Source organism: Bos javanicus, chromosome 2, assembly GCF_032452875.1.
Source record: "Bos javanicus breed banteng chromosome 2, ARS-OSU_banteng_1.0, whole genome shotgun sequence".
Lineage (NCBI taxonomy): Eukaryota > Metazoa > Chordata > Mammalia > Artiodactyla > Bovidae > Bos > Bos javanicus.
Window position 1 is genome coordinate 112,849,826 of NC_083869.1, and position 576,716 is coordinate 113,426,541.

General features: G+C 40.2%; 2 protein-coding genes across 12 annotated transcripts; both read right to left on the minus strand.

The window, feature by feature from the left end:
- Positions 1-107,141: 107,141 nt before the first annotated feature.
- Positions 107,142-119,545, minus strand: CCDC195 (coiled-coil domain containing 195). The gene is made up of 3 exons (XM_061397665.1): positions 119,194-119,545; positions 112,172-112,415; positions 107,142-107,253 (listed from the first exon to the last, which is right to left on the minus strand). Exons 1-3 carry the CDS (start codon positions 119,447-119,449, stop codon positions 107,142-107,144), a joined length of 612 nt encoding a protein of 203 aa, XP_061253649.1. The 5' UTR covers positions 119,450-119,545.
- Positions 119,546-154,439: 34,894 nt separating this feature from the next.
- On the minus strand, positions 154,440-459,423 carry DOCK10 (dedicator of cytokinesis 10). 11 transcript variants are annotated; one of them, XM_061386560.1, is made up of 57 exons: positions 459,110-459,423; positions 331,062-331,181; positions 314,834-314,923; positions 293,542-293,624; positions 281,217-281,289; positions 280,827-280,949; positions 280,449-280,583; positions 269,218-269,401; positions 267,692-267,777; positions 267,344-267,427; positions 267,069-267,224; positions 254,170-254,391; positions 253,861-253,983; positions 251,486-251,568; positions 244,204-244,326; positions 241,758-241,837; positions 239,398-239,585; positions 238,843-238,908; positions 237,024-237,116; positions 232,319-232,442; positions 232,013-232,134; positions 231,550-231,636; positions 228,670-228,762; positions 228,112-228,230; positions 225,213-225,282; positions 221,757-221,870; positions 218,171-218,242; positions 211,165-211,311; positions 204,465-204,548; positions 201,106-201,202; positions 200,200-200,244; positions 198,954-199,129; positions 198,711-198,827; positions 196,917-197,028; positions 196,091-196,212; positions 195,890-196,004; positions 195,730-195,796; positions 195,458-195,505; positions 194,529-194,630; positions 191,833-191,957; positions 190,071-190,183; positions 186,690-186,827; positions 185,470-185,652; positions 184,602-184,712; positions 183,026-183,241; positions 181,454-181,511; positions 181,029-181,127; positions 176,807-176,913; positions 174,948-175,070; positions 174,713-174,826; positions 166,330-166,476; positions 163,998-164,208; positions 162,130-162,320; positions 160,169-160,269; positions 159,389-159,527; positions 158,028-158,103; positions 154,440-155,193 (listed from the first exon to the last, which is right to left on the minus strand). In XM_061386560.1, exons 1-57 carry the CDS (start codon positions 459,230-459,232, stop codon positions 155,132-155,134), a joined length of 6,582 nt encoding a protein of 2,193 aa, XP_061242544.1. In that variant the 5' UTR covers positions 459,233-459,423; the 3' UTR covers positions 154,440-155,131. The 11 variants fall into 11 exon arrangements, with proteins under 11 accessions (XP_061242544.1, XP_061242536.1, XP_061242524.1 ...); XM_061386552.1 differs by lacking the exon at positions 459,110-459,423 and adding an exon at positions 391,783-392,408 and having other exon boundaries at positions 196,091-196,185; XM_061386540.1 differs by lacking the exon at positions 459,110-459,423 and adding an exon at positions 391,783-392,401.
- Positions 459,424-576,716: the final 117,293 nt, after the last annotated feature.

Below are 576,716 nucleotides of genomic sequence, written 5' to 3' on the forward strand. Positions count from 1 at the left end.
ACTTCCGCTTTTCTCTCTCCACTGCCATGTCACTTTTGTTGTGCACAAGAGAGCAGCAAGGCTCGAACCGACATCCTGACAACTGAAAAATTATGTCTCATGTCAGTGTTAAGTACATGACAAATTAAATTAATCCTTAAGCTTTTTGTGTTCTCATCACTTTTCACCTTTATTATATTTCAGCACATGTTTTTAAATTTTCATTTAATCCTAATACTTGCCAATAATATTAACAGAATGCAAATTTAAAAGGCGTGCATGCTTAGTCGCTCAGTCGTGTCCAACTCTGTGACCGTGTGTACTGTAGCCTGACAGGCTCCTCTATCCGTGGGATTTCCCAGGTAAGAATACTAGAGTGGGTTGCTATTTCCTTCTCCAGGGGATCTTCCCAGCACAGGGCTCAAACTCACATCTCCTGCATTGGCAGGAGGATTCTCTACTACCGAGCCACCTGGGAAACCTCAGTTTAAAAGGAGTGGATAGAAAACTCCCCTTGACACTCTTGCATTGATTTAATCTCAGATAACAACTTCGTCCTTAAGGTTTTGATTGAAAGTATGATGCTATATCGGAGAAGACAATGGCACCCCACTCCAGTACTCTTGCCTGGAAAATCCCATGGACGGAGGGGGCTGGTGGGCTGCAGTCCATGGGGTCGCTGAGGGTCGGGCACGACTGAGCAACTTCACTTTCACTTTTCACTTTCCTGCATTGGAGAAGGAAATGGCAATCCACTCCAGTGTTCTTGCCTGGAGAATCCCAGGATCGGGGGAGCCTGGTGGGCTGCTGTCTATGGGGTCGCACAGAGTCGGACACGACTGAAGCGACTTAGCAGCAGCAGCAGCAGCATGATGCTATATTAAAATCTAAAGTATTTTTATATCTATTGATAAGTAGGCAGTTCTTTCCATAATTGTGTCCAGACTTTTAGAAGTAATAGAAATGGTCCACAAGACTCTCGTTTGATCAACTTATTCACCATCAATTTTTGGTGCATTTACACATCTACCATTTGAACTAATGTAACAAGTGACTATGCGTAGGAATGGGGAAGGATTATGAATGAATTGATTATGAGAAACATCACTTTTTAAAACAAGCCAGCACACTCTCCTTTATAGAAATACCTGGCATATGGTCTAAACTTAAAGAATATTAGCAGTTATCAAGTGGTTATACCAAAGCCAAGGAACAATTATGGTTGTCCATAAAAATAGTACACTTGAGGAGTTCCTTGGTGTTGAAGTGGATAAGAATCTGTCTACCAATGCAGGGAACACAGCTTTAATCCCTGGTCCAGGAAGAGTCCACTTGCCGTGAAGCGACTAAGCCCATGTGTCACAACTACTGAGCCCATGAGCCACAACTACTGAAGCCTGCCTTCTCTATGACCCATGAACCACAACTAAGGAGCCCCTGTGCCACACTACTAAGCCCATGTGCCTGGAGCCTGTGCTCTGCAATAAGAGAAGCCGCAGCGGTGAGAAGCCCACACACCACAGCTAGGGAAAGCCTGCGTGCAACAACAAAAACCCAGCACAGCCCAAAACAAACAAATAATATATAAAATTTTAAAAAGTAGTGCATCTGAATCAGCCAAGTTAATTTTGTTGCAAGTAAGAGAAAACTCAACTCAGACAGGCATGTGCAACAATCAAATCTGCTGTCTCACATAGCAAGTCCAAAGTTAGCATGGGTTCTAGGTAGGAACATCAAGGCTCCAGCCCAGCCTGTGACAATCTTCCTGGCCCTGGTCTTGGACTGATGGAGAGGTGGCTGCAGTCACCTCTGTATCTCTATGTGTGTCTGTATCACTTACAGACACAACAAAGTCAACAGAGCAGGAAGGAGAGAATTGTCTCTCTGTGTAATGAGCCAGAAAGTGTTCCCAGAAGCAGGAGACTCTCTTGTGGCTCATTGGCCAAGACTAGATTACATGTATATTTTAACCCACTCAGTAGCAAGGAGAGTGACCTTAGTTTATGCTAATCATTGGGGTAAAATGGATTTTTGGAGTCAACTATTAGTATAGAACACATTTATTTATCTGTGAAGAGAGTCTACATGGAGATTAAGGAAAGGGAATGTGTGTGTGTGTGTGTGTGTGTGTGTGTGTGTGTGTGTGTATGAATAAAGGGGCATGATCTCAGGCCTCAAACTACAATGAAATGAAAGGATAGCTCTCAAACACAGAAAAGGAAATCGAAGAGAAGTGTATCACAGCCAGGGATCCACAGAAAGATGTTGCTTGTTTCAAAAAGATGCCACGGGCATGCACATGTACGCAGACACTTTCACACTTCTCTCAGGGGTCACAGGCTTCTCTTTCAGAGGTACTGAAGAAACCTTATTCTCTGCTCCCTGTTTTAATGGGATCTATAGATCAGGATCACCACAGGCAAATGCACACAAGGTGGGTGCCCACACAGAGCAACATGACAGGCAATGGAGAGGCCTCTCCACCCTCCAGAATTCTCCCCTCAAAAACAAAGGAAATGAAATGCACAAAAACACAGAGAAATCAAACTAGCCATCTGCTTAGATGGACAAGGAAGCTAGCTAGCCATGAAATATGGAGAGAGTTTCTGTGCTGTCTCTCCAAGCCCCCGTGGTACCCCATTCTCAGCCCAAAGACATCAGTTCCACTACTGTATGCTGCTGCTGCTGCTGCGTAACTTTAGTCGTGTCCAACTCTGTGTGACCCCATAGACGGCAGCCCACCAGGCTCCCCCGTCCCTGGGATTCTCCAGGCAAGAACACTGGAGTGAGTTGCCATTTCCTTCTCCAATGCATGAAAGTGAAAAGTGAAAGTGAAGTTGCTCAGTCGTGTCCGACTCCTAGCGACCCCATGGACTGCAGCCTACCAGGCTCCTCGGTCCATGGGGTTTTTTAGGCAAAAGTACTGGAGTGGGGTGCCATTGCCTTCCCTGAACACTACTGTATAAAGCATGCCTACAGGTTTTTTCAAAAAGTAATGCTTTTTCTAGATTCCACATATATGCATTAATATATTTGTTTTTCTCTTTCTGACCTGCTTCACTCTGTATGACAGACACTAGGTCCATCCATGTCTCTACAAATAACCTTATTTCATTTTTTTAGTGGCTGAGTCAATATTCCATTGTATGCATGCAGCACGTCTTCTTTGTCCATTCATCTGCTGTTGAACATTTAGGTTGTTTCCATGTCCTGCCTACTGTAAATAGTGTTGCAATGAACATTATGGAATCTAGAAAAATAGTACAGGTGAATATACTTCCAGGGCAGGAATGGAGATGCAGACTTGGAGAACGGACTTTTGGACACAGGCAGGGAAGGGGAGGGTGGGATGACCTGGGACATTAGGATTGACATATACACACCGCCATGTATAAAATAGCAAGTGGGAACCTGCTGTAAAGCACAGGAAGCTCAACTTGGTGCTCTGTGATGACCTGTGATGATCTAGAAGGGTGGGATGGGTTGAGGCGGGAGGGAGGGAGTATATGTATACATATAGCTGATTCACTTCACTGTACAACAGAAACTAACACAACACTGAAAGCAATTATATTCCAATTAAAAAAAAAAAACACCGAAAAAGTAAATGTCTATGGGAATTAGACTACATTAAGCCACCAACACCCTGGCATTAATTGTTACATCACAGAAACTAAGTGTACCTGAAAACAAGCAAATTTCCTAGATGGATAGCATCTTTAAAAAGGGAGATACAACTGCTCTATCAGTTTGCTTAGATTTCCAGTAAGACAAGCATGTGTATGTAAAACACATGAGAAAATAATGTGATGATGAAATTCAAACGTGTGTCCTACTTGAACCAATATATGAGGAAGAAACCAGAAACTAAGCCTGTCAGGAGAGGGTCGGTGGCCCTCTGGGATCTCCTCTTTCCCTGGCTTGTCTTCCAAGGGGAATCCTGGGATTGTGTTCTTTACCCCACTTCCTGCTTATTGGTGAGAGATTGGCTCCTCTCCACATTACAATGGAAATTAATCAATATTCCCGAGAATCAACTATGACTTTGGGATCATTTTAGACCCTCCTAAGGGAGTGAGTGGGCTTTCCTGGTGGCTCAGTGGTAAGGAATCTGCCTGCCAATGCAGGAGACATGGGTACTATCCCTGGGTTGGAAAGATCCCTTGGAGAAGGAAATGGCAACCCACGACAGTATTCTTATGTGGTGCTAGAGGTAAAGAACCCACCTGCCAATGCAGGAGCCTCAAGAGATGAGGGTTCAATCCCTAGGTCAGGAAGATACCTTGAAGTAGGAAATGGCAGTCCACTCCAGTCTTCTTGCCTGGGAAATCCCATGGACAGAGGAACCTGGCAGGCTACAGTCTATGGGATTGCAAAAGAGTCAGGCATGACTTAGCCACTAAACAACAACAAGGGAATGAGTAGGAATGTGAGAACTTTGTATCGGGATATTTAGCTCAGAAATGTTTGTACTTCATTGATGTCAAAAGGTTTTTTAATCATTCTGGAGCCCTTCTGGCTCTTGATCCTGTCTTTACTATTTGATAGCAAAGGTGTGTGTCCCCCAAAGATGTAAAGAGCCAGTGTAACAAGGAAGCTTTCCTTTGGGAATAGAAGTTCGTACTTTATGTTTAGGTCAGATCGATTCTTGATCTATTGTTGTTTTGTTTGCTTGATTCACTAACTTCCTAAGAGTAAGAAAGTATCTAACCTTTAGAAATTGTGAGTCACTATATTGTACATCTGTAACATACAATATTGTACATCAATTATACTTCAATAATAAATAGATTAAAAATATCTAAAGTATAAGTTCTGGATGTTCTGATTCAGATTGCAAAGGAGAGGGGGTTACCGTTGATTGAACATCTACTACATGTCTTTCACAGAGAAGGCAATGGCACCCCACTCCAGTACTCTTGCTTGGAAAATCCCATGGACGGATGAGCCTGGTGGGCTGCAGTCCATGGGGTCGCTGAGGGTCGGGCACGACTGAGCAACTTCACTTTCACTTTTCACTTTCCTGCATTGGAGAAGGAAATGGCAATCCACTCCAGTGTTCTTGCCTGGAGAATCCCAGGGATGGGGGAGCCTGGTGGGCTGCCGTCTATGGGGTCTCATAGAGTTGGACACCACTGAAGTGACTTAGCAGTAACACATGTCTTTCATGCCTCAGTTTTGCTCACTTTTCTTGAAAGCAACCCTGTGCAATTCCGTTTTACTAGGATAAAATGATGAAGAGCTCTGGGTTCAAACCCAGGTACTGCACTCAAGCTGAACGACCTGGGCTCTCCTACAGAAGAAGATAGTAACCTACCTCATGAGATTGCTCTAAAAATTAAATCAGTTAAGGAATCTTCAACACTCTTGGTTCAAGTTTAGACTGTGCAATAATAAGAACTGAATAGAAATCTGCTCTTGTTTTATTGTTTTACCTATCAGAAAGTCGTATCTCAAAGAGATTATGTAACTTGTCATATCTGAGAGAGGTTATTTGCCTAAGGTCACTGCATTAATAAATCATGAGAGAGGAATTCGAACAATTTTTTCTAATTTCAGGTTTATCCATTTCTAGAGTCTGCATCTTTCACAAATAGTAAATATTCCTGCTGAATCATCTATTTCACTGCTCTGTTCCACACAGGATAATAGGATGAAGCTCCCTAAAATTTGGAGAGTGGAATTTTTTTTTTTTTTTTTGTATCTTCCTTAGTGATCTGTACTTAAGGGCCCTAAGTGGATGTTGCCAAATGCTGAATGATGGAGAGTCCATGCCTAAAACCCCCTTAGGGGTCTTACTGACAAACTACAATTGACCCCCTGTATCCAAGGTTTCTGCATCCAGGGATTCAGCCAATTAAAGGAATGAAATAATTTTGGCGAAAAAAATTCCACCAAGTTCCAAAAAGCAAAACTTTGCCACACATTGCAATTACTTTTGCACTGAATTAGATATCCTAAGTAATCTAGAGGTGATTTGATGTACACAGGAGGATGTACATAGGTTATATGCAAATACTTCACCACTTTACAGAAGGGACTTGGGCATCCGTGGTGGTCCTGGAGCTTAATCCCCTTTGGATGCTGAGAGATAACTGTATTTTGTTGCCATTCTCAGTGATGACCTGAAAATGTAATAAGATTGCTGTGATCTTTACTCACAGACCATCTCTATGTCTTTTAAGATATAAGTTAGCTAGGAAAAATTGTTTTGCTGAGTATGTTCTTCACATGGTAGAGAAAAGAACTGAAGTTTCAACAGAGATTTTGGAGTGAAATTCATTTCTTTAGCTCACCAGAATGTATAGATAGATATATGAGATGGTCCCAACTGTGATTATGTGTTGCTTTTTTCATTAACAGTACTGGAATGTTTTTGTTTTCTGTCCAGGGTTTACTTTCTACATCAATTATATTATGAGAAGAAGTAGGTGTGAATTATAAAATACGCTGAGCAGGCACATGTTAGAGGATAATTTTGTTGAAATCTTTTTTCTTGGAGCACACATAAAAAGACTAAGATTGTCAAAACCCTTCCTTTGGTAGGGGATCTCATCAGTCATTGTCCACATTGTCCCCATAGTGTTACATGTGGGAACTATTGAGTTAGGTGCTCTGACATGGTAGAATCAAACAAAAGCTGGAGAACCAGAACATGACCCTTGTCATCATGCTAATTTTATTGACTTGCAATATTCATTGTCTTTTCTATTTTCTGAGGTTTTATTACATATTTATAGGTTTATTTCCTTTTCTTCTTTCTAAAAATCAAGATATAATTGACACGGTAACATTCTATTTATTTTTGGTGTCCAATATGATGATTACTGTGAAATGATCATCACAGTACGTAGTTACAAATTTACAATTTTTTTTCTTGTGGTGGAACTTCTTTATGTTTTAAATTACAAATGGATATACCAGATGGATTTGGATTTATGACACAAGATCAAACTGAAAATGCCCAAATCAAACAATCAGCAAAGAGAAACTTGATATGGTTCAGCTGACCTATCAGACAAGCTTGCTCTTTGATACCAGGATTTTGAAGGCATTTCAATGCATTATATTATGGGTTGTAGCAAATATAATTGGCGATTTAACTTGACTATTTAAGTCACCACAAAAGAGTTGACTTGAAATATTTAAATCACCCTGGAATATAAGAAGAAATGCATCAGATCAGATCAGTCACTCAGTCGTGTCCAACTCTTTGTGACCCCCTGAATTGCAGCACGCCAGGCCTACCCTGTCCATCACCAACTCCTGGAGTTCACTCAGACTCATGTCCATCAAGTCAGTGATGCAATCCAGCCATCTCATCCTCTGTCGTCCCCTTCTCCTCCTGCCCCCAATCCCTCCCAGCATCAGAGTCTTTGCCAATGAGTCAACTCTTCGCATGAGGTGGCCAAAGTACTGGAGTTTCAGCTTTAGCATCATTCCTTCCAAAGAAATCCCAGGGCTGATCTCCTTCAGAATGGACTGGTTGGATCTCCTTGCGGTCCAAGGGACTCTCAAGAGTCTTCTCCAACACCACAGTTCAAGAGCATCAATTCTTCGGCGCTCAGCCTTCTTCACAGTCCAACTCTCACATCCATACATGACCACAGGAAAAACCATAGCCTTGACTAGACGGACCTTTGTTGGCAAAGTAATGTCTCTGTTTTTGAATATGCTATCTAGGTTGGTCATAACCTTCCTTCCAAGGAGTAAGCGTCTTTTAATTTCATGGCTGCAGTCACCATCTGTCTTGATTTTGGAGCCCAGAAAAATAAAGTCTGACACTGTTTCCCCTGTTTCCCCATCTATTTCCCATGAAGTGGTGGGACCGGGTGCCATGATCTTCGTTTTCTGAATGTTGAGTTTCCCTATATGTAAAGTTTTACCCCAAGTGGGAAAAAAAGACTCCCAAACAAAGTCTGGATTCTATTTAACAATAAGCAGGCTGATATTTTTTGGGAGAGAAGTGTACTGATGTTTTCCATAGAATATGAACTGCATTAGAAAAGAAGCTTTGGTGGATGGAATAAGTGGACAGATAAGTGATAATATAAATATCCTTGATAATCATGGCAACCCACTCCAGTATTTTTGCCTAGAGAATCCCCATGGACAGAGAAGCCTGACGGGCTACAGTCCATGAGGTCACAAAGAGCTTGGACATGACTGAGCAACTAAGCACAGCACAGGGAAATGTTAATTGTACGATCCAGGCCATGGTTGGATAGGTATTCATGGCATATTTCTTTCAACCTTAGGTAGATTTAAAATTTTTCAATAAAATGTTAGAAAAAATATGAATGTGTGGATTAAATTACTTATTTTGTTGTTCAGTTGCTAAGTCGTGTCCAACTCTGCGACTCCATGGACTGCAACACACCAATCTCCCTTGTCTATTGCTACATCCGGAACTTGCTCAAATTCATGTCCATTGAGTCAGTGATTCTATCTAACCATCTCATCCTCTGCCGCCCCCTTCTCCTTTTTCCTTCAATCATTCCCAGCATCAGGATCTTTTTCAGTGAGTTGGTTCTCTGCATCAGGTGGCCAAAGTATTGGAGCTTCAGCTTCATCATCAGTCCATGCAATGAATATTCAGGACTGATTTCCCTTAGGATTGTTGGTTTGAGCTCCTTGCAGTCCAAGGGACTCTCAAGTCTTCTTCAGCATCACAATTCAAAAGCATCAATTCTCCCACGCTCAGCCTTCTTTATGGTCCAACTCTCACATCCATACATGACTACTGAAAAAAATTGCTTATAGTCAGATTTAATTGAAGAGTCCAAAAAATGTATGTGTTATAGGAAGTCTCACTGTAAGTGAACTTGATACATTAAAATGTAGAATTAATGGTATTGACTACAATTTATTGAGTGCTTAGTATGTACAAACTGCTTAATAAGTATTATCTAATTTTGTAGTTGTTCTTTAGTTGCTAAATCATGTCTGACTTTTTGCAACCCCATGCACTGTAGCCCACCATGGTCCTCTGTCCATGAAAATTTCCAGGCAAGAATACTGGAGTGGGTTGCCGTTTCGTTCTCCAGTGGATCTTCCAGACCCAGGGATTCTGAACCCGTCTCCTGCATTGCAGGCGGATTCTTTACTGCTGAGCCACCAGGGAAGCCCATTATCGAATTTAATATAATACAATTACTATTTGAAGTACATATTATCATCCTTATTTCACAAGTTAGGATAAGATATAAAAAGGTTACATGACTTGCAGGAAAGTGTATATCCAGTAAGCGACACAGTTGAGAGGCAAACCACATAAGTCATTGCACTCCAGGAAAGGCAAATCTTTTATTATTAAAGTTAATTTATTTGGCTGCGTCAGATCTTAGTTGTGGCTTGTGGGATCTTCATTGCCATGAGTGAGATCTATTCCCCTGACCAGGGATTGAAGCTTGGCCCCCTGCTTTGGGAGTGTGAAATCTTAACCACTGGACCACCATGGAAGTCCCCAGGAAAAGGACATTTAAATTAGAGACGTTTAGAGATCATATTTTCCCGTTCCTTGGTAAAAATGACACAAAGGGGATGTAGCACTAGAATCCCAGAATTTCTACTCTTTGATCAAGGTTTTTGCCACAAGTCATAATATCTCTCAAGGTACAGTTTTTTTGTTTTTGTTACAAAATGGATTCACTATAGGATTCCTTTAAGTAACAGATTTCTATAATGTACTCCAACTATCATACAGTGTAGCAGAATTTGATCTGTGTACTTTTTTCAGGTATTGTATATGTCATAAACAGCAGCACCAAGATGCTACGAACCGTATGTCCAAAAAATGTAAATTCCCTTGAAGTTTTGAATGCACTGAAATTGTGCATACTTCCCCGGTGAGAGAAACACACAAAATTCTAAAATAAATATGTATTGCATCCATCCATTTGAATGAAAATGCTATCATTCTGATAACTATGGATTTTTTTTTCACAGTTTAATTCCAAATTCATGTCGTTGTGGGATTTTTTTTTTTTAAGCAATGACTGATTTATGTAGTGCAAACCACCAAAAGGAAAAAAAAAAGAATGTAGAAAAGGGAAGTTGAGCATCAAAAGACAAAGAGGGCATATTTATATCCTCTCCTCCACTTGTGTTCCCTCCAGCTTATGTCTTCAATTCTGCTCCCAAAATTCTGCCATGGGAGTGTGGCAGCACTGAGGAAATGAAGAGACCCATTAAAGCTTTCAGGTTTTAAGTTCTCAGCAAATGTTCATCTGCTCTAGTGCTATTGGTCAAGTATTTGGCAGTTTGGAAATAAGAAATCCTGGGTTTAACCTCTGGGCCCACCACTCACTAGAGGAGTATAATGAAGCTCTTTATCTTCCAAGTCATTTTTCCGTCAGTCATAAAATAACTACTTACCTCACAGGATTATTGCTGGCATCAAAGGAAAATGTGTTTATACTTTGAAAAGTGAAAGTGTTAGTCGTTCAGTTGTGTCCAACTCTTTTCAATCCCATGGAGTGTAGCTCCCCAGGCTCCTGTGTCCAAGGGATTCTTTAGGTAAGAATACTGGAGTGGGTTGCCATGCCCTTCTCCAGAGGATTTCCCTGCCCCAGAGATGGAACCCAGGTCTGCATTGCAGGCAGATTCTTTACCATCTGAGCCACCAGGAAAGCCCGCTTATACCTTGAAAACAAAATGACAAAACCATAAAAACTAAGACCATGCAATGAACAGTTCTTAAATTTTGCCATTTGTTTTTGCCATTTTCTGTAAGGCATAATTATGTTTCCATTGTGTGACGAAACTAGGAACAAACGTTTGTGATTTCAGAACAAAGAAGACAGTTCTTTATGGGTGGCTTGCATAGCTGCACACATTCAAGTGAGATGCTGATATCCTCTGTTACGGACTATCTTTTCAAAGATTTTAGTATAGTTAACAGCCTTGAAAGACAGAAGTAGTGACTATCTCTGGAGCAAAGAACAGTCATGTTTATTGTCCTGTATAAAAGGTTTGGGTTTTCTAACCTCAGGGTCCTTTCTCTCATAACACAGTCCTCTGTGTGTGTAGTTATCCATCTGGGCCTGTTTGTGTCATCCTGTGAGAAATGGACCTTGGGGAGCAAATGCAGATTTTTTAGCTACTATCATTGTTGTATATAATAGAACAGAGCTCTTGTCTCTGACCCAGGAGTTTTGTGTCTTCTGTCAGTCTTCATGAAACTGTTGTTCAGTCACTAACTCATGTCTGACTCTTTACAACCCCATGGACTGTGGCATGCCAGATTCCTCTGTTTTCCACTGTCTCCTAGAGTTTGCTCAAACTCATATCCATTGAGTCAGAGATGTTATCTAACCATCTCTTCCTCTGCCAACCCCTTCTCCTTTTGCCTTCAGTCTTTCCCAGCAACAGGGTCTTTTCCAATGAGTCAGTTCTTTGCATCAGGTGGACAAAGTGTTGGAGTTTCAGCTTCAGCATGAGTCCTGCCATTGAATATTCAGGGTTGATTTCCTTTAGGATTGACAGGCTTGATCCTTGTTGTCCAAGGGACTCTCAAGAGACTTCTCCAGCACCACAACTTGAAGGCATCAGTTCTTCCATGCTCAGCCTTATTTCCCTGGAGAAGGAAATGGCAACCCACTCCAGTATTCTTGCCTGGAAAATCCCACGGACAGAGGAGCCTCGTGGGCTACAGTTCATGAGTTTGCAAACAGTCGAACATGACTGAGCAACTGAGCACACCAGCCTTCTTTATGGTCCAAATCTCACATACATACATGACTACTGGAAAAACCATAGCTTTAACTATATGGACCTTTGTCAATGAAGTGGTATCTCTGCTTTTTAATACACTGTCTAGGTTTGCCATAGCTTTCCTCCAAGGAGCAAGCATCTTTTAATTTCATTACTGCAGTCACTGTCCTCAGTGATTTTGGAGCCCAAGAAAATAAAATCTGTCATTACTTCCACTTTTCCCCCTTCTATTTACCACGGAGGAGGGCATGACAACCCACTCCAGTATTCATGCCTGGAGAATCCTGTGGACAGAGGAACCTGGCAGGCTATAGTCCAAAGGGTTGAAAAGAGTCAGACACAACTGAAGCGACTTAGCAACAGCAGCAAATGGGACCAGATGCCACGACCTTAGTTTTTTAAGGCTGAGTTTCAAACCAGCTTTTTCACTCTCCTCTTTCAGCCTTATCAAGAGGTTCTGTTGTTCCTCTTCACTTTCTGTCATTAGAGTAGTATCATCTGCATTACTGAGGTTGTTGATATTTCTCACAGAAATCTTGATTCCAGCTTGGGATTTATCCAGCCTGACATTTTGCATGGTGTACTCTGCATAAAAATTAAATAAGCAGGTGACACTATACAGCCTTGACATACTCCTTTTCCAGTTTTGAACCAGTCCATTGTTCCATGTCTGGTTCTAACTGCTGTTTCTTGACTCACATACGATTTCCTGAGGAGACAGGTAAGATGATCTAGTACTTCCATCTCTTTAAGAATTCTGCAGTTTGTTGAGACCTACATAGTCAAAGGCTTTAGCATAGTCAATGGAGCAGAAGTATATATTTTTCTGGAATTCCCTTCCTTTCTCCATGAGTCATCGAATGTTGACAATTTGATATATAATTCCTCTGCCTCTTCGAAGCATAGCTTATACATCTGGACGTTTTGGGTTCATGTACTGATGAAGCCTAGCTTGAAGGATTTTAAGTATAACCTTGCTAGCATGCAAAATGTGTGCAACTGTAAGGTAGTTTGAACATTCTTTGGCATTGCCCTTCTTTGAGACTGGAATGAAAACTGACCTTTTCCAGTCCTGTGACCACTGCCGAGTTTTCCAAATTTGCTGACATATTGACTGCAGCACTTTAACAACATCATCTTTTAGGGTTTGAAATAGCTCAGCTGGAATTCCATCATGTCCACTGGCTTTGTTCCTATTAATAACAATGTTGCCTAAGGCCCACTTGACTTGGCAATCCAGGATGTTCCACTCTAGGTGAGTGACCATACCATCATGCTATTCAGGTCATTAAGACCTTTTTTGTATTATTCTTCTGTGTATTCTTGCCATCTCTTCTTAATCTCTTCTGCTTCTCTTAGGTCCTTACTGTTTCTGTCCTTTATCGTGCCCATCCTGGCATGAAATGTTTTCTTGATATCTCTAATTTTCTTGAAGAGATATCTAGTTTTCCCCATTCTATTGTTCTCCTCTATTGCTTTGCATTGTTCATTCAAGAAAGCCTTCTTATATCTCCTTGCTATTTTCTGGAACTCTGCAGTTAGTTGGATATATCTTTCCCCCTTCTCCCTGCCTTTTACTTCTCTTCTTTCCTCAGTTATTCTTAAAGCCTCCTTAGACAGTCATTTTGCCTTCTTGCATTTCTTTTCTTTGGGGATCATTTTGGTCACTGCCTCCTGCACAGTGTTATTGATCTTAATCCATAGTTCTTCCGGCACTCTGTCAATCAGATCTAATCCCTAAATCTATTCATCACCTCCACTGTATAATTATAAGGGATTTGTTTTGGGTCATTCCTGAATGACCTAGTGATTTTTCCCTACTTTCTTAATTTAAGCCTGAATTTTGCGATAAGGAGCTCCTGATCTGAGCCACAGTCAACTCCAGGTCTTGTTTTTGCTGACTTTAGAGCTTTTCCATCTTTGGCTGCTAAGAACATAATCAATATGATTTCAGCATTGACCATATGGTGATGTCCATGTGTAGAGCTCTTGGGTTGTTGGAAAAGCATGTTTGCTATGACCATCATGTTCTCTTGGCAAAACTCTGCTAGCCTATGGCAGGCTAATTTCTTTGTTGGCAAGAAATGTAAAATCTCAGACCCCTCACAGTTCTTGATAAGAAGTAGGGATGTATAACAGAGACAAAACTCTTTTGCCTCTCATGTCTTGAGACCAAGTTTACAAAATATATATCATCTTTTGGGGAGAATAGGAAGCATGTGGTAGGGATAAACACTAGGCTCTGTGGCCAGACTGTCTGGGTTCTAATCATGTCTAGGGCTCTTTTTAGTTTGAATTCCTCCAGAAACAAACTCTAAGATAAGGATATGAGAGAAAACAGTTTATTTGGGAGGTAATCCCAGAAATTACTGGTAGGAACTAAGGAAATAAAAAAAGGGGAGGGAAGACTGCCAATAAATGATGAATTTTTAAGTAAGTTATGACTATGGGTAACAAAAGTTTAATTCCACTCAGAAACTCTTAGTAGGCAATATAGAACATGTGTCTGAGGGGTGAGGGACCTGAGATATTTTATACCAAATCCCATTCATCATTGATTGAGGGCTCCTGGGAGGATGTTGGGACAGATTCTAAGTTTTTCTGGCCTGTCTCACATACAGCAAAATGTACACAGAGCGGCCTGCAGCAGCCCTGGCAGTTGGAAGTATGGCCTGGGTGTGCACTACATTGATAAGGCCAAGGAACTATAGTTGGCACACCCACAGCCTTTGCTACAGACATCCTCTATCAATATATTCCAAGGAGGTCACTCAACCTGTTTAAGCCCTAGTTTCATCCTCCATAAAATGGAAATAATAATAGCTCCAACCACCTAGGGTTGAGAGAAGGATTCCAGATTCAATCCATGTAAAATACTTAAAGTAGGTCATAGCATTTCCTAAGCACATAATAAAATGTTGGCTATTGTTATAGAAGAAGATGACATTTATTGATTGATTAGTATTTCCATATCATTCTCTGATATTCTGGAGGTCGACTTCTAATGCCCAAACATCAAGAAGTCTGATTTTAGTAACTGCCTGTGATGGACTGTTAACAGATTCAAGGTGTATTTATATTTGCCATTTGTCAGGGCCAACATTGGCTGTCTCATGGGAGGTACCAAGAAAGATGTGTTTAAAACTTATTATTCCTATTTAAATTTCCTTAGAGAATTTTATGGGGCTAGGCACTCCTAAACTCTTTAATTTAAAGATTAACTGCTTTGTCAGAGAAACCAATTAAACTTTATTTGAAGTGTCAGTAACACAGCAGTTTTAAACTCAATTTTCTATTCTTCTATTATGGGAATGAGAATATAAAAAAGAAGTATATTTTAAACTCAATTTTCTAGCATTATGTATCATTTATGTCAGGCTCCTGCAAATCAGCATCATGGTAACTATGGAATTCACCAAAGGAAAACACTCAAGAATTTTAGTAATTCTCTTGGTTAAATTCTGCTGTTATGCTAAACACAAGAGAAGGAAATCACAGTTTACCAAGGAACAGACATATTTATGGAAACCAGCTCTTCAAAGGTCTATGGATGCATGCATGCTCAGTCACTTCAGTCATGTGTGACTCTACAGATCCTATGGATTATAACCTGCCAGGCTCCTCTGTCCTTGGAATTCTCCAGGCAAGAATACTGGAGTGGGTTGCTATGCCCTCCTCCAGGGGATCTTCCCGACCCAGGGATCAAACCTGTATCTCCTGCGTTGCAGGTGGATTCTTTACTGCTGAGCCACCAGGGAAGCCCTCAAAAGTCTACAGATTTGCCTATTTCCTAATCTAATAAAATCCTTGATCTCCATTACCTTTAATTGTCCCCAAACAGTCCTCTTGCCTTGCTCTGCTTTGACTTTTAATCTATTTAAAGAATTCTCACTTTTATATATGTATTATGTGTCTTTATATTAAGACTTTTAAGTTTTTATGTTAAGTCTTTATATTGAGGAAATTGTCTCAAGCCTTTTGTCCAAAATCCTTTTTCACTTTTGCAGTTGCTAATTTAGATATTATTTTCTATGTCTAAATCTGAAGCTATCTTAATGCACATATATGTGGATATTTTTTAAAAGTTAAGAAAACTGTAATCTTTCTATAAATATCTTACCAGTGTTTAGACTGAAAGATTTTGACAGTTTTAATGAGACGTTTTATTTTTAGGTACTTCTTTTTTTCCACATTTAAATGTCTTACATTTGAATTCTATTAAATGCTACTTATTTTTATTATAGACCAAGAGAAGTTAGAAAAACCTATAATCATTCTTTTCTTACATTAGTCAACTTAAAAAAGTTTTTATTGATGTCTTACTGGCCTATAAAATTTTTCTAAGTAGGAGGTAGAATAAAATTTCATATAAACTTAATTCATATATACTATAGCATTATTTTTATTTCTTGAATTTTCTAGCCATTTTTTTCCCTCTCTCAGCATCATTTTAATAAAACATATTGCTATAGATAATATGAATCAAATGTTTTTATCTTAAAAACAGATCATTAGGGAGAAAAAAAAATTCATGATTTAACTGATGCTCTTATTAAGAAAGTACATAAGTCAAGTTAAAAAATAAGTTCAAATTGTATTACAGATTTATGGATGCTAAGAAATTATTTTAAATGTTTTAAGTAGTCTGTGTATATACATACTTATAAAAATAATACATCTTTATTTAGTTAGTAATTACTGTTTGAAATATCTCTTTGCTGCATTTATTTAAATTTTTAAAATTATTCTTACTTCTGAAATGTAAACATCAATTCATATCCTCTGAAAATGGATTTTAATTCTTCTTTTTCTTTGAATTCTTCCTTGGACATTAAACTCCATTTTAAAAAGTCAACATTTATTTATTCTTTTATTTATTTATTTGATGTTTACTATGCCTTATTAATTTGAAATTAATTATGAAAAGCAAAACTCAACTAATTCTCAAAAAGAATTGAGATTAGAATCCAAAATGATGAAAGAAGAAGAGGGGATAGATACAATTTTAAACTGCTTAAAAATCTTTTAAGTAATACATCATCAGTAGAGTGCATGAAAAAGAAGTCACTAACTTATGTAAAGTGATTGATTTAAGAGGGTAAATTAAAATAATAAACCATCATTATCAAATGGCATTGATATTATATATATGACAGCACTGAACCTCTGCTTATTTATTACTTTCTACTCTCCTGCTCCAGCACAGACATGTGATAATCTAGAAAGATACCCCTAATCTATATATTTACATAGTAAAATAGTTGATGCTGTTCTGAATAGTGTTTTTTTTAATTTATAAATTTCAATAGACCTCTTTAACATTCTGATGAAAGCTCTATTTGAAAAATATCTCTCCACTACTCTGTTTAAAATATATACCCATTTTATTGCAGACACAGAAATTCTCCCTTTGGGCACTCTCCCTTCCTGCTTAGTAATGTGCTTGGTGGCTTAGCTGTGTCCAGCTCTTTGTGACCCCATGGACTTTAGCCCATCAGGCTCCTCTGCCCATGGGATTGTCTAGGCAAGAATATTGGGGTGGGTTGCCATTTCCTTCTCCATTATTTATTTATTTATTTATTTTTAATTGAAGTATAGTAGATTTACAATGTTGTATTAGTTTAAGCTGTACTACACAGTGAATCAGTTATGCACATACATACATATATTTTTTTCAGATTCTTTTCCCTTATAGGTTATCATAAAATATTGAGTCTAGTTCCCTGTGCTATACAGTAAGTCCTTATTCCTTTACTCATTAATGCTATGGTGTTCACTTACCAAAGCTTACTGTGTGTTAAGCTCCAGGAATAACAAGGTAAAACAGAATGCTTCTTAGTAATCAAATAATGCCACCAAATACTACTACTACTAATAATAGTAGTAATCAAATAACACCACTGAAAAAGCCCGTAAGAGACAAGTGTGATAAGTGCCATGTACAGAGGCTACCTGACTTCCCCAGTGGCTCAAGGATAAAGAATCCACTTGCAATACAGCAGCCACAGGAGATGCAGGTTCGATCCCTGGGTTGGGAAGATCCCCTGGAGGAGGGCAAGGCAACCCACTCCAGTATTCTTGCCTGGAGAATCCCATGGACAGAGGAGCCTGGTGGGCCACAGTCCGTGGGTCACAAAAAATTGCACATGACTGAAGTGACTTACACATACTCCCAAAAGCTACCAGGTACTTTGAGAGCATTTCTAGAGAGATCAGACCTAGCGTATAGAGAAAGAGAGAGAGGACTTCCTTGAGGGAGACATCTGAATTGAGATCTGAGGGATCCATAGGAGTCAGACATAAAATAATGATTTTGGCTGCAACTGTGTCTGTAACCTAAGAGTCAACACAGAAGTCTGTATCCAGATTTCAAAATTAAGAGGAGCCACATGTTGCAATTGGTGACCCCAACCCTTTTGGTTTTACTGGAGATATACACAACTATCTGCATCTTAAATTACTCTTTTACTAATAAAACAGATGACAATCTCAGCTCTATTTCTGAGAAGATTCCTCTAAGTATAAAATGAAATAAGGTATGTGAAAGTATTCCCTTTTTTCCCCCACATGATAGAGTTTGAGGCAGATACTATTTATTGTTTCTCTGTGCTCTCATTATTTTTTTATTTTCAACATGGCAAGTGGAAAAAGAAGTCCATTCTTTAGAGTAAAGGATTATTTGTTCTCTACAACTACAACTCTAATCGTTCCCATCCAATTGTTTATTAGCAGTAATTTTTAGTAAGTGGTTCCCTGATAAAGCTGTCTTCTAGACACAGAATAAAGTAAAACAGATCTTATCATTCCTTAAAAGAATGACTATAGCAAAAATGATAAATATAAACAACATATCACCAAGAGTATAAGTAAATTTGTTGTTCATTCATTCATTTAATCAGTGTTTAGCTCTAAGGATAGTAGGAAAAACAAGACAATAAAGACAGAAGTGGTCCCTGCCTTCATAGAGCTAATAATCTACCTCTAGTCGTCAAATGTTGTGCCTATTTGTAAGATGTGTGTTTGATTTCAGGAACATGTACTAGAAAGCTCAGAACTACTATTTGTTACATAAATCATAAGGCCAGTGATTCCATCAAGATTTATGTGTAGCCCTCAAAGCCATGCACAAGTAGTGGAAGATATCTGAGCTGTTTGCATTGCCACTTTCCACTTTCTGGCAAATGTCCTGGCTGGAATTTGTCTAGATTCCAAGCTGGCAACTATACCCCAACTCCTCTTAGTGAAGGGGTAAGAGGATCCCCCTTGGGAATAAGCTAGGCTTCTTGGGAGGCAGGTCATTATGTCAGTGGGAGACTTAAGGTCCAGCTCGATGCACTGTGTAGGAGAGGCCTGTCTTGGCAGACCCATACACCCACCGGACTCTGAGTAAGCTCTGTAGGAGAGAAAAAGGCAAGTATGTATCCTCAACAGCTCAGCTTGCAGCCAGCCACACTCAGCATCCTTAAAATGCCACAAGAAATGTCAGCTCATTTCTGGAAAGTCATCCACTGACTAACACAAGTCCAAAAGAACCTCAGAGACTGAGGAGAGTCCTACCTACCTTGAAGGACATAGCCTCAAAGCAAGGCTGTGAAATTGCACCTGCAAAAGACTACCACTGTCAAAGCTCTAGTTGCATCAGAAAAATAAAGAATGCAAAATGTGTGTTTGGTGACACTTCCATCCCCTCTTTCTTCATCATCTCCGGCCTTTCTTCCCTCCCTGATGGCCAGGATCCTAGTGCATGCACTGGCTGTCCAGTCTCTACAGGGACCCCTGTACATGTGCGCTTGTGTGTGTGCTCAGTTTGGTCTGACTCATCGTGATCCTACGGACTATAGACTGCCTGGTTTTTCTATACATGAGATTTTCCAGGCAAGAATACTGGAGTGGGTTGCTATTTCCTTCTCCGGGGATCTTCCCAACCCAGGGATTGCGTCCATGTCTTCTGCATCTCTTGCATGGCAGGTGGATTCTTTGCCTCTTGAGCTATCTAGGAAGTCTGACATATTTTGAGGCTAATCAAACCCTGCTTTAACAAAAGTTAATTCCATTTCTTATGGGCCCCTTTTTTTTCTAGATGGAAGAGAATAATTTGAAAAAACCATTTCGATAAATTGTTAGTGGTGATCATAGATTTAGGACAGTGTCTGGCATATAAATGTTCCTGAGAATATAAACACATCTGGTAATCTCTCTAGTCCATATGTACATATTCTAACAGAGGCTACTTGGAGACATTAATTAAACTCCAGAGAAAGGCATTACAATTTAAATGTGCTAGTTCTAGATGTCAGTTATATTTGGGGGTATATCACCCATTTATTAATTTTGTACTCTCACATAATTTCAGCATATGGTTTAATGAACTTTGTCGTATGGGCTAAATTGACATTCTGTGAATATATATTGAGCCCAAAGTACACTGCTGGAAATTTAAGCTTTGTCCACGAGGTTGACTATTTCTGGGCACTGCTACAAACCCCAGAAAAAAAATTAGTTACATGTTCTCATTAGAGATGACTTGAGTTAAATAGTATACCCTCAGATTAAATTTATCATCTATTCAACACAGACTTCTTACAAAAGGCCTCGGAATAAATATAGTCTTTTAAATATAAAAATTGGAGAATGTTGACAGCTGCCAAGCCCATGTAGTCTCTACACATTTACATGCTGAGCAAACATGTCAGTCAATCTGCCTGACCTACTCATGCCCTTTTCCTGAGAACCTGTTTCCATTGCTTCTGGTGAATGGGCAGCAAGCCATTTGACCTCAGCCTCCTGACCCCAGCTGATTGCAACAGGGATGAAAGAGACAGACAGAAAGAGAAGGGTCAAGTCAGTAGGTATTGAGAGAGACACCAGTGACCATGTGGCTCCAGAGAGAGAAAAAGAAAGAGAGAAAGAGAGAGAGTACATATCTTGATTCAAGAGAGCTTCCAAGTCCCCTGCTTTGGATTCTGTGAATGGCTCAGATACACTCCTTATCTCAAGCCTGTGAGATAATCTATGTAACAGAGAAGGCTGGTTTCCATTGCAGAACTATCCAATAGAAATATTGGAATGGCCAAAAAGTTCATTTGGGTCTTAAGTGTTACGGGAAAAAAATCCAAATGAACTTTGGGCCAATCCAATAGAACACAAGCCACATATGTAATTTAAAATTTTCTAGTAGCCTTGGTAAAAAAGTAAAAAGAAACAGGTAAAATTAATTCTAACAACATAGTTTATTTAACCCAGTTATTCACAAATTCACAATCTTGCCATTTTAACGTGTAACCACTAAAACTTGTCAATGAGATATTTATATCCTTTCATTCATGCTAAAGTCATCAAAGCCTGGGATGCACCTTACGCTTATAGCACATCTCAGTTTGGATGAACCACATTCCCAGCATCCAATACCCACATGTGTCTGGTGGCTACCATATTGGATCCCAAAGACAGAGCAATCACTGGACAACAGTTATGCTCTTAAGGAACCTCAGTTCCTGGCTACTTTGCATCTAGGAAGGGCCCAGTGACTAGATACTGTCAAAAACTTGGGAATAAAAGTTATGTATGTCACTTCTAAACTAAGGTGAAGCACGTGTGGCTTCTTCACTCTCTGCCCCCTTTCCCAAGCTTGATGCAAATGAACATGCAGCCTATGAAAGCTGGTGCAAGAAGGAAGAAGTGTGGGTCCTTGGATCATCACTTTGAGGAAAGCCTGCCATCAATCAAACAAATTTGCTTTGGATAGTACACAAGTAAGAAATAAACATCTTTTTTTGCTTGAACAGCTAGAAAATTTGGGGGTTTGTTTGTTGAGCCATTAGCCTACACACTCTAATATGTCCATATTTTCCTGTACTAGTGTTAAATGCTTTTTCTATTTCTTTCAGCAAGTGATACCCTAACATACATGCACAAGTACTTGGGTACACACATGTGCACAAGTACAGATACAGTAGCTACTTACCTTTGGGTTTGCAGATGAGTAATTCATATATTTAGGCTACAAAATTTTGTCCCAAAATACAAACCACAAAGCTCAGAAAAACATATGTGAAAAAAAGCTTCATGACACTGGATTTGGGGATGATTTGTTGAGTACTGCCTGTAAAGTCACAGACAATAAAAGATAAAATAGACAAATTGACCTTTATCAGAATGAAAACTTTTGTGTGTCATAAGACACTATTAAAATACTAAAAGATGATCCACAGAATGGGAGAAATTATGTGCAAATTATATATATATATGATAAGGGATTAGTATAAAGAGTATGTAGAGAATTCCTAATACTCAAGAAGAAGAAAACAATTTAATTCAAAAGTAGACAAAGGGAATTAAATAGACCTGTTTCCCAGGAAGATGTATAAATAACAAACAAGCTCACAAAAAGATGCCCAACGTCACTAATAGTCATTGCTCAGTTGTTAAGTCGTGTCTGACTCTTTTCTACCCCATGGACTGCAGCATTCCAGGCTTCCCTGTCTGTTATGATCTCCCAGAGTTTGCTCACACTCTTGTCTATTGATTCAATGATGCCATCCAACCATCTCATCCTCTGTCATCCCCTTCTCATCCTGCCTTCAATCTTCCCCAGCATCAGGGTCTTTTCCAATGAGTCATTACATAAATGCAAATCAAAATTTCACACTTTACACACATTAAGATGGAAAAGAACAAATGTTGATGAGAGTGTAGAGAAATTGGAACACTTGTGCAGTGTTGGTGGGAATGTATTAATAAGATGGTACACCACTATGGAAAACAAAATGGCAGTACTTTATAAGATTAAAATTAGAATTACCAATGATCCAGCAGTTCTACTTCTGGGTGTGTACCCAAAAGAAGTGAAAGAATGGTCTTGAAGATATATTTGTATAACTGTATTCACCGCAGCATTATTCACAACAAGCTAAACCATAGAAGCAACCCAACTATCTACTGACAGATGAATGTATAAGCAAAAAATATGTACATAAAATAAAATGTTACTCCGTCTTAAAAAGGAATACAGTTCTACCACAGGCTATAAGATGGCTGAACCTTGACAGTATTATGCTAAGTGCAATAACTCATTCATCAAAAGACAAATACTGTGTACTATTCCACTTATACAAGTGCCTAGAGTCGTCAAGTACGTAGAGACAGAAAGTAGAATGGTGATTGCCAGGGGTAGGAGGGAGGAGGAAATGAGAAGTTATTGTTTAATGGGTACAGAGTTTCAGTTTTGCTAGACGAAGAGTTCTGGACAGATATGACGGTGATGGTTGCACAACAATATGAATGTACTTAATATCACAGGTCTGGACACTTAAAACTGGTTAAGATGATTCAAATGGTTAAGATGGCCACCTGATGCAAATAGCTGACTCATTAGAAAAGATCCTGATGCTGGGGAAGATTGAAGGCAGGAGGACAAAGGGACGACAGAGGACAAGTTGGTTGGATGGCATCACTGACTCAATGGACATGAGTATGAGCAAACTCTGGGAGACAGTGACAGACAGGGAAGCCTGGCATGCTGCAGTCCCTGGGGTCTCAAAGAGTCGGACACGACTAAGAGACTGAACGACAACAAAGATGATTAAATTAAAATTTTATGCTATTGTATTTTAACACTATAAAAAGTTTCATTAAGAAATCTTACTGAAAAATCGAGACAAATGTGATCAAAGACCAGAATCCTAAGAGATTTGATGAGTAAATAAGGAATTCATCACTGCCAAAAACTTTTCCAAACCCAAAGTATAGATGGAATAAGGAAGGAATAGTTAGATAATGGTAAAATTATTTAACAAGATTTTTTTGTATTATACAGACATAATCATGACAAAGTACTAAAGACATTGTGTTAGGTACTGTGATAACCCTACAAGAAATAGGGTTCTTATGGAGGGAAATTCTAAAGCATACAGTTGTTAAATAACTGGCTCAAGGTCATTTACCCAGTACTCTCAACATTCACATTATTCACATTTTAGGCTGGATGATTCTTTGTTGTGGGCAACAGTCCTGTGCATTGTAGGATGTTTATCAGCATCTCTGGACTTTACTCGCTAGATGCAAGCCACTCCGCCTCCCTATCAGATTGTGATAAAAGATAATACCATATGCCAAAGTCACTTCTAGAGCACCACGGCCAGTGCCAAGAGGTTACTAAGGTTAGAGAGGTCTGGCACAACCCCTGCCTTAGAACTGGACTCTCAGAAGACAACTAGTTAGGATCAATTTAGAAAGGTGTCATACCAAATTATCAAACCAAGGACAAAGATGGGAGTTTGGTGACAGAAACAAGCTGAAGTCTAGTAGTACTGGGCAATTGAACTAGGCCTTCTCTGGTTTCCCCAGATAATAATACACGATCTATCCAGGGCTTAGAGTTGAGGTTAAGCTTAGAGGGGTGTATGTGCAGAAACTAGGAGACAGTAAGAATAGAAAATCAGGCAGCAGGTAGCATAGCAAGGCAAGAATTGTTTCAGTTGGGACAATTCAAAGTACCATAGAAGAGGGTACCATAAAGAGAGCTGAATGCTGAAGAACTGATGCTTTCAAATTGTGATGCTGGAGAAGACTCTTGAGAGTCCATTGGACAGCAAGGAGATCAAACCAGTCAATCCTAAATCAACCCTAAATTTTCACTGGAAGGACTGATCCTGAAGCTAAAGTTGAAGCTCCAATACTTTGGCCACCTGATGTAAAGAGCTAACTCATTGGAAAAGACTCTGATGCTGGGAAAGATAGAGGGCAGGAGGAGAAGAGGGTGATGGAGGTGATGGTTGGATGCCATCACTGACTCAGTGGACATGAGTTTGAGCAAACTCTGAGGGATAGTGAAGGACAGAGAAACCTGGCATGCTGCAGTCCATGTGGCTGCAAAGAGTTGGATATGACGTAGAGACTGAACAACAACCATAGGGTTGTCATCTAAGTGGAGGTATTTTTTTTTAAGATACTTGATTTTATTAAATTTAATGCAATTTTTGAATTCAACTTAATGTAATAATAATCTTTCCATTAATTAACATTTCCTCAAAAATCTGCCAGGAGAATAAATGCTCCAGAGAAATTGCCATGCTTATCTTATCTTACCTGGCCAAGGTTTGGTCAGCATACCACTACCTCACCCCCATACCTCAATCTGAGAAGAAAAGCAACAAGGGGACCAGACCTAAGTAGAGCTATTTTTTAAAAGGCAAATCTCGGTGGTTGTAAGGGATGGAAACTCATTCAAATTAATTCCAACTGAAAGGAGGGTTTATTTTTAGGAAATGGAGCTCTCACATAAATGAGATACAGCTGGGAATGGTGCTATAACCTGGGGAGCTGCCAAGGTTGCTTTATCTTTTGGTGGCTGCACAATTCTTCTTCTGCACATAATTTCATAAGCATGCTCTCTTGTGTTTGGCCAACCAACTTTCTTTGGTTTCTGATCCTCCATAACTTTGTCTTGTGCATGACTTTGGGTTGATAAGGGACTAATTCAAGAGACTCTAGATGAGTTTTATGTAACTTTCTATGTTGAATTGACTCTGTGTTAATTCTAGATTCCCAGGAGAAGATTCTGATTGGTCCAGTTTGATTAGCTATGCATCCAACATGATTCACTCAGCTGAGAGTAGGAATGAAAACACATGGTAAAAACATGGGCACCTATACCCCTTTCTTTTGCGGCCCTAGTAGGATGGAGTGGATGGTGGATGGTGGCAGGTGGCAAGAAAGGGAGTTTGGGAAGACACATTTCTGAAAACCTATTTATGACAACTTTAAAATGTGAGTAGCATATGGAAGAAATTAATTTTTGGAAGATGAAATAGCATGAATAAAGGTACAGCACGAGAGTCAGTAAAATGAATGTAGTCAGTAAATTTTCTAGATTAACTCTGAGATTCAGAGATCATTATATAGTATGGATTCATTATAGCCCAAGTTCATATAGGGAACAATTAGGTAAAGAAGCTGGAAACATAAAGTGATATCAGATTGTTAAGGGTTTTAAGAGGTAAGCTGAGGCCTTTAGACTTTCCAGGGTCTCTGTAATCTCAGAGAACACACTGTTGGGAAAGTGTGTAATTTGCTCCGTTCTGTCTCGCAGCAACAAAAATTTGAAGTGACAGACCAGTGTTACAGCTTGGTTACAGCTCAGAGTTTTATTAAGGATGGTATACCCAGAGGCATGAGGGTGGGCTGACCCCCAAGAAGAGGCCTCAACCCATCTGGGATCCCGCTTTTTATATGTTTTATCTCCTCCTCCCTGAGCCTGCCCTATGCGTATTAGGGCTAGTCAGGAAGGAGGTGTGTTTGTTTCATCTGAGGTTCTCACCCTAGCCTACAGATTTTTCCTTTGTTCCCTTTTCGTGGGCTTTTCCCCTTTCTTTGTCTGTCTTTTAGCCACTGCCATCTTGGACTCCTCTTTCCTATTCTAACTACCTAACAACACCATGGAGGAAAGCTGCCATGTTTTTCTGTAAAATATTCTGTGGTTGCTGGGTAAGTCCTAGGCTCCAGAGTCAAGTAGCAGGTTAATTTAGTTGTACAGTGTGTCAAGAGGGAGATCACACCATGAAACGACAATCTAGATATATGGCAACTGGAATCTGAGTCTGCTTAGTAAGCTCTTGAGAAAGATCGACTATTTGATATCTCAACTCTTGAAAAATAAAGTCAGTAGATCACTGAAACAACTTAATTAAATACGAAGCCAATAAGCCACAAGTCATTCTACTTAGAAACGACAAGTAATATTTTTCAAGCTTCTTCCTTGGGTTTCTACTTTGTGTTAAGCACTTGTATGAATGAAGCAGAGTAAGTGAATGAGGGTTTTATTCACTGTCTAGTAAACATACATACCGGAGAAGGCAATGGCAACCCACTTCAGTACTCTTGCCTGGAAAATCCCATGGACGGAGGAGCCTGGTAGGCTGCAGTCCATGGGGTGGTGAAGAGTCAGACACGACTGAGCGACTTCACTTTCACTTTTCACTTTCATGCATTGGAGAAGGAAATGGCAACCCACTCCAGTGTTCTTGCCTGGAGAATCCCAGGGACGGGGGAACCTGGTGGGCTGCCATCTATGGGGTCGCACAGAGTCGGACGAGACTGAAGCGACTTAGCAGCAGCAGCAGCAGCAGCAAACATACATAAGGGCTTCCCTGTTGACTCAGACAGTAAAGAATCTGCTTGCAATGCAGGAGACCCAGGTTCAATCCCTGGGTCAGGACAATTCCCTGGAGAAGGGAATGGCAACCCACTCCAGTGTTTTTGCCTGGAGAATTCCATGGACAGAGAAGCCTGGCAAGCCACAGTCCATGGGGTCAGAGAGAGTCTAATACCACTGAGCAACTGGCAACAACAACAAGCATACATAGCTTTTCTCTTTCAGGGCCTAGAATCTCTGAATGTTGAGGTCTTTGACATCCATACCATGAGCATTCTCATCTAGCACATAGCAACAGTTATCACTCTCCCTGGTAATTGGATAACCAGGTAGAACCTAACTGCGTCAGAACCTAACTGAGCCCAGGTTACACAACACCAGGTCTGAGGAACAGGCAGGCAGTTCCATGCACAAAAGTGAAGCTGGACTGGATCCTAAGTACTTGGACAGAGTCCACATTAGAATCAGAAGTGCTTTGTAAACTATGTGTGTCTATAGAGACTTAAAATCTCCTCTAGGACTTAACAAGCCTGCTTCTTGCTTCACATTTAATGCTAATGGTAAACTGAAAAAGATTTCTAGTGACAGATACTTAGTGACAATGGTAATTACCGGCCTTTATATGGTCTTTCACCCAAACAGATAGTAAAGAGCTTAAAAAATGAATGCTCTAAGACATAATTTCCTCCCCTTCTTAAATACAAGTTCCTCTAGGGTCAACGATAGTTTGTATTTAACACATTGTCTTATGCTACCCACACGAAATAACAATTTCTGGGCAATTCAGCTAGCTTGTTAATTTGCTTAGCAATTAGCTTTGAATGGATTTCTACCCTGAATACATTACGAATGTATGAATGCATGTATGCCTTTATTTATTTTCTTATTCATTTATTTAACTTTTATAAAAAGTCTCTGTGATTACCATCAGTCACGTGGACCAAGTTTGAGATTTACAGGTGTTTCTGAATCCCTAGGACCAAATATCAGGCTGCATTTTCTTGGTGTCTTTCCCCCCTTTTGTGTATAAGTTTTAAAGACTCTACACATCATATTAAAAAGACATCAATATTTAACCTAAATTAATTGTATATTAAACTATCAAAGGAACACTGAGACTCTTCCCTACATCTTTCTTCCCTTCGCCCGCCTCCTGTTTTAGGAAAGGTGTTGCTGTCTTTGTATTATTCACTATCTGGTTCACAAAGATGCTTTGTGTTGTGTGATGAGCGAAAAATGAGAGCAATTGCTTTCTAGATCTAAAAAGATTAAGATATTACTTTGCATAAATAATGGGAGAATATGAATTTCTATTCTTCACCCTCAGGCCAAGTGTCAGAAGGAAATGGGTCTTTGTCTTGGTGAATGTGTTTGATTCTGCTTCTCAGCAGAGAAGGTATAAGAGTGGGTAGGTGTGGGATCGGGGTTTGAAGAAAGACTCACTTTTCCTCTTTTCTGCCTTCCCTTCTCTGGGCAGACTTTCATAGCCTAAGTCAAAGCTCAGCTCTCTCTTCATTAGAGCAGAAATGGATGAGGGAGAAAGCAGAAGAGATATTGTGATGGAGGGCCCAGGACAGGCAGTTTAGGTTGGAATCCCACAGCCTGTGGCACCAAGAAGTTCATTCATGCCTGAGGCCTCAACGTCTTCATATGTAAACTATGGTTAACAATTCCCTTAGCACTATATTGTATATAATCTAAACTCGATCCCTGTTAACCATCATTATTGTCATTGACACTTGGTGCCTGGGGATATGGAATTTACCTGGTTATTTCTTCAGGGAGGGGTAAGAAGCACCCTAAAAAGATAAGATGGGATATTAGAGGGGAAGACAGTTGGAGGATCCAAGATGGGAAACAAGAGAGATCAGGGTTGGGAAGAAACTCACTCTGAAAGCTTCAGATGCCTCCTTATGGGGTTATCCCCTTACCCAGGAAAGTGAGGTATGAATTCTTAGCCATAATGAGGTTTAAACAAACGGAGCGTCTAATTTGCAGACATGTGGAAGGACCTAGATAGAGCCTGTCATACAGAATCAAGTAAGTTAGAAAGACAAATGTGGAATATTAACACATATTTATGGAATCTAAAACAATGGCATAGTGATTTTATTTGCAAAGTAGAAGTAGAGACACAGGCTTAGAGAACAAACATATGGATACCAAAGGGGAAGGGGCAGTAGGATGAATTAGGAGATTGGGATTGACATATATACATTATTGGTACTACATATAAAATAGATAACTAATGAGAACTTTCTAGATAGCACAGGGAACACTACTCAATGCTCAACAGTGACCTAAATGGGAAGAAAATAAAAAAAAAAGAGGGGATATATGTATGTTGTTGTTGTTATTGTTGTTCAGTCGCTCAGTCATTCCGACTATTTGCGACTCCATGGACTGCAGCATGCCAGGCTTTCTTGTCTTTCACTATCTCCTAGAGCTTGCTCAAACCCATTCCTATTGAATCAGTGATGCCATCCAACCATCTCATCCTCTGTTGCCTTCATCTCCTCTGCCTTCAGTCTTTCCCATTATCCGGGTCTTTTCTAATGATTCGGCTCTTTGCATCAGGTGGCCAAAATACTGGTGTTTCTGCTTCAGCATCAGTCCCTCCAGAGAATACTCAGGGTTAATTTCCTTTAGGATTGACTGGTTTAATCTCCTTGCAGTCCAAGTGACTCTGAAGAGTATTCTCCAGCACCACAGTTCAAAAGCATCAATTCTTTGGTGCTCAACCTTCTTTATGGTCCAACTTTCATATCCTTACATGACTACTGGAAAAACCATAGATTTGACTATACTGACCTCTGTCAGCAAAGAGATGTCTCTGTTTTTTAATACTCATGTCTAGGTTTGTCATAGTTTTTCTTCCAAGGAGCAAGCATCTTCTAATTTCATGGCTACAGTCACCATCTGCAGTGCTTTCGGAGCCCCTCAAAAAATAAAGTCTCTCACTGTTTCTATTGTTTTCCCATCTATTTGCCATGAAGTGATGGGACCAGATGTCATCATCTTAGTTTTCTGAACGTTGAGTTTTAATCCAGCTTTTTCACTCTCCTCTTTCACCTCATCAAGAGGCTCTTTATTTCCTCTTTGCTTTCTGCCATAAAGATGGTGTCATCTGCATGTCTGAGGTTACTGATATTTCTCCCAGAAATCTTGATTCCGTCTTGTACTTCATCCAGCCTGGCATTTCTCATGATGTACTCTGCATAGGAGTTAAATAAGCGGGGTGACAATGCACAGCCTTGACGTACTCCTTTTCCAATTTGGAATCAGTCTATTGTTCCATGTCCGGTTCTAACTGTTGCTTCTTGACCTGCATACAGGTTTCTCAGGAGGTAGGTAAAGTGGTTTGGTATTCTCATCTCTTGAAGAATTTTCCAGTTTGTTGTGATCCACACAGTCAAAGATTTAGCATAGTCAATGAAGCAGAAGTAGATATTTTTCTGGAATTCCTTTCTTTTTCTATGATCCAACAGATGTTGGCAATTTGGCCTCTGGTTCTTCTGCTTTTCTAAATCTAACTTGAACATCTGGGAGTTCTCAGTTCAAGTACTGTTGAAGCCTAGCTTAGAGAATTTTGAGATTACTTTGCTGGCACGTGAAATGAGTGCAATTGTGTGGTGGTTTAAACATTCTCTGGCATTGCCCTTCTTTGGGACTGGAATGAAAACTGACCTTTTCCAGTCCTGTGGCCACTGGTGACTTTTCCAAATTTGCTGACATTGAGTGCAGCACTTTCACAGCATTATCTTGTAGGACTGTATATGTATACCTGTATACATTTTGCTGTGTAGCAAGAACTAACACAGCATTGTGGCTTCCCCGGTGGCTTGGCAGTAAAGAATTTGCCTGTGATGCAGGAGATGCAGGAGCTGTGGGTTCGATCCCTGGGTCGGGAAGATCTCTTGGAGGAGGGCATGGCAACCTACTCCAATATTCTTCCCTGGAAAGTTGCATGGACAGAGGAGCCTGGCAAGCTACGGTCTATGAGGTTGCAAAGAGTCGAACATCACTGAAGTGACTGAGCATGCACAACACAGCATTGTAAAGCAATTATTCTCCAATTAAAAAAACTGAAAAAAATAACATATATACATGCATGACTGAACCACTTTACTGTACAGCAGAAATTATCACAACATTGTAAATCAACTAAACTTAAATAAAATAAATTTTTACTAAAAAAACAAAAGAACTGGCATCTTAACAAGGGCTACAACATTTGATCCCACCCCTACCTTCTGTATTCAATGCAGCTTTGGAATAAATATAAGCAATCTGGTGGGAGAGACCTGCTCTCCAGGAGCCTTCAGGGGCCACAGAGGTATCAGAGAAGTCAGAGGCAGCCAAGTGTAAGACAGCTGGGGGCTGTGGTAAGTTGGTGTCTCACCTAAAGGCTTTTAGACTCAAATTTTCAAAAAAGAAAAAAAAAACTGCCCTCTGTACCAAAAGGTTCTGTGTGTTTTTTGTTTTGTTTGTGAGCTCTGCCTTAATTCTTCAATGAGTCAGCGCCAAGGTAGCTTCAGCCAAAGGCACTTGGGACAGTGTTCATGAGCAGGAGGGCTGTCCTTCCTCTGTCTCGTTACTCCTGTGTCACACAGAGACCTCATCAGGGGCTTCTGAGGTCCAGAAGAATCATCCTGCAGACAGTGAATGCCTTCTGGACAAAGAAAAAAGTCTACCCTGTGGGTTACATCAGATCAGATCAAATCAGTCGCTCAGTCGTGTCCGACTCTTTTCGACCCCATGAATCGCAGCACGCCAGGCCTCCCTGTCCATCACCAACTCCCGGAGTTCACTCAGACTCACGTCCATCGAGTCAGTGATGCCATCCAGCCATCTCATCCTCTGTCGTCCCCTTCTCCTCCTGCCCCCAATCCCTCCCAGCATCAGAGTCTTTTCCAATGAGTCAACTCTTCGCATGAGGTGGCCAAAGTACTGGAGTTTCAGCTTTAGCATCATTCCTTCCAAAGAAATCCCCAATGCACTTTTATTGGGACATATACAGTTAGTGTTGTCTCGGATCTACAGAAACAATAATAAAACACAATGAAATAAATAGCCAGCAAAACAAAACATTTATGAAAGATGATGAAAGGTGATGTGTTGCCCTGATTTGGAGTCTGGGATTCTAAAATAACCAAATCCTGCAAGCCGCACATTTCTTATCTGAACTGCAAGTTCAAGTCATTCCTACACTCTAAGTAGGCACTTGAGACACCTCAGCGGACCAAACAAAGCAGTCAATCCTAAAGGAAATCAACCCTGAACATTCATTGGAAGGATTGATGCTGAAGTTGAAGCTCCAATACTTTGAGCTACTTAGCAACCAAGCAACAACAATGCAAAGATGTAGTGTCAAAGAAATCTATGTATAGAAGAAAGTATTGCTATGTTTAAATCTCCACTGTCCACTTACTTGCATGTGTATTCACTGTCCACATGTTTCCATTAGACTTAATTACCAATTTTTTGAAAGCAGAAATTCAGGTCTTAATCTCCTTCTCCTCAGATTTCCAGTTTCCCAGGTATGGAACTTCCCTGATGGCTCAGACAGTAGAGAATCTGCCTGCAATGCAGGAGACACAGGGTCATTCCCTGGGTTGAGAAGATCCCCTGGAGAAGGGAATGGAAACCGACTCCAGTATTCTTGCATGGAGAATCCCATGGACGGGGAGCCTGGTGGGCCACAGTCCATGGGTTCACAAAGAGTCAGATATGATTGAGGGACTAACACTTTGACTTTGGTTTCCCTCATAAGTGATAAGAAAAACCCCTTTTGATAATATCCTTATGTTTCTCTAGTCCAATACCAGGAATGTTTCAGAATTCTGAGATTTTAATAAAAACCTTCCTTTGTCAATTGCAATTGAATTGAACAAAAAGCAATTCCCAGTACTGGCACATGTATCCCAAAGACTGCTTGCCTCGCATTTCTATCTACAACTCACCTGCAACACTGCATGTATCATTAGCTGTGGTTGCAGTTACATGTCATGGCTGGAAAGAAACATGTTATAAATTAGTCTCTTCCTGTGGAAAATTCTGAAAGAGATGGGAATACCAGACCACCTGATTTGCGTCTTGAGAAATCTGTATGCAGGTCAGGAAGCAATAGTTAGAACTGGACATGGAACAACAGACTGGTTCCAAATAGGAAAAGGAGTATGTCAAGGCTGTATATTGTCACCCTGTTTATTTAACTTCTATGCAGAGTACATCATGAGAAATGCTGGACTGGAAGAAACACAAGCTGGAATCAAGATTGCCTGGAGAAATATCAATAACCTCAGATATGCAGATGACACCACCCTTATGGCAGAAAGTAAAGAGGAACTAAAAAGCCTCTTGATGAAGGTGAAAGAGGAGAGTGAAAAAGTTGGCTTAAAGCTCAACATTCAGAAAACGAAGATCATGGCATCCGGCCCCATCACTTCATGGGAGATAGATGGGGAAACAGTGGAAACAGTGTCAGACTTTATTTTTCTGGGCTCCAAAATCACTGCAGATGGTGACTGCAGCCATGAAATTAAAAGACGCTTACTCCTTGGAAGGAAAGTTATGACCAACCTAGATAGCATATTGAAAAGCAGAGACATTACTTTGCCAACAAAGGTCCGTCTAGTCAAGGCTATGGTGTTTCCTGTGGTCATGTATGTATGTGAGAGTTGGACTGTGAAGAAGGCTGAGCGCCGAAGAATTGATGCTTTTGAAGTGTGGTGTTGGAGAAGACTCTTGAGAGTCCCTTGGACTGCAAGGAGATCCAACCAGTCCATTCTGAAGGAGATCAGCCCTGGGATTTCTTTGGAAGGAATGATGCTAAAGCTGAAACTCCAGTAGTTTGGCCACCTCATGTGAAGAATTGACTCATTGGAAAAGACTCTGATGCTGGGAGGGATTGGGGGCAGGAGGAGAAGGGGACGACAGAGGAAGAGATGGCTGGATGGCATCACTGACTCGATGGACGTGAGTCTGAGTGAACTCCGGGAGTTGGTGATGGACAGGGAGGCCTGGCGTGCTGTGATTCATGGGGTTGCAAAGAGTCGGACATGACTGAGCGACTGATCTGATCTGATGGCTTAGCAAATCTGTTTACTTACTATCAAACCTTTATACACAGTTCATACTAAACCCATATATACCAGATGGAAGGAAACAGTAAACACTAGCTGCTATTTTATATGACAAAATTCAGCTTAATTTAAGATTATGTATGAAGCGACGTGAAGTGAAAGTCACTCAGTCATGTCCAGCTGTTTGCAACCTCATGGACTATTCCAGGCAAGATTACTGGAGTGGATAGCCTTTCCCTTCTCCAGGGGATCTTCCCAACCCAGGAATTGAACTGGGGTCTCCTGCATTGCGGGCCAATTCTTTACCAACTGACCTATGAGGGAAGCCCAAGATTATGTATTACCAAATAAGAAAAAAATAAGAAAAATAGGTAGATTTCTCAGTAATGTTTCTATTAATAGTAAAAGGAATCTAAAGTGTATCTAAACCTTTTAGCCCTGCTATGCTACTCTTTTAGCAAGTAAAATTTCTTTTTTTTAATAAGTTATTTTTTTTCTTATCATGTTAGTGAATAATTGTTTATGGCCAGGTAATTATCACTTTTCAAAATTTTTATTGGAGCATAGTTGATATACAATGTTGTGTTAGTTTCAGGTGTATAGCAAAGTGATTTAGTTTATGTACCCTTATGTCCATTCTTTTCTTTTTTAGGTTCTTTTCTCATATAGACTACTGCACAATACTGAGTAGAGTTCCCTGTGCTATACAGTAGGTCCTTATTAGTTTTCTATTTTATATATTGATGTTTAGTTGCTAAGTCGTGTCAGATTCCTTTGGGACCCCATGATCTGTGGCCCACCAGGCCCCTCTGTCAATGGGATTTTCCAGGAATACTGGAGTGGGTTGCCATTCCCTTCTTCAGGGGATATTCCCCACTGAGGGATCGAACTCAAGTCTCTTGCATTGCAGGTGGATGCTCTGCCATCATACCAGTGCTGCTGCTGCTGCTGCTAAGTCGCTTCTGTCGTGTCCGACTCTGTGCGACCCCATAGACAGCAGCCACCAGGCTCTGCCGTCCCTGGGATTCTCCAGGCAAGAACACTGGAGTGGGGTGCCATTTCCTTCTCCAATGCATGAAAGTGGAAAGTGAAAAGTGAAAGTGAAGTCGCTCAGTCGCGACCGACTCGTGGCGACCCCATGGACTGTAGCCCACTAGGCTCCTCCATCCATGGGATTTTCTAGGCAAGAGTACTGGAGTGGCTTGCCATTGCCTTCTCCAGTAGGGAAGCCCATTTCATACAGAGTAGTCCCCTGGTAGGCTGCCGTCTATGAGCAGAGCCGGACACGACAGAAGCGACTTAGCAGCAGCAGCAGCAGTGTGTATATATTCCAACCTCCCCGTTTAACCCATGTTGGATTGATTTTTTATGTCCTCTTCGTTTAGTTCTTTTTCTGAGATTTGATCTTGCTCCTTCAGTAGGGACATGTTCTGTCTTCTCATTTTGCCCAGTTGTCTGTATTTATATCTATGCGTTAGGTAATCTGGGTGCATTTCCCTATCCTGGAGAATTGGCCTTATGTAGGAGTCACCAGCGGCACACTCCCTTCTGGTCGCTTGAGCTATATGCTCTAGAGTGCCCCTTGTGTAGGCTGGATGCACTCTTCTGCTGTGGTGGGGCTGACTACTGTGGGCGTGTCAGTGGGTGGGGCTGAACCCTGGGCCTGGTTGGCTGTGACGTCCTGCCTCTTGAGGTGGCTACGGCCTGCTGCAAAGTGGATAGGCTTCTTTAGCAACTGGCTGTGAGGCCATGGGGACGCTGAGCTTCTTTTATCCACTGGTGGGTGGCGCCAGTTCTCTGGGGGTCCGTCTGTGTGGCCTGCGGACCTGGAGGCTGATGTCAGCCAGCTAGAAGCTGGGGCTGTGTCTCCAGTGCTAATGGTGTTTGCCGGTACTGCTGTGGCTGTGCTAGAACAAGCTCCCAAGATGGCCGCCTCCAGGGTCCCCAGGGAATCCCAGGTGCCTTCTGTCTTTCCAGGTGGTTCTGATTGAGGCTCTTTTCAGATTATCATCTCTGCTTGGACTCGGAGCACGTGAGGTTTTGTGTACCCCTTTAAGAGTGAAGTTCCTGTTTTCCTGTAGCCTCCAACTCTCCCAAAGACAAGCCCTGACAGTCTTCAAAGCCAGACTTCTGGGGGATCACCTTCCCAGTAGAGATTCCCCCAGGCTGGGGAGCCTGATGATGGGCTTGGGCCTCTAGCTCCTGGGGGAGGACTCCTACGACTGTGATCCCCTCCTGTTTGTGAGTCATTGGCCCAGGGCTGTGGGTCCTGATTATATCGTTTCTGACCCGCCTTCCCATCATGTTGTGATTCCTTCCTGATGTCTTTAGTTGTGAAAATTCTTTTCTACTACTCTTCATGTTTTTCTCAAAGATAAGTGCTCCGTAAATAGTTGTAATTTTGGTGTGTCCGTGGGAGGAGGTGAGTTCAGAGTCTTCCTACTCCTACATTTTGGCCACATCCTCTTTTACAATGTTGTTTTTACAGAAAAGTCAGATATGCAGGAAAAGGTTAAGACCACCCACCATCCACCTTTTCAGAGACAGCTACTATTACAGTGCTTCACTTCCTCTTCTTTTCATGTTCATGCACTAAAAACAATGAAAAGGAGAGCATTTATGTAAGTCGCTGTTTATTTTTACTTTTGTATCCCTATTTATATTCTCAAAGAAGCTATTTTTAAAGATTTTTTTGCTTTCATTGCTCCATGCTAGCCTAGCCCTTTGGGTTGGAGAAGGCAATGGCACCCCACTCCAGTACTCTTGCCTGGAAAATCCCATGGATGGAAGAGCCTGGTAGGCTGCAGTCCATGGGGTCGCTAAGCCTCAGACACGACTGAGTGACTTCACTTTGACTTTTCACTTTCATGCATTGGAGGAGGAAATGGCAACCCACTCCAGTGTTCTTGCCTGGAGAATCCCATGGACAGAGGAGCCTGGTGGGCTGCCATCTATGGGGTCACACAGAGTTGGACACGACTGAAGCGACTTAGCAGCAGCAGCAGCAGTAGCAGCAGCCCTTTGGGTGGTAAAAAGTGATTAGTGTAACAACAGTTAATTCTGTATGAAATTCATGTTGTGATTTTACTGAATACATTTTTTTGGGTGTGATAGAGATTCCCTAGTTGTTCATAAGAAAAATGACCAAATTAAATAAAATTATATTCTCTTTGATTTGAAAATAGTTTACGGGTAGAAAATAAATATGCCACATTTGAATAATGATATTATATAATTTAATATTATATTTTTGATCATATGTCTTTTACCGACAGATTTTTAAAAAATGGTTATTCAAAATTTCTAGAAATTAAGAAAAAGTTCTTCAAAAATATGGTAAATTGTAAGAACTTGGTGAACTTTAATGGCAGGAAGAGAAGAACCCTTGTCAGATTGTGTTGTATCCTCGTATTTTTTCTTTACACACACAGATATATACATTTTTACCCAGGTGAAATTATTGGCTCAAAATAAATACCAAGTGCAACTTTGAGTGAAAAGTCATGTCACACTGTATCTAGCCTCTGAAAGCACTTCTTGTATATGGTCCTGCTTGTGAACTCCAGTCCCTTTTCCCAACTCCTGCTCTCTTTGAAATACCAATTATTTTCTCTGTTACTGTCCAGGAGCTGGGAAGACAGGTATATAAGTACTTTATAGTGAGATTTTGAGGGAGGACAAAAGGAGCCATAGCATATTCTCAGAGAAGGGACCTCTAATGGAAATAGACTCCTAATTGATGAAAGTAATAATCAAAATATTTATATTTATATATTATATGTGTATTGTATCATTTAAAAAATTGATATATAATTCACCTACCAAAAACTCACCCTTTTGAAGTGTACAGTTCAGTGGTTTCTCCTGTATTCATACAGTTGGGTAGCCATCACCATGACCTAACGTCAAAACATTTTCTCTTTCCCTCCCTCACTCACCCCCATTCAAAGTGAGTCCCTAATCCTCTTTCTCCTCAGCTCTGCAACCACTAATCTGCATTCTGTCTTTGTGGATTTGCCTGCTTTGGAAATGTCATATAAATGGAGTCTATAAACGTGGCTTTTCATATAAATCATATAAATGTATGCGGCTACTACTAGTATAATGTTTCCAAGATTCATGCAAGTTGTAACATGTATCGTTACAGGTGGTCCCTGACCTATGGTGGTTTCACTGATGATTTTTCAACTTTATGGTAGTGCAAAAGCAGTACACTTTCCGTAGAAACCATATTTCAAATTTTGAATTTTGATCTTGGGTTAGTGATACATGGTATGATACACTCTTGTGCTGAGTTGTGACAATGACCCCAGCTTCCAGTCAGCCATGCAGTCTTGAGTGTAAACAGCTGATATACTTAAAACCATTCTGTTTTTCACTTTCAGTATTGTATTCAATACATTACATGAGATATTCAACATTTCATTTATAATATAGGCTTTGTGTTAAATGATTTTGCACAGCTGTAGGCTAATGTAAGTGTTCTGAGCATGTTTAAAGTGGGCTAGGCTAAGACATCATGGACATCACCAGATGGTCAACACCGAAATCAGATTGATTATATTCTTTGCAGCCAAAGATGGAGAAGCTCTATACAGTCAGCAAAAACAAGACCAGGACCTGACTGTGGCTTGGGTCATGAGCTCCTTATTGCCAAATTCAGACTGAAATTGAAGAAAGTAGGGAAAACCACTAGACCATTCAGGTATGACCTAAATCAAATCCCTTATGATTATACAGTGGAAGTGACAAATAGATTTAAGGGATTAGAACTGATAGATAGAGTCCCTGATGAACTATGGACTAAGGTTCGTGACATTGTACAGAAGACAGGGATCAAGACCATCCCCATGGAAAAGAAATGCAAAAAAGCAAAATGGCTGTCTGGGGAGGCCTTACAAATAGCTGTGAAAAGAAGAGAAGTGAAAAGCAAAGGAGAAAAGGAAAGATATAAGCATCTGAATGCAGAGTTCCAAAGAATAGCAAGAAGAGATAAGAAAGCCTTCTTCAGTGATCAATGCAAAGAAATAGAGGAAAACAACAGAATGGGGAAGACAAGAGATCTCTTCAAGAAAATTAGAGATACCAAGGGTACATTTCTTGCAAAGATGGGCTCGATAAAGGACAGAAATGGTAGGGACCTAACAGAAGCAGAAGATATTAAGAAGAGGTGACAAGAATACACAGAAGAACTGTACAAAAAAGATCTTCATGACCCAGATAATCACGATGGTGTGATCACTCACCTAGAGCCAGACATCCTGGAATGTGAATTCAAGTGGGCCTTAGAAAGCATCACTATGAACAAAGCTAGTGGAGGTGATGGCATTCCAGTTGAGCTATTTCAAATCCTGAAAGATGATGCTGTGAAAGTGCTGCACTCAATATGCCAGCAAATGTGGAAAACTCAGCAGTGGCCACAGGACTGGAAAAGGTCAGTTTTCATTCCAGTCCCAAAGAAAGCCAATGCCAAAGAATGCTCAACTGCCACACAATTGCACTCATCTCACACACTAGTAAAGTAATGCTCAAAATTCTCCAAGCCAGGCTTCAGCAATACGTGAACTGTGAACTTCCAGATGTTCAAGCTGGTTTTAGAAAAGGCAGAGGAACAAGAGATCAAATTGCCAACATCTGCTGGATCATGTAAAAAGGAAGAGAGTTCCAGAAAAACACCTATTTCTGTTTTATTGACTATGCCAAAGCCTTTGACTGTGTGGATCACGATAAACTGTGGAAAATTCTGAAAGAGATGGGAATACCAGACCACCTGACCTGCTTCTTGAGAAATCTGTATGCAGGTCAGGAAGCAACAGTTCGAACTGGACATGGAACAACAGACTGGTTCCAAATTCCTATTTCCTTTTCCTAAAGGAATACGTCAAGGCTGTATATTGTCACCCTGCTTATTTAACTTATATGCAGAGTACATCATGAGAAATGCTGGGCGGGAAGAAGCACAAGCTGGAATCGAGATTGCCTGGAGAAATATCAATAACCTCAGATATGCAGATGACACCACCCTTGTGGCAGAAAGTGAAGAGGAACTAAAAAGCCTCTTGATGAAAGTGAACGAGAAGAGTGAAAAAGTTGGCTTAAAGCTCAACATTCAGAAAACAAAGATCATGGCATCCGGTCCCATCACTTCATGGGAAATAGATGGGGAAACAGTGGAAACAGTATCAGACTTTATTTTTCTGGGTTTCAAAATCACTGCAGATGGTGACTGCAGCCATGAAATTAAAAGACACTTACTCCTTGGAAGAAAAGTTATGACCAACCTAGATAGCATATTCAAAAGCAGAGACATTACTTTGCCAACAAAGGTCCGTCTAGTCAAGGCTATGGTTTTTCCAATAGTCATGTATGGATGTGAGAGTTGGACTGTGAAGAAAGCCGAGCGCTGAAGAATTGATGCTTTTGAACTGTGGTGTTGGAGAAGACTCTTGAGAGTCCCTTGGACTGCAAGGAGATCCAACCAGTCCATTCTGAAGGAGATCAGCCCTGGGTGTTCTTTGGAAGGAATAATACTAAAGCTGAAACTCCAGTACTTTGGCCACCTCATGCAAAGAATGACTGATTGGAAAAGACTCTGATGCTGGTAGGGATTGGGGGCAGGAGGAGAAGGGGACAACAGAGGATGAGATGGCTGGATGGCATCACTGATTCAATGGACGTGAGTCTGAGTGAACTCCGGGAGTTGGTGATGGACAGGGAGGCCTGGTGTGCTGTGATTCATGGAGTCGCAAAGCAACAACTGAGCAACTGAACTGAACTGAACTGAGGCTAAGCTATAATGTTTGGTAGGTTAGGTGTATTATTAAACACATTTTACGATATGGCTTTATTGGTATGTAACCCTGTTACAAGTGAAGAAGATCTGTACTTCATTCCCTTTATAGCTGAATAATATCCCATGGTGTGGCTTTGCTACATTTTGTTTATCCATTCATCAGTGTTGGCCATTTGATTTAGTTATTTCCACTTTTTGGATATTACAAATAATGCTCCTGTGACCATTCATATATGTTTTTGTTTGTATATGATATTTTAGTGTTTATGATAAAATTTCAGATTTTGATTTGGGTCTCACAAATAATATGTGAGATAAGGCAAGTTTTGCTATTTCCCCTTTTCAGTTAGGAAAACTCAGGCTCTCAGATAAAACTGGCTAGTATGTGCTAATGTCAGCATTGCAATCCAGTTATACTTTTAAAAGTAGATTGCTGCTGCTGCTGCTAAGTCGTTTCAGTTGCGTCTGACTCTTTCCAGCTCCAAAGACTGTAGCTCACCAGGCTCCTCTGTCCACTGGATTCTCCAGGCAAGAGTACTGGAGTGGGTTGCCATTTCCTCCTCCAGGGGATCTTCCTGATTGAGGGATCAAGCCAGCATCTCTCTCTTTAAAAAAAAAAAAAAAAAGTTATTTATTTTTAATTAAAAGATAATTGCTTTACAGTATTGTGTTGGTTTCTACCAAACATCAACATGAATCAGCCATAGGTTTACCCATGTCCCCTCCTATTTGAACATCCCTCCCACCTCCCGCCCCATCCCACCCCTCTAGGTTGTTACCGAGCCCCGTTTTGAGTTCTCTGAGTCATACAGCAAATTCTCATTGGCTGTCTATTTACATATAGTAATAGATGTTTCCATATCACTCTCTCCATACACCCCACCTTCTCTTCCCCACCCCCTAAGCCGTGTCCATAAGTCTGTTCTCGATGTCTGTGTCTTCATTGCTGCTCTGCAAATAAATTCATCAGTACAATCTTTCTAGATTCCATATATACACACTAGTATATAATAGTTGTTTTTCTCGTTCTGGCTTGCTTCACTTTGTATAATAGGCTGTAGTTTAATCTACCTCATTAGGACTGACTCAAATGCATTGAACCTGCATTTCTTAAGTCTCATGCATTGACAGGCAAGTTCTTTAACACAAGTGCCACCTGGGAAGCCCAGGAATAACTTAAGGAATGTTAACAGAAGCAACTGTTTTCAAAGAAAGATGAAATTTGTTGTTTAGTTTTGTGAAGATGTGAATGTATTTATCCGTGCCTATTGGAAAAGCAATGGCTTAACTTACAGATTCCAGAAGAAAATATTTCCTTAGCAAGTGGTCAAAATTTCTCAAAATGGAATTAAAACAGAATTATTCTTAGACTGTGGTATAGGTAGTGGCAGTTTTATTCTTTGTTGTTTTTCAATTTTACTTTCAAGGAAAACGCAAAGACAGATTGTAGCTGTTCACGGTTCTGATGGTTCACAGAAAGAAACAGCCCCAGATTATTTTTTTTTTCTCCTAATTATCATGCATCTTATCTTGGAGACATGTTTATGACTACATTTAAATCTTAACACAGTCTATTAATACTTCAGTTCTGGCCTCAGCCACATTTAAAATAGTATTATTCATGAAAACCTTGCCAAAAACATTCTGAGTCAAAACTTGAATAAATTAATAGAGTCCTTTTTTGATCATTTGAGTTATTATGTATAAAAGTTTTGCAGGGGACTTTGAAAACAGTTTAATTCAAACTTCCTACCTAATGTGTGTGTTCTGGTCTGTGAATTGAATCCTCTTCCCCATCTGCACTCCCCTGCCCAAAAGCAGCATCACTAATAATAAAGAAAAGAGCTTAACAACAAACAAAAGAATTCTGTTCAATGTTTCCATGCTTGGAATGTTTTTTCCCCCACACTGTATTCCTGATAAATTCTGACATGTCCTTGTCTTTCCCTGGGTTTCCGGGGGTTAACTCCTCTCACCTTGTATCCATGTCCATATTTTATTTATCACATTGTATTGAAATTATTTGTTTAAATGACTGTGTTCTTTATTAGACAGTGTGCGTCTTGAGAGTTATGTATTTTGATCTTTCCAGCATCCAGTAAAATTTCTAGTACAGTCATGCAGTAAAAATTCATTGGATTAGATGGACTTTCAAATAGGATCTTGAGAACTCCATGGTTTGAAGACTGTGAACTTACTGTTTGTCTTACCATCAACTAATACTTTTATAGCTAGAAGGACTAAACTGGACCTACAAGATTTAGAAAGTCTCTTGCACATGCTTCCTGCACTTAGGGAGTTAATGCAGTCTATGCATTGTAGATGTCAAGCCAGACAAAATTAGATTCAAAAGTGATGTTTAGAAGGACTATCCATACCTATGTGTGTAATTGGTAGGGTATCAATGTGTGAGATATGTAAAAGGATTAGATCTTTTGAGATTCCGTCATGGTTTTCTATTATTGGGACATACTATTATTAGCCAGTTGCACAAGGATCAATCAGTCTTTCTTGCAACATGAAATTAACAAGCAATTATACTAAAGGTGGAGTACAAAAGACTTTCTGTCTGATCAGATGTGGGTGTTAAGAGATAAAAGATTTAAGGATGCCCTCAATATTTTTGACTTGGGCCACTGGAAGGATGATGTTGCCATTAACTGAGATGGGGGTAGAGGTGTTCATTGTGAAGCAGGTTTGTGGGAGATGATCAGGAGTCAGTCCTACGTTCTAATTAGGCACTTGGGACACCTCAGTGAACCAAACAAGCAAAGATTCCAGCTCCCGCCATTACATTCTCAGGTTGTTGGGGGTACAGAAATGTGATACATAAGAGAATTATATAGATGATAGAAGGGATGAGAGCTAGGAGAAAGCACAGAGCAGGGTGTGGGGATCAGGAATGCTGGGGTGGTATTGGGGCATATCAGGAAAAAGAGTGTTTCAAGCAGAAGAAACAGTTCAAAGTCCTAAGAGAGACAGGACTTTTCAGTTCCTCCTGGGAGCATTGGAGAGTGAAGAATGTGTGTGTGTGTGTGTGTGTGTATGTGTGTGTGTTAGTTGTTCAGTCATGTTGACTCTTTGCAACCCCATGAACTGTAGCCCACCAGGCTCCTCCGTCCATGGAGTTCTCCAGGCAAGAATACTGGAGTGGGTTGTCATTCCCTTCTCCAGGGGATCTTCCTGACCCAGGGATCAAACTCAGGTCTCCTGCATTGCAGGCAGATTCTTTTCCATCTGAGCCACCAGGGAAGCCCAAAGAATGTGTAGAACAGAGTAATTCTGGGAGAGCAGAAGAGACCTGATGGGCCAAGGGACCAGGTCCTATAGGGCCTGGTAGGCCACCATGAGGGTATTGATTTGTACCACTCCATTCTAAACAGGGTGTCTTTGTTAGGTTTCCAGCCCAGAGGTGGTGGCATCCTCTGACTTACATATTTAAGGGATTGCTCTGGCTATTGCCTTGAGAATGCACTTCGGCAAGGTGGAGTAGACTTAGAAGCAGTGACGCTTTCAAAGATGCTGTCTTAGTAATCTAGGAAAGGGATGGTGTGGATCACCAGGGGTAGAGAGAAGAGTTTGCATTTTGAATGTAGTATTTTCAGAGTAGAGTCAACGAATCTCCCTACAGATTGAATGTGAGGTGTGACAAAACAGGGAATCAAGGATGTCTCCAAGGTTTTGGACTGGGGCAACTGGAAGGGTGGAGATGCCATCAATCAGTCCAATAGGGAAGTCTGTAGTGGAGTTCTGTGGAGGAAGATCAGGAGCTGTTTTGTGTATGTTAGCTTTGAGATAACTTATTCCATAACCAGGTAATACAAGGGCCTTGGGAGAAAAGAGGTCCATTGGCCAAAAGGCCGCAGGGGAAACAGCATCCTCAGGGGAGAGCCAGGTTATAGTTGGAGCAAGAAAAAGGGGGAACCATTCAGAGACAGCTTGTGGTTATAGGTGTTACAAAGGATGGACTGGGATTTGCCGAGGGCAGTGTGGGAAAGCAGAGAAGGCAATGGCAACCCATTCCAGTACTCTTGCCTGGAAAATCCCATGGACAGAGGAGCCTGGTAGGCTGCAGTCTGTGGGGTTGCTAAGAGTCAGACACGACTGAGCGACTTCACTTTCACTTTTCGCTTTCATGCATTGGAGAAGGAAATGGCAATCCACTCCAGTATTCTTGCCTGGAGAATCCCAGGGACGGGGGAGCCTGGGATTTTGACTTGGTCACACAGAGTCGAACATGACTGAAGTGACTTAGCAGCAGCAGCGGCACTGCCCTCTATTGACTCCCGTTTCTGTAGAAGGTAAGGCCTAGGATACTTCAGACCTTATTACCCTGGACTGAGCCATGTGGGGCAGGGAGAAGTCATGTGGGTGTTGCCCTTAAACTACTTGTGATTATTGTGTTAAAACTGAAATAATAGTTTCTTTATAGTCTAAAATAATGATAACCTAAGTTAATCAGTGACAGAGTCTGTGTCACTGTGGTATTTATCAGAGGAACTCCTCATAGAAGGACCTTTGTCGGTGATGTTCTTCAGGAAGGCCAGGGTTTTCACAAGAACATTATTTTTAAAGGCACTAAGCTGGCAGTCAGAAAACTTGAGTTCAAGTTCCACTTTTTAATTGACTAATTGTGAATTTTCTAGCTGTAAATATATATCTAATTTTCTAACTGTAAATATATATCCATTGAAAATAATTTTTATAACTGAAAATAAACCTACAGAAACAGTCATAGTCTGAGAAACTTTCCTGTTGTGTTTCTCATGCTGTAGTTTAGGTTAAATTAACTGGGAGTAAGTGAAGGGGGATTGTAAATACAAGGGCAAAGAGAGAGGAGAAAGTGCCCGATAACCTCAAGTATCTTTCCTGAGAAGTACAAGCACAGTTAGAAGTACATCCATGATAGTTCACGACATCATGTGTCACTCTCATCACTGAGAAAAAGATGGTGTGATCTTGGATCTTCTCATAGGAAGGGATCTTGGTAAAGGCATAACAAACCATTTTCTTTGCAGGTATAAGGAAACCCAACTCAAATTTGCTTTGACGACAAAGAAACTCACTGGTTCCCATAAGGGGAAGCCCAGACATAGGACACAGTTTTAATTGTCTTTGTCTACTGGCTCCATTTTCCTGACTGAGCTCTGTGCCTCTCTATGGATCAGCTTCACCCTCATTCTTGTACTGAACTGGATGCAGCTGTTTGAGACACATGACCCATGAACAGTAACATCAGAGGAAGTCAGAAGCTTCCAGAAGTTTCTTCTGAAGAGCATGGTGGGGGCCCCCCAACATACTTCTTCTCATAACTCATTGGTAAGAATTTTCACCTGCCTAATCGCTGATGAGAGAAATGAATTTACCCTTCAGTCGGAGTTCTGTTTGAAAGGCCTAAGAAGGAAAAGTCTGCTAGATAGACAATTGCTAATGTCCACCTACTCTGTTTCTTTCTGCAGGATTTTGCTGAGGATAAGTACCATCTTTTACTCATTGGTTTATTTCTGGCATCTATCATGGTTGCTAGTACATAGTAACAGCTCAATAAACACTGCTGAATAGATAAACTGATAAAAGAGTACCCAGAAAGGTGGCAAATCTGATCTATATTTGTCCTGTAGTTAAAAAAAAAAGTCCAAATAATCCCTAGTTTTCCTGAAATTAAAAAGGGAGGCATTTACAAAAGCATCCTGTCCAAAGGAAACAGAGGAAGATACAATCACATAATCAGGACCTCAAATTACATAGGATTTTGTAATAGACACAGATGTCAACCATGTGAATAACATTTAGCAGTGAACAGGCATCAGTGCTACATTTTTTTTCTTCCGTGAACCATTTGGATCCTGAAGCCTGAATTTCACACAATGGCAGCTTCCAGATTTCCAGCCTGCATTAAAAGATTTAGGATAACTTTGTTTGAAGACAAGGGGGATGGGCACATGCAATCACAAAATCACAGATTTTGTGGTTACTGGGATTTGGAATTACAGGGCTCCACAGCAACTTGACAGAAAGCAATGGGCCACAGATTTTAGGGACTGTCAATGCCAGTTTTCTTCTGCTTTCCTCACCATTAATCCAGAACAACATAAATGTTACAAATGACTGGTTTTGGATTACTGTGAGTGGGAGGGAACAGCATATTCACCAATGCTTTGTAGAAACCTTTTGCACTCCAATGTGCCCAATATACTACTGCTGGTTTTTAGAGCTTTAGCCGAATTCCTTTCATCAGTGGTATCTTGATGTTCCCTGCCACACTCTTTAAGAAGTAAACAGTTCAACAGGTGGGTGTCTCTGGGAGGCACCCTCTCTATTTCGTGGCCAAAAAATTCAGCACTTCCTCATGATGGCTGCCTCCTCATCCTGATTGAAAAGAAAACAAACAAGCCTGGCCCCACCTCAGTGACTGTGCACCTGCACATTGTTTACTGAGGCGCGCGGCAACTGCTCAGAGGCTGCACGTTTGTGGAGCTGGCACAATGTGTGTGGTTTTCCTCTCTTTTTATAATATTTGAATTTGAATGATTTGAGGTGAGGCATGCTTTTTGGTTCCCTCTAAGTCACACTACATCCTATTTGACTCACACATTTACATTACCTGCCGGGGCTCTTGCCACAGGAAACAAAACCACAGAAGGAAATAGACATTGAGGCAGAGCTTACTTCGTTTAAGGAGGGAAAACACATAGGAAAACACCATCGTAGAACAAATGTATTTTCAATCATCACTTCTAGAACTGCTGAAACCAGTACTGAAGGTGCTGGAAGAAGTGGAGAGAACGTGACCACTGCTTGACTTGCACACTGAACCCGGGCAAGTAGAGGCTTGTACACAGGCTGGTACATTCCCCTGTCCTTGGAATGTACACTTTGACCACTGTTCTCAGAGTAGGGGGGCAGGGGGATTTTCAGGGTCGTAACCTCAAAAGAATAAGGTCTATTGGGACCATCTGTTCTGAATACTTGACTGAACCCAGGTAGTAAGGTCTGTACATAAACTCAAGATTCTGGTGGGCGGGTGAGAAGATACACTTACAGCAGTCACCCAAGACAAGCCTCTTATGTAAGTCCCTTGCTTATTTCAAAGCCACCTACCAGCCTAGAGAAGTTGATCCTTCTCTCTCCTCACTTTCCCTTTCTGGGGTCCAGTTTCAGATTTTACTAGGAACTTTCTTGAGGTTTCAAACCGTCAAACTTGTTTATCTTTATATCTACCTATATATTATAGCACTCTGATTTGGATTGACTTGGAATGCAAAAGGGTTTCCTGGGACTATCCCAAGAACATTAATCAAATGTTACAATTTATACAAGCAATTTAGCTCTGTTGTTTCTATTAGAATGTCTGATTTTAGAGAGAAGTGTTTTCTGTATGTGCACAAAGCACTATAGCGTCACTCACTAGGACAGACATTGGTACCATGTGTGTGCATAGTTCTCTGTGAATCTAAGACTTGTGTAGAGAATCCACCTGCTACACTGGTTTGATTCCTCGGTTGGGAAGATCCTCTGGAGAAGGGATAGGCTACCCACCCCAGTATCCTTGGGCTTCCCTGGTGGCTCAGATAGTAGAGAATCCACCTGCAATGCAGGAGACCTGGGTTCAATCCCTGGGTTGGGAAGATCCCTGGAGGAGGGCATGGCAACCCACTCTAGTATTCTCACCTGGAGAATCCCATGAACAGAGGAGCCTGGGCTACAGTCCATGGGGTCGAAAAGAGTCAACACAACTGAGCAACTAAGCACAGCACAGTTGTGTCTAACCACCACAACAATCCAAATAAGGAACTGTTCCAACGTCTCAGCAATTTCCCTCTTGCTACCTGACCCTCCCCCACCACAACCAAACCTTTGCAACCACTAATCTGTTCCATTTCTGTAAGTTTGTCATTTTGAGGTGGTTATATAAGTGGAATTCTATAGTATGTGACCTTTTGAGGCTGGCTTTTTGCTGCTCAACATAATACCCTTGAGATTCACCTAAGTTGTGTGTATGAGCAGTTAGTTCATTCCTTTGTATTACTAAGCACAATTCCCTGGCATGAAGGTACCACTGTCTGTTGGGTATTTCCATTACAGTTGCTATGAACAATTGTGTAGTGGTTTGTGTGCGCATGTATTTTCACTTCTCTGGGATAAGTGCAATTGCTAAGTCATAGTATATATTTAGTTTTTAAAAGAAATTGCCTAACTGTTTTTCAGGGTGGTTATACCATTTTCTTTTTTATACAGTTTATGGAGTTCTCATGGCAAATATACTGGAGTGGTTTGCCATTCCCTCCTCCAGTGACTCACGTTTTGTCAGAACTCTCCACTATGACCCATTCGTCTTGGGTGGCCCTGCATGCCTGGCTTATAGCTTCACTGAGTTATGCAAGCCCCTTTGCCACAACAAGGCAGTGATCCGTGAAGGGGATACATGAGAGTCCCTTGAACAGCAAGGAGATCAAAACAGTCAATCCTAAAAGAAATCTACCCTGAATATTCATCGGAAGGACTGATGCTGAAGCTGAAGCTCCAATACTTTGACCACCTGATAAGAAGAGCCGACTCATTGGAAAAGACCCTGATGCTGGGAAAGATGTTGGAATTATATGAGTCAAAGCTATTGAAGGTAGGAGGAGAAGGGGACAACAGAGGATGAGATGGTTGGATGGCATCACCAATTCAATGGACATGAGTTTGAGAAAACTCTGGGAGATAATGAAGGACAGGGAAGCCTGGTGTGCTGCAGTCCATGGGGTCATGAAGAATTGGACACAACTTGGTGACTGAATAACAACAACAACGAACACCGTTTTCCATTCTCAGCATGCTACTTTTATAAAAAAAAAAACTGAGCATCAAATTTTTAGGTAAGTGATTACTGAAAAGGGTTCTTCAAAGGGGAAAAGTCAATTTATGAGTGTGTCTGTGATCATTCTGTCTGACCACATTATGTTCCCTTTGCAAGGCAAGACATCATAATAGATAGGGAAAATGCTGATCCTAGTGTGTGGTTTACTAGGGACCACAGATGTAGAGTCTAAGCTGGATGGACAGGAGCAGGAATGGACATGTCAGGTGTTCAAATGTTGACCTCTCTTTATTAACAAGGACATAATTTGTTCTGACATGCCAGATGATCAAGAGGCACTTAGCCATCAAAGGATGCTCTACTTCCAAGAGGTTGAAACAATTTTTGAGTTTTATTTTCTTGCCTTGGGCACATTTAGGATTTAGGAGGCAAGTTCTTTTCAGCCAATTTTTTTAAATTTCTATTTATTTATTTTAAACTTTCTATTTTTTATTGGGTTAACAATGTTGTGATAGTTTCAGGTGAACAGCAGAGGGACTGAGTCATTCATAAACATACATCCATTCTCCTCTAAACTCCTCTCTCATCTAGGCTGCCACATAACACTGAGCAGAGTTCCATGTGTTTTACAGTAGGACTGTGTTGGTTATCCATTTCAAATATAGCAGTGTGTACAGGTAAGAATGAACAGTAAGTTCATTCTCTAAGTCTGTGAGTCTCTGGGTAAGTTCGTTCCCATCATTTCTTCTTAGATTCCACATATAAGGGGTATAAGGGGGGATGTAGTATGACGTTACTTCTTCTCAGTCTGACTTACTTCACTCAGTACGACAATTGCTAGGTCCATCCATGTTGCTACAAATGGCATTATTTCATTCTTTTTAATTCAGCCCATTTTTTTTTTACAGGAGAAAGTGTAAGGATGAAAGGTTATGGCAGTAAACCTCAGACACAGTGGTCAGAATCAGTGTGGTGGAAGGGAAACCATTTCTGGCATTAGGGTCAGTTCTGTCACCTTCCAGCTCCTTCTGATCAGTTCAGTCGTGTCTGACTCTTTGTGATCTCAGGGACTGCAGCACGCCAGGCTTCCCTGTCCATCACCAAAACCCAGAGTTGCTCAAACTCAAGTCCCTCGAGTCAGTGATGCCATCCAACCATCTCATTCTCTGTTGTCCCCTTCTCCTCCCACCTTCAATCTTTCCCAGCATCAGGGTCTTTTCCAGTGAGTCAGTTCTTGCCATCAGGTGGCCAAAGTATTGGAGCTTCAGCTTCACCATCAGTCCTTCCAATGAATATTCAGGACTGATTTCCTTTAGGATTGATTGGTTTGATCTCCTTGCAGTCCAAGGGACTCTTAAGAGTCTTCTCCAACACCACAGTTCAAAAGCACCAATTCTTCAGCACTCAGCTTTCTTTATGGTCCAACTCTCACATCCATACATGACAACTGGAAAAACCATAGCCTTGACTATATGGACTTTTGTTGTAAATAATGTCTCAGTGATCAATGCAAAGAAATAGGGGAAAACAAAGGATGGGAAAGACTAGAGATCTCTTCAATAAAATTAGAGATACCAAGGGAACATTTCATGCAAAGATAGGCTCAATAAAGGACAGAAATGGTATGGACCTAACAGAAGCAAAAGATATTAAGAAGAGGAGTCAAGAATACACAGAAGAACTGTACAAAAAAGATCTTCATGACCCAGATAATCACAATGGTGTGATCACTCATCTAGAGCCAGACATCCTGGAATGTGAAGTCAAGTGGGCCTTAGGAAGCATCACTACAAACAAAGCTAGTGGAGGTGATGGAATCCCAGTTGAGTTATTTCAAATTCTAAAAGATGATGCTGTGAAAGTGCTGAACTCAATATGCCAGCAAATTTGGAAAACTCAGCAGTGGCCACAGGACTGGAAAAGGTCAGTTTTCATTCCAGTCCTAAAGAAAGGCAATGCCAAAGAATGCTCAAACTACCACACAATTGCACTCATCTCACACGCTAGTAATGTGATGCTTAAAATTCTCCAAGCCAGGCTTCAGCAATATGTGAATCATGAACTTCCTGATGTTCAAGCTGGTTTTAGAAAAGGCAGAGATCAAATTGCCAACATCCTCTGGATCATGGAAAAAGCAAGAGAATTCCAGAAAAACATCTATTTCTGCTTTATTGACTGTGCCAAAGCCTTTGATTGTGTGGATCACAATAAACTGTGGAAAATTCTGAAAGACATAGGCATACCAGACCACCTGATCTGCCTCTTGAGAAACCTATATGCAGGTCAGGAAGCAACAGTTAGAACTGGACATGGAACAACGGACTGGTTCCAAATAGGAAAAGGAGTATGTCAAGGCTGTATATTGTCACTCTGCTTATTTAACTTATATACAGAGTACATCATGAGAAATGCTGGGCTGGAGGAAGCACAAGCTGGAATCAAGATTGCCGGGAGAAATATCAATAACCTCAGATATGCAGATGACACCACTCTTATGGCAGAAAATGAAGAGGAATTTTTTAAAAAGCGTCTTGATAAAAGTGAAAGAGGAGAGTGAAAAAGTTGGCTTACAGCTCAACATTCAGAAGACAAAGATCATGGCATCCAGTCCCATCACTTCATAGGAAATAGATGGGGAAACAGTGTCAGACTTTATGTTTCTGGGCTCCAAAATCACTGTAGATGGTGATTGCAGCCATGAAATTAAAAGACTCTTACTCCTTGGAGGGAAAGTTATGACCAACCTAGATAGCATATTCAAAAGCAGAGACATTGCTTTGCCAACAAAGTTCTGTCTAGTCAAGGCTATGGTTTTTGCAGTGGTCATGTATGGATGTGAGAGTTGGACTAAAAAGAAAGCTGAGCACTGAAGAATTGATGCTTTTGAACTGTGGTGTTGGAGAAGACTCTTGAGAGTCCCTTGGACTGCAAGGAGATCCAACCAGTCCATCCTAAAGGAGATCAGTCCTGGGTGTTCATTGCAAGGAGTGATGTTGAAGCTGAAACTCCAAGGCCACCTGATGTGAAGAGCTGACTCATTTGAAAAGACCCTGATCCTGGGAAAGATAGAGGGCAGGAGGAGAAGGGGACAACAGAGGATAAGATGGTTGGATGGCATCACCAACTCAGTGGACATGGGTTTGGGTGGACTCCGGGAGTTGGTGATAGACAGGGAGGCCTGGCGTGCTGCGGTTCATGGGGTCACAGAGAGTCGGACACGACTGAGCGACTGAACTGAACTGAATGTCTCTGCCTTTTCGTATACTGTCTAGGTTGCTTTTCTTCCAAGGAGCAAGCATCTTTTAATTTCATGGCTTGTAGTCACCATCTGCAGTGATTTTGGAGCCCAAGAAAATAAGGTATGTCACTGTTTCCATTGTTCCCCACCTATTTGCCATGAAGTGACCCAGCTCTTTGGCCCATTATTTAACACCTTTCTGCCTCAGCTTCCTTTTCTGCGTAATGGGGACACTAATGTCTACCTTAAATCCATGAAAGAATCCATGAGTGCATGAAGTTCAATCGAGTGTGTAAATCAGTACAGGATCAACAAACAGTGACCATTTTTAGGGACTTTAGTACATTTGTGACACTGTGCTTGGCCCCTTGTAGGCATTTGAAAAACTCAATATGTTCCCCTTCCTCTTTCTCATTATCTTCTTACTCTATTCTCCAAAGCTAAAAATACAGTGATTTTGTAATTTTGTTCTTTCATTAAACAAATATTTACAGAGCAACTCCTGTGTGCTAGGCATGGTTCTTTTTTCTGAAGATAAACCCCCAAACAAGACAGACTAGGTCTATGTGCTCAGAGATCACGTTCTAGTGAAAAGAGACTGAAAAGAAACACAGAAGCAAATATATATATATATTAGATAATTTCGGACAGTGGCTAAGTACTAAAAAATAACAATAGCAGGAAAACAAAGTACCATGAGGAGATGGAGACAGCTGGGATTGGTGGCTAGACAATGAATGATGACTATTTTAGAAACAGTGGTGAGGGGGACTTCCCTGGTGGTCTGCACGCCCAATGCAGGGGACTGGATTCGATCCCTGGTTGAGGAAGTAGATCCCACAGACAGCAAGTAAGAGTTCAAATGCCTCAACTAAAAGATCCTGGATGCTACAACCAAGACTCAGCGCAACTAAGTAAATAAACAAAAAAATTTTTTTTTAAAAAAGAGAGAAATGGTCAAGAAAGCAATCTCTAAGGGTGTGACGTTAGAAAAGAAAGTTGAAGGAAGTGGGGCAATAGCAATGGGAAAATGTAGGAAAAGTGAGCTGGGGGCAGAGTATATGCAAGTGAAATGAATTTGATGTGTCTGAGGAGCAAAGGGGGTCAGAATTCCAAGTGGTGAGCAAATGAGAGAACACAGAGGGTGAAGATGGAGAGACTGAGTTTTCTAGGATGGCAGAAAATTTGACTTTAGGATGGAGGGTTTCGCACATTGGAATGATGTGATCTGATTTGTGTTTTGTAGGGATATTTATTCTGTTATTTGGAAGATGGATTGGAGGGGTGAAAATGACAAGGGAGCCATTTTCAAAAGAGTGAGGGGCGAGGACAAATCACCTCTCGGGTGAGAGGTGATTGGGGTTTGGCCAAGGGTTTTAGCAGTTGAGATAGAGACAAGATGCATTTGGGATAAGTTTTGGAGAAGAGCTGCTTGGACCAACATGGATAGAACTTGGGAAGTGAAAGGGACAGAAGGATCTAGAATGACTCCAGGGCTTTGGCTGAGTACTTGTTTGCTGGGAAATCTACGACTCTTCTCAGTTCCACTGTGTGTTTTGAAAGGAAACAATTCCATGTGTTGTGCAATAGGAGCTCATTTAAGTCAGTATGTGTGGTATTCAATGAGAACACAGACTGGGATAAAGATTTGGTCCAACTGGAGAAGAGATGTTAATACTTCCTGAATCCTTTAAGTTTTGTTCTTTCTGTCCAACCAGTGGTGGATTACTCTGGAACTTTTGTTTCAGTTTTTCTCCAACTGTCCCAGTTTCCAACCCTACTTTCCCACCCCACTTCTGCAGCTTTCTCTTCACCTCAACAGAACAGGATCTGCTCTGCAGGGCAAGTTCAGTGGACTTAGCGTGGACCCTGGTGGGTCCCACCCTCTGGGGGTGTGGCCTCCTGCCTTGGCAAATCTTGGCTTCGGAGGTTTTGACACTTTCCTGTGCCTGTGCTGATTCTGCACTGGGCTTGGGGGCTGCAGCAGAGCAGAGCAGACCCCTACTCACTCCCTTGTTAGGGTCTGTGGTGAGGAGGGGCGGGGAGCAGGAAGGCCTGGGTGGTTCATGGTAGTGGAGGCCCAGCACCACTGTTTAAGGCTGACCATGGAAACTGGTGGAGAGAGTAGACAGTCTCTTCTCTGAAGCACTTTGACAACTATTTTTAGAAGACTTCCTTAATTTCTATGAATGCCAATTCCCTCATCTTTAAAGGTGGGATAGTTAATACTCATTGCTTCTGAGTTATTGTGAGAACTGTCAATTTGAGAGGCAGTTAAAAGTCAAGGCACACTTGGCTTGGAGTCTAGAGTCAGACCACCCAAGTTCTTTGCTATACAGATCCTGACATTGGAACACATTTCTTAACCAATCTATGCCTCAGTTTCCTTATCTCCCCTAAGAGGACAATAATGGTACCTCCTTCAAATGGCTGCTGTGAGACTCAGATGAACTCTTGTAAAGCGCTTCAAACTGTGACTGGCATTTGACTACAGCACCTAAAAATAGTCCTTGATAAGAGGTGCATGATACTTGTCTGTTTGGAAAAAATGATGTCTAGGAAAAGTTCATGAATAGCATTCAAAAGTTATTGTTTTCAATTTTAGTACATCTTCCATTTGTCTTGCTGATTCTGTTTTCCAGAAATAATTACAGATTCAGCCTGTGAATCTTGGATTGAAATGAGAAGATGACATACTCAGACACCTTTGAGGGGTGAGGGCAGGTAACACCAAGAATTGAGGGGAGCAGGCTCAGGAATGGACCAGGAACACATGATCTGATCTGTCTAAACAGGTCGTATGGCTCAGCTGCAGCTGTTTCAATGCCAGTGGTGTCACAGGCAAGTTCCTTAAGAGAAGCTGGAAATCTGGAATTTTGAGATAAAATTTCCGGGTTTATAAATGTTGGCAGTTAGACCAAAGAAACAAAACAGAACACCTTGCTGACTAAAGAGATACATGCTCCATGGGGGTGGACCTAGCTCAGAGCCATCAGTTTAGTATTTGGATCTTGATAACTACAGGCCAGTTTGGGAGATCAGCTACAAGTAGGGTCCAGGAAAGTACATTTAAACAAGAGGATGTTTTAGTACAGGAAACTCATGGTGGGCGCTGCCCCAGAAGCTCCCCTGGGGTAGGAGACAGGTTGGACTTGTGATGACGGAGGGTGCTGAAAGATGAAGCATGTGACCCAAATGACCTGGACATACTTCAGAACCTGATGTAGGGCTGGCCCCAATGCCACAGATGTCTGTGCTTTGAATATACAGGTTGTTTTTACTTCCTTGGCAGTCAGGTGACAGAGGCAGTATTGTTCAACTCACTGCTTCCTGGGGCCCAGGTGGCCCTTGACGTGCATAGCTATGGCATCATTCATAGTTAGGCAACTGCTTGCTTTTGTCGTGAGGCTCCTGTGGGTCCTACCTGATGCAGGCATTTGGGGGGAGCATACACAGGAGGAGGCTTCCTGGGTGACACAGTGGTAAAGAATCCACCTGCAGGATTCGTGGGTTCATTCCCTGGGTTGGGAAGATCCCCTGGAGAAGGGAATGGCAACCCACTCCAGTATTCCTGCCTAGAAAATTCTATGGAAAGAGGAGCCTGGTGGGTTATAGTCCATGGAGTTGCAGAGTCAGACATGACTGAGCACGCGTCACACGTGTACACACACACACACACACACACACACACACACACACAGAGGAGGACAGCTAGGATCAGATCATATAAGCCAGTACAATAAACTGAACTACAGGGCAGGTGCCTGGACCATGCTGGAGTTGACTTTCACTTTCCAGTATGACCTGGACTGTCATACTCATGCAGCTATTTGGTTATGGTTTTCATAACTCAACAATGCCTACTAAAGGGTTTAGGATACTGAGAGAATGCAGTTTTGGATACTGCATCCACTGGCAGAGAAAAGTTCAAAATTGAGGTAAAAATAAAACCTTAATAATTACTATTAATATTTAGAATGAAACTCAAACATCTAATGCTATTTAAAAGTTATAGGATAATACTAGTTGATTAGTGGTTCTTAACAGGTGTAATTTAGCAATGTCTGGAGACATTTTGGGTTATTAGGACTGAGAGAGAGATTTGCTGCTACATTTAGTTGGTAGAGGCCAGGGATTCTTCAAAACATCCTGCAGTGCCCAGGACCGTCCCCCCACAGCAAAGAATTACTGGATCAAACATGTCAGTAGTGACAAGGCTGAGAAAGCTTTAATAAGGTGAAATAAAAGTCATGTGAGTATTAATGTGATAGGTAACTTTAAAAAAATAAAATTAGGGGCATAAATTAAAGGCTGCCATGCAGTGGGTTAAAGATATGTAGATGTAGATCAATAGCAAATTGATCTCTTCATGGACTCATAGCTGAGTTAAACCAGTTATATACATTTGAATCAGTTCTAACGAGGTGGATGAAACTGGAGCCTATTATACAGAGTGAAATAAGCCAGAAAGAAAAACTCTAATACAATATACTAACGCATATATATGGAATTTAGAAAGATGGTAACGATAACCCTGTATGCAAGAGACACAGATGTATAGAACAGTCTTTTGGACTCTGTGGGAGAGGGAGAGGGTGGGATGATTTGGGAGAATGGCATTGAAACATGTATAATATCATATAAGAAACGAATTGACAGTCCAGGTTCGATGCAGGATACAGGATGCTTGGGGCTGGTGCGCTGGAATGACCCAGAGGGATGGTATGGGGAGGGAGGTGGGAGGGGAGTTCAGGATGGGGAACACATTGTACACCTGTGGCGGATTCATGTTGATGTATGGCAAAACCAATACAATATTGTAAAGTAATTAGCCTCCAATTAAAATAAATAAATTTAAATTAAAAAAAAAAACAGTTATATATAAAGCAACCTGGGCTTCCCAGGTGGCTTAGCGGGTAAAGAATTGGCCTGCAGTGCAGGAGATGCAGGAGACAGGGGTTTGATCCCTGGGTCGGCAAGATCCCTTGAGATGGGCATGGCAACCCATTCCAATATTCTTGCCTGGAAAATCCCATGGACAGAGGAGCCTGGTGGGCTATAGTCCACAATTGAGGCAACTTCTCATGCACCCCTGAATCGCAAATGCAGGTCATTATTTCCAAAGGACAGGGTCACCCCTGGAGTTCAGATTGAGTTGTTGAGGAGAGGGCAACATAAAGTGGCTGGCGAGATTGGAATATTGAGATGAAATACTGAATTTTGTGAAACATCTGAGAGAAAGGAAGTGAGATTCATGTAATCAATTTCTTACCTTTTATTTGCACAGATGCCATTGGTATCTCAAATATTCTTAAAAGAAAGAAGGCATTTCAGTTCTGTTTCAAAGGGGCAGGGGTGGGGTTTGGCATTTGGACTGGAATATACACATAACCTGTTAAACTGGGTGGACTTTTTTCCTTGCCCAGAAAATCCTCTTTATGCACCCATGGAAGCCATACCACCAAACTGAACAAGCAGAAACCAAAACCAAACTGGCATGTTTGCATGGGACTTTTAAAAATCTTACCTGTTCAACTTAAATGATGAACCTATACTTCGGTTTATTTTTTTCAGGTTGGCGAGCCCCTCTCATAGTTACCATTATCAAACCTTTCTCTTCTTTGACCTCAAACAAAAATAATTAGAATTGGCATTGCCTGGGCCTTTGTTGGGCTTCTCAGGTGGCATTAGTGGTAAGAACCTGCTTGCCAATGCAAGAGACTTGAGAGACGTGGGTTGGGAAGATCCCTGGAGGAAGGCATGGAAATCCACTCCAGTATTCTTTCCTGGAGAATCCCCATGGGCAGAGAAGCCTGATGGGCTACGATCCATAGGGTCACAAAGAGTTGAACACAATTGAAGTGGCTTAGCACACACGCACGGGCCTTTGTTAAAAATGATTCAGCTGGGTGAGGAAAGAGTTGAAACTTCAATCCAGGCTGTCTGGCTAGTTAAACATAAACGCTACCCTGTATCTTACGAAATCAGGAAATAGAATTTTTCTAAGCTAAAAAATCAGTTTTTCTAAACTAAGTATGAGTCAGTTTTTCCAGGGGGAATGTTAAGGAGATTGATTCTTTATTTTTCCTGAAATTTCTTTGAGTTTTCTTTACTGTCCTTGAAGGAAAGCTTCAGAGACAATCTTCCCAGGTTGATAAGGCAGTAGGAGATGAGAAAATAAACTCTGTGGTAGACAGAAGTGGTTTGAATTGTAGTGAAACCTACTAACTGAGAGATTTGGACAGGTTACTTATTGTCTCTGAGCTTTGTGTTTCTCATTTGTAAAAGGGGGTAATAACGTATATCTGGGTTGTTCTAAGGATTACATGATAAAATTCAGGTAAAGTGCCTAATGCAGGGCTTGGCATAGAAAGCACTCAATAAAAATCTTAGTTCTTGTTTTTGCAGAGAGTCTAGTGGTGGAATTACAGAATGCAGGTGGATTAGTAAGCAAATCTCAGATAAACACTTTAAAACTAAGAAGAAATTCTGGCTCTGCCACTGAGAAATAAAATGACCCTTGAATAATTGTTTGTCTTTTTGGAAACTTTATAAAGGACAGGTATTATGTATTGTATGAATCCACAATATAAGGCTACCTTTATCACTTACTATATGACTTGGTTCTGCTTCTAAAAACAGTACTATGCAAAAGTAAAAAAGCCCAGAAAAAGGAAACAAGAGATAACATACCTATGTGTCAATATTTTGACCTACAGAAAGTTGTTGTTTTTTTTTTTTTCTTTTTTTACTATTAGTGCTAAGAAACAAAACCAAACAATGAAGATGGTAGGATTTATATAGCTAAAAGGGATTTTTTAAGGGATTATATAATTTCTTTCTGTACATCAAGATAGTTAAAGTGGTTCAACATTTCATGGATGAAGGAATGAAAAAAGAAAGCATTGTGTGAAAAATAAAGACTCAGCTGGTTGGTGAGTCACAGGGGATGTGAGTTTTTTCCCATCATAGTCTTTGCAAGAGATTACTTTCCAATTCTGCAGTTTGGTGAGCTCTCAACTTTCTCTCATTGGAATCAGATCCTTTTAAAATTAGGAAGGATCGCCCTCTAGGGGAGATGGAGAGAGACAAACCGCAAAACTGGACTAGATTTCTGCAGATGAGATTACCATTCACCAGGACTGGGGATGGAAAGAAAGTCCAAATTTGACAGGAGATGACTTTAAATTTTGCTGGGGGGTGGGGGTTGGGAGGGGGCGGTGGGGGTACATTACCATGTGGGGCTAATTAGTTTAATTCAGATAATTGGGTAATTCAGCTTTCCTCCCTTCTGAGGCTTCCCCATTACCCTAATTAAATAAAGCAGCAGATTTTAACAACAAATCTCTTTCAAAAGCAGAAAGTTCAAAACAGTAAATAAAAGACATGACAGAAACTGATGGCCCATTTCTGTTTATTTGCTGCCAACACTGCCCCAACAGTGATGGCTTTAACTTTTTTTATTCATAATTTGGTTATTTTGTCAAGATTTTACAGAATGTGTTAAGATACTAGGTCCCCTAAATTTTACTTGTGCTGCTCTTACGTGGTCTGGTTATGAATGTGCTGAAGTCAGATGATGAAGTACATAGACTTTTAAGAGTGAGAAAGCCACAGTCCTGGTGGGTGATGAGTATCTGCATGGAGTGTAGGAGAAATCCTTTTGAAAATACAATTACACACGTAATTAATAAAGCATACTTATGAAAGTTTGAACGGAGTTAAAGCTGGCATCCCAATTTAAGTGCAATATTTTAAAATCAAAATTTACTTTGTTATGATAATGTCACTCACTGAAAATATTTGTATTGGCCTACTTATCCACTGAAGAATCAGAGCATTTGTTTCAATATTCATAACTTTTTATCACTGGAGAGTCATTTTCAGAACAATATAATTTACATCTAATAGTATCCTGGTAATCAAATATTGAAGTCATTTAATCTTTTAATGTATGTGAACCCTTAATAAATAGGTAATAAAAAGTAATGGGGCTTTGTAGTCAGTGTCAGTTCTGTGAAATTTTCCGTCACCATGTTTAGAAAATTATTTTCAAGAAAAGGAAAAAAAAATCACCTGTCTTTAAAGGTGTTATATTTTTTGGTTCTCCATTGAAAGTGAGCTGAAAGTTGATTGGATCTTAACTGGCAGCTCTTTTAAGACCATAAATTCTAGGAGTCAGACATAAAATCAGTAAACAAGAGTTATAGTATCAGTGAAATACAAGTCTGAGAGCCTCTAAGGCAGGATGTGAAATTGACTTAAAAGATACAGCATTAAAACTAAGGATACAAGGTAGATAACCAGGAGGAAAAGAAAATCTTCTCTGGCTAAGTACAGGAATATTGGATCACTGACTTAAATTTACCAAATTGCACAAAGAAATACTTTATATCAAGGATCTGACCTGCATATAGTTGTCGGGAACTAAACTATTCCAACTTAAATAGCATATTGGCAAATATTTTTCCTCATTACATTCCTTATAAGGCCATGGAAATAAAGGAAAGTATTACTCAAACAGAACCTACAATTGTCTCTATTAATATTAAGGAATGTTGAATGGAATGATTATTAATCTAAAATTGTATACATTATCTTTTGGTGATGAAATCACTCAGCATTTGTTAAGCACTTAAAATTACAAAAAGTGTAACGTGTTGAGCTTTGATGTGGTTGCTTTTAGAAAAGAAAGGATAATAATTTTAGATACAGTGTAAAAGAAAGATAATAGTTATAGATTTGGTGTTTAGTACTTAGAAAAGGGGGCTTCCCTGGTGGCTCAGATGGTAAAGAATCTGCTTGGAATGCAGCAGACCCAGGTTCGATCCCTGGGTCAGGAAGATCCCCCGGAGGAAAAAATGGCAACCCACTTCAGTATTCTTGCCTGGGAAATCCCATGGACAGAGAAGCCTGGTGGGCTATAGTCAACCGGGTCACAAAGAGTTGGAAACAACTGAGAAACTACACACATACACACACACGCACACACACACACTTAGAAAAGGACCAGGACACATGTTAAATTGGAGTCTAAGAATCAAATACACACATACACACAAGCATACAATACCCTTCATGTAACATACTGGACATTATTTTTTCTGTAAGACTAACTCAACTAATCTAGGTAGCAAATGTGACATTCACTGGTCAAGTAAACAATAATTTAAGGTAAAAATGTAGGAGGTCATAATGGGCATCCCCCAAACTTTAAAAATATCTTTTATTTTACAGTATAGACTTTATCCTTGGAAGAACCCTTAAGATTCTGAACTCAGTAACAACAATTAAGTACATTCTTATGACTAAAGTAATACTCCGTTACAACGGACACTAGCATCTATGTCAATCCAGACAGTTTCATGTCACAGTACTTTTATCTCATAGAGCAGAGTAGGATTTGACCCTGATGTCTGATAGAGCTTGAGTGCCCTGCTTATGGCATTGAACCCAGGAGTCAATTAAATGCGTTTTTTCTTGAGGTTTTCATACTGTCCCAATTTGGCTGGCATTTTTTTTTTCTAGTGGATGTGGTTTCAGAGGATGCTCCCAAGAGCAATCAGAGGATAGTCCCAAGAGTTTTGAATGTGAGGAGCATGTGTCCCTATAATCTGAGGAATGAATGCTGACCCCTCCATGATGGGTTAATTAATTCAGCACCATGGTCAGAACAGCTCCCCAAACCTCACTGTGCAATTGCAGGCTGCTAGTCACCGTCAGAAGGCAATGGCACCCCACTCCAGTACTCTTGCCTGGAAAATCCCATGGACAGAGGAGCCTGGTAGGCTGCAATCCATGAGGTTGTGAAGAGTCAGACACGACTGAGCGCCTTCACTTTCACTTTTTACTTTCATGCATTGGAGAAGGAAATGGCAACCCACTCCAGTGTTCTTGCCTGGAGAATCCCAGGGACGGGGAGCCTGGTGGGCTGCCATCTATGGGGTCGTACAGAGTCGGGCACGACTGAAGCGACTTAGCAGCAGCAGCAGTCACCATGTTGGAAAAGACCCTGATGCTGGGAAAGATTGAAGGCAAAAGAAGGCAGCAGAGGATAAGCTGGTTAGATAGCATGACTGACTCAATGGACATAAATTGAGCAAACTCAAGGATATAGTGGAGGATAGAGAAACCTGGCACGCTGTAGTCCATGGGGTCACAAAGAGTCAGACATGACTTAGCAGCTGAACAAAAACAGTCACCATTGGGTTGCACCAATAAAGTATATGTAAATCCAGTGACATTTGCCTCTGGCCAGCAAGCAAGGGGATATATGTATATATGGTTATATAAGTACATGTGGACTTCCCTGGTGGCTCAGGCAGATGCCTGCAATGCGGGAGACCTGGGTTTCATCCCTGGTTTGGGAAGATCCCCTAGAAGAGGACATGGCAACCTACTCCAGTATTCTTGTCTGGAGAATCCCCATGGACAGAGGAGTCTGGCAGGTTGCAGTCCATGGGGTTGCAAAGAGTTGGACATGACTGAGCAACTAGGCATACGTTCTATTTTATTTTTGGAAAACCAGAAAAGTGATCAAAACATTTAAAATTTCTCTTGAGTGCTTAAGAGCCTGTTGGTTTTTGCTCCATGGCATGGGGCCAGGGTAGGGAGTTAAGAAGGAGTTAAATGAGGATTAAAAAAATCGGGAGGTCTGGGAAACTGACTTTTGCATGGAAGTGAGGAAAGCTGGCATGAATGTTTCCTAGAGTACCAACATTTTTTATTAAAACGTTTTTGTGGGGGGAGGGGGTCTCAGTAAAGGAGAGCATGCCCACTGATTAACCTGAACCTGAAGTGTTGTGACAGCAAATTTGTTTTGTAATAATACCATGATGCTGACTTAAAGAACTGTGAACATGCATACAAGAGGAAGGGCTTCCTGGGTGGAGCTAATGGTAAAGAACCTGCCCACCAATGCAGGAGATATAAAAGACACAGCTTTGCTCCTTGGGTCAGGAAGATCCCCTGGAGGAGAGCACGACAACCCACTCCAGTTTTCTTGCCTAGAGAATCCCATGGACAGATGAGCCTGGTGGGTCATGGTCCATAGGGTCACAAAGAGTTGGACACGACTGAAGTGACTTAGCACACACGCATACAAGAAGAAAATAAGGAAGAGAAAAATGGCATTAATATTTGGGGAATAACATGATTTTCTTTCATCTGGAAGAGGATCCCCTTGAAAATTCTCTGTAAGTTTTACAGCAGATAGTCAACTGATTATGAGTTGTTCTCATATAGTTTATTCCCATTGGTATCATGAAGCCCCTCAGAACCTAACTTCAGTGTTCCATGAAGACTAGTGCTTAACCAGTCAGAAAAAGAGTAATACGTGAAAAATGAGACTGATTTGATACCTACTTCCTACCCTTGCAATTTATCTTTCCTTTCTCTACTTCTAGGAATCAGAGATCAACAGTGTATATTTGCCTCCTTTCATTCAAGCAAGGCTTATCTAGAGAAATGCTTTTCAAAAGAAGACCTAAGAATTTCTCTCTATCTCTTGCCTTATCCCAACCCGATAGTTGTATTTAGCTCTTTCTGCAGTGGAGTATAATGATTGAAGCCTGACTTAAATAGAAAGAATGTGTTCTTTGGTAAAAGAGAGGAAAACAGTCACATCTATCATCAGAGATGCTCCAAGGAACCTTGGCATTTTCATCAGTTCGCTCATATTTTCAGACTTTTATAACTTGATAGTAAAATGATCCATAGGTTCTTAACATATTTAAAAATGTGGAAAATCTCTTAGGTATTCAGTGGCTGGAATATATATATATGTGTGTGTGTGTGTGTGTTAGAAAAGTTTCTGCCAAATATATATATATAGGAGAAGGCAATGGCATCCCACTCCAGTACTCTTGCCTGGAAAATCCCATGGATGGAGGAGCCTGGTAGGCTGCTGTCTATGGGGTTGCACAGAGTCGGACACGACTGACACGAGTTAGCAGCAGCAGCAGCATCATATATATATATATATATATATATATAGGTGTTAGAAAAATCTCTGGCAATCAAGGAGACAGCAAATCTTAAAATTTTATGCCTTGAGAGATGGAAGGAAAAAGTAAGGTAAATAATTCAGTAGACAAAAATTCATTGAATGTGGATGATTTTAAATACTGATAAATAGATATCATGGACAATAGATACAAATACATATAACATGGCAATTATATAACTTTGTAATTTATCTGATGTCCTTGGAAAATGAGGATGTGTGTGTATAAATATACATACATCTGTATTTATGTATTCTGCCTTCAGACCAACTGTCAGACATGGACTACAGATTTAAAATATGCTCATATTTTGTTGAAACATGACTACACAATGTATTAAGACCTAAAATATATGCTCTTTCAAATATACAAAAGGATTGAAGACCGAGGAAGGATACAGGGAAAACATGTTCTTTGTTCATAAATTAGATGCGACCTTCTAAGGCCACCAGAGCATTTGTGAATCGAAGCCCAGGAATTGCAACTGATTTCAAACTTCAAAGTTCTTGACTTAAATAGCCAGAGGAGCTAGGAATGGGAGAATCTGGCTTTGTGCTGTAATAGTCCTACTGTTTGAAGTCTGACCAACAGTTGTAATTTTAGTAGTGTGAAATATGGTCTTCCTAATATTGATAAAGATTAGATGTTAAACTAATGGCAGAAAGTTAAGAATAATGACTGACAGCCTGGGTAATAGTCTTTCTCTATTTTCTCTTAAGAATGAATTTTTCTTTAAGAATGAATTTTTTAAGAACCTGCCTGAAGTCCCTGGCAGTGGAAAAGGGGGTGAAAGTGAGGTAATACTGGGGATCTGCCCGGACATATCTGTATTCTTTTTACCAGCTTTGAATCTCCTCCTCTATCTTTGTGCTTTTTTCCCAATGGTTTCTTGAGAGGACCTTTCATTGAGGTCCCAAAGGTTCACTGAAACCTTTCGGAGGTCTGCCCTTGGGCTATTGGATGCTTATACTCTTTGGGGGCTATACCAGCAAATGACAAGTGTAGAAGTAGGAACACCCCAACTCCTTGCCTCAGATGGGGACCATTCTGAGCTGTGACTCACCGTCCAAGCTAGCACCACCCTCTCTGGACTCTGCCAGACTGCGCCTGGCTGGGCTCCTTCCTCTTCCCTGTCTGGCTTTCTCCTTTCTGTTACCAGTTTCCCCATGTCCTAAATCAGTCCCTCGCCTGTAAATCCTCATCTCAATGCGGGCTTCTGAAAACCAGACCTGATACTGGAGGAACAAAGGGAAGGAAAGGAGTTGATTTACAAGGTCACATGATTTCTTTGAGCATATTTATTTGTACAGTCCTAACATTTTATTAAATCATCACGTGACCACAAGAGTGGAGATCATTTCAGAAGGAAATCACAGTTCAGTGGGTCTGCTTCTTATCCATGAATGTCCTTATTAATACCAGGAATGTTACATCTCATTGTTTTCAATATAGTGGAGACTTGAACTATTTTAGTATCAAATAACAGAAACATTGCTTCAAGGGGGCAAAAAGAGAATCTATATCTGCTCAAGCATCTGAAAAGCCAAGCAGTCGTGGTTCAGGCACAAGGAAATCCAGGTCTAAACATCACCAATAAGGTCTCTCTCAATTCCTAATCCTGATTTTCTTTGTTTTAGTTTCATTCTTGGGCATGTTCTCCCTTATGGAGACAAGGATGACATCATACCAGCTTAGCACCCTCTGGGGAAACAACCCATCTTTCCCAACAGTTCTGATAAAGAGACTACAGCCAGTTCTCTTTGAAGCATCTAAAGTCACTGGTCCATTCCTGGGTCAGTAATTGTGGCCTGGAAAATGGAATGCTCCAATTAGCTAATGTGAATCACATGCTCATTTATAGAGGGTTGGTGGGCGTTGGGATTAGCCCATCCAATAACATGGCAAAGGAGGTGGGAAAGAGATAGTTCCCTGAAAGAAGACCGACAACCTACTTATAGGTAGGTGCTGGATGTTGGCCTGGCTAAAACAAATAGCTGTCTCCCACAAGATTGAAAAGTATGATGGACTTTAGAGTTTCTTTTTTTTTTAAAGAGGGGCTGATAAAATGTGCCTTACCTTACTTCACAGGATCAAATTCAATCCCTTGAACGAACTTTAAAAATTATAAAGGATTTTACAAAGGTGCAGTCAGATCATAACTTGTCATTCAGGTCTGTGACTGAGGGACTATGTAGGGAGGTATTATAAAGAGCAAACCATACCCAATTTTCATTCTTTTTTTAAAAATTATTTATTATTGGCTGTGCTGAGTCTTCATTGCTCCTCGGGCTTTTCTGTAGTTGCGGCGAGCGGAGGCTACTCCCTAGCTGTGGTGGGCTTCTCATTGCGGTGGCCTCTCTCATCGTGGAGCACAGGCTCTAGGAGCACGGGCTTCAGTAGTTGTGGCGCACAGGCTTAGTTGCTCCACGGCATGTGGGGTCTTCCCAGATCAGGGACTGAACCTGTGTCTCATGCATTGGCAAGTGATTCTTTACCAGCGAGCCACCAGGGAAGCCCTCCACTATACTTCTGAAGGAGTTTGGTGAATATTTCCTTGAGTCTTGCAAAAGGTCGGACTTTGACCATATGCTGATGACCCCAGCTGGGAATTTTTATAACTTCGTGGAAACATGGATGCATTACATAGTTACCTGTTCTTGCCATTCCCGCCAAGAAATACATGTTTTCAGAGCTCTCAAACTTCCACAAAAAGTCACTAAAGACTTAAAGCCAGTAGCTTAGTTCTCACTTGCTCTCTTTAATAAGAGTTTAAGTTTTCAGCATATTATCTACAAAGTGGATACTTTGCTGGGAGATAATGAGAGTAGATGTTGTTACTCTGAGAATAGTTCTTATCCAACTCGACTTACATTTTTAATGGTGGGTCTTTTCTTTGTATGGAGCACCACATTAGGAGAGAACACGGGGAATTTAATTATCAAGTTAAATAATAAACCCTTTAGATTACTTTAATTTCCAAGGGATTCAACAATTCTATTAACTGAAGTATAACTAAGAAAATAAAATCTCCAAACGATTGGAAAACCCTTGTACAAAAGGCAAATGATTAGAAAACACTCAGTACCCTGGGGCCTAAGTAATATAATTAAAAGCAGCATTAAAAAAATTTTTTTTTTTTTTGTAAATCAGAAGAAGGCACCAAGGCAGTTGCCCTGTTTCCCAGATGCTTTCAGATCCTGAATGCATTCATAGGGTTTGCATAATTGTCTATTTTCTTGTATTTTCTAAAACATAGAAAACATGCCAGATCATTTATTCTTCTAGTATATAAAGAGAATTTTGAAAGGGCCAATGTTTAAATTCTTGTTTACATTCTATTTATATGTCACAATCTGTAGTAAAGGTAGAAAGGAGATACATAAGATATAATATACACATGATATACACAATAAGAAGACTCTTCAGAGTCCCTTGGACCACAAGGAGATCAAACAGTCAATCCTAAAGGAAATAACCCTGAATATTCATTGGAAGGACTGATGCTGAAACTCCAATATTTTGGCCACCTGATGCGAAGAGCCAACTCATTGAGAAAGACCCTGATGCTGGGAAAGATTGAAAGCAAAAGGAGAAGAAGGTGATGAGAGGATGAGATAGTTAGATAGCATCACTGACTCTGTGGGTGTGAATTTGAGCAAACTCTGGGAGATGGTGAAGGACAGAGAAGCATGGCATGTTACAAACCATGGGGTCACAGTCAGACATGACTTAGGAACTGAACAACTACAATACACAATGATACACTATTAGGTAACGGCTATCATTTATTTAGGCTTATAAATGCTAGTTGTTGTTTAGTCACTAAGTTGTGTCTGACTCTTTGTGACTCCATGGATTGTAGCATGCATACTTCCCTGTCTTTCACCATCTCCTGGAGTTTGCTCAAATTCATATCATTGAGTCAGTGGTGCCATCCAACCATCTCATCCTCTGATGCCCTCTTTTCCTCTTGCCCTCAGTCTTTCCAAGCATTATGTGTTAAATAGGCTATGCACATTTATCTCAGTGCAACTTGGAGAGGTGGAAATATTCTGGATTGAACTGTGTCACTTGAGAATTCATATGTTGAAGTCCTAACCCCCCAGGACCTCAGAAAGTGACTTGATTTGGGAATAGGGTCATTGCAGATTAATTAGTTAATATGAAGTCACATTGGATTAGGGTGGGCCCTTAGTCCAATTACGATTGGTATTCTTATGAAAGGGGGAATATGGACACAGATTGCACAAAGGGAGATCACCAGGTGAAGATGAAGGCAGAGATGCCTTTGGCAAAGAATGCCAAAGATTACCAGTAAACCAGAAGAAGGTAGGAGAGGGGCCTGGAGCCAATTCTCCTTCACACCCCTCAGAAGGAACCAGCCTTGCCAACATGTTGATTTCAGGTTTGCTGACCCTCAAATTGTGAGACAATAAGTCTCTGTTGCTAAGCCATCTAGTTTGTGGTACACTGTTATAGCAGTTGTAGCAAATGAATACAGTACATTATGGTCCCATTTTATAGATGAAGATTCTGAGGTAAGTTATCAGAGACATAAACTTGCCCCAAGTCACACAACAGTGATGGGTAGGGCTGCGGCTGGATTCAGGTCACTCCAACACTGTCTTTTCAAACTCCTCCAGTGTTTTCCAAAAACTGACCGGAGAACCACTTGCATAAGAATCCTCTTGGGATACCTGTTAAAAGTGCAGATTCAGTGAATAAAATTGTGGCACATATATACAATGAAATATTAGTCATAAAAAAGAATGAATATGAGTCAGCTGAACTCAGATGGATGAACCTAGAGCCTGTTGTGCAGAGGTAAGTAAGTTAGAAAGACAAATACTGTATATTAGTGCATATATATGGGATATAGAAAAGTGGTGCTGATGAACCTACTTGCAATGCAGCAGCAGAGACACAGGTACAGAAAACAGACTTGAGGACACAGTGGGGGAAGGAAAGCATGGGATCAATTGAGAGAGTAGCACTGAACATATACATTACCATATATAAAATAGATGGCCAGTGAGAATTTGCTGTATGACACAGGGAGCTTAACCCAGTGCTCTGTGACAACCTAGAGGGGTGTCTGCATGGGATGGGAGGTGGGAGGGAGGTTCAAGAGGTAAGGGACATGTATATACCTATGGCTGATTCATATTGATGTGTGGCAGAAATCAACACAACATTATAAAGTAATTATCCTTCAACTAAATTTTTTTTTTCTAAGTGCAAATTCAGAGTCTTACCTCAGACTCACTAAATAAACTGTGGAAATGGGGCAAGAAGCTGAACTCTGCATGACATCCTTACTACTCATTTTCTGTCTGAAATCAGAGGTCCTCAACCTCCTCACTGTGATCTATTGAACTTGGGATGATTCAAGTACAAGGGATATTGATTACTTTATCAATTAGATGTTGGGCAAGTTTTAATATGGACTTAAGAGTCAACTTTTTTTTTTTTTTTAAGTGAGGACAATACAATATTTGCTATTTTACCTACCAGGGTCAAAGAAAATCCCTTGAAAATGAAAGTTTAAAATGTATAAAAGGTTTGAGAAAAGCAAGGTAATATTATAAGATGTCTTTATTCAGGTCATTTGATTGAGGGACTAGGGAGGAAGGTATTACTTCCGTGCAAATCCTACCCATTTCCCTTGAAAGAGTCAATGCTCAGTTATTGGGGTTCTACTCTGAAAAGCTCTGCATCTTTTCTACCAGAACCGGGGTTCTGCCTAACTGTGTGTTGGGAAATGCTTCTTTTCTGCTGCACACGATCATGTACTCTGCTTCTAAGCAAGCTTTGCTCATATCTTCTCAGCCTCAGGTGAAACTGGAGAAGCAGAGGGTCTTTTTCTTGACTATGTTATTGTTATTTACTCCCTCAGACACAGAAAAATTATTGATGATTTTTTAAGGAGTCATCCATGAATGCACCTCCTCCCTCCTCACTGGTCACCACTCGTCTGTCTGCCTGTATCTGCGGGACTCTGCCTGTTCACCACAGGCACTGCTGACTGTGACGTGCTCTCATGTTATTACTCTCGTCCTAGTTATCGACTCTCGGGATCTTTCCTTCTTCAGATTCACTGAAATATGCAGGATAGCTGTGCCAGTTACTTACAGCTTAACAAAACACCCCCAAATTTGGTGACTTGAAACAGTATTTTGTTACTTCTCACGTTTCTGAGGGTTGACTGAGCAGATCCTCCACTGATCTGACCTGAGCTCATTCATGCAACGACATTCAGTTTCAGGTCTATGGGACTTAAAGTCCAGGATGAGTGCTTTTGCACAGCTGGCAGGTGCTAGCTGTTGGCTGGGGTGCCTCGGTTCTCCTCTATGGTGTCTCATCCTCCACTTGGCTAGATTAGTTTCCTCATTGAGCAGTTTCAAGGCATTTTGCCAAAAGAAAAAGGCAGAAACAGCAAGGTTTTTTGAGGTTTAGGGGCTGGGACCTACGGAATGGCTCTTTTGGTGGATTCTATTGGTTAAAGCAAGTCATATGGCCAGTTCAAGCTCAGGATGTTGAAAAATAGATTTCAAATCTGAATGGGAGAATCAGCAGTTACTCACTGTGCAAAGGATGCAAAGTGTGAGAGCAAGGAATTTCTGGCCTTTAAACAGTCTCCCACACTGGCACTTAGACACATTGTCACCATTCTTTAGGTAATCTGGATTTTTAACACCAAAGGCCATTACTGGAAATGTGTGAAAGGTTTACTTGTAACAATAACAACCAAATTAACACAACCCAAACCTCAGTAGAATCTACTTTTAGCAATAGATAAAAATAACGAGTAAAATAAATAATAAAATAACATAAAATGGGTTCACAGGTTATTGTATTGGAGGAATATATTGCAGGGTGCTTGTGTAGCATTTCTGAACAAAGATGAAAAATAAAAAAGTATACTCTCTTTTGCAGACTCTTTTCACACCTGATGGAGATTAGGACAGTCTTACTTAAGCTGTGGTCCCTGGACCACAAGCATCAGCATCAACCAAAAGATGGTTAGAAATGCAAATTTTCAGCCTCCACTGGGACCTACTGATTTAGAGTCTCGAGGGTGGTGCTTGGGAATTTGTGTTTTAAAAGGGTTCCGGGGTTATTCTTAACGCACATTAAAATTTAAGAAGTACTAATTTAAAATAGCTTCCCTGGTGGCCCAGTTGTAAAGAATCTGCCTGCAATGCAGGAGATGCAGGAGACTTGAGTTCAATCCCTGGGCTGGAAGATTCCTTGCAGAAGGAAATGGCAACCCACTCCAATATTCTTGCTTGGGAAATCCCACAGAGGATCCTGGTGGGCTACAGTCCATGGGTTTGCAAAAGAATCGGACATGACTTAGCAACTAAGCAGCAACAGTTTAAAATAAGATCCCTCTTAAATAAAAGCACTAAATTAGAGATATTTTTCTCAGTCTCCCCTTTTTTTCATATTCAGTTCAGTTCAGTTAAGAAGCTCAGCTATGTCCGACTCTTTGTGACCCCATGGACTGCAGCACGCCAGGCTTCCCTGTCCATCAGCAACTCCGAGTTTACCCAAACTCATGTCCATTGAATTGGTGATGCCATCCAACCACCATCTCATCCTCTGTCGTCCCCTTCTCCTCCTACTTTCAGTCTTTCCTAGCATCAGGGTCTTTTCAAATGAGTCAGTTCTTCGCATCAGGTGGCCAAAGTATTAGAGTTTCAGCTTCTGCATCAGTCTTTCCAATGAATATTCAGGACTGATTTCCTTTAGGATGGACTGGTTGGATCTCCTTGCTGTCCAAGACTCTCAAGAGTCTTCTCCAACAATTTTGAACCACAGTTCAAAAGCTTCAGTTCTTCAGTGCTCAGCTTTCTTTATAGTCCAATTCTCACATCCATACATGACTACTGGAAAAACTATAGCTTTTTCTAGATGGACATTTCTTGGCAAATTAGTGTCTCTGCTTTTTAATATGCTGTCTAAGTTGGTCATAACTTTTCTTCCAAGGAGCAAGCATCTTTTAATTTCATGGCTGCAATCACCATCTGCAGTGATTTTGGAGGCCTCCCCACCAAAAAATAAAGTCTGTCACTATTTCCATTGTTTCTCTATCTATTTGCCATGAAGTGATGGGACCAGATGCCATGATCTTAGTTTTCTGTATGTGGAGTTTTAAGCCAACGTTTTCACTCTCCTCTTTCACTTTCATCAGGAGGCTCTTTAGTTCTTCTTTGCTTTCTGCTACAAGGATTATGTCATCTACATATCTGAAGTTATTGATATTTCTCCTGGAAATCTTGATTCCAGCTTGTGCTTTATCCAGTCCAGCATTTCTCATGATGTACCCTGCATATAAGTTAAATAAGCAGGGTGACAATATACAGCCTTGACATACTCCTTTCCTGATTTGGAACAGTGTGTTGTTCCATGTCCAGTTCTAACTATTGCTTCTTGACCTGCATAGAGATTTCTCAGGAGGCAGGTCAGGTGGTTTGGTATTCCCGTCTCTTGAAGAATTGTCCACAGTTTGTTGTGATCCACACAGTCAAAGGCTTTGGCATAGTCACTGAAGCAGAAGTAGATGTTTTTCTGGAACTCTCTTGCTTTTTCCATGATCCCAGAGGATGTTGGCAATTTGATCTCTGGTTCCTCTGCAAGTTCATGGTTCACGTACTGTTGAAGCCTGGCTTGGAGAATTTTGAGCATTACTTTGCCAACGTGTGAGATGAGTGCAATTGTGCAGTAGTTTGAACATTCTTTGGCATTGCCTTTCTTTGAGATTGGAATGAAAACTGAGCTTTTCCAGTCCTGTGGCCACTGTTGAGTTTTCTGAATTTGCTGGCATATTGAGTGCAGCACTTTCACAGCATCATCATTTAGGATTTGAAATAACTCAACTGGAATTCCATCACCTCCACTAGCTTTGTTCGTAGTGATGCTTCCTAAGGCCCACTTGACTTCGCTTTCCAGGATGTCTGGCTCTAGGTGAGTGATCGCAGCATTGTGGTTATCTGGGTCATGAAGATCTTTTTTGTATAGTTCTTCTGTGTATTCTTGCCACCTCTTCTTAATATCTTCTGCTTCTGTTAGGTCCATACTATTTCTGTCCTTTATTATGCCCATCTTTGCATGAAGTGTCTCCTTGGTATCTCTAATTTTCTCGTAGAGATCTCTAGTCTTTCCCATTCTATTGTTTTCCTCCATTTCTTTGCATTGATCACTGAGGAAGGATTTCTTGTTTTAAATTTTAATTGGAGGCTAATTACTTTACAATATTGTGATGGTTTTTGCCATACATTCACATGAATCAGCCATGGGTGTACATGTGTTCCCCATCCTGAACCCCCTCTCCATCCCATCCCTCACGGTCATCCCAGTGCACCACCCCTAAGCACCCTGTCTCAGGCATCAAACCTGGACTGGCAATCTATTTCATATATGATAATATACATGTTTCAATGCTATTCTCTCAAATCATCCCACCCTTGCCTTCTCTCACAGAGTCCAAAAGTCTGTTCTTTACATCTGTGTCTCATTTACTGTCTCACATATAGGGTCATTGTTACCATCTTTCTAAATTCCATATATATGTGTTAATATACTGTATTTGTGTTTTTCTTTCTGACTTACTTCTCTCTGTATAATAGGTTCTGGTTTCATCCACCTCATTAGAACTGATTCAAATACATTCTTTTTAACAGCTCAGTAATATTCCATTGTGTATGTGTAGCACAGCTTTCTTATCCATTCATCTGTTGATGGACATCTAGGTTGCTTCCATGTCCTGGCTATTGTAAACAGTGCTGTGATGAACGTTGGGGTACACGTATCTTTTTCAATTCTGGTTTCCTTGGTGTGTATGCCCAGCAGTGGGATTACTTGGTCGTATGACAGTTCTGCTCCTTACCTTGGATGAGGTCACCCCTCCTGACCTTGAATGTGGAGTAGCTCCTCTCCGTCCTCCTGTGCCTGTGCAGCCACTGCTCCTTGGATGTGGGGTTGCTCCTCTTGGCCCCCACAATGCAGTGAGTGTCCAGGAGTCTCCAGCAGAGGTGTGGGTCTGAGGAGGCATTGGTCAGCGGTGGCCTGGTGCAGGGTCAGGGGAACTGAGTGCAGCAATGCCTGCATGGGACCTTTTGAAGGAGGTCACTCACCTAGAGCCAGACATCCTGGAATGTGAAGTCAAGTGGGCCTTAGAAAGCATCACTACGAACAAAGCTAGTGGAGGTGATGGAATTCCAGTTGAACTATTTCAAATCCTGAAAGATGATGCTGTGAAAGTGCTACACTCAATATGCCACCAAATTTGGAAAACTCAGCAGTGGCCACAGGACTGGAAAAGGTCAGTTTTCATTCCAATCCCAAAGAAAGGCAATGCCAAAGAATGCTCGAACTACTGCAAAATTGCACTCATCTCACACGCTAGTAATGTGATACTTAAAATTCTCCAAGCCAGGCTTCAGCAATATGTGAATCATGAACTTGTAGATGTTCAAGCTGGTTTTAGAAAAGGCAGAGGAACCAGAGATCAAATTGCCAATATCCACTGGACCATGGAAAAAGCAAGAGAGCTCCAGAAAAACATGTATTTCTGCTTTATTGACTATGCCAAAGTCTTTGACTGCATGGATCACAATGAACTGCAGAAAATTCTGAAAGAGATGGGAATACCAACCACTTGACCTGCCTCTTGAGAAACCTATATGGAAGCCAGAAAGCAACAGTTAGAACTGGACGTGGAACAACAGACTGTTTCCAAACAGGAAAAGGAGTACGTCAAGGCTGTATATTGTCACCCTGCTTATTTAACTTATATGCAGAGTACATTATGAGAAATGCTGGGCTGGAAGAAGCACAAGCTGGAATCAAGATTGCCGGGAGAAATATCAATAACCTCAGATATGCAGATGACACCACCCTTATGGTAGAAAGTGAATAGGAACTAAAAAGCCTCTTGATGAAAGTGAAAGAGGAGAGTGAAAACATTGGCTTAAATCTCAACATTCAGAAAACTAAGATCATGGCATTTGGTCCCATCACTTCATGGGAAATAGATGGGGAAACAGTGGAAATAGTGTCAGACTTTATTTTTTTGGGCTCCAAAATCACTGCAGGTGGTGGTTGCAGCCATGAAATTAAGAGACGCTTACTCCTGGAAGGAAAGTTATGACCAACCTAGATAGCTTATTGAAAAGCAGAGATATTACTTTGCCAATAAAATTCCGTCTAGTCAAGGCTATGGTTTTTCCAGTGGTCATGTATGGATGTGAGAGTTGGACTGTGAAGAAAGCTGAGTGCCTAAGAATTGACGCTTTTGAACTGTGGTGTTGGAGAAGACTCCTGAGAGTCCCTTGGACTGCAAGGAGATCCAAACAGTCCATCCTAAAGGAGACCAGTCCTGGGTGTTCATTGGAAAGACTGATGCTGAGGCTGACACTCCAATACTTTGGCCACCTCATATGAAGAGTTGACTCACTGGAAAAGACCCTGATGCTGGGAGGGATTGGGGACAGGAGGAGAAGGGGACGACAGAGGATGAGATGGCTGGATGGCATCACCGACTCAATGCACATGAATTTGGGTGAACTCCGGGAGTTGGTGATGGACAGGGAGGCCTGGTATGCTGGGATTCATGGGGTTGCAAAGAGTCAGACACAACTGAGCGACTGAACTGAACTGAACTGAACTGATGACCGTTCTATTTCCAGTTTTTTAAGGAATCTCCACACTGTTCTTCATAGTGGCTGTACTAGTTTGCATTCCCACCAACAGTGTAAGAGGATTCCTTTTTCTCTGCACCCTTTCCAGCATTTATTGTTTGTAGACTTTTTGATAGCAGCCATTTTGATCGGCGTGAGATAGTACCTCATGGTGGTTTTGATTTGCATTTCTCTGATAGTGAATGATGTTGAGCATCTTTTCATGTGTTTGTTAGCTATCTGTATGTCTTCTTTGGAGAAATGTCTGTTTAGTTCTTTGGCCCACTTTTTTATTGGGTTGCTTATTTTTTCTGGAATTGAGCTGCAGGAGTTGCTTGTATATTTTTGAGATTAATTCTTTGTCAGTTGCTTCATTTGCTATTATTTTCTCCCATTCCGAAGGCTGTCTTTTCACATTGCTTATAGTTTCCTTCTTTGTGCAAAAGCTTTTGAGTTTAATTAGGTCCCATTCATTTATTTTTGCTTTTATTTCCATTACTCTGGGAGGTGGGTCACAGAGGATCCTGCTGAGATTTATGTCAGAGAGTGTTTTGCCTATGTTTTCCTCTAGGATTTTTATAGTTTCTGGTTTTACAGTTAGATCGTTAATCCATTTTGAGTTTATTTTTTGTGTATGGTGTTAGAAAGTGTTCTAGTTTCATTCTTTTGCAAGTGGTTGACCAGTTTTCCCAGCACCACTTGTTAAAGAGATAGTCTTTTCTCCATTGCATATTCTTGCCTACTTTGTCAAAGATAAGGTGTCCATAGGTGCATGGATTTATCTCTGGGCTTTCTATTTTATTCCATTGATCTATGTTTCTGTCTTTGTGCTAGTACCATACTGTCTTGATGACTGTAGCTTTGTAGTATAGCCTGAAGTCAGGCAGGTTGATTCTGATGAAGGCTTTCTTATCTTTCCTTGCTATTCTTTGGAACTCTGCATTCAAATGGGTTTATCTTTCCTTTTCTCCTTTGCCTTTTGAGTCTCTTCTTTTCACAGCTATTTTGTAAGTCCTCCTCAGACAACCATTTTGCCTTTTTGCATTTCTTTCTCTTGGGGATGGTCTTGATCACTGCTTCCTGTACAATGTGACAAACCTCTGCCCATAGTTATTCAGGCACTCTGTCTTTCAGATGTAGTCCCTTAAATCTATTTCTCACTTCCACTGTATAATTGTAAGTATTTGCTTTAGGTCATACCTGAATGGTCTCATGGTTTCCCCTACTTTCTTCAGTTTAAGTCTGAATTTGGCAATAAGGAGTTCATGATCTGACCTACAGTCGGTTCCTGGTCTTGTGTTTGCTGACTGTATAGAGCTTCTCCATCTTTGGCTGCAAAGAATATAATCAATCTGATTTCAGTATTGACCATCTGCTGATGTCCATGTGTAGAGTCTTCTCTTGTGTTTGTGTTGTTGGCAGAGGGTGTTTGCTTTGACCAGTGCATTCTTTTGGCAAAACTCTATTAGCCCTTTGCCCTGCTTCATTCTGTACTCCAAGGCCAAATTTGCCTGTTACTCCAGGTATTTCTTGACTTCCTACTTTTGCATTCCAGTCCCTTATAATGAAAAGGACATCTTTTTCTGGTGTTAGTTCTAAAAGATCTTATAGGTCTTCATAGAACCATTCAACTTCAGCTTCTTCAGGATTACTGGTTGGGGCATATGTTTTTCATATGTTTAGGGCTAATGCCATGATCTATAAGGTTGGATTTATTTAACAAAATAATCTAGTTAGTTTTTCAAGAGGTTTGCATCAAGTAACATATTGAGGATTATTACTACTTCCCTGTTTGTTTGTTTGTTTTTTACTGTAAATTTAAGAAATCAATAACCAGAGATGTATTGTCTTCTGATTTAGGATTAGAGGCATCACACTGGATTGTTCCAAGAGGGCACCTAAACAACTGGGTGTACTGAGTTTTGTGAACGTATGTAGAGCTTATATTGCTTGAGGGCAAAACAAATACAATCTGGCAGAGCCCAACTGAATAGGGTTATGCTTTTGAAAGGAACTTCTTGGCAGACAGCTGTTCATATTCATTTTCTAAAGGAAGGGATTTAAGCCTACTCACAAAAATAAACATGGTATTAATATCCAGAGTCTGTGTTTTTTTTTTCTTTTAAGTAATGAAGAATTCACTTATTAAAGTAAGAGAGATTCATCACAGCCAATAATGTAAAAAGAGATAATTATACCAGCATTAATGATAATAGTTAACTTTATCAGAAAATTCTCGAAAGGATTTTTGCTCATCAAGTGATGAGAGTTCCCATTTCAAATGAGGCAATTTTCAAAGATATATACTTGGTTTTCCAGGAATCATTGCAAGTTCTTGTGATGTTCATTATAAATTTCAACCCCTAATGTACCACGAGCTCATTATTTTCTACTGATCCTCCACCGATTTGCAGGCTGCCTGTACTCAAACTTGGAGTCATTGAGAATTCCACCAGGTAAGGCAGAGTTTACTCTCATTCAGTGGTCCAGTAGAGTATTAAGATAGTTTTTGCTTGTGACAATGCAGAGGGCTGAACTGGTAGATTCCATGGTGAACTGAAAAATCTTGCTCAAGATTTTGAAGCTTCTCTTATCAAAAGGTGGAATGGTATTTGAAAATATTCCTTCATCCTGGGTGGCTTTGGGACTTGCTGTGACCAATAGAATGTGGCAGAAGTGACACTGTGAGCATTCTGAGGGCTAATGCTCAAGAGACCCTGCAGTTGCCTGCTTGTTTTCTCAGAATACAGCCCTGGAACCCCTGAATAGGAAGGAGTTCCAGCCGATTGGAGAATGAAGGACTATAGGGAGGAGAAGTAAGACGCCCTAGCAGACAGCCACTCTACCCGCAAGGCATTCGACTGAGTCATCTTGGACTTTCTATTAAATAACCGGACCAGCCTTTCAGCTCATACAGAGCATGAAAGAGGCAAAACATCAGAAGAAGCTTCAGAGTGAAAATACATGAGATGCATTGTAAAAAATAATACATTATTACTATCTTAAGCCACATAGTTTGGGGATGGCTTGTTACTCAGCAACAGGTGACTGACGTAACAAGTTCGATAATCTTTGCTGCTCCTATAACCTCTCCAGTCTCCTTTCTACCCAAGCATGTCTGGGAGCAGACAAAAATACTTTCTTTTCCTTCTCTATTAGATACCTTGGGGAATTGGCATTTCTTCTCCTTTCACAGAGCTCTGCTTTTCTCTTCATCTCTCACCCTTTTTCCCAGGAGCATCCCCCCAGTCTTCCCTGAATGGTTTTTCCCACAGACACTTCTCAAATCCCACTTCTGTTGTATGTCTTACAGTTAGGTTCTCCTTGGATTTCAGTTTCAACAGGAATTTGAACAAGAATTACAATAGCTCTGGTTGATTTAATTTATGGCAAATTATTCTCTCTATGGACAAGGATTTTTTCCCTCTTCCAGTTCTCTTGAGTTTTCCCTTATCACCTTATGCGGGTTGCTGGTGAGATTCAACCCCTCTTCCTGGAACCTAATGCAGGAAAGACTGGCAGTAAGATTTTCAAATACCTTGGCCCCTGAATGATTTCATTTCAGATGACCAGATGGTAAAGAAGACTCATGCTATGAAGAAAATGTGTGCTATACAGCCCAGGGGAGAGACACTGACTCAGTGTGGCCATCAACACATTTTTCTTTTCTTTCTTTCTTTTTTTTGGCAGTGCTGTGCAGCTTGTGAAATTTTAGCTCCCTGACCAACCTGGGACCTCAGCAAAGAGTCCTAGCTGCTGGTTGCTGTTGTTTAGTCGCTGAGTCATGTCTAATTCTCACCAGGCATCTCTGTCATTCTCCATCTCCCGGAGTTTGCTCAGATTCATGTCCATTAAGTCACTGGACTGCCAGGGAGTTCCCTCAATGCATTTTTTCAAACCTGCCTATAAAAATTTGTTTTAAATATGAAAAATTTCACTTTTCTAGTCACGTTTTTTCCTCTCTCATCAGGCCTTAGAGCAATGATCTTGTGTTTACTTTTTCAACACTAATATTTCTGTGGAAGTTATGAGTAGGCAAAAAAAAAAGAAGAAGAAAGAACAGGATAAAATGATGTATATTACTTTTTGAGGCCTGCCTGAAAGCTCATCGTGTCTTTCAAAAGAGAAAGAGAAATACCTTAGATATCATAGTAGCTTATTGGAGGCAATTTAGGTTATTTCACCTCATGACTCTACTTTTCCATGATTAAACTGATAAATTCTGTATGTTGCAATTAAATTTAAAACATCTAAAATGTTGGGAAGTTGGAATTAAGAGAGAGGCTAGAGGTCATCTCTTTCAGAAACCAGTTTTTGTGTCTGAGAAAGCAGGAACCCTGGAAGGTTAGCTAGCTTGCTGGAGCAGTAGGATTTCTGCCACTAGAGTTTGGGACTCTGGTCCACCTGTGTGGTCTGATTGCAACTAAATTTAACTGGGATGTTGGCTAGAGCTTGAACGTCCAGGATGGCCTCTTTTTCTCCAGGGCGCCTGTCTCTGTGGCGTCTCTGATTCAGTAGTCTAGTCCAAGCTTCTTTGCAGCATAGTGGCTGGTTTCTATGGAAGAAGCATTCTAAAAAGTCAAGACCTAAGATGCAAGCACTTTTTGAACTTCTGCTTGCATCATCCTTGCTAATTCGCATTGGCCAAAGCAAGTCCTATGGCTAAGGCTTGAGGGGATGTGGAAGGGACTTACTACATAAGAATGTGAACACCAGTGGGTAAAAATCCATGGGGGCCACCAGTGTGGCAGTATGTGGAGTACATAGCACATACGATTTCATTTTTATCCATAGAAGCTATCACCTTTGAATACACTCTATGCTTTACTCCTTTATTTTGTCTGATGTCTCCTGTCTATCTTCATTAGAATATAAGTTTCATGAGTCTGTGAAACATTGTTTTGTTGAGTGTTTTGAATGAATGCATGTTTGAAAAGATAAAATTGATATAAAATAAAGAAGAAAAAATTCACTTACAACATAACAGAACTTCTTCTGTTAATACTTGAAATAATAGAAAAACAAAGCAAAACAGTGGGCTAAGTGCTGGGATAATCCTCTATCTTATTAGGTGATAACTATCATCTAGTGTGGAAATCACGTATCCTTCATCCACCTAGTGTTTGTTGAGCACTACTCTGTCCCAGAAACCTGAGAACTAGCAGAGAACAAGGTAGATATAGTGCCTGCCCTCAAGGGGCTTGGGTACTAAGGGCAAAGGCAGAGGAAGACAAGTGAGTGGACCAAATAATTAGACATTAACATAAATGTTGCAAAGTAAACAAAGGAAATCAATCCTGAATATTCATTGGAAGGACTGATGCTGAAGCTGAAGCTTCAATACTTTGGACACCTGATGCGAAGTGCTGACTCATAAGAAAAGATCCTGATGCTGGGAAAGATTGAAGGCAGGAGAAGGGGACGACAGAGGATGAGATGGCTGGATGGCATCACGGATTCAATGGATGTGACTCTGAGCAAGTTCTGGGAGATGGTGAAGGACAGGGAAGCCTGGCGTGCTGCAGTCCATGGGGTCGAAAAGAGTCGGACATGATGAAGTGACTGAATAACAAAACATAGAAAAGGCTGAGGCTAATGATGGGAGGTGCCTACTTTGCATAGCATGGTCAGGGCAAACCTCGGACAGAATGGCATTTAAATTGGGATCTAAAGAGTAAGAATAAATCCAATACCAAAAGAGGAGTTCTCAGTAGAGGGGAAAAGCCTGAGTGAAGACTATTCATGCGTGCTCAGTGTTTGAGTTAAGACCTTGAGGCAGGCGAAAACTTGTGGCTGTTAGTATGGGGGTCAAGTGTGATGGCTCTGCAATCAGAGTTCAGATCCTGCCTCCATCACTTGCTAGCCTTATTATCCTGGTGGTGAGTTTCTTTGGTCTTCTTCTTTTTTAAAAAAAATATGTATTTATTTATTTGGCCATACTGGGTCTTGGTTGCTGTGTGTGGGATCTTGTTCCCTGACCAGGGATTGAACCCAGGTTTCCTGCAATGGGAATGCTGTGTCTTAACCATTGGGCAACCAGTGAAGTCTGGGTGGTGAGTTTCTAAAACTCATTGTGCCTGGGTTTCCTTATCTGTAAAATAGGGAACTCTATGAAGGTGAGAAACAGGTAGAGGTTAATGTGGGCAATAGCAAAGGATTTAAAGAATCTTGCCTTCCCCAAAGTGTAATGGGAACCCATTCAAGGGCTTTTAGGAGGATAATAATATCATTTGTCTTATATTTCAGAAGATTATTTTTGGTAGCTGCATACAAAGGTGTAGGGGGAAGCAAGTGTTGAGCAGGCAGACGAGGTGGGAGGGAGTCCAGGTAAGAGAAGAAGGCAGACTTGGACTGCAATCGACAACACTTGACTGAATGGATAAGGGTGGGAAAGCAAGGCATCCAAATTACCCTTAGGTTTCCAGCTTTAACAACTAGGTGAATTGTGGTGACATTGACTGGGGTGACATTGACTTAGTTTGAGGTTCATGGGACCAGGTAGGCTGGGTCTGGACCTTCCAGGACTTCTCAGGCTTAGACCCTATGCCTAAGGGTTGCACTGTTAAAGTCTAGTAAGGACTCTGGTCATCTTTTGTAGACATGAGAAGTGGTATTTAAATACTGCCCTTGGTGGTACAAGGGCTTCACTGGTGGCTCAGATGGTAAAAAATCTACCTGCAATGCAGGAGACGCAAGTTCGATCCCTGAGTCAAGAAGATCCCCCCCGGAAAAGGGAATGGCAACCCACTCCAGTTTCTTATTTGGAGAATTCTATGGACAGAGGATCCTGGCGGGCTACAGTCCATTGGTGTCCCAAAGAGTCAGACACGACTGAGCGACTTTCACTTTCTTTCACTTGTTTTAAGGTCTCTATAGATGGTAACCCTTCCAATGCTCAGAACAGGCCTAGGTACCACCGTCATTACATTTTATAAACAAGGAAAGAACACAGCAATAAAATAGGGGGGCTAGCTCCAACTTTTCTCTCTATAATGGAGAAATTATCAATATAGGTTTTGATACTATGTAAAGTATGGTGGGAGAAGGCAATGGCACCCCACTCCAGTACTCTTGCCTGGAAAATCCCGTGCATGGAGGAGCCTGGTAGGCTGCAGTCCATGGGGTCGCTAAGAGTCTGACACGACTAGGCGACTTCACTTTCACTTTTCGCTTTCATGCATTGGAGAAGGAAATGGCAACCCACTCCAGTGTTCTTGGCTGGAGAATCCCAGGGATAGTGGAGCCTGGTAGGCTGCCGTTTATGGGGTCGCACAGAGTCGGACACGACTGAAGTGACTTAGCAGCAGCAGCAGCAAAGTATGGTGAGTGGTTTGGGCTTTTTCTTTTAATATTAATGAACTTTAAATATAACATACATACAAGAAAGTATAAAAATCTTAAGTGTGTAGTTGGGCGAGTTATCAAAGTGGACAAGCCTTTGAACACCATTCTGGTCAAGCAGGGAACAATATTGGCCCCCAGAACAATACTGGCCCAATCACCTACCCCTTGTCTCTCTCCATTAATAATTGCTCTCTTGAGATCTAACACTATAGCTAAATTGTGCTTATTTTTGACTTAATGTAAATGGGATGATAAAATTGGCCTTTTATAGTACAAAATCTGTCCCGGTTTGGAACACTTGGGGGCATCCACTGGGAACCAGAACTCCTTAGTTGAAATTGCCTATAAAACTCTGTGCTGGTGCTGTGTACTGTAGTGTCAGTTTGGAAGACGCTTCCCTGGAGTCTGATATTGACAGGTGGTGAAGTCTGTCTGGGGAGAAGGGAAAATGATGCAAAAAGGAAATTCCAAAGGAGACATCTTATCCATGCATGAATAAAATTTGGAAGCGGGGCGGATGCCAAATGAAGTAATAATATGGGAAAATGAGAAGTCAACTCACTGTTAAGGACAAATCAAATGGGCGAGTGCAAGGTAGGACATTTATGGGAAAATCAGTTGCTTAGTTGTGATGTGGTTGAGGGACCATTTGAAGTGGTCCCCTATTTTACCCATTTCAAAAAACCACAAGGGTGAGCTCTTAAAAGCCAACAATCTGGACTAGAAATTATGTCTTATAATATGGTTTATGTGATGCAGTAAAAATGATTGAGGGGTAATACAAGCATGCAATTGTCAGCTAATCACAATCTGCACGAATGATGAAAGGGACTTTATATCCAACGCTTGCAGTTTATAGAAGCCTGGACTAGCAATGTGGAGGGAGGCACAGTTAACTGGGGCATGTCCTGGAAGGGTGAGTCACGGCCAGAGTCTGGCTTTGGGGGCTGTTCGGGTCTTCAAGGAGAAGGCAATGGCACCCCACTCCGGTGTTCTTGCTTGGAGAATCCCAGGGACAGGGGAGCCTGGTTGGCTGCCGTCTATGGGGTCTTACAGAGTCGGACACTACTGAAGCGACCTAGCAGGTCTTCACACTGTACTGTCCTCCTCATGAGGTCAAAGTGTGTAAATGAAGGTTTTGGTTTGAGATCTTGAAAAGGGGAGCTAAAGTCGTATTCAAGGGTCATTTTGCAAACCCTTTATTCTCCTTTCAGGAAAGACCAAGGGGCACGGGTAGTGGAACATGGCTCCTGTGGATTTGGGAGGGGATGACTACCTGCACTAGGAGCATGAATGATTCTTCCCTCTCCCTGGACACTCTTCTTCCATTTCTTCAAAAGCTGGCTTCAGGACTGTCCTGGTGGTCCAGTGGCTCAGACTCTGTGCTCCCAGCACAGGGGGCCCAGGTTCAATCCCTCGTCAGGGAGCTAGATCCCACATGCCACAACCAAGACCCAGCATGGCCAAATAAATAAATAAATATAAAAAAAAAACCCTGGCTTCATCTCATCCTTTAATTAATTTCTCTTTTGCGCTCAAAGGATTTTTCTTCTCAACACTTATTTCTACAGTAAATCATTAAATAGTTGATTAAAAACTTATTTTTAAATTAAATTATTTATTTTATATTATAGTGTATTTGATTTACAATGTTGTGTTAGTTTCAAGCAAAGTGAAATTTTTCTTTAACCTTTTGATCTCCACCCATTTCTCCTATTTATTGATTTCTATTGGTTGCTTTGTGGATGAATCTCTTTGTCTACTTCAACAGTAATACAAGCTCCAACCCGTCGGGGGCTGGTCGGTCTGTCTAGTTCACAGCAGTGATCCCCACACTGGTGCAGTGCTTCACCCGTTGTTGTTCAGTCACTCAGTTGTGTCCGACTCTGTGACCCCATGGACTGCAGCAGCCAGGCTTCCCTCTCCTTCACCATCTCCTGGAGCTTGCTCAGACTCACGTCCATTGAGTTGATAGCTGCATCCAACCGTCTCGTCCTCTGTCGTCCCCTTCTCCTCCTGCCTTCAATCTTTCCCAGCATCAGGGTCTTTTCTAATGAGTCAGCTCTTCGCATCAGGTGGCCAAAGTATTGGAACTTCAGTCTCTTAGCATCAGTCCCTCCAATGAATATTCGGGACTGATTTCCTTTAGGATTGACTGGTTTGATCTCCTTATAGTCCAAGGGAGTCTCAAGAGTCTTCTCCAGCACCACAGTTCAAAAGCATCAGTTCTTCCACACTCAATCTTCTTTATGGTCCAACTCTCACATCCATACATGACCATAGCTTTCACTATTTAGCTTCACCTGTAGTTGGTGCTCAATTAAGGTTTCCTGAATGAATGGACTTTCTGGAAGAGATGACTGGTAATAACATGTCGCTGAAGGGAAGGCTGTGGTAGAGGCAATTGCTGTAGATATAAGCTATCCCATAGGGCTTCTCTGGTGATGCAGTGGGTAAAGAACCCACCTGCAATGCAGGAGACCCAGGTTCGATCCCTGTATTGGTAAGATTGCCTGGAGTAGGAAGTGAATACCCAGTCTGGTATTCTTGCCTGGAAAATTCCATGGACAGAGGAGCCTGGTGGGCTACTGGGGTGGTAGTCCATGGGGTGGCAGAGAGTCAGACACAAATGAGCAACTAAGCACGCGCGCGCACACACACACACACACACACACACACACAAGTTATCCCATATCTTAGGCTGGAGTATTCTTGGGACTTTTAACTCTGTCCATGGCCCCTCAGCTTGGAAAACAAGAGAAGCTAGAGGAGATGCATCACTTTCAATCTTATACCATCTTTCTTTTTTTAAAAAAAATAATTAAACCACTATGAGGTACCATTTCACGCCAGTCAGAATGGCTGCGATCCAAAAGTCTACAAGCAATAAATGCTGGAGAGGGTGTGGAGAAAAGGGAACCCTCTTACACTGTTGGTGGGAATGCAAACTAGTACAGCCACTATGGAGAACAGTGTGGAGATTCCTTAAAAAACTGGGATTAGAACCGCCTTATGATCCAGCAATTCCACTGCTAGGCATACACACCGAGGAAACCAGAATTGAAAGAGACACATGTACCCCAACATTCATCACAGTGCTGTTTATAATAGCCAGGACATGGAAGCAACCTAGATGTCCATCATCAGATGAATGGATAAGTAAGCTGTGGTACATATACCCAATGGAGTATTACTCAGCCATTAAAAAGAATGCATTTGAGTCAGTTCTAATGAGGTGGATGAAACTGGAGCCTATTATACAGAGTGAAGCAAGCCAGAAAGAGAAACACTAATACAGTATACTAACGCATATATATGGAATTTAGAAAGATGGTAACAATAACCCTGTATACGAGACAGCAAAAGAGACACTGATGTATAGAATAGTCTTTTGGACTCTGTGAGAGAGGGAGAGGGTGGGATGATTTGGGAGAATGGAACTGAAACATGTATAATATCATATATGAAACGAGTCGCCAGTCCAGGTTCAATGCACGATACTGGATGCTCGGGGCTGGTGCACTGGGACAACCCAGAGGGATAGTATGGGGAGGGAGGTGGGAGGAGGGTTCAGAATGGGGAACACATGTATACCTGTGGCAGATTCATTTTGATATATGGCAAAACCAATACAATATTGTAAAGTTAAAAAATTAAATTAAATTAAAAAAAAGTAATTTAATTGATTAATTAAATTTTGGCTGCTCCAGGTCTTCTTTGTGGTGTGGTCTTCCCTCTAGTTGTGGTGCATGGGCTCCAGCGGTCATGGGCTCAGTAGTTGTGGCGCTTGGGCTTAGTCGCTTCATGGCATGTGGGATCTTAGTCCCAGACCAGGGACTGAACTCCCTGCATTGGAAGGGAAATTCTTAACCACCGGAAAAGTCCCAATATTCCACCTTTCTTAAAATCTGTCTAGTCCAAGAGGTGCTGGCTCTCCCAATATGCTTGACATCACTAGTGGACTCATATGGGGAACTGGGTGTGGTTTTTTTAGTGGAATTTTATTTCTATTTCCTGGATTACCCTACTGAATCTAGGATGCCTCTGGAGCTATCACACTACCTACGTGTGGCCTGGAAATTCTTTCTGGGATGAAAACATCTTCCTGGGATGTTTGCAACTCTTTGGGGCCCTTTGAGCTGGAGCCAGTCTGTGATCGGACCCTCATGGCATTTCAAGATATCATCCAGCCCCACGAACACTGCGTTTCTTTCCTCCTGCCCCAGCTCAATGCATGGAGAGAGGACACAGACTCTTTTAACGTGGTTGTACATATGACCATGATTTCTGAGGCTTGGGAAGCCACGGAACTGTGCAACAAATGGTACAAATAGTAATTAATCCCATGAGAGTCAGGCTGCCTGGGTGCACACTTGATCTCTCTCATTTAGTGGTAGTATGACTCTCAGAGTGACGTGTCTATCTAAGTGATTGTCTACCAATGTCAGTGCCTGAATTTCTACTTTTGGGACTACATTTCATGCCCATAAAGGTCCCTTTCTCCTTGAACTTCTGAGACCAAAAGGATTTCCTGTGCTCAGACACTTGGCAAATGGTACACACGGATAGTCTCCTTACCTGGAAAACCCAGTATTCAGGTTCAGTATTGTTTATAACCAGTGGCGAAGCAATATTGTTTCCAGTGGAAGATCTTTGGTGCAATATCCACTCCTAGGGGCTGTGCTTTAATCGAGATGACCCAGATCTCTAGCAGGGCAGCAGGTGCCTGGGTAAGCAGGATTAAGCTGGCATAGTGTCAAAGGTATGGCTTTTCACTTTTTGTTATTTTCTTAGTTTAATCCACTGAGTTCTTTTTCCTCGAGCGAATATGACAATACATGTTGGCGGAATAGTGCAAGTATATCTGAGACCATATGGTGGAGTATTTATTTTCTTATTAGGCAAATACTTTAAATCTAAGTAGCAGGTATCAGTTGTGAATATATTTGAATGCAAACAAAGCAGTAACTAAAACACCTTTAAAAATAAGGCTGATAACACTCTTACATCATTCATTATTTTACTTCCACCTAATATCTGTGCCTTTAAAAAACATTTTAGTTTCACAAGCTTTTCAATCAACTGCATAGTTAAGGAGGAAGCTCAAAATTAAAGCCTTTAAGATTGAGATTGTGATTTATCTCGTGGCTTGTTTATCCAGTTAAAAGTCAAAGTTAACTGCAAATTAAATGATCCATATCATCAAATACCAGTGAACAGTCTCTTGGGTAAGGAAGCATAAGGAGCATGAGATAAACACAGATGAATTGGTTCTTAGGCTGCCTAGCATTTTTGCATACTACATTATATCTTATATAGACTTTGCATATGTCCTTCAGCTAAGTCAGAACATAAGCTTGGATAGTTGATTTCTTCCTAAATTGGACTGATTATATATGTTTGACTAATTAGTGAGCTGGGCTTCCCCGGTGGCTGAGTGGTAAAGAGCCCTCCTTCTAATACAGGAGATGTGGGTTTGATCCCTGGATCGGGAAGATCCCCTGAAGAAGGAAATGGCAATCTGCTCCAGTATTCTTGCCTAGAAAATCCCACGGACAGAGAAGTCTGGTGGGTTACAGTCCATGGGGGTCACCAAACAGTCAGACACGACTTAGCGACTAAAGCAATCAGTGGGCTATGAATTAACTTTTAGTAGTTTGGATTCCATTTGCTTCTGTTGTAAATATTGGTGAAGGCTTCTGAAGATAAGCCTGACATTCTCAGGTTTTTTCAAGATTTCTGTCCAACATTTTTTTTATTCTTGGAAAAACTATTTTTTAAATTGAAGTATAATTTATACACAACTATATGTATGCATTGTAAGCACTATGGCAAGACAGAATAATGGGCTGCCAAGGACATCCACATTCTCATCCCTGAAAACTGAGTGTGTTACAGTATGTGACAAAAGAGGCCCTGGAGAAGTCTTTAAGTTCAGGTTCTTGAGATGGAAAGATTACTGTGGATTATCTGTGTGGGCATAGTAAAATTGAAAGCGTTCTTAAAAGTGGAAGAGGGAGGCAGAACAGGAGGTCAGAGAGACAAGATGAAAGAAAGACTCCACTCACCCCATTTCTGGCTTTGAAAATGGAGCAGGGGAAGGGAACCTGAGCCATCAGGGAAATTATAAGCACCGGCCTCTGAAGACACCAAAAAGACATGTATCTGATGATCACTATGCATCAGTTTTTTTTCAAACCTCTTAAAGTTCACAAATGTTCTTTCCTCCAAATGTCCGTCATCCTTCTCGTCTTCTGTTTCAATTGATGCTGAGATGACAAATACAGTGGACCCTCATTATTCAAAGATTCTGTATTTGTAAGTTCATCTCTTGCTAAAATCTATGACACCCAGATCAGTACTCACTGTGCTTTCGTGCATGTTTGTGGACATATGCAGAGTGACATTTGAGTTCCTAGAGACTCATGCTACCAGCTGACACTGTACCAGCTGATGCTCTGCCTTCTGCTCTTGGGCTGTAAGCAAATGTCCTTTCCATGGTCTCTTAGTGTCACAATTTTCATGTTTGTGCTTGGAGATTTTGACATTTAAAATGGTCCCCAAGCAAGTAGTGCTGAAGTGCTATCTAGTGTTTCCGAGTGCAAGAAAACTGCAATGGATGTGTCTCATGGACAAAACCCAAGTGATTGACAAGCTTCCTTTGGACATGCGTTATAGTGTTGTTGGCTGTGAGTTTGTTATTGAATCACCATCTACACTAAACAGTTCATGGGGTTGCAAAGAGTCGGACACAACTGAGTGACTAAGCACATACACACATGCATTAAACAAGGTGTCTTAAACAGAAATAAACATAAAACAAGCTTATGTATGATTTGGTCGATGAAAATTTTGTGATGGGAGGCTTGCAGGAAGTGAACCCTGGGGCAATTGTTTGGTATTTTTTAATACAGTGTTCATGGTGACTTTGCAGTGAATAATGAGAACCCACTATGTATAGGACATAGACTTTCATTTCTATGGATGTGCCCTAGAAATTCCCAGTGATGAAACACACCAAACTAACTTAGAAACAAGAGGAAACCTAGAGTTCTCACTGAACTGCTGAAGGGATTTCTTCAGGTTGTTAGCCAAATCTCATATAAGCTCATTCTGATCTCTTTTGGTTCTGGGCATATGGCTTCTTATCTGCTCACATCTGTTTTTCTACCTAAAATCAGCTTGTGGCAATGGTCATAGGTCACAGAATGTTAGTGGAATCAAGACCTCAGCTCTATCAATCCAACTCCCTCTTTTACAGATGACAAATGTGAGGCTCAGTTAGGTGAAGGGTTTGCCAAGATCTGGAATTCTATTCACTTGCTGCCTTCTTTAATAAATATGAATCAAGCTGAGGAGAGATGATCATAATAGCTATATATGAAGTTCATGTTTAAAAAATCAATATAGGAAGAATAAATTCTGTTATTGTCAACATCATGTAGACTTGGGTGATAAGTGTTTCTCAGATAATTTAGCTCTCTGTCTTTGCAAGTCCTGGCTCCAAATGATTGATAATGCCACACTGCAGAGAAATCTTTTGACTAGAAGATTGCCAAATCACTTTGTCTCAGTGGGAAGGAATGCTCTGAATTTTTGAGGCATTATTTGATACAGCTTAACTAAAGTAACATTTGGGGAAAACCCAGTTTACTGATTTTATGAACATGGAACTGAAGTTTTTTTCACCTCTTCAGAGTGAAGCAGATTGTAATGAGTATCTAAAAAGTTATTTCTATACCTGAAACTAACACAGCACTGTAAATCAACTACACTTCAATTAAAAAGAAGTTGTTCCTAATCTTCAGAAAATGGACATTTTATTTGAATAAAACTTTTTACTGTACACTGTGAAGTAATTTTCAGTTTCTCAATTATTCAGATGTTTACAAATAGCCAATATTTTAATTCCTCTTGTATATAGGTATATATGATAAAATTATATACTTTTTTTTTTCATCCTGAGAGAAGGATGATTTCACAGTCTGGGGAGAAGCAGCCCTGCTAGAAGTGTGAGGTTCTGAATGTTTGAATTTTGCTGTTACTCATGCATGAAGGTTAAGCTACCAGTCCACTCCGTCAGCATGACATAAGCTCTGAGTTATTTTTCTGTGTAATCAATTACATTTTCCCCAATCATAAAAGTTCATGATAAAAAAATTGGAAAATAGCAGGGTGAAGGAGAAAATAATTTACTCAGAAGTCTTTGCCTCAGAGATGAGCTCTTTGGGGTTTGGCCATGCTTTATCCTTTGTGTGTGTTCACAGGCTTTATCCTTTGTGTGTATTCACAGGCATTCGTCCTGCTTTTTGTAACAAGATGGAATTACATGTTTTATTCTGTACCATTTAAGTTTAGTATATCATGTGTATATTTCCATGTCATAAAATAATCTCCCAAAACTTTAAAACCCATCACGTCCCCAAATTTACTAAAGCAATACCTAATTTTTGGAAATAGAAGCTATTTTGTTGCTCTTGTAAAATAACATCACGATGAGTATCTGGATATTTTTTGTAAGGCTCTGATTGCTTCCTTGGGATAGATTTCTGGGTCTGTATAGTGGGTTAAGGAGAAGGGGCTGTGGTTTCCTAGTTTTGGCATGGAATTTTCTAGATCCATTACCAAGGTAGGGCTTTCAATGCAGCATCGCTAGAGGGGAAGGAGCCTGCCTTTCTTGCTGTGGTACCCACCCCATAAATTCCAAATCTACCCCTGGGGTAGAGCCTAATACCTGGTTCTGATAGAAAAGCTTTTCCTTCTAACCATTTTCCTGGAACAGTGTACTTATGGTTAAAAATGTAGCTTTTTAAATTAAATCTGCAAATTGTGAGTTTTTATGACTAAAAAGGTGATATGTTGATAAAAAAATGATAACATTGTATACAAAAGCTGTTTGAATATTTGAAAGGAGAACACACATTTTGAGGTTGTTCCCTTTTGGACATTTTTCTCGAAGCCAGAAAAGCTGATAGTTTCCTCTCTGGATCGTCTTAGCTTTTTACCAGGAGACCCGACACACCTGCCTTAGAAAATCTGCACGAGCAGTAACTCCTTAAACCCAGAATATAAATATTATGTAAAAGAGATCTGGATTTCCTTTCTTTTGTGTGTGTGTTCCAAATAAGCCTATCATCCATTTCTGAAAATAGTCTTGGACTTAAAAACACACAAATTGCCTAAAGAATAACAGCAACTAAAATTTATGGAAATTTGGCTTTAATCTGGATGGTGCTCTAGGTTTGTTTTTTTTTTTTTTTTCTGGCTGCACCACACAGCCTGTGGGATCTTGGTTCCCCAACTCTAGGGATTGAACCTGTTCCTACTGCAATGGAAGCTCAGATTAACCCCAGGGAATTCCCTCTAGGCTCTTTTTATACTGATTTTATTCTTTGAAATAGCCTCCCCTCTTCCCTCACTATTTATTTGACAGGTAGTGAGGAGATTGAGCCTTAGAGAAAGGACTTTCTTCAAATCTGAGATTATCTGAAGAGCTATTCGTAGATCTGCCCAGTTCTGAAGTCTATATTCTTATTGTTCGCTGCCTCTCCTGGTTCTGACATGGTGATTTCTGTGCATCCCTGCCACTACTTCCACCATTCATTCCCTCACTCATTTCATATATACTGAGCCAATGCCCTGAGTAAGATACTAGGAATAGAAAAATGATGAGAAAGCCCTTATCTTTGAGGGGAAATGAGCAACACAGCACATTGGGATTGGTTAAAAATCACTGCAGATGGTGATTGCAGCCATGAAATTAAAAGATGCTTACTCCTTGGAAGGAAAGTTATGACCAACCTAGATAGCATATTCAAAAGCAGAGATATTACCTTTCCAACAAAAGTCCGTCTAGTCAAGACTATGGTTTTTCCAGTGGTCATGTATGATGTGACAGTTGGACTGTGAAGAAAGCTGAGAGCTGAAGAATTGATGCTTTTGAACTGTGGTGTTGGAGAAGACTCTTGAGAATCCCTTGGACTGCAAGGAGATCCAACCAGTCCATCCTAAAGGAGATCAGTCCTGGGTGTTCATTGGAAGGACGGATGCTGAGGCTGAAATTCCAATACTTTGGCCACCTCATGTGAAGAATTGACTCATTGGAAAAGACCCTGATGCTGGGAGGGATTGGGGGCAGGAGGAGATGGGGACGACAGAGGATGAGATGGCTGGATGGCTTCACCAACTCAATGGACATGAGTTTGGGTGAACTCCGGGAGATGGTCATGGACAGGGAGGCCTGGCGTGCTGTGATTCATTGGGTCGCAAAGAGTTGGACACGACTGAGCAACTGAACTGAACTGAACTGATAGAAAGGGTTGTGAAATCTTAGGGAGTATCTGACCTTGACTGTGGGAACAACAGCCTAGTCCTGTTGATTTTTTGTCATTTCTATAATGTTCTCTTATAGTCCAGTTCACTCTCACACCTGTACACACTCTTGCATGTCCTCTAACACACCCTCATACAAATGACTCAGGTTTCAGTGTTCTCAAAAAGATGACGTGCAACTTAAAAATAGCCAATGGTGTTTGTTTATGCTGGAAGCAAAACTATAACTGCTGTCTTATAAACATTGTCAGTCAATCAGTTGCTTGAAGGACTCATAGACTGTAAAATATCCCCAGATTACATACTGTGAACTTGCCGATCAGGAGCCTTCTACTGAATGACGGATACGTGCAAACACTGTGTTAGTTGAGGTTAGAAGCTTCATGGTGGTAATAATGATTTAAGAATGACTTCTGCCACCAGGCAGTAAACAAGTGCCCAACAGTGGCACAGACAGGAGATGGGAGGAGATGGAGGTGGCCTCCAGGAACAGGGGGCAGGGGGCAGGTGTGGGTGCGCTGCTTGTTCCTCCCTCACCTGTGACTGTGGATAAGTGAGTGTGGGCATCCTGCACTGAGGAGGGTATAGTTGTCAGCACCACAGACCATCAGGGTTGAGTGGTGATGGTCTTCATACTGAGACACCAAGTCCAGCAAAGGTGATGTCTGAGAGCAAGGGGTTTAGACTTAAGAGTGCAGGAGGGAGAGGATGACTGGGGGTGCAGTTCACCCCACTAGACCCCCTCTTCTGTCTTCCCCCAGGAAGAGAGGCTCACACGGAGGAGTTGCTCTCTGAACATGGGTCTCCAGAGAACTGCATCCCTGTGGCATGAGGGGAGGACCACAACAGCCATGTAGCCTGGGAGATTCATGGCTGGGTGCTTTGTATCCTTGCACTTCTGGACTCTGTAAAGCTAGAGGAACTGATTTCCAAAGTGCATGATCTCTTTCCAGGAGACTTTGTGAGGGTTCCACTGGGCTACCAGTCATTGCTCTTGCCTGGCTCTTGGAGCTCCTTGTGTCCAGGGATCAGCAGGTGAGAGGAGTCCTCACCTAAGAAAGGGTCACTGATCTTGATCTACAAGGGGAACAGGGCCATGCTATAAAGCAGGGGCAGAGAGGACTCAGGTCATCACTTGGGTACTTGGTACTCTCTGGTTTTCAGCATCCTCCCAGGAATGCATTTTCTAAAAGCTCTTCCCATGTTTCTGTGGTCAGATATGGCTGAAAATGCTCAGTTAATCTCTTTTCTCATTATATTTACTTTCTAAGATAATTCTCCTTGTATGCATAGGAGGCAGATAGCAAGTGTGGTCATTCATAAACAGGAGAGATTCAAGATACACCTTAGACAATAAAGTCTCCAGTCCTTTCTTATCTGGAGAATAACAGAGAACACATTAAGCACAGTAAATAAAAGTACAGAAAAAGGTCATGTAATTTTTCATCTTCCTAAACCCCCAGACTTGTATATTTCCATCTTTCTTCTCATATTTACATTTAACAAAATAGCTATTGTTTTCTTTGTTATGATAAACTTCTCTCAACTTTTTTTTCCTGAAAATTATTCATGTTCTAAAATTTTAGACATTAACTGTCTCTTGTAGGATTACAAAAATATAGCCCTAATAAGACTGTTTTCTCTTGAGAGATTTCTGTGTATTATGTGAATGGTTTTATATTTTGTTTTCCTCTTTTCAGGGAGAAGGCTAGAGTCATCCACATATTCCTTTTTTCTTCCATTCAACTCTACCACATTGAGTCCTTGGCTTGTGGAATAAGATCTGCCAAGAGACAGGAAATTCAAGGAGAAGACTCTGACGCTCTCTTTCAATCCCTGGACAAAACAGTAGACAAGAAAAGATACTGCATCAAAGAGGCATGGAGAGATTAAGGCCATCCTTAAAAATATAAGCGATGCAGGGTTCCATTTACTCCACCAGTACAGACCCCCTAAAGAATTGATGGATCCTGGAGGATGGCTGTAGACCACAGCAAGCCAGATGAGTTATTTCTGATACAACAGAAACTGAGCAGGACCCTGTGGGGCTTTCCTGGGGGACAGAACTCCTGCTTCTCCTGTGTCTCCTGAATTGGCAGGCAGATTCTTTACCACTGAGCCACCAGGGAAGCCCACAAAAAGCAGATTTAAAACATACCATTTGCACAGGAAAGAATGCTTGTGCCACGTCCAGTCTTACTGCATAAACCCTCTGCCGTCACCAGACTCAATGACGGGAGGGCTGAGTTCATCAGGGCAGAACTGTGGAGCCATGGAAAGGCTGCTGGAGCATTAAGGAGGAGACGGGGTGTCTCGGCGTGGCCTGCCACCAATTCCCTGGGCAGGTCAGGGAGTGGGGCTACCTCTGCTTCTCTTCTTCTTGAAGACCAAGACTATGTCTTGTACATACCATTGCTAGTACTACCACGATTACTGTTATTTCTTTTAAAATTTTATTTTTATTTTTTTGTTGGAGTATAGTTGTTTTACAATGTTGTGTTCGTTTCTACTGTACAGCAAAGCGAATCAGCTATATGCACACATATATCCTGTCTTTTTCCATTTAGACCACCACAGAGCACTGAGTAGCATTCCCTGTGCTACACAGTCATTTCTCATTAGTTATCTGTCTTATACACAGTATCAATAGAGTATATATGTCAGCTATATGCTGACATATATTCAGCATATTCATATATTCTCCCAATTCATCCCACCTCCCTTTTCCCCCCTTGATATCTATGTGTTGGTTCTCTATGTCTGTATCTTTACTTGAATGCTTATTTCTTGCATGAATTATTTCTTGGGTGCTAGGTGTTAGAGTAGGTGCTTTAAATGACTTAGCTCACTAAGTCTCCACATGCCAGAGAATGTCAGTATGTCTCCATTTCATAGATGAGGAAACTGAGAGACTCAGGGATATTGCCTAAGATCCCATGGGGACATACCTGGTGACTCAGTGGTAAAGGATCTGCCTACCAGTGCAGGAGACATGAGTTTAATCCCTCATCCCAGAAGATTCCCACATGCCGTGGAGCAACTAAGCCTGTGCTCCGCAACTACTGAGCCTGTGCTCTAGAGCCTGGGAACCGCAACTACTGACACCCTCACACCCTGGCGCCATGCTCTGCAACAAGAGAAGCCACCACAATGAGAAGCGCTTGCATTCCAACTAGAGAGTAGCCCCACTGAAGCCCTTGCCCTACAACTCGAGCGTAGCCCCTGCTCGCTGCAACTAGAGAAACGCCTGTGCAGCAACGAAGACGCAGCCCAACCATAAACAAATAAATGTGTGTGGGAGTGAGAGCCCAGGGCTATCTGATTTCAAGGTGTGTGCATGTCCTCCTTCAGGATCTGTGACATGCAGGGTGGTCTTCGTGGCCTCTCAACTTTATAACAGCGTTTCTCAGCCTTGCTTGTACATTGGAATCAAGGGAGGAGCTCTAAGGAATACTGATGGCAAAGCCCATCCCTATGGATGTTGACATAATTTGTCTAAATGGAGACTGGTAAATGGGATTTTTTAAACTCTCTCCAGTTTATTTGATTTTGCAGCCAGGATTGAGAACTGCTGCTTCACAGTTAGTTTTACGGACTAGAGAGAGAAGGCTGGGAGAGCCAAGGCACTTTCTAATTTCAGTTTCAGTTTTCTGAGAGCTAAATCTCCTTGGAATGGCCTCTTGAGGGGATCCTTCAAATGCAAGATTCCTGGGGCTGAAACAGAGCCTCAGTGCAGCTTTAAAATGTAAAGCACTTGGGGAAAGAAAGACTGAATTTCAGAGGAACACTTGAATGAGTTGGTTTGGGACAGTTTTGATGCCAGAGGGAGTTTCAGTTTGATGAGAGGAAGTGTCTGTGTGTGGTGATGTGATGGTAGGTTTCCGTGATCGATCTGGAAAGAACCAGAATCAAAGCCAATGCCAGAGATGAAAAAGACCACATCTCTGATGGGCGATATAGAACCAGCCACATGATAGATGAGATAATATAGTCAGGAAGGGAGTAACTGGCTCATTTCTTGGATGTCCATTTAACTGTGACTACAGGCAAGTTACTTTTTCTAGTGCACTCAATGGTGTTGCAACTGGGATGAAGATGTATTTGCTTCTAAGCTATTTATTCACTTATCTGCTTTTCAATGCAGAAAGCTTTTCTTATATGAAATGATGGGGTTTGTTGGTCCAAATATTATTTCAAAGACCAAGAACTTTCTGGGTGTTTCAGAAAGTGAATTTTTTTCCTACTTAGAAAGTCTTGCTCGCTCTCCTTATCTTCCCATCAGAAGTGAGTTCCTGGACTGAAGTAATTGTGTGAATTAAAAATTCTCGAGGCTGAGAAGGATAGAAAGAGAAAGGGTGTGGATTTTGGAATTAATGGATGGAGTTAGGGACAATTTTCATGAATGAGTAAAATTAAGATTGATAACTGAGTTCCCTAAAGGAGAGAGGTACTGTATTTTTTGGAACAGTCTTAACAAAGATGCATATGGTCTTCAAAAATGGTATTGAGCAGATGCAGAATGAATTTATCATTAAGAATAAAGTTTAAAATATTTATTCATTTTTAATTGGAGGATTTATATATATATATATTTTTAATTTTATTTTTAAACTTTACATAAGTACATAATTGTATTAGTTTTGCCAAATATCAAAATGAATCCATCACAGGTATACATGTGTTCCCCATCCTGAACCCTCCTCCCTCCTCCCTCCCCATACCGTCCCTCTGAGTCGTCCCAGTGCACTAGCCCCAAGCATCCAGTATCGTGCATCGAACCTGGACTGGCATCTTGTTTCATACATGATATTTTACATGTTTCAATGCCATTCTCCCAAATCTTCCCACCCTCTCCCTCTCCCATAGAGTCCATAAGACTGTGCTATACATCAGTGTCTCTTTTGCTGTCTCGTACACAGGGTTATTGTTACCATCTTTCTAAATTCCATATATATGCATTATTATACTGTATTGGTGTTTTTCCTTCTGGCTTACTTCACTCTGTATAATAGGCTCCAGTTTCATCCACCTCATTAGAACTGATTCAAATGTTTTCTTTTTAATGGCTGAGTAATACTCCATTGTGTATATGTACCATAGCTTTCTTTGTGTTGGTTTCTACTATACATAAACATGAATCAGCCATAGGTATACATAGGTCTCCTCCCTTTTGAACCTCCCTCTAGTCTTCCACTCCATCTTACCCCTCCAGGTTGTCACAGGGCACCGGATCTGAGCTCCCTGCATCATGCAGCAAATTCCCACTGGCTATCTGTTTTACATATGATAATGTATTGCTTCAATGCTTCTCTCCCAATTCGTGCCATCCTCTCCTTCCTTCACTGAGTCCACAAGTCTGTTCCCTCTGTCTGCATCTCCATTGCTGCCCTGCATATGGGTTCAGTTCTAAGGTGGATGCACCTAGAGCCTATTATACAGTGTGAAGTCAGAAAGAGAAAAACTAACATTGTATATTCACGCATATACATGGAATCTAGAAAGAATAGACTTTCAATTTGTCCTCAGATTCAGACATCTCAAATGTAAGAATTTTAAGATAATTGCTGGAGGACAAATTCTAGTTAAGGAAAAGGAAAAATGGGGAGATATCTCCTGAATGCAAACCTGAGGGCCACATAGAATTATCTTTCAGCAAAACCAGAGAGGAAGAAGTGTGATCTCTCTCTGAGTTGGGGGTGAATTGTTTCAAGATCAACTTTCAGAGTAATTTTAATAATGTCAAAGTATTAAGTATGTATGTATGAGACTGGATAAATTCAATCTTTCTTTTCTCAGCTTTTAAAAAGTAATTGTGAACAGATTATTGTAATCATGAAATATTTTGACTGTCTCACGGTGTTAATGATAAAAGCAGGAATCAAAGAGGAATTAAAGCTACAACAGGTCTTTCAACTCCCATATAAGAAAGAGGATTCTCCAACTATGTGCTTTTTCAAACACAGCTTGAATGAATGAAGATTTCTCTGCATCAATATTTAAAAATTAACTACTACTTCAGGCAGCAGAACTCTCTTTAAAAAACACTATAACTAAACATTTTTGTTGATTACAATAACCACATAGTCCTCTTTCAGACTGTTTTTATCATATCTTTTAATTCTATGGGTGGTACTTCCCATAATCAGTAGGTACTACTGTACTTTGCTTTTTATCTTGGAGACAAAAACACCAGGCTCAATGATTGTGCCTGCCAGGATTCTTAGAGGTTCCTAAGATGTATTTTCTAGTGGATAAGCTAGAATTTGAAAAGTAATAAAATGAACTCCATAATGTGTCATATTGTGCCTGTACACAGGTATCTTTCCAGTTAAGTTTGTTCTAGATTCATAGCTTAGGCAGTAGAAATAGCTCAAGGAGATAGGAGCAGAGAGAATTGGGAAGCTGGAAAAGTTATCTGGACTTATATTTGATTTTGAATGCATTGTTTATATTTTTATTCATTTCAATGTGTTTATTTGTTAATGGACATTTGCAAGATACCAATTTATGAAAGCAAATAGGTGGCTGTTGGTGTACTCTGACAACAAATCATACAAATTGTGAAATTATTTGTTCTAGCTCTGTGAAGAATACTGTTGGTAGCTTGATAGGGATTGCATCAAAAGACCTCGAATGGCCAAAGCGATCTTGAGAAAGAAGAATGGAACTGGAGGAGTCAACTTATCTGACTTCAGGCTCTACTACAAAGCCACAGTTATCAAGACAGTGTGGTACTGGCACAAAGACAGAAATATAGATCAATGGAACAAAATGGAAAGCCCAAAGATAAATCCACGCACATATGGACGCCTTGTCTTTGACAGAGGAGGCAAGAATATACAATGGATTAAAGACAATCTCTTTAACAAGTGGTGCTGGGAAAACTGGTCAACCACTTGTAAAAGAATGAAACTAGACCACTTTCTAACACCATACACAAAAATAAACTCAAAATGGATTAAAGATCTAAACATAAGACCAGAGGCTATAAAGCTCCTAGAGGAGAACATAGGCAAAACACTCTCTGACATACATCACAGCAGGATCCTCTATGACCCACCTCCCAGAATATCGGAAATAAAAGCAAAAATAAACAAATGGGACCTAATTAACCTTAAAAGCTTCTGCACATCAAAGGAAACTATCAGCAAGGTGAAAAGACAGCCTTCAGAATGGGAGAGGATAATAGCAAATGAAGCAACTGACAAACAACTAATCTCAAAAATATACAAGGAACTCCTACAGCTCAACTCCAGAAAAATAAATGACCCAATCAAAAAATGGGCCAAAGAACTAAATAGACATTTCTCCAGGGAGGACATGCAGATGGCTAACAAGCACATGAAAAGATGCTCAACATCACTCATTATCAGAGAAATGCAAATCAAGACCACTATGAGGTACCATTTCACACCAGTCAGAATGGCTGCGATCCAAAAGTCTACAAATAATAAATGTTGGAGAGGGTGTGGAGAAGAGGGAACCCTCTTACACTGTTGGTGGGAATGCAAACTAGTACAGCCACTATGGAGAACAGTGTGGAGATTCCTTAAAAAACTGGAAATAGAACTGCCTTATGATCCAGCAATCCCACTGCTGGGCATACACACTGAGGAAACCAGAAGGGAAAGAGACACGTGTACCCCAATGTTCATCGCAGCACTGTTTATAATAGCCAGGACATGGAAGCAACCTAGATGTCCATCATCAGATGAATGGATAAGAAAGCTGTGGTACATATACACAATGGAGTATTACTCAGCCATTAAAAAGAATTCATTTGAATCAGTTCTAATGAGGTGGATGAAACTGGAGTCTATTATACAGAGTGAAGTAAGCCAGAAGGAAAAACACCAATACAGTATACTAACGCATATATATGGAATTTAGAAAGATGATAACAATAACCCTGTGTACGAGACAGCAAAAGAGACACTGATGTATGGAACAGTCTTATGGACTCTGTGGGAGAGGGAGAGGGTGGGAAGATTTGGGAGAATGGCATTGAAACATGTAAAATATCATGTATGAAATGAGATGCCAGTCCAGGTTCGATGCACGATACTGGATGCTTGGGGCTAGTGCACTGGGATGACCCAGAGGGATGGTATGGGGAGGGAGGAGGGAGGAGGGTTCAGGATGGGGAGCACATGTATACCTGTGATGGATTCATTTTGATATTTGGCAAAACTAATACAATTATGTAAAGTTTAAAAATAAAATAAAATTTAAAAAAAAAAAAGAAAAGATTTAGGAAAAAAAAAAAACAAATCAACATATTTATTGGGCTTCCCCTGTGTCTCAGTTGGTAAAGAATCCTCCTGCAATGTGGGAGACCTGGGTTTGATCCCCGGGTTGGGAAGATCCCTTGGAGAAGGGAAAGGCTACCCGTTCCAGTATTCTGGCCTGGAGAATTCCATGGACTGTATAGTCCATGGGGTCGCAAAGAGTTGGACACGACTGAGTGACTTTCACTTTGATGTATTTATTAAGTTTTGACTTTCATCACCCACAGAGTTATGAGTCTGTGCCACTCTCGGCAATGTTGGTGACCACTGAGAATTCATCATGGGGAGGTTTCTTTCCTTCTTATTCTTTCCAGGTAAAGTACATGACATTGAATGCTCTGAATGCCTTGCTGTTTATCTTTTAGCTGTCGACTCATCAACGTAACCCAGAGAAAAATTGAAAGCTAGAAAACACAAAAGCTAGAAATTTCATACATAAATTTTTACCAACTGAACACCTTGATCTAAAATTAGACACCAGGTGGGAGTCTACTTTTTGAATGGAACAAAGTAACAGTGTCTTGTATTTGCTTAGTGCTTTATGCCACATATCCACATACACGATCTCATTTGATCCTTAGATAACCTGGTCATTGAGAACACTGAGATCGTCTTCACTTGTTGAGAAAGGCTCAGATGATAAAGATGTTAAATTTAATGACTGGCTTAGTGTAGCAAATGCAGGTGGCATCATGGAACTCTTACAGGAGGAGTCAGCAGATATGGGTTCTGGTTCTGGCTTCACTCTAAACTCTGTTGCTTCAGACTAGTGGAGTAACTTTCATGAGCTATGCTAACTCTTTGAAATGATGGCCCCAAACCAGAATTGTGCTGGAAAATTCTATGATCCTCTAACTTTAGGATCTTCCCCACCAAAAGGAGGAAAAGTCAGCAAGACTGTTTGCCAAGAGTTCTATACAATTGAAAAATTAAACCAGGCAAAATACATAATAAAAGTTTTAAAATAAAACTTAGACCATGATTTCTCGTATTAGGATTTGGTTCTGTGAGCAAATATGTATTGACTCTGGATTAAGCTACATTTTTTTGTGAAGATGAAAGACTTCAGCGTTTTTATCTAAGTAGACTTCATTTCCTAAACCATCTTATCCTCCTTTCCCAGTCTCAAATTTCCTTCTCCTCTTTCCATCCAGATTGTAGCTTTCCAGAGCCACATTCTTATTTTGGATCTCTATGTTTAAATTGCATTTAAAAGCAGAAATAGAGACACAGATGTAAAGAAGAAACATACGACACCAATGGGGAAAGGGAGGGTGGGATTAATTGGGAGGATGGGATTGGCCTACATACACTATTGATATTATGTATAAAATAGATATACTATCTATAAACTGACGCTGAAACTGAAGCTCCAATATTTTGGCCACCTGATGCGAACAGCCCACTCACTGGAAAAGACCCTGATGTTGGGAAAGATTTAAGACAAGAGGAGAATGGGGCGGCAGAGGATGAGATGGTTAGATAGAATCACTGACTCAATGGACATGAATTTGAACAAATTCTGGGAGATAGTAGAGGACAGAGGACCCTGGCATAGTGCAGTCCATGGAGTTGCAAAGAGTGAGACATGACTTAGCCACTAAACGACAACAAATAAAATATGTAACTTTTGAGAACCTACTGTGTAGCACAGGGAACTCAATATTCTGTAGTGACCTATATGGGAAGGAAATCCAAACAAGAGGGAATATATGTATACATATGGTGGATTCACTTTGCCGTACAGCAGATACAAACAATATTGTAAAGCGACTACACTCCAATAAGGAAATAAATAAAAAGCCTTAAAAAAAAAAAAAAAGAAATTGCATTTAAATCAGAAGTTGAAACCTGATATCTTAAATCTGGTCTTTGGATATATTGTGTTTCATTTCCATAATGTTTTAAAAATCAAACATGATGCCAGTATTTATGAATCAGCAGATTTTTGCATAAAAATTCAGATTTTAACATCCCTTGGACAATAGACGTGATAATGGAGTGTCCACTTTCCCACACAGCCTCACAAGGGTGAATGGTTGCAGCCCCCTTTGGCTGGGGTGTGCATACCCTTGTTCTCCAGAGCCCTTATTCATTTCTGTCACTTGCCTGTCCCAGCTGGATACTTGGGTTCCTGACTTAACAGAAGTTTGGATCATGGAAGAAGAGAAATATAATTGGTAGATCAGAGCATGACTGAGATACATCTGTGTTCTTTGTAGTTTATTGTGTTTAAAAATATGCTCAGAGGATTTATTATCAAACTCTACAGAGTCAGGGAACAGAGATGGACCTCTGTTTCTTTCATCATAATATGAAGTAACTTAATTTCAAAGTATAATATTTGATGGTGCGTATTTCTCACTGGTCAGGGAGAGTCTCATGTAACTGTTCATTCAGTTCAGGTCACGGACTGTGTGTGTAATGCCAATCACATATTAGTCGTTGAGCTGGGCATTGGGGTAATTTGTCTTTATAACTTTGCCAGTTATGACACTGTGATTCAAGTGGTTGTCAGTCATTTCTTTAAAACAAAAAAAACTGGAAAATGTTTCTTTGATGTCAACACAAAATTCTCCATTTTGTAAATATGCAGAAAATAGAACTGTGCATGAACTAAATATTCCAATAATCACATATGCTAATAGCTTAATTCTTGCACACATCTTTATTCCCAGGTGAATGTTTTTAGATCTCATTTGTATCTTTCCCCTCCGGTCATAACCTTGCCCTGTTGTACATCTGTTATAATATGGAGAATATTGATAATCTTAAATTAATATCATAAATAAAAGAAGGATTTGATCCATTATGCTGTTTTTACTTCAGGGTAGTCGTTGATTCATCCATCTCCCTTCTAGGAGTCTGTTTTGTGAATATTGAAATCCTTTATTAGAAAGAGATTGGACCATTTCTCCCCTTTCCTTGCTTCAGTGCTTCCCTTTCAACCTGGTGTCACATCTGGGGAACTCTGTGATTCTTAATATTTACAATAGTAGATTGAAATCATAGCTGTATAAGAAATCATTGGGGAAGGCTTATTTAAAATGCGAATTTCTTGTCTTGTTCCTGTTGGGAGCCCCAACTCTACATTCTATTACTCTGGAGATTAAAAAAAAAATTTATTGGAGTATAGTTGCTTTACAATATTGTGTTAGTTTCTACTGTATAGCAGAGTGAATCTGCTTTATGTGTACATATATCTCCTCTTTTTTGGATTTCCCTCCTGTCTGTGTTACCACAGAGCATTGAGTAGAGTTCCCTGTGCTATATAATAGGTTCTCATTAGTTACCTTTTTTATACATAATATCAGTAGCGTGGATATGTCAGTCCCAATCTCACTTCACACACCCTCTGTCCCCTCCTTGGTGTCCATAGGTTTGTTCTTTATGTCTGTGTCTCTATTTCTGCTTTGAAAATAGGAGATTTTAATATATTTATTTAAAAGACTTATTGGTATTAAAACATGATTGCTGTAAACCTGGAGTTGGGGAGGGACTCTTGAATAGAGGTTTGGGATCTGAGGGATTTCTGAAATTTCCAATCCTTAAGTAATGATGATTTGAACATTTTTCTTTCTCCTTCCAACCAAGATGAGTGTCTTTACCATTAGACAGCTCACAGTTACTCTGAGTCCACAACATATGCTGTGGGAGTTTGCTGTGTTTGTGTTCTTGTGCCAGTGACACAGGATACTAAAAGATTAAATGAGCTTGCATCAGTGAAATATCAGCCCATGACTAACTCTAAGGATAATCACTATGGCTTCTATGTTATTAGTCAGATATAGAATTTTTTTCCTAGATGTCTTATAGTTTCATCTGGAGAGTGACCCATAATGGGAACAGAGGAATTTCATGATAGCATAACACAGATACTGAACACTTAGCAAGCAATTTAATTTAATTTTTTTAATTGCTCAGAGGCTGCATAGAGACACTGCTACAGCCACTGTGCACACATCAACATTAATATTCAGTGACAACATAAAGTAATGACTTCCACTTCTTGTTTAGGTCCTTTGACAACTCCATTGACCCAACTTTGGGTATTTTGTGTGTCTTAGTGAACATCTTTTTATTTTTCTCTTTTCAAATTATGGAAGTATGATAACACATTTATGGGAGACTTGGAAAATACAGAACAAGTTTATTTCCACTATATTCCAATATATTTCCACTATATATTATAATTATTTTTTAAAGTAGATAAATTAAGAATTTTAAATTGGAGTTTCAATATCAAACTCTCAAAAATTAATAGAATGAACATGCAGAGAAGTAGAAGGATATAGTAGACCCGAAAAGCACTGTGAACCAATTCAATGTAATTAAGATCTATACAATTTTCACACAACAGTAAGAAACTACTTCTTATTCAAGTTCCCACAGGCTGTAAACTAGGAGACCCTGGAACAGATCCAGGGACATAAAACAAGGTGCAAAAATTCCACAGCCCAAAGCTATTGAAACCATACAGAGTCTGTTCTCTTATCACTATGGAATTATATTAGAAATCAATATCAAAAGATATTTGACAATAACCCACATACTTTCAAGTGCAGTGCAACGTTTACTAAGAGAGATCTTGGACTTAGCTATTGAAAGCCCTTAGTGAGCATCTTCTCAGAGCTCTTTGTGGGGGGGACACTGACCCAACCACATCTCAGTGTTCCCACATGTTGGAAATCAACTGTGTCTTAAATTTCACCACCTTGATTATCCTATTCTATAATAGTACTTAGCTGGTTTGGTGAGTATTTCAAAGAACTTGAACCTTTGGAGTGTGAAGATGTGTTCATGGGTAACAGGAAACCCACTGTCTTTCTCTTGTCCCTAAAGAAAGCAGAATAAAGGAGAGAGAAATAAAAATTTAGTGAGGCTTTACACAAAGCATTTACTATTTCTACAAAACATGTACTATTTTTCCAAGTACCAAATAATGCCTAAAGAGTTAAACATTCAACTTACATATACCATACTATTTTTTTGTTTAGTTGCTCAAGAAAACAATTTGGAATGCAAGAAAATATATTGTAACTGGCCTTTTGATTAAACCAGTGGATAGTGCTGATAAAACTAAAACTTAAAACTTTTGAGGAAAGGACTACGTCTGAGGATTCTTAGCTTGACGTTTAAAGTTAAAGATTAATATGTTCTCTCAACAAAGGGTCCTGCATATCAAAGCTTTTCAGTTGAAATGAAGCAGAAATTTGGGACAATTATTTTCTAAATCCAGAGCAACGCACCATTTTGGATTTTGATGAATATCCATCACACCTGAACAATAAAGGAGAGAGAGCTGTGCCAGCAATGACCTAGTGTTATCTGAGCGATTAAATCTTTTCATTTTGCCCACTGCTCCTTTCTCCTTGAACAGTGTTATGTACGATTTTGACATAAACCAGGATAAAGTGCTCCCAGAAACAAGTCTAAAGAACAGTGCTCAGAATGATTGTCTTTTCTCTAGTTTTGATCTTTCTCTCTTTAATTAGATAAGGCCATAATTTCACAGAATGGCATTTAGTGGCTGTATTGTGGGGAACACACATCTGCTCCCTCCCTTGGGAGGAAGGCCAGTTGTTCCATATGTTGGGATCAATAAAATAATAACAGCTCTGCCACTTAGCAAGCATTCACTAGACTCTCCCATTTATTCTTCACAAAAACTATGAGGTCACTGCTATTATGATTCTCTTTTTACAAAAAAATAAACTATGGCACAGGACAGACTAATAACTTTTCCAAGAGCATTCTCTTTGCAAATGATGGAGTTGGAATTTTAGTCATCTGATTCCAGAGGCTGTCTTCTTAACGACTTTGCTTAGAAAAAGAAGACAATATATTTTAATGTCTGTTTTGTCCTTTCTAAGTTCAATTGTCTATATGGACCCTTTCCCCTAATCTTTCCAACAGCCTAAGGTTATTATTTTTTTCTTGAATGCAGGAGGAAAAAATTGGGTTTTTATGTCAAAATGAGGGAAAAAATTAAAATCCAATCTCTAGTTTCTGGAGAGCATGGGTTCTTAGAAATATTGACACTGGCTTTCTTCTGAAATACTTTCTTGGTATAACAGTTGAAAAGTTCATGAGCAAATTAGATACGATATCTCATTGATTTGAAAGCTAGTTCAAACATATTGGTTGGTTCTTGATAAATCTTTGTAAGATTCTTTGAACGCTATTAGAAAGGAAATGGATTTACTCCCCAAATTAGAGGAATAGTGTAATGAGTTGTTACTTTACTAGTTAATCCCTGAGAAAGTAAAAGACAAAATAAAAAAAAGACTACGAAAGAAAGTGCTTAATTCCTGTGAAACCATTCTCTGTATCTACTGGGTTTCATGCCAGCCCAGCTGTTGATTTTCAGCCGTTACTGACGTTCTTGCTTTAACACAATCCTACAATTGGCTCAATCTTTCAAATTGAAGTAGATTCCAAATTAGAAATGGATTGTGTTCTAATAGTTTATTCATTGGCAGCTTGGAAGTTGGAAAACATTTTGCTTCAGAAAAGTAACGCATTATAAACATTGGCTAGGTTCCCAAACTATCATAGAAAATAAAATAAACTGAAATGGAAAAATTAATATTACTATATTTCTCAGTGTAGTGTTGTAGGTCTGTGGACCTGCAGTGATTTCAGTGCAAAAACTAAACCATTATAATACAGACCCTGTACAATTACAAACTATATAGATCCTAGCATGGAGAGATAGCCATTAAAATCTCAATGATGGGAACCTCCCTGGTGGTCCAGTGGCTAAGACTCTGAGTTCCCAATGCAGGGGTTGTGGGTTTGATCCCTGCTCAGGGACACTGCAACTAAGACCTGGTACAGCCAAATAAATAAAGAAAATCAATAAAAAAAATCTCAATGGTGGTTTTTCAGGTTGTGGGATTATGGAAGATATTCCTTTTTACACTTTTTACTTTGTATACTGTATTTATATTTTTAAATTTGCAATTTTGAAAACAAGGAACATTTAGTGTTTTCATATGACTATCTATTACATATACATAATTTTACTCAGACAAAGGGTACATCTCTGCCTTTCTTCCCTCTTCCCTCTTTGAAAACACATGGCCATTGGAACACAATGGTTGGGTATACACTTATTGTTTCCATATCCTACATCTGCTCTGTTAACGAATCTTGTTGGCTCCATCTTCAAAACAAGATTAGAAACCACATTCAGTTATTGCTGTTGGCCAATAAATAATCATTTCTTGCCTAAATTACTTTTTTAGCTTTAAACTGGTCCTCTTGTTTTCTGTATTATTTTCCTATAGTCCTTTCAAAACAGAGTTTCATATATATTATATATTAATACATATACGAACGAAAAGAGTATGTTATACACCCCAGTTCACTTGCAATGGATCCAGAACATTGAAAAGAGTGGATGGCCATCCTTAGCTCTCTTTTTCATCGCTCTCTGTCTTGCTTGCTCCCTCCACTGCACTCAAAGCCAACCTCCTTGCCCTTCCTTAAACACCAGTCGTTTTTGAGCCCACCCAGTCCTCTGGCGTTTGCTGTTCTCAATGTCTGGCAAGTCCCCTCACCCACTCACTCCAAACCCTTGCCCGTATTCCCAGAACTCTTTCTCCCTTCTTTATTCAAATACTGTCATATTTTCTGGCTACAATTCATTTCAATTAACATTTCAACAATGCTTGCTTCTCAAGCCCTTCATTTTTCCTTTGATTGGCTTACTTGTTTCACCGTCTAACTATACGCTGCATGTATTTTCATGTTGATTGATCATCATGTTATAGAGGAAAAACTCCACATTGGCAGAGATTTCTGACAATTTTGTTTCCTGCTGTATCCTCGGTGCCTAGAATCCTGCCCAGCACATAGTACACATTTAAGATGTATTTGTTGAATGAATGAATGTGTGTAATGAAAGCAAAAAAAAATAGACCTAAAGGATAGAAACAAAATTCCTGGTAATGCTTGCCCCTTAAGAGGACAGGGGAAGAGATGTCCCTTTTCTTTCTTAGTAACACTTTTGGTCTTATATATAAAAATATCTGATAAACTATGACAAAACTCTTGCAGATGGATACACTGGTATCTGTAATATTAGTTTCTGAATATTTGTGTATTTTGAAAATTTTCATGAAGACATTTTTTATCAGCTTTCCAGTAATTACTGGATAAAGCACATATTCCCAGTATCCCATGGGATGCCTTCTGCGAAGGATACTGCCACCCTCTCCAGCCTCACTGACTTCCCTGCTTCTAGCTTTCTCCACAGTCATGATTTCTTCTATCTTCTCTTTTTTGGTCTAGTGTGGTACGCTGTACATTTGTCTTTGCCTATCCTTCCTGACCAGGTTCCTCTCTCCTCCTGTAATAGAACTTTCTACAAGTGAAACACGGTGTTCATCCTGCTTTGTAAAATTCAAATAAGACTGGCTCAACCTTTGTATCCTACATCCTGTGGGAAGACCAGTGCTCTTTTCCATATTTATGAGAATTCCTGATGGCCTATTAATTTTCACTACCACTTTGATTTGATTTCCTGCTGCTGCTGAATTAGATGACTCACTAATTCTCTAAACAACCATATTTGTTCCATTTTCTCTTCCTCATGATAAGTTAATCATGAAACCAGGTCCCTTTTTCTTGATTTTTCTCCTTCTCCTCAAAAGAGACAAATGTGTATAGACTCTTTGTTTTTTAAATAACCGTATCTTTTTTCTTCTTTTTCAGAGTCTATTCCCATCTAGGTTATTACAGAATACTGAGTAGAGTTCCCTCTGCTAAACAGTAGGTCTTTGTTGATTATCTACAGTGTGCGTAGACTCTTGATAGAGGTAGAGCCTACGTGGGAATTGGGAGGTAGAAGTGCAGAGGGTGATGGAGGGGAGGTGACACTCTGACACACTGGTGCTTGAAGGTGGCAGTCTTCTTCCAAAAGAGCTCTTGGCTTTGCCCACACCAGGGGCCACTGGCCAACTCTCCTCTAAAAGAGTCCCAGCCTACTTCTCAAATGTTTTCTCACTCCCTTCCATTCGTAGGCCGCTTCTAACTCCTTAAATACCAATTCATGTATTTTGCAGAACAGGCCACTTTTGTCTTTGTCTCTTAGCCTGTTTGGCTTATGCCTAAAGGGTCCTTTCTTGTACCCACAAAAGCCCATGAAGGCGCCTTCCTCTACAAGCACAGTTCTCCCTTAGAGGGGAATTCTGTGTTTGGCCCCCAGTGTAAATGTGTCTTCTTCTTGAGACACACTTTATTGTAGTGGTCAGTTTGCTTGTGTGTCTTTGTCACCAAAGGAAAGTGCTGAACTTTAAAATGACATTTTGCTTTTGCTGAATCTTGGATTCCCAGCACCCAGCCTAGAGTACCATCATTCATGCTTGATGAGTAAGTGAAGACTGATCACTTTCCAGTTTTTACAGGCATCTATTAGAGAGTACCATTTGATCTCAGATAAGTTTGTTTCTTTTGGTTCTCAAAACACATAAATGTGATGGAAATAGCCTCCTTGTTTTTAGTTCCTCCACTGTATAAGACCTTGCTTATCCAGGAGAACGTCTCAGTAGCCATCACACTATGCAACTATAAACTGTCTCGAGGCGGATTGTACATTGTGCTGTGCTGTGCTTAGTCACTCAGAAGTGTCCTCCTCTTTGCGACCCCATGACCTGGAGCCCTCCAGGCTCCTCTGTCCATGGGGATTCTCTAGGCAAGAATGCTGGAGTGGGTTACCATGCCTTCCCCCAGAGGGATTGTACATTACCTGTAACCAAAATCATGCTCAGGAAAGACTCCTTTGCTGCAACCATTGGTAGTAAAAGAATCCGAGGTAAACATCTTTTCCTCATTGTCTTGCTTCTTAACCGAAGAAGCCAGTGATTTGACCGTCCCTTGAACTTCTAGAATTCCACAGTTTGGATGTCTTCTCCTAGTCTTCCAAGGGTCACTTGTAGTTGATGAATGAATCAGTGAGGAAATGGAATAGCGTCTAACAATCATGACATTGCCTGTAAAGGAGACACAAAATTCAAGTTTAAAAATTCTACTTTTAATGACACCCACAAATGGAAGACTGTATGACTAGTACTTTATTGAAACTAGCTAAACAAAACTGTTATTTTTTTGCATTAAAAATATATGCAAAAATTAATTTTTTGCATAAAAGGTATTCATTCATTCATTTATTTTGCAAATAATTGAGTTCCAACCCTGAGCCAGGCACTTCTCAAAGAGATGGATGTGTGCAAATGAAAACACAAAATTCTTGCTTGCATAGAGCTTACCTTCTTGTGTGGCTGACAGATGATAGACAGATATATGATAAAATTCAGCTAGCAATAGAGTCTAGGAGGATGAATAAGACTGCTGAGAGCAAGGTGCTAGAGTTAGATGAGGGCAAGGTCTGGAGGCTACTTAAATAGTGTAGTCAGGGAAGACCTTCATGAGAACACAGAATATTAACAAAAACTTGCACAGAATGAAACAGTAAAATATGATTTTAGAAAGGGAAGAACATGAACTTGTAGAGATGCAGTTCTGGATGTCTTCTCGATCCTCATTCTAAAAGAACGTGCTCATCCACAGCCCCTCATCACCTGAATGACCACAAATAATTGAACCGGTTGCTGCCAACTGGCCTGAAATGTGTGTGTTTGCTTTAGTTGAGCAGTCATCTCTCTCTGTTGAATGAGAGATGAGAGCAAGGCAAACAAGTAGAAAGAAGTAAAAACATCTAGGGACTTCCCAGGTGATTCAGTGGCTAAGACGCCACACTTTCTCTGCAGCAGGTGCGAGTTTGATCCTGGTCAGGGAACTAAGATCCCACATGCCTTGAGTTGCAGCCAAAAAAAAAGTAAAGATGCCTGTGTGGGAAAAAGGAGTTTTCTTTATCTTTCTCTTAGGAGCTTTATGTCTTTAGTTTCTGAGGGTTTCCAACTCAATTTCTATCCATAAGGGTCTCCTAATAAACTCTTTCTTTGAGGTAAATCATATCTCCAGTCCTTAGAATGAAAGCCTCTTGATTAAAAGAGCTTTATTTTAGGGCATCTTGGTTAGTCTGCATCTCACATCTAACACTCAGCTAACTGACATGGGGCCTGTCATTCAGCCTCTACTTAGATATCTAGTTATTACCACTGGGCTAATGACATTGACCTCATAGACTGGACCATTTTCTGGAGAATTTAATGAATGTTCATTGACTCTATTCTTTCTCATTACAGCTTTGCCATTAACTAGCAGGTAAGTAAAGCAAAGTCCAGAATCGTGTTTAGGTTTTCAGAGGGTTAGAAGCACAATTTTCTCTTTTTTAAATTTTGTGACCCATGTCTGTAGCACACAGACAGCAAATTATATGGCCATTACAGGAAGCGGAGGCTGCCTTTGCTTTTTATAATATGGAAGAGCAGAAGATCAGATTTTAGGCAAGAGTCTGTGGGGGAGTTTAAGTTCAAATCCAACTGAAGTAATTAACTGCAAATACTATTCATAAATTATCTTTGAACACTTCCTTTGGCCATGATATATAACTTTCATAATGATTTAAAGATGGGTCTTTATATGCAGAGTACATCATGAGAAACGCTGGGCTGGAAGAAGCACAAGCTGGAATCAAGATTGCCGGGAGAAATATCAATAACCTCAGATATGCAGATGATACCACCCTTATGGCAGAAAGTGAAGAAGAACTAAAAAGTCTCTTGATGAAAGTGAAAGAGGAGAGTGAAAAGGTTGGCTTAAAGCTCAACATTCAGAAAACGAAGATCATGGCATCCGGTCCCATCACTTCATGGGAAATAGATGGGGAAACAGGGGAAACAGTGTCAGACTTTATTTTTCTGGGCTCCAAAATCACTGCAGATGGTGATTGCAGCCATGAAATTAAAAGATGCTTACTCCTTGGAAGGAAAGTTATGACCAACCTAGATAGCATATTCAAAAGCAGAGACATTACTTTGCCAACAAAGGTTCGTCTAGTCAAGGCTATGGTTTTTCCAGTGGTTATGTATGGATGTGAGAGTTGGACTGTGAAGAAAGCTGAGCACCGAAGAATTGATGCTTTTGAACTGTGGTGTTGGAGAAGACTCTTGAGAGTCCCTTGGACTGCAAGGAGATCCAACCAGTCCATTCTAAACGAGATCAGTCCTGGGATTTCTTTGGAAGGAATGATGCTGAAGCTGAAACTCCAGTACTTTGGCCACCTGATGTGAAGAGCTAACTCATTGGAAAAGACTTTGATGCTGGGAAGGATTCGGGGCAGGAGGAGAAGGGGACGACAGAGGATGAGATGGCTGGATGGCATCACTGACTCAATGGACTTGAGTTTGAGTGAACTCTGGGAGTTGGTGATGGACAGGTAGGCCTGGTGTGCTGCAATTCATGGGGTCGCAAAGAGTTGGACACGACTGAGTGACTGAACTAAACTGAAAGACAAGTTTATGACTATTGACAAACATAAAAGTTTCTATTTAAGAAGATTATAAAGCAATCTCTTTATACCAAATGATAAGAAAATACAACAGAGGAAATTATACCAACAATTGCAAAGTTAAGTTTGTTCTTATATGCAACCTATACTCCAACATGACTAATCAGAAAATAAGTTCTTTGCTTATGTCCATGGGTCACAAATAATCTGTATTCTTTAGTTTCTTATCAATAGAAGGGAAAGAATATTCCACATAACATCAAGGGATCATCAGCACCATTTCAAAGATTCCTATCAAATGCAGTTTGTCAGACAAAAGGGTAGGAGCAGAGTGAAGAGAATCAGAGGTCTAGGAATGCTGAAGTTTCTTGGTAAAGAGTTGTTTCTTGCATCATCTTTGTAGCAAATTTCTCTTCCCTTCAAACTATGAGGCTGGAGAAGACTCTTGAGAGTCCCTTGGACAGCAAGAGATCAAACTAATCAATGCTAAAGGAAATCAATTCTGAATATTCATTGGAAGGGCTGATTTTGAAGCTGAAGCTCCAATACTTACGCCAGCTGATGTGAACAGCCGACCTACTGGAAAAGACCCTGATGATGGGAAAGATTCACGGTGAGAGGAGAAGGGGCAACAGAGGATGAGATGGTTGGATAGCATCATTGACTCAATGGAAATGAATTTGAGCAAACTCTGTGATACAGTGAAGGACAGGGAAGCCTGGTGTGCTGCAGTCCACGGGGTTGCAAAGAGTCAGACATGGCTGAGTGACTGAGCAACAATCTCTTCCCTAATAGACCCAAGGTGAGAATTCCAAGGGCAGGAAGGATGAGGGCAACATCTCCGTGAGATGGATTGGATTTCATACCTACCAAATACTTGCACACTATCATGAATGTTTCCAGGAGGATTTAGTCCCAAGGGATTTGCTTTCAGACCCAGCTTATTGGTTTCCTTTCTTAAAGTGAGACACACTTCTGATTTCACATCATCCCTTATCAGAGTATAGGTTTATATTATTTTGTTTTCAAAAGAGGATAGGACAAGTTGCTGAATCTCTCTGGGTCTTATAGCCTCAACAGTAAAATAAGGAGATTATCACTAAAGTTCTTCTCTAGGATCACATTTTTATGAATCAGTTGTGAGTATAAATTTTGACTATTGGCAATCTTACTAACTGCTAAGTCACTTCAGTCGTGTCCGACTCTGTGCGACCCCATAGACGGCAGCCCACCAGGCTCCCCCGTCCCTGGGATTCTCCAGGCAAGAACACTGGAGTGGGTTGCCATTTCCTTCTTCAATGCATGAAAGTGAAAAGTGAAAGTAAAGTCGCTCAGTCGTGTCCGACTCTTAGCGACCCCATGGACTGCGGCCTACCAGGCTCCTCCGTCCATGGGATTTTCCAGACAAGAGTACTGGAGTGGGTTGTCATTGCCTTCTCCGAATCTTACTAAAACTGCTAATAAAAACTTTGTACTTAAGTCAAATCATGTTTTTCTGACCTATCGAATAGTACTCAGACTACTGCTGGGAAAGGTTGAAGGCAGGAGGAGAAGGGGACGACAGAGGATGAGATGGTTGAACGGCATCACCGACTCAATGGACATGAGTTTGAGTAAGCTCCTGGAGTTGGTGATGGACAGGGAAGCCTGGCGTGCTGCAGTCCATGGGGTCGCAAAGAGTCGGACACGACTGAGTGATGGAACTGAACTGAGCTGAACAAAGTAATCATGTTGAGTCCTACTTGTGCTGCCTCATTTAATTGTCTCAGCAGCCTGAGATAGATTCTATTACTATCTCCATTTTACAGATGAGGAGAGTGATTATAAAAGCATGTCACATTCATAGACTCATAGAATTTTACAGTTGGAACAGGCCTTGGAAGGCATCCAATCCATTCATTTTTACAAAAGAATGATAAGACGAGGAATTTTATGTTATCTACCTGGCACCAACCAACTCTTACAAAACTGGGACCGCAACACATGTGTCTTCATGCTCAAGCCAGTGTTCCCACTATTTCTGTCATTTACTTTCATAATAGAACACTACATGTAAGACACATAAATATTGCTTGAAGTAAGTACACTGGGATTCTAAACACAAATTTAAATCATAAACTCTTTGTTTTATTGGTGCAGCCTGCAAGAATTCCCCAAATGTCAAGAAATGTTTTTCACTAGATCGTTTCAAACTTAGTGCTTATATTATTATTGGAGGTCACCATTCAGATGCTGAAGAAGTATGTTATCAGTTGTGTATTTGGTGCTTAATAGTATTCTAACTTCATTTAAACTTGATGGCATTCAGGCTCTGAAGGTTTAAAGGGTAGTTCTCTCTGTTCTTTGAACAGAGTGAGACTTGTTTTAGAATGGCACAACATATAGTAAGACCCAAGTTACTTTTGCATTAGGATAAACATCATGAAATTGATGCTTTTGAACTGTGGTGTTGGAGAAGACTCTTGAGAGTCCCTTGGATTGCAAGGAGGTCAAACCAGTCAGTTCTAAAGGAAATCAGTCCTGAATATTCATTTGAAGGACTGAGGCTGAAGCTGAAGCTCCAGTACTTTGGCCATCTGATGAAAAGAACCAACTCATTAGAAAAGACCCTGAAGCTGGGAAATACTGAGGGCAGGAGGAGAAGAGAATGACAGAGAATGAGATGGTTGGATGGTATCACTGACTTAATGGAAATGAGTTTGAGCAAGCTCTGGGAGTTGGTGATGGACTGGGAAGCCTGGCATGCTGCAGTTGATGGAATCGTAGAGTTAGACACGACTGAGTGACTGAACTGAACTGAACTGAACTGAAACATCGTGGAAAATAACTAGGGGAAATATCCTCCACGTGGTATTTGGAATGTCTGAAGACATTTTTGATGATCATGACCAAATGGGAAGAAGCAGATACTTTACTAAACATCTTCCAGTGACCAAGACAGACTCCTATAATACAGAGTTATTCATTCCAAATGTCAGGAATTCAGAGATGGAGGAAACCTGGAGGATGGATATATTATGCATGTCTGTATCTCTTTTTTTCCCCACTAGGAGAAGGTCTAACTTCTTTATAGGTTCCTTTTTCAGTTTTATTAAATAACCAACAGACAGAATAACTCAGTTCCATAGCTGTACTTGACAACAAGGAAAAAGACCCCGAATGGAATCTATTTCCAGCTTTGAAGTATAGGGCCCCACACTAGAGAGAGACCGCTTTAACAGAAAAAAACAAAAACAGCTGGAGATAAGACATGTCCCATTGCTAAGCCGTTCAGTACCTCTAAATAGCCTTGCCTGAAGCCTTTGACAGAGGATATTAAGCACTTTGAGTATTCAAGTATGTATCAATTTTATTTGAATATGCTATATGTAAGGGAGTTTGACAATTTGAATGTAGAACATATTAAGTTGCCCAAAATCTCATTTGGCTATTTCTCTAATCACAGAGAAATCAAAATGAACTTTTTTGGCCAACTCAATATTTTTCACTCTCCTGATTTCTAATTTCATGTATAGTCTTCACAGTCAAAATTCTTTCCCATAAAAGGTGAGAGAGTAGATTTTTTAAAGAATGTATCAGACATTGACTTTTAGTCTTGAAGTCTCCAACCTGCATATAGTAAGTTGAATTATGTGCAACATACATTCATAAAGGACAGTAAAGATCTTCTAAAACATGGATAAGGAACAATATCTGCCTTGGCTGTGTGTTTGTTAGATGCTGTACTAAGCACTTAGTTTATTATTACAACCAGTCATCACCAGCTGAGATAGGTACTATAGCACTTCTGAATGAACAAAATGCAAGTTAAAGATTTATTCTAACTAGCTCTAAATCAAGTGGTGGTTGATGAGTGTCAAATCATTGGCAACTGTATTTGTCTGACTCTGATATCCATACACTTAACTGTTGCGCACTACTGTTCTGGCTTAATAAATGAGCACTCCATTTGACACATACCCATTTGGTGTTCTATTATGTAGCATTTAAATGCTTGAAGTCAAGAAAGGGAAAAAAGCATTCTTTTTATTATGACTGATTTCCACGAATCTGTCATCTTGAACTTCTCAGGAATAACTGGAGATAGTTTTACTGTTGTTAAAATATGATAATTGAAGATGTTAAAGATATTTTTGCCTAGGGATTCTAAACTTATCTATCTTGGCCAAAAAGGTCATTTGGATTTTTCCATAGCATCTTTCTGTAACAAGAACCTTTTGGCCAACTCAATACCAGGGAAAAAACACACCCCTGTTAATACCAAATTATTCACTTATGTTAGAGGCACACTAAGCCAACTATTTAACAGATATTTGCAAAGGTGGGCACAGCCCCAAAGAACTATGGGCAGTCAGTACCTTGGTGTTCTCTCACACCTGGGGCTGAATCAGAGGCAACATCACCATGAAGGGCTGCTGGAGATTGCCCGGGCACTTCTTCAAGGTTACCGAGGTCTGTGACTTCCTCTTCGTCTCCTGATTCTCCTCCTGAGCCTGGGGTTCTCTGACTACTTAAAGTCAGCTTCATCCGGAGGGCCTGATTCTCTTTCTCCAGCTTGTGGATCTCTGCCCGCATTTCCTGGATAACTCTCATGAGATGGATGTTCGCGGCCATTGCTTCTTTTCAGGTTGCTCTGGCTGCTCCTTTGGGGAGACAGGTCAACATTTGCTTACGAACCAAACACACAATCTGCTCAGTGGAACAGGTTGATCCCACCCCTAAACTTTCCTTAACAATAGATGTCAGTCTTCTCTATGCCATCTTTCAGCACCTGGGGAGTTAGGCTATCAAGGGAGGTAAAGGATCTCCATGACTTATTCATCCTGGGTTTTGTTTTTCAGAACAGAGCTTTTCTTTGTATCTTTCATTTCATATCAATCCACAGTTCTGGAATATTGCTTTGGGTCTACAGAAGATACTCTGAAAATTTCCAGCAAGGAACAGAATTTCTTGTTTCTCTCATGAACTCACCATCCGAGCAGCCACTCAAGTTTTTTCTCTGTTGCTATTTCTGGTATCGGATGTTTCATAGGATCGCCAACTGTCATGAGCATATCAAAATGGGCACATAAGAATTATTCCTTGTCTTTTCTGTAGGCTATATCACAGTTTTGTACCTTTGGGGTAAATTATTAATTTCGACACCTTTTGATTAGGTGTCAAAACTTAAATAATATAGGAAATCATATGAATTGCCATGAGATTATTTAAATGAGATGTCGATAATTATACCTTAATCCCTTAAGATAATGTCAAGGATGATATAATTACTTCTTGGTAGGTTTTCTTATGATCATTTTTGCTGTTATTTGGTTTTAGAGTGTTTGCTCAGGCAAATGCTGCTGAGGGCTATTTTGGGAATGTAAGAAGATACAGGTCAAACATTAATCTTGAATGAGAAGAACATGCAATAGATAACAGCTTTCATGACCTATTTCCTGAAGAGGTTTTTTCATTGGGAATGAAAGGTATGCACTCCGTATCCATTTGGAAATTCAATTCATGCTTAAGCATAAATGCTCTTTTGCAATAGGTTCAAAATGATTAGATAATTTTTCATGGTGGTAATTTTCCTTGCACATTTGCTTACTTATGTTTTCTACATACATGATGTTTTTTTGCTTATCTTTGTAAATAGGATGATCAGGTTGATTGATCCAAGGCTGTATGTGGGAGTTACTGGAGAAAGTATTATTTCTTTTTCATTCATACAGAATTATTATATGTATTTAAATTTTATGACATGTTTACTAGTCAGTTGTTTTGATCTACTACTTCTATTTGTATTTCAATGAATTTCAGTAAGCATTTGTGTGCCCGGCATGCTAGAGGCTATTGAAGTGGCTCCTCTCTGATTTCATCTGCTATGACTCCCTTGCTCTATCCCTCTGCTCTGCCCCAATCACACTGGCCTAAGCATTAGTTCCATAAACATTCCAGGCACATCGCTGCCTTGGAACACTGGTCCCAGCTGTCCCCAGGGCTTTCCCCAGGTATCCACACAGTTAATTCCCTCATCTTCTACATCAGCTAGTAAACATCATGCCGCCAGCCTCCAGCATGAGTTGGCCCTGTGGGAATGGAGTCAGTCTTTAACTTTTCCCACATTTGTGGGCAAGGTTTTAAAAAGGAGATGAACTGTGTTAGTATGTCTGCTTTCTAGAGAATGGGAGTTGGCAGCAAGTGTCTGCTTTCCATCTTCTTCAAATAGATGATGTCACAGCGTGTCTTTCGTCTGGACATAAAATCATGCCTCGCTGGAATATGGTGTGTAGGGTTGACATGTGACTCCTTTATCTGTCAGAACCTTTGGTTTTAGTCAGTGACAGAGGATAGGCAAGGTCAGATTAGAACTTGGGGATTTTGACTGCATTATCACCACCCGGCCGTGTGTCCTTCCGTGTGGAGATACCCAATGGCCTTGCCCTCTAAGACATAATAGAAAAGTGTCACTTACATGAAGTCTTATGTCTCACTTTTCAAGCAGGCGTACACTCTGCTGTTATAAATTATTTAAACAGCTGCTCAGAAATTCGGCTTTTGCAGCATTTGCAGAGTTCACTTTGACCTTGAACTTGATATGTAGCTATCGTCACAGTGATTTCCCAGGTGACTGGAAGCATCTGGTGTTGCCAGGAGCCCTGAGTCAGAAGTGGATCTGACAGACTGCCATCCCACCATCTTTCTGACATTTGAGTGTCACACGGTGGTGGAGCAGTCATGTGGAAATGAAGGAGGAGATGAAAAGTTTTTGACAGGCACATCTTCCATGAAATACTGATAAGCCTGTGAAAGGGACATTTAAGAATGCTCTGGGTCAATTCACATAGAAGGGATGAGCCGCTTCCCTGTTCAGCCAGATGTGAGATAATCTTGACTGTTGTGCATGAAGAGACTTGCATGGAGCCAGTTATGGAAAGGGACATTTGCCATCTGATAGATGATCATGGACCTGTGTAAGTTTCCAATGAAAGTAAGAATGTCAAGGCTTCCTTGCAATTGGCACATGTACAAAAAATATGACTGATATAATGCACAGGGTGGAGGTCTGGGTCCTAAGTTACTAACTGCCACTCTGTCTCTATCTCATTATTAAATCTTACCCATAAAATAAAGGCAGGTAAAATGATTGACTGATATGGTGAGTTCAACAACTACTGAGCTCCAACCATCCGTTGTCATGAAGAAAGGCATGTGTTTTTCTAGTTCTGGTGTTTCCAGTTCTTTAGAATTTTCAAAAGAAGTTGGAATCCAGATATCATGAGAGATCATTACACTTTTTTAATGGGCAACTAATTCAACCTTTCAAATATACTGTGTGGAGACAGCAAAACAAGTTTGAGGGAATGGATAAATTCTCTTGGTTTCCTAGGAGTGTGGCTTCAAGGAGATAGAGTTCTTTCCACGAGAAACTAAGGACCAAAAAAGTAATACAGCTTTCCAAGATCAACTTGTTGTCATGAACATTTACTGAGGGCCAAGGCTTCCGTGGTGGCTCAGGTGATAAAGAACCCACCTGCCAATGCAGGACACATAAAAAGCATGGGTTGGATCCCTGGGTTAGGAAGATCCCTTGGAGAAGGAAATGGCAACCCACTCCAGTATTTTTGCTTAGAGAATTCCATGGACAGAGGAGCTTGGTGGGCTACATGGAGCCACAAAGAGTCGGACATGACTGAGCGACTTTCACTTCACATTCAAGTTTAAGCCTCTCACAAGATATCCTGGAAGGATCTGGCTCTATGAACTTTCAGTGGCAAGACCAAGTTATTCCTCTTTTCTAAGCCTGTATCTTTATCTGTGAAGGAGACATAAGGATAGCTATCCTCAGATTAAATGAATTTATAATGATAAATGCTCTGACATGTTTTAAAGTTACTAAGTTTTAAATACATGTTTGTTGAGTAACATCAGGTTTTAAAATGAAAGATTTTTTGGTTGAATATTCTATCTGCTCTCTAGTATTAGACAAGTAGGGGGAGGGCTTTGTAGATGAGCAGAGAAGGAGGATGGACAAGCTTGGAATTGTAGTGAATGAAATCTATCTGTGTGGTCTGATTCTAGCTTTGCACTGAATACCTGTATAGCCACAAAGGATTTCTCTCTGCCTAGCCCTGATTTTTAGTTTCATGAAAATCTCTTTTTGGAATTTATGGATCAATTGAGAAGAATTGACATCTATCTTGGCTGTATTGAATCTTCTTCTTTTTTTTTATATATTTACTTATTTATTTTTGGCTGTGCTGGGTCTCCGTTGCTACAGGGACTTTTCTCTAGTTGTGGCGAGTGGGGGCTACTCTCTAGCTGCACTGCCCAAGCTTCTCATTGTAGTGGCTTCTGTCAACTCATTGCATAGGTTCTAGGCATGTGGGCTCAGTAGTCGCACCTCCTGGGCTCCAGAGCACATGCTGAATAGTTGTGGCCAGGGGCTTAGTTGCTCTGTGGCATGTGGGATCTTCCTGGGCCAGGGATCAAATCTATGTCTCCTGCATTGGCAGGTGGATTCTTTACCAGTGAACCAATAAAGGAAGCCCTGTATTGAATCGTTATTATGACATTTATTCAAATCTCCCTCTAAGTATTTCAAGAATGTTTTGTAGTTGTACCCAAATGTCTTCCCCTTATTTTATTACATAATATTTTCATCATCATTTAGCTCTAAATATTTTGTAATTTCTATTGTTATTACCTCATTCATTCATTCGATGAATATTTATTTACTTCTTACCGTGTGCCCTGTCCCATTCAAAGCCCTGGACCATAGCTAGTGAACAAAAGAGACACAAATCCCTATCTTTAGGGAATATATATTCTAGTCAGGAAAGCAGCAAAGAAACACAATAAATAAGCAAAATGTAAAGCGTGTAAGAAGAGATAAAGTCTATAGAGAAAAATAAAGGAGCACAGAATGTCAGGCAAGGGCAGTGAGAATTCAATTTAAATTTATTTTACAACAGAGCAGGTAGGAAAGAAGTCCCTGTAAAGGTGGCCCAGAGAAAGAAAGGGAGAAAAATGATGGGAAACAGTTCCAGACACGTGAACAGAAAGCACAGAGGCACTGATGGAGCTGTATTCTCCTTATGTTTGAGAGCACCACCTGATTTGGATGGACTGCGAATGTCCCTTGAACAACGCTATTCTAGAGTAGGTTATGTATATCAGGCAATATGCTGTGTGTGTGTGTGTGTATACATACTCACAGGCAAATCAATACAACCATGTGGAAAAGATACTTGAAAAATGCAAAATAATCGCATTTAGCAGCAGCCAGTGCTGGGCAGGCTGACCCCTATAGCAGGTGGTTCTTTTTTCCTGACCTATACAGCTTTCTTCCTCGCCTCTCCCCTGACCTCCACCCCTTGCTCCCTCAAAGTCCTACAGGAAGAAGCTCAGACAATTTATCAAAGAAGATCAAACAAGTGTTTCTTGTGGCCTCTTGAATTCCCATATCAATGTCATATTTTGAATTTTTTTCAAAGAAATTTTTATTTGTCTAAACAGGGGTTCTTAATTTAGGCTGTCTCTGTTTGTCTATTGTGGTTTTAAATCTCTTTATTTTCTAAAGGTTATTGTCACAAGGAGCCATTGTGACTGATGGAGACCATACCATTTGATGTCCCAGATGGGTTGGGCTGCTGCTGCTGCTGCTACTAAGTCACTTCAGTCGTGTCCGACTCTGTGCGACCCCATAGACAGCAGCCCACCAGGCTCCGCCGTCCCTGGGATTCTCCAGGCAAGAACACTGGAGTGGGTTGCCATGGGTTGGGCTAGAAAGGCCCAAAAAACAGTCTGTGAGCATTGATAATCTTCCTTTTGATTATGTGAAGATGAGTTCAGGGTCATTCACGATCATGTTCAGCTCTGTGAAGATTACAGAGTCATAGGAATGCTATGTCTTTCCAGGAGGCCATTACTCATAAGTTTTATTCTGTTTTTTTTTTTTTTAACAGTGTAACAAATCCTTTATGTTGCCATCATCTTACATCAACAATTATCATCTTAGGGTCAAACTTATTTTTATTGGAGGATAATTGCTTTACAATGTTTTGTTGGTTTCTGCTGTGCAACAGTGTGGCACATGTATAAATTCTACTCTTTAGAGGAAAGCTGTTCTAGAAATAGCAAAAAAAAAAAAAAAAAAGTGACCTATTTAGCCACTCTTCTCCTTTATGAAGCCAATTTGCCAGAAATAAGTCTGGTCTTCCGTTGTCTCTCTTATTTTATAGATGAAGAGAAATCTGTGGCTTTGCTGAACTTTGGTTGCTCTTAATTATTAATGAAATGGGACTTGAAAAATGTCCAGTTTCACCTGAAGTCTTGCATAGCTTGATGTCTCTGCTTTGGCCTCATTTATTTTAATAAGATTCAACAGACTCCAAAGTCTGCATCAGGGTCTCTGACTTTGGAAAAGAGGCTTCTTCTTTCCCCAGGAGGATCCCATCGCATTGACTCGTGTTGCACAGTATCACAATTTTTCTCTAGGACCATCTTCTGCCATTAGAAGCCTTGGAAGATAGTGTCCCCTGGAGAGTACACATCTGCTACCAGTCCCTGGAAGTAATCACTTCCTTAGCCTTTGTGATGCTAACCCTTTGCTTATTAGCACTTTCTTTAACGAAGTATGGAGGGGGTTCTGCTGATCTGTATCCTGTGAGTACTAACATTATGCTTCTCTTTGGCCAGCATCTTGGATAGGAAGGAATATAGAGAGTTATGTTTGAGATGGAGGAGAAAAAATAAATAGAAAAACAAGAAGCCAACACTATAATAAGGGCTTCCCAGGTGGTGCTAGAGGTAAAGAATCTACTTGTCAATGCAAGAGATGCAAGACACACAGATTCAATCCCTGGGAGTGGGGAATCGACCCAGGGATGGAATCTGTGTCCAGTATTCTTGCCTGTAAAGATCCCATGGGCAGAGGAGCCTAGTAGGTTATAGTCCATGGAGTTGCAAGGAGTAGTACACGGCTGATCACACAACACTATAAAGACTCTTGATAGTCAGTCAACATTCTGAAATTTTCAAGACCTAATCATATCAGAGTTGCTGTGTTTGGACACTTGATCTTCCATGTTCTCCATCCATTTATTTATTTCCATCAACTGTTTAGCTCTTACTTTTTGACATTTATTCACCACACCAATAGGTCAATAGTGAAATGAGACTTCAATGTTTTAAAAGATGTTTCTGTTGTAAGAAACATTCCTGGAGGTAACAATAATAATATTGTTTTACACTGTGGAGTGCATTAATAGTTAGAAAGCATTTCCCCATTCATTGCCCTATTTTATCCTGAGAGCAAGCTTGTTCTCTGGGTGCTATTTGTACCTTGATGGACAGTGAATGAGCTTTACAGCTGAGTGGCCCTGGGTTGCAATTCAGTCTCAACCACTTCCTACTGATAGGACTGTTAGCCAGTGGAACATGGGAAGTAGATTTGCTTCTTTCAAGCCGAGTCTCTGAAACAGGCTGTTCTCCAAAACCTCCACTCTCATTCTCTCAATCCCTCTCTTCTTTTTCAGTGTCTGGCCAGTGGAGGGATTCAGTCAGGGCATACCACAGTGCCAGTAAATAAATATTAAACTGTACTTCTGCCACAATGACAGGCGGACATCATTTATACCTTGTCATTCAGTGCTTTTAAATCCAGGCTGCTAGGATACCAAGTAGTTTAGCAAGAAGTGAATGAACAATGCATATGAAATTCTTAACTTCGTAGTACAATAGCCTGGAAAGTTTTCTTTTCTAGAAGCTAAAATTCTGTATGTGTGTGTGTGTGTGAGATTTTTTTTTGAGAGACTGAAGCAATTCATTTATATATATACATTTCTTTCTTTTATATATCCATCAAGTTCTTATTAAGCATCTATCTAATGTAGTAGGGCTTTCCAGGTGGCTCAGTGCTAAAGAATCTGCCTGCCAATGCAGGAAACATAAAACGACACGGGTTCGATCCCTGGGTTGGGAAGATCCCCTGGAGAAGGAAATGGCAACCCACTCCAGTATTCTTGCCTGGAAAATCCACGGACAGAGGAGACTGGAGGGCTACTGTCTATGGGGTTGCAGAGTCGGACATGACTGAGCACAGCACAGCACAATGTACTATACTGGACATGGGAGACAGACAGGCTTTGTGCCTTAAAAAGCGAGACAACCAAATAAATACATTAAATAAAACATAAATTGTAACTTGGATTATGAGCAGTCTTAGGAAGAAGGTACTGAGGGAAGTCTTCTTTTTTTGCTTTAAAAACATTTTTAATGATGCTTTACCCTCTAATTTGGGAGTATTCATTTTGTTTCCATTTTTAAAAGCTATTTTACATTACTATGATTAACCTTTTTAAGTATAAAACTTTTAATTATATCTTGGCTAGAATTTAGGAAGATCTTTAAGGAAGATGGTCAGAGGAGGCCTCTTATGCCATAAAGAGTGGGAACACTGGAGCCCTGCAAAAAATTCAGCCAAATATTGAAAGGCTTTGCATACCACATGGAGGAATTTGGTTTTCTTTCTTTCTCCAACAGAAGAATGTGATTTTATTGTTTTTAATTTTTAAAATTGAATGAAAGAGTCTCTAAATTGTATAATGCTTTACAATTTTCAAAAGTTTCACACACGTGATTTCATATAATTTCATTGTAAGCCTCCCCCCACCACCCCTACAATCCTTATATTCTGGCTCTTATTTAAAATTTTTAAATTTTAAAAAGATTTTTTGGACTTTGAGTGAAGCATGGTTAGAGCTAATACTTAGTAAGTGGTATTAAATGTGAAGAGACAGGATGATTTACAAAAAAAAATGTTGTAATCCATTAATATATAATGTCAAAAAAGGAATTTCTCCTACCAAAGGCACGTAAAGAGTTTTCAGTCCCAAGCTTGACAACAGTGGTCTTTCTGTGACCTGCCTGGAAGGGTCCTCGCTTCTGGGAGACTGCATGGCTCATGACATTAAAACAACTTTTCTTTTTAAGATGTATTATTTACTGTGTCTGATTATTTTAAATGGAAAGACATCTTTAGATTTACCTGAGGATGAAATGTCTTATGGAAATTGATTTGTGTGGTGATGGGAAAGTCTTGAAGACGAGAGTAAATGTCTCTTACTTTTTGTTCTCTTTTTAGTTTATCCTAGAGACTGTTCAAAATAAACTGTGCTATTTGACTAGTGCCACTGTGGCCGAACAAAGAGCATTCTTTGTTCCTTATATTATTAGGGTGTGTTTGGTAAAAGAAGGAATGAATAGTAATTTCCTCTGAGTACATTTTAAAAATAAATAGAAGGTAGTCTGCCAATAGTAGAACTATGAATGCCTGCTCATTTAGTTCTTCAAAACTTGGCTAGTGTCCTAAAACATGGGCCCTGGGGCTAGTTCTTCTATAGATATGAATAATGCAAATGTTGGGACTATTTGACTCTGGATAAAATCTCTGTGAAGGCACTGCGTGTGGTTTTGTGCTGTCTGGGTGGGTTGGAGGTCTTGAAACAGGGTTTTCATGAACCTTTACATTCCCCAACTCCACTGCCAGTATAGTAGACTGTTGCAGCCTTCCCGTTCACAGACACAGTTCACATGCCAGCCCAAGGAAATGGGTTCACAGGCCAGAACAGTCACTTGACTATGGGGCTGCTACCTACAAGGTTGTAAAGGGGCTAAGCGCTGTGTCTGAGTTTCCCAGGATTTGTTGTTTTGTCACTAAGTCGTGTTTGATCTTTGTAACCCCATGGACTACAGCACATCAGGCTTCCCTGTCTTTAACTCCTGGAGTTTGCTCAAACTCATGTCCACTGAGTTGGTAATGCCATCCAACTATCTCATCCTCTGTCGTCCCCTTCTCTTCCTGCCTTCAATCTTTCCCAGCATCAGGGTCTTTACCAATGAGTTGGCTCCTCGAATCAGGTGGCCAAAGTATTGGAACTTCAGCTTCAGCCTCAGTCCTTCCAATGAATATTCAGGGCTGATTTCCTTTAGGATTGATTGGTTTGATCTCCTTGCTGTCTAAGGGACTCTAAAAGAGTCTTCTCCAGCACCACAGTTAAAAGCCTCATTTCTTCAGTGCTCAGCTTTCTTTATGGTCCAAGTCTCACAACTGTACATGACCACTGGAAAAATCATAGCTTTGACTATATGGACCTTTGTAGGCAAAGTGATGTCTCTGCTTTTTAACATGTCTAGGTTTGTCAGAGCAACTCAATGAAAATATGGTGGGTTTTTATTCACTTCTGGTCTACTTCTTAAATGAGATTCATGTTAGATTTGGTTCAATGAATGTAGAAATGTGCAGGTGGAAGTCCATAAGCAATCAAAATATATAGTCTTTGGATGTATGATTTTGGTAAAGATTATTTTCCATCAAATATTTAAGTTTTACTCTTGTTCTATTCAATGCAAATTCTTGGTCTCTGGAGATGCTTATAAATTAAGTAAATGGCCATCTGCTTTTCTACATAGCCATTCATCTGCTGAAGCAGTTTTGAGGTTTTCTTCAGTCCTAGGCTTTTGTGATTGAAGCAGGAAAACATGTTACTTTTGTTCAGAGACATTTCCCTCATCTGCACTTTTTATGTATGTTGCTATTTGTAGAATAGCAATGTATCGGAAGCTAGGCTTTCAAAAGTATCAACAGGATTAAAAGATACCAATGAAAAAAATTTTTTTCATCCAAGTCTCTGTGTTTATGTTACCATGATCATTTTTTCCCATTTATTTTGAGATGAATAGTCAATCAAATTATTTTTGTTTTATAGTTGACCTTTAGGATCTTCTATTTTTCCTTTTTTACTTTTCTTGTCAGAAAAAAAAGTCTGGGTTTTTAGTCTTGTTTTTTTTATGCAACTCAGGTAAATGATTAAAAGGCAATGATTTGGAGATATTGACTGATGATGAAATGATACAGAAATAGGAATCTTGCTGAACTATTATTTATTTCTTCAGTTTTAAAAAAAAATACCTGCAGAAAGTAATTAAGCACTGAGATACATTTAGCTGTAATTGTAAATGCAAATAATTAATAGATATGAAGGTTTCTTTTGATGTGTTATTTTCTAACCATTAAGGATAGTTCTGCTATAATTTGTTATTGGAAAGCCACTTTCATGGTTTTCTTTTTTGTTTTTTCACGTTAGAACAATATTATGCATTTTTATTAAACTTATGAAAAGCAACAGTCTTAGTTTAAGAAACATAGCATAACAGTTCAATTTAAATATGGGTGGCTTTACCATCTGGTAAGTAGCAAATATATTTAAAGTATGTTGTTTTTTTTTTGCTTTTGTTATTAATTAATTTTTATTGAAGTATAGCTGCTCTACATGGAGAAGGCAATGGCAAGCCACTCCAGTACTCTTGCCTGGAAAATCCCACGGATGGAGGAGCCTGGTAGGCTGTAGTCCATGGGGTCGCTAGAGTCAGACACAACTGAGCGACTTCACTTTCACGTTTCACTTTCCTGCATTGGAGGAGGAAATGGCAACCCACTCCAGTGTTCTTGCCTGGAGAATCCCAGGGACGGGGGAGCCTGGTGGGCTGCCATCTATGGGGTCGCACAGAGTCGGACACGACTGACGTGACTTAGCAGCAGCAGCAGCAGTTGCTCTACAATGTTGTGTTAGTTTCTGCTGTAAAGCAAAATGAATCAGACATATATGTATCATATATTACCTCCCTTTCAAACTTCCTTCCCATTCAGGTCACCACAGTGCATTTAGTTGAGTTCTTGTGCCTTTTGTGCTTTTTTTCTATCATTCCCTTTCTTACCTGTTCTTAGTTTTATGTGGCCATGGTATGGTTATAGGTTTTCCATAAAAAGATGAAGAAATTAAGGGTAGCGCTACCCTTCAACAAAGAATGATCAATGACCCTTTGGTCCTATCTCAGATATATTCAAAACTTTGTCTTTCAGAAGGTTGTGCAAACATCCTTGATATCTAATTTTAAAATATTTTCATCACTTTAAAAAGAAACTCTTTGCCCATTCCTCATGCCCACCTCCTTCCCTGCCCTTGGCAATCATTAATCTACTCTTTATTTCTGTTTTTTTCATATTCTCGACATCTCTGATAAATGGAATCATAAAACATGTGGCCTTTCATGTTACTTAGCAGAGTGTTTTCAAGATTCATTCATACTGTAGCATGTATGGTGAATTTAGAACACCAACTGCATGAATAAATTTACTTGAAGTTAACTTGTAAGCTTAAAGTTTTTAGTTTCTAGAGTCCCTTGGACTGCAAGGAGATCCCACCAGTCCATCCTAAAGGAGATCAGTCCTGGGTGTTCATTGGAAGGACTGATGCTGAAGCTGAAACTCCAATAGTTTGGCCACATGATGTGAAGAGCTGACTGATTTGAAAAGACGCTGATGCTGGGAAAGATTGAGGGCAGGAGAAGAACGGGATGACAGAGGAAGAGATGGTTGTATGGCTCTACCAACTCGATGGACGTGAATTTAAGCAAGCTCCAGGAGTTGGTGATGGACAGGGAAGCCTGGCGTGCTGCAGTCCATGGGATTGCAAAGAACTGGACACAACTGAGTGACTGAACTGAACTTTCCTCTAATTACATAATTTGCCATTTCCCCTAAATATTAAAACTGGATTTGAAGTAACTCTTTTTCTACCATATCAACCATGTGATCTTTTAAAATTGCAGGCTGTTTGTCTTTACTCCAGTGGAAAACCAGGTCATGAAAACCATCCTGAGGCAGAATAAGTGTGGACAGACATGTCTATTCAGAGTTTGAGTGCTGGAGTTTCTATCTTTAATACAAAGTGTGTGATGTGTACTTTCCTGGTTAAGTTTCTTTTTCCATAAAATGAGCTCAAGAATTACTCATACCAGAGGGTGGCTGTGAGGCGTAACTGAGTGCTCAGAACAGTTCAGGGCACATGGTGAATTTTCAAATGAGGGAAGTGATTATTACTCTCATTGGTCCTGACATTAATACCATGAAAGTGTCCAGTTGTATTTGTTTGTAGAACAATAAGCTCTGTAGTATTGAGTGTAAATGGGCTTCCTCGGTGGCTCAGTGGTAAAGAATCCACCTACAATGCAGGAGTCACAGGAGATGGGGGTTCAATCCCTGGGTTGGGAAGCTCCCCTGGAGAAGGAAATGGCAGCCTCCAATATTCTGGCCTGGAGAAACCCATGGACAGAGAAGACTGGAAGGCTCCATGGGGTCACTAAGGGTCCAACAAGACTGAAGTGACATAGGAGGTACACACACACTGAGTGTAAATAGTCAATGCAAAGGGAAAGGTCTCTGTTAATTCTTGCCCTTATACATTAGAATTCTGCATATTGTGGCTAATGAGGTTGGTTTGGGCTGTTTATTCCTAGTGAGCAATGTGTTCATATGACCCATAAAGAGAGGAAAGGAAATATGGACACTAAATAGGCTGAAATGTTTTTTTATTTTTGGTTTTTTTATTAGGCCATGTGGCATGGCTTGTAGGATATTAGTTCCCAACCAGGGATAAAACCTGGGCCCTGGCAGTAAAAGTTCTGAATCCTAACTACTGTCCCTCAGGGAATTCCTAAGACTGAAGCTTTAGAATGAAAATAAATGGAATTCAACACATCTCTACTTTCCTACTAAGTATTATTTGTGTTAAAGTGTCAGTAAAGAAATTGGGAAGAATTTGACATTCAGATTAATGTAATTAATAAATACAATTATGAAAATGCATAAAAGCAGGAGCAACTAAATAGAATCCTAAATATAGAAGCATAAAATGCCAAATTCTTATTCAGATTGGAAGATGCTTTTATATAATACTGAAATTATTAAAACAATTGCAATAAAGTTTTAATTATTTGTAGGTTTTGCAGCATTTATTAATGGATAACCTAAACTATTGATTTTTTTAAAGGAGTTTATTGCAGACAGTAGTTGCACAGTACTTCATTTATTTAATAAATGCACTGAGTGTTGAAGGACAAATTAATACTACTATTGACATCAAATATATTCTCTATGAAAAAATAGCTTTATATATGTAGATGAAGCTATATATCTTCAATATAGTATAATGGTTAAAAAATACTTGAATATGGTGTTTTTTATTTACAAATTGATTTTTTAAGCTGGAGAAGAAAATGGCAACCCACTCCAGTATTCTTGTCTGGAGAATCCCATGGACAGAGGAGCCTGGTGGGCTACAGTCTTTGGGGTAGCAAAGAGTTGGACATGACTGAGTGATCTACACTTCATTAGCACATACATTGAGTAATCAAGATCATAAATGTTGATATTAGTTTACAAAAAATTTATTTAGGGCCTACTGTGAGCCAAATATTGTTTGAGATTCTCAAAGAAGTTTAAACAAAAGAGATGAACATTTCTGGCTGCTATGGTCTAAATACTTAAGTCCATCCAATTTTCATATGTTGAAACCTTAGCCCTAATATTAGAGGTGAGGCAGTTGGAGGGTGATTAGCTCATGAGCGTGGAGCTCCCATGGCTAGAATTAGTGCCCTTTTAAGAGAGACCTCAGAGTACCTTCCACCCTATAAAGACACAGCAAGAAGGCCTTGTCTCTGAGGAAAAGGATTCTCACCAGTCACCAAATCTGCTGGTAGCATGATCTCTGACTTCCTAATCTCCAGAACTGGGAGAAATAAATGTCGTTTACAAGTCTTTAGTTTGTCATATTTTTTGTTAGAGCAGCTTGAACGGGCAAACAATACGGACCCTCATGGAGCATAATATCTGTTAAACAAATTCATATATAAATAAAGAATTTATGTGTAATTCCAGGTAGTGATAAATACTAGGAGAAACAACAAACAGGAAAGGAAGTAGGGAAGGATGAGAAGAAAGATGAGAAAGGCTGCTTTGGATTTTAGCCCCGGAGTTCTGAGAAGTCCCCTTCGTGGAGGTGATAGGTGAATAGGGACTGGAATGAATGAGGAAGAAGGACGTGGCACCACCTGTGTTGCGGGGGGATGAGGGGGAAGGTCCTTCCAGGCAAATGGATCAGTAGGTGCAAAGCCCTGAGTTAAGCCTGAGCTTGTTACATGTGAGCTTGTTACATCTGGTAACAAGCCTGAGCTTGTTACCAGAAGGCTCATGTGGCTACAGAAGAGTGAACCTGGATGCCGGGAAGGGAGGACACAGAGGGCATCAGAGATCGCATCACATTGGCCTTGCAGACAGCATGAGGGCAGAGCTTTGAGTTCTATTCTAAGTGTACCTGCATTGATTGGAGGGTCATGGCAGGAGTCGCAAAATCTGACTACCTTTCTAGGTACTAACGCTTCTTCCTTTTCTTTTAAAATGAGGTAATGAAACTCACAGGGTAAAATGGCCTGCTCAGTCTCAGAATGTAGGAGCCCAGGGGAGGCTCAATGGACTAGTGAAGCTCAGATGTGCTGTCTACAGTTCCTGAGATGCTCTTTGCTGGCCTCAACTCCTCCTTACTAAATCAGAATCTCCAGGGGAAACACCTGGGAATCGGTATTTTTAGTAACTGCATTGGTCTTTTCTCATCAGAAAGCAGAGAAGCCCCAAAATGTTAATACTAGAATGGTGTATCTAACTCTTCCTAGAATCCAAGTCACTATAAAATTAGATACATTATATTTTAATTTGAAAAAAAAAATCTAAAGTTAAAAAAAGTTTTCTTAGAAAAGTCACCAGTGTGACTCATGTGTGACCTCAGAAACTCAGTTGTATTTGACTCTTAGCAACCCCATGGCACCCCACTCCAGTACTCTTGCCTGGAGAATCCCATGGGTGAAGGAGCCTGGTAGGCTGCAGTCCATGGGGTCGCTAAGAGTCAGACACGACTGAGAGACTCCACTTTCACTTTTCACTTTCATGCACTGGAGAAGGAAATGGCAACCCCCTCCAGTGTTCTTGCCTGGAGAATCCCAGGGACGGCAGAGCCTGGTGGGCTGCCATCTATGGGGTCACACAGAGTCGGACACGACTGACTCGACTTAGCAGCAGCAGCAGCAGCAACCCCATGGACTGTAGCCCGTCAGACTCCTCTGTCCATGGGATTTCCCAGGCAAGAATGTTGGAGTGGGTTGCCATTTCCTACTTGAAAGTATCTTCCCAACCCAGAGATTGAATCCATGTCTCCTGTGTCTCCTGCATTGCAGGTGGATTCTTTTTATTAGGGAAATTTTTACTTACCTTTATTAGCATGAAAGAATTTACACAAAACATAATAATGATCACTGCATGTTCTCACTGTTGTCTTTTTAATAGAAAGAAAAAGAAATTACTCAAGTTGCACATTTCTTCATTTTGCTGAATTTTAAAACTTTGAGAATGATTGCATTTAAAAAAAAGTGTTAGTTGCTCAGTTGTGTCCAACTCTTTGCAACCCCATGGACTATAGCCTGTTAGTCTCTGTCAATGGGATTCTCCAGGAAGAATACTGGAGTGGGTTGCCACTTCCTTCTTCAGGGAATCCTCCCAACCCAGGGATCAAACCCAGGTCTCCTGCATTGCTGGTGGGTTAACTTTTAGAATGATTGCTTAAAATATGGACTAATATAGAAAGTGGACTTCCTTGATGGCTCAGTGGTAAAGAATCTGCCTGCCAAGTGGGAGGCTCGGATTGGATCCCTGGGTTGGAAAGATCCCCTGGAGAAGGAAATAGCAACCCATTCCTGTATTCTTTCCTGGGAAATCCCAGGGACAGAGAAGCCTGGCGGGCTACAGTCCATGGTGTCGCAGAGTCAGACATGACTGAGCGACTAAGTACAGCACAGCACAGCACAGCATAGAGTTTTATAGACTAAATTTAATTTAAAAACCCATCATCCAGTTTTATTCTTAGTCTGTCCTCTATTGTAAATGAGGTCCTGGTATAAGCTGTAAAGCCATTTCTACCTTCTTATTTTGGGCCCAGCAGTGCTACTCCTAGGTGCTTATATAAGGGAAATGAAAAGATCTGTAGAGAAAAGGTTTAAAGCAGCTTTACTCATAACTGGAGAAGGAAATGGCGACCCACTCCAATATTCTTGCCTGGAAAAACCCATGGATGGAGGAGCCTGGTAGGCTACAGTCCATGGGGTCGAAGAGTTGGACATGACTGAGTGACTTCACTTTCACTTTACTCATAATAGCCCCAAAATGTAAAGAGCTGAAGTGATTACCAACAAAAGAATGGATAAACCAATTATGGACTATAATTACAGAGTAGAATACTACCCAGCACTTAAAAAAGAATGAAATACATGTAAAAACTTTAATGATTCTCAAAACCAATATGATCTAACTAAGTCTTATCCAAAAGATAGCATGTGCTAAATCACTTCAGCTGTGTCCGACTCTGTGTGACCCACTGGACTGCAGCCCACCGGGCTCCTCTGTCCATGGAACTCTCCAGGGAAGAATACTGGAGTGGGTTGCCATTTCCTTATCCAGGGGATCTTCCCGACCCAGGGATTGAACCCGTATCTCTTACATCTAATGCATTGGCAGGCTGGTTCCTTATCACTAGCACCACCTGGGAAGCAAAGATAGCACATAATTCCATTTATCTGATGTTCTAACATAAGCAAAACTAATTTGTCCATAAAAATTGGAACACTGATTGCCTCAAGGCAGTTAGAGTGCAAGGAAACCTTCTGGAGTGAATGGTAATGTTCTGTTATCTTGAAAGGGGGGCTATATTACTCAGGAGCAAACACTTATTCAAACACATCAAAGAGTTAAGATATATGCATTTCACTTTAATGTAAAATTTACCTCTCTCAAATGATGAACAAATATTAAATTCCAATGTTATTCATGCTAAGGTTTTTAGGGGTGAGGTATACTGATGTGAGTAATGTACTCTAAAATATATTTTTAAAATGAGATGGAAAAATGGATGGTCATAGGAATGAACAGATGGATACTGCTAAGTCGCTTCAGTCGTGTCCGACTCTGTGAGATCCCATAGATGGCAGCCCACCAGGCTCCCCCGTCCCTGGGATTCTCCAGGCAAGAACACTGGAGTGGGTTGCCATTTCCTTCTCCAATGCATGAAAGTGAAAAGTGAAAGTGAAGGCTCTCAGTTGTGTCCAACTCTTAGCGACCCCATGGACTGCAGCCCACCAGGCTCCTCTGTCCATGGGATTTTCCAGGCAAGAGTACTGGAGTAGGGTGCCATCGCCTTCTCCGAACAGATGGATAGACGTGTGATAAAGTATGTGCAGGAAATGTTCGTGGTAGAATTGAAGTGAGGATGTACAAGTATTCTGCTGTCTGTTTTGCACGCCACCTTTCTATCAAGGTCTGCTTGGAACCCTGTCGAGTTCATGGAATCCTTCTAAAAATTCCATATCTCTTTGGTCTTTGCCTTTTCTCAATTCTTTTAATAAATGTAGCAGATATGGTGAATCTTGACACTTGATATTCGGTCATGCATTTTTCTGGAAACATGGACACATGGATACATAGCATGTATCTCCTTGGGTAAGATACAAACTTCTTGAGAGCAAAAACTAGTCCCAATTTTTTTTTTTCCCTCTCTCCTCAGTGTCCTTTCTCCAACACACATAGAATTGACAAGAATGCTGCAGTCCACGGGGTCGAAAAGAGTTGGAGACAACTTAGCGACCAAATACCACCACCACCGTGATAATCTATCCATATCATAATAAATATTTATTGGAGTGGCTAAGCTTCAAGACACACATAACAACCGTGACTCCATAATTTTCAGACAAATCTGTAGTTTGTATTTTCAAGATGGCCTAGCCGTAGAGCATTAGACTAATCTGTTTCCTGGGTAGATTCCAGTTTCCATTTCAGATGTCTCCAGTGAACCAAACTCAGGCTATTGAGCTGTGGTTGGAGCACTTGGCAGGGCAGTTCTTTTCTTGGCAGTCCTTAGAGACACTGAGACAGTGTGGAAAGCTGGCAAAACAGAATGATGTACACACCAGCAGTGTACAGATACTCAGATTCAACAGACAAAAAATTGACCAAAACAATGGTCAAAAATTGACAAAAACAATGACAGAATTATCAGAGGGTGGTTTGCATTAGGACTGCCTTTTGGGACACTGACACTGGTCTTGCCTTTCCTCGGTGATTGATGGCCCTGTGGAGGCAGAACTATTACAATATGAACAGCTAGTTAATTGCTGTTAATTCCAGGAATAATGATCTCTACTATTAGTGAATAGGAGTAAATAATCAAGAAGGGTATTAAAAACCCAAAGCAGATTAAAAAAATTTTTTTTATTGAAGGATAATTGCTTTCACCTTGTTTTGGTGGTCTCTGCCATACATCAACTCGAATCAGTCGTAATTATACTTATATTCCCTCCCTCTTGAGCCTCCCTCCCAACCCTCTCCCCACCAATTCCACCTCTCTGTGTGATCACAGAGCACCAGACTGGGCTCCTTGTGTTAAACAGCAGCTTTGCACCAGTTATCTACTTCATACATGACAGTGTATGTATGTCAGTGCTAAAAACCCAAAGTAGATCTTTAAATTCCCAAGATAAAGACTAGTCAAATGTCAAAAATAGATTTAATACTCTGCTTGGCTTTTATTAGATATAACAATTGAATTTCTTACTTTGTAACACATTTTGGAGTAAATCCAAGACCCACTATATAGCAAAAATGTTTGTTGTAGTTTTCAGGATGAGATAAAATTGTCATCTAATTTTTGGAGAGGATCTTTCGAGAGCATGACTTCGAATTTGCTTAGCCATGCTGGTGTGAATGGAAGTTCTTCTCCCTGAGAGCCTCTGCAGAATAGGACACACACAGCCTTTCTGTATCATCTTTGTATCACTCTGGCCTTTGAAATAATTACACCAGATCCCCCTAAACCTAGCAGACTTCATTATGAAATTTCTTTAAAAAAAATTTTTTTTATTGTGGCTAAAAGTCCACGACATGAAATTTACCATCTTACCCATTTTTTTACCTGCTCACTTCAGCTGTGTTAAGTATTTTCACATCGTTGTGCAGCCAAGTTCCAGAACTTTTCATCTTGTGAAACTGAAATTCTGGACGCATTAAGCAACCACTCCCCACTTTCCGTCCCCCAGTCCTTGGCAGCCATCATTCTCCTCTCTGTTTTTGTGATTTTGACTACTCTAGATACCTCTCGGAATGGAATTATACGATACTTGTCTTCTTCCTTCCTGTGTGCCTGCTCAGTTGTGTCCCACTCTTTGAGACCCCTTGCACTGTAGCCCTGCAGGCTCCTCTGTCCATGGAATTTTCCAGGCAAGAATACTGGAGTGGGTTACTATTTCCTCCTCTAGGGGATCTTCCCAACCCCGGATCGAATCCACGTCTCTTATGCCTTTTGCATTGGCAGGTGGGTACTTTACCACTGGCGCTACCTGGGAAGCTTGTAATTGTCTTTTTTGTGACTGGCTTATTTTATTTAGCTGAGTAGCCTCACTGTTTATCCATGATGTAGCAAAGCACCCCACTCCAGTACTCTTGCCTGGAAAATCCCATGGATGGAGGAGCCTGGTAGGCTGCAGTCCATGGGGTCGCTGAGAGTCGGACACGACTGAGCGACTTCACTTTCACTTTTCACTTTCATGCATTGGAGAAGGAAATGGCAACCCACTCCAGTGTTCTTGCCTGGAGAATCCCAGGGACGGGGGAGCCTGGTGGGCTGCCGTCTATGGGGTCACACAGAGTCGGACACGACTGAAGTGACTTAGCAGCAGCAGCAGCAGATGTCAGAATTTCTTTCCTTTTTAAGCCTACGTCATACTTTTTTATGTATTTTATGTATGCTTTTGCTGCTTAGTCACTTTAGTTGTGTCCAACTCTGTGTGACCCTATGGACTGCAGCCTGCTAGGTTCCTCTGTGCATGGGATTCTCCAGGCAAGACTACTGACGTGGGTTGCCATGCCCTTTCTTCTCCAGGGATCTTCCTGGCCTAGGGATCAGACCCAGGTCCCCTGCATTGCAGGCAGAGTCTTTACAGTTGAGCCACCAGGGAATTGTATGCATGCATTGTATGTATAGACCACATTAAAAAATCTTTTCATCCATCAGTGAATACTTGGGTTTCTTCTACCTCTTGGCTATTTTGAATAGTGTTGCTATGAACATGGATGTGCAAATATCTCTTTGCAGTCCTGTTTTCAGTCCTTTCGGATATGTACCCAGAAGCGTAATGTCTGGATCATATGGTAATCTTACTTTCAATTTTTTGAGGAATCTTTATACCGTTTTCTGTGATAACAGCACCATTTTACGCTTCTACCAGCAGCACATGGGGATTCTTTTTTTCCACATCTTTGCTAACACTTGTTACCTTCTTGTTTTTTAAAATAGTGGTGGATCCTAGTCAGTGTAATTACAATTTGCCCTTTAATTAAAAAAATAAAAGCCCCACTTTCTCATCAAAGGAGTTGAAACTGTTGAAGACACAAAGTCTACAAAATCCAAATAAGATTCATTTCACATTAAATGTATTATAGCTGATCATTTCTTGTGTTACTCATGTATTTTTTTTTCTTTAGGCTTTTGAAATTAGCCATATACTGAAATGAACCAGCTACCTCAGTATTACCTGGGCAGAATTTAAATGGTGAACTTTTGCAATCCTATTTTCCACGACACTGTTTTCTGATATTGTGAAAAATTGACAGTGCAAACCTGATCTTCTGCTGAAGAGATAATGTGAATAAGAGGTGGTCATCATCATGAACTTCAGTGTTCTTGTTGCTAAAACAAAGGAGTTTGTCTAGATGAGAGATGACAAAACTACATGCCTATGGGACACAGGCAGGCCCTGTAAATGAGTGGAGCAGCCTGGTTGTAAAACCACAGAGTGGAAGGTCTTTGCAGACTGGGGAGGAGGGGAAATGCTCCTTCCGGAGCATGAAGCCAGCCCTCAGCTCTGATGTACTGCAAGGTGAAGCAACATAGACTTCTGTCCACGTGACGTGTGGCTGAATCTTCAGACTTGTCCAGAAGAAATGAAGAATTTTAAACATGGTGATAATTTTAATGGAAAGAAAAATGCTTTTGTGCCGGACGAAAAAACACATTTCTGAGTGGAATGTGTCCACTAGCCTGGGGGTTCGCAGTATGTGGGCTGGATAATCTCTGAGGTTCTTTGAATTCTAAAATTCTATAATTTTTAGGAACAGATTAAAAATAGTGACTATAACCAGGGTCTGTGATCCTATTTTGTACCTTGGATTGCTCAAAAGTATAGGCTGTTGTCTTGGTTTGCTGAGAATGGATCAAAATGACTCAATTGTTTGATATATAGACATTGCCTCCTTAAGCACTATATTCATCTTCGGTGAACTGTACTAAGAAAGATTTGTGTGACAACTCATATCACATTTGAGGTGATACATGACTCTCTGTAGCAAAAACTGCTGTCTTTTATTTGATTCCTCAAATCTGTATTAAATTTCAGCAAAATTGAAGAGACAAAAAAATCAGTTCATGTCTCAATCAATTTCATGAACTAAAAAGACAGATGAATTTTCTCTTTGGCTCCAGCTCTGCCTGTCCCTGCAGAATTGGAGAATATTGGTGGTTGTCTGATCTCTTCTGTCAGAACTTTTCCTTTTAATAAGAGTGCAGCTGTGATTGACATGTGCTCTCCATCCACTCTACTGGTTCTTCTTTTGTTAATGGAATGTTGATTTCCCAACTAGCCACTCCTATTGAACTGAGTCGTGTGTTTCTTAAAGTGTGTTCCTCAGACCAGTAGCATCAGCATCAGAAAACTTGTTAAAAATTCGTATTCCCAGGTCTTGTCCCACTAGTTTATGTAATTCTAGTACTGCAGACATACCCCACAACTCCAGGCCTGATGATTTGTGCACTCTGATGGTTTAAGGTACAATCCAGGTCAATGGTTTTCAAACTTTATGTTGAATCTGAATAACTTGAAGCACATGTTAAAGCAAAAACTGCCGGTCGTCTCCCTCAGAGCTTATGATTATGTAGGTCTGATTTGGGACCCAGGTGTTTTTACCAAGTTCCCAGATAATGCTGGGGCTGCTCCTAGGAGATGGTGATAATCACACTTTGAGAACCATTGCTCTGAGTTCATGAGGTTAAACTCTGAGAATTTTGTTGAAAAGCCACATGCTTCAGTTAGCTGATGCATCATAAATGCTGTGTGAGAAGGTACCCTAAATCTTAGTTGCATACAACTGTAAGTACGTATTTCTCTTTTACACATGTGATCACTGGGTGGTATTTGACTGTTTGAATCTGGCTTTGATTGGACTTGGCTCCAAGTGGTAGGTTTAGCCAAGCTCTGCTTCATCTTCCTTAGTTAAATGGCTACTCAACTCATAGCATGGTTTTTTAAGAATAAAAGTCAAAGTGCAAGTGATCAGGTCCCACTCTGTCTGCAAGCTTATTACAGCTCTAACTCAGTTCAATTACATCTACTAATATTCCATTGGGCAAAGGGTTTCTCTGGCGACTCTAATGGTAAAGAATCAACCTGCAATGAAGGAGACCTGGATTTGATCCTTGGGTTGAGAAGATCCCCTGGAGAAGGGAATGGCTACCCACTCCAGTATTCTTGCCTGGAAAATCCCATGGACAAAGGAGCCTGGTGGGCTACAGTTCATGAAGTCTCAAAGAGTTGGACATCACTGAGTTACTAAGCACACACAAAGCAAATCACATGGTTGATATCACAATAAAAAACTTACATGAAAGTTGAAGGGGAGATAATGAATGTTTACTGAATGATAACTTAATTTTTCATATTTTTGGAACTAGTGCCTTCTTTCCACTTTTTTTTTAAGCTGATAAGCTAGAGTCTTGTATCTATTAGTGGCTGAATTTGCAGTCATCCAGGAAAAGATTGCCTCAGAATAAAGTCAATAAAAGGAAACTCAGAGCTGAAAGCTGGAGAAACATAGTATCCTGAAGATTCAGCCGTGTTAGAAACCACTTCTATCATTGAACTTTTATGTTAGCTAAACTAATACTTTTGTTTTTCCTTAAGTTGTTTCTTGCAAACCAACACCCTTAAGTACATAACCATGAATGAAATATTTAATGATTACCTTTCACTTTATAAATCTACATCAATCCTTGAGAGAATGGGCATTTCAATAAGTGTGATATTTAAGTTGTGTATCGAAATGTTTATTTGCCAAATATTTTTAGTACTGTGGTATTCTTGAAGCTCGATTCAAAGTTAAATTTACTGCAGTAGAATTTGTCTTTAATCAAGTACTTTCAATACCTTGTAATATTTCATTTGATTCTACCTCAAAGGATTAGATAAAAGTTATGTAGTTCAGTGTCATAGGTGACCAAGAGAGGACTTTATATTTTCCAGGGAGTACATTTGTTAGAAATTACATGATGATGTAGGTAACAACAATGCTGGGCTAATGAGATGAATTTTTCAGTTTTTTTCTCCAGAAATAGGCATTCTGAGACTGGCGTGGCTCTCTACCATCATCTTGGACCTGGTACCCTATTTTTCCTTTGCCATTCTCAATGTGTGGCTATCAGGTTTTCCCCGGGGGCCAAGATTGCTGCCAGAATTCAGGCTCACATTCCAGGCAGAAGGGAGGTAGTGAGGGTGAGCAAAAAGGGTCCATCTCAGCTAACTTTTACCCTTTTAAGGAGCTTTTCTTGATGTGTCATTCAACAATTTTTTCCTGCATTTCATTAGCTAGACCTTAATCACATAGACACAAGTTTGGCTGAAAAGTAGTCTTTTTGACTCAATACTTTTGTCTCCTGCATAAAATCATGGTTGTATTACAGAGAAAGATGGCTGGAACCTGGAAGGCAGCTGGCAGTCTCTGCTGCAAATGCATAAACAGTTAAGTATCACTGATGGAAGTAAGCATAAAATCAAAGACCAATGGCTGACAAACCGAAATGACTGTAGAAATGGAATATATCTCAAAAGAGAATTGGAAAATGAGCATATCTCAAAAGAGAACTGGAAAATGAAAGGCAAGTAGAAATGGGGTTAGGAACGAAAATCAGAATGGTCACTAGAACTACAGGTGAAAGGGAGGTGGTGAAAAATACATTTTCTCAGGGTTTAATTGACACCATTTTTGAAAGAGAAGTAAATGTGGATAGTTCAGTTTATAGAAATGTGTACCATTGCTCCAAAATCACTGCAGGTGGTGACTGCAGCCATGACATTAAAAGACGTTTACTGCTTGGAAGGAAAGTTATGACCAATCTAGACAGCATATTAAAAAGCAGAGACATTACTTTGCCAACAAAAGTCCGTCTAGTCAAGGCTATGGTTTTTCCAGTGGTCATGTATGGATGTAAGAGTTGGACCATAAAGAAAGCTGGGTGCTGAAGAATTGATGCTTTTGACCTGTGGTGTTGGAGAAGACTCTTGAGAGTCCCTTGGACTGTAAGGAGATCCAACCAGTCCATCCTAAAGGAGATCAGTCCTGGGTATTCATTGGAAGGACTGATGTTGAAGCTGAAACTCCAATACTTTGGCCACCTCATGTGAAGAGTTGACTCATTGGAAAAGACCCTGATGCTGGGAGGGATTGGGGGCAGGAGGAAAAGGGGACGACAGAGGATGAGATGGCTGGATGGCATCACCAACTCGATGGATATGAGTTTGAGTGAACTCTGGGAGTTGGTAATGGACAGGGAGGCCTGGCGTGCCTCCACAGGGTTTCAAAGAGTCGGAAAAGACTGAGCGGCTGAACTGAATTGAACTGAGAAGGAAAAGAACTTTTCAAATAAAAGAAGTCAGTGTTTTTTAGCAGGCTTTACAGACTCAGCTTGAATAAAATATCTTTAAAAATATCCATCTCTGGATATTCGACTCCACCTTCTCTATGCAGCCTTCTGGTGATAAATCTGCCCTTTAGAGTAAACTTCCTCACCTAGCAAAGATATAACAAAGGCAACGCTAATATTTGAGTTTACTCAGATGCTCTTTCTTATTGTAAAAACCCATGGCATTTAGGTTGAAAAACATAGTTATGTGAATTTCCCTACAGTGAGAGAGAGAATAGGCAGTAGCTTATCTCTAACCTCACATGATGTTGGACTGTCTTCCTCCAGGAGATTGGGAATATCCTCAGAAAGGACATTTGATGTCATGGGGGGCTATGGCTTGTTATGGCCATTGGGCAGGATTTTGGTTTCAGTTCAGTTCAGTTCAGTCGATCAGTCGTGTCCGACTCTTTGGAACCCCATGAATCGCAGCATGCCAGGCCTCCATGTCCATCACCATCTCCCGGAGTTCAAACTCACGTCCATCGAGTCAGTGATGCCATCCAGCCATCTCATCCTTTGTCATCCCCTTTTCCTCCTGCCCTCAATCCCTCCCAGCATCAGAGTCTTTTCTAATGAGTGAACTCTTCGCATGAGGTGGCCAAAGTACTGGACTTTCAGCTTTAGCATCATTCCTTCCAAAGAACACCCCAGGCTGATCTCCTTCAGAATGGACTGGTTGGATCTCCTTGCAGTCCAAGGGACTCTCAAGAGTCTTCTCCAACACCACAGTTCAAAAGCATCAATTCTTCAGCACTCAGCTTTCTTCACAGTCCAACTCTCACATCCATACATGACCACAGGAAAAACCATAGCCTTGACTAGACGAACCTTTGTTGGCAAAGCAATGTCTCTGCTTTTGAATATGCTATCTAGGTTGGTCATAACTTTTCTTCCAAGGAGTAAGCATGTTTTAATTTCATGGCTGCAATCAACATCTGCAGTGATTTTGGAGCCCCAAAAAATTTTGGTTTAGGTTCAACCAAACTCAAACCAGTGGTAGATGGAAGAACAGCAGTGGACAAACAGATCTGATCACAATAAAGTTCTGCTTCTCATAATATTATATTGTGATGTTGAACCAATTTCTTCATTTCCCTGAATTGGCATTTCTTCATCTATAAAATGATGATAAGGATGCCTGTTTACAGTGGCACTGAGAGGATTAATGAAACAATGTAGGTAAAGTTACTTAAGCTGGTGCTGATGGTGAACATTGAATGAATTCAAACCCCACTTCTATCCTTGGTCCTACCCTTCTCCCTTTCTTCTTTTTCTTTCCCTCTCTAGTCTACTTTCCCTATAGACCTCAAAATATTCTAAAGTACCACAAGGAAGCACAGTTTGAACATCAGCCTTGTGTAACAGTAGATCCCACGTAGCTTGCTGAGTTACACTGGGGTAGAGTAGAAAGCCTACAGGCTGGAAGTTCTGCTGATTTTCTGAGTAGCTTGTGTGTGTGCAGAACTACAGATCATCAATCTATTTATTACAATTTGTAGAATATAACTGCTTTGAGCAGTTCAATTTTTCTATTCATTTCTTTCATTTTCCACTTATCGTGATTTGCTTAAGTTCTTGCTCTATAGTGGAAATTATCAGACTAACTATTCCCTGTGTGTCTGTGTGCAGACATTAGCTTTCAGAATAAACCAGAAAATGAATAGTTTACTTAGAGTTTCCCTATTTTCACCTCCCCATGTCTTCATGATCTCCATTTGAACTTTGTTTTCACAATAATATGTATATACTTGAAGTGAAGTGAAGTCACTCAGTCGTGTCTGACTCTTTGCGACCCCATAGACTGTAGCCTACCAGGCTCCTCCTTCCATGGGATTCTCCAGGCAAGAGTACTGGAGTGGGTTGCCATTTCCTTCTGTCTACTTAATTATTTCACAGCATTGTTATGAAAAGCTGTCAGTTCCATGTATTGCCATAGTTAAAGCCAATCTTTTGATGTTAATTACAATAAATTATTCCTGTGAATATTAATCAATTGAACAGATCTCCAATCTCAGCTCCTGAAACACACAGCAAGTCAGGGTTATAAATCAGTCTTTTTGGCTTTTACATAGCTTCTAGGCATTTAAAAAATACTCTCAAACCTCACGTCCTCCTAATGTTTTTCTGTCACTAAGGATGATCAACTTGATTCTCTTAACACAGAAAGTAAGTCTATGCTAAATTATTTTTGACATTGCTAACTAAAAAAAAGAAATTTTTTGAGCACATAACTGTTTCATCCAGCTGGATTTTAGAAAGCATGCCTTTTCTGTATTTATTTCCTTTGTCAGTAATTAAGCTAATTTCACTTTTGTCTTTCATGGGCAATTTCAGAGAGTTTATCTGAAGTCAAGCCAATAGGTAGCATCTTTCCATAGAGATACAGGCAAATAATTACTAGTATTTGTGCACTTTGAACAACATTTGCTGAGTGCCTACAATATGGCATGCACTATGTGAGCAGTCTTTGAAAAGAGAAGCAGTGTCTCTGTGCTCCACCAATTCACAGAAAGGGAAACCACCTGGGGCTTCCAACTGGTGCTGTGTTCATTAGTGACTATTTGGAGGCAATGTGAATTACTCATTTTCAAATTTATGCATTCATTAATTATTCATTTAATTCAATCATCCTTTTGATAAATATTATTTTAAAATAATTTAAAGTCACTTTCCACTGGGTAGCTTGTTTGGTAGGATATTAAAAATTATAGTTCATAGAGATTGAGTGTTTATTGTTGCCAGGCTGATGTGCTAAGTTTTTTTTTTTTTCTATTCTTTTTTTTAATCCTCTAAATAACCCTGCAAAATTGGCATATTTATTATTGCCATTTTACAGATGATAAAGCTGAGACATAGATAATAACACAGGCAATTAGTAGTGGAGCTGAGGTTCTATATTTGCTCTGGAGCCGATGCTAAAGACCACTATGCCTTCTGATTTAATATGGTATGAGTAGGGAAACTGACGGAGAAGGCAATGGCACCCCACTCCAGTACTCTTGCCTGGAAAATCCCATGGATGGAGGAGCCTGGTAGGCTGCAGTCTATGGGGTCGCACAGAGTCAGACACGACTGGGCGACTTAGCAGCAGCAGCAGCAGGGAAACTGAAGAGTCATTAGGGCATCCCAGGTGGCACAAGTGGTAAAGAACCCAGCTGCAACCCAGGAGACATAAGAGATCTGGGTTTGATCCCTGGGTCAGGAAGATTCCCTTGGAGAAGGGCATGGTAACCCACTCCAGTACTCTTGCCAGGAGAATTCCATGGATAGAGGAGCCTGGCGGGCTACAGTCCATGAGGTTGCAAAAAGTCAGACATGACTGAAGTGACTTAGCACATAGTCAGTGTGACATTGTTCAAGGGAGTTAACCTTGAGAGTTTTCTTGATTCACTTGCTTATCCATTCACCCGTGTATTAGCTGGTGTTGACTGAAACCCTTCTCTCTGCCAGGTGCTTTTCTGGGCCTCTGAAACACAAAGGTACACAAGATGCACACCTGGCTTTCAAGGAGTTCCATGCTTGGATTCAGCTATTTGTTTTCTGTCTCTATCTATGGATTTGTTTTTTGATTACTCTAGAATCATGCAACATCTTAGCTCTATGAGTCCAGGAGGAGGTTGTTTGCTGCTGATCCTTGGCAATGGACTGCTATTCAGATCCAATTTTAATTGATATTCAGATGTTAAGATATCACAGTACAGAAAATATAAGTGGGAAATTCTAACAAGGAAAACATTATTTCCTAATTCTTAAAAAGATACTGTGGTGTTAATATTTATACTTCAAAGGGACTATCATCTGATATGTTACATAGACAAACCAAGAAGTTGCTAATTCCAATAAAGAGACGAAACTGATTAGAAGATAAAGCATAGACTTTGCCTAAGATTAACACTGCACTTAAGGCCATTTCTGAGTTGAAATAATGAGGCAATTGTCTCTAGTTCCAGCCATGAGCTGTTTCTTCCTCCAGAAGAAGGAACTGAATTGCAGCTACACCACCCTCCAAGGGTCCTGCATTTTTGCCAAAAACACTCTTTCTCAGATTCTGTTGAAAGGAGTACAAAAACTGCATATTTGATGAGTGGAAAAAATCAACAGTAACCAGAATATTAAAACTTAGTGTTCAAATTTAAGACATCTTGTTATCTTATCGACAACTTGATATGAAAATCCCACTTTTAATGATGCACATTATGACTGCAGCCAAATGGAAGCTATTTTGAGAGGTGTAAAACAATGTTGCCATGATATGCTCCAGAAACAAACAGATGCCTCATCGTATGGGAGAAAATGGGAAACCTCAGACTCCCCAGGGCTGGTGATCTGCCTGGGAGTCAGGGAAGTTTTGGCTTACTCTTCTGGGCTAGATTCATTTCTGTTGCACGCATTTTTAAAACATATCATTTCATTCTCACCAAATGTGTGATGTTAGGAAATCCCCATTTCTGGGATGTGACACCCCTCTTGGGGCTCTGACTCACTCTGAGCAGGACCAGAAGTAAGATGGGAAAGGAAGATGGAGAAAGACATTTTGCTTCTTTGAAGAGAGTCTCTGTTAGCACAGTTACACACTCAAGTTACACTGTGGAAGGAAGTGAGTTTATAAAAGACTGTTACAGTAAGTCCCCTACATGCCAACAAGTTCTGTTCTCAGACCATGTTTGTAAGTCAAATTTGTTAGTAAGTCGAACAAAGTTAGCCTAGGTATCCAAATTCAATCGGCTCTAAACTACTGTGCTGTAATAGGTACATAACACTTTCCATACAAATAATACGCCAAAAGCAAACTCGAAAAATAAAGAAAATACTTTTAATGTTGTAATACCTTGAAAATCAAAGTAGAAGAGTACAACAATGGCGTAAAAGGGCTGGCATTGAGTGAACAGGCAGGAAGAGTCACCGAGAGGAGGTGGGAAATGGTAGAGCTGAAAGATCTTCAGCAATAGGAGATGGGGGGCAAGCTGCGATTTCACTCACACTTGATGTTGATGGTGTAGGTTCTGGGCTTGAAATAAATACATGACATACTGTACTACTGTACTTTATATAGTATTGTGCAGCAAAGTACACAAAAGCACAACCATTTGTAGAGGATGCACGCATGTGACAATGTACACTGGACACGTGAACTAACTTAATGTGACTGGACATGGGAACTCACGTCCACATGTTTGAAAGTTTGAAACTCGTAGGTTCGTATGTAGGGGACTTACTATACTGTCCATTCTCAATTTTTCCCAGTAGTAACAATAAAAATCCGTAGTATCAGAATCAAGGTCCCTCAAAAAAAAAAAAAAAAGGTATAGATTGTTTTGAATCATCATCTGCAATTCTTGGGCTTAGAATCCTAATGGAAACAGTTTCTTTCTGAAAAGGACTCTTATTTTCAGCCCTTCTAGATGTTGAAGGCAAAATAAGTGGCCACATACACCTCCCGAATCCTTTGGCTTAGAAATATCCAAATTAATGGGCTTCCCTGGTGGTTCAGGGGTAAAGAATCCACCTGCCAATGCAGGAGATGCAAGAGATGTGGGTTTCATCCCTGGGTTGGGAAGAATCCCTGGAAAAGGAAATGGCAACCCACTCCAGTATTCTTGTCTGGAAGATTCCATGGACAGAGGAGCCTTGTTTGGCTATAGTCCTTGGGGTCACAAAGAGTCAGACACAACTGAAAACACACACACACACACACACACAGAGCCAATAAACCTCCAGCAGCAATGTCTTTTAATCAGCTGTTTAGAGGGAGAGGCTGAAACTTGGAAACCGCTAGATAGAATGTGATGGGTCAATTTGACTTTCAGAATCCAAAGGGGTGTTTTTGAGCTGAGGTGGTGAAAGGCCTCTGCCTTGGCCTGGGACACTAACTGGAAATATTTTTGTAGAACACTCCAGAGTCTTCAAGCTAGATTTCCATTTTACTTGACTTTTGTTAAAAAGCAAAAATTCCTTTTGGTTGTTGTCATTAAATTGATTTGACTTGATTTGTAGAACTTTACTTTTATTCTTTATTTCTTAAAATAATTGCTCATCAAAGGGAAAAATAATATGGCATAAGGGAAGTCCCATAGAAATCTAAAGGAACCCTCTAAATTTCATGCAAGTATTATGAAACAGACCCTCATTCTTGGGCCATTCTGTTCAATAAAATAATCCTGCAAATACCACACTGTCTTATTTATAACTTTAGAAATGTCCACCTACCTTGGATTTAGTAGTTACAGTTGTGTGGCTTTTGATGAAATACAAAGAAAGTCATGAGCTTTTAAATACAAATATTCTTCATACATTAGGAATACATCCAAGAAACAATGGCTTTATATTGGGTATTAATATTAATGATGTAAGAAAATTGCAAGCAGATTCCTCTGGAGAATCCTTGACATTAGTGTTATTTAAAGCTATTCTTTGTAAACCTTTGCTCAATTACTCAGGCTCAATCACCATTACCTTCTCCAAATGACCTTCGTGAACTCCATTTGGGCATGTTTTGATTTATCTCTCCCTTTTTATCCCTCTCAGATCAACTTTATGTGCTCGCTGTAGCGTCTCTCTTGAGATTTGTGATTTATGATCTCTCCATCAAATTACTCCTCTCTTTCCTCCCCTCCCCAACCACATGCATTCCCTACAAGAACGTCAAGGTGCAGGAGTTTAGAGCTTTCATGGGAATTTCTTTATCTTGCTAGTGTCTCCCCATCTCAATTATTCACCTAGAACACTTTACTCACCCATGTTCTGAACCCAGACATATATATATCTGCCTATCTGTTCTCTTCACAGCACTTCCTCTCATGTGCTTTTAAGTAATTTGACGCTTATCCTGTTCCGTCACAGGCAAAGGTACTTCTGGTTGGGATGGGACTCTTTGTCTAAAGTAGACTGTGGATTTCCTTGTTCAATCTCAGTACATAACCAGGGCAGAGTTGCAAAGGACACTCCTAGAGAGTTCTCAGATGCCAACTCTTAGCTCTTCTTAAACTTCTTCTCACCCTTAGAAAATTCAAGATCCCAGACAACTTTCTCACATTATCAGAATTTTCCTCTTCACATTATATACAGGTGGCTCTCTCAGTAGCCATCAGACTTTGATTGTTGTTTGAGAATCAGAAGAATCAGATGCTGATTGTTTTGGAATGGTGTGGGAAAATAGGGTGACCTGGTAGGATTGCTAATTGAAAAATTTCAATGAACATATGCTGTCTATGTATATCACTCTGCTGCTGCTGCTCTACAAAGTACCCCAAAATGGCTGTGTTTTGCATTTAATTTTCAGAACCACTTGTTCAGTAGCAATCGTGGCCCTCTCTCAGACAGCTAAAGTGGTTGGCCCAAGAACATATCTGAGACTTCAGATCTTAACCAGGTATGGCTGTTTGTAACACATTTATTACTTCACTTAAATGCAACTGAATATCCTAGATAGAGATGATGGCTAGTTCAGTGAGATGGTGGAGAGGGATGTGGGTTGAGGAAGAACTTTACTGGCAGACTATCCGAAGACCTAAAATTTCATCAATTCAAAATTCATTATTTTGAGTGAAAGATTGTCCTCTGAGGATACCAATTTCCCCAGGAAACCATACCACTTCTTCCTTCGATCAGTCGTTGGATCAACAGTTTGAGGCAGCTTGGTGTTAGTGTTTCAGCAGGTTTCACGCAGGAATGCGAAAATCACAGCACAGCACTGCTCTCACCTGTCCAGTGCCTGGTCAGTTGCCCATACCTTCTGGGACTAGAGGTGGTCTCACATAATCCTCAATCCAGTGGCTTGTGGGATCTTAGTCATCTGACCACGGATCGAACCCATGCCCTCGGCAGTGAAAACTCTTGAGTTCTAACCACCAAACCACCAGAGAATTCCCAACAGCTTCGTTTTGACTGGAATTGGTATTTGAACTGGAATCCATCTGGAAGCAAGACAAACAGAGATGGAGAAGGGGTGGGGATTCTGCTTGAGGAAGACAAGACTGGGTGGAGGGCTGGAGCAGGGACCGTGGGGAAGCGACATTAGGTCACTGGGCGATGGGGAGGCACGAAGATACAGAGGAGCTGGGAGCAGAGAGGAGTTGGGTAGCTTCCAAATGAAAAGATCACGTTGTTAATAATGCTGCCTGAGTTTGCTCCACAGATGTACGTATCCAGTGCCAAATACTTCAGTGGCAAAACCCTGCTAAGGCTGAGAACTGAAAACAAACCAAAAGCAGTCAACGCTGATTATTTAAAAAAACGTACATCTCCTTATAGAAGAGATTCACGGACACTTGTTCGGACAGTGACTTCTAGCTCCAAATCCATCCTCCCACAATCTACTCTTTCCCCCTTGGCTCCCCTTTCCCTGCCCTAGCATTTTCTCTGGAACGGCTCCATTCCAACACAACTTTGAGAAATGACTCCAAAACTCTGAAGTTCAGGGCAATAATTTGAATTGCCAAGACTGCAGAGCAGATCAAGACATAATCTTCCTTCAAGCCGGCCCTGACATGGTTGGAAAGAACACGCAGACATGTGAAATGATAACTGACAACATAATCAAGGGGAGAAAAATGGATGACATGGGTGTATGTGTTAAGGCAGGACAGGGAATTAGAAGTCCATGTGAGCAAAGCTTCTGGAAAAGCTCTTGACTTGATCTGTTCCCCCAAGAAACAGACTCTGACGTGGAGATTTATATGCAGGAAATGTGTTGGGAGTCCATGTCTCCTAAGAATCCTTTTCAAAGGATTTATGGAGAGAAGATGAACTGTGATGTAGTCTCAGGTTGCTCTCAAGTCAGAGCTGGGGAACCTGGATGGCCATTCAGAGTCATCTTGAGTTGAGACAATGAGGCCAGGCCTTTGCCCTTCCTGCCATTCAACCAGTCATTGAATGTGAGTTTCCTAGAGAGCTGGCTGCTGGGGAAACAGGAGTCTCAACCCTGAAAGGTGGCTCTGGGTGTCCTATCACAGTGGCCACCACAGGTGTGAATTCAGCTGAATCCTGATGTATATGGGCTGGGTTTATGTGGTGGGGGGCTTCCCAGGGGGCTGAGACAGGAAAGAATCTGCCTGCAATGTGGGAGGCCCGGGTTCAGTCCCTGGGTCGTGAAGATCCTCTGCATTGGCAGGCAGATTCTTAACCACTGGCCCATCAGCAAAGCCGTTGCTTTGGTTTTGTTTTGTTTTCAAGTGAGTAGAACACTGTGGGTCTACTGCAGGGTGTATGTGTAGTCAAGCAAGCAGGACCTGGACTGGCTGACTTTCAATGGCTAAAGAGTGGTCAACTCTAGCTTCAAAAAGGCACAAGGACTTCCCTGGTGGCACAGTGGGTAAGAATCAGCCTGCCAATGCAGGGGACACAGGTTCAATCCCAGGGCTGGGAAGACTCCATATGCTGCACAGCAAGTAAGCTGGTGAGCTACTGAGCCCATGTGCTGCAACTCCTGAGTCTATATGCTGCAGCTGCTGAAGCCTGCTCGCCTGGAGCCTGTGCTCCACAAGAGAAGCCACTGCAATGAGAAGCCTGTGCACTGCAACAGAGTAGCCCCTGCTTCTTCCTGCAACCAGAGAAAGCCTGTGCGAAGCAGCAAAGACCCAGTGCAACCAAAAAAAAAAAGGTACGGAATGCAATCCCACCACACATATATAGAATGGAATATCTGTGCAGAGTCCTAAAAATCACCATAACCCTTAAGATTCTGATTCAATGTATCTTCTTCCAATCAGTCTAGTTATCTCTTGGGATTGGAAAACCCTGGTCTGTCCAGTTGATCTTCGAATCTTTGTCCTGCTGAGGTTCAAGTCCTTGTCCCGACTTCTTGCTAAGGCATCATAAACCATAAGTAGGCATTCAGCAGCTGCCCGGTCCCATGAACCACTTTTAGTGGCAACTCTCTTCAAGAGGGAACCAAATGCAAAGTAATTGTATTTTTTTATTTCTATGAACAACAAAAGGCTTCCATAATTTCACATCTCATTGCTTTTAAGAGCACATATATTACAAATAAAGAAACTCCACAAACTTTAAAGATTAGTATTTATCAACACTTTTGTACACATACACAAATATTTTAATAACAGTATCTGAAATGTTATTCATATAATTTTAGCACTGTCATAAGTAATACCTAAAAAGGTTCTTTTAAATTTGGTAAAAACCATATATTTTACAATCTTCTATTTACATCTGAAATATGCTTAAATGTTACAAAAACATTCACTTTGACCTTCAAAATATGTGTGCGAGGACTGGGTATTGAACATAATGTGACCGACAGCAGACTTACAGTCAGCTTTTGAATTACACATTCATTGGAATTTCATAGCATATATTTAGCTTGGCTTGATCAACGTCACTCAAAGGAAAAAAAAAATTGTAATAAATGTGCAAATCTGGAGGCTGGCAAAATTCTCAAGCTAGCGAGGTAAAAAACAATATGAACACCACCATAAAAACTTCAAATAAATTAAATGTTATCTTTCTCTTCCCCGAGATTAGCTGCAAATTCAGAGTTCCCTTGAAGGAGGAGTGTCCGATGCTGTGGACTTCTCAAACTTCTCCACTGGGTGAGACAGAGACCGTGGGCAGAGAGGGAGCCGCCTTGTTAATTACTCGACTGCAAGTTCGCTCCACTCCTCGCTTTGATGGGTCGTCCCGGTAGGTAATCTTCAGACAGGACAAAACACAATGCGATAAAACAAAACGATAATAGAGAGGTCTGTGTTAATAACTTCAAATACAAAAGCAAAACCCAGAACACTGACTTTAAAAAAAAATTTCCCCACAAGGAATCTGCAAATTTTGAAAATGCTCTTATCAAACTTGAGTTTTAAAAAAAATTATTTTAATTGGAGGCTAATTACTTTATAATATTGTGGTGGTTTTTGCCATACACTGACATGAATCAGCCATGGGTGTACATGTGTCCCCCATCCTGAACCCCCCTCCCACCTCCCACCCCATCCCATCCCTCAGGGTTGTCCCAGTGCAACGGCTTTGAGTGCCCTGTTTCATGCATCGAACTTGGACTGGTCATCTATTTTACACATGGTACTATACATGTTTCAGTGCTATTCTCTCAAATCATCTCACTTTCGCCTTCTCCCATGGAGTCCAAAAATCTGTTCTTTACATCTGTGTCTCTTTTGCTGTCTCGCATATAGGGTCATCATTACCATCTTTCTAAATTCCATATATATGCATTAATATACTGTATTGGTGTTTTTCTTTCTGACTTACTTCACTCTGTATAATCTGAAGAGCTTTTTCTTCCCAGCCTACATCTCAGCCATGTTGACCAGATTTGAAGTAGTTTCCTGATTCTCTTCAACTATCAGATATGTTTTTAAATGTGAATGAATCTTATGGATGTGTTTGAGTAATTCTGGAATTTTATTTTATTTGCAAAGGTCATAATAAGTATTGTCAAAATCTGCCTCCAAAGAAAACATCTGAAGCCTCATTTAAATGTTTCCATTAATGGAAATAGGAGGAAAAATATATATACCTTGACCTGATTTTACTTTCGAAAATAATGTTAATATGCCCTAACTGTACTTCCCTGTCAGATCTGTTCAACTAATGATATGTGAACACAGTAACAATTCCAGAAACCCCAGGCACCTCTAAAACCTTGGTGCAGAAGAGGCTTAATGAATATTTAAAATTCCTGGTTTTCTCACTGACTTTACACGTTACCAGGCTTTGGCTCTACTGCTTTTCTGGGACAGAATGGCTTCTCTGTCCCCACAGCATCCGTGTACCTTATACTACCAATAAGTTCTCCTTATGATCAGTGTCACAAGTTCTGTTTAAATACATTGGCAAACAATGTATCTGAAACTCAAAAAGCAACATGCCTTTGGATCTGGCCTGCTTGGCACGGTAACAGAATAGATGTGTTCCCTCCTGTGTTTTTTTTTTTTTTTTTAATATTTGCTATCCGTTACCAGTGTTGACTTCACTATGCTGTCATCCTTTTAAACGCTGAAACAGACAGCAAATCAGCATCTTATGTTTCATCCAATGGTTATATGTATTACTTTGGCCTCCATCAAAAGAGGCTTTTATGGTTTTTGGCCATTTATAAAATAGCTTGGCATCCTGGCTGTCTGAAAAGGTAATTGCTGCCTGCTTGTCACTTTAGCAGCTCCATGTCCACATCTCCATTTTTACACATGAGCGTCTACCTCATCCCGCTCCATCCCACTCCTTATATTGAAGGTTCTTTCATTAGGCAGTGGCTTTAGTGTTTGCCTTTTACCTTAGACTTTTCTGGACACTCTCGGAATGAACTGCATAATCAATTCTATTTCTGTTTTTCTATGTCTGTCTATCCATTCTGTTTCTATTGTTAACAAGTTTAATGGTAGAATTCCTCTCTTCACTGTAATTATACATGTATCTGTTTCCAGAATACGTGGATGAGTATCAAGGTATGTAAAGGTATTCATGCGTCACAGATTAAGGCTCATTCATGCATTATAGGATTATGCTAAAATTTGACTACCCTTCCCTCTACTAGAGTGCCAACCCAAACATTAGAGTCAAATGCCTTTTTAGTAAAAATATTGAGGAAAGAAGCAAACATTTTTTGTTATAAATCTGAATTGAGATTTACACCCCCTTTTTAAACTACTTTGGACTTTAAGGACCCCATCTTTTGCTATTTCTGACATTACAACCAACTCAAGACACTTATCAATATTTGTCATAAAGATAGCTTATTTTGCTGCAGAATACATAGTTTTGCTATGGTTAACTTAAACTTGTGGTTGATAATTATCAATTAAATAGTGCCTCTTCTAGAATTTCCTCTTCAGAGTTAGAAGTGAATATTTTTTCCTCATTTTAATCTAAGATGGAAATGTGGAATGGCCATTTAATAGAGTAAGACATTTTTAAAGAAAACTTTTTTTTTTTTTTGAGGATATCATGAACACTGTAGTCATTGTCCATATATAAAACCTATGTGACAAATCACTATAGAGGCTCAGGACCAGGAGAAAGTTTATCTTTCCTGCCAACAGATCTATTTCTTTTGCTAAATAATAAGACCTGTGTAATCCATTAGTTTCTTTACGTCAGTTTCTCGGACACTCAGAGTCAAATTCTGCTTCTGTTAGCAAAAGTTTTCTAGAAAAAAAGTTATTTTCCTTCCTCTAAATCACCTGGCCGTTGTCTCTGTTTTTTTATTTTTTATTTTTTTAGCCCTTTGAGATATAATGAATCTTCATTTTGGATACAAATGAGCTCAAATATATTTTAGAAGTTGATAGGACATATATTTTTCTTTTAAACGCTAAGTTGTCAATTAGCTTTTTGATTTTAGTAGGCTTTTTATTTTAATATTGACCTACCTTGAAATGGAAACAAAGTTGATTGAATTAAATAAGCATTTTTACAGAACACTTGTGACTATGGAGGTGCCTGGGGAAAAAGGAACAGGTAGACCAGAAGGCCACAAAGGACAGAGTCGACATAAGGAAAGAAAAACATACCGCTTTTGCTTACAGTACTGAGGGAAATACTAGACACAGAGGAACAGAAGCTGTATAGACATGGACCGCGGCAGAGCTGCCAGGAAAAAAAGAGAAAAGCATTTTTGCCCAAAGTTTCAAGGTCAGATGCAATTTACAGCTGGAAACAAGCATTTCTTTGTCATCTTTTCCAATGTACAGATCCATTGCTTGTTCTTTTTGTTTCACTCTCAGATTTATGATTTCCCCATCTGTTAAGGCATCACTCCTGAGTATTTAATTCCCATTACCCCTTAACAATTCCAAACCAACACTTTCTCCACTAAAAATCCTATCCAGGAGATTTTTTTCTTTGCAACATAAGTCAAATAACCATTTCTTTCTCTAACTGCTATGGAGAACTTAAAATGTGGGTAGAATGAGATGGAAAAGAAGAGAAAAAAAAATATGGGAAAGTTAATTAGAATAAAAGAAGGGTATGACACATTTCATGTTTTGTGACAGTGTTATTTATTAATAACACTAAACACCATTTTCCATTTTAGGAAAGGAGAGGGAATTAATACTTAATGAATGGCTACCATGCATGAGGCACTATTGGGAGGTTAGCTCAAGTTCTCCCCCTCAGTTATTCTGTAAAGAACACATCTAACTCTTCATCTGGTGGGTGAAGAGACATCCAGGTGGAGTGTGAGGGTTGATGGATGCTGGAAGTAGGCCCAAACAAACTGAATTTGGTTTTGATCACTTGATTCTCAATACCCCCCAAAGTAGTGATTATTGAATGTCTACATTTTGTGCAGTCTTATGGAACACACTGAAATCATGAATGACTTGCTTGTGGGATGGAGGGTTAAGTTTATCCCAATCTGCATATCGTCTAGAGGCTCAGTCTCTGTAGAGGCAACCTTGACTATAGAAGTCCAGGACCCTAAGTTCCTGTCTTCTTCCTGAGAACTGTGCAGAGACCCCTAGTGGGAGTACTATGGAACTGCACATCCCAGCCTGGAGGTTGTGAGGTCCTGAATCAGGGGCACTGGGCGTGGTAATAAACTCTAGCAGGAACGTCACCCAGTGCTCTTGGTGTCTAATTAGGCGTCATCTGTTCTAGAAAACCAACACGCATCTGGTTTGGATAAATGTCTCTGAAAACTGGAAAGCATCTGGGTTCTCAATTTTCTTTTTCTACAGATTTTTCTCCAATCTGATGTCTCTCCTTTGAGACAAGGGGTGATGTACATGGGGGAGAGAACAGCTCAGGAACAAGGTGTTTGTGAAAATGCAGGGATTTCAGTAGCAGGAAAAGAAAGAGACTCTTTCCTGTCTTTGTGGCATGGGGGATAAAATGGGCACTTCCTATGCATAGACGGGGAAAGCCTCACCTGCTCATTCATGATTGCCGAGAGCTCGCTGAGCATGTCCTTGTAATGGGACCTCAGTTCCTCCTGGTACTCCAGCTGGTCCTCCTTGATGAGGCGCTCATTCACATCCAGGGCCTGGCCACACGCATCTGCAAATTGCCTTTAGTGATGGCAATAAGCAAATTAACAAGCAACCCTAGAAAGTGGCTTCCCTGGTGGCTCAACTAGTATAGAATCTGCCTGCAATGTGGAAGACCTGGGTTTGATCCCTGGGTTGGGAAGATCCCCTGGAGAAGGGAAAGGCTACCCACTCCAGTATTCTGGCCTGGAGAGTTCCATGGAGTGTATAGTCTGTGAAGTTGCAAAGAGTCCAATACCAGTGAGTGACTTTCACTTTCTTTCACTTTCAGAAACTGGCAATTTACAGACTTCCCTGGTGATCCAAGGGTTAAGAATTTGTCTTGCAATGCAGAGGAGGTGGGTTTGATCCTTGGTCAGGCAAACTAAGATTCCATATATACGTGCGGCAAGTAAGCCCACACACTACAACCAGAGAGCTCCTGCACCCCAAGGAAAGATCCTGCATATGCAAGGATCCTGCATGCCTCAACTAAAACCTGACACAGCCAAATACATTAACATTAAAAGAAAACAAAATAAGAAAGTGGCAACTTGAAGTCAGGCTGCTGATAAACTAGGCTACGGAGAAGAGGGTCTGTCAGTGGCTCCCTGGGGGCATTCATTCCTGATGCCCTGTCTGAAGGAATTCAAGGAAGAACAGCTCAACAGAGAAAGTCTTACCTGAAGATTTCCTTCAAAAGCTTTACTTGGTTGTCAGGGTATTTCTTTGCATTGGTTTCTTCAAGAAAAGCCCGTGCATAGGCCATTGGTCCGGCATTAACCTGTTGGGGAGAAGAGAATTGGCTAAGAACGGTAATATCTCCTCCATGGAGTCCTCTCCATGGCTAGAAAGAGGCGCCTCCACCATGCGGCCCCCCTAATTCTCTCACATCCCCTTGTATCTGTCTTATCTGCTGTCTCTAGACCAGTCAGTGAGCGACTAGAGGACGCATCTGAACTCCACACTTCCTTGCCATCCTTCCTAAACTTCAGTCGTGTGGCCACCATGTCATGTTTTTGCTATATCCACAAATTCGGCAAGCACTGTTATTTTCTTAATAACTCTGAAAACTAGACTCATCTTTATTTACTTAAATACATTCAACATCTGTGAAGTCAAATGTTTGCTGGGCTAGTCACTTTTCCCCCTACAAACATTCAAGCAAACACACAGCTACTAATAAGAGACATTATGCAGTGGTCGTGATCTCGGCATCGCGCCGGGAACCACTGTTCTATCATGTCTCACTGGACAGTCTGGCAGATTCTGGTCCAGGGAGGGACTTTCTAGATTTGCTGGATGAAGGCACAATGCCAGGCCCTGGTCATGCTCACAAGCATGCATAGGCTCTCATTAGTGAAGGGGTTTGCATTCTTTAGAGCGTATGATCCTTGCCTATGACTGTGGGGCTGGAAGGAAGGAGGTGAAAGAAGGAGGAAGCTAAGGCTGTATTTGAGGCATATTCAGATGGCTTTGCTCACCAGCTGCTGCCCGTGTGGTAGAGAGGACAGACCCTACAGAATACTTGCCTTAGTTTCTTCATATTCCTCTCAACCTTCCACTGCTCAGCCATGTGCTGAGGGAAGCTGTCCCATTTGGAGTGTAACAATGGCTCTTTTGCCTTCTGGCTTTAAAGAAATTATTATCATTGAGTCAGCCATGGGGATACAGACAAGAGGTGGGCAGGGAAGAGGAGAGCCAGGTCAGCATCAAGATCAGTGGTACTGTTTTCCTTTGGCCTCAGCCTCCTGCATGGCTCCGTGTGGCACTGTTACTGGCCTGCCTTTATTTAAAATTTTAATACTTTGTTCAATCTGGTTTTGTGAAGTTACTTTTGATTTTTAGAAGTGGAGCATTAAAGTATTATTTTAGCTTGATTACTGAGTTTTTTGATGCTCCCTTAATTTTGTGCCCAAGGGAAATGCCTCGCTCACTGCACCCTAGTCTCAGCCCTGTCAGAGTATTTAGGCCCATGGCCTCCTCCTTGCAATTCCCCAGCAGAAACTGTGTGTGTCTATCATGAGTTGGTTCTCAACTCTCTCTCTTCTTCCAATAACTCTTCTCTCCCCTGAGTCTTAAGGTTTGGGGAGGGTGATAGTCCCTCAGTCTTATGCCCCAAGTGCCTGCCCTCTTTGGTTTTCCTAAATACTGCTTATACATTCTCAAAAGAGTCTATTTAATTATATTCTCTTCATTTCCTCACCGTGAACAGGCCATCTGCTTCCTCTCAGGACCTTGACATAAATACTGATGCACATTTATGAATGAAAAAACATTTAAACATTTTTGTTTTTGAACAATTTTGTACGTCTGTTTCTGACAAATTTTAAAAAGCCATGCTAATTCATTCATTAATTCATTTGTTAGAATTTAGAATATAGAACACAGTTTATCCAGAGAAGATGGGAAAGGACAGTTGAAAAAAAATAAGTTTTATTTTAGCTAAAACCTAAGAAAGATTTCCCCTAGGTGTTTGGTACCTCCACAAGGAAACAACATTTTAAAGATTCAGATAAAGGTGTTGGATGGTATCAAAACCAGAAAAATGTCTCTCATACTCTTTGTCAAAGAATTCCAAGGGGCATCATTTTTGTACCAGGTTCCACTGACTGTGTGCATCTCAGCTCTGGGTGACGCTCACCTTTACACTGACACTGCCTTGGAGTTTGAGCTGCAGTCTGATCATGTCCACTTCTTCCATCGTGCAAAGCTGATTAAGCTCGGAAACTTTCTTGGACATCTCGTCAATCGCCACTTCAATGGGATTCAGTTCTGTGCTTGACTGGCTAACAACCTGTATCCTCTTCTTCACGTAGGGGAACAAGTGACTTGCTGCACAAAAGCAATACAAGAGCATTTCAAGGTCAAGGGCTAGTGAAAAGTCACGGGTTCCCCTGAAGACCAGGATGACCCTGAGTCTTTGCACTCAGAACATTCTATCCTGCACGTTCTCTATGTACGTGAGCCATTTTTCTCTATGTGCCGTGCTCTCACACACCTCTTACTTTTCTCCCAGCTACTTTTGCCTGGCATGTTCTTCCCCACTTCACTAGTGACATCTCCTCATTGCCAAGGCTGGACTAGACATTTAGAGTCTCTAAACACTGAAAAGACAATAGTTTCCACTACAACTTGTAGTTCAAAAAAAAAAAACTACATTGAGTCACAATAAAGCTGTGACTTAAATAGATACTGAACAGCACATACTATGGGGCTTCCCCAGTGGCTCAGTGGTAAAGGATCTGTCTGCAATGCAGGGAATGCAGGTTGAGTCCCTGGATTGGGAAGATCCCCTGGAGAAGGAAATGGCCACCCACCCACTCCAGTATTCTTGCCTGGGAAATCCCATGGAGCCTTGTGGGGTCACAAAAGAGTTGGACATGACTTAGTGATTAAACAACAACAAGCATAGACTATAATAGCTTTGTTCTAGTTTCTTTTTTTATTACAAAAGTTCTGGTAAAGTTTACTGAAGATGACTGTTTTCTCATAGTTTGGATGTGACTGCTAGCCACGTACCTACTGCAAAACCCAGGATTGCTCACCTCTGAAGATGCCTTGGGTCTCATTCATTCAGATGCCTGTGTTTATTCCCCACGACCCGAGTCTGCCTTAAAGTCCTCTCTGGGGGGTTCCCATTTCATTTCTCATGCTGGGCTCACCTAAAATTCTTGCTTTGCTTGGCTCTTTTTCCTATCAGACAGTGAGCGCCTTGAAGGGATGAATTGTGTTTTATCTATTTGAATTCTCAAAACACTGTCCGACACCTATAGGCACTTACTGAATGTGGAAAGGATGACCAGCTCATAGAATAGATCTAGATAGTATGGAAGGGATGGTGGAGGAAAACCCTCTGCATCTGTTTCACAGATTAGAAACCTGAATTCCCGAATGGTTTAGAATCTTTCCCCAAAGCACATACTTCTGAGAGCAGTTGACTCTGCAATAACTGAGGGTAGGTTCATGGAGAGAGGAGAGGAATGCTCAGAGTGCCTTTCCCAAGACACCATGACCATCATCACTGGAAGATCTAAAGGGAAGCGGCGGATAAAGTGACTAACTCTACGACAGTTTCTGTTTTGGCTGACTTGTCAAGGGTCTCTTGTTTCCAGACAAGGGACAAGAGGAGGTCTGGGCTTCCTGGCACTCATTTCCAAGTTAGCACATGTTAGGTCCTTGTCTGCAAGATTGAGGGGCTTCCCAGGTGATGCTAGTGGTAAAGAATCTGCCTGCCAATGCAGGAGAGGTAAGAGATCTGGGTTCGACCCCTGGGTTGGGACGATCCCCTGGAGGAGGGCATGGCAACCCACTCCAGTATTCTTGCCTGGAGAATCACAGGGACAGAGGAGCCTGGCGGGCTACAGTCCACAGGGCTGCACAGAATTGGACCTGACTGAAGCGACTTAGCACGAATGCATGCACGCTGCAAGACTGAAGTGTCTTGATTTCCTGAGTCCAGCCTAACCCAGGACCCTGCAGGGGGACGTGCACTTGGGGACCAGCACTTACTTGTCAGGACGGTCCTCCGTTTGCACTGCTCCTCCACGCCACCGTGCTTCTTGCCCGACAACGTGAAGGGCGTCTCAAAGACGAAGCGGTTGATATTGTGGTGCATTTCGAAGTCCGTCTTCCGGTCCTCTATTTCCTTTTCCTCAAAGAATGGCGTGACATAGGTCACCTGGATGTAGGCGTATTTTGGGTCCAAATCCTTGGGGTTCACCTGTTTTAACACATTGTGCGCAGAGAAAGAGTGGTGGGCCTGGGGTGCTCCTGGAAGAAAGGTGGGGAGCCCAGTACCCCTGCAGCTTGGCGTTCTGAGCCGTCCCTTTTCCCTTGGATGAAAATGGCCAATGACATCATCTGAGGGCTGGGTGAATGGAAACCACAGAAAGAGTAATTGGCTGGACTGTGGTCAAGCAGCCAGATGGTGACAGAGAACAAATCGGAGCCAGCTGTGCTAAGTCCCTGGGGCTCTGAAATAAAAGTACTTGGCTATGACATATTATTTAATCTTTTATTTTCTTTCTTTTCTGTATTCAATATCTTCATCTTTGGCTTGAATCAAGCGTGTTAAGAGTGGAAATACATCTCTTTTTCTCTCTACAATTAGCCATGTTACCTAGGCTGGAGCCATGAGCTATGGGCTTGTAATGTGTTAGGAGGTTCCTCATTGGTTTAGAAGATTAACTGATAACCTGTCACGTGATTGCAAACATTTTTCTTTTCAATTTCTCGCCTTCTCTAATCTGCAATAAGTTATTCTATATAACTTTTAAAACTAACTCTGTTTTGGTGAGTAGCCTTGACAAATAGCATGGAAAAGAGGCGAAAGGTCCTCCCTGCTCCCTGCCTCTTTTCTAATGACTTCTTGAAGAGTTTTTAAACTTCTTCCAACTTTTTCCATCCATTCACCCATCCACTGCTTATCTAATTCAAGAGATTTGAGGAGGCTCATGAATTAATTTGTAATGCTACTGTAGGATGGATATAAGTATAACCATTTTTACAGATTAAAAAATGGAGACTCAGAGTGACCAACCACCTTCGCCAGGATGGACCACCAGCTGCTAAGTGGTAGCACAGTGGAATGAAGACTCCAGTTGTTCTGACACCAAATTTGGCATTTCTCTCACCACTAGGAGCTGCCTCTACTTTCCATGTAGGAGGGCGACCATGATAGTGGTTTGAGTTCTGTCCTTCTTTATGGGGAAGGAGTTTGCACCTTTCAAGTTAAGAATGATGAACACATTTGTAACAACTTCTGCCCAGATTCAGAAATCTAATCTTCTATCCAGATCTTATATCCTTCTAAATACCAGCTTTGCAAAAGAGGAAAAGGATAAAAGACCTCTTTTGTAGCCCAACAGAGGCCAATACAATAGAGTACAAACCATCTTCTCTAGCTCCACCTTCTGTCACATTCTTCTATCCAAACTGTGCTTCAAAGACCTCCCATTCCTCAAACACACCTTCCCCTAAATACCCCCATCATTGCATGTGCTGGTTTCTCAGCTACCCTTTGCTTCCAGCAAATACCTTCTTACCTCTCACCTTACAATCCCCAGCTCAAACATCATGCCCTCTGTGAAGCGTCACCCAACCAAGAATGAGGTGTTCAGGGAGCCCCAGCCCTGAGCTTTCCCTGTATGACTTGAAGGCGTAGACCGCGTCACCTGTGGTACCTCACTGCACTCTATTTAACCAGCTTTTTGCACACATCCTCCTTTTCCTAGCCCCGTGTGAACTGTGAGCTCTGGAAGGAAGAGACTGTTTGCCCCAGCTCCTAGTTCTGGGCCTGGAATGCAGTAGGTATTCAGTTAAGGTTGGCTAAATGAATCAAAGTATATTAGAGAGATTCTGAGTAATCTCATTAGAGGATGTAAGTGTTTGCTTCCTGGAGCCGGGAGGAGGTTAGTTGGATGTTTGCAGCTTAGTACAATGGGATTGGCAAGTCTGGTACCGTCACAAGAGGGCAGATTTCCAAATTCTTATGACCCAGGAAGACCTCCATGACTGAATAAATAATTTCTTGCTATTTTCTCCTAGTCCATCATGGGGCCCAATTGCTTTAACCCTTTGGTTGCTATTCAAATGCAAACAAACCATGGGAGGGATGCAGGGGCTGGTAAGTTGTTTTTAAGATTATCTAAAAGCTACTCAAATACACACAAAGTTTTTGACTCTCCCCCTCCCATCACCAATCAGTCAACCAGTAAACAAACAACCAAAAGAGCTCAGGTAGTTTACTTTGCATAGTCAGGCAAAAAAATTTAAAACTTTAATAAATGTAGTGAAGTAAAAAGGAAATCAGTTCTTTGCACCTGCACGAATATTCTCCTACCTTATTGGAGTCCTGGATTATCTTCACATTGTCTGCTCCGAATTTATCTGCATAGAGCTTGAGCAGTCTTTGAGAAATCTCAGAGAGACCTGTCAGCTTAGGCTCTTTATAAATATACTCTTTGCCTTCTTCTTCTTCAAAAAATCCCTACAGAAGACATATAGTGAACCACCAATTTTACTAGAGAACTCCAACTGCAAGTCATGAGCTAAACAAAAACCATTTACTTAGATATTACAGCCAGTCTTTTGGTTGACATCCATGCCACAGGTTAGCTCCCTATAAAATTCACAATCAGAGAAAAATCAGGTGAAGAAAGCAAAATATCATATTAGAATCAGTCATTAATGCAAATATTCCCCAGTCAGACCAAAGAACCTCCAGAGGTACCTTCCACATGTTTTTCTATATTAGTAGAAATCACTGGTAATCCCTGCTTGTATATATTTTAGGGGAAGAATGCCCTCCTGTGGTAGTTTGGTGTAGAACACAAAGTCTGGAGTACTCTGGTATTTTTTTCAAGGAGCGGTATCATTTTTAATGAATAGTTCTGCAAATCTTGGAAACTAGCATAGGAAAAACCATAGGGGCACATGAAGGGATCTAAACGGGTTGATCTCATCCCACATCCTTGGAGATGAAAAGCCATAACAGAAATTACTTGTGTTATGCTCCCAAGTACTGCTAGTTTAAAAATTATTTTATATTAATATTTCATGAGGGGCCCGATGGAACTCGGCTGTATGCAATTTCATCATTCAATTCACTTTACTGATAGATTGCTTACATTCTTGCAAAGCTAGATCTCATAAGATTGAAAGTAGTAAATTAACCATGTCATCATTTTTATGTCATAGGAGCAAGTAGGTTTTAAGCTCTGTTAATTTGTTTTGGGGAAGGGAAGTTTCCTTTGAGGAAAATGGGGACAATCTTTATAATTCTTTCTCATTGAAGAGACACAGAAGCATTTTTTCTATGGAAGACATGAGGCTTCAGACAACTGGAGAAAGTCTGCAGTTAAGAACCCGAGTGCATCTGGAATCTTCTGACTGCAGAGTTTACCCTAAGGAAGCAACTTAAAAAAAATAATAACAATTTTGTGGGCTGTGTTGGGTCTTTGTTGCTGCACGGGCTTTTCTCTAGCTGCGGAGAGCCGGGGCTGCTCTCTAGTTGCGATCACGGGCTTCTCATGCGGTGGCTTCTCGTGTTGCGGAGCGCGGGCTCTAGGGCATGCGGGCTTCAGTAGCTGCGGCAGATGGGCTCAGTAGCTGTGGCTCCCTGGCTCTAGAGCTCAGGCTCAGTCGTTGTGGCACATGGGTTTAGTTGCCCCGTGGCTTGTGGGTTCTTTCCAGATCAGGGATTGAATGGTGTCTCCTGCATTGGCAGGTGGATTCTTTACCACTGGGCCACTAGGCAAGCCCAGGAAATAACTTTTAAGGGTTGAGTGAAGATACTAGAGGTCATAAAATACCTCAGCTATACTTTTTTTTTTTTTGCTTGTTTTATATTTTTGACCATTAAAAACATACTCATTATATAAAAATTTGGGTAAAATATTCTGTTGCTGGTTTTTTTCCCCCACAGCTAATGTGAGGTGATCTGAGAATACTGATCACAACTCACATCGGTATGGTGCTTTATACTCGCAAAGCGCTTTCACTGCTGTTTGACCATCACGAAGAGTATGCTGCTGCTGCTAAGTCACTTCAGTCGTGTCCGACTCTGCGAGACCCCATAGACGGCAGCCCACCAGGCTCCCCCGTCCTTGGGATTCTCCAGGCAAGAACACTGGAGTGGGCTGCCATTTCCTTCTCCAATGCATGAAACTGAAAAGTGAAAGTGAAGTCGCTCAGTCGTGTCCGACTCTTAGCGACCCCATGGACTGCAGCCTACCAGGCTCCTCCGTCCATGGGATTTTCCAGGCAAGAGTACTGGAGTCGGGTGCCATTGCCTTCTCTGCACGAAGAGTATACTTGGTATCATAAATGGGCTGTAACTGATGACAAGGAACAAGGCACATTCACCAGCACAGTTCCTGTTAAGCAGGTAATCGCCTGTTTCCTTGCTGTTTCCCTGACTGACTCTGGGCTTTTTGGAGGCAGGAACGTGTCCTGTTCCGCACTGCATGTCCAGTGTTTAGCACTGGGCCTGGTCTTAAGAGAGACATCCCTGCCCGTTAGCTGAATGAATAAACAGATGAATGAGGCCGTTCTTAGAGAGCATACATCTTAAAAGCATGTATTTGCACTTGTATTTGCACCAAGTATAGCTTGAAAAGATTCCATTGCTTTTGGTACAGGTGTTTTTATTGAACAATTTCTCTGAGAAATGTTCAAGACCAATACAGCAGATTGTGAGTACCTTGACTCCAGACTGCTACAACAGTGATGTGTGATGTTAAAAGCAAGCAAAGCCTCTCATCATTCTTCGAGACTCTGTAGGGGTAGTGAGGTCTGACCCTATCCCACATGACTTCCAGCCTGCTAGGTTTTTTCCTGTTGATGCTTTATGGAGTTTTGTCTGATTCAAGGTCAGAAGTAAGTGACTAAAATTGACAGACTGACACAAAAGAGAACTGACTTCTGAGGCCATCAACTAGAATCCCCACAGGGCAATAGCTCAAGCCACGTTTACAGCTTCCATTTCAATGAGAAAAATGTTTCCAAATTTAAGGAAAAGATTTTTTCATCAAGGTGTGAAAACTAGCACAAAGAAACATTTTCACTGTGAATTTTTTCCCCCTAACAAATTTCTGAGTGCAGAGTTAGCAAAAAAGGAGTGGAAAGAACAGTATTTTATTGTCATTCCTATGACCTTTGTGGCCTTCATCATGACCTGTGACTTTCTTTCATTCTTACACCTTGGTCTGGAGGATGGGAATCAGTACAGATTTAGACTTAGGAGACCCTAAGGGCAGTGCCCAGCCTACCGGAGATTGTTGGCTATGATGAGCATAATAACAGTAATAAAGGAAAACACTGTCAGAGCAATTTGAGTTCTGGCTAATATAAGGCAAGGCTTTCCTGGTGGCTCAGCGGCAAAGAATCCGCCTGCAATGGAGATACAGGTTTGATTCCTGGGTTGGGAAGTTCCCTCAAAGAGGAAATGGCAACCCAGTCCAGTATTCTTGCTGAGAAAAGCTCATGGACAGAGGTGCCTGGTGGGTTACAGTCCATAGGGTCACAGAGTCAGACAATACTGAGCACACACACATACACACAATACGAGGTAAATAGTTTAACTGAGTTTTGAGTGCTTAAAAATACACACTCAAGTTCTCTTGCTTGGGAATTACACTTTTCCTTATTGTAAATGGACTATTGATGCTTATTTTGATATTTTGGTAAGTGATTGATCAGAAAGAATTATGATTAGAATTAATCAATTTATAGAACATGGAGATACAAACCTATTGAGACGATTTTATAAAATGAATAGAAAGGAGCTGGTGTAGCAGAATACATGTTAATCTGCTGTCTGCCAGGCTTTGTGTAAGAGCTTATGGAGCCAGAGAAATGGCATCTCTGAAAATGGCTAGGATGTGAGCTTGCCTTTTATCCAAGGAAACCATCAAAGCAAAGCCCAGTGACGAACAGGAGACTATCTTAAGGAATTTTAATGCTCTGTGCATGAAATAATTGACTTATAAATAGGACCCAAGGTGAAGAAAACCTAGGGGCAGTTTCTCTTTTGCTTTTGCTCCGAAGTGATGAGAAAAGTGCATTTCAAAGCATCAGGAAATGTGACCTCTGCATTTCCCTAGCTAGGCTGACTTTTTAAAGTGTCATTTTACATGGCAACAACTCCCTGATCTGCCATGGTTAGGAATCGGCACGTGTCCAAGTTAAACATGGACTTTGAGTCAGTAGAGTTAAGATGCACAGATTATGACATTTCAAAGCAACAGGTTATGATAAAAATATACGTCAACAAATTGACAACAAAAATCATCGGCTCCTTCTTAGATGTTTTGGTAGGTATTTCAGAATCCTGCAATAGCTCTAGATCATTACTGGGACATCACATGTAACTGCCCCTGCTATTATATTCCACTGACTCAACGCTCACAGAGGAATGCATCCAAAGGGGAATCTCGTGTATAAAGATGGGTCAGAAAATCATAATAGGCTGAATACTAAGAAAAGAAAACTTCACAGGTGCAGAGAAATGGTTTCACAGAAATAGGAACCCCAGTATATATATGTTTCTCAATGACTTTCATATAAGAGGGGAGCCAGAAGGGTATATCATACACTGACATGAAGGTGATGGTTGTACCCAGTACAAATGCTCTTCCCTCCGAACCCCAACCCCCTTTTCTATCAAGATTTTAAAATGTATCTATACCCATGTAGGCATGATTGAGAATCACAGAATCACAGAATCAATCCTTTGATGAATAGAATCAAATTCCCCAGGCCTTTCACTCATTTCATCCCAGGGCCATCTGATGTTTTAAGTTATGCAATGAGTATTCACTTACTTGCTTTCATGCTAAATACCAGAGCCTAAGGATTTCATTGATTACAGTGGTTGTTTGATCACTACTGGCAATTCATTACTCTTAAAATGAATACTTCAGGGACACTTGGGGGGATGTTTCATGTAGTCAGCTCTGTGTAAAATTTCCATAGTCAATGATGCCAGGGTGTTGGATTACAAAAGTCATGCTATGCAAGACTTGCGTTTTTAAAGTTCTTGCTGCAAAAGAACAGTTGCCAAATTCTTTTCCAGGGTCTGGCTCATTGCAGACATAACATTACTCTAGTCAACCCTGTAAAGGGAAAGCACTGGTCTACAGGGGACACTGAAATATTTACACAAAGGCCTTTGTGGAGGCAACGAGTTGATCACATATTATATTCCCATAATCCTTGGAGCATGATTTTGAGACATCAGTTTGAATATTAAAAAGTGAATTTTACAGGGACATAAGGTACTGTGATGAAAAGGAAATTATGTCTGACCATGGGGATTATGCTAGTGAAATAGTCAAGATTTTCTCTTAGATCTTTAGCACCTTCATTCTGCACATGTTCGAGGAATGTGCCAATCTATTTGGTTATTTCTTTATCATCAAATATGAAGTGACGTGCATTGTCTGCTGCCATTGAACACAATAGTTCACGTGCTTCGTTTGGAGTCTGGGGACAGGTATCTGAATATCATTTGAACAATGGTGACTGAGGAGTCATCAAAGAGGCTGTTTATCACAATGACCTCCATTAGTTCTCCTTTGTTCAAAGGCAGCTGGGGTTTGAGTTTACAGAGCACCATGTTCAGGCATGTACTTGGGTCTGCAGATTTCACACGACATTTTGCTTTTTAAGCTCACTTTGACTTTCAAATCAAAGACAACTGAGAACACTAGCAGCATACAAAACATCAGGTGCACGGTCAGCACACTTTACTGAGAAATCTGCAAAAAGAACAAGGTTAGGACATTTGAAAGTAGCTCTCTCCCATCCTTCCCCTTTCCCCCCAAGTCTATTTAGTTAGAGGGGTTTTCAAGTATTCTTTTAGTAGGTGAGTTGAGGACCCATGACCCCAAATTTACAAATGAAGGTAGAAAATACTGATATGGTATGGATAGGGGAAGGGATTTAAAGAATTACAAAAAAGTATGTACTAGTCAGAGAAGCAGAGCTGTGGACAATGTGTGAATACTGAAAGAATTTGCCTTGCCAGCTGGGTTTCCCTGGTGGCTCAGACAGTAAAGAATTTGTCTGTAATGTAGGAGACCCGAGTTTGATTCCTGGGTGGGGAAGATCCCCTGGAAAAGGGAGTGGCTACCCACTCTAGTATTCTAGCCTGGAGAATTTCATGGACAGTGGAGCCTGATGGGCTACAGTCCCTGGGGCCACTAAGAGTCAGATACAACAGAGCTATGAACACTTTCACTTCTTTTCAAAAGTAATTTTTTGAGCCACATGAAATTGCCATCTTTGTAAGTAAAAAATGGTTGAATGTGGGAAAGTTCATACAGTTCAAAATAACAGGGAAAATCCTGTGTCACAAATCTCTAGGTGCTGTCATGTACTGCCTTTGGCTTGTCCTCCAATTTTTTTTACATAGGTTCTTTTTACATCTGAGGAGACTTAACCTGATTTACTGTAGTTTATCACTTATACTGGGAATTAATACCACTGCCTTTAAGAATGCTCAGAGTTCACTACTAAAGAGAGTCCTATTTCTCCACAATACTCATTTTATTTGGAAAAGGTATAGTCCTTTCAGGACCCCAGAAGATACCCACCAATGGCCATCACTACAGCTTTTGAAATTCTGCCCATTGCTTTCTTCTTAATCAGCTGCAACTCTGGTGGCCTGAACTGAGCAGGCAAGTTCCAACAGTTAGTCTACTATCCATATATTTCAAACATGTGGTGCCCATGTTTCTCTGTGTGCGTATGTGTGTGTATGTAGCTTTTCATACTACACCAACCTCTGTGCTGAAAGATATTAGATATGAAAAGCAAAGTATACATTTTTGTAATTCAGATAACTGGAATAAACACAATTTAGTTCCAGAAATGCAGGATGACTCCAAAATGAATGGAAGTGGGATTATCTTACCTTGGTACTGACCGATCATTTGCACAAAAAAGTTAGGGTTCAGTAAAACCATACGGAGGGAAGTGTGAGGCTTATTAGGGCATGCAAATGGAGAGAGGGAGAGAACTTACCACAGCCTGGAACAATCAAGACCAAAAGAAGAAAAAAGTAAACATCTGCATTAAAATCTCATTGGAAAGGAGCATAATTGTTTCGTTTCCACCTGTCTAGTAAACAGCATCTTAGACGTTGGTTGGAGAAACCATCAGGTAGGCATTCTGGTCTCCGTGACCAGAGAAAACTAACAGCAGTTCATTACTTTTTCTTTGGAAAGATCGCCGGAACAGTTGTTGACTCAAATTTAGGTTTGCTGAACTCACATCTTATCTGTCACTTCTGTACTGCTCAGTTAGTTTGTGGCCATTCCTGGAAAACCCTTGTCTTTCTCCTACAATCCCTCAGCTCCCACATTCCCTTCCTGATGGGGTTTTCTGCCATTTTTCTTGTGAAGGTTTCATTAAGGTCAAGAGTTGTTTTTTGTTTACTGCTGGTTTGAAAGATCATGTCCTTTTCTTTCCTCCCCTCCTGCAGATTGCCACATTTTTCTCTCCCAATACACATTCTCACTTCAGATAGTTCAGATTCTTTTCCTGGGAATTCATAAATGTGTACACTTAGCTTCTTTCTGTAGACTGTATACACAGTCCTGACGCTCCTGCGCAGTGGGGGAAATCTACGTTGGATTAATTTGCTTATGGTAAGTGGCTACACTTTTCTTTCCAGGGAGACAGCAGCTATCTTGACTAATTTAGATGTTAGTTTTTAAACCGCCTTTGGTGATTACAGGACAATGTATGTCTTCCAAAAGACTTCAGTGGTAAATGATCTAGAATGACCATGCTGAATTTGATGCTTTTGTCTGCAGCCTTAGAAGAGTCTGAGGAGGACAAGAAGCCATGTGAAACTGTGCTTTACATGAAGGGAGAAAAAAATGGAAGACAGCGGGGCTGAGAGTCATTCTAACTGTGAAAATAAAAGGATGGAATGATTCTCCATGAAAGTAATAGTCTGAAATGTGAGTGCTGAAATACATTAAGGTTATAAGCCCTCCAGGAAAGAAACAGGATGGTCCCTGGGTTTATCCCACTTAAAGCATGGCTCAGAGACATTCATAATTAATATATAACATAAGTTCATTTTGCTTTTAGGCCAATGCTATGGCTAGCTAATATTTTCTATCTTGTTCATTATTTATGCAGTAAACTGAGAAAAATCACTTTGAAGTGATATTGACCTCTAGTATAAGAAACAAAACAAGTAGATTACTTTCTGCGGAGAAGCAGTGATGGTTTGAAAGTAGGAGAAAAGAAAATGAATGATTTTAAAGTCAAAGGTTCATGGCTTTAATATGGTAGAGCCCTTAGGAACCTTTTATTTACTGGAATGCTATGGATTGCATTGCTTAAAAATATTCAATTAAATTTCACTTTCAAATATGATGCAAACCTGTATTTAGATGTTTTGGGGAGAATTGGAGGAGGGTGCTGAAGAAGAAGTGACTTCTTCAAGAAATTCAAAATCACTATTTTAACTCGATCTGTATTAGGACCCAAGGAGGGCTCTGCTCATTTATTTTTCAATTTAGTACATTTTTCTGGCCAAACACATAGACCCTCACACTTAGAGAAACACTCAAATATACCCAAACATATTCCTACCCTCACCCCACCCCCTGAGTCCTATGGCACATATACTTAGATGTCTTGTTAAGAATGAAAGACAGCAATCAACTACTCAACATTCAAGCTCATATTAGTAGGAAACTTACCTGCCCATAAAATGCCACACGGTAGTAGCGACCGAAGAGTCGCTTCTCTGAATTCACCACTTCTGCAACTTTCAGATATGACCGATGAATATCATAGTAAAGATCAGATAATTTCTGAAAACATGAAACAAAGGGTTTCATGAAGATGAAGCCAACATAAAAAATAGAAAATTGTAAGTAATTCTCTGGGGTAATGAAGGATATTTGAACTAACTCCTGGGTTTAGAACACCTACTTTGAAGTCTCTCTGCTTCTCAAAGACTGCAATGATGGGTTTGTTGACATCAGCGATGAGCTCATATCTCTCAGACTTCCAAAGAAACTCCACACACATGTACAGCTGCTCCACCAGGATATTCTGCAATTCCCCAAATGAAAATGCGATTTTACACAATGAAGACTGTGTCCCATCCCTGAAACTTGCTTCCAAAACTATTGCACTGTCAATCTTTTTCACAGTGGGATTTCTGCATCCCTCATCTTTGTGACTGGCAGTTACATCCATCCCGGGAGGTATAGTGGTGTCTTCTAGGATTCTTCTCTTTCCATAACATTATTAGTCCCTCAAACTTGCTAATTTAAATCTATGAAAAGTATTCAGATCTGTCAGGTTTTTTTTTTTTTTTTCCATTCCCACAGTCACAGGCTTAGATCAGACTCCTGTTTCCTCACTCCCAGACACCATGAAATAGTTTGCAAGCTAAACTGTTTTCCCTCTCCAGTTTGGTCGTACTGGTCCTGTGAGTAGCTCTCTAGTAATCTTTCTTCCAAAGACATCAACCTGATCATGAGCTTGCCACTGTCCCAAACCTTTCCAGTGCCTATGAACTGCTGCCTAAACTCTCTAGCATGACATTGAAGGAGCTCCAGAATCAGGTACCAACCTCCCTTTCAGTGGCCCTCCCCTTCAGCACCTTGGCATGGACTTGGCACTTTGGCTGTACTAGATGGTACCACACCATTCTTAGGATGCTTTATAATTTCCATACTTTTGCCTGTGATGTTGCTGCTGCTCCTTTGAGAAACTTAGTTTCTCATCTGACACTTTTTAAATCCTAGCAAATGTCAAGACCCAGTGCAAAAGTCTGCAGAGCTTTTATTTATGTTCCATCATCTACATTCTAATTATTGTCACGTTAAAAAGTATTCCCTTTTAACTGCAGCTGTAGATGATGCCTAGATTTAGCTATTGGGTCTTAGAGTGGTTGCCCCCACCTTGAAGGATGTTTATCTTTCACAAGATTCTAAACTCTTCAAGAACTGGGATTATGCCTTATTATCTGTGTCTCCCCAAATAAATTTGCCTTATTTATCTTTGTCTCAATGTCTCACATATACTAAGAGCTTAATAAATGTTCAACTGAACCAAATTATATACTTTCTAAAGCAAGTGGATAATACTGCTGGAATGTTTTCAGTGTCTTTTCAGAAAAGATTTTAAACAGTTTGAAATAGTTAATGCAAATGTGTAGTTACATTTACTGTTTGCAACGTACATTCAATTAATGTACAGCCTTATGTAAGATTTCTTTAACATGTCCCCCAAGATTTGTTTTCTGAATCCTTTTTTAAACCTATGTAATATTATGAATAAAAATTAGCTTTTGAAATATTTTATTTACTTGAGGAGGGGAGCTCTATTTTATTCACTTGAATTGTTGCTAAGTAACTCCTGATAGAAAGCTTCTTTTGAAAAATAACTGTAGTCTGCATACCAGGAGGTTTTCTGCAGAAACTAGTGAGACTTTCTGTTCAAGTCTCTTTGTTAATAAATTTTCCAGTGCACTAAAAAAAGTGACCAGCTCAAAAAATTTTCAGCATTCCTTATCATATTTTATATTTTGTAGAAGAGCTGATTGCATAAATTTGGGTCCATCTTAGAGAATTAAAAGTTAGTTTAAATTTTCACTTTATCAGTGGAATTTGATATCTATGAATCTAGCTTAATTTTAGCTTGTATTTTATTTTGCCTAAGTCATGTTATAGGGTAACTTTGATTTTGGAATGAGATCTTCTCCTTCCTACTTAGTTTAATGTTACAATTCAATGTATCTTCTTACTTAATTACAATATATTCGATAATTTTCATCTAACCTCATTGTATGGCGTGTCTTGCATGCCAGAATCTTCTTTCATTTCCCCTTCTTCTTTAATATTTGGTGTAATGCTCAGAAAAGCTGGCCAGCCCATAGAGAACATGCCTTAAGAGGACAGAGGAAAATGGAACATTATTATTTGAGCCAAATCCTGCTTGGATTAGATAGTGTCTTTGTGTTACATGATGTTACATGTGGTGGTTATAATACTCACACATCAATGAGATAGTTAGATTATGACTGTTGATAAATACTCTGCCAGGAAACCAGTTTTCCCTTTTTTATAATTTTTGTATTGTTCTCAGCTGACCTGCTTTCTCTAAGGAGCTATTATGGGATTATGGACAGAACCCAGGCTTGTGGATTGATGTACTTCAATGTTCTGGTTTAATTAGCTTTTTGGAGTCTGTATCCCTTGTTTGTTAAATCAGAGACATTAATATCTAATCTCAAGGATGTTGAAAGGATTCAAAGCATTAGTATTTGAGAAAATACCCAGTTATCATCACTGCCTTCTAAAGACAATACACAGTACTCACTAACTTTCACTCTTTTGCATTATTTAGAAAACTTCTCAAGATTTCTTAGCTTCACGGGCACCAAGACTAAGAAAGATGGAATTCTGCAGATGCATATGAAAATAGTTGATAATGAGCAATGTGTCCAGACAGGGGTCAGATCAGAACGTTAAAGGAATATGAGAGGTTAGGAGCACAGTCTGGAGTGACAGACCAGCCCTTGAACATGGCCCCATCACAAGCTAACCAGGGGGATCCGGGGCAGACTGCCTAACTTCTTTAGGTCCTATAAACAGGCAGGGATAACAGCATCTAACACACAGACTCCTTATTGGCAATTAATTGAGATATTTCCACAGCACAGAACTTACTGCAGTTGCCTACCTTGGAGCAAGTGCATTTTAAGTTATAATTAATACTTTTGTGGATATTTACATTTTTAATAATCAGGTCATTGGCTATGTGACTAAATTATCACCCCAAAACATGCTAGAAATGATAATGATAATAATTATTGCAATTGAATCTTTGTCTTAAAAATTCTACTTTCCAACGTTTTATTAGCATTTTTCTTTGGTAATTAAATACATTAAAATATAGGAGGATTGAATAGAGCAGGAAAAGCCATGACACAGTACTTCCTGGACGATGATGGTTGTTAGTACAACCGAAGAAGCTGTATTTTATGGAGTCACCTAAATTCACCTCTATAGTTGTTCTTCAATATCCACAGAGAATCGATTCCAGGACCCCCAGCAGATACTAAACTCTACAAATGGTGGTGGTCCAGTGGTTAAGACTCTGCATCCCCAATGCAAGGGGCCCTGGTTCGATTCTTGGTCGGGGACCCACATGCCACAACTAAAAGTTTGCATGCCGCAACTAAAGATCGCACATACCACAACTAAGACCCAACTCCACCAAACAAATGTTGGGCTTCCCAGATGGCTCAAACGGTAACGAATCTGCCTGCAATGCAGGAGACCTGGGTTTGATCCCTGGGTCAGGAAGATGCCCTGGAGAAGGGAATGGCTACCCACTGCAGTATTCTTGCCTGGAGAATTCCATGGACAGAGGAGCCTAGTAAAGATTCAGACATGATTGAGGGACTAACACTTCCTTTTCACAATGCTCAAGTCCTTTATTTTAAACGACATAGTAGGATGAGCCCTCTGTATCTGTGGATTCTCACTGATGGAGTGGTTGGTTGAATCTGCAGATCTGGAATTCCCGAATGAAGAGGGCCAACTGTCTTCTTATCATGTGTACACTGTAGTGAAGGGACAGTTTACTTCTCTGATTTAGAAACATCACAATATAGAAACACATTGAAGACTTCAAATACATGCCAATGAGCTTCAGATGTATGGCAATGAATACAAATATATGCTGCTGCTAAGTTGTTTCAGTCATGTCTGACTCTGTGTGACCCCATAGACAGCAGTCCACCAGGCTTCCCCGTCCCTGGGATTCTCCAGGTAAGAACACTGGAGAGGGTTGCCATTTCCTTCTCCAATGCATGAAAGTGAAAAGTGAAAGTGAAGTCGCTCAGTCGTGTCTGACTCTAGCGACCCCATGGACTGCAGCCCACCAGGCTCCTAAGTCCATGGGATTTTCCAGGCAAGAGTACTGGAGTGGGGTGCCATTGCCTTCTCCACACACACACACATACACACACACACTGCTGCTGCTGCTGCTGCTAAGTCGCTTTAGTCGTGTCCGACTCTGTGTGACCCCATAGATGGCAGCCCACCAGGCTCCGCCATCCCTGGGATTCTCCAGGCAAGAACACTGGAGTGGGTTGCCATTTCCTTCTCCAATGCATGAAAGTGAAAAGTGAAAGTGAAGTCGCTCAGTCGTGTCTGACTCTAGCGACCCCATGGACTGCAGCCTACCAGGCTTCTCCGTCCATGGGATTTTCCAGACAAGAGTACTGGAGTGGGGTGCCATTGCCTTCTCCGAAATATATGCTAATGCATCATAAATAATCACCTTCAATATTTAAAGTTTATAAAACACATACAGTGGACCCTTAAACAACCCAGATTTGAACTGTATGGGTCTGCTTAAATGCAGATGTTTTTTAGTAAGTACATATTGCAGCACTGCACTGTCTGTGGTTGGTCAAATCAGTGGATGTGGATATGCAGGGCCAACTGTAAAGTTATCCCCAGGGGTTGGGTGTCCCAACCTTCTCATTGTCCAAAAGTCAATAGGTATATATATTTTTCTCAATGGATATATTATTCCAATATCATTATTGGTCTAAACGTATTTAGATCTTTTTTTGAATATTCAAGATTTAGACAACATTTTGGGCTGCAAGTTCCCACAACTTCTCAAACTGACACCTAGTTTTATCAGGTTTCTCAAAATAACTTTTATGGAACTGTATGGTATCTGATTATGAAAAAAACAGATGAGGACGAAGGGCATGTTAAATAAAACAAGAATGGTTTTGATGACTTGCCTGTATAAATAGGAAGCATGAAACTGAGCAAGGAGACCCTTGAATTTTATTGTGGACATGAGTCATGAGGCCAAGTCTGGTGTCTTCTTCAAGGCCCTCAAACGAATGAGCATACTGTCTCAGAATTCACTTTGGTCATTTGGTTCAAATATCTTATTTGCAAAATCCACTGAAACTCTTTGGGAGATATATACGTATTTAAAAGAATAAGGGACCAAAAGAATTATGTTTCCAGAATGATACAACCAAAGTCCATTTCCCTTTTGTTTAGATATTTTAATCTAAACATTCAAATATTTGTTTCTCTTGTTCATACACTGAGTTTTCCATTTCATTTTGAAAGTTAAGAGAGTATTATGAGATAGACTGAAGTTCATAAACTGGGTTTGAACAGAATTTTACAAGGATACATTGTTGTTTTTTTTACAAAGAATAATTCTTTGGTTATCATTACAAAATGTTTATCAGATGTTAAAGATGGAATATTTTTAATTAAAGGAAGATTATACTGTAAATTACTATACGTTATAAATTGTCAGAATCAATGTATACTTAAAGAAACTGAAACATGTAGATTATAGGCACAGTCTTGGTATGTGCGTGTACATGCTCAGTTGCTCAGTCGTGTCCGACTCTGTGGACCCATGTGACTGTAGCTTGCTAGGTTCTTCTGTCCATTGAATTTTCCAGGCAAGAATACTGGAGTGGGTTGCCACTTCCTACTTCAGGGGATCTTTCCAACTCAAGATTCAAACCTGCGTCTCCTGCATTGGCAGGCGGATTCTTTACCACAGAGTCACCTGGGAAGCCCACCGTCCTGTATACTATATTTATATGTCACTTTTCTGCACTCCTTATTTTGAATAAACAGTTTTATGACATTTCAACAATAAAATGGATTTCCCTTGCAATTTTAAACAATTCATCCATTTCAGAATAGAATCCCAAAGACAGTCTAGCATGCAAATTGATAACAAAACATGGCCATAATATTATATAAGATGCACTTCTGTTTGCTGAGAACTCTTGAGGTCCCTAAACTTCATAAAGTTTGATGATGGAATTTCTGAATGGTAAGAACTTTGGGTTTCGACAGAGTAAGTTATGTAGGTCTGAGACAGTTTTTGCTTTTGGGAATACATTTAAAAGTTTCATTGGCGTGAAACTGAATCAGGACTTGGTTTCCTCTGCACCATGCCCTGGGGGTAAAGGAGCCCAGTTAAATCACTCACTTCCTCCACTGGGAGTTGTTAGTAATGGATTGCTATCACAAGGGTGGACATCCTCCAGGAGCAGGGATGGTACGCAAATCTTTTCCATTTTCCAGTAACCTATGGCAGTGCAAGATGAAGTTAGGACAGTGTTACAAGTTTATGTTAATTCAAGCTTATGAAACTATGAATAGTTAACCAGTGAAGCCTTCTCATTTGGAACTAAGAAGTGGACCAGTTAGCCGGGTTGTGCATAAAATAAACACGATGATGACATGAAGAGAAAGGTAAAACTCAAAAGTACAGCGTCATTAGAAATATCTGTGAAAACTAACACTGCTAAAACATTGAGATTAATCAATTTAAAGCTAATAAATACATTGTATGTATTAGTTTATCTATCAGGTTTTGACATGTTGATTTCTCCCCACACATGGTTGTCTTACCCCTTCTTTTCAGGTATTCTGCAATGAGGGCAGCTATATGGATATAACACATGGCAGCCTGTAAGAGAAAAGCAAATAGTGTGAGAGGAAGATTTTACCATCTATCTCATACTAAAGATTTTACTATCAGTCTAATTCAGATTAATCCTCCAAGGAAGGTCTGTATTCCAAATCAGAATATGCAGAGAAATCCTTTTCATGGTAGAACCAAAAGTAACAATCAATTAGATTTCCAAAAAGTACACCCTCAAGAATAAAAAGCATATTTGGGTTTTTTTTTTTTGGTTTGCTTTTCTTGATTTAGTTTCCAGGTGGGTGAATGAGCTGACTTGAAGAATTTTTCTACAGAATTATCTTCCTGCATTAATATCTATGTTTCTCCTCTTTCTCTAAACAGCATCTGGATATAAACTGGAAGTGAAAATTAGCTGTCTTCTTACTTTTTTTTTTTTAACCTCCAGCCCTAGACCCCCTTAGAATTTCGGTCATCTTTAAATGGTAGCCTCAAGAGGCAGCAGTTGATGAAATAGTGTGACCTAATGTATCGCGTATGCATTCTTTAACCAGATTATTTCAGTGACATTTTATTGCCCTTTAAAATCTATTGCAAAGCCCTAGAACATTGCTCAACACACACTAGATGCTGAGCGGGTGAAGAATCCAAATGACTTCAGCATTTCCTTTCGAAGTTTTGTGGAGAACTTCTCCACATTCAGGGTGATCCAAGGGAACTGGAGTCGCTCTTCTGTGTCCTCACCGAACTGCTATCCAGTGAGGCCTCTGCTCAGATCTACGTCCATCCCAGAGCCCTTCACCTGCATTTAGAAGAATTACAGGTTTCTTGGACAAACTCATCTCTTCCCAAAGCGGGCAAAATTTTGGGAACAAAGCAGAACTTTCCCACTGAGTGTCTGGAACTGCTCCACATGGGTGCTGTGAGTTGTTGCCCATAAATCCACCAGTGTTTAAACAGACATAGGAAGGTTAGCTATTGATTTATAACTGTCACACAGTGGCCTGTCATCAACACGGCCCTTAGAACTGTGAACCTATTGCTAATTCGATGAGTTGCGCATGAGGACATATTACTTGAAACTGCCTTTACTCACCATGATGGTATGTTTCCCCATTTCACTCTAATTCCAGGGAAGAAGTTTTAACACACACAACAGTAACTTACATAACTTTTAATTTCCAGATACCCTTACAATCATCCTCCCTAGCCTCAGGCTTTAGCATTTGGTCTCCACTGCACATCCTACAACTGCAGGTGGTCCCCCTAGACTCTGGCTTTTATTTGATATCATTTACGTGGAGTCAGGTATCCTTGAATCTTACATGCAAATGTATTGCACATGACATGTTGGGTTGGCCAAAAAGTTCATTTGGGTCTTCCATCTACTCTTAGAGAGAAACCTGAATGAACGCTTTGGTCAACCCAATAAAATCAGGTCATATTGACATTAGTTGGGCAATACGGTAACTTTTTATATTCCTGATGTAAATGACAATCCAATGGTCCTGATTAAGAGGACTATGCTGACAAAGAAGGACCGAGTCTTTGCTGATCACCTCAGATAAGTCTCCGTTTCTGGCATGAATTTTGGCCATGCTTTCTAGCCAGGTCCTCCGCAGCTCAGGGGTGCTGGCGTAGGAGTTTGCCAGGCTGTACTGGAGATCCACCAGCATCTCTGGATCCTTCTCATGCTCCTTCATCTGAGCCGTGGCCATCAAAACAGTCCTTATTCGTTTAGTCAGGTCTTTCACCTCTGCTGGGAAATTGCTGTTCTTTGGAAAACAGAGAGCCTGGGTCATTATCTGTTTAGATTTCACAAGTTAACTCACTTCAAGTTATGCTTTTAGCTATGGCATGGCATCATGGTCAGTGCATTTTATACACTGTTCACAAATATGTATATTCTCTGTGGATAAATTCTATGTATTGTGATTGCGGTTGTGCACATTTGAAGATGAGTCATAGTAGAGTCCACTTTGTCTTCTAGCCTATATTCTTCTAGTGACAGCATCCTAACTGTCCTTTGACATCATCTAGCATCCTCTCTGGCTCTGGTTTGTGTGATTTGCATGTGTCTACTTCCTTCCCTTGGACTGCAAGGAGATCAAACCAGTCAATCCTAAAGGAAATCAACCCTGAATATTCATTGGAAGGACTGATGCTGAAGCTAAAGCTCCAATACTTCAGCCACCTGATGAGAAGTGCCGACTCACTGGAAAAGACCCTGATGCTGGGCAAGACTGAAGGCAAAAGCAGAAGAGGATAGCAGAGGATGAGATGGTTAGATAGCATCACTGACCCAATGGACACGAATTTGAGCAAACTCTGGGAGATAGTGAAGGACAGAGGTGTGCTGCAGTCCATGGGGTTGCAAAGGGTCAGACACAACTTACTGACTGAACAATAACACCACTTCCTTCCCAGGGCTGGGCATGATACTGGCCTGGATAATCAATCATATTCTTTGATACCCCAGGTCACAGTGATTGGTTTAGGGATTGGGCATATGATACAAGGTTGGATCAAAGAGACTCAGTCTAGGAACTTTAATTTCCCACTCACAGATTACTACCAGTGTTCTCAGAATTTCTGAGAGAGTAAGCTCATGGGGACAGCCTACCTGTAAATGAAGTAAACGAAGAAAATTGAACTGAGAGACAGAGAGGCAAAAAAGTAGAGGCAGTAGGGGAAAGAGATCTGAAAACATTATTTTAATCCCTGGGTTCACTCATGCCTGTCGCCAGGCTCTACCCCAGGACTTTTCAGTATAATGATTGAAGGAGATGTCCCCACAAAGTTCTAAAAGAAAGGTAAAATGAATTTTACCAAGAGTAGGATCATGAGAGAATCACTGTGCTTTATATATATATATATATATATATATATATATATATATATATTTGATATATGTGGTTAGTTTTATTGTCCCATATCATTCAGCCCCATACCTTGGTAATATCACTTAACAGATTACATGCTCAAAGTAGAAGCAAATTCAATGTCAGGACTCAAAGTGTCAATAAATAAAATGCAGAATTTGTGTTTTTTTGTGATTTTGACATCTCATAAAAAGAATCCAACAGCTTAGTTTATTCCCAATTCCTTAAAAAAAGTCCACAATGCATTTCTTACTTTCATTTGCTTGTCTCCATTAGCAAAATTATTGGTAATAGCAAGGGAATGCTGAAAACGAGAGCCTCCAATCCCAGCATCAGCTATTAACTGGCTTACGGCCTTGATGAGCTGAAAGAGAAAACAAAAATGGAGCCTCAAAAGTAAGTAACTCCAAAATAGTAGGTGTAAAGAAAACCATTGACTTGGGTGGATGTATCATGAATATATCCCTGTAGGCCCAACGAATGTGCTCAGAATCTGGTGGAATTTGGCATCCTAGAAATAGTCATGGTTTCTCAAGTTGTATATTCTATTATCAGTGGTCTGCAACCTTTTCGGCCCCAGGGACCAGTTTTGTGGAAGACAGGGGCAGGGGGGATGGTTTCGGGATGATCCAAGTAACTACATCTACTGTGCACTTTATTTCTATTATTACTACATTGTAATACATAATGAAGTAACTATATAGCTCACCATAATGCAGAATCAGTGAGAGCCCTGAGTGTGAGCTCAGGTAGTAAGGGGAGCGATAGGGAGTGATTGTAAATACAGATGTAGCTTCACTTGCTTGCTTTCCCCTCAATTCCTGCTTTGTGGCCCAGTTCCTAACAGGCCATCGACCAAACTGGGGTTGGGGACCTCTGTTCCGTATGATTCTATTTATTCCCTGGCAGAAAAAAGGAAAAGTACAAGTGGAATTATGGACTTTGCTAATTTCTGTCCAGCTGCCCTCTTTCTGTGAATCAGAACTGAGTGTGATGAGCATCCTTAAAGAGGAATCTGATGAAGGAATGGGGATCTGGTTGCCCTGGAAACAGGAAGCTTGTATCAATGCTGAAACAGATGAGTGGTTTTAACAACATTAATGAAAACTGGCAGCACTTACTTGTAAGTGCGACCGTACAATTGACTTCTGCTTGTTAAATTCAAAATTCTTCCTCATAAAGAAGTATAGAAGTGCTGATGCTTCCATCTGAGTTGACCGTGACCTGTGGTTACAGCATTTTAGGACTTCATAGCAGAATGATCCACACAGGTCAGCAGGCCCTTGGAAAAACGCTGAAGGAAACTATGGAGACAGAAGTGCTGGTGAAATGAGCAGATTCCTTCATTTCGCTCTGTTCATTCTCATATTTGAAAATTCCTTAGAACAAAATCCTTTTTTTTTTTTTTTAAACCTAGACTTTTTCTACCATTTGTAGGTGGAAGAAGATATGATTTTATTTACCTAAGTCGATGCTAGTATTGGGGCTTTCATGGTAGCCCAGTGGTAAAGAATCCACCTGCCAATGCAGAAGATGCAGGTTTGATCTCTGGGTCAGAAAGATTCCCTGGAGGAGGAAATGGCAACCCACTTCCTGGGAATTCTTGCCTGGGAAATCCCATGGCCAAGAAGCCTGGCAGGGTACAGTCCATGGGGTCACAAAAGAGTCGGACATGACTGAGTGACTAAATAACATGTTGTAAGTATCCTTTGCATCAATAATGGATGATTACTCAAAGAAACAGAATGAGAGCTTTGAGATAGTTTCTATTCACTCAACATTGTAAAGCCACAGGTCCTCAAAGGGGACTCTTTTGAAGTGGAACGATTTAAAATCACAGTTGATGGTGTATATTTTACCTAACTCTCTGCCACAAACACTGAGAACCCAAAGAATTGGAAGCCAAATGCCAATTTTATTCCCTTTTTATATCCAGCAGATAAGCCATCAAGGCTGTGAACTTATTCTGAGACCATGAATCAAAGTCTAATAAAACCAAATAAATCAACATAGAATCAAACCACCCTTCTTTCCACCCTACTGAGAGACGTAAGGATTAGTGCTTGTTTATTGTCAGTAATGGGCGTCCCTGGTGGCTCAGATGGTGGTGAATCTGCATGCAATGCAGAAGACCTGGGTTCAATCCCTGGGTCGGGAGGATCCCTCAGAGAAGGGCTTGGCAACCCACTACACTATTCTTGCCTGAAGAATTTCATGGACAGAGGAGCCTGGCCGGCTACAGTCCATGGGGTCACAAAGAGTCGGACACGCTGAGTGACTAACACTTTCAGTGTCAGTAATCAACACTTCACTGAGCTCTCCAAGGAACCTGGACTCTTACCTTGCACACAAACAGCCTCAACGAGGCAAACACGTGCTTCAGTGCGGTAGCTGATTGGTTGACTTGGAAAAAGAGCATGTAGGTGTCAAAGACCCTTTTCATCATTGAATTCTGACATTCAGATTGTTGGAGTTGTCTCTGGAAATTCAACACAGCACTTATTTAGGATGAGTGGAAGGACTCCTGTATTCTTTCAAAAAATATTTTCTTTGGGCCGGCAATGAGATGGTTAGATAGGATCACCAACTCAATGGACATGAACTTGGGCAAACTTCGGGAGATAGTAAGGTACAGGGAGGCTTGGTATGCTGTAGTTCACGGGGTCATAAAGAGTTGGATATAACTTAGCAACTCAACAACAGCAATCTGCTATGTGATAGGCATGATTTTGGATGCTGGAAATGAACTGCAAAATAAGAAGGTCTTATTCTTGTTCCCAATGAAACATATATACAGCAGTGACTGAAAAAAGTTACCAAATAAAAAAACAGAGTAGAAGGATAATAGGAAGGAAAGTAAATGCTTTGGGTTGGGGGGGCGGTAGGATTACTTTATGTAGGATGGTTAAGACTCCACTAATGGTTGAATTGACAGGTGAGCTGAAAAAGTCAGCCCTGGCCAGATCTGGGAGGACTCTCCAAGTAAGAAACAAAAGTTGGTACCAGGGACTTGAGCTGAAAAGGAGCTTGTGAGTTCAAGGTGGAGAAAAAATTTGCTGTGTAGCCTAAGCATGGTGAGTCAGGGTGCAGTCAGGAGAGAGGTAGAAGATGAAGAGGTCATAGACAGGCGGGTCCTCGAAGGCACTGATAGAAGAGTCTGTAAGATGTATGGGATTTGACTGACACTTCCACTGAGCAATAAAGGATTAAAACATGGATTTTGATATTTCTACCATCATGCTGACTTTTTACTTGAACGTAGGACTTTCTTGGTACAATCATTCTGTTTCGTGTAGTCTTTATTCTACCAGTTCAACTTTTTCTAATTAAACCCTTAACATTCAAAAGTTCATCAGGTTGAGCTGAAGTTTTTAATAACTTCATTGAGGTGTAACTGACATACAAATTCTATAGTTCATATTTTATAAAATTGTATTTAAAAGGAATTATATAAAACATGCTCTGTTTGGCTTCTTTTACTGAGCATAACTGAGCAGTATCCTACTGTATGGCTATATCACTGTTTTAGAAAATCCATTCACCTGCTGAAGTACATTTGGGTTGTTTCCAGTGTTTCATTATTAAAAATAAAGCTTCTATGAATATTCATGTATAAAGATTTGTGTGAGCAAACACTTATTTTTCCTGGGTAAATCCTTAGAATTGGAATGGCTGGTCACATGATAGATTCTGTTTAATTTTTTATTTCAGCATATTGTTTTTCAAGGTGTTTGTACCATTTTGCATTTCCACCACCAGTGAATGAGACTTCCAGTTTCTCCATATTCTTGCCAAAACTTTTTAACTGTAGCCATTCTAAGAGCTGGTAGTGGTATCATTTCACCAAAGATCTACAGATGGTAAGTAAGCACTCAAAAAGATGCTCAACGTTATCACTTGGTTTTCTCTAGCTGTTAAGTCTGTTTATCTGTTGTATCTAGTTGAATCATTGGTCTCTCCCTCTGATACTGAAAACGTAGGGTCACATCTCACTCAGCCCAGCTTGCCTGACATAAAACAGGAGAAACAAGGAAGAAAGAAGTGTCTATTATTGGAAAATAATGAAATGTCTGTGTGTATATCAGCTATGTATTTGCCAACTTCTGATGAATTCTGAAGCATCACTATGAACAAACTAGTGGAGACATTGGAATTCCAGTTGAGCTATTTCAAATCCTGAAAGATGATGCTATGAAAGTGCTGCACTCAATATGTCAGCAAATTTGGAAAACTCAGCAGTGGCCACAGGACTGGAAAAGGTCACTTTTCATTCCAATCCCAAAGAAAGGCAATGTCAAAGAATGCTCAAACTATCGCACAATAGCACTCATCTCACACACTAGTTAAGTGATACTTAAAATTCTCCAAGCCAGGCTTCAGCAATACGTGAACCGTGAACTTCCAGATGTTCAAGCTGGTTTTAGAAAAGGCAGAGGAACCAGAGATCAAATTGCCAACATCTATTGGATCATCAAAAAAGCAAGAGAGTTCCAGAAAAACATCTATTTCTGCTTTATTGACTATGCCAAAGCCTTTGACTGTGTGGGTCACAACAAATTGTGGAAAATTCTTCAAGAGATGGGAATACCAGACCACCTGACTTGCCACTTGAGAAACCTGTACACGGGTCAGGAAGCAACAGTTAGAACTGGACATGGAACAACAGACTGGTTCCAAACAGGAAAATATATTTAACTTATATGCAGAGTACATCATGAGAAACACTGGGCTGGAGGAAGCACAACCTGGAATCAAGATTGCCAGGAGAAATATCAATAACCTCAGATATGCAGATGACACCACCCTTATGGCAGAAAGTGAAAAAAAGCTAAAGAGCCTCTTGATGAAAGAGAAAGAGGAGAGTGAAAAAGTTGGCTTAAAACTCAACATTCAGAAAACTAAGATCATGGGATCTGGTCCCATCACTTCATGGCAAATGGGGAAACAGTGGAAACAGTGGCTGACTTCATTTTGGGGGCTCCAAAATCACTGCAGATGGTGATTGCAGCCATGAAATTAAAAGACGCTTACTCCTTGGAAGGAAAGTTACCACCAACCTAGACAGCATATTAAAAAACAGAGACATTACTTTGTCAACAAAGGTCCATCTAGTCAAGGCTATGGTTTTTCCAGTAGTCATGTATGGATGTGAGAGTTGGACTATAAAGAAAGTTGAGCACTGAAGAATTGATGCTTCTGAACTGCGGTGTTGGAGAAGACTCTTGAGAGTCCCTTGGACTGCAAGGAGATCCAGCCAGTCCATCCTAAAGGAGATCAGTCCTGGGTGTTCATGGGAAGGATTGATGTTGAAGTTTAAACTCCACTACTTTGGCCACCTGATGCGAAGAGCTGACTCATTGGAAAAGACCCTGATGCTGGGAAAGATTGAAGGCAGGAGGAGAAGGGGATGACAGAGGATGAGATGGTTGGATGGCATCACCGACTAAATGGACATGGGTTTGGGTGGACTCTGGGAGTTGGTGACAGACAGGGAGGCATGGTGTGCTGCGGTTCATGGGGTCACAAAGAGTCAGACACCACTGAGTGACTGAACTGAACTGATGAATTCTGAATCTCATCTTTAAGATGCTTTCCACTCACAGGTTGATTTATGGAAGGTTAATGGGTTTCATTAAATGTCTTAAAAACATGTTCTTGACTTCACATGACTTTTCCATCTTTAGTTTTGTCATGTTGCAGAAGATGCTGTGGTCACACTCACCTGGTGGACCTGAGTGAAGAGGGCCAGCAGGTCTAGAATAGTCAGGCAAACCTCTGTAGCAATGTTGGCCTCTGTGTCCACGTGGTGCACAATGTCTATTTCATTAGAGTTGCCTACAAAGTCCAAAGTAGAAAACAGCATAAAGGTCTGAGACAAGTCTTTGTACCCTATTAAAAACTTTATTCTATTGCAACATAGTCATATACAACATATATACAATATGGACAATGTGGATACAATATACAACCTATGTATAGACACACAATCTTCACTGGTGTTTTGATGAGTAATTTAGTAAATCAAAATGCTTACATTTATTCAATTTCTTTATCAGCTGAAGCAAGAATACTAGACAGAGTTTTTAGTGGATGCTATAGACTGAATATGTGTGTTTCCCCCAAAATTCATATTGTTGTTGCTGTTGAGTCATTAAGTCATGTCTGACTCTTGGCAACCCCGTGGACTGTGGCACATCAGACTTCCCCACCCTTCACTATCTCCCGGAGTGTGCTCTCACTCATGTCCCTTGAGTCAGAACAGTATGAAAAAGCAAATAGATCAAAGCCCTAATCCACAATGTGATGGTATGTGAAGGTGGAGTCTTTGAAAAGTAATTAGGTTATGAGAATGGAGCCCTCATGATTGGGATTAATGCCCTTTTAAAAAGAGATACCAGAGGGATCATCTCTATCTCTACCATGTAAGGACACAGCAAGAAGGTAGCCATTTGCAAGGCAGGTTTCTACCAGACATCAAATCTGCTAGCACCTTGATCTTGGATCTCCTACCCTCTAGAACTAGGAGAAGTAAATATTTTTTATTTAAGCTACGCAGTCTGATGCATCTTGTTTTAGTAGCTTGAACCAATGAAGACACTGTGTGTGCCCTTTTCATTGGTCAGGTATGGAGTTTCTAAAGAATCAGAGTAGTCTGATCTTTATTTCCCACTTCTTTTCCATTGGTTCAGCTGTCAGTATAGTCATATTTCCTCCATAATTAGTCTGGGTCAAGTTTTATGCTCCAGGTTAATAGATCAAATGTAGAGTTTGAGTGGATGATCTGCACGAATGACCTCTTCAGAAAGGTACTAAATGTATTTACAGGTTAAGGCAAATACTGTCAAATAGCTAACTTTGGTCATGTGTCCATAATCAAGCACACTTACATGATATGAAAGGACTGGATCTCGTTTTTTACCTCATTCACACCTAGAATGTGTGCAGCACTGGATTCAAGATGGCACGCCTGCTGCTTCTAGGACACAGGCAACTTTTTCCTTTTCCCAGAGGGATAATAATCAGGTTGAGAGAGGCCACCATAACTCTCACGATGCCAGAGTCCCTTGGTTCCCCAGTGAGGGATCCAACCCATGCCCCGTGCAGTGGGAGCACAGAGTCCTTACCACTGGAACAATAGGGAAGTCCCACAACACTATGTTTTTAAACTACTCCCTGCTGATTGGAGAAGGAAATGGCAACCCACTCCAGTGTTCTTGCCTGGAGAATCCCAGGGACGGGCGAGCCTGTTGGGCTGCCGTCTATGGGGTTGCACAGAGTCGGACACGACTGAAGCGACTTAGCAGCAGCAGTAGCAGCTGATTCTCTCCTCAGGAACATTCTCAGGGCTACAGTAAGCCTGAAAACCAGTGGTCTGAGGGGCACAGCAACATTCCCTACATTCTGAAACAGAATGAATTTATTTCCTGCACATGTCTAGAGAAAAACGATAACCATCTTGTTGCTATTGTTTCTGGTTTACTTACTGGTCATGGTATTGTCTAACATCTGGAGGAGTTTGGGGTTAGAAAGTGCATTTTTGCCTCGAATTATTGGTAAAGTTTGTGATCTGTGCTGCTTCTGTCCTTCATGATTGGAAGTGGTGTGCATCCTGGAAATGAAATAAGAAAAATGGTTAAAGTCATAGGGATATGAAAACCAAATGTTTTTTTCAAATTCTCTTGATTGTGTCATATTAACATTTTTTGTGAAAAATGAGACTTTTTATGAAAAACCATTAATTATGGGGTGACACGATGACAGAAATTTAAAAGTACTTTTGGAGAAATTTTATTTAAGCCAAAAAAAGGTTCAGAATGATAATAGATACTAAAGGATAATGAGTTTCCCAGGTGGCGCTAGTAGTAAAGAATTCATCTGCCAAAATAATAGATACGGAATTAAATTCTGCACAATCATATTCACTATTATTTAATGAAATCATGGGATTCCATAGATGTTATGCTGGCTATTGGTTGCTTAGAAAGGCATAGTGATAAACATTTATAAAGTACAATACTACATAACTCAATTGGTATCAATTATTTTTAGGGGGTAAAATATAAAAAAGTAAAATTTGGTCTGAAACAACTCTTTGACTCTTACTTCTTAGTATTTGGAGGAAGAGATACTGAAGAGTGAAGTCTCAAAAAGAAGCAATGGTTTTCTCTTTGTCTTACTTCTCAAGGCTTATTTGGTTCTGGCTAAATCAAGTGCTCTGAGTGGATCGGGGCCCAGGAAATCTGACTTTGGTTTTCAGTAGCCAAGAGAGTCTGGGTCATTTCTGCAGCTATAGGGAATAATGGGTTTGGGGCTATATGGCTTAAACTTTGGGACTGAATTACTTGTCTCCTTCTGTCTGTAACTGCTGGGAAAAGCCATGGTTTTGGGGAAAAAATCAGGAGGTGTTCAGGGAGGACCCTGAAATCTAACTTACCAGACAGCCTCTAAACTGTAGTGACCTCAGCTGGGTTACGATCGTCATTAAAGTCATCGTTTATGGTCCTCTCTCCTACTACCAATTGCCAAAACATGCCCATTACATTTTTATTTGCTTTCTCATAAGGGGGCCACTCAAGTGGTCCCCATGGATAAAGAGGCAAAATTTATTCTATGATTTATTAGCCGTTTACTACTTCCATATTACTTTCTAAAATTCTTTCTAAAATACAGCCATTTTCATATTGTATACTATCATGATACCTCTGGGAAGAATAAATCAAGCTGGAGAAAACTTCAGCAAAGAGTTTGGATTGACTAGACCCAGAGGAGCTTTAAGGTAGCATTTCAGGCTAATGTTTTCTGTAGGGTAGTTTATGAGGGGTGACCCTGGGTTTTTTATGCTAGTTAAATCAGTCTGATGACTAAAAAACTAACATGAGCTTATGGGGCCAGATATGCTTCCTTATTGCCTTTGACCCTTAAAAAAAATTACATTAAACTCTAAGAATATGGTTAAATTATTAAAATTACTGAAAGGAAAGGGGAGATACGACCTCACAGTTTACTTTGTCACCAAGAGATTAGCAAACATGAAAATAGTCATTGATTGGAATTATATCTTTCCAGGCTTAAAAAAATTAAGATACTCATTGACCCTATGCAAGAATCCACCGGCCAATGCAGGACACCAGAGACCACGTTCAATATGTGGATTGGGAAGATGCCCTGGAAAAGGAAATGGCAACCTATTCCAGTATTCTTGCCTGGGAAATCCCATGGACAGAGGAACCCGACATGCTACGGTCCCTGGGGTCACAGACTCGGACATGACTGAGCACACAACAACAACACAAGGCATTGTACAGTAATATACTGTACATAAATAAGGCGTAATTCTTGCTTCTTAGGTCTTTACAAGTTAGTGGGCCAGATAGGGAAGTACTTACAAGGTTTCCTCTTAGAAACATACAGAGTTATTTGAAATCTGTGTCTGGCTTGAAATATACATATAAGTATTGGAAAAGGAAATGGCAACCCACTCCAGTGTTCTTGCCTGGAGAATCCCAGGGATGGGGGAGCCTGGTGGGCTGCCGTCTATGGGGTCGCACAGAGTTGGACACGACTTAGCAGCAGCAAGTGTAAGTAAGTGAAGTCACTCAGTTGTGTCCAACTCTTTGCAACCCCATGGACGGTAGCCTACCAGGCTCCTCTGTTTATGGAATTTTCCAGGCCAGAGTACTGGAGTGGGTTGCCATTTCCTTCTCCAGGGATCTTCTTGACCCAGGGATCGAACCCAGGTCTTCGGCACTGCAGGCAGACACTATTCCGTCTGAGCCACCAGGGAATATTTCATATGTATTAAAATATACATATATATATACACACACACACACATGCATGTGTGTGTGTGTACATAGTGTGTGTATCCACACTCTCTCTATATATATGCATGTGTGTGTGCTAAATTGCTTTAGTCATGCCCCACTCTGTGACCCTATAGACTGTAGCCCCCCAGGCTCCCCTGTCCATGGGATTCTCCAGGCAGGAATACTGGAGTGGGCTGCCATGTCCTCCTCCAGGCAATCTTCTCAGGGATTTAACCCGTGTCTCCTTTGGCTCCTGCATTGCAGGCGGATTCTTGACCACTGAGCCACTGCAGAAGCCCAATACACACACATACATATACACATCCATGTACACTCACAATATAATTTTAAATATCAAGCAAATGTGACAGTACCATTGTGACAAAAGGCCAGAAGTCTGGCAGGATGGATTAGATCCTTTGAGAGTTCCATTGTTCTGGGTGGACTGCACGAATTTAAACGCAGCAGCAATTTTTCTGCAAGGAAAACTGAAGTTTTAATCTTAGCTCAGTGTTTGCAACTGATATATAAACAAAAAATGGCAACTGACAAAAGATTACTGGACAATGAAATCTTTCATATGTTATAAAAAAAAAAACAAACCACTTTTTTCCAGAAGAAAACCACATTTTCTTCTGGAAATGGGAAATTGAGGGTTTAGGGAATGTGCTGGGGCGGGGGGGGCGGGGCACTGCTGTCTCTTATGGGAAAGGATGAGAGCACAGTTATTCCAGATTAATTTTTTTTTTTTTAGTATATTGGAAGTATTTTCTTAAATATGCATCTTCTAAGGACAACATTAACTATTTTTGGATCTACTATGGGTATAGTATAATCATCAAACATGCTTTGCTTAATGTGAAGTTTCAGTTTTAAAACTAAAAAAAAAAAAAAAAAACAACTAAAACTTCACATTAAGCAAAGCATTGTTTAATGATTACACTATACCCATAATAGATCAAAGAACAGTTAATGTTGTCCGAATAAAAAGCACAAACACACATTTCTGAAAGGAAACCACATTTCATGTAGCTTTTCAACCAATTTGTCTTCATATGAATATAACTTAGAAGATGCATATTTAAGAAAATACTTCCAATATACTAAAAAAAAAAAAAAAGTTAATCTGGAGTGTAATCATCAAACATGCTTTACTTAATATGAGGTCAACCTTAAAATCCTATTTGCATTTTAAGATTTCTAACACACACATATATGACTCTTTTCAAAAGATCAGACTATGATTCTTTTCATGATTCTTTTCAAAAGATCAGACTAATCTTTTGGAGTTTAAAATGATTACCTTATTATGTTCCGTTTCCCTAGATATCTGAAATTTTGAAGACAGACGCTAGAAAGGAAAAAAACAAGTCACATTCTAATTATTCATACCTTTTTATCTATACAAAGTGTTCATCCAAGTGCACTAAAAGACAAATACAGTTTTCTTTAGATAGTTTATGCATTATTATTGACAGATTATTCACCATATGATACTTAGAATGAAAAATGGTATACTAAAATCATTTGAAGGTTCTAGGAAAAAAGTCTTAAGTAATCAACTCTAAAACTTACTCCAAGATGCTGAAGAAGTCAGACACCTCTGGACTGGGGGCTCTTTGCCAGTAGGCAATCAGAGTCTCTGAAAGGAAACACCAAATAGCATGAGACTCTTTGAAATTCAAAGTTTTTTCCTTTTTTTTTTTTAAATTTAATTTTAAAGAGCTCTCTTTACCCTCCGAAATTGTTTTCATAATGTGCAGAAAGCACATGAGAAGACTCCTGGTTTCTGCTTGATCTAGCTTGTCAAATCGAAGAGTTGAGCCTATCAAAGATAAGGGTCTTGGGATCTAGGGATGAAAGAAACAACAAGGATTGAGGAGGAGGAGACAGCTGACTTGTAACGTGCTTGGGAAGGTTGGGAGGGAAGTCATACCTTTTCACAGTTGTCAGTCTTCTCACTGCTCTTCTCAGTGGTACTTGGGTTGGAGTCAAGACTTGCTAATGAAGCTCTGGAATCAGCATGTGTTACTGTAGAAATAGCTATTGATGAAAATGCTGTAAACACAAGCCACAGCACACAAGACGGTAATGAGATGCATGGGCGTGCACACACACACACAACGCTAAAATGAACCAAAAAGATGCTGATCATTCAGGTATTGTGAAAGCCTGACACAATAGAGTCTGGGATCGGCATGAAAGACGTGCAACTTTTAAAATATTATTTTAACAGCCATGCCAGTATGAAGGATTTAAGAACATTTAGACCATTATAACTGGAAATAAAGCGTGCTCCTTTGATTTCTTACAAAGCTTTTTAAAGAACGTTTCTGTTTTAAAATGCTTAATAAAAGTTCTTAAGGATGCTTTGGAGGAAGCAGCTTTCAATTTTTGACAGTTTGTAAGAAATTAAGATGACATTTCCAAAATAGTTCTTAAAAACAATCTTTGAAGTGGAAGGGCTATTATATTTTAAAAGGCTGTATGCAATGAAAACATCAAGATTGTTTTCAGAATGAAACAATTTGATGACATCGGAGTAGACTGCTTCTTAATCCAAGTAGAAATGAACACTAAGTAGAAGAGGAAGTTGTTGGATGACATTCAGAGAAACATGTAACAAGACTCTTTAGCTATATAAATGTAGAATACTTTGCCTCATACATTATGTACAATGGATGAGTGGGTAAAAAGCACAGTGATATACAATGTAAACACAGATGAGTGTTAAACACCATTGTCTGGAAGGTCTGAAGTACCTGCTATAGAATTTAAAACATCTTTAGAAAATGATGTGTCTGCAGAGTTGGCATGTTTCATAGCTGACTGGGTGTGGAATCCTCCGTTGGTACTGAGGTCGTCTCTAGACCCCTGGATTCAAAGCACAGAAGAGATTAGTGGGAACTAACATATTTCAACATCATAAACCTACAAATGTTTTCTTCATTACATTTTCAATTAGATGATAAGAGATTTGATTTTTTATATTTTTGCAAAATCTTCTGCCTAAGTAGGCAATGAAAGTGAATACTGTCAAACCATAATCTTAGTCACAATTTGGTTTCTTATGTGATTTTTAAATTTTTAAACAACGTAGTGGAAACTTTTTCAGATATAGATTAAATCAGGGGTCCCCAATCTTTTTGGCACCTTTCGGTTTTGTGGAAGAAAGTTTTTCCACAGACCGTGGGAGGAAGGATGGTTTGGAGATGATTCAAACATATTACATTTATTGTCCATTTTATTTCTACTATTATTACATCAGCTCCACTTCAGATCATCAGGCATTAGATCCCAGCAGTTGGGGACTCCTGGACTAAATGACTATAATGGTGATTGATAAGTTCACTGATTTAAAAAATTTTTTAATTGAACTATAATTGATGTACAATATTATATGTTATAAGTATAGAACATAGGGATTCACAGTTTTAAAGGTTATCCTCCATTTACAGTTATAATAAAATACTGGCTACATTCCCCATGTTGTACAATATATCCTTATAGCTTATAAAATTATAATAATTTTATATGTAACACTTATACCTCTTAACCCCTATTCCTATGGCTCTTCCTTCGCCCTACTGGTAATCACTAGGTTGTTGTCTATATCTGTGAGTCTGCTTCTTTTTTCTGTCATATTCTCTAGTTTGTTGTATTTTTTAGATTCCACTTGTAAGTAGTGTCATAAATTCATTGACTGGATTATCACTATTATCATGGATTTTTAAATGTATATTATTATTAAAAACTAGATGTTAGGTACTTATAATGTGCCAGTCTCTATGATGCATGTTTTCTATTACACATTTAATTCTCCTAAGAACCCTGCGACAGAGGTATTCTGATCCATTTTATAAAAGAGGAAAAAGTTGAATAGCTTACTGAAGGTTACATAGATGGTAACTGGTCCAAGGTCAAAAAAAATTCCAGACACAGTTCCTAGCTTCTAGACACCATATAAACACCTCAAAACACCTACATTAATGCATATATATGGAATCTAGAAAAATGGTACAGACGAACCTATATGCAGGGTGGGAACAGAGATGCAGATGTAGAGAATGGATGTGTGGACACAGGAGGGATGGGGAAGGAGAGGGTGAAAAGAACTGAGAAAGTACATCCAAGCCACAAGGAAAGCCCCTTATGTCCACTCCCGTGTGCAACACAGATAGCTAGATGGCTGCTGTATATATAACACAGGCAGCTGAGCCCAGTGCTCTGTGGTGACCTGGGCGAAATGAAAGGCTTGGGTGGGAGGGAGGTCTAACAGGGAGGGAATACATGTATGCATATGGCTGATATACTTCACTGTACAGCGGAAAGTAACACAACAGTGTAAAGCAGTTATACTGCAATAAAAAAATAGATAAAAAACCAAAATCAAACGCCTGCTTCCCCCCACCAAAATACCACCTAGCAAAAAGCACTGTTCTGTTTAATCCTTAGTTTGCTCACATTTAGGGAAAAATGGTTATCGAGGCCAAAAATATATAAAAAAAGGCAAACTCTTTATTAAAATAGACACTTGGAATATTATGCAAACTTACCTGATTTGATGTATTGACAGTAAAAGGATACAGGTCCTTCAGGTAAATCCTTGGCATATTGTCCAGAAGCATGCCATAGAGGGGCATGTATAAACTGGCTATCTGGGCCTGCTTTTCCTAGGTAGAAAAGGAGTCAAAAGAAATGATTCACATAAAAATCGATAGACTTGTAGGTTTGATAGGCACTTAATGCAGTGAACCATTAAATGGTGCTTAGGGAAGGGAGAAAGAAAGACCACTTACTGGTTCTCTGTATCGATCATCAAATGAATGCTTAGCCATTAGGTTTTTTAGGACAGCTAAAGCCAAGTGCCTGATATCTTGATCTTCTTGCAGAGCAAAGCCAACTTCTCGGAGCAGAATTCCGATTAAGAAGTGTTTGCGGCAAAATTCATTCGTGACCGAATATTCAGGCATATCTTTGTGTGGAAGGTAAAGAGATCATGTTACTGAAAGTCAAATGATCACTTTACAATTAAGAGAAATGGAACAAACAACTATAAACCCTTATTGCTACTAGGAGGGATTCAGCAATGCAATCTTATATGAAAAATGTGAAGAGGGGCATTCAGTAAATACTGTTTATTCTTATCCAAAACAGAGCATGTGTGCATGCTGAGTCATTTCAGTCATGTTCAACTCTTTTGCAATCCCATGGACCATAGCCTGCCAGGCTCCTCTGTCCATGGGATTTTCCCAGCAAGAATACTGGCGTGGGTTGCCATTTCTTACTCTGGGGATCTTTCCGACCCAGGACTACATGTTAGGAATAATGAACTATTAGAACACTCCACATCACATCTGACCAGAAGTAAAGTAAACACATCGATTTTTTCCAGTCCGTGAAAATACTGCTGAAGGCAGAAGTTCAGGGAATGTGGAAGTTAGGAAACTAACATCAAAGGGTTTAGGTTAAATAAATTTTTTCACGAAATACTGAGTAACAGTGAGGAGCCAGAAATAAAACAAAACTTGCAAATTGCCCATTTATACCTAGAAAAAAATTTGCCCAGACTATTTCAAGTTATGAACTTTTCTGGGGTAAAAATAAACTGATATGATTCTAATGATCTCAATTTTGAGAGAAGGGTTAGAACCAGGCTGTGGCTTATTGATAGAAATATCATATAAAGATAGTTTCATTGAATAAGCATGTTATTACATATGATTGGGAATTTCACGTATGGTTACACTCTAAAGAAATTTCTGATGCTTTGGGAAACTAAAAAGAGTTCAAACTCTGGAGAATAGGGTATAAAAAAATTCAAACTAAGGAAGCATTTAATTATTTGTGATAAAAGAAAAGCTCACTCAGCTTTTTGACTATTTTGATTAGATGATATTTGATATTTTTATATATTTGATTAGATGATACAACTATTAGCATCTAGAAACTGGAAATATGAAGTGTCTATACTCACCAATATTATCGAAACACAAAGTGGTTATTGATGCTGAGATAGTGTAATAGAAAATAAAAATCATTTACCTGATGCATGTAATTCTTGTATTGATTCTGAAGGTGTCAAAGGATCTGAATTTAATATAAATAAACAAAAAGTTCAGCTATATACATACTCAGATAAACACCATATTCATTAACTATGTGTAATTTATACTGAAAAATTAAAATATATTGTCTTAAAATACAAGTGAATCCCTTCAATAAAGCTTTGCTTTTCAAGACAAGGCTTTGGTTGTTTACTTCTTTTCTTAAGAAAGAATGTCATGAACAGAATTATTTTAATGCTTAGCCTTCTTCTTGAGCACTGTCTTTTCCTTCTATCAGAAATCTGCTTGCTCTGAAACATGTTTTTATGTTTACTATTGATAATATCAGATCTACAAAGATACTACCAGGTCTCTGAGCTACTGATAAATAGTAAACAATCCCTTTTACTTATTGATAAATAGTAAACTATCCCTTCTCCAGGGTGAATTCCAGACCCAGGAATTGAACCGGGGTCTCCTGCATTGCAGGTGGATTCTTTACTAGCTGAGCTACTTGGGAAGTAAATAGTAAACAGATAATACAAATGACTAAAATAGATTTTGATCCCCTTGACTGTCTTAACCAGTCTGCCTAATGCAGTAATAACTTGGCAATAGTTACGAGGTTAATGTTCTTTGATTTACAAGCACCAATTGTATGGCTTTGTGGGCCTTCTCTTTGATGAAAAAGAAAACATAAACAAAAATTGAGAAATACAGTGCTGTACTCTTTACCACATGCTATTATTTTCTGCATTTTAACCTGATTACCTGGGTCTAATGCCCATATGACAATTTCAGACAAAACTAAGACTGAGGAAACAGGAATACAAACAAAGAAGCTAAGGCAAACAAACAGATGTGTTCCCTTTGCAGGAACTGATAAAAGTCTGGGACTTATTACCTGGAATGTTGGCTGATCTTATGGGGAGACATAATGGAATAAAGTGTTCATGCTGACATACTTCTTGGAGAAAATCAAATTTATATTGGCATAAGGTCTAAAAAAGAGGCAAAAGAATGACTATTATTCACACACTAAGAAAGTTAATAGAAAATCTGCACTTGAATCTTATCTCTAAAAAGGAAGTGGAGTTACTTTTGTGTGACCACTGGGTCATTGTTAAGTTTAAAGGATTTTGTCCCCTCTCAAGTGGTAAATGTAGTCAGGCACCCTATTTTTGGAGATTGGTCAAGGCTTGTTCAGGAAGTGATTTCATTTGCAACCTACCTTGAGCTTCTATGGGATACAATCTTATTGAGTTCTATTTTTTCATTTCTTTTAGCATATAGCAAAATGTATTTATTCTGAGAAAAACAGTGCCTCACCACATGTACTAAGATGTACAACTACACTCAGCTTGAAGAGCAGATCACTCCAAATCAACTTCTAAGATCCAGTGCTAAGGAAGACAATGGTGCAGAGAATCTAAACTTAGAGTAAATCTCTCTCCATCTGCCGTTTATTCTGAGAGTACATCATTCCACCCCTTCCCTGCCCTTGCAAACAGGTCTGGCATCTCAATGTTTTGAGTAGGACAGTGATAAATGAAGTGCAGACATGATCCAAAGCAACTTAATACAACTGCATAAATGGGAACAATTAGCAACTCCATAACCATTCTATTTTTATTGTCATGCAAACTAAGTAATCAATTTTTAAGACTCAGCTTGTGTTCATTGTATTCACTAAAAACATCTAACAAAATAAAAATATATTTTATTTGCTCAGATACTTTAGAATCATAATTTGTGACAACTTTAGTCAGTAATTTAGAATACTGACATCTCAAACAAGGGTAGTATTTGACTTAATCCTTTGTACATCAAAGTGAAAAGGAACATAATTAAATTACATGGTGATCACTCTTCATTGAGTATGTTCCATTTGGTCTTTGATAAGATATATAATTTAGGGTCACTGGAATCATACCTAAAAGGATTTTCTGCAAATTTCTTGCATAATTGGAGCACTAATGAAGGACATTCTTTTTTAATTTAATTTTATTTTTAAACTTTACATAATTGTATTAGTTTTGCCAAATATCAAAATGAATCCGCCACAGGTATACATGTGTTCCCCATCCTGAACCCTCCTCCCTCCTCCCTCCCCATACCATCCCTCTGGGTCGTCCCAGTGCACTAACCCCAAGCATCCAGTATCGTGCATCGAACCTGGACTGGCAACTCGTTTCATACATGATATTATACATGTTTCAATGCCATTTTCCCAAATCTTCCCACCCTCTCCCTCTGCAACAGAGTCCATAAGACTGTTCTATACATCAGTGTCTCTTTTGCTGTCTTGTACACAGGGTTATTGTTACCATCTTTCTAAATTCCATATATATGCGTTAGTATACTATATTGGTGTTTTTCTTTCTGGCTTACTTCACTCTGTATAATAGGCTCCAGTTTCATCCACCTCATTAGAACTGATTCAAATGTATTCTTTTTAATTGCTGAGTAATACTCCATTGTGTATATGTACCATTGCTTTCTTATCCATTCATCTGCTGATGGACATCTAGGTTGCTAGGTTGCATTCTTTTAAAAAATATTTACAGAAAGAACTAGATTTTCAAAACTGAATGACATATAATCATGCAGTTTTCCTAGCTAAATCTCCACAGCTAAAAAATAACATTCAGGCTCCTAAGCCTAACATGAAATGCTCCAAGAAGATCATTATTTACTTTTGGAATTTCTATATTTGTTTATTTCTATAAACATAAATATATTCTATTTCTATATTCGTAAATATATTTCTATATTCTTTCCCAATACCTAGATGACTTCTCTTGGGGACTTATTTTCCTCCCAATGGGGAAAGGTTAATGGGGAACTGTTAATTCAGGTGCCTTCTCTTTCACGTGACCCAAAGCAGACCAGTTACATGCTTCCTCTCTGGAGTGTAAATCTTTTTTAAAATTTTTTTATTGTAGTATAGTTGATTTATAATGTTGTGTTAGTTTCAGATGTACAGCAAAGTGGATCAGTTATTTTATATATATATATATATATCCATTCTTTTTAAGATTCTTTTCCCAAGTAGGTTATTACAGAATATTAACTAGAGTTCCCTGTGCTATACAGTAGGTCCTTATTAGATATCTATTTTGTATTATTGCAATCTGTATATGTTCATCCCAATCTCTTATTTATCACATCCTCCCACATTTCCTCTTTGGTAACCATAAATTTGAGTGAGTCCATCTGTTTTTTAAATAAGTTTATTTGTATCTTAAAAAAATTAGATCCCACATAGAAGTTGTGTCGTATAGTATTAGTCTTTCTCTGTCTGACTTACTCCACTTAGACAATCTCGAAGTCCATCCACATTGCTGCAAATGACCTTATTTCATTTTTCATGGCCAAGTAATATTCCACGGTATACATGTAAGCAGTGTTAAGAGGGAGAAAATGGTCCCATTTCATTATTTAAGGAGCAGCAGACCTTGGCCCCAGGTTCATCCTTTGTGATTACTCTTCTGCCCTGGAAGTGCCTTGGTCTCCGCTCTTTTCCAAGCCTAGTTCTCCCAATATCCTTCCAATAAATTCCCTTTTACTCAAATTGGAGTAAGTTTCTGTTGGTTGCAACACAAAGAACCTTAATGCTTAATGATACAAGTTTCAGAGTCTGGCCCATTTCCAGTCTTATGTCCCTCTGGCATATGCTATATTATATAGCTCAGTGGTTCTCAAACTTGAAAGAACACAGAAATCACCTGAAGGTGATAAGAATCTTGCTGCATTCCAGATTTCTGGGCCCCACCTGCAGTAGCTCAGCTCTGAGATCACTGGTCTAGGAACCACACTTTGGGAACCACTGCTCCCTAGATATTAGTACTATTCCCTGTCTCCTGACACAGAGTCACTATTTATGTAAGGTGATCAACTGTTCCATTTTGCCCAAGACTGGAAATTTTCAGAGAAGTGGAACTTGCTAAAACCAAGACAGTCCTGGGAAAACCTGAGGAAGAAGAACTGCAGCTGGAATCATTCCTCTCACAGCCCACAAGAAACAGAAACGAAATGTAAACACTTTAACTCCACGCCCATTTGTTCCCCACGAAGGGAGGACTTGGGAGACTTGCTGAGATGACAAGCCATTTTAAAAGCCTGCCTTTCATTGTATAGAAATTGTTTTTTGATACAAATAATGGATAGGTTATTGTTTTAGACAGATTATACACAGAGACCAGTGTATTTATTTGTAATGCAACAGTTTAGAAAGCCATCACTCCTGAACATGGTTCTTACCTTGGGATCACCAGAGGAGAACATGCTGATGTAATTGTTAACCATCTTAAACACAAAACCCCGGTCCATAAATGTAAAGCAGCGCTAAAAAATAAATAAATAAATAAATAAATTCAGATATTTTTATTTTAAGGATCATTAAAGCTGTTAGAAAAGATGATTAAAAATATTGATGCAAAATAACATTTCACTAAATGTCTTATATAATAAATGTTTGAACAATATCTACAATATGCTTAAGCATTCATCCACATATGGCAGCTAATTAAAATACCAGATATAGGACACACACCACAAAGTTACAAACCCATATTTATCATTTTTCATAAAACATCTCTTGGAGCTTTGCAATGAAATATTGCAAGCCCTTTCCTTTTAATATAGAAATTTTTAGCTTTTACTTGTCTTATTTTTTAACCACTTTTCTACATTTTATTATTGTTTTTTAATAGTTTTTTCCACAGTTCCTTAGGTGAAGATCATTTACTGTACAACATCTGGTAAGAACAGGGGCAGCAGAGACAGGTCAGGGAAACCTTTTGCAATCTCACTGGCCTCTTTCAATAGCTTTTCTTTTCAGCCAAGGCAGCTTGAATTTGAAGAGTGAAGGTAAGAGAGACTGAGATTTCTATCAGTGAGCTGCTCACTGTCTGTCTTACTCTGTCTTCACACTCTTGTAACTGTAATAAGGAGAGTCTTAAGCAGTAGGTAGCTTTAGAGGAGTCAGGCAAGCATTGCAAGTCAGCTCAGCATCTGCTCTCTATCCCAAAGACTAATGGCCACGTAACCAGTAACCAAGCTACGGGGGCCAGTTCCTGCACTGGAAAAGTGTGACGTGGGCATGGACTGTTTCCTGATGCAGCATCTTGGGCACTATAGTAGATTAGCTTATGGAGGTCATCACTGCATGTGTGTTTCATTCTACCCATCCACAAGTGTGCGAATATGTGTATCACGTGGGAAAATTTCTTGGCTGCTGTATCACTCAGTATAGAAGGCTTCTTTCTCATCCAGAGTCCAGTAGGGTCCATTGTAACAGTTTCGCGTTTCTTAATCTCTCAGTTTTACAAACAAATCTCTTTTCTCAGAAAGGAATGGACATAAAATCTTGTTATAGGCAGTACGCATATGTGCGTGCTAAGTTGTTTCAGTCGTGTCCAACTCTTTGCAACTCGATGGCCTGTAGCCTGCCAGGCTCCTCTGTCCACAGGATTCTCCGGGCAAGAATCCTGGAGTGGGTTGCCATTCCCTCGTCCACCTCCTCCAGGGGATCTTCCCGACCCAGGGATGGAACCTGCGTCTCTTATGTCTCCTGAATTGGCAGGCGATTTCTTTGCCACTAGTGCCACCTGGAAAGCCCTATAGGTAGTATTCCAAGTGGACGATCTCCCATTGAAATACGCCCATGTAGAAACATGAGTCATTTTCTCTAATAACATTTCCAGTTGATTGGTCAATCATATGTTTGTTTTGTTTCCCTTTCCATTTTTCTATGTTTTATTCTGAGTTTTTTAAATCTACCTATTCATTACATACTACTTCATTTATATTTTCATTTTCAGTATGAATTTAAGTTCTTTCAGTCATCTCCCTTTAGTAAAAAAGTGAAAGGCTCCCTGGTCCTCCTATCTCCCAATAGAACAGTGAGGAAAGGTAACACCAGAGCATAATCACAGGTGCAGAAGATGTAGAGGAGGGGAAGAAGAGGGCTTTGATGTCCTCTGCACTATGCAGGCTCTCAGCAAGTGGGTCAGGTCCTCTAAGGTTCTCCATCTGTAGAATGAAGTCCCAACTGGTGACCCTTGGAATATTCCCAATGTGGAGCTCTCTCCCTGGAGACCTCTGCTATTGCTGTCTCATTCCTGCTGGGAAGAAGCTTGGGTCTCACTTTGCAGAGAGGAAGACCATCTAGTATAACTATGGGTTCTAGAAACTTCTCAAGAAAGAACACAAGAACAGAAGCACTTTGGTGAAGTCACAGGGCACCTTGATTAGATGGAGGAGGAATTTGTCAGTCATGTCACTGAAAGGTTGCAGTTGCCACCTCCCAGAGGCTCCTGTAGCTAATCTGTGAGCTTTCAAAGGAGACCAAACTCCATCACCCATGAAAGGGGAAAATGAGGAGGAGGGTGCCTACCCTGGGGGGTCTAGGAAAACTCAGAGTTTCTTGAGATTTAAGACCTTCTATGTGGAGAACTTGTCATCCTCTTTTCAAGGGGCAGTGAGGGATAAGAGGGGCAGGTTGTTCCAAGGATACAAAGCTGGTAGAATCAGCCTTTTTCCTACAAAGAGCCCTCCTGTGGGTCAAGCTTCATCAAATGTGTCTCTCCTGTCATTGGTACCCTGTTCTGGCCCATTCCAGCACCTTCTTAACCCCAAGGGCAGAGGATCTTTCACCCATTGTTAAGGCATGGAGGGGCCTCTCTGCTTTTGTTTTAAAATAATTTATATTAACCTTCCATATTAGCAGAATACAATTTATAGCAGGCTTTGGCAAACTATGTTCCATGAGCCAAAACTGGCCCACTGTTTGTTTTTGTAAATGATGTTGTATTGGGACACAGCTGTGCCCATTTGTTTAAATATTGTCCATGGTGAATGGTCTATGGGTTTCCCTGGTGGTTCAGATGGTAAAGAGTCTGCCGGCGATGCAGGAGACCCAGGTTCAATCCCTGGGTCAGGAAGGTCCCCTGGAGAAGGAAATGGCAACCCACTCCAGTATTCTTGCCTGGAGAATCCCAAAGATGGAGGAGCCTGGTAGGCTACACTCCACGGAGTTGCAAAGAGTTGGACACAAATGAGTGACCAACACAGAATGGTCTATGATTGTTTCTAGCTGAGTTGGGTACTTGCCACAGAAACTGTATGGTCTGCAAAACTAAAAATATTTAACATTTGATCCTTTACAGAAAAAAATTTGCAGACTGTTGATATAAAGAATAACATACCCTATCAGACTTTTTCTCAGTTTGGCTTAATAAAGGAAAATATTCTAAATTAAACATGCAAAGATATATTGTAATAAAAAATTATTTATTTTGTTTCATCAACTGTGAGAACCAATGAGAATTTTATTCTATAGCTTGTTTAGTGATCAGTTATGAACTCAAATTACAAAACACGCATCTGATACCCTTTCCCTTTATATTTTATAAAACTACTTGGCCCATCTTTTTCTTCCTCATCTGGATACTTTACTAGGTATTAACTTACGTATCACCACAGCAACTCTTGCATAGATTGAATTTATAGAAAACATTTATTTATTCCACAAACACAGAACATTTAAGTGAAAGAGAGTAAATATAAAGACTTTCCCTTTCATAGACTTGCTTATCCATCTTTTTTTTTGATATTTAAAGAGAAATATCACAGATGTTTCTTTAAAATATTTTGCTACCAAAATCTGTCTTTTATATTAGATGATTGCCAAATGGTTTCCAAAAGCAAATTGAAATAAAGTAGAGAATAGTCAGAAGAGTGGGTAAAAAGACATGGCTGTCTGAGAAGGAAAATTAAAATCAGAATGAACTTTCCTTTGCTACCTCCTTGGTATTATATTTGCAAGAAAAGAGTATCTAGACAGCTACTCTCAGGTAAATTAGAGTTGTGACCCAGATTGGCAGTGGAAAGAAAAATTACAGAAGCTACATATGTAGACATGGATGCATTTGCATCCTATCTATCTCTAGGAGAGAACGGTCAGAGAAATGGACAAGGTTTCTGGCTTAAGTGCTACAAAAACATTATTTTCCCATGATGTAAGACAAAAGAGGACACTTTCTCACCTAGGACACTTTCATGTGGTCACCCCGGAGGTACCACATTCTCCATTTTTGGAAAACAATCTTGGTACAACCATGGTGTTACGATACTTCAGTTGTTAAATTCTGATGACAACTAACTTACAGTATTAGATTACTAATGTAGAATTCAACAACCAAAAGAGATAAAAGTCATTTGAAACCTAAGTTAAGTGAATAACTACTTTCTGGGAATATAAAAGTTTTGTAACGCCAACAGTGGGGCAGTGTTGAGCAGCTGAACACTCAAAGTTCATCAATTCATATGCAGTATGCCAAATGACTACATTCAATTTAACATCAAAAAACCATGTCATCTTCTTTTCTCTTTTCCTTTCTGCATTCAGATGATTCATATAATAAACTTTACATTTTAAAACAAGCTTTCTGGGTCAAATAAATTCCATAAAAACAATAATCTCAAAACAATGCCTGTACAATGGATTTTTATAATGTACATTATACTAAGTTAGCGTTTCCATTTATGAACGTCACAAAAGTCCTGCTTTCAGTTTGCAGTCCATGGATCCACATATCTTACAGACTGTATTTGTTTATCTATTGTCAATCCATGCTTTTTACCCACAGCTTTCACAAACCACTGGTGTCACCATTAGCTGTATACTCTGTGTCTCTTTTCACCTTGGACATTCATGTTAGACATCACTTTATGTACCACCAGAAGCTACTTTTGCATAAATGAGGTCCAAGGAAAGCATATTTTTTTCTAATAAGTACAGAACATTTAAGCCAAAGAGGGTAGATAAGGGGTCTTTTCCCTTTTTAAGAGACTTGCTTATGCAACATTTTTTTTTTTTGCAATTTAGGGAAGAATACTCTGCAGATGTTTCTTAAATGCAGTGTGCTTACAAATTGGACAACATGTCATTTTCTCCAAATTTTCTTTTTCATCAAGCACTTCAAATAAACTACTAGCATAGTAACAAACTTAATTCTCATAGGTCTTAAAATGTGGTAGAAAATTAGAGTAAATTTTTTTTCTATTTTACTCTCTTCCTCCTTAAGCCTGACCATCTCTTTCTCTTTCTTGAAGCAAGAAAAAAGCAAAATTAAGATGTAAAACAGTGAAAAAGAAACTTCAAGAGGTAAACATGCATAGTACATAATTTGAAAGAGCATTTGACACGTCAAAAAAGAAATTAGACTGAATTAAAATTCACATGCAGAGTACATCATGAGACACGCTGGACTGCAAGAAACACAAGCTGGAATTAAGATTGCCGGGAGAAATATCAATAACATCAGATATGAAGATGACACCACCCTTATGGCAGAAAGTGAAGAGGAACTAAAAAGCCTCTTGATGAAAGTGAAAGTGGAGAGTGAAAAAGTTGGCTTAAAGCTCAACATTCAGAAAACGAAGATCATGGCATCCAGTCCCACCACTTCATGGGAAATAGATGGGGAAACAGTGGAAACAGTGTCAGACTTCATTTTTCGGGGCTCCAAAATCACTGCAGATGGTGACTGCAGCCATGAAATTAAAAGACGCTTACTCCTTGGAAGGAAAGTTATGACCAACCTAGATAGCATATTCAAAAGCAGAGACATTACTCTGCCATCAAAGGTTCATCTAGTCAAGGCTATGGTTTTTCCTGTGGTCATGTATGTATGTGAGAGTTGGACTGTGAAGAAGGCTGAGCGCCGAAGAATTGATGCTTTTGAACTGTGGTGTTGGAGAAGACTCTTGAGAGTCCCTTGGACTGCAAGGAGATCCAACAAGTCCATTCTGAAGGAGATCAGCCCTGGGATTTCTTTGGAAGGAATGATGCTAAAGCTGAAACTCCAGTACTTTGGCCACCTCATGCGAAGAGTTGACTCATTGGAAAAGACTCTGATGCTGGTAGGGATTGGGGGCAAGAGGAGAAGGGGACGACAGAGGATGAGATGGCTGGATGGCATCACTGACTCAATGGACGTGAGTCTGGGTGAACTCCGGGAGTTGGTGATGGACAGGGAGGCCTGGCGTGCTGTGATTCATGGGGTTGTAAAGAGTCAGACACGACTGAGCGACTGAACTGAACTGAAAATTCACGAATGACAACTTCAGCTAATTTTCCATCTATCTCCATAGTCTCTTTGTTACTAGTATTTATTGATAAGTTCCCACAGCTATCCAGTATGTCTTGGTGTCTACTACAAAAAAGCAAGAAAAGTGCCTTCATCAAGGTCACCAATAGTCAACAGTTGGGCAAAAGAAGGAACAGAAGAAACACATTATCTTTCCGATTGGATGCATTATCTGTTCAGTGATACACCATCATTCTACATTAGCTAATTTTGGACTAAGTTCATTTTTCTTCCTAATTTAATATAAATAAATATTGCTAAATATATATATGTATGCATATATATATTTCATTTTATGTTGCTCAATACTTTAACTGATCATTTTCCTTTTATGTAGCTAATTTATAATATTTTCATCATGTAAAAAAGAGCCTGGAAGTAAAACAACAAAAATGCTCAATTCCCCCAAATTTTTCCAAAGTGGCTATTTGGCATCATTGTGAGAGCTATAGCCATGCCAAAATATCACTTCAAGGATAGAAAAGCCTGAGAAAAAATATTGCCTCAGGACAAGTTCTCCTTTAAAAATATCATTTTTCTGTTTAAAAATATTTAGAAGTCCTACATTTGGCAATATTCAAGCAGATACTTTTCTCTAACCTTGATTTTTGTTCTATAGGACTCCAAATTGGAAAAAAAACCCAGAAAGTATTTCAAGCAAGAAAGACATATAGATGAAAGCATTCATCTAACCATGGTAGTCCTGACTTCTCATCATAAATGAACCTGTGACTTAATTAACATGTAGAGTATCTCACAGCCACTATCACACAGGCCTGAAGAGAATCAGGCTTTGTATAATGTACCTTAAGAAATCTGGCAACGCTGTGGTTTGCCCTTTTTGTTTCTTCAAGTGCGTCTTTGTTTTTCCAAATCATGTGGTCAGCGAAGCTCATGACAAGATTGTCCAATTCATTTTGAAAAGATTCAGGAAATCTTTGAGGCCGAGAAAGCTAAGGAAAGAATGGATCATTGCTTTACAATGAGATCTGTGAAATACTAAGCCTGGAAAACATAACCTGTAAGACTTAACTTCATTCTATTTATTATCAAACAAAAAGTCTTTTTGGAAATTTGAAAGCAATAATGAAATTAGAAGCCATTTCAATTTCAAGGTCATGATTTCCACTTTTCAGTGAATTTTTCTTCTATTTTGGGCAATAAAGCTTTCACTTTTTCATTATACATTATAACATATATGAATTGCAAACTATTCAGACAACATAGAAATGTAACATTTTTTATAACCTCTTAATACCCCTTCTTGCCTTCTCAGGAAATAACTACCATGAATGGTTTAATGACTATTATTCTAGATTTTCTTTGATTCACAGTTTTCTAATTTAAAACTCAATTATTTTGATTTTTTAAAACTATTAATAAGAATCTTCCAATAAACAACTATAAGAAATCAATGAATGAATAACTGAATGAGTACAGATATTAGTTTGAAATGTCCTCTAAGTTGTGAGTACCAGCTAGCTTTTTTATAAAAGTTATTTCAGTTTTATAAGAGACATAACTGACATACAAAATTATAACATATTTAAACCATACACTCTGGTGTTTTCATGCACATAATAAATTGTGAAAGAATCCCCACCCCTCATCTAGTTAATTAAGCCATCCATCAGCTCACATACATATTTTTGGGGCGAGAACATTTAAGTTCTACTCTCCTAGCAAATTTCAATTATACAATACAGTGCTATCAACTATAATCACCATGTTTTCCATTAGATGCTCAAACGTTATTCATCTTATAGATGGAAGTCTATACCGGCTGGTCTTAACTCTGGTATTAGCATATGCCCATGACAGTTGTCAGTGAGACTTCACTGTCAAAATGCTTTTGCCATAAGATAAAAAATGGTTTGGCTGTGAGATTACACAACTACACTGAGTAGTTGTGTACACAGTTACACAATTACACTCACTACACTGAGTAAAACTCTACAGGCCCCTAAAGAGTGCCCTTGGGTACAGAAATCTACCCCTCCTATTTTAACTCGGAAAATTTCAGGCAGCTGAGTTTTCCCATTTCTGTCACTGCTTTGTGAATTTATACAATTTCTTTGCACAAGATAGGTAAGATTCATTCACCTTTAGAAGATGGCTTTAAAATTAGACTCGCAATTTCACTATAGACAGAAACAGACAATTGAGAGTTTGACTAACCTTTATTTTCTTAATTTAAGCACTCAACCTTCCATGGTGCAAGAATAAAAACCATGGAGGCTAAAATTAGAGAAACTGCAGAGCACAAATACTGATTAACTACAGAATGCTGCAGTTGGCTTCGACTGGCTTTTTTTTAGCCATTTTTACCAGGAAATGACTGTCACTTTAAGAATCTCATGGTTACTCTCTGTATATATTCAAAGTTTACTATTGAAATAAAATTAAATTGACAACAAATAAACCTAGTGGATTTAACTGTATACATCATTTTTCATTCTGCTCCATATCCCTTGAGAAATAAGGGTAAATGATTCACCTGTGAAAACAACAATCAGGTTTTAGATAATCAAAGCACAATTGTCGTTTTCCTCTTTTCACTGCGTTAGTCCTCTGCTGCTGCTGCTGCTAAGTCGCTTCAGTCGTGTCCGACTCTGTGCGACCTCATAGACAGCAGCCCACCAGGCTCCCCCATCCCCGGGATTCTCCAGGCAAGAACACTGGAGTGGGTTGCCATTTCCTTCTCCAATGCATGAAAGTGAAAAGTGAAAGTGAAGTCGCTCAGTCGTGTCCGACTCTTAGCAACCCCATGGACTGCAGCCTACCAGGCCCCTCTGTCCATGGGATTTTCCAGGCAAGAGTACTGGAGTGGGGTGCCATGTTAGTCCTCTAAGAGACATTAAACACATCAGTGATGACATTTTCTTCACAAGGATATGCATTAACAGCCTGGACCTTGATAATTCCTCCGTTCCTCCTCCCTGCCCTTTTTTTGTCTTCCTTTCAAACTCCCCTTGAAGCCTACTCCCGCTCTTAACCCCAAGACATGCTGATTGGTATACACAGGTAACATCTTTATTTTTTAACTTTTTTGGTTGTGCCACAGGGTTTGTAGGATCCTAGTCAGAATCCCTGACTAGGGATCAAACCCTGTCCCCAGGAGTGGAAGTGTCGAGTCCTAACCACTAGACCAGCAGGGAATTCCCAATGAGTAATATTTTAAATTCTTCTCCAGAAGTCTATCCCACAGTCTTGAGATGGGAGAACTGCTGAGCTGGGGACGGTGGGCTTTCTGTCTCAGGAAAGGGAGGAAGGCAGTGAGGTGACAGTCGGATCCACAGCTGCAAGCTGGAACCTGCTGGAAAACCTGGGCTATGATATGGCAGAGGTCACAAGGACCAGATGCAGAATGCGGGGGCTGAGTTTCAGGCATTTGGGATTTGTGTTAGGAACAAGGGGCTGATGGAAAACAAAACATGCAGCCAATACAAGCAACCTTTCGCTACTAGAGCTCAGTGTTGAGAAGGCATTCGGCATTTTCTAGTAAATAGGAATTGACAAGGATAAGAAAGCAGGAGTGCCAGGGAGGTGCTGTCTGCCTCTCAGAGGGTTCTTTACCATAAGGGTTGCCAGGGCCTCCTCCAGGGGATCTTCCCTGGGATCAAACCCACATCTCTTGTGTCTCCTCCATTGCAGGCAGGTTCTTTACCATTAGTGCCACCTGGAAAGCCCTAATAAATAGGAATTTGCCTTGGACAAGAAAGCAGGGGTCTCAGGGAGGTGCTATCTGCCTCTCAGAAGACCAGACTAGAGAATATGACTTCCTCAAAGCTTCCTGATAGTGGAATATTGTTTAAATAACAAAGAAAGCCATTCACTTTGCAATTAAAAAAAAATAAAGAAAATGCAAATAGTTTGGGAGATGCTTATTGGGAATGCTTTTAAGTCAAATGATGGCATGTGGTCTACTCCTAATGTGATACATAGAGCTGGTTAGAACATTAGATGGTCACGTGCCCTTGGAAGAAAACTGGGTGTGGTGGCTGCTCCTGAAGAGGGTCATGAAAAGGGAACTGAACTCAGTGAATATGAACTGCTGTCCATGAGAAGTTCTTCGGTTCTTAGGCTGTTCATAGGATGTTTGTAACCTATCGATTTGAGCAGATATATACTAGTGGGAACTGAAAGATTTTAGTCCAGTCCGTTCTTTTTACACATGGGAAAGCAGGTTGTGAGATGTTCAGTGTCTTTTTTATCATCTAACATGTTAATGGCAGAGCAAGGGTTCTAATGCTGAGGTGTCCTGATAGAGCTTAATAACAGAGACAGGAATCATCCTTATCATCATGTTAGATTTTCTCTTGCTCCCAGGTGGGAGGCTGTTATCTCTGGGAGTAGAAGAGCAGACACAGCTGAAAAGCAAACCTGGGACTTAAGAATTCAGAGTTCTGGAATACTAGAGATGATTAGATGCGCAGCCAGGGCAGGTCTCTTATGCTATGTCAAGACCACGTTTGGAAAGACTTGAGGGCTGGAGGTGTGGATGGAAAACCCAAGGATGGTGACTCTGCAGAGTCCCCTGAATCCTCAGTGCCCCATTCCTCTCCTCTAAGAGGCAGCACTTCTGGCATGTGGGAAGATGCTGCAGAAGCCTGCAAGGCAACAGGCAGACCCCTTGGGAGCTGTCCTTCCTCCTCTCCTGAAGCTCCGGGCATTAACTGTGTTATACCCCAGCTCAACTCAGCTGTGAACCTGCTCAGCCTAATAAGGTAAGGAAGAGTGTATACCCCAAGGAGTTAATAAGATTTAGCTAGCATGTGCCAGATATGGTTTCCCAAGTGGTGGTAGTGGTAAAGAACTCGCCTGCCAATGCAGGAGAAGCAAGAGATTCGGGTTTGATCCCTGGGTCAAGATCACTTGGTGAGGGAAATGGCAGCCCACTCCAGTATTCTTCCCTGGAAAATTCCATGGGCAGAGGAGACTGGTGGGCTACAGTTCATGGGGCCGCAAAGAGTTGGACACAACTGAGTAACTCAAAACAGCACAGCATGTACTAGCAAGGGCCACGTGGGAGTACCACTGAGACAATGTTGAGGCTGTTTGATCAACATGGCCAGAATGAAAGAGTGGATAAGTTCAAATTCACTGAGCTGAGGGCACTTTGTCAGGACCTGGGCTTAAACAAGAATTCAGGGGATGGACCACTCACTGTTAGGTGGCTCTTGAGAGTCCTGGAGATGGCTCATTTTAAGCAGGATGAAAATACCTGGGTTGCCCTGGCAGATGATAGAGGAAGGAATAAAAAGGCAGAGGGAAGTGGACATATAGGAATGGAAATATGAGCCCAGAAGACCCACTGTGCACCAAAGCCATCCAGAAGGTATTAGGGACTGACATCCCTAAGACATTCAATGGTATCTCCCCTCTGCAGGTGGGAGAGACAAATACAGTGTTGGCTCACTAACAGCCATGAGGATGAGGGTCAGCTATATACAGAGGTCATGTGATTGCACCCAATCTCCAGGGACCAGTGGCTGTGATGATCAAGACAAATGGCAAGTCTGGAGAGCAGCCAAGGGGGCTTGACTCTCAGGAAGCTGTAGGGCTGGTTACTGATGTGTGGAATCCCTAGGGACAAGACAGGTAGCAGGCAACAATGGCATTGCTTCATATCCACCAATAAGACAAAATGGACCATCAGAAGACAAGGATCTCTGTTCCAACAAAAAGCCATGACTCTTCCATCTTCCTGGACCTGAGTCAGTTCTCAAATCTGGTACACGCTGGCTGAAGAGGAGGCAGGGTCCCTGAAGAAAGTGTCCTGCAGCTTGAATAAGTGTCTAATGTAATGATTATAAAGTCCTCTCCAAAGGACTCTGTAGGATTTTCTTAGGTGATTACACTCGGGGCAGCACTCAAACATTTGAAGCACTAGTGGACACAGGATCTGAACTGATGTTGATATCTGGAGACCAAAATGCCATCATGTCCACCTGCTTAGAGTAGAAACTCTCAAGATTAATAAAGTAGTCCTAAGTTCTGTTGGAGAAGGCAATGGCACCCCACTCCAGTACTCTTGCCTGGAAAATCCCATGGACGGAGGAGCCTGGTGGGCTGCAGTCCATGGGGTCGCTAAGAGTCAGACACGACTAAGCAACTTCACTTTCACGTTTCACTTTCATGCATTGGAGAAGGAAATGGCAACCCACTCCAGTGTTCTTGCCTGGAGAATCCCAGGGACGGGGGAGCCTGGTGGGCTGCCATCTATGGGGTTGCACAGAGTTGGACACGACTGAAGGGACTTAGCAGCAGCAGCAGCAGCAAGTTCTGTTAGCAGCAGGTCCACTGGGTTCAAAAATCTGACCACCAGCCATTTACCTGGTCTAAATGTATAATTTGTATTGACACAATTGGCATTTGCAGTAAACACACACTGGATGCTTGACTGGAGGCTTGGCCAAGGGTAACTTGGCCTCTATCTTCCTGGACCTGGGTCAGTTCTCAAATCTGGTACACACTGACTGAAAAGGAGACAGGGTCCCAAAGAAAGTGTCCTGCAGCATGAGTAAGTGTCTAATGTAATGATTCTAAAGTCCTTCTCCAAAGGGCTCTATAGGTTTTGGCCTAGGACACTGCCCCTCCCCCACCAAGAGTATAAATGAAGACAATTTGTTATTCACCACTATCCCCACCCCATGCAATACTGTTCTGATTTAGTCTCCCAGTGAAGGAGGCGTAGTGTCCGAGGTTTCTGCCTGGTCTTACCAACAAAGAGAACAGAGAGAAATATGTGCAGAACTCAGAGAATCCACTTGGGTGGTTCTTGATCCTCCTTACCCAACTGTAACTACAAATGGTCCAAGTAGAGTAGAGTTTATTTTCCAAAGGCTGAGACCACTCTGGACCCATTTGGAATGAGCATTTGGGCCATAACACAGGTAAGTGACTGAGACCTTCAGAGCTACTGGCTGAAGGTGAGGGGAATCTAGAATGGATGGCAGAGGAGGGATGCGATGAGAACCACATACGGTCCTGAGGCAGATCATCTGCCCAACGCAGGACTTTCCTCATGAACATTCCTTGCTCTCAGACAGCCCATTGGTCCAGCTAAAACTGTCTCACTGCAAGGCTCTTTCCAGTCAATCCTCCTTCCTTTGCCATTTCCTTTCACAGGCATCAGACTTCCCTAGTCCTTTTGTCTGTCCTTTTATCCTTTACAGTCATTTTGCATTTCTAACTTTGTCCTTCCATCTGCTTCTGAAGGACCTGTACTGACACAACAATCACGTCTCCTACATAGAAAGCAATGAGCAGGGACTTCCCTGGTGGTTCAGTGGCTAAGACTTTGCCTTCCAAGGCAAGGCGTGTGGGTTCGATCCCTGACTGGGGGACTAAGGGATTTCCCTGATGGCTCAGACAGTAAAGAATTTGCCTGCAATGCAGGAGATCCAGGTTCAATCCCTGGGTCAAGAAGATCCCCTGGAGATGGGAATGGCTACCCACTCCAGTATTCTTGCCTGGAGAATTCCATGGACACAAGACTCTGGCAGACACAAGACTCCATGGGGTCAAAAAGAGCTGGACATGACTGACTGACTAACACTATCTCTGGGGGAGGCTAAGATCTCACATGCCTTGCTAGCAAAAAACCAAAACATAAAAGATAAGTAATATTGTAACAAATTCCATAAAGACTTTAAAAATGGTCCAGATAAAAAAATTCTTAAAGCAGTGAGCATAAATCAGTAAGGTTTAGAAAACAAATAAAAATGGAACTAATAAGAGCATATTCATTATTCAGAGAATATTCATGAGCATAATTGTTGGATGCTATTTTATTACATATGATCGTACCTGAATTTTATTTGTGTCAATCAAGTGCTGTGCCATGGATTTTAGGATAATTGCAAAGAAGAACCAGGAATGCTGTTAGGAAAAGAAAAGACAATCAGAAATTTATTATCTTACAGCAAAGTAATGATAATTCTGTTCTTTACAACATGCGATACTATAAAATCTTTATCTTGGAATGTATTCTTTGAAATTAAATGCATCAGAGCAATAATATAGTCTCCATGATGTTAGGATCATCCTTAGCAAAATTCTAATGGGAAATGTAAATACCAGATATTTCTGTTTCCCAGTCATCTCTAAGACTGTATAACACAAGAAACTGGCTTATTTGACATGGCTGATTAGACAGTCGTCTTAGGAAATACTTATTCATGGGGTGTTCTACCTGTTTTCCTTAAACAAAACTAAATGTTGTAGCAGGCCCACCCCTCACATTATGATGGGTAGAGGCGAGTAAAAACGGAAGCTGTATGTTTAAGTATTTAAAAGCTAACAGAGTTTTAAATAAAGTATGTTGGCTCTTCCTACCTTGACAAATACAACTTCATGACAGTTTGGAATACTGTACCTGAATGTGGGAGCATAGGAAGCGCATGACCCTGGCCCACCCCTTCCTCTCACCTGGGGCTCCGTCCTGCCCTGAGGGACCTGGTGTGACTGTCCAGCCTGCAAGCCCAAGCGCTGCCCACAAACCTCTCCACAGTTCCTGCCCACAGTTCCTCTCTCCCACCAAACGCTGCTCCTGCCTTAGGTCTGGGGCTACACTCAGGCAACAAGAGTTTCCCTCTTTAGTATGGACTTCTAAAGAGGTGTAAGCAGGCCCAGGAATAAACCTACAAGCTCTAAAGGTGGGGGCCCCTAGGAATCCTTATAGTTCCAGGCAGCCCTCCTTTGACTCCCCTCACACTTTGCCTCATGAGAAGGGGTGCACTTGGAGAAGGTCAAAGAATACCCAGGGCTTCCCAGGTGGTGCTAGTGGTAAAGAACTGGCCGCCAATCCAAGAGACACAAGGGATGTGGGTTTGATCCCTGGGTTGGGAAGATCCTCTGGAGAAGGAAATGGTACCCCACTCCAGAATTCTTGCCTGGAAAACTCCATGGGCAGACGACCCTGGTGGGCTACAGTCCATGGGGTCACAAAGGGTCAGACACAACTGAGCACACACAGCAGCAAAGAACACCCAAGGATGCTAGGTAGGCAGCCTTCTCCAGCGACCCTGTCCCCACCCTCACCCCGTTACAGTCTATTCTCTATGCAGTCATCAGAGAGACCCTTTTGAACCATGGTCAGCTCAATTCACTTCTCCCCTCAAAGGCCTCTCATGGCTCCCAGTTTCTCTCCCAGCGGAAGCCAAAGCCCTTGCAATGGCCCACAGGCCTTACGCTACCCGCCTAACCTCCTGGTGCCGCTCTGACTTCATCTTGCCTCCTCTCTTTGCTTACGTGGCTCCTGACCTTCCTGCCATCCTTTAGGCATGTCCACCAGGTGTGCTGCTGCCTTACGACATTATACAGGTCTTCCCCTCAATCTTTATTTTCTTTAATTGAAATACAGTTGACTTAATAATGTTATGTAAGTTTCAGGTGTACAACATAATGATTCAATATTTTTATGGAGTGCACTCCTCAAGGTTATTATAAAATACCGGCAATATACCCTGTGCTCCTCATTACATTGTTATAGTTTATTTTATACCTAGCAGTTTGTACCTCTTAATCCCCTTGACTTATTTTGCCCCTCCCCGCACTCCTCTCCCCTCAGATAACCACTAGTTCGTTCTCTGTATCACTAAGCCTGTTTCTGTTTTCTTATACTCACTTGTTTGCTTTATTTTTTAGATTCCACATATAAGTGAACTAAATTTTGCTATTTGTGACATCATGGATGGACCTGGAGGGCATTACATGCTTAGTGAAATAAGTCAAAGAATGACAAATACTGTATGTTTCCCCTTCTCCCTTTAATGTTCTACCCTAAACGTCTCTAGCTCTCTCACCCCCTTCCCATTTTTTGCTGAGGTCTTTCCTTCTCCACAGCTCTATCCTGACCACTGTATTTAAAACTGTAAACCTCACTCTACACTCAGTGCTCCCCATGCCCTTACCTGCTTGATATTTTCTTTTCCCATGCTACTTCTCACCGCTGAACATGCAATTTTTTCCCAACATTTTTTAAAACCTTTTTTAAGGTTTTAAAGCATATTTAAAGACTTTTTTTTTTTTTTTAATCTTTAGGCCACACCGCCTGGCATGTGGGATTTTTTTAAATCGATTTTTAAAATTTTAAAACTAATTTTTTTTATTTTAAAACAAAAGAAATTAGAATTACTTTACAATGTTGTGTTAATTTCTGCTGTGCAACATGAATCAGCTGTATGTATACATACATCCCCTCCCTCTTGAGCTTCCCTTCCACCCCGCCTTCCCACCCCACCCTCCCCTCTAGGTCATCACAGAGCATCAAGCTGAGCATCCTGGGTCACACAGCAACTTCCCACTAGCTATCTGTTTTACACATGGTAGTGTATATACGTCAATGCGACTCTTGTAGTTCATCTCAACCTCTCCTTCCCACATGCGGGATATTAATTTCCTGATCAGGGATTGAACCTGAGACCCCTGCATTGGCAACGTGGAGTCTTAACCACTGGACAGCCAGGGAAGTCCCTGAACATGCAATTTAATTAACTTTGCTATTATGTGGGTCATTTACTATTTTTTATCTTGCAGTACTATGTAAACTTCCCAAAGGCAGAGATTTTTATTCTATTCTCTATATGCATATCAAGTGCCAAGGATGGTGAGGATGGTGTTTGTTGTATGGAAGGCACTTAGAACATGTTTGCTGGATAAATTGAATGAATATGCTCATACAGCTAATTTAAATTTAAACAAACAAACCACTTGACCTAGACAACTTTGATTTTAGTGAAATGCTGATGCTTATTGATCCAGCCTCAGCCCTCTCTAGCTACTTACTCATCAATCATCTATCTGTCAAGTCATGATAGATAATTAATTTAGCAGGGGACTACATTCACAAGTCTATAATAACTTAGAGTTATATCTTCATAAGCTTCTCACCATCTTTTATGTTACTACAAATGCATGTGTTGCAACTTTTGGGGGAAAAAGAGTAGCTGTTTCTCTGCCTCCTTTCTGCTGTCAGTCTACTCATTAATATATCATTAATCCTTTTGTTGGTATTTTTCCTCTTGTTGTGCCTAAAAACCCCATAAACTTTATTTTGGGTACACTTAGTACTTTTGAATGTTATAGGCCATTCTTAAGAGTCATTCATTTTGCCTTTAGGCCAAAGGACCTGAGTCCATTCTACTTTTAAAGATGATCTGTTCTCTTAATATTGGAGGAGGGCATGGCAACCCACTCCAGTATTCTTGCCTGGGGAATCCCATGGACGGAGGAGCCTGGTGGGCTACAGTCCATGGGGTCACATGCTACTGTTCCAACGCGAAGCTTACACCAGAAACCATAAGAAAAACGATCTATAAAAATCAATGACTCCTATCACCTTCAGAGTTGAGTGTAAGCCATCCCAGTGAAAGCCCGTCTTTAAATTCTTTACCTTCAGGACATGCTTGACTGTTGTGGAGTCATTTGATTGCAAAAGACCAGTCATATTTTTAACCAGTTCTTCATGTATAGTTCTCTCCTTGTATGCCGTAGTCTTGAACACAAACTGAAGAAAATCCAAACAGTGAAAAAAAAGTTAAACACTTAAAAACAAAGGGTCAAAAATTATGTTCCATGAATAACTCATGTCTCAAAATTATCTGCTCATGCCAGATTTTGTCATGAAATAAATGAAGGCCCAATGATAAGTGTAATACACACCTGCTCCTACTGAGGGCTTTGTACAGGTAGAGCCTTGCTCACCTAAGCTCTCCTTGACACACTCTTAGTAGAAATAAAAAAGAAGATCAGAGAGCAATTCAGCGGGTTCAAGGAAACATGGAGGGCTTTGACCCACCTACTGAGGGCACATTTCCCCTTCTCCTTCCTTCCACTGGCAACAGGTGGGTGGCATGGTAGCATTTCTTCATCCTGAAAGGGTAGAGCACCCACTCAAATAGCCAAGTGGGGAATCTGGTGCCTTCCAGAGGCCAGTAGGAGAACTGCCCACGAGCCCGGGGTCCACTACCTCCTCACGCTAAGACGCGGCAACCAAGAGGTTCATAAACATTGGCCGTCAGTAAGATAACAAAGGCTGCTGGCCTTTTCCTTAAAAGATCGGTTGTTGGCACAGTGAGTGCATGTCATGGTTTAGTCTTCCATATTTCTTCATATATTTTAAGTATCAATTCATGCACATATATTTAAAGTACAAAATGCTTATGATGTTTTACTTATGAGTTGGGTTTGCCTCAAGGAAGGTCATTTCTTTATAATATTCACAGTTTGGACTTCACTATTGTCAAGGGTGAAGACAGACAAGAAACAAAGCAGAGGCACTTTGCATTTGGGGTCTATAGCTATTTCTTTGACTTCATAGCACATTGATGCCTAAATCTCCTGAGGCGTCTGACTTCTCCAAGCTCATCCCAAAGGAGAAGAATAAGGCTAAGAGATGCATGAAAGTAGCTAAAATCAAGAGTAGTACAATTTTCCCCCTCATGGATTATGACTCCTATGAGGGTAATGTAATCAACTATCTAATCCCATGCACAGTTACTTAGCTCCAAGGGCATTTTGACTAGCTCTGAAATTTTTTAAAATTTTGGCTAAACCATGTCAATCCCATGAGTTGCTATAAACGATGGTATCTAATTAGATCAACTTTAGACATACATCTTTGAAAAAGACACGGTGAGTGTATGTGTACATTTTGGATATTGTAGATGGAGTGAGTTAGCAGCATTTAGCACCACTGAACTTGAAATGGTGTTTAGCATATTTCTGAATAAGTATGAACTATATCAACTATCACATTTTGCAAGGACATCAAAGCAGGTATTGACCCCAGTTTTCATTAAACTCTTAGGTGTGGAGCTTAATATTGTATATGTTAGAAATTAATTTTTTTCCATTAAGGGTGAAAAAAAAAATCAGATTCCTTGGTCAAGGTCAGACTGTCAGCCATGTACTATATATAGCAGGAGTCAAATCACAGAGTCAGATAGCTGGATGTTCATCTCATCCACTCATCTCACTTCACAGAGAGGAAATGTGAGGTTCAGACAGGCTGATCACTCCGAGTTAACGATCTAACCCTAACTAGAATCTAGTTTTCCATTTTCTACTTTAGTGCTTTTTCCAGAATAAATTTTAGTTGGTTATATATATTTGTCTGTATTTGTTTTAGACATATGAAATTATGTTATGAAACATCTTTAGGAATTGTCATCAGCTTGAAAATCCACGTAGGTGTATTTCTGGATTTAAAACACTGACAAAATGTGGTCCACTGGAGAAAACACTTCAAAGCAAACTCAATAAGTATCCTCCCCTACATCATAAAATCAAATGGTCTCGTCAGGATTTTTTTAAATATCCTGGTTAAAAATAAGGACTGCTCCAGGAAGCACTGCCAGGATACCACTCCAAGAGTATTACAGATTGCTTCTATGAGCTGATATAAGGCTCTCATCAGGAACTAGCCCTGGTTGTCACAAAAATAGTCACATCAGTGGGTTCTAAAAGCAATTTTTGGTAATTCTACTGGAACAAGGTAAATAATACGTGTGTTGAAAAGGAGATGACTTTGTATGACAGAGATTGGGAAATTTTTTTCCTTTCATGCCCTCCGGAGCTTGAAATGGAAAACTGGGGTAAGGGTTGAGAGAATGAAAATTCTATAGATGATTCTGCTGAACAGTAAACTCATCAATATCCTATAAAAGGAAGCTATGCCTCTGTCTTACAGAGCAAACTAAAAAGGCATTTGTAGATGGAACTGGCCTTTGGCAACTGAATTGTAGACCTTATTGGGTAAAATCATACCATAGGGAAATTATTGTGAAATTACTATTTTTGGCATATAAGGGCACACACTCATACTTAGATATTTGGGAAGACATTTAACTTTTCTGACAGATAAAAAACATGTTAATATGAAACTGTAATGGGAGTAATTCCTCACTGATAATATCTCAGAGGGGTTCACTCCAGAATAAAATTTTTAGTTATTTCTTGCTGTCACAAAATTTTAGCACAAAGGACCCCAAATTTCTTCTCTGGTTGCCTTTTTAGACATCTAAACTACATGGGCATATGTCTACCTATATATATTCATGGAATATTTTCTTTTAATTAAAAAGTTCTATGTCTCTTAAAAGAGATAATCTATATATAAAAATTGAAATTTAGGTCCTTTATTTATATAAAGGAATATAAGATACTTTTATTTATCTCTGGATGGTTTTTTTCTTTTCCTTCAAGAAGATGACCTTTAGGCTGGAACTATAATGTGCAAACATCATCACAAGTTCACTGGCATAAATTCACAGGCCAACTGAAAATGAGAATATAAACATGTCCAAGTGAACATCTGATGAAGGCCACTGGAGGAAGCAGTGCACACTGATGGGATGGGCTAGTGGTTCATGCCAGAGGAGAAAGGACTTAACATACCAGAAGCAGGTACAAATATACAGTAACTGGGAAAATGAAATAATGCCTGAGAAAACAATAAAAAGAGCTAAGAAAACATTACAGAAGAAACAGCACATTCAACAAACCAACAGGAGGCATCTTCCTTAAATTTACAGAGGAATTTCATATATTTCTAATGTTGATTTCAAAAGACCATACTTTCGTTTTCTCCTGCACTTCTTTCTTTGCTTTTTCTCCCCATATAAATATTCATTTGCACATGTATGCATTATTTATATATTGAAATAATACATTAATCCCATTAATGCAAAAAAGAAGGAGTTCTAAGTCACTAAAGGGAAAGTTCAGTATGACTGGGGTGGGCACCATTCAGCTAAAGAGGGGAACTCCTCACTTATTGCAGACAGGAAATGAGACAAGCCACACAGCACAAGGGGATACAACTGACGCCCACGTGGCAATTTCATACCTTAATGTAGGACTGGACAGAGTGGTCCAGCTGTTCCTCATGGCACTTGGCCACGATGTCGGTCAGAACCCTGGAAGAGCAAAGCTGTTGAGTGGCCTTTCTGGAGAAGGCAGGAAAATACCACTTGGTTTGTCACTGAAGTGCTTGGTGAGCTGGGCACTTAATCATTACTGAATGAATGAATGAACCAATTTCAAACTCAGTACCGGGTGTTCAGTATCTATAACACCCATTAGCCATTTCCAACCTTGAAATTTCTAAACACGAAGATAAAAGTAATGTCTTATGGCTGCTATTACAGTTTGTGTCTGCTGACAATGTCTTTTTGGAAAAGGAAGTGATTTTAGTATCTTATTAAAACTTAAGATCTTTAACCTCTAAGTATCACATTCTGTTTTTAAAGAGCTTGTCTTCCAACTTAGAGGTGTTATATATGTGCTTTTGGAAAAAGTATTCAGTCTAAAATGTAAGTTTTTGGGTTTTCCTCCTTAGCTGGGTTAGAGTCCAGTAGCAATTGTGGTACAGGTTGATTTCTTCACATTAATCCTTGCAGTTACTCCATGGCTGTAGTGCTTAGGAATATCTCAGAATTTTAACAGGTCTATCTGCTGAAATATTTAGGAGTTTTTGCCAACAGATGCATATACTCATGCTGAAAAGAGTACAACCTGAAGGCACAGTTGGGGACTTCTAATCTTGCTCCAGAACTGGATGGTTGTAGGAATGTTAGAGATGTTTTAATTTTCTAGCTTCAGAGCTTTACTTTAAAAATGATGCTGTGCTTAGTCACTCAGTAGTGTCCTACTCTTTGTGACCCCATGGACTGTAGCCAGCCAGGCTCCTCTGTCCACGGGGATTCTCTAGGCAAGAATACTGGAGTGGGTTGCCATTTCCTTCTCCAGGGGATCTTCCCAACCCAGAGATCAAACCTGGGTATCCCACATTGCAGGCTGATTCTTTACCATCTGAGCCACCAGGGAAGCCCAAGAATACCGGAGTGGGTAGCCTATCCCTTCTCCAGGGGATCTTCCCGACCCAGGAATTGAACCAGGGTCTCCTGCATTGTAGGCGGATTCTCAACCAGCTGAGCTATGACTGTCTTTCTAAAAGAGGCTAGTAATATGTGTGGTAGTTATGAAGGTACTAGAGACATTTCAATGTCAATACCTGTGATGGATTCATTTTGATATTTGGCAAAACTAATACAATTATGTAAAGTTTAAAAATAAAATAAAATTAAAAAAAAAAAGAGTAATTTTTTTCCAGAATGCTGTGACTAATATTTTTTTTAAAAAAATGAACTTTAGGAATATATGATTCAATAATTAACTGAAAACCCTATCTCTAGAAAGAGAAGACTGTAATTTGCTAAAGTCACCAGACAGATTAGTAATGTTGAAAGTATGTAGCGAAGGCAAATTTAAAGCGAGAACAGTGAAAGAAAAACTGAACATAAAAAGAAAAATAAGATTTAGTGGGGAAAAAATGGTACAGCTACTCAGGAAAATAATTCGGCATGTTCTTAAAACCAGCACTTTTGGGACTTGCCCGGTGGCTTAGTGGCTAGCTCTCTGAGCTCCGAGTGCAGAGGGACTGAGTTCAATCCTTGGGCAGGGACCTAGATCCTCCATGCTGCAACTACGAGCATGCATGCCACAACTAAATACCCTGCATGCTGCAACAAAGGCCAAAGATCCTGTGTGTCACAACTAAGCTCAAGAAATAAATAAATATGAAAAAAACCCAATGCATACAACTACCATATGACCTAGCAACTGTTCTTTTCAGAGAAATGGAAACTTACGTTCACCCCAAATCTACCAAAAACTGGAAACAATCCAGCTATCCTTCAATGGGTGAGTTTTAAACATATTATGATATAGAATACTACTCACATAAAAAGGAGAGACTATTGATTGATGTAACAACCTGGATGAATCTCCAGAGAGTTATGCTGAGTGAAAAAAGCCAATTCCTAAAGGTTACACACTGTCATATGATATAATTCCACATTTGTGCGTGTGTGCATGCTCAGTCGTGTCTTAACTCTTTGCAATCCCATGGGCTATAGCCCATCAGGTTCCTCTGCCCATGGGATTCTCCAGGCAAGAATACTGGAATGGGTTGCCATTTCCTCCTCCAGGGGATCTTCCCTACCCAGGGGTTGAACCTGTGTCTCTTGTGTCTCCTGCACTGGCAGGCAGATTCTTTACCGCTGTGCCACCTGGGAAGCCCTCATAAATCCATATAACTTATATATAAATTTAAAATAGACTATATAATAAATTTATCAACTTATATAAATACATGGAATATATAATATAAAAATATATGTACTCATATTACATATAAAATTTCAATATAACATATATAAAATTCTTAAAGTAACAAAATTTTAGAGATGGAGAAAAGATTAGCAGTTGCCAGGAATAATGGGTGGGGACTGAGATGAGAAAGAAGTAGGTGTGTCAATAAAAGGGCAACATGAGGGATCTTTCTGGGAAGGGCGATGTTCTGTCTCCTGCTTCTTTCAATGTCAATATTCTGGGATTGATACTGTCCTATAGCTTTGCTAGATGTCACCATTGGGAACATCTGATGAGAACATGAGCTCTCTTTTGTATTACTTCGTACAACGGCAAATGCCTCTATAACTATCTCAAAATAAAAAAGTATAATTAAAAAGCACAACGGAAAAGTTAAAAAAAGAGGTCTAAAACTCCACGTGGATGATAATAGTAGATAATTAGAAGGTAAGAACTCAAGAGTGAGACATACTTAACTTTGAGATATATGTTCAAACGAAATGCAAGCATACACAGTTATGTAGCCACTCAGTTAGAGTTGTCTGTCACCACAGCTTATAAAATCTCTTCTCCCAAGGCTGTGCTATGAATACCTGGTCACAGTGGTGCTTATTTCATCTTCTTCATTCTGTACCAGAATCTTGAAGAGCTGATTCAAGATTATAGGCAGAAAACTCATGATTGCATGAATCTTTTCCACATTCAGTAAGTTCTGTTAAATTGGCAGGACAGAAAAAAAAGGTCATTGATTAAATTTAAAGCACATTCGACTGATGTTCATCAGGACTTGAATATGAATACAGCAGTTCACCTTTGTTTGGCTTTATTTTTCATGGCATTTCTCATGACATACAGGCATGAGGGTAAATGTTGCAAAGACTCTACATCTAATTAACTAATTCAGAGTCAACTGACTCTGATTTTCAACCATTTTTATTTTGGAGAAACTGATCTTTGCTTACTCTTCCATTATACAGACAGACACCTTTTAGGAACTGTGAAATAAAATCATTTCCTCTTGGAAATGGTAAGGTGTTTAAAAAGCTTCAAGAATAATTACCCTGAAGCTTGCTACTCAATGCAAAATGTAAAGGTCTGCTTTGCCTATTTCCATCCTGGAGACCACTGCAACTATTTGAACATCATGTTACCTTACAGGAGCGAACGAAATTCGAGGTAGGTGACTGAGACATATCTTTCTCCCTTTTTTGGCATTGTTGGAAAAATGTGTTCACATGTGGATCCTGAAACAGCAAAAAAAGTATTGATTTTTCTGATGACACATAAGCTGTGTAACAATCATGGTGATGGGAGGTGAGTCCTTCTGTAGGGCAGATGACTTGGTGTGAGGCGCTTTACCAAGGAGGCAGAGAGACAGACCTCTCATTTCTGGAGCTGTTCTGGCATGCTGAGGGCTTGATCTGAACCACAAAGTCTGCTCTCCTTCCTATTTCATTCTCAGAGATTTGTGTCCTTCTGGGCCACATGACAACGGCTAGAGAATTCCTTCTCTTGACTCTGTTCCTACTCCTTTCCTCCCTCTTTTTTTTTTTTTCTTTCTTTCTTAAAGTCTCTTCTATCATCTTCCTGTTCCTGCTTATTCCACAGACTTCTATCATTTATTCTTACTATTCTTTAATACACACGAGAATGGGTACGGTTTAATATGCACAGGGATACTTTCAGACTTAAAATGTCAGCGTTAATAAAAAATTAGGAAGTCCCCCTGGCATCGTGAAATAAAAGTTGACTCCTGTCCTTTGTTAGGGGCAGAACTGTGTCCCCTCCAAAATCCATGTGTTGAAGTCCCAACTCCCAGTACCTCAGGTTGTAACCATATTTGAAAATAAGGCCTCTAAAGAGGTAATTATGGTAGTTCGTGTGGTCCTAGCCCAAATATGACTGATGTCTTTACAGAAGAGCAAACTTGGATATTCACACACAGAGGAAAGCCAAGGAGGGAGGCTTTGGAAGAAGACAATACTCTGACACCTTGATCTCAGACGACCAGCCTCTACAACTGTGAGAAAATATATTTCTGTTTAAGCAACCCTGTCTGTGGTATTTTATAATGGCAGCTGGAGCAAACCAATCTGTCCTTTAATGTTGTTTCCTGAAGCAAATGTCACGTTGGAAATGCTGGGGATCAAAGTTACATAGTCAGGAAGTGGGATACAGACTCCCTGGTGGCTCAGGTGGCAAAGAATCTGCCTGCAATGCAGGAGACCCAGGTTCAATTCCTGGGTCAGGAAGATCCTCTGGAGAAGGGAATGGCAACCCACTCCAGTATCCTTGCCTGGAGAATTCCATGGACAGAGGAGCCTGGAGGACTACAGTCTGTGGGGTCGCAAAGAGTCAGACACGACTGAGAAACTAGCACTCTGAATTTTCACACTCTTCTGGGTGTTTCTCTGGCATTTGTCAGCTCTAGAGGGGCATCTGTGGTTTGAGTTCCCCACAGGTCAGTGTGTGTGTGTGTGTGTGTGTGTGTGTGTGAGTAATATTTTCAGTTTCATGTTATTTTTTCAAGAATTATTTAGTGAAAGCTATTTGTCAGATCCTCAGTTGGCATGGAGGACAGAGCTGTGGGCAAGGAAAACCCACTCCCTTCCTCTGGTCCTTCCATAATGCCCCTGAGATGGATACGAAACCATGGTTTCCACACAATTTATATTTCTATTTTCTCACAATCAGACAGGTGCTTCAAAGGAAAACAGGGTGTCAGACGGTATATGACAAGATGATACAGCATGTCTGAGAGGTCAGCAGATAGGCAAGATGTCTTTGAGGAGGTGATATTTGAACCAAGATTTGAAGGATGCATAGGAGCTGAAAGACTGATGAGGGGAGGGGAGGCAGAGAGAGAGATAGCTTTCCTGGCTGAGGAAAGGCAGTGTCACAAAATCCCTGCATCCTGGAGGAATGGAAGCAGACAGAGGGCACAGTGCGTGAAAGGACCTTGGGTCTTCAAAAACTGACGTAAATACCGCTATAGAGGAAGGAAGGTGTCTTCCAGGGCGACGAGTGTGTGGGCAGTGGAAGCTGATATAGAGAAAGGTAAGTAACGGTGAGTCACAGAGGGACCTGAGCTGTTTGGAGGAAAGTAGCTGGAAGCATGACAAAGAGAAACTCAGGATTCTGAGATACATAAATGCAGGATTTGGTGGAGAACAGTCATCTTATTGTGACTTGACTGAGGCTGATGGCATCAGAGAAAAGATGTATTTAAGAAGTTATGATACAGGACTGGGGAAGAGGACTCAATTTGGCTTGAGGTGCCAGTGGTTATGGAAAGACATTTTGATCAATATATGCTGGATTATTTCACTTTTCTTAGCAACCAAGTATGTGCTCAAGCAAAACAAAACAAAACAAAACAGAAACTAAAAAACAACAAAAAAGAAACAAAACCAAACACACACACACACAACTACAATAACCAAATGCACACTGAATTTAAGAAAGGAGCAATACTTATTCTGTGTACAGGTAACAGTTTGCTTTGTAGTTCGTAATCAGTATCATAAAACTTCTCCCACTGCGCTAAAATAAGCTGCCTTGCAAGGGAAGGGGTGAGCTTTATGGTACTATGACAGTGGTAATATTTCCCTGTGTTCAGCATTTTGTAGTTCATGAGACGTTTTCACATGCAGTTTCTCATTTTGAGCCTTACTGCAATCTTAGGTGGAGATTTTCTTTTATTATTATCATTTTCCTGATGAGGACATGGGATTGTGGGGGTGAAGTGACTTGCCCAAAATCCCTGTGTCAGAAGTTGACCAAAGTGGCTCTCAGACACAGTTTTGACCACTTCATGGCCTTTGCTCCATGAGAGGAGGCTTGGATAGGCATTGGAAATTAGACTGAGTTTCAAGGGAAAGGTCCACAATTTTAATTTTAAATGTTTCATATTTTTAACACTTGGGTGTTGTCATTGGAAGCAAACCATCTTCCAAGGGAAGTGTCATCTTGATAAATACACTTCTGGAATTTTGGTCTGCAGCTGGATAGTATCAGGATAACATGCTCACCTGAGTGTTCACTGTTGATACAACAAATGTCGATACTTTGAAAAGTGGTTTACCACCATCGACCCATTTAATGTCACTGCCAGTGTGCTGCAAAAAAGAGTTTGTTACTGTCACTGCGGCAATTTGAGAGAAAGGAAATGTCAATAAATAGGTTATTTAGTTTATGTTAATTTGCCACCTTGATCCATTAGTCTCACATTACTATAGAGATGGAAAATGAGAGATGCAAATACATTTCGCAGTATTAGTAAATGATACCAATGTGATATCAGGGGATCATTTTGAATAGATCATTTCTACTGGCCACAAACAAAACAAGGTATTGAAATATTACAGGTACAGTTGATTTCTAATTACAGTGGATGAATACATAAGGTGGGATTAATTTAAATAGCCAATGGAAGATAACCTCATGTCATTTAGCCCATGTATCTTTTCTCTTAAGTTGTATGCTACCCAGTACCTTCCCATTTGCAGAATCTTGAAAGCTTAAATAATTTGGAGGCAGGCTCGTTGCTACTGGGATATTATACTCTTGAGAAGCTATCTGATCATCTTTCATCAAAGGAAGCCAAGCATATCCAACTGTTAAAAAAGAAAAACAGAGAGAAAACTTTTCAGTACACACCTTCACGGTGAGGAGTAAAAAGAAAGCTATTTATCATTTATGAATACAAAACCTAGTTTAAAAACTCTAAATAAATCAGCTCTTCAATTCAAGTCCCAGAGATGACATGTATGGCCATGTCGGATCGCTTCTGGTCAGTACCTGGGGTTTCCAGTGCCTCCTTCTTTTTGGCGTTGGCTTTCGCATTTATGTCACAAGTGACATGATGAAAAGAAAACAGAATATGGTGTTTCTCATGAAGTTGTGTTGGGAGCTCAATTTTCACCTGCAATGGAAGAGATAGTAGCTGGGATGAGACTGAAATCATTTCCTAGGGTCAGGGCAAGACAAAGCATAGGCACTTTAACCTTTTAAAAAGTCTTTAACTGAAATCTAGGTCCACGTTTAAGTCAGCACTAGAAGCACTGATTTAATTCTTAGTACATATCCATCCTGCTAGCACTAATGCATCAAGATTATATTTTTACTTCTTTATTGTGGTGGATGATGATAATTTAGACTACCCAGTGTTTCTCCTTAGGTAATTTATGTCATCATGGGCAAACTCTGGGACATAGTTTTGAGCAAACTCCAGGACGTAGTGAAGGACAGGGAGGCCTGGCATGCTGCACTCCATGGGGTCACAAAGAGTCAGACACAACTGAGCGACTGAACAACAGATTTTGCCGTGAATTAAACACACACACATATACAAACAGACATACACATATGAAAAACACACAAGGAGACATAACTGTATAATGTAAATAAGGCACAGATTAAGGACTTATTATCAAGGGACATGAATTAAGTTGTCCTCGCCTCCCAAAGGGTGTGCATGGACCAAGCATCACTTGGGAGCTGGTTAGATGTGCAGAAACTCAAGACACTACTCCAGACACGTGGAATCTGAATCTTCATTTTAACAAGATCCCCAGGCGATGCTTTTCAGTTTTTAAATCTCTGTCACATAGGCTGTCATTTAATTCCCTCAACAGTCTTGTGAAGTAGGATGGTATAGAGGAAGTAAACAAGGCGAGAGACGTTAGGGGGCTTTGAGTCACTTAGGAGGATAGACTCGTCAGTAATTACTAGCACCTTCCAGGACAAGAACATCTGTCACACTGGAATCCCAGGATCCCAGGCAGGTAACCTACATTCAGTTCAATATTAGCAACAAGGTAGTGTCTAGAAAGAACATCAAATCAAGCAATAAGGTGATAGTGAAAGTGAAGTGAAAGCTGCTCAGTTGTGTCCAACTCTTTGTGACCCCATGGACTATACAGTCCATGGAATACTCTAGGCCAGAATACTGGAGTGGGTAGCCTTACCCTTCTCCAGGGGATCTTCCCAACCCAGGGATTGACCCTGGTCTCCCACATTGCAAGCAGATTCTTTACCAGGTAAGCCACCAGGGAAGCCCAGAGACCTAAGCAAATTATCTACCAATTTATTTATTAGACTCTGTGCATCTATATAGCTAGTTAATTTATTTTCACACTGTTCAGGAGAGAATTTATTAATAGATTTTCAGTGTCATCCCTGGGACAGTAGTAGCAGCATCACTTAGAAACTTGTCTAAAAATGTGAATTATCGGGCCCCATCCCAGACATACACAGGATCCAAAAATCGGGGGTGGGGGGGCCGGGTTTCAGTAATCTGTGTTTTAATGAGCCTTTTGGGTGATTCTATGCCTGGTAAAGTTTGAGAACTTCTGAATTAGAATGGTTTGCAACTTACATATATTCGATACATACCAGCATGCTAACCTGGTAGCAAAAGCCAATATACAGTTCAAAGCATGCAATAACTAACAATGCAGAAGAATGAAATTTTCTTTTTTTAGCCAGAGCACATAGGAATGAAACAGGTGCTTAAGAATTCCAGTTAAACTACATATTAAGGCAAATACTCCTCAGAAGTGAGTACTGCAAATATTCACATTATATTTTTAACAGTGTCTTAGAAGAATTGATAGCCATGCTTATAATGAAGGCAATCATTTCTTTTTGCAATACAAAGCAGAAAATGGTTTTGAATCTGCATGGCATAGTTCACCAGGCTGTTCATGAGATACACGTTCTCCTGTGGAGAAGCTTATGGCTTTTACAAGGATTCCAGGAAGCACATGAGAGTGAGAGAGATTAAAAGTCACACTTAACCCTAAGAACATCCTTTTTTTCCTTTTAATCTTATACGTCGACAGAGAATGCGCCTTTCAGATGGGCTTTGTCAAGGGGTCAATATTTTAGTAAATATTCAGTAATACGGCAATAGACTTTTCTCTTAATTTTTTTTTTCACCTCTGTCCTAAATTTATAGGCAAAAAATTAAGAGCATTAAACGGATGTGGAAGAAGGAGATAAGGTTCCTCAGGTCTGTGGTTTCATCAGTGTTCTTTTAATAAGTTTAAAAATGGTCCGAGTGTAACTAAGGGCAATAGGCAGAATAATAGCCCCCGCCACCCCCCCACCCCCCTCCCACAGTGTCCCCGGGGCTTCCCAGGTGTGCTAGTGGTAAAGAACCCGTTTGCCAATGCACGAGACATAAGAGACACAGGTTCGATCCCTGGGTTGGGAAGATCCCTTGAAGGAGGTCATAGCAACCCACTCACTCCAGTATTCTTGTCTGGAGAATCCCATGGACAGAGGAGCCTGGTGGGCTACAGTCCATAGGGTTGCAAAGAGTTGGACATCACTGAGCAACTTAGCACGGAAAGATGTCCCCCATGTCCTAATCCCCAGAATACATGAATATGTTTCCTTACATGGTAAAAGGGACTTTGCAGGTGCAACTAAGTTAAGGGTCTTGAGATGGGGAGATTAAACCAGATTAGTCCAGTGGAGCCAATGTAATCACAAAAGTCCTTATCAGAGAAGGCAGAAGAGTCAGGGTCATAAGAAATGCGAGGAGAGAAACAGAGGTCAGAGTGATGACACTGCTGGAAAGGGTCAAAAGCCAAGGAATGTGGGCATTTCCAGAAACTGGAAAAGCAAGGTAAGGATTCTCTCCAGAGCCTCCAGGAGAAATGGAGCCCTGCTGACACCTGATTTCAGCCCTGGGGACCCATTTCAGAGTTCTGACCTGCACAACAAACTGTCAGATCATCAATGTGTGTTATTTAAGTCACTAAACTGAGATAATTTCTTAGAGCAGCAACAGGAAATTAATACAAAAGCTGTGGTATTTTTAATCCCAGACATCATACTGACAGGTTTCATGAGTTCAGACCTTAGTTTAATGGTTAGAAATTAAATTTAATTATTGGAACTTGTTTTTCTGAAGCTATTTATACTACCAGCTGACATGTATATAGTAATTTACCATTAACCCAACGAAGCTTTTTTGTTGTTGCTATTGTTCTTGTTTTTTTTTTTGCCACGCTGCACTGCTTATGGGATCTTAGTTCCCCAGTGAAGGGCTGAACCCAGGCTCCTGGCAGTGGAAGTGCAGAGTCCTAACCACTGGACCACCAGGGAAGTCCCCCAGTGAGTGTTTTAGATGTGTTCTAGCAGAGTGGTGAAGCTTCAGGCTCTGGAGTCACATGGCCTGGCCTATATTTTGACTGTCACTTCATAGTTACATGCCCTAGGCAGAGTTGCTTCCCTGACCCCCAGTTTCCTTATCTGTAAAGTAGGAAGGCGTGAAGGTTCATTTTATGTGTCAACTTGACTGGGCCATGGGATGCCCAGATAGCCGGTTAAATATGATTTCTGGGCATCCCTGTGAGGCTGTTTCTGGAAGAAATCAGCCACGGGGGTGACCATCATTCCATTGAGGTCCAGAATAGAACAAGAGGGCTGGGGAAGGTGGAACTCCCTCCCTGCCTGACTGCTTGACCCGGAACACTGATCTTCTCCTGCCCTTGGTGCTGCTGGTTCTCAGGCCTTCAAACCTGGCCTGCAATCTACAATAGGCACTCTGGTTCTCAAGCTTTTGAACTACACCAATGGCTTTCTTGGGTTTCCAGCTGGAGATGATAGACTGTGGGACTTTTAAGCCCCCTTGTATTAAATTATATCTATCTATCCTCCTATTGGCTCTGGTTCTCTGGAGAAAGCTGAGTGGATGAAGGGAGATGGTGCGTACTTGGAGGACAGTGTGGTGCCTGGCACATAATAAGAGAGTCTTAAGAACTGGCAGAGAAGGTCCTGAGGGGAAGGGGTCCAAGCTCCTTCAATTACTATGAAGGTTATAAGCAACAATGCTGGCTCATACTCTAGCCTTTTTTGTTTTGTTCCTTAAGACATGAAATGATGCTGCTGCTAAGTCGCTTCAGTCGTGTCCGACTCTGTGCAACCCCATAGACGGCAGCCCACCAGGCTCCCCTGTCCCTGGGATTCTCCAGGCAAGAACACTGGGGTGAGTTGCCATTTCCTTCTCCAATGCGTGAAAGTGAAAAGTGAAAGTAAAGTCGCTCAGTCGTGTCTGACTTTTCACGACCCCGTGGACTGCAGCCCACCAGGCTCCTCCACCCATGGGATTTTACAGGCAAGAGTACTGGAGTGGGGTGCCATTGCCTTCTCCGGAAATGCTGCTACTGATTGGTAAGAACTATCTAATACGATCTTTGTTATAGTAGCCAATGAAATAAAATAAAAAATTCATCTAATTTGAAAGGAATGATAGAATAAAAATTTCACATTTTAAAAAGATAATCATATGCTGAAATATATAAATTTTCAACATAGTCCTGGGGCAACTGTCAATGAATGTAGTTTTGGAAGCTTGGTTACGTAAACACCTGCTAGGGAACGTCCTGAGTCAGAGGTGTAGTCAAGAGAGAGCATTTATCATCATGTATTATCTCACCCACTCACACATCTTTTAAGGAGCTGCTGAGGGCAGGGAAGTCTTGACCCTTACCTCGTCTGAGAAATCTGGATTCTGGGAATGGTGCAGAACTGCAGTGTAGGCAGCTGAGGTGAAGAGGGGCCCTCCAGGTTTTCCATAAATACACTGTTTAAAAAATCATGAGTTGAATAATTATGAGGGTCTGAAATTAACCCTGAGCACAGAAAGGCCACAACTTTTTTCAGTTTCCCCTTCTGGAACAAAGATAAATTTTGTGATAATCTTCCAGGCTTAGCTGATATCTAATTAGCCTTGAACTTCTTTGATCTGCTGTCCTGTATTTATTCTACAATGGGGCACTGTTGAAGAAAATATGAAGGCTTTAATTCACTCTGTAGATATTACATCAAAACTGAATATCTGAGTCAGTTCACTACCTAACTTTGATTACCGGAGATAAGAGACTGTTCACTTCTGATTCCTGCAGCCCATGGTATCCAACTCTGATGTAGAGTTTAAGGTCATCGAGTCCTGGGTGACCACAAGGCTTGGTTTGACCCCAGTACTTGACATGCCAGCCTCCAACCAAGAATGCTGGAATCCTAGGGCTGGTTCCAGGCTCTACCATACTTTATTTTTCTTCTATCCCAGATCCTAATCAGGCCAGTGGGTGGGGATATGGTACTTTCTTGTCATAAAAGTCCCTTTAGCCCAAGGTTCAGAGTCCCTCTACTGAAGTTAGCTGTATCTCTGAGTAATGCTCTAGAATGCAATGAAACAAAGGTCACACATACCTGCAAGTACTTTTCATTTTTAAGAATTTTCCCCATAAGCAATGCTCTAACAGGCCTGGTGTGTTTGCCATCTGCTCACTGCTATTGTTCGCCTGACAATTTCATTTCATTTTAGTTTTTCTCTCCTGCTGCTAATGCTATTGTGGAACTTGGAACCTGAGGAGGCTGAGAGTACCTTAGGACAATTTTAAAGAACTCTTTCTCTCTACTCTGCATGATTCATTCAATCACTCAAACTGATTACTGCTCTTCTGAATAATGCTACCACCCTTCTGAGTTTGGAGAATACAACTGGTCCCTGACAGAGTGCTTTAAGAGATGATCTCAGATAATTGTGGGGGTTAGCTAGAAATTAGTTTTGTCCTTTACTATCTCTTTCCTCTGATTCATTGAAACTGGGAAGATCTGGCTGCAAGCCCACTAAAAAGAATTTTCCACTCTATTTTTATAGGTTACTTTATGTTGTTTGAAGTTCCTAAAATAAAAACAGCATACATCAAATATGATCTCTGAAAAAAAGCCATCTAGTTGCAGTTTTATAGGTTCAAACAGCCCAGTTCATACAAACCTCATGGTTTTATTGATCTTATTAAATCATGTGATCAACAGCAGGGACCAGCTTCCCAGGGCCATTTCCCAGGTCCTCAGGCAGCTGGCCACATGCACCTTCCATAAAAGTGAGCATCCCACGGGGCACCTGCATTAGCCATCAGGCCAGTAGGAGCAGCCCTTCTACACAGACCACGTGAAGGCCAGCTGGGATGTGGCATTTGAAATCAAGTACGGTGAATTCATGAGATGCAGGCTAATCTCTGAAAAGGGCAAAGACTTCCAGCGGGGAATCTTTGCATTGATTTCACACTAGAATGCCTTCCTTTTTTCCAAATCATGAAAAGCTAAGCGGAGCCATGAGACTGGCATTTCTAATAGATCTAGTTAATGGTGGCTATTCAATCAGGTACATGTTAGGAAACTTAAAATAAACGTACTAAGTGCTCCGCTTTCAAGCACACTAAAATAAAAGCCTCTTGGTGGTGGAGGGAACCAGGGCTCCTGCTTCCCCCTTTATGCTGTGTTCCCTCTGGGGCTTGGCTCACCTTCAAGGGCCTGGCATCTTCCTCATCAGAATTTTTGAATTCAACGCACACAGTTATATTTCGTGCCTGAAATTACAGCAGAGGAAATGGACATTGTAATTTCCTGTTAGATAACATCACAAAACAATCCAAGTGCCTAAAATAAGTAGCTTCTAATTAAATCTGAAAAATGTAGACTAGCCAACATTTTCTTGTGATATTATTCACAGTGCTCAGAAAGAGCAGAAGGATTGGGAGAGATTATTTAAAAGGGAATAAAAGGCTCACATTGAAAGTGCAGGTATGCTATTTTCAGAGTCTCTCTTAATAAACTAAAAATAGAATAAAATTATTTAGGGCTGATTTGAGAAAGGATTATTCATATATTACAAAATGTGTATCCTTAAACACTTAAGGTAAAACTCATCACTGCCTCTCATTAAACATTTTATTCAAATAGTTTTCTATCCCTAAGTGTTGGTCCATAGTAATTTGTATTTGAACTTCCAAGAAGCCATCTTAATATGGTCTAAATAGGGTAGCAAGAGAGGATGATATTTCAGAAACATATCATACCTTGTTGAAACATTTCTGGCTATCATACTTGAGGTGCTTGGGGTAAATGTAAATCTGATTTTTGTATACTCTATAAGGACGGCAATACTTTGTTGAGTCATAAATAAATTCTTCCACTTCCACTGTGGGTTCTGGTTTTGCCGTCACATTGAAAGGCTTGACAGGAATAAAGGACGATGTTACACAGTCTTTAAAAATCAGAAATAAAAGTTTGTCATTGAACATGATCAAAAGTGAACAAGACTTAATCTATTTAAAAGTGAATCTATTAAAAATAGAAATTCCATACTTGTATACCAATTTATGTTAAATTATGCTGGCATGAAAAATTTATAGGAGGCAAGCATGATAGATAATTAGTGATATATTTAACATCAAAACTAATGTCTCAAAAAACTGGCAAATCTTTTGGATTTATAACTATTTTCTTTTTGTAGTAACCTTCATATAAAAAGTAAATTTTAGCTAGAGATCCTCAGAGCATAGTAACCAGGCCGGGTTCGACCCCCTGATTGGGAATATCCCCTGGAGAAGGGAATGGCAACCCACTCCAGTATTTTTGCCTGAAAAATCCCATAAACAGAGGAGCCTGGTAGGCTACAGTCCATGGGCTCACAAAAAGTCAGACATGACTGAGCGACTAACATATGTAAGATAAAGAGTAGTTCACTGACCTTAACCATAACAGTATAAAAATTGATCTGTGATGGAACAAAACTCTGTCCAATGGATTTATTATTGATAGTACCAATTGGCTTAATAGTAATTTTCCCTATGGAATGATTTCACAACATTGGTCATAATCACCCTCTGCATTATGAGTTACAATTTTATTTTTTCTTCAGTTTTTACCATCTTTTAAACTCTAACTTTGTAAAAAATAGCCTAAAAGGGGGAAAAGACCATGAAGAATATATCAATCAAAACTGGTCACTATACAGTTTGGAGGCTTCAGCCTGCGGTACTGAAAGACAGCAAGGTTTTATACCTTCCTTTACTCCATCTGGAATTTTCCTGTGTCCAAACAAGCAAAATGGTTAGCTAAATATGCTTGGGAATCAGATTACAAGATTTTTTTCCCCAAAAAATCATGTATAATTTTTTTATTGTATGTTTAGATTTCTCTGATGTTCTCTGGCTCTTTCAGAGAGAATATTTTAGCTTTCTCTTTTGCTATTTTTCTTTTCCCTAGGTAATAACATCTATGTCCCACACATCAGGTAGAGGAAATGGCTTAGTTTATCTTCTGGTTTTTCACCCCAATCAATATAAAAGTGATTTGGAGCCATGGGTTAAGTGAGAATGATTTTTTTTTTTTCATATTACAGTGACTTGCGGAAAAATAAGAAGAATGAAAAATTTAATAATGCTCATGTAATTCAAATATCCTGTGATAATGATCCTTTTCCTGTCTGTAGCTCTTTTTAGAATGCCTTTACTCATTATTTGCACCACTGAGAAAGTCACTAAAAAGCATAATAAGAAGGAAAAAAACAATCTCACCACTTATAAATCAATTCTGAAGATCTTATTTATAAATTAATAAAATTGCTTCTAAAATTTAAATTTTTGCTAACATAAATGAACCATATTCTGAGAAAGATACATGCTCTCTGTGTAATAAGAGTCTAGAAACATTCCAGCTATAACTTCTGCATGGCCACCTGGGTAGCTACACACGATGTTTGGAGTAGCCCTTTGGCAGCACAGTGTGGCATTGCCCGATATGGGTTAGGTTTATCAATACCTCTGAAACTGACCTTTGTCATTTGCAACCCTTCAGTGTTTGAGGATTAAGTGATACAGTGCAATATCCTGCTAGGTGTATGGTGTATACCAGATGAATATTAGGTTACCCTGAATATAGTTCCTATCTTATAATACGTATGCTGCTGCTAAGTCGCTTCAGTCGTGTCTGACTCTGTGCGACCCCATAGACGGCAGCCCACCAGGCTCTCCCGTCCCTGGGATTCTCCAGGCAAGAACACTGGAGTGGGTTGCCATTTCCTTCTCCAATGCATGAAAGGGAAAAGTGAAAGTGAAGTCGCTCAGTGGTGTCTGACTCTCAGCAACCCCATGGACTGCAGCCTACCAGGCTCCTCCACCTATGGGATTCTCCAGGTAAGAGTACTGGAGTGGGGTGCCACTGCCTTCTCCCTATAATACGTATAAGTCTGTCCTAATGGAGAAAGAAGTCCCAAATTTTTACACGATAATGAATTAGTTATCTCAAACATTAAGATAAAAAAATCCCCAAAAAATCTCTGTAACAAACTATCTATCCAACGAACCAACCAACCAGTCAACCAACCAAAAAGCCAATCAAACTGTACAAAGAAACCATGACATCATCATCATACTTGGATGCTCCAAAGGAATGTTGTCGACAGCAATATCCAGGCTTCCGGGAATGGTCTGTGTTTTGCTTATTCTGTCAGCTCTGTGAAAGTATGCCAGCATAGACACACACACACACACACACACACACACACAAACACACAATGAGTTAATTCCAGTTGTCAAGGGAAAAAAAAAAAAAAACAGTCAACTGTAATTCTGAACTTTGATAAGAATAAACAGTGGAACCCTAAATAATCTGTGAATAATTTCATTTAGCTGGTTGAAAACTAAAATGTATGTGATTTTGCAAATAAAAATTAAAAATCAGGGAAGGATCAAGTTATAGATATTCTGAAGGATATTTTAAACTTGTTTGTACCACTTCAGATAACCATTTATATAGCCAAATAATACAATGTAAATTCTTAGTTTTGGTAAATGGTAGATAGCTTTGTTAACAAAAGATACTAGCATTTGAATTGATTTAAATGATTCACTTTCATGGGGAATTTTAAGAATTTTTGAGAGCAAGGCTGCTTTTTGCAACAACTGCTTTTTCCCTCTTCACCAACAGTCCCAGAGGAAAAGGGACCTTTCCTTGACCCTGGTTCTTCTTCCACCCTTGCAAGTGTATGTAGATTCTTCTTCACCACCTAACCCTGTTCCCACATTCATTCTAATTTATGAATCCTTGAATTTCTTTCCCTTCCTCTTTCCTAAAACCTTCTCCCCTATTTTCCTTTATATTAAGGTCGAAGTTGTTGATCACAGTTTCAAATGTTACCCCTCTCAGGAAATCTACTTTGAGAGGCAGAATAATTATAGCGGTGGGTCAAGTCAGCTCTTTCCAGCTTGTGAGAATTGAGGGTTAAATTTTCAGTTATTTTTGCCTGCCAACTGTAAAACACAGCCATTATTAAAAATCAAATTATATAAACTTACCATTAAACACATTACATGAAACACCAAGGTAATAAGCACTAAAATTTCATCACTTAGTAATTGTTTTACTACATGGTGAGATGATCCACGATCTTGAGGTTATTTACATCTAACTGTGTGGTAGAAGTGTCATATAATGGTGTGCACATTTCTTCCCAACTCCATGTTTGCTGAAGCCCCATTGGTAGCTTGCAATCAGCAATGGTAGGAGAATTTACACCATAGAATTTTGCTATCAGGACAAATCAGTTTTTCCCTGCCAGAGGGTCAGGGGTAGACATTTATCAGCACACTACTAAGAATAAGTGTCATAAGGTGTGAGGCATCTATGAAATAATTTAATCTCACAGTACGGGACTGGGTATTCTAGATGCCCTCTAAATGCTATAATGATTACTTTCTTTGCTAAATACCAATAACATGGGTTTCATGACAACATGGTCTTCCGTTTTGCCCATTCCTTTCTGCTGTGTTACAACTTTTCATGTTTTAATACATTTGGGAAAAAGTAAAGAGAAAAAGTATACTTATTTTCTACTTAGTGGCTATAGGAGTTTTGATCATGAAGTTTGAAAAGGGGAGGGTCTCCCCATGTAAGGAGTGGTCCTTCAGAATCACAAAAAAAGTAATATTGGCTCAATTCTACCTTTATTTTGCTTTCAAAGGTTTATATTTTTTCCAGAACAAAAAAAGACATTGGGCAAACTTCCCTTCTAGTTAAATAGAACTGTATCATTTATTGAAGATACAGAAAATATTAATCATGTTTCATAGTAGTATATTATTTTAGTTCTAGATAAACAAATTAATTGATAAGAAATTGTTGATTCTGAGACAGGAGAGGCAGACAGCTAATATTTGGCGAAGAGGCAGAGGGTACAAGCATCCTGAGTGTGTCAGAGGACTGACAGTTTTAGTTAAGTCATATATCATGAAAGAGCTTAACATCATCACATCATCACATTTCTGTCTGTCCCTTGGTATGCTTACTCTCAGAACCCAGTCACCATGCCACGAGGAAGCTGTAGCATCTGATGGAGAGGCTCCCATGGAAAAGAACGAAGGTCTCCACCCCACAGTTCCAGCCAAGCTCCCAGCCAAGAGCCAGCACCAACTTGCCAGTCATCAAATGCACTCAAAAATGGGTCCTTTAGCTCTATTTGGTCTCTTCCAGTCGATGCCATATATAGAAGAGACAAAGTCTCCTCACCTAGCCATGCTCAAATTATGGACTCAGGAGTAAAAGTGATGTTGTTTTAAGCTACTAAATTTGGGGGTGATTTGTTACATGGCTATCAATCACTGATACAAGTTTAATGTTTCACTCTCCTTCTATATTATTCTGGCAAATTGACTCAGGGTATCAGCTGGGCATATGTGAGGTCATCTGCAAAGCATCTGTTTTCGAAGGAGCTTGGTATTTGAAGAATCTGGTAATCAATTATTGTTTTTGCAGAAATAATAAATGAACAGTAGCAATGTAACTGATTCATGTTGATTTCAAGAGTATCCCCCAAGTCCTACCTTCTATAATCTGACACTAGTTTAAGGAGGTCCTCAGATGAAATCTTGTTACTTTCTTGTCTATACAGTGGTGAAAATCTTGAGTCTCTGTCCACATTTCCCTGGTTGTCCTTAAATACTGATCTGAAAGAAAACAATATTTATTCAGTTTGATATCTGGCATGGGAGGGAGGTAAGAATTCTACTACTGAACCACAATGCTCCCCTTTTGGTATTTGGATATCATTTACCAAGATGTATTTTTAAGTTGACTAAAGTGATTCAACTTCTCACTTAAAATGGAAGAAACTCCAAGGAACTTATACAGTAAAGAGACAAGAAAACTTCTTTGACAAAAATTTCATTTGTATACTCTATTTGTTATCTTTAATTTCTTATTTTCAACCTAGTATTTAAAGTGACAGCAGCCCATATCAATTACAAGTACATTTATTTATGATTTAGTAATGTATCAAATTACATTGAAATGGCAACCCACTCCAGTATTCTTGCCTGGAGAACCCCATGGAGGGAGGAGCCTGGTAGGCCACAGTCCATGGGGTCGCAGAGAGTCGGACACGACTGAGTGACTTCACTTTCACTTTCACTTAATGTATCAAAGCCGTAGAGTATTAGGAATGTGGAAAGGAATAGAAACACAGGTTATTACTTTTTCATTATTTCCTGGGCAAATTAGGGTCATGTTGGGTTGGGTGGTGTCATTAGAATTTACGAGTAAAGGAAATGGGATAAGGTGGTGTATATGCGTATAGAGAGGCAGACTCTTTAACATTTTCATGGAGATAAAGGTGCCCATGTCCTAAAGTTTAGGACAGAGACAAAAATAAAATTGAAAACACCTGAGTAAGCATTTTGTACTAAACAAAGAGAGTACCATGAACCTGGACAATTTATTTCCTTCCTTGATCCATTTCAGTGGGATTATATAGATTTAGTTAAAATACATAAAGGTTTTTCACCCCAATAATATAGTAATGCGAGGCAACATTTCTTGAAAAGCAAGTATACATGGCATGCTTAGTGCCATTTTTCTTCCCTATGATTTATCATACTCTGTGCCCATCGAAGAAAAATTAAACCTATGTGTAATTGATTTGTCTTTAGTGTTAGAGAAATGCTGAATTTTTATTTATCCTAACTTAAGAACCTTCACGAGACTCTTACTACTCTTTAAATGAGCTAAAGATTTCAATACATAGGCTGAGAAGGTCATTTAAATGGTTATCTGATCATAGAGATTGAGTTTAGTGTCAGATAATTTAGAAAATGGGCAAAGAAAGGATCAGAATGATATTTTTAGAATACTTCAGCCTTTCTCCTTAGTTTTTCTTTTGTGTGTGTGAAGTAGCAACTGAGAGAGAAAAAAGAAAAGTCCTCTATGAAATAACGCTGCAGGAGCTATGAATATGAATCAGCTATGTCTGTGTTTAGTCGTGTCCGACTCTTTGCGGCCCCGTGGACTGTAGCCCACCAGGCTCCACTGCCCATGGAATTCTCCAGGCAAGACTACTGAAGTGGGTTGCTATTTCCTTCTCCAGAGGATATTCCTGACTCATGGACGGAACCCCCGTCTCTTGCATATTCTACAATAGCAGGTGGATTCTTTACTACAAGGGCTGGGCCAGGAATTTCTCAGAATGATATTTTTAGGATCCTTGAACGTTTCTCCTCAGTTTTTTTCTGTGAAGTAGTAACTGAGAGAAAAAAAAGTCCTCTCTCAAATAACACTGTGGGAGACAAATGAAAATATTTAACTTGAAGATTATTTTCATTTATATATTATCCAGGACTTTTGTCTGAATGTGTCATTTTTTTCAACATCAGTTCAGTTCAGTTCAGTCGCTCAGTCATGTCCGACTCTTTGCGACCCTGTGAATCGCAGCACGCCAGGCCTCCCTATCCGTCACCAACTCCTGGAGTTCATAGGAGGAAGTTAAATTGAGTATTTTTTTTTTAAGGTTAATCAGTCACTTGAAATCTATTGGTTGAGCTGTATCACTGATTATGCTCTTATCCATAGCTCTGCTGTGGAGATAGCTCAATTACATTGGAAACATTGTGAAGAACAGAGCGTCACAGAGGAGCACTGATCACAGCACCACACACTCTGTCCCTGCTTGATAAATATGCTAACTGGCAGGAGAGCAGAGAACTCATTCATTTACACAGATGGTTTCAGGGTGGCTGAGACATCATGTCCTGTTCCAACTGCCAGAATTGAGCAATGATTGGTGTGCAATGATCTCAAAGCCTTGATGTGTGGGGTGTGATTGAAAAAAAAAATGCTGTGTTTAGCCTAAAGGAAAAGAAGCTTAGGTATCCATGAGAGCTTCATTCATAAGCATGAATAGCTGTGATATATAGAAAGAATGAGGAATTGATGTTTTTGAACTGTGGTGCTGGAGAAGACTCTTGAGAGTTCCTTGGACAGCAGGGAGATCAAACCAGTCAATCCTAAAGGAAATCAATCCTGAATATTCATTGGAAGGACTGATGCTGAAGCTGAAGCTCCAATACTTTGGCCACCTGATGTGAAAAGTCGATTCATTGGAAAAAACCCTGATGCTGGGAAAGGTTGAGGGCAGGAGGAGAAGGGGGCGACCGAAGATGAGATGGTTGGATGGCATACTGACTCAACGGACATGAGTTTGAGCAAACCCCGGGAGGGAGGGAAGGACAGGGAAGCCTGGCATGCTGCAGCTCATGGGATTAGTGACTGAACAACAACAACACAGAACTGAAGCACATTTTCTGTGGCTTTGGAAGACAAAACATACAAGTGACTATCAAGCAGCTTAAAAATGTGTATATATTATATATGTATATATGTGTGCATGCGTGCATGCTAAGTAGCTTCAGCTGTATCAAACTCTTTGTGACCATATGGACTATAGCTTGTCAGGCTCCCTTGTCCATGGAGTTTTCCAGGCAAGAATACTGGAGTGGGTTGCCATTCCCTTCTCCAGGGGATCTTTCCAATTCAGGGATCGAACCTGTGTCTCTCGTGTCTCCTACATTGGCAGGCAGGTTCCCACTGGTGCCACCTGGGAAGCCCCATGTATACCTATGTACATATACATAGATATATATATCTGAAGAATTATCTAATCATTAGAGCTATAAAAAGACAGAACCACTCTGGGACATACTTGAATTTTTGACATTAGAAGGATCTGGACAGAGGCTGGACAACCACTTGTTGGGGGTGTTGCTTCACTGTCTTTTATAAATGTATAGATAAAAGAATGAAATTTTTGTTTTAGTCTTGTTTAATTCTAAAGAAAATCCAGCATTTTTACTCTGGTCCATCTGAAATGCTGCATAGGATACAGAAAAGAAATCAAAAACACTCTTGTCCTGCAGAGGAGGAGAAATATTGTATGACATCCCTTACTTGTGGAATCTAAAAAGAAATGATACAAATGAACTTACAAAACAGGAAGACTCACAGACTTAGAAAATAAACTTATGGTTGCTGGAGGTAAGGGAAAGTTGGGGACTTTGGGAAGGTCACGTATACACTGCTGTATTTAAAATGAATAACCAACAAGGATCTGTTGTATAGCACAGGGAACTCTGCCCAATGTTATGTGCCAGCCTGGATAGGAAGGGGGTTTGGGGAAAATGGATACATGTATGTGTATGGTAGAGTCCCTTTGCCATTCACCTGAGACTAACATAATATTGTCAATCAGCTATAGCCTAATACAAAATCGAAAGTTTAAAGTTTAGGAAGAAAAAACAGATTCTTGTCCTGGATTTAGGCCCGTGTAACTCTGAGCCTTACATGGGTGGAAAGAGTTTGATTACCAGCAAGGCACATTTGTAAAGGTTGACTTTCTCCTGAATCAATGCGTGTACAACACCGTATGTAGCCATCTGAATGTGTTCTCTTTACCTAGTCTCAATATAATCTTTTTTACTATAAAATGGCACTGCAGCTGGTGCCAAAAATAAGAACATGCACCAAATTAGCCCTAGATAAAATGTTCACAGTGATGAATATGTGTGTCTCACAGCTGGTGGGATGATTGCATCTGGGCAGAAATATTATGACTTTATAAGGTTATTGTCAACTTTAGGCTTCTTAGCGGCAGTTGATTTTAAGGGCCAAAGGATTTTAGAGTACACTCAGAGCTGTATCATGAGACAAGCTACAATCAAGAAAATTGAATGGAAAGGAAAAGGAGTCAGAGAACCTGCAGTATCAATAGGGTATTCAAATAAGACAGCAAGCTAGCTCATGTCAAAATGACATGAGTAGCAAGGAGCCCTCCCCTGACTTGATCAACAGTTTATTTAAAGCAGTTTCTACACTGTGAAGGGAAAATTAAAATCTTCTTTGGTTGTATCTTGTACTTGTTTTTGTGGTTAGATTAAGTGTTCTGTAGCCCGTCAGGTTCCTCTGTCTACGGAATTCTCCAGGCAAGAATACTGGGGCGGGTTGCCATTTCCTTCTCCAGGGGATCTTCCCAACCCAGGGATCGAACCTGGGTTTCCTGCATTGGCAGGCAGATTCTTTATCATCTGAGCCACCAGAGAAGCCCCTAAATAACACTTTCCCAAGTGGTCTAACAGGAAATCTTGAGAAATACTCTTCTAACCATTTTTCTCAGTTGCTAGAGAGATTTCTGTAAATGTAAATCTATATTTATATACACACATTGGTGGTGTATTTGGTGGTATTTTCTAACCTATGACCAAACCACTGATCAGGCATTCATGTGGCATGAACTTGTGGTTTTGTTGGCTTTCCTGTCCTAGATATAAATACTTCAATAGTTGGTAATATCACCAACCTCCCTAGAAACTTCATCTATCTTTCCTCCAGCACATCTGATCAGATAACTTCAAAGTAGGATTCTTACTGCTTTTCCTAACTGCTCAGTTTCTTTCAATAATGGGCGATTCTTTCACTTCTTTCTCCCACATTATTATTCACTGTCCCAAATTGACCTGAAAAGGCTTGCTGGGGGTGGATATGATCTTTATACAGACTTTTATTTTAAAAATTTTTTATTTTAGAATTTTCTTGTCTCTCATTATAATTATGAATGGACATCTCATATGTTCAGGGTCCTTCTGCAGCTCTTTTTCTGGAATTATCTGCTTGTGGATTTTGTCTGTTTTATTATACTTATTTTTGGCCACACCAAGCAGCATGTGGGATTTTAGCTCCCTAACCAGGAATTGAACCTGGTCCCCCTGTTGTGGAAGTGCAGAGTCCTAACTGCTGTACTGCCAGGGAAGTCCCAGGACTTTTAATAATCATATTAGATTAGTGACTTCTAATAATGGCTATCTTTTATTGATTACATAGTTGTACTTGCTGATCCCTGAAACAGTAAATTAGGTATTGACACCTCTCTTTTGTATATTCAAAAAAACCTAGGTAAACAGAGACTATAAATTCTTGTCTAAATTCACTTGGCTGGTAAACAGAGTTGAGACTTAGAATCCAGCTCTAGCTCTAAAGTATCTATTTATAACAATGCTCAGGATAATTCTAATATTTAAAAAGAACATGTGTTCACTACTATAATTTTGCTACATTGGAATATTTCACCTTGCAAAAGGACAGCCTGCCTTTGCCCTTCGACTTGCCCAAACTGAGTGTCCTGTGGGAAATGACAATACTTATTAACACGAAAAAGTTTGGCTTCTGAATTATAACTAGTCATCCTTTTTCTTTTTTTCCTGTTTTTAAAATTAATTTTTATTGGATTACAGTTGCTTTACAATGTTCTGTTAGTTTCTACTGTACAGCAAAGTGAATCAGCTATATGTACACATATATTCCCTCTTTGGATTTCCTGCCCATTTAGTTCACCTCAGAGCACTGAGTAGAGTTCCCTGTGCTATACAGTAGGTTCACATTAGTGATCTACTTTATACATAGTATCAATAATGTATATATATCAATCCCAATCTCCCAATTCATCCTGACCTCCCTTTCCCCTCTTGGTGTATATACTTTTGCTCTCTGCATCTTAGTTATCCTTTTTCTTGAAGCTTATGAAGAATAAAAAGAATTAAGTTCATTATAAAGGGTTCAGTATTCCTAAATAGCATCTTTTTTCATACAGAATGGGAAGAGATATTAAAAGAGATAAAATGATATTTATGATGCGCTTTATGACAGATGCCTTTGTGCTTATGATTGCACTACTGTTCACAAGGCAGGTGTTGTCAGCTTCATTCTGTAGATGGAGACCCTGAGACTCAGAATGGAAAATGACTCAAAGTTATAGTCTATAAATGGCTCCTGATCTGGACCACATTTGTCTCTTTCTCCTTAGAGGGTTGCCTTAGAGCAAACTGATTCCTACAGACTACATGAGTTTACCTTGATTACTGCTGCCCCAGACTTCCACATTTCTCCTCCCTGTACCTAAGGACTATCTCCAACTTTCAATACCAGTATCAAAGTTATGAAAGATATTGGTGAGTGTACTCTGGTTCTTCACCTCATTGGATACTGTAAGACCTGAAAATGGCATAACTAACCAGTTGCCCCTTCCTCCTGTATTTTAAAGTTCTTTGCATTGGGGTGTAATCAATATTCAAATGGATACCTAATAGGTGTTCTTTTTTGGTAGAACTAATTAATCCTTATTAGTTGATTCAGTTTGTACACTGTTGACCTTTTGCCATGTCTATGCCAGGCTCTTCTTCCTTTAAAAAATTAAGTACTGATAAAGACACAAGAAGACAGAGAGAGACAATAGTAATTGATGTTTAAATAAATCTGAAAGGCAATTTTTGATCTTTATGCAGAGGTTATACACCCAGGTGGGTGACTCCACCATTATTGTCCACATAACTCAGCATTTTGCTCAGAGAGTCAACTGGTACTGATAAATGTGGCTATACTAATAAGTACCCAAATTAGAGAGTTTCAGGGATCGATCTGATGGCTTCATTTGACCATCCATATATAGATCTGTGTTTTCTGCACAGATGAAAATATGTAGCTGCATAAGAAATCATGGTGCTTCCATCTGAATTTTATATAATACAGATGTTATGACCATTGGACACTTGGTCATGCATACAATGCACCCGTGTCATGGTCCCAGTCTATTATAAGCTGGCTTGCTAAATTGTAAAAGACATGTTTCTAGGGAACTCCAGGTATTTATTTATGAAGATGAACACACTGGCATTCTTCTAGGTGTTGGCATGTTAAAAATAACAGGTAACACAGACATGTTCAAAACTGAAGCTTTCAACGTAGATTATAAATGCATTTCTATTCTGTTGACTGCAATTGTCAACCTACCTCACCGCCCAAGCAAACGGCATGCGATATTTCCCCAACTTGCTGCAGAACTGCCTGTTGGATTTTAGAATCTTTTGTGCATACTAAGGAAAAAAATAAATAGAGACATTGTTTAGAACATCACTATAGAAACAGTCCATGTAATATGGGAATAAATACTTTTCTGTGTTGTCTTATATTGAAAATCAGTGAAATCCTGCTTTACTGGCCCAGAGATTCTACCCTATAAAGAGCAAAATGATGTCATCTGTGTTCAAATTATTGCATAAGGTTTTTCTTTCCTTAATTATTTTTTAAACATCCTCTCTTTATTCCTTTTTTACTTCTTGGCCATCCCACGTGGCATATGGGATCTTAGTTCCCTGATCAGGGATCGAACCAGTGCCCCCTGCTTTGGAGGCGTAGAGTATTAACCACTGGATCACCAGGGAAGTCTCTCTTTCTTCTTAGTTTAGAAATTTTAAATGCAGAAAACACTCATCTTGGAATACCAACTTCACCCCCCGCCCCTTTTCTTTTTCCTGACTTAAGAGACCTTAAAATATTGAATGGAAAGAGTTATCAAATTTACATTCACAGTTTGTCCTGTATTTCTTTTTCTTTGTTATGACAGCAGTCAGCAAATCTGTTCTGTCAAGAGTCACATGGTAAATATATAGGGGTCTGCAGGCCATGTAGTCTTTGTCTCAGCTTCTTAGCCCTGTCACCACAGCAGGAAAGCAGCCAAAGATAATCTTAAATGAATCAGTGTAACTGTGTTTCAATAAAACTTTATTTACAAAAACAGGTGGCAGGCTGGGTTTTAAAGCACTCTCTCATAAATATGTTAGACACGGTCCTAAACTGTCACACACCCTCAAATTCAATTATTACACATTATTATACATCTTTTGGTGGATAATAAAAACTTTTTGTATTTATTTTCTATTAAAATAACATTCAATTATTTAAAAAATGCAGTAATTGAAAAGAGAAAGCAGAAACAATGTCCTGTAGTCCCACCATTTAAGGAACTTACAGCATTTTCTTTCCTCTTTCTTTCTTCATTTAGGTATTATTATAACTTGGTAAACAATTATTTTACTTTTTCACTTAGTTCTGCATAAGCATTGTTGATGTCTTAGTAAACTGTTTTTCCTTGTTTCCAGTCAGATTAATCCTAACTTTTCATTATTGTTAACACTTTGGTCCTTGGGGGTTAAAATTTTATCCTCGTAAATATTTTCACCAATAGATTCTCAGTTACAATTACTGTATCAGAAAACATAAACTGAGACTATATACTTTAAAAATTTCCAACTGGATACTCATTTCACTAACAAGGGACTATTTCAAGACTCATATTTATCAAACTTGATAATTCATCAAGGCAGTGAGAAAGTCGATTCCTAGGCAGGTTGATAAGTCCTGTGTCCCCAAGGAGGAAAAAGGGGCCTGGGGCTCTCGAGGAGGAGATAGGGGTCTGGAATCCTCAAGAGGAGAAAAGGACAAATGTCTTTTTTTTCCCCTATGTTTCTTAGTCTTGCTGCTGCTGCTGCTAAGTCGCCTCAGTCATGCCCGACTCTTAGCGACCCCATGGACTGCAGCCCCCTGGCTCCCCTGTCCCTGGGATTCTCCAGGCAAGAACACTGGAGTGGGTTGCCATTGCCTTCTCCAATGCATGAAAGTGAAAAGTGAAAGTGAAGTTGCTCAGCTGTGCCCGACTCTTTGCGACCCCATGGACTGCAACCTACCAGGCTCCTCCGTCCATGGGATTTTCCAGGCAAGAGTACTGGAGTGGGGTGCCATTGCCTTCTCCATCCTTAGTCTTAGTCACATAAAACTTTTTTTTTCTTTAAGATGATTACACGACAAACAACTCAGTTTAAACTCTGTACTAAGGATTATATAACAACAATGTATCCTGCTTGAGGACAGTTTCTCCTTCCTGAAAACCTTCTGACTAATACTGGTATCTTAAAATGTATATTATGGGAGTGGCTCTGGTAAGATCTTTCTATTGTTAAATTCTAATCCTGTCATCTTAAAATGTAAATTGTGGGTGTGGGTCTGGTAAATTTTTACAACCTGGAGACATTCTTTTGATTTATTGTAATAACCAATTGAAAAAGTATATAATTTCCTTGCTAAGACTAGCGAGGAGGGCACTCTCTGTCCCCCTTCTCATGCCTATGTCAGAGGCTTTCTCTGTCCCTTTTAATACTTTAATAAAACTCTGCTACACAAAAGCTCTTGAGTGATCAAGCCTGGCCCCTGGTCCAGAAGCTAAATCTTTGGAGATCAGGAATCTGACATTGTTCACCTTAACCTATCAGCAGTGTGATTTTTGTTTCTTGAAAGTAACTGAAATCATTTATAAAAAGATCATGCATTACCTTGTTGGAGTCTGGATTTTTAATATAAGGTTCAGCACCACTTGCGATGTTTCCCATCAGTACTTTTTCAATTTTGGCCACTAAAACAATTTCAGAGTGTGGATTGCTTACAGAAAATATAGCCTGTATACAAAGAAAACAAATAATAAGCATTTAGGAAACCACAATGAAGACATATACAAAAGTCTACCTTTAAAGTACAACTTTAGGGGAATTTTTATTTGGAAAACTACTCATCTTATGTAATCTATTGGTAAGAACAATGCAACAAACATCTTCCCTCCTATGAGAGATAAACAGAAGTGCAACCTGCTTTGGAAATTTTAGCCATTCTTCTGGAAATCCCTTGATGTGAGGTTCTCCTGATTGTCTGGGAGTGACAGTGTCTACGTTTCCATTTTCCACAGCCACAGATGCCCCTAAGAGCATCTGCCTGACAGCAGTGTGGTTTAGATCCACATGGAAATCGGCAGAAATCTTCCTGCTGTCTCTGAGGTCATAAAGTGCCACACTCACAAAAAAAGGCTCAATCTGTGGGAAGAAGAAAGAATTGGTGGTTTTGACATAAAACCATTGCACAGACAATAGGCTCTTTAGTATAGCATTTAATAACACAATAGATAAAGTACTACTGAGAGAGTCAATTACTAGGCAGGTTGATACGGAGTCTGGGGAAGAGAGAGAGAGGAGGAGAGAGGGGTCTGGGGCTCTCAAGGAGGAGATAGGGGTCTAGAATTCTCAAGGAGGAGGAAAGGACAAATGTCTTTTTTTTCTCTACATTCCTTAGTCTTAGTCACATAAAACTTTTTTTTTTTTTTTTCTTTAAGCCAAGAACTGATGATTACACAACAAACTCAGTTTAAATTTTGTGCTGCTGCTAAGTCACTTTAGTCGTGTCCGACTCTAGGCAACCCCATAGACGGCAGCCCGCCAGGCTCCCGAGTCCCTGGGATTCTCCAGGCAAGAACACTGGAGTGGGTTGCCATTTCCTTCTCCAATGCATCAAAGTGAAAAGTGAAAGTGAAGTCGCTCAGACATATCCGACCCTTAGCATGGACTGCAGCCTACCAGGCTTCTCTGTCCATGGGAATTTCCAGGCAAGAGTGCTGGAGTGGGGTGCCACTGCCTTCTCCGAAACTCTGTACTAAGGATTATATAAGAACAATGTACCCCGCTTGAGAACAGTTTCTCCTTTCTGAAAGTGAAGTTCAGTCGCTCAGTCGTGTCTGACTCTTGGCAACCCCATGGACTGCAGTGCACCAGGCTTCCCTGTCCATCACCAACTCCTAGAGTTTACTCAAACTCATGTCCATTGAGTCAGTGATGCTATCCAACGATCTCATACTCTGTCGACCTCTTTTCCTCCTGCTTTCAATCTTTCCTAGCATCAGGGTCTTTTCCAGTGAGTCAGTTCTTGCCATCAGGTGGCCAAAGTATTGGAGTTTCAGCTTCAGCATCAGTCCTTCCAATGAATATTCAGGACTGCTTGCCTTTAGGATGGACTGGTTGGGTCTCCTTGAAGTCTCTCAAGAGTCTTCTCCAACACCACAGTTCAAAAGCATCAATTCTTCATGCTCAGCTTTCTTTATAGTCCAGCTCTCATATCCATACATGACTACTGGAAAAACCATAGCTTTGACTAGATGGACCTTTGCTGGCAAGGTAATGTCTCTGCTTTTTCATAGCTTTTCTTCCAAGGAGCAAGCATCTTTTAATTTCATGGCTGCAATCATCACCTGCAGTGATTTTGGAGCCCAAGAAAATAAAGTCTGTCACTGTTTCTCCATCTATTTGCTATGAAGTGATGGACCAGATGCCATGATCTTAGTTTTCTGAATGTTGAGTTTTAAGCCAAATTTTTCACTCTTCTCTTTCACTTTCATCAAGAGGCTCTTTAGTTCTTCTTTGCTTTCTGCCATAAGGGTGGTGTCATCTGCATATATGAGGTTATTGATATTTCTCCCAGCAATCTTGATTCCAGCTTGTGCTTCACCCAGCCCAGCGTTACTCATGATGTACTTTGCATATAAATTAAATAAGCAAGGTGACAATATACAGCCTTGACGTACTCCTTTCCCGATTTGGAACCAGTCCATTGTTCCATGTCCAGTTCTAACTGTTGCTACCTGATCTGCATACAGGTTTCTCCAGAGGCAGGTCAGGTGGTCTGGTATTCCCATCTCTTGAAGAATTTTCTACAGTTTGCTGTGATCCACACAATCAAAGGCTTTGGCATAGTCAATAAAGCAGAAATAGATGTTTTTCTGGAACTCTTTTGCTTTTTTGATGATCCAATGGATGTTGGCAATTTGATCTGAACATCTGGAAGTTCATAGTTCACATACTGTTGAAGCCTGGCTTGAAGAATTTTGAGCATGACTTTATTAGCATGTGAGATGAGTGCAACTGTGTGGTAGTTTGAGCATTCTTTCTGAAAACCTTCTGACTAATCCTGATATCTTAGAATGTATACATTATGGGAGTGGGTCTGGTAAAATCTTTCTATTTTTAGTTCTAATCCTGTCTTCTTAAAATGTAAATTATGGGAGTGTGTCTAGTAAGATCTTTACAACCTTGAGACATTATTTTGATTTATTGTAATAACTAACTAAAAAAGTTATAATTCCCTCACTTAGACTATCGAGGGGGACACTCTCTGTCCACCTTCTGATGTCTATGTCAGAGGCTTTCTCTGTCCCTTTTTCATACTTTAATAAACTCTGCTACACAAAAGCTCTTGAGTGATCAAGCCTGGTCCCTGTTCCTGAAATTAAATCTTTGGAGATCACAAATCCGACACCATTCACTGTAAGCTATCATTACTATTTATATAGTATAATATTTCTATTTGTGTTATATGTAATACATAATACTATATATTACATATGTTATATATTCATTAAATATATTTTTCCTTACTTCTTTATTTTGGTTGAGTCATGCGTCATATGGGATCTTAGTTTCCTGACCAGGGGTCAAACTTGTGCCCCCTGCACTGGCAGTTTATTACATGTAATGTGCAAAATATAATATTTGTATAAAATCATATAATACACACACACACATATTATATATATGTGTGTGTGTGTATAGACTCATGGATTGTTATTTTATTCAGTAAATTTCCATCGCTTACTATCATTATTTAGAGTGATACTCAAGTTGTCCTAGATTTGGCTAGAGGTACACCCTTCATTTGGAGAAGGCAATGGCACCCTACTCCAGTACTCTTGCCTGGAAAATCCCATGGACGGAGGAGCCTGGTGGGCTGCAGTCTATGGGGTCGCTGGGAGTCGGACACGACTGAGCAACTTCACTTTCACTTTTCACTTTCGTGCATTGGAGAAGGAAATGGCAACCCACTCCAGTGTTCTTGCCTGGAGAATCCCAGGGACAGGGGAGCCTAGTGGGCTGCCGTCTGTGGGGTTGCACAGAGTCGGACACGACTGAAGTGACTTAGCAGCAGCAGCACACCCTTCATTGTAGCTCCTATGTCTCTATGGCAGGTCTTCATCGTTTTTGGAATACCTCTTTCTATACCCAACAAGGTTTTTCGGGTTTGTCTTTACTCTTCATGCCCCAGCCATTCCTCCAAAGACCCTTGGTTCCTGTGAATGAGGGTGACACTTTGAAATCAAGATCTGGGTGCTTGTTAGGCTGTTTCTGGGACACACACCCACATACATGCTGCTGCTGCTGCTAAGTCGCTTCAGTCGTGTTCGACTCTGTGCGACCCCATAGATGGCAGCCCATGAGGCTCCCCCGTCCCTGGGATTCTCCAGGCAAGGACACTGGAGTGGGTTGCCATTACCTACATACACACAATATTCACAGCTATAATTGTAACTGAGCAGGACCCCATGGGGTCTTCCCAGGACAGGCCTTCCCCCATATCCTTTGCTTTAGCATCTTTCTGAAGTACCTAGATAATATTAATAGTTGTTGTTTAGTTACTCAGTCGTGTCCAACTCTTTGTGACCCCATGGATTGTAGCCTGCCAGGTTTCTCTGTCCTTGGGACTTCCTAGGAAGAACATTGGAGTAAGTCCCCATTTCCTTCTTCACGGCCTTCTCTGGTGGCTCAGATGGCAAAGCATGTGCCTAGAATGCAGGAGACCAGGGTTCGATCCCTGGGTCGGGAAGATTCCCCTGGAGAAGGAAATGGCACCCCACTCCAGTACTCTTGCCTGGAAAATCCCATGGATGGGGGAGCCTGGTAGGCTATGGGGTTGCAAAGAGTTGGACCTGACTGAGCCACTTCACTTTCTTTCTTTCTCCAGGGATCTTCCCGATCCAGAAATCAAACCGGTATCTCCTGCATTGGCAGGCGGATTCAGGATTCTTTTATCACTGAGTCACCTGGGAAGCCCTAGATAATAGTATTTCATGCAGATTTCCTGAGTTGTTTTGCAGATACGAAACCCACCCCGCCTCCCTGCCCGCGCCACCCCCCACCGCCCCTCCCCCCCAGCTAAAAAGCAAGAACTACTTGATGACCATGAGCACATAGCCCCAGGCCTCCTTGAGCCTAAAGATGAATAATGTTAACCCCTGTGACAGGACGCTGCTACCTCACCATCAGCCAATCAGAGAACTGTTCACAAGCTGGTCACATACCCTGAGATGCCCGTGTCATCTTCCCTTTAAAAATGTTTTGCTGAAACCTTTTGGAGAGCTAGAGGCTTTTTAGGGCATGAGCCAACCTGCCTCCTTGCATGGCCTTGCAATAACCTTTCTCTGCTCCAAGGTCCTATGTTTCAGTTTGTTTGGCCTCTTTCTGCTTCAGGCACATGAACTTGTGTTAACAATGATTTCTTTATCACTATCTGTATGTGAATATTTGCAAAAAACTCATGGGTTCATGCTGTAGCTCCATTTCCAGTCAAGATCCTCAAAGGTTCCTTCTAAGCTTTCCCTTTTTCATATTTGTAAATATTTCTTCCAGTAGCGAAAAACCTGACTCATCATTAATTACTTATTTCTTCAATCAGTTTACTTTTGGTTTCAAAGTAACCCATCTCCCAATCCTAGTAGCATCTGTGGCACCTCTGAGTCTCCATGTGGCTTTCTCCCCCAAATCATCTGGGGTTCTTGGGCTCACTCAGCTCCAAGCCTCAGTGCCACTGCCCCCTCGACCTCTTGCTACCATGCTAGGAAGGAAGAGGAAGATGTGACTAAAGGGAAAATGAGAAGGTAAAGGAAGATGGAAAGGGAAGGAAGAGTTTCTTATTTGAGTAAAGAAGTAGAAGTTTGGTAAAGAGGAGTTTATAAGGGCTTCCAGTAAGTGGAGTGACATGGGCAAAGTCACAAAGACATGAAAAAACACAGGTTTAGAGTGAGATCAGAGTGGAAACACAACATTAGGATGTGTTTGTAGAAAATACACTGGAGAAACATTAGGGAGGTACAACTAGAAGCCTTGGAAACTCATTGCGTGTGTGTGTGTGTGTTGGTTGGTTGGAGAGACGGTTCACAGGGGCATGAATTAAAGAAAATCCTTAGGTTTGGGACTATAGAAATTAATTGAATGACAATGCCATTCACTAATGCATAGGATGAAGATACAAAGATGAATTCTTCAGTACAGAAAGTCATTTGTAGGACATTCCAGGAGCACTGGGGTATTATGAGTGTTGAGTTCAGTCAAGGAAATTGGGCTGGAGAGTAGAAAACGAAAGATTTGGGTGTGTCATGCTTTCCTGCATCATGCTTTCCTGTTCAAGCATGAAATGAAAAAAAGAGAAAATCCTAGGAAATGGCAAAATGGCATCACAGGAAATACGAACATGCATGGGATAGAGGTGAGAGTAGGAAAACCAGTTTACAAAGAAGACTGGGGAGTGGTGAGGGATTTTTAAAAACAAGTTGATAAAAGCATTTAATGCTTCCAGAGTATCACAGACACTGAAGGAGAAAGATTTAATAAAGAAATAATTTTCAACTAGAAAAATGTCAAATGCAACAGAATTTAAATAGAAGGACAGAAATATAGATATGTAATTATATTCACATATATATGTACATATATACACATGAGTAATTATATGTATACATAAGTAAATACATGCATATGTAATTAACTATAGACTTCTTAAAATGTATACAATTATAAAAAGTTTTTAAAGTTTTGTTTATGCTACTTAATCTTGAACTGATGCCTCTCATCCACCAATATTTTGTGGATCAGTTCAGTTCAGTTCAGTCACTCAGTCGTGTCTGACTCTTTGTGACCCCATGAATCGCAGCACGCCAGGCCTCCCTGTCCATCACCATCTCCCGGAGTTCACTCAAACTCACGTCCATCGAGTCGGTGATGCCATCCAGCCATCTCATCCTCTATCATCCCCTCTTCCTCCTGCCCCCAATCCCTCCCAGCATCAGAGTCTTTTCCACTGAGTCAACTCTCCGCATGAGGTGCCCAAAGTACTGGAGTTTCAGCTTTAGCATCATTCCTTCCAAAGAAATCCCAGGGCTGATCTCCTTCAGAATGGACTGGTTGGATCTCCTTGCAGTCCAAGGGACTCTCAAGAGTCTTCTCCAACACCACAGTTCAAAAGCATCAATTCTTCAGTGCTCAGCTTTCTTCACAGTCCAACTCTCGCATCCATACATGACCACTGGAAAAACCATAGCCTTGACTAAATGGACCTTTGTTGGCAAAGTAATGTCTCTGCTTTTCAATATGCTGTCTAGGTTGGTCATAACTTTTCTTCCAAGGAGTAAGCGTCTTTTAATTTTATGGCTGCAGTCACCATCTGCAGTGATTTTGGAGCCCAAAAAGATAAAGTCTGATACTGTTTCCGCTGTTTCCCCATCTATTTCCCATGAAGTGATGGGATCAGATCCCATGATCTTCGTTTTCTGAATGTTGAGCTTTAAGCCAACTTTTTCACTCTCCTCTTTCACTTTCATCAAGAGGCTTTTTAGTTCCTCTTCACTTCCTGCCATGAGGGTGGTGCATTGTAGGTTATATACAAAAAACACATTGTGAGCAAGTTTATCACTATACAGACTCACTCATGCCATAGATTTTGCTGAATGTTTAATAAGTATCTTGTGTTCTTTGAAATGCAGGAATATGGCTAGCTTATAATAAGGGTATTAGTTTAATTCCTTAATATTAGCAATATTTGGCAGAGCCCTTGCTGTTAGAATTATACATATAAAATAAAATTCAACAAATTAAAAAAAAATAAGACAAAATGTAAAAGTTTCATATTTTACCAATTTAATTTAGAAAAACTCCTGGTTTGTGGTACTGGTAGTCTGCCAAGAGATGAAAAATACAAAATTAAATGAAATAATTCAGGTAGGAACCCAAAACACATTGAATGTCAAAGAAAAAAATCCTTATTATTATTATTTTGCAGATTGCCCCCCTTTGATTTTCACTTCTGTTTTGTTAATGGAAATAAATTACCTACTTTGATAATCAATCAAAAATAAAGCTCATATGGTGATTCACTTATTTCTTCCAATTCACCTTTTCAACTTAAATGTCACATCTTACTTTTTGAATCACTGGTTTTTCAATAAATATAGCAAAACACCTACAAAGCCCAATGAATCATCACAGGTTTCTTGCTTAAAATTCTGTACTTCTCTTTAAAAAAATTTAAGAACATGAAATTCTAAATGTACTTCTGCTGTAAAGCAGCTTCATTAGTTCAGATTTTTGGATCAATTTCTATTTTCAAAGAAATATTTTATACTCTAAAGCCATAAACTTGAAGTTGGTTTTCAATTGACTGACTGAAAAATTATATGCTGTCATATATTGTTTCCTCATCATGAAAAAGTTCTTTTGGGGAGTCTTTTTAAAAGCTCATTCATTAAATGCAACTGCATTGTTGTTGGCTCTTCAGCAACTTGGAGAAACATTTCAATTAGTTTAAAAGCATGTTCGCTGAGTTGAAAACAATGAGTTTAAAAATAGCGACATGAATAAATGAGTGTCACTGAATAATCGCAAAAAGATTTTTTAAAACAATGCCATTACATATAAAACTGAAGTTGAGTCCAGATGAGGCTGTTTTATCAGGTTTTTACATTGTTTATAAGCACTGAAATTATTCTTAAAAGTATTTTCTTAGTTGTTGTTTTAACATTTGTATCAATTACAAAATTAATTAAAAATGATACAAACAGAACACTTGAAAACAACTTTGGCCTGACAGATATGAAAGGGCTCCCGAAAGCTGCTCTTTGAATTGGACATATTCTCTTGTCCGAGACTGCGCCAAATACGAACATCTAGCTTCTGAATATGGGCTTTAATATAAAGATAGGAATCCAACGGGCTCCCCAGGTGGCGCTAGTGGTAAAGAACCAGCCCTCTAATGCACAAGACTTAAGAGATGCGGGTTCGATCCCTGGGTTGGGAAGATCCCCTGGAGAAGGAAATGGCAACCCACTCCAGTATTACTGCCTGGAGAATCCCATGGACAGAGGAGCTTTGAGAGCTACAGTCCATAGGGTCGCAAAGAATCAGACACGACTGATATGACTTCACACGCACACATAGGAATCCACGTGGAGGGAGTCACATGTGCCTGGCACTGGAAAGAAAGCCCATTCTCTTTGATGTTTATAAATTTGAGTTTTTAATCACACTTAAGGATGTACTTGGAGAAGGCAATGGCACCCCACTCCAGTACTCTTGCCTAGAAAATCCCATGGACGGAGGAGCCTGGTGGACTGCAGTCCATGGAGTCGCTAGGAGTCGGACACGACTGAGCGACTTCACTTTCACTTTTCACTTTCATGCATTGGAGGAGGAAATGGCAACCCACTCCAGAATTCTTGCCTGGAGAATCCCAGGGACGGGGAGCCTGGCGGGCTGCCGTCTATGGGGTCGCACAGAGTCGGACACGACTGAAGCGACTTAGCAGCAGCAGCAAGGATTACTGCAGCCATGAAATTAAAAGAGGCTTACTCCTTGGAAGGAAAGTTATGACCAACCCAGATAGCATATTCAAAAGCAGAGACATTACTTTGCCAACAAAGGTCCGTCTATTCAAGGCTATGGTTTTTCCTGTGATCATATATGGATGTCAGAGTTGGACTGTGAAGAAAACTGAGCGCCGAAAAATTGATGCTTTTGAACTGTGGTGTTGGAGAAGACTCTTGAGAGTCCCTTGGACAGCAAGGAGATCCAACCAGTCCATTCTGAAGGAGATCAGCCCTGGGATTTCTTTGGAAGGAATGATGCTAGGGCTGAAACTCCAGTACTTTGGGCACCTCATGCGAAGAGCTGACTCATTGGAAAAGACTCTGATGCTGGGAGGGGTTGGGGGCAGGAGGAGAAGGGGATGACAGAGGATGAGATGGCTGGATGGCATCACTGACTCAACGGACGTGAGTCTGGGTGAACTCTGGGAGTTGGTGATGGACAGGGAGGCCTGGCATGCTGCAATTCATGGGGTCGCAAAGACTTGGACACGGCTGAGAGACTGAACTGAAGGATGTACTTTGGCTTCCCTGGTGACTTAGCAGTAAAGAACCTGCCTGCCAATGCAAAAGACTTGGGTTTGATCCCTGAGTTGGGAAGATCCCGTGGAGAAGGAAATGGCAATCCACTCCAGCATTATTGTCTGGAAAATCCCATGGACAGAGGAGCCTGGTGGGCTACAGTCCATGGGGTTGCAGAAGAGTCAGACATGACTTAGCAACTAAACAACAACAAGGATGTATTTGGTCAAAAAAAGAATTCATTTTTATTTAATAAAATGATTAAGTGATATTATGATTTAGGTTAAACTTTCCTGATATTTCTAAATAGCTTCAAGACTAAGTTTCTAGTTTTATTTTTTTAAATCCCAAGTGAAAATATGTTCTGAATACTCCTCCTAACACTTTCACATAAAGGAACATTTTTCCTGCCATAGTCATCCTCCACGTGGCCACATCTACCATGCTCTTCTCTGGCTTCATGTTACTCAGCTTCTTAGCACCATTCCACACAGCTGACTCTTTCTTTTTTGGCCTTGTGAGTCAGTCTTTCCTGGTTTATCCCTACATCAACGACCATTCCTTCTGAGTTTTCTTTGGTCACTTCAGTATTCATTCATTTAATATTTCCTACATACACAGAAATTTCTACATGATTCCCTGTAAGTCACTGCCTGGACTAGCCTTTCAGATTTATATCTCTGCTCATGCCATTCCCTTGAGTTCTAAACCTGTGTTTGAATCTGCCTAATGAACATCTTGATTTGGATATTGAATAGGCCAATTACGCTTCACATATCCATCATGTACTTTTTGGCCTGTATCCCCCAAATCTGCTCTTCCTCTAGTCTTATCTTCCTAGTAATGACACCCCTATGCATATAAGGGTCTAAAGCAAAACTTAGAGACTCATCCTTGAGATTTTTCTTCTCCTTATCCTGAATATCCCATATATCCAAAAAATCTGTCAATTCAATTTACAAAACGTCAGTCAAACCCATCCATTGCTCGCCTTCCTCTTTGCCAGTCCTAGAGCAAGCCACACTGTGAACTGTAGTAATAAACTTGTTTTCCTTAGTCACCTCGTTTCTTTCAGTCCATTCCTCCAATGGGATGTTTTAAGAACACAAATTCTTAAATTAGAATTAAGAATTAGAATTAGATCAAACCATTTTAAAGTGCTTCAAACCCTAGGATCGCCTCCAATTACACTAAGGATAAATCCAAACTCTTCACTACAGTGTAGAAGACCCGATCTACTCTTATTCTGTGCTGTTTCTCCCACCCCATCTTGGTCTGCCCTTCCCTTCACTATCTCCTTTCAGTTCCTAGACTCTGCCAATGTTTACCAGTCTCAGGGAACTTCACACTTGTTCTTTCTTCTGCCTGGAACCTTTTGCCCTGACCTGATGTTTTCCCTTTCTCAACCTTGGTCTCTGTTCAAATGTCACCCTCTCAGAGAGGTCTCCTGAGGTCATCTTATCCTCAGTAGCCCTCCTCTCAGTTATTCTGTATCATATCTCTATATATTGATTTACTTTAAAGAACTCTGCACAGTGTGCAAGTTTCTTGTTAATTCATTTGTTTCCTTATTTACTTCGGTCTTTTCCCAAAGATTCTAATCTTCAAGAGGCCGGGGACTTGTTCATCTTGTTCCCTGCTGTTTCTCCAGTACTTAGAACAAGTCTGTGGCTTCCCTGATAGCTCAGTTCGTAAAGAATCTGCCTGCAATGTAGGAGACCCCAGTTCGATTCCTGGGTTGGGAAGATCTGTTGGAGAGGGGGAAAAGCGACCCACTCCAGTATTCTGGCTTGGAGAACTCCATGGACTGTATAGTCCATGGGGTTGCAAAGAGTCCTTGGAAGAAAAGCTATGACCAATCTAGACAGCATATTACAAAGCAGAGACCTTACTTTGCCGACAAAGGTCCATCTAGTCAAAGCTATGGTTTTTCCAGTAGTCATGTATGGATATAAGAGCTGGACTATACAGAAAATTGAGCACCGAAGAATTGATGCTTTTAAACTGTGGTGTTGGAGAAGACTCTTGAGAGTCCCTTGGACTGCAAGGAGATCTAACCAGTCCATCCTAAAGGAGATCAGCCCTGAGTGTTCATTGGAAGGACTGATGCTGAAGCTGAAATTCCAATACTTTGGCCTCCTGATGCGAAGAACTGACTCAATGCAAAAGACCCTGATGCTTAGAAAGACTGAAGGTGGGAGGAGAAGGGGTTGACAGAGGATGAGATGGTTGGATGGCATCACCAACTCGATCGACATGAGCTCGAGTAAATTCCAGGAGTTGGTGACGGCAGGGAGGCCTGGCGTGCTGCAGTCCATGGGGTCACATGGTAGTCGGACATGACTGAGCGACTGAACTGAACTGAACTAGAACAAGTCTAGCTCCATTAGGTGCACTGAACAAAGTATTTGCTCGAGAATGAATAAACTCAACTTTAACTACTTTCACTCTGTCACATACCTAGGGCAAGTTACAGTTTATAAAATATGAAGAAGCTTCATTTTGGGGGAAGATTCTTACTGGAAATACATTTAAGTTTTAGCTCATTTGTCAACAAGAATCTCATAGGTAACACTGAAAACATCAATATCTTGCATGCATCATATTTACAGATTCTCCTCATTAAACCTGAGGTCCACAGCACACACCATTACCCTGCTACTAGAAGAATAGGAAGAAGGAGGCTCAGAGAAACATTAAGGTACCTGAAGACCCACGGGAAGCAGGTTACAGTCTTTCTGAAAGGGCTCACCCATTTGCCCGCTACTCACCATCAAACTAACAAGGCTTATTTTACTACATCATAAATAGAGAGGTGTACGGACTGTGTATACAATTTGCAGAAAAATGTCATACTGTTTCTATCTTCTAAAAGCAGATGTGGCTTGTATCATGGATTTGGAAATAAGTTCTTTAAGGTGAAAGATGAAAATTGAGGGATGATTTATTAGAAATAAGAACAGAATGCATTAAAAAAGAATGAAAAGGAACACACCAATATATTAACAATGATTTTTGATGTTAAGATTGAGTACTTTTTCTTTCTTTCTTTATAGTTCAACCTTTGACAATATTTATGCTATCAAAATGTGCCCTTCCCACCCATACATTCACAATTAGTATAGAACTGTCCCTTAGAATACTAAAAATGAACTCTCAAGAGAGCCCGTTTAGTAAGAAGAGGAATCTTGTATTGATTTAATGAGTACAGTGATGTTTCCCAAATATCAGTGAAGCACCTTTTCCCCCTACCATTTACATGTATTATTTATTTAATATTTATATATTATTCTACTTGACTCACTATTTAGCCTTGTTGTAAGCAGCAGTAGCTATGAAATCACAGGGTTAATTTGTTCATTATAAATATTCTCTAATATACATTAAAATTAACATATGAACATTAAAAATGTGGATTTAAAAGCCATAAAGTTCCACCAGGAAGATACAAACTGGAAACTCTGAACTATTGGGCTGATTTAATGGAAAGAACCATAAAGCAGAGTCCCTTTGTTACTTCTTCTGTATGTTAAAAGGGAAATTTTGTGGCAGTATAATTGACAATTCTACTTCAGAACTTGTACACTTTAGTCAAGTGGAAAAATGCTGTCAATCATATTCCTTGGTACAATAGAGGGTGTGAACTCAGTGCCTGGAATCATCAGGAATAGAAAAGATTTTAACGAGGGTGGTGTGATGTTGGCTGAGGGTACAGGATGTATCAGAAGAGAAACTTACATTCGTTGTCGGATCATTTTCATTCTCTGTCACACAGCCCTGAAGATTTAAGTTGAGAGCTTTACAAATGATCATGATTCTCTTGGCGGCCTTCTCTTCAAATGGTTTGATCACAAACTCGGGTTCTAAAAGGTCTTTTTTCTGAAGTTTCAAGCTCTAAAAAAGTTTGGAAAGTTTTACTCAACATACACCCATCATAAGAAAAGAGTTTCTAAATTATAAACAGCAACTATACAAGTCAAGTTCACATCTGCTTAAAGAGAATTCCGACTTACATCTATATCTGGATCCAGTGAGAACAGATTTAGCCTCTCCATGTTTCGAGTTGCTTTGACAGTCTCTTCAGTTTCTGTGAGGTACTACAGAGGAAACAGTTCTTAGTTTCTACTTGGCTGGAAACCTACAGCCCAGCCCCACACACATGGCCAAGAAACAGTCCCTTAGTATTATCACTGTTTTAATATCATCCATCAACACTCTGCAATCTTACAGAAACATGCTTTTTGTTTTCTGACTGTTGTGTTTCTTAGTCTAAATCTTAAAGCATTTACATTTTTTCCATGAAAGCGATAAGTAAGAAGTAATTTGAGTTTATTTGCACAGAAAAATGTCAGCTTTATTACTTTCGTGAAGTCTGGGTGCAGGCTGTTTTCTGAAGAATCAGCTTCCTCTGGTGTGCTTTCACAAGTTACAGCATTATCCAGGGAATCTTGAAAAGATACATCAAGACCAGGTCATTAAATAATCTTCATGAATCACTCATTTTTCAAGCCTGTGACATATCGAAACTGGGTTAGACTCAAGAGCGATGAGGAATGGACACTGGTGAGAAGATACCTTCACTGTGCCCTGGCTCTAGTCCTCCACATAGTTGGAAAAACTGGGCCTGGAAATCCGATGTCCTGGTGATCATTTTGGGACACTCTTCATGACACCATCCTGGGCCCATAAGAACTCTGGACCCTTACAATACTACATTCATACTTGGGGTTGTCTTGTCTCACTTCATCAGTGTATACTAAAGCTTTCTTACATATGAAAATATTTTTGATAATTCTGACTCTCAGGCCATCAACATAAAACCTACATTCTAGCTTCAGTTAGTTAAACTCTCTAGGACTCTGGAAACATTAATATTCTAGTTGATGATGATTAAGTAAATCATGAGTGTAAAACACCTTCTACGGTATATAGCAGGAGTTAAAATCAACACTAATTTTCTTCTTCTTTATCCCATGACTCTCGTACATGATAGGCTACCAGAACTTAAAGACTCTTTGGGGGACCTCTCTGGTGGTTCAGTGGTTAAAAATCCTCCTTCCAATGCAGAGGATGTGGGTCAATCCCTGCTGGGGGAACTAAGATCCCACATGCCCTGGGGGAACTAAGTCTGAGTGTCATAACTAATATCCAATGCAGTCAAATAAATAAATTAACTAAAAAGATAAAGACTCTCTGGTTTTAATGTACCATGTATTGTGCAAAATGTCTTAGAACAGTTTTCCTTTGGGAGGAGTGACTGAGAATAAACTTGTCTTCCACATGACTATTAATATAAACCTGTTTTCCTCCTCTTCTTTTCACCATTTTTTCCCCTTTCTCTTGCTCTCTTCTCTTTGCCTAGAATGGCTTAGAGTCTGATGAAAGAACTGGGATGGGCAGAAGAAAAATTTTTTATCTTATAAAAATCTCTGATCTCATGCAAAATTTATGGAACTTTCACAACTTGCCTTATCTCCATGGGGTCAAAAGCACACATGAAAGATGCTTTTCAACTATAAGGAAAGGATGTATGTTTGCCATTACACAGTAATATTCATTAATTAAATTTAATGGGATCCATAAAACACAGAATCTCTCCTCTAACATCCCATTAGACATGGTCATTTTTTAAAAATATTGCTGATCAATGATTCCCAATATCATTTGCTGGATGTCGGCCTCAAATCACTGCCAGTCAACTTAAAAATCATACCTCTGTGAGGTGACCCCCACTATTCAGTAAAAGTAAAGGTTTGGGGGGTGATTTCCTGGAGCAAATAGCTCAGGGTTGGATGAGCTAGACCTGACAGCTACCAGGGTTACTAGCAGCTAAAATGAACCAAATGCACAGGTCATAGTTGGCAAGGGAGGCGGGTAGTGTGCTCACCCAGCCCCAGATCCGTGAGCTCTGCACTCCTCCTGCCCTGAGGGGGCCCCTCAGGACTGATCTGCAGGATTCGGTTGAGGGTGTGGATCCATTCATCCATATCTGACTCAGTCTCAGCCGCCAACACAAAATAGGTCAGGTCATTCATTTTCAATTCAAAGGCATATTTTCTTAGCCTGTTATTCTGCAGCATAAAAAGAAAAAAATACCAACTAAGTCTTAGAGAGTGAGAGAGATTTTGTCATGGGGTTTTCCACACAAGGAGATGATGTCAAGGAGATTTTCCAAAACAGATAAAAGTTTAGATGGCTAAGAATTATTTTGGGCTTTCCAGGTGGTGCTAGTTGTAAAGAATCTGCCTGCCAATGAAGTAGACATAAGAGACATAGATTTGATCCCTGGGTGGGGACAGGTCTGGAGGGCTATAATCCATGGGATCACAAAGAGCTGGACATGACTGAGTACACCACATCTGCATCTACAAGAATTATTTTATTTGGTTTCTTTCAAGGATTTTTGGACAAAGAAGATATTTTAAGGTTTTTGTTGACTGGGTGAGCATGTGGGCTCAAACATTTCATCTTCAGGCCTGGGGGAAGTGTATTCTAAGCTTCTTTAAACAGTTGCTTTGAGTTGCTACCTTCACTTTCTCACCTTGTGTTCTGTCCACAATTCACTGCAGTTGTGATTTTGACCCCATCATATCCCAGAGGCTGCACTTGCCAAGGTCACCAACAAACTCTACGTTGCTGTACTACCCCAAGGGCTATACAATCTCTGTTAACCTTTCAGCAGAACTGACACAGTGGCTACTTCCTCCTTCATGAAACCCATCTCTCTCTGGTTCCCATGACTACACTCTATTTCAGTTTTCTTTCCTCCTGAATAGCAACCACTTTTCAGTCACCTCTATTGGCTCTTCCTTACCTTGTGACTTGTCATGCTAACCTCAGCTCTGCCTTAGACTCTTTTCTTCCTTATCTGGTCCAATGACTTTAAATGACATCCACACGCCAGGGGCTCCCAATTGCTTTCTCTGCCTCTGGCTTCTTCATCAACCTCCAGACTTTTGTCTTACTTGACATCTCTACTTGCATTTTGTGACCATGAGGTTTTATTCTAGTTTGCTGGATGTGTTCCCATCATAGACTTTGTTGCTGCCATAAAGGCCTGAAACAACCCTCCCATCCCACTCACCAGGTATGTATTTACATACATAACACCATGTTTGCCCTTCACGTACTTAGGTGACTTGTATTCACTCTTCAGATCTGAACTAAAATTATCCTTGCTCAATGAAACTTCCTCAATTCCCCAGTTAGGACAATGTTCTTGTCTTCCAGGGTATGCACAAAAATTTGGGATTGCATGCTTATTCACTTTCATTTGTTTGTTTGCACAGCATATTCCTCCCTTCCAACTGCCTTCATGAGAGCTGGAGCACCACTATAGCCTTCACAGTGCCATCACACAGAAGGATTCAACAGTGCATTTAAAACAATTATTTCTTATGAATGGGACAGAAGAGGTTCCAATCTTGGGGAATGAATGAACAACTGAAGAAACACACTAACAAATGAAAAACAGAATTTTCTGTTGTGCAGAGAATTACAGTGGTCTGATTTGATGAGTAACTACCTTAGATTAGACTTTCACAGAAGGTGAAATCTATAAAGAGAAGTTAGCTGTTTAAAGATCAAAGAAGCACAATTAAAGTAGTGGGAATACAAAAGCAGATTATTATAGTAGTTTATATACATTTCTGCCATGAGATTAGAAATATAAATGCAAAGTAGAAACTTCCCCCAATGATAACTAGAATTATGTAAGCTGGGGTGGTTGAAAGAATTCCTGAAGATATTCTGTCTTCAAATCACTCCCAGGTAACTCTGATACAAGTATTCAATTCTTACCCACACTGTTCTAAAGCCTAAGAGCACTCACAGCTGTAGTAAAGCAAGACTCTATACAATTAAAGTACGTAAAATGCAAATAAGAGTAGAAATCGAAGATGAGAGTGGCACCATAGTGTGGGAGTACAACTTAAACATCAAGGTATAAACTCTTTCTGAGAACAAGATTGCTGTTTCTTGGAGGCAAAAGAGAATAATCTTTAATATACTTCTGGTAATCTTCTCTTCCTTTGGGATGCTCTGAGAACTTCCCAAAATAGCTTTCAACTTCCACAATAGCATGATTACTACTACAAACATGACACTTATTAAACATTTGCCGGCTATATATCTGGCCCTGTGTTGAGGAGTTTACAGTCATCATTTTTATTTAAATCTCATAACAACTCTATGAGAGACACTATTATCGTTCCATTTAGCATATGAAAACACTGAGGCTTGGGGAGACAAATGAAAACCTGCTCGAAATACATGGACACCAAGTGGTGGAGACAGGAAGTAATCCCTTTATACTTTAATACCCCCTGAGACAACCCAGCACAAGGAAGATGTTCATTGGTTGCTGTTCTTCTTTGCCACCTGCTGGGCATTATCACACTCTAAAGGGGCAGCCATGCCTGGGGGTGCTGGTTTCTGAAAGTAGACACTGGGACAACATGTAAGCCTCAGGAAAAAGAAAAATTTGGGGATTGAAGGAGAAAAAAGAATTAGCTAAAAAACTAACTGATCCTCACTGTGGGGTTTAACAGCTCAAGTGGCACTTTCTAGACTCTGCCAAGGACAAGTGCTTTGCTCATATTCATGCTGCTAAGTCACTTCAGTCGTGTCCGACTCTGTGCGACCCCAGAGATGGCAGCCCAACAGGCTCCCCCGTCCCTGGGATTCTCCAGGCAAGAACACTGGAGTGGGTTGCAACTTCCTTCTCCAATGCACGAAAGTGAAAAATGAAAGTGAAGTCGCTCAGTCGTGTCCGACTCTTAGCAAGCCCATGGACTGCAGCCTACCAGGCTCTTCCATCCATGGGATTTTCCAGGCAAGGGTACTGGAGTGGGGTGCCATCGCCTTCTCTGGCTCATATTCATACTTTCCCATTATTGTCAGTTATTATTATTTCTTTGCCCTGTAAGGATTCCCTTACAGACTGGCATTTTCAATAGCCCATGAGCCCAGGGCGGAAGGTGACTAGTCATCCTCAGTGCAGTGACAGTGTTCATTCTTAAAAGGTTCTATCAGGTTTGTATTTTGTGCTGGGCAAAAACAGACAAGGTCTCTGCCCAGACAGGGGAGACAGGTGTTAACCAATTCATCATCCAAATGTGAAATTGGAAGGTAAATGTGCTTAACTTCTGTATGAATGTACTGAAGTAGAGGAATAAATAAACTGTGGAAAATTCTGAAAGAGATGGGAATACCAGACCACCTGACCTGCCTCTTGAGAAATCTGTATGCAGGTCAGGAAGCAACAGTTAGAACTGGACATGGAACAACAGACTGGTTCCAAATAGGAAAAGGAGTACGTCAAGGCTGTATATTATCACCCTACTTGTTTAACTTATATGCAGAGTACATCATGAGAAACACTGGGCTGGAAGAAACACAAGCTGGAATCAAGATTGCTGGGAGAAATATCAATAACCTCAGATGTGCAGATGACACCACATCTGAAGAGGAACTCAAAAGCCTCTTGATGAAAGTGAAGGTGGAGAGTGAAAAAGTTGGCTTAAAGCTCAACATTCAGAAAATGAAGATCATGGCATCCGGTCCCATCACTTCATGGGAAATAGATGGGGAAACAGTGGAAACAGTGTCAGACTTTGTTTTTTGGGGGCTCCAAAATCACTGCAGATGGTGACTGCAGCCATGAAATTAAAAGACACTTACTCCTTGGAAGGAAAGTTGTGTCCAACCTTGATAGCATATTGAAAAGCAGAGACATTACTTTGCCAACAAAGGTCCATCTAGTCAAGGCTATGGTTTTTCCTGTGGTCATGTATGGATGTGAGAGTTGGACTGTGAAGAAGGCTGAGCACCGAAGAATTGATGCTTTTGAACTGTGGTGTTGGAGAAGACTCTTGAGAGTCCCTTGGACTGCAAGGAGATCCAACCAGTCCATTCTGAAGGAGATCAGCCCTGGGATTTCTTTGGAAGGAATGATGCTAAAGCTGAAACTCCAGTACTTTGGCCACCTCATGTGAAGAGTTGACTCTTTGGAAAAGACTCTGATGCTGGGAGGGATTGGGGGCAGGAGGAGAAGGGAACGACAGAAGATGAGATGGTTGGATGGCATCACGACTTGATGGACGTGAGTCTGAGTGAACTCCGGGAGTTGGTGATGGACAGGGAGGCCTGGCATCCTGCGGTTCATGGGGTTGCAAAGAGTCGGACACGACTGAGCAACTGAACTGAACTGAGAGGAATAAAAATCAAAGTATAGACATTCTTTTTTGAGAACAGGATTGTTATTGCAGCATGAGAATTGCAACATGAAAATACTACTATTCTTGCAGAACCCTCTGTGTTCTGTGAGAATACAGAAAAGATAACTTTGACGAGGAAAATGCCACAGCTTTATATATATATATATATATATATATATATATACATATATTTGTATAAATTCCTTTACTAAAGTTAAATTTATATAGAGTGAAATACACAAATCAAGCTTTTGACAAATGCATAAACTTATGTAATCCACACCCAGCTTTTTCAGATCATTTTGGCTTCAATGTAAACAGAATGGGGGGGGGCAGTGGCTGGAAAGGCAGTGACCCCAACATTTCCTATGCAAAGCAAACATCTGGGTAGTTTCTTTAAGAATGAAAATTCTTAGAAGCTATCAAGAGGGAGGGCCAGACCCCTTCACACACCCTCCCACACACTTCCCCGGGTGCTGAAGAAGGAGGTCCATAAAACCGCCTGTGACCTGCACTGACAGAGAGGGTCTAAGGTCAAAGACAGTTGGCCGAGAGCAGGAATGAAAGACAGACGTGCGTCCCATGACAGTATCATACCTTCAAAACACCACGGGAACAGAATAGACCCTCAGGAAAGAATAGAAGTGCTCAGAGCAGATCTAAAGTAGCTGAGTGGAGCAGGATGCAAACAAATCTCAGTGTTTTCTTGAAAACAAACAAATGAAAGAATCTGCTTGACTAATCTGATGCTGTAAATAATGGGGAAGGGTAGATGCAAAGCCGCGTAAAATGCTTGTATTAGGTCCAAATTAAAAGTGGATTGAGCTGCAACTTGCTTTCAAATGGAGATGTCAAGGAGCTAATAAAAAATTACAAAAATTGATTCTAAATTGCCTTCTGTATGTGAATTAAATATGGCTGACAACGTCAACAATATTACATATTTTAAAAAATCTGAGCAAAATATAATAAGCCCTTGTTTCTCAAAAAGGGGTATTTATAAATGAAATAAATATTCTATTCACAACTTCTCTCAAAAGCCAAATTATCTTTTTCTCCTTGGAGTGAAAGAGAACTACTTTCAGAGCAGAGAAGCTTATGCTGGGGAAGATTAAGATGCCTTAAGTGGTTTTCTATCTCACCCTCTGTAATCTTCAAGATAATGGCATATAAAACAGCAAAAAAGAAAGGACCAGAAGTAGAAAACCAATGGGACATTTTAATAACCGTGAAATGTAATGTTAAGTCATTAAAATGTTAATCAAGAAGTAATCGTATTCTTCTTCTCACTCCTCAAATCTTCCTTTATTTTCCTGAAATCAGTATCCCTGGTGACTGATACAGTTTCTTTGTTCATTCAAGCTCACCACAGTCTATCTACATGACTTCATAAATAAAAGGAAACTGGAAATATGTCCTAATGCCATCCGATGTGCTTAATGAGTTGTGGCAAACGGATTGCTTTTCACACTGCTCACCTAGAAAAGCTTTGAAATAGATACTTCAATGAAACCACTAAAGCCAATGGAGGATGGAATATTGAAGGGAGTTATCCAAGCAAAATATGCCACTGTACCTGTTCTGTTGCTGGCATCTTTGACAGAATTTTGAAGAAACAGGAGAAGAGCCACACAACATCAAATTCAGGTTAGTGGTATTGGTGGCTACTATCCATGCAATCCTTTCCATTCTCTGTATGTTCATTCATTCAAATACATACTTGTTCAATACATACAAAAATGTATTGGCTATTTTCTATGTGCTAGGTAGAGAGCGCTAAAAAATGTTCAAGTGATGTGCTTGCCCCCACGGAACTTACATTCTAGTGCAATGTAATGTCAGGAAACAAGCAATATATATATATATATATATATGCAATATATGTATTACATTGGAGTATGAAATGGCAATCTAGTAGTCTTGCCTGGAAAATCCTGTGGACAGAGGTGCCTGGCAGGTCACAGTCCATGGGGTCACAAAGAGTTGGCCATGGCTGAGTACATATACACACATTTGTATAATACACTGTAGCATCATGCAGTAATATCATTTTTGCAAATGATATCAGAACCTAGTTTTTGAGATGTGTCACACATGTTTAATTACTCATGCACATGCTATATTTATTCTGTGTTTTTTGGCGCATCTTTCCATAGGTGAGAAGCTCTTTGAAGACAGGAACCACATCTAATTTATGTTTGGCTTTCCCACAAAGCTTTGCATGTAGCAAAATTTTCCATATATATTTGCTGAAATAAATCCTACATCTAAATTTCACGGCTTAAAATGACACACATCTATCTTCAGAGTGTTTCTTCTTCCTGTTGGCTTATATAGGATAAATGTATTGATATGTATCTATGCAAGCATACCCACTAGATATATGATCACCAAAGTATTTCCTTGGGCATCTTTCTGTAAATCTGGATTTTCCTCAGCCTCAAATCTAATTTTTCCACTTATCAGCTCTGTTACTTGGGCAAGTCACTTTATCTCTCTGAGCTTTATTTTAATAAATTGAGACAATAATAATGTATTTTCCATGAACTGTTGTCAAATACTATATTAGATGAAGAAGATTACAAGTGTCATTCTGGTTTTTATTTTTATCACGGGAAGTGAGATTCTTAACCACCAAGGTTTGCTGGGGGGTTTATAGGTTATAGGTGACTTCTAAATTTGTTTTCATTGGCAGGTACACATTTTTTTTTTCCTTCCCATTATGACTGCCTTTACGTGGGCACACACAGTCTGAGATGCTCTGTGTTATCTCACACAGGAGAAGGAAGTGACCCTACTTCCTGTAGTGGTCTGGGCTGCAGAAAGCATCTGAATGTTTAGACTTTGGTTAAGCCTCAAAGGCCATTATCTTGGGACCTATATTCACAAGGTAGCAGATCCAGGACCTAGGAGGAAGCTAACAATGTTCAGTTCCAGATGCGTGCATGCGTGCTCAGGCGTGTCTGGCTCTTTGCCACCCCATGGACTGCAGCTCACCAGGCTCCTCTGTCCATGGGATTTTCCAGGCAAGAATACTGAAGCAGGTTGCCATGCCCTTCTCCAAGGGATCTTTCCAACTCAGGATCAAACCTGGGTCTCCTGTGTTGGCAGGCAGAGTCTTTACCACTGCGTCACCTGCGAAGCCCATTCAGCTTTAAGCCTTTATGTATAAAGTGACTTCAGTCATTGTCACTGTTAATATTGGGGCACTGAGTAGATGGGATTCCTGGGCTATTTACTCTGTTCAGAGTGGCAGTGGCGTCCATCTGGGATGGATGGATGGATAAATGAATGAATGAGTGAATGAATGAATGAATAAATGAGAAGACTCTGAAGGAACAAGACAGGATAGATTAGGCTTAAATAGCCCTTAATCTCAGACCAAAACTGAAATAGCAAAAGTTGGAAGTTTTGCTTCAGACTGGAAATGAGGGGTATAGAACAGATCTAGTACTGTTTCATGACACTACAAAGAGTGGAAAACTACTGTAAGGTCTCTATTTTACCAAGATCAGGAAATTCCTAACCATAAACATCACCTAAAGTCTCTGAGGGGCTTCCCTGATGGCTCAACAGGTAAAGAATCTGCCGAAAATGCAGGTGACACAAGGGACTCGGTTTCAATCCTTGGATTGGGAAGATCCCCTGGAGGAGGAAAATGGCAACTCACTCTAGTATTCTTGCCTGGAAAATGCCATGGACTGAGGAGTCTGGTGGGCTATAGTCTGTGAGATAGCAAAGAATCAGACAGGACTGAGTGACTAACGCTTGCAAAGTCTCTGAGAATTTTGGGTAGGAGTTTCTCTCTACTTGAAGTAGCCCTTAAAACATATTTCTGAGAATTCCAAGCCGTGTACTCCTAGGAAAAATGGTGCTATAGAATGGGTTTGAATGAAGCAAACTAAAACGGCTTATTCACGAAAGAGTGTTATGAGCTGGAACGCACTGAGAATGCTGGGTGGTAGGCAGCACTTTCTGAGGCAAACTGTTTTTCTTCTCTGTTTTATTCAAGTGAAACTGACAATGATTCTTAATAAAATAGGTCTGACTCATTCTATTATTCATTTGCTTTGTGCTTCTGTGCGTACGTGTTTCATCTTCAGGCACATTTTGTACCTGAAAGCTTGCTAGAACAAAGACTAAACTGGCAATGTATCATTCAGAATCTTCTTTTCAGATGCAAAAACTTGTAAGTCAGAAAGAGCTGTAAGCAAATATGTAAGAACTGGGATCCAGATACAAGGTGACAAGGACCTAGATGTCTATCTTCCCAAAGGGATCTCAAGAAACTAAAGGTCCCTCCTTCTATAAATGATACAAGCTTATGATAAAGAAGAATATAAATACAGGGATATAGAGCTGAACTCTTTAAAAAATAGAGTACATGATCCCCAATATGTGAATGATTATTTATTGGAAAATGAAGTAGGATTATTCAACTCTGCTTTAATATGTAGAATCTACCTTGGGAATTCCTACCTATGTGCCTGTTCTTTTCTATGCATTCTTATAGCCAACCCAGAAGAGTTTATCACTGTTCTGTGCTCCTAGAACATTCCATAGAAAGTACATTTATACCACCATTATAGCTCTTGAGAAACTGTGTAATAGTTATGAGCCTATGTCCTCCTCTGGTTATGACTTCGGCAAGGAATTCCTAATGCCTAAACACATTTCTAGCATGTCATAAGTACTAAGTAAGCTTTTTGGATGAGTGAATAAATGAATGAAGAAAGAAATGGATAAATTAGCCAGCTTGAAGTGTTAGTCAATCAGTTGTGTCCAGCTCTTTGCAATACCAGGGACTGAAGCCCGCCAGGCTCCTCTGTCCATGGAATTCTCCAGGCAAGAATACTGGAGTGGGTTGACATTCCCTTCTCCAGGGGATCTTCCCAACCCAGGGATCAAACCTGGGTCTCCTGCATTGCAAGCAGATTCTTTACCATGTCAATCAATATTTTCTAGAAGGGCTTTCCCATGATGGGACGTTTAGCTCTCAAAGTTGTGACTTTTATAATTAATGTAAAGACTGGGAAAGGCTGGCTGAGGACACACTGTCTCCCAGATCCTTTTTTACTTTAGTTTTACAGATGAAACACTGGGAATCAAACAGCTTGAGTAACTTACTCAAGGCTCTTAGATAGTAAAGGGTGAAACCAGAATTCAAATATCGACTTGTATACACCCCACTCTTATGTTTTTCCTTGGAAGACATTCTCTTTCCAAGGCACTGCTTAAGCAGAGACTGAAACACGGTCTAAAAGGTGATGGAGAAGAGGTGAAAGGTCAGATTAGAGCACTAACTGACTCTGTGTTCAACAGAGTTATACCACTCTTGGAAGAAGAAATTACACAAGAATCTATGTCTCTGCAAACTTAACACCTAGCAAGGGATACAATGATACTTCTTAAAAGATGATGACTCATTGGCTACAGCAAGTTTGGAGGTACAAAGGGAAAAGAAAATATTCAGTTTTTCAGCTGAATGTCTATAAAATGTAGTTATTGATCTTTAAATCTATTGTTAAAGTCTTACTTCATATTTCTAAAGCCAAAGAGTCTCCTTTGTGACCAACAATAGAAAACTATCTCCATCTTCCATTAAGATCCTTACTGCCCTTTCCATATGGAAAGTTGGCAACTGTGTTAGAAAGCAATTATCTTTCATTTCTAGTGGAGGGCTCAGCAACACTTAATTAATTCTTTCCCTTTAAAGTTCAGTATTATTACTTTCTGGAGAAATTCCAGATTTTAACAGCTAAACCATCCAGAAATAGATGAGGCTTAAGTGACTGAAGAGAATTCTATTTTGCATCCATGCATCTGAGTGCCCTTGGTATGACTCCAAGAGGCAATCTAAGCCATGTAGCAAGCTATGTGAATGCCCACGGTTTGGTGGAAACACAAAGAACTGTTCCTAGTGACTTGTGATCAGAAACAGAGTCCTCAATCTCAATGAGCCAGCGTTTAATGTTAAATTGGAGGGAAGACTACTAAAACACTTGACTGCTTCAATTTTTACATGAGAAAGAATAAAAATGTTCGATCATCAGAGTAGAAAGAATAAGATGTCCAAATGAGGCATATGGAATTTTTCTGCTTCTTTTTGCCAAAATGGTCCATATCAAATTTAATACTAAGGACAATAATTTGAGGACAAATTAGTGCAGAAGAGCATTGTTGGTTAAAATTGCCATGTCTGAGATTCAGTTTCTGAGATTCAACTCTTGAGAACCAATGCAATATAATCCTTGCCCTTGAAGAAACCTGCTCTTAGAAGGAGGATGATGTGTATATACACTGTAAATTTACAATTGCAATATTACCTAAAAATAAAGGTAACATTCATGAAGAACTTTCTTTGAACTATGTGGTTTACATATAAGCATACTGCATTCTTTAGCTCAGTGGATCTCTACACTGTAGCTATACAGGTGGTCATTTTCCTCTTGTCCTTGCATATATCAGACTTGCTCTGGCCTCAGGACATTTGTACTTGCTGCCCCTGCTCATGCTTTAATCTCTAGATCAAATATTTTCTCTTCATAAATGTTTCTATCACTTCTGGAGCATAAAGATTCCTTTCCAACTTCACCATCTGTCTCTCCCCATTCTGTAGCCTTGTTCATTTTCTTTATTCCAGATTTTACCAACTATTCCATTCCGTTATTTCTTTTTTTTTCCCCCTGCCTATTTTCTGTTTTCCTTACTTTATTGAAGTAAGTTTTGTGAAAGCAAGTCTCTAGGCTGCCTTCCCTCTCCACTGAATCCTTAAGAGTCTGAAATAGTTTTTGGCTTATATCAGGTACTCCATAAATATTTTTAGAATGAATGAATGATGATTGGATGAATGCATTTTTCAATTAAAAAAACTCTCAGGGAAAAAGAGATTTCTACTCACCTGTACCACACCTGTACAGGAATCCAAAAAGATACAGCCTTTGGGTTCTTTGGATATTTTTTCATCTTTGTAAAAATTCATGATGTAGGAATTATCTGGCAACTGAGTCAGCTGGAAGAAGCGCTTTTTGAATGACTAAATAAAGGAAAAAAATATGAGGAGGTAGTTCAAATTCATGGAAATTAGAATTTTCTAATCCCTTCAAGAGTACTACATTTCTTGAGCACTGTTCTGAGAAGAGCATCTTCCTTTCTCATAAATAAAATATGACATGAAACACAAACTCAGTGCAAATAGCTCACCTCAGTTGTGTGACTAAAGAGGGGGTGGGTGTCATGAAAGGTGGCAGAAACAAAATGAGTCTCTATGTCTTCTTACCCGAACAGTAACGGTGTTGTTCACGGTGCTGTTAAAATTCCCCTTGTAGAGCCAACCAGACTTGAAAACTCCGGTCCCTCCCGTTCCCCCTCCGCCCTTGGAAGATGAGTGGGAAGTGGTATCCTGTACAAAAGGCATCATTAGCATCACAGCAATCTTTTGTGAATCCCAGATCTTAGACACTGCACTTAAAAATGAGACTCCCTTTTTCTCTGACTCATCTGAAATAATCATGTTCAATTTCAAAACAAACGTGATTCGTTTTGTCTAAAAATCCTCACACCAACGGTTACTGCAGCTTTAGGAGAAACTAGTCTGAATTTCAAACATGTTAGATAGGACCTAATTATCCTCATGTTTTAAACATTTCACTCTCAACCATTTACTTACTTCATCCTTATCAGCATCTTCATGGTCAACCTCAAAGGAATGTGAAGGAAGTTTCTCTGGTTTGTATTCTGCTCTGATATTAAAAAAAAGAAGAAAAAAGATTCTGATTTGTCATTTGAGACATTGCTTTCAGCTGAGTAACAGCTTCTTATAGACTTTTATAAAATAATGTTATCTCATGTGGGGCCATTTTCTTTGGAAGTACTAACTGGCCCCCTACACCATTATATCTTATCTCCAGTAAATAAATCTCCATTTTAAATGACAGAGTTACTATTTGCACAGATTTACACATGTCCTTTTTAATTAGATGAAGGCAAATGGGACAATTTTAAGGCCTTGGTGATTTATATTTTTATTCTTCCACATTTTGAAGTGGAATATAACACAGCAATATTTTCATTTTTTTTTTTCTTTTGCTTTTATGTGACATGCTCAAGGCTTATAGGATGGTCATTTGAAAACCAGCCACTACTCTGGCCACTAGGCTGTGCTGGTCCCCAACCCTGGTGTCTCCCAAAAGTCTGCACCAACGTGACTTAGCGGCATTTGTGCTCACTTTAGGCATTTCCATGGTAGCACAGAAAACACCTCTCAGTCAGAGCATTGCTGACCAGCCCAAAGGAGCAAGAGTGTTCACTTGGCTCTACAAATGGTAAAATAAGACAGAAATAAATGTTCCTTGACTTAATTCTATCTCATAACACATGGTTGAATGGAACCCAGATAGAATCATCCAAACTTCAGGCATTCTTTTATACCAAGCTAGAAAATCCTACATGAAGGATTTGCAAGGTAGAGCCTTTTCTTTGAAATGACTTATATTATGTAGAAGCAACCCATGAGCACATTCAGTATTTCCATTGCAACTGGGGTCTCCTGCATTGCAGGTGGATTCTTTACCAACTGAGCTATCAGGGAAGCACAATTATACAGGTATTCATAAAATCACCAAACTGTTCATTCACATAGAAATTCAGTGGATTCAAATGAATTCAAAATATCCTTTATCCTTCTTCTGAAAGACCTAAAAATGCCCATTCCCACCTCACAGTAGAGGAAGTCAGAACACAAAAAGAACAGTAACCTTGCTACTAAATTGTGAAAAGCCTGAAATCAGAACCACGGTCTCCACACCTGATAAATGTGTTTTTTTCCCCCTCTATTGTGGTAAAATATACATAACAGAAGAATTTCTATTTTAACTATTTTCATGTGCACAGTTCAGTAGCATTAAGTAGATTCATACTATACGCCCATCGTCACTGACCATCTCCAGACCATTTTAATTCCCAAACTGACTCTGTATCCATTAGACAATAACTTTCCACTTCCTCCTTTCCTCAAGATTCACTGTTGATTGAATTATTGATAAGCAAGGTGAATAGGGATAATATGAAAAGGCATACTTTAAAACTTTGTTTTTGTAAGGGATCGTGGTGATATTCTTTTTAGCAGTGGACACATTCTGAGTGATCAAAATCCTGAGACAACTCCAACATGTTAAATAGGTTTTTATTTATTTATTTTAATTAATTTTTATTGGAGTATAGTTGCTTTACAATGTTGTGTTAATGTCTACTGTACAGTAAAGTGGATCAGCTCTTTGTATACATCTATACCCTCTTTTTTGGATTTCCTTCCCATTTAGGTCACCACAGAGCACTGAGCAGAATACCTTGTGCTATACAGTAGTTTCTCATTAGTCATCTATTTTATACACAGTATCAATAATGTGTATATATATATATATATATATAAATATAAATATAAATCCCAATTCATCCCACCTCAACTTTTCCCATTTGGTGTCCATATGTTTGTTCTCTATGCCTGTAAATAGGTTTTTAAAAAGTATCTTATTATTTATTTTATAAATAAATACTGAATTTACTTTATAAATTTAAATTATTTTATAAATTCAAATTAATGGAAGTTGCTTGCTACCAAAATTCATAACTAATAAATATAAAGCTATTCTGGTGTACACAGTACTTGATTACTATAAATGATATATGGAGTCTCAGTTCAGCCCTAATTCTGATTTATTTCTCTATTTTGTTTTGGTTGCATAGTCCTGTTAGGACATTCCAGCACCCATAGATGCTGCTGCTGCTGCTAAGTTGCTTCAGTCGTATCCGACTCTGTGCGACCCCAGAGACGGCAGCCCACCAGGCTCCCCCATCCCTGGGATTCTCCAGGCAAGAACACTGGAGGGGGTTGCCATTTCCTTCTCCAATGCATGAAAGGGAAAAGTGAAAGTGAAGTCGCTCAGTGGTGTCTGACTCTCAGCAACCCCATGGACTGCAGCCTACCAGGCTCCTTCGTCCATGGGATTTTCCAGGCAAGAGTACTGGAGTGGGGTGCCATTGCCTTCTCCGATCCATAGATAAATAGCTGTAAATAGTAACAGTCTAATTTAAAAGCCAGAGGTTTAAAAGAAGAGTGGTAGGAAATGTGTATTTCAAAGTTATTAACCCCACAGGTTCTGACACATGGTCAGTGATCAATAAACATTTGTTAATTAATGTGTATGAATTTACTTGCTATGTGTTAGTCCAAATTTCAAAAACGTATTAATATATAATACAACCTTCTTCATCCATGATTTATCTGAAAGCTGAAAAATATATACCAAGAGTGCAGAAATTTTGTACTAAAGTCTTAATATGTACTAAGTAGCACATTTGTTGTTGTTTAGTTGCTAAGTTATGTCTGACTCTTTTGCGACCTCATGGACTGTAGTCCGCCAGGCTTCTCTGTTCATAGGACTTCCCAGGCAAGAATAATGGAGTGAGTTGCCATTTCCTCCTCCAGGGGATCTTCCCGACCCAGGGATCGAATGCCTCCTGCATTGGCAGTTGGATTCTTTACCATTGAGCCACCTGAGAAGCCGGAGTAGCACATTGCTTTTTATTAAATTGTATGCACGTATAATCAGACTTTTGTACACAAATACCGGGGATCCATGTCTCATCTAATCTTGCTATTTTGCTGAGAAGATGAGGTTCGTAACAGTTACTCACAGAAACACATAGTGAAACAGATGAGGTCAGACACTTTATCTCTGAAATGTTACTTCTTGTATTAAGGACAAGTAAGTCTAAACCATCTTTAATAAGCATGTTAAGTATGATGGCAGCCATTTTTCTCTTCTAAAGGATTCCTGGTGTATCTAGTTCTTTCTGCTTCTTGCAAAACCTTAGAGATACTCAAGTCTATCTGTGCCAGCTGCCCTGATGTTAACTTGTTCTGCCTCTTTTGTTAGGGCCAGGTGGTGCTGATGGTAACGGACCCACCTACCAATGCAGGAGACGTAAGAGACACGGGTTCTATCCCTGGATTGGGAAGACCCCCAAAGGAGGCATGGCAACCCATTCCAGTTTTCTTGCCTAGTGAATCCCATGGACAGAGGACCCTGGCGGGCTACGGTCCATAGGGTTGCAAAGAGTTGAACACGACTGAAGTGACTTAGCGTGCATGCATGCAAATCAGAGGGCAGAACACTGATGTAGCAGACCACACTGTTATTTTGGGACTCCTGAGAAGTTCCTTCTATCACACCTAAAATTCTCTTCCTCTCCTTAACAATGTCCTGACACTCCTTGAACCAGAAGCAGTCCCTTTTGCCTTTTCATTTGATTGGCAAAAGAAAACTGTGAAACACGACCCCTTCCTCAACCTCTGCTCCCGTGACAGGTGACAGGTTGCCTGAGATTCAAAGGCAAGTTCAAAGGGCTGATTTCAGAGCAATTACTTGAAGTATTTTGTCTGTAGAGGAGGAGAAATGAGTGTTCCAGAATTCTTAAAATGATGGCAGGGCAGTAAAGGCACTATTAAGAAACATCCCAGGTGAAAGATAAAGGGATGAGTAGGGAAAACTGAGGATATGGCAACAGAGACAACTTTGAACACAGAAGGTCAATATTTGGCCCCAAGGTGGCCCTAAACTATATGCTAGTCCTTCTCTGTCCATCTCCCTTTGACCTGGACACTATTCATTTCTGAACTCTTTATTCTGTCATCTTTTTTCATGTGATTTATCCTTTCTTCTCTTTCTCATAAAAGAATAATTTTATAGATATTTGATAATTGTGGCTTGAAACAGTGGCCATGTTCTACAGTCTATCATTTCTGCAAAGATATTTATAAAAGTGTAAAGAAAGGAGAGAAGGAACAGACTTTCAAATTAGTAATGAAATAACAAAGAATTAAGGAAACAAAGTCGGGCTTTCATGAATCTCAAATGTATAAGGCTAAATACTTGTGAGGGTTTTTCCACAAATCTCTCAGCAGAGAACTGGGAATTGAGACAACCTTAAAAGGACAGACACAATTTCACAAAAGTCCATGATCTTAAAGTGACTTATGCACAGCTTAACTCAAAATGCTGTATCCACAGTTCCACAGGGATTGAACCCAAGTCTCTTGCATCTCTTGCAATAGTAGGCAGGTTCCTTACCACTGTGCCACCTGGGAAGCCCCCAGATATAGTAGATCCACACAAAGGAATGTTGCTCAGAAGGAGAAAGGATTTACCAATACATGTAACAATGTGGGTATCACTCAAAAACATCATGCTGAGTCAAAGAAGTTGGAAACACAGTAATACATACAGCATGATTCCAATGTGATGAAGTTTTAGAACTAGTAATACTAATCTGTAGTGAAGAAAATCAGAACAATGGTTGTCTTTGGGGAGAGAGGAAAGTAGGGGTGAGGACTGACCAGGAAGGGGCAGCAATGGGCTCTTTGCAGCTGATGATTATGTCCCTTATCTTAGTAGTGTTTTCAGATGCACAGGTATGTACATAATTAAAGCCATCCAATGGTTCACTTACAATGTGTGTCTTTTCTCCTAAAGTTTCCCTCAAAAGAAAAAAAAGTAAACTATAAACATACATATTTCTAGCTAATGGTATGCATTCTAAAGTGTTTAGAAAGGCAACATACAGTGTGTTGATATTTTAAACTCACTTTGAAATGGTCAAAATAGAAGACGGACTGATAGAGAGCTAGATGCATGGGTGGATGAACAGATAATGTCATAAAATACATATACAGCAAAAATAGCAAAATGCAAAAGATACATTCTAGATGGTAGGAATATGGGTGTTGATTGTATAAGTTTTCCAAAACTTTTTGTATGTTTGAAAATTTGCATAATAGAATATAGGGGGGATTTTTTTTTAAAGTGTTGAAGAAATTATCTAAAGAGTGATGAACATGACATCTCTTGAATTTTTTTAATACCAAGAAAAATTGAAAAAAAACGTACACTATTGATACTCCGTGTAAAACAGACAACTAATGAGGATATACTGTACAGCACAGGGAGCTCTACTTAATCCACTGTGGTGACCTGAATGGGAAGGAAGTCCAAAAGGGGGAGGGGAACCTATGTATATGTATGATTCACTCACTTTGCTATATAGTAGACACTAATACCCGAGAAGGCACTGGTGACCCACTCCAGCACTCTTGCCTGGAAAATCCCATGGACGGAGGAGCCTGGTGGGCTGCAGTCCTTGGGTCACAAAGAGTCGGACACAACTGAGCGACTTGACTTTCACTTTTCACTTTCATGCATTGGAGAAGGAAATGGCAACCCACTCCAGTGTTCTTGCCTGGAGAATCCCAGGGACGGGGAGCCTGGTGGGCTGCCGTCTATGGGGTCACAGAGTCGGACATGACTGATACGACTTGGCAGCAGCAGCAGCAGACACTAATACAACACTGTAAAGCAACTATACTCCAATAAAAATTAATTAAAGTTATACAAAAATATGTGCAACTATTCTCAAATGCTGAGGATGAATTTCTCAAGTATTTTCCCCTGGCATTTCAAGGACAGATGATTCTGAAAAGAGAGAAAGGGGCTTCATACAAACACTGAAAACAATTTTTTAAATTTGTAAAGTTTCACAAGTTGTAATGTTACAATACTACAACTTGTGAAGTCTCAAAACTCTTTCATAAAAACCAAATTTTCTTTAAGCTTTCCTTTTTATCACTTAAGTATTATGATACAAAAAATTATATGATAGACAGATAAGACCAATAAGGTCTCTAGCAAAACAGAGCCACTGCATTAATCCTTAGTGATATTCATGCAGACCTTATTGTTCATTAAAAAATACGTGCAGATTAGTGAATGTCAATATAGGTCATATCCCGGGTGGGGGATAGGTCAATGGGAATGCTCTTTTACTGTCAGATTTTCTTAAATCTAAGTTTGCTTGATCAAATTCACTATGAGTTGAGAGTGGTCTTAATTTTTGGAGGCGTTCTTCCTTGTCACTAAATGATCCAGTTACCAGACAGCACCTGTCACTTAGAAGACCTGTGATAATGCCAACCATGTATTAGAAATTAAATCCCCAAGTGGAGAAGGCTCGCCCTCTAAGGAAGGAGAGAGTAGATAATAAAGCATAAATTAACAAGATAATTTCCCAGGATGGAAATGGTTTTGAAGAAAATTAAAGAGAAGAAGGCCTCTCCCAGGTGGCTCAGCTGTAAAGAATCTGCCTGTTAAGCAGGAGACGCAGGAGATGCGGTTTTGATGCCTGGGTTGGGAAGACTCCCTGGAGGAGGAAATGGTAACCCACTCTAGAATTCTTTCCTGGAGAAAGAATTCTTTCCTCTGTCCCAGGGACAGAGGAGCCTAGTGGGCTACAGTCTATGGGGTCTCAAAAGAGTCAGACATGACTTAGCAACTAAACAACATCAACAAAGAGAAAAGAACGATCAAGGTAGAGGTGGTAGAAGCCAGGCTTAGAAAGGGTGGTCACAGATGGCCATTTCCGTTGAGAAGGAGAAGAAGCCGTGCCTGTGATGATCTGGGGGAAGATCATCCTGGCACAGTGAATGGTGAGCAAAGATCTTGAGGAAGATAGGCTTGCAGCCAGCATTCAGGAGAGCCCCGCTGGTGGGGCTGGAGCGCAGAGAGGGAGGGAGAGAGAGGGGAGGTGAGGTTAGCCTTGTAAGAAAGTGCCCTGGAGTGCGCTGGCAGAGCCTTTGGACCACTGCTGAGGCGTGGGGCTACTGAGAACTCTTCTTTCCCACTCCCCTTCCCACTGACCCACAGGGCACAGCATTCCTGTTTTTATCGCTGCTCAGTTTCACATCTCTGGGGCTGTTAATCAATGACTGGTCTCTCTTCTGGAGATCATTTAAAGATAAGCCCCTCTGCTGGATGAAAGTAAAATTCTTCCCCTAATGGCACTGTGGGCCTTTGGGCTCCAGGTTTCGAGAGCTCAGCAGGGACTTCACCCTCTGGTGTCTGGATCCACAGTAGCTGCCATTTTGGTCAGTCTTATTTCCTATGCCCCAAACAAGGAGTGTGGGGATACTTGAGTTGAGTGAGGTTGGGGGCAAGTTACCAACCCTTTTAGTGGTCTGGTTTGCTTTATACAACAAGGAAGACAGTTGTTACTCCGTGGGATCATGCGAATTAAATGAGATAACATAAATACGGCACCCAGAACATTTCAGCTCACAGTGGACACTCAAGAAGTATTCTTTTATTAAAAAAAAATTTTTTTTTTGTTCCAAATCAGTCCAGCTAAACTGGTTTCATTTTATTTGCTCTTCTGTCAAGAAATACACTTTATGAAATTTTCTTCCTTATACCTACCCATCTGTGGTAAAACTTCTAAATATGTCGTATTATTCCTGTATTTTACCCCATGGATTAACAAAATCTGTGGCATCATATTTTTTGTTTGTTTCATAGTTTTTAAATTGAGATATAATTGATAGATGATGTTATACTAGTTTTGGGTGTACAAAGAAATGATTCTACATTTATATATATTGTGAAATGATGACCACAGTAAGTCTAGTTAACATCATCATCATACGTAGCTATTAAAAATTTTTTTTTTCTTGTGATGAGAACTTTTAAGATCTACTCTATTGGTGACTTTAGAATACTTCATAGGGTATAGTTAACTCTACACACCAAACTGTACATTCCATTTCCATGACTCATTTATTTTATAATTGGAAGTTTGTACCTGATTTTCTTCGCAACTATCTGGCAACTATCAATCTGTTCTTTGTACCTGTGGGCTTGTTTTCTTTTCATTTTGTTTTAAAATTCCACATAAGTGAGATCCAAGGGCATTGTCTTTCTCTGACTTATTTCACTCAGCATAGTGCCCTTAAGGTCTACACATGTTGTCAAAACTGACAAATTGCATTCTTTTTATGGCTTAATAGTATTCTGTTATGTATATATGCCACATTTTCTTTCTCCAGTCATCCATCAGGGGACACTTAAGTTGTTTCTGTGTCTTGCCTAGTGCAAATAATGCTGTAATGAACTTGGGGGGTGCGTACTTCTTTTTGAATTTGTGTTTTTGTTTTTTTCCAATAAATACCCAGAAGTGGAATTGCTGAATCATATGGTAGTTTTAATTTTAATTTTTTGAGGACTCGCCATACTCGTTTTCATGGTGGCTGTACCAGTTTACGTACCCACCAAGAGTGCACAGGGTTCCCTTTTCTCTACATCCTTAGCAGCACTTGCTATCTCTGGGTGGTTTGATTATAGCCATTCTGTCAAGTGTGAAGTGATAATTCATTGTGGTTTGATTTGCATTTCCCTGCTGATTAGTGATACAGAGCATCTTGTCATGTACTGGTTGGCCATTTGTGTGTCTTCTTTGGGAAAATGTCTAGTCAGATCCTCTGCTCATTTTAAAAATCAGATTATTGTATTTCTTTCTTTTTTTGCCATTGAGTTGTACGAATTATTTGTACATTTTGGATATTAACCTCATCAGATATATGCTTTGCAAATATTTTCTCCCATTCAGTAGGTTGCTTTTTCATTATTTTGATGATTTTCTTTGCTGTGCAAAAGCTTTTAGTTTGATGGAATCTCACTTGCTTATTTGTCCTTTTGTTGCACACACACACACAAAAATTGCCAGAACCAATGTCAAGCAGCTTATCACCTATGTCTTTTCTTTTTACCACCCGCCCCCTCCCCACTGCCCCCCGCACCCGCCACCAGGAGTTTTATGGTCTCTGGTCTTATGCTCAAGTAGTAAATCCATTTTGAGTTAATTTCACTTATGGTGTAGGATAGTAGCCTCATTTCATTCTTTTACTTGTGGCTGTTAGTGTTCCCAATGTTTATATCCTTTCGCCATTTATATTCTTGGCTCCTTTGACATCATATGTATTTTTTAATGACATTCTTGTCTCCTTAGGAACACCGATTTCGGTACTGATTTTTATTTCTAATTTGTGAAGGCTTTACTTTTTGTATTCTATCCTTAAATAGAGTCTGTCTCCAATATCTTCCTATGAACAGACACACAAAAAAGTGAGGTTCTTAAGAGTTAATAACAACACAATTTTAAATTCAAGGACTAAAAGTGAGGGAGATAAGCAAACATCTTTTTTCACTTCTCCATAATTGTAAGTTTTTATTTTATAGCCTCAGCAACCCATAAAAAGAAACGATCAGTTTAAATTGGTAGCAGACATAGGAGAATTTTAATCCAGGAGGTATGAAAATGATTTACTTCTAATAGCCTCAGAAGGCCCAAGTAAATTATGTGTCTACTACTGACCTAAATATCTGTAGTCTAGTGGGGAGTGCCTAGCCTTGTAAAATCATTAAAAAATACTTTTGCTATTCAATATTACAATCTTCATTTGTTTAGAGGATACGTGAGGATTATTCTAGAACTTCTGATTTTCATTTTGAATATACATACATAGTTCATTACAGTTTCCTACTTAGTGGTAGTCTTCTTCCCCTTCTTGGTATCAACTTTCACATCCTTTAGTTAAACTGAGAGAAATTCTCAACAATATTTATGTGACTTTTGCATTTCCTCTCATGGGATTTCTTCTTGTGCTCTACAAGAATTCCAAGTCAGCAATGACATCTGGACCCTGTTCTGACTGGAGGTGCTTTCTCTATTTTTCAACAGAGGAAGAATATAGTACATGTGAATTTTTAAATTAATATATATTTTTATGGCATCAGGGATATAAGAAAAGATGAAGTGTTTGGAGATAAAGCTACTAAAGTGTTCAGTAGACCTAAGGACAGTAGGAAGGCATTTATGCCAAATGAAAGCTAAACACCTCTTTCTACACTCTCTCCCTTTATAAACTGTCTTCCAAGTGCTTGGACATGGCTTCCAAGTTGTAACCACTTCTCAGAACTATTTTCAGAAAGAGGAAGACTTGATGGTAAAAAAATGCTTTGCTTCTCAATGGCAGCTACATGCGTGACTAATGTCCAGACATTCTGAATGTAATAATTACTCATGAAAGTTTAGGGTGTGATAAGACCATCTCAACATGAAATTACAGGAGGTTATCTATTAGGAGTGACCTGAATCTAAAGGAATGTTCAGAGATTTGGCAAAAATCAAACATTCACTGTTTTGAATAAAGACTTGCTGTTTTAGAGGAACATTGCTTTGCTCTTCCCAGGAACTCAACTCCAAAGAAATGGTCTCCTTCCATCTTTTTTTTTTTTTAATTCTCACTGCTACAATCCCATTTTCCATACAGTGGAGCAGGTAATCTCTTAAAGAGGTAAACTAGATAATGTCACACTCTAGGTTACAATTTCTATAGTCTTCTGTTGAATGAGAATAAAACCCAAGCTCATTTCCAGGGCCCACAAGGTCCCTTGCCTGGTTCCAGGGTTTTAATCAACCCTTAGGTCCAGGTTCTCTGATGGTCACTCTGATTCCCAGCTCAGAGCTTTTGCCCCTGTTATTTCTTCTGGGGACCCTTTTCTCGAGATCACAGCGCTGGTAGCTACTGTTCCTTCAGATCTGAGCTTAAATGTCACTTCCAGTGCTGCTCCATAACTCCACCTTCTTCAAATTTTGCATTTGGAGTTGAACACAGTACTTCCAAGTATTCTAGTCTGGAAAAGATGTTTCTTTGGGCACGGGAGATCTTAAAAAGTGGTGCCCAAATCTAAACCATGTGCCCATTAAAAAGTTATGTGCAATGTGTATGACCTCAAAGTCTCACTTGAGGAAAGGGTTAGTAAAAAATTCACTTATTTCTGTCTTAAGTTTTATTTTCTGGATAATGTGCATCATTTTAGTCTGATGAACCAGTGTGTTGGGAGATTCCAGTTCATCACAGTTCTTTGAATTTAAGCAACTTCAAGCCCATCCAGGATTATTAGATTTTAAAATTTTTGACCCACTCAGTTTACTTATCCAATAAGTAATTACTGCATACTTACTATGTGCCAGGGCTTCCCTGATAGCTCAGCTGGTAAAGAATGCATCTGCAATGCAGGAGACTCTAGTTTGATTCCTGGGTCAGGAAATTCCCCTGGAGAAGGGAATAGCTACCCACTCCAGTATTCTAGCCTGGAGAATTCCATGGACTATAGTCCGTGGGGTCACAAGAATTGAACACAACTGAGTGACTTTCACTTTCACTTTACTATGTGCCAGGCATTCTTCAAGGCCTGCAAAAGATTCTGCAAGGAAGGCAGAGTCTCTGCTCTTTTGGACTTGACTTTAGTGAGGGACACAGACATGGAATAAATGACTGCTCTAGGTCAGGTAGCTTCTCTATAGAGGTGACAGGTAAGCAGGTACAGAATGAAGTTATCTTCTCCTAAAGACTTTATTTCCCTACAGTCTGAAAAGAATTAGGTGCTTGCTTTTCCTTTTTGCTATTCTTAGACATTATTGCTCTTGTGCAGGTTGTTTATTTTCATGCTTTTTGATATCCCAGCATGAAAATATATGAATCCAATGGCAAACCTGAATGCTACACACACCATATCAGAAAAAAATTTCTGGTCCACCTTGTACCTTTTAATCCTCTTGTATCTGCTCTTGAAAGGACAGCTCACACAAGAATGACCTAACACTTTAAAACTTTGCTCAAAGCCTTGTTCGTGTTTAGTCACTAAGTTGTGTGTGACTTTTTGCGACCCCATGGACTATAGCCTGCCAGGTTCTTCTGTCCATGGTATTTCCCAGGCAAGAATATTGGAGTGGGTTGCCATTTCCCTCTCTAGGGGATCTTCTCAACCTAGGATTGAACCTGGGTCTCCTGCTTGGCAGGTGGATTCTTTACCACTGAGCCACTTGGGAAGCCCTAGGCTATCCTAAATGAGTATATTTATCTGTCATCCAATTCTGTGAAGATATAAATAATACTTTGTTCAACAAAATGTTCTCTTGTGACTCTTATTTTTTAATTTTTTAAATATAACTTGGTATTAGGTGAATGTACACATATTCATAAACAGTGACAGAGAACATAGTTTATATATGGAAAAACCCAAGGATTACTCATAGAAGGTTCTTACCGAGGTAACTGTCGAATGTCTCCAGAATACTGTTCGTATTTGTAGTTTACCACATACCACTGGGAACTATAAAATTTACAAGCCTGAAAGGAAAAAATGACAGTTAAAATTTATCATTCAAATATCAGCTGTCCTGATAAGAAGCAAGGTGAATTCAGTGTTCATTGTCTCCGGGTTAATGTTAAGGTAGCTATGTGAGTGATTTTTTTTTTTTTTATGTGAGTGATTTTAAGGTAGGTAAGCACATGCTTATTACGATCATTCCATTTTTCAGTGAAAGGGAAATCTAACCCTTCCCAGAATCCTACAGGAGGAACCATTTAACATATTTAGTCTACTTTTCTCCATCAAGGAAAGCCTAATTTAATCATCTGGTGAATCATAACTGGATATGTCACTAACCTCAAGTACTGTCATTTTTTCAGTTTTTCTTGGCAATCCTTTCTTTAACAGTTCTTCATAGTGAAAGATGTTATTAATTATGCATCATCCTTTCATCATCATATTAGCCTATTTCTTCTTGTTCTTGCATTAGCAAACCTATCCTTTTCCTCTTTATAACAACCCTGTTGCTAACTTTAGTTTTTCAGTTTTACCTCATTGCCTTCTGAGCCCAGCCTTCTCCCTGATCATTGATTGATTTTTTTATAAATATATGTGAATAAAAGATGACCAAAAACCTTTAAAACACCAAGTTAATAGTGCAAAAGAATCAACTTACAGTGGTTCATAATGGCTGAATTTACAGTATTCATCGATGCCAAATATTCCCCAAACACCACCTATGCAACTGGCACAGCATTATCTTACAGTGGTTCATAATGACTGAATTTACAGTATTCACTGATGGCAAATATTCCCCAAGCACCATCTATGCACCACCTGGCACAGCACTGATCATGGACTGGTAATGGGGATTCCACTAGATGTTTGTTTTTTTAAATAAAAATTTATTTATTTTATTTGGAGGTTAATTACTTTACAATACTGTATTGGTTTTGCCATAAATCAACAGGAATCCGCCACAGGTGTACACGTGTTCCCCATCCTGAACCCCCTCCCTCCTCCCTCCCTGTACCATCCCTCTGGGTCATCCCAGTGCACCAGCCCAAAGCATCCTGTATCATGCATCGAACCTGGACTGGTGACTCGTTTCATATATGATATTATACATGTTTCAATGCCATTCTCCCAAATCATCCCACCCTCACCCTCTCCCACAGAGTCCAAAAGACTGTTCTATACATCTGTGTCTCTTTTGCTCTCTTGCATACAGGGTTATCGTTACCATCTTTCTAAATTCCATATATATGTGTTAGTATACTGTATTGGTGTTTTTCTTTCTGGCTTACTTCACTGTGTAATAGGCTCCAGTTTCATCCACCTCATTAGAACTGATTCAAATGTATTATTTTTAATGGCTGAGTAATACTCCATTGTGTATATGTACCACAGCTTTCTTATCCATTCATCTGCTCATGGATATCTAGGTTGCTTCCATGTCCTGGCTATTATAAACAGTGCTGCGATGAACATTGGGGTACACGTGTCTCTTTCAATTCTGGTTTCCTTGGTGTGTATGCCCAGCAGTGGGATTGCTGGGTCATAAAGCAGTTCTATTTTCAGGTTTTAAGGAATCTCCACACTGTTCTCCATCACTAGATGGTTTTCAAGATTCCTTTCGATTCTAAAATTATGTGAATCTGGGAATTAAACAGCAACAGCACAACTATAAGGATACCTGTCCTCTAGCATTAGTAGGAAAAAACGAGGAGTAATAAACTTAATGCAATATGAGAGATAAGACCTCTGATTGTCTTTGTAACCAAGAAGGGGACAGGCAAGGAGATCTCTTTGTGAGAATCATTACTCAGGATGTAGAAGCACTACAACAAAGAAAGCACTGGCCCTGTCTTAGCAGGAACAGACAGTGGGAGAGAATGGCCCAGAGATGGGTACAGATGGGAGGTGGAGAGCGCCGGGTGGGCACCTGGTCCAAGATGCACAGGGAAGGCAGGGAGAGGGACTAGGAGTGCTAAGCCGCTCTAGATTTCTCCGGCCTCGAACTTTCTCAATACCATTGCTTTATTTGTTCAGGGAAACACCCACACACAAATGGGGGCTGACGGCAAACAATGTGTGAGGCTAGGACAAAGATAGGAGGGGGAGAGTGGCAGCAGCAGGAAAGGAGAAAAGAAGAGATAAAAACACAACAGGCGCGAGACAAATGGACATGGATAACAGCCACAGGGAATCCAGCGGATGTGTACTGACTCTGGATGGAGAAGAGGAATGTGAATAAAACTGAATATTTAGCTAATATTCAATTTTTTAACTTGCCAATTTCTGAGCCAATTGTGCAAACCACATGTTTCTGGAAATAAGAGGAAATCTGAGCCCTGATATATTCCTTGGCTGGAAAGTTCCATCTTCATTCTGGATAAAGATGCCAGGAATTCAGGCAAGGAGAAAAAGACCCACAGCATCCCTACCCAAGGAGGCAAAACATTCATGATTATGGTTCTTTCCCATCCTCTCTCATTTTCTTACTTCCCTTTCTCAACACTTTGCTGTAGTTTTCAAATGGTACAAAATGGAAAACAAAAACATAAAACTCATCCCTTTTTGGCAGTTCCTTTCAATCTTTTTTTTTTTCCTGGTGCATAGTTTATCCAATTGTCCTTGAATATTTGAATTGAAATACTATTTTTATTCACTGAATGGTATCAGTTCAGTTCAGTCATTCAGTCGTGTCCAACTCTGTGATCCCATGGACTGCAGCACGCCAGGCTTCCCTGTCCATCACCAACTCCTGGAGCTTGCTCAAACTCATGTCCAATGAGTCGGTAATGACATCCAACCATCTCTTCCCCTGTCATCTCCTTCTCCTCCTGCCTTCAATCCTTCCCTTAATGGTATATTCTAAAGATTTTCTACTTTTGCTTTTCAAATTTTATGACACTTTAAATAAGTAGAATAAAGTCTCATACCCTAATTTATAAACCCAGTCTCTTAGTTCATTAATACGGTTAATAAACATTTTTGAAGCCATACTCTGTACCTAGGGATTTTCTTTGCTGATGCAAATACATCTGTGAAAAGGACAAAAATTCATGATCTCTTAAAACATAAGCCCTTGTGAAAAGCTGGTCAATAGACACAAAAATAAGTAAATTGTGTTAACATATCAGGAATGGTAAGTGTAGTGTGAAAAAAAAAGCAGATGAAGGAGGATGGTAGAGTTGGGAGAAGGAGGACAATTTAAATAGAATCATTAGGGTGAGTCTTATAAAGAAGGTGACATTTGAGCAAGACTTATAGAAGGGCTTCCCTGGTGGCTCAGATGATAAAGAATGAGCTGCAATGCAGGAGACCTGGATTTGATCCCTGGGTCAGGAAGATCTCCTGGAGAAAGGGATGGCTACTCACTCCAGTATTCTTGCTTGGAGAATTCCATGGACAGAGGAGCCTGGCGGACTACAGTCCATGGGGTCACAAAGAGTCAGACAGGACTAAGCAACTAACTCAAACACTATAAAGGGGAGAGAGTGAGTCATTCTTAAGGGTATTTCAAATTTTGTGCCATTGTAGAAAAAAATGCTTCAGAGTATATCTTCACACATTTATTCCTCTCATTCTCCCCCAAGTCTGATCCATTTTGGATTATTTTCTTACGATAAAGTGTTCAAAGTATTTTAAAGATTCTTGATTAAAAAACATGCCAAACTAATATATACTCTTTATAAGAATATATAAGAGGGTATATAACTGAACCAAGAACTGCAGGGCTTCATTCTTGGGCTGGAACTAGTATTGACTTCCAACAAGACTTGTAACTCATTTTATTTATTATGATCTCTGATTTAGCAGCTGAACATTCAGGACATTAGACTGGATTAGAAATTTCTGTCTCATAATATCTATCTTCTGCTTCTTTAACTACGGTACAGCCTTTGACTGTGTGAATCACAACAAACTGGAAAATTCTTCAAGAGATGGGAATACCAGACCACTTTACCTGCCTCCTGAGAGATCTGTAAGCAGGTTAAGAAGCAACGTTAGAACTGGACATGGAACAACAGACTGGTTCCAAATTGGGAAAGGAGGATGTCAAGGCTGTATATTGTCACAATGATTATTTAACTTATACTCAGAATACGTCACGTGAAATGCCTGGCTGGATGAAGCACAAGCTGGAATCAAGGCTGCCGGGAGAAATATCGATAGCCTCAGATATGCAGATGACACCACCCTTCTGGCAGAAAGCAAAGAACTAAAAAGCTTCTTGATGAAAGTGAAAGAGGAGAGTGAAAAAACTGGCTTCAAACTCAACATTCAAAAAACTAAGATCATGGCATCCAGTCCCATCACTTCATGGCAAATAGATGGAGAAACAATGGAAACAGTGACAGACTAATATTTTGGGCTCCAAAATCACTGCAGATGGTGACTGCAGCCATGAAATTAAAAGATGCTTGCTCCTTGGAAGAAAAGCTATGACCAACCCAGACAGCATATTAAAAATCAGAGACATTAATTACTTTGCTGACAAAGTTCTGACTAGTCAAAGCTATGGTTTTTCCAGTAGTCATGTATGGATGTGACAGTTGGACCATAAAGAAGGCTGAGTGCTGAAGAATTGATGCTTTTGAACTATGGTGTTGGAGAAGACTCTTGAGAGTCCCTTGGACTTCAAGGAAATCAAACCAGTCCAGCTTAAAGGAAATCAGACCTGAATATTCATTGGAAGGACTGATGCTGAAGCTGAAGCTCCAATACTTTGGCCACCTGATGTAAAGAGTCAATTCATTAGGAAAGACCCTGATGCTGGGAAAGATTGAAGGCGGGAGGAGAAGGGGATGACAGAGGATGAGATGGTTGGATGGCATCACTGATTCAATGGACATGAGTTTCAGCTCATGTAGAGCTGGGACGTGGTGATGGACAGGGAGGTCAACTCCAGGAGGTCGTGATGGACAGGGAGGCCTGGCGTGCTGCAGTCCATGGGGTTGCAAAGAGTCGGACATGACTGAGTGACTGAATTGACTAACTGACTGACTTTCTTATATCGGTATAGCCTGGTAAAAACTTTTTTTGTTTTGCAGTGGTAAGTGTTTGTCAGATACTGTTCTACTAGGTCCTTTACATACAATCTTAAGAAGCACTACATGAGATTTTGTTATTCCCATTTTATAGACCACAGAGGCAAGGAGAGGCGCAGACTTCTGCCCAAGATCCCACACATGACAGAAGCAGGATTTCAAAGCGGATTTGTCTGACTTAAGAAGTCTGTTCAAGTCATTTATGAGTTGTTTGCTAACTGCAGACTTCTGTTTTTTTCAAATCACATCTGGACTATCAAGCCAAATGTTTCCTGTGGTGTTTCTCTCTGTCTTGAAGTCAGACAGACCTGGTTTTGAATTTTGGTATTAATTGGCAGATCTCAATTAAGTGATTTAGTATCTCTAATTTTTTTATCTGTCTAAATAATACCCCCTTCTTTAGGTTCAATTCCTATAAAATACCTAACTGAGGGTAAATAATCAATAAATATTTGATTAAAAAATCAGTTTTGCCAGTCAGTTTGACTCATTCTATAAATCACATTCATAGTAGTGGAGAATAACAACTTGTTTTTCTTGACTTATTCAAGTATAGTTTTAGAGAGCTATCTAAGCTCTGATAATCACAGTATTCTGTTTTTTTTTTTTTTAATCAAACTCCTGAATTTACTTGTTAGGTTTCTTATATCTGGTAGTGGGTAGATGAAGATTTAGGTTGAATTGGATGACCCTCAGGAATCTTTCTAAATCAGTGATTTCTCCGATTCTGAGGAAGCCAGTGGATTTTACAAACATACAAATGTTTCTCCTACATAGTTAGGCATTTTAGAAATGTTATGCATAGAAAATTATTCTCTATTCTTTGCTCTAGCCCACATACTCACTCTAAGAAGATCATTAAGAATTATTATAATTATGACAACAACTCCTCTTTGTCCAAACCTGAAGCTGAAGTGACCTGTTGAAATTCAAGCCACAGACTATAACTCTGCTTGTTACAATGAGGCAATGGTCCCATTTTCTCCTTAAAAATTATTAATACCTAGGCCACAATACTGGTTTCAAAATACCCACTTCTTTTCCCCTTGAAAATGGGGGGCTGCCATAGTCAGCTTCAAAGATGAAGGCCGGATGTTCAACAAAAGTTTGTTGAACTGGTTAATTTTTCCAAACAGCAATGCCCTGGTTCACATTTTATTCATTTATTACATTTGCTTGTTAAGCCTTTATCTTGCCATCTCTGCCTGTTATTTTTTTAGACATACAAAAATTTGAGTTAGGTCAACTTGGCCAAAGGCTTTTAAACTATTAGGATAGTGTTTCCTAAACTGTGTTGTGTCCATGGGGGTTACTAATTAAAATGCAGGTTCCTGGGCCCTACAGGGGATTCACTGAATCAGAATCTCTAGAGGGGGCCTTGAAATCCATCACTCCACCAGAGTGACAATATGACTATGTCCTTAACATGTTGTCTGCCTAGGAACTGAAAACATTAGGGTCCCAGCTTCATGCAGGGAATTTTAGTAACTGAGATGATGCTCCAGTGTTATTCAAGTAGGCATGGTCTTTTATAAGAGCAGGGAGCATACCAACTCCAGCATGGGGCCTTTAGGAGACATTCAATGATAGGAGACATTTAATACATATTTTTAATGAATGAATCTTCCATGTTTTTTTTTTTTTTTCTTTTAGAAATAACTAAATATGACACCTTAAAAGTTCTAAATACCTAAATACTTTAGAAAAGATTGGATAACTGTAAAGGGTATCCTAAAACACTATAAATAAAACATTTCATTTTTCTCCCCTTTCTTTCCCTTTTTAGAAAATCATCTGTTGCCAACATCTGTTGGATCATTGAAAAAGCATGGGAGTTCCAGAAAAACATCTACTTCTGCTTTATTGACTACGCCAAAGCCTTTGACTGTGTGGATCACAACAAACAATGGAAAATTCTTAAACAGATGGGAATACCAGACCACCTGACTGGTCTTCTGAGAAAACTGTATGCAGGTCAAGAAGCAACAGTTAGAACTGGACATGGAACTACAGACTGGTTCCAAATCGGGAAAGGAGTATGTCAAGGCTGAATATTGTCACCTTGCTTATTTAACTTATATGTAGAGTATATCATGCGAAATGCCGGGCTAGATGAAGCACAAGCTGGAATCAAGACTGCCAGGAGAAATATCAACAACCTCAAATATGCAGATGACACCACCCTTATGGCAGAAAGTGAAGAAGAACTAAAGACCTCTTGATGAAAGTGAAAGAAGAGAGTGAAAAAGCTGGCTTAAAACTCAACATTCAGAAGACTAAGATCATGGCATCCAGTCCCATCACTTCATAGCAAATAGATGGGGAAATAATGGAAACAGTGAGAGACTTTATTTTTTGAGGCTCCAAAATCACTGTAGATGGTGACTACAGCCATGAAATTAAAAGATGCTTACTCCTTGGAAGAAAAGCTATGACCAACCCAGAAAGCATATTAAAAAGCAGAGACATTATTTTGCCAACAAAGGTCTGTCTAGTCAAAGCTATGGTTTTTCCAGTAGTCATGTATGGATGTGAGAGTTGGACTCTAAAGCTGAGCATTGAAGAATTGATGCTTTTAAACTGTGGTGTTGGAGAAGACTCTTGAGAGTCCCTTGGACTGCAAGGAGATCCAACTAGTCCATCCTAAATGAAATCAGTCCTGAATATTTATTGGAAGGACTGACGCTGAAGCTGAAACTCAGATACTGTGGCCACCTGATGTGATGAACTGACTCATTGGAAAAGACCCTGACGCTGGTAAAGATTGAAGGCCAGAGGAGAAGGGGACGACAGAAGATGAGATGGCTGGATGGCATCATCAATTCGATGGACATGAGTTTGAGTAAGCTCCGGGAACTGGTGATGGACAGGGAAGCCTTTCGTGCTGAGGTCCATGAGGTAGCAAAGAGTCAGACATGATTGAGCGACTGAACTGAACTGAACTTAGAAAATCATCAGAATCAATTCAAATCATGTTACCTACCTCAAATAGCAATTTGAGTTTGGCAATGTAATCTGTCCAGCTCTTAAAAAGGCTGATTATTATATTATGACTACAGAGTAATAAGCAGGCAATAGATGGCTTTTTAGATTCAAAATTATTTTTCTTCCTGGCTATAGAGGCTTACTTAATTACATGACTACTGCCTTGCCAGGAAGGTTTATGTGACCACAAACGGTGCTCTCTTTGGCCCTTACTTACCACTGGGATGAATCGGTATGTGTAAAACGATGGTGGTAATTTTCATATCAATGCCATTCTTTATAACATTTAGAAATAATTATGACTATTTTGTAAATGTTAAAAAATGCAGCATCATGAATTTAAGTGAATTCAGGTGAATTATGTATTGAAAGAGTGGCTGGATAATTTATTGTCCACATTGAGGCACTTCAAAGTGAAAAGAAATGCTATTGGCCAGGCCAACAGATAGAACATGAAACTTCTTGCAAATCAGGATATTGGTCACCCAATAAATGCACCAGTATTTTAGAAAAAAGGAAAAGGTATTTTCTTTTAAAATTTAAGTGGATCACATTATATATTCCTTTAAAATTAAATCATTAATTTCTGCACTATAAAAATAAGGTGAACTGTAAACGATCTTTTAAAACTTATCCTACACTCTAGAGAGAGAAATGGAAATGAGTTTGGAGAAAATAAATGTGACTATAGATCTGACTCAATTTCAGAAGTCATGATAGAATCTTATTTAATAGTTTTTTGAGTCTGGTTTTTTAAAAATATTATTTGATATTAGATAATGTTGCTATGTATATAAATATGCCCGTACAGTGTAAAACAGAATATCATAGCAAAGGCCAACCATAAGTGAAAATAATTTTTAAACTATTTTGTTTGAATTATAGAGTTGCCTAAATTGCTGTCTTGGTTGATTCTAAACTGAAAATGAATCAAGGTATTTGGCTTTTCTTTTCAAAATGTGCTGCATTAAGGCAACTGAACAAACTTTAAAATTAGACTTTCATAAGTCATACCTGTGCCTAATCTGGGGGAATACACTTTAATTTTCCAGCTAGCTATCCCAAGTATTTTGTCAGGACATAACAAATGGATGGTACTAAAAAATAACAACAACAAAAAACAAACAAACAAAACCTTTGATAAAATTATGATTTAATCATTCTTTTCATATAATTCAAAAATTATATTGTAATTCAATGCAATTGAAATGTTAGGTTCAAACTTATAAAGAATCTTTTTTTTTATTTTTATATTCCAGGGTCTCTGATTTATATTTCTGTCTTTATTCACTTACCACCAAACATAGGATGACTCTCATTGTGAAGAAGTCTAGAGGAAGTCAATTTAGAACTGGAACCATTTTGCATATTTGGTAGAGAAGGAAATGACAACCCACTCCAGTTTTCTTGCTTGGAGAATTCCATGGACAGAAGAGCCTGGTGGGCTACAGTCCATGGGGTCACAAACAGTCAGACATGACTGAGTGACTAACACCTGCATATTTGGAAACAAGACTACTATTCTAGGGAACTGAACACTAGGAAATACGTTTCTTCAGGGTGGTTAATGTAAAACACAAAAAATTTTGATTTCATTGTTTTTAAATTGCATTTTCCATATACATTCTATCCTAACACCACTAAACAGTAGATTAATTTGAATTTACCTTAATCAACATTCGTATGTTTATCTCTGTATGTGTGTATGTGTGTGGACTCAGTCGTGTCTGACTTCTTGCAACACCATGGATTATAGCCTGCCAGGCTCCTCTGTCCATGGGATTTTCCAAGCAAGAATACTGGAGAGGGTTGACATTTCCTTCTCCAGGGGATCTTCCTGACCCAGGGATTGAACCCTCATCTCCTGCATTGGCAGGCAGATTCTTTATCACTGAGCTTTACTATCATACATTTAGTGTAAAAAAAAAAAAAAAAATGGGTGATCCATTTTATTCTGACCAGAAAAAATCATTATATAAACTAGGCCTATATACAGGTTAACAGATTTTGATATCATTTTCCATTAAATTCTTGAAGTTGCAAAATAAATGTGGCTGTACTTTTAAAAATACTTATAAAAGGTATACATGAACACATGTATACCTGTGGCAGATTCATTTTGATATTTGGCAAAACTAATACAATTATGTAAAGTTTAAAAATAAAATAAAATTAAAAAAAAAAGAAGAAAAAAAAAATACTTATAAAAGTACATACAATATAGATTCCCTTAAACCTCCAGCAAGACCTTCACTAATGAATTAAGAGCCTCTTCAAAGAGAAACAAAAATCTTTTTATCTGCACTACTTTTATTAAGAAAATATTATGAATTATTTGCAATTTGGAGAGGCTTTTTTATAGTTGTGTTTCCCCCAATGTGTTCAGTTGCTAAGCCGTGTCTTACTTTTTTGCGACTCCATCAACTGCAGCATGCCAGGCTTCCCTGTCCCAGAGTTTGCTCAAATTCATGTCCATTGAGGAGGGGATACTATTTAATCGTCTCTTCTGTCACCCCGTTCTCCTCCTGTTCTCAATTTTTCCCAGCATCAGGGTCTTTTCCAATGAGTCAGCTCTTTGCATCAGGTGGCCAAAGTACTGGAGCTTCAGCTTCAGCGTCAGTCCTTCTAGTGAATATTCAGGGTCGATTTTCTTTAAGATTGGGGCTTCCCTGGTGGCTCAGAGGTTAAAGCGTCTGCCTGCAAAGGGACTGACTGGTTTGATCTTGCTGTTCAAGGGACTCGCAGGAGTCTTTTGCAGCACTACAAACTGTGCCTGTACCCCTGATGTCACAGCAGAGGAGCTAGTTCTAGACTGAAGAAAACCATTCTTACTATGCTCTGGTCCAAGGTTAATGAATACATTAGAACCACTCATTTTCTGCCCCATGTTTCAGATTCAGAAAACAGCTTTCATTTTTTTACTTAATTTATTTATACATGCAAAGAAACCCTGGAATTATTTATTGAAAGACTTATTCTTATTTCTCGGTAAGTTTAATTGCACATTATTCTACATATGAGATTCAAACTATTTGTATAAAGTACAAAGGCATTTTGGTCAAAAGAATGGTTTCTTTATCAAAAGTACACAATATACAGTTCAAAATTAAAGACAAAATATATAAAATTATTTTAACCATAAAAGAAATGAAATTGCCTGACAAGATGCATTTCATTTTGTTTAGATATATTTCTTTCAGTTAACAAAAGGACACTGCATGAAATACATTTAAAATCAAGGCTAATCTCCCTTTCCCCATAATTTTCTTGAAATGCTAGGACCCATGTTGCTTAAAATCTTCTCTCAACATGATGCAGCTTTTATCCTGACTATTCATAATTTTCTTGTGAATTAACTGAACACCACTTATCTGAGTCTAGATGGTGGAAGAGGAAGAAGGAAAGAAAGAAATTTCATTTTCAATATTTTGGTACATAATTTAACAGTCTACTGAACTATTTTTAACTTCAGGATTCAGTGTTGTACCTGAAGAGTTCCAATATTTTTACTGGGTTTACTCTCAAGGCACTTCCTAGGTAAAGGGACAAACATATACCTTCTTTGACAAGATAACACACTTTGCTTCTCTTCAGAGTTCACCCAGCAGTAATCAGGTTGTGATCAAAGTTTATGAAACCGCTCTGTTAAAGAACAACTGGTGACTCTCAATTACCAAATCCAGTGAATTACCCAATCTTGTCATGTCATTGGTGTTTTATATCATTGCCTCACTCTCGCTACTGACAGTTCTTAGATTCTGAGAAATCATTTCTCCTTGTTTTCTTCCTACCTCCTGGTCCACTGGTTCACTTCTTGTGCTGGGCTCTCTTTCCCAGCCTTTTACATGGGAATGTCACTCAGGGACCTGCCTCATGGCATTCCTGGGCAAGCTCTTCCAGATTCAGAGTTTCAATTTTTAAAGCCAGAGCCAGAGCCCACCCCTTCCTACTATATTGAGACCTATGTATGTACCTTGTTGAATCTCTTGCTCTGCATGTCACCCAGAGATGTCATCTTATTTTCTTCATCCATCTCTGCTTGAGCAATCTGCACTTTCTTCTGGGTACCTTATTTAAATTACTGACACAACTATCAAGCTAATAGCCCAAGCCAGTAATGTGGGCATCATCGCCAACACAGTTCTCTCTTTTCCATCACCAACTCCTGTGAATTCTATCTCCTTAACAGTTCTTTACCATTACCACCATTATCTGCCACATGTTAGTACAGATCTTTAACCCAGCTAGGCTATTAAAATAGTCTCTCTGGCTTGAACTCTACCATGTCCCCAATTCCTGTTGATTTTCTTCCATCAGATTTACATCGGCATTTCTGAGAGACATTTCTCAAGATACCCAGGGGGGAAGCAGAATTTCTCCATGGCCAAAAAAATCTTGGGGGATATTTCATGCCATTATTCTCTTCTAAGGCAGACTCTGTAGATGTTAGCTAGTTAAAGAACTTAGTGGGTGTTTGTGACCATGAACGTCCTGCAGTTCCAGCTTTCTGCAGAATACTCCGTGCCTGTGTGAAATTAGTGTCTGCTCTGATCTTAATCACGTTTTTCCTGGTTTTTATTGTGCATTTTCTATGGAAGCCTAGCGATTTCAATGACATTTATTCTGTCTTCTCTGAATCTAGTTTGTTTTCCCTATTCAATCTTGGGTTCTTTTATAATTTTTTTTTCCCCTGGAAAATTCAATTATTGCTGGTCTGGAAACCCTGTTTAAAAATCTGAACTTTTCCTTGCCTCAGTAACTTAGTACTTTCTGGATGAGGACAGTACATAATCACTGTGTATGTGTGTGTATACATATTCAGATACAGATGTAGATATAGATATTTTGCTTCTATTCTTTTAATGCTTCCACGACTCTTAAATCTATCAGTGTTTTATGTCTTGACCAAAGTGAGACTTGGATTCTTGAATTCATGACTTATGCCTCACTTCATTGTTAGTCTACTCCTGATGCAGGTTGATTTCTAGAAATCACAAAAGGCTTTGCTGGCAGAGTAACTGGCTGCCTTAGTACTTACTATATTTCCCAGCTATTCAGATGAAGTGGTCCCGGGACCCTTGCTCCCTGTTGAGTCACTATATTATTCTCAATTCTCTACTTGTTCATCTTCTTTGTTAAAAGAGACAAAACCAAGAGCTTAGCATTAATTAATGTTTTGTGTACATTAAAATGAAAACTTTGCTGTAAAAGTTTTGCTTGAGAAGTCTGCCTCCTATTTATAGATCCCTTTAATTGCTCCCCTGACCTTCCAGTGAAAGGAAGCGGTGCTTGTTTTATCATGGAAGTCTTTTATAATTTTTATGGTTACAGATGTTGATTTTAGGCTATTTATGAGGATCAGATAAAGACATTGGTTCCCAGTTACGTTCCAAGTGTTTTCATACTATTGCTATATTTATTTCTAGAAACATGGCATTGGGATTATTAATATCATTTAAAGATGGAGAAACTGAGGCAGAAAGAGGAAATCTTTGTCTAAATGAAGGATATGTTCCCTTGTACACAGTGAAAATAGCCCCATTAGATCAGGATATTAAGAGCATGATTTAAAGGTGTTTTTCAAAGGGTCAGAGGTAAAAGTGGGTAAAATCATGGTGTTAATTCCCACTCTGTGTGAAAGTGGGCAAGTTATTGATCATTCAGAACCTGCTTTGTAGGGTTTAAAATGAGGTAGCAGTTCTGTAACATAAGTGCTCTCTCTCTCTACATATATATATATACGTATATATACATATATATACCTACATACCTAACCTATATATAGAATGTTGCCGAACTCTGACTCATGTTAGTTTTACATAACTGTGAAGTGCTTTAGTGGATGTGAAGTACACCTATACTCTTGTCTGGGAGAATACTTAACCTTACATTTCATAGACACAAAAAAGAAATAATAACAGATAAACAGTAAAGGAAGAGATTGCTCATTTTATTAAAGCACAAAGTTATTCAAGATTTGAAAAAGGAAAGAATGCTCACTGCCTTTCCTAAGAGGCTCAGAGTTGTCAAAAGTAGAGTGTAGAGAGGCAGAATGCAACATTAGTGTTGAACTTGGGGTGTTTAAATAAGATTCATGCCAATTTGTTGCCTAGCAATCAGGGTATTTATCCTTGCCTGGGGAGCAACAGGGCAACTGAGCACAGGGTGGATCAAAAAGGTTGCTTATTGCAATACAGCAGCCACTGTAAGGGGAACACGTGTTTCTACAAAATCCTACAAAAATGGCAATATGAATTCACTTCAGGGCTGGCTTACTCTGGTTGGAAAAATTCAATCAATATTTTGCAAAGTATGGTCCAATAACTACAGGCATCAGGGTTACAAAGCTACAGGGGGTTGTTAGGGCGAAGACTGAGGCAAGTGTTCTTTCCAGAGGGCAGCTATAGCAAAGCACACACGGCAGTCAGCATCGTGGTTAAGAGGCTAGGGGCCGGACAGCATGGGCTGGGATGCTGGGCCCGTCTATTCCCAGCTGTATAATGCTGGACACGTTCCTTAATTTTTCTATGAAAGTCTCCTTGTCATTAGAAGGTGATGATGATGATGAAACGTATGTTTGTAATTATTGCAAGGAAAGGCCTGAAAAGCATATCTGGCCCAAAGTAACTGGTCAATGACAATCAGCAGCTATTAGCTACTGAAGTCAAGACTTCTTGGCAGCCTACTTCTCTGGGGTTATTTCTCAGTCTTAACCCAGCTTTTTAGGGACCCCTTTCTTTTTATCTACTGTCCCCAGGCTCGACTATTCATATTCCTTTATCATCACGTGATGTTTGTCTTCTATCCCAAGGCATAAGTTTTCTCTTTATCTCCATCCTTAAAAACAAGTACAACTATGGGGATCTTCACAGGGTTTTCACTGCTAGTGATCTGGAAAAATTAGCAGGGAATAAAAGAGTTTCTTCCCAGGCTTCTTCCACTTTCTTCTACTTTAGATCCACAAGGGTGGGAAAAACATGGTAAGAAGATTCATTCACACTGTCAAGACAGATGCTCTGTCCTGAGATTTACAACAGAAAAGTTTAGGGTGATGAAGTCTCTAAAGTGACTACCTAATGACTGGAAGTATACAGTTGGATTTTAACTTTTGGAGACGATTTTAGGGAACAGACTCACGTTGCTTCCAATTTTGGCAGTATTTTTAGATATATTCTAACTTTTTCAAAATATTTTTTATTAAAAAAATTTGTAACCACAACAATACAGAATCTATACATTGGGCATTCCAGTTAATGCAGTTAAATGTGTATAATTTTTATTGCCTACTTATTATTATAAAATGTAGATGTGCCAAAACATATTCAACCCCACTTATATCGGCTGATATTACAAATTGGGCTTCCCTGGTGGCTCAGTGGTAAAGAACCCTCCTGCCAATGCAGGAGACTCGGGCTCAGTCCCTGGGTTGAGAAGATCCTCTGGATAAGGAAACGGCAATCCACTCCAGTATTCTTGCCTGGGAAATCCCATGGACAGAGGAATCTTTCAGGTTACAGTCCATGGGGTTGAAAAGAGTTGGACATGACTGAGCAACTGAGCATGCATGCATGCACACTGTACTCATGCTTGTAACTGTATTTTATATTCTAGTGTTTGTTTTTCTAAAATGTACGCTGCATATTTATACACATTTGAGTATCTCTAAATGCCACAGACATGTGAAAATTAGAAGCATTATGTGATAGTGTTTGTCTCCCTATATGCCTACTCGCATTTCTTCATTCACATATTATACATCATTTTTTTTAAAATTTGTATTTCTATGATTACAAGTGTAGCTTGGCAATTCTACATTCCTCTGGGCCAACTTAAAATTCCTGCTCTTTTTGAATTTCCTGCTCCTTTCTTTGTGCTCATATTTTCTTGGGTTATTTACCTTTTTCTTATTAATTTATAGAATTTTGTGTATTAGGAATGTCTGTGGGGGAGTGTGGGAAAAGATATATGAGTTGTGAATAAATTCTCTAACCATTTTCTTTGGCTTTATTGATGGCACCATTCATCATAAAAATTCAAGACTTTGTTAAATGCATGTATTTTTCATAACTTTTCATTTTAAAATGTCTTCCTATGTTTTTACAGCTTCTGCTTTTGAAATTAAGACATTAAAAATTCATCTGGAATTAATTTTTACATGTACTGTTAGATACAGCCTTAACTACTTTTGTCCAAAACAGATAGCCCAGTGGTATTTGTAGAACAGTCCACCCTTCACCAGGAATTTGAAGTGCCACATTTACCAGTTATCAAGTAACCATACGCATTTGGGTCTGTTTCAAATACTTGGTTGCTTTCACTGGCTTATTATTATTATTTTTTTTAATTTCAGAAGGCAGAGAAAGATGGAGAATGTCTATTTTTAAGAGTTAACATTTCTCTAATACCAAAGAAATAAAAGAAAACTAGAGCCAGATTTCACTCATGAATATAAATGCAAAAATTTGAAAAAAATTAGCAATTCTAATGCAGCAAAGAATTAAGGTAGAAATACAACTTAAATAAGAAAGTTTAAACCAGAAACACAAGTATGTTTTCATAGGACAGTAACCTATTAATTCTATTGCAGCACTAAATTCAAGCAAAAAAAAGCTATTATGTCAATAGGCTGGATATGAATTTTGTAACACTGGGTATCCAGTCTTTATAAACACTGTGGAGACCAAGAAAGGTCCTTCTTAAACATGATTAAGACCAGAAAGACCTTTCTTAGACATTTCTTTTGTCTCTGAAACTATCATAAAACACCAAATCAAGAATAAGACAGGATGCCTAATTGGAATTATTATTCAATATAGTTTTAGAGATATTAGATAATAACACAAAAATTAAGGAAACAATATACTTATTAGAAAAAAAGAAATTTTAAATTTGAAAATCAGTAGCTTTTAAAAAATATCAGCAATAAATAGTAAGAAAAGAAGTCTACTCACAATTTTGCAACAATAGTATAAAATATGTGGAAATAAATTGAACAACAAAGTTAAAGGTTTTTAAGAAGGAAGTGTATTTAATACACTAGATAGGGTATTAAAAAAGCAGAGACATCACTTTGCTGACAAAGGTCCATATAATCAAAGCTATGATTTTTCCAGTAATCATGTATGGATGTGAGAGTTGGACTATAAAGAAGGCTGAGCACTGAAGAACTGATACTTTCTAACCGTGGTGTTGGAGAAGACTCTTGAGAGTCCCTTGGACAGCAAGGAGATTAAACCAATCAATCCTAAAGGAAATGAACCCTAAATATTCATTGGAAGGACTGGTGCTAAAGTTGAAGTTCCAATACTTTGGCCAACTGATGTGAAGAGTCGACTCACTGGAAAAGATCCTGATTCTCGGAAATATTGAGAGCAAGAAGAGAATGGAGCGACAGAGGATAAGATGGTTGGATGGCGTCACTGACTCAATGAACATGAGTTTGAAGAAACTCCGGAAGATAGTGAAGGACAGGGAAGCCTCTCGTGCTGCAGTCCATGGGGTCACAAAGAGTCAGACACGACTGAGCAACTGAGCCACAACAACAAAAAGTACAATAGTTTAGTAAAGAAAACATAAAAGACCTAGTTAAATATTCCCTGTTAGGAATTTGAACATCATAAATATTTCAAATCATACCTAAGTTAACACATGCTTACTATAGGACTTTTGTAGACTTGGTCTCAATGATTTTGATTTGCTTGTGCAGAAAATGATTTACCAGCTTATTTAAAAACAAAAAAAAAACCAAAAAACAATGATGCCCTACGAGATACGGAAACTTCCTCTAAGGTAACTGTAAACAAAATACTCTGGTACTGATGTCATACTTTTATTAGTAAATGTGAAAACAGTATAATCAGATATCCTGATGTTTTCTGAATGACATTTTACTCATTTTTTCTCATCACCTTCTTAGAAGATGTTGTAATTTAATGTGAACTTTGAGAAAATAAATATGAAATGACAGAATTGGGGAGAAAAAGACAACTCTATGGCAAAGATGGTGTGGACTGAATGGTCCAACATAAAATATGTATGATTAGGAATAATCTGATTAATAAACTTCTACTCATACAAATATGCTTAAAAGCTGAGAAAGGGTTTTGCTATTTTATGTACCTTTATTAAATCCTAATTGGGATACACTGTTTTCTTAGGATTAAAGATTGCATTTAGATTCCACTACTTTCAGTGTGATCCATGCTAGGCTAAATGTTACCACTGCATATTCTGTAAAGGAAGGACTGGCTACACTTATTCATTCAATCCCTGGTGGTGCAGATGGTAAAGAATCTGCCTGCAATGCTGGAGACCCAGGTTCGATCCCTGGGTTGGGAAGATCCCCTGGGGAAGGGAATGGCAACCCACTCCAGTATTCTTGCCTGGAGAATCCCATGAAAGAGGAGCCTGGTGGGCTACAGTCCATGGGGTTGCAAAGAGTCAGACAGGACTGAAAGGCAAAGGAGAAAAGGAAAGATAAACCCATTTGAATGCAGAGTTCCAAAGAATAGCAAAGAGAGATAAGAAAGCCTTCCTCAGTGATAAATGCAAAGAAATAGAGGAAAACAATAGAATGGGAAAGATAGAGATTTTTTTCAATAAAATAAGAGATACCAAGGGAACATTTCATGAAAATATGGGCACAATAAAGGAAAGAAATGTCATGGACCTAGTAGAAGCAGAAGATATTAAGAAGAGGTGGCAACAATACACCTAAGAATGATACAAAAAAGATCTTCATGACTTAGATAACCATGATAGTGTGATCACTCATCGAGAGCCAGACATCCTGGAATGTGAAGTCAAGTGGGCCTTAGGAAGCATCACTATGAACAAAGCTAGTGGACGTGATGGAATTTCAGTTGAGCTATTTCAAATCCTAAAAGATGATGCTGTGAAAGTGCTGTACTCAATATGCCAGCAAATTTGGAAAACTCAGCAGTGGCCACAGGATTGGAAAAGGTCAGTTTTCATTCCAATTCCAAAGAAAGGCAATGACAAAGAATGCTCAAACTACTACACAATTACACTCATCTCACATGCTAGCAAAGTAATGCTCAAAATTCTCCAAGTCAGGCTTCAATAGTAGGTGAATCATGAGCTTCCAGATGTTCAAGCTGGATTTAGAAAAGGCAGAGGAACCAGAGATCAAATTGCCAACATCCGCTGGATCAAAAAAGCAAGAGTTCCAGAAAAACATCTATTTCTGCTTTATTGACTATGCCAAAACCTTTGACTGTGTGGATCACAAAAAACTATAGAAACTTCTTAAAGAGATTGGAATACCAGAACACCTTACCTGCCTCCTGAGAAATCTGTATGCAGGTCAAGAAGCAACAGTTACAACTTGACATCGAACAACAGACTGGCTCCAAATTGGGAAAGGAGTACGTCAAGGCTGCATATTATCACCCTGCTTATTTAACTTCTATGCAGAGTACATCATGAGAAATGCTGGGCTGGATGAAGCACAAGCTGGAATCAAGATTGCCAGGAGAAATATCAATAACCTCAGATATGCAGATGACACCACCCTTATGGCAGAAAATGAAGAAGAACTAAAGAGCCTCTTGATGAAACTGAAAGAGGAGAGTGAAAAGTTGGCTTAAAACTCAACATTCAGAAAAGATCATGGGATCCAGTCCCATCACTTCATGGCAAATAGATGGGGAAACAATAGGAACAGTGTCAGACTATTTTCTGGGGCTCCAAAATCACTGCAGATGGTGACTGCAGCCATGAAATTAAAAGACACTTGCTCCTTGGAAGAAATCTATGACCAACCTAGACAGCATATTAAAAAGCAGAGACATTACGTTGCGAACAAAGGCCCATCTCCTCAAAGCTATGGTTTTTCCAGTAGTCATGTATGGATGTGAGAGTTGGACTATAAAGAAAGCTGAGTGCCCAAGAATTGATGCTTTTGAACTGTGGTGCTGGACAAGACTCTTGAGAGTCCCTTGGACTGCAAGGAGATCCAATCAGTCCATCCTAAAGGAGATTAGTCCTGGATGTTCATTGGAAGGACTGATGTTGAAGCTGAAACTCCAATACTTTGGCCACCTGATGTGAAGAACTGGCTCATTTGAAAAGACCCTGATGCTGGGAAAGATTGAGGGCAGGAGGAGAAGGGGATGACAGAGGATGAGATGGTTGGATGGTACCACTGACTTGATGGACATGAGTTTATGTAAGCTCTGGGAGTTGGTGATGGACAGAGAAGCCTGGCATGCTGCAGTCCATGGGGTTGCAAAGAGTCAGATGTGACTCAGGGACTGAACTGAACTGAGCTACTAACACTTTCATTTTCACTTTCAAACAAATGAGAAACAGATGTTAAATGTGTGTCCAATCCCTGCCCCAAAGTTGCCTGTAGTCGGGCTAGAATAAGCAGTTTTATACCAACTTGGAGAAGGAAATGGCAATCCACTCCAGTATTCTTGCCTGGAGAATTCTACGGACAGAGGAGACTGGCGAGCTACAGTCCATGGGGTTGCAGAGTCAAACACGACTGAGTGATTAACACACACACCAACAAAACGCAGATAGATGCTACACACCAACAGAATTTATCAGTCCTTTTCAAATGGTTTTGTGTGTGTGTGTGCTCAGTCATGTCTGACTCTTTGCGACTGTGGATTATAGCCCACCAGGCTCCTCTGTCCATGGAATTCTTCAGGCAAGAATACTGGAGTGGTCTCTCATTTCTTTCTCCAGGAGATTCTCCAGCCCAGGGATCAAAACTGTGTTTCTTGCGTCTCCTACAATGGCAGGCAGACTCTTTACCACTAAGCTACCAGTGAAGTCATTAACTATTTCCATAGTTAATACTTGAAAGAAATATCTCTCTTAAAAACTTTGTTATCCAAAATTCTCACATAATATGGCATTTCCTATAAGTCAATCCAAATAAGTAAAATAAAATTAAATCTTTTTGTTAGGAATACTCAATTATTTCTCAATGTGGGGATTTTAAATTAAGTAAAAACAAAATTTAAAAGTTCCAGAACTCAAATGGTCACCAGACAATGAAAAATGATTCACAGGAAATAAGTAATAAAGGTTGAAAGACATTAACTAACAACTGTAGTTGGAATTCTCTATTGAAAAAGAGAGGGAGACAGCAAAAATAATAAGTTGCATTAAGAACTACATAGGGGAAAACAAAACTTTTTAAAATAATGGATTGGAAGCATTGCATTTACCTCTTTCACCAGTAAATTTTCTGCTTTGTGCTCTGCATCTTCAGGTACTGTTGAATACAAGGTTCGGATGTCCCAAGATACTGTGGTGGTCTGAGAACAACAAGGAAAGGGAATTAAATCTTCCAACTTGAAAGCATTGTGTAGACCACTATACCCAAGACACAATAAGAAAGTGTATTAGATCTCAGTATTTGAGGATAAGAGAAAACAGAAACTTCCATAGTTCTTAGCAATTTACTCTCTACGAGGGAAGATTCATACCTCTCTTGATCACCACTAGTAGCATTACAGTTTCAAGCATGAAAGCATTAGTCAGTAGCACTCAGTTGTGTCAGACTCTGCGACCCCATGGACCGGATCCCACCAGTCTCTTCTGTCCATGGAATTCTCCAGGCAAGAACGCTGGAGTGGGTTACCATGCCCTTCTCCAGGGGATCTTCCCGACCCAGGAATAGAACCTGGGTCTCCTGCACTGCAGGTGGATTCTTTACTGTCTGAGCCACCAGGGAGCATTACAGTTGCTGCTGCTGCTGCTAAGTCACTTCAGTCGTGTCTGACTCTGTGCGACCCCATAGATGGCAGCCCACCAGGCTCCCCCGTCCCTGGGATTCTCCAGGCAAGAACACTGGAGTGGGTTGCCATTTCCTTCTCCAATGCATGAAAGTGAAAGTGAAGTCGCTCAGTCGTGTCCAACTCTTAGCGACCCCATGGACTGCAGCCTACCAGGCTCCTCCGTCCATGGGATTTTCCAGGCAAGAGTACTGGACTGGGGTGCCATCGCCTTCTCCGAGCATTACAGTTAGTCCCTCCTTATTTGTGGTTTCAGTTACTTGTGGTTAACCAGGGTCCAAAAATATTAAATGGAAACTTCTAATGTTCTGTTCTGAGACGTATGATGGTATCTCAAGCCACTCCCCTCTGCCTGCCCCCACTATCTTATCTCATTGATCTTCTCAGGGTTCCAGGATCCAGGATCACCTAAAGCAGATGACCCTCCTTCTGATTTATTGTCAGAAGGTCAATAAATAGTAGCCTAATACTATGTCACTACATCATTAACCTCACTTCATCTCATCACCTAGGCATTTTATCATATCATCACTGGAAGAAGGGTGAGTACAGTATGAGAAGATATTGTGAGACAGAGACCACATTCACATATTTTTTATTGTAATTGTTCTATTTTACTATTAGTTACTCTTGTTAATCTTTTACTGTGCCTAATTTATAAGTTAAACATCATCACAGGTATGCGTGTATAGGAAAAAATAGTATTTACAGAGTACCATCTACACTTTCAGGCATCCACTAAGCATCTTGGGATGTATTCCCAATATACAATGGAAGAGGATGATATTACAGACCACTGTTTTCTCTGTGGAGCTCACAATTTTAAGCTGTTTCCTTCCATGGAGAAAACAAAAATTTGGGCATCTGTATATTTTGACTATTTATATTGGTACCTTTGTTGCTGCTAATGATAAAATACATTTGAAATGAAAAAGAAAACCTATAAAATCAGCAATATGTCAATCCTACTTTGAATAATCTCCTGAATATTCACAGGGTAAATTTGATGCCTTTCAGAAGCTGCGTGTGTGTAGCCACAGACAGGGTGGGAGAGAAGAAAGGGTATTCAGTAAATCTAGACCTTCAAGAAAATAAGTCATGTTTTTGGTGTCTTTATTTTCATAGAAATACAACATCTTCAACTTTAAGCTAAACAAACCAATTTTTATTAAATGAATATACATCAACTAAAAGGATAAAGTATCTCTTCAAAGAAAACATTTAAAATGTAATGCATAGACTGTTTCTTCTGTATCTTATCTTATGGGATGCCGTGTAAGTTTGCAACCTCAGCCACCAGCTTCCTTTATTCTGTTCTTGGTGATTACAGGGGTGCTGGGATGATGAGTCTGTTAGCATACATGGTACCAACAGCTGGGATCTTTTATTTTGTACACTGTCAAACCTACAAATCATATAGCACAATTTCCTGGTGGCTCAGATGGTAAAGAATCCACCTGCAATGTAGAAGACATAACAGACTAAGGTTCGAGCCCTGGGTCAGGAAGATCCCCTGTAGAAGGGATGGCAACCCACTCCAGTATTATTGCCTGGCGAATCTCATGGACAGAGGAGTATGGCCAGCTACAGCGCATGGGGTTGCAAAGAGTAAAACATGACTGAGCTACTGACATTTTCACTTTCAGGATTCATGTGAGCTGTTCTAGATGAAGCGCAGACTGCAATGAAGGAGACATGGGTTCAGTCTCTGGGTTGGGAAGATCCCCTGGAGAAAGAAATGGCAACCCACTCCAGTATTCTTGCCTGGAGAATTCCATGGACAGAGGAGCCTGACAGGCTACACAGTCCACGGGGTTGCAGAAGAGTCAGACATGACTTAGTGACTAAACAACAACAGATGAAGGGCATTTTTCGTTCTAATTATTTAAGTAGATGAGAGTCTCAAAATCTGTCCTTACTTTCACAGAACGGGAAGGGGAGGGGTCCAGGGAATTTAGTCTTCTGAGTTCACAATGGCAACTGCAGCTCTGCCACCAGGGGCAGAATCATTCCTCATCTTCTAATCCTAGGCTCATATTTTCTTCAATTTTTTCTTTACTCTTGATATAAGCTCCTGGTGGGAAAGAAATCTGGTCTGTTTTGTTCACTGCTATAACCTCAGTGCCTGGATGGGTGCTCAAATACTTACTTGTTGAGTGTGTGGGGTATGTGTCTGTGGTTGCCTGTTGTGTATGTCTGTGTGAATGCATGTGTGTGTGATGTGTGTCTGGTGTGTGTGTGTAGTGTCTGTGTGATTATGCATGGAGGTAGGCTGTAGTTGACAGTGTGCGTGTGTGTATGTGCATGGTGAGTGTGTGTCACATGTGAGTGAGTGTGGTATGTGAGTGTATCTGTGAGTGAATGAGTGTGTGGATGTGCATGTATGTATGTGCATATTGGGAAGATGGTATTTGGACCCTGAAAGAAGAAGAATGTCATGTGAATGTAACATGATCAAGGGATACAAAATAATGAGAAAATTATATTCAAGATACATCATATGGCAAAAATAAAAGCTCATCTTGAAACAGATAAAGAGCCTCTCTGTCAGTGTGTTTGTCCCAGGATTTGACTGTAATGTGTGAAGGAAGTTTGGAAGTGCTCAGAGGCCATGGCTATTGATTCAAGCCAAGTGTAGATACACATACAGGGAACAATTACTTCCTATGTGAAGCATGCTGGGGCCAACGTGTGTGTGCTAAGTTGCTTCAGTCGTGCCCAACTCTTTGTGACCCCATGGAGTGTAGCCCACCAGGCTCCTCTGTCCATGGGATTCTCCAGGCAAGAATACTGGAGTGGGTTGCCATTTCCTACTCCAGGGGATCTTCCCCACCCAGGGACTGAGCCCAGGTCTCTTGTACCTCCTGCACTGGCAGGAGGGTTCTTTACCACTAGCGCCATCCGGCTCAGACAGTAAAGAATCTGCTTGCAATGCAGGAGACATGGGTTTGATCTCTGGGTTGGGAAAATCCTCTGGAGAAGGAATGGCAACCCACTCCAGTATTCTTGCCTGGAGAAATCCATGGACAGAGGGCCCTGGTGGGTTATAGTCCACGGGGTCACAAAGAGTTGGGCATGACTGACCAACTAACATAGACACACAGAGCCACCTGGGAAGCCCCCAAAGTATGAAACACTTCACGAATTTGCATTTTCATAGTAAGTCCTACATTTCGGGAGTCAATGTAGAACTTACTATTATTTAGATTTTACATTTTTATTCCTTTTGAATTGCCTCTTTCAAATTGTTTCTTTTATGTTATTTACTCTGTTAGAAAATAAACAGTAAACAAACTCCATTGAGGCTGGAGTAGAAGATGAGAATCCGTGCCTGAAGTGAGCTCTGGGGATTATTGCTGGATTTCAATTATCTGGGGATAACTTCTTTCCTGTTTGGACAGATAATTTGCAGATACACAATGTAACTTGATTGGTTTCCAGGGAACATTACATACTGTGATCTACTGGCAAGATTAAGGATATTTTTTCCTCTAATTCAAAAATTTTTCCATATTTCAATCATTATTTTATAATAAAATTTTTGTATTAAAGCAAGACTCCTCTTTTTCATTATCCACAACAGTTTCTTATTGATTTCTTGCTTTAAAAAAAATAATATCTTCTCTAAAATACTCTAAATCTGATGGACAGTGAAGGGACCTGCAGTTTAGTTTCCTGTTTAGTTATACCATAAGCCTGTTGTCCCACTAAGATCAGTACTCTGTGGTACAGTTCAATAGAGTGAATAGTGAGCTGGTTTAAGAAGTTGTTTTTTTTTCTTTATAGTAGGTTTCTGGAAGGTGGGCTTGGGTTTCCGGTAACGATAATCACACAATTATTTGATTTGTGATGTTACCAGAGTAAAGATTAGGGCCCCAAATACATAGGGTAACGCTCATACTTGATGTATGATTGGAAGTTCATTGAATTTGGAGTAATAAAAATTAATAATATGTACGATGGTTATGTATGATTCCTGATGACCTCTAGATACAAGATGATGTCAGTTCTTTACTAAAGCAGTTAGAGCTGAGCCACTCTTATGTAACCACATGAGAAATAGACAACAATATTTTACAACATGCAAATCTAATACCTTGTACAGAGTACACAGATACAAGAAAAGGAATGTAGAATAAGACACTACTGACCTCAGTTATAGTTTGCCATAATATTGGAGACTTTACTTGAAAAAGCAGAAGGCCTCCATAAAATTTCAACTTTAAGAATTGGAGAGCTTCTACTCATTTTTTTTATTCCTTTTCTTCACTTTTAATTGAAGTGCAGTTGATGTACAATATTATATAAATTACAGGTGGACAACATAGTGATTCACAATTTTTAAAGGTTATATTCCGTTAATAGTTACTACACAATACTGGCTATATTCCCTGTATTGTATTATATATCCTTGTAGCTTAGTTTATACATAACAGTCTGTACCTCTTCACCCCTTATCCCCATCTTGTTCATCACCCCTTATCCCCATCTTGCTCATTTTTAATTTCTTTCATGTGTCTCTGTTGAAGCAAAAATAAATTGATCAAATAAGAAGAAAAGTATACAGAGTCATATTTGTTAAGGGTATTAACATGGCTACAAAGAATTTCTTTTCTGAGAATTAGATGCTTTCAGACCACTACAAATTGCCTTGGCCACAACAGACTTCCTGTTCTCTTTTATAAACCCTCTGGTCGACAATTAGTAGAGCTCAATAGCATGAGACAGAGCTGAGACTCAACTGGCGCTCAGCCAAGCTCCTCTTCTGGTGGTAGAGTCTTATAAGGGGCCTATTGTCCAGAGATTAGGCATTTGGAAATAAAAACTGTCCTTTTATTTACGCAACAAGACATGCAGGCCTGTGTGTGTAGTTTCAGGTCCATGACATTCAGACATCCTCCACTGCAGCCCTGACATGCTCTGGTTCCTTCTACTCTGTAGTGGGTCATCTCTGTGGCTTTGTCACAGCCACCATTCTGCTGGGGACCGCAGAAGTCGTCATTCCAAGCACACAGCGGCCATTTCTCAATCGGCCAAAGGCCACTGTCAAGAGTCTAAAAAAGAAGTTTCTTTTCCTATCCTGGAGTTGAGCAAAGATTCTTCTGACAGCGTTGTTGATCCCAGCTGCTCAAAAACAGTGGACAATAATGATGGTGTTTAGAATAACCCATCAGTGGAGCTTGAGGAGTCAACAATCCCCTCAATAAGGACTATTAACTAACACTTCATGTCAATTCCAACCTAAGCATGTGTTTTAAAGTAGTCTTCACCTAAATTTCTCAAATTAAAACACTGATACTGCTTTTTATCCTAGGAGAGCAGACATTTAACACTACATCTGTTGCTTGAAATACATTTTTACCCCATTCAGAAGAATATTGTGATTTTAATTTTTTTTTTAATAGGTGAGCATTTCACATTAATACTTGCAATGTGCTTTCAGGGAAAGGTCCTTCTTGCTTTGCTAAAGTTAAATTGTATGGGAAATGCACAAATGGTGAGCAGTTGCCCATAACTGGACCCTCGTCATCGAACAACCAGGTCAAGCCTGGTGATTCATCCACCATAGTATTTAAGTATATAATTAGGGAACTTTGGAAATCTGTTTCAAAACCTTTTTACTCTTGGACAAGCAAACCACTGAGCAAGTCACTTCCTTTTTTCTGTGCTTCATTTTCTAGGCTCCAAAATGTGTCTCACCTCCTCCAAGGAAGTACATTTTATGTATGGAAAACTCTGAGTATTAATAGATCACAGTGTTCCAACAATAGAAAGATAGTATTGCATTGGGGTCTGCCCTCGGCAAGGACTCAGAGGCTGTGGTCTGAGCTCACTCTCCAGGAAGCATAGGGGAACAGCCTGATCCCTGTGAGGCCTGCAGACAAGGATTCATGGGGGAGCAAACAGAAGCAAGACACAAGACAATCCCCCACAGCCACTCGCCATGACATCATTTCCAATGGCTGCTCACACTTCTCCTTCATTCTGGGCTCATGCCTACACATGACTTGCCCATTTTCCTTCTCCTTTCATAAATCTTTTTACCTTGTTCTTTCCTAATCTCAGGCTTGATATAGATATCAGTTATTCTGAAAATTCTCTCTAATTCATCCATCATGCATCTTCTCTTCTTTGAACTATATCATTTACTGTCTGTATCACCCATGAAGTCTGCAGCTAAACTATAGAATATTTTAGATTCATAAGCTTTGCTAGTGATTAACTCAGCCAGTCATTTCACATGTGTGGTTTTGTTTGTAAGCAAGCCACATTAAATCCCCTTTGGCAATAAAATATTACTACAAATGAAATGTACTGCCATGCTCTTTATTGTGGCTCTGGTATATTGTTATTCTTTTTAAAGAATGATGTACCTGAATGCAGACATATATTTTTATGATTTTTTGGTATCCTGTCTCTGACCACCTACATCACACCTATCTTAACACCTCAAAACATCCTTATCTTTAAAATAGCAGTGTTATTGAAATATAACTGATTTGCCATAAAATTCACCCTTTCAAAATGAACTCAGTAGTTTTAAGTCTATGCATGGATAATGCAATCATCATCACTATTTAATTTTAGAACATTTTCATCACCCCCAAAAGAAACTCCATATCTACTAGAAGTTACTCCCTTTCTCCCTTCTCCCCAGCCCTAGGTAACTGTAACCAGCTTTCTGTCTCTAAGGATTCTCCTACTGTGGACATTGCATGTGGATGAAATCATACCACGGGTATTCTTTTGGGACTGGCCTCTTTTGCTTAGCATAATGTTTTCAAGGTTCACCCACATGTATCAGTACTTCATTTCTTTTTATTGCTGAATACTAGTCCATTGTATGGATATACCACACTGTTTATCCACTTCATTTGATGGACGTTTGGGTTGTTTTCAAGGTTCACTCATGTTATAAAATGTATCAGTACTCTATTCCTTTTTATGGCTGAATAATATTCCATTGTATAGACATACCACACTTTGTTTATCCACTCTTCAGTTGATGAACATTTGGGTTGCTTCCACTTTGGATTATGAATAATACTGCTATGAATATTCCTACAAAAGTCTTTATATGGACATATATTCCTAGCACAATCAAGTCCAGAGCAGTCTCATTTTCACATATCCTTTACTGAATTGAAGTAAGCCCTCTAGAACCCCTTCTCTGCAATACTACAATGGTACCACTCACTGTGGGATTCAGGGGGTTAATATTTCTCCCAAATCATGCACCTTATTTTTATAAGAAGCAGTTGGCTCAGAGCATGCTGTTTCGACAGAAACTCTATAGCAAAAATCAAGGTGCTTATGCTTGATTTCTGTCGTCATAGTTACTCTATATCCTTGAACAAGAGCCTTTCCAAATCTCAGCTTCCTTAGCTTGTAAATGAGAGGAATATTCTAACTTAGAATAATCTAGTTTGACAAAGACTCTTACTTAGCTTTTAAATTTCGATCACAGTGTTCTTGCATGAACACCAAGAGCCATTTAAAGTCTGATTTCAGGCTAAGAAACCAAGGATTAAAAAGAGGTTGACATTCCTATAAAATGTTGGGCTGTGTCTCAGTAAGAGACAAAAGAGGAAGAAAATAAACACTCATAGCTTTTCTGCTTTTCCATTTAAGACATATTAAGGTCTGTATTTCTGCTTCCTCTGACAAAATGACCCATGTGGTTGAGCATGGAAGTCCCCACATACCAGGCTGCTTTTTATAGCTAAAAACATTCTATGAAAGAACAAATGTTAAATCACAACTGACTAAGTTCTGCTAATAAGTCATAAAAAATGCAGGATGTATTTGTCAGCCCTGAGACTCTAATTCTGAACTACTGATATGAAGAAAGGATTTGAGAAGATCATGTCAACTCTCTCGACAGGCTATTTTGGAGTGTAATGTAAACCTATGAGTTTGAGAATGCCACTGACCAGTGCTGAAAGTCTAACCTTTCAAGCCGGCTTCTTGGTCTTGTTGGTGTCCTTGCTGTCTACAACAGAGCTCACAGACAACTGGGTCAGGAAACTGACGAAACAGCAGTGTGGCTGGGGTGGGCAAGATGGAAATACAGGTGATAGGGTGGCCTTTCCACAGCATCAGTATTGCTTTCAAACCCCTGAACTTTCTTCTTTAAGGTTTTTACATCTCCTAGAAATGATGCCACTTCAGGCTTTCTGTGTCTTTCGCTCAGAAAGAAACTCATTTCTGGCTTTCTCACTTTTTTGTTCTGCTGTTTTGTATCAGCCTCTCCTTCAATGGAATCACTCCACAATATGATTCAGTGTGTCCTTGAAACCGTTCTTTAGCTCTTGTTTTTTCCCCCTACTCTCCTTGCCTATTTGTGAAGCCACAGTTTGGTGACTAAGTTCTTCATTTTTTGGTCTTCAGTTTCTATCACTACCAGTTTCAAAAAGAAAGATGAGAAAAACAAGAGTAGCAAACACAGTTATTGAAGGAATACGTGTTTTTGAAATGAATGAGTTAATAAACACATCTAGACTGCTTATTCCAAGAAACCATTATGATGCAAGCACTGCAGAAGATCACACTGCCTGCGTCCAGCACCCACACACCAGAGGAAGTATTTCTACCTCATGGGCCAAGAAAGAGGAAAATACTTCTACTTTGGTGTCTTAATCTAGAAGAAGATTATGTTAATTCAATGTTCAACAATCTTTACTGAACGCCCATGAGCCAGATGTTGTGTTGGGTACTTAAAATACAGATATGAATTGATTTCTCCCTTGCCTAGTAACAGCTAGTGAATAAGTACACGGTGTTATAGGGAGGAAATCAGCCTTTGTTGATGGCGGCTAAGTGCTGGTCAGTGAACTGCATGGAATGAGCCTCTGGGGAAGAGGATTATGATCTTAGTGCAGTTTTTTTTTAAGGTTAAGATGTGTCAAAGACGAAAGTAGCATATTAGTGATCTCAACAAAGTCAATGACTTCATTCTCTTTATTCTCAAATTTCATTTCAGAATGGCCTTTTTGGTTCCTAAAAGCACTCAGAATTATATTCTAAAACAATAACCTAAGAGATTTCCCTGGCAAATCCGGTGGTTAACACTCTTTGCTTCCAATGCAGGGGACACGAGTTCAATTCCTGGTCAGGGAATTAAGCTCCCATATGCCACATGGCACAGCCAAAAATAAATAAATAAAAAATTAAAAGTCTACATGTGTCTGAAAGATAATTCATGAAATAAATATTCATTTTCTCTTTGCTTGGTGCCAAGTGCCATTCCAGTTGCTGGGGGCCTCACCATGATCAAGACAGGGACATTCCTGCTTGAGCTTACTCTTTGATGGTGAGAAACATGTGACAGGAGTGAAAAAGCAAATTGAGATATTTCTAGGCACTGGTAAGTGTTATAAAGAGAAGCAAACAGGGGATGTGAGTGACACAGGGTGGGGGTGGGGTAATGTAGGTTGGAAATCAAGGATGGTTCTTTGAAGAGGTAGCATTTGAACTGAATCATGAATGAAAGATAGGAAGTCCCTGTGCAGGGTGCATAAAGGCCCCACAGAGCAGGTGGGCTTGGCAGGTTCAGTGAGCACAAAGAATGCTAGGAGGGAAACAGGACTGGAAGATAAGTACTCAGCAACATCAGGAGTCAGATGAGAAGTTGGATTTGACTCTAAAGGCAATGGGAAACCACTGGAAAGTTTTAACTAGAAGTGCAGCACAGCTGTTGTTGCTATTCAGTTGCTAAGTTGTGTCTGACTCTTTGTGACCCCATGGACTGCAGCACACCAGGTTTCCCTGTCCTTCCTTATCTCCCAGAGTTTGCTCAAACTCATGTCCATTGAGTTGGTGGCGGTGCCATCCAATCATTTCATCCTCTGTCCCCACCTTCTCCTTTTGCGTTTATTCTTTCCCAGCATCAGGGTCTTTTCCAATGACTCAGCTCTTCACATCAGGTGGCCAAAGTATTAGAGCTTCAGCTTCAGCACCAATCCTTCCAATGAATATTCAGGGTTGATTTCCTTTAGGGCTGACCAGTTTGATTTCCTTACTGTTCAAGGGATTGCCAAGAGTCTTCCCCAGCAGCACAATTCTAAAGCATCAATTCTTCAGTACTCAGTCTTTTTCATGGTCTAATTCTCAGATGCATACATGACTACTGGAAAAACCATAGCTTTGACTACAGACTTTTGTCAGCAAAGTGACGTCTTTGCTTTTTAATATCCTGTCCTGCTTTGTCATATCTTTTCTTCCAAAGAGAAAAGTGAAAGTGTTAGTCACTCAGTTGTGTCTGACTCTTTGTGATCCCATGGACTATATCCCGCCAGGCTTCTCTGTTCATGGAATTCTCCAGGCAAGAATATTGGAGTAGGTTGTCATTTCCTTCTCCAGGGGATCTTCCTGATCCAGGGATCGAAGCTGGGTCTTCTGTATTGCAGGTAGATTCTTTACCATCTGAGCCACTAGGGAAGAGGAGGCGTCTTTTAATTTCAAGGCATCAGTCAGCATCCACAGTGATTCCGACACCCAAGAAAATAAAATCTGTCACTGTTTCCACTTCTTCCCCATCTATTTGCCATCAAGTAATGGGAACAATGCCATGATCTTTGTTTTCTGAAAGTTGAGTTTTAAGCCAACTTTTTTGCTTTCTTCCTTCATCAAGAGACTTTTTAGTTCCTCTTCACTTTTTGCCATTAGAGTGGCATCATTTGCATATCTAAGGTTGTTGATCTTTCACCTGGAAATCTTGATTCCAGCTTGTGAGTCATTCAGGCCAGCATTTCACATGATGTACTCTGCATATAAGTTAAATAAGCAGGGTGACAATATACAGCCTTGACATACTCCTTTCTCAATTTTGAACCAGTCCACTGTTCCATGTCCATGGCATTATCTGATTATATTTTCGAAAGCTTCCTTTGAATAAATCAAAGCAAGGCAAAGAAGGATGCAGCAAGACCAGTCAAAGACTATATCTGGGGATACAAACGAAAAAGGATGATAATGGCTTGGGCCAGCAGTGTACATGGAATACTGCCTTGGTAAAACATTATCTCCTTTAAGGGGTATCGAGGACCAGATCAAGCCCTTGTCTCTTGTTATTTCTTCACCATGAGCATTCTTAATCGACTTTAGTTTTCATCCATATTAGGGCACACACTGCTTAAACATGGGGCTTTTGTTTTTCTTGTCAGTCTCTCTTGTCTAGGAAGTGCTATTCTATATTCAGCGCCTCGTGGGTCCTGAATAAATATTGATTAAACAAACCAAGTGATGAATCATGTCTGCTGCAGTGTGGGTGCTTGGTAACGTGGAAACACAGAAGTGAGCTGGATTCTTCCAGCCATAAGGCACAATCGGAAAGGACATTTGGAAGGAGAGTGGGGAGCTTGGGACTGCTTGCCCTCCTTTCATTCTGAGGAGCCACCTGGGAAGCCCAGAGAATCCTTACCCACCACTCAAGGATGGGCCTGGGAAATGATACCCTAGCCAGGTAAACGGAAGCCTTGCTGTTGCTGAGCAGCACCTCTGAATGTGATGCAGACTGTGGATGGAGCACACAGTGGCAGAGGGCATTTAAGGAAGGGTTTTACACAGAATCCGCCTGCAATTCAGGAGACCTCGGTTTGATTTCTGGGTCGGCAAGATTCCCTGGAAAAGGGATAGGCTACCCACTTCAGTGTTCTTGGGCTTCCCCTGTGGCTCAGCTGGTGAAGAATCTGCCTGCAATGCGGGACACCTGGGTTAGATCCCTGGGTTGGGAAAATCACCTGGAGAAGGGAAAGGCTACCCACTCCAGTATTCTGGCCTGGAGAATTCCATGGACAGTCCATGGAGTAGCAAAGAGTCGGACACGACTAAGCGACTTTTACTTTTCACTTTACACAGAAGGAGAGGAGAAAACCCCCAAAACAAATGAGGTTGTAATGTATAGTGGGGATTCCCAAACTTCTGTAAAGGGTCAGATAGTAAATCCCTTAGGGCCCTCTCTCTCTGTTGCAATTACTGCTCGTACTTGTGGACAGTCATATCTGACTCTTGCAATCCCATGGACTGTAGCCCACCCAGTTCCTCTGTCCATGGGATTTTACAGGCAAGAATATAGGAGTGGGTTGCCAGTTCCTCCTCTGGGGAATCCCCCAGACCCAGGGATCAAACCTGCGTCTCCTGCATTGGCAGGTGGATTCTTTACCACGGAGCCGCCTGGGCTGTACCTCTGTTGTAACTCTGCAGCCATATCATGAAAGCAGCCACTGACAACAGGTGAATGAAAAGGGGTCACTGGGTTCAAATAAAACTTTATGGATACCCAAATATAAATTTCATATAATTTTCATGGATTATAAAATATTCTTTTCTCCCCTTCAACTATTTAACAAAATTCTTTGAAGAAAATAAAATAGGGTGCTGTTTTAAAAAAACATGAAAACCATTCTTAGTTATGAGACATGCAAATTTAGGTGACAGGCCACCCATGAACCATAGTTTTTCAACCCCTGCGTTGTAGAGTAGGAACGAGAGAAAACAATTCATCTGAATATTGTTCAAAAGCCGGCAACTTGATGTAATAATATTCAACACTATCCTTTTGTTTGTCAAAACACTGCTTCATGCAAATGAAAATTTAGCTGTTTGTCTAGTATGATATTTTCTGATAAGAGCATGGCGTCCAGTGTCTCTTGAGCACCTGCTAATTGCAAGCTATGCTCCCGTTTACACTCCCAGCTTCATCTATACCCGCTATGTGTTTTCCCTGCACAGACCAGATGAGCTTCTAATGACATGCACCAGGTCATGTGGTGCCCTTCTTGAAACACTCCGGTGACCTGCCACTTGCCTTTCGGATAAAATGCAAATGTCTTACCTTGTCCTCGCTTGACCTCTGACCACCCTCTGGTCCACCCATACCGCTCTTCAATCTCAGATCTCTCCAGGGCCTTTGCAGCAACTTCCCGCAGCCTGACACCCTCCTTCCTGTCTCAGCTTTTAGCAGGGCTGGTCCTCCTTGGGAATTCAGACCTCAGCTCAAATGTCAGCTTGTCAGAGGTGCCCTTGAGCATCCAGTCTAGCTTAGTTCTTCTCCGCATTATTTCTATTACTTGGCCCTGTTCATTCTTCACAGAACTCTTGTCTTTATCCAAATTATCTTGCTAATTAATTTATTTACCGTTCTTTTTTTTTTTTGCCTGATTCCTTCTACCAGAAGGCAAGCTTCATTAAAACAAGGTAATTTCTGCCTAATCACTACTATTTTCCCATTCTGAGATTAATATCTAGCATTTGGTATTAGAGTTTGTAATTTGTTGAATGAATAAAGGAAGGACATTTCATGAGAGTGATAGAGTGTTCCATTCAGAACTGTGCTAGTATTTTACCCCAGTTGGGACTGAGGGTGACTGTGTATGACAGGGTAGGGGGGGTTGGTAAGGGAGGAAGAGCATGGTTTTGAGAAATTGGTGAGTACCGGATTTTGGAAAATCCCTTGCAAAACACTTCATTTGGAAGGCAATGGGGGTGGTCATAGAAGGGTCTTTAGCAAGTACAAGATGAAAGAACTGTGTATTTATTGAAATGTTTACCTCAGGAAAATAACAAAGTATGTTATGATATCCTTTGTTTACAGCATTAAGGATAGTGAAGGATGTAATCAGATCAGCCTTTGTTTAAATGAATGTGGAAAGATGCCAAAAAATGAATTCAAATTAATGAAATGTTACATTGCATCTATATGCCTCTGTGCTTATTCGCTTTGTTGTGTTTAACTCTTTGTGACTCCATGGACTGTAACCTGCCAGGTACCTCTGTCCATGGGGATTCTCCAGGCAAGATACTGGAGTAGGTTGCCATGCCCTCCTCCAGGGGATCTTCTCAACTCAGGGATCAAATCCAGGTCTCCCGCATTGCAGGCAGATTCTTTACCATCTGAGCCACCAGGGAAGCCCAAGAATACTGCAGTGAGTGGCCTATCCCTTCGCCAGGGGATCTTCCTGACCCAGGAATCAAACTGGGGTCTCCTGCATTGCAGGCAGATTCTTTTCCAGCTAAGTTACCAGGGAAGCCCACATGCCTCTACTCTCTTTTTCAAAATATATATTTTATATCATTTATTTTGGCGTTACAGTATGGCATGTGGGATCTTAGTTCCCAGACTAGGGATTGAACCCATGCCACCTGCAGTGAAAGCACAAAGTTTTAACCACAGGACTGCCATGGAAGTCCCTCTACTCTCTTCTTGAGTGTGGGGAACTTGGAGTAGCTTTTGACATATTTCTCAATAACAGAGCTAGAAGAAAAGGGGCTCCCAGTGTCAATGTTTTGTGTATGCTGTTTGACAAAAAGAGACTGTTCATCAAGGTTTACCTTTGGTCTGAAAGAAAAGGAGGATGTGGAATTAAAAAGCGAAACTTGGTTCAACTTTGTGCTAGCAGTTCAGGCCCCGTGGCCTGATCTGACCACGGAAATGAGATTTCTGCCCAAGATAAGTCTCTCTTAAATGTGTCAAATGCTCAAGTGAGAAACATTTAAAAGTCCAAAAAACAGATTGGAAGATTTCTTTTTATTGCCTACAGATTTCTCCCATTACTTTACTCCTTTACTCCCATTACTCCTTTCTCCCATTACTCTTGGTACTTGGAACAGAAAATTGTTGACTTCCAGTTATCTACTTTTTAATTAATCCATGGATAAATGTGAAAAAAATGAACCTTTAGAAGCCAGAAGCCAGATTTGTCCCAAAGACACAAGAAGGAATGGGGGTTTGAGGTTGCATGAGGAAGTGTCAGCCCTGGGGCCCCAGCAACTTGTCAGAGGCTTCCAGGGACAATGGCTGTTTTTCAAGGTTACCTTGAAGTTGCCTTTTCATCTACTTTAAGATGATCAGGTTTGTAATGCTTAAGACTACTTTTAGGGAAAAAAAAAAAGGGAAACATTGCTATCTGCCCATTGAGATCTCTGTTATATAGATATTCATTAATAATTTAAACACGTTTTAGTTGATCAGAGATGGAATGTTTGGGACACTTGGGTGCTCATCATCCATAATTTTACTGTGCGTGTCTCCAAAATGAATCTCCTTTTTATTCACTCACTCCACTACCCTCTGTGTGCCTGTGATCACTGTCCTTAAGGAGACATGTCTCAGATTACAAACCCTTCCATGAAGATACACTTGCCTCCCTTTCCTTGTCCACAACACTCAACAAAGGACAACCAAGATTAAGGGTGAAGTTTTTAAAGAATTGTATCTTTTGTGCCAGGAGATTCCCACCTCTGCTATTGGCTGGTTACAGTTGCTTAGAAGCTTTCAGTTACAAATGGCCTAAGGGAGAAAGTGCTCTGCGAGGCCAGGTAAGTGGTGAGAAACCCAGATATTGCAAAGGATACAAGTACCACTTGGAGCCAGGCAGCACCCCATGCCCCTCCCATCCCAAGAGGCCACTGTATCACTGAGCCTCCAATCTTCCAATATTAGAAGGCCCTTGGGCACTTTCTATCATCAGATATGATGATAGAGACATTACTATGATGATGATAGTTCCCTCTGTGATGATGGTGATACAGGATGATCACGGGAAGAGGGCTGAGCTCCCCAAGTCTATAAGGAAAGACAGTGACCCAATTTGGGAGGATCTTATATCACCCTGTGGGGCCCTTCTGTACTTGGACGGCTTGAAAAGACAACACTTACTGAAAAGTCGTCACTGGGGAAGAACAGGAGATCTCGAAGGGGATCATTCTGATAGGTCTTTTCAAGTTCTTCAATGACAGTTTCATAATCCAAAGGCTCGAGAAGCCGAGGCTTTTCTTGCTGTAGACAAAGAAAATATCACATTAACCACCGACATGTAAAATCTCGCTTCTTCTCAACATGTGGTTGGAGTTCATTTCTTACAACCATCAAAGCTTTGACACTGTGCAGTCCTTCCAGGGGAGTCAGGGAGACTCCAGGCATCTGGAGCAAAGCCACAGAAGTATTATTTCCAGATCTGAAATAATATGAGATCTTGACATACCTGACATCTCATTCAGTGACTTAAGCTGTTGGCACCGAGCCCCTCATGCACATGGTTTTCAGCCCTGTCACATCCCTGGAGTAGACAGTTGGGTAAACTTGATCTTTGTCAATGTGAAGAAAGGCCTTCTGCTTACTTGCTCTAGTATTATGATTATCATCATCATTTTTGGTGGATTAGATACTTCCTTGAGAGGTCTACTTGGGTCTATTTCAAAACACTGTCTCCTTGCTAGCAATCAAAGTATTACAGACTGTCTTAGTTGTCACTGAAACATGGATCCTATGTCAGGATTAATTGCTTGGCTCTAAGCCTCTTTGCTGATATAGACAGAAGTTAGGTAATTCTCTAGTAAAATTGAACAACACAATTATTATGGATACAGTGTGGTGAAAATGGAGAAGAGTTTGAAAAAAATAGCCAGATAATCTCATCACATTATAGTCCTGAAGTTAAAGGAAAAGCACTTCCCTCAGAGAAGCTGCCCAAGAGATAAATGCCAGTGGGAGGAAGGTGGTTATTTCATTCTATGGTCGATGTGTTTATCCCAAACAGAACTCACAAAGTGAGAAACTTAGAGTCCAAAAGAAAGAATAAAATATTACAGAAGACCAAGGACACAGTTTGAGTTCCCTTAGCCCTTGGATGAAGCATTCATACAAACTAAATAAAAAGAGATGATTGGATTATTTGGGGGTTCCTGGAAGCTAGAGTGGTTGCCAAAATATGCATGCTACAGTGGTCTCATCAGTTCAGTTAAGTTGCTCAGTCATATCCGACTCTTTGTGACCCCATGGACAGTACACCAGGCCTCCCTGTCTATCACCAACTCCCGGAACCTGCTCAAACTCATGTCCATGGAGTCGGTGATGCCATCCAACCATCTCATCCTCTGTTGCCCCCTTTTCCTCAAAAATGAGAAAAAAAATTTGTTTCATTGGCCATGTCGATGACATCAATAGATCCTCTCCCATCAACCCCATGCCTCCCTACTCTGCAAAGCCACAGATTTAGCTTTAACTTCTAGAGCCTTCTTTGGAAGACCTGTGCTGGTAAAGCTCCAGAAACTGTTACTGATATTTTAATAATTGCTAATGAGCTCCTCAAAGTAGCAGCCAATGTTTTTTCCAAATACAAACAAAACAAAATGTACCACAGTGGACTAACAACAAGGATTTCTATGTGCTTTCTGCATTACAGTCAAACCAAACCCATTCTACAATGCTTAAGTAAACTGAGGACTATGAAAAATGAGTACTCACACTGGAAGGGCCCTTCAATTAAGATTGCTGATTTAGCAAATGAAAATACAGAACTCCGTGTGGAACTGGGAGAAAAGAAGAAATTTAGTTGCCTGACATAATCTATTTAGTGAAAGAATTTTCAAGTAGAAGATACAGAGATACTATGGTATGATGGGTGATTTTTTAAAAAAAAGTCCTTCTTGCATCTTTCCCCTGCCTTTTGATATGAGTATTCTATTTTAGACTTATTTTAAGTTCCAATTGCCTATTTTCCCAGGAAATTAATTCCAAGGAGCAGAGATTGATAGCTCAAGAGGCAAATGTAGGCTCCAGATGTTGCTTTTGGCTCACTTATTATATTTTTAGTTTGTTTTGAGTGTCTTTGAGTAGTGGTATATCATTACAGGTCAGCAATAGTCCTCAATAACCTATCGCCTCTTACCCTACAATGTCGCATTTATTTTTTTTTAACTTTTTATTTTATATTGGAGTATATTTGATTAACAATGTCCTGTTAGTTTCAAGTGTACAGCAAAGTGATTCAGTTAGGTTGTTACATAAAGTTGAGCAGAATTCCCTGTGCTATAAGTAGGATCTCAAGGGTTATCTGTTTTTATCCCTATCCCTCTCCCTTTCCCCCCCTGTTAATCATAAGTACTCTAAGCCTTTGAGTCCATATCTGTTTTGTAACTAAGTTCATTTGTATCATAATGTCAGATTTACATTGCCAGTTGCCCCAATAAGCCTTCAAGTTTGAAATACCTGGCTTATTCTGGAACTTCTTCCCTTTTCCCCCAATAATCTGTTTGTGTAGGAAATGTAGCAAGTAAAACAGAATGCATTATAGAAGAGTTAGGGTGTCTTATCTCTGCCATCAACTTGGTTGGTTACATCCTGTTTCCTCACTTTCTTCAGCTCAAGTGTCTCATGTCCTTCCACCAACAGCTCAGGATGTGACTACTTACACTTTCTCTTTTCTCTCCCTTCTTCACACCAGTATGAACAGGAGTGTGAGAGCATGGTTTGGTGCACATGGCAATTTATTGGTTAAGGCAAATGACATAAGGATGTTCTAGAAGGTCTTCTATAATCTTCTCACTATCCATCTAATTTTATCTCCCATTAGTCAAAAATTCGAGCATTAATAAACAACCCCATGTCAAGGATATCTTTCAAAGAAGATAATCTTTTTATCTATTATTTAATTATACTAGGGTCCAAACTCTATCCAAAATTAATCCCACATAAAGTAGTACAATAGGAAAATCAAAATTCACAAATCATGGGTTATTAATAAGACCACAGGAAAACTAAATCCTAAACTCTTCTTAATATACACAATAAATGGCATTGCCTGTAAGCATCTGTTGGAAGGTATATTTTTATCTATTCATTTCAGGCTCTGACATGTCAGACAATTAATGAATGACATTATTAAACCTTTCCTGTTTAAAATGTTGCACCGAGGTTGTCCTGACATGGGGCTGCAAAGCCTAGCAGCTCTGCTTCATATAATTTATCAAATTTTGGACTCTGCGGGATAAGTAAAATCCCATCTTTCCAGAGAATGTGCTAAATGGTGTGTAATATTCAAGATGTTCAATGTTTAATTATTTGGAATATATGAGGTTTATACATAAAAATCGGAGAAGGCAATGGTACCCCACTCCAGTACTCTTGCTTGGAAAATCCAATGGACGGAGGAGCCTGTTAGGCTGCAATCCATGGGGTCACTAAGAGTTGGACACAACTGAGCGACTTCACTTTCACTTTTCACTTTCATGCATTGGAGAAGGAAACGGCAGCCCACTCCAGTGTTCTTGCCTGGAGAATCCCAGGGACGGGGAGCCTGGTGGGCTGCCGTCTATGGGGTCGCATAGAGTCGGAAACAACTGAAGTGACTTAGCATACATAAAAATAATCCTGATACCGTCCATAGTACCTAGAGCCTGAGATTTGGTGATACTTGCCAAGGATGCTTTCTGTATCTGTGATGGTGAGAATCCAGGTTACGCAATCCATAGTTCTCTCTGGATCAAGAGAGCTGTTGGTTCTGTGTTTTGGTCAAAGAGACAGATGTATACAAGGATGATGGGATCAGTTAATTTCTCACTACTGCTTTTACAGAGACGTTGAGTGAAACTGGGAACTGAGCAGCATAGATTTATAGCTTTACAACGGTTGGGTTGTCCCTCCTGAATTTAATGTGCTTCTTGCTTTTGGAAATGCACCAACTGGGAGAAGGTATGTGCCAAGATTACTCTGAATTGGATTGGATTTTTATAGCGCTTTTTACTCTTACTCTTTTCCTCTCAAATGAGTAATGAATTTCATTAGCTGTTCTAAAAATCACTCGAGGCATGGGAAAAGGCACCCACCAGTGCCCATTATTATGTGGCAGGGCCGGTGCTATACCGCCGTGGGAATAGGGCTATTCTCCTGATATGGTATGAAGACATTTGTTTGGTCTACCCACTCCAAACCCACAGCTCTCTTCCAATTCGACTTCACATCAGAAGAATGGGCTCCTGTCATGAAAACAAATGCTTTCTTCCCTGCTTCTTATTCCACAACTTCTCATGGAACACCAGCACAAGTTTAAGCCTTGCAATTGGTAAACTTGCCATCTTGGTAACAACCAAGGCTGCCAGGAGCTGTTTACTGGTCCAAGTAAGCATTGTCCATGCTTTAGCTAAAAATTCTAATTTCAGGGACACAGTGTTCCATCACAAAGATCTGAATTATTTTCATAATTATAATTCAAAATCAAATGAGTATAGAAGTACTTAGACACTGAAGATCTAAGCATTTGAAGTATGTGATGCATAAAAAATCCAGTGACTTAATGTTCAACCTAGACCTTTCTCCGGAATCCAAGAAAGAATCTAGACCACCCAGCCTTGTTTTAGGGAGATATGAATATATTATATGAATATGAATATATTATATGGATATATAAGCTGAGATGTAACAGAGAGTGTAACATGCACTCCAGAACCAGAATTCCAGTGCTCCTCATCCTGGCATTGAAACTTACAGGCTACAGAATTTGGAACATGTTATTTTAGTTAGAATAACTGTCAGTCCTAAAGGAAATCAACCCTGAATACTCATTGGAAGGACTGACGCTGAAGCCGAAGCTCCAATACTTTGGCCACCTGATGTGAAGAGCCAACTCATTAGAAAAGACCCTGATGCTGGAAAGATTGAAGGCAGGAGAAAAAGGGGGTGGCAAAGGATGAGATGGTTGAATGGTATCACCGACTCAATGGACATAAGTTTGCACAAACTTTGGGAGACAGTGAAGGACAGAGAAGCCTGTTGTGCTGCAGTTCATGGGGTCACAAAGAGTTGGACACGACTCAGTGATTGAACAACATCATCAGACTGTACCTCTAGTTTCCCAACCTGTAAAATAGACATTTTAGTAGGAGCTACATCATAAGATTAAATGAGGTAATACTTGCTATGCTCTTAGAACAACACTATACCCATAGTACTTATCACATAAATGTTAAGTAGATAAAGGCCACAAGTTTTAAATTTTCACTAGTCATAGATTTAAAGCACTTTTGTAAATTTAATGGATACAGAGAGCAAAGAGTAGGTATTCAATAAATAAATGTTGAGTAAATAAGTTTTTATGATTTCATCTAGGACATTAATTTTAAATAAATAGTCACACATATAATCTAAGATGAAACAAGAATACCTTTGCAATATTCCCTTTGTAACAAGACAGAGAAAATATATTTGCCTTAGTCAAAGAGAGCTAAGAAAGGCAGGCAGGCTGGTGGAGGCTCTATCTAAAAAGACATTGAAAATAGGATAGGGGTTGGGAAAAAAAAATCAATGAATAATCGTGTGGTACATGCCATGATTCCCCCTTGTAACTTTTCAAATATTCAGTAAAGTTAATTAAGTCACAACATTTTGCATGTTGTGGGAGAATGTGAGGAGGCTGGAGTCTATGTTCAATATGGCATTGCTGCAAAAGGAAAGGCAATGAAAGGAGGTCAAATTTATCCTGACAATGGTTCTAGATTCTCACATATTGTGACATTAGAATTTGAGTTCAGAACACCTAGATCTTTGACAGGTAATAAAATCTGAAGAACAAGGACAGCTAAAAACGTGAAACAATAAATTATTAAAGGTAAGGAATGACTAGGAAATTACGGCACATCCATTCTAAGAAAAAATACATATGTTTGTTCTAAGAAAAAATATATGTTTGTTAAAACAAGCAAAATTTCTTAGGTATTGTTGCTAAGTAAAAGTGGGATTAAATACTGCACCCTGAATAACTGCACAAGATTTTAAAAATTTAAAGGAAAAAAACCTAGAAATATATATCCATATATTAGCAATTTTATTTAGATGGGATGTAGGATTTTGCTATTCTGAGTTTTTGCATTTTGCAAATTTTCTTTAATGATCATTTGGTTCATCGTGGTGAAAATGAACTTCGTCTTTCAAAACTCTCATGCTTCTGTGAAAACACTGGGGAGTTGCTTGGTTTTAAAAGTGTTTATCCTTTGAAAATCCACCAAAGAGGGAAACTAGAAAAGTGCATGAAGTTGAACCACTAACAACTTCAAGTAATTAAAAAAAGAGAAATAAAACACTGGTGATAGGAGAGCAGGGAAAATACCTACAGATTATGCATGTGCTTCTGGAAGCTAATGTCAGCAAGAAAGGGAAAAACAATTAGCAATTTATTACCGAAAGTATTTTGAGTTCTGTAGGGAACCGTAAACACCTGGTAAGTTTCTTAAACAGTTCTGTGCATTGGACCCTCCTGTAAAGGATCAGAAGTCAGAATCTCTAGTTGGAAGCCCAGGGTCTTTTACCTCTCTGCTAAGTTAACTTGGACAGTCATTTAAATTGAGACTTAGTGAGACTGACTCAAATCAAAGAGCAACTTCCTGGTTTCTGCAGTGTTAAAAAGATCAAAGAGAAGAAGTATGTGAGGGTGTTAAGGGAACCACCAATGCCAGGCGAATACAGATTTCTCTTTACTCAAAAATGATTGAAAATAACCACACACGTTTACCCCAAAATATATCCTAACATCAACGATACCAAACCAACCAAACCAATGATACTAAATTTTTAATGTGCTAGAAACTGTCTTACATGCTTTTAATGTTTATTATCTAAATTTCCTTTTGAAACAAACAAACCTTGATATTTAGTGATTCTATTGGAAGCAAAAGAAGTAATAACATAAGGAAAAGCACTGAAATTAAAAATAGGGCTGTGTCTCCTCTGTGTATAATATCTTCTGAATCAAGTCAGGCTGCCCTATGCCCAGTAGGAAGAAGAAAGGCAATCTACCTAATTATGTATATCAGCAAATGAAAGTGATTTTGAAATCCTGCCTTTTATTTTCCTTGAGAAATCAGCCTAGAAAAAATGTCCTTGTATTTATATTTTCAGATCGAAAGGAAAGGATTAAATTTAGGATTAGTTTAGCATTAAACTCATTAGCTTTGCCAAGATAAATATCTGTACAACAATCAAAGTCAGAATTTCTGTCTGGAGCTCTAACGTACATACATGCCAAGATAAATATCTAGACAACAATCAAAGGTAGAATTTCTTTCTGGAGCTCTAACCTACACACATGCAAGTCAAGTTTGTTAGCAAGAGAGAATTAACAGGATGGCTAAGGGTTTGAAAGGGGTCTGATGGGATGAAAAATGGAGAACAGTCTCCATAGCAAACCCCTTGAGTTTGGGGCCACACATTTGTGCTGTTCAGTGTATTTAGCGAGCCAAACCTTGGTTACTCACCATTAGGGTTACTCTAGTTTGTTGATCTAAACTAGTTGCTCGGTTCTGCTTTTCAAAAGAATCTTATCTTTTCAAGAAACATTATCATGCAAAGAGATTCTCCCCCTACCTTTGAGACACTTCATATTTTTTCTGTGACATGCAGTACCTCCTGTGATGTTAGTCTAGACTTCCTCTATTTTCCTTGATCACCCCTGTTACTTTCAGATATACGAATCTTTATTCTAATTTGAGTATTTTAACAGAATTAATTCTGTATCTGAATGTCTTTATCAGCAACAAAACTATTCATCCTGGCTAGTGACCCAGAAAAACAAATGAAAATGGCATTTACTTCAGGACCAATACAGAAGCCTCTCGTAGGGCATGAGATGCAAATTAACATTGTCTTCACATTCTGACACATAGACAAATAGCTAAGGGTGAGGATCCACAGGGTCTTTAGACAGACCTCGGAAAAAAAAAAAAAAAGAAACCAATCTCCATGTCGCCAAAACAAACTAGAAACAACACAGCTGTTAATTAATTTCAGTGTTATCAAGATAACGGATTACATTTCTTAAAGGAAATAAAAGATCTAAATGACACACAGATTTGTTAGATCTTAAGTTCATCAGGACCCTTTGGTCTTTGTGTAACTGGAATGGGACCAACTTCCACACTATTTGTGTTTAAAACAAACAAGAAAATTGCAGAGAGCCCGTACAGCTGGATCCATGGCCACAGCTGCCAGCCTGTGGTTGTGTGACAGATTTACTTCAGCCTTTCATCAAAGGGAGTTCCACTAGACAACCTCTCAAATGTTTGAGTTTCAGAAAGCAAGACCAGCTCTTCTTATGGAAAAGGAAATGATTAAGTAAGGAATAAGCCATCTTATGCTGACCCTTTAACCTTTTCTCTGTCTTCAAGTGCACAGTTTCGTGAGAATGGAAAAACACCAGCTAACTCAAAGTTAAGAACTGTACAGCTGGGTAAACTCAGATTAAGCTGAATTTGGAAATGGTTCCCTTGGTAACAAAAATGGACAGCGATCTCGGAAGAAATCAGCCAGGAGTAACTCTTTAAATGTCCTAGTCCATTTCAGTGAAATAAAGCAGGTTAAACTTGTTGTTGGCAAATAGGATGATTAATTATAATTTTCTGTGTTAGTTTTTTATAGTTAGAAAAATCAGGATATTCTATTTCCTGCTTAGTTGCTCAGTTGTGTCCGACTCTTTGAGACCCCATGGACTGCAGCCTGCCAGGCTCCTCTGTCCATGGGGATTCTCTAGGCAAGGATACTGGAGTGGGTTGCCATGCCCTCCTCCAGGGTATCTTCCCAACCCAGGGACTGAATCCAGGTCTCCTACATTTCAGGTGGATTCTTTATTGTCTGAGCCACCAGGAAGCCCTGCAGTTAGAAAGTCAGGATGTTCTATTTTATTAATTCATAAATTCATTAGGAAAATCAAGGAACTGAAGAGATTTATAGGATCTATGATGGAAGGTATACTTTCAAATTGAATTTAAATCTTCTCAGTCTTATTTTTTTAAGGTAATTTGACCACATATACCTCTTAGTATATAAAAATTCACTCATTTTTGTTTAGCAAATGAAAAAAATAAAAGTGGCTGCTTCTTCGCCTAACACTGGTACTTGCAAAGAAGTAGAAAATATCCGAGAAGATCTAAATCAAATTAAATTACATGTCTCACTTAGTTTTCTAGAAACACTTGAAAGATAATAAATATCATTAAAAATACATCATAACCAGGGAAATTAATGTCTTTGAGCCAACTGCCTGGATTTTTAGATTAATTTTCATGAAGTCTGTGATGAAAGCTGCCATCAGCTGAAACTCTGACACTATTTTAGTTCTGTAACAGTCACACAAATAAACTAACAGGTCAAATGTGAGAGGTATGTGGGTATGTGTGTGTGTACATAAACACATATACACGAATGTAAATACTTAACAACATGAATTATATACGTTTAATACATTTTTCCCATAATGATAGTCAGCTTATTCTTTTATTTCCTTTCTTAACCTTTGGCTACTTGAAACTGAACATGCGGAGTGAACATTTGCTGTTTTTTGACCTAAGTCAGAAGGTTAACAATTTGCCATACGGGAAACCCTGGGTTGAAAAGATCCCCTGGAGAAGGAAATGGCAACCCACTTCAGTATTCTTGCCTGGAGAATTCCAAGGACAGAGGAGCCTGGTGGGCTACAGTTCATAGTGTAGCAAAGAGTCAGACATGACTAAATGACTAACACACACATACACACATATCCATCCCGCTTTCTTTTAGTATCAGCATGTAAATTTCCTTCTGAGGACGTACTTCCTTCTCCTGTATAAAGAGCAGTGTTGGTGGGTCTGATAATTAAAAGGGTCCTACTTTTCTGTGGTCGAGGACACGTGACCCCAGCCCATTAAAATCTTTTCTCCAGAACTCTGAATCGTGCAGGAGAGACGCCAAAATCTCACAGGCAGTCCGTTAGTTCCAAACACCAAGACCGGTCCTGTTTCCCACTGCCCTGAGCTGCTCTAAGTCCATTCCTGTTCTTCGCCAGCCTATCCCTTCATTCTTCCTTCTGTTTCCTTCTCTGGATATACTTGTTTACCAGGGAAGGTTTCCACTGCTTGCAATTAAAGAAATCTAAAATGAAATAATACAAGAAGTGGCACCAACAATAAGGGACTACTATTTCCTCAACTTACCTTTATTTGGAATTGAATCATCTTAAAGGAGAACCTCTCCTATAGTCAATGACTTTTTGAAGTACAGAATGTAGGTTTAATAAACTCAAGTATTACTAATGAAGTCTCATGTCATCTTACTCTATAAAAAAATACATCAGACATCACACATGCTGAGAATGAGAGACAAATACCTTTTTGGCTTTCCAAGGTGATAAATTCAGTAAAATTTTCATCTCTAATTTTCTACTAAGCATAATCCATTTTAATCATCCCTCTCCTAATCACCAGAGCAACTGGGGCCAAAAAATGTTTATATTCACATTTGCTTTCAGTGCTGACACTGTCACAAACTATAATTTTTTTCTCTATAGGAGGTGCCAGATTGCACTGGAAGTTGTGTTACAGACAACCAACTAGGTGTCTTTAAGCCATTGCTGGCCCTGTATCACCTTCCTTCTTCTGCCATTTTCATCTTAAAACATTTGCTATATTAAAACCAATTCATATATTTTTACTTGTAGAAATATCATCTGCACACTGAACAATTTAATACTAACTTTAAACACTACCATTTAAAATCATTTACCCCATATATGCTAATGGGTATCTCAGCTGGTAAAGAATCCGCCTGGAATGCAGGAGACACTGGTTCAATTCCTGGGTTGGGAGTTCCCCTGGAGAAGGAATAGGCTTTCCACTCCTATTCTTGGGCTTCCCCAGTGGCTCAGAAGGTAAAGAATCTTCCTAGAATGCAAGAGACCTGGGTTCGATCCCTGGGCTGGGAAGATCCCCTGAAGGAGGGCATGGCAACCCACTCCAGTATTCTTGCCTAGAGAATCCCCATGGACAGAGGAACCTACTGGCTACAGTCCATGGGGTCAGAGAGTCGGATGTGACTAAGCACAGCACACATGCTAATGATGGCTTTTATTTTTCCTATTATTATCATGATCAAGTGGAAAGGCCTATCATAAGCATTTAAAACTTTCTCTCATTCAATATTCCTATTAAACTTAGAAGAGATGGTGGGGAGGGGTGATTTCGAGAACTAACCAGCTAATAAGAGAGCCGGACCTTTCAGTTTCACTTCCTTGACCACTGGGGAGATCAAGAAGAATCTGAGTTTAAATCAGTATCTAATAGTCAATGACTTAATCAATCATGTCTATGTAATGAAGCTTTTATAAAAACCCCAAAGGATGGGGTTTAGAGAACTTCTGAGTTTGTGAGCACATGGAGATCTGAGGGAGATTGGTACTCTTTCCCTATACCCTGCTTTAAGTATCTGTTCCACCAGGCTGTTTCTGAGTTATATCCTTTTATACTAAACCCATGATCTAGTGAGCAAAATGTTTCTCTGAGTTCTGTGAGATGCTCTAGCAAATTAGTCAATCCCAAGAAGGGATGATGGGAACCTGTGATTTATAGCCAGTGGATCAGAAGGACAGGTAACAACCTGGACTTGCAACTGTTGTCTGAAATTCAAAGAGTGGGTGGTTGGAACCTCCAATGTAAAATGGGTTGGTCAGAAGCACAGGCAATAATCTAGACTTACGGTTGGCATCAGATGTGGGATGCGGGGGCTGCCTTATAGGTCTGAGCTCTTAACCTGTGAGATCTGATGCAATCTCCAGGCAGACAGTGTTAGAACTGGGTTAAATTTAGGACACCCAGCTGGTGATTAAGCAAGGAAATAGATGAGTCCCAGGCTGAGCAGCTGGAGTTACTCCCCTGTGGACAGAGACTCCAAAATAGGAGGGAGAAGAAGCTGAATCCTCCCAGATAAGAGATCAAAGACCACACATTCCTTATTCTTGAAGTCAAGAAGATCTTCCCAACCACACATGCGCAGAAAGTCTCCTTGGACATCAAAAGAAGGGGGTGTCACCCCATAGTAGGTGATGTCAACCTTCCCATAGGCCTCTTTGCTGTAATCTGTCTTGGCTAAGAGATATGTGTGCATACCTGGAAGAACTCCGAGATACACCAAACACAGACTCAGGAACAAATAAAACAAGATGATTGGCCAGAGGAAACCAGGAAGAAATGCCTCATAGAAGTGATTAAACTACCATGAGGGCACGATTCTCCCTCTGACCCTACTCGTGTGTGTCTCCTCAAGTACTGTACTCTTTTTTTTCTCTTAATAAACACCTTACTTATTTCACTACTTTCTGTCTCTGTGGAATTCAGGGCCAGGGCCTTGTCATTGCCTATCTGTCTTCGCAGTCTAGTGGCTAGTATTTTGAGCTCACCCTGCCTCAGGCTGACTTCAGTCTCCGGCTGGGAACTGAAATCCTGCTTCAAGCCACAGAAGGTCAAGGCCACCCAAGATCAATGCTGTAGAAAATTTCTTGGTGTGGGGGAAACCGCAACACATTTGGTGACCGGAAGTGTCAGAAAGGAAGTGTTCTATGTGAGCGGTAAAGAAGACATATCAAAGAGAGAAAGGCGGCAGTTTTTCCCATTGAGAATGCTAGATAACATTTGTGTCAGAAATCACAGTGGAAACGGCCACCAACTGAGGGAACCTCTGTTTAAGGAATTTTGTACCACTGTCATTAGGGAAATTAAAGAGTTTTGGGGGATCATGGTATTACTTCCTGTCCACCGTACCCCTCCCCCTCTCTGGCAAACGGTCTACTTCCTGATCAGCTAATTGTAAAGAGCATCGTTATGAAGTCAAGCTTGGCCCTGTTTGGCAGTTCTCTTCTTGGTCTCTCTCTGGATTTCACTCATCTCCCTCTCCTGGCAGTCAGCCTTGAGGAAAGTAAGGGCATTTTTGGTTCAATTGCAGGTACTAATCCTAAATCCATTTAAAAAGCATCCTCTCTGCATCTCTGTGGCACCTGGGCTAGCGGTTCCCCATCGCTACCGCCACAGGCAGAGTCCTCAGATCCAGTTTCAACTTACACTTCTCCATTTCTATGGTCTGGATTGAATTCAGATCCCCCGTTTAGTCCTGGTTCATGGCTTCCTTCTGCCTTGTCCGTTTATAGCATTCATCCCTGCTTTATGCTGTATTTCAACCCTGATTCAGTCCCATTTCATCATTTCCTGGAACCATCCTCTTGGTTCCTGGGTCCCCATCCCACGCTTCCTTTCAGCTAACTGGTTCATTATAAAATAGGCCCAAGAGGTAACAGTGAATGTTTGTATAAAACAGTATCAGTAGGTAAGGCAATACAGATGATCAGGGAGAAGCTGTCCATGTTAACGTGGAAGAGTAAAGACAAAACGCAGACTTGAAAGAGAACAGGACAAAATGTAATAACACGATGTATGTGGGAGATAGGTTAAAGTCATTCAGATTACATCCTTTGTAGCTTTCTACAGTTTTCAATTTTCTATTAAAGTGCTAACAGGCTAAATGACTGCTAAATGACTAAAGAGGAGGAGAAATTGTCATTTGTAGCCCCAAATTTCCAAACATTTTGAAATCCTGCAGATTAATTAACCACAAGCTAGTAACAAAGTAAAAATAATAATTCACATTTACTTAAATGAATTTCACATTTTTCTGGCAGTACAGATGATTGCTATTATAACTCAACTTAATAGTACACTTAATCTTTCCAAATTAGGACATGTAACTTAGGAAGGAAACTACCTTTTTATTAACTTTTGTTCTATGCACCAGAGATCATACTGGGTGATTGGATAAAAAAAGAAAAATAAAAATAGAAAGGCAGTTAAAGAGAAAACCTTCAACTACAGAACACCAAACAGACTTCAAAAATTAAGGGAAGTAGTTCTACTTGATGATCTAACAAGTAAGTTTCATTTTCCTCAAACTTCTCTTATAATGAATGCTATTGCACTGTCTCATATTGCATATTGTCTGTGATAAGTGGATTAAAGCATGGAAAGGGATTTCTTAGACAAGATACTTGAAAACTGGATTGATAAGGGAAGCTTCCAAAACAATTAAAAATTTCAACAGAGTTAAATAAACAGCTTTAAACAGCATTTGAAGAAAAACAAATAAAACTGTTAGCCTAGATCATGAGAATATAAAGTTTGAGTTGTGTACCATTTAGGAAGTCATAGACTTCCAGTTAAGTATTCTAGACTACTATGATACTAAACCATTTCTAAACTTGTCTTAGGGCAAGAAGTGGGCTTCCCTGATAGCTCGGTTGGTTAAGAATCCGCCTGCAATGCAGTAGACCCTGGTTCAATTCCTAGGTTGGGCAGATCCTCTGGAAAAGGGAAAGGCTACCTATTCCAGTATTCTGGCCTAGAGAATTCCATGGACTGTTTAGTCCACGGGGTCACAAAGAGTCGCACACAACTGAGCAGTTTTCAAATTAAAAGAAAAACAAATGATTTGTGGAATTCAAAATACACATGATCATTATAAAACTGCAATCTATGATAATTATTTCCGGTGATCATCATTTCTCCTTTCATAACAATATATGAGTATATCTAAAAATTCAAAAGAAATCATTTTATTCTCTGACCTAACTGTAAGTCTTATGTTCATTTGTTGGGCACTCTGACATTTGAATTGCCTCTTCCTTACCACCTATCAAGTCATCTCAGAAGCTGGTTTAGAAATGTTGGTTTAGATTTTAAATAGCTCAGATGAGTGTGCTGTGGAAAGTCCAATTTGGTTTTGGGTGGGTTTCAACTAAGCTGGGCAACGGTGAGGGTGGAGTGGGAAATGGTGTTTCAAAGGAAACCCCCATTGACATATAGAATGATGTGGGAGCCCCCCTCAACACCAGCTTGATGCAATCCAGAATTCCGTCTAATGAGTGGCTCTGTCACTTAAAAAGGGTCCTGGAAGGAAGGAGTCACCAACAGCCCAGTGGCTTCAACATTCGCAGTTTCTGAAAAAAACAATCTCACTCTGCAATTATATCCCCCTCTTTCCTGGCCCTTGATATTTTACTTGGTTTTATTAGTAACCCACAACACTTGCAGCTCATAACTTTTCACAGTGTTCAAATCATGTTCAGAATAGACATGATCAAAATGAATTCCAATAAAAAATTTTAAGACAGGGCAGGTATCATTAGGAACATTTTATGAAAGGGGTGACTAAGGCTCAGAATGATTTAAGTAAACTGCCCAAGGTCACCTGGCGGTGGGTGACAGTCAGAATGACCCCCTAGCCTTCTAATTACATGCTTCACTTTCTTGGAGTCACTCTCTCTCTCTCTTTTTTTTTTTTTCCAAAATGAAAGCCAAGTCCCAGGATAATACTACAGTCCCCTACTCAACAGAAGAGACAAGCTGTGAAAGAAGATATGCCTGTCTTAGGAGGACCAAAAGCAGGCAACAGCCATCAGGGAGTCCCTAGCGCCTTCCACAGAAGAAAGCTAATCACTGTATGAATGATCTTAATTAAATGTGAATGCACAGCTACTGAATGCTGTGGGAAAACACACCATCCTTACTGGCTGCTTTCCCCATACTTCTCAGTAGCAATACATTCCAATTCAATTAAGATAACTCATGGAGTGATTAGTTTCATTATATGGGAGACACCTGGGACTGTCCTAACGTCAAATCCTGTGGTCTTGCGGTCTCTGTAAGATAGACACATTCTTCTCCTGTGTGTTGTCTCTTCCAGTGGACACAAGAAGAAGTAAGCCTTGTGGTGACATAACCTTAGGATTTCTAAATTCCACTGAGATTTGGGCAGCTAGGAAACTGCATTTTTTTGATTGGCCTGAAGGTTAACATAATCTCAAAGCAAAGAAGTCTCCAAACACTTATCCTCTTTAACAGGCTGATGGTAAACAACTGATGAGACTTCTATGGGGCCAGTGGAGCCGTCACAACTGAGCATCCTTTGGGGTCAGTGGGGACCAAGAGGTTAGATTCTGAACTCAGCACAGTCTCCTTAGGAAACACTGAGTGGAAAGACCTGGGCACATGCCATGGGAACAGGTCAAAGGGGTCATTTGCCCATGTTTGCCAATGGGAGACATATACTACTAAGATCCTGACATGGAATCAGCAAGGCATCAACCCTATGAGCCAGACCTCCAAGTAAACTCTACTCACATAAAATCATCACCAGACAGATTGTAAGTATAAAGAGGACCACTGCTACGTGAGATGGAGTATTCCATACTTGATTTTGGCCTATCAAAGCCTGAGTGACTATTCATTAATTTGATTTTTCATATTCTTTCAATGTCTATTCATAAACAACCATTATATGATCAAATATATATAGTTTTTTAAGTTGCTCTGTTTCTAGATAAAAAATGTTTCCATGAACAAAAACATTATTTCTCTCTAGAGCAGTGGTTCTCAACCTGGACATCACTCTCCCTGCCCGAGAGAACGTTTGGCAATGTAGGGAGACATGTTTGCTTGTCACAACAGGGGACAGCTTGCCACCAGCATCTACTGGGTAAATGCCCAGGTCATCACTAAATGTGGTCACAATGCATAGGACAGCTCCAAACAACAAAGAAATCTCCAACCCAAAATGATAGTAGTGCTGAGCTCAAGAACCCTTGCCTTGAAGAAAAACAAGCAAAACACACTACCTGGTAAAAGAAACATTCCTATAAAAAGAGTACCCAATCATTCATCATATAAAGTGGGCCTTCCACATTACATATGAATCACTGAAGCTCAAACCATCCGCCCTGATACTGACAGAGAGAAATCTAGAATTCTGTAATAAGGACACATTTTCAGAGCTCTCATTTTGTTTACCAACCCTAAGGCAGAAACACTTTGAACGGTAAACAAAACCAAATCTTTTTAGCCTTTAGAACGTACCAATTTTTACTCTCTCCCTCAGCTCACTTAATTAAATAGTTATTTACATTTCCTTTCCTATTTTGGGTTGCTCTTTCTAAGAACTTTAAAACAAATCATGAGTGGTACACGATAAAAATAGAGCAGTAATACTTTTTTAAAAACACAACTGTAGGCACATCATCAATTGGGGTCTTAATTGAGGCAATTACAGGCTTTTCTTTAAAAAAGAATATTCTAGCAATAGTAACTCTCTAAATCCTCTATCAACATGTTTTAAAATAATGATGGTAGTAATTCTAATATTCTAAATAAGTTAGTAGTATTTTAACTACTTCAAACCTCTTCCAATATGTTTAAAAATAATGATGGAAGCAATTAAAAAATAATGATGTAAGTAAAAAAGGATATTTATGAGCTGGGCTGAATACTCTGTTCCATTTAAGACTTTGCCCATCACCCTAGGTTAGATTACCATACCAGAGCTTTTTTTTTTTTTTTTTTAAGTATTGAAGAGAAGATGAAAAGCAAACATCAACATTCAGATACCTACAGAGGTAAATCTGTGGATTTCTTCTTGATTTTTTCTCCTCATTGTTCGTCTCTTCTTCCAAAATTCACTGGGATCCCGTTTAAAAACCTTTCCTCGGAAGCTCATTGTATTGTTGTTACTTGAGTGGCAAGATATTTAAAAATATCAATTCCCTTAAGCCTCTTCCTCCTGAAGCTTCACCAGGCCGAACAAATTTTTCTTCTCTGGTAAAAAGGGAAATGCTCATGCTACATTAACATAACTCAACAGAAAGGAAAAGAAAACCGACAAATTACCGCTTCCTGTGAGTGAGTAACTACCAGCTGTTCAGATACACTTTTGTGCATGTATTCTCCCTAATCACCTGCTTTAAAGCAAGACAAAAAAGCACGAAATGACTCTGGATGTTTAAGAGAATTGCTCACAGATAAATAAACCCTGGGAGCTTAAACTCGCCCTTGGAACCAAGTTGCGCCTGAATCAAAGAACTAATTTACTGTAGGCTGCCATATCTGTTAGTGCAACAGCCATCCAAACTTGATCATCGTGGCTAGATTCCAAAGGTGAACTGCAATAATCTTTTTATGGTTTTCCCTGGTGGCTCAGATGGTGAAGAATCTGCCTGCAATGCAGGAGACCCAGGTTTGATCCCTGGGTGGGGAAGATCCCTTGGAGAAGGAAACAGCAACCTGCTAGATCTCAAAAGTGAACTGTAATAATATACCTGTTTAAATCAGTTTCTCATTACATCAGTGGTCTTTCCACTTAGGCACAAGGGAAAATATTAGAATTCCATTTATATCAGTCATCTAAATAAATTGTGCTTTACTAATCTTTATATAATGCATTGACATGGACACCTTCATTCTCTATGTCACATGGGTACGAACAGTCAACCAGTTAATTCCCTAATCTTTAGATCTTTACTCCCTTTCTCTGATGCAATTTAAAATTGCACTTCCCCCCTAAAACCCACTCTAGTGCTCCTTCCTGTTTTATTTTTCTCCATGGCACATGCTGTCACGTGACACTGCAGTACAGTTTACTTATTTATTTCACTTACGATCTTTCATCCTCCACTAGATTCTATGCCACAGGAGTGTGGGAATTTTGTTTGCTTTGTTCACTGTGTATTCAGTGATCAGAACTGTGCCTGCTTCCAGAAGATTCTCAGTATATAACTGTTTAATAAAAGAATTGAGGGACTTGTATACCTTATGCTAAACAATGAACTTGTCCCCTATGTATACTGTGTTTTGAAATATTAGCTATTGGCAAGGACTGTATAGTTTATAAATAAACATAGAATATGGGAATGCATTCTACTTTTTTTACGAAGTGTGTGAGATAAGTAGTTGGAGGCCATGGGACTAGTGAATAATTGATTAGATTAAACATTAGAAAGATGAGTTCCAAAAGTAAGTGTTGTATGAGACAATCATTCAGATTCTTTAAGAGTTTGTTTCTTCATCTTTAAGAGTTTGTTTCTTCATCTACAGGATGGACCTCCTTAAGGGGGGTGCTCATAAGTTTGGTAGGTGCTAAAGGAACCATTGCTTGCCTAGGAAGCAATCTGGGGTTTAAAAGATGGTTGAAGGAATATTTCCATTGAGGACTGATCTTCATGACCAGTGAGACACAAGCTTGAACCAACTCTCCCAGGAGACAAGTTCTGAGCACGCAGCATTATGGAGTAAGTGCCTACTCTTAGGTCAGGGAGTCAGTTTCACAGACACTTATTGGGGGCATCTTTGCACAGAGAGCAGTATGGTGAACATTGGCGACACACACAAGAAGCTGAACCAGAAGGGCAATTTCTGTGCAAAAGGCTCTCAATATTCTGTGAGTTTTGAACTGTAAGAAGGAAAAATAACAAGGTTGCTATTGGTGTTCACGTCTTAGCTGGAAGCAGAACTGAGGATACAGGTAGAAATGGGACAATGACAAGAGGAGAGGACCAATGAGTTAACACAATGAGTCGTGGGTTTTGTGGGAGCTTTGGCTCCAGAGCCTTTTCTTCTCTTTCTAGAGCTCAACACACTTAATGGTGCAGGCCCAGGCTGGCTGCCATGGTGACACCAAATTGCCACCCAGAAGTCAGTGGTCCCACGTATCCAGGTGGCTTTTGCTCAACTTCCTTCAGGTCTTTACTCAAATGTCGCTTCCTCACAAAGCCTTCTCTGACATTCATCTGAAACTACGGCTTTCTCCCCTGAACACTTTGGATGCTCCTCCCTTGCCATGTTTTGGTGGTGGTGGTGGGGAAGGTCAGGTCATTAAGATGATGGATAAGATGCTCATCTTGCTCTGAGACGCCACTTCTGCAAACACAGTTCTGATTCTGTAATGAAGGCAGCAACCTCAAGGAAGCTCCCACTTAACCAGCTTGTTCCAAAGATAAGACTTCCCTGTGCCCCAGGGGTTAAGAATCCTCCTTCCAGTGCAGGGGACATGGGTTCTATCTCTGGTCGGGGAACTAAGATCCCACATGCCTTGGCACCACTAAGTCCACACAGCACAACTACCGAGCCAGCATGCTGTGACTAACACCTGACACAGCCCCAAATAAACAAATATTTTACAATACATATACAACTGGAAAAGGACAAAAACCTAAAAACAAACAGGCAGACAAACAAACAACAAAAAGACACGGCACTAAATAGATACCACTTGCTTATTGGATAAGCCTCATAGGACTTCCCTGGTGGCTCACATGGTAAAGAATCTGCCTGCAATGCAGGAGACCCAGGTTCAGGCCCTGGGTTGGGAAGATCCCCTGGAGAATGGAATGGCAACCCACTCCAGTGTTCTTGCCTGGAGAATTTCATGGACAGAGGATCCTGGTGGGCTATAGGCCATGGGGCTGCAAAGAGTTGGATACAACTGAGCAACTAACACTTTCATTATTAATTATTATTGAATCTGTAAGAAGCTTTCTTCTTACAGGCTCTAGCTACTCATGTACCTCTACTCTGTCATGCAGAGATTTGGAGAGACAGGTATAAAGAGATACTGCTCATTCCCTGCCGAAGTATGGAGACGGAGGAAGGATCTTTCAAAAACTATGAGAAAAACAGCAAGATGCTATAAAAATAGCAACTGAGGAGGTAAGCTGTATTGTTATTCTGCAATTGGTTAAGAAGGCATCAAAGGATTCTACAGAGCAGAAGCCCTTCTGATGCATGGTCATGGGATAGATAGAAATTCCACTGTAGGTCTTTCATTCTAAAGAGAGTTGACCTTCTGAGTAACTTTTTGGCATCTGTTAGATGAGCAGGTACATTATAGCATATGCAGAATTTTCAAATTTAACTTTTTCCTTACATGATATTATGAGACTCTGCCTTTGAGTCACCTGATGTCCCAAGGTAAGATTATGTTTCTATTTCAATAACTGAAAGTAGTATTTCACAACCCTTTTGGATCATGAACCTATTTGAGAATCTAACAGAAACTAGACTCACTCACTGAGGAAATGTAAGGACTCAGAAACTGTGTGTGTATGTGGTCAGGGGTCACAAATCTCTGAAGTCCATCTGGGGGACCCTCTTATTTGTTCATGTTACCCTAAATCCCCAACTTCTAATTTTAGAAGGTAGGAATGTTATCTCATAACAAAGCATTTGGCAATCTTGAGCAACTCATAAGTGACTTCCTCTCTTTCTAGTAGTTGCATCTCGTCTCTCCTCTATTCCTCTTTAGGCGCCACAGTTCTTTATCCTGGAGTCCCTCCCACTCCCCAACTTCTGCAATAAGAGAATGACTCATTTCTTTCCTTGCTAAGCTGTTGATTGCAGCTGCCTTGAACATAGGCAAAAAAAAAGGCATAGCTGGGCATCATGGGGGGAGGCCAGACAGACACAACCTGCAGTGACTGCAAAGGAGGGGAAATCCACCAGCATGGAGTTCAGTGTTCATGCGCTGGCACTGTCAGGGACCTCTGCTGGGCTGCGCCCTCCTTGATTTCAGACCAAGTCTGCTGTTTCAGCATTCCGTGATACTCTACACCATTAAAAATATTTCCTATTCTGCTTAAGTTCAGACATGTGTTGGCAATCAAAGAACCTAACTTGGTCACTGGGAAAAAATGGGTAATAAAGAGAAATCAATCAGCTGGCTCCACCACAAGGAATCACAGTCAAGTTCACTAGGAAAGAAATTTGGTACCAATTAATGATCAGAAATAATTAATTACTACGCTCAAGGTATTGCTGGGCTTCATGAGAAATATGTAACACCCTTCTTAGCCTCGAGAAGCTGGTACCTGATAGAGGAGTTCCCTAGAGTTTTTAAAGGAGACTGGGAAAGCTTTATAGTAAGGACAGAACATAGGGGAGACTTTGAATAGGTGGGAGTCAAACAGACAGGGGAAGAGTAAAGGACACTCTAGGAAAGGGGAATGAAGCATAGAGAAGTCATAAGATACAGTCGTTAAAACCAGGAATCTGGAATCAGTTTAGATTCAAATCCTGAGTCCACCACTTCCTAACTGTATATCCTTCAGCCAATGTCATCCTCTCTGGGCCTCAGTTTTCTCATCTGTAAAATAGGAATAGCACAGTAGATACCCCATACTGTTTTTGTGAGGACAAATGAGATGACACCCTTGAAAGTTTCAACACATTACCTGGCACATATTCACCATAGTTACTAGTTGTCACAAAAGCTAAGAGGCAGGCCAATAAATAATATTTAAGAAAAAGGAGGAGGTCCAGCCTGTCTACAGTCAGAGGCTGAGTGGGAGAGGAAAGGAAGAAACAATTTAAAACAGAAATCGGGGCCAATTCATGGAAGGCTTTGAAAGCCAAGAAAATGAAAGTTTCCATTGTATCATGAAAGTTATGGAAAACCACTGAAGGATTTTTGAGTGATAATTAAAATAGTGCCTTTGGAAGATTCATTTTATAATTACACGTCGGCTAGATTTTGGGGAATATGATTCAGAGGTAATCAGCATTGATTCAGATATTAACATGGAGTGGTGGAGGGCAGAAAAGTCGGCATCAGAAACTTAAGCATAGACTTCACAGATGAAAAAATGAAAGTGAAAGTCACTCAGTCGTGTCTGACTCTTTGCAACCCCATGGGCTGTACAGTCCATGGAATTTCCAGGACAGAATACTGGAGTGGGTAGCCTTTTCCTTCTCCAGGGGATCTTCCCAACTGAGGAATTGAACCCAGGTCTCTTGCATTACGGGCGGAATGAAGATCTGGCAATTAAATGGAAAATGAATGAGAGCTGAAATTTATCAGGAGGACTAGGTGCTGGGTGCTGATCTAAATATAGTGTCTTATTTAAACCATGCAACAACCCTGTGAGGTATTACTATGACTTCTATCACCACTCGGTTTTACAGAGGAAGATACTTGGGTCCTGAGAAGTTAAGCAATTGGTCCAAGGTCCCAAACAAGTAAGTAACAGAGATGGGATTTAATCCTAGGCAGCCCAGTCCAGAGCTCATGCTCTTAGCCAGAAGAGAGGTCCAAAGGGGCTAACAGGCTTCTGAGTTTGGCCACCGAAGAGATGGGTAATATGACTGAGGGACAAAGGCTGGCAAGAAGAGAAGACTTCTTTTCCTACTACTGCTTATTTAGAAATGTCAAGAAGATGGAAAAGGAGGCATTTTTCAGCACCATGGTTATATTAATACATATGCCTGGAACCCAGGGAAGAGTCAGGACTGGAGATATTAAGCTGAAAGTCATTGAAAGAGTTAACAACGGAGAGTTTAAAAGTAAACTGAATTTTTGGAGAAGAGAGTAGCATAAGATTGAGAACACAATCTTGAGATTCTTTTATATATGATAAGTAGAAGGCAACTTAGGAAATGAGAAGGCACAGAGCTGTAGGGGGAAAACTAGCAGTGTAGTGTGGCATCCAGACGTACCGTAGAAGGGAGCTCAAAGAGGCTGACACAAGGCGTCTGGGCAGAGATGGGTGTAGGACCTGATCCAGCATGAGAGATAAGCAAGATGAAAACTAAGGACCTTGCAGTCTTAGATCCAGACAGATCTATATTTGAATCCTCTTCAGCCACTTACTAGATGACCTCTATCTAGCTACGTGACCTCTGTCTTCCTATTTCTAACATGTATAACGAAGCAATTAATATATAGCTTACAAGATTGTCACAAAATAATGTTGCTATTTACTTAACATTGTGGAAAAATACACATATGTGTATATATAATTGCTCAGATTCCTATATGTGTGTATATGTAAACTATTATTTATTGACCATGATTGATATTTACTAGGTCTACCTAGGTTTTGGAAAAGACCCTGATGCTGGGAAAGACTGAGGGCAGGAGAAGGAGGATGAGATGGTTGGATGGCATCACCAACTCAATGGACGTGAGTGTGAGCAAACTCAGGGAGATGGTGAAGGACGAGGAAGCCTGTCATGCTTCAGTCCATGGGGTCGCAAAGAGTCAGACATGACTTAGTGACTGAACAACAACCTAGGTATGTATTTCTGTATAGACACCCTATATATGCACAGGCATGTATGTAACAAAATACACAGATGCATAAATCCTTATATGTGTATTCAAAGTCTGGCCCCATGGTGTCCAGATACAGAAACTAAGTTTGCAATTTCAATAGATAATATATTTGGAATACAATTAAGATGGTAAATATTAACCATGTTTTGGAAGAGATGGAAATTTGAATGCTAAGGTATCAGAAATTTGAGAAAAAGTTCTAGTAGTCTATATTAGTTTTCCATTGCTGCTGTAACAGATTACCATACATTTAATGACTTAAGTCAACACCCACTTATGACCTCATAGTTTTTGTGGGTATGACAGATACCTGGGTATGACACAGCCCAGCTGATTCTCTATATAGAGCCCCACAAGGCTGAAATCCAAGTGTCAGCAGGGTGATGTCCCCTTCTGGAGGCTCCAGGGGAGCACCTGGTTCTAGGCTCATTCAGTTTGTTGGCAGAATTCAATTCCTTGCAGGTATAGGCCTGAGGTCTCAGCTTCCTGCTGTCTGTCAGCCAGGGGTAATTATCAGCTTCCAGCAGCTGCCTGCATTCTCTGGCTCACTGTTCCTTGTTAAACCAGCAATAATGAGTGGAATCCTTCTCACACTCTCAATCTGATTTTTTCTTTTGTCTCCTAAACATCTCTTCTCTGCATCTTTCTACTCTAGTTGGAGAAAAGTCTTAGCTCTTTAAGGCCCCATATGATTAAATTGGTTCCACTCAGACAATTCAGAATAATTTCTCTCTTTTAAGGTCAGCTGATAAGTAACACAAAGTCCCTTCACACCAGTACTAAGATGACTGTTTCACTGAACCACCAGAGAATCTTGTAGGGAGTGGGGAGAGGTATCTTTAGGAAACTCTCACATGGTCTTAATCTGGATCACAACTTGGTTTGGTACTTATCTTTTGAAGACAAGGTTAACATCAAGAATGCACCGAGAAGAAGGTGTAGGTGAGAACAATACTTGATCTTTGAGTTCCGTTTCTGCTGAACAGTGAGGTGGGATGTAGGTTGCAGTGGAGCCAAGAAATGAATGAGAGGAAATAGACATTTTTGGCTTATAGATCATATCCTGGAAAAGTTGGTAGTGGATAAAGGTGAGAAAGACAATAGTGGCTGTGGGGAGGGAGGGCAGAACCAAAGAGACAAATCTGGAAGATGAACACTGGTGGAGAAGTAATCAAAGTGATAAACACAGAAAACAAAGGCAATAGACTAAAGCAACAAGCTCTGAGGTCACCTCTAAAATGTTTGTTTTTAGTACATTTGAACAGGCTGTACAAATAGCAAATGACATTCTCACAGAATCGAAGAAATCAGAAGACAGATTCTTGTTTCTTTGACAACGCATCTGAATCTACTTAATAAAAATTACTCAGAAAGTACCGTTAGGCATGCAGAGTAACTGAAACCTTGGTGGTTAAGACTTAGACAACCACACACTACATCATACTTGAATCCACAAAGCTTAATTTGAGCAGCCGGTAAAGTACTTCCTGTTCATTTCCACTTGCTTTCTTTACTAGCTTCTTATCCCATCTTTAGGTTTATTCCAATTTACTTTACCTGTGGAGCTTTTCAGCATTTACCGTGATTACTACTTCCTTGTTAGAGAATGTTTAGATGACTCATTTTATTTCATTTTCCTCTTCCATTTCCAATAGACTTTCCCTTTGCCTGAGAGTTTAGGTGCTTTCCAGCCTTTCTCTCATAGGACACGACAAGGCTGGTCCATAGTGCCTCTCTAGGTTCTGCTCACTACTGTCTACCTCATTTAAAGGAAATGAAGCACAAGTAGCTACTTCCTCTCTCTCTATGGTCTCTCCAGAGCCTGGCCCCAAGCAGAAGTGCTTTTCAAGCTTTTAGCCCTGAGGCTCACTACTTCCCACTATAAAGGTCAAGATTGAATGGCACAGAGTTAGCGATGAGAGAGGCTTAGACATCTTGGAGGAGTTTCAATGGGCGCAATAAAACCTCTTATTTCTAACTGTAGGGCTTTCAGTGGGCAATGTCTGTAGAGTAAGAGCCAACTCATTGGAAAAGACCCTGATGCTGGGAAAGATAGAAGGCAGGAGGAGAACGGGATGACAGAGGACGAGATGGTTAGATGGCATCACTGACTCAGTGGACATGAGTTTGTGCAAGCTCTGGGAGATGGTGAAGGACAGGGAAGCCTGGTGTGCTGCAGTCCATGGGGTGGCAAAGAATTGGACACGACCGAGAAACTGAACAACAACAATACCCTCTAATCCAAATGGCATTAGTTTTATTAATAACATGAAATATTTAGAAACTTCACAGAAAATAGAGCCGTGCAAGATGAACTGCACCGAGGGAGAATGCAAAACCAGATTGCAGTTGTGTGTGTGTGTGAGTGTATGGTGTAAGCTAAGTATGTGATGTGTGTGTGTGTTAGTTGTGTGTCTGTGTGCAAAGCATAAACGTTTTTTGTTGTATTAAAATAAGTTATTCATGGCTCTTCTAACATGTATTAAGTTGTAATGGTATTTGTTTATATTACTGAACTTAAGTAGGCCTCGGGAGTTAAGAATTTTCACTTAATTAGGCTTTGATGGTGACAAGGCAGGTAAGGAACTCATTTTATTCAGTTTGGTGAGCCCATCTTAGAATCTAATAGCAACCAGGGAAGGGGTTTTAGTTTCTTCTTTTCCACTGTGGACTTTATCATTGGTCACAGCCTTCCACCAGGAAAAACATTATGGCCTGTGGATACTCACATATCTTACCAGTAAGCATTTAATGACATACTTGGGAAATGAGGAACACTGATTTTAATTTTACCCTCTCTCTCAATTTCCTGATGGGTATAAAGGTACTTGAGCTTTCCCAGGTGGCGCTAGTTGTAAAGAACCCCACGTCCCAGTGCAAAAGGCATAAGAGATGTGGGCTCTGTCCCTGGGTCAGGAAGATCCCCTGGAGGAGGACATGGCAACTCACTCCAGTATCCTTGACTGGAGAATCCATGGACAGAGGAGCCTGGAGGGCTACGGTCCATGGGGTCGCAAAGAGTCAGACACAACTGAAGCGACTTAGCACACACAAACATATGTTTTTTTCTGCTTTTGATAAAGGCATCCAGCCACTCTTCAGAAGTCAGTTTCAGTCTGGTCTGAAGCAGAACAGGAAATCTCTAAGAAGCAACAGTATCTGCTTATGGAGTGCAATGTGTAAGCTAGCTGCTGCTGCTAAGTCACTTCAGTCGTGTTTCTTTGAGTGACTCTTTGCGACCCCATGGACTGTAATCTGCCGTGGTCCTCTGTCCATGGGATTCTCCAGGAAAGAATATGGGGGTGTGCTGCTATTTCCTCCTACAGGGAAGAAACTTATTCCTCCTTCTCAACCCAGGGATCCAACCTGTGTCTCCAGCATTGTAGGTGGATTCTTTACCAGCTGATCCATCAGGGAGATACTTACAGAGACTACATTTTAACTCACACCTCCACACCACCAAACTCAGAGCCAGAGCCTAACAACATGACAGTAACAATAACAAACACACCAAAGCTACTATATGATTTTCTAAGCTTATATTTCATGTGAATAATACAGCCTGGATTGTTAATGTTCTCTAGCAAGTTATTTTAAAAGTTATGCAGCTAATTCTTCACCTAGAATATAGCATTCTTTTCCCATTAAAAACATTATCAGTTCCCAAGCAACTTATTTTTCCTGGACTCTTCTTCCTCTGTCTTTTAAAGAAGACAGAAAGGCATTCTAGGTCCAGGCAGACAATTTCTCTCAAAAGTGATCAGATGAAGGCACACAAATGGAGTCTAGGGTCTGAATCAATGTTATTATCATTGATCTGCTTGGGACTACTGCCTGACAGTAATTTTCCCCTGAAGACACATGCATCTCTCTGCTGGCTGGCTGGATCCCACCCCAGCCTCCCACTGCTGGCAAAGTCAACTAGAGACCTGAGTTGTTTCTTTTAAAATAAAACAAGCACCCAAATTGCCCTTCTGTGGTCTTTCCAATTGCTAATTACCTTGCTTTCAATAAGAATGTCACTCAATGTTTAATAATCGCCTCGAAAATCATGTGTTATATGAAAGAGCCTAGGTCTTTCAACTCTTCAAAGCTCCCATGCAAAAGCTGGTTAATTTTTCTACTTCAGGGGATCCTTCTGACCCAGAGATTGAACTCAGGTCTCCCGAATTGCAGGCAGATTCTTTACTGTCTGAGCTACCAGGGAAGCCCATACAGCAAAATGGATGTGTCTTTACAAAGGGAGAGCAATGAAGTACTCTTACCTAAGCAATTCTGAAAAAGAAACTAATTGCCATGTACATGCCACACTCTGAGTATGGAAGTGACCAACCATTCAGACCAAGGAGTGCGTGCTAGTGGAGTTGATAGTTGGGCTGCAATTTCTGCAATCTCTTTGCCCCACAAACCATTTCTTTAATGGTGTCATAATGCTTTCGTCTTTTTAAGGCCTCTATCAGGAGGAGAGACGAAGCCAATGTGATAGTTCAAGTGTTTAATGCCCTGTGTGTGTACTCAGTCACTCAGTTGTGTCCGACTCTTTGTGACCCCATGAATTGTAGCCCACCACGATCCTCTGTCCATGGAATTCTCCAGGCAAGAATATTGGAGTGGGTTGCCATTTCCCCCTCCTGGGGATCTGCCTGACTCAGGGATCAAACCCCATGTCTCCTGCATTGGCAGGAGGATTTTTGACCACTGTGCCACCTAGGAAGCCCTCGTTTAATGCCTTGCATTGTAGAAATTGGAGACTAATGGAAGGTTCTTAGCTTTCCAATCGAGAGTTTCTTTGTTGTTGTTTTTTTTAATGTTTTAAATTAAATTTAACTTTTTATTATTTATTTTTGGCTGTACTGGGTCTTCGTTGCTGCTTGGGCTTTTCTCTAGTTGCCGTGTGGGTGCTTCTCATGGTGGTCTCTTGCTGGGGAGCACAGGCTCTTGGGCACACGGGCTAGGGTAGTTGTGGCACATGAGCTCAGTAGTTGCAGTTCCTGGACTCTAAAGCACAGGCTCAGTAGTTGGGATGTAAGGGCTTAGTTGCTCCATGGCATGTGGGATCGTCCCAGATCTGGGATCGAACCCATGTCTCCTGCATTGGCAGGTGGACTTTACCACTAAGCCAGCTTCTTTGTGTTTTGCAGAGAATTAACTGCTGGATTTTATTTAGCTGTGCACACTAGAGTGAATTGTTGACCTTTGGACATACAATAGCTCATCAATTCGAGGACACATTGACTTTTCGCTCTCTGTTCTGCACCTCTCTAGGTGGACAAAAGAAGACAACAGGAAAATGCAGATTGTATGGCGTGAACAGGGCACTAGTGTGTGTTGAATCCGGTTTATGAGAAACGGTACAAATCTGGAGAGGCTCTGATTCTATGTCAGTCATTTCCCCCTGGTTCTGTGCCGGGTATCTATGATAGAAGGGATTAAGTCAGAGCGCCCACCTACAGTCCAGGTGGGAACTGAGGTACACAAAACTACAGAAACACAAAAAGGCAGAAACTGTCAAGTGAAGACTATGAGTAAAGAACACGAGGAGACTTTATACAGGCACAGAGACCTGAGTCCAGGCCCGAACAATGGTAGGACTCTCAAAGCCACCTTCGTAAGAACCCCCAGAGCAGGTGTTTTCCAGTGTGTGCAAGAATCACCCGTGCTGTGATGAGTTTAGTCATGTCCGACTCTCTGCGACTCCATGGATTAAAGCCTGCCAGGCTCCTCTGTCCATGGAGATTCCCCAGGCAAGAATGCTGGAGTGGGTTGCCATGTCCTCCTCCGGGATCTTCCCAACCCAGGGGTCGAACCCAGGTCTCCCACATTGCAGGCGGATTCTTTACTGTCTGAGCCACCAGGGAAGCCCAAGAATACTGGAGTGGGTAGCCTATCCCTTACTCCAGGAGATCTTCCTGACCCAGGAATTGAACTGGGGTCTCCTTCATGGCAGGAGCTGAGCTACCAGGGAGGCCTAAGAATTATCAGGGAAGGTTGTTAAAACTGTGGATTCCTAGACTTACCCAGGATCTCAGTAGGTCTGATAGGAGGTCCAGAAGTTTGACTTTGTTAACAAATACCCCCATGATTCATTTGAAGATGCTACACAGACCACACTTGGAGAAACAAAGACTCAGAAGCTGGTTCACCTAACTGTTTTCTTGCCCAGAAAAATTGTATACTAGTATCCAAAGTGGCACCGCCCCCAGTGCCAATTTTTTTTTTTTTAACTAGACTGATATCTTATTTACAAGATCAAATCTTCCCTTTCTCTTAGGTGTATTCAAGGAGGCACAACTAACCAGCTCCATCAATGTAAACATTTGGGGGACTGAGGAGAGAACCCTGGAGTGTAACCAGTTGTCAAAAACTGGGCCATAGTCACGCCCCATCCGTCCTTTAATTTTACTTGATCAGTTATTTCTCTGCTTGGACTTTTCCAACCCAGCTTATACTGGCCTCTCGGTTATGTCTAAACAAGTTTTCTTCAACTTGGTATTAGTGACCATTTGGGCCAGATCATCCTTTCTGTAAGTAGTTGTCCTGTGCACCACAGAATGTTTCATAACATCCCTGGCCAGCCTCCATCCACTAGATGCCAGGAACTCCCCCATCCCCCTGCTGTGTCAACCAACAATGTCTTCAGACATCATCATATGTCCTCTACAGAGTGGGGGAGGAGGGGAACATAACTCCTGGTTGAAATGCTCTGGTTCAAATCCCAATGCACATTATTCTGCCTCAGTATTGCATTGATGATGGCTTTCAGAAGGGCCTGGTGGCTCAGACAGTAAAGAATCCACCTGCAATGCAGAAGACCCAGGTTCGATCCTTGGGTTGAGAAGATCCCCTGGAGAAGGAGATGGCAACCCACTCCAGTATTCCTGTCTGGATAATTCCATGGACAGAGGAGCCTGGCAGGCTACAGTCCATGGAGCTGCAAAGAGTCAGACACAACTGAGCGAATAACTTCAGGTCTAGAGACCTCCTGACAGATGATGTAGGTTTCTCTTTAGATCATGGAGAGCTGCAATTGAAAGCCAAGTTGAGAATCACTTGCTTGGAAGAACCTTGGGGCTACTACCTTCAAGTCAATCCCCTCTCTTATTCTCTACATGCTTCAAAACCCCACTATCAGAATTAGTCTCTGAGTCTGGTTTCTGTTTCTGTTCTGAGGTGTCCCTAATAAAGTGCAGCCATCACTTTTGTGGAAAAGACCTGAAGCCATTATAGTCTTCAGTAATTTAACATGACACATCAAAAGTGGCAAGCTGGTCACCTAGGCCAAGCCCCAAGCAGCTGGAAATGAAGATACACATTTTAAGAGTGTGAAGGATAAAGCTGGGAGGGTGGTGTTTGCCACTGTGTGTATGGCCACTGTGCTGGAGTCAGTGAGCATGTGTTTGATTCCTGCCTTCCCCACTTAGTTGCTGGAGGTCTCCAGGCAAGTTGCTCAACCTCTCTGAACAAGAATTGTTTACCTGTAAAGTGGCAATAATTACAGTACCTGCTTCATTGACTGAGTGTGGGCTAAGTCATTTCAGTCGTGTTTGACTCTTTACCACCACATGGACTGTAGCCCGCCAGGCACCTCTGTCTATGGGATACCCCAGGTAAGAATCCTGGTGTGGATTGCCATGCCTTCTTCAAGAGGATCTTCCTGACCTAGGGGTGGAACCCACGTCTCTTATGTATCCTGCATTGGCAGACAGATTCTGTACCACTAGTGCCACCTGGAAAGCCTAATAAGAGAATATTTGCAGGGTGTTTAGCTCAATATTTGGAATGCAAGAAAATGCTCAGTAGATGTTAGCTCTAAGTTTGGTTGTGTTGAGGAGTGGTCGTAAGCTGGGCTGTGTGTATTGAGGGGGCACAGATGTCCCAGTTGTTCATGCACTGAGCTTGGAGAGGTAGGTGGGGACACCAGAGGGCACTAGCTGCTTTGAACGTGGCAGTGAAAGGGAAAGGATCTTCCAGAAATGGAGGGAGTGGCTAGGAGACCCCCTTGGCTTAGAAGTATATTAGTAGGCTAAACATCCCCTCCCTCCATGCGCACACCATCCTTCCACAACTGACCTCTTTGTGCTCACTGCGTCTTGCAATACTGGTGATTTCATTTTTAAATCCCCACTGTGCACAACTACAAAAGCTTCCAATTATCCTATTTCTGTCATCTCCCTTCATCCCGCACAAAAGACCCAAAAGCCAAGGAAGTTAAAGAAAGCCAAGATTTAACCAGTATCATATGCTTTTCTCATCTTTTCATGGTTGCTTTTCTGCCTAAGCAAGACTGTAAATTCCCAGAGCAATGAACAGTGTTGTCTTTATGTCTGAACTGTGCTGGGTCTCTTGCAGACATGCGGCAAATACCAACAGTGTAATTACCCATTTACATTGTGAACCAAGAAAATGGCATCGCGCTTTCTTTTCCTCTCCTCCTTTCCACAACTTTCCGAGGCCACAGCAAGGTATCAAAGTACACTGACATGGACACATTTATTCTGACTTTGCTCCTGTTTGCAAGGATGTCACAGATTGGGAAGATCTGTTACCAAGATTGTATCAAAAGCTCTTTGGCAGCATTTAAAACTGGCCTCCCTCTTGCTTTGGTTGGCATTCAGGGTTTTGGTTCAGAAAATAGTTTTGAATTTGTGTTCACGTCTTATCTCTCTGTGCCCATAACTACTGAGTGAGTGCCACTGAGAAGTCATTTCTTTTGTTCTTCTAGGCAGAATGCATCTGTGTTAATGGTGAAAAGAGTATCCAATGTCAGTCAGGAGACTTGTATTCAAGAAATCAGTCAGCTCAGGGCTCTGTGATGACCTAGAGGGGTGGCATGGGGGTGGGAGTGGGAAGGAGACTCAAGAGGGGATATATATACTTATAGCTGATTCACACTTTTGTACAGCAGAAACTAACAACATTATAAAGCAATTATCCTCCAATTAAAAAAAATTGAATGGACTCTGTGGGAGAGGGAGGGGGGATTATTTGGGAGAAGGGTACTGAGACATGTATAATATCATATAAGAAATGAATCGCCAGTCCAGGTTCAATGCAGGATACAGGATGCTTGGGGCTGGTGCACTGGGATGACCCAGAGGGATGGTACGGGGAGACAGGTGGGAGGGGGGTTCAGGATTGGGAACACGTGTACACCCGTGGTGGATTCATGTTGATGTATGGCAAAACCAATACAATATTGTAAAGTAATTAGCCTCTAATTAAAATAAATAAATTTAAATTAAAAATAAATAAATAAGTAAATAGAATGAAAAAAAAGAAGAATCAGTCCATTCACAGTTGGTCTAAGCAATCTTGGACAAAGCAGTAACCTCTCTGGGCCTCTTTGACCTACAGCCTTTTTCATCTCTAAAATCTTTATGTTCTAAAATAAGATTAATATTATCCATTTTCAAATAGTCTAATGACCAGGCTGAGAAAGTCAGTTTTATGTCTGTTTTATTTTAACCTCAATGACCAACTGGAAAAGAAAGGAATGTGTTGTCAGAGGGCCTCTTTCTGCACGCCGAGTCCAGATGGTGACCCCCAAATGCTGCCTGGGCCTCACTCTCTGCTTCCAGCTAGATTTCACTTCAAAAGTCAATAGCTGTGCCTTCTCACTGGGTGACCTTGTCCTTGACACAGTTCGTAAACAGAGCATCGAAAAGAATATTGGTGCTGGTTTTGCACCGACTCATTTTACTGATATTTTTTTGATTTTCTTGTGGGGGCATCTCCTCTCGCCCCTCATCTGCCAGAAATGTCCAACAGCGACCTGACCACACCTGGATTAAAAGAAAACTCTTCTCTTTGAACCTGAGCCTTGAGAAGAATGACACCAAGCTGTGATTTATACCAAAGGCTCCCCGAACCCTGCACGTTCCAGCTCCGGTGGGGTGGGCCCTCCTCCTTCCTGCGTTTACAAGGCCTTCAGTGAGTTCTGCCTCAGTCTGACGGGCAGGGCTCATCCCACCTTCACTCTTTACTCCCCTTGATTCAGCTAAGGCTGTTTTTTGTTTGTGACTGTGTAATTTTTGCCACCATTTGTTAACTTCCTTTGTAAATGGGTACCAATATTGTGCTCAGTATTTAGGGAAATCAGAAAAATAAAATAACTTCTTTGCCTTCATAGAGCTTAGAGGAGATGATCTGGCAAGTGCTATAAAAGGAGGTTTGTATTAGAAACCCTAAAAATCAAACAAAGAAAAATCTTTTTATCCTAAATATTAAGTGCTAAAACCAACTGAAAGCTTATTACCTTTCCATCCAAATACTATTTCATGTGACTTTGTTGTTGCTCAGTTGCTCAGTTGTCTCCGACTCTATGCAACTCCATAAACTGCAGCATGCCAGACTTCCCTGTCCTTCACTATCTCCCTGACTTTGCTCAAACTCATGTCCATTGAGTCAGCGATGCCGACCATCTCATCCTCTGTCACCCCCTTCTCCTCTTGCCCTCAATCTTTCCCAGCATCAGAATCTTTTCCAATGAGTCAGCTCTTCGAATCAGGTGGCCAAAGTAGTGGAGCTTCAGCTTCAGCATCAGTCCTTTCAATGAATATTCAGGGCTGACTTCCTTTCACGTGACTGTCATCACGCTAGTAAAATCATCATTCATGTAGGTGATAAAGTTGAGTATCTGATTCTCCTTTTTTAATTGATTTATTTTCTATTGGAATGTAGCTGATTTAAAATGTTGTGTTAGTTTCAGGTGTGCAGTTAACTGATTCAGTTACACATATATTAATATCATTACATATATCCATTCTTTTTCAGATTCTTTTCCCACTGATTTCTGCATAGCCAGCCTATCATTAACTCTAATGATTATATGTGTTCTCTTAATCATCCCTCTCATTGCTGCCATTTTCTTGTCTAAAGCCAAGTTTGACCATGTTATTCCCCAGCTCAGAAGCCTTAGATGGCATCCCCTTTGTCCAAGTTCCTGTTTCCCAACGTACGCTCTAGAAATTCAAGATGTGTGGGCCAGCATTCCAGGTAAGAGATATTCAATGTCAAATAAACTTGAGACAATGGGTGGAACAAAGCTAAACTAGCCTCCTCACTGAAAAACTCTCAGAGCTTTACATTTCCAAAGTGCAAGGTGAGTCTCTCAAGGAGTGTGCACTCGACAATATTTCCCACACTGATTTTTGCACAGAAACATTTTCTTACAGTGTACTTATTACACTTACTGTTCATGTCATATAGCCCAGGAAATGGTCTCTGCAACCAGCATTTGTAGTAAGCCATCTGGTAAGAAAGAATTTAATGTATTTGAGAAAGAAAGGTGACAGCAGCTTCTTTTCTAGAGTAGAGGGAAATTGCAGGGGTTTACGTGAGGAAGGAGGAAAGTCTGAATGAGGGGAGATGCTGGGTTACTGTTGTTTAGTCACTCAGTTGTGTCCGACTCTTTGTGACCCTCTGGACTGTAGCCCATCAGGCTCCTCTGTCCATGGAACTCTCCAGGCAAGAATACTGGAGTGAGCTGCTATTCCCTTCTCCAGGGCATCTTCTGGATCCAGGAATCAAACCTGGGTCTCCTGCATTGAGGGCAGATTCTTTACCATCTGAGCCACTAGGGAAGCTCCCAAAACTGGACCAAAAGTAACATCTATTTAGGTATGTGGCTTTGGGTTTATTGGGCCTCTGTCAAATCTCAGCCTAACAGGATAAGGCAGGCACAGATTTTCACGGTTGTGTAGTAAGCACTGAATAAGCCCTGTAGTCAGCATGGCAAGTAATTCATGACCCAGTTAAGGTGAAAATATGGGGCATCTGAATCCTCTATCCATCCCTGCCCTCCTCCCTTCCTTTCAGTAAAGGGTGACGTCTCTAGTCTGGTTTGTAAACAGGTTTTTAAAGGATTTGTTGCATTTGATGCGGCATTAGTCGCCACATCTTCTACTTGCATTATGTTGCTGAAAATTATATTAAGTGTCTGATATTTATTACCACATTCCCCTCTCATTGTTTTACAGTCAAGAAAGGATAGTCTGAGCTGTTATTATTCAATTATATCTGTGGAAATCCTTCTGAATTAGGAGTTGGACTGCAAAATTTCTTGAAGTCAAAATATAATCTCTAGCCCTACACAGACATTAACATCAAAATCATTTTCCATTCCTATGAGCCAGACATACTGTAACATATTACAGGCAGTGTAGTTCTCACTGGCTCCTTGAAGCTGGAACCTTGAATTAAAGGGAAACTAATGGCATCTGGTCCCATCACTTCATGGGAAATAGATGGGGAAACAGTGGAAACAGTGTCAGACTATTTTTGGGGGCTCCAAAATGACTGCAGATGGTGACTGCAGTCATGAAATTAAAAGACGCTTACTCCTTGGAAGAAAAGTTATGACCAACCTAGATAGCATGTTGAAAAGCAGAGACATTACTTTGCCAACAAAGGTCCGTCTAGTCAAGGCTATGGTTTTTCCAGTGGTCATGTATGGATGTGAGAGTTGGACTGTGAAGAAGGCTGAGCGCCAAAGAATTGATGCTTTTGAACTGTGGTGTTGGAGAAGACTCTTGAGAGTCCCCTGGACTGCAAGGAGATCCAATCAGTCCATTCTAAAGGAGATAGGGCCTGGGTGTTCTTTGGAAGGAATGATGCTAAAGCTGAAACTCCAGTACTTTGGCCACCTCATGCGAAGAGTTGACTCATTGGAAAAGACTCTGATGCTGGGAGGGATTGGGGGCAGGAGGAGAAGGGGACGACAGAGGATGAGATGGCTGGATGGCATCACTGACTCGATGGACTTGAGTCTGGGTGAACTCCGGGAGTTGGTGATGGACAGGGAGGCCTGGCGTGCTGTGATTCATGGGGTCGCAAAGAGTTGGACATGACTGAGCAACTGAACTGAACTGAATGTCTGTTGTAATTTTTTCAAATAAAAACCATTTGGTGGCAGAATCAGCTCACGGGAGAAACTGGTGTGGCATGGTTCATCACCTCTTCCTATAAATGATGTGAACATAATGCTAAGAAGTGACTAAATCTTTGTTTTCAAGAAGAAGCAAACATCTTTCAAGCAGTGATTTTCTATTAACAATGTGTGTGTGTGTGTGTGTGTGTGTGTGTGTGTGTGTGCATGCTCAGCTATGTCCAACTCTTTGAGGCCCCATGGGGTGTATAGCCCTCCAGGTTCTTCTGTCCATGAATTCTCCAGGCAAGAATACCGGAGTGGGTAGCCAATTTCTTCTGCAATATTAATAATGAGGGAGAGAGAAAAGATTTAATAGTAATGGTTATCATGATACTAAGTTATTTACCTATCAATTTAAAATTATTTCCACCCTACATTTTAAGGAATCTATCATGTGTCTGGATGAGGAACTCAGCAATTGAGTTGATCATATTCCTCATTCAATGAAATAAAGACAAGACATTGTAAATAATCTTGAAAACGCTTGGTAGCTCCAAAACCTTATTATGAGAGTATAGCTATGAAAGCTTAAGAAATATTTTTAGTTATTCTCTACATTTATCCTTGGAAAAATAAGAGAATACTATTCTCCCTTCTTTATACAGGGTCCTCGTGTTAATAATCATGTAAGTCATGATGAAAGACCACAAGAGTCTTGAATAATTTGATGGTTTCATGGTACTCTTTACAGACATGTTATGGTTGCATTCTTCCTGCACTTTGAAAGATGGCCAAGAGCTGATTCTGCCATACCTCACATTTCCTAACAACTATGCAGTTGTATTGACTTCCCTGGTGGCTCAGACTGTAACGAATCCCCCTGCAATGCAGGAGACCCAGGTTTGACCCCTGGGTCGGGAAGATCCCTTGGAGAAGGGAGGGGCTACCCACTCCAATGTTCTTGCCTGGGAAATCCCATGGACAGAAGAGCCTGGAGAGCTACAGTCCATGGGGTCACAAAGAATCAGACACGACTGAGTGACTAGGCACTTGCTCACTCACACAGTTGTACTGCCATTGCTCCTGCCTGAGATTATTTAGTAATGGATTTATCCCAGAAATCCTCCCTCCAAAGCACCAATGCCATTTTCTCACCCATTCCACCATTTCCAGGGTCATGGCTTCCCGACTGGGATGGCTGAGATCAGGCAGTTAATCACCCCTCACTGCCCCATCCAGTCTCCCAGTGGGGTAACTTTCTGGCCTCTCTGTTCTCAACACTCAACAATACAACTTTAAAACGTCCTAGGAGTATAATCCAAATATGATGCCAGAACTTTTTTTGCTGACATCTTTTGTATTAAATGACAGATGCTTCTAGCTTAGCCTCACTGTTTCAGTAGTTAGTTGGACTGTCAACCAAATTCTGCCTTCTTCAAGAAAAAAAAAAGAAAAATGTAGAGAACCATGATAAAGAGGAAGCATGATAATAGGAATCTGGCATTGCTCCCAGCTTTTCTTAAACCATGAATGACAAGTAATTGAAAATTTGGAGTTGGTATAATATAGAATGGGAAATTTTTATTTTAATAACAACAGCAGTGATGGTATGAAAGACTGAAAAGGGAGAAAACCAAAGTTATAATAAAATTCTCCAATACAGGTTCAAGCCCATTTTCCCCAAACCATTTTGATATATTATCAACAATGGACAATTAGCAACTTCTCAGCTTGAATTTAATCTGCCTACTATAAAATTTAATAAGGCTGGCCTTCGTGTAAGGAGTACAGTTACTCCTACGTGGGTTGATTCAGGGAAGGACTATTTCACTCTAAAGATATCTGGAGCTCATTATTACAAAACCTGTTTGTTTCTTAATGCCTGGGAAACAAGGTTTCATATGCAAATACCTGCAAAGGGATAATATAATATTCACATCCATTGCAGAACAGAGCAAAGTAGAGGAGAAAAGTTCAAGGAGGCACTTGGGATGTATGTGTTGGTGGGAGGTACAACTGGATGAACTCAGAGACATAAAGACGATTTGGTCTGAAATCATCATGTTTTTGCCAATCAAAGAGCCATTTTCTACATCTTATATTTTCAAAATACCTGTTTAAAATGTTATATTTGGGAGGAGGATGACAATGCAGGATGCAGTGGGCTACAGCATGTTAATAAGCCTCTTGTGGGAATTTTCCTTGGTGAAATTTAGAAGACTCTCTGTGTTTAGATGAAATAAAAAAATATGCCATAGAATTTAAGGTGAATTAGAAAAACTCTTTAAATGATAAGTTGCTATAAAATGAAAAGCTATTTGATAACCAGTCGACATTTAATTTTCTAAATACAAATCATTCTTCAACGTAGCTTAATTTTTCAACAAAACTTTTTGAAATAGACACCACCCAATTCACCACTAATTCCTTCTTGAGGACTTAAAGAAGCACAGGAAAACAAGGGACCAGGAATAAAACCTGGTTTTATTATTTCATAGGTTTAAATCTTGGGCTTTAAATATTTCTAGGAAAATATGATTACTGGTCTTGGATATCATCAACAAGTTCAACTTTACATTTTCCTTTCAGCAACATGCACTCCAAAAAAGCAGAACCCTCTTCTCTTCGTTAATTTTTCTTTTCTTCTCCCTTAGAAGGGATGAGCAATGTTCAAAGAACTCACATTTCATGAGCCCAAGACTAGGAGAAGGATGAATGCAGAATGGCTAAGAATAGAGATGGGACTGTCCTATCCACTTATACTGCCAAGTTACTTCTACTGTAGATGACCACAGCAAAAATGCTTCTCTTTGGTGGGTTATGTTAACATCACTATGTCAGATAAGAGATACTAATTTTGTAGAAGACAACTCTTATTAATTAGATTTTAATTGCTTGAAATATATTAATAATTATTAGGTTGACTCTAAGACACAATTATATTGAGGATCTGGTAATGTATATTTTCCCCAAAACATAATCATTCAACCTTTTAAGTGCATAGAAGAATAGAACTATTCAATGCCAAGGGCTTTAACTTCACAGTGTGCGCAAAGTTTATGGAGATCTGGTCAGAATGCTGAAAGTGACCAAATTTCATGTTGTGTAGGGGCAGGGGCAGAGCTTGGCATGTAGAAAATATTAAGTAAATGTTTACTGACTGCATGTGCCACAACAGCCACTGTTAAGCACCTTTGATGGCAAGGTCAATGTTTAGACACGACTGGTCGGTAGTTTGCTTATCTGTCCTCATCTCCCAATATGATGCCATATATCAGGGGTTCTCAACTCCCAGGTCATGGGCCAGTACCAGTTCATGGCCTGTTGGGAACCAGGCTGCACAGCAGGAGGTGAACAGTGGGTGAGAGAGCCAAGCTTCATCTGTATTTACAGCCGCTCCCTATTGCCCGTATCGCCCTAGTCGGTGGAACAACTGTTTTCTACGAAACTGGTGTCTGATGCCCAAAAGGTTAGGGACCTCTGCTTTATATAGTCTATAATCTAGCTCTTCTAGGATGGGTTCCCGCCTTCTTTATTCCTCTGTTGAAACCTCAAGGCAGTTTCTTTGTGTTTCTCTCGTGGTAATTACCTTATTTCTCTTTAGATTGTATTCACTTATTTAGCACAGGCCAAATGCCGTCTTGCTGTGCTATCTTCTCAGGTACAGAGCCAGTGGCTTAATTACTTTTTTACCCTCGAGAGATCTTAGTCTCAGAACTGTAATTTAGCAGGTGCTCCATAATTCTTAAGCATTTACATGGCTTCCCTAAAACTCCCATGTAGTATACTTAACTCTGAAGCCTACAGCATTATTTCTTAAGAATTTATTTGAAAATGCTTAAAGAAGCATCTTAAATTGTACTCATTTACACAGGAGGGGCCAGAAGTCCTCGGGGAAAACTTTACAATATTGTCATTTTCACAGAATTATTTTCGAAAAAGTAAATTTCACTCTACCCATATTTCTTATATACAAAAAAAGCTTACTTTTCAAAGAGCTGAGCACTTTTAAATGCTGAGTGAAATGCTACTTTTGGAAGTTACAATGTATTATTAATCATGCCACTGTGGTTTCCAGGGAATGTAATTACCTACTATCTATAGCAGAATTGAGCAAATTGATTAACATTATCCTGAAAAAATGCAAGTGGGCACAACAGACTCACGGACGCCTTCAGATATTTGGCAAACAAAGTGCTCAGTTTATAAACCATCCACTCACAGCCCTCTCTTTCCCTCCAAGTTCTTTCAAAAGACATTTCTGAAGGGGCTCTCTATTCTTAATATCAAAAAATTCGGTGGGCTGCTAGGAGAGTATATATGGGTGTTTCCCCAGTCATGGCCCCATCTCTGTACCTCACGCTCATTTTAGAAAGAGAACCCTGGGGACATCCTTGGTGGTCCAGTGGTTAGAACTCTGTGCTTTCACTATCAAGGGTCCAGGTTCAATCTCTGGTTGGGGAACTAAATACCACAAGCCCTGTGGCAAAAAAAAAAAAAAAAAGAGAGAGAGAGAGAACTCTATTTGATAAGAAGTAAGGCTTCTTTGCATTAGGATATAATATCAGTTCAGTTCAGTTCAGTTCAGTTGCTCAGTCGTGTCTGACTCTTTGTGACCCCATGAATTGCAGCATGCCAGGCCTCCCTGTCCATCACTAACTCCTGGAGTCCACCCAAACCCATGTCCATTGAGTTGGTGATGCCATCCAACCATCTCATCCTCTATCATTCCTCTTCTCCTCCTGCCTTCAATCTTTCCCAGCATCAGGGTCTTTTTCAATGAGTCAGCTCTTTGCATCAGGTGGCCAAAGTATTGGAGTTTCAGCTTCAACATCAGTCCTTCCAATGAACACCCAGCACTGATCTCCTTTAGGATATAACATAAACCACTCTAAAAATCATGGCCTCCTTGCAGTAAAATGATGTTACACATATTTATCTGTGTAAGGTAAACATGGAGAGGGTGTGGAGAAAAGGGAACCTTCTTACACTTCAACATATAAGAAATACTTCACTCAGTATGATAACCTCTAGGTCCATCCAGGGGCTATTTTGAATACATAAAATTATCACAAATTCTGTTAAGACTTACATAAGGCTGACTTTCTGATTTCTACTTTTCTGCACCTGTAAGTTCCTGAAGGTAATTCCCAGGGCAACAAAAAGGAAATGTGTGTTTCTAACTTCTAAAAGCCTTAAATGTTTCTTTCCTCCTTTTGGAAGTCAATAAGACTACTGCCTCTTATAGATGAATTGTGAAACTGATCATATGTAGGTATCACACAGTGCTCCCGAGACAAAGCAGAATGACTTTCATTCTAAAGTTGTAGAAAAATGCTAAGTGTCACAAAGATTATAATGGCCTATGTAGCAAGTTTCTTTGGAAATGGACCTTACTATTTTGTCAGGTGTATGGCCAACTATATTGTATTGAGGCTATGAACAACATAGATTGAACTCTTCAATGCCAGCTAGCACATGCTTATAAAGTTAAATATTTTACCCTAAGCAGATACTCAGGTAAAAGCACAGGGGCTCACATTTAACCACATTTAAAATGAAAGAGGCAGGAATTATACACAAATCACTTAGGTCCAAAGTATTGTAGATGCTAAAAATAGTAAAAGCTCATGAAATGACGCCACTCATTGGGCACAGAATATGCCAGGATAAACAGATAAAATTCCATTTATCTGTTAGTCTTTATCTAATATGAAGAACTACATAATAAGTGAAAATTTCAGGGTCTGCCCAGTGGTTTAGCAATGGGTAGGATATACCTGGAGAAGGCAATGGCACCCCACTCCAGTACTCTTGCCTGGAAAATCCCATGGATGGAGGAGCCTGGTACGCTGCAGTCCATGGGGTTGCTAAGAGTCGGACACAACTGAGCGACTTCACTTTCTCTGTTCACTTTCATGCATTGGAGGAGGAAATGGCAATCCACTCCAGTGTTCTCGCCTAGAGAATCCCAGGGACGGCGGGGCCTGGTGGGCTGCCGTCTATGGGGTCACACAGAGTCGGACACGACTGAAGCGACTTAGCAGCAGCAGGATATACCTAAAGCATTATTTTATAATCAAGTAACCAAAATTGTCATTTAATTAGGTGACTGTGAAAGTGAGGCTTCCTGGGTGGCTCAGTGGTAAAGAATCCACCTGCCAACGCAGGAGATGCAGGAGACATGGGTTCAATCCCTAGGTCAGGAAGATCCCCTGGAGTAGGGCATGGCAGCCCATTCTAGTATTCTTGCCTGAAAAAAATCCCATGGACTGAGGAAGCTGGCAGGCTATTCCATGGGGTCACAACAAGTTGGACACGACTGAGCACACACACATACTTACTGCTGGTAAATGACAGAAAGTATGTTACATCAGTGACTATCACAGGCCCCCTGGCCAAACTGCAATGAGAAATTAGACCAAACACTGACTCTGTGTCCTCATGTTCTGGGTCATAATCATGCTTACCTTTGTGACTGAAAAGATCTCTTGGTGTACCACATACTAAACATCTTATTACTTTTGCAAAAAAAGGAAAACCACATATATGTAGATGTTATTAACAATGATGATTATGTGTAGGGGCATGAGAGAAATGCGGAAATGTGAGCAAGAGGTTTGAGTAAGATCCCTCAAGTATTTTCACTGTTTCATTTTATACAGATATACATGATTTACCTTGCTCACATGGTATATACTTATTTATAGGAAACAAAACAGTATAAAAGAGAAAAAACTGATAGACTTTATTCTGCCCTGACTTTCACCCTTCTGCCACTGGAGCTTTCTAGTCATTATTTTGAAGAAACACCTACATAGAAATCACTAGCTGAATTTCAATGGGTTCATGTAAGTCTGCACCTTTCAACATGGAGACAGATAACCACTGGGAAAGTAAAACAATGTTAAATTATGGCCACGATCAAGCACATAAAAGGGAGCATTGGCTGGGAAACTGATCACGTGAGAAACAAAAATGGCAAGGACAAAGCTAACAGAAAATGGTATGTCTAGTTTCACTGATAAAATTATTCCCATGTGGTATTTAAAGAAGAGCATCAGAAAATAACCTCTAGGAACTAAGAATAGTTTAAACTCTGGATTCGTTAAACCACAAAGCATAAGCACAAAGTCTAAGCACAAAATAATCCAAGTCAGGGCAAGTACTGGGGCTCAGTAAGCCCTTCTCTGCCAGAAATGGCTGTGCTTTGGAAGGTATGAAGTGCAGGTCTACACAGCCAATCAGCCCCTAGTCTCAATTTTCCACTTCCTTATGAGGTCTTCAGCACGTTACTTCTTTTAATCTGTTTGGGACTGACACATCCCTTTGCTATTGCATTTTTGGTATTCTTCGTAAAATAGTGATAAATCGACATTTATTGCTATAATGTAAGAGACGAAATGAGAATTTTGTTGTTCAGTTGCTCAGTCGTGTCTGATTTTTTGTGACCCCATGGACTGTAGCCCACCAGGCTTCCCTGTCCTTCACCATCCCCTGGAGTTTGCTCAAACTCATGTCCATTGAGTCGGTGATGAGAATATCGGCTAAGATTTCTATCTCAAAAATTTTATTGTCATTGGTTTTATCATCACAAGGTTCTGAAATAACAGATCCAGTCTTAAATGGCTAAATAAGGAAGTAGATTTCATTTTCCAGACACACCAGGCTCCATTTAAAACGCTGGCTACTAGCTAACTGACATACTATCCATATCTGGCTATACAGCTACATGGATTCAGACATGTAAATCAACTGTGCATATATGGATATAATGACGCTGAATGTTTAAAGACAACACAGTGTTGGGAAGTTTCTTTGACTGCAAAACAGAGCCATAGACACACGCAAGCACACAGATCTATTGATACAAACTACAGTTAAAAAGAGGCAGAAAGTTGGAGCGGTAAAATGAAAGTAGGGTTTGCCAAGTCCAGGCAGTAAAGCTTCAGAGAAGCACAGTGTCTTCTGCAGAACACCAGGGCAAAGCTGTTCAGCTACAATTCGTTTACTTCTCTGTGGTCTCAGCTTGAGCCTGCGCTCTCTGCTTTTGCCAAGGGAGTTTTAACAATGTGCAGCTGTTTGAAGAAGTAGCTGTCCTCCCTAACTGAGGCTTCTACAATCCTCTAGAATTTACTTAGTAGTAACTGTTGTTGTTGTTTAGTAACTAAGTCGAGTTTGACTCTTTGCAGTCCCATGGACTGTAGCCCGGCTAGCCTCCTCTGTCCGTGGGATTTCTCAGGCAAGAATATTGGAGTGGGCTGCCATTTCCTTCTCCAGGGAATCTTCTCGACCCAGAGATTAAATCTACATCTCCTGCACTGGCAAGTGAATTCTTTACCGCTGAGCCACCACAGAAGCCCTACTTAGTAATACTGCTGCTGCTGCTGCTAAGTCACTTCAGTCGTGTCCAACTCTATGCAACCCCATAGACAGCAGCCCACCAGGCTCCCCCATCCCTGGGATTCTCCAGGCAAGAACACTGGAGTGGGTTGCCATTTCCTTCTCCAATGCATGAAAGTGAAAAGTGAAAGTGAAGTCACTCAGTCGTGTCCGACCCTTAGCGACCCCATGGAATATAGCCTACCAGGCTCCTCCGTCCATGGGAGTTTCCAGGCAAGAGTACTGGGGTGGGGTGCCATTGCCTTCTCCAACTTAGTAATACTATAACTTCACAATCCTGTTTCTCTTTTCAATCTTGATCTTTAAAGAAGTAATCTACAGTACTGATGATCCTCAACGACCTTAACACATCTACAGTGAAATACACTGTCTCTATGGTAGATCTAAAAAGAATCTGAAGGAGAACTTAAGTGATTCCAATGGTGCTTACTGCTTTGTGATGAACTCAGCTACAGTTCATAATTTCTTTTCATTTTAGCTGTGAAAAAAAAAGGATGTATTTAAAGAAGAGCGTCTCTTTATTGTCTCTTTATTCCTCACATTTTTGCAAATGACTACTACAGGGCTGGGCTTTCCACGTGGCACTAGTGGTAAAGAAGCTACTTGCCAATGCAGGAGACATAAGAGACACTGGTTCAATCCCTGGATTGGGAAGCTCCCTTGGACAAGGGCATGGCAACCCACTCCAGTATTCTTGCCTGGAGAATCCCACAGACAGAGGAGGCTGGCAGGCTACAGTCCATAGGGCTGCAAAGAGTCGGACTTAGCACACTCCCTTGCATGACAGGGATATTCATTAAGATGACATTTCTAAAAGTGCTCATTGGTTCACTTGCCTGTCAATCAAAACAAAATCCTCTAATCAGACCCTGAAGATGTGATTCCACCCAATTTCATCAGTTACAGGTCTGCCATGCTCCACTCAAGTTTCAGAACTAAAGAAATAAGAGGGATATACTAATGCAATCTTTAACTGAAAACCCATCACCATTCTTTTTCAACAGCATGGGTAAAAATGGGACACAGTATGGTAGCCATTATGAAAGAACAAATATCTTCAAGGGAAAAAAAGAAAAAAACAGAGTAGAAGAATGACACTGATTGAAATGTTCCATAGTTTGACAGCGGTACAAAAGCAGACTGGTTTTAAGCAAGCCTTACAAAGGGACCCTTTAGCAACCTCACGCCACTTGGATTTGAGAGAGGCAAAGGCATTTTACACTTCATTTCTCTCCCTGTTCAGTGAGCCTCTTCCCTGCCTACGTCTCTTTGTCCTTAATCTCGATCTCTAGCTCTTGGTCCACTTATTTCTTCCAAGGGCTTTGGTTGGGGGTATGTCATTTGGTTCACTGGCTTTTTCACTGAGTCCCCTTGTTTACTCGCTGTCTCTTTTAGCATTTCAGTTTTCTTATCTGGAAAAGTGAGGAACAGTCAAACATACCAAAATGTCTCCTTTGGAATTAACACAAAATAGTGTTAATTTTCACTTACAGAAGTTATTACACTTCACTTACAAAAGTTACTACTTTAATTATGATACAGGTACACACTGGATATTTTTCTCACTTCACTGATGAAAAACAGGTACATTCTCCTTGGGAATGGGAGCACTGTGCTAAGTGGTTTTCCTCAATTTCCACTTAGATGGTCAACAGCACCGTGAAGACCCACTGCCATGCTGCAAATTGGGACACTGAGATTCCAAGAATGCAAGGAATTCTCCCATAGTCCCACATTTTTCAAATGGCACAGGTCTGACATCAAATCCCATGTTTTGTCATTACATACTTGTCTTTCTGGTACAGCACAGTATTTTGTGGTTCAGAGTTCTGGAAGGTAACAGATACACTTCAGTTCTCAAAGTAGAACTCTGTGAACTCTTCAATCTGAAGAGATTATGAGAAAGTGATTTATCTTTTTTTTTTTTCCTTTGCTCTTCCTGCTCTGGGACTACCAAGACACCCAGGATATAGGTTTATTCTGCAGATTAACCAGAACTCATTTTCTTAGTATTTAATCCTTCAGGTAAATTCAAGAGGTCAAATTGCCAAGATCTGCTGGATCGTACAAAAAGCAAGAGAGTTCCAGAAAAACATCTACTTCTGCTTTACTGACTATACCAAAGCCTTTGACTGTGTGGATCACAACAAACTGTGCAAAATTCTTCAAGAGACAGGAATACCAGACCATCTTACCTGCCTCCTGAGAAATCAGTATGCAGGTCAAGAAGCAACAGTTATTACTGGACATGGAACAACAGACTGGTTCAAATTGGGAAAGGAAAATGTCAAGGCTGTATATTGTCACCCTGCTTATTTAACTTATATGCAGAGTACATCATGACAAATGCTGGGCTGGATGAAGCACAAGCTGAAATCAAGATTGCCAGGAGAAATATCAATACCCTCAGATATGCAGATGACACCACCCTTACAGCAGAAAGTGAAGAAGAACTAAAGAGCCTCTTGATGAAAGTGAAAGAGGAGAGTAAAAAAGTTGGCTTAAAACTCAACATTCAAAAAATTAAGATCATGACATCCGATCTCATCACTTGATGACAAATAGATGGGATAACAATGGAAACAGTGAGAGACTTTATTTTTGGGCTTCAAAATCACAGCAGATGGTGACCGCAGCCATGAAATTAAAAGACACTTGCTCCTTGGAAGAAATCTATGACCAACCTAGCTGCTGCTGCTGCTAAGTCGCTTCAGTCGTGTCCGACTCTGTGCGATCCCATAGACGGTAGCCCATTAGGTTCCTCTGTCCCCGGGATTCTCCAGGCAAGAATACTGGAGTGGGTTGCCATTTCCTTCTCCAATGCATGAAAGTGAAAAGTGAAAGTGAAGTCGCTCAGTCATGTCTGACTCTTAGCGACCCCATGGACTGGAGCCTACCTGGCTCCTCTGTCCATGGGATTTTCCAGGCAAGAGTACTGGAGTGGGGTGCCATTGCCTTCTCCGACCAACCTAGACAGCATATTAAAAAGCAGAGACATTACTTTGCCAACAAAGGTCCATCTAGTTAAAGCTATGGTTTTTCCAGTAGTCATGTATGGATGTGAGGATTGGACTATAAGGAAAGCTGAGCACCAAAGAATTGATGCTTTTGAACTGTTGTGTTGGAGAAGACTCTTCAGAGTCTCTTGGACTGCAAGGAAATCAAACCAGTCAATCCTAAAGGAAATCAACCCTGAATATTCATTGGAAGGACTGATGCTGAAGCTGAAACTCTAATACTTTGGCCACCTGATGGCAAGAACTGACTCATTGGAAAAGACCCTGACACTGGGAAAGATTGAAGGCAGGAAAAGAGGGGGATAATAGAGGATGAGATGGTTGGATGGCATCATTGACTCAATGGACATGAGTTTGAGAAAGCACCAGGATCTGGTGATGGACAGGAAAGCCTGGCATGCTGCAGTCCACAGGGTTGCAAAGGGTCGGACACAACTGAGCGACTGAACTGAAATTCAAGAGAGTAGTCTGGAGTAAGAGTCCTTATTTACTAAATGACAAAATATATTTTCAACTCCATATAAATTGATTCTTCTAAAATAACCAGAGACTGGATACAATTTGCTATACTACTGATGTTATTACTATTTTGCAGTTAGGAATTATGTGGTTTTACCTAAAACTGTACACATGCTCTGGTCCATTATCTTTGGATTAAGAAAGGAAGAGTGTGGAATTTAAAAGAGTGAAGGTTTCATCATTTTGAGATCCAGGCAAAGGTCCTTGTTCTGTCACCAACCCTTATGAAAGCCACAGATATGTGCATTTACCTTTTTGGCTCTGGTTTTTACCCTACAAATGAGGCAACTGGATTCTATCATCCTCAATTCATACCATCTTATTATTCTATATAATCTACATGGGAAACTCTGAATTTTTAAGAAAATTGCCAAGCAGCTTGCCATACTGGACACAGCAAAGGAATGCCACGGCACATACCTGAATCAATAGAGACAGAAGGCAGGGGGGTGCAGTGGGGAAAGTGGGCGTGACCAGGCTACAGGAGCGAAGAAAACGTGGGTGGAGTTGGTGGGGTGGGCGTGGCTGCTTGAGAGCCAGAGACGGTAGGAAGATGGAGTGAGGGAGGTTGGTGATATGGAAAGTGGGGGTGGGAGGGGGGTAGGTGGTGGCTCTAGGTTTCAGGGAAAGTGGTAGTCTGCATGTTCGATAAGAGCCACACTGGGCTTGTCCCTGACTCCATCTCTAGCCTGGGTGAAAGTGAAGTCGCTCAGTCGTGTCCGACTCTTTGCGACCCCATAGACTGTAGCCTACCAGGCTCCTCTGTCCATGGGATTGTCCAGGCAATAGTACTGGAATGGATTGCCATTTCCTTCTCCAGGGCATCTTCCCAACTCGGGGCTCGAACCAGGGTCTCCCGCATTGTAGACAGACGCTTTACTGTCTGAGCCACCAGGGAAGTCCTAGCCTGGGTAGCTTGTCCATTTTTAATTAATTAACTAATTAATCAATTTTAAAATATATATTTGACTCATTTGCCAACCTGATAAGGATATTTACATACCTTAGAAAAATTTACTAGGAACAGGTGAAAAAAGACAGATTTTTAATTCACCCCAAATCTTCATATTAATAGATACACCTCCCCTGCCCACTCCCTACATGCGTTAAAGAAAGTAAATGAACTATTTTTTGTTGTTAGTTTTCTTTAAATCAGAGAAACAAAGGTCCGTGGCAAGGCAATAGAGAATGCGCTGGTAAAGGTGGGCAGAGGCTGGTGCTGCCCACCACTCCCTGGCCTTTCAAGGCAGAGGCAAAGTGGCACTGTGGCTACAAGCAATAGCCCCAGGTTCAAATCGCAGTTCACGTTCCTACCAGAGGATGATCAAGGGCAAGGTCAGTAACCACTACATTTGCACAGTTCACTGCAGCAGCCACCAGTCATACGTGGGTATTGAGATGTGGTTAGTGTGACTGAGAAACTGAATTTTTAGTTTTACTTCATCTTCATTAATTTTGGCTTAACTTTACAAACTGTACTCGATCCAGTTACTGGAAAACTTGAATTTTGAAACAACTGAGCTACGGGAATTTACTCTTTCAACTGTAAATTTTATGTAATCTGAATACTGCGCAAGTACTTGTGATACATATTTAGCATCCCAACTGAAATGTGTGATATGTACAAATGCATACCAGATTTTGAAAACTTAAGAAAAAAACAAGAATGCAAAATATCTCATTAATAATTGTATATTGATTATATGCCAGAATAACCAGAGTTTGGATATACTGGGTTCAATAAAATGTACTATTAATTTCACCTTTTTTACTTTTTAAGATATGGCTCCTAGAAAATTTAAACTTATGTGGTTCACATTATATTTCAATTGGGCAGAGCTACTCTGTGTGCTTTAGTTTTTCCTCAAGTGATATGGGAATAAAAATAATATCCTCCAGTGGGTTGTTGTGGCAACAAGAAACGATAACTGCAAAGTTGTTAGCAAAGTGCTTGACAAATAGCTGGAAGAGCTCACTAAAGAGCTATTATTTTGTGGGCACAATTTCCATCTTTACTTTCTCTGACTCATAAAACAGAATTTGAAGTTATTTTGTGGGATATTCATTCAGTCTGTTCTCCTAAAGTGCAGGGAAGCCAAGAAGACCTTTGATAACATAAAGGACCAATAAATGGCATGGATGCTGGTAATTTACCAAATGAACCCATGTCTTATTTTCCCCCTCACAGATTCCTTTTATAAATTTTCTGACCTGTAAGATATAGCTTACATTCATTCATCAAACCTTTAACTGAGTATCAATTTGTAGAAGAATCTAGATTCCATAGTTTCAAATTCTTAAATTTCTTTTCTTCTTTTTGGCCTTGTGGATTGCAGGATCTTAGCTCCTCTACCAGGGACTGAACCCAAGTTCTTGGCAGTGGGCAATAAAAGCACAGAGTCCTAACCACTGGACTGCCAGGACCCTTAAGTTTCTTAATGGTTACAGATCTGCTATAATTAAAAAATCTGCTCACATCAAAAAACACTGAAATAGCTTTAAAATGATAAGATATAATCCATTCTTTATCTGTAAGCTAATAACTTCAGTTGTCCTTATTGAACCTAAAAGTATTATCTTTTTCTGTCTCACATGATTTTCTACTTGTTTTTTTATTATTGTGGTGGTTTTAAATTCTAGACTTTTTTTTTTTAAGATTTTGTATTTTTTTTCTTTGTTCCTTATCATTTCTATCTTTGGCATAATTTGGAGAACTCGAAACATACAGTATTCCTTCATAAATGATAAAGGGAAAACAAAAAGAAATTAAAAGTTAAATTTCAGAAAAGTGGCAACTGATGGATAACACAGAAGAGAATCTCTAATAAGCTTAGGTGTTCTTTGAATAATCTATTCAGTAGATTAATCTATTCAGTAGAATAATCTATTCAGTGCTCCTGTAAATAAGCTAACTTTGAATTTCCATTTCTCCACATTCTATGAAGCACAAATTAAGTTTCCTTTTAGCAGTTCAATTCTTTTTCCTAAAATAATTCTTTAAAGTATATTAAATTTGTGATCCTCTCTTAGTTTCAACCAGACGATGGAAGCAATCATAATAGCTGAAACTTAGGTCTTTCTAAGTTCTGGGTACATTATTGATTTTTTACTTGTATTCACTCACTGAACTCTGAAAGTAACTCCATAGAATAGTTCAGTAGACAGATAACAGTCCCCCAGAGATGTCCACATCCTATGCTCCAGAACTTGTGAATATGTTATTTATATGGCAAGGGGGAAAGTAAGACTGCAGATGGAATTAAGGTTGCTAATCAGCTGACCCTGACATGGTCCTGGATTGTCCAAGTGGGACCAATGTAATCCACAAGGATCCTTTGTAAGTAAAAGAGGGAGGTAGGAGAGTCAGGGGTCAGAGTCAGTTGTTTGACAATACAATGCTGCTGAATTTGAAGATGGGACAGGGGCAATGAACCAAGGCTTCTTAACCCACAGCAACAAAACAAAAGTTAGGAGTGGCACATGGCACTCTCCCTCTTCTTAATCTCTACTACTCTTCAGATCTCTGCTCCATCGTTACTTCCTTAGAGGAAGCCTTCCTTGGTGGCCTGGTTGAGGACGGATGCTCAAAGGAGACAATCTTAAGGTAGAGTGTAACTCTCATTTGAAGCACTTAGCATGATTACAGTTTTACATTTGTTTGCGTCTTCTCTGTCTCTGCCGCCAGACTCCATGAGAAAAGAGCAGTAGTTAGCCCTTGCTGCCTGGGCCTGTCAAAGGCAAGGTGCAGTTGTTTCTCTGCTGTCTACTCAATTTCTGATATTTAGATAATTAACAATCCAAATTCATTTGACACATGTTGAATTTGTTGGACAAGGTCTTAAGAGAATAAAATGCATTCCAGAATAGATTATGGGAAATGAATTTCAAAACTCCTAGACTTTAGTCCTTAAGTAAATCAGCTCCATGAAAAGAAAACATGAGAGAATAAAACAACTATCTAGAAGAAATTTGCTGAAGCATGACAAAAATACTCTATTTGCATTTGGCTTGCCAAAATATGCATTTTTATCCTCAAGTATATTACTCAGTTGGCATAAGATTTCATTGTATTGAAACCTGGAACTTGGAGATAAGCCTTAAATCTACTCTTCTAGAAAGCAAAGAAATAAAAACAAAAAGAAGCATAATCAGACTTTCTTAATATTTGAGTATCTTAAAAAGTTAAAGAACTTTTCGCTACCACTTATTTCTTGAGTCTTTACTTTTTCTAGCCATATAACTACATATTTCTACTCGTAACAAAATTGTTTGAATCTTTATAGCATGGTCTGTCCTCAAACAGTTATATCTACTAAGGACATAATTTTCTATATGTTTTAATATATATTTTATTATAATATAAATATATATTTCTATCTCTATATAGTTACTTTGGTAATTATTTTTGGTGAAAGTCTCTGCATTGCCCCATATACCTGACTTTCTGCTTTTCTTTACCAGTGTGGTGGTGGTTTTAAATTTTACATTTTAGATTTGGAATATTTCATCTTTGTTTCTTATCATTTCTAAATATATCTTATTTGGAGAACTAGATAGATGTAAGATTATTTGGACAGGATGAGACCAGATGTAATTTGAGTCTAGTAAGCCTTGGCCTCAAAGATTTGTCTTGCTAATTACTAAGCCTCAATTACATTCAATTAATTCTTATATCCATAGAGAAGCCATTCCATTTGTCCATTTTCTGTGGCTTTGAGATTCAGCTCAAATTCAGTTCACAAAGAAAAATAGCTGCCAAAGATTCCCTGTGCTTGTAAGTTCCACATTATACCCATCTATCTATGGCAAACCATTTCAATTCACACTCCATTACACAAACTTTCTTTCCCAGGGGAATCTTACATTAGTATATTCAAAATTCAACCTCTCTAAAATGAAATAAGAACATTTACTCAGGATTAAGAATGTTTGGAAGTCATTTCCTCTGAATGCATAAAGCTGAAACTGGGCAAAATCCCTTTGGTTACAAGTTTTATTAAATTAGAATATTTATTGTAGGATAAGGATAGAAATTATTTTATTTTCTTTGAAGTAGCTCCCAAAGTATATTTCTCTCTGGTCCTGATTTTATTCATAGGACATAAATGTAAACAAATATGAGTTCCAAAGATAAGGCATCATTAGTTTCACAAATAATTCATTTCCTTCATTTAGCTTCCTTCCTTATCCCAGGTTTGCAAAGAACTTGACCAGGAAGGAAGGACTATTACGCCTATTCTACATGAGGGGACACAAATGTGGAGATTTGTTGAAGACCAAGCTAATCAAAGCTCATCAAATAGAAGCTTGACAATTCCCTCATGGACCCTCTCTTCTAGCCACACTCACTGTTCCAGCCTTTTGGGGTAGAGATGGAGCAAATACAGTAAAACCCTAATGTAAGCTGTGTCCTTGTATCACAGATGAGTCACTCAGCAGATAATGAACTTTCACTGGGACAGTGACCTACAATGGATCTCTGACACTGTAAGTTAGCCCCCTACCTGCAAGACTTTGTTTTAGTATAATGCCCACTAATTTACAAAGTGATTCCATAAAAATAAACACTCTGGTGCTTCCAACAGACAGAATAGATAGTAGTTACCACCATTTCAGAAACTCAGACAAATAAATCATCATGTCCAGATCACATGGGCTTTTAAGTGACAGGCTTCAGACTCAGACACGGGGCTTCTGACTCCAAATCTAAAGCTTCTTCATTGAATCACAACAGTTCTCAGACCCTTGGGTGAACAAAAGGTGCCCAGGAAAAACCTAAGTTCCTTTGCATCAAGGTAGGCCAAGAGCAGGGCTTCCCTAGTGGCTTAGAAGGTAAAGAATCTGCCTGCCAGCGCAGGAGATGTGGGTTTAATCCCTAGGTTGGGAAGATCCCCCAGAGGAGGGAATGACTACCCACTCCAGTATTCTTGCCTGGAGAATTCCATGGACAGAGGAGCCTGGTGAGCCACAGTCCATGGGATTGCAAAGAGTTGGACACGACTGAGTGACTAACACACACATACACACAAGCAGAGAGCAAGTACATTGTAGAAATCAAATAAGTTTAAAACAAACAAACAAACAAAAAAAACAAAAGAAAGAAGAAGTTTCCATTTTGGTTGAGCCCACATCATTCACCAGAGTAAGGTCAGCAAACTTTTCTATAAAAGGCCAGACTGTAAATACTTTAAGCTTTGTGGGCCATATATGGTCTCTGTTACACAGTCTTTTTCTTCCTTTTTTGTTTTATAAAATTTGAAAGTTTTAGAAACCACTCTTAGTTAATAAGGTATACAAAAAAAGATTGTGGACAGGATTTGACCTATAAACTATAGTTCATCAGAGCCCTGGACCTGATAGCCACAAAAGGGTGACTTGTAATGCAGGTCTGGACAGCACCTGAAGCTCCCAGGCTCTGAAATGCTTATCCTGTAAGTGCTCTGACTCACAGAAGAGAGTTTACCTTCCGACTCACCACATTAGACTATATTTTCCTGTCTTCAATCAAAATTAAAGTCAAAGCCATGTTTGGCATGTTATGTACACTAGATCCTTTGCATTCACAAATCTAAATTTTATGGTTTCTGCTATTACAGAGACACCCCAAAATGTTCATGGATTTTAAAAAATGTTTCACTTTCAAGTTTAGACCCTAGAATTGTGCATGGGGGTTGGTCATATAGTGAGAGACCAGAAGCCTGGCTAGCACTTGCTTCTTGCTCTCCTTCTATTTTATCCCTATCCTGCACCATATAAACAGATAAATATTCTCTGGGGGTTGGGAAGGAGAGGAAATAGGTCTTAAAAGGGAAGTCAACTTCCAGGGCTGGTGATTAGTGAATTACATCAGAAGTTACAGACATTCCCCAGAAAATAGCAGATCTCCATAAATTAAATTAGTGTCTGAGGCCTTCAACAAAATATGCTATAAAGGGTGTAAGAAAAAGTAATTCATGAAAGGGTTTCTGTTCATTCTCCCATCAGAGAAAACACTTTGGAAGAGGTAGAGTTTTGAAGGAATTTCCTCATTTTGCCCAGTTAAACTTGAATGCATTTTAACAGGCCATTGTAATAGTCTCAGCTATTTGGATTCATATGTCCCTTGCAAAGGCTGAGGGCCTACAATGATTTATTTTGACGTTTACCAGGCTTTTCATTTTGGACTCTGCAGCCAAACCATAATCAGTGCCAGCCCAAAGCTGATCTCTCCATGAAGACTCAGGACTTGGACTCAGCAATGAGATTCTTCGATATAATGACGACTTGAGTGCCAGAGCCTTTTGAAGAACATTCAAACTCTTGTATTTATTGTAGTAGCTGTCTTCATTCTTAACTTATTCCTGGACACTTCATGAAGAGTTAAGAAAGCAGCTTTTATCAACTGAGCTTTTCATATGGGGGTCAATTGTTAACAAATTTCAAATCATCAATGATATCAAGTTTTAGTTTATAAAAACAATTGTACTGGGTACCACTAGGGCATAAAGTCAGCTTAGTTCCTGCCTACATGGGGTTTTCCATCTATCAGTGAGATAAAAATATGAATAGAAAACTAAGTAAGCAATTAAAAGTTCAATGAAGTAGGTAAAGATACAATTAACTACAAATGGATTGACACACTATAAGTATTATAGAAAATTAGTGGAGAGATCCTTTATTCATTCATCAATCATTAATTGCTATTTATACTGTGCCAGGCATTAAATCTTCCTTGTAGACTCTTCCTTGGGACTCTGACCTATATATACAATCTTTTATTTGAAATCTCCATGTATAGACCTCACAGGTATTTCAAACATGACATGTCTTACAGTGAACTTAGATTCACTTGCCAAATCTTCTCCTACAGCCTTCCCCTTTTGAATGGCAACTCAGTCTTCTGGCTGTTCAGGCCAAAAAACAAAACAACAACAAAAAACCCTGCTGCTGCTGCTGCTGCTGCTAAGTTGCTTCAGTCGTGTCCGACTCTGTGTGACCCCATAGACAGCAGCCTACCAGGATCCTCCGTCCCTGGGATTCTCCAGGCAAGAATACTGGAGTGGGTTGCCATTTCCTTCTCCAATGCATGAAAGTGAAAAATGAAAGTGAAGTCACTCAGTCGTGTCCGACTCTTCGTGACCCCATGGACTGCAGCCTACCAGGCTCCTCCATCCATGGGAGTTTCCAGGCAAGAGTACTGGAGTGGGTTGCCATTGCCTTCTCTGACAAAAAACCCTAAAATACCATATATTCATCCCTCATTCCTCTCTTTCCTTCACTTGTGTTCGATCTGTAAGCAAATCCTACTGGTCCTATTATTAAAATATATCCAAATCCAGCCACTTGTCACAATCTCAACAAGTACTATCCAGGTCTGTTGTGGGGATCATTGTAATAGCTTCTTGATTAATAGTCTCCCTGCTTCTACCCGTGATAGCTCGGTTGGTAAAGAATCGACCTTTAATGCAGGAGACCCCAGTTTGATTCCTGGGTCGGGAAGATCCCCTGGAGAAGGGATAGGCTACCCACTCCTGCATTCTTGGGCTTCCCTTGTGGCTCAGCTGGTAAAGAATCTACCTACAATGCAGGAGACCCTGGTTTGATTCCTGGGTCGGGAATATCCACTGGAGAAGGGATAGGCTACCCACTCCAATATTCTGGCCTGGAGAATTCCATGGACTGTATAGTCCATTGGGTTGCAAAGAGTGGGACATGACTGAGCAACTTTTTTTCTTTTTCTGCTTCTACCCTAGACCCTTGGCAACCATTCTGTCACCTCCCTGCCCAAGGCCATCCAAATTAACAAGCTTATAGTTCATATAGCACTTACTACCCACCAAGCACAAGCTCTTTGCAAGTATTAACTGAATTCTCACAATAATCTTACAGGGTAGGCACCGTGACTCTCTGCGTTTTATCAGTGAGGCAATGCAGAGACAGGACTCCAACCCTGACATTCTGGCTCCCCAGCCCCCGCTCTTAACTTCTGTGCCTGCTCCCTCCAGTGGTTTCCCTTCTCACTTTTGGAAAAAGCCCAAATCTTCATCATGGCCTGCTAAGTGTCACATGATCTGACCCCATTACCTCCACAACATTCTTCTACTACCTTCTCCTTGGCTTACTCAGTCACAGTGACTTCCTCACTGGTCCTCAAACACCCCAAGCTTCTTCCCATATCAGGGACTTTCACCCTGGCTGGTCCTTCTGCCTGAGCCATTTCCCCTCAGGGTGGCCTGACTCACTTGTCACCTCCTTCAGGTCTTTTCTGCAAATGTCACATTTTCAGTTAGGGAGTCCTAGATTCTACTTATTAATAATCTTACTAATATATCTAGATATAATTCTAAGCACTTAACACACCCTTTACTTCATTAAACCCTCACAACAGCTCTGGGCTGAGGGAGCTCTTACCTCCATCTTACAGATGAGGAAAAGAGACCCAGAGTCACTAAAAAGTGTGCAGAAGGTCTCATAGCCAATAAGGAATGAAGTTAGGATTCCAACCTAAAATCTCTGGCTCTAGAGTCTGTGATCTTACACAGACACAGATACACACACAATCAATATACAAAATTTGGTGACTAATGGTTGATGGGAAAGTAAGAGAATTTAAAAAATCAGTTGGTGGAGCTTCCTTGGTGGCTCAGATGGTAAAGAATCTGCCTGCGATGCAGGAGACTTGGGCTCAGTCCCTGGGTTGGGAAGATCCCTGAAGAAGGTAATGGCAACCCACTCCAGTATTCTTGCCTGGAGAATTTCATGAATAGAGGAGCCTGGCAGTCTATAGTCCCTGGGATTGCAAAGAGTCAGACACGACTGAGTGACTGACACTTTCACCACTTTCAGAAGGTTGTAGCGAGAGTTAGAAGACAGTTAGCATATAAGGTTAAAGGAGGACGCCAGGTGGAGGGTTTAGATGATCAGTTTCCAGAGTGATGTGTCTCAGTGTGTCATCTACGCTGTTCCTCCATCAGAACCTGAGAATAACTGGAGTTGGCTTGGGGGTGGGAAGTTCTCTCACAGCAAAGAATCCTTGATTCCACTCTAGATCTTCTTATGTAGAGTCATTGGGACCAGGAGCACAAGGATTTGTATATACAAGAACTCCTAGGTGATTGTGAAGTGCATTAAAGTTTGCAAACCACCATCTTGGAAGATAGGGAATAGTTTTATTGACTTAAATTAGAACACTAAGCATTACAACCCTAATACAGTAATTCCATAAAGAGATCTGCAAAATATGCTATCACTGTAAAACACTGAAACTTAGGGCAGGGATCTTTGATGGGTTTGTTCATTGATGGATTCCAAGTACCGAGAACAGTGGTTGGCCCAATTGGGGAATGTGTGAACTTTCAAGTGGCCCATTGGAAACTTTCAAGGTGCAAAATAACTTTGTATGAGCATATTTTACTCTGAGTGGTCCAACATTTCCATCAGACTTCTCATAAAAATTCACTTCTATCAGTTTTATCATTATTTCCTTAGAAATATGAACAGAGTGAAAAAGTATATTGGTTTTTGGAATTATTGATCTAAGTGTGACTTGAGGCTCTGGCATTTGGCAGCCGTGTGATATAACCAAGGCATTCCATCTTTCTAAACTTTGTTTTCCTCATCAATAAATCATCATCACCTCATTTAATGTCCATAAAAGTATCATGTGAATAAAAGGATCTTTGAAAAAAACAGGGCACTGTTATTAGGTGAATTATTACTTTTTATTTCTCAATTGCTTTGAAATATGATTTTGGGGGCAAAGTTCTAGATGGAAAAATTTAGTAAAATTAGGAAAAAATGCTTTCAAGACTTAGATGGCATAAGTAATACATAGCTATAGAATGTGTGGTGGCAAGAGTGATAAAGAACCCGCCAGCCAATGCAGAAGCGTAAGAGACACAGATTTGACCCCTGGATTGGGAAGATCCCCTGGAGAAGGGAATGGCAACACACTCCAGTATTCTTGCCTGGAGAATCCCATGGACAGAGGAACCTGACAGGCTATAGTCCATGGGGTTGCAAAGAGTTGGACATGATTGAAGCAACTTAGCACAGCACAGTATGGGAATAATGAGAGAATGAAAATATTCCCACTAAGTATTCCCTCCAAGAGATAATCATAGTCCAATAGTTGAAGGACAGTATTGCCTTTTGAAAATCAAATATTGATTTGTTGGAGAGATTGGCCTAGAATGTTACAGCTTAGTATTCTGTCACTCAGACACACAGCTCAAGCCAAATAACTTTCACTTAAAAACTTTTGGTGTAACAGGTATTTATCATTCATTATTTACTGCATCCTTGATATCCGAACATTGAAATCTAAGAGAAAAAAGTCGATTGTGCTGAAACCACGCAGACTTCAATGCCTCCTCAATTTTGGAAACTTAAGCACACCGCTTCCATCCTAAGACAGGATTTCAGTGACTAAGCAGATCTCTCCCTGAACATAAGGTAAGGAGAGTCTACCCTCCACTTTTTTCTAGCTGATCAACCAGATACACGTGAAGGAATTAACACTATAATCATTAAAGCACAGACAAAAATGTCATTTGTCAAGTGGCAAGAAACAGCTTTCTAATGAAAACACCATGCATTCCACAAAATTCTCAAAAACTTCATTCTGATTTTATGCCTAAGTTAAACATTTTGGAAAGGCATTTCCCTTGTAGCACCAGAAATGAAAGCCTCAAATGCTTTGAAGTTAGAGATCTAACTGCCAACACAACTGGATGAGTCACATGTGATATAAAAATACCTATTTGGGGCTCTACTTTCAAATTAGAGCCACAACATAAAATCCACTTAATTGAACCAGGCTTCAAAGATTTCTGCACAGAAGTTAATAACAGCAATACAAAACAGTAGGCAGAAGAGAGTTTCTAACAGACAACCAAACTGTACATTTTCAAGACACATATAAGAGAAAGAAAACCAGTTCTGTGAATAATATATGAAATCATTCTGAAAAGATTTTCCACAGTAGTAAACTCTTGGTCACACATTTCTTTATCTAAAGCTGAAAACCCGAATCCCAAATGACAGCCTCATTTCTATAATCACAGCTTCATCAACTGAGGCTGTTTTGCCACAGATACCATACCATTATGATGAGGGTTCTGGGTCTACTCATTTCATCGTCAATTTCCAGAGGCAAAATTTCGTGGGATGGTTCCTCCTGGCGTCGTCGACAAATGTGTGGACAGCTCCTCTGGACCACAGAACGAAAAGCTTGAAGCAGAACAATGCTGGCAGTGCAGCCCATCGCTGCATCCTGGAGCCCAGAAAATAACTTCTATGTGGATGCTATGTTTGAAAAACAGTGGCTCCTTGTCCCTGAAAACAGCCTACATCGCAGCTGCAGCCAGCTCACTCTCCAATCACTTCCTTGAGCTCTGATCATCTGATCACCGCCAAATAGCTTGGATGCAGAGATGGGAAAGATTTGATCCACTGAAACTGAACACACTCAGGAATATTAGAGCATTTTGCCCAGAGAGCATTTCTCAATTCATCTCAAGAGCATGTTTCCTGTTCATTACAGTGATTCTCTTCAATTCCAGTTTTGGAGGTCTGATTAAAGATATCTTTCCCTCTCAGACACTCAAACAAATCACTCTTTTTCACATTAAACAACTGAAAAATTGACTTCACACTCACATGTTTTTTCCAAGGCAGAGGAGTGTCATATAAAGAGTGAAAGTGACTGTTGTCTTTTTAATGTAAAAACTTGCACAAGGAAATTTTACTAGACACCTCACTAAGTGATTGGGGTTGTGCTTATCGTAGCTCGTTAAGTTCCAGAAATGAAATGAACTCTATATATAAAGTCCGCTGAATCAAAACGATTTATCCGAAGTATGCACGCGTTAACCAAAGCCATGTGAGTGACACTAGTGTTCCCCCTGTGATTTTCTTTCAATGGCTCGGTTGTTCTGTTCCCACGCATGCAGTTCTGCAGCCTGATACATTTTTATATTTACATAGGCGGCTTGCATGGCTGAAAATATCTGTTTACTGAGGTCGGGCATCGAGCTTTGCCGAGCTGACCTCTCAGAGAAAAAAAAAAAGAAGAGCAGCTGTAAAGCATTTTCACCTCCTATCAATAAGAATACAAGGCTTCAGGAAGGACTTTAAGGTCTCTGGCAGTTAAGAGTCTAGTATTCCCTGAATCCTGAGAGACTAGTCACTTAGGAGAGAACCGAGAGAGCTTAGGAGTCACGTGACTGGCTTGGACCGGCCTCAAGATCTAATGGTATACTGCAAGAGAATAAGACAACAGGGATGCTTGCACTAAAAATATCTCATGGAAAATAGATTTTGCTTACAAATGAGGAAACTACGAAATCCCCAGTAGGATTTACAATGTCGAGATCTTTCTGTCAAGCTAATCCTGTCCATGTAACTCTCGGAGATTCAAAGTAAAAATGTTTTCTTTGGTTTCTGGGCCCCTCAGCGCAGAGGGTGTTACAGGAAGTTTGGAGGTTTCTTTTCCTCTAAGGTGTGGCCACTTCGGGCCCCAGTAAAGTGGCTTTCACAGAAGCATCTAGCAGAAGGCTCAATTAGGCATTAATTGCTCTGTAATCTGTCACAACACAGCTTCGTTTTAATTGGTATGTTTGCCAGAGGAGTAAAATATTTTTTTTCTTTTAAGAGGTACTGGCTGCCAGTAGTTTTTCATCTCCCTCTGTTTTGGGCAAACATATTTTAGTGTGGCTGGAAAAAGAAGAAAAAAATGCTAATGATGCTGGCAAGTCCTTTAAGTCCCTCTGGACCTTTGTCAGAGTGCCCGGGTGCTAATCTAAACCATTTTTTTTTTTTAAACTCTAAACAACTAGGGCATTTATTGAAGAGAGGTTACAATTTAGCCCGCCAGGCTTGCATATTGAAAATATATATATATATATATATATATATATATATATATATATATAAATGGTGTCCCACCAGAGACAAAATATGGAATGGGCTTCCATGATTATGAATGTGCCTTTTCAGATCTGATTGCTCCTTGGCGCTCCCTGGATGTCAGTGCCCACCCTCGCCCACCCACTCCCATACCCCATGACCTATCACCCTCCAGTCATTCCCTCAGGTTCTGGTCATCTGCTCAGGGCTGAAGAGCTTGAATACAGCAAGGCACTGACTGGGGGTCATTAAACATTCCCCAGCAGCTCCTGTGGGCTACAAACAAGAGAAGGTGGAGCCCTAAGTTACAAACCATGTGCTTGGCAGGAAAGAGGCAGTTTGCATCCCAAACTCCTTTCTAGCCATCTCTCCCTAAGGCTGGCTAACCTCTGGGGTCTCTTCTGGAGTCAGACGATCTGGCAGATGCCGAAGTCTTTGGGGAAATAAATGATGTGCTTTCTGGCTATTAGAGTCCTGTATTCATCGATCCCTGAACTGCCTCTGAGGAATTCAGCCCTATTATTGATGGACTGCTATTACTGATGGGAGTCTCAAAATTCTCTCTCTCGCTTCTAACTTCCATCATCAAGGAAAGGGAACCTCCAAGAATTAGTTTCTTGGGAATTCAATTCACAACTGCAGTTATCCAATGGAAAAGAGGCTGGAAGGATGAAAACCAGAGAATGACAGCTGGACACACAGTCCAATGTTTTCTTATGAAAAATTTCAAACATGCAAATTCAAAATTGCAGGAAAAGGATTGGGTTCTGAGATGTTTGAAAGAGGAAATTAAGCTAGGGATGTGGCAAAGTGGGGGAGGAGATAGATCAACCCACAGAGATAAGGTCCCTTTTCCCCCTCATGTTTGGCATAGATGTTGATACACAGGAAATATTTTAAAAGGAAGAATCAATTCCCTGAAGGTGTCTGCTAGTTTCTTTGAAGTATTAATAAAATGAATCACTAATTTGGCCTTTAAACATTAAATGTGCATGGAATGCTATTGCTGATAACAAGAGGTTATCTTAGAAAACCAACATGAGCTCAGATGCAAATATCATAATTAAGAAATGAATACATGTGTTTCCTTTCCTCCTTCCCAAAGTCCAAGTGAAATTACCAAAAAAGCAGTATAAAAGGGGAATATATTCATTACAGTGAGAAAGTGGGGGTGGAGGGATGGATCTTTGAACAGAGTTTTCGGAAAATTTCTCTGAAAGTTGAAAAATGAACCTGATCACATTGAGCGATAACTAAAAATGAAGGATGAGCAAGAACTTCGGGGGCAGGAGGACACGGTAGAAAGAGGAGCCACAGTTCTCAATAGAGCCCTGGAGGGGGTCGGAGTTCCAGGGAAGTAGGTGCTCGGTGTGAGAAAGTAGCTAACTGACACCCATCCCACCACCAACCCCAGGAGACAGAACTGTAGAGCATGTGACAACAGCAGAGGGGCAGACGCTTCCAGAATAAGGAGCACAGGGGTCAGCACCCCTTGGCCAGTGGAGGCAGGCGTGTCTGCAGCCTGCTTGCCTGGCTCACACTCACAGTGAAGAAAGATGGCAACTGGCACACATGTCAACCTGTGAGCAGGTATGGGGTTGACCACATGAAGAAGTGGGCCTCCAGGGCACTTCTTCCTGTTCCTGGAGCCAGAGGGCAGAGTACTCAGGCTACCCAAACTAAGTGGGTCCCTCCTTATATGTGGACTTATTCATAGAGGGAAGGGCTTCCCTGGTGGCTCAGAGGGTAAAGCATCTGCCTGCAATGCGGGAAACCTGGGTTCGATCCCTGGGTTGGGAAGATCCCCTGGAGAAGGAGAGGGCAACCCACTCCAGGACTCTTGCCTGGAAAATCCCATGGACGGAGAAGCCTGGTAGGCTACAGTCCATGGGGTTGCAAAGAGCTGGACACGACAGAGCGACTTCACTTTCACTTTTCTTTTCATTCATAGAGGGACTGGCAATGTACAGACTGGGCAACACAGTTCAAGTCTAGTCCAGGCAGTAGCCTGGTGGAAGAGGCAGCAGAGAGGCTCCCATGAGCTGCAGAGTGTGTCAACTCGATCAAGTTGCTTGACCTCCCTGAGCCTCGAGAATATCCACTGTAACACGGAAATTATTCTTTACCATCTATTAGGATGTAGGTGGGAGGAGAGGACCTGAAAAGATCAATGTGTATATGTGTGCGCCCAGTTGTCTCCTATTCTTTGCGACCCCACGGACAGTAGCCCACCAGGCTCCTCTGTCCAAGGGATTTTCCAGGCAAGAATACTGGAGTGGGCTGCTATCTCCTATTCCAGGGGATCTTCCTGACCCAGGGACTGAACCCCAGTCTCCTGTCTCTTCTGTGTTGGCAGGCAGGTTTCTTACCACGAAGCTACCTCATCAATCACTGAACAAGTGTGAGGCTACCTCTGTTGATGGGGAGAGTGGAAGATTGGTCGCCTCCCCCGGGAAGCATCTCCGACAGCCCACACCTCACAGTTCAGAACGTCAGTCCTTATTACTGCACCCTGTGGGTTTCCTAACTCACAAACAGGCTGAAAATACGTTCTGATGGATTTCATTTCTAAGGGCTGTCATCCCCTTTCTGTAAGAGCTGGGATTGTGCTTGCTTTACTATATGTCCTCTGGAACCATGAAGTAGATGCTCAGTGAACAATAATAATAACAACAGTAATATTTACAATAAAGTAAGCCATCCATAGCACTTACTATGTGCCAAGCACAGTTCTATCTAATATTTACACATATTGATCCACATACATCTCTATTATGAGGTCATGATCTGATCATTCCCATTTTACAGCTGAGGAAACCGAGGCACAGAGAAGTTAAGTGACTTGTTGCTAGAATCACGCCGAGTAACTGGCAAAGCCAGATCTGGCTACAGGGTATGAGCTTTTTAAAACCAGTTCTGAAAGCCAAATACGTGCCAAGTAAACCTTGTATCTTCCAAAGGTGGATTTATACCAGAAAAATATTATTTGGCACATGGCAGGGTGTATGGAGGCAACCTTGGAACATCCCCTTTGAGAGCTGGTTTGTCCTTCATAGGAAAGTCTGTGATGTTTCCTTGGATCACAGTTTTAGAAGGCAGCTAGTAGTGTTAGCAGAATGTTTTGGGTGACCATTTAAATTACATTTTGATGGGAACTTACAGTGTTTAAAAATGTAATGAATTTGATAAGAGAATTCTTAAAAAGATGTATTTACTGTGTGAAGCATTCATTGGCAGAAACCACTCACCTATTCAAGCTGGCTCTGAAAGCACAAGTGGGAATATGGAATTGTGACTGGTGCCTTTGTTACTCCTTGGTGCAGTATCTGTCCTTACATACAAAGATGCTGGCTAACACTGAAATACCCCCAGGAAAGAGGCTACTTTGGGTCCAACAGGAATGAAGCCATCACCCTAGGACACCGTTTGAACCTGGACATGGCTCCAAGAGAAAACCTGCTACCACTTGCCTTCGAATCCATGGGAAGTTGACAGCCTGAACTGCTGTTCACAGGGATCGAGCCATTCGCTTTTCTGGGCCAGTGTGAAAATTTGGTGAGGGCTCTGAAGCTGGTGCATTGCAACTGTCTCCCAGACTTTGCTGCCCCTCCTTCACCACCAGCGCTATTCTATACAGAGTTGTATGATGGCAAGAAACTGGAGACCAAGGACAAAGGCTGAAACTTGCACCCACTTGTTTAAGTTGGAGCACAGCCTTTCCATGGGAATTCAGTGCTTTGTGGAGTGAATCAGTCAATCAATATGGAGTGAAAATAAACTCCTCTTCCTCATTATTATTATCATCAAGGTCTGAATCTTGTTGGGGTTCTCTGTGAGTTTTCCAGAGGCTCAGCAATTGTGACCAAGTGAAAGTGACCCTAAAGGAGGAGAACTCTCCTAGACTAAAGGCAACTGAGAATTTAACCCCAAGCTGAGTAAAACCGTTTCATGGACTTGGCCATTTTCCAGGGCAGGGATTAGCAAGCATCTTTTAACTTGTCTATTTCCAGATGGGTAAGTCCCCTCAGGTATATAAATTCAATTAAACGGATAGGATAGGAGGGAGTTGGTCAGTATAAAACACAACCCAGCAAAGTGATTCTCCCTGAGGCCCAGTTATTCCTTATCAACTTGCATCTTTGCCTCTCTTGGTGCTACTTCAACTCAAGAGCTTGGGACTCAGGTCCATTTTGATAGCAACTATGACCTCTTTCCCCCCATTTGTGATTTGTAGAGTTCTCTTCTTCCAGCTCCTATCTCTTCATTTGCACTTAATTATAGTGCCTCCCCTTTACAGGCATCTTTTCCACTTGCTGACATTTACTGAGTTGTACAATTAATCACTTTGGCAACAGGCATACTGTTCTTTCATTTAAAAAACCCAGGTGCTGTTGCCAACCACATCTTTTCTTCACTTCCCTCCCTTTGGCACCAGTGCGGCTAAAAGCAGATTTCTCTTTGGTATGTTTAGGTGCTTCAGAAAATCTTCCTTCATTGCTCTCTCAAGTGGCTTCCTCAGCAGCTTCTTGCAGAGTACATGGATAATGTCAATGTTTCGTTAATATCACACCTTACATTTCTCAGGCTTCTGCATTTGACTGTATTCTTCTCTGGTCAGAGTTAATCTTTCTTATTCTTAGTAGAAGGCAGTACAGTGTAGCAGTTAGGCAAAAGCCTGAGAAGTGGACTGGGAATTTAAACCCACAGTTGAGATACTTGCTACCTTTGTGGCGTAAAGCAAAAGTTTTAAGCCTCAGTTTCCTCCTCTGTTAAATGAATGGATACTCATGAGGATCCAACTGCCCTGTGCCCAGTGCTTGGCACAGTGCCAGACATATGGTAAGTAAGGATTCAACACACATGAGTTAGTTATTATTGGAAGAGAAAAAAGATCTAAGGATTTCAGACATTGTTTACTTTTTCCCTGTCCCCTTTACAAGTGGTTAAAAAAAAAAAAAAAATCTCTGACTCTTCCTTGCTGAGGGACACACGATTCCCTGGGTGATGGAGGAATGGGCATGCCTCCTCTGAGCTTTGAAGTTGGGTCCCACGGTAACATGAGACCAGTTCCATAACTCCTTCCCAGTCCTTTTCCATGAGTAAACACATTTAAAATAATATAATAATACCTCACTTACCCAGAGGGCACTTATTTTGCAACCTCAACTATTCTGATCACAGCCAAGTTCTGGGAAGCAACAGAAACAACTTCTGCAGGGCCCGAAAGAGACAGTACCCAATTCATTACTCTGGGACGCTTACAGGAGTGGGTTAGAGAAGGGGTTTTCATACCTGTACCAGTTACAGCCACCATACACAGGATTCCAAAGACCTTGCTGAACGAAGCTTGCAAAAGCCTCTGACCAGATGCAATGTAACTGTGACTTGCCCTGGGCCAGTGGGAATAGGGCACAGCCACTTACAACTGGAAGGATGTCCCTCCTGATGGATGGAGTGCTGACAGCCTCTAACTTCTTCAAAGGGTTTCAAGGGTTCCAGCAACTAATCCAGCCAACCAAGACCCACACCACCAAATGGGATGGTGGACTGTGTTTCTGGGGCAAGGATGAGGGTGCATGATTCAAGCAACTGATGGGGTGCTGACAGCTTCTAACTTCTTCAAAGGGTTGCAGGGGTCCCAGCAATTAAACTAGCCACCCAAGACCTACACCACCAAATGGGACTGTGGACTGTTTTCCTAGGGCAAAGATGAGGGTGCATGATTCTAGCTTGGTACCTGGGAAGTGATTCTGAGTTCAAATCCTCTGAACCTTATTTTCCTCAACTGGTATACTGGAACCATGATGCCCTCTTTTGCAGAGTTATTACAACAGAAGACATGCTATGAATAAAACACTGGCATAAATGGTAGATTTTATCACTCTTTTAGCTGTATTATGAGTAAAACTATTATGTTTATTATCATTATTCCAAGAAAGAGCCAAAAAAGGTAAGTAACAGACCTGTACGTCAAGGTTCAAGGCTAATACAGTCACATATAAATACACCAGCAAGAGAGCCTTGGCACTAGAATGAATTGTCAATGTCAAGAGTGAGATGAAGCAGGAAGTGTCTTTGGCTCCTCATCACCAGTCAGTGAGCCCAGGGTACACGCTTGAGTCTAACTAACTTAAAAGTACAAGCCCTGACAAAAGAAAGAGCTAGGATTTCCCTGGTGGTACAGTGGATAAGAATCTGCCTACCGATGCAGACGACATTCATAGTCTGGGAGGATTCTATGTACCATGGGGCAACTAAGCCCATGTACCACAGCTACTGAAGCCTGTGTGCTCTAGTAGTGAGCCACAACTATTGAGCCTGTGTGTCGTAACTACTAAAGTCCATGTGCCTAGGGCCCATGCTCTGCAATAAGAAAAGTCAAATTATGTGCAGCGGTGACAGCTCCAGAAGGAAGAGAAAACTGTGAAACATTTGAGATAAACTTCCACCAACGACTGCTTTTAATTCTTAAAAGTTTGTGACTAAATGGGGTCAATTATATGATCTTCAAAAGTTAGCTATGTAAAAACTGTTCTGAGCCGTGGCTGGATCAATGAGCTATTAACTGTACTTTCAGTACTTGTTCCATTTTATTTTCTGTGCTCATTTCTTTCCCCTTTGAATTGTGGCAGGAATTAGCCACCCACATCCTAAACATTCCAAGTTAAATCTCGTTTACAATAATCATGAACTGCTTTCCAAACGTGAAAATGGCAGTCTTTTAAGTCATTTTCAAATGTGCTTTTCCAAACCAATTTGAGAGCTGAAAAGGATGGTGTCAACCTGAGCAAATCTCAACTCCATATTCTTTGCCAGGACTCAGGGGAGCAGCCCAACATTATCATTTTAGGGTTGGCACAAAGCTCCCAGCTCAGGCTGTTGAAAGGAAATGAGGACAAAGCAAGGTTTAAACCCAGCAGGAGTAGGAGGGGCAGGGCTGTATTCAAAAGATTAACTTGATAAGATAATGTTCAACTTCTCTTTAAATCCTAAAGTGCAGGCTGTGGATTCCTCAAGTTTGTGTTCCTATTATCTTCAGTTTCTGCTACAGATAAATGAAGCTTCTGCAGTTCTGCAGGAGGACTTGGGTACCCTGCATCCCAGGGGGATGTGATAGGAACAGCAGGGGATGGAGTTTGGGCTCTGACACTAATTAAGACTTCAGACAGGTCTTGTTACTCCTGTCTCTCTGGATCTAAGTTTGCTTATCCATAAAGTTAGAGGTCTTTCCAGTAGTCACGTACGGATGTGAGTCCAGTAGTCATGTACGGATGTGAAAGCTGGACAATAAAGAAGGCAGAGTGCCTGAGAATTGATGCTTTCAAACTCTAGTGCTGGAGAAGACTCTTGCGAGTCCCTTGGAAAGCAAGGGGATCAAATCAGTCAATCTTAAAAGAAATCAACCCTGAATGCTCTTTGGAAGGACTGATGCTGAAGTTGAAGCTCCAATACTTTGGCCACCTGATGCAACCAGCTGACTCATTGGAAAAGACCCTGATGCTGGGAAAGATTGAAGGTAGAAGGAGAAGGGGGCAACAGAGGATGAGATGGTTGAAAGGCATCACTGATTCAATGGACATAAACTTGGGCAAACTGGGGGATGGTGAGGGACAGGGAAGCCTGGCGTGCTGCAGTCCATGGGGTCTCGGAAGAGTGGGACACAAGATAGCAACTGAACAACAGCAACAACAAAGTTAGAGAGTAAGAAGAGATGACCTCAGGTTCCTTCTAGGTCTAGAATCTAAAGGCTTTCTCTGTCTATAGATTCACTAAGTCCAATAACAGATGTCTGGGCTTTGGAGTAGAAAAGAGATAGGAAGAGATGTTGTTGGTATCTCTCTCATTCCCCCACCAATATTTTTAAAAAGGCAACAGTGAATCACAAGCAATGTGGAAAAACAGGTAGAAGCACTCTGACGAGTGAGAGTGAAGAGAAAAATATTGGGATTGAGAGAGTGGATGGAGGTTCAACTGAACCCATTTCCTTTTTCTTGGTGATCAAGTCATTTCTCAAGTCAGAAGCCAAGAGGACCTCCTTGCTCCCCATCCTGATCCAGCCCAGTAGCCAGAATAATCACTCCAGTGTGGTCTAATGTGTACACAGCAATGTCCTATGGAACAGGAGCAGACTGATGGGATGGTAACAATAAGACTTGGCTGGTTTTTCTTCGGAGGTATGATATGATCATTTTGGTGTAGCATACACCTGAGTTTGTCACTCACTACCTGGATTACTGACCCCCAAAACAACCTTTTGAACTTCGCTTCCATTTCAGTGAAATGGGACTGATGATAGTTTTTTATCCCTATGCAATAAGATGCGTGCATGCGTGCAAAGTCACTTTAGTCCCGTCTGACTTTTTGCGACCCTATGGACTGTAGAACACCAATAGGCTCCTCTGTCCATGGAATTCTCCAAGCAGGAACACTGGAGTCGATTGCCACGCCCTCCTCCAGGGAATCAACTGGACCCAGGGATCGAACCTGTGCTTGTTATGTCTCCTGCCTTGGCAAGGCAGGTTCTTTACCACTAGTGCCACCTGGGGAGCCCACCTGCTAGGATGAGAAGGAGTAAATGAGATAATCCAAATGAAGCACTTAAGACACTTTTAACACTGTTCCTAGGATGGAGGAAGGACCCAATAAATAGAGAAGCTCTGTTCAGGGACTTTCAGAGTTGATAGCTACACACCCAGTGAGGCAGTCATGTCTCTCCCTGCTGGGCGATGGTAGCAGTCATGGAGAAGCAGAAAACCTTCTTTAGTAGAAGAAATCTCTGGGCTCTCAGTATTTTAGAAGAGAAGAATGCAAGACAGAACACAGGATGTTCATGTTTACCCTTTAGGCAAAGTATTGTCATCCTGTTTTCTATTTAGACACAGAAAGAAATAGGAGGAAGACTCAGATTTCAGGGAACTGAATGCTCTTCCCTTCGCCCACTCTGACCCCTCACCAAGGAGGACATAGGAGCCCTGCTTTGCACTGAGGGAGGGGCTACAGAAGCCCTGACCAACTTGTGGCAGGTTTCCTATCAGCCTAGACTATACATGCCTTCTTGGACCTGGAAGCAGGTCAGCACGTGGTCAAGCTGCCAGAGGACAAAGCTGCAGTGCCAATGATTTTTCTCAGGGTGGCTGGAATTTTTCTCTTGGGGCTGAGATCCCAACCTCCACACTGGTGAGTTTCTACTTCTGAAAATCTGTAAGTCTGGTCATACATGATGAAATTTCCCAAAATTCAACTGCAAGTGCCCCTAGGTCTTTAGAAATATAAGTGTCATCAGGAAATGATGCTATTCCATTCCTCAAAACCAATGCCAAATATTTTAGCGCAAATCTTAATAAAGATCTAATCTGCACCGAACGTGGGGGGATAAGAGAAGGAATTTGCTATGAACATATTTTGCCTTTTAAAGCAGTCTATCACTACACAAAGAAGAGAGTGAAAGCCTGGCTTAAAACTCAACATTCAAAAAAGTAAGATCATGGCATCCGATCCCATCACTTCATGGCAAATAGATAGGGAAAAGGTAGAGGCAGTGACAGATTTTCTTTTCCTGCACTTCAGGATCACTGCAGATAGTGAGTGCAGCCATACAGTCATGGCTGCATGCGATGAAATTAAAAGATGCTTACTTCTTGAAAGACAATCTATGACAAACCTAGACAGAATATTAAAAAGCAAAGACATCATTTTGTCAACAAAGGTCCCTATAGTCAAAGTTATGGTTTTTCCAGTAGTCATGTACAGATGTGAGAGTTAGACCATAAAGAAGGCAGAGCACCAAAGAATTGATGCTTTCTAACTGCGGTGCTGGACAAGACTCTTGAGGGTCCCCTCTACTGCAAGGAGAGCAAGCCAGTCAATTCTAAAAGAAATCAACCCTAAATGCTCATTGAAAGGACTGATGCTGAAGCTGAAGCTCTGATACTTTTGGCCACCTGATGCAAAGAGCCAACTTACTGGAAAAGATCCTGAGGAGAAGAGGAAAACAGAGGATGAGATGGTTGGATAGCATCACCAACTCTACGGACATGAACTTGAGCAAACCTTGGGAGATAGGGAAGGACAGGAAAGCCTGGCATGCTGCAGTCCATGGGTCGCAAAGAGTCGGGCATGACTTAGCAACTGAAAAACAACAGTCACTACACATCTAAGGATAAGGACACAGCACTTCAGATCACTTTGTAATTCACTTAATATATCAAATTCATTTGGACAGGAATAGGCTAGAAATTTATATTATGACCACCTCTGAAGGCATTAAGGAGGATATCAGCTGGAGAAGCAAGTTTACCCTTACAGACAGCCTCTGTATTGTCTAGTGTATGTGCTGGGTAAGGAGGACTTGGGCTTCCCAGGTGGCGCAGTGGTAAAGAATTCTTCTGCCAATGCAGGAGATGCAAGAGAGGGATTGGGAAGATCCCCTGGAGGAGGAAATGGCAAACCACTCCAGTATTCTTGCCTGGAGAATCCCAAGGACAGAGAAGCCTGGCGGGCTACAGTCCATAGGGTCACAAAGAGTCAGGACTGAGCACACGCACACACACACACACAGGAGGACTCTGCCAACCATTGGCAATGGTTTGGGAAGTCAGGTCTGGGTCTTACTAGCTTGGTCCTCTTCAGTGAGTCACATAACTCTTCTTTGCTTTCAGACTTACCTCAGAGGACTGTTGTGAAAATTAAGTGAGATAATCCGTGTAAAAGTACATATGTGAAATGTCAACAAGTGTTCTGAACAGTGCCACAGGATCACACCACCTGCTATTGATGTTAAGCTATGGTTTCAGATTTCTACCTATTTTCACAAAAAGGCAGAGCCACACACCTGTGACAAAGTCTGGACGAGATGGTGTGTGATCAGAAGGGCCCTTGGCAAGCTACTTTCCGTTATGACAGGAAGTGGATGTTGGCACACTGGTGATGAAAACCTGGTTAACTGTGTGAATCTTAGTAAGTTCACTGTTTTCAGGATGTGGAAAGTGACCATGGATGCATTTTTTACTTTTGTTTTTGTTTTTTTTTTTTTGAGAAAAAGCTGTTGTATGCAATGGAAGGTTTTTAAGTATACATTGCTCACACCCATGGCCATCAACTTGCTTTTGCATGAAAAGACCACTACTGACTTTCAAAATTCAATTTTAACAAAAACCAAGTCTGTTTAAATGAGGTGCATTTGTATGCAGCATCGCTGTTCTTTGGCCTTTTAAACTGTATTGTAACTGATACTATTTGCTTCATTGGCATTGATTGTGGGATAATTTCAGTCAATGGGCAAGCTGTCCAAAATAAAAGCCTGGGACATTACTTGGCTTAACCATTTCTCTTTCCTTGCTTAGGTCTTTTGAGCCAAATTGCTCACATCTTACATCCCTAAAAATAAATTTCTCTTAAGTCTCCTACAGCTTCCAGTAAGCACCCCATCTTGCTCCTCTCCATTTCAGCCCCAAGTGGGAAAAGCTCACCCTATATCTGAGGGTCAGATGCAGTGGGACATGGTAGTCACTGGTTGTGGGGAAAGGAGGTGAAAGGCTAAGCTGCTTGGTATGACACAGAATATCAGAACTAAATCAGCAGCAAAAGAAATCCTAAATACCAGTCATCCATCAAAACTTAAGGGATCAGTAACAATGAATCAGCGGCTTCGCTGGTGGCTCAGTAGCAAAGAGTTCACCTGCAATGCAGGAGCTGCAGGAGGTGAGGGTTCGATCTCTGATTTGGGAAGATCCCCTGGAGGGAGGGTATGGCAACCTACTACAGTATTCTTGTCTGGGAGGGGCTACAGTCTATGAGGTTGCAAAGAGTTGGACATGACTGAAGCTACTTAGCACATATGCACACACAAACATGAACCAGAACACAGTGGTTTACAGGCTGTCTCTGTGGGGTCTGATGCCAGAGTCCAAGTCCTGGCTCAGACATGGATCAGCGATGTGATGAGATGTGATGATGGATAAGAGACTTCACGTCTCTAGGTGTCATCTGTAAACTGAGGAAAGGAAGCGTGGTAACAGTTACAATGACCATATAATTGCTGGTCCAAACCAGGACCCTTTTAGAGGGTGCTATTAATAATGACACCAGAATATTAGGCATAAATAGGGACTATGCAGAGACAAAATTGGATGCATGGTCACCTTGGTAATAATTTCTACCATGTATGGTTGCTATGGGGCTTCTCTGGTAGCTCAGCTGGTAAAGAATCTGCCTGCAATGCAGGAGACCCTGGTTCGATTCCTGGGTTGGGAAGATCCCCTGGAGGAGGGCATGGCAACCCACTCCAGTATTCTTGTCTGGAGAATCCCCATGGACAGAGGAGTCTGGTGGACTATAGTGCATGGGGGTCACAAAGAGTTGGACATGACTGAGCGGCTAAGCACAGCACAGCACATGGTTGCTATGAAAATCAAATAAGGGGAAAAAATCAAAATAGGTAATCCATGTGAAATCATTTAGGCAGGCATTTGGTATAACGGTGTCAGTAAATGTTAGCAACATGAGCAGGACTTAAGGGTCAAGGGATCTAATTTGAATATGATGATAAGAAGTGCTGAGCAGCTTTGGAACTTGGTTCTGCATGGAGGTGGTTGGCTAGGAAGGAGATTAAATTCCAGGTTGGGAGGGGATGGGAGCCCCAGACATTAGATGGAGGAGGGATAGAAGCAAGATCTGAAGCTTCACTAATCATGGTGACTGAGGTTAGGGGCAGAGGAAGGAAAGGAAAGAGTTCCAACTCTTTCAAGTGTTCATGTGGCCTCTTGAGAACTTGGTTTCCTCTAACCTGGGATCCCTAAATCCTCGCTTCTGATTTCAAAATCTACTCCACCCTGTGAAAGTCTATTTCCATATTTCCATTTAGATATTCTGTTCCCTGCCAAGTTCAATATTGCCTTTGTGCCTTGTTTCTGAGTCAGCTCTGCCTTGCAACTGTCCTGTTCTGCGTATTTTTATTTTTATTTAATTTTTCTTTTATATTGGAGTATAACTGATTTACAAAGTTGTGTTGGTTTCAGGTGTACAGTAAGGTGATTCAGTGATACATACACATATATCCATTCTTTTTCAAATAGGTTATTATAGACTGCTGAATAGAGTTATCTGTGCTATACAATAGGTCCTTGTTGATTATCGCTTTTATATACAGTAGTTGTCTGTTGGTTTTAATGGCTGCACCATTGTTCTTTAGACTTTAGGGTAATCTTTGTTGCCTCCTTCTTCATGGCCATGCACATAGAATAGGCAACAAGCCCAGCTCATAAGCACAGCTAATAGAGGATAAGAGTCAGAGAACAGCTCATGCGGGGAATATATGTGAAACCCAGGCTTGATGACACAGGGGGCTCATCTCAGGAATGGTGAGCACAAGAACTGAAGTCCAGAGTTCCCAGCAAGCCAAGGAGGACCAGAGCAGAATCTGGAAGGAGAGTCATTACCAGACATGCAATGTGGTCCAAAGCCACGGAGAGGATTTTAGATCTGGAGACAGTTTCCCAGAGGGAAGACTGGTGTCCAGAAGAGAGTGGAGAACCCAGGGGGCTCCAGAAGAGGAGTGCAATGTGGGTGTGTGGGGCTGGGGATACAGACAGCATTCCATGGAACAAATGCACGTCTTTCTGGCTGTCTCCTGTCTGTGTTTTCTCCAATGTAGGTTCCAAAATCTGTGAAGCTGTATGCCCTCAGATCTCCCAGAGACTTGTGAGATTCCTTGTTTCAATTCCTTGTGCCACCCCCCAGGTCTCGTTCTTATCACTTGCAATCTCATGGTATTCCAAGAGCCAGTCATCGTGTGGGCCTGTTTAGTCACTCAATCATGTCTGACTCTTCGGACCCTGTGAACTGTAGCCCATCAGACTCCTCTGTCCATGGGATTTCTCAGGCAAGAATATTGGAGTGAGTTGCCATTCCCTTCTCCATGGGATCTTCCCGACCCAGGGAATGAACCCACATCTCCTGCATTGCAGGCAGAGTCTTTACCATTGAGCCACCAGGGAAGCCCAGAGCCAGACATAGATGGTTTAAAAATGGCAATCTAAAAAAACAAACAAACAAAAAATGGCAATCTAGTTTCAATTCCCAATAAGTGTTACATGTGTTGTACATTTTCCAGCTATTTTCTTAAAATTTTGCTTCTCTTGCTGCTTGTCTGTGAGTCAGCACGAGCAGATGAATGAATATGAATGAATAAGTGGCAAATGAACTTACTAAAATCACTTGGAAGCATCTGGTTTTACTTGGCTCAGCACCTTGGTGTTTTTTTTGTATTATTGTTTTTCTTTGTAAATATTTACTCACATCCTCCTTACATTGTCCTCAGTGTCAGAAGCAATGACCCATCTCTGTGCACTCAACAATTCCATCCATCACTCCTCTCCCTTCTACTGGCTCCTTCCCCTCAGCAGCACAAAAGCTTCTTCCACACATCATACAAAAAAAAAAAAAAACATCTCTTCAACCCTGAAATTTCTATGGCTCCTGAACTCTCTCACCTTCCCTTCCAGGCAAACAACTGGAAAGCATCATCTAAAGGCCCTATTTTCTTCCTTCCTCTTCTCCCATCCACTCTTAACACCCTGACACTCACTTCACTGACTTCTTCCTCTTCAACAAAGGGTCATCAATAACCTCTGCCAGTGATTTCTAGATAGAAAAAAGACGGCTGACATCCTGCAATGTACTTTTTTCTCTTACAAAAGTGTTGCTCTTGAAATATTACCCATAGCAAGAAATTTCATGTGCAAACTTCCAAGGCTGCTTCTGCATGTTACCCAGGGAGCAGGTTCAGCTTAATGAGGTGTTAATATGTCAACCTTCCTTCTTCCTTCCTTCCTTTCCTTCTTAATAATCATGGAAAGAGGAAAGGAAGGAAGGTAGGGGGGTGGAAAGGAAAAGAAGAAATCTCCATTTAATGAATATTTACTGAAGGTCAGTCTATGCTAGGCACTGTCTCAGGCTAGGGCAGTGAACATGGAGACGAGAGCTCTTGCCCCTCGGGGATTATATTCTGGTGTCAATCTCAAATAAAATGCAATGTCCTATTAGTAAAAGCTTACCCATAAATATACCACAATGGTATTTTTGAATGGATTATTTTTAATTTTTTTAATTAAAATATATTTTTACAATGCTGTGTTGGTTTCTGCCATACAACAATGCAAATCAGCCATAATTACACATACTTCCCTTCCCTCGCTGGCCTCCCTCCCCTCCCCCATCTTATCCCTCCAGGTCATCATAGAGCACCAGACTGGGCTCCCTATGTTACACAGAAACTTCTCACCAGCTATCCATTTTACAGGTGATAGGGTATGTATGTTGATGCTACTTTCTCCATTCATCTCACTCTCTCATCAACTGATGAATGGATAAAGAAGATGTGGTACATATATACAATGGAATGTTACTCAGCCATAAAAAGGATGAATTCAAGTCAGTTCTAGTGAGGAGGATGAATCAAGAGCCTGTTATACATAGTGAAGGAAGTCACAAAGAGAGAAACAACGCATATATATGGAATCTAGTAAAATGATATTGATGAACCTATTTGCAGGGTAAGAAAGGAGATGCAGATGTAGAGAATGGATGGGTTCTTTATCCTAAAATGAGCACCGTCTGGTGCACTGTCCAAAATTTCAGAGGAGAAAAATTAAGTTCAAAGAAGCAACTTCTCCTAGGTCTTCAACCTGAGAATTACAACCTGACGATACATAGCAGTAAATATTAGAACTTATTCTATAGAAGGCCAAATGCTTGGGAAAGCTCAGCAGTAGACTGAAAGCTTTATTATGTGTGATGTAACAGGTTCCCTCTGATGGTTCTTCAGAACACATCCTGCTTGGTGTTAGAAGGCACTGATCCAGTCATTGTTAAATGGACAAGTGACCTTAAATTCGAAAACTACAGACTATCAAAGGGTAAGAGCATGTGGCTTTTCACATCACACACCTTCTATGCAAAAATACAGCTGGCCCCAAGAAACTGATACACAGATACACACACACACATGCACACACACACACACAGAGTAACTAGCTTTACAGGTCATGCTTCAGACTCATTGCTGCAGTTCCTAATGGTTTGTGTATCTGGTTTCTAAAAACACAAGGAAAGAATCATGACCTCTGGGCAACTCTTAGCGTTTGAAAATACACATTCTGTTTATTACAGTCATTAATGGAATTGTGCTTTCCATGTATGGAAGACCAAAAGGTAAATGCTTTAATAGGGAAAGAAACAACCCACTTAATTACGCTTCTCTTTTGTCTTTCCTTTTTCTGATAAGAACAGCCAACATGAGATCTACCCTTCTAATGGATGCTTAAGTGTACAGTAGTATAGGAGTGTTGCTTATGGACACAATGTAGTACAGCAAATCTGATAGAACTGAACTTCATCCCCATTGCCTAGCAATCCTTCTTTCCCCTTCTCCACTTAAAAAAGAAATAAACATATCTTAGAGCAGCCTATTCCACATTTAAACTGTTTTGTTTTGAGCACTTCCTGTCCACAGCTCACGGAAAGTAATAACACCAATCTGGCTAGGAGGCCAAAAGAATTTCAACATATTTACAACATCTGGAGGGTATCTTTGCCAAGAGAGGGGCAGGATGTAGGGATTGGAATGGTGAGTCCATGCACCCATCACAGCCTCTCTGTCTTCTCTTTGGGGAGAGGGGCTTCAGAACAGTGTTCTAGCTAATCCTCAAAAGAAAAGCCATTACTAGAAAGTGGGGTGTTAATTTGGCACTAAAGGAATTAACCTGCTGAACTGGTCTAGTGCTGCTTTCTATTAACAGTGGGAATCCACAGATTATTACAGGTAGTGGTATCTTATCAGCATTTTTAAATGATTAGCTTTAAAGTTGCTAGTTAGCTGATAACAGTACAAGTAATAGTAGTTTTGACAATCTTTCAAGGGATGTGCATTTGGCAATAGGTATACAGGAGGCAAAAGCAGGTGCTGGGGACGTTGGTACCCGTGGGTGGGGCTTACCAGAGGTATGCAACTGTATACAACAGAGAGCCTAAAGAGCAGTTTTATTCAAAGTGCTATGAAAGATGAGAGTGAAGTGAAGTGAAGTGAAAATCGCTCAGTCGTGTCTGACCCTTTGTGACCTCATACACTGTGTAGCCTGCTAGGCTCCTCTGTCCATGGAATCCTCCAGGCCAGAATCCTGGAGTGGGTAGCCATTCCCTTCTCCAGAGGATCTTCCCAACCCAGGAATCGAACCCAGGTCTCCCGCATTGCAGGTGGATTCTTTACCAACTGAGCCACCAGGGAAGCCTGGAAGATGAGAGGGGGCAGTTAATTTGGTCAGGAGAGTTAGATGTGATTTCTTAGAGACTAAAAGATTTGAGCCTCATTAAGGATGAATGAATAAATGCTGTTTGGAAAGTAAAGTGAGGAAAAGGGTTTCAAACAAGAATGGCTGTGCCCCTGATGGAGGCATGGCACGTATGCAGATAGATTCACTTCCTGCCTGAGCCAGAAATCTCTTAATATGAACACTGCCCCCTGGTGTCCATTGTGAGAAGAGGCTTCAAGTCAAATACCCTCTGCTGTTACTCGTCTGTAAGAACCACCTACTGTGATCCTCAGTATCATTGCGTCGTCGGATCATCTCTTCAGGTCTCATCCCTAAGTGGCATGATGAATAAAAGCGAGCATTGGCCAGGAAATGCAATAACAACAGTAACAAGAACCACACATAAATCTTTCTCAGTGACTTCACTCAGAAATAAATCTGCTTCTGCTTAGGGCCCTTTATTGACAGATGTGAAAAAGAAACACTTCCATTTATTTCTTTGGTTTTAGTGGCTGACTTTCGGTCAACTGTTCACCTCTCTTTAACTGGCAAGTAGACTGAGATACCCAAAGTGTTTCTGTGACTACTTATCACAGTGTGACAATAGCTGGACCAGGACTCAAGGAGCTGATCGTGGGCTCAGGCGGACAGACAGATACCCCACAAATGTAGAAGGAAAGGAACCAGTGGAGAGCATCTCATTACCCACAGCTCCCAGGAGGGGTCTAGAGTGTTGTGAGATGTCCAGAACATAATGAAGAATCCGTATAAACCATTATCAGTGCCACTGGGGTGGGATGTACAGGTAAGAACTGATCAATGACCAGGGAAAAAATTTATATAAAGTGACAAATGCCATTTCTAATTAATAATGGAAAAGAATTTCAGGAGGTTACAATTATAGTTTAGAGTTGGAGTTTGGAGTTAATTCCCTCTAGGAGATTTTGAGCTCCCTGAGGGTGCAAGGTGGATCTTTGTTCCACCATTCCACCAGAAGATGGATCTTCACAACAGAATTATCTCTAGAGGGACAACACTCTCAATTAGAATCCGAGGAAGGACACACAATCCTGAAGTCATGCTTTATTGATTTCGTTGACTTCACATTTAATCAAATGAATCTTTTGTTCAAAAAAAGTATATATTCAACGCACAGAGATACTCTCCACTTAGTTTCAAATAAAAGGCTTTATCTAAAAGCAGTTCTTGTTCTAGATTTTATAGAGTTGGTATTTCGTTTGTATCCCTAAACCCTAATGAGCTTCCTTGTCTGCTAAAACTACAAGAAACAGTGTCTCTTTAAAGTTCCATGATGTGTAGTTAACCTGATAATATAAGGTTAATGACTTCCAAGCCAAGAAGCCATGTTTTCTCCCACGAAATGTTAAAAGACAACTAGAGTCTTATACCTATCCCTCAGGTTTAATCATTATCAAGCCCACCATTAAGTTCAGTTATTTGTGTGTGTTAGCCACCTGATGTGAAGAGCTGACTCGTTAGAAAAGACCCTGATGCTGGGAAAGATTGAGGGCAGGAGGAGAAGGGGACGACAGAGGATGAGATGGTTGGATGGCATCATTGACTCGATGGACATGGGTTTGGGTGGACTCTGGGAGTTGGTGATGGACAGGGAGGCCTGGCGTGCTGCGGTTCATGGGATTGCAAAGAGTTGGACACGACTGAGCGACTGAACTGAACTGAACTGAGTCATTGTTCCTGACTGACTTTTTGCAATCCCATGGACTGTAGCTTGCCAGGCTCCTCTGTCCATGGAATTCTCCAGGCAAGAATACTGGAGTGGGTTGCCATTCCCTTCTCCAGGGGATCTTCCCTACCCAGGGATTAAACACCGGTCTTCTGCATTGCAGTCAAATTCTTTACCATCTAAGCCACCAGGTAAGCCCCTAAGTTCAGCTATCTTACCAAAAGTAAATATTAGAATGACAAATCCAAGAAGCTATTTGATAATCCTAAAACTGATGATGACTAACATTTCTTGAACATGTCCTATTTGCTCAGCATTTTCTTATTTAATCTGTGATATAAGCATATGATTATCTCTTATAGTGGGTTAAATGTGGCTCTCAAAAAGATATCTCTACATCTTAATCGCTGAAACTGGCAGATACAACCTTTTTCTGGGAAAAGGTTCTTTGCAGATGTAATTAAATTAAGGTTTAAGATGAGATAATCTTGGATTATCTGAATGGGCCCTAAACCCACTGATTGTTGTTCAGTTGCTAGGTCATGTCCAACTCTTTGCAATCCCGTGCACTGCAGCACGCCAGGCTTCCGTCTTTCACTGTCTCCTGGAGTTTGCTCAAGTTCATCTCCATTGAGTCAGTGATGCTATCTAACAATATCATCCTCTGCCATCTCCTTCTCCTTTTGCCTTCAATCTTTCCCAACATCAGAGTCTTCCAATAAGTTAGTTCTTCTCATCAGATGGCCAAAGTATCGGAGCTTCATCTTTAGCATCAGTCCTTCCAATGAATATTCAGGGATGATTTCCTTTAGGATTCACTGGTTTGATCTCCTTGCAGTCCAAGGGACTCTCAAGAGTCTTCTCTAGCACCACAATTCAAAAACATCTATTCTTCAGTGCTTAGCCTTCTTTATGATCCAACTCTCACATTCATACATGACTACTGGAAAAACCAAAGCTTTGATTATACAGACCTTTATTGGCAAAGTGATATATTTGGTTTTTAATACGCTGTCTAGGTTTATCATAGCTTTCCTTTCAAGAAGCAAGGAGCAGATTTTATTTTCTTGGACTCCAAAATTACTGCAGCCATGAAATTAAAAGATGCTTGCCCCTTGGAAGGAAAGTTATGATAAACCTAGACAGCATATTAAAAACCTACTGATAAGTGTCATTATAAAAGACAGAAGAGGGGAAGACACAGAAAAGAAGAGACAGCAATGTGAAGAAGGATTAGGGGTTGGAGTTTGCAGTCACAAGACAAGAAATGCCTGGAGTCACCAAAAACTGGAAGACACAGGAAAGATTTGCCCCAAGAACCTCGGGAAGGGTGTAGACTTGCTGACTAGTAGATTTGCTGACCACTTCTGGCCTGTAAAAAATTCCTGTTGTTGTAAATGTAAGTTGCCCATTTATGGTACTTGGTTATGGTAGGCTTGGTGCAGTAGTAAAGAATCCACCTGCCAATGCAAGAGACACAAGAGACTCAGGTTCGATCCCTGGGTTGGGAATATCCCCTGGAGTAGGAAATGGCAACCCACTCCAGTATTCTTGCCTAGAAAATTCTATGGACAGAGGACCTAGTGGGCTACAGTCCATGGGGTTGCAAAGAGTTGGACACGACTGAGCACTTAAAAAACAAAGCCATATTTGAACTCATCTTTCCAACTCAAAAGTGTAGGCTTTAAGCATAAAGCTACAGGCCTGGTTTAACAGTCTAGAGAACATTTATTTTCCTAAGAAAAAACCAAGAATGCCAAGAGTGTGCTGATGCAGAGTTTCAGAGCAGCCCTTCCAGAAGCTTCCTGCCTCCAGAATCAATTATTTGCATTAAAAGAGCCATTAGGGTCTGTCTGTTAGCCATTCAGTCCACATACGGCCCTGCTTCAGAGTCAGGGATAAAAGCTGCTCTACACTTGACCCCCAAAGGAGCAGTCTTGGCCTTGCTTTGTTTCTCTAATCATACGCACCATCTTTACTCATGCTGGGCCATAATACAATGGAGGATGAACATTAAATTAAATCTATAAACAGCCTGAAATCAATCAAGCCCTTCATGAAACTAATTTTGGAAAAGAGGCCATTAGACATATTAGAATCAATTCGGAAGTGAATTGAGAAACAGGGACCTCATATTCTCTTTAGGATAAACCTTTTTGCCATGAGATAGAGTTTTTATTACCTTACACCAAAGGAGTCCTTTCCCTGGAGTCAGTGATGGGCAGGGAATCCTGCCCTCCACGGGGTCGCAAAGAGTCGGACATGACTGAGCGATTGAACTGAACTGAAAGGAGTCCAGCACCACAAAATAATGACGCATCTCCAGGAGTCAAAACAGTGATTTTACGATTTAAGGAGAACAGGATGCCATTGCTGTCCCCCCACAAGGAGGACATCTAACTCCATTTCATTCTCCAAAGGCCACTAGGCCAGCTGACAGGGACACAAGAATATGATTTCAAAAATTGGTGAATTCAGGGGAGAGAAAAATATTTTTGAAACAGTAAAGTTCTGGCAATTCCAACTAGACATTTACTAGAGCATTGCTGTTTTTTAGTTGCTGAGTCATGTTCAACTCTTTGCCACCTCATGGACTGCAGCACGCCAGGCTTCCCTGTCCTTCATTATCTCCCCAAGTTTGCTCAAGCCCATGTCCATTGAGTTGGTGATGCCATCCAACTATCTCATCCTCTGTTGCCCCCTTCTCCTCTTGCCCTCAATCTTTCCCAGCATCAAGGTCTTTTCCCATGAGTCAGCTCTTCTCATCAGGTGGGCAAAATATTGAAGCTTCAGCTCCAGCATCAGCCCTTTCAATAAATATTCAGGGTTTATTTCCTTTAGAATTGACGGGTTTGATCTCCTTGCTGTCCAAGGGACTCTCAAGAGTCTTCTCCAACACCATAGTTCGAAAGGATCAATTCTTCAGCACTCAGTCTTCTTTTTGGTCCAACTCTCACATCTGTACTATACTAGAGCATGGCTGATTGAATATTAGTCACACATGTACCATCATTTTTATTTTTGGCAAATCATTGAACTACCTGCTATATACCTAACACAATCATTTGAATCAATGATTTAATTTCTTTTCATAAACTTATTTTAAATTGACCATCAACAGAATAGTCTTCCTGACCCAGGGGTCGAACCCAGGTCTCCCGCATTGTAAGCAAGACGCTTTACCATCTGAACCACCAGGGAAGTCCCAATAGAATAGTATCAGCTGCCAAAAACAGAATAAGGTAATTTTAAACTATGAGGGCAAAATTAAAGAAATGTTGCTGTTCAGTTCCAGTTCAATACCATTGCCTCCCAAAGTTTAAGTCCAAACCCACTCTCTCTTTGTAAAAAGTGAGAGAATAGCAACTGTTAGGTGGTAAGGACACCAACACTAAACTGAGATTTTTATCCTCAATGTAATCAGAAGTATTGATAAAGAACTAAAAAGAAAATAACTTTTTATAGTGTGATTCAATGTTACTTAAAGCTGTGTGGGAAACTACCAAAAATAATCTTGAAAACACTCATTGGTCTGCTTTTCACACCTTGGGAAAGAGCACTAAGCGGGGACAGGTAAAGAAAATTTCCAAAACAAATAATAGTTTTCCAGAACAAATATAATATATATATATATCTATATATATATATACACATATCTGTTCAAGTGTGTACCCTCAGTTGCTCAGTCATGTCTGATTCTTTGCGACCCCATGGCCTATAGTCCACCAGGCTCCTCTGTCTATGGAATTTCCCAGGCAAGAATACTGGAGTGGGTTACCATTTGCTGCTCTAGGGGATCTTCCTGACCCAGGGATTGAACCTGTGTCTCTTTCATCTCCTGCACTGACAGGGATTCTTTACCACTTATGAAATTCATATTCACATTTCTACCTACCTTTACATTATGGACTATTTCTCTCCTTTCCATTCATTGCAGTCTTAGTTGGGGTGGCATGGTTACTATTGAATTCTAACTGCTATCTTTCTATCTTTCAGGTTAAGTTTGTGAATTCACTTACATCATAGCTCTAGTTGAAAATCTTTAAAACCTGTGTCCATCAAGTTATTCAAATGGGAAGCAGTCTGCAAAGCCCTTATTATCTTACCTACCGGGTAAATTAATAGTGTCCTAGCTGTTTCTTAAATATTTAAGCAGTTTCCTGTTTATGTTTTTGCTCCTGCCACTTTCCCCACTTACAATCCATCTGATGCTTCCAGTCAACATCTCACATATTTTTCCATGTATACCTATGGCTGACTCATGTTGATGTATGGCAGAGCCCAACACAATATTGTAAAGCAATTATCCCACAATTAAACCAAAAAGTAGATTTGCTGAGGTCCTATGACCAAAGTTATTTCTCTCTTCTGCATGCCCCTCTATTCTCCTCTTATGTCCAGCACACACCATCTAACATAAGTGACTTGAGTATACTTCCAAACCATTGATAGTTTTAATTTACATTTGGAAAGAAAAGCAACAAGGAAAGGATAGGCCTGCTGCTTAAAACTGAAGAAAACTATGGATGGATATAAAAATTCATCTTTCATACTGCTCCTGTCTTCTAAGCATCAGTGATCTTTGCCTAAAAAAGGTAAATGACCCTTGAAAAGGAGAAAATGAAGCCCTCAACAATAGCTTTGAACTTCAAGCCCATGAAACTACTTTGTATTGTATTGAGAGAACTCACTCAACTGGCATTAGGGGCTCTGCAGATGCATGAAGGCCAGAAGATTTGAGATGCACAAATGCATCGCAAAATTCATAAAAGGAATATGAGGTACACTCTGCTTTCCAGCATCTTGCTTAATGTTTATTTCTAGCAAACTTCTAGAGTGGCTATTAACACGATGGTTTATCAGCTCTTAGGAAAGGAAAAGGTGGTCATGAAGAGTCAATATAGGTATATCACTTATGTCAAATCAGGTCACAATAATTTTGTTTCCTTTTACCTGGGCCTGAGATAGAACGATGGAATGAATTTTATAAAGCTATCTGAAAAGACCTTCAAAATGTTTCTGTTGACAACCTGGAGCATGGTTTCTAGCATTAACCTCACTGCTCTCTTAGCTCTGTTAAATTACACAGATACACAGATGAAACATGGGATGAGGTCACAGGGCCAGTATTGCTATAGATGACATGAAGTCAAAAGAAGTAATTAGCAGATAGATATAACCAGAATCCAAAATGTCCCCACATGCAGACAAAGTTGAAGATAAACTTCAAAGATGAAAAGATCCTAATATAAATTTTTTAAAAATCACAATAATATAGAAACATGATTTAACAATGCATTCATGAAAAAGACTTGGGTATTAGTATAAACTGACCTTTGGTGAAGCATGTAATATTAAGTTGTATCAGCAAAAAAATAAAAATAGTACTTAGTGCACAGGTGAAGGTAATCCTGGTTTTCTTGGCCTTTATTAAACATTGACAACTCTTCAGTTCTTAGTGACCGTGTAGGAAGGATATAGACAAACCAGGACTCATTAGAAGAGAGTAATGAAGACAATGAAAAAAAACATGGGTAACAAAGCTCTGAAGAATGATGGCTAGCTTTGAAAAGATGTACTAGGTATATCCTGAAAAGATATACACAAAGTTTGTCCATTCATTCTTTCTTATGGAAATATCTGAATAAACTTTGTGGTCAACTCAATAACTCTATCAGATAAGAGAATTGCTATCTATTAATAAAACTTAAAAATAGTCATAAAAAAAAAATTATGCCTAATTATAAGTATGGCCAGTGACATGCTTTCAGAAATTACTACCATCCAACTATTTTAGTAGTGGGGTGGGAAAAAAAAAATAAAAGTAACTTTCTATGTATAGCAAATACAGTATGCCCAATACAATCCAAAGGAGTAAATTTAAAGCCACAGCTGGAAATTCACAGAGATTAATTCTGGCTCAAGATAATAAAGAATATTCTAGAAAATAAAAGCGGTACCAAGAATGGAATTAGCCATCTTGCCATTCACTCAACAACTATTTCTGGAGTGAAGACCCGATCCATTCTTATGCCTAGTGATATGTTTTGGCTAGTTGACACTTGTTCTTCTGAACTAGTTATTGTACCAATATCTTATGCTTATTTTATGAAATGATTCATATTTTAAGAAGAGAAATAAAAACATATTTATTGGCATTTATGGCTTTTAATAATTAAGCTGTAATTTTTCCCCCCAAATTTTAGATATTTTCTGCAGGCTAACCAAAATTTCACTGGGTAACTCACTGGGTAACTACCTAAATTTCCTTAGAATTAGCAGTTATCGTATCACTTCCTCTACCAAACTGTACAGAACTATTTTTATGGACCAAAGATCATATCATAAAGCTGGTGGGATTATGAAGAAAAACAAGATCAGCTTTTCATGGAATCTGAAGTACAAATATGGTAAGTACCTTCTGCAATGAGGTCCACTGAATGAATTCTTAGTATTCTACCCAGCCATCCATAATATTCCACAGGTCACTGTGTATCAACCCAGACATGAACTAGAATTGACTGACAACAACAATCATGCCAAATAAACACGATTGCCTCCTTCCACAGCTGTGTCTCATTTGCTATAGCACTTAAACCAAATGCATCAGTAAATTATGCATTTATCATGCTAAAATCAAGGCTCCACTTCTGATAGATTTATTAAAAGATTCCAATGTTTGAACCTAAACGTCTTCAACTTCACATGACATGGCCAGCAGCCAACCTTTCCAGACCAAGTTGTGAAGTGAGCAAATGGCGCCCTCTAGGGAGAACTAGTTGAAAAACCAGGTTGACTCCTAAGTAAGAGGTCATGGATGACTGACTTAAAAGAGTCTGGTTAAAATTTCATGTCCCCATAAGAAGTCTCCATAAACTAAGTATTAGATTTCTAGCTAATATGTAATATTCTATCTACCAAAATAAAACACCAATAATTGACTCAAAATATTGAAAACATGATATTAGGTTCTATAGGAGTGAACCCAGGTAGGGAGGCTGTCTGAACAATAAAATACTCTCAGCTGGATTTCTACGTTAGCCAAAATACTTAGGGGATTTCCCTCTTTGATATTTCAAAAACAAGAGTGTAAAATATCCACAGAATGCAAGTATTTGCTTCAACCAAATCAGAGATGACTTTTGCAATCATTCTTCCTGTGAAAGATGTATCTCTGTAAATCTCATTTCACCTGGGTGGCCTTTGGCAAGGTTAGCAGAATGTCTGTAGAGAAGATATACAGATGGAAGGATATCTGGGAAAGGATAAAGGGAAAAAGGACAAAAGCAGGCCCTAAAGTTTAAAAAAGGCTGAGAAACTACATTCAGAATTTGCTTAAAAAGGAAAACTCTCCAATAGTAACAGATTCAAACTAGTAGTCACTTAAAAAGACCTGCTATGAATTTTCATTTTGACTCAAGAGTTGCTAGGGTTTTGCCCATACTTAATGATGTGGTTGATTCCCACAAGCTGCTAAACACATGATTTCTGAGAGAGAGAGAAGGGTCTTTGTGTTGCCCTCTTCCCCTTAGATGAGGTATTAAATTTCTTTAACAGTGTAGTAGTTAGCGGTTGCTGAGTAACAAACTACCCTAAAACTCAGTGGCTTAGGGACAAAAGCAACCATTATATATTGCTAAGGAGCCAATGGGTCAGCTGGGCTTCTTTTGGTATTGGACTCTTTTCGGTATTGACTGAGGAGGCACCCATTGACTTACTGTCAGTCACAGGTCAGCCAGGTAGCTCTTCAGATCTCTAGGGTCTTGGCAGATTCCCCTCTTCTCCATTAGACATCACCCTCCAGAAGCCAGCCCAGGCATTTTCTCATCATGAAGGCAGAGGAATAAAAGAGGAAGCAGAGGCATTCAGGAGCTTGTCAGGCTTCCGTAGGTGTATTGTTAGTTACTGTCTCACTGGCTAAAGTGAATCATGATTCCAAGCCCAGGGTCAGTGGGCAAATGTACCCCCAAGGGCCTGCATACAGAATGTGTGAAGAACTGTGGAGCTTAATGCAACCCATCTCCCAGGAAAGAGGACAGTCTTCCAGGGTTCAATAAGAAAGAAGGCACACAAGGCAAACAAACGTCCCAGCCACTGGTTGGTATACGCTTGATTGACAGCAGTTTCTTTTGAAGAGTGGAATTTGAGAAATGGAAGATAGACCAGAATAGCAAAAGAAAGAGCCAGAGAAGGAAGGGGTTAATCAACTTTACTACTCTCAACTGCACTGCTCATCAAGCTGAAACACACACTGCCAGACCTTACCCCAGACTTTCTGAATTAGGAGGTGATGGGTTGGGACTGCTAACTTGCACTTCCAGCAAGTTTCCAAGTGATACTGATGTTACTGGGAGAAAAGGGATGAAGGGAACACACTGAGAACTACCATTATAGAAAGCATAGGTGGGATGAGGAAGGAGCTTCAGGTTCTTATTTGTTCCAAGATCAGTTCAGGCACATCACTCTTGGTTCAAGCCAGACAGTTCATACAATTTGGGGGTCAACATGGTTTAAGGATGAAATATAAAATGGTGTCAATAAAGATAACTTTGATTCAACCTTGAAAAAAGAATACAGCAAAGAAAATAGAAATTTTTCTATAGGAGAGACATCAACTAATCCAGGATTAGAAACAGAACTAAATCCTGAAAAAACTTTTTTTCTGAATAAGTGTTTAGCTTGTATGAAGCAGAGCAGCTAAGTGACACAGCACAGCCAGGGCATATGGGCCATTATCCACACTGGTCTAAATTAAACCAGTTGTGAATAAAGGCCTGCTATCCACTCAGCTGAGAAGTCAAATATTTTGAAGGAAAATACAGTGAAATGTTTTAAGTCTCAGAAGTGAGCCTGACTGTGAGTCACTCTGCCTGACAGCAGGGGATGTCTTTTTTGATAATGTTAAATAGTGATGGAAAATATTGATATGATATCTATAATAGCATATGTGGATAGTCCAAGTTCTTTTCACAGTAAGCAAGTCTTGCCAAATGATCAGGTTCAAAGATTTCATGCCAATGAAGATTATCACAAAAGTAGAAAAGACAATGTCACAGTAGTTGCCAGAAAGAACTTATGGCTTTTTGGAGAAGTTACAGGAAACATTTTGTTTCTTTGCTTCTGGGAAGAAAGTTAAATAAAAGCATTATATCTGCCTCACAAACAAACCTGCTAGAGGTATTCACACCAGAAGTTCTAGATTCGTAAAGGGATAATCAATTTAGCTTAAAAAAAAACAAGTGAAAAACAAACAGCTCTTACAGAAATATTGATATCAGTGTCACCAAACAACAGGAAGGCAAACAGAGGTCTGCAGTTATGATTTTGGTATATTGATGGCTTTCCTAATGAAATTTTTATGATATATTTAAAAAATGAAACACATTTATTCAACCCTGAGCTTTAAAGAGTAAACAAAAGAGAAGAGTCTCTATGTTTTAGGAAAGAAATTTAGTTAAGTCCAGATCTGGGTGGAGTTAAGTGAAACGAAGACTCTGAATCTTAGAGGGACATCTGGTTTCTGGCAGGGAGGCCACATCAGTATGCAAATGTCACTGGCATTTTAAACAGGCACCCAAAGTGTTAGGCTCTGAAAGAACGGTCTAGCTGCTCTCAGCTACAGTGTGAGCAAAGCTACACAGAATCAATGGGCCCTGAGCTGCTCTTTGAGATGAGCCCCACTGAGAACAGCCCAGTGGAGGAGCAAGCTTGGTGCAGGTATGATCTGAATGGAAACTAGTTTATGTGCGCTCCCTGAGAGAAGAAAAACAAACTGCCATGCAAATTCATTAAGGAGACAGAACTTGAAAATGGCTTTACATGGTGTTATTACTATCAGTAACAATTCAATATTACACATGCCATGTCTCCAGGTTTCTCAAAATGAGGTCCCATTCATTCAGAATTTGAAATCCACAACAGGCAGAGGGAAAAAAAAGTTCCCATCTGACTGCATGAAGGGAAGCTTGAGACCCAGACACTGATTTGACTGGCCACAGGTTACACTAAGGGCGGAATGCTCTCTGTCCGTGTTACTTGACTCTGCTCTGGACTAGACCATGACGGTCAAAGGGTTCTTTCACACAAAGGCTGGAAGTATCCTGAATCACTTCTCTGTTAAATAAAGAACTTTGGAGAGTATTTGGAGGCATGCATGACAATTAGGGAAACTATATAAATCATCCAAAATATACTTCTAAGTTCATTTTATTGCAGTAATAATTTTATACTCAATTCCATCTGCTTTCACTTTATTTTCAAAGTAAGAAAGAGGAAGACATTTCCCAAATCCTTTAATCTACTTGTGTAGCAACATCTGTTTTCTAAGCTTTATAGTCAGCTTTCAAAAAATTACAGTGCCCATAGAAATTGGCTTTTCCATCATATAATCAAAAAGAGATATTGACAATAAAACTAGTATATACAGCTCCTTAGAGTTGACAAGGCACTTACAACTTACAAACCACCTTTCTCATCTGATGCTCATAAATAAAAACAACAATGATAATGGTAAATAATTATGAACTTTGTATAAAATATGCAATGTTAAAAATAACTTGCTTTTTCTTTTCCTCTACAATCAGGAACAAGACAAAAGTGCCCATTCTTGCCACTTCCATTTAACATAGTATTAGAAGTCCTAGCCACAGTAATCAGACAAGAAAAAGAAATAAAAGGCATCCAAACTAGAAGGGAAAAAAGTAAAACTGTCACTATTTGCAGATGACATGATACTGTACACAGAAAATCCTAAAGTCTTCACCAAAAAAACTATTAGAACAAATTAAAAAAATTCAGTAAATTTGAAGGATACAAGACTGATATACAGAAGTCTGTTGCTTTGCCATACACTGATAATGAACTATCAGAAAAAGAATTAAGGAAAACAACCCATTTATAATTTATAATTGAAGTAAAAAGAATAAAATACTTAGGAATAAATTTAACCAAGGACGTGACAGACCTCCAGAAAACTTTAACACACTGATGAAGGTAATTAAAGATACAAGTAGATAGAAAGATATCCCATGTTCATGGATTGGAAGAATTAATACTGTTAAAATGTCCATACTACCCAAAGCAATCTACAGACTTAATGCAATCTCTATCAAAACCCATGACATTTTTTCACAGAACTAGAGCAAATAATCCTAGAATTTATACGGAAACACAAAAACTCTAAATAGCCAAAGCAATCTTGAGAAAAAAGAACAAAGCTTAAGGTTTCACACTCTTGACTTCAGACTTACTATAAAGCAGTATTATACTGCTTTGTAAACAAAACACCATGGTCCTGGTACAAAACTGATACATAAATCAATGGAACAGAAGAGAGAGCCCAGAAATAAGCTCATGCACTTATGATCAATTAACCCATAACGTAAGCAAGAATATACAGCGGAGAAAAGACAAATGGGGATAAGAAAACTGAAGAGCTACATGCAAAATAATGAAATTAAACATTTTTTCACACCATATTCAGACATAAACTCAAAATGGATTGAAGGCTTAATGTAAGACTGTAAACCAAAACTCCTAGAAGAAAACATAGGTATAACACTCTTTGACATAAATCATAACAATAGTTTATGGATCTGGTCCCAAGTCAAAAGAAACAAAATAAAAAATAAACAAATGGGAAATAATCAAACTTTAAAACTTTCGCACAGCAAAGGAAACCATTGAAAAAATTAAAAGACAATCTACTTTGTGGGAAAAACACTTGCAAATGATATGATTGATAAGGGGTTAATAATTGCAATATATAAACGGTTCGTACAACTTAATATCTAAAAACCCCCAAACAACCCTATTTAAAAATGGACAGAAGACCTAAATAGACATGTTTCCAAAGAAGACACACAGATGGCTAACAGGCACATGAAAGATGTTCAGCATCACTAATCATCAGAGAAATGCAAATCAAAACCACAATGAGTTATCACTTCACACCTGTCAGAATGGCTACCACAAAAACCAACAAATAATAAATGTTGGCAAGGACGTGGAGACAAGGACCCCAGTACACTGTTGGCTGTACATTGGTGCAGCCAGTCACTGTGTAAAACAGCATGGAGGGTTTCTCATAACACTAAACATAGAACTACCATATGACCCAGCAATTCTATTCCTGGGTATATAGTTTACAAACACCAAAAACACTAATTTGAAAAGATATGCATACCCTAATGTCCATAACAGCACTATTTACAATATTCAAGATAGGCATGCAACCCAGGTGCCCATAAACAGAAGACTAGCTTAAGAAGAAGTGGTATATGAAAAGATGCTCAACATCACTCATTATCAGAGAAATGCAAATCAAAACCACTATGAGGTACCATTTCACACCAGTCAGAATGGCTGCGATCCAAAAGTCTACAAATAATAAATGCTGGAGAGGGTGTGGAGAAAAGGAAACCCTCTTACACTGTTGGTGGGAATGCAAACTAGTACAGCCACTATGGAGAACAGTGTGGAGATTCCTTAAAAAACTGGAAATAGAACTGCCTTATGATCCAGCAATCCCACTGCTGGGCATACACACTGAGGAAACCAGAAGGGAAAGAGACACGTGTACCCCAATGTTCATCACAGCACTGTTTGTAATAGCCAGGACATGGAAGCAACCTAGATGTCCATCAGCAGATGAATGGATAAGAAAGCTGTGGTACATATACACAATGGAGTATTACTCAGCCATTAAAAAGAATACATTTGAATCAGTTCTAATGAGGTGGATGAAACTGGAGCCTATTATACAGAGTGAAGTAAGCGAGAAGGAAAAACATAAATACAGTATACTAACGCATATATATGGAATTTAGAAAGATGGTAACAATAACCTGGTGTATGAGACAGCAAAAGAGACACTGATGTATAGATCAGTCTTATGGACTCTGTGGGAGAGGGAGAGGGTGGGAAGATTTGGGAGAGTGACCTTGGAACATGTAGAATATCATGTAAGAAACGAGTTGCCAGTCCAGGTTCGATGCGCGATACTGGATGCTTGGGGCTGGTGCACTGGGACGACCCAGAGGGATGGTGTGGGGAGGGAGGAGGGAGGAGGGTTCAGGATGGGGAACACATGTATGCCTGTGGCGGATTCATTTTGATATTTGGCAAAACTAATACAATTATGTAAAGTTTAAAAATAAAATAAAATAAAAAAAATACACACACACACACACACACAAAGAAGTGGTATAGATATCACAATGGACTATTACTCCGCCATAAAAAGAATGGGATTCTGCCATTTGCAACAACATGGATGGAGCTAGAGGGTTTTATGCTTAGTGAAAGAAAAATTGTAGGTTATCACTTTCGTGTAGAATCTAGAAAATAAAACAAATGAACGAATAATAAAACAGAAAGAAACTTACAGATCTAAAGAACAGACTAGTGGTTACCAGTGGGGATGGGGAGGAAACAAGGCAGAAGGGGACTGAGAGGTATGAACGACTGTATATAAAATGGACAGGCTGCAGGGGCATATTGTATGACACAGAAAAATACAGCCATTATTTTGTGATGATTTTGAATGGTATATAATCTATAAAAATGCTAAGTCTCTCTGTTGTACACCTGAAACAGATGTGATGTTGCAATTAACTATACTTCAATTTTAAAAGTTAGGAAATTTTAAAAAATGAATTGCTTTTCTTGAAATTCAGTCTTCACAAAAACTCTCTATGGTAGGTGTAATTACTACCCTATTTTTACAGAAAAGAAAACTGAAGTTCAGAAAAGTTCTGTTAGTTGCCTCAAGTCACATAGACTCTAACATTCATAAGCCTTCTTTGCAAATAAAAACATTTAGAAATTTATTTTCCTTACTAGCTACAACCGAGTTTAATAATTCAGTCTCAATGAATACTCAAGTTAATTAATATCAAGGAAAGTACATAGATAATTTGCTTGTTAAAATCAAATGATATTCTCTTTAAATGAAAATACACAGAGTTTTTAGTGACCTAAAAGAAAAGAAGAAAATAATCATTTACATATTGGATAACAAGCATTATCAAAACCCCCTGAATATAAAGTTCCTTGATCCCTCAAAAGCACACAGATTGTGCTTGAAGATTTATAAGTGCTGCTATAAAATGTGTGAGGCTTAGAGTATTCTAAAGTAATATCTCTCAGAAAGGGTTCCAAGAGAAATATAATAAATCTCATTCATTAATCTGTGTTTCCCTTAACTGGTAAAATCATGATTCTGATATAAATGAAATAACACTTTCATTGCTGTGGCCAAAGTGAAGTGGAGAGTTAGAACATGTGTGTCAATCAAGCTAGATTCTCCAATCATCTAGATCAGTGGTCCCCAACCTTTTTGGCACCAGGGATCAGTTTCGTGGAAGACAATTTTTCCACAGATGGAACGGAGGGGATGGCTTCAGGATGATTCAAGTACATTACATTCATTATGCTGCCACTGATCTGAGAGGAGGCAGAGTTTAGGAGGAAATGCAAGTGATGGGGAGCAGCTGTAAATACAGATAATGCTTTGCTTGCTTCTCTGCTGCTAACCTCCTGCTGTTCCTAACAGGTCACAGACTGGTCCATGGTCTGGGGGTTGGGGATCCCTGATCTAGATAATAAGTACTTCAGTGCTTCACTCTGCTAGGTTTGGGGCAACCTAATCTATCTGCCCCGATATTACTTTATCACAGGCATTTGTGATGGCATCCTAGACGTGTTTAATGACAGTTTTTGAAAGAACAATCTACAGTTTCCTCTGGTCTCTTCACTTCAAACACGGAATCTCCAGAAACACGGACATCATAAAATTGAGATGGAAAATTTAGCACAGGCTGTAGGGCTGTGTGTGTGTGTGCGTGTGTGTGAGAGAGAGAGAGAGAGAGAGAGAGAGAGAGAAAGAGGGAGAGGGACAAAGATGGGGAGGGGAGAGAAGGAGGGAGGGGAAAGAGATCGACAGAAAGAGGGATAGAGAGAGGAGGTGGCGATAATAGCAGAGGAAAAGTAGTTCCGTAGCTCCAGAAATATTGAGCTTTCCAAGCATTTAAGAACCTTACATATTTTTCTTCCTTCCCCTTTCTGTGTATTTTAGTAAACTGCCCCTTACACAGCAGCCATGATTTAAAAAATCTTTAGGAAATATCCCTGTCTAGTTCCTCTTAGGAAGACACTGTGCTTTTTTTTTTTAGGATCCGACATCCTCGCTGGTTGAAGCTTCTCAACCTTGTCTGCTGATTGTGCAAGCCCAGGATGTGACATGGTCTCAGTGACAAGGGATGGGCGGATGCCCCATAAGAGAATCATACTGACCCCTTCAGGAGAGTTTCGCTGAGCTCAGCCAGGGTAGGGAACCACGAGGCATGACAGGGTAGGGAACCACAGGGCACCCTGACAGAGTTTCATCAAAGTGCACAGAAATTAAACAATAGCTTGATTTCTCCATGGAAATGAATGTCCTCTTTTTCTTCTAGGACCTCACGGTTCCCAGGATAAGAAGTTCTTCTTTTAGTGATGATATTTGGTTGTAATAATGACGAAATTTTAAAGACATCTGCCACCAAGAAATCATTTCAGAATTTTAGATGTATAATACTTAGAACTCTTTTCTCCTTGAATATAATTTATATTGTATCAAACTGTACAACAAAACTATATTAGCATTAGCTCCTCATCTTAGATATTAATATTAGAGCATTTTTGGATAAAATCCAAAATTTTCTTTCACTCAATTAGAATTTTTTAGCCACTAAGCTCATCTCAACACAGAAACATCCAAAATGTCATTTCAGAAATTTCTCAATGTCTCCAAAAGATATATCAGAAAAGCATTTTTGGCTCCTATGATGATCACATAAAATATTATGGTGATATAACTGTAAGAAGTAGGTGATATCATTAAAAAAATTCCCAGAAGTCAGAATATAAAGGTTATTAAAAAAAGAAATATAACTTGAAAATTCATTCGAAACAAATGCTTAAAACATTTCAAAAAAAACAAAAACAAAAACCCTCTGAAATCAAAATGTGGATATTACATCCACATTTTGTCTCTGGTAATTTTTAAATCATATCACCTACTTCCTAGGGTAACTAGATAAAATGGTGGCCTAAATAATTTTCTCATATATCTTGTGGAGACTATAAATAATTTAAAAATGATATTTTGGGCACTTCTGTGTTGATAAAAAGCTCAGTTACTGAAAAATTCCAATTAAGAGTGAGGTAATTTACTTACAAAAAATAGAAAAGATTTCAAAACACAAAAGATGCTATGCTATTACTATAGAATTTTATAGTATATCATAGTTTTAGTACAAATACTGAGTATATTCTGTTTTGTAATGAATGCAGCTTATATTTATTGTGATTGGTTACTGATATATTTACACTAATGTCTTTTTATTTTGAGATGTCTACTAATCATGACTTTTGTTTGTGTATTTTTCTTATTATGTGTTAGGCTGGTGTGTGTGTGTGTGTTAGTCACTCAGTCGTGTCTGACTCTTTGTGACCCCATGGACTGTAGCCCACCCCAGGCTCCTCTGTCCACGGAATTCTCCAGGTAAGAACACTGGAGTGGGTTACCATTCCCTTCTCCAGGGGATCTTCATAACTCAAGAGATCAAAATCCGGTCTCCTGTATTGCAGGTATATTATTTACCATCTGATCCCCTAGGGGAGTTCTGCTATTAGGTAGGAATGATACGCTTTGAATTCTCTTTTTCCTCTACTAGTTGAGAAGCTCAACATTTTATTTCTCTTCTGAATTTTAATATCACTGAATTTATCAATTCTCTCTCTCATATCTTTAATTTCTCTGAGTTTTCTTTTGTATGAATTCAATACTATCTTTGAATAGATTAGTTGTCTCTTGAACTGGGTCTAGTCTGAAGTTTATTCCTTTATTTCAGGAGCTTTTATTTCCATGATTTAAAAAATCTGTATGTACTTGTTTTATTATTCTTCATTACCCCCTGAATATTCTAAAGTAAACTCCATTGTAAGGGGAAACAAAATATTTTAATGTGATTATAATGTAACTGGTGCCGAAGAACTGACGCTTTTGAACCGTGGTATTGGAAAAGACTCTTGAGAGTCTCTTGGACTGCAAAGAGATCAAACCAGTCAATCCTAAAGGAAATCAGTCCTGAATATTCATTGGAAGGACTGATGCTGAAGCTGAAGCTCCAATACTTTGGCCACCTGATGCAAAGGACTGACTCATTGGAAAAGACCCTGATGCTAAGAAAGACTGAAGGCAGGAGGAGAAGGGGACAACAGAGGATGAGATGGTTGGATGGCATCACCTACTGAATGGACATGAATTTGAGCAAGCTCCAGGAGTTGGTGATGAACAGGGAAGCCTGGTGTGCTGCAGTCCATGGGGTCATAAAGAGTTGGACACGACTGAGTGACTGAACTGAACTGAATGTAATTGGTGACTGATTTCTATCATCTGCTTGTTCTCATCTGAAGGGTGAATAAAAGTCATATTAACTCTTGGAAAGAGAATCTGAGTTGGGAGGAGGGTGTAGTTTGGAAGTGACCACTTCATGATCATTCAGGATTTTCTCAATTTGGTGTGTGATACAAAATCTGTAATAGTGAACCATTTTTTAAAACTTGCTAATATGTTCAATAACTAAAAATTATAAATATAAAATATTTTCCTTTTACTTTTCCTACAAAAAAGACAGCCAAATATATTTCATTATTTTTACAGTAATGCAAAGACAGCCAAAATATATTTCATTATTTTTACAGTAATGCAAAGACAGCCAAAATATATTTCATTATTTTTACAGTAATGCAACTTTACACTTTGTGTGATTGAACCATTTCATTATTAGATCACCACACTTCAATGACGCCAGGGTTTCACTATAACTTTAAGGAAGTATTTTCCAGATTACAGCATTATTTCCATATAATCAGGACCAAATTCAACTTTTGATTGTCGATTTTGTTAGCTTTCATTTTCCTCACATGTTCTGGAAGTTTTCGTCTGCAGACTTAAGTCAGAGTAGGAGGGCATCTCACCTTCCATCTGGGCCTTGGTGGCTTCATCACACAGTTACTGGAGAGACCCAAGATTGAGGCCAGCTGGCAGACTGGCCAAGGCTGAGAAGCTGTGTTTTAGACTCTTAGGACTGGGACAGGGGTGGCAGTTTTTTCCAGGCTTACTCAGGGCAGTGGAGTTCCATTTCAATTCCTGGGTCCCAGTTTTGAGCCTGGTTCCAGATGTCCACCTTGAATGAGCATCCATTATTCAGAGCCAATACCCCTGTTTTATTTCCAGTTCTGCCACTTAACTGTTTCTTATCATTTTTTTTTAATTGGAGGATGACTGCTTTATAATATTGTGTGCATGCTAAGTTGCTTCAGTCATGTCTGACTCTTTGCAACCCTATGGACTGTAGAACACCAGGCTCCTCTGTCCATAGGGATTCTTCTGGCAAGAATACTGGAGCAGGTTGCCATGTCCTCCTCCAAGGGATCTTCCTGACTCAGGGATCAAACCCACATCTCATGTCTTCTGCATTGGCAGGCAGGTTCTTTAGCACTAGAGCCACCAGGGAAGCCCATAATATTGTGTTAGCCCATGAATGCCGATGACTGATTCATGTTGATATGTGATATTCATATATCAACATGAATCAGTCATGGACATACATATGTCATCTCCCTCTTGAACCTGCTTCCCACCTCCCACCCCATCCCACCCCTCTAGGTTATCACAGAGCACTGGATTTGAGCTCCCTGTGTGACACAGTAAATTTCACTGGCTATCTAATTTTACATATGGGAATGTATATGTGTCAGTGCTACTCCCTCAGTTCATCCCTTGTTTTCAGCCCCCCTTACGACTTTGTGTTTTTTTTTTTTCTATTTGAAAGACTTTTAAAAATCTTTACACTGACAGCAATTGAAAAGGTGGAAAAGGGACCTTGAAATGTCAACTAAAATGACATGTCATTGATTAAAAAGAAAACTGATGAGCTAAAATAAGAATATTTGGGCAAGAAGTTTCACTCAGACTCCTTAGGCTTCAGTTTCCCCATCATGGAGTATTTTCTGAGGCTTAAATGAGATGGGAATATTTTAAGATAACCCCTTCTTAAAATTATTTGCAAACTATAAAGCCATAAAACAGGACTTCCTTGGTCATTTCGTAGTTAAGAATCCACTTTCCAATGCATGGGATGTGGGCTGCTCCATCCCTGGTCAGGAACTAAGATCCCACATGCCACGGGACCACTACAGACTGAGTGCATAATTAGAGACAACCCGTGCGCCGCAATGAAGACTCAACACAGCCAGAATAAAACAAATAAACAAAAACCCATAAAACATTACACATTATTTCTGTTTGTAATCAAGTCTATCATGGCTGCTGCATTAGAGTCAGGTAGCTTTAACAGGTCTAGTTAGCAGGTTTGGCACTAACATATAATTTTCTTTTTAAATGTCTTCCTATGGCCTATACAAAATACACAAGAAAAAATAAAATAGTTGGTTTATATGTTAAGACTTTCTGTTTTATTTGGACTTATATAGATAACTTAGATAGAAATATCAACAACCTCAAGCATGCAGATGATACCACTATAATGGCAGAAAGCGAAGAGGAATTAGAGCGCCTCTTGATGAGGGTGAAAGAGGAGAGTGAAAAAGCTGGCTTAAAACTCAACATTCAAAAAACTAAGATCATGGCATCTGGTCCCATCACTTCACAGCAAATAAATGCAGAAAAAGTGGAAACAGATTTTATTTTCTTGGGCTCCAAAATCACTGTGGACAGTGACTGCAGTCATGAAATTAAAAGACACTTGCTTCTTGGAAGAAAAGCTGTAACAAACCTAGACAGCACATTAAAAAGCAGAGACATCACTTGGCTAACAAAAGTCCGTATAGTCAAAGCTATGGTTTTTCCAGTAGTCATGTATGGATGTGAGAGTTGAACCATAAAGAAGGCTGAAAGCTGAAGAATTGATGCTTTTGAACTATGATGCTGGGGAAGACTCTTGAGAGTCCACAGCAAGGAGATCAAGCCAATTGATCCTAAAGGAAATCAACTCTGAATATTCATTGGCAGGACTGATGCTGAAGCGCCAATATTTTGGCCATCTGATGTGAAGAGATAACTCATTGGAAAAGATACTGATGCTGGGTTTTGAAGATTGAGGGCAGGAGGAGAAGCTGATGACAGAGGATGAGATGGTTGGACGGCATTACCAATTCAATGGACATGAGTTTGAGCAAACCCCGGGAGATAGTGAAGGACAGGGAAGCCTGGTCTGCTTCAGCCCATGGGGTTGCAAAGAGTCAACACAACTTAGCAACTGAACAACAACAACACACTACATAGACAACTTCTCAGACTTAATACTCGAATCATGGGTCATTTTAAACATATCGTAATTTGCATTTGTATAGAAACTTTTGGCTAAAAGAGATAGTTTAATGTTGATTGATATGAGCAAGAAGGTAAATACATTATTAAAAACTAAGTGATGCTATTATTTAAGTGTACATTCTTTCCCCAGATAGCAAATCCTCTTACTTATATTTTTAACTTTCTAAGCTACAGTCCAAAGAAAACTAAAATTAAACCCAGAAAAATTTTTGAAAGGATTTCTTAACCAAAACTGTTATCCAATAATTTCACTTTTAGGAAATGGCAAGAGCGGCTGAATTATCCAGTCCAACTTTTGGTTATGAAATGTATTTGCAAAGGTTGTTCATTATGAGTCAGTCAAAAAGATCAGTGTAGGATGGAGTTAACCACCCAACTTTTATGCCTGAAGACAGACTGGCCACAGAAACAAGTCTCACTGTTCATGCAAAGAGCTACAAGTTACATGGAAAGAAGTAGAAATAAAATGGCGATGAGAGTGTTAAAGAACCTGCCTGCCAATGCACAAGGCATAAGAGACACGGGTTCGATCTCTGGGTGGGGAAGACCCCCCCAGAGGAAGGCACAGAAGCCCCCTTCAGCGTTCTTGCCTGAAGAATCTCACAGACAGAGGACCCTGGCAGGCTACAGCCATGGGATCGCACTGAGTCGGACATGACTGAAGCGACTTAGCATGGAGTGAGAAAGCGTCAGGCTGACAGACTGATTCAGCAGTCTGGCCTGTATACCATTTGGATAAAACATCTAAAGTAATTATTCAGCATTACATCTCCAGCTTGTCCATTTTCTTTCAGATTTCCAGACTTTCTAAGTGATTTTTTTTTCTCCTTTGTCAAAAAAAAAAAAAAGATGCAGATAGCACTGCCTACCCAAAGAAGCCAGTAACTGGAGATACACTTCCCACTCAAAGAAAAGCAAAAAGGAAATGCTGGCTTTACTGAATATGTTTAAGCTGGCTTTCCTGTTAGATGTCTACTAACAAAGTTAGGCTAATCATTGATGAAATCATCTAGAAAATTGAATCAAACGAAACCTTGTGTTGACTGAGTTTTCCAAGGAATCCTGGTTTGGGCTCTAATTCTATTTATAATTGCATCTGTTCTTCCTTAACCCTGCCAGCAGAAAACAGAGGCCACTGTCTGGTTGCCAGGTCCCACAGCCGGCCCCTCCTCCTTAGCTACTCTGTTGGAATAATGCACTCACGGTCATGGTGGGGTGGCCCCTAGGTGAGAGCTATGCCGCATCTCATGTTCGACTGAATCTTCTACAGAAAGTAAGGTTTGAGGAATATTTTACAGAGGTGACAACTTGCTTTCCAAGTGCTGGATTCAGACATTTTCCAAGAAAAACAGTGTATGAGGAAGACTTTTTGATAACCATGATTTTTAACAAAACACTCAGTCTCCTCTATTCTCTTCTGTGTGTCATAGCGATCATGGGGACTAAACTGTTTATCTCTGGGTCTGAGCAGCTGGAGGGGAGAAGCACAGAGCCGGGGACTGGTGTGGAGTAAGCTGCTATTCCTTGCAGGACTGAATCAGGGGCCTGTGAAGTGAGCAATGTATATTTCATCTTAACCATCATTCTTTCCCTAGGTCAGTGGATTCAGCTGGTTTCATGGAAGAGCACCAAGTTGCAGCAGAAACTGGGGGAATTCTAGGTCTTTCCAAGTTCTCATGTAAATGTATGTAAAGCTCTGCTACCCATTAGCAACAATGTAATTCTGAGTGGCTGCCATTTTCTAAACCTTCCCTTTTGAACTGTTAAGAGCACTTAAGTAATAATCTAAGACAGGAAATAGTCCTACCGGTTGGGCCACAGTGGAGACCAATCATCTTGCATGTTGCTGATTAGGTTTTGTGCCTGTGCAGCCCTCCATACCCTCAGGACCTCTGTTCCGGTGTGTGGGATTTTGAATGAGCAAAGGCTGTCACCCTGACCACACGATGTGGTAGTTTCCTGAATGGATGTGGAGAAATACCACACTCCCCAACTAATACACGTTCTGGGTTTCCAAGAACTAGAGCAGAGTCTCATGGTTAACAAAAAAGAAGACAACTGTGAATTTGGGGGTTGGCAACTTCAAAGCTCAAGAGAGTGTGGTTTAATTTTTTTTCCTGGCTGAGATACAAATCCTCAAGCCAACCCCACTTCAGTGTCCCATGCTCCTGCCTGGTTTTCTTCTTTAAACCCATTTTTGCTACTCCTGGCGTCTACTCTCTCCTGGCTTCCATTTGGCTCCAGCTGTTCAATGCCTACTATTTTCTGTCAAACACAGAGGCTTGATCCACATTCTTCTGCTGCCAGATCTTCCATTCTGAAGTGGAGGGTTTCGTCCTCTCATCTCTGAGAGCGCCTCAGCAAACACAACCATGAGCTCTGGCTTGCGTATCAGGGTGGAATGTGAGAGTGGAAAAAAGATTGAAAGTGTTTAATGTTCAGCTCTCATTCTGCAAAGCATGGTCTACTGATTTCACGATCATTACGATGAGGATCGGCAGCCAAAATATAAGTATAATTTAGGCAAGTTCCCATGCTTTCAGTCAAGCGATGTGACCAATTGACAAATCTAAACCAACAAACTGAAGCCCTGAAGACATGGGTGTTGATTACGAGCGTATCTGCCATCCATATGTTGTACTCGTGCCTAATTCCTTGTGAATCTAGCTCAGTCAGAGATATGGACTCAACATAAACATAACTATTTGTCCATATAGGCAGACCACTTACCTCTATGTCTTTTCATAATTTCAGACTGTCAATAATCCAACACTATATTGCTCCCCTGTTCTATCACCCTCATATTGGTAAGGATTCATAAGTGGATAGTCTTGATATCAATATTAAAGCATGCCAAATATTTAAAAGGGGAGCCATAACAATTCTAACTGTACATCCTTAACATTTTGTTGAGAATAGGACATACATTTATGTTCCTCTGTGGTCAATGTATTCTATAGAGCAGAACAGAGGAGTTGCAACAAGATGGTGAACATATTGGCAAAGCAGTGGAGAAATCATGAGCTAATCACAAAGGATTTTTTTTCCTGCCAAACAACTTAACTCACCAGCATAATATTTTAGAAGCAACTTTCCCCTATACTTTGCTTTATTATAACTGTTCTCCAAAAATCAAACTTTATTACATTATTTGGATGAACAGAAGTGACATTGATGTCTACAATGGGTTTTGCAGGGTTTCTCTCCTCTGAGTAGAGGTAGCTATCTTAAGATTCCAAAGGACAATTAAGCTGATGGCAATCATAAAATGATGTCATTTTCTAAAAATGTCTTGCAAGCACTTCAACATGAGATGAATGAAACATTTGCTATCACTTAGGACAATCTCCATCTTCAGCAATCTAATTTCTAAAACACACTAGAGCATTTCTTCCTATTAAAGAATATTAAATTCGTTTACATTCCCAAGGATCTTGGGTTTCAAACACATATACACCCCTCATGCAATTGTATGAAGACGACTCCATAAACGTGATGGAACGCATATGTGACACAGATATATACTGTTTATACCCATTGGCTTTAAACACATCTTGCAAAGATGAAACAATCAGCAATTTGTTTCAGGAACTGTACTCTAGGGGAGAGCTGAGAGAAAATCAAGGAAGTTTGCTATATACGAGGGCAGTTGAAGAACTCTGTCTTGTGCTGAACAACTAAAGTGACAAGAACCATAAATGGCAGGGATCCTAAATGTTGTATTCAGCAGTATATGCCATGTCCATCAGAGAACTTGACAAGAGTGTTATACAGTTGGTTAAACAGTGGATAAATCATCAGTCCATCAATCTTTCATTTCTGCGAAAGCTATGCAAATACAAATGCCTCCTCATCTCAATCTATAGCCTGACCTATTCACTCAGGATGCCCATTTATGACTATTTCCTCATTCCAAACTAATCTATTTATTTACATGAAGTGTACTTGTTTAAAACATGTTATGGAGGTGGGAGAAACATAGGAAAAAGAAACTCAGGGGAGGATTTATCCCTGAAGCTTTTGCACCCCATAGGGTGGAGCTTCATTCTATTCTATGGTGTGGTTTGCACATCAAATACTTGCAGCAGGTTACTTCTTCCTGTACATGATGATATATATTGGCAGATTTCAGCTTTTCTGAATTTGAAGTTTGATTTCCTAATTCAGCTGGGATAGATGGTAGAAGAAAGAGTCAGAGGGTTGCTTGTTATTGTTTTGTTTGTTTGTTTTATTTCTCTCCCAGCTCCTCTCCAAGACATACGAATTTGAGTGTCTGTGTTCTTCAAGAATCTCAAGGCCACTCCTAGATATAAACTGTCATGTCAGCAGAACAACACTGGAGGGTTCACTTTGGAAACTCCAGTCAGCTGGAAGTTCACTGCATAACATGAAGATGGGACCCAGACATGAAATAATTTAGGATGTTCTACAAACGGTGGTGTTGGAGAAGACTCTTGAGAGTCCTTTGGAGTGCAAGGACATCCAACCAATCCATCCTAAAGGAAATCAGTCCTGAATGTTCATTGGAAGGACTGATGTTGAAGCTGAAACTCCAATACTTTGGTCACCCGATGAGAAGAGCTGACTCATCTGAAAAGACCCTGATGCTGGGAAAGATTGAAGGTGAGAGAAGAAGGGGATGACAGAGGATGAGATGGTTGGATGGCATCACCGACTTGATCAACATGAGTGTGAGTAAACTCCAGGAGTTGGTGATGGACAGGGAGGCCTGGAGTGCTGTAGTCCATGGGGTCACAAAGAGTCAGACATGACTGAGTGACTGAACTGAACTGAACAAAGTTATACATATTTTCATATCAATAAGTTATTTTAAAGAACTTTTACAGAAACTGCCTTTCCATTTAGTGACAAAAGGACACAAATCAGGTTGGAGTCTCCACTCAAATAATATCCAAAATGGTATTTTCCTAATTTTATATTTTTACCATTATGCTCTAAAATGTATAATGTTGTAATATCCATACATGCACAGTATTTACAACAGAGTGGCTAAGATTATGAACTCTCTTTTACCATTTAAAACTGTGTAATCTTGAGTAAGTTACTTAACCACTCAGCCCATTTCTCTGGCTGGTCAGAGTGAACTGCCAGCTCCATTTCTGCCCTTAGGTGACCCTTCACTTATTACTTAAAGGTTTAAGTTTGCCAGCAAGAACCTATACCATTGGGTTCCCACACCCAGCTCCACGTAACAGTCCTGATTGATAGCAGCCTTGTGGCAGTAAAAACAACTCTTCTTTTATATCAATCTTACTTGCACAGCCACACATTGTCATCAGTTCAGTTCAGTCGCTCAGTCGTGTCTGACTCTTTGGAACCCCATGGACTGCAGCACACCAGGCCTCCCTGTCCATCACCAACTTCCGGAGTTTACTCAAACTCAGGTCCATTGAGTCAGTGATGCCAACCAACCATCTCATCCTCTGTCATCCCTACACACATTGTCATGCAAGTGTAGAATTTAACATAAACTGAAAGTCAAAAGGAACATTCTAATATAGAAACTATATATTACTACTAGAATTTGTGCTTGAAAAAATTTGAGACTTCAGGCTGGGCATTTACTAAGACTGAATACAAGTCAAAGGGAATGAGTAAGACATTTCTATGCTGAGGATTTCTGTTTGATTAAAACAAAACATTTGCATAAGAGATGCTTGAGGCCAGGAAACTCTGTGGCCCAAAAGCCTTTCTATCCCTAGATTTGGGCAAAAGTTCAAATACATGGAATTTTCTTAAATACAGACACCTGCTTGCATTTATTGTTGTGAATTTCATTATGAGAATTGTATACAGGATATTTATGTACCGAATAATGAAGTCCATGAACTTGATGATGGAAGCGGACTGATCCTAATTACCAGCATAGTTTTGAAAACAGCTTTGAAAACTTCAAAATGCAACTTAAATTCAAAAAATTTCCTCTATAAAATAATTTCAAATAATCGTCCTATCATTAATGTCTGGAACACTTGCTGATATTAAATGCAAGTCTCACAAATATATGCCAAATTGTCAGCACGTAAAGGAAACAAGTATAGTCCGTAAATAGATAAAAAGATGTTCTACTTTGTGAACAGAGAAATGCAAATGAAATCAGCAAGGTCAGATGTCATGCGACACACAGAAAACCAACAAAAATCAAAAAGTTTTGACAGTAAGTTTAGGAAGTATGTGTGAGAGTAGAAAGTGATATGGTCTTTTTGGAGATGATATGGCAGCATTGCTAAAGTTGAAGAAGGTGTGCCCTGGAGAAGTTCCTGCATTTGTGTATCAGGAGACTTAAGATAGCAAACAGAAGGAAAATTAGAAATAACCTAAATGTCCATTCACAGCAGTAACTGCTTTAGGAAAATATCAACTGCAAATGCTAAGACAATGGCTAATGTATAAGGAGAATCAGGGGAGTCTCAGAGGTCTCCCTATAAGCTACTGGTTAATTACAGAGGGAACTGCTATGGGCTGAATGCTTGTGTCCCCTGCCTCCAGTTCTTTATGTTGAAACCCTAGTCTTCCAACGTGATAGTATTTGTGGATGGGGCCTCTGGGAGAAATTTAGGTCCTGGAGGTGAAAGAGAAGCTTCATAAGACACTAGATCTGCCTGTGCCTTGATCTTTGGCTTCCCAACCTCCATAACTGTAAGAAATAAATGTTCGTTGCTTAAGTCCCCTAGTCTATGGTATTTTGTTATAGCAGCCCAAGCTGAATAAGGCACAGCCCTAGTAACTTTAGAGGACAAACCTGGCAGACACCATCATAGCTAACTGACCAGCAATGGGAAAACTGACACCACTCCCCCCCACCCCCCACTCCCAGGCTTGCACTGAAGATGCCCCATGGCTTCTGCTACATACCTGCCCAACAGAGCTTGATTCTAATCACGAGAATGCATCTGTCTAAAACCAGACTGACGGCCATTCTACAGAGCAGTGGAACTGTGCTTTTCAAAGTGTCAAGGTCAAGAAAAACAGAATGACTGAGAAACTGAAACTGTTCCAGATGGAAGAAGACTAAAGAGAGGTGACAGAATGTAATGCCATCCTTGGATCCTGGACCAGAAAAAGAAATGGTGAGTCAATCGGCAAAATCCTACTAAAGTCTATGTGTGTATGTCACACAGTCAGGTCCAACTCTTTGCAACCCCATGGACTGTAGGCCTCCAGGCTCCTCTGTTCATGGAATTCTCTAGGCAAGAATACTGGAGTGGGATGCCATTTCCTACTTCAGGGAGTAGGAAGATCCAAGGGATCTTCCTGATCCAGAGATGGAATTAGACTATATTTACACCAGTGTTAATTTCTTGATTTTTATCATTATAGTATAAGTACCAAAGAGAACTGCTTTAAGAAATATACCTGAAGTAGTATTTTGTGATAAAAGGGCATGATGCATGCAGTTTATTCTCAAACAAAACTGTGTGTGTATTTATGTGTGTATGTGTTAAAGAGATAGAGAGAGACAAAAAGAGCTTGGGGGAGAGAAAAAAATAGTTTTAAGTGTGGTAAGATGTTAACATTTGGGGAATCTAGGTGAAAACGGTATATGAGATTCTTTCCACTAGTTTATGTACTTTTTATAAAGCTATGCACTGTTAAAAATTAAAAAAAAAAGTAAAAAGAAAAACAAAGCAGGAGAATGAATAATGGGCATATTTTGTTTAGTGACTGCTTCTCAGGAAGGAGGAGCTTAGGGGGAGCAAAGGCAGATGGAGGCCTCTGAAGGTGCTGCTTGTAGCATTTCACTATCAATACTTTCATTTGTAGTCTTCCAGGAGTAAACATATGTTCTAGATATTCTTTTTATATATGAAGCATTTCAGTTTATAACCAGGAAACCAGTATGTGCCACAGGAGGTGGGTACCCAGTACAATTCAAGCTTATGAGGGTTTGGCTGGAGATAAGGGAAGGATTCCTGGAGGAAATGACAGATGAGGAGAAAAGAGCATTCTGGACTGGGAATGACCAATGAAGGCCATGCTTGGCCAGATGTGTTTTGCACACCAGGCACCCTGCACCTTTGACCCAGGCAGCAAGAGAAGGCTGGGGTCTGGAACTGTCACACTGAAGATTTTCAATGTTAGCACTGGGGCAATGTAAAGTCTCCATTATTTCCTCCAGTAAACTGGATAATTCATAAAAAATTTAATGTACAATTTATTTTAACTCACTGCAAAGATAAAAAATATTTAAAATGTTAGAAATGTTCGAGGAGCTAAAAATTCCAATGAGAAATGATAGAGTGTGCACTTTGAAAAATAAAGAAATAGCAGACATAAAATGCAATTTTTCCTCGCAGTCACAACCATTCACTGAAAGGCAATAATTAAAATGGATCCTTTAAAAAAATCTCTGAACCTGTTTCATTTTTTCAGAAGTACTGGACTGAATGCTGGGCTATTATTTCCAAAGCTAGGTAATATTTAAGCATCTAAGTAAGGAAGAGGAAGATAATGCCTCACTGCTTCTGTTGCAAGACAATATTTGTAGTGCATTTTCCTTTTAAAGGACATGGAGTGGTTAGAACATTTAAAAGAGCTGTCAGTATGCACAGATACCTCTTTATCCATCTAACCAAGAATCATTTATTACATTATAATAAAATTATAACTGTCTGATGAGACAATAATTAAACCATTACAATGAAAACAAATTCACATATTTAAGAAGTGCTATGGAAACACAGAAGAGGAAGGGACCGGCTGTCTATGGACTCAGGGGAGGGTAACAGGTGAAGAAAAGCATGAGTTGGTCATGAAAGGCAAGTGGGGCTGAACAAGAAGAGAAAGAAGAGCAGCTGGTGGCATAAAAATGCATGGCATCCTTGGGAAATTCCCAGAACCTTAAGCGGCTGTAGTGTGCAGAGAGGAAAGAGTCTTCTAGAAAATGAGGCTGGAAAGACAGGTTGGAACCAAGTGGGATTTAATCCCTTGAGGCAGTCATCAAGAGCATGAGGACACTCAGGAAGAAATGCATCATGATCAGAATTCGGTGCTCAACACATAAGGGAGACAAAGTGTGGAAGAGACAAAGGGAGACCAGAGAAGGGAAGTAGTAAGAATGTTGGGGGGGTGGCGGGGGAAAAAACCAAAACCTTCAAGAACATTGAAAAAGATAATCTGGATAAGAAATCATGAGTGACTTACCTGGATTAGTAAGGTCAGGGAGAAGCTTGAAATATTTAGGAGGCAGAGTTGTCCGCAATGGACCATAATCCCCCACGGGGTGGCAGGGAATGGAAAGAGTTCAGCATGGTTTCAATTTGAGATTAAAGGATCAACTGGGATGTGAAACTTGGGGAAAAAAGAACAGATTTATGAGGGGAGGATAAATGTGTTAGATATGGATCCTGTCGAGTTTGAAGTAACTCAGGGACCCCAGAATAGAAGCGTCAATGCATAGGGCTCAGATACAGAGCATGAAGTGGAGGCAGAGATGGAAACATCAGTGCCTGGGTGAGCTGTTGAATCTATGGGGCAAGATGAACCACAGACGGAGGTTTTGAGGGAGAGGCCAAGAGAAGAAGGAGTAAGGCTAGACCCCTGGAGAACTTCAACATGAAGTGGTCCATTTCCGCTGGAGGTAGTCTGTGAACTGAACACATACTGAGGAATTCCTGATCCGCTCTTCCATGACCAAAACTATACCAAGGCTCTGCTTATTAATGAATCAAAGGTATCATTTTGAATAAAATTGACTGTGTTAAATGGTTCTTTTAGCCATTAGGTAAAATGATAAAAGGTAGTTTCAGCCTGTCTTTCTGACTAATAGTTATTGAGTCCTATACACGAAACTGTAGACAGCTTGTTGGGAACTGATGCACAGAGTTTCTGCTCCTGTCCAGCAGGCTCCTCAATACATGATACTAAAGAAAACATGGAGAAGGAAGTTCAAGGTCTGGTAGGTGTGAGATCTATCATGGATCAAAGTGACTTTCACATAAAATCATGAGGCCTGGTCAGAGACTAGGTCCTAAATTGAACTCCAACAGGGTTCAGAGTCCCTTGAATGCCCAGAGGAGGCCCCCTACAGCCACGTTTGGGGATTGTCTGTCATCGACTGAGTCACAGTGATCCTCATTCCAAGATGCCTGTTCCTACGCAGATGAGCACAAAGACAAATGAGCAATATTTCCTTAGATGGATGACAATTACGGCAATGCACAGGAAAGTAGCTTTAAAAATTCTAAGGCACGTTATCATTTGACCCTGGTGAGAATTTTGCGTTTCCTTATTTTACAAGGAGAAAAGCTATGGCTTATTACCTAACCAACACCATTCAAATAGAAAAGGTCCGTGTCTGGAAGTGAAGTCTTTTACAAAAGACTGTTTCATCCTCTTTGTGTTAGGATCAGAAAACAGTACTTGGGGAGAAATGTGTCCTTTTAATAATTCTTCTAAACGTATTTGTGATAGGCTCCCCAAAGATGTCTGCCTCCTAAGACCTTGATTCTAGGAAAGATTGAAAGCAGGAGGAGAAGGGGACAACAGAGGATGAGATGGTTGGATGGCATCACTGACTCCATGGACATGAGTCTGAGCAAGCTCCGGAAGATGGTGAAGGACAGGGAAGCCTGGCATGCTGCAATTCATGCAGTCACAAAGACTTGGACAAAACTGAGCGACTGAACAACAACCCCAGAACCCAGGAATATGTCAATTTTCCTAGAAAAGGGGACTTTGCAAATGTGATCAAGGTTAAGGACACTGAGATGGGGAGGCAATCCTCCATTATCCGGGGGGCTCAAAGTAATTGCACGAGTCCTTCACAGCAAGAAAGAAAACAGAAGAATGAGTCAGAGAGATGTGGTATGTGCGGGACTTGATCCACCATTGCTGGATTTGAAGATGGAAGAGGGGGCCGTGGCCAAGGAATGTGTTGGCCTCTAGGAGCTGGAAATGACCCTCAGTTTATAGCCAGCAAGAAAACAGGCACCTTGACCCTACAGCCACAAGAAATTCTGCCAACCACCTGAATGAGCAGGAAACACTTTTGCCCTCCGGCCTGTGGAAAAAGATGCAGCGCTTTGGACACCTTGCTTTTAGCCTGGAGAGACCTCTGTGGACATCCTACCCACGCTGTTTTGTGTATGTGTGTGTGTGTGTGTGTTAGTTGCTCGCTCGTGTCCGACTCTCTGCAACCCCATGCACTGTAGCCTCCAGGCTCCTCTGTTCATGGGATTCTCTAGGCAAAAATACTGGAGTGGGTTGCCATGCCCTTCTCTAGGAGATCTTCCCAACTAGGGATTGAACTTGCGTCTCCTGCATGACAGGCGGTTTCTGAACCATCTGAGCCACCAGGGAAGTCTTCCTACCCACACTGCAGGGAGATAATACATCTGTGTTCTTTAAGCCACAAGTTGTAACAATTTTGTCAGGGCAGCAATAGAAATCTAGTGACAGGGTTGGTGTCTCCACAAAGCCACAGATGCCCAGACTGTCACAAGTCACCATTCAGATCACTCCAGGTGGTGACAAAACGCATCGTGTCAGCTTCCAGGAATGACACAAGCCCAAAGACACAACCACACCCTTCTCTGCCCTCACAAATCAGAGGCACATAACTTCAACCTGCTGCCAAACACAGGTCACAGAGTCTCAGCAGCAACAGGTAACATCCACGTCACATGTTCAGGAAGTAAGCCACGTGTGCACACTCAGGTTCACTGAATGTTTACTGTTTAAACTCCTTTGAAAGCAGTGTTCTATTGGGCTTAAGGCTTATTCACTTTTACCGGAAAGACCCATGGAACTATGAGTAAAATTCTAGACTTTCATTTTATGACATTAAATTATACTTCTGCCTGCTGATGGTGCCTTGGGCTGAGGGAGAAAAAGCAGTGGGTTTGAAACCATCAGCCATGCTGTCACCCTGACCATGTCCACTTAAAACCTCCCTGTGACTCAACTTCCTGATCTATTTTAGACTAAGTGTTCCTCTAGGTCTAACTGTTTATGATGGTAGGACACCAAGAAATGTGTCTCTTTTTTTATTCCCAACATACATTTCATGGGGAGTTGCTATACATACACACCCAGAAGAAAGGATTCTCAGGACAAAATTTAGCTTGAATCACACATTAAACATTTAAATATTCAACATTAGCTTAAACATGTGTCAAAGAATATATTTGTGAGCAGACAAATGTTTCAAATAAACACACTGAAATCCGTTGCCAGTGGGTGGTGCAAAACAAAAAAAAGAAATTGTTTTTTTTTTAATCCCCATTATTTTTTATATTTGAGTTATTAATTTAATAAAAGTTTTCAAAGCAGAGCTGTAAAAAGAGACTACTCAATGAAAATTGGAATTAAAAAGAAAATACAGAGCACAGTTATTACAACCCTCGGAAGCAGCATCAGGAATGCTCCTTGACCTAAAGAGAAGAAGCGGAGTTCTAAAGAATTAAAATAGCACTCACATTCGCTGATAGAATCGAACAGTCTGCTGATTTATGATGAGTTTTCTTGAAAACATAAACCGCACTCCATCATGGCACTGGGATCGGACTGCTGTCAAAACTCGTTGCCCACACTTCCTGCGGTTTAATCAATCATTTTCTGCAACCCGCCCAGAGTTTTATTCTGTCCCGGCCTCGTGACAGCTAACAGCATCCGAAGGAATGATGACACCCCTGGCCAAAGAGTGAGCTCTGTGTGTGTCACCAAGGTGCCCTCAGGGGAGGAGCTGGTATTGAAACAGCCTGAACAACTGCTAGGCTGAGCCTTTCTTAACCAAGAGTATCTACTCACGCCAACTGACATTCTAATTTTTTTTTTAATCTTCAAATAGCCTTCGGTGAGAATCTTGAATTCAATTCCGTTAGTGCATACATGCTAAATCACTTCAGTTTTGACCCACTCTCTGCGACCCTATGGACTGTAGTTCACCAGGCTCCTCTGTCCATGGCATTCTCCAGGCAAGAATACTGGAGTGGGTTGCCATGCCCTCCTCCAGAGGATCTTCCCTACCCAGGGATCGAACCCCTGTCTCTTACCTCTCCAGCATTGGCAGGCAGGCTCTTTACCACTAGAGCCACCTGGAAAGACCCTCAATTCTGTTCAGGTTACTTCAATTCAATTTGTGACTATCAGCAGATACAGTATGCCCTACTTGATTGCCAAAGTATTTCTTCTCAAACACACCTGAGAATTTCTTCACTGCAAGCCGGGCACTTAGGTTCCCTTTCACAAGCCTAATCTATACTTCTGCCATCTCCAAGGGGGACATTCTCTCTCACATTTAACAAACATTTAGTAAATACCTACTGTATGTATGCCAGACATCTTGCTATCCTGGGAATAGAGAAACAATAACCACAGAGCTTATCCTGGAAAGTGTCTCAGGGTTTTGGAAACTTGAAGGCAAAACCATACTTCATCCTCCTGGTTCAGGGAAGGCAACTGGACATTTGTCATGTATTTACATGCCAGAGATCAGACTACCAATTACCAATAAATGAAGGACCATTATTTCTGGTACAAGCCTCCCGTTCTCATGCCCTTTTCCCCTAAAGCCTCTTTCCAAGGTATGAAAAAAAAAAAAAAAAGCGAGATGTTAGTTGCTCAGTCGTGTCTGACTCTTTGCGACCCCATGGACTCTAGATGGCCAGGCTCCTCTGTCTATGAAATTCTCCAGGCAAGAATACTAGAGTGGGTAGCCATTCCCTTCTCCAGGGAATCTTCCTGATTCAGGGATTGAACCCAGGTTTACTGCATTGCAGGCAGATTCTTTACTGTCTGAGGTATACCCGCTGGGAAATGGATTTACACTTTGGCATGAATTCAAGTCAATGACCATCTTGTGTCTTTAAGGTTGACTTCTAACTGCAGAACGAAATAGGCTGGATCTTGTTAAGAGTTTAAGTTGTTAAGAGAGTGATCTGGGAAGGACGAACTTTGCTGTCTTTTCAACACCCTGGAAATCACACCAGGGCAGGGACAGCCCATATTACCTTTCTCAGGTGGGAGAAAGAGGTGACAAGGATGAAACTGGAAAGAGAGGTTCTGGCTGCTTTTTGATGGCAAGGAGAAGGCGTGGAGCATGGAGGGATGGCTCAAACTCCCCCCACCCTGGGCTATATGGTAGTCACGTGGGTGCTAAAAGGAGGCGGGCATAGACATGAAGCCAGAGAGCTGCTAGCAAGACTGGGCATGGGAACCAGAGAAATGATCCTAAAGCAGATGGAGCCTACCTTTGTTCTCTGCAGGAACAGAAAACGGGAAATGAGTTGACATGCTAGCTTCTGAGCCTTTACCGGGTCAGAGGAGCGTGTCTTGCCCCCCTCAGGCACTGCTGCCTGTCCCTCTGCCAATTCGGATGCTACTATCCCCGTCCTCTGTGTGTATAAACAGCTATTCCCTTCATCACATCCTCAAATAACCACTTTATGTTACCATTTTCATCTCTGAAATACAACTTTGGTTGTAGGTCATTTGGAGTAATTCCTTCAGTTGCTAAAATCAGCTATGTTAATCAATAATACTGTTATTAAAATGAAAACAATGAATCCTCTATTCAACATCCTAAGAAGAAGAATAACCCCCTAGATCGTAGAACGAAGGCATCTTTAAAGCTCCTACTGTCCAACATTCTAATTTTAAAGACAAGGAAACTGAAACCCAAAGAAGCTTAAAGACACAGCCAAGGTTACACAGCCTGGAAACCACTGCTTCCTAATGATAAAAAGATACATTTTTCAAATTGATTGACTAGGAACCACATAATGGCTTTTGACTTCAAAAAATGGAAGTTAATAAATAAACCTTCCCTGTTAGCACTCAGAAAGGTCCTAAAAGAGTCTTATCTGTGCATATGGGTATGCCAATAAATTTTATTACTGGCAGTTTCACAGGGAAGTTTTATAGCTATGTAGGTAGACCTACTTTAAATCAAAATGGAACACTTTACATTGGAAAATAAAATCCTCTTTTGAATAAATGACAGATTTTAAAATAATGTAAACAACATGAATGTAAATGATTTTAAATATTAGTTCTCCAGATTCGAATTTTCTTCTTCAAAAAAGTTACTGAGCTCTGATAGCACTTTCATTTTTGTGAAGGTTACTCAGCTATAGTTAATTCCCATTTTCTCCTTCTGAAGAGTATGACAAAGGGACTTTTAAGAGCTAATCAAATAAACAACGAGTGTTCAAAAATAACTTAATTATCATATTTCATTGAATAGTACATTTTGTCAAGTTTTTTGTTTGCTTGTTGCCAAGTCAGATGTTCAGGCCTGTGTTCTGTTTATAGAATGTGTGATCTGAAAGCCCAAACAGCACTGGTCATTTTGACAGCCTTAATGAGTCATTTAGATTGGCAATTACTAAAATAATTACATGAAGACAAGCTCACTGTGGTCATCACAAACGGTTTCACCTTTTTCAATAGACTCTCCTCTATCTCCTGTTGTTAAACTGCCATTCGGGTGTTTAACATAAAGAACTGACTCGCTTCCCTACTTTTATATGTCAGGAGAGGGAGTTATGCTGAAATTGAATAAGGAAAAGTGACTATTCTCACATTTAGCAGCACAATTAAAGGAACTTCTGATGATCTGGGTCCATTAATTCTGCTATTCTCAGAGGCAGACATTCCCACCAAAATCCAATTGCAAAATATTAATGTTTTCAAAGGCAAGTGTTTTGCTCTATTGCCACTAACTTGGTCACATTCATTAAATTTTATTATTTCTACATCATTTAATGTAGGTCAGCATGTCAAGTCCAGCAAACACAAGCATTTCTTTTCTTTCCAGCCCACTGACGCTGCTGTGAATGACAAGAGGCGAACAAATCTCATTTCAGTGGGGAGGAAAAAAAAAAAAACCCTCTCCTTTGTAAACATGAACATTAAAATCAAGACCACAAAAGACAAAGTAACAGATGTCATGCGGCAATCCAACTACTCTATGCTTATCTTGCCAGAAATGTATTTCCACAGAAGGAGAAGAATCAAATGATGCCCCTTTCAAGAGATGAAGGGACCACTGTTTGCAAAGTTTAACACACTCCGTGCCAGTCCCGTTCTTGGGAAAGAACTGCACTGACGGTGTCCAGAGTTGGTGTCATTCTCAGTATACAGCTCTGGTGAGAGGTCATAAGTGAAAAATTGTTCATCAGAGCAAACTCTTCTCTCTTAACCGCAGCTCTTCTCTCGTTCAGAAACTCTTTTTCAAAACCTCTTCCTATGGCTAGTACTCTGAGGTTTCCTTTCTCTCTTTGCTCTCTCGCATGGATGCTAACTGCATGTTTAATGAGATCTGCTTGCCTGCCTGGTGGACCCAGTCTGAAGAATGGAGTTATCGTGGTGAATACAGACCCAGAGTCAGACTGCCTGCATGTGACTCCTGGATTCCTCACTTACCAGTCATTTACCAGATCTGGGGCAAGTTTCTGATCTCCAAGCATCTCTTTCCTCATCTATACAATACGAACACCAATCCTTCCCCATGTGGTTGTTATGAGGATTGAAAGAGACTGTACATGTCAAGTACCTGCCATTTAGGATGTGGTCACTATATTTCTATATAATTGCATTTTCACCACTTGCCAAGTAGACCGTGAAGAAGATGACTCAGGAACATCCTTAGCAGATACTGACAACCTTGTTTTGAAGTCATAATTCCACTGTGATCCCTCACTGGTATACACCCAGCCCACTCTCCTGACTTTCCTTAAATGTTCATTTGCAGTGGGAAGGGAGACTTCCCCCTCCTTATTTTCATATAATAAAGTGAAAGTGTTAGTCACTCAGTCGTGTCTGACTCTTTGTGACCCTATGAACTGTAATCCACCAGGCTCCTCTGTCTATGGAATTCTCAAGGCAAAAATACTGGAGGGGTTGCCATTTCCTTCTCCAGGGGATCTTCCCACTCAGGGATCAAACCTGGGTCTCCCGCATTGCAGACAGACTCTTTACCAACTGAGTTACCAGGGAAGCCATTTTTATATAATAAATATAGTGTAAAAGTAGTGAAACATACAAGTTTCTCTCAATGGCACTTATATGAAGGCAGAAAGGTTGGAAAAGAGAAACAAGAATGAGGAAAGTGAAGCACAGTAATGGGTGAGAGACGTCTCCACTAGGAGGAGGCTGGAGAAGATGCTTGCATTTGGGAATTCGGGATGAATTTCCTGAGTGGGTGACAGCCGAGAACCCAAGGGATGAGAAGAAGCCATGAGAACTCCAGGACAGAGAAACGGCAAATGTAAGGACTCTCTCATCTAGTCCCCTAATTTCACAGATGGGGAAACTGAGACTCCAAAAAGGGAAGTGACTAAGCAGAGTCCCAGAGACAGGGCTGGAATTCTGGTCTTCAGTCTCAATAGGATCTGATATTTCCTATACCAAATCCCAAATTGGCCAAGTTGTTCAAAATGCATGAAGGAACTTCAACTTAGACAGTCGTGAGGAGGAAAGGGTCTCTCAAGACGGTGGTGAAGGACAGCAATCACAGGGCTCCTGGACCACATTTGTCACAACCTGTGAAGATATCAAGGGCTTTAACTCCATGGAATCCCATCCTTAGAACATTCATCCATGAACAAGAAAAATCTTTTTTTCTGAGAATCAATGATTGAAAGAAAAAAAGGTTCATCATTTTCTGATTCCAGCAGTCAGATTTTCTGATATAACCATTTATTTTCAAATAACTAAAAGTTTCAGTACGATGGCAACATAAAAAAAAAGAACAAAACAAAAACAATAAGGAATTATCATTACATGTCCTACTCGAGTTAGAGTGATTTTGCTTTCAAATTCTCTGGCGAGTGGGGTGACACCGGCCTTACCCTGGGACCCAACTTTGGTGTTCTAACCAAGATGAGAACTTTCATAGACTCCAATCACAACTCTGTCGTGTATGTTATAGAGTGTTTTCCTTAATCTCACTCTACAATTAAGGTGTTAGCTACAGAAGCAAACAGAATGCAAATAAGCAAGGGATTTCTCTAAAGTCACTTAGCAGTGACTCAATCTCATTTTCATCCCTAGGTGGTCTTATCTTTATCTTTGCCTCAAGAGACTCTTTCCAAGAGTTATAATAGGTCTGCACTATACTAGACCCTCACACAATTGCCTTTACCTGACAATACACTGCAAAAATAGTCAAAACATGTAGCTATGTGTGTGTGTGCATTTCTCAAATTTCAGTGTGCTTACAAATCACCAGAGGATCTTGTTAAATTTCATATTCTGATCCAATAGGTCTAGTATGGGGCGCATTTCTAACATCCAGGCGATGCCAATGCTGTTGGCCCTGGAGCACATTCTAAGGAATGAAGGATCCATCACAGCATCATGATGTCCTTTGTGAACAATTACAGAAAAGAACTGTCTTGTTTTCGGAATCTCAGTCCAGTTAAAGCTGACCATGTCTAAGTGCCACTAAGAATGAGATGAATTTATACTTTATAGATCAAGTTACCCAACTGCATGAGAAACTGGAACAGGATGTAGGCTTTAGCATCAGACCCCTAATGTATTTCACAATATGATACTATGTGAAGAAACTTCTTTTGGAATTAGAAATCTTGTTCTGATGTTGATCTATTTGATAATAAAGTGCTTATTTGAAGATTTAAAAAAAAAACCTGACCATGTCTAGAGTGAATTATTTTCTTTTATCTCAATGCTCTCTTAATCTCACGTCTAATCATGTTTTCCTCTTTGACTTGGTCGCTAGGATGTGCCTTTAGCAAGACTATGGTTATATGTTTCATATACTGATCCTACTTCACTGACCTACTCCTAACTACATCCCCCTTTCCTAACCTGGCTTTTTGTTGTTGTTGCTTATATTGATTTTTTCCTCTTTACTATATTTTGGGTTGTTGCGGTCTTACACCAATCTTTGTAAGACACTTAGAATCACTCCTTCGAACAAGACAGCATGTGACAAAAGACTCTCAGCACAACCTAGTCAAATGGAAATACGCATCGTCAAGGACACACGATACACTGGAAAATTTCAGGCCCTTGCAGGACTGGGTGGAATGACTGAGAATGGAGAAGCAGCCCGCCCTGGGAGAGAAGAGGACTTGAGAAGAAGTAACCCCACCCTCTTTCACAACTTGTTTATGGCTTTGCCAGATAGATGGCATGGGGATGACTGAGTTCATATTTTAAGGATTTAATAACTGAGCTCTGGTTGCCTTGGGAGGGTCGATTATTAATACAGGTAACTGGAAGAGCCTCTGCTGTGGCTTTTAGTCTCAGAGGAAAACTCACGGGAACACCTGTGGCTGCTCTGCGATGCCAGAGAGAAGGACAGAGTTCTTCTTTAGGCTGAGCTGCCCATCAGAAGGCAAAGTCAGCGCCTTGAGTCTTCCAACTTAGAGATGCTATTGGAAGCAGCTACAAAACTGGTTGTTATCCAGGATGCAAAAGAGGCTCCATGTCACTTAACTCAGAGCAACCTATTAACCCTAGTGTCTCAATGGCCTCTTGTGTAATCTGTAACTATAATGACTTCCTCATAGGATAGCTCTGAGAATTAAATAAAACACATAATGCTGTGTCAGGCATTTTGTAGGTTCTCAACAAATGGTTTATTATGTAACGTTTATGACTGCTCTTTTTTTACGTTAGGCCTTAGAGAAGAAGGTTGTAAAGAAAAAGACAGGTGAGAATGTTTATTCATTCTTTCATTTTTTGACCCATGCAGAAGTTCTCTAGAGCCCACTGTTGCTCCTTGTGCAATGCCCTCGAGAAGTCAAAAACATGAGTTGATACAGTCAATAATAACATTCAACCTTGATCTTGTCAGCTAAGTTTGAGTTGACTTCTTCACCAGGCAAGGGACTTTCCTCATTTGAGACTATAAACGTGGGACTGGAATTTTTGCTAAAGCCTGTGATTTCTGCTAAAATGTAAACACGCTTGTTGTGAAGAATCCCGTGGAAAAAAACGAAAACAAAGCAAGGGTGCAGGGAATGCCAAACAAATAGGCTTGTGCTTTGCATATTGCTTTCATTCTAGACACTGACAGTAAAACAAGTGTTTCATTTTCCTTCACTATCATTTCCTGCATCTTTTCACTGACTCTCACTCCCAGCATGGGATTTTGCAGAAACTCTAGTATCTCCCACTCAGTTTCTTAAAACCCTTCCTACTCTCAACTACCTAAATACCACAAAGTTTAGAGGGGAGGACATTCTTCCTTCTAAGAATTCCTCCTGCCCCTGTAAACACAGTTACATATTCACTGCTTCTCAATCAGAGATCTTCAGTAGGTCAAAGGTTCTGCTTCTTATTCAAAGCTCTCTAAAATATCAAAAGGAGTATCACTGGGGAACAGAGGAAGTTCGGAAGCCTCAAATCCAAGTTTGGATATGGAATTTGGGAGATTACTGAATTAATGTTGTCCATTCTTTACCACTTGGCCTTTCTGGCTGGGTGGGGAGGGAAAAAAACATACTGATTAAGTACAATCTCTTCTGGCAGGATGTTTCCTCTTTAAAAGAAGTTAATAAATTTGGATACAATTCAAGCACAAGGTGCAAAGAAATTTCTGTGTAACAACAGAATAAAGGTCCTAAAGAATACATGTGAACAAAGTGACATGTTCCCATCGAGGAACCACGTAAAAGGCTTTAAGCAAGAACTGACCAAATGATTTTTTGGTTTTTGATAAACCTCCACCAGGACTTCCCAGGTGGCGCTAGTGGTAAAGAACCCACCTGCCAATGCAGGAGACATGAGAGACGTGAGTTCAATCCTTTGGTCGGGAAGATCCCTGGAGGAGTGCACGGCAACCCATTCCTGTATTCTTGCCTAGAGAATCTGATAGACAGAGGAGCCTGGCAGGCTACAGTCCATAGGATCACAAAGAGTCGGACATGACTCAAGTGACTTAACAGGCAGTCATGCATAAACCTCCACCAGCCTCTGTACTTCCTTCCCACCATCTGACACAAGCCAGGCTCTTACCCTCTCTGTTACTCAGCCTTCCATTACTCTGACCAATTGCGTTCCACACATAAAAGTCCCTATCTCTCAAAGTGACAGATCTGATGCGATGTTAACAGAAATTAATTTTTTTTTCCTCTTGAATTGCTATCAAATAGAACATATATGGATAAAAGAGCACCAATCTTGTTTATAATTCATGAACAGTGTGTGTTACTCGCTCAGTTGTGTCTGACCATTTGCACTGTAGCCAACCAGGCTCTTCTGTCCGTGGAATTCTCCAGGCAAGAATACTAGAGCGGGTTGCCATTACCTTCTCCAGGGGATCTTCCCGACCCAGGGATCGAACCCTGGTCTCCTGCACTGCAGACAGATTCTTTACCATCTGAGCCACCAGGGAAGCCCTTAATGAACAGTAGAAAGCTATCTAAATGAACTAATTCATGTGAAAGTAAAATCCCTTTATACATTTTAAAGGAAGAGCTTCTTATCAAAAAGAATCTCTAATTAATGGCACCACAACTTTGAGGCCAACACAGTAGGTATATTCAACCAAAACAATAAGAGATTCTAGTCCTGACATGGGAGAAATATTCCTAATCATTTTTGAACTGAGATTCTGCACTAGAGAAGCTTGCTTTGTTGGACTCTACCATAAATGGGGGGTTCAGGAAAATACTTCAGCTTCACTTGATTCTGAGATTGGCTTCTGCATGAGTTGTGATTCACTTGTTTTCTATGAAAAATAATCTCAGGATAACTAAGGAGGAAATATATACTTTTTCAAAATGTATATTTTGCTCCTAACTGTTCTTTATTGTTCTTATTCCTTTTTTTCTTTTAGACAATGTCACTGAGATACCTTTGACAAATAAAAACTGTATATACTTAAGGAGTACAATTTGACATTGTGATGTACGTACGCATTGTGAAACGATCACCACAATGAAATTAAATGACTTATCCATCACCTCTACATAGTCACCATTTTGTATGTGTGTGTGTGCTGGGAAGAGTTAAGATCTTCTCTCTTAGTACATGACAAGTGTACAAAACGGTATTTTCAACTACTGTCACGAAGTTGTACACTGGAGCCCCAGAACTCATTTATCATGCAGTCCGTACCCTTTGATGACCAGCTTCTCATTTCTTCCTCCACTCCTCTCCCCACTCCAGCAACCACCGTTCTACTCTCTCTGCATCCATGAGTTTTACTATTCTAGATTCCACACAGAAATGAGTTCAAGCAGTATTTGTCTTTCTGTGTCTGACTTATTCCACTTAATGTAATTATACAAATGGCAGGATATTTCTTTTATAAGGTTAAATAATGTGTGTGTGTTTGTGTGTATCCACATACACAATGGAGTATTACATATCCATTGCAATGGAATATTCTGGCTATTGTGAAAAATGCTGCAATGAACTTGAGAGTGCAGATAACTGCGCTATTATATTAAAAGGAACGTAGAATAAGGTGGGTCCTCACCAGGAGTCAGCCTGCGTGTGAGCTCCTGCAGTGTCTTGGGTTAAAACTGAAATCAAGCTTTGCCTTGGAACCCACCTCTATTTCTCTCAGCAACTGGCCTAAAAGCAGGCCCCCTAGTAAGTGCCCTCACTCAGCATCCTTCCATAATTCAAACACAGTTTGAAGATTTCCTGTTCTATTATGCGGATAGGACACAGAGTCCAAAACCTTGTCTGTCTGACAACCTCATCTCTTCTTATAATAACCTCTTATTACCCCTATCAAAGTCTACAGCAGTCTCTCCATAACACTCTGGATGATTCTGGTCCCCAAAAGAGAGATTTCATAAAGGGTATTCTATAATCTAGCAGCAAGACAGGTTTTTTCCACCAAGACCTTCTAGTGTCTCTCAAATATTTTTTCAATAGATGACAGCTTACTCCAATACACACAATTCTACCTGTGGTACTGGAGTGGGCTGCCCGTAATCTTCTTCCCTGAGTCTATTCATTTTCTCCCCTGACAACTAGGATTTGAGGACCTGAAGGAACACAAGGAGTCTTAAGGAAGTGGATCGATGTAAGCTAGGCTTCATCTTCACTGCGTTGTTCAGCTACAGGGTCTTAGGTTCAAAAGGGATGTTCTGCCTAACAGAATCTCTTTGAGTTTGGGTGCCAACTCAGAGAATGCATCATCTTCCTGTCACCCTTTAAGAGTTAATTATTTTTGACGAATTCTTTTTCCTGTTAGAACACTGAATTCTTCTATGCATACGTATGTGTGCTTAGCAGCTCAGTCATGTCCGACTCTTTGCGACCCCATGGACTGGAGCCTGCCAGGCTCTTCTGTCCATGGGGATTCTCCAGGCAAGAATACTGGAGTGAGTTGCCAAGCCCTCCTCCAGGGGATCTTCCCAACCCGGGGATGGAACCTAGGTCTCCCACATTGCAGGAGGCTTCTTTACTGTGAAAGCCACTAGGGAAGGTCCATGCTATGGATACATGAATATAAACTGAAGGCCCCTACCTCCTAGAGTTATGCAATTCAGCTTGTTTACCTCCATCTGCTGATGACAACTATTTTTTTTTAAAGTTGATGGTGGTGACTTGCAAATTGATGGTCCTTCCAACTTTTATATTAAAAATAAAAAGACAAGAAAATTGAAGATCATTTTTCACCTGTATAAAGAATACTAATGGATCACCTTAAAATTAGTCTAGGAAAAACCTTGGTGTATGTTATAGACAATTAACTGTTAAAGCTGTTGTAACTTCTCTTTATTTAGCAGAGTATTTTCATCTTGAGCAATGTGACCAAAATTTGAAGACTATTAATAAGTTATGTTTGGAAGTTTTAACTTCAATGAGGTAGTTATTTGCTGGGAAAGAAACAAATATGAAATTACTAAATAAAGATGGTACAATATCTTTGTTTTCTTTTTACAAGGTTCCTGAGAATCAACCCATCTCAATTCACTGGAATGAGAAACGGGTTTAGTATCAAAAGAGCCCAAGAAGACACTGGTATGAAAGTTACAGCCTCAGAGGTGGGTCGATTACGGATGCACACTTCCTGGTCACTTTGTACAATGTAGATTTAAAGTATAGTGATGGAAAAATTAACGTGACACTTGAAAAAAGAAAAAAAAAAGAGTGAACTGATAGAATGGATGCCAAGCACATGGCTTCCTGCTGCCAAAATCGCTGCCCAAACTGCCTGACTAGATGTGTAAGATCCCTTGAAATGTCTTGGCAAAAGCTTGTTTAGGCGTGTTGGCCACGGTGCTGAAGTGAGCTGAGGGAGGCAGGGAGGCCTCTGCCAGCGAATCACCCCTTGCCCCAACTCTTTTTAAGACATTGAGCTTATTCATTTTGACAAGACTCCCTAGGATTTCAAATCTGACGTAAATTTGGAGAAAATAATGTGTGCGTCTGCATACAAAAGTATCCAGGATACATATTCTTTAGAGAAAGTCAAGTGCTACAAAACTCCAGGAGAACCCAGTTGAAAACAAAACCCAAATCAAAAACAGCATTTAGGCTGTTTATTCCAATTGAATGCTACTTAGTTCGCTGCATTTCTCTACCAGATCATTACTGAGATTTGGTAAAATGAATCAATAGCAAAACAAAGTTATCTTAAAGGCACATGGCGGAGAATGACAAAGCCACCATCCTGAATAATCATTTCAAAGTAAAAATTATTCTCTAGGAATGCTGGAAGATATTACTATCTCTACTTCTTACTCCAATTGAACCTTCTTTTCAGGGGAAAAAAAAGAGTTCTTTTTGATGGTTTATCCTTCCTGCCTTGAAAATGTCCATGCTGATATCAGAATCAGGGCACCCACTTATTCTGCTAAGCCTTGAATTCCCTCTGGGTAATGGCAGACTGCAGCCAGTGAGTGCTGAGAGAGAGAGAGAGAGAGAGAGAGAGAGAGAGAAGATATGGCCACCTACTCATTTCACACTCCAATCACCGACACCCTCTTGGGCATCCGATGCCTAGTCCTCTGCCAGGCAATTAGCTTCCGTTCTGTTTAACTTTCAGACCTATGGCTCTAAAGAAAAGTCCTGGCTGTGGGAACCGGCTCTGGGTAGCCCTTGGCTCCTTCCTCATGGGTGACTGGCAAGAGTAACACTTTCTTTGACACTCTTAAAAGAAGCCGTTTAATTCCTAATGATATTTCCTGGCAAAAAGAAAAATGGAAGCCACAAAGTGGGATTCCGGTCCAGAGAGGCAAGCCAAGAGTGTGGCTGCTGAACCCAAGTCTTGCTTTAAGGCTGTTGCCACTCGTCTCCCTTTCCCACCAGAGTAGATTTATTTTTTTTCTCTTCCTGAGACTTCCACCCTGGAGGGTGACACCTACTGGAACTTCTGAACCTCTGGGAAGCTATGGATATGATTTGGGGATCAGATGAGCATTGCTGGAGGCTGCCCCAGGGATTTCCCGCGGAAATCACCCCGCTCTCTTAGAAGGCATTTCAATAAGGAAGTAACCAGTAAAGCAATCTTGGCGGGAGAACCCCACGAACATCTTAGAAAAATACCAGAAACCACTGACCCACGTCTTAATGACCCACATTTTCTCCAGTCTGGTTCCCTTAGCCCTTTCTGAAGTCCCATCTAGCGGTTTGTGGGTTTTTGCCCTGGAGGGAGGTGGGTGAGAAGTGCATTTGTTTCTGTGATAGCGTTCAGGTGAGGCTCCCAGGTTTTAGCCCAGGAGAGGACCTCCGATCGCCTTTTCCCCTCCGACGCACCAGACACCGGGGGTGAAGGGGGCGCGCAGACCTGTGGACCGAGGGGTTCCCCTCCGTAGACTCGCCCACCGCTCGAGGCTCTGGGACCCCACAACCTATCACCCGTGTGACTCGCGATGCGTTCCTGTCACCTCCTCACCGCCCCCACGCCTCCAACCCAGGCACATCCTCTCCCACGCTGCGTTTCTGCGGTCCATGCGGTCGCTCCTCGGAGTGTCCCCAGTCCCCAGACGTGCTCCCTCGGTCCCCAAGCGTCGGTATCGCTGCCTCGCGGAGGTGGTGCGTTGGGGCGCAGGGCAAGGAGGCTGGGGGAGGACTTGCGGGGGAGGGGAAGCGGGGGGCGGCCAGGGCTGGGGCGCCCAGGGGCTCGCGGAGACCCGGCTGCGGGAGCGGGGTCCCCGGCCGCCCGGGGCGCGCGGGGAAGGCGCGGGGGGCGCGCGGCACTCACCCGCTGCTGCTGCCGGCTGCTGACGGCCACGGCGGCGGCGGACGCGGCGCTATGCCGGAGCTCGGCCGCCTGCCCGGGTCGCAGAAGGCTCCGGGTGAACCTGCGGGTCCGCTCGCCGGCCATCGCCCGTCGCGGGCCCGAAGTGCGCGTCCCGCCGGCCTGGCCCGCGCCGACCTCCTCTACCCACCGCGGTTCAGGAAGCGGAACTCGGCGCCTTTCCCCCCCTCTTCCTCGCTCTACTCGCAAGAGGCGGGTTTTTCTCTCTAGCACCCCCACTCTCCCACCCCCTGCTCTCCGCCGAAGCTTCGCGACGACTTTCCAAACTCTGCGCTCCTCCGGGCGCGCGCGGCCAACTCGGCGAGCGGCCCCGGCCCGGCGGCGGCGCCTCTGGAGCGGGGGCCGTGCGGGACGCGCGTGGGGCGGCTCCTACCCGCGCCGCCCCCGGGCTCGGCTGGCCACCCGGGGCTGTGTCCGCCGCCCCGGGGCTCCGGGCGGGGCCTGCCCGCCGCCCTCGTCCCCATGTGGAGGTTCCTCGCAGGGCTGGCGCTCTGGCCGCGTTCGCTGGTTTGGCCCAGACTTTCCCCGGGCTGGCGAGGGGGCGCGGGCCAAGCCCGTCCGCCCTTCCAGCCGTGGAGAGAGGTCAGAGGCTTAAAAACGGTCTGATGGCTGGGATTTCCGCAGCATCTACCCCATCAGGCTTTCCAAATTTCCTTTGCCTAAAATTCCTCTCAGAACCCTGGATTAAGCTTCCCAATTCATTCAAGCCTCAGCCAGTATTCAGGAACCACCTACTACGTGCCGGTTCACCTTGTTCTGGAAACGACCAAGAAAGGAGCTTACCAGCCCCACCTTAAGGCGGTGGGGGTGTTAAGGTTTTTGAATTGGGGGTGGGAGGCAGCAAATAACCAAATTAATAAAGAATATGAATCTGTGAACAAGGGAGTTTCAGATAATACAAGCTAGAAACCAGTAAGTCGGGGTAATGTGATGTAAGAGGTTGGGAAGAGGGGTGGAATCACATGGGGTGAGTTGTCTCGAGCGGACTGTGGTCTTACCAGGTAGCGTGGGTCAGGTATGGGGGTGGAACTTATATCTGTGTTGTTTCTCTGTTCCCACTCTTGCCCCACGTTCATCTGGCCTGCACGTTGTTCCCAGCTATCTGATTAAAATCTAAGAATTCTCATTCTGAGTCACACCCCAGGGTGGTTCACCAACGACATTTGGGGCTGGGATGGAGACGAGCACCCGCAGCCCCTAGGACGCCAGTCTGAAGAGATTGGGGACAGCCATTCCAAGTATTCTGGGCTTTCCCGGTGGCTCAGAGGTTAAAAAAAAAAAAAAAAAAATTCCGCTTGCAAAGCCATACACTGGAGAAGGGCATGACAGCCCGCTCCAGTATTCTTGCCTGAAAAAATCCCATGGACACCGGAACATGGCAGGCTACAGTCTGTGGGGTTGCAAAGAGTCAGACAACTAGTGAAGTACCCAGCATTCCAAATATTATAGGTTTCCTCAGCAGTTCCTCAGTCTGTGACCCTGAGGTTTTCCCCACGCTAATACATGGTTTAACACAAGGTTGCATTTGGGTGTAAAGAATTCTTAAGTGGCCGATAAATGGACGTGGGTGAGCTCTCTGATATCTGGGATTCAATTAGCCAGAGATACTGATGGGGCATCGTTTTGGTACATTCTAGAAATCATGATAGGCAGAGACTCTAGACGACTTGAGAAGTGCCATATGAAGCATCAGTCGACTCTCCAATACCCTGTGTATTAATAAACTACTGTGTCTGGCATTATATGCTTTCACATGGGTAGCCAATATGGGACCCATATGTTACCTCTGAGTGTAAGCAAAGTAGGTGGTTGCCTTGTGGTGACATGAAGATCTCTGTGGGAATAACTCCTTCCAGCCACACCCTCCACTAACAGGTGTGCCCTGTGGTGATGCTTTCAAATGCATATTTTCTTCAGAGAGAGAATTCATTGAGTACTTTGGAATGAACTTCAGTTTCCCAACAGAAAGTATCTCGTCTTTGTCCCTGGTTTCAGAACACTGCATGGCACACCAGAGTTGCTCAGTAATGTTGGTTTGTGGATGACTTTCCCAGGGGCTTAGATGGGCTGGCACAGTCAGAGAGCTCAGCATACCTAAGGCAGAGATAGAAAGGTGTGCGGGAGGGGAAGGCTGGTGTAAATGAGAATTTCTCACGGGGTGTCCTCACTATGGCAGGTGAGGCACTGACCTGCTCTAAAACACTGAATAACCCATACAACACATTCTTCAACTGTATCAAGTAACAGAAAGTCACTCACCCTTCTTTGATTACTACGAATAGTAATGGTTACCCGGAGCACTGGTGTGAGAGGATTTGATGAACAAATGCCAATTTGTCCTACCCATACCCTGTATGATGTTTATTCCATGGGTCACACCAAGAACAAGGGTAAATGTAAGTGACCTTTACCATCAGGGCATTTCAGTAATGATACACACTGGGACTCTCCTTGGTCGTTGACAGTCACGTAGGTTTTAGCTAGACTCTCTTCTGGATGTCAAGGACAGAGAGCTGAGTGTCTACATAGACATAGACATTCTTTGCTGCAGAACCATAATTTCAGATTTGCTACTTTGGGATTCTCTGACTCTCTGCTTGTCACCCATCTTCCAGTTCCCGGGAGAGACGTGGCTAAGATGCTTTGTAAAGGCAAATCTATGAAGGTGCCATGAAGATCCTAATTTATGTAAATGTGGACTCGGGGTGATTATGCTGTGTTGATGTAGGTTCATCTGTTGTAACAAATGTACTTGATAGGGGATGTTGATAATGGAGGAGGTTTTACATGTGCAAAGAAAAATAGCCCAATGGAAGAATCTGCAAAGGATTGATCATACATTTCTCCAAAGAGGATATGTAAATAGCCAGTGCTCAATGTCATTAGTCATCAGAGAAATGCAAATCAAAGTTACAATGAGACACCATAATGAGATGCCACCCACACTAAGAGGACCATAATGAAAAAATGGAAAATAGTACGTGTTTGGGAGATGTGGGGAAATTGGAACCCTTGTGCTTTGGTGGTTGGGATATAAAATGGCACAGCTGCTTTGAAACAATTTGACAGTTCATCAAAATGGTATACATAGAGTTATCCCGGGACCCAGCAATTCTGCTCCTAGAGAGATGAAGACATATATTTAGATAAAAAGTTGTACAAGAATGTTCACAGCAGTCTTATTCATAATAGCTAAGAAGTGAAATGGAGAAGGCAATGGCACCCCAATCCAGTACTCTTGCCTGGAAAATCCCATGGATGGAGGAGCCTGGTGGGCTGCAGTCCATGGGGTCGCTGGGAGTCGGACACGACTGAGTGACTTCACTTTCACTTTTCACTTTCATGCATTGGAGAAGGAAATGGCATCCCACTCCAGTGTTCTTGCCTGGAGAATCCCAGGGATGGGGGAGCCTGGTGGGCTGCCATCTATGGGGTTGCACAGAGTCGGACACGACTGAAGCGACTTGGCAGCAGTAGCAGTAGCAAGAAGCGAAAAAAATGTAAGTATACTCCAACTGAATGGATAAATAAAATGTGATATATTCATACAATAGAATATTCTTTGGCAATAAAAATGAAATATTATTATGTGCTACAAAGTGGATGAACCTTGAAAACACTATGCTAAATGAAATAAGATAGTCACTAAAGATCACACAATTATGATACCTTTTTTAAACGAAATGCCCAGGATTAGCAAATCTAGATCCAGAAAGTAGATTAGTGGCTGCCTAGGGCTGGAGGAGTTGGGAGAAAATGGGGAGTGACAGCTAATGGGTACACAGTTTCTTTGGGGGATGATGAAAATGTTCTAAAATTCATCGTGTTGGCGGTTGTACAAGAAACAGATTACAGTTATTGTTTCTGGGAAGGGGAACTTAACAGCTGGGGGACAGGAGTGCCGATGTATATTATTAATATACACGTTAATATGTTCATACGTTCTATGTGTTTGTTGGATTTTGTATCACATATATAATAAGCTATTCACAAACAAGTAAATACAATAATATTTTACAAAATGATATTGAAATAACAAAAGGGTATTAACTACAGTTTGAATAAAATTTTTAAAAGTTAAAAAATATCTTGAAGTGGCAATTTTGTTCAATTACTTTAAATTCAAGCTTTTACTGTTCTGTATTTTCTAGTGTGTAGAACACAGCCTGCAATCAAATTTTATCAACTTCTAACTCTACTTTTCTTTTGAGTTGGCTTGGACCAAGCCATTTAATCAGTTGGCTTGGACCAAGCCATTTAATCAGAAAGAGATAACCCCACTTTTGACAGCCATTTATGAATTATCCACTCTGGACAGGATCTCAATCTAAGCCATTGGGCAGAGAGCAAAGTAAATGGTCTTTACATTCAAACAACTTAATTTCAAATAGAGAAACTGATTTATAAAACACTAGTTAGGGGTCGGGGGGTAATATTCTGGAAATGGTGTCTATCCAGTAGGACCCATATTAACATCTTTTATTTTCTTATGGCTCTAAGATTGAAAAAAATTGTCTCATGGGAGTTTCCGGTGCTTCTTCCTTCCTTCCTCTTCTCCCTCCCTCCCTCCTTTCCTTCTTTAGAGCTCAGATACTCTCCCTTCTTATTCAAAAGCATCAGTGGTTTTTTTCAGGTGCAGTAACCACAGATTGGGCTTCCCAGGTGGCACAGTGGTAAATGAATCCACCTGCGAATCCAGGAGACATAGGAGATGTGGGTTCAATCTCTGGGTCAGGAAGAACCACTGGATTAGAAAATGGAAACCCATTCCGGTGTTCTTGCCTGGAGAATTCCATGGACAGAGGAGCCTGGCGGGCTACAGTCCATGGAATCGCAAAGAGGTAGACACGACTGAGCACGCACGCACACACACACACACACACAAGCACTGATTACCTGTCCTCATACATTTTGAAGCTCTATACAACTAGAAAAATGAAATTGTCAGTAGTCCCCTCCTACCATCCTTCTCCATGATTTTGTCCAGGGCTGATTACACTAGTATTATGAGTAAGGAAAGCTTTTAGAAACTTTATCAGTAATAAATAGAAAAGAGAAAACGGTATCATCTTTACTATATCTAGAGATAGAATAGTGTGAACGTTTCATCACTTGGTCCAGGTATCTGAAGACCTGGGTGTGAGTCTAGGTTTTGGTACTAAGAGACTGTAGAAACTAGGATGAATACCCCTTGTACTAATTTCTGTGAGGTTAAGGCACCTTTCCTAAGTGATACTAAGTCCATTGCATCCCAGGTTTCAGCCTGACCATCAGCCTGTCTCAAGGCTTAACTATTTGTTTGCCTAGTGTTATGCAATCTACAAAATATAATCACTATTTTGTGTGTTTTTAAAATAATTCATCCTAAACCAGGTGAAGTTTAGCCATGCTAAAAGTCATTCATCCTAAAAGTCAGATGAAGCGTACAATATTGCCCCCATCATCCATAAAATAAAATTGAGAGATAATTTAATAACATTGAAGTTAGAAAGAGGAACATTTTGTTAATTAATAGAGAAGGCATATACAAATGTCTAAGTTAAAAGATGATGCTGTGAAAGTGCCGCACTCAATATGTCAGCAAATTTGGAAAACTCAGCAGTGGCCACAGGACTGGAAAAGGTCAGTTTTCATTCCAATCCCAAAGAAAGGTAATGCCAAAGAATGCTAAAACTACTGCACAATTGCACTCACCTCACACGCTAGTAAAGTAATGCTCAAAATTCTCCAAGCCAGGCTTCAGCAACACATGAACCGAAGCAACAAGTGTTGCTTCAGCAATACAGCAACACAGCAACACTTGAACTTCCAGATGTTCAAGCTGGTTTTAGAAAAGGCAGAGGAACCAGAGACCAAATTGCCAACATCCGCTGGATCATCGAAAAAGCAAGAGAGTTCCAGAAAAACATCTATTTCTACTTTATTGACTATGTCAAAGCCTTTGACTATGTGGATCACAATAAACTGTGGAAAATTCTGAGAGAGATGGGAATACCAGACCACCTGACCTGCCTCTTGAGAAACCTGTATATGGGTCAGCAACAGTTGGAACTGGACATGGAACAACAGACTGGTTCCAAATAGGAAAAGGAGTACGTCAAGGCTGTATATTGTCACTCTGCTTATTTAGCTTATATGCAGAGTACATCATGAGAAACACTGGGCTGGAAGAAGCACAAGCTGGAATCAAGTTTGTCAGGAGAAATATCAATAACCTCAGATATGCAGATGACACCACCCTATGGCAGAAAGTGAAGAACTAAAGAGCCTCTTGATGAAAGTGGAAGAAGAGAGTAAAAAGTTGGCTTACAGCTCAACATTCAGAAAACAAAGATCATGGCATCCAGTCCCATCACTTCATGGCAAATAGATGGGGAAACAGTGGCTGACTTTATTTTGGGGAGCTCCAAAATCACTGTGGAAAGGTGATTGCAGCCATGAAATTAAAAGACACTTGCTCCTTGGAAGGAAAGTTATGACCAACCTAGATTCCCTAGTGGCTAAGACGGTAAAGCGTCTGTCTGCAATGCAGGAGACCTGGGTTCGATCCCTGGGTTAGGAAGATCCCCTGGAGAAGGAAATGGCAGCTCACTCCAGTATTCTTGCCTGGAAAATCCCATGGACCGTGGAGCCTGGTAGGTTACCGTCCATGGGGTTGCAAAGAGTCAGACAGGACTGAGCGACTTCACTTTCACTTTCACTTTTTCAGATAGCGTATTAAAAAGCAGAGATATTACTTTGCCAATAAAGGTCCGTCTAGTCAAGGCTTTGATTTTTCCAGTGGTCATGTATGGATGTGAGAGTTGGACTGTAAAGGAAGCTGAGTGCTGAAGAATTGATGCTTTTGAACTGTGGTGTTGGAGAAGACTCTTGGGAGTCCCCTGGACTGCAAGGAGATCCAACCAGTCGATCCCAAAGGAGATCAGTCCTGGGTGTTCATTGGAAAGACTGTGTTGAAACTGAAACTCCAATACTTTGGCCACCAGATGTGAAGAGCTGACTCATTTGAAAAGACCCTGATGCTGGGAAAGATTGAAGGCAGGAGGAGAAGGGAATGACAGAGGATGAGATGGTTGAATGGTAGCACCGACTCGATGGACATGGGTTTGGGTGGACTCTGGGAGTTGGTTGATGGACAGGGAGGCCTGGCATGCTGTGGTTCATGGAGTCGCAAAGAGTAGGACATGACTAAGAGACTGAACTGAACTGAAAGTTAAAATGATTCTGGGATATTATCAAGTCTTCCTTCCTGTTTCCCTATTAAGGGAAAAGGACATTTACCCTATTTTTAATCATAGGAAAAGAGATTCACCGAAGTAGGTAACTTACCCTGACACTGTAGTGACTATAATTTGTGGGTGTGTGTATGTGTGTGTGTGTGTGTGTGTGTGTGTGTGTGTGTGTTAGTCTCTCAGTTGTGTCCGACTCTTTGCAACCCCATGGACTGTAGCCTGACAGCCTTCCCTGTCCATGGAGTTCTCCAGGCAAGAATACTGGAGTGGGTATATCGGAATTGCAAACAACAATAATGTAAGAAAAAGACTTTACCATAAACATTTCTTTGTTCTCTAATATAAAGAAAAAAAGTAAACAATTGGATTTATATCCAGTGGCTTTTTGGCTGAATCCTGCTTCATAAGGTACATTTTTCTTCACTTTGCCAAGGGAATATTAAAAAGCAACGGGGAAAATATGGTTTGAGAGGTGTGATATTTATGGGCATCTATTAGTCCTTGCCAGAGCCATTTGACAAAGCAGAGTGCCTCTGTGTTGTTTATGGGCAAAGGAATTAAATTTGATATGGATTTGTTACGGTGTTTAGAAGACAGATCACTCCTTGGAAGAAAATTGCACTTACCCTAATATGATTTGAATGTGAAACTCTCTGCCAGGCTGTATATTCTGCCCACTCTCCACATGCAGAGCACGATAAGTCCACCAGAATCCTTGGGGGCATATCTCAAAGAGAGGCACATGCTTGAAAGAAAAGAACAGTTTGGACAGAAACCAGCACTGGGTTTTCTATCCTGCTTTGGATTTAATTTGTAGTCTGGCCCTAGGGAATTAATGTCCCAGGACCTTTATTTCTCCATCTGTAAAAATTACTCAGAGGCAGATTTTGCCTTGATATGAGGAAGAAGGAAATGGTTAGTAAATATAGAATGGGAACTTTTCAATTGCTTCCATGCATAATTAAACCCTTGTATTGTTTTATTCTTCTAGGCATTTCAGGGTCCTCCTTCGCTTCTCCAATATGTTGGTTACTCACTATTCTCACAGAAATACACCTTATATAACAAATTATGGGCTGCCTAGGTATCTCAGTGGATAAAGAATCTGCCTGTAGTGCAGGAGATGCAGGAGACTTGAGTTTGATCCCTGGTTCCGGAAGATCCAATGGAGGAGGGCAAGGCAAACACCTGGAGAATCCCAAGGACAGAGGAGCTTGGCGGGCTACAGTCCATGGGGTCACAAAGAGTCATGACAAATTATAACTTAATTGCTTCTTTTTTAAAAGAGAGCAACAGAAAAATGAATCTGTTTTCTATTATGTCTTTGAGAATTATGTAGCTATCTGCATGAATGAGATTGGTCACCTTTTCCTTTTTGGAAGTGACTTCTTCATTAGGAAGACTTTAGCTTCCTAGAGTGGATTGGAGCAACTTCTGTCCCTTTCCATGGCCGATGATAATTTAAAAAACACTGGGATCATTTGGTCTCCAAAGATTGAATAGAATCCAGCTGTGGAGCCATCTGGTCCTGGTGCATTTTTTTAAGTAGGCGATCTATAATCACTTTCAAATCTTTTCTGTAGCAAAGCATTTAGGCAAGATTTATACATCTTCTTTTAATTATTAAGAATTTGTATTTTTCTAAGACTATCATCCATTTTCCATGTTTTAAAAACATTTGCTTTAGAATTGCACATAGCATTAACATATTATATTTCCCCTTACTGACTAAAACAAAATAAAAAAGTTTTATTATGAAGATTTTAAATAAGCCTAAAAATTTCACTGGAGGAGGGCATGGCAACCCACTCTAGTATTCTTGCCTGGAGAATCCCCATGGACAGAGGAGCCTGGTGGATTACAGTCCATGGGGTTGCAAAGAGTTGGACATGACTGAAGCAAGTAAGCACAGCACAAAAAAATTTCAAAAGAGTACAATGAACATCCATATAACTCCCAGCTGTAGTTAGCTATTTTAAATTAGAGAAATCGTGATCCTACATTTCTAAATAATTCAGCATTTATCTCCGGAGAGTAAAAATGTTCTTCCACATTACTGCGATATCATTTAACACACTGAAATCAGTCTCTTCATAACTTTTGTCATCCAGCTCATATTCAGATTTCTCCAATTGTTCCCCAAACACTGCTTCTTTATAGCTACTTTGTTCAACCCAGAATTTAATCATAGAAGATACATTAATTTGGTTGTTACATCTTAAGACTTTCATTTAAAGCCATTCTCCGCCTCCTTTTTGATAATATTAATAACATTAACTTACTGAAGAGATTAACTTAGTTGTCCTGCATGCTTTATTTCCTTTTGTGCTGTGCTGTGCTCAGTCGCTTCAGTCGTGTCCGACTCTTGGTGATCCCATGGACCGTAGCTCTCTTGCTTCTCTGTCCGTGGGATTTCCCCGGGCAAGAATACTGGAGTGGGTTGCTATGCCCTCCTCCAGGGGATCTTCCTGACCCAGGGATCAAACCCACGTCTCCTGTGTCTCCTGTATTGCAAGCAGATTCTTTACCACTGAGCCACCAGGAAGGTGGTGGCTTCCTGGTGGGAAGGAAGGAAGGAAGGAAGGAAGGAAGGAAGGAAGGAAGGAAGGAAGGAAGGAAGGAAGGAAGGAAGGAAGGAAGGAAGCCCCTTGTTTCTTTTCACTGACATTTAATTTGTTTCTTTATATCCAAAGGCTTTTCCCATTCTGAATCTTGAATTTCTTTCTTTCTTATTTTCTTTAATTGAATTCTTGAGGGGGATTATCTTATATTTGTCTCTTCAAAGAAGTGGTTTTGGATTTTATTAGTTGAACTATATTTTACTGTTAATTTGTTTCATTATTAATTTAATTAAGATATTCTCTGAATGAAGACAGGAATCCTAGATATTATAGAAGGAAAAAAATGTAGTATTTAAATATATAAAAACTTAAATTTTTATTTTGGCAGAAGAAATAATAAAAGCCAATGGGCAAATAATAGAATTGGGTAAATAAAAAATAAGAAAAGTGAATATCTTCGATATACAAATATCTCAACTGATAAGGAAAATACCTCACACAGTCAAATTCCTAAGAGAAAAATTCTGAATTAGAAAAGAAAATCTATTTCAATTTTTGCTCATTTTAAATGTGGTTGTCCCTCTCTCTTATTTATTTTAAAGTTTAATGTATATATTCTGGATATGAGTCAAATATGTATGTATATATGATTTGTTGTTTTTACTATTGCATGTTGATAAGACTTGGAGAAGGAAATGGCAACCCACTCAGGTGTTCTTGCCTGGAGAATCCCAGCGGGCTGCCGTCTATGGGGTTGCACAGAGTTGGACACAACCACTTCAGTTGCAGCAGCAGTTGATAACACTAATCAGAAATCATGACATCATTTGCTCTTTTCTTCATTGAACTAAAAGAATGTTACACCAAATATATACTTAACAAATAACAAGTAATTATTTAAATGAGATAAAGGATGTGTTTTTTTTTTTTTTCCCTAATAGGTAGCCCCAGAAGGAAACATACTGATATTTAGTCTATGCTCATTTAAATTTTTAAAGCATTACTTCCATACGGTGATTAGGTGGGTGGAAGATATTTGGAGAAAAATGTTTTTTGGTGGATGTAGTTCATGTAAAGAAGCTATTTCATTTCCAGGAAAATTTTCTTTTTTTAAAATAAAAAATCCATCTGACATTGTAACTGTCTTTTCTCAGGCATGTGGTTTTGGTGTGTGCTTGCATTTGCACTAACCCATTTCCTGTGCATATGCTCTGCTTTGCCTCTGCCCTTGATGCATTAAAAAGAAGTGAAATAGAAACATAACAGCATTGCCTAGAGCTCAGTTCTTGAAAAGGGAGAAGGCAGAGGGAGAAAAACAATGCAAACTGTGCCTACGATTAGGTACTGAAACAAAAAGGGTAGATTGACTAGTCTTGAGGACATCTATTCAAATGAAAGCTAGTGGGCTTTTTTTCTTCTTCCCCACATGATCATTTGAATTTATTAATATGACTCAATTAAGATTTTTCATAGCTTCACGTTCTAGCATTTTCTCATGTGTAGACTTGAAAACGTATTTCTGTTCTGAACTAATCCTGAGTCTTCTCCCCTTTCTGCTTGCTTGCTTCTTTGCTAGAGGGATAAAAAAGAAGAAAATAGCTATTTTTATAGATGTTTTCAAAGCAATAGGAGTATTATTATGCAACTAGTCTAAAAAACCCTAATAAAGTCAAAGTACTTTTTGCATATTTTTAAAGGCTACTATTAGCATCACCATGGGTACAAAGCTCCAAGCTCACATTAACAGGAGGCTTCCTAACACCTGCCAAATACCCTATTTTCAGTTAAAGAGACGCTTGGATGGGATCTACTTGAAAGCATCTAAGTATGATTCTTAAAGATCAATAACGCATGTCATGAAGATGTCAGGTTTTTACTACCCTTTTTTTTTTCTTTTATTGGCTCCAGCATTTATCCAACCAATATTGATCAGTTTGATGGAAGTATATCTGTGAAGGCCAAACCTAGTGGTTAATATGGAAATCCACCAAATAGGCTTTCATCTCATTGCTGGATACATGTTCTCTCGTTGGATTCCTATTTTCAGTAGGGGCAGTGTGCCTGATATATGGATGGTGAGTCAGCTTATAAAAACCACCACACTGGGCTTGGTGATAAATGGATCAAGGTATTTCTGAGGCTGTCAAAGTTGGAAGTGGTCACAGAAATTATCTAAGTCATGCTTATTTGTTTGTTTTTGCTTGTTTAATTGTTGATTTTGTTTACAGAAGGAGAAGTGAAAACTCAGAAGCTAAGTGCTGTATCTCAAGTAAGCTGTTGACAAAATTACTTGGTGGCAAAGGTAGGATTATTGCCCAGATATGTTTTTAGTCCAGTGTTTGTTCCAATGCTAGACCATGTAGCTAGAAACATGAAAGGGAGAAAAATCAGAGGTTAATGACATTAAATTAATTGCCATTCTTATGACGTATTATAGAAATAAGCACAGAACAACAGGAATCATGGCCCTACCTATAGAATTATGAATGGGGCCAGAGAGAGACCTCAGCATATGAAACTCTCTTTTCCGCAATTTTTGGTTGGCCTATCTCAAATCAGGAAGCAACAGTTAGAACGGGACATGGAACAACAACTGGGCTGTATATTGTCACTCTGCTTATTTAACTCATACACAGATTACATCATGAGAAACCCTGGGCTGGAAGAAGAACAAGCTGGAATCAAGATTGCCAGGAAAAATATCAGTAACCCTTAGATATGCAGATGACACCACCCTTATGTCAGAAAGTGAAGAAGAACTAAAGAGCCTCTTGATGAAAGTAAAAGAGGAGAATGAAAAACTTGGCTTAAAGCTCAACATTCAGAAAACTAAGATCATGGCATGCAGTCCCATCACTTCATGGCAAATGGATGGGGAAACAGTGGAAACAGTGGCTGACTTTATTTTGGGGGGCTTCAAAATCACTGCAGATGGTGATTGCAGCCATGAAATTAAAAGACACTTACTCCTTGGAAGGAAAGTTATGACCAACCTAGACAGCATATTAAAAAGCAGAGACATTACTTTGTCAACTAAGGTCTGTCTAGTCAAGGCTATGGTTTTTCCAGTAGTCATGTATGGATGTGAGAGTTGGACCATAAAGAAAGCTGAGTGCTGAAGAATTGATGCTTTTGAACTGTGGTGTTGGAGAAAACTCTTGAGAGTCCCTTGGACTGTAAGGAGATCCAACTAGTCCATCCTAAAGGAAATCAGTCCTGGGTGTTCACTGAAGGACTGATGTTGAAGCTGAAACTCCAGTAATTTGGCCACGTGATGTGAAGAGCTGACTCATTTGAAAAGACCCTGACTCTGGGAAAGATTGAGGGCAGGAGAAGGGGATGACAGAGGATGAGATGGCTGGATGGCATCACTGACTCAAAAGACATGGGTTTGGGTGGACTCCAGGAGTTGGCGATGGACAGGGAGGCCTCGTGTGCTGCAGTCCATGGGGTCGCAAAGAGTCGGACATGACTGAGTGACTGAACTGACTGATCTCAAATTTCAACATCACCTTCTTTAAGATGTCTTCTCTCCTTCTCCCAATCTGTTAGATGTCTTTTTTACACTATCAAATAGTACTTTCTGTAAATTGTATTTTTGTTTACTTGTCCTCTCCTCTTTTTTAAAAATTGATAACCATTATCAATCACTGAGTACCCACTATGTGCTAGGTGTTTTGCCAGGAACTTTATGAAAAAGTTATGAAAATTGTGTTGAGTTCTTGGAAAACCCTTCAAGTCAGGGATGAGGGTTCCCTGACTGACCAAAGTTTAAACAGTTAATAAGCATCAGAACCAGGATGGGAAATCAGATGTGTCATAGTCCTCTTCCTACATCATTTCTGTGTGTCATACTGACTGAATTCAGAATCAGAGGGCTGTGGTCATGGATACTAGATTTCTCTCATCATTCCATGCTCCTTCCAGCCTCTGAGGTTGAAAAGCAGAAACCTACATTTTTTTCCAAATCTCTTGAATCTAGGATTCTGCGTCTGATGGGAGATGTGCTGGTTAGACGCCTTTGTAAGAGATCCCGAAGGCAGGAATGTCGTGAGCCATCTTCCAGCCACTGTGGTGGCTGAGCTGAAAGCTGGGGGGACGTGACTATGTAGAGGCAACTCAAGAACCCAGTTTTCAGTCACCAGCTTTGAGGTTTGAGGGGTAGTTGTGCCCACAGCTGCAGTAGTAGCAACAGAATCTTCCTGCTATCTGGACAGTTAGGAGCTTTCTCGGACAAGGTGATGGCACCCCATTCCAGTACTCTTGCCTGGAGAATCCCATGGATGGAGGAGCCTGGTGGGCTGCAGTCCATGGGGTCACACAGAGTCAGACACGACTGAAGTGACTCAGCAGCAGCAGCAGCAGCAGCAGCAGCAGGAGCTTTCTATAACCTCGGACTCCATAGTCCAGGAGGGGCTCATTTTGCCCTTTCAATGATTGTGTAAAACTAAGTTCCCTATTACATTTCTTTTTTCCTGAAATACCCAGAGTGATATAGTGGTATTTCTCATATCTATTGTTATATAACAAACTGCTCCAAAACCCTGTGGACTAAAACAACAATGATTTATTATTTATTATGATTCTGGGGTTGGTTGGAATCAGTTCTTCTGCCTCATCTGGTTGGCTGGGATCACTTGTGGCTGCATTCAGCCAGCAGCCCTGTGGAGGCTGGAACATCTGAGACAGCCTCACATGTCTGCTGCTGAGCTGCTATGGGAATTTTCCTTACGGCCCCTCGTTCCACATGGTCTTTCGTCACTAATCTGAGCAGGAAGCAGGAACAGGGAACACTAAGCCAAGTTAAAAATAATATAATTTCTGTATCTGAGCAGGAGAAACACAGTATCAGAAAGCACAGAAAACTGTAAGCCAACATGAAGAGGAGAAAGGATCGAGGCTGCAGGGAATTTGACCAGATCTCCCATTTTCCTCATCATAATTCTGCCAAATGAACTTTATTATCCATTGCTGCTGCAAACATTTGTCTAGCAGACAGTATTTGAAGTAACCATTTGAAGTGTTGGTATAGGAAAGCTCTGCCTTTGGGGAAATAACTGATGACAGAGAATGAGATGGTTGGATGGCATCACCGACTCAATGGATATGAACTTGGGCAAACTCTGGGAGTTGGTGATGGACAGGGAGGCCTGGCGTGCTGCGGTTCATGGGGTTGCAAAGAGTCGGACACGACTGAGCGACTGAACTAACAAGAGAATGATGACACGGAGGAAGTCAGTCGTCCTGCTAGCCAGTCAGGAAACCAGTTCGGAAAGGTCCCTCTTAAGGAGGATCTTGAAGACTGAGTAGGAGTTTGATTAGATGAACATTTGTTTGAAGGAAAGGGGGAATGGCATAAAAAGGCAACCCACTTCAGTGTTCTTGCCTGGAGAACCCCAGGGACGGGGGAGCCTGGTGGGCTGCTGTCTATGGGGTCACACAGAGTCGGACTAAAGCAACTTAGCAGCAGCAGTAGCAGCAGTGAGTAATTTTAGTCTCTTTGTGGCAAGAATGATGTCATCTTTCTTGGTATCTTCTACAGAATCTTTACACATCATTTTCATCCAAAGTACATTTATTGAGTAGTTATTAATATATATTGTCATGATCAAAATTTGACTACAGTAAATTATAAATATTTTACTTTGGGAGCTTACTTTAAATATCTTAAAAGCAGATAAAATAATGTTTTCTTACTAAATATATGAATCAAAAGCCATGTCATGCTCATTTATTATGAGGTTGTAAATTATTTGAGATTAAAATCCCTATCTGGCATTTACATTGTTAATTTAAAATTCACAGTGCTAGACACTGATACTGTGTTTTCTATGTCATGTAATGTTTTGTTCATGATGTGTTTAATACCTGTTCCCAATGTTTCTGACTTTATCCTCCTTGTAATATTAAAATAATACAAAGTATTTTTTAATGTATCATTAAAGTTGATATATTCTCAAGTGGGGAAAATGTGATATGACACAACTTTCTCACCCACTGATGTGATAATTAACATCAGAAATAATGTATAACTTAGGGAACTCAATAAGCAACAACAATATCATATATTTATTGTATCCATTCATTCAACAGATATATATTATGAGCCAGGCAATGTTAGAATCTTCCCTCGTGGCTCAGATGGTAAAAATCTGCCTACAGTGCAGGAGAACTTGGGGTTTGATCCCTGGGTCAGCAATGTTAAGCACTGAAGATAAAAGGTAAATGAGATATGTATGCATCCTCCTCTCCTGGAAACCACGCTGATAAAGAAAAACATCATATAAGTAACTGCACAATTGATTATTAGTGATAATTGTGGCAGGTGTTGTCAAGAATTATTGTTAGGAGACTGTGTCATGGGGGGACCTGCATTGGCCTCCTATGGGGTTTGGAGAGGCCTGCATCCTATATTCTTTTCCTTGAGAGTCAGGAATCAGCGTTTGGTATCACCTTGTAGTCCATGGGGTCGCTAAGAGTCGGACACGACTGAGCGACTTCACTTTCACTTTGGAATACATAAATAAAACTGCCATTCAGCTGCAAAAATAGAGATATGGAAGAACACACTCTTAACTTTCACAATTCTCTCATTTAAGAATGATAGCTCTATCAGAACCTTTGAAAATGAAATGAACAGTTTAGAGCATGATTTAGATATTTACCAATGTACTTTAAAAGTAAAAATTAACAACAGTCTGAACTTGATAGTTCATCAATACGGACAGTATGTCTTTAAGTACCAAAATTCGAGGATGAATATATGCAAAGATGGTTTGGGAGAAATTATCTGTTCCAACCCATTACTGTTTGAAATCCAATTGAGACAGATATTGCTATCACATGAAGAAATATTTTCAAGTATTTATAACAGTAAATCCCAAATATTTCATTACTTCTCTATGATTTTTTAATTTTATAGCAGAAAAACATTTACAAAGTCCAACATTTGTTTTTAAGGAATTATTTGCCTCTCTGCCCAGCCAGGCGACTGGCCACCTGATGTGAAGAACTGACTCATTTGAAAAGACCCTGATGTTGGGAAAGACTGAAGGTGGGAGGAGAAGGGGACGACAGAGGATGAGATGGTTGCATGCCATCACCGACTCAATGGATATGAATTTGAGCAAGCTCTAGGAGCTGGTGATGGACATGGAGGCCTGGTGTGCTGCAGTCCATGGGGTTGCAAAGAGTCGGACACGACTGATCTTGCTAGGATATCCTGTAAATAGTTGGGATCCTAGAGAGTCACGTGCTGTAAGTCTCTGGGTGTAGCAAAAGTATGCCTTCAGAAAAAAACTTACTTGTAAACTTAAAAAAAAGTCTATTAGCTTCCTGTGGCTGTTGTACCACAGACTTGATGTGGTTTCCAGTTCTAGCTAAAGGCATCTTCTATCTTCTTTCGGTTTTGGAGGTCAGACGTCCAGAGTCAGTTTCACTTGCCTTGTCCAGTTTCTAGGGCTGCATTTCTTGCTTTTGTTTGTTCATGTCTTCATCTTCCATCTTCAAGGCCAGCAACTTAGCATCATTAAGACTCTCTCTTCTCCATTCACACCACTTTCTCCTCTTGCCTGTCTGAGATCTCCTCTGCCTCTCAAAAGAACACCTGTAATGGCATTTGGGTCCCGTCCAGATAACCTAGGGTCTTCATCTTGGAGATTCTTAATCACGTCTGCAAAGATAATTTTTTTTTTTTTTTAACCACATAAGGAAACATCCACAGGTCTCAGGGTTTAGAACGTGGATATCTACGGGAGAGAGGGAAGGAGAGGGGTGGGGCATTTTCAGCCTACTGCAATGTATCTCTTTACTCTCATATATTATGTTTATAACTTTGTGAGCAACCTAAATGCTTAGGTTTTACTTTTTCATTTGATAATATATTTTAAATTATTTTTTCAAAATAGTCTTTTGTTTTATTGAAGTCCCTAATAAATTTCTTCTTATCTCCACTTGGAGGAGGATTAACATGTCTATTTCATCTTTTGCCAGTTGAAAACTGGTGATAGTCATGAATCATGTTGTCATCTATAAAATGAAATTGATAGCTGTGGTTTTCATAAGCTCCTACCATAAAGCTATGTCAAGACCAAGTTCTATATTTTCTCTTCTCAGTGGGAAAGATTTGATTCTTTTGTCAATTAGTGAATCTTGCTTACCTTCTTGCTTGAGGGTATTGGAAGAGCCATATCAAGTATAAAAAAAAATTGTTAAAATATCCGTGCCAAACTAATGTTATACTTACTTTCCAACACTGAAACATTATGGCTATCATTTTAGAAGCAACTTTGATTCTCTCATCTTAGAATTATCCTTGATGTTTCCCATCAAAACTGTGACCTAGAATCAGATTTTCACCCTGCAACAGGCAATTAACAAGGCAAGTTGCACAGAGGAGACAGTGGTTTGGAACTTAAAAAAAAAAAAAAGAGTACATGTTCAATTTTTATCCTCTCCTCCATGTGTGTCTGTTGAGGTGTATTCAGTTTAAGATACTAATATACAGAAAATCCAATTCAAATATGCAAAAATAATGAAGAGGATATTTTGTTTGTTTTAGTAACTAGATGAAGGTCCAGATGTAGAGCAGCTTTCCAGGCCTGATTAACTTACTGGCTCAGAATTATTTCTGGGATCCAGTTTCTGTCTGCTTCTCTGCTTTGCTTTCCACATATTATTTTCCTCTTATAACCAAATTCAAGCTACCAAGATGACACAAAACACAACACTGAGAGTATGTATATACAGTTGTCACTTATGAGCTGGTATGAAGCCAGGTCTGGTACACCATCTGCTGAATCCATAGGCAAGAATTCAAGCATCTTCAGGGTTCTTCATCCTGATGTATGTAGGTCATTAACCTTAAGTAGTTTTGATGTATGCTCTTATTTTAACTTTAAGAAGCAATAGAAATTCTGGGTTCTGATAAGAATATAATTAAGGGAAATTTTTTTTTTCTCAAGGAGTTTCAGGGTTAGGTTTTTTTTAGCTACAGTGTTGATAGAAAGAGAGCTACTAATATCAGTTTCAGCTACTAGGTAGTTGGTCCTAAAAGTCGCAATGCATTGCCCAAATTCATCTCGATGTTCAAATAGTGAATTTACACCAAAGTTTTGCAGCAATTCATTGTTGCTATCTGTATACATTTTAGGCCTTTTAAAACATTCTTACCTTCTCTGGGTATTGCCATTTTCCTATCCATTACTCAATTCCAGTAATTTTGTTTTTCCTTTTGAGAGTATGAGAAAAAGATAAAGTATTTGATCATTCAAGAAGTAGTTGATATATGTTTTGTGCTTAAGGGTAGGTGTGTTCATTATTTATTGCTGTGTAAAAATTTTCCCCAAATTTACTGGATTAAAAAAGCACACATTTATTATCTCACTATTTCTGTGAGTCAAGGATCTAGACTTAGCTCTGGTTGTCTCAGAGTCAGAATCTCCTATGCTGCTCCTATCAAAATATAGTGACTCGGGTCTCCCTGTTATGGTGGAAAGGATTTACTTCCAGGCTCACATGGTTATTGGTGGGATTCCATTTCTTTCAGGATACTGGACAGTGTTCCTTGATTGTTATCAGTTTCATGCTACATGGACCTTCCCAATAATTCAACTTGCTTCATCAGAGCCCCAAAGCGAGAGAGTCAGCAAGCAAGATGGAAGTCACTCTGTTCTGTTGTGTAATCATGGAAGAGACAGCCCATCTTCTTTGCCATATTCTTTTGGGTAAAACCAAGTCAGCAGACCAACCCACACTCAGTCCACAAAGGCATTGCCATGATTGCCTCTTTCTTATTAAGTCTTATTAATCAGCATGTTTATTGCTTTCACTTAGTGCAACGAAGTTTACAAAGCAGGCCAAATAGCTAAAAGAGATCTAGAGACTGTGGTTAGATTTTAGAGGAGATTTCCCATTAGCTAGGACTAAGACTCTTATAATCACAAAATTTTATGTTATTACCCCTGTCTTACAAAAAGATATCTTTAATGGTAGAAAAAAGTAGGAAAAGGCAGTGGTGAAGGTGTTATTGCAACCATGCCCAGGACAGCTTGGTCATTGGTTTCCTGCGTCACCCCAGCAGCTGAAGAACAGATGGAAATCTAAACCACAGGACTGTGTGCTGTGTGGCAAGCCTTTCTCAGTGTTGCTCATCACACGCTCACACCCTCAATCTCTTCCTCTGTCTGTCTCTCTCACTGTTGGATGAGGAAGGCAGGTTTTATACCCATCGGCACAATTTCTGAAATCATCCAAAACCAAGACATGGGAAAACTCTGCTCCTAGATTCTAGACTTCTTGGCACCAACCAATTTGTCCTAAAGAATTCTTGTAGAAAAATATAGCCAAGCAGTAGTAATGCTTTGCCAAATATCTTTAAAATATGTACAGAAACCACCTCAGAGAAACAAACCAGCAAAAGTATAAGCTTATAATGGCAAAATCAACTGTTTTGTAAGAAAGAGAGCTTTGATTTTGCTCCTTATATTTACAGACACTGAAAGGAGAATTTAACAGAAGTTATGATTGTAGAATTTAATCAAGGACAAAGGGGACTGGCAGGGTCCAAGATTTTCCTCCACCTATCCACCTCGACCCTGTGGTGAAAGCTCTGCTCCTATGTTTGTGACTTTGAAAAAAATGACTCATGTCTTACAACTTCAAGCCCCCTCCCCACCTGGTTTACAAACTGAAAACACAAACTTTCAGCTTGGTAGTGTAGTTTGCAAGTGTTAGCTGCTCAGTTGTGTCTGACTCTTTGTGATCCCATGGACTGGGGTCTGCCAGGCTCCTCTGTCCTTGGAATTCTCCAGGCAAGAATACTGGAGTGGGTTATCATTCCCTTCTCCAGGGGATCTTCCTGACCTAGAGATTGAACCTGGGTCTCCTGCATTGCAAGCAGAATCTTTACCATGTGAGCCACCAGGAAGGTCCCTGACTGTGTGGTTTAAGTGATTTCAAATCCTTGAAAACAGATAATAAAGTGCTGTATCTCTAAACTCTCTTTCTCATCCCTGCGGGATGTATTGAAATTCATGGAAGGACACACTCCTCGTGGAATTCTTCAATGTGCAGGTGTTAAGTGAGCTTTGTACTTCCATGCACTTCACGACCCCTGGGGAAGGGTGGTGTTACTGTGATGCACTCAAAGGAGACGAAGGTGTGAACCAGGCCCACGAGGAGGCACCATGACCTGATTCAGCTGGTTGGCTGATGTGTAAAGACTCGAACCAGCAAAGTTTTCAACCCAATATTTATATCACAGGTAGGAAAGGTTTTAGGGAAAGAAAAATAGTTTACTCTAGACTTGGAAACAGGGAAGAGAGATACAGAAACTCCCATTTGTCTCCTCTGCTTCCTCAGCAGTCTACCTTCCACCAACAAAATAAAATAAATCTGGAGGGGGATCACAGGTCTTGGTGTTGAAAGGATTTGAACACTGTGAGGCGTGTGAGGGTAGTGAGGGTGGTCCACCAGCAAATTTTTGGACTGGGGATGTTTTTGGAAGCTTTAGAGCTTGTGAAGTGCAGGCACCTTCCAGGTTTCTGATTACTGTATTTGTGCCTCTTCATTTTGTGGGCTGGGACGTCAACTTTGCCTGCATGACAAGGGTGCCTCTAGAAAGCTAAAGCTACAGCGGTTGGGTCCTAGGAAAACAGTGGAATCTGGGTATTTGGGGGTTGCTTCTAGTGGGCTTCCCAGGTGACTCGGTGGTAAAGAATCCACCTGCCAATGCCAGAGACACAGGTTCAATTCCTGGGTTGGGAAGATCCCCTGGAGAAGGAAATGGCAACCCCATCCAGTGTTCTTGCCTGGGAAATCCCATGGACAGAGGAGCCTGGTGAGTTACAGTCCATGGGGTCCCAAAGAATTGGACATGACTTAGAGACTAAAGTACCCAGCACATAAGGTCAGCATACAGAGCTCAGGGACCTTTCCTGGACTGCTCATCCATGCATGCTAGGAAAGGAGGTGGGACTGTGTGGACACTCACACTCCGAAAAATATGGAGCTTCTGTTTGTTTGAATGGAATTTCTCTTGTAAGGAGTTAAGGGATCCCTATGGCCATTTATGGGTTATTGTCCAAATTAGCATGTTAAACTGTGGAGACTTTTTCAAGAGAGGGGAATACCAGACCACCTTGACTGCCTTCTGAGAAATCTGTATGCAGGTCAAGAAGCAACTGGACAGGGAACAACAGACTGGTTCCAAATTGGGAAAGGAGTACGTCAAGGCTGTATATTGTCACCCTGCTTATTTAAATTTAACTTATATGCAGAGTACATCACGTGAAATGCCAGGTCAGATGAAGCACAAGCTGAAATCAAGATTGCCAGGAGAAATATCAATAACTTCAGATGTGCAGATGATACCACCCTTATGGCGGAAAGTGAAGAGGAACTAAAGAGCCTCTCGATGAAAGTAAAAGAGGAGAGTGAAAAAGCTGGCTTAAAACTCAACATTCAAAAAACTAAGATCATGGCATCTGGTCCCATCACTTCATAGAAAACAGATGAGGAAACAGTGGAAACAGTGACAAACTATTTTTTTGGGTTGCAAAATCACTGCAGATGGTGACTGCAACCATGAAATTAAAAGATGCTTACTCCTTGGAAGAAAAGCTATGACCAACCTAGACAGCATATTAAAAAGCAGAGACATTACTTTGCTGACAAAGACTCGACTAGTCAAAGCTATGGTTTTTCCAGTAGTTGTGTATGGATGTGAGAGTTGAACTATAAAGATAGCAAAGTTCCGAACAATTGATGCTTTTGAACTATGGTGTTGGAGAAGACTCTTCAGAGTCCCTTGAACTGCAAGGAGATCCAACCAGGCCATCCTAAAGGAAATCAGTCCTGAATATTCATTGAAAGGACTGATGTTGAAGCTGAAATTCCAATACTTTGGCCACCTGATGTGAAGAACTGACTCACTGGAAAAGACCCTGATGCTGGGAAAGATCAAAGTTGGGAGGAGAAGGGGATGACAGAGGATGAGATGGTTGGATGGCATCATTGACTCAGTGGACATGAGTTTGGGTAAACTCTGGGAGTTGGTGATAGACAGGGAGGCCTGGAGTGCTGCAGTCCATGGGGCTGCAAAAAGTCGGACATGACTGAGCGACTGAACCAGAAGTAGACTAGCATGTTAAAATTCATTTACGAAACTTTATCTCTCCTTTCTTCATTCATTATTGATTCAATGCTTTATTGGCTTTTTAAGTACAGTGTATTTTAAAAAGTATCAAGTCTTAGAAGCAGAGAACAAGAAAAACTACAATTTTGAAAGTAAAGGGAAGCCTGCTGAGATTTTTCATCATAAAGTAAATGATGCCGTGCAATTTGTAGGAGGCTCTTTTTCCCGGAATGGAGGTCTCTAGTGCCTCATTTCCACATAAGGTGCAATCAGACTCTGAGAATTATTAAGGAAAAGATTGCTTTGAGTATTTAGAACTCATTCTATATGAGTGATTTATAGCCGAGTTTTATAATACCTTTCAAGCTTTAATGTAGCTCTTTCCAAATATGAAATTCTATTGGCAAAATCTATAAGCGATTGTTTTACTTTACACAGGTTATATAATAGTGCTCCATCATCAAATTGAGAAGTGAAGAACACTAGGTTAAGAGGTAGGTTCTTCTCAGTGATTCTTTTTGTCTCTTTTCCTTGTCTATATCATGAGATAGGACCAGCTGTCTCCAAAACAGATGGCTCTGGGGAGGAAATGGAAGATGAATGAGTGAAAGTAGGCTTGATGGAGACTGTGCAAGGGATGACTGACTACCCCTTCAGTGGTAGATGGGTTACTGGCTCTATTTATTTAACCTTACCCCTGCTCCATCCATGACGTGCTTTGGAAATTCCATTGTTAAAGGGACAGTGCACATTTCCCAATTTGACATGCAACCAGCCACCTGACTTGCTTCACTCACTTGAAAGAGACTGATGTCAAAACCTACTAGTTATGAACCTAGATAGTATGAGAGCTCATGTGTTCCGCTTTGTGTGTGCTCAGTAGCTCAGTCATATCTAACTCTTTGTGACCTTCCCAGGCAAGAATACTGGAGTGGGTTGCCATTTCCTTTTCCAGGGGATCTTCCCCACCCAGGGATCGAAACCATGTCTCCTGCATTGGCAGGCAGACTTTTTACCAATGAGCCAACTGAGAAGCCTGTGTTTCCCTTGACCTTTTCCATTTCTGTCATTGCCTTGAGAAGAAGTTGCCTCACTGGTATGCTGTTGTCAGGAGAATGAGTGACAAGTGGAGAAAAGCCAAGCCACCCCAGACCAAACCAGCCTAGATTAGTTCAGCCTGGCTGACCCTGAGACACAAGAGCAAAACAAATGCTTGTTGTTTTATTGTTGCTGAGCTTTGGAGGTTCTTTATTATGCAATAATATCTGAACCCTAGAAGTCGTTTGTTCTATTTCCTCTGGGTAGATTTCCTTCTTGGCAACAAGATGGTGTTAGGACAAGGCTGGGGATCCAAACTCAGACTACCTTCAGGCAGGAAGGACCAGTAAATGAGGGAAGAAGGAAGCTGTTTGATGCCACATTACTTACCCCGTCTACTAAGGTAGCTGCCACTCAGCTCCAGCAAAAAGTGTTCATGCATGAATGTGAGTCCTGCATTGCTACGTATACTATTTGTCAAGAGAAGCTAGACATTAAGATTGTTTTAGGTGGAATCTCCAAAATTTAAGCTTGTGTGCCAGCTTATTCTAGGTATATTTGTTTTATAATGAATTCAGCAAAGTTTTGATTGAAAAATCCCCAAACATGCTTCTTTTGTCCCCACTGGAATGTCTTATAAATATGGTCACAGCATAAAAGCTAAAATCAACAAATGATAAACCAGACAAAGCCAAAAATCTCCAACTATCTAAAATCTTCAGCTACTTCAAAAGCCTGGGCTGGAGGAAGCACAAGCAGGAATCAAGATTGCTGGGGGAAATATCAGTAACCTCAGATATGCAAATGACACCACCCTTATGGCAGAAAGTGAAGAACTAAAGAGCCTCTTGATGAAAATGAAAGAGGAGAGTGGAAAAGTTGGCTTTAAGCTCAACATTCAGAAAATTAAGATCATGGCATCTGGTCCCATCACTTCATGGCAGATAGATGGGGAAACAGTGGACACAGTGGCTGACTCTATTTTTTTGGGCTCCAAAATCACTGCAGATGGTGACTGCAGCAATGAAATTAAAAGACGCTTACTCCTTGGAAGAAAAGTTATGACCAACCTAGACAGCATATTCAAAAGCAGAGACATTACTTTGCAACAAAGGTCCGTCTAGTCAAGGCTATGGTTTTTCCAGTGGTCATGTATGGATGTGAGAGTTGGACTATAAAGAAAGCTGAGTGCCAAAGAATTGCTGCTTTTGAACTGTGGTGTTGGAGAAGACTCTTGAGAGTCCCTTGGACTGCAAGGAGATCCAACCAGTCCATCCTAAAGGAGATCAGTCCTGGGTGTTCATTGGAAGGATTGATGTTGAAGCTGAAACTCCAATACTTTGGCCACCTGATGAGAAGAGCTGAGTCATTTGAAAAGACCCTGATGCTGGGAAAGATTGAGGGTGGGAGGAGAAGGGGATGACAGAGGATGAGATGGTTGGATGGCATCATTGACTCAGTGGACATGGGTTTGGGTGGACTCCGGGAGTTGGTAATGGACAGGGAGGCCTGGTGTGCTGTGGTTCATGGGGTCGCAAAGAGTCAGACACGACTGAGCGACTGAACTTAACTGAAAATAACAAAACCAACCACTTAATAGTATAAAGAAACTGACTTTTATTTATTTTACTAAAGGAATTTTTTGCAACTTTAAAATCTATTCTTGTTTTTCAGAATGCAAAATTTTAAGATGATTTATTGTTATTACATGAAGCAAGCTGAGGTCTACTTCTGAAATGAAAATGTGGATCTGTCAGAGGAGAATAGAATTGTTAATTCCTTTTAATGACTTTTCTTAATAAAGTAGCCACCAAGTGGAAAAATGGACTGGCATCTCTGTTAAAGGAAAAGAAACCAGGAAGCCTTCATTTAAATCTTCATTAGCTACTGATTAGGCCAGAAAAGGGAAATCGCCAGATTTCCTCAACCATGGATTATAAACCAGGAATAATTAAGTGGAAAGACTATAACCTCCTTACAGGGTTATTGATTGGATTAATGATTAGACATGACTTGAAAAATATGGACTATGAGTGTGCATGTCAATTTAATTTAAATAAAATTTATTTAGTCCCACTCAACAGCATATTGGATGCAGGGCACAGCCCAGCAAAGAATATAGAGGAAGCAATTCTTCCTCTGAAATAATGTACAATTAAATGAAGACCAAACAGAGAAGGCAGCACCTGGGGAGACTTCACTTTATATTTAGAATGAAAGGCTTAGGTCCATTAGTTATTATTGCTTTATACCTCATTATACTTGGAGAAGCTTCTCTCTATGTTATGTTCTCAGTATTCCTTTTCATTGATGGCTTTTAGAATTCCTTAACTGTAAAAGGGCAGGGGGAGATTATTTAATACTTGTTCAGTGCCAGATTGATTTGTGCTAGATTAATGTGCTAGATTAATTTATTGAATCTGTACAACCATTCTGTGCAGTAAAGCTTTTATTCCCATTTTACAGAAGGAGGAAAATGAGGCTCTGGAGATCCATGAAATCAGGGGTCCCCAAGCCCTGGTCCATGGACTGTTTCTGGTCCGTGACCTGTTAGGAATCAGGCTGCCCAGTAGGATGTGAGTGACAGGCTAGTAGGCAAAGCTTCATCTGTATTTTCAGCCGTTCCTCATTGCTCACATTACTGGGTGAACTGTGTGTGTGTGTGAGTGCACACTCAGTCATGTTCTACTCTTTGCTACCCCATGGACTGTAGCCCACCAGACTCTTCTGTCCATAGGATTCTCCAAGCAAGACTATTGGAGCAGAGTGCCATTTCCTTCTCCAGGGGATCTGCCCGATCCAGGGATTGAACCCAAGTCTCTTACATCTCCTGCGTTGGCAGGCGAGTTCTTTATCAGCTGAGCCACCAGGGAAGCCCACAGAATTTGTCCCTGGTGCCGAAACGTCTGGGGGCTGCTGCAGTAAATCTGCTGAGACATCCCTTCTTCCCAGAAGACTTCTTTGAGCTCCATAGTCTGAATAAGTTGCCTTGTAAGCACCCTAAACCCACTGCAAGCTTCATTCTGGCAAATATAACACTTTGCAGTGGTAGTTGCTTACTTTCTGCCTCACCTACTGGACCATGAACTCTTGGAGCCTAGCGTTTGGCATAGACTGTTATCCAGTAAGTGCGTGTGAAAGGTTTGTGTTTAGTCAAGGTTATATAACCTGTAAGTGGAAGAAACCAGAGCTTAGAATCAAGGGTTTCCTAAATATCAATCCCATGCACTTTCTACTGCACTGACACTTTAAAAATTTAAGAATTGGAAGATCTTTTATAAAATTTTTCTTCAGTAGACAAATGGGATCATCATCAAACTAAGATGCTTCTGGACAGTAAAGCAAACAATCAGCAGTGTGAGGAGATGGAGTCAGAGAAAAATCTTTGCAGACCACAATATCTGATAAGGAGTTAATATCCAAAATGCATACGGAACTCAAACAAATGAATAGGAAGAAAACAAATAATCTGATTTAAAAATGTACCAGAGACTTGAATAGACATTTCTTAAAAGAAGATATGCAAACAGCCAACAGATAAGTGAAAAAAAAAAACAAAACTCAACCTCACTAATCATCAGAGAAATGTAAATCAAAACCACAATGAGATATACCTCACACCTAGAAGAGTAGCTGTCATAAAAAAAAGCAAGAGTTAAAGGTTGGTGAGGATGTGGAAAAAAGGAACCCTTGTACACTTGGTGAGAGTATACACTGGTATAGCTATAAGAGAAAACAGGCTTCCGTCATGGCTCAGTTGGTTAAAGAAGCTGACTGTGACACAGGAGACCCTGGTTTGATTCCTGGGTTGGGAAGATCCGCTGGAGAAGGGATAGGCTACTCCAGTATTCTTGGACTTCCCTTGTGGCTCAACTGATAAAGAATCTGCCTGCAATGTGGGAGACCTGGGTTTGATCCCTGGGTTGGGAAGATCCCCTAGAGAAGGGAAAGACTACCCACTCCAGTATTCTGGCCTGGAGAATTCCATGGACTGTATAGTCCATGGGGTCACAAAGAGTTGGATGTGACTGAGCGAATTTCACAAGGGACAACGTATGGAAGTTCCTCAAAAAACTGCTGATAGAACCACATAAGGTCCAGCAGTCCCACTTCTGGGTATATATCCAAAAGAAATCAGTAACTTGGAGAGATATCTGAACTCTTAAATGTTTAAACTCATATGCACTCCACATGAATATTCTCCATTTCCATCCTCATTAGGGACTTTAAATCAATACCCAGCATATTACTGCTGAAGGCAGGGTTTCTCAGTCTCATGTGGTAATAATAATGACTTGGGGTCCTGTTAAAAAGTGTGGATTCTTTGGTCTCATGCAAACTTAGTAAACCATATTCTGAATGGCAAAGAGAATGGGAATCTGTTTTAAAGTGGTGCAGGTGGGAATCATTCTACGGTATATATGCTGAGCTGGGCTTTGAAGAGAAAACAGTTTGTATCCGCTTCCATGTTTGGAGATTCAGAAGGCAATTCAACTTGGAGAACATTTATTTGGGATAAGAATCTTCTGGGTGGCACCTCTTGTTATGGAAGGACAAGGGAAGCTGTCATCCATACCTTTAGGGACAAGCAAAGACTGCCCCTCCTAAAAAGGAGCTCCGGGGAGGGATCAGAAGAAACTGCAGAAGGATCAAGAGCCTCGAGTGAAGGGATGGACTCCTGAACTCTCAAACAGGAGACTATGAAAGTTAGATAGACTTACTGACATGAATCTATAGACCCTTCCTTCACAAGACTTAATAGGCAGAGAGAGGTAATGAGGTCTCTACAGTCAGATTATCACATGGGTAAACAGAGCCATGGACTGGCCCATGCACAGAACTGGGACAGAATGGCAAATCCCTGAATTCACAGGCACTGAAACTCGACTTGTTCTAGGCCTCCCAGGGAGTAGACCTTCTCACTAATGAAATAACTTCTCAATAGGATCCAAAGAAAGTGAAGTCGCTCAGTTGTGTCCAACTCTTTGCAACCCCATGGACTGCAGCCTGCCAGGCTCCTCTGTCCATGGGATTCTCCAGGAAAGAATACTGGAGTGGGTAGTCATTTCCTTCTCCAGGGGATCTTCCTGACACAGAGATCGAACCCGGGTCTTCCACACTGCAGGCAGACTCTTTACCATCTAAGCCACCAGGGGCTCCTAAGAACTCTGATCCAAAGAACTTTGATCAATTTGGCATGTAGTTTTCAAGACCTATGTAGGCTCATTGCTCCCTGGCTGTAGTGGCAGTTTACAGCCCAGGAGAGATGGTGTATTATCTCCCGTGGCCCATGTGGGCCCCAGACCCTCCCGTGGCCCATTGTGCCTTGAGATCATGAGTCTCACTTCTCACAAGGGAAAAGCAGAAGGGGAGGAGAAGATGTTCAGTGGGAAAGCCCATCAACTTTTAAAATGCCTTTATCTGGACTGAACAGAATACTGATATGTAAACCAAACCTTCCTCAAGAAGCCCCTGCCAGCAGGGGTGGACAGCTAGAAGTCCTTCTTGATGCCCTTCCTTGTAGTCAAGATGCCTTCTGAAACTTCCAGCTCCCAGCCAAGTGCTTCTTATAATTTGACTCCAGGAGGACCAGGAACGTTGACCACATGGTCATGATACGTCTCCTGAATTGAGACTATGCTGGGCTCATAGCAGGCTCTCAGTAAGTATTTATTAAATGAATGAATGATTGAATGAACATCCAGAACTGATACATATGTGATCTTTCTTTAAGGAGCTCAGCCTACCAGTGAAGGCAGACACACCAAGATAAAATCATCAGAGTACTGTCTGATTATGTGTTAATTAATGTTGTTAATTTATTAATCAAATATTTAATTATTATATTATCATAATAATCATTGTTCATTAAAATATTAATGATTATTAACATCATCATAATAATGATTACCCTGGTTATTATTATTTTACATTAATTCATAACAATGTGTAGAATGTTTGGGGAAGGCACAGAAAGGAGCTATTGATTCTGAGGAGTGGAGGGCCTGGTACTGTGGAGGCGGTGGGGTTGGTGTAGAGGCAGAGATGGGGTGTGTACATGAGGTTGTGGAGCACGGCAGAGTTCAGGACTAGTAGAGTTCCATGCAAAAGACTTTGGCTTAAAAGAATTTGACCCAGTGCATTTTCTCCCCATCCTTTAAGTCTTCGGTTTTTAATCTAAAAGGACAATCTACTACTGTTTTATCTTGGTTGGATTTTTTCAGTCAATGTGTTTCATTTAACAGTAATGATATATTTAGGAAATGGTTACCAAAAAAAAAAAAAAAAAACCCCACAAATTCCCTTTCTTGGGTAAGAGTTGAGTCAGGTAATAGACACAGTTTCTTTTCACCAACCTCACAGGCTGTTCACACTCTGCTTGCTGCTTCCTGTCCACCTACATCTCAGTCCTCTCCTGCCCCACCTAGACCACTTACAGTTGCTAAAAAAACCTTCTGTGAGACTCTCTGCCTTTTCCACCCTCCCTGCAAAATGTGCCTTCTCCCCTCCCATCTCCCATCCCCCTCACCTGGCTATTTCCCACTCAGCTCCCAGAAGCCAGCTTACCTTTCACTGTCTCCAGGAAAATTTCAACTGACCGACTCAAGTTCATGTCTCTTCTCTATGCTCCCAGTGCTCTGTCTCTCTGTCCCCAGATACCTGACCTCTACATAATCTGCAGGAGGACAGGTGATCGGTTCTCCTCACCACTGTGAATCACCCGCGTTTATCACGGGGCCTGCGCATCTCAGCACTCAGTCATTGCTTGTGGAGGAAATGACTGCATCTGTGTTTTCTCCTTTCTGTCTGGCACATTGCATGATCAGGACCTGGGTGGATGTATCTGAATATGCAAGGTTCACTCCATCAGCCCACACCCAGAACCCAGCTGTGTATGTGTCTTTGTTCAGACACAAGCATAAAAAACAAGGAGTAAGAGAGACAATCTTTGCTTTGTTAATAAAGTCAGTGGAAACCTTGTGCACTTCAAGAAATGCATTCTTCCTCCTCCTCTGGCCTTTTGAATGTGTTTCCCCTGGGATGCAAGTGAAATGTTTTGTGTCTCAGTGGAATAGTGAACAGGGATAATCCAACGCAGAAAGGAAATTCATTGCCAGCTCAACAACTGATTCACATTTCAGTGACTTGCCCCTCTGCTCATAAATAGAATTTTGGGGAGATGTAGCACAAGACAAAGCAGGAACTGAGGTTACTAGGTACCTGTTGTATATCATGCTGGGAATTCAAATATTAGAAGGTGGTAGCGATAAGAGGGAGAAGGCAATGGCAACCCACTCCAGTATTCTTGCCTGGAAAATCCCATGGGTGGAGGAGCCTGGTGGGCTACAGTCCATGGGGTTGCGAAGAGTCAGACACAACTGAGCGACTTCACTTTCACTTTTCACTTTCATGCCTTGGAGAAGGAAATGGAAACCTACTCCAGTGTTCTTGCCTGGAGAATCCCGGGGATAGGGGAGCCTGGTGGGCTGCCGTCTCTGGGGTCGCACAGAGTCGGATACAACTGAAGCGACTTAGCAGCAGCGATAAGAGACCTCAAAAATACCTTGTGTGCGTGCTCAGTCATGTCTGACTCTTTAAGACCCCACAGACTGTAGCTTGCCAGGCTTCTCTGTCCATGGGATTTCCCAGGCAAGAATACTAGAGTGGGTTGCTATTTCCTCCTCCAGGGGATCTTCCCCATCCAGGGACTGAATCCGAGTCTCCTGCATTTGTAGGCAGATTCTTTACCACTGACCACCTGGGAAGCCCGACTTTACTGCAGAGTTCTAAACTACCAGCTTGTGAAGCATGAGCCGCAACTTGGTGGCTGTTTGCAGCCAATGAAGTGGGCCTGGCTGGAACAAAGAGATCTGATCATTCCACTTCCAGCTGTTGTTTCCATGCAACAGATTCAGAAAATGTTCACCATACTAAATACAGAACCAGAAAACCAGCCTACCCTGCTCACCTCAGCCAAGCTTTAGATGTTGCATCTGGTAGAACTTAAAGAGACCAGCTAAGGTATTGCCCTTTAAGTCCAATAATGTCAAAACAGTGACGTTTTGGAGGTACGCAAGGTGATCGAAGACAGTCTTTTAAAAGTCATTCTTTATTTGCACTTTTTAGACGTTTATCTCAGAGAAATGAAGAGTTGACTTCTCACAGTAATATGTATAAAATATGTATGGAAGTTTATATGAGTTTTGTTCATAATGAACTCAAACTGACAGTGACCCAAGTGTCCTTTAATGGGTGTGTGATTGAACTGACTAGGGTGTATCCGTGTTATGCATTCTGGTCAGTACACAGGTTTGAACTCAAGGTGCCTATGGCATCTTGGGTGGATCTTTGGGAGTCATGCTGAAAGAACAAAGTTGGTCACAGAGGGTTACATGCTACATGATGTCATTTGTAATTCTTTTTTTTTAAGAATTTTTATTTATTTATTTTTGGCTGTGCTGATCTTCGCTGCTGCACAGGCTTTCATTAGCTGCAGCAAGCAGGGGCTACTCTCTAGTTGCAGTGCTCAGGCTTCTCACTGTGGTGGCTTCTCCTGTTGCAGAGCATGGATTTTAGGGCATGCTGGCTTCAGTAGTTACGGCATGAGGGCTCAGTAGTTGCAGTTCCAGGACTCTAGAGCATAGGCTCAATAGTTGTGGGGCCTGGGCTCAGTTGCTCTTTGATATATGGGGTCTTCCCAGATCAGGGATCAAACCTGTGTCTCTTGCATTGGCAGATGGATCCTTTACCTATTTGTGTGGAATTCTTGAAATGACAACATTGTAGAGATCGAGTACAGCTTGGCAGTTGCCAGAGATGGAAGATGGAAGCAGATGTAGCTGGAGAGGAGCAGTGGGAGGAAAACTCATGGTGAGGGAATGGCTCTTGTATCTTCACCAGTGATGACGTTGCACAGGATTTGCCTCCCTGACTGCAATGCACACACGAGTGCTTAATGCAATGCTGATGAAATCCGAATGAGCTCCACAGATCACGCTGGTGTCAGTTTCCTGGTTTGGATATTGTTCTCTTGTGCAGGATACTGTCATTGTGGGAGGCTGGAGTATGTGGGATCTCTCTGTACATTTTTCTTTTGCAACTTCCTCTGAATCTGTAATTATTTCAGAACAAAAACTTATAAGAAATCATTTTCCCAACTGCGGTTGCTAAAATTTCAGTGGAATTTAAGGAAGTGAAACTCAAGTCCTTACTGTATGTTATTTTTGTTTTGTTCTCTTTTTGCTATAGGTTATTTTTAGGAGTTTTAGATGGATTGAGAAGACACACATTATAACTTGTGACATTATTGGATGTTTATGGATGTACAGTGAGGGAGTTACTTGATCTATTTATACCCCAAATTGAACAAATGCAAAATCCCACAGATTGTAAACATTATAGTCAGGTTTGCTAACCTTAACAACTCTCATGATGGAAGGGTTTGGTGAATCCTATGTACCATCTTGTATCTTCTTGAAACTTTGGTGCTCACCACACTGCTGGTATGTCCATCTGGTATTTAACCCCTCTTGGTTTGTTTTGTTGTTCATTACGTATTACAAATACCCTTTCCTCAAGTGTGCTGTGAGACCCCATGATCATGAACTGTGTCAACATCTAATAGATACCATGGAAATGTGATGAGTGGGAGTAAGTCTGTGGGATTTCTTCAATTGTATTGAAAAGTGAAAGTGAAATAGGCTCCTCTGTCCATGGAATTCTCCAGGCAAGAATACTGGAGTGGGTTGCTATTCCCTTCTCCAGGGGATCTTCTTGACCCAGGGATCAAACCCAGGTCTCCTGATTGCAAGCAGATTCTTTACCATCTGAGCCACCAGGGATTGAATACTGAGTCAAGATATTTTCTCATATAGTGACAGGAAAAACCAAACCAAACTGAATCAAGCAAAAAGGAAAATGCATTATCTCATGTAATGAAAAGTCAAGGAGCATGTTTTTTTGGCTTCAGCATGTTTCTCTCCATTTCTCAACTCTACTTTTTCCCAATTGGCTCCATCAGCAATAGGGTTCTTAACTTGGGGGTACAAGGAGACTACAGCCTTCTCAACCTCACTCCTAATTAGGATTCCTGCTGAACAGTCTTTCAGTATAGTTTCCAATGGAAGTCCAGGTACACTACTTCTCTGGCTATCTTGGGTTATGTTCCCATCTCTGAGCCAACCACTGGGAAGAAAAGTACTGACTTCTCTATCCTAAGGTCACGTGCTTTGCCCTTGCAACCCCATACTGAGGCCTCACAGAAACCTTGCAAACTAAGAGTTGGAGGAGGTAGTTCCATCAAAGCAGGAGGCATTTCTTAAGTTTGGCAGTGAAGCAACAATGATCACTTACTCAGTTTTAGAGACTCCCACTTCTGTTTCGTGATAGGCTTACACTGGGGGCAAGCGGATCGTTATGAAGCTTTGGAGTGGGCACTGGAGATCTGGTTATTAGTGGTTTGTTTCTCACAGCAAGATAGCACGGATGTAAATTAAAGATTTATTATTTGACATGCCATTAATGTTAGGATAGCTTGTTTGTCCTACGACTCACTTGTTTTAGTGCTCATAAATAAGTTTATAGTGTTTTTCATTTTGCTGGTTCAAACTGCATCAGTGGAATTTACAAACTGTGCAACAGTGCTGGGGAACTAATTGGTTTTGGTTTATATTCACCGTACCCTCATTATCTGTGTTCTCCTCAGGAGAAATCCTTAATTCAGCTTCCTAATTTCCTTGCTACCATGCATTGATGGTTTGAAGCATCTAAAAAGTATGATTGTGAGTGTCGGCAGTGGACCCTTGGCAGAGTCCTTTTTCACCATGTTTCTGTGAATGACCCTGGAAACTTTGGTGATGTGGCACATGTTTTCAGGACCTCTTGGGTGTGGCAGGGTGCCACTCTGTGCTTCTTACCTTAATTGTGGTTCCTTTCTCCAAAGAATCATGTAAGAAACTCCTATCCGAGGTAGACTTTCTTGCCCAGCGTTATGGCATTCATTCATATTACAGACAGGTTCTGATTTTCTTAAGGCATTCCTTCTGTTGATCTCATACTTAGGATTCTCCACCAACTCAGATGCATTCCTCAGTTCTGTTTCTGGTGAAATCCTTAACGTCCTGGGCTTGAAATCACTCACCTCTCTGGCTTAGTTCAAATTTTCAGCCTGTTCTTTCTTGTTCTGTCATAAGCTTGACTCATCACAGTGATTTTATTGTCTTACCCACTTTATTTGCTCATCATATCCCCTTAAGATGACTATCTTCATCATATCCCACCAGGATGGCTACTTCTTGGTACCTTGAATTCTTTCTGTAAAGCCTCATCTCTTGAGATCAAGCTGGCTGGACCTCAGCTCTCACTTTCCCTTTTGTCTATACTCTTCTATGAATTTTTCTCTATACTGTAGCTAAAGTGAAAATTTGAAAACATACATTCAATAAGGTTCAATAATCTGTTATCTTCTTCACAGCCCACTGAAAATCTTCCTTTTTCTTCGGTCTAAGGAGTGTTCCTAGTTGCTTAGAATGGGGACCTGATTTTTCTCTGTGTTTTCAGAGCAGAGAAGAACTGGCAAGGTTACAAGGTAGAAACTTGGGTGAGGCATGCCAGGAATACATAAATTCACAGCAAATCAAGTGGACACCACACAGACAGCTGAGCTAAAGCTTTTTTCAGGTACTCTACGCAAGAGATCACTCACAGGGTAAGGAAAGTCCACCACCCAGAGGCACTGAGGTGTTGATGCAAGAGGACTATCAACTGCCTCTTTTAGGGTAGAGACCCCTACAGAGGTCCATCCACATAAGAGTGGCAACATTTGGGAATGATTTAATAGCTACATGAAGGACCTTGATGGAATAGAGGTCACTTGACTTTGGCCACCTCATGCGAAGAGTTGACTCATTGGAAAAGACTCTGATGCCGGGAGGGATTGGGGGCAGGAGAAGAAGGGGATGACAGAGGATGAGATGGCTGGATGGCATCACTGACTTGATGGACGTGAGTCTGAGTGAACTCCGGGAGTTGGTGATGGACAGGGAGGCCTGGCGTGCTGCGATTCATGGCGTCGCAAAGAGTTGGACATGACTGAGCGACTGAATTGAACTGAACTGACTAAGGAGAAGCTACCCCCTGCTCAGCCAGGAGAGAGAGGCTTGTCTTGTCCTTTTCCTCTTCATCCCAACACAATGGACCAGCTCACCCTAGAAGACGGCAGAGTGAGAGGGGGTACGAAAGCAGCCCCCTCCTCTGACTTGCAGCCCCCTTCTCCAGCAGTTCCCGACCAGTCCTACTCACAAGCTGCTAGAGTCTTGACTCTTTATTGATGAAAATAAAACCTTTCAAAGAAGTGAAGTTGAGTGGAAAATTACTGAATCTTGCCAAAGTGTCATTAAAATACTCAGTGGAAAAGGTAGGATGAATACAGTACAATTAGAGAACAGTTACTGGAACAAAATGAAATCTTTTCATGCTTAGACTCCAAGTTGAAACTGCTCCATACACTAGTTAGAGATCCTTGGGCAGATATTTTAACATCAGAAGATTACTTTTTCTAAAACGATCATTTAATCATATTATTTCCAAGCTAAAAAAAAAAAAAGAGAGAGAAGCCAAAACTTACTTTGCCAAAAAAATACAAATTAGATATTTGTTCTGAAATTTTTCATCTTCAAGAAAATGTTTTCATCTTTCATGATTTTGGAAAGCATCTAAAATGTTTTCCAAAATCTATTTCAATTTAAATAAGCTTATTAGATACAAGTTTTTTTTTTTTTTTTGTGGCACGTCAACTCAGATACTCTTGAAAATCTGGTGAGGATATATATTATACCTTTTAAAAAGTTTGGAATACTATAAAATGATTTATATTTGGTATTTTGGATTTGCATTTGCATGTTATTTTATATAATGCTTTGAAAAAGAAAGCCAGTCTACATTATACATCCCATGAAGGTATCAATTTTCTGAAATTATTTGGTTTACGGAGAAAAGTCACACCAAGTAAAGTTAAATAAAATAAATTGAAGGACAAGAATACAATTACACAAAAATAGACACTATTGCATTTGCTTGATGGATTGGCCAGGACTGTGATACTGAGCTAGAATACAGATGTTTGGAATCTGGAGAGCCAAGAAGTTCCCCTGGAGAAGGGAATGGCAAGCTACTCCAGTATTCCTGCCTTGAGAACTCCATGGACAGAGGAGCCTGGTGAGCTACAGTTCCCAGGGTCACAAAGAGTAGGATACGGCTGAGCGACTATCACTTTCACTATCTTATGGACCTATTATTTACCTAGTATTGTACTGGTCACCATGTGAGAAATAAGCAAGGTTGGATATTTGATCTCTTACTTTGAGAAACTTAAAGTCTGAAAAGATCTGAAACGGGTGTGGTGTGATCCAGCAGTGATCTGGAACTTGGGGAAAGGGATAAGTCACTGTGGATGTGCCCCGTGGGTTGTCCCAGAAAGTTGAATCAGGTTGGATACCATAAGAAGGGAAGGACGGAGAAGTGGAGGATGGCCAATTGTGTTTCATGGTGGCTAAGAGATACATGAATACCAGCAACCAAACAAGAATAGCTCATTGGAAACCTTGAAGATTAAGAGTCAATACAGTGGGGAGAAGGGGATTATCTGGAAAAGAAATGAAGGAAGGGTACAGAGGTTAGAGTTTTTAGGAGATTGACTGATAAGTAGAAGTGACATCTAAGTGTCTTTTAGAGATAAATATTATTTTCCAGATTATGAATATTCTTATTTGTATCTGCTCAAATATTAATTTGCTTATTTATAATAAGATGAGGATGAAAAAACTAAAAGAAAAACAAGATAAAAATAGCACAGAATCACTTCTCTGATCAAGAGTAACACTTTGCAATTAATTCAGCATAATCGATTCTTAATTTGAAAATATTCATATGGTTTTAAAGTTTGGATATTTTTGCATATATAGTAGCTAAATGAGAACCTCAGTTTTCCCCTGGTGATTTGATTGTTTCATTCCAGTGTCTCAGCCCCTGAATGATTTATTCTTTACTCAAAGAATTGCTCGTTATTTTAATGATAACATTGGAAGAGAAATTGGAAAACATCCATTTAAAGATAGGTTTTCAGATTAAAAAGAAAATAGTTTTGGTGGAAAAAACAAAAAACAGAACAAGAGCCACATTCTGCCCTCAAAAGTTTACAGTGAATAGTCCATTTCTCTTTTATAACACTTGGTATCAAATAATAGACACAAAGAAAAAGAACCAAAGAATATAGAGGAGCTAAAGACAAAAAGCTGGTTTCCTACCCGCCTTGCCTCACCTCACCCCCATTAACCGGATGTAACTCCTTTCAGCATTCCTGTTTTAGTTCTTTTGGGAACCTACTTATCACTACTTCACACTAATATGATTACACTCTAACTTCTTGGTTTTTCAGCTCCTCCAAGTGAAAGATGAGGCCATCACCCATTACTCTACTTTTCCCTCTTCTCATTTTTCTTTTCCAAAGAAAACTAGTTTTTAATTTGTTCTCACAACTCTGGGCAGAAATAGGTTTGATTTTTTTTTATTGCTGTACAATTTTATGAGATTATATTAATCCCAGGTCCTTACTCAGGATAACAACTAACTTTTATAATCTCACATAGAATTTTTTTAGCTCCTTATTTGTTGAATATTTATTGAATAATGAAATGTGCCACAGACTGGGCTAGATGTTAGGCAATGCTTCTTGGATTTTTTTTTTTTTTTCCAAATAGCAATAATCACTGAGTTAATATTATTATGCTCGTTTTCCAGAGAGTGCTGAAATTTAGAAACTGATTTCTAATAATTCTGTTACTTGCGGACTTTCTCTTGGTTACCTGTTAATTTAAAAATAAAACATTTAATCTACTTATCTTGCTCTACTGATGTTTGACACCTTATCAAAGAAGCTGAACATATCAACACTTCCAACCCTCCTTTCAACTTTGCTCCCACTTCTATCTCCTAAATTCTGTTGATGATACTTGGGAGGGGGGGTCATACTAAAAATATTTCACAACCAGCAGGGTCATCTTACTGGGTGAAGGCTGGACCTTTCAATTACCATCCTTTGTATTGTTTGCCTCATTCCATCCCCTCCTGCCATGTCCTTTGCCATTTGGTTTCTTTCCTGAAAAGCGTCATAAATGTTACAATAATAGGCTAGACTCATGTAGAGCTTCAGATGGCTCCCCATATATGAACTGCATAAAGGATGATTGCATAGCGCTGCATAAAGGAACTCTCTAAGGAGCTGTATGAGATTAGGATTTTAAATCACTGCTGCTGCTAAGTTGCTTCAGTCGTGTCCAACTCTGTGCGACCCCATAGACGGCAGCCCACCAGGCTCCCCCGTCCCTGGGATTCTCCAGGCGAGAACACTGGAGTGGGTTGCCATTTCCTTCTCCAATGCAGGAAAGTGAAAAGTGAAAATGAAGTCGCTCAGTCGTGTCCGACCCTCAGCGACCCCATGGACTGCAGCCTACCAGACTCCTCCGCCCATGGGATTTTCCAGGCAAGAGTACTGGAGTGGGGTGGCATCGCCTTCTCCCTTTAAATCACTATACGGTTTTAAATATACCTAGTAAATAATGGAGCTAAAATTCAAAACCCAGGTAATCTGGCTACAGTGTCGTGTTCTTAAACTATTTATATATTTACTATTAAATATAGTGAAATGTATCAAATATTTAAATTAAATATGGTAAAATATGTATGTACATATGTGCTTAATTTCACATTTCAATAGCTAGAGTTTGCTTTTATAATTTTTTAAGTAATTTATTTTATCCCTCAATTCATTCATTTCTTTCAGCTCAGAGATTTATTTATCACGGGCTTTTGCTTTCATGTTTCTAGTTTTTTTCACATGCTTATCCTTGATTGTTATTTGTCCTTCTGTATTGAAGAAGGACGACCTGGTCGAGTGTCTAAGTAACCAGTCTGGGCCACCTTGCTTTAGCAGACCTAGAGTTGTGTTCTGTAGGCTGATTTCAAACTCTGTAAATATGAGTGGGGCTGCTTGACAACCAGAATTTGCTCTGTGAGGGCAGGAGAGGAGCTGGGTGTTAAGCTGAGGGCTTTACCTTGGGGACCACTGTGGTTTTCTGTGTGTGGGATGGTCACAGGCAAACTTGAGTGAGTAGCCAGCTGGGTATTCAGGCTCATTTTCTGCTTCTCTCTTCTTCAGCATGTTCTTGTCCACAGAGCAGCCACCTATTCCAAGGCAACCACTTCAATATACTTTCATACTTCTGAACTTTATTGAAGACTCATGTCGATTGATACTGTCTCCTTTTATTATTTTACATTTATTCTGAGAGGTGAGGGCCTGAGTACTTTTCTTTCTGTCCCCTATGTTAGCATATGACAAAGTGGTTGGCATGGTAGCTAAGTGAGCCCACCTATGGTAATTTCCATTCTAGGGTTGTTGGTAACACTACATCCTAGTTTTTCCTTTACTGAGTTTACATGCTGGTTTGAAGTTAGAGATGTTTCTAGTGTCATTGTAGATGGAACTGCCTTCAGTGAGGTTAAATAAGCCACCCTATAATCACTCAGCCAGCACCACAGCCAGGATTTGAATCCATGTTATTTGGGATCTTTGTTGCTTCACTTTTTATTATAATCTTCAAACAGTTCTGTACTTGGTTTATAACTAGCATTAGTCATTGGGCTGAACATATGCCACATAGCTCCTGCAGAGTTTTGGTTCTCCGTTATTATATTAACAAGAAAATGCTATTTAATCATTTTAGATAGAGCTAATTTGTACTATATGGGCTTCCCAGCTGGTGCTAGTGGTAAAGAACCTGCCTGCCAATGCAAGAGACATAAAGAGACATGAGTTTGATCCCAGAGTTGGGAAGATCCCCTGGAGGAGGGCATGGCAACCCATTCCAGTATTCTTGCCTGGAGAACCCCAAGGACCAAGGAGCATGCTGCTGCTGCTGCTAAGTCGCTTCAGTCGTGTCTGACTCTGTGCGACCCCAGAGACGGCAGCCCACCAGGCTCCCCCGTCCCTGGGATTCTCCAGGCAAGAACAATGGAGTGGGTTGCCATTTCCTTCTCCAATGCATGAAAGTGAAAAGTGAAAGTGAAGTTGCTCAGTCGTGTCCGACTCTTAGCGACCCCATGGACTGCAGCCCACTAGGCTCCTCCATCCATGGGATTTTCCATGGCGGGCCACAGTCCATAGGATTGCAGAGTCAGGCACGACTGAAGTGACTTGGCAAGCATGCACATGTGCTATATAATATTAATCATGCACATGCTTATAATTAAGCATGCACATGCAATCTGTGTGTGTGTGTGTGTGTGTGTGTGTATATATATATATATATATAAAATCGGCAAAAAACAATAGTAATAGTGTTTAGAAAGAGATTTGCTTATATCCATTCAGTCAGACAACTGCTATTTTTGAGTATTGATCTCGCACCAAACACTGCATTGGAAGCTACATGTATGATAGTGAAAGAAGCAAGATACATTTCTGTCAGAGTCTGTATTTTTGGAGGAGATGGTATTAAATAAATACACAATTATTTATATAAACATATATTCAGATAAATAAGGGTTGTACGGATGATATAACTAGGGGGCTGTGATACTTAAGAGATACTCTGGGGAGTTGGAGGGACATTTGAAAGGAAGGAGGGTTTCCTATTTAAATACTGTGATCATGACCATCACTCTCACACTGAGAAAAAGACCAGCATAATACAGTGGAAGAAGCTCTGATCTGGATAGCTGGGATGGGTGGTTATGGTTTGTATTGGTATAATTATTTGCTGTGTGTCTTTGGATCATTCACTTCATTATAAGCTTCATAAGGTGGGAACTTCATCTCTATTGATCATTGCAACTCCCCATTGGTAATCACTAGTTTGTCCTCCATATCTGTCAAAATCTGTATATTTTTTGTTCTGTTCATTGGATTATGTTAGTGATAACATACTATATTTGTCATTCTCTATCTGATTTAACGTAATACCTCCAGGTTCAAACATGTTGGTGCAAATTTCATTTTTTTTTACAGATGAGTAGTATTCCATTGTGTATATCTATTATATTGCATAATATATATTATATTATATTGTATATAATATATACAATATATATACTACCCAAACCAGTATATGTATATATATATATACTGGTTTGGGTAGCCATTCCTTCTCCAAAGGATCTTCCTGACCCAGCATAGAACCTGGGTCTCCTGCATTACAGGCAGATTTTTTACTGTCGGAGACACCAGGGAAGCCCTGATTTTATATATATATATATATATATATACATATAAAACATCTTCTTTATCCATTCATCTATTGATAGACTATTAGGTTATTTCCATATCTTGGCAACTGTAGATAATGATTTCTATGAACACTGGGTCACAGGTATCTTTTCTAATTGATGTTTTCATTTTCTGTCAGATAAATACCAAAGAGTGAATTTGTTGGATCATATGGTAGTTCTGTTTTTAGTTTTTCAAGGAGCCTCAGTACTATTCTTCACAGTGGATATACCAATTACATTCCCATCAACAGTGTAGTACATATACACAATGGAATGGAATATTACTCAATCACGAAAAGAACAAAATAATGCTATTTGCAGCAACATGGACGGACCTAGAGACTGTCATACCAAGTGAAGTAAGTCAGACAGAGAAAAACAAATATCATCAGTCAGTTCAGTTCAGTTCAGTTCAGTCACTCAGTCATGTCCAACTCTTTGCGACCCCATGAACTGCAGCACACCAGACCTCCCTGTCCGTCACCAGCTCCCGGAGTTTACCCAAACTCATGTCCACTGAGTCAGTGATGCCATCCAACCATCTCATCCTCTGTCATCCCCGTCTACTCCTGCCCTCAATCTTTCCCAGCATCAGGGTCTTTTCAAATGAGTCAGCTCTTTGCATCAGGTGGCCAAAGTATTGGAGTTTCAGCTTCAACATCAGTCTTTCCAACGAACACCCAGGATTCCTTTAGGATGGGCTGGTTGGATCTCCTTGCAGTCCAAGGGACTCTCAAGAGTCTTCTCCAACACCACAGTTCAAAAGCATCAATTCTTCGGTGCTCAGCTTTCTTTATAGTCCAACTCTCACATCCATACATAACCACTGGAAAAACCATAGCCTTGACTAGGCAGACCTTTGTTGACAAAGTAATGTCTCTGTTTTTTAATATGCTGTCTATTTTGGTCATAACTTTCCTTCCAAGGAGTAATTGTCTTTTAATTTCATGGCTGCAGTCACCATCCGCAGTGATTTTGGAGCCCTAAAAAATAAAGTCTGACACTGTTTCCATTGTTTCCCCATCTATTTGCCATGAAGTGATGGGACCAGATACCATGATCTTAGTTTTCTGAATGTTGAGCTGTAAGCCAACTTTTTCACTCTCCACTTTCACTTTCAACAAGAGGCTCTTTAGTTCCTCTTCACTTTCTGCCATAAGGGTGGTGTCATCTGCATATCTGAGGTTATTGATATTTCTCCCAGCAATCTTGATTCCAGCTTGTGCTTCGTCCAGCCCAGCGTTTCTCATGATGTACTCTGCATATAAGTTAAATAAGCAGGGTGACGATATACAGCCTTGACGTACTCCTTTTCCTATTTGGAACCAGTCTGTTGTTCCATGTCCAGTTCCAACTGTTACTGACCCATATACAGGTTTCTCAAGCGGCAGGTCAGGTGATCTGGTATTCCCATCTCTTTCAGAATTTTCCACAGTTTATTGTGATCCACACAGTCAAAGGCTTTGGCATAGTCAAATAAAGCAGAAATAGATGTTTTTCTGGAACTGTCTTGCTTTTTCCAAGATCCAGCAGATGTTGGCAATTTGATCTCTGGTTCCTCTGCCTTTTCTAAAACCAGCTTGAACATCTGGAAGTTCACGGTTCACGTATTGCTGAAGCCTGGCTTGGAGAATTTTGAGCATTACTTTACTAGCGTGTGAGATGAGTGCAACTGTGTGGTAGTTTGAAATATCATGAACTATTATTTATATGTGGAATCTACAAAAAAGGGTACAAATGAATTTATTTACAAAGCAGAAGTAGAAGCATGAAAGTCAGAAGTAAACTCATGATTACCAGGGGATAAACTTGGGGAGGGATAAATTGGAAGACTGAGATTGACATTCACACAATACTTCCCCAGTGGCTCAGATGGTACAGTATCTGCCTGCAATGCAGGAGACCCAGTTCTATCTCTGGGTCAGGAAGAAGCCCTGTAGAAGGGAACGGCAACCCACTGCAGTATTCTTGCCTGCAGAATTCTGTGGACAGAGGAGCCTGGCGGGCTGCTTTCTATGCACTTGCAAAGAGTTGGACACGACTGAGTGACTAACACACACATAATAGATAATTAATAGGAATCTGCTGTTTAGAGAACGCTACTCAATACTATGTAACGGCTGTATGGGAAACAAATCTAAAAAAGAGTGGATATATGTATCTGTATAGATGACTCATTTTTCTGTACAGCAGAAACTAACAGAACATTATACAGAAACTATACTCCAGTAACATTTTTTTTTTAATTGGTACCTATTTTGGGAGGGTAAGAGGTGAGTGAGGAGATGAGTTGGTCAAAATGCTTTTCTGATAAATAGATGGTCATAAATAATGCTAAAAGTAGATAGAAAGGGGGGTAAAAACTAGAAACAATTTTAAAGATTTGACAGTTTTTGCCTCTGAGAAGTAAGGAGGAGATCTTCATGAACTATTGACAGGTGGCACTAACAAGGGGAAGAAGCAGGAAGCTTCTCTTTTTGATTATAAGACTTTTGTAGTTATTTGGATTTTAAAATCTTTGCAGGTTTGTTTTGATCAGAATAGTTTTTTAAATATTATTTTTAATAGCTGATGAACTTATTTTTTTTAATAAGAAGGAATTTTGTTACTTAAGTGGGGAAAAACAACACATGATCAGTGTAAAACATTCAAGTAGATACAGAAACTTACAGCAGTATAAAAAAGAAAATAATAAATAAAAATAAGGGAAATAAAATAAAAATATCCATTATTCAGAAACAAATATAGTCAGCATCCAATAATAATCCTTCTAGTAATCTCTCCACACAATTAAAACTAGAAAAATAGATTGAAAAATTTTGAGTATTTGTATATGTTACAAAGTTTTCCCTTTCTTTAAAACAGTACTGTACATAGCTTTTCTTAAAATTTATGGGTGTTATAAAATACATTTGAAAAATAATGAATGTATTAATTTACTTAAATATCCTATTGTTTACTTCATTATTAGATAGAAATAAAATGCAACTAAGAGGGGCTAAGCAAGAGCTTTTCCTAAAAGGACACAGTTAATTTATATCAGAGTCAGGACTAGGACTCAGATTTTCTATCAGTCCTGGGTTCTTTCCAACTTACTAAGTTGTTTATTGTCTGAATTTTAGATATTATAGGCTTCTTGCAATCTACCATAATGGATTTTCACTCTAGTTTTGCCAGGTATATTTTCTTGAACTATCTGTGGCTTTGACACCTAATTAATTTTAAAATAATATTTGAAAATTTCAAGTAAGAGAAAAATGTTGTTATTGCAGACACGGATTAAGCACTGTGAGTCTTTAAAGGTCAGACCACTGTGAATCTAGAATTTGTGAATAACTAGATTTTTAAAGTAACTTAGCTAAAAATGATCCCAAAGTTGATTCGAAATAATATTTATTCATTTTTTTTAAACATTGACTTTGATAAATGAGCATGTTTACAGATCTTTTCCAATTAGTGACTATCTGCTGGGAGAAAAAGGTTTTAAAGATACATTAACTTTAAAATATTATTTAAAAATCTGTTAATGGACCTATTTAATAATTCTAACTGAAAGATTCTAATCATCTAAATCACAGTTAATAGAAATTCATGCTGCTGCTACTACTAAGTCGATTCAGGCATGTCCGACTCTGTGCGACCCCATAGACGGAAGCCCACCAGGCTCCCTCATCCCTGGGATTCTCCAGGAAAGAACACTGGAGTGGATTGCCATTTCCTTCTCCAATGCATGAAAGTGAAAAGTAAAAGGGAAGTCGCTCATTCGTGTCCGACTCTTTTCGACCCCAGGCAAGAGTACTGGAGTGAGGTGCCATCGCCTTCAGAAGTTCATGTGTATTTCCAAAACAATGGAAATGGAAATCACTTTCTTTTAAATTTGTCTTATTTTTAAGCTTTTTATCATAATATATTTAGCATCAATAATGAAACTTCCACCTCATCTTTAATTTGAAAGACTATTTCTATATTAGAAGTTGATGCTCATGGTGACATTATGCGTGAAAGTGCAGATTACAAATTTATTGTTCATTATTATGTCAAAGCACTCTGCTTGCTATCATTCATTAATGAATTGAGGAAAGAAGAGGATTTTGAGAAAGAAATTCTCTGATAATTTTATTACACATTTTGACCAACCTCTAGGTAGGGTGACCAATGGGTCCTGTTTTGCCCAAGATTGTCTTGATTTTAAAAATAAAAGTCCAGCATCATAAGGCCCCACTCAGTCTCTGGAAAATGTTTGGTCACCCTAGTTTGAGGTGGAATGGGCTCATTTTTATATGGAATATCTAGCAAGCAGCAAAATTATAACAGAATTTTTTAAGGTTGTACTTACTGAAGACTCAGTAAGTCTTTACTGTACTTTACTAATATACTCAGCTACTTTGTAAATGAATGGCTCTTTATTCAATTCACCACTTTTCCTATTCTGGCCAAAGGTTATGATTCCTTACTTTATTACAAATGTTTTATTCCCTGTAAACATTTTACTTTAGCCTGTTCATCTGCCATTTATTCACTAGGATGAATGAAGCTCAGGTTTCCCTAAAGGTTTATGGTAGGAAATACTGAATCCTTAAAAATGCACCACCAAAATAAAACTATCTCCATTTCCATTTTATGAATTGTTGCATTCAGGCAAGCAACTGCTTCAGAAAACTAAAATTTCACATTTTCATACAAATGCCTCATTTTTAATGACTTTCTAAAGCTTTAATATTAACATCCAGCTTTTTTCTATAGAAGTATAGTGCTATTTTTAATCCTTACTCATAATTACCAAAATACATTAAGATAAAATGCATATTCTTGGCAAAATATCATCCTGTTTTATGATTAATGTTACAGGTGTTTTTGTGTACTGTTTTCACTGCTTATTTTAATTTAATCACCACTTTCTAATTAGCGACACATCACCTAGTCTTAGTTTGTTCTTAAATTAAACTTTCCTTTTAAATGCTAGCATAAGTTATTAATGCATTTATAAAGACCTGAGGACAAGTAGGAAAGAGAAAGTTTTACAATGACACAGTAATGATTGTTGTTATTTGTACTGAGCTCTCAGAAGTGACACTGCAACTCCCTGCAAACTCTGTGCTTCCTTGTCTGTCCTTTTCCTTTTTACTTTCCTTTCTATTTTTTATTTAATAGGGAGTATGAATCTCAAGGGCCTCCCCAAATCCCTATTAAAATGCACATCCCTTTCCTTCTCCATGTATAGGAAACAGACTTAAATCATAGCTGAGTGGGTTAGTACAGGGCTGTTGGTAAACAGCACATTACCTCTATGCATATAAATCCTCCCTTCTTTCTTCTTGCCCCTTCCCTCCCTCCTTTTAGTCTTTTTTTTTTTTTTTTAACTTTTCATTTTATATTGGAGTATGGCTGATTAACAATGCTGTGATAATTTCAGTGTACAGCAAAGCAACTCAGCCATGTTTATACATATATCCATTCTCCCTTTTTTCCTTCTTTCCTTCCATTCAGGAAATATTTATTAAGTATATACTTGGTGAACCCCTGTTATACAATGTGCTGTTCTCTCTTTTACCATTGAAAAGTTCCTTAGTCTTTCTCTACGAGAAACAAGTTTCTCTAATTGTGTTATGGGCAACTATTTTTTTATATAGAAGGAGCTTCTCTGATGGCTCAGCAGTACAGAATCTGCCTGCAGTGCAGGAGACTCAGGAGATGCAGGTTTAATCCCTGGGTCAGGAAGATCCCCTGGAGAAGGAAATGGCACATGGACAAAGGAACCTTCTCACGCTTCTTGCTCTGTCATAATCACACTATCCCCACAGTTGTTCTGAAGTGAAGTGAAGTGAAAGTAGCTCAGTTGTGTCCAACGCTTTGCAACTCCATGGACTATAAAGTCAAATGGACTTCTCCAGGCAAGAATACTGGAGTGGGTAGCCTTTCCCTTCTCCAGGGGATCTTCCCCACCCAGGGATCGAACCCAGGTCTCCCACATTGCAGGCGGATTTTTTACCAGCTGAGCCACAAGGGAACGCCCCCGCTCCGGCCCCCGGCCCCAGTTATGGAGAATTCAAGTTCATTTACTTATTTTTTTGTTTCTGGTTCACATCCTTTTCTTTATCCCAGGAGAATACCCCACGGTCTCAACTCTCTACTCAGGTGGACAGGCACATCTTTACTGAGTCTTAGCCAAGGACACCTCTTCCCAGTTTACAGAGCAGATAGATACTTTTCAGGCTTATATTCTCTTGAACCTCAGCCTTTCTCTTCACAAACTGACTCGTATTTGCATCATTGCTTCCTTCTCATTTCAGTTAAAAAAAAAAGAAAAAACAGTAACAATAAAAGTGCCACTTCACCAGCTCCATCTCTCACATCTGTCTGAGCAGGACTTTTCTCATTTACTTTTGTACCCTTGGGGCCCATCATTGTACCCAGAACATGTTAGATTGTTAGTAATTTCAGGGCCTGAATGAGTGAATAATGCTAGGCAGTGGTAGAGAGTACTGGACTTGAAAAAAAATCAATAGTGAATTGAAGTTAGAAATTATTTTGACTGCTAAACAGGTAAATTAAAGAAGCATTTCTCGAATGAGGTGTTGCAGGTGCTTAAATCAAGTGAGTGGATTATATTTGATGTTGAGGTCATAATTCTACAAACACATCCTGACCTCTAGTAAAGGTGTGATTTCTATTCTTTCAAACCAATCACAGAGAGATTGAAGGCATTGTTTTTTTTTACAGCCCGAGATTATCCCTAATTATGAGTCAAGGAAATGAGAGTCAGAGACACATTATTTTCAAATGTGATTGATGATTACGATTCATTTTGCTATTGCTATAAAATCACACAGTATATAAATTAGTCACATTACATTACTTAAAAACATGAGCACAATAATTTTTAAAAAACTGTAACATTTTTCTTATGTTGAGAAGGAAGGGGAGTTAGGGATAATAGCTCTTTCTTTAGATGAACTTTATTTACATGGTGTTAGTGAACTAGAAATATTTCTGCATTACTTCACTTTTTAAAGATGAATATAGCTCTGCTAAATTATTATAAAACTATTCATATTCATAAAAATATTTATTCATAAATAAATCAGATAATTCAGGAAAGTATGAGAAACCAATGATCTTCATTATGACCAGGTTGATTGACTATTATTACTGTTTTTATATATAATCTTTCTGACATATTTCTACACACACTGGTGAATATATTTTATAAAAGTGGACTCAAACTATGTACAGTATTTTGTAAATTTTACTTTTTATTTAACAATATGCTGTGATCAGACTTCCATGCTAATAAGTGTAATTCTTCATTGTTTTTTCCAGTGATTTGGGAGGATTTCATTGATGGAAGCACAAAAAATTTACTTCTTCAACTGATTTTTTGTGATTGGATCACTGAGTTTAAAAAGTTATACACTAACGTTGACGTGTCATGTAAAACATCAACATGCATTCCTCTTTTCACATATTTGATGATTGCATTAGGATAAATATCTAGAAATAGAATTGTAAATTCAAAGGGAATATGTATATCTCAAAATATGTATATGTATGTCTGCGTGTGTATGTATGTATATGTGTGTGGGTACAAAGCTCCACTGTGGTGATTTCATCCAACTAATCGATCGAAGAATGACGCATTATTCATTTTTGGTCTATAAGCGTAAAGGAAGTCTGCTTTAGGCATCTTAAATTTGTTTCTTTACTGTGAAATGTGTTCATAAAACAAAACTTTTCTTTTGTCTCTGGTCTTGAGGGTTAATGCTTGGAAGTCTGGCAGCTTTAGGAGGACAAGGAAGCCAGATAAGGAGGAGAGACAAACGCTGTGAGAATGGCTCAGAGGTAAAGATGGAAAGAACCTGAGTTCTTGATTATGTCAGTGAGCTAGGGAAATAAGCAACCCTGGGCGCACTTTCCCTCCATAGTTTTGTTATTTATTTAATAAATATCCTCTAGCCTAAGGCGGTGGTCCTCAGAGTGTGAGAACCTGAGGGGTCCCTGAGACCCTCTCAGAGAATTCATTTATCCAAAACTATTTTCATAACAATATGAGATTTTTATTCGCCCTTTTTACTCTAATTCTTTCAAAGTGTACATGGAGTTTTCCAGAGGTTATATGACAAGTAATATGGCAATAACTTAAACATAGACACAGATATGAGAATCCAGCTGTTTTCTATTAAGTCAGACACTGAGAGATTTGTAAAAATGTAGCATGATGCCACATTTCTCATTAAATTTTTTATGGTTTTGGACTTTTTCCCCCCATAGACAATATGTGGTGGGCTTATTTTAAAATGGACGAATGAATACATATCCTAAAATTTCTCACATTTATTTCTGGCATATCAGATATTGATAGATAAAGTCCACAGAACAAAAGCTCTTTAGGATTCTCAATAACTTTTAAGAGCATAAGGGATCCTGAATGAAAATTTTGAGAACCACTGGTCTAAGCCAGTGTCACTTTTCTGTCTTCTGGCTGTGAATAAGTTTTACTTATTGTTATTATTGTTATTCTTTCTGAAGGAAGAGGTGGTGGTAGTGGTGGTGTTTTTGCCCAAATGAAAAATTTCATCCTTAAATGAAAGGCTAGTAGTTCAGAAATACTCTTAGAATGTAAATGATTTAACATTTATCTCCTCTTTATATTCTTTTTTTTTCCATAGATTTTGCCTGGAGTACAGAGATCACTTGCTAAGTACTCACATATTTTATCTTTTTTCTATTTTATTTTTACTTGCTGCCTATTCTTTTGAATTGCTTCTTAGTCCTTTTCTAGATTTTTCTCTTCTCTTATTTTCAGACCATTGTCTTCCCCTGGTCCTTGTCATTTTTATTCTGGGAGAATGGCTCATGTTTGTTCTCCACAATATTAATTTCATTTAAAACAGCATCCATTCTGTTTCAGCTTAATTTATCATTCCTATATTGTGTCTTTAGTGTTCCTGAAATACTTCTTTATCTCATCCGTCTTCCCTGCCATGCTACCTTGCTTTCTGTCCTATGCCTTGAATTTATTTTCTTACTGTATTTTATGGAGGAAGCCACCTTCTTCTGGGTCCTTCTGTGCCATTGTTACTTCATTCTTAATGGATCTCCGTTTTCCTGACCCCTACCCATTTCTCCCCCTCTTATTCATCATTTAAGAGGCAAAATCTGTCCCGACTGAGTGTATGAGTAAAGAGATCAGGTGGATTGACTCTCTGTCTGCTGTTAGTGTATATTTATCTACTTTTAATTTACAGCAGGAATGGGGGCAGGCTGGTGCACTTACCTTTGCTTCTAAAAGGAACCAGAATGGCATTTACTTCTGTCCTGAGCATCCACAGTGTGGTCCTTTGGAACTCTCGGCAGGTATGGAACAGCACACTCTACAACATGCCAAGTGTTCCGTGCCAGCCCCACCCCCAGCTTCTTCTGAGTATTTCTCCTCCCAAAGTGACCAGTCCCAGAGTGCAGAGGGACACCTATTTTTCTTCTGCTTCCTGCCTAGCTGCCCTCTGATATTTTTAGTACTGGACTTAGAGAAAACACAGGAGTCAAGGAGGGACAGAGAGGGAGTAAGGAAAATGCCCTCTGACTAACAACAATTCCTAAAGGGTCCAAGGTAAGTCCAGGCCATTATTTGGTGCCATTCCAGGGAATAATGGAGCTGTGTAGTGCACAGCTCCACAGAAGCCTTGCCGAACCCCCACCCCCCCACAGGGACTTCAGTGTGATGAACCCCAGTAGAGCCCCTTGAATTTGTGCAATAGCATAGCACAGCTCTAGGGAACGGCTGCAGCTGTCTATTTAGTCTAGGAAACTTTTCTTCTCCTTCTTCTACATCATCGTTGTCTTCTCCTAGCTTTTGCTCTCTGATTCATAAGCTCCTGAGGGAGTGGAGAGAGAATGAAAGATATGCAAAGCTGCATGTGTTACCTTATTTTCTCAAACGATCCCTGTATGTCAGAGAACTGGAGTGTTTCAAGAATGCAGCTTTACTTGTTTTTCAAAGACTACAAATAACTAGATGTTTAAATTATTATGTCTATTCATTTAGCTTTCATTGTTAGTAAGTTTTTTTCTGGAGGTGGGGAGAGAGGATGTATTTTCTTGTTTTCTTTACAAGTTTTGGTGACATGATTCTTGGAGCTAATAGCCAGTACAGTTTTGTAAAGAGGCTATTATTATTTTGAAATGTACATGAGGAGCAGGGTATGCATAAACACTGTGAGTGATAGTAAAATGAGGACTATTCATTGAAAAATTACAGAGGAGAAACATTGTGTTAAACTATGAAATTCACTGAATTCACTCTCTAACCCTAAGAGATTAGTTCTATTATTTTACCTATTTTATTGAATTTAGTTTGAATTTCCCTGATGGTTAGTGGTGATGAGCATCTTTTCATGTGTCTATTGAACATCTGTACATCTTTCTTTGAGAAATGTCTATTTGTACTTTATTCATAGTTAGGGCTTCCCTGGTGGCTCAGAGGTTAAACCATCTGCCTGTAATGAGGGAGACCTGGGATCGATCCATGGGTCGGGAAGATCCCCTGGAGAAGGAAATTTCAACCCACTCCAGTCTTCTTGCCTGGAGAATCCCATGGACGGAGGAGCCTGGAGGGCTACAGTCCACAGGGTCGCAAAGAGTTGGACACGACTGAGCGACTTCACTTTCACTTTCAGTTTCATAGTTAATCAATTTTTGTTTAAAATATTGAGTTGCATGAGTTCTTTGTATATTTTGGATATTGGCCCTTTATCAGATATATCATTTACAAGTATCTTCTCCCATTCTGTGTGTGATCTTTTCATTTTGTTGATAGTTTCCTTCACTATGTAAAAGCTTTTTAGTTTGATGTCATTCCATTTGTTTACTTTTGATTTTTTTTCCCCTTGCCCGAGGAGACATATCTGAAAAAAATATTTCTATGACCAATGTCAAAGAGAATTGCCATGTTTTCTTCTACAAGTTTAATGGTTTCAGGTCCTATATTTAAGTCTTCAACTCATTTTGAATTTATTTTCATATATGATATAAGAAAGTAACCCAATTTGATTCTTTAGTATGTAGCTGTCCAGTTTTCCCAACACCATTTATTGAAGAGTCTGTCTTTTCTCCATTTTATATTCTTGCCTCCTTTGACATAGATTAATTGACCACATAGGTGGATTGACTTCTAAACTTTCTATTCTGTTCCATTGATCTATGAGTCTGTTTTCGTGGAAATCTTTACTTGATTATTGTAGCTTCGTAGTATAGTTTGAAATCATGGAATGTGGTTCTTCTCGCTCTGTTCTTCTTTCCCAAGATTGTTTTCTTCTGAGCCTTCATACAAAGTTTAGAATTATTTCTTGGAGATGTGTTTACCCTTGAATGATGTCAATATTGGGATGGTTTAGACTTACTTTCATAACAATCATCTGATTTCTTTAAATGTATAAAATTATAAAAGTAATGTCTGAGGCTAATAGTTAGAAAAGTAGTAACTTTTACCATTAATAAAACCAGCACTGTAGATATTGCACCAATTTCTTTGTCCTGCTCCAGTTTCCCAGTAGTTGTATTTATTATATAGTTTTCAGATCTTCACATGATTCAGTCTGTTGATTTTCAAATGATTTTACTTTAATGAGATCTGTTATTTAGCTTTTAAAGACAAACATTAATAGGAGTAATATCACAGGTTATCTCCATTAACATCTTTCAGTCATAATAATGATTTGACTTCAGTATGAAATATTGGATTAATTTATTGTGTGCTATGTTTTCTTCTTTAAAAATTCTCTGTTATAGTATTAATAATGTGGAATAAAGAACTCAGTTGGCCATAAAAGCAAGTGCTAGTGTGGTTTTAAAAAAATTTATGACAGCATAACTTTGAATAGGTCATTTGGCTAGCATTTTAATTCCTCACATTTGGTAGAGAAGGTATTTATTTAACAATGCCAAAGAAAATAAAACTTTACATAAAATGATTATAATTACCTTTTTTTGTTTTTATTAATATTAATAAAAATAGTGAATCATGCACATGCTTCATCAGGCATAGGAATTCAGGAGTTAACCCTTTAGGTGCAGTCCTAGAGTAAAGGTAGAATCTAAGTTTACATAACAATGGGCCTCAAATACTGAGTAAGTATCTCTTCCTCATTTAAGGGTTTTGAAGTGAATAGTTCACATTAGGAGGTGTCTCCGCTATCAATGGCACCCCACTCCAGTACTCTGGCCTGGAAAATCCCATGGATGGAGGAGCCTGGTGGGCTGCAGTCCATGGGGTCGCTAAGAGCCGGAAACGACTGAGCGACTTCACTTTCACTTTTCACTTTCATGCATTGAAGAAGGAAATGGCAACCCACTCCAGTGTTCTTGCCTGGAGAATCCCAGGGACGGGGGAGCCTGGTGGGCTGCCGTCTCTGGGGTCGCACAGAATCGGACATGACTGAAGCGACTTAGCAGCAGTAGCAAGGTGGCGTTAGTGGTAAAGAACCTGCTTGTCAGTGCAGGAGACAAGAGATGTGAGTTCGATCTCTGAGGGATCAGGAAGATCCCATGGAGGAAGGCATGTATTCTTGCCTGGAGAATACTTGTCCACTCTAGTATTCTTGCCTGGAGACTCCCATGGACAGAGGAGCCTGGTGGGGTATAGTCCATAGGGTCTCAAAGAGTCAGACACAACTGAAGTGACTTAGCATGCACTACTTACATGAACAGTTTCTTTCAACTTGGTGCTTTGCTATCTCCTAAGGCATCCTTTTCACCTACATACTGATGGCTGGATCACACTTGTGTCTATTTTACAGAACAACAGAAAAAGAGAGGAACTCCATGACAAATGGTTTGTGTTTTGATTTGAAGATCCACAAGTTGCAAGCATCATCCACATTCAATCCCTTTGGCTTTAATTTAATTGTCTAACCACATCTAGCTTTAGGGTGGTTGAGAAATGTCTGTAAGTTGGCAGCCAAGTGTGACCTTAAATGTTATTACTACAAATGAAGGAATAAATTTTAGGGAGTAATTAGTAGTCTCTACTATACTTCTATAACAGAATAACTGGTCTACTTTTTCTCCCATCCTGTTCCAACCTACTGTGAGGATTTTGTTGTAATATGCTAGGAAATGCAGGAGATGTAAAGACATATAACTTGAGGGTTGTTAAGTTTGGAAGGATAGTTATCATCATATCCAGTAATTATCATCCATATCTGTAGTCATTCTACTGATGAAGGTATATTGCAGGTACAAAAGCTCTGGAAATGGGACCAACTTGAAAAACAACTCCCTGATGAATCTGTAATAAAGTCAGTCAGAATCTGGACCCAAAGACCAAAGACACCTCAGGACTCAAGTTTTAAAGGTGCAGCAAATATTCAGTGTCAACTTGTTCAATATCATGGGAAGAAAATTTCTGACTAAAACTTATAGGAGGAAATATGAAACCCTGTAGGAAATTTTCTCTTTCTTGACACAGTACTACCATTTACAACCTGGACTGGGTTGATAATAGAGTTTGGAATCATAAAATCACACCTCTGGGGGAGAAAAAAAAAGTGAGCTATCTATTCTTCCTGAGCATGTCAAGACCTGAAATTAAAATTGTTGTCATATTAAAGTAAGCACAAAAATACAACCCTCATCAATCAACCATTGCATTGACAAACCTTTCTAAATAAAGAGAAGATTGCTGGACAGTTTTCTAAAACAAAGTTATCTTCAAAAGACAGTTCTGAAAACATAATCCACTGTTGGGATTTTTGCTGGGATGTAGTCTAACTTCTATCAGGGTTTGAGGTATATTGTGAAAGTTTCTTTGACCTGCGGGTCAAGAGACTTGGCTCTGAGTAGATGACCTTGGGCAAGCTGTTTAATCTCCAATCTCCCTTGCTTTCATCTGCAGAAACACGGTGACTGAGGAACTAGGGGCATGGAGGAGAGCGGGGAGAACTCAGTAATAACACAGGTCCCTCACATTCTTTCCCTTTCTTCTAGTCCCTTTTTGTGAATATCTATAAAAGTATCATTTTTCCTGTATTTGGTGTCAATTTTGCTTCACAGGAGAAACAGTGAGTTTAGACTTTGTGCCCAATACCTGGTAAAGTTTTATATGAGGATTTCTAGCATGTTGGTTAAAAGTGTGAGCTTTGCACTCAGACGGCCTGGTCTAATTGTGACTCTTATTAGCTGCGTGACCCTCAGCAAATTGCTTAACCCCTCTGAGTCTCAATGTCTTCAAACATAAAACAGGGAAATGAGTAATATCAACCTTATGGGTTTTGTAAGCTTCAGAGGATATAATCAACGTGAAGCGATGAATACCGTGTCTGGCATTTTGTAAGTATTCTGTGAATAGTATCATTATTATGTGCAATTCAGATATTAATAAATGTTTTCTAATGCATTTGGTAATGATGAAGCACTGCTTTTAAACTGGAAAATGTATTATAATATGTTTTATAGCTGTGTATCAGTAGAGAATGAAGTTAGACTGAGTCGTCTCTGGGAGCAATAAGAATAGATTAAAAGAATCCGTGTGCCCTTGTGATGGTGAGACACCAGCCTTGCTTTCCAGACGTGGGATGCTGCTTGTTCACTGGGGAGACCTGAAACACACCGGGAGGTGAAAGTCAAAGGGCCTCAGCTTCCATCCCCGCTCTGCCATCACTAACGACTCACCAAGGCACATTGTTCAGCCTCTCATAGCATCAGTGGTCTCATTTCTAAAACAGAAATAAGATTCCCCTGGTAGGAATGATTTAAGAGCAAAAAGAGATAAGCCAGAGGTGACTGGCATAGAGACGGGGCTCAGTATCATTTATTTTCACTCTTTCTTCTTCAATGTAATTGCCTTGTAGGTGGATTACTGACCCTTCAAAAGCATTGAATAACACCAAGTGAGGCCTATTAAATCAACTTGATTGCAGATTTTGAAAAAGATTTCTTACTTAAGCTGTTTTTTTTTAATTTACTGAAACTTTATGTAACAGAAAGGTCCTCAAGTTCTCCTGAAATTATGGTTTATCTTTTTTTTTTCAGTTTACAACATGATGAGTCTCACCCTGATGAAACTGTAAAAAATTCAGTATCCTTGTCACTATTGTTGACAACATTTCAGAGGTTGCTTTTATATCGTGTTTATGGCCTGTCACACTGAGCTTTTGGTCCTAGCTGCTCTTGGGTTTCTTGGCAGCAGCTGGCCAGCTCATGTGAATTTTCCTCTTGATCCAGTTTTCTCCTGACCCCTCTCCCTGTTCCAACATCATCATAACCTCCTCTCTTTAATCCTGAAAGCTACCTGAAAGACCAGCATGAAATTAGTGGTTGATAAGACTTTACTGAATACCAGAGGATGGTAAGTGGCAGAGCATACCATTACACAGGGCGACAACCATTGAAACTGGGTATCAGACATCATCATTTCTAAAGTCTAGAAGCTGAACTTCGGCACAGGAAGATCATTAATCTCAGTTGCTCCACTTGTTAGGCTGTATCCTATTGCTGGTTCTGTGATCTTTATTCATCCAGTTCAGTTCAGTCACTCAGTCGTGTCTGACTCTGCGACCCCATGAATCGCAACACGCCAGGCCTCCCTGTCCGTCACCAACTCCCGGAGTTCACTCAGACTCACGTGCATTGAGTCAGTGATGCCATCCAGCCATCTCATCCTCTGTCATCCCCTTCTCCTCCTTCCCCCAATCCCTCCCAGCATCAGAGTTTTTTCCAGTGAGTCAACTCTTCGCATGAGGTGGCCAAAGTATTGGAGTTTCAGCTTTAGCACCATTCCTTCCAAAGAAATCCCAGCTGATCTCCTTCAGAATGGACTGGTTGGATCTCCTTGTAGTCCAAGGGACTTTCAAGAGTCTTCTCCAACACCACAGTTCATCCAGAGACCCTCTTTTTTTTTTATCTTGTTGGTTCCCCACCTTCGGCATCCTCTAACTCCTCTCCAGCTTTACCCTCAAATCATTTTTATATGAAATTAACATCTCAAGCTCAAAAAGGACACTCTTCCCCTTTTCTCTCTAGACTCAGTTCTGCAGAGCAGTTTACCTCCCTCTGTTCTCAGTCTGCAGTGTGGGTGTTGCCGCAGGTCCTGCCCTTCTTTACTTGGACCCCTGCCCTGTGGCCATCCTCTCCTCCAAATGGAGAAATGGTAGCTGTCAGTAGGCACGTTCCGCATTTAGATTCATGTCACTCTTTACACTGCATGGACTTTATGCTTTCAGTACACTAGATGCTTTCACGTGTTATTTAAACATTCTCTTAGATCTAGTATGGGCTTCCATGATGGCTTAGTGTTAAAGAATCCACTTGCTAATGCAGAAGACTTGGGTTCGATCCCTGGGTCGGGAAGATCCCCTGGAGAAGGAAATGGCAACCCACTCCAGTATTCTTGCCTGGGAAATCCCATGGACAGAGGAGCCCAGCAGGATACAGTCCATAGGGTCACAAAGAGTCGAACATAACTGAGTGACTGAGCACAAGCACAACAAGCCTAGACCTATTAAGTGTTAAAAACAGATTAAAAAATTGAAAGATAAGTTTAAATATCTTGTCTAAGGGTAGAAAACTCTTAATTGGGAGAGCCTAGATTTAAACGTTGTTCTGGCTGATTCCAAGCCTGCTGCTATTCTAAGCTGTGTTTCATGGATTTGTCCTTATTGTTGTTTAGTTGCTAAGTCATGTGTGACTCTTTGTGACCTTATAGACTGTAGACTGCCAGGCTCCTTTGTCCATGACATTTTCCAGGGAAGAATACTGGAGTGGGTTGCCATTTCCTTTTCCATGGGATCTTCCTGACCCAGGGATTGAACCCACATCTCTAGCATGTCCTGGATCACAGGCAGATTCTTTACTGGTGAGTCACTAGGGAAGCCCAGATTTGTTCTTAAATGCTTAAAGACTGAGTAATTCCCAACAAAGTAGAGTGTCATATGTATTAAATATCCTTAACAAAATCAAATAATTGCTTTCAAATAGTTTCTACTTCTCTTTTAAAAAGTCCATAGAAAGTACAGAAATATACAATAGGAAATTCTATCCATATAAAGGAACATTTTGATTTCTAAAGCTGTTGATATCTGATTTCTGTCACATCTGTGAGATCTAGAAATCCCTGAGGCCCGAGATTACCAACAGTGGTACAAGTGAAATAGATGTTTCATTGTTTGAGAAATGCTCAGGATGAATGTTAGCAGTCAGCGCTAGATTATGGGAGACTGTTGTTCCTGGTGTTTTTTCCAAACTGTCCCAAAATGTGACAACTGTTAATTCTCAGTGGCCCCCAAGAGACAAGCAATTTACAGCAGAGAAATTGAACCTACAATGGAAATGTTCAGAATTTAGGAGTGGATAAGACTATATCTCAAGTCTGGCATGTGTTTGTGGTTATGATCAGTTGCTTCAATTGTGTCAGACTCTTTTAGACCGTATGGACTGTAGCCCTCCAGGCTTCTCTCTCCATGAGGTTTCCCAGGAAAGAATACTGGAGTGGGTTGCCATTTCCTTCTCCAGGGAATCTTCCAGACCCAGGGAATAACCCAGGCCCTTGTGTCTCCTGCATTGCAGGAGGATTTCTCACCCACTGTCATGTCTAGTAGGTAGGCCAAATTCAATTTTCGATTGCTAATAAGACTGGCAGTATTCTGCTTGTGTATTTCCCACAGTCTACTCTAGGTCACAATCACAATGGCCTTGAGCAACTCTAGGTCATCATTCACAGAAATACATAATGCTGGCCCCTTGTTTATCACTAATGCCTTCAGCATATTAACTATAATTGGTTTATGTCTAGTGAGCTCCAATATAAATTGCAATAATTTGGGGTAGTAAATTTTGTACTTATATATACCAGTGAACTGTTCAAAATATGCAATGTGTCATTAAATGAAAACATTAACAATTTTTTTCAATTAATGTTTTAATAGCATTTCTCCAGATCAATTTGTTACAGCCTAAAAAATCTTCTATTTGGCCAACCACAAAGAGAGAAGTTAGGGGGAAAAAACCATCCTGTAGAATGGTGGAAAATACATTAAAATTCTCTGAAGAATTTTTTCAGAGAAGCAATTTTTCAGAGCATAATGGTGAAACCAGCACTTACTGATAGGGTCTCATAGCAACTGGATTAACATTTCAGTCCAGAATTTTGCCTAATCAACATCTGCTAGAAAATGTAAAAGAGAAAAAAAAATTGATAACTGCCTAGATTTCTGAAGTATGCACTTAGTTGCATACACATTTCTACCCACATTTTGTGGGAATAAGAATAGCTTGGTAGATTGAATCACAAAGCAATAACAAGAATTGCTTTCTCATCTGGTCTGGCATATGAGAAAACCACAAAACAAAGCTGCACTGACCCCGCAGGTGCGCAAGCTACATCAAAACAAAGAAACATTATTCCCCGAACTCTTTCTAGTGGTCTCATCATTTGTGCTGAGACACAAAGAAGTAAACAAATGCCGAGTGCTGGCTTTGCTTCTGTCCAGCCCCCTCTCGGGAGCCTGAACTGGGTCAGAGAGGAGTCAGACCAGGGGGGGTTATAGGCCAATTTTAGCTGTCAGCTGATCTATTGAAGCAGAGGAAAGGGGAAAAGAATAACAGGAGGCAGTGTTTCAAGGCTATGTTGAAGATATTGCTAGAAAATTCTGTCCTGTTTTCTTTTTAAATTTATTTTTCCATTGAAATTGGATTGTTCTGTGATTAGGAAGCCTTTTTCTTTTCATCAAAGTGAAGAACCTTTGTTTTTATTTTTCCTGCCTATGAGTGGTTTATGTGTCAGATGTGGTTAAACCCATGGGCTTTATTGCCTCATTTGAAAAAGTCATAAAATACCATTCTTATATCCCTCAAAACAACCTCTTTTCACATGGGTGAACCTAACAGAATGTCAATTGAAATTGTTAAATTTAATGACTTAATTTAATTTTATGTCATGCCCATTAGGTGAGCCAAATTTAATATTTGCTGAAAAGCCAAGTAAATCCTAGGGCCACTGTCATATAGTTTGGTTTTCAGTTAGCCAATAAATCTAATGTTGCTGTAGATTTTGCAGGTATTCATATCTAGCTTCTTCATTCCTTTCTCTCCACGGTTTACAGATTCTGGAGATTATAACACCAAGCCATCTTGTTATTATGTAAATCATATTTCTAGGTATCAGTCTTCCATGGCTATAAATAAAGTCATATTTCTAGTATATTCAGATCATGGTACTAGGAGGCTGCACATTACCTCTAGAAATCCTATTCCTCCTTGCAAGGAATGCCATTGAGGATTTCTACAAGTTTCCTGGGAGATGTGTCATGTGTTTTTAGCCCTACGTGACTGTCCCTCAGTCAGATTTCCTTGTCACGTTGCAGATCATCCACCACGTCCTTCCTATCTCAGCATAATAAACCAGTGGTCCTGCAAAGGAGTAGCCCTTGAATTTGTCCCATCTATTGGACAAAGTGACTCAGATCTTAAACTCAGATCCCCATTGACTCAGATCTCACTGCATTTCAGCATTCTTCAACCAAACCCTAGTAGCTAAAATCTGCTTCTCTAAGTGTGAGGGCTTTCCCTCAAACCATAGAAGGCTACTAGCCCACACTTGGAATAGCTGGAAATTCGGGGGGATTAACACCACCCACTGTTATTCCCCACCCATCAGTTCTCAACCAATGACTCCCAGGAAATGATGTATAAAACCTCTGGCTACTTCTGCAGAGTAATTCTGAAACATGTGTTTCCTCAAATTTCCCTGTAAGTAAGCTCTTGCGGCCTATTGCATGTGTCTGACTCTTTATGACCCCATGGAGTGTAGCCCACCAGGCTCCTCTGTTCATAGAATTCTCTGGCAAGAATACCAGAGTGGGTAGCCATTCCCTTCTTCAGGGGATCTTCCCAACCCAGGAGTTGAACTGGGGTCTCCTGCAGTGCAGGCAGATTCTCTACTGTCTTAGCCACCAGGAAAGAAGCTCTTGTATATGTTGGCTTAGTAATAGCCCATTCCCTACTGCCTCCCTTTCTTTGTTTGACGTCCCCAAATTCACTTGTGTGCCCTGGAACTTCAAAACTAACTATATACACTTGAATCTTTGTCTTAGAGTATACTTCTGGGAAAAATGATGACAACCCCACATATAAGACTGATACTTAATTCATTATCTCCCTCCATCATTTTTGCTACCACTCAAGTCACTGTCCTGACAGTAGAAAGAGTCTCCAAAATAATATCGACTCAAATGTGAATGCTCATCTGCAAGTCATTGCTGTCACAGCTGATTGAGTAGGTCTTACTGAGAAAATACCCACTCATTCAATTAGTTCATAATTTTTAAAAAATTGCTTGTCTATGCATGTCTAACAAGGTAATAAAAAGAGAAGAGCTCAAAGAGTTAGGAAGAGGATCACCATATTGGGTTATTCATGATTCAGGTCAAATTTGTTCTTAGAGTATGAATCTGAATATTCTAGTCTGTGATGTCACCTTCAGATAATAAAATTTGCCCTGCCTCCAAATATGTATAGACTTATACTGGTTTTTAATTGCAGAGACTAGTCTTCCAGACAAATATTCTTCTTTTATTCTTTAATTAAACAGCAATGCTTATATTCTTTTGACAGTGAAGTCTGAAACCACTTTTTTTTCCCACTTGGTTTGTAGAAAATACAGTCATATCTTGGAGGTATTGCAGATTTGGTTCCAGCCCACTGCAATAAAGTGGTCTGAATATCACAATAAAGCAAGTCACATGAATGTGCAGTAGCATTATGTTGAAAAAACAATGTACATACTTAAATTAAAAAATACTTCATTAGAAAGGAGAGGTGAGACAGAGAAATAAAAGGAAGAAAGGAAGGGAGGAAAAGAGGGAAGGCTTCTGAATTACAGTGACTGTGAGTAGGGCATTGGGTTTCTCTGTGGGTATCATAAAAATCATGCTAAGGACCAAATCTCTGAAACTGATTACATATGTAAAAAAAGAGTGTTTTGACCAGAATGAAAATGAAAATGTTATATTCATGGATTAAAAACTTCATTATGTAAACAAACTGAAAAATATATTTTAACTATATGTTGCTAGTATATGAAAAAACTGACTTTTTATATTTGTTAAAAAAATGCTTTATTGCTAAAAATGCTAAACATCATCTGAGCCTTCCTCAAGTCGTAAGAGTAACATCAAAGATCACTGATCACACATCACCATAATAAATATAATAATAATGAACAAGTTGGAATATTGTAAAACTTACCAAAATGTAACACAGAGACACAAAGTGAGCAAAAGACTTTGACAGACTTGCTCCACGCAGGGTTGCCACATATCTTCAATTTGTAAAAAATGGGGAATCTGCAAAGCATAATAAAGCAAAGACAATAAAACAAGTTATGCCTTATGGAAAGAAAGAAAGATCATCTCAAAGATGAGTCCAGCTCTTGATAACCTGCTAAGAAATGCTACTAAGGAATTTGTTTTATCTTTTTATTATTTATACTAAGCTTCCCTCATAGCTCAGTTGGTAAAGAATCTGCCTGCAATGCAGGAAAGCTGGGTTCGATTCCTAGGTCGGGAAGATCCCCTGGAGAAGGAAATGGCAATCTACTCCAGTGTTCTTGCCCGGAGAATCCCAAGGACAGAAGAGCCTGGTAGGCTACAGTCTATGGGGTAGCAAGAGTCGGATATGACTTAGTAAATCACCACCACCACCACCACCACCAATTTATAAGTTAAGCATCTTTGTATTTCGGGGATGAGTCCCTTTTAGTTATGGTGTAGTTTCCATTTAATCCTCTATGGAATCATTCAATTCCTAGGACAGTGTTCTTCAAGCTGTGCTTAAGAGTTGGGCAGAGGTATCTCTGGAGTGACTAAGGGGAAAAGAAGTGTGTGGAGAATCTCTGCCCACACTCTTTCCAACTGAAGCTATTCTGCTTTTTTCTGCATACTTGATGCAGTTTTATGTCTGGGCATCTATGAAATATTTTGGAGAAAGAAATGGAAACCCATTCCAGTATTCTTGCCTGGGAAATCTCATGCACAGAGGAGCCTGGTGGGTGCAGTTCATGGGGTTGTAAAGAGTTGGACATGACTGAATGACTAAACAGAAAGAGAAAAACAAAATATTTGAAAACTTGCTTTCTATTGTGGGAGACACACTTCACTGCCCACATTGAAAGCTGTTTAGCAAACTCCATCCTTCTTTGACGCTAAAGCTTCGATTTTGTACTAGTATTTATGGACATATGTTTACCGACAGAAGAGATGAGTCATGATCGGCCTAAACTAACTGGAGCATTCTCATCCTACTGATCCAGTTATTATCAAGGAGATATAAGGGGACCTTTGCTTGGTTCTGCTCTGGTACAATGAGGGGTATATACGGAGAGAGCTTTGTCCCCTCCTCCTTGCTTTGGATGTATCACAAGAGGACGAGCACTCTCACCTGGTATCGCCTTCTTGCTAACGTGAGGTGAAGGCCAAGAGAAGCAACTCAGAGCTACAAATTTCCTAAGTTTCGATGGGACCCTGATACAATCTATTTTTGACTTTGTCTTTGTGTTTAAATTACTAATCTTCTATTGTTTAGTCCATTTTAATCAAGGAGCCCAAACTGATACATATACTAAGAAATATTTTATTTTTATTTTATTGTTTTCCTTTGGCCGTACTATGTGGCTGGCAGGATCTTACTTTTCCAACCAGGGATTGGACTTGGGCTCTAAGCAGTGAAAACTCAGAGTCCCGACCACTGGACCACCAGGGAATCCCCCAGAAATGTTTTAAATTCATATTCTGCGTAGTTTTCTCCCCTTCATCAATTCATTAAATGTCCATAAATAACAGTTGCCCTATAGCAGTGCTACTTTAAAAAAAAAGAAGATTCTGGCCTATGACTATTCTAGGTGCTCAAACAAGAGTTTGCAAGAGCTTTGTTATTGATAGATGTGAAAGTGGAATTTGCTCAGTCATGTCTGACTCTTTGCAACCCCCATGGACTATATAGACTGCCAAGCTCCTCGGCCCATGGAATTTTCTAGGCCAGAATATTGGAGTGGGTAACTGTTCCCTTCTCCAGGGGTTCTTCCCAACCCAGGAACTGAATCCAGGTCTCCTGCACTGCAGGTGGATTCTTTACCAGCTAAGCCACCAGGGAAGCCCAAGAATACTGGAGTGGGTAGCCTATCCCTTCTCCAGGGTATCTTCCCGACCCAGAAACGGAACCTGGGTCTCCTGCATTGCAGGCAGATTCTTTTCCAGCTGTTTTTGACAGAAGAAAACACAACAAAAAACATTTTTTTCACATACACTTAATAACATTGGGATGTGAAATTAATTGTGACATTAGCAGATGTCTGCTTACATTTTTAATAGTTCCATTTTAATAACTGAGCATGTGCTACAAGGATTGCTTTGACTAGTAAAATCTCACTTAACATAGTCTCAGATAACAGGGGAAAGTTTAAGTTAACACATTTTCTCAGTAATCCTTATTCAATTGTTTACATTTGATAATTTGCACCATTGTTAGGTACTGTTTATTTTCACTGTGCCACAATTCTCAAAGATGAATCAATACATACAACTAATTAAAGTATTGATATAAAAGCAGTGATGAAAATGATAGCTACATGCAAAACTTATGTTATATGCAGAAAGTGTGCTCAGGACTCAAGTAAAAATGGTATCTGTAAATGTGAACTCAACAATGATAGACGGACTCACAAGTGTGAAGGCCTTGCACAAGCTGCTGAAAAAGAAAAATTGAACTGAAATGTGGACAATTTACACATTCCTTCTATTTCTCCTCATTCCCAAAGTTTCTTTACTATGAATTTGTTTAAGCAGTGGGATGGTTTCTTTCTCTTATGAACTGTTTCGACAAAACTGTGTAATGACATACATCTCTGGACAATCAATCAATATTTTGTTGATCAAGAAAAACAAAATTTTAATTGATTAGCTTATTCTTGCTAAAAGGAAGAGACAAAAACCAGAGGTGGCATCATCAAGGTTGTATTTCTCATGGTGCAAACAGGCACAAGTCACATCGTTGTCAAAGAGGGTTTATAAGGACCTTCACAGTTAAAGACAAATGTTATGCTTAGAAAGGAATCATAATGAGCCACAAGAAACTTCCTTATCAAAAGGCATTGTTGGACATTGTGCAGCATCACTGGTGTATCACCCAAGAGGCCAATCACTGCCACCTGCGTGCCAAGAACATTTCCCTTTTGGGGTGGGTCAAATCAATTGGCAGAGTATGACTTTTCCTTTAGAATATAGCACACTTGTAAAACGGGCTTCCCACGGGGCACAGTAGTAAAATATCTGCCTGCCAATACAGAAAACACAGGTTCAGTCCCTGGGTTGGAAAGATCCCCTGGAGAAGGAAATGGCAACCCACTCTGGTGTTCTTGCCTGGAAAATTCCATGGACAGCAGAGACTGGTGGGCTACAGTCCATGGGGTCCCAAAGAGTTGACCAGAACTGAGTGACTGAGCATGTACGAGCACCCACACACACTTGTAAGAGCTTGAAAGTTCAGAGACCATTCAGGTATATCATTAATTTGTTCCAAATCCTTTCACCTAGTCTCAGAACTTAGCTAATTTCCCCGGATTGACTTTCTTAATGTCTGGAACTGCAGAATCTCTGTGTCTTATGTATCTCTATTTGGTACAGCCCAACTAAGAAAGAAGATTCATTGTCTGGCTACCCATTAAAATTATTTTAAGTAAGAAATACTTGTCTCAAATGAACAATAATTAAAAAGAGGAGAAAATTATTTCTTTTCCTTTCCCCATCTAGTATGAAAAGGTACATGGAAGGTATTTAAGATGCATTTTATATTAACTAACTTGCAAGTTTCCCTCTCCACTATAGCTGGCTCCCCATTTGGGGAGGAGAGAAATGGTATGTATGTGGATGAGCTGCCTTGTTAGATTTAGAGACACAAAATTTGTGATATGCAGTGTACATTCTTTGGAGTAGGAAATGGCACCTCCCTTCAATATCCTTGCTTGGAAAGTCCCATGGACTGAGGAGCCTGGCAGGCTGCAATCCATGGGGTTGAAAAGAGTTGGACCTGACTGACCATGTACACATGCAATGTGCTTTCTAGGTCACTTTCCAGGCACCAGTATTACTGACAAAAGATTATTACAGAAGCCAAGGAGCACAGAAGCTGTCTCTAACCTGAAAGTAGTAAAAGAAAGAATTGTTGTAAACCGGAAATATTGGAGGTCAAATATAATAGGCGACTGATGTTTTTTCCCTACATTGTAGTTAGTGTTCCTAAGCCCTTGACATGAATTATTTCCATTTGATTTCTTGATTTTTGTTTTTACTTTTTTCCTCTTTCATGTTGACTTAATGATTCTTTGCATAATCCCTTTATGGATAAGCTTAGAAAATTGTCATTTTAAATAAATGGCGTACCATTAAATTAATATACCAGGTCACAGGACCGAAACTAGAGAGAATAGAAAATCACTGGCACACGATATACTCTATGAGTTGCCAATTTATTACTCCAGATAATTAAAGTGTAGGAGGAAGAAACAAACACCCAGAAGAATTGGGGCAGAGAGTCATCATGGTGGACGGAGGCAAAATTTTTATATTAAAATTTTAGTATAATGTATGTGTGCCGTGCGGCAGGCATGGCTGCACAGCTCAGATTGTGTGCTGGGGAACACAGCGAGTGGGAGTCCCAGGAGCCTTCAGATGCACCACCAGAGTCACACACTGAAGTCACATGTCCCCTGCACTCTTCCCTGACAATGACCATGCAGGTCACTTCCGGCCCAGCATGGGACACCTCTAACAGGTGACTCTAGCTTGAGGACTCTCCGTTAGTGTGGTCCAAACTATTTTAGAATACCAGCAGCCTGAGACTCTTCCTACCCGTTCACCTTCCTTTCCCTCTCTCTTCAGAGGTGTCAAAATTGCATCACTGTCTGAAGACTGTCTACCTGGGGTCTTTTTTTTTTTTTTTTAATAATATAAATATTTATTAGAGAATTATCTAGCTTACTTTCAATATACTAACATTAAAAGAGAAGAGAAACAAAAAGAGCAGGGGATACATCACCCAATATGGTTTTGACCAACATCCAGACTTGAATGGTGCTGGAAAGTCCCATGTCACAGCACAAACGGGAAAGGGTCCTAGGCAGCAGGTCCGCTCCATGGGTGAGACTTCAAAGACTGCAGTTTCGGGTTCCTGGTTATAATCCCTACATGGTGTCTTTATCTTTTGATGAAGACAAGCATTGTTTCAAAAAACCTCTTGTGTTAAATCCAGTCTTGGTATCTCCTTCTCAGAGCATCTGAAAGGATATGTGTCCATCTGCTTATTTATTGTACAAGCATTATAACATAAAGCAACATTCCAAGAAAGAAAGAAACTATAAAACTAAGCCTGTTCTCTTATTTTCCATGTATGTATAATGATAGTGCTTGTGCTGTCACTTCAGTCGTGTCTGACTCTTTGTGACCCTATGAACTGTAGTCCACCAGGCTCCTCTCTCCATGGGCTTCTCCAGGCAAGAATACTAGAGTGGGTTGCCATTCCCTTCTCCAGGGGCTCTTCCCAACCCAGGGATCGAACCCTCGTTTCTTTTGTCTCCTGCATTTTCAGGTGGATTCTTTAACACCACAATAATGATAGAATTTCATTAATTAGTCATCATTATCAAAATTAGCTTTGAATTGTTTTTTACCACCTTATTCTAATTTATTTTACTAATGGTTATATAGTTTTCTTAATCTTAATTACAGGCAAAATAGTGTTTCAATTAATATACCATAAATCATTTACCACCTGATCTGCCTCTTGAGAAATTTGTATGCAGGTCAGGAAGCAACAGTTAGAACTGGACATGGAACAACAGACTGGTTCCAAATAGGAAAAGGAGTACGTCAAGGCTGTATATCGTCACCCTGCTTATTTAATTTATATGCAGAGTACATCATGAGAAATGCTGGACTGGAAGAAGCATAAGCTGGAATCAAGATTGCCGGGAGAAATATCAAAAACCTCAGATATGCAGATGACACCACCCTTATGGCAGAAAGTAAAGAGGAATTAAAAAGCCTCTTGTTGAAAGTGAAAGTGGAGAGTGAAAAAGTTGGCTTAAAGCTCAACATTCAGAAAACAAAGATCATGGCATCTGGTCCCATCACTTCATGGGAAATAGATGGGAAAACAGTGGAAACAGTGTCAGACTTTATTTTTCTGGGCTCCAAAATCACTGCAGATGGTGACTGCAGCCATGAAATTAAAAGATGCTTACTCCTTGGAAGGAAAGTTATGACCAACCTAGATAGCATATTGAAAAGCAGAGACATTACTTTGCCAACAAAGGTCCGTCTAGTCAAGGCTATGGTTTTTCCTGTGGTCATGTATGGATGTGAGAGTTGGATTATAAAGAAAGCTGAGCACCGAAGAATTGATGCTTTTGAACTGTGGTGTTGGAGAAGACTCTTGAGAGTCCCTTGGACTGCAAGGAGATCCAACCAGTCCATTCTGAAGGAGATCAGTCCTGGGATTTCTTTGGAAGGAATGATGCTAAAGCTGAAACTCCAGTACTTTGGGCACCTCATGCGATGAGTTGACTCATTGGAAAAGACTCTGATGCTGGGAGGGATTGGGGGCAGGAGGAGAAGGGGACGACAGAGGATGAGATGGCTGGATGGCATCACTGACTCCATGGATGTGTGTCTGGGTGAACTCCGGGAGTTGGTGATGGACAGGGAGGCTTGGCATGCTGCAATTCATGGGGTCGCAAAGAGTTGGACATGACTGAGTGACTGAACTGAACTGAACTGGAGTCAATTTTTATCATGTCTTATTCCAAATAGTGCCAGAAGAGATTATATATATATATCTATATCTACCCCTCCTTCTTAAAAAGGGCTTAAAATGATAATGTCTAATGGAAAATGCAGAATGATTCCTTGTTCTTTTGGAGGAAACAAACTAGGGTGATCCATGCATAGAAATATCACTGTGTAGATACTGAGGTTAGGGAATGAGTGCTGCCTTTCCAAGTTTTCTTGTGTGTGAAAAGTGTATAAGGGCACCTCATGGAATTTTTTGTGAGGATCATTACAAACGTTAGTTCAAGAATGGACATACTGTGGGTGCTAAGTTGCTTCAGTCATGTCCAACTCTTTGCAGCCTTATGGACCTGCCAGGCTCTTCTGACCATGGGATTCTCCAGGCAAGAATACTGGAGCATGTTGCCATGGCCTCCTCCAGGGGATCTTCCCGACCAAAGGATCTAACCCAAGTCTCTTATGTCTCCTGCATTGGCAAGCAGGTTCTTCATCTCTGGCACCGCTGCTTAGTCATTAAATGATATTGTTTTTATCAGTTTATTATAATTCCTTTGAACCAGAGAATTTTATAATTTTATTCAAATTCTCAATCTCTTAATCCACAAAGAACTCCTTCTTTTCACTAAAACAATTTTTTCCTTCAATAATAAACAGAAGATTCTTCTTTTCCTTTTTTCTTTTTCTTGAAATGAAGCCATCGTGTATTCAACTTCTGTTCCCTGGGTCCCTCATCCATTTCTATGGTTCTTGCATATTTTACTTTTTAAGGAAATTTAAGGAAAAATTCAGAAGTCATGCTCCACTTATTACATTCTGGAAACTAAGATTTCAACCAGTTGCAGTCATTAAAGCTGAACTAAAAATGTGAACGTATCATAAGGGACTTGCAATGTGGAAAAGAAAACTCAGTGTCAAGTGCCGGCTCCCACGGCCAAGCGTGGACCTCTTTGGTGCTTTTCTTTGCTGGAGTCCTGAGCACCAGCATATCTGCAGGGGCCTTTCCAACAAGATTAACTTCTCCTTCAGTGCTTATTTTTCCCTGCTCTAAAGTCTTGTCTTTCAGCTTACTAGGAAAATCATAAAGTCACATGAAGTAATTCTGTGTGTGCGTGTCCCTGACAGAAAGTCCTCCACTCCTTTTAAGAAGCCTCCTGAATTATTAGACCTGTGGTTATGTGGCGGTTTTTGTGTTTCTTTCCTCACCGAAACCTGGTAAGTAAGTGAGTTCCTGAGTTTTGACTAAGCGGATTTGCCACTGAGCCTTGCCAGAACAGAGAAAAAGTTGACCCAAAGCCTCAGGTCTGCTTTCACCTAGAGTTCCAGGTTATTATGTTCTAATTGAAGAATCAATCTCTATCCTCTATTAGGAAGTGTAAAATTATATTTATGTTTTCTATTACAAAGAGTAAATCTGTTTTCTAACTGAGAAACAATACAAATGGCTTTGTTTCAGGTAAACCCAACTGGATGATTTATAATCAAATTATGAAGACTACAGGATTTAAAAGAAATATTGCAATAAAATTGTTATTCCTGATACTATCTTTTCATGTGTAGTTCTGCAATCTACCAGCAGGTTGCAGCAGAGGGCTAGCTTCAGTTTTAAATTAGCTTGCTAAAGGACTTCAGAATCCTTTCTCCCTTCCTTTCTTCATTTCCTAGTCTACTTCTATCTCCTGCACCATCTCTCATTCCTTCCTTACTTTTCCCCCTCCTTCCCCTTCTTCTTTCTCTTTCTGACATCAGAAGCCTGATAACCTGTTTACATCTGTAAGTGGAAGAGCTGGTTCAACAGTGAAATGTGCATGTCAACATCTAATTTTAAATAATGTCTATGATCCCCTCTTTCCAACTTTTTAACATATTAGGATGGAGACTGGAGTAATAGTAACAAGAAATTATGAACTTTCAGTTTGTTTAACAAAGATAATCATAGCAAAACCCAGCTTTGGTTTAAAGTACACAAATGATTAAGATTGTATTCTGCTCCCATGGTGTATGCAAATGACCTCCTTTTTTGCTACTACATTTGGAAATGTGAAAGCGAGGAAAAGGCATTTCAATCATAGCTCTCATCAGTTATTCACTGTATCCAGGCCTCGCGATTGTGTTTCTTTCTTTAATGTGATAGTAAGCAGTTATCTCACAGCTGTGCTTTATAAAGTGAACTATATAAGCATCTATATTGAAATTTTGTACACACATAACATGAAAGGAAGAGAAAAGCATTGAGAATAGTTCGTGGCCCACTGCAAAACCATACAAAAGAACTAATGAATGTCTCTCAGAAGGGTTTTGTTGAGTGACCAGCTGTAAGACTGGATTTGTGTTCTGTAATGGGAATCACCATTCAAAACAAATGATTATTTCAAGGTATAATACTACCTTCTCTTTGAGGCATTACTAGCTTAAACTGTATACTATTGGTCATTGGGCTGAACTAAAACAGATTCCTCAGCCAAAATTTCTCTTTTCTGTTTGCTTATCCACTTCATCTACCTATAATAAATGCATTTACCCAAATCCTATGAAAGAATGTTCCTCACAGGTGAAATATGATAGGTTCTGACTTTTTGCTATGGTATTAGAAGCTGACTGTTTATAGTTAGGTGGGAAGTATTTTAACCTATAGTTTAATTCACAGAAGTATCTTTCATTGGCTTCCCTAAAGTATGCTGTCACAGGAGTTTGTAGGAATGATTTTGGGTGCATACCACTGAAGTTGATTCCACATTCAGTGCACAGATATTTATTGAGCTATTATCAGAATGGCTATTAACTCTGTGCTTACATGGGGCTTAGGATGAGGCAGGAGGGGATGGGGTGGGAGCTTGAGGTTAGCAGATGCAAGCTATTATTAATATATATAGGATGGATAAACAGCAAGGACCTACTCTATAGTGCAGGGAACTCTATTCACCTATCCTATGAAGAACCATAATGGAAATGAATACAAAAAAGATTGTATATATATATATATATAAAATAATTGCATTGCTATGCAGCAGAAATTAATACAACATTGTCAATCAACTATACTTCAATAGCAAATAAAAGAAAACAATTACAGTTGTGTTAAGTGCTATGAAAGAGGAGAGTGTTGTTTTATATGAGAACATAGAAGAAAGACACTCAACCTGCTCTGGGGGTGGGGAAATGGATCAGAGAAGCTTCCCTCTGTGACAGATAGGAAAATTCATTAGCCTCAGACAGTGGTTTGATCACTGTCTTTAATCTGTAATTAAATGTGGAAACTATAATTAAGCACAAAACAAAACCATAAATAATACAGCACATTAATTTACGATATGGAGCAATCATTGTGGTAAGTAGTAATACAAATAAAGCCACTCCATTTGAAAGGTGATACACTGAATTCTATGAAGAAAGGTTTATCTTTTGTATGGCAAGCCCATGAAAGGTGGCCATTACTGCTCACTAAAAGACCACATCTCTTCACCAATATGGCTTTTTATCTACAGATTAGGACTTTATCTTTTAAGTCTTATTGGAATATATGTATTATAAAGGCACACAGCAAAATCATATTTTGATATAAAATAGCATATTTTAAGAGAATCTATCATTTTTTTATATCATTTTCTTTCTCTCACTACTTTAAACCCTGTATCTGGTATCAGTTGTAAATCTTATGCTGTTTTTCATTGCAAAGTATATTTACATACTCTTCATTCACAAGTAGACTGAATTAATATACTAACCTGAATTGAGGCTGACGGCATACTGATGAAGAGATGATAATTAGGAGGTTACATAGCAATAGGTGGTTTAAATATCTTTGTTAATGGAAACAAGAGGAGGAATAGCATAAAATTAACAGATATTAATGAATTCAGACATTAAAAAAGTAAAATGAACATAAAAACACATGAGTTAGTTCAATAGACTATGGGAGCATAGATCACTCTAGGAAAGGTGTCTGTAAGAAATAATGAATTGTAAAAATTATCCAGAATTTTCAGACCATTATCCTGAAAAAAAACGCTGGAAGCAGAGAGATAAATAAAAAATTAACAGTTCAGTTATACCATAGTATAACAGCAATAAAGAATGTTTTGGAAACCTTTTGTAAAGGACACTTTGGAAAAGACAGTAGAAAATATTAGGACAATACAGAAATAAGTAAAAGCAAATGATTAACACTGGAAAAAATAAAGTTTAAACACAAAATAATAAAAAAATACATAAAAAATATAAATGTGAAGTTCAAAGCTATTGTGCTTTTTGTTCAATCAGTCACATGACAAAAATACAAAAGCATCTAAAATGAGGAAAAAATGAAATGATAAATGTGAACCATGAACTGATGACATCGATTTGTTCCAAGATATAAAGATACTTGCTTAAAATTTAAGAATAAGTTTATATTATTTTGATTAAATAATAAAAATAGTATTCAGTTCAGTTCAGTTGCTCAGTCGTGTCCGACTCTTTGCAACCCCATGAACTGCAGCACGCCAGGCCTCCCTGTCCACCATCAACTCCCGGAGTTCACCCAAACTCACGTCCATGGAGTCAGTGATGCCATCCAGCCATCTCATCCTCTGTCATCCCCTTTTCCTCCTGCCCCCAAGCCCTCCCAGCATCAGAGTCTTTTCCAGTGAGTCAACTCTTTGCCTGAGGTGGCCAAAGTATTGGAGTTTCAGCTTTAGCATCAGTCCTTCCAAAGAATACCCAGGACTGATCTCCTTTAGGATAGACTGGTTGGATTTCCTTGCAGTCCAAGGGACTCTCAAGAGTCTTCTCCAACACCACAGTTCAAAGGCATCAATTCTTCGGCGCTCAGCTTTCTTCACAGTCCAACTCTCATATCCATACACGACCACTGGAAAACCATAGCCTTGACTAGACAGACCTTTGTTGGCAAAGTAAAGTCTCTGCTTTTGAATATGCTGTCTAGGTTGGTCATAACTTTCCTTTCAAGGAGTAAGCATCTTTTAATTTCATGGCTGCAGTCACCATCTGCAGTGATTTTGGAGCCACCCAAAATAAAGTCTGACACTGTTTCCTCTGTTTCCCCATCTATTTCCCATGAAGTGATGGGACCAGATGCCATGATCTTTGTTTTCTGAATGTTGAGCTTTAAGCCAACTTTTTCACTCTCCTCTTTCACTTTCATCAAGAGGCTTTTGAGTTCCTCTTCACTTTCTGTCATAAGGGTGGTGTCATCTGCATATCTGAGGTTATTGATATTTCTCCCGGCAATCTTGATTCCAGCTTGTGCTTCTTGCAGCCCAGCGTTTCTCATGATGTACTCTGCATAGAAATTAAATAAGCAAGGTGACAATATACAGCCTTGACATACTCCTTTTCCTATTTGGAACCAGTCTGTTGTTCCATGTCCAGTTCTAACTGTTGCTTCCTGACCTGCATATAGGTTTCTCAAGAGGCAGGTCAGGTGGTCTGGTATTCCCATCTCTTTCAGAATTTTCCACAGTTTATTGTGATCCACACAGTCAAAGGCTTTGGCATAGTCAATAAAGCAAAAATAGATCGTCACTGATAAGGCAAGGGGATTTTTAGTTCTCTGTGCCTTCTAACACTTTATGGTAGGTCTGTGAGTTGAAAATAGCCAGTTTCACCAATCAAATCTTTGCACATTGCACCCTGTGTTCTCTGAGCCACCTCTGTCAAGGGGTAGGCAATGACATGAACTTTCTTAGCAGATACAGCTTGACAACTGCAGCTTTTGTCCCTATCTCTTTAATGCTTGTATAAGGCGGTAGTTTCTGGTGACGAGCCCTTATAATCTAGAATTTGTACTTATATTCTTTCCAAATGCTGAAAAAGAGATATTCCTTCAGTTTGTTACATGTGGCCTTATTTTTACCAATGGTTACAACTAGGTTCAAGAGTCTTTCTGAAAGGTTGTTTAACAAAGATATTCTAACATAATTATCTGGGAGGAAAAGGAACAAAAGAAAGCCATTATACTAATGTCAGCAAATGACGGAGACAATGTTTGGAGTTTTCAAACCAATTTATAACTAATACCAAGCATTCTCTTGCATGCTTTTAATATTACAGTCTCTAAAAGAAAAATTGGAAAAAATATGAGATATAATAAGGCATAAAAAAGGTTAGAGCATACCGTGTAATTCAGGACACATTCACCATGATAATATGGCCACAAATTAATCATGTGGGTTGTGGAAACTAGTCATAAAATGTGTGTTGCACTTGAAAACACCCTGGCTTATTGAATACATGAAAATATGATTTTATTTATGGATTGACCCTCATCCCTTAAAATCCTAGTGGTAGGACTTCTTCTCCAAAGGATTTGTTAAGGGTTTTACTTCACTTTATGGTGTGAAAATGAATGAAATAGCCTCTACAATATGGCAGGGAAGTCTGGCTGGCAGGGAAGTCTGATCTATGAAGTTATAAAAATACATTCTGATGTAGTATAATATCCATATGATATATATTTTGCAAATATATGGATATATTTACATCACATGTATGATATTAACAAATTCTGGGTAGCAGATCTGAGATATCTTATTTTTTTTTTTTAACAATTAAAATGGGTGCACTTTATTGTAGGTAAATTACGCTGTGCTGTGCTAAGTTGCTTCAGTCGTGTTCGATTCTTTGTGACCCTATGGACCATAGCCCTCCAGGCTCCTCTGTCCATGGGTAAATTATACCTCAGTAAAGCAAAGAGTCAGACATGACTGAGTGACTGAACTGAAAGTTGATTTTGGGCTTCCCTGGTAGCTCAGATGGTAAAGAATACGCCTGCAATGTGCAAGACCTGGGTTCAATCCCTGGGTTGGATCTGGAGAAGGGAGAAGGAAATGGCTACCCACTCCAATATTCTTGCCTGGAGAATTCCATGGACAGAGGAGCTTGGCGGACTACAGTCCACAGGGTCGCAAAGAGTCAGACACGACCGAGCAACTTTTACTTTTTCAAAGTTGATTTTGTTGAATATTATCTTGAGCCTATTCATTTAGATTCAATCAGCTCCATTCATTCTCTTTCTTCTCTTTTTAGCTGTTTGTATCGTAGCTACCTCATAATTCTCATAGAACACATTTGAAAAATGGTAGACCAAAATGCAAAGGATATTACAATATTTCCATCTTTCTACTTTTAAAAAGCTATGACTGTTTATTGGCCTAAAAGGATATTTTCTTTTTTTCTTTTTTTTTTTTTTCCTCTAATTTTATTTTATTTTTAAACTTTACATAATTGTATTAGTTTTGCCAAATATCAAAATGAATCCGCCACAGGTATACATGTGTTCCCCATCCCGAACCCTCCTCCCTCCTCCCTCCCCATACCATCCCTCTGGGCCGTCCCAGTGCACCAGCCCCAAGCATCCAGCATCATGCATCGAACCTGGACTGGCAACTCGTTTCCTACATGATATTTTACATGTTTCATTGCCATTCTCCCAAATCTTCCCACCCTCTCCCTCTCCCACAGAGTCCATAAGACTGTTCTATACATCAGTGTCTCTTTTGCTGTCTCGTACACCGGGTTATTGTTACCATCTTTCTAAATTCCATATATATGCGTTAGTATACTGTATTTATGTTTTTCCTTCTGGCTTACTTCACTCTGTATAATAGGCTCCAGTTTCATCCACCTCATTAGAACTGATTCAAATGTATTCTTTTTAATGGCTGAGTAATACTCCATTGTGTATATGTACCACAGCTTTCTTATCCATTCATCTGCTGATGGACATCTAGGTTGCTTCCATGTCTTGGCTATTATAAACAGTGCTGCGATGAACATTGGGGTACATGTGTCTCTTTCCCTTCTGGTTTCCTCAGTGTGTATGCCCAGCAGTGGGGTTGCTGGATCATAAGGCAGTTCTATTTCCAGTTTTTAAGGAATCTCCACACTGTTCTCCATAGTGGCTGTACTAGTTTGCATTCCCACCAACAGTGTAAAAGGGTTCCCTTTTCTCCACACCCTCTCCAGCATTTATTATTTGTAGACTTTTGGATCGCAGCCATTCTGACTGGTGTGAAATGGTACCTCATAGTGGTTTTGATTTGCATTTCTCTGATAATGAGTGATGTTGAGCATCTTTTCATGTGTTTGTTAGCCATCTGTATGTCTTTTTTGGAGAAATGTCTATTTAGTTCTTTGGCCCATTTTTTGATTGGGTCATTTATTTTTCTGGAGTTGAGCTGTAGGAGTTGCTTGTATATTTTTGAGATTAGTTGTTTGTCGGTTGCTTCATTTGCTATTATTTTCTCCCATTCTGAAGGCTGTCTTTTCACCTTGCTAATAGTTTCCTTTGATGTGCAGAAGCTTTTAAGGTTAATTAGGTCCCATTTGTTTATTTTTGCTTTTATTTCCAATATTCTGGGAGGTGGGTCATAGAGGATCCTGCTGTGATGTATGTCGGAGAGTGTTTTGCCTGTGTTCTCCTCTAGGAGTTTTATAGTTTCTGGTCTTAGGTTTAGATCTTTAATCCATTTTGAGTTTATTTTTGTGTATGGTGTTAGAAAGTGGTCCAGTTTCATTCTTTTACAAGTGGTTGACCAGATTTCCCAGCACCACTTGTTAAAGAGATTGTCTTTAATCCATTGTATATTCTTGCCTCCTTTGTCGAAGATAAGGTGTCCATATGTGCGTGGATTTATCTCTGGGCTTTCTATTTTATTCCATTGATCAATATTTCTGTCTTTGTGCCAGTATAAAAGGATATTTTAATAACTTCTCTCTGTGGTTCTTGAAAGTTGAAAACAGGAAAATGTACCTTATTCTCTATTGCCCTCAAATGTAAAAATGCAAAGAAAATAAGTACTGAACTCAATTTCTGGATAAAGTACAAGTAAATTACATTCATTTAAACAGCAGAAAATTTCAGAGTTATAGTGAGTAGAAAAATATAAGTGCAATACTTTCAATTTGGGGCTTCCCAGGTGGCTCAGGGGTAAAGAATCTGCCTGCCAAGCAGGAGACACAGGTTCCATTCCTGGATCAGGAAGGTCTCCTTTAGGAGGAAGTTGTTACCTATTCTAGTATTCCTGCCTGGTCAAGAGGCACGAGAACAGAGGAGCCTGGAGAATTACAGTCGATGGGGTAGCAAAAAGAGTTGGACATGACTTAGCAACTAAAATGAAGATGATGACTGTCAATTTGAGCATACACTGGTGCTGTTTTCTTGAAGAAAAACCTAGAAGTTTTTTTTTTTTTTTTAATTTTTTGTTTTTGTAGTGACATGTATTGGACAATAATGGTGGTGAAAGTCACTCAGTTGTGTCTGACTCTTTGCAACCCCATGGACTATATATGGCTATACATGGCCCCTGGAATTCTCCAGATCAGAATGCTGGAGTGGGTAGCCTTTCCCTTCTCCAAGGTATCTTCCCAACCCAGGGTTTGAACCCAGGTCTCCAGCATTGCAGGCAGATTCTTTACCAGCTGAGCCACCAGCGAAGCCCAAGAATACTGGAGTTGGTAGCCTATCCCTTCTCCAGTGTATCATCTTGACTCAGGAATCGAATCGGGGTCTCCTGCACTGCAGGCAGATTCTTTACCAACTGAGCTATCAGGGAAGCCCATAATGATGGTAGCCTGGAAAATTTTTCATGGGCTTAGGTAATTGTCTTCTGTGAAGCTTCAACATTGGCTTGATTTTATCCCAGAAATGTTTTGGGGATTCTGAAAGGTATATAAAAATCAAAGGAAACTCATATGTCTCAACTGAAAAGGCTGAATTAATTTCTCTAATAGTTCTTAGTTGCAGTCACATTTAATCCATAAGTACAGTCTGGGAAATTTTATTTGAAAACAGTCCCATTGAGTCTTGTGTCTCTGCCTTATATTCTTTCTTCAAGAGGTGTTAATGGGCTCTCCATGCCATTTCGGCCCAGTCACTTTACAGTCACTGTAAAGGTGATCCTTCTGCTCACTTCAATGATGAAATGAACACCTGTTTTCAGTTTGTTAATCTCTTGCTTACATCTTTGTGTTTTACCATATTTTTTTCACTAATTGGTATTTACTGCTTTTTTCCCCATCAGTTTTCAGCTCAAATGTACCTCACATGTGCTGCTGTGCTTAGTTGCTCAGTCTTGTCTGACTTTTCGACCCCATAGACTGTAGCCAGCCAGGCTCTTCTGCCCATGGGATTCTCCAGGTAAGAATGCTGGAGTGGGTTTCCATGCCCTCCTCCAGGGGATCTTCTCAATCAGGGATTGTACCCAGGTCTCCTACATTGCAGGTGGATTTTTTACCATCTGAGCCACCAGGGAGGCCCAAGGATACTGGAGTGAGTAGCCTATCCCTTCTGCAGGGGATCTTCCCAACCCAGGAATCGAACCTGGGTCTCCTGAATTGCAGGTGGATTCTTTACCCCCTGAGCCACTAGGGAAGACCTTACTTCACCTAGGGCTCCTTTTGTTTCTGCTAATGACTGATCTTCCCTGACAGTTTTATTCGCTGCCTCTTCATCTCATTAATGAATGAGAACTTCCTGCCTGAGGGTTCTAGAGATAGCTGGGCACAGGATACCTGACACAGGTCAGATAAGGTTGACAGCAGTTTTTTTGTCACATATACACAAAGGCTCTGGGATAAGAACAATGTTCACCGTACAGGGCCACATGGAGGGTGTGCTTAGCAACAGGGTGGACTTGCAGAGGCTGTGGAGGCAGGCTTTGTTGGCCCTGGAGAGTGGGATACCTGGTTCCTGTGGGAAGATGTGATTGTCTTGTTTGAACAATTCTGTGGGCTGTCAGGGATGGAGCAGGAGACCCTGGGGATGAGGACCAGGAGGAGAGCAACTTGTCCTGCAGATAGGGAACTAGTGGGTGCAGAGTCTTCTCTGCTGGGTGTGGGGCATCTTTGGTGAGAACACATCATGGTTGAGTCTTTCGGGCCCCGTGAAGTTCAAAGACATTGAAGAAGCACTTGAAATTTTAGATCTTGTAATATACTGATCTGTGTGTATGCTAAGTCACTTCAGTCATGTCCACCTCTGTGAGACCCTGTGGACTGTAGCCCACCAGGCTCCTCTGTCCATGGAATTCTCCAGGCAACAATACTGGAGTGGGTAGCCATTTCCTTCTCCAGGGGATCTTCTCAACTAGGGATTGAACCCAGGTCTCCTGCATTGCAAGGGGATTTCTTACTGGTGAGCCACCTGGGAAGCCCCATATTGACCTACCCATTCCATGTAAAAATTCAGTTTTGTACTTTATGGTCCTAATGTATCCCATAAAATCTGGCACATAATGCCACTTCACACTGCCATTGTTTGTTGGCAATTTTGCTGATTTAACCTAGTTTCTCAATTAGATTGTACAACTCAAAGACAGAGACAGTATATTTTTTCTTCTGACTTTTCCACAACCAAAAAATATCTTATCTTTCACATATACTTTATATGTGTGTGTGTGCATATTGCATATTTTCTGGGTCTGCTATAACAAATTACCACAACTAGAGAGCTTCCTTGGTGGCTCAGCTGGTAAAGAATTCACCTGCAATGCGGGAGACCTGTGTTTGATCCCTGGGTTGGGAAGAACCCCTGGAGAATGGAAAGGCTACCCACTCCAGTATTCTGACCTAGAGAATTCCAGGTACTGTATAGTCCATGGGGTTGCAAAGAGTTGGACATGACTGAGCGACTTTCACTTTCACTTTCAGATGGCTTAAAATAACAGAAATTTATCCTCTCAGTGTTTTGGAGGCCAAGTGTCTGAAATCAAGGTGTTCCAGGGCCAAGCTCCCTCTGAAGGCTCTGCAGAAAAATCCTTCCTTTGCTATTCCTCGCCTTGTAGCAGCATTAACTCCAGTCTCTGCCTCTGTTTGCACGTGGTCTTCTTCCATCTTTGTTTGCTTCTGCATATCCTTCTTCTTATATAAGGACATCAGGCACTGGATTTAGGGACCACCTTAATCCAGCATGATCTCATCTTAACTTGATTACTTCTTTGTGAAAGAAGTGAAAGTGTTAGTCACTCAGTCTTTCCTGACTCTTTGAGACCCCACAGACTATAGCCCAACAGGCTCCTCTGTCCATGGAATTCTCCAGGTGAGAATACTGGAGTGGGTTGCCATTCTCTTCTCCAGGGGATCTTTGTGACCCAGGAATTGAACCTGGGTCTCCTGCATTGCTGGCAGATGCTTTACCGTCTGAGCCACCAGAGAAACTAAATAAGGTTTCAGTTAGAGGTACTTGGGGTGAGGACTCCAGTGTGCCTTTTAGGAGACACGATTCAACTCATGACACATACAATTAAAAAAGAAATCTATGTATGTTGCGTGTGTATATTCCAGAGATGTTCCTGTAGATGACTTGTCCAAGATGATACAAAGAAGCATAGCTCCTCAAGACGTCCAGCCAAGTTCTTACTGTCAACAGCTGAAAATGAATAACACAAAGCAGTGTGGCTTGGTGCACTGTTTGCTTCTGAGACACTGTGACATCTACTAAATGCTTGTGAAATTCTTTATGAGGTTAAAAGACTGTCTCAGCACAAGCCAACACTTTAGAAGAAGTTACTATAATTCATATGAACTGAGGGGAAAGGACGGACAGAAATCACTGAGCTGGCTCTAGCTTGTGGTTTTGCCTCTAGGAAAAGACATCTGATATACGAGGCTGGAACAAACGGTTATTTCCTCCTCATGATCAAATAAACCGCAGAATGGAGCTTGAAGCTTTTTCGGCATTTTCTGGCTACCTCTTCTTTTTCTATCAATTCATAGTTTATCACAATTGGCAGAATCAGCAGTCCTCCTGGGCGGGTGAAAGTTTTGTGTGGTTTCTCTACACCAGTGATTTCATATTTCCTTCAAATTCAAGGGAAAAATCCTCATTAATTTCCCTTTTCTTCATGATGGAGGAAGTCTCTAAGTCCCAGGGATTTGCATCAGCACTTGTTAGAGAGGGTACTCCCTTAGCCTGGGTGACTGAGCAAAGCTAAAGGAGAATTGAACACAGAACAGTCAAACATCAGTTTGCTGTTGTAGGCTAAAATTGCAGTAAATGTGGTGGTGGTGGTTTTGTCATTAAGTTGTACCTGACTCTTGCGACCCCATGGACTGTAGCCTGCCAGTCTTCTCTGTTCATGGGATTTTCCCAGCAAGAATAATGGAGAGGGTTACCATTTCTTTCTCCAGGGAAATCTTCCTGACCCAGGAATTGAACCTGTATCTCCTGCATTGGGAGGCAGATTCTTTATCCCTGAGCCATCTGGGAAGCCCCTGCAGTAAGTATCATATTTAGTAAAATATCATTCTTTAGTTCTTCTCCTCCTCAAAGATGGGTTTTTTGAAATGTAACAGAAAGATTCAACCCAGAGAAGACACATTGTCTCTGTCACTTGATCCAGTTTAGCTGCCGAGAAGGATTTCTGGATATGTCTATTATATGATCATTGGAACTGGGCAAGGACTAAGATGAAACTCACTATGATGAATTAAAAAATCAGTAACAATTTTTAACAGCCTTTGGCTTTTGCTGTGTTTCTTAAAACTGAAGAATGCGTGCTCAGTGGCTCAGTCTTGTCCTACTCTTTTCGACCCCATGAACTGTAGCCCTCCAGGCTCCTCTGCCCATGGGGTTTCCCAGACAAGAATGCTGGAGTGGGTTGCCATTTCTAAGTCCATTTCTTAAAATTGAAGAAGGATATTCCAGATTGATTTCATTGATAAGTATTCAGAGTTGTTTAGAACCTGGTACTATTATTTAGCAACTTGATGGTGCTGGCCATATTTGATAACACTCATGAAGTTGGAGTGTGTGATAGGAAATCAGAATATTGGTTAATGATAGCCCTTAGATGACTGGCCGCTAGCTTTTCCTATTGGCCTCGGTCAAGTCAGTGTCAGTGATGGCTGTTAAGATGCTTACTCACATGATCTCTCGTGTTCTGTACTCCTTGGCAACACTGCCTGGATTCCCACTGCAATTCTATACATCAAGAATCTCTGACTATGAAGAGCAGAGACGGACTTCTCTGGCATCCTCAAGTGAAAGTCTCTCAGTTGTGTCTGACTCTTTGTGACCCCATGGACTATACAGTTCATGGAATTCTCCAGGCTGGAATACTGGAGTGGGTAGCCTTTCCCTTCTCCAGGGGGTCTTCCCAACCCAGGGATTGCACCCAGGTCTTCCGCATTGCAGGCGGATTCTTCACCATCTGAGCCACCAGGGAGGCCCAAGAATACTGGAGTGGGTAGCCTTTCCCTTCTTCAGGGGATCATCCCAACCCAGGAATAGAACCGGGGTCTCCTGCATTGTAGGCAGATTCTCTACCAGATGAGCTCCACAGTGAAGAGTTCTCTTGGCCCCCTGATGTTATTGCTGCTGTGCCCTGTAATAACACAGACAGCAGGAAGACAGTGCAGGGTTTCAGTGCCCTGATGGAGTCAAATCTCTTTTCAGTAACTCTCTAGGTCTGTGACTTGAGAAAGTGTCCTTGAGAACCCTGTGTCTAGTCATTTGATGGGAATAATAGAGACTTGTCAGATTTAGCAAATAACAACAGAATAGCCTGTTGAATTTGAATTTATGTGAACGATGAATTTTAAGTGTATGTCTCAGATATTGCATGACATGTTAATTTCAAATTTAACAAGCATCCTTGATTTTATCTGGCAACCCTAGGATAATAGGTGCATCTACCTCATAAGATTCTTATTCAATTAAATGTGATGATGTGTGAAAAGCATTTAGCATGATGCCTATTGCATAGTACATCCAAGTTGTTATTCTTTCTAATTGCATCTACTATTTAAAATTAGATGTTATGTTGAGCATTTTTATATCACATCATAGAACTTCCCAACAACTCTGCTGGGTGAGGGCTAGGAGCTCTAATTTGAAATAAGGTAAACACAGATCAGAAACTTTGAAATTGGCATAGCAAGTCTATGTTGGGTTCAGGAGATGAGATCATTCAAGTATATCAGGTTACCTTGCATTAGATTTTAGCCTAAAAGATTCTGAATTTCACACCAGTGCTAGCATTACAGTTTAATGGGATACAGTTTATTGTAAATTGCTTGGTATCTTGAAAGCTTCACTGCTCCTTCCCTTGCCTTGAATGACTGTCCAAGAGCATGATTGAAGGGGAGTCATGCTACCCAGGAAATGCTACCGCTCCTTCTGAAAGGACCTATTATGATCTCTGTCCCTCCCATGAATTCAAAGCAGGGAAAGAGATGGAGACCAATGGTCTACAGTATAATCATAGCAGTTTAGATTTGTTTCATTCACTGTTCTCCTTATAAGAGAAAAATATGGGCCATTTTGTGAACCAAAGTAGATGGTCTTCCAATTTCAGATGTGGATGCATGTTTAAGACATGTTTATAAATTAAAGAGGGAGACTGTAGAGTTTGGAAAAAGGGATAAAAAGGATTCTTTTTTTTTTTTCAAGTTGGAGTATAATTGCTTTAAATGTTGTGTTAATTTCTGCTGTACAGCAACCTGTACCAGCTATATGTATACATATGTCCCTTCCCTCTTAAGCCTCCCTCCTACCCACCCTGATCCCAACCCTTCTAGGTTGTCACAGAGCACTGAGCTGAGCTCCTTGTGCTGTATAGCAGCTTCCCTCTACCTACTTTATAACGACTGAGCGACTTCACTTTGACTTTTCACTTTCATGCATTGGAGAAGGAAATGGCAACCCACTCCAGTGTTCTTGCCTGGAGAATCCCAGGGACGGGGGAGCCTGGTGGGCTGCCCTCTATAGGGTTGCACAGAGTCGGACATGACTGAAGCGACTTAGCAGCAGCAGCAGTGTATAGATGTTAATGCTGCTCTCTCAATTTGTCTCACTCTCTTCTTCCTCTGTGTCCACAGATCCATCCTCTGTGTCTGCATCTCTATTCCTGCCCTGAAGATAGGTTCATCAGTACCAGTTTTCTAAAGAAAGTATTCTTAATAAGAGCCTTCTGTTCCTGTCTGGCAGGAGGTGCTGGGGCACTGGTGAAGGAGCTGCTGGAAACAGGACTTGGTACTGACTGGACGCTGAAGCTATCTGGTTGCTTTAGTGAAAGGGGCTTCTAATCTTAATTCACTTACTGTGAGATAACTAAGAGCTCATATCTGAAAAAAAAAAAAATTACTACTGCAGTCAGCAAAAAGATGCCATTACCTACAAGCTTTCCTGTAAAGGGCTCAAGTCATCTGTGCAGACAAATTCCTTTTCATTCCCGAGATGATTAATATGGAGACTAATGTCAGGGTGACTGAGGGAAGGCTTCCCTCACGCTGTCTGAAGCTGACTTCTCCTAAGATTAAGGGCGGAGCTGCATGTCAGATTTGGAGAAGGAGAGAGCACTATTTGGAGGAGTTCCAAAGTCGGTAAGCGCGACATCATATCTGATTATATGATGCATTATGCTGAGTTATGCACAGGGATTACTGGGGTTGAGAAGCTGAATTTGCACATGTGGTTTGTATGACACTCAGGGCTGCATTTTCACCTCTCTCCTGGGTCATTCACAACTTCACTGACTTTTCAGAATCTTCTCTTTCCAACCAGACTATAAGCCATTTTGGGGTCTAAATGCTATGATTCATACATCTTCTGCATGCTCACAGCACCTGTCATAGTGGAAGGCACAAAGTAATTTCCCAACAAATTCAGATTCATTAATAGAATGAGGCATCTCTGAATCAATCCCCTATGGATCTTTCTTTGCCTGGAGCATCACAAAAAGTTATTTCCAATGTGATTGGTAGCCTAAGTATTTTCTATGGATGGAGTGTGGCTGATAGAAGGTAAACAATCCGTAAAATATGACAGTCTTTTACAGACTTTGGGGAGTACTTGAGTTCTCCTTGTGATGTAATGTTTGTTAATATGGCCACCACACTCTCTCTCATAGCCTGGCTTATCCCTAATATTTATGGTTCAAGAAGAAGAGTACAAATAGAGATAGATAAATGCTGTATGCTGTTCTTAGTCGCTCAGTCATGTCCGATTCTTTGTGACCCCATGGACTGCAGCCCGCCAGGCTCCTCGGTCCATGGAGATTCTCCAGGCAAGAATACTGGAGTGGGTTGCCAATCCGTCCTCCAGGGGATTTCCCCAATCCACGAATCGAATTAGCTTCTCTTGTGTCTCCTGCATTGACAGGCATGTTCTTTACCACTGCACCATCTGGGAAGCCCTTAAAAAATGATATTTAATGTAAATGTGTTATTTGTTGATTGAAAGTTAGCAATAATACTACAGATGATTTGTTTAAATTATCATGCTTGTATGGGTGTTTTGCTGATGAGCTAGTGTATCAATCTGACTTCTCTGGAAGCAGAAGCTGAGACAGAGCTGAGAATGAGAGGGGTGGATTCTGGAGCGATGCTCATGAAAGATAAAGCTACAGGGAGCAGGACTGGGTAGGCCAGGCTTTCAGTCACACACCTGAGCAGCAGCTGACCCCACACACACCGAGGAACCGGAGACAGTGGGAGCACAGACTAGCTCAGCTCCAGGCGGTTGTGTGCCTGCTCAGGTGTTTCGTCGTGTCTGACTCTTTGCGACGCCATGGACTGCTGTCCACCAGGCTCCTCTGTCCATGGGATTCTCCAGTCAAGAATACTGGAGTGGGTTACCACTCCCTTCTCCAGGGGATCCTCCCAATCCAGGGATCGAACCGGCATCTCTTAATGTCTCCTGCATTGGCAGGCAGATTCTTTACCACCAGCGCCACCTAGGAAGACCAGCTCGGCTCCATCCTGCTCAAACTGCTGACCCTCCTAATCGTGACCTGAAGAAGTGGTTATTGATTTAAGCCACTACATTTAGGGTGGTTTGATATTTCTTAAATGCTACCTGAAACACTAAGACAATTTTTTTAAAGTACTGAGCTAGATCTTCTCGCTGCTCTGTCTAAAATCTTGTGAAATCAGTGTCCTTACAGTAGCCTACAAGACTGTCTATCTTCTGGTGACTTCTTTCCCTCTCTGACCTCAGGTCCTCCAGCCACACTAGTATCCTGTTGTTATTTTCAAACTCAAAGGACACACTGCACCTTAATGGCTTTGACTGGCTTTTCTGTCTAGAGCATTCTACTATCCCTTTAGCTAAATCCTTCACCTTCGTCAAGTCTATGTTCACCTTAGAAGCATTTTCTTCAAAGCTACTCCCTTACTAGAGCTCCAATATGCTTACCGTGATTTATCTTTCCATCCATGGAAGCGAAGTACTAAATGCTTTGCTTATTTATGATGTTTGCTGTCTAACCCCTTCACTTATGTCTAAGGACTTTTGTCTGTTATGCTGACTGTTGATTTCCCAGCACAGACAACAATTTCTGACACAGATTAAGTCCAAAACAAATATTTATTAATGAATAAATTATGGAGAACATGAAGATTGAGTTAACAGGAGTAGTCTACTTTTTAAAGGAGTTTGGATTTGAAGAAGAAAGAAATCTTTCTATCCTTTTGCGTTTAGAGAATTAAAATATTTCATTCCTTGGTAGTTTGTGGGTGCATGTGTGTGCATTAACAGGCAGAGATATAAGACAAAACCTATTAGTACTGGGACAGGAAGTGCTCTCTTCTAGTTATCAGAAAGGTTCTGAGCGAAAAGAGAAGTAAGCAAACATCAGTGCTTTTAAACTGTGAAAAATGAATGAGTGTTTCCAAAGGTCAGGCTTGTTGATTATCTTTTAAAGGTTCTCTTCCCTCTAAAATATGCCATTTTTATATAGTGTTAGCCTTTGCATTGTGTGACCTCCATGCTGGTCAGAGACAGGTACAGTATTCTCTAAACCAAGGTTTCTTAATTCAGAACGAAATGATCTTTTTACAAAATGAAGTTTGAAAGTAAAATTGTGCTCTGTTACTAGTTTTAATTCTTAGTAAACAGACCTTTAATCTTTCTGATACTTGGACTGTATTATCTTTCATGGATGTTGCAAAGGTCAGAGAAGACAATTTCTTTTTTAAACAGATCTCTTGCAAGTGTCTCATATTGAATTTGTCCGAAGATGAGCCTTTTAATGCTTTCCCCTCTTCTTTTCTCCTCTCTTTTCCATGGCTAATGGAAAAAAAGGTATATCCTTTTCTCTTATGCTTGACGTGGCTTAATTTTTTTTCATCATAATGGCATTCACATTCTGAATCACTTAAAAATGGTAACCTAGACTCTCAATTCATTAGCATATTGGTCTCTGGGCAGACTGCCATGTTAAAATTCTTGACTGACACTAAGCATAAAAATAAGGACAAAATTTAGTTTAAACTAACAGTAAGGTGCATGAAAGCAATGTTTCAGTCACTCATTCATTCATCCATTTATCCAGTAATGAATTGTAGAATACTTACTATCAACCAGCCTCCCTGCCAGGAATTTTGGCAGTAGAACTAAATGTTATACAAAAGCCTTTTTTTAAAAATGGTAGTTTAGTGATGGAAGCAGACACATAAACATGATATGTGCTATAACAGGGGTCCCTATGCAATTGCTTCCTTTACTAAACAACTAAGTTGAGCAAATTTTTCACTTTATCAATTGTTTCAATATTGTACAGACTAGTCTCGGTGTGTCTAACATTAGAAACCTCTTTTTTTTTTTTTCTCTGCTGTTTGACTTAAAGGTAGCATGGGGTAGCTTCGACTGGAAGGTCCAGGATATAAATCACCCATGGTTCAGTTTTTGCTTTCTGTCTCAGCAGGGAGACACAGCATGAACTGCACTGGGAAGGGAACCGACTCCATTGCTTGTGTGTGTGGGCAAAACATAAATTCATATACAAAGGCCCGCCACAGTCTTTCTCCCACGTATTTTTAATAATCTGAACTCCCGCCAGAGTATCTGAGATTTGGTATCATTATGCTGCCTAACTTAAAAAAAAAACTTTAGGAACTCTTTTCTTCATTTTATTTGATTTTCCTTTTATGTACGATGCTGGGGGCTTTTGTTCAGTATCTTAACATCAGGTGTTATAGACACAACATTGAAGGCTATAGGTTTGATTTTTTAGTTTCTTTATGCTTGAAAACCCAGCTGACTATTGACCATTGATGGGACAGGGCTCAGGTGGTATTATTGTCTGTCTTCCAAGTTAACCAGAAGGATCCCTAAAGAAGCAAATACATAGAATAAATAGATTTGCAGTTGTATAGGGGTTGTGGAAGAAAATACATTGAATCCTCTAAAAATGGCATTTATCTTCATGAACAAAGGATTAAAAAACTATATCATATCTCATTTAAAAAGAGGTTAGAATGCTAGAAAACATAATGGTAACTTCATGAGAAAGCTTTGAATTATTTTTATCCTGTGTAAATCAATCTAAATTTATATGTCAATTTGTAAGTAGATTGAATTGCAGACTTCGTATTAGAAATTACAAAAATGTAAAAATAGGGTCAAAGTGTGATGTAAAAACCTTCAAAAAGAAGGATATATTCAGAAGTAAATGTAAGGCACAAATAAAATATCCAGGTAAATACAAAGGTTTTAGTTTAAAATGATCATCTGGTTGGGATAGTAATACAGTATGTATGCTAGACTAAGAGAAAAGAGGAGTTGACTTTACCTTATAGTTTAAGAATATAAAGATTACACATACATACATGAATGTATAAAAAGTATGTATAGATAGAAATCATTAGAAAAAAATTGGTAGTATTATGAAGATAAAAAATATGAGAAAATAAACATGCTAATAGCATACTTATTTCAGAAAGTAGGTGTGACCTCAATGAATAGTTCACTAAAACTCATGAGGTTAGTACCTGACTTCATGGGAAGTGTTAATTTCCCAGGTATGAACTGGACAGTAATGCATTTTGGAGTATGTTTCAAAGAGCAGAACACAGAAGAATTCATCAGACTGCTTTGGCCACAAGCTATCAATACTTTTACTTTGGATTAATGAATCTTTCTGCTTGTCATTATCTAACTTGCAAGAGCATCAGGAGCCCACTCACCTGGCTGATGCACTGAAATAACTGAGATTGTGTCAGAGAAACTTGCTTCTTCTTGGAGATGCATTTCCTTATCAAACTCTCAGAGAATGAAGAAGTCTAAGTCCTATGGATTATCTGAAGGAAATCATCAATGCTTAATATTTCTATAGCATTTTATAGTTTACAAAACATTATAACTTTTAAAGTCTTTCTGTTCTCTCTTCAAGTTTGTATTCAGAGAAGACATCTAAACCATTCAATAATTGGTTGAGCATTGTTATTGACCCATCAGAATAGATGTAGACCCTAATGATGCTATAGCTATAGCAACCAGCCCTGAGTTTCTTTTATAATTTTCTCTGATAGTAACTCTGTTATTATCTTGCTATATTAATATTCATTTAAAACTCATACTTTCAAGGAAAACTATTTTTTGATCAGGACAATTTTTGCTGTCACTGACAGAAACTCAACCCAAACTTCTGCTTAAGTCAAAAAAACCAAAACAAAACATAAAAAATATTTTAAAAAATATCCAAACTCATAGACTTTGCCCCATAAAGCCAGGAAGTCTATGTGTGATTGATCCAGTAGTTTAATTGAAATAACATTACCCAGTATCTTTTTCTTTCCATCTCTAGATTTGCTCTTCTCTGGTTAACTTCATTCTCTCATGCTACAGGAAAGAGAATTGTGGAGACCCCCAAAACTGTATCTGTACAAGGTGAGACCTAAATGGAAGAAAAACTCTTTATTTCTTAGGGTCAATGAATAGAATAACAGTTCTCTGGTTGGTCCTGGTTGTGGTACACACCCACATCTTGAACCAATTACTGTTGACAGGGAGATGTAGCACCATGTTTGACAGGACTTGGGTAATAGGCTCACTTCTGTCTAGGGGAATGAGTGGACACTTTATTTCATATTATTAGAACCACATGGGATGAGGGAAGGAACAATTTCCTAAAGAATACCAAAATGGAAACAATCACTGAGTAGATATAAACTATCATTGCCATAATTTACTATAGATGTGATACACAAATCATTCATATTTGAGAAAAGGTAGCCTGATGAGTAGGGTCATGTTTTATGTTTGTTTTTCTTTTCCCTCTGTGGTTGAATTTCTCCTGTGTCCTTCTTATTGGTGAAAACAATAATAATTTTTAGCACTGACAAATCTACTGGCTTGCCAAGTGCGACCCCATGAACTGTAGCCCACTAGACTCCTCTCTGTAGCCCACTAGACTCCTCTGTCTATGGAATTCTCCAGGCAAGAATACTGAAGTGGATAGCCGTTTCCCTCTCCAGGGAATCTTCCTGACTCAGGGAATGAACCCAGATCTCCTGTATTGCACGCAGATTCTTTACCATTTGAGCCAACAGGGAAACCCAGACAATTATTTATTGAAAGGAAAAAATGCTATCTTTCAATAGCATAGTATTGAATACAGTCTTCTACCCCTAAAAATTTGATTATGAAACACATTAAAAGGTTTTTTAATCTCTCTTTGTTAGCTTTTGATTATGCATGAATTCTCATTATTCCACTGATAGTTATCTTTCTGTGAAAAATATCTACCTCATCCTGATACTCAGCTTTGTTTATCATTTTGAAGTGTTTTCCTATTAACCTTTCTCTAACAAGAACCTCTTCTTTTAAAGGTAATTTGAACATGCTATTCCTTGATCTTGCTAAACCAATAGTAATCCAAAATGCGCTCTCCCTTACCCCAAAGTGCATGCAATGTAAAGCTTTGAGGATCTGAATGTGTTTGAGTAGTTTCTGTTTGTTTAAGTGAACACCTCCGCACCCCTGCCCCTCACTGGAGAGCATACCCCAAATCACAGCTGGCTATGCTATGATTCCGTGGGTATATTCTCTTAGGTAATCCATCTGTCAGCCAACGAACCTCAGAAACAATGCCCTCCTCTCCAGGTGGACAAACCAGTAAATGTGTGTGTCAGGATGGGAGTGTGTCTACAATGATACAACTTAGATTGCTCGCATAGGTTGTTCTGGCATCTTGTCAGTTTCACCCTTTCCCCTACTTGTAATTTTCTTTTTGTTTGTTTTTATAATTAATTTTTATTGGAGTATACTGCTGCTGCTGCTAAGTCACTTCAATCGTGTCTGACTCTGTGTGACCCCATAGATGGCAGCCCACCAGGCTCCTCTGTCCTTGGGATTCTCCAGGCAAGAACACTGGAATGGGTTGCCATTTCCTTCTCCAATGCATGAAAGTGAAAAGAGAAAGGGAAGTCACTCAGTTGTGTCCGACTCTTCGTGACCCCGTGGACTGCAGCCTACCAGGCTTCTCTGTCCATGGTATTTTCCAGGCAAGAGTATTGGAGTGGGGTGCCATTGCCTTCTCTGTTACTGGAGTATAGTTGCTCCAATAAATATAGTATATATATTTATATATATATAACTATAGTATAACATACAATGTTGTTTTAATTTCTGCTGCACAGCAAAGTGAATCAGCTCTGTGTTTACATATAATCCTTCTTTTTAGGTTTTCCTTCCCATTTAGGTCACCACAGAGCACTGAGTAGGGGTCCTTGTGCTGTACAGTAGGTCCTCATTAGTTTATTGATATTTTGTACACAGTATTAGTAGAGTATGTATGTCAATCCCAATCTCCCAATTTATTCCCCCATTCCCCTGTGGTATCTTTGTTTTCTGCATCAGTGTCTCTATTTGTGTTTTGTAAATAAGATCATCTAAACCATTTTCTAGATTTCACATATACGTGTTCAGTTCAGTTCAGTCGCTCAGTCATGTCCGACTCTTTGCAACCCCATGGGCTGCAGCATGCCAGGCTTCCCTGTCCATCACCAGCTCCCAGAGCTTGCTTAAACTCTTGTCCATAGAGTCGGTGATGCCATCCAACCATCTCATCCTCTGTCATCCCCTTCTCCTGCCTTCAATCTTTCCCAGCATCAGGACCTTTTCCAATGAGTCAGTTCTTCACATCAGGTGGCCAAAGTATTGGAGCTTCAGCTTCAGCATCAGTCCTTCCAATGAATATTCAGGACTGATTTCCATTAGGATAGACTGGTTGGATCTCCTCGCTGTCCAAGATACTCTCAAGAGTCTCCTCCAACACGACAGTTCACACACATGTATATATGTGTGTTAATATACGATATTTGTTTTTCTCCTTCTGACTTACTTCATTCTGTATGACAGTCTCTAGATCTATTCATGTCTCTGCAAATGGTACAACATCATTTCTATCTATGGCTGAGTAATATTTTCTTAATTTTTCTTATCTTCTCTATTTGGCAGATTTCTTAAGGTGTGCCTTCTTTGGAACCTTCTCCCACCAACATTTTTTATTTCTTTCATCAGTCTTATAGTTTTCCACACATAGATCCTATATATTTTTGGTTAGATTGGTGGTATTATATTGTGTTTTCAGTTTCATATTCCAATAGCCTATTGTTGGCATGTGGGAAAATGCCAACAATAGGCATGCAAGCTGAACTTTCATGTTCAGCTTGCATTCTTCAACTTTTCTATTATTGCTTATTACTAAGAACTTAAATGGATGAATTAATTGAGTATATTCTTTATCTGTCAGATGGAATTTTTGTGCTTCATTCCCAACTATATTATAAATTATTTAAATATAGGTGCTGTGGATCATACATCTGCATTCCCACATCTATTACAGCCATCACAAAGCTCCCATCAAACAATCCCAAAAAGAACAGATGTATTAACTTCACTCTGAATCCTCACTGTACCAGTTACTCATTCAACTTCAATAACTTCGTGTTTAAAATGGAGATAATAATATCTACTCCAACTGCTTGTTTTAAAGATCAAGTGAGAGAATACACACATGGAAGTGCTTAAACACCTGTAATAAGCCATCCAAATTTATTTAATACAGTAACAGTAGTGTAATAATAGTAATAATCATAGCATAGAAATACTCAGTTGAGGCCATAACATGAGATTGAAACCTTAATGATACAAAATGATACAAAAATGATATTACATTCTCTTTTCTAATTATGATCTCTGTAAATTGCTTCCTTTCTTTACTCACATAGGTAGGCTATACACATTAAAATAATACAAGACTAAGGATTGAAAGTTACTAAATGCTTATGTCACGCAATTTTAGAGTTACACTAATGTTTACTAGAAAATCTAGAATGCTTGGGGTCTTCATCCCTAAAACACCAGATTGTAGTTGAGTAAGTCTTTGGTCCACAAATAATGAATTTTCCCCCCAACCTTGGAAAATATGAAAAGCTATGTCATTAGTACATACAGAGGAGTTCCCTTGTGGCTCAGCTGGTAAAGAATCCGCCTGCAATGCAGGAGACCTGGGTTCCATCCCTGGGTTGGGAAGATTCCCTGGAGAAGGGAAAGGCTTTCCACTCCAGTATTCTGGCCTGGAGAATTCCATGGGCTGTATAGTCCATGGGGTCACAAATGGTCAGACACGACTGACTTTTACTTCACTTCACTTGAGTACATCCAGAATACATAGTACATACACAAAATTCATATAGTAAATGCATAATGTATCAGTACATAAATGAGTACATAATACTATGTAATTGGTATTAGAATATTTATAATTCTATTTTCATCTTCACAATTAGTAAAAAAAAAATTAGCAGGTAGAAAGAATATACTCCTGGCATAATTATAGGCTTAATATATTATGCAAATTTTGATGACTATTACTATGTCTGTATTCCAAGAAAATTAACTGTTTTAAAATATTTGGAAGACCAATGTCAATATCTTTAAGGCTGTGAACTCTTTGTCATGTCTAATCATAAGTACTAATAAAATCCTGAATGTAATTTTGAAGTTTGGGCTGATGGCCATTACTGGATGCTCTTTATGCTAGCCTGTGCTTGGATGCTGAGTAGCCATTTAGGGAAAAAAATAATAGCTTACTGTCACAATTAATCTTTTATCCATAATGTACATTTTGCCTAACTGAAAAAGCTTACAAAATTGTGCTTACTTGTTATGATTTAGTTGGTGATTTGCTAAAATCTGATTTTAAATAAATTTTTATAAATATTGATCTCTTAAATTTCTATAAATCTATAAATTTCTATAAATCTATAAATCTCTTAAATTTCTATAAATATTGATCTCTTTTTAAAATATTGCATGTCAATAAGTCAATTTTTTCTTTTATCTTTTAAATATACATAAATAAAATAATGCTTTTCCAATAATGTGTTTTCATTAATTTAAAATCAATAAAGTAATACAAATATCAAGTTTTACTGTTGCTTTCTCTTTTCTTTCTTTTTCTTTTATCTTAGTTTTGACATGGTCTTTTGCAAACTCTTGCTTGCCTTTCCCTATTGGTTTTTCTACACAGAGATTCATGAATACCATCTCTGAAAAAAAAAAAAGGCACTAGCTATTAATTAATAATTCAAAGTTGACAGGAGAGGCTAAGAAGTCAAAGCCCTAGTTTCCAAATTTCCATTGATCGATTCTGTTTAAATAAAACAAACAGGCAAACAAATCTGTATAATATCTGGGTTCTCATAGAAGAATTTAAGGGCCTGCTTGATAGATATTCTTCAAACATTATTTACTGTGGCTTTCGAGTTAATTTGTATCTACTGTATTCTTTCCAACTTATGTGTTCAGGATATGCAAAGAATAACCTTACTTTCTGGAATGAGAAACAAGGTGGAGAGCAGAGGCTAGGAGAGCTTTTCTGGGGCTCTGCCTTTCCTGTCTGCGTCACCAAAGAAGCAGTACACTTCTCAAGGACTGCACTAACTCCTCAATGGACTGGGAGTGTTAGACTAGGAGACCCATAGCTCCCCTCTTGTTGGGTCCTTGCAACATCAAAAACCCTGAACTGGTCTGTGTTTGGCTGTAAATTAAGAATTAGATCTTAATTTTTTAAAAAATAATTTCTTTGGAATCTTTTCATGTATGCACATGGTGACATTCCTTAATATCACTTTCATGTCTATTTCCATAAAGCAATTATTTTAATTGATATTTTTCTATGAGATTTTCGATAAAGGTATTTAGACATTCAATAAAATTAGCTAAAAATTTTTAAGTTTCCTTAAAAATGGAAACCAGTACCCCATTTTCATCTGCTCACAACTCTTACTTTACTCATGAAAAAGAAAAATCCTCACACTGGCCTAGAAACAGTTCCCAATATGGCGCCCAGTGACCTGTACTCCTTCATCCCTGGTCACCACTTCCTTGGTCACTATGCTGCAGGCACAATGACCTCCTGGCTCTTCTTCAAAGAACCAAATGTGCTTGCTTCTCATCTCTGAATGTACCATTCATTCCCTCTGCATTCTGGATGCTTCACACAGATACCACTATGGTTCAGTTCCTTTTCTTTCCTTCAGATATCCCTTCATTGGAAAGGTCTTCTTCTGATCAAGGTATTTAAGAAAGTTCTGCTTCTAACAATGTCTTTCCCTTACACAGGCCAACAATTTTCATAGAACTTATCAGCACAGAGTGTGTGGTTAATTGTCTGTCTACTTCCGCCTAGAATATAACTGTGGAGAAAAGGAAATTTGGCTGTTGGGCTCACTGTTGGGTCCTAGTATCTAGAACTGTGTGCACGAGGAATATATTTGTTGAATGAAAGAGGAAGAAGGAAGGAAAGGAGAGAGAGATGGAGAGAGGGAGAGAAGAACAAGGAAGAGGAGAAAGAGAAGGAGGAGAAGACAGAGAAGAAGGAAAGGAGAGGAAGAAGGGAGGTAGAGGAAGAGGAGGGGAGGGGTCAGGGTTGGAGGAGGATTTTATTATAGTTGGTTACCTTGCACCTTGCTTCTAGAATCCTGATAGACCCAAATCTTTGCTCACTCTGCTTTGTTTGGTCAAATCTCTACTAAAGTGTTTCACTGATGTTGTTTTGACTCCCTGCCTCCCCCTTTTTTTAAGATGGTCAAGCTTAATTGTTTAAAATAAAATCCTACAAAAATTGGTTTCTTCACTATTTCCTTTGGAGTTAAGTCTCCCTTGTCTTCCTTTCATCTCTCCCTTTCATATATGGTGGCTCAGAGGGTAAAGAATCTGCCTACAGTGCAGAAGATCTGGGTTGATCCCTGGATTTGGAAGATTCCCTGGAGAAGGAAATGGCAGCCCACTCCAGTATCCTTGCCTGGAGAATTCTATGGTTAGAGGAGCCTGGCAGGCTACAGTCCATGGGGTTGCAAAGAGTCAGACACAACTGAGCGACTAACACATACCTTCATATTTATAAAACTGTCAAGCCAACAACTTGGCCATCTTTGGCTAGTCCCTGGTTATCCTAAGCCTTGTCTTTCTGATTTTCTTTCCCACTAAACAGAGTAAACTCCCTTTAGTCATGAATGGATCATGAATTTTCAGAGAATTAATAAAATATATATATGCTGCCAAGTCACTTCAGTCGTGTCCGACTCTGTGTGACCCCATGGACAGGCTTCTCTGTCCATGGGATTCTCCAGGCAAGAACACTGGAGTGGGTTGCCATTTCCTTCTCCAATGCATGAAAGTGGAAAGTGAAAGTGAAGTCACTTAGTTGTGTCTGACTCTTAGCGACCCCATGGATTGCAGCCTACCAGGCTCCTCCGTCCATGGGATTTTCTGGGCAACAGTACTGCAGTGGGGTGCCATTGCCTTCTCCCAAATACATATATATATATATATATATATATAATGTAAATTATGTATATATTATATTATATATGCTGTTTGGAGAATATTCATTTAATGATTTCAAAATTATCTCAGTGCATAAATTATTGGTTTTGATATTTTTATAATACAATGTGCAAGGTAAGCAAAGTTCTTGTCCTACATTTAAGTGGAATAGAGCATTTGGCATGTGGCAGAATCAGAGGGATTGGAAAGCTCCCTCACTCCCTTGCCTGGTTCCAGTGTATCTCAGTCCCTTCTACATGATGCTTTAAATATATCATTTTCTACTTAGTAGGACATGAAACGGAGAAAGCAATGGCACCCCACTCCAGTACTTTTGCCTGGAAAATCCCATGGACAGAGGAGCCTGGTAGGCCCCAGGCCATGGTGTCTCGAAGAGTCGAACACGACTGAGTGACTTCCCTTTCACTTTTCACTTTCATGCATTGGAGAAGGAAATGGCAACCCACTCTAGTGTTCTTGCCTGGAGAATCCCAGGGACGGGGGAACCTGGTGGGCTTCCATCTACAGGGTTGCACAGAGTCAGACACAACTGAAGTGACTTAGCAGCAGCAGCAGCAACAGGACATGAAAGCAACATCTATGTTAAAAACTTTAAAAGCATCATGTGGGAGGCTGCCACATGAATTCATTTTTAGTCATTAACATCTTAGATAACATGGTAAGGTCATGAGGAAGTGAGAAGGATGGTGTCTAAATTTGATGCTGGTGGAGAGTTGTGTAGATACGGGCATTCAAGTCATGCCAAGGACAGAACCTTAGGAGAACTTCAGAAAGCAAGGCCACCTGAAGACCCTGAGTTAGGGATTAGTAAGGTCACATCTGAATGTGTTATCAGTTCTATATGAAAACTTGACTGTCTTCCCAGTTGGTGCAGTGGTAAAGAATCTGCCTGCCAGTGCAAGAGACACAAAAGAGGTGAGTTCGATCCTTGATTCTGGAAGATCCCATGAAATAGGAAATGGCAACTCACTCCAATATTCTTGCCTGCCTAATTCTATGGACAGAGGAACCTGGGGAGATGGTTATGTGATAGTCCATGGTGTCACAAAGGAGTTGGACATGACAGCATACTGAGCACTTAACTGTCTTCTAGCTTTTTCTTTTCTATGATTGAACAGAAATGTATATCCCTTCTGCCTCTCCTGTGAGTCTCTGAATCTAAGTTCTCTGCCCTCTAGGAAAGCAGGGTCATTTGCTCAGGGTCAGCTTGGTGAGATGGCCTGTGGAGGTATCATTTTGAGTAAAAAGAACTCTCAACAACATCTAATTTTTGGTTGATATATTTGAACGGTTAAGCTATTCAGGGGACAACTTCTAAAAGAACATATTTTACTCAGATATACTTTTCTAGAGGAAACTTTTTGAGGATCCAGTTTATCTAGACGTGGTCCTGCTGCATTAGCCATATCAGGTAATTACACATTTATATAAAATGAAATCTACCTAAGTCAGGAGTTATTATATTTCCCCCACCACATAATTAGAAAAACCTCATTTTATTAGGTCAGAGAAATGGACAGTGGTGGCATTCTCATTCACATCTTCAAATATTTCATGTTCTCTGAAACATCAGTGTTGGACAACCCAATTTCCCTTTCGAATATTTGGTTTCTTCTCAAGAACTTAAAAAACAGGAACTTCTGTAGTTTTTCAAAATGCATTATACTGGACCTTATTTAATTCTGCAAGTTTGCATGGGTGTATGTGCTTAAAAATAGTATGAGCACTGGCCCAAGTTTTCTATCATTTGTTCTGCTTATTAATGAGGGACAATACTGAAAATATACTTTCAGACAACTTTGAGTTAACATTTTACAGCATGGGCGAGACCCCCACATTCCATATGGACTCCTCACACAAGTCTGTTTTTGCTGTGTTCTCCTAAATGAGCCTGTTCAATGAGCCCTTCATTTTGTTTAGAAGCTAATATTAATTGTTCTGGAAAAATGTGGCTTAAACACTTAAATAAAAGTGCAATTGCTGAATTTAACACAAAAGGGTTGCAACATGGTGTGCTTGAGGAACATGTACATTTTCAAAGAAATTGACTGAAATTTGGATCATTTTTGCAACTCGTTTTAAAACTGAAGATTTTTCTGGTTTGACTAAAGATTCATGGTACGCATATGCTTGAAATCTGCTGAAATAGCTCCTTAGACAAAACCAGCCTTCCTAACCAGATGAATCATTTGTTTGCTTCATTTCTTCTTAAGACCTATGAGGGCTTTCCAAGCTGTCCCTCTTGTAGCAGATGGAATACTCACAGGAGTCCATCCCTATGGCAACCACAGCTGCACCGGGCAACCAGCACACTACTCAGTTTTTCCAAATAGCATGTGAGTCCACTGGAGTCTGCAAAACCTCCACCGACTGTGTTCCCTGCTGATTATCCACAGCAGTGTGGATAATGTCTAGCTTGACCTGTATCTCAGAGATGGTTCTCTGGTATACAACTTAAGAAAATACTCAACCTAGAAATAGAATTATCTCAAGGAAAAACATTTTTTCTAGGTGTTTCTTTTAAGTTATTCTCAAGGACTTGACTTTTGTCCTTTAAGATTATCTGCCATAGATAAATCTATAGCATAAGGTGGCTCATTTGATCAGACCTTTGATAAAACCATGGGCCATGGTAGCATTTTTGTGAAGATTTAGTAGCTGTCATGTGAAAGTCTTTATGAATTAAGGTTAATGTTGAGAAGAAAGTAGATAGTAAGGAACAATACTGCAAAATTCCTTTTTGGAATGCATTCTTAGTGACTGTTTAGAGGTTCCATTAGTAGTCTTTTTTTTTTTTCTCTCAGCTTTTTATTTTGTATTGGGATATAGCTGATTAACAGTGTTGTGATGGTTTCAGGTGAATATTGAAGGGACTCAGCCATACATCTGTCAGTAATCTTTGCAGCTACAAACAGAATGGGATAAAGTTATAGTTTGGATTGTGCATTATAAAAGTTGTTTGATTATTCAAATGTAATCAGTTTAATGAGTTTTTAGAGTGTTCTTACTTTGGGTGTAGTGACAAGTACCTATGTTGAATTTGCAATATGAAGGGTACACTGATGGGGCTAATTTCAATAAATTAAACCTATATTAGCATAAAGATGTTGTGACTGTGACTGAGGAATCTCAGCTTGACACCATAACCTGATTTCGTTTTTGCATGCTATGTTGCTTCAGTGGTGTCTGACTCTTTTGCCATCCCATGGACTAGCCCACCAGGTTCCTCTGTCCATGGGATTCTTCAGGCAAGAACACTGGAGTAGGTTACCATGCCCTCCTCAATTTCATTTTTATTCTTGTCCAAAATTTCCAGGCTTTCCTCCCCATCTTATTCTTCCCCCTGCGAGCTGAGCTAGTCTGGGGATGGAAAAATGGTGGAATGGATTCTGTACAAGGGTCAAACATACTTTCAGCATTGTGCATTCATATATCATGATTGAAATTACTTTATCAAGCTGATGAATGGCAGGAAAAAAAAAAACAAAAACAGGGACCAGATGAATGCATAATACTTCCCATTTCTTTCATTATAGATTTAAGCTTTTTCCCACCCCAAAGAGTAGATCAAGTATTCAGAGGTTTTCTGGGTAGTCTCTTTTGAAAAACAAATTTCTGAGCCTTAATTTATGATTACGTCTATGTCACCGCAATGTACAAAAGTGAAAAGGAGTCTCTAATACAGGTAGTCTTTGTGTCATCCCAAATACGCATTGCTTTCCGTCTGAGAGCCCACGTAGCCAGGTGGCAGATGGAATTTTCATTTCCCCTCTGTTGACGGTGTCAGAGCAGCACAGCTTTCATGTCATGTACACAACTGCAATATGATTGCATATGGTTTCATTGAGAATTTCACATTTACAGGGTGGAGCTCGACCATAACGTGAAATCCAAAAGGCTGGAATCAAGCGTTGGGCCAATCTTGAATTCCCTCCAAGAAGGTTTTGAGTTTCTGGGAGTGTGCGCGAAAGTGTTCATTATAACATGGTTTTGTGTTGTGTGTACCATTAATATGGACCTTGAGGATAACATTACAAGGAAGCTCTGGTTTTCAGGGAAATGTCTCCTTGCCAGAGAATTTTATCCGCTCTCCACGCGCACATTTGTTATGCTGCCAGCTGTTCTCTGTTATCATTACTTTCAGCCTGCAGTCTGGGTCCACTCAGGAATGACTCTCTCCAGGGAGAGAGGTAAACAGACAGCTGCCAGGAATCCAAATTTTTCCCCTGCTGCCACTGCTCTTCAGAATCTGTGCTTTTGCTTGTCTTGCCCTGGGCTGTCAGCTACTTGGTTCACTTAATTTCTTACAGTTGCTTGACCTCCCAGTCCCTTGCCCTCGCCTGCTGGTGTTCTTTCACGTCCTGACAGTCTGCAATGCGAAGGGTACCTGGATATCTCTGGCTCTCCTCCTTCCCAACACCTGTGGCCTCTGCCTCTCTCTGATTGATTATGTTTCTTACACTATTGCTTCCTGGAACCTGTACAATTCATGTCCTTGTCTCTCAGGCCCACACTCTTCCTCTCTTCCAGTTTCCACTCATAACCTAGAATGTACAGACTTTGAGTAATTAAAACAAGAATGAAAATCCTCCCTTACAGTAGCTTTGAATTGCCATACCTTGAAACTCAATTATCATGACTGAATTGTATCATTAGAGCTTGTTTTTCCTGAAGAGACCTTTGAGAGATGGTGACCAAATTCATCATGGTGACTAAATTCATCATTTAGGCTACCTTTCACTATCATCAAAGCATTAGGCATGTTAGAACTTTGGTTGAATCAGAAGAGAAAAACTAGAAGCTTAGGAGTTCCAATGAAGTTCTTTAAGGAGTCATCTGCAATAAGTAAATAGGGCTTTTTCTTCATGATTAGATATATAAAATCATAATTGTAACCCAGTGAATCAGTTCTCAGTTTTGGAGAGTGTATGATTTTTAGTGTTTAAACTTGGTAGAAACCCAAGCTTTGGGGTTGGTTAGGCACATGTATAAGGCCACATATACATAATTACATATATGATTAAGTTAGGAGCATATTGCAATATTTTCTTTTTCCTTGCTTAAATTGGACAGAATATCAAATCAGAAACTCTCTTTGTCAGGTTTGGAGAATGATATCTGACAAGTATGTGCAGTCTTCATAAAGAGAGCAGAAGCAACAACCTACCTTTTTAAACAATACTTAAACAACTTACCTCTTATTGGTATAGTACTTGTATTTTTATTCTATCCCTGGGTACTTGTATGTTTTCTTTTTGATTCTCTGAAGATTGCAATTTGAGATCTGGAGGCTTACATCCTGTTTAAAAAAAAAAAATTCACTTATCCATTTCTCTCAGCTGCTGCACTCTTTATATGAAGGTTGAGTTCCAGCTCAAATGGCCTTGGGTGTTGCAGAGTTGATGTCTCTGTGAAGTCCCTAAATTTTATAGTGGGGAGTCAGCACTCTCCTTCCTCAAGCTGGTCCAAGCTGCAGGCCCCCAGTCTCCATTATCCTTACCTTCTCTTCCTACTGGCCATATGAGCAAGTGTGTTCTCGGCTCTGACATCCACTAGCAGCTATTGACTCAAACAGCAACCTGAACTACTTGATTTTAGCTCCACCATATCTCTCAGTGCCCCTTCCAGAGAACACTAGCATCTAGTTGGAATCAATAGCATCACAGTTCTTTTTTAAATTTATTGAAAAAAAATTTTTTTTTTGGTTCTGCCATGCAACATGTGGGATCTTAGTTCTGCCATCAGGGATTGAACTAATGTTCCTGCATTGGAAATATGAAGTCTTAACCACTAGACCACCAGAGAAGTCCCTGAAGTTCATAGTTCTTTAATAGGCCTCCAAAATGCCTTGAAGTCATAGTAAGTAACTGTTACCCAGTTTAGCAATTTGGTGCTAGGAATTCCCTGGTGACTCAGATGGTAAAGAATCTGCCTGCAGTATGGGAGACCCAGGTTCGATTCCTGTATTGGGAAGATCCTCTGGAGAAAGGCATGGCAACCCACTTTAGTATTCTTGGCTGGCAGGCTACAGTTCATGGGGACGCAAGGAATCAGACACAGCTGAGTGACTAAGCATGTACAAAGTGAGCTGAGAATCTCTGATCATCTGGAGCTTAATGTCTGGACTATGATAGAAATGTTAATTAAAAACACAGATAAAAGTAGAATAAGAAATCAAATATACACAATGGAGTATTACTCCGCCATTAAAAAGAATACATTTGATCAGTTCTAATGAGGTGGATGAAACTGGAGCCTATTATACAAAGTAAAGTAAGCCAGAAAGAAAAACACTGGAATTTAGAAAGATGGTAACAATAACCCTGTATATGAGACAGCAAAAGAGACACTGATGTATAGAACAGTCCTTTGGACTCTGTGGGAGAGGGAGAGGGAGAGGGTGGAATGATTTGGGAGAATGGCATTGAAACATGTATAATATCATATATAAAATGAGTCGCCAATCCAGGTTTGATGCATGATACTGGATGCTTGGGGCTGGTGCACTGGGACGACCCAGAGAGATGGTATGGGGAGGGAGGAGGGAAGAGGGTTCAGGTTGGGGAACACGTGTATACCTGTGGCGGATTCATATTGATATTTGGAAAAACCAATACAATATTGTAAAGTTAAAAAATAAAGTTAAAAAATTTAAAAAAATAAATAAAACTGAATAACAACAACAACAACAAAAAGAAATCAAATTAGGTGTCCTAAGGAAAGAGGACTTGGTACTCAAAGATATCTGAGAAGAGAAATGCTCCCCTGAGGATGACACTGAGCTGAGATTTGGAAGATGAGATGGTAATTGGGGAAAAGGGCAGTCTATCAAAAGTAACCCAGAAACCAGAGGAGCAGGTTCTAAGGTCCTGGGGTTGGAAAGAGCACAGTTAGCAAAACAGACATGAAGAACTATTGCTGTAGCATAGAGAATGAGTGAGAGGGAGCACAGAACATTAAAGTTAAATGTAACAGCCCAGAAGCCAGAAACCATTTTAGGTATTCAAGACACACAAAGGCATATGCAACATGGAAGAGACGGGGATTAGCTACCAAAGATGTGGACACCAAATGCCAGGGAAGTTTTATCAAAGTCTCAAGCTTGAAGCACTGTCATAGGTGATTCTCACAAACTCACTGGTATTCCAAGGAATTGAAAGTAGGAACTCAAACAGTTATTTGTACAGCAGTGCTCATAGCAGCATTATTTACAATAGCTGGACCCTGGAAAAAATTGAAGTATCCATTGATGATTGGATAGATAAGCAGAATGTGGAATATATACACAGTGGACTCTTCTCCAGTCTTAAAGAAGTAAGAAACTCTGACATATGCTACATTATGGAATTATGGGAAGTGAAATAAACCAGTTACAAAAAGACAAATATTGTGCAATTCTACTACTATGAGGTACCTAGAGTCGCTGGATTTATAGAGAATAGAATGATGATTGCCAGAAGCTGGCAGGAAGGGGAGTTAGTGATTTTTGGGAACAGAGTTTCAGCTGGGGAAGAGGAAAAAGAAGGTGGTGATGGTTATACAACAAATAGTAAATATTATATTGTCTCCATTTCACCACATGCACATTTCTATGAGTCTGGAAACAATAAGAGGTGGTAAGGATTCAGTGTAACCCTCCATGCTGATCACTGTGACAGTGATTTTATCGACTTTCCCTAAGGAGAGGCCAAAAATCTTGCTCACAGGAGAGGAGATGCTACTTTTGTTGCTAAGGAAAAGTCAGGGAAATCTGAGGGTAGGTCAAGCTTGTTAGATTCATTGAAATGTGCCCATTCCTATTAATGTTCCAGTCTTTTTCCATCAATGACCACAACTGTAACATAACGCCATTTAGACGGTAATTTGATTCCCATTGTAATTAAACAACTTACAGAATCAGAAGCTTTTAGAAATATCACTTTGTAAATTTAAATTATAAGGAATCGTTTTAAGAAAGTCCTGTCGCCTCTATGATCCTCTACTCTGACTTAAACTGAGAATGTAAAATCCTTTTTTAAAGTTTCAACATTTATTATTATTTTAAAATGTATTTCATTGAAGTATAGTTGATTTACAATGCTGTACTGATTTCTGCTGTACAGAGAAGTCATTCAATTATACCTATGTATATATACACATTCTTTTTCATATTCTTTTCCATTATGGCTTATCACAGAATAATATATTTTCCTTCACTATAAAGTTGTTTATCCATTATATATGCAATAGTTTGTATCTTTTAATCCCAAACTCTCAATCCATCCTCCCATCCTGCTTGTCAATCACGAGTCTGTTTTCTGTGTCTGTGAGTCTGTTTCTGTTTCTTAGATAAGTTCATTTTGTGTCATATTTTAGATTTTATATGGAAGTGATATCATATGGTATTTGGCTCTGTTTGTCTGACTTACTTCACTTAGTATGATAATCTCTAGGTCTATCCATATTGCTGCAAATGCCATTATTTTGTTCTTTTTATGGCTGAGTAGTATTCCATTATATATATATATATCCCATTATATATATTCCATTATATATATATTCATTATATATATATATATATATATGTACACCACATCTTCTTTATGTGAGATTGTAAAACCTTGAGCTGGTCAGTTTCTTTCTCCAGCTTCTCAAGTGCACTTATATAAAGACACATCTATTTCAACTACTACTTTGCCTTCTAAAGCCTTCCTTTGTACAAGCATTCAACTCCATGCAACCAAAGTTTACTTACTGTGAGCGACTGCCCTTGTCTCATTGGACATTGTAGCCCATCCATATTTCCTCTGCATTCTCTAGTATATGCTGTAGGCTGTTTACTGTGAATACCTGTGGCTCTCTGCCTGAGGACTTCTCTGTTTTTCTTCCTGATGCAGGAACATACTCAACTTGTATTCAGGATGAGCAAAATAGGCTTGAGAGTCAATATTTTTGGATGTAACATCCAACCAAAGATGAATGGGCATTTGGCGGATAGAGACCCCAGCATGCTCCTGCAGCTGCATGTCCCTGGGTGACAATATGCCCTGCCTCTAGTAGCACTCCTGTGTAGCACTGTTGAACTCGAGCTGCTCATGGAAACAAAGCCCTGACATTTAAAATTTTCTTCCTTCTTGCTCTCTCATTTCCCTACCTTCTTAACAGTGGGAATCTTTGCAATCACCTCTCAGATTAACTACTCATATTTGCATTTTTGTCTCAGGGTCTGATTCTGGGGAAAACCAAAGACATCATGTTCCACTGGCAATTAGGGCAATAGCGCCTTAAATCTAATCAGAACTGCAAACCCATTTTAGAGTCTCATCTTCAAGTTTGTCCCCTGACACCAACTCCGTGATAAAAAGTTGGGTGAATCAGGATTTTGTCAGGAAAAAAGACGTCACTCTATGTTTTTGTGGATCCGAAATATAGGGCTTTAGGCAACCACTGAACGAGGTGAAAGTGTAAGGAACAGGGAGGAGCAAGGGTCAACTGAAGGTCAGGAAGCTGCAACTGAAGGTCAGGGAAGCCACCACTGAAGGCAGGGAGAAAAACGGAACTGCTTTCAAGCATTTCAGTAATGCATGGGCTTTTAAAAAACATTTTATATTGGGATACAACTGATTAACAATGTTGTGATAGTTTCAGGTACACAGCTGAATGACTCAGTCTTGTGTATACATGTATCCATTCTCCCCCAAACTCCCCTCCAATCCAGGTTGCCACATACTTTTGAGCAGAGTTCTCTGTACTACACAGTAGTTAAATAAGGCAATGTGTACACTGCAATACATTGGAGAAGGAAATGGCAGCCCACCCCAGTGTTCTTGCCTGGGGAATCCCAGGGATGGGGGAGCCTGGTGGGCTGCCGTCTATGGGGTCACACAGAGTTGGACACAACTGAAGTGACTTAGCAGCAGCAGCGCACTTCGATCTCAATCCACCTAACTGCCCCATGCCCCTACCCTTCCCCTGATAACCTTAAGTTCATTCTCTAAGTCTGTGAGTCTGTTTCTATTTTGTAAATAAGTTCATTGGTATCATTTCTTTTTTAGATTCCACATACAAATGATATACATTTCTCATTCTCTAACTTACTTCACTCAGTGTGACACTCTCTAGGTCTGTTCACATTGCTACAAATGACATTATTTCATTCTTCTTAATGGCTGAGTAATATTCCATTGTGTATATGTACCACATGTTCTTTATCTCTTCCTCTGTTGATTGACATTTAGGTTGCTTCCATGTTTGGGCTGTTGTAAGCAGTGCTACAGTGAACAGTGGGGCGCATGTGTCCTTTTAGATCATGTTTTTCTCTGAATATATGCCAACTGGTAGGATCACAGGTATGGTAGCTCTATTTTTATTTATTTATTTTTATTTATTTTTTTATTATTTTATTTATTTTTTATTTTTTTAAGAACCTCCATGCTGTTCTCTATGTATTTGTTAATACATTCTCACCGACAGTGTAGGGGGGTTCCCTTCTATTCACACCTTCTTCAGCATTTATTATTTGTGGACTGCTGCTGCTGCTGCTAAGTCGCTTCAGTCGTGTCCGACACTGTGCAACCCCATAGACGGCAGCCCACCAGGCTCCTCCGTCCATGGGATTTTCCAGGCAAGAGTACTGGAGTGGGCGCTTTTTTAGAGCTTGCTAGAAGCTGCTGAGACTCTCACAGCTTCCCATGTTCTCTGCCGCCACAATTTCAGGAGAACAATGGATTTTCCTTTCTTCTCCCTTCAGGATCTTGCATGGTGCCAAGGACTATGGGAAATGTAGTTCTTGGATTCTAGGCTTCATCCCAGGCAACTTCTTAGAAGAAGGGAATGATAATGATGTTGAGTTGTTACCAGCCCATCTGGAATCATAAGCAAAGTCTGGAATATGAAAGGTCTTGTGTAACATTTTTGTTTCTATTCCAAGAGCACTGAGAAGACATTGGCAGGTTTTAAGAAAGGTGTGATATCATTACATTTGCATTTTTAAAATCTTTGGCTATAGTGTAGAGTTTGGGGTGGCAAGAAAACCAGTTAGGAAAAAATACAGCTTTAGTCCAGGAAAGAAGCTGATGGTCATTTATTTGGGTAGAGTAATGAAGATATAGAGAAGGTATATAGACAGGTTGAAGAGTCACTGAGGATATAAGAGTAATTGGATATGGTAGTAAATTGAGTTTGAGAGATATAAATGATTAAACTATGATACTTACTGATTTACATTGTCATTCATTAAGATAGGAAATGCTGATGGACAGCTAGTATGGGGCAGAGTGGCTAACTTTGTAGGTAGGCTATGACTTTAGGTCATGCATGATGAATTTGAGGTGTCTTTGAGATGTTATGTGAGGCTACAGAGCAGGCAGTGTACTAGGTCACACTATATGCTTTGGGAGGGTTTGCAAGGGTGCCCAGTGCTCCTTGGCAGTTTCTCATTTCTGGCAGTCACTAGGGATGATAGCAAAAGCCACCAGTAATTGCTTTGGTGTCCAATTATTAGCTCCTCGGGGCCCTAGAGTCTCTCTTTTGCAATAGTTTCTAAGAGCAGCAGCTCCCAAGAGCCTCTTTTAAGGATAGATGGTCAAAAATTTTTGACAATGGTTTTATAGATTTCCCACTACTTCTCCCTTCACAGGAGAGATATTGCATAATTATTATCGTCTGCTGGCTTGGTGTTAGCCCCTCAGCCACCCTTGCAGGACAATTATGGTGAAGCTTTGACGAGCTGTCTCTAGCAAGCTGTTCATGCAAAGAAGAGTCCCCTCAAAACTCTCAAGTCTCACCGAGGGGAGGAAGTCTGTAGACTCTCATATAACACTATGTATCAGAGCTGTTCTCTGCTGTTTTCATTCATACCTCGAGGCTGGCAGGCTCAGGTGAGCTGTCATTGTCTCTAGTGGTGCTGTCAGGGCACTGAAGTGACAACTTTTCTTTTCCTCCTGGCTTTATGAAGGTTAGGTAAGGAAGGAGCCTGGAAAATCCACATATCACTCAGTCATCCATGAGCGTGGAGCATGATCTACTCTGGGATTGGGACCTGAGGGACCTAGTTCCTTAGGTAATATGTGCAAAGTCTGAAGATAATAAGTTAAATAAAATTTTGTATTACTTGCAATATTCCTATAAAGAAGTCTTGCTTCTCCATTTACTTGTTTACTCATTTATTTATATCAGTATGGACTTTTATTTATTTTGTATTTTGGCTTATAACCCATTTCTAAATTATCTTATTGCACAAATTATTCCAAGTTTTAATTCCAATCTGAGCTTTTTTTTTTTCCTTCAGATTAGCTCTTGTGTCCCTGTGAATTCCATTTATTCTCTTGTTTCCCACCCCCCAAAGGGAAAAAATCCCATAATTTTATTAGCTATGTTAACTATATGCATGTGTGCTAAGTCACTTCACTCTTGTCTGACTCTTTAACCCTATGGACCATAGCCTGCCAGGCTCCTCTGTCCATAGGATTCTTCACAGGATTCTAGCAAGAATGCTAGAGTGGGTTGCATGCCCTCCTCCGGGGAATCTTCCCAACCCAGGGACTGAATCCGAGTCTCTCATGTCTCTTGCATTGGCAGGTGGGTTCTTTACCACTAGCGCCATCAGCGAAGCCCCATGTTAACCATGTACTTAACCACACATTAGAGAATGATGTTCTGGGTACCTGTCTTTTCTGATACTCCACCTTTTAAAAAAAAATTCTCTTATTTTTTAAGTACTGATTTCTTCTACAAGATGATTAAGAATTCATAACTTTTCTGTGTCCCAATCTTAGAATAAGCCATTTCTCCAAGGAGCCTGCATTCCTTTTATTGAAAAATCTTATTTTAAAACCAAGGTCTGAGCATTGATACCCCTTTCCTTCTGCCTGAAATACTTCCTTTATCTTATTTTACAGGGCAGGGCTGCCGGATGAATTCTACCAACTTTTGTATGTCTGGGGGCTCTTAGCTTGGCCTCTTGTAGTTTTCCTCATGTGCACATGCTGATCAATATTGTGTGAAAACTAAAGAAACGTTCTGCATTTTTCCAAAGCACTCTCTGTGCAGACTTCTTTCTTCGTTCTGGTCATCTGCCCTACTGACTCCAGCTGCCCTAGTCTTACTCAGTTCTCAAGCTGATTTGCTGATATCAGAGACCATGAGGCTCTGTTTGATTTTCCTTTCTTGCCTATCCATGTATACACACACTGCAGGCAGGAATCTGAGACAGCTGGGGGGCTTTCCACATTTGCTAGTCCTCTTTAGAGGTTACTTAACAGAAGCTGCTCATTCCTCTAAATGTACTTATCTGAAAGTAGTTCTGAAAGCTAGTCTTATTTTGTCTGGCTTTCTGTTTATTTCAGGCAGAAAGATTGCTCCATCTTTGTTGGAAGAAGCATTTCCTCTGCATTTTATTTATATTGTTTTTAATGAAGCTGTGAAATTTTAGAAACATGTTAACAATAAATCTTGAAAGAGAAGATTTAACTTAGATGATAATAACAATATCTTATATTTTATTAAACAAACCCATGAATAGTCCCTATCTTGCCTTTGTGTGAATTAGAAAAACACACCCTGAATAAGAACACTTTATTTATCTTTTGGGAAACTGTCATAATATACAGATTTTGCTAGCACAAGAGCCATCACTGCTAGGTGCTGGAAAGTTTCCATGATGTTATAAAAATCCATGTTGTCTTCAGTACAAATGCTTTGCTCCAAATTTTCTTTTTGTATTCAACCTTCACTTTCTTTGAGGTCCTAGAAAAAATTTTAGAAGTGAGAAGTTTAGGGTAGAGGGAATGAAAAACATGCAAAAATGTTTGTAGTTTCACTGGAGGAAGTCAATAAATCGAGCTTCACATTTCCTATACATCACAACATCTAACATAAAGAATCTAAATGTGTCTACTTATTAAAGATAATAAATTAGTTAAAATCCTCTGTAAAAAATAAAAAATATATAGCTTGCTTTCAGTATCTGTGAATTGGCTTTTTAAACAATTTTACTCACTTGTTTGCTGTATTTTTAGATTTACACATAAGTGATATCTCATGATATTTGTCTTTCTCTGTCTCACTTTTTTCACTTAGCATAATGGAAAGTAGATGAGGAAACAGTGGAAACAGTGGCTGACTTTATTTTCTGGCTCCAAAATCACTGTAGATGGTGACTGCACCCATGAAATTAAAAGACGCTTACTCCTTAGAAGGAAAGTTATGACCAACCTAGACAGCATATTAAAAAGCAGAGACATCATTTTGTCAACAAAGGTCCTTCTAGTCAAGGCTATGGTTTTCCCAGTAGCCAGTTACGTATGGACGTGAGAATTGGACTGTGAAGAAAGCTGAGGGCCGAAGAATTGATGCTTTTGAACTGTGGTGTTAGTGTCTTGAACACTGTGACTGACTCAGCCATAAAAAAGAATAAAATTTTGCCATTTCCAACAATATGGATAGACTTACGAGGTATTCAGTTCCGTTCAGTCTCTTAGTCGTGTCCGACTCTTTGGGACCCTGTGAACCACAGCAAGCCAGGCCTTCCTGTCCCAGAGTCCACCCAAACTTATGTCCATTGAGTTGGTGATGCCATCAAACGATCTCATCCTCTGTTGTCCCCTTCTCCTCCTGCCCTCAATCTTTCCCAGCATCAGGGTCTTTTCAAATGAGTCAGTTTTTCACATCAGGTGGCCAAAGTGGTGGAGTTTTAGCTTCAACGTCAGTCCTTCCAATGAACGCCCAGGACTGATCTCCTTTAGGAAGGACTGGTTGGATCTCCTTGCAGTCCAAGGGACTCTCAAGAGTCTTCTCCAACACCATAGTTCAAAAGCATCAATTCTTCGGTGCTCAACTTTCTTTATAGTCCAACTCTCACATCCATACGTGACTACTGGAAAAAACATAGCTCTGACAAGACATACCTTTGTTGGCTAAGTAATATCTCTGCTTTTTAATATGCTGTCTAGGTTGGTCATAACTTTTCTTTCTTTTTTTTTTTTTTAATTTATTTTTTTCCCTAATTTTATTTTATTTTTAAACTTTACATAATTGTATTAGTTTTGCCAAATATCAAAATGAATCCACCACAGGTTTACATTAGGTTGGTCATAACTTTTCTTCCAAGGAGGAGCAAGCGTTTTTTAATTCCATGGCTGCAGTCACTACCTGCAGTGATTTTGGAGCCCAAAAGGTAAACTCTGTCACTGTTTCCACAGTGTCCCCATCTATTTGCCATGAAGTGATGGGACTGGATGCCATGATCTTAGTTTTCTGAATGTTGAGTTTTAAGCCAACTTTTTCACTCTCCTCTTTCACTTTCATCAAGAGGTTCTTTAGTTCACTTTCTGCCATAAGGGTGGTGTCATCTGCATATATCTGAGGTTATTAATATTTCCCCCAGCAATACTGATTTCAGCTTGTGCTTCATCCAACCCAGCATTTTTCGTGATGTACTCTGCATATAAGTTAAATAAGCAGGGTGACAATATATAGCCTCAACGTACTCCTTTTCCTATTTGGAACCAGTCTGTTGTTCCATGTCCAGTTCTAACTGTTGCTTCTTGACCTGCATACAGATTTCTCAGGAGGCAGGTCAGGTGGTCTGGTATTCCCATCTTTTTTAGAATTTTTCGTTTTTTTGTGTGATCCACACAGTCAGAGGCTTTTCCATAGTCAATAAAGCAGAAATGGATGTTTTTCTGGAACTGTCTTGCTTTTTTGATGATCCAGCGGATGTTGGCAATTTGATCTCTGGTTCCTCTGCCTTTTCTAATTTCAGCTTGAACATCTGGAAGTTCACGGTTCACGTACTGTTGGCTGAGTAGCATTTCATTATGTGTATGTAGTACATCTTCTTTATCCATTCATCTGATGATGGACATTTAAGTTGTTTTCACATCTGGCTATTGTGAATAGTGCAGCTATGAATGTAGGGGTGTGTGTATCTTTTTGAATTACAGTTTCACATAAAGACTTAAACATAAGACGTGACACTATAAAATTGCTAGAAGAAAACATAGGTGAAACATTTTCTGACACAAATCTTACCAATGTTTTCTGAGGTTGGTCTCCCAAGGCAATAAAAAAATAAATAAATAGAACCTAGTCAAACTTATAAGCTTTTGTATAGCAGGTGACACCATAAACAACACGAAAAGACAACCTACAGACTGGGAGAACATATTTGCAAATGATGTGACCAATAACAGTTTAATTTCCAAAATGTACAAATAGCCCATACAACTCAACAACAACAGAAAACAACCCTATCCAAAAATAAGCAGAAGACTAAATAGACTGCAAGGAGATCCAACCAGTCCATTCTGAAGGAGATCAGCCCTGGGATTTCTTTGGAAGGAATGATGCTAAAGCTGAAACTCCAGTACTTTGGCCACCTCATGCGAAGAGTTGACTCATTGGAAAAGACTCTGATGCTGGGAGGGATTGGGGGCAGGAGGAGAAGGGGACGACAGAGGATGAGATGGCTGGATGGCGTCACTGACTCGATGGTCTGGGTGAGCTCTGGGAGTTGGTGATGGACAGGGAGGCCTGGCGTGCTACAGTTCATGGGGTCGCAGAGAGTCGGACACGACTGAGTGACTGAATTGAACTGACTGAAATAGACATTTGTCCAAAGAAGACATACAAATGGTCAATAGGCACATGACAAGATGCTCAACCTAGCTAATTATTAAAGAAATGGAAATCAGATACAATGTGTTGTCACCTCACCAGACAGAAACAGTCCTCATTAAAAAGTCTGCAAAACAAATGCTGGAGAAGATGTAAAGAAAAGGGCTTTCCTGCACTGCTGGTGGGATTGCAAGTTGGTGTAGCCACTGTGAAAAACAGTATGGAGATTCCTCAGAAAACTAAAGATAGAATTGCCACATGATCTGGCAATCCTATTTTTAAGCATACATACAGACAAAATTGTAATGAAAAAGAGATGAGATTTCTAAATGTAAGAAAATACTGTCTGAAATCAGTGATGAGAAATTTGAAAAGATAAGAGTTAATATAAAATAAATGAAATTTCCCCCCTAGAAAATGTGAACAAATTCCTCATCTTGTTTAAAAACAGAAGCTTACTAAGTTGAGAAATTAAAAATGAAATTCTAGAGAACTCCCTGGTGGTACACTGGTTAGTACTCTACACTTTCTCTGCTGTGGGCCTTGGTCTGATCTCTGGTCAGGGAACGAGTCTGCCCTCTTAGCACAGAAGGCAGCCCGTCAGTCTCATAATCTGAAGGTCTTGAGTTCGAACCTCAGAGAGGGTAGATCACTCTTTTAGGGCTTCCCTGACAGCTCAGTTGGTAAAGAATCCACCTGCAATGAAGGAGACCCCGGTTTGATTCCTGGGTTGTGAAGATCTGCTGGAGAAAGGATAGGCTACCCACTCCAGTATTCTTGGGCTTCCCATGTGGCTCAGCTGGTAAAGAATCCACTTGTAATGTGGGAGATTTGGGTTCAATCGCTGGGTTGGGAATATTCCCTGGGGAAGGGCAAGGCTACATACTCCAGTATTCTGGCCTGGAGAATTCCATGGACTGTACAGGCCATGGGGTCACAAAGAGTCAGACATGACTGAGGGACTTTCACTTTCACTTTCAGGGAACGAAGATCCCACAAGCATCGGATGCAGCCAAACAAACGTATAAAATACACATATCCCTACAGCAGCTAACAGAAACCTCTAGAAGTGTCTGTTCACAAGACTGAAACTTAACTGAAGGTGATCTGCAATGGAGTGAATGTTTGGGTCCCATCCTAAATTCATTTATTGAAATCATAACTCCCAAGTGAGGCCTTTGGGAGGTAATTAAGCATAATAGTGGTGCCCACATAAATGGGGTTTATTGTTGTTCAATCGCTAAGTTGTGTCTGACTTTTGCGACCCCATGGACTGCAGCACACCAGGCTCCTCTATCCTTCATTATCTCCTGGAGTTTGCTCATACTCCTGTCTATTGAGTCTGTGACACTATTTAACCATCCCATCCTCTGCCGCTTCTTTCTCCTTTTGCCTCAGTCTTTCCTAGCATCACAGTCTTTTCCAGTGACTCAACTCTGCATCAAGTGGCCAAAGTATTGAAGCTTTAGCTTCAGCATCAGTCCCTCCAATGAATATTCAGTGTTGATTTCCTTTAGGATTGGCTGGTTTGGTCTCTTTGCAGTCCCAGGGAATCTCAAGAGTCTTCTCCAACACTTAGGGAACTGATTACTGGCTGGATCTGTCTCCCTCCTTTTCATTCCCCCGTTTTATCCTTCTGGCCACCTCTGTCACCTTCCTCCTTCTTCTCTTCTCTGTATAACTCCGTGAACATCTCTGAGTGGTCCAGTTGTGGAGTGCACATAAGGAAGTGACTACTGGCTAGCCCACTCTCTCCACTATTGATTCCACCTCATCTCATTTGGGTCACCTCTAACTCCCTCCTCCCTCTTCTCTTCTCCATGTAACCCTGTGAACCTCTCTGAGTGACCCTCACCATAGAGAAACTTTTCATCTTTAATGTAGATGTTTTATCAATGGTGCTGTATAGAAGGAGAAGTTTTGAAACTACTGTAAAAATAAGACCGATAACTGGAAGCAGGAGACTTAAGTCCAAACCCTGACTCCAGGGAATTCCTGACTCCAAGGAACATTAATTGACAGGAGCTCATCAAATGCCTCCATACTGACACTGAAACCAAGCACCACACAAGGGCCAATAAGTTCCAGGGCAAGACATACCAAGCAAATTCTCCAGCAACAAAGGAACACAGCTCTGAGCTTCAAGATACAGGCTGCCCAAAGTCACCCCAAAACTATAGACATCTCATAACTCATTACTGGACATTTCATTGCACTCCAGAGAGAAGAAATACAGCTCCACCCTCCAGAACACCAACACA

Excerpts from the sequence above, each read along its gene's own strand:
- DOCK10 (XM_061386540.1), bottom strand. The coding sequence starts at position 391,944 with ATGGGCTGCACTGCCAGCATTGTTCTGCTTCAAGCTTTTCGTTCTGTG. Across the intron at positions 196,213-196,916 it reads TGTTTTAAATTCTATAGCAG|CATTTTCATCAATAGCTATT; the intron begins GTACTTCAGACC and ends TTGTGTTTACAG. Across the intron at positions 174,827-174,947 it reads AGAAGCAGAGAGACTTCAAA|AAATTATCTGATCTTTACTA; the intron begins GTAGGTGTTCTA and ends TCATGTTTTCAG.
- CCDC195 (XM_061397665.1), bottom strand. The coding sequence starts at position 119,449 with ATGGCCGCGAACATCCATCTCATGAGAGTTATCCAGGAAATGCGGGCA. Across the intron at positions 112,416-119,193 it reads AGGTGTGAGAGAACACCAAG|GCAATGTCATGATTGTTAGA; the intron begins GTACTGACTGCC and ends TCTCCTTTACAG. Across the intron at positions 107,254-112,171 it reads GAGCATGATTTTGGTTACAG|GGACAAGAGAAAGACAGTGG; the intron begins GTAATGTACAAT and ends TGCTTTCTTTAG.